Source organism: Sceloporus occidentalis, unplaced genomic scaffold (genome assembly GCF_023333645.1).
Source record: "Sceloporus occidentalis isolate IW3139 unplaced genomic scaffold, rSceOcc1.0.p SCAF_2, whole genome shotgun sequence".
Classification (NCBI taxonomy): domain Eukaryota; kingdom Metazoa; phylum Chordata; class Lepidosauria; order Squamata; family Phrynosomatidae; genus Sceloporus; species Sceloporus occidentalis.
In genome coordinates, this window is record NW_028316982.1 from 273,748,604 (window position 1) to 274,312,727 (window position 564,124).

At 47.6% G+C, this 564,124-nt stretch overlaps 14 protein-coding genes and 1 long non-coding RNA gene across 39 annotated transcripts; 6 read left to right on the forward strand and 9 right to left on the reverse strand.

Annotated features, from left to right (window-relative positions):
- The first annotated feature begins 17,503 nt into the window (after positions 1–17,503).
- Positions 17,504–29,273, forward strand: CHRNA10 (cholinergic receptor nicotinic alpha 10 subunit). Its single transcript, XM_089508495.1, has 5 exons — positions 17,504–17,573; positions 21,908–22,053; positions 23,101–23,255; positions 24,387–24,919; positions 26,671–29,273. The coding sequence occupies exons 1-5, from the start codon at positions 17,504–17,506 to the stop codon at positions 27,273–27,275; spliced, it is 1,509 nt and encodes a 502-aa protein (XP_089364621.1). The 3' UTR covers positions 27,276–29,273.
- Positions 29,274–42,442: 13,169 nt separating this feature from the next.
- Positions 42,443–48,166, reverse strand: LOC149320245 (GPI-linked NAD(P)(+)--arginine ADP-ribosyltransferase 1-like). The gene is made up of 4 exons (XM_089508306.1): positions 48,081–48,166; positions 45,458–46,202; positions 42,983–43,021; positions 42,443–42,633 (listed from the first exon to the last, which is right to left on the reverse strand). Exons 1-4 carry the CDS (start codon positions 48,147–48,149, stop codon positions 42,530–42,532), a joined length of 957 nt encoding a protein of 318 aa, XP_089364432.1. The 5' UTR covers positions 48,150–48,166; the 3' UTR covers positions 42,443–42,529.
- Positions 48,167–53,863: 5,697 nt separating this feature from the next.
- LOC149320246 (short transient receptor potential channel 2-like) lies at positions 53,864–76,788 on the reverse strand. The gene is made up of 13 exons (XM_089508497.1): positions 76,762–76,788; positions 65,987–66,676; positions 64,346–64,564; positions 63,943–64,107; positions 62,967–63,141; positions 60,897–61,100; positions 59,519–59,681; positions 57,897–57,989; positions 56,644–56,836; positions 56,098–56,225; positions 55,314–55,383; positions 54,656–54,788; positions 53,864–54,256 (listed from the first exon to the last, which is right to left on the reverse strand). The coding sequence occupies exons 1-13, from the start codon at positions 76,786–76,788 to the stop codon at positions 53,871–53,873; spliced, it is 2,646 nt and encodes an 881-aa protein (XP_089364623.1). The 3' UTR covers positions 53,864–53,870.
- Positions 76,789–78,746: 1,958 nt separating this feature from the next.
- XNDC1N (XRCC1 N-terminal domain containing 1, N-terminal like) lies at positions 78,747–92,643 on the reverse strand. 2 transcript variants are annotated; one of them, XM_089513183.1, is made up of 10 exons: positions 92,385–92,643; positions 89,989–90,114; positions 88,943–89,081; positions 86,956–87,111; positions 86,270–86,433; positions 84,330–84,406; positions 83,649–83,878; positions 81,023–81,101; positions 80,689–80,840; positions 78,747–79,688 (listed from the first exon to the last, which is right to left on the reverse strand). In XM_089513183.1, the coding sequence occupies exons 2-10, from the start codon at positions 90,031–90,033 to the stop codon at positions 79,453–79,455; spliced, it is 1,278 nt and encodes a 425-aa protein (XP_089369309.1). In that variant the 5' UTR covers positions 90,034–90,114; positions 92,385–92,643; the 3' UTR covers positions 78,747–79,452. The 2 variants fall into 2 exon arrangements, with proteins under 2 accessions (XP_089369309.1, XP_089369310.1); XM_089513184.1 differs by lacking the exon at positions 92,385–92,643 and adding an exon at positions 91,921–91,945.
- A 495-nt stretch (positions 92,644–93,138) lies between these two features.
- Positions 93,139–126,264, forward strand: RNF121 (ring finger protein 121). Its single transcript, XM_089513185.1, has 9 exons — positions 93,139–93,203; positions 102,717–102,754; positions 104,468–104,609; positions 109,894–110,048; positions 112,149–112,256; positions 114,241–114,361; positions 116,683–116,816; positions 120,955–121,056; positions 122,211–126,264. Exons 1-9 carry the CDS (start codon positions 93,147–93,149, stop codon positions 122,329–122,331), a joined length of 978 nt encoding a protein of 325 aa, XP_089369311.1. The 5' UTR covers positions 93,139–93,146; the 3' UTR covers positions 122,332–126,264.
- Positions 126,265–126,479: 215 nt separating this feature from the next.
- On the forward strand, positions 126,480–143,352 carry LOC149320249 (interleukin-18-binding protein-like). 2 transcript variants are annotated; one of them, XM_089513196.1, is made up of 6 exons: positions 134,041–134,439; positions 135,576–135,623; positions 137,279–137,338; positions 138,048–138,177; positions 141,244–141,429; positions 143,138–143,352. In XM_089513196.1, exons 1-6 carry the CDS (start codon positions 134,424–134,426, stop codon positions 143,211–143,213), a joined length of 516 nt encoding a protein of 171 aa, XP_089369322.1. In that variant the 5' UTR covers positions 134,041–134,423; the 3' UTR covers positions 143,214–143,352. The 2 variants fall into 2 exon arrangements, with proteins under 2 accessions (XP_089369321.1, XP_089369322.1); XM_089513195.1 differs by lacking the exons at positions 134,041–134,439; positions 135,576–135,623 and adding an exon at positions 126,480–127,723.
- On the reverse strand, positions 136,145–143,104 carry LOC149320250 (uncharacterized). The gene is made up of 3 exons (XR_016280292.1): positions 142,998–143,104; positions 140,240–140,479; positions 136,145–137,354 (listed from the first exon to the last, which is right to left on the reverse strand). It is a non-coding gene; the product is annotated as an uncharacterized LOC149320250 (long non-coding RNA).
- Positions 143,353–144,310: 958 nt separating the features above from the next.
- On the reverse strand, positions 144,311–239,933 carry NUMA1 (nuclear mitotic apparatus protein 1). 9 transcript variants are annotated; one of them, XM_089513190.1, is made up of 27 exons: positions 239,662–239,933; positions 237,920–237,998; positions 201,956–202,019; positions 192,140–192,225; positions 189,119–189,198; positions 184,145–184,227; positions 183,665–183,745; positions 181,290–181,374; positions 179,469–179,580; positions 170,978–171,135; positions 169,181–169,298; positions 166,931–167,048; positions 165,145–165,285; positions 164,388–164,513; positions 159,524–162,988; positions 158,248–158,289; positions 154,856–154,924; positions 153,765–153,875; positions 153,454–153,672; positions 151,536–151,696; positions 150,887–151,127; positions 150,169–150,457; positions 149,526–149,668; positions 148,371–148,592; positions 147,341–147,460; positions 146,958–147,119; positions 144,311–145,916 (listed from the first exon to the last, which is right to left on the reverse strand). In XM_089513190.1, the coding sequence occupies exons 3-27, from the start codon at positions 201,995–201,997 to the stop codon at positions 145,881–145,883; spliced, it is 6,510 nt and encodes a 2,169-aa protein (XP_089369316.1). In that variant the 5' UTR covers positions 201,998–202,019; positions 237,920–237,998; positions 239,662–239,933; the 3' UTR covers positions 144,311–145,880. The 9 variants fall into 9 exon arrangements, with proteins under 9 accessions (XP_089369316.1, XP_089369317.1, XP_089369318.1 ...); XM_089513191.1 differs by lacking the exon at positions 237,920–237,998; XM_089513192.1 differs by lacking the exons at positions 237,920–237,998; positions 239,662–239,933 and adding an exon at positions 212,956–213,048.
- A 163-nt stretch (positions 239,934–240,096) lies between these two features.
- LRRC51 (leucine rich repeat containing 51) lies at positions 240,097–250,335 on the forward strand. Of its 6 annotated transcripts, none has more exons than XM_089513202.1 (6): positions 240,097–240,191; positions 241,932–241,957; positions 243,654–243,746; positions 245,505–245,710; positions 246,527–246,675; positions 249,028–250,328. In XM_089513202.1, the coding sequence occupies exons 3-6, from the start codon at positions 243,662–243,664 to the stop codon at positions 249,167–249,169; spliced, it is 582 nt and encodes a 193-aa protein (XP_089369328.1). In that variant the 5' UTR covers positions 240,097–240,191; positions 241,932–241,957; positions 243,654–243,661; the 3' UTR covers positions 249,170–250,328. The 6 variants fall into 6 exon arrangements, with proteins under 6 accessions (XP_089369328.1, XP_089369324.1, XP_089369325.1 ...); XM_089513199.1 differs by having other exon boundaries at positions 240,137–240,191; positions 243,649–243,746; XM_089513198.1 differs by lacking the exon at positions 241,932–241,957.
- Positions 250,336–250,854: 519 nt separating this feature from the next.
- LAMTOR1 (late endosomal/lysosomal adaptor, MAPK and MTOR activator 1) lies at positions 250,855–261,927 on the reverse strand. The gene is made up of 5 exons (XM_089513203.1): positions 261,713–261,927; positions 256,024–256,169; positions 255,153–255,230; positions 252,779–252,905; positions 250,855–251,731 (listed from the first exon to the last, which is right to left on the reverse strand). Exons 1-5 carry the CDS (start codon positions 261,752–261,754, stop codon positions 251,639–251,641), a joined length of 486 nt encoding a protein of 161 aa, XP_089369329.1. The 5' UTR covers positions 261,755–261,927; the 3' UTR covers positions 250,855–251,638.
- Positions 261,928–265,193: 3,266 nt separating this feature from the next.
- Positions 265,194–275,977, reverse strand: LOC149320254 (anaphase-promoting complex subunit 15). Of its 8 annotated transcripts, none has more exons than XM_089513209.1 (8): positions 275,749–275,977; positions 273,377–273,502; positions 272,144–272,203; positions 271,899–272,039; positions 268,450–268,535; positions 266,381–266,417; positions 266,170–266,207; positions 265,194–265,581 (listed from the first exon to the last, which is right to left on the reverse strand). In XM_089513209.1, exons 2-8 carry the CDS (start codon positions 273,494–273,496, stop codon positions 265,569–265,571), a joined length of 495 nt encoding a protein of 164 aa, XP_089369335.1. In that variant the 5' UTR covers positions 273,497–273,502; positions 275,749–275,977; the 3' UTR covers positions 265,194–265,568. The 8 variants fall into 8 exon arrangements, 7 of the variants coding, with proteins under 7 accessions (XP_089369335.1, XP_089369334.1, XP_089369336.1 ...); XM_089513208.1 differs by lacking the exon at positions 275,749–275,977 and adding an exon at positions 275,510–275,742; XM_089513210.1 differs by lacking the exon at positions 275,749–275,977 and adding an exon at positions 275,065–275,457.
- Positions 275,978–275,979: 2 nt separating this feature from the next.
- On the forward strand, positions 275,980–297,534 carry LOC149320255 (folate receptor alpha-like). Of its 2 annotated transcripts, none has more exons than XM_089513205.1 (7): positions 275,980–276,118; positions 284,273–284,410; positions 285,197–285,286; positions 287,649–287,802; positions 290,460–290,648; positions 295,439–295,574; positions 296,892–297,534. In XM_089513205.1, exons 4-7 carry the CDS (start codon positions 287,653–287,655, stop codon positions 297,176–297,178), a joined length of 762 nt encoding a protein of 253 aa, XP_089369331.1. In that variant the 5' UTR covers positions 275,980–276,118; positions 284,273–284,410; positions 285,197–285,286; positions 287,649–287,652; the 3' UTR covers positions 297,179–297,534. The 2 variants fall into 2 exon arrangements, with proteins under 2 accessions (XP_089369331.1, XP_089369330.1); XM_089513204.1 differs by having other exon boundaries at positions 275,981–276,118; positions 285,197–285,289.
- A 1,808-nt stretch (positions 297,535–299,342) lies between these two features.
- On the forward strand, positions 299,343–375,320 carry INPPL1 (inositol polyphosphate phosphatase like 1). Of its 2 annotated transcripts, XM_089513214.1 has the most exons (28): positions 299,344–299,588; positions 323,788–323,851; positions 327,504–327,654; positions 328,230–328,350; positions 331,999–332,139; positions 332,501–332,591; positions 333,799–333,891; positions 336,827–336,925; positions 339,028–339,178; positions 339,555–339,661; positions 340,650–340,752; positions 343,938–344,134; positions 346,259–346,376; positions 349,689–349,785; positions 351,232–351,370; positions 351,883–351,982; positions 355,516–355,604; positions 356,478–356,559; positions 357,108–357,197; positions 358,563–358,676; positions 359,875–359,963; positions 360,169–360,256; positions 362,614–362,769; positions 363,941–364,028; positions 365,436–365,594; positions 367,605–368,358; positions 369,104–369,237; positions 371,855–375,320. In XM_089513214.1, exons 1-28 carry the CDS (start codon positions 299,401–299,403, stop codon positions 371,943–371,945), a joined length of 3,894 nt encoding a protein of 1,297 aa, XP_089369340.1. In that variant the 5' UTR covers positions 299,344–299,400; the 3' UTR covers positions 371,946–375,320. The 2 variants fall into 2 exon arrangements, with proteins under 2 accessions (XP_089369341.1, XP_089369340.1); XM_089513215.1 differs by lacking the exon at positions 362,614–362,769 and having other exon boundaries at positions 299,343–299,588.
- A 10,324-nt stretch (positions 375,321–385,644) lies between these two features.
- LOC149320257 (paired mesoderm homeobox protein 2A-like) lies at positions 385,645–402,946 on the reverse strand. Its single transcript, XM_089508498.1, has 4 exons — positions 402,800–402,946; positions 402,613–402,715; positions 393,106–393,293; positions 385,645–386,100 (listed from the first exon to the last, which is right to left on the reverse strand). Exons 1-4 carry the CDS (start codon positions 402,944–402,946, stop codon positions 385,645–385,647), a joined length of 894 nt encoding a protein of 297 aa, XP_089364624.1.
- Positions 402,947–436,368: 33,422 nt separating this feature from the next.
- LOC149320258 (mitochondrial disaggregase-like) lies at positions 436,369–547,865 on the reverse strand. Its single transcript, XM_089513216.1, has 16 exons — positions 547,080–547,865; positions 541,397–541,448; positions 526,285–526,371; positions 512,561–512,664; positions 507,322–507,450; positions 492,058–492,155; positions 478,512–478,626; positions 464,186–464,263; positions 459,743–459,798; positions 448,950–448,994; positions 448,226–448,387; positions 444,821–444,977; positions 444,298–444,371; positions 441,328–441,447; positions 438,320–438,424; positions 436,369–436,737 (listed from the first exon to the last, which is right to left on the reverse strand). Exons 1-16 carry the CDS (start codon positions 547,813–547,815, stop codon positions 436,486–436,488), a joined length of 2,370 nt encoding a protein of 789 aa, XP_089369342.1. The 5' UTR covers positions 547,816–547,865; the 3' UTR covers positions 436,369–436,485.
- Between the last annotated feature and the right edge of the window lie 16,259 nt (positions 547,866–564,124).

Consider the following 564,124-nt stretch of genomic DNA (forward strand, 5'->3'; position numbering starts at 1 on the left):
GGGAACCATGGTCTGCGATGTCTCTACACTAATGCACAGAGCATGGGAAATAAGCAAGATGAACTCGAACTCCTAGTACAACAAAGCAAATATGATATAATAGGCATCACTGAAACCTGGTGGGATGAGTCTCATGATTGGAATGTGGAAATAGAGGGGTATAACCTTATTAAGAGAAATAGGCCAAACAGGAAAGGAGGAGGAATAGCACTATATGTCAGAGATATTTACACCAGTGAAGAGATCCTGGACATCAATCATGGAAGCCAGGTGGAGAGCATCTGGATAAGAATCAAAGGGGAGGGAAACAACAAGGGTGTTATGGTGGGAGTCTACTACAGACCCCCAAGTCAGACGGAGGAATTGGATGATGCCTTTCTAGAACAGATGACCACACAGTCAGAAAAGAGAGATGTAGTAGTGATGGGCGACTTCAACTATCCTGATATTTGCTGGAAGTCAAACTCAGCAAAATCCTCAAGGTCTAGCAAATTCCTCACTTGCCTGGAAGACAATTTCATGGTCCAAAAGGTGGAAGAGGCAACAAGGGGGTCAGCTATTTTAGATCTGATCCTAACCAACAAGGATGACTTGGTTAATGGGGTGCAAGTGGTGGGAGCCTTAGGTGGAAGTGACCATGTTCTCCTGGAGTTTGTAATACAGTGGAAAGGAGAAGCCAGGCAGAGTCAGACACGCATCCTAGACTTTAGGAGAGCGGATTTCAGTAAACTTAGAGAAGAATTGAGGGCGATTCCATGGTCAGAAATACTAAAAGATAAAGGAGTTCAGGATGGATGGGACTTTCTCAAAAGGGAGATACTGAAGGCACAATTTCAAACAGTTCCAGTGAGAAAGAAAAATCGGAGGTGTCTCAAGAAACCAGGATGGATGACTAAGGAACTTTCAACGGAGCTAAGTTTGAAACGGAACATGTATAAGAAATGGAAAAAGGGGGAAATCATGAAAAAGGAATTCAAAGAAATAGCAGGCATTTGTAGGGGTAAAGTCAGAAAAGCTAAAGCGCAGAATGAACTCAGGCTTACTAGAGAGGTTAAGAACAATAAAAAGGGCTTTTTTGGATATGTCCGCAGCAAAAGGAAGAAGAAGGAAACGGTAGGGCCACTGCGTGGAGAAGATGGCAAAATGCTAACAGGAGATAGAGAAAAGGCAGAATTACTCAACACCTTCTTTGCCTCAGTCTTCTCAGAAAAGGCAAAGGGTGCTCAACCTGAGGATAATGGAGCAGAGGACAGAATAGGGGCATTTCAGCACAGAATAAGTAAAGAGATAGTAGAGGAACACCTTGTTAATCTAAATGAATTTAAGTCTCCGGGACTAGATGAACTCCATCCAAGGGTATTAAAAGAACTGGCAAATGTAATATCGGAGCCATTGGCAATCATATTTGAAAACTCCTGGAGAACAGGAGAGATCCCAGCAGACTGGAGGAGGGCAAACGTTGTCCCCATCTTCAAAAAGGGGAAGAAAGAGGATCCCAACAATTATCCTCCAGTTAGTCTGACATCAATACCAGGAAAGATTCTGGAGCAGATCATTAAACAGAGAGTCTGTGAACATCTAGAAGGCAATGCCATCATCACAAAAAGCCAACATGGGTTTCAGAGAAACAAGTCATGCCAGACAAATCTAATCTCTTTCTTTGACAAAATGACCATTTTGGTAGATGAAGGGAATGCTGTGGATATAGTATATCTTGATTTCAGTAAGGCCTTTGACAAGGTTTCCCATGACATTCTTGCAAAGAAGCTTGTAAAATGTGGGCTAGACAAAGGAACTGTTAAATGGATCTGTAATTGGTTGACCGGCCGAAGCCAAAGGGTGCTCAACAATGGCTCCTTTTCATCCTGGAGAGAAGTGACCAGTGGGGTCCCACAGGGCTCTGTCCTGGGCCCAGTGCTATTCAACATCTTTATCAATGACCTGGATGACAGAATTGGGAGCATACTTATCAAATTTGCAGATGACACCAAATTAGGAGGAATAGCTAATACCCCAGAGGACAGGATCAAGATTCAAAATGACCTGAATAGACTAGAAAGCTGGGCCAAAGCTAGCAAAATGAAATTCAACACAGAGAAATGTAAGGTATTGCACTTAGGGCAGAAAAATAAAATGCACAGATATAGGATGGGTGACACCTGGCTGAATGAAACTACGTGTGAAAGGGATCTAGGAGTCCAAGTAGACCACAAGTTGAACATGAGTCAACAGTGTGATGCGGCAGCTAAAAAGGCCAATGCTATTTTAGGCTGCATCAATAGAAGTATAGTGTCTAGATCAAGAGAAGTAATAGTGCCACTGTATTCTGCTCTGGTCAGGCCCCACCTAGAATATTGTGTCCAGTTCTGGGCGCCACAATTCAGAAAGGACATTGAGAAACTGGAGCGTGTCCAAAGGAGGGCGACAAAAATGGTGAAGGGTCTGGAAACCATGCCCTATGAGGAACGACTTAGGGAGCTGGGGATGTTTAGCCTGGAGAAAAGAAGGTTAAGAGGTGATATGATAGCCCTGTTTAAATATTTGAAAGGATGTCATATTGAAGAGGGAGCAAGCTTGTTTTCTGTTGCTCCAGAGAACAGGACCCGGAACAATGGATGCAAGCTCCACGAAAAGAGATTCCACCTCAACATTAGGAGGAACTTCCTGACAGTAAGGGCTGTTCGACAGTGGAACGCACTCCTTCCTCGGAGGGTGATAGAGTCTCCTTCCTTGGAGGTCTTTAAACAGAGGCTGGATGGCCATCTGTCAGGGATGCTTTGAATTGGATTTCCTGCATGGCAGAATGGGGTTGGACTGGATGGCCCTAGTGGTCTCTTCCAACTCTACGATTCTATGATTCTATGATTCTATGATTCTATGACTTCCAAAGAAGGAGACTCCACTACACTCCGAGGAAGGAGTGAGTTCCACTGTCGAACAGCCCTTACTCTCAGGAAATTCCTCCTAATGTTGAGGCGAAATCTCTTTTGCTGTAGCTTGCATCCATGAGAAACCCCCAAGAGTCCCCATAGCCCTGCTCAGATCTAACAAACTCAGGGCAGCAACCAGGGCTTTCTTGATGGAATCCATTGATCCGTAATATGTTGTCATTGTCTTTTCCTTTTGCCTTGCATTGTTATTTTTAATTTTCTTATCTCTCGTCTTTCTCCCAATATAGGGACTCAAGACGGCCTTTTGCCTTCCATTTTACCAAGCAGCATCGCCTTTACAATTGAGTCATGGCATCTCGCGATCAGTCCAAAATACAACAGCCTCAGGTTAGTCATGGCTTCCAAGGAGAGTCCAGGCTGGATTTGTTCTTCTAGGATGCTTTTATTGGTCTTTTTAGCAATCCAGGGTATCTGTGGAACAGCTCCACATTTCAGATGAGCGGATTCTCCTCTCAGCTTTCTTCAGCCGGCATGGATGATTTTAACTGGTATTCAAGGAGATCTCACTGAGATTTTCTTGCCTGCAGAGGTACCATGCCTTGTAAAGCCTCAGTGAAATGGGAGCAAACTAGCAACATCTGTACTGCTTATCGGTGAACTCAGCACTCTCTAAGGGGTTTACAATCTGTAAGCCAATTGACGCCAACAAGCTAGGGACTCATTTTACCGACAAGTCTATTTATGTTTCAAATGTCAATGAGGATGCTTCCTCCTGTAACAGAAATTTCAGGAAACTTAAATTTCTAGGACTGACAGAGCAAGGATTGGCAAGAGGACCTAGTAATTGAAAATCCATAAGTTTATTTCCAATTGTCGACAAAGGAAAACAATGAACTCAGTGGAATTCAAGTTCCAAAAGCTGAGACCCCGAACAAGACAAAATGGCTCTTTTTATATTATTCAAGACAAAGAAGCTTCTTCAATACACCTGATTGGCTAATTACAATTTAAACATACAGAATTCTTACAATCAGAACAGAAATACATGCATACATTAAAACTGCATCATCACTCCTTACCCCCTCCTGTAGGAATTCAGTGGCTTTCCTCCTAACCTTGCTTCTGAATGTCCTTATCTCAGTAGTTTATGTTATGTCTTTTTACTGGTGCCAGCTTCCATCCAGGTCAAGATGCACTCCTTATTCCTTTGCTCTAGTTTCCTCTAAACTCCAAGCCTTTATTTCAAAAACCATCTCTCTGGCTGACAAAGGTGACTCCATCTTTCTATAGCTTTTTTTATTTCAACAAGGAATATTTCCACCACACTCCCAAGTAGACCACTTCATCCTGGAGAGACGTAACTAGTGAGATCCTTCAGGGTCTGCCCTGGGCCATCTTTATGTATGACTTGGATTATGGGATAGGAGATAAGCTTATCCAATTTTTATATAACACCAATCTAAGGAAGCAGCCGTGGCAGGGATGTTAGTGAATGGCCCAGGGGACGGGTTCAGAGTTCAAAATGACCTTAACAGGTTGGAAAGCTGGACCAAAGCTAACAAACCTACTACACTGGCAGAGTTGTCTGTCTTTGTCCTCAACTATGTGTGAAAGGGATCTAGGAGTCCTAGTAGACCACAAGTTGAACATGAGTCAACAGTGTGATGCTGCAGCTAAAAAGGCCAATATGATTTTAGGCTATATTGATAGAAGTATAGCATCTAGATCGAGGGAAGTAATAGTGGCACTCTATTCTGCTTTGGTCAGTTCTGGGCACCACAATTCAAAAAGGATGATGAGAAATGAGTGTGTCCAGAGGAAGGTGACCAAAATGGTGAAGGGTCTGGAAACCATGAAGCCCTATGAGGAACGACTGAGGGAGCTGGGGATGTTTAGCCTGGAGAAGAGAAGATTAAGGGGTGACATGATAGCCTTGTTTAAGTATTTGAAGGGGTGTCCTAATGAGGATGGAGCAAGCTTGTTTTCTGATTCTCCAGAGAATAAGACCCAGAACAATGGATGCAAGCTATAGGAACAGAGCTTCCACCTCAACATTAGGAGGAACTTCTGTTCAACAGTGGAAGACACTCCCTCAGAGATTTTAGTGGAGCCTCCTTCTTTGGAGGTCTTTAAGCAGAGGCTGGATGGCCATTTCTCAGGGATGCTTGGATTGAGAGTTCCTGCATGGCAGAATAGGGTTGAACTGGATGGCTGTTGGGTCTCTTCCAACTCTTGATGCTATGAACATGGCTCCAAGGCTCTGGAACTTAGACAACTTGAAACTTGGTATGCTTACGAAGAGGGACCCCAGGCAAGGTTGTGCCTCTGTGCTATTTTGTGCATGTGGGTTGTTTTTTACACAGATTAATTCATTCCCATGTAATTTCAATCTACTTGTACCCTGAAGTACCAAGGTCAGTCACTAAGTGGCAGACTTCCCTAAGCAGATAGGAAGCCAAGTCTCTGCACGCATGCGCCTTCAAGTTGCCTGCCAACTTATGACCATCCTATGGATGCCACAGGGTTTTTGTAGGCAAGGAATACTCAGAAATGGTGGCTTTGGCATTTCCTTCCTCTGAAATAGAGCCCACACCACCTGGTTTTGGTTGGTGGCCTCCCATCCAAGTACTAACCACAGCTGACCCTGCTTAGCTTCCAAGATCAGACAGGGCCTGGTGTAGTGTGTATATGTGCCTTCAGGTCCCATGTCAGTTTATGGTGACCCATGAATTGCACAGGGTTTTCTTAGGCAAGGAGCCAGTTCTGCCAGTCCCTTCCTCTCAAATGTAGCCCAACAGCACCTGGGATTCTCTGGCGGTCTCTCACCCAAGGACTAACCAGGACTGACCCTGCTTAGCATGCAACATCAGATGAGATCTGGGTATGTAGGCAGGGTGTGTGTGTCCATGTGCCTTCAAGTCGCCAGTCAACGTATGGCGACCCCATGACTTTTGTTGTGCTTTCCTTGGCAAGGAATCATCAGAGGTGGTTTTGCCAGTTCCTTTCTCTGAAATATAGCTTGCTGTTGTTGTTGCTAGCTGCCCTGGAGTGGGTTCTGACTCATGGCGACCCATGGATGAGCCATCTCCAGGCGTCCCTCTCCTCCGCTGCGTTCTTGCCCAGATCCCGCAATAAGCCCTTGCCCATAATAAGCCCCTCTGGTTGAGTCCATTCATCTGGTCTGTGGCCTTCCTCGCTTTCTTCCTTCCTTCCTCCCTCCTCCTTTCCTAGCATTATTGTTTATCTAGTGACCTGTGCCTTCTCCTGATGTGGCCAAAGTACGATAGTCTCCGCTTGACCATCTTTGCTTCCAAGGAGAGCCCTGGTCTGATCTGTCCAAGGACCCATTTGTTGGTCTTCTTGCTCTCCATGGGATCATCCTAAGGACCACATTTTGTTCTTGTTTTGTATAAATATTTTATTGATTATTAACATAATAATACACATACAATATCATACATATTGTATTACAATACATTTCTTTCATCTTCTTCATTTTTAATTTCTTCTTTCTTGTCTTGCACTTCCTGCTTCAAATGTCCTTTTTGCGTTACTTGTTTTCTTTTATCTTCTTGCTTCTCCCTCATAGAAAATACATTCTCACACACACACACATCCTTCTTTTTTCCCCAAGGCGCGTTACAGACCGCCCGTTTGGGGCGGCCTGTAACCGGCCCTTTCCCCGCTGGATCGGGGCCTCAGCTGCCACAACGGCAGCCCCCGAGGCCCCGATCCGCCACTTTCCAGGCCGTGGGAAAGCTGCAAAAGGCCGCTTCCCCACGGCCTGGAAAGGGGTGTCCTTGGGGCTTCATGCAGTGCTGGAAGGAGCTCCGAAACGGAGCTCCTTCCGGGGCCGCAGAAAGGGCGCCCTCGCGCGGCCCCGTTTAGAGGCGGCACGGTCGTGACGTAGTCATGGCGGCGCCCGTGTGCATAGGGCGCCGCCATTTTGTATGGACTCGGTCCGTACTAGGCTTAGGGGTGTCAAGAAGTGCCACCCCTTCCTAACCCAAGTACAGACCCAGTCTGTACTTTTATGCCTGTTTGTAACGGGCCCAAATGTCATCCATAGGTCCTTTTATAACCCGTCTAAAAAAAGTCCACGTATTTTTCCCTTTTCCTCCTTATGATAGAATGTAATCCACCTGAATTCTCCTTATTCTATTTTCTCTTCCCATAACTTTGAAATTCTTGTAAGTTATTTGTTCCTCCTGGTCAGTAATACTTCTTTTAATCTTAATCTTTAACCCTTCTTTTCTTAAGATCTTTCCAGGACTTTATTGCAATAAGCTCCTTTCAATACCCCTTTTTTTCTCCCAATATAATACAATCGGTAACCATTCCTTTTCGACTTTGTCTAATCCATTGGCATCTATCATGTGTGACAGTCTGTCCATTTCTCTAATCTCGCTAAATTTTAAAAACCAATCATCTATACTTAATTCTTCCTCCGATTTCCAGTTCTTGGCGATCATTAACCTTGCAGATGTATTAAGGTAAAGGGTAATTCGCCTTTGTTTTGTCTCATCTTGTGGCCTCAAGATTGATGTCGTATTTAATAAGTATAATTCAGGTCTTTTTGTATTTTACATTAAGCATTTCCTGTATTGTCTTATGTATCTTGTCCCAAAATAACTCAACCTTCTCACATTTCGACCAGATGTGTATCCTTGGACCCTTCTCTTTATGACACCTCCAACAGCATCCTTTTTAGTTTAAGCATTTTTAGCCTTGCTGGGGTGAGATACCATCTAGTTCTTACTTTTAAGACTTCTCTTTCAGGTCTTGGCATTTAGCAAATGCCTTTGGCCTATTCCATGCCTTTTCCAATGCATCTGGTGGAGTTGCATGTCCTGAATCTTTCGCCCAATCTGCCATGTATTGCTTTATGGGTTCTCTCTCTAGTTCTCTCCTCATAAATCATTTGTAGTATTTTGACATTTTTTTGACATCTGATTTCCTAATTATTTCATCCAATTCTGTTTGCTGAGTTTCTATACCTTCCATTTTTATATCTGTGTTAAATCTGTACTTTATTTGCAAAGAACTATACCAATTTAGTTCCTTCCTTTCTTCCATAAGTTCTTCTCTCGATTTTGATCTGATTCCTTGTCGTTCGTTACTTGTAACTATGTCTTTCTGTCTCAGCCATTTTCCCCCTGAGTCCCATCTACCAAAAAAGCTTCTTGAGATGAGACCCATAATAATGGTATTTCAAAACAGAATGTTGTTTTTATCATTGTCCCCGTTTCCATGAAGGCTCTCCTTGTTGGGTTAATAAAGAGGTCTTTATTGACGGTCATTTTGTTATACCACACATGCATGTGCCAAACAAACCGCACTTCTGCACCTTCCAGATTGAACCTTTTTCTGTTGCCTATTTTAACCCAGTCTTGTCTCCATAACATGTTAAATGCCCATCTGTACACGTTTAAGTCTGGAAATGCGCATCCTCCCTTTTCTTTACTTCCCTTCAAGTTCAACCATTGAATTCTCGCCTTACCTGCCTTCCAAATAAATCTTCACAGCTCCTTATTCCACTCATTAATGATTTTTAAACTAATATTAATCGGCAAATTAATCATTAAAAACAGAATCTTTGGAAGGATGCCCATTTTTATTGCTGCGATTCTACCAAGGATGGATAACTTTAATTTATTGCATCTATGTAGTTCCTCTTGAACATTTCCCATGTTACTTTATAATGGTTGTCATACAGATTGATATCACTTTTAGTCGGCCAAATGCCTAGATACCTTCCTCTGTTCCCAGTTTGGCAGAATGGTTTGTCTTTCAGTTGTTTTCAGTCAGTATCCAAGATTTTGCTTTATTGATCTTCCAAAGCGATTCAACCCATATATGAGATGCTCTATACACTTTATAGGATCTTCTGATATTGCCATTACTCCGTCTGCATTTGCTCTGACCTTTATTTCTTCGCCTTTTATCTTCAGGCCTTTTATTTTTGAATTTCCCCTGGTTTGATTTAAAAAGTATTCTAGAACAAGAATAAATAGCAAAGGCGACAACGGACATCCCTGACTTGTTCCTTAGAAGTTTGGAATTCTTTACTGATTTCTGCATTGATTTTTAAAAAGGCAGATTGATTGCAATATATTTGTTTTAAACCATTTATAAAGCTGTCTCCATCTGTTCCAGCAAATCCAGCACAAATTTCCAGTTAATACTGGCAAAGGCTTTTTCCGCGTCGATAAAGAGGAATGCTGCTTTTTTTCCGTTGTGGACATTATAATAATCAATTGAGTTTATTATTGTCCTGATATTATCTCTTATTTGTCTTCCCGGAAGGAACCCATTCTGATCATCCTTTATCATTTCTGATAAGATTTTTTTCGGTCTATTCACTGTAATTATAGTGTATATTTTATAATCATTGTTTAATAATGAGATGGGTCTATAGTTACTCATTTGTTGCTCATCCTATCCTTCTTTTGGCATTAAAGAAGTTGCTGCCTTTCCCCAGGTTTCGGCTTTTCCCTCCTTTCCTATTTTTTAATGGCTCCATCAGTTCATTTACAAAACTTTTGTACTATTTACTAGTGAAGCCGTCCGATTCTGGAGAATTCCCCTTCTCCGATTCAGAGATTGCGTTTCATATCCCTTCCATCGTGATTTCAGCGTCCAGCGTTTCCTTCTGTGACGGTGATATTTTTGTAATGTTGGTGTTTTCAAGCCTTTCCTTTAACTGTCTCTTCTTGTTGTTTAAACACTTCTTCATAATCGTTCGTGAAAGCTTTATTAATGTTTTCCTGACGTTAAGATTTCTCTCTGTCATCAATCCCTGTAATTGCTTTCATTTCCCTTTCCGTTGACGTATTTTGTTAGCGTTTTCACATTGGTTTTGCTTGATTCTTTTTAATTTTACAGCTATTTACTCTGTTATTATTTTTTGCAGTTGACTCCGTAATAACTTTATTTCCTTCGTTATTTTCTTTTCATCCCTCGCTCGCTTGCTTTAGTCCTTCCTCCTCCTTTTTGAGTTCGTTCTTGAGTCTTATCTCTTTCTGATTTCCCATCTTTTTAACTCTGATGTTCTCTGCGTCAGAAATCCTCGTCTCCCAAATTGCTCTCGCCTTTGTGTCGCGACTTCTCTTTTCCTGGAAGGACCGTTTCATTTCCTTTTTCATTCTGCCACAAAGTCCTCATCATCTCATATCTCATCTTGTAATTTCCAGCTAAAATGTTTATTCCGCATTGTTTGTATTTCTAATTCTATCATGTTTTGGTCTGACATATTTCTAGGCCGTATCTCCATATTTTTCGTTTTTGTCACAAGCTCTTTTGATAATAAAAAGAGTCTTTCTCTATTCTAGAGAAAGACTGAATCTGAGTAAGAAGTAAAACCATCTTTATTATGATAACAACGTGTCCAAACATCAACCAATTTAAACTCTTCTCTGAGGCCAAAAACGTTGGGGTTTTTTAATATTTTTATTTGATTTTCTGTCTCTTTGTGGTTTCAAAACCCCATTGAAATCTCCTGCCGAAATCAGATTGTCTCTGTTTATTTCCCTTAATATATCATTCAGTTTTTTGACAAACGTTTCCTTCTTTTCCAGCAGACCTTATATATTTAGCACTGTATATTTGTCATTGTTCATTGCTATCTCTGTACAAACAAATCTGCCATCTTCATCCTTCTTTATAATTTCGTTTCATGTCTCTCCACTCCTCTTTTTTCCTTTTTGGTTGCAGCGTAGAATAATGGCCCTAAGTTTTGATTCTCCAAATATTCGGTATTTCCTTCTCTTATTTTCTTCTCCTGAAAACAAAGAACGTCAAAATTCTTTTTCTCCAAAAAATGTAGTATTAGTTTTCTTTTCCTTTCTTGGTTTATACCTTTTACGTTCCGTTTTGAGCCCCATGGTTATATCGCCTTACTTTAAGTTTTGCAGTTCTGCTTGGTAAAATTAGAATTAGAATACGATGCGTTTTTAAATACTCTTTAAAGTTACTGTATTGTTTATCTCTCTTCTTCCATCATTTCTCTTTTTCCTATCTATCTGACTTTGTCTCTGGTTGCTCTCTTTCCTGTTCCCTCCTCTGTACACTTTCCTCTTCTTGTGAGGATATCTTAACTTCCCTTTCTTTTCCTTCTTTGTCTTTGGTCTCTCGCTCTCTGTTTTCTTATTCAGCTTTTCATAAAATGCCCTTGCTTGTTCTAAGCAGTTAATGCTATATCTTCTCTGATGATAACCAAATATTACTGCGATGTGAAGTCGAAGGCTTTCATGGCCGGCATCCATAGCTTTTTCTGGGTTTTTCGGGCTAGCAGAGTTTCTTTCCCTTTATCTTGTTGTCCCATCTATATATTATTTCGTTTCTCTGAAGCAATGTTGGAAGGAACTTATATTCTTGTCTCTTTCTAATTATTTGTATCGGCAAATCTTTATATATCTCAACCTCTCTCTCATCTACAATTAATTTTCCTGTAATGCTCTTTCTCTCATTCTAGAGCTTGTAAAGCAAACTGTTATGTCCCTATCAAGTTTCTTTCCCTTTGCCACTTCAGAGTTCACCCTAAAGATCTTGTCAATCTGTGTCTCCATTAACTCTTCATCTGTATTCAGATAATTAGCCAATATCGGGATCATTCTGTCATAAATTTGTTCATTATCTTCTTCTCTGATTTTCCTGATCTTAATTGCTCTCTCACTTCTTGCAAAAGAGTGCTCTGTTCTTCCCTTTTCTGGACGCTTTCTATTTCCTCTGTTTCTCTTCTAGTTCCCAGTCTTCCCTGCTGCCTCCGCTGCCTCTACTTTAACACCTGAAATATCCTTTGTTGTATTATCCATTTTCCTAGATAGTCCATCCATCTCTTTCTGCATATGCTCTCTTATCTCATTTCTATTCTCTCTCAGTTCATCCCTTATCTCTTTCTTAATTTTCTTTTTAATCCCTTTAATTCTTGTAAGATAATGGGGCAGATGTCTGTTTGCTTCGTCTCCACCGAACCCCGGGTCATGCTTCATGTTTGCATCAAATCTTAGGGCTGTAATCCAGTTGTTGTAAAGTAGTCCTTTTCTTCCTGTGTTGATTCTCTCCTTGTTATTTTTAATGTTTATTGTGGAGATTGATGCTATTCTTCTGTTTTTCTTTTTTCCCCCTTTTGTATTGTACTTTGCTTCTTTATTTCTTTCTGCTCAATTGACTTTAAAGTGCCTTCAATGGCTTTCAACTGGAGTCTCACTGTCAGCTGCAGCTCTTCTCCCCTTCCTTCTTTCTCCTGCCACAAACAATAGAGATGTAAATGTATATCCTTGTCTTTAAGGGCTTTCACCTTTAAATCTCAAAAGGCAAAATCTTCCTTACATCCAAATCTCAAAGTGAGGGGATTATTATTATTATTTTCCAGTTAGTTATTCCAGTTTTAAGTTCAATATTGCAAAGTCCAGATTATGCTTTATTAATTTCACGGTTTAACACAAAGCCACCGTTTATATTGCGCGCTCTCTCTCTCTCTCTTTAGGGACGTTTTGGGGTTCTTTCAATAATGCTATACAGTTCTTTTACCCCTCTATTATATGTCCATTTCCATTATCTTTTCAGACTCAAAGTTATATTTTATGTCTTTTCCAATTGGTAAGGAGATAATGTCCAGAATATAAACTTCAATGCAAAAAGACCTTCCTGTGCTTCCAAAACCTCTCTGCTGGTCAAAATAGTGTAAACGTTTGCTGCGTCGGCAGGCACCTTTCGGCAATGGCTCTCTGCAATGGCTGCTCTTCGGCTCTCTCTCCTCACCTCTTTTGGCTCCCCCCGAAGCTTCGGCCTGTAAGAGGTGGGCAGAGAACCCCACCAAGCCTCCCTTCCCCGACTTGGGATATCCTTTGAATTATTGGCTTGCAGAAGCCGAAAAAGATGCGGATCTCTCGTCTCGCATCTCTGAGCGCCTCCGCGGACAAACCGGAAGTCTAAGTACCACATTTTGAATGCATTGGTTTTCTGTCTGTCTGCTTCCTCCACTGTCCAGCTCTCCCATCCATTCATGGGGATGATGGGGAATACAGTGGCCTGGACCATTCTGACTTTGCTGCTCAGTTGCATGTCTTTGCTCTTCAGTAGCTTTTCCGGTTCCTTCATAGCTGCCCTTCCCATTCCTAATCTCCTTATTTCTTGCCTGCAGTCTCCATTCTGGTCAAGGCTTCATCCTAGAGATGGGCATTCTTTACTATTTCAATTTCCTCATTGTCTAGATTGAATTTGAGTATTTCTTCTGCGGTCATTCTTTTTGTTTTATGTTCAGCATCAGACGTTTTGCACTTTCATCTTGGACCTTCCTTATTAACTGTTCCAATTCCTGAATGCCTTCTTCTACTATTTTGGTGTCATTGTCCGCATTACCTTCGGTTGCTAATGTTGCTTCCTCCTATCTTCGTTCTTCCTTTTTCTGATTCTAAATCTGCCTTTTCTATAATGTTTTCAGCATACAAGTTAAGCAGATAGAGTGATAGGAGGCAGCTTTGCCTTGTTGGGAAATAAAGCCTAAAGGAAAATGTCCAGATGTGACAGTGTGGCAAATGGTCACATACTGCTTGTTAACCAGAGGATTTGTTGCAATTGGAAGCACAAGGTCATTGTGTGCCAGAGAGCACATCGTGCTAATGTAAATATCCAGTGTCATTCTGGAAGGAGGACAATAATTCAGGTGGCACAGGAAGTGATGACAGCAGGCGGCTGGGCAAAGTGGCCGCATGGCAAAAGTGTATATGAAGCCCAGAACTCTTCTGTACAGTGTGGGTTTGTGTCGTGGTGAATGTGATATAGCTATTGTTTGTGTGTTCCTTTCTGTTCAGCAATTCTAAGATAAATAAAGAGCCTCTTTGGAGATAAACCAGACCCCAGTTTACTTTCATCTACAGCTGGATTCCTGGCAAGCTCCAAGGCTGCCGGTGGTTTCATCCTGACGCAGGCTTCCGGAGAGACTGGCCCTTCTCCTGGTTGGGGGCCACTCTCTTTCCCCGAATTCTGTTCTGACGGTGGCCTTTTCTTTTTGGTACAGGTTCCTCATCAAGACTATCAGATGGACCGGCACCCCCATCTCTTTGAGTGCTTTCCATAGTTTTGCATGATCTATACAATCAAATGCTTTGCTGTAGTCTATGAAACACCTGCTGATTCCTTTTTGGAATTCCTTGGTGCGCCCCATCAGCCATCCATGTGCAATGTGGCCCCTAGTGCCTCTGCCTTCCCTGAACCCCACTTGGACCTCTGGAATTCCTCTCTCCATGGATGGTTGGAGTCTATGCTGCAGGATTTTGAACATTATTTTGCTGCATGTCAGTATAGCTTACGGCACCCGATACTTGTTGGTGGTTCACCATCCAAGTACTAACCAGGGCTGAACATGCTTAGCTTCCAAGACCAGACAGGATCTGTTGCCTTTAGGGTATTTAGGCAATGTATTATATTTTGTGTGTCTTCAAGTCATCTGCTGACTTAGGGCGACCCCATAGATTTTGTAGGGTTTTCTTAGCCTAGAGACCCTCAAGAGTGTGTTTGCCAGATCCTTCCCTTGAAATAGAGCCCCTGGGATTTCTTGGCAGTCTCCCATCCAGATACTAAGTTGTTGTTGTTGTTGTTGTTGTTGTTGTTGTTATGGTGGTCCAGCCTCCTTCCACCATCCTGGACCTCCGTGTGACTTACAAAATATAACATATACCAAAATAAAAAACACATAAAGTACAGTACAAGAGAATTAAAGCCAGTGTGACGTAGTGGTTTCAGCATCAGACAATAATGAAGTTAAAATATAATTAAACTATCAATAGAACTAGTGGTTTGAGTGTCAGACGATGACTCTGGAGACCTGGATTTGAATCCTGTTGGGTGAACTTAGGCAAGTCACATTCTCTCGGCCTCAGATGATGGCAATGGAAAACCCATTCTGAAGAAACCTGCCAAGAAAATCCTGTGACCGGTTTGCTGAAGGGTCGCCATAAGTCAGAAATGACTTAAAGGCAGACAACTGGACAAGAGAATTGGGTGGTTTGAGCATCAGACTATCATTCTGGAGACCAGGGTTCAATTCCCAGCTTGGCCACGGAAAGCCACTGGGAGACCTTGCACAAGTCCCGCTCTCTCAGCCTTAAGGGAAAAAAGGCCATGGCAAAAATCCCTCTGAACAAATCTTGCCAAGAATACCCCAGGATAGGTTCTCCGTAGGGTCACCATAAGTCGGAAATGACTTGAAGGCACACAACAACAATAACATCCATAGAATCAAATGTGATTTTAATAATGCCCATTATAAGGTGCAATCTCTTTTCCTGTAGCTTGCATCCATTGCTCCATGTCACATTCTCTGGAGCAGCAGAAAATAAGCTTCCTCCATCCCCACTATGACATCCCTTCAAATACCTAAACAGGGCCGTAATGTTAACCTTGAACCTTCTTTTCTCCAAGCTAAACATACCCAGCTCCCTAATAGGGCTTCATGGTTTCCAGACCCTTCATCATTTTGGTCACCCTCCTCTGGTCACAGTTCCAGTTTCTCAACATCCTTTTTGAATTGTGGTGCCCAGAACTGGACACAGTATTCCAGGTGGGGCCTGACCAAAGCAGAATACAGTGGCACTATTACTTCCTTTACTTCTATTGATGGAGCCTAGAATAATATTGGCCTTGTTAGCTGCAGCATCACACTGTTGACTCATGTTCGGCTTGTGGTCTACTTGGACTCCTAGATCCCTTTCACATGTATAAGTTTCATTCAGCCAGGTGTCCCACATAATCCGAAGTGCCCTAAGTGCAGTACTTTACATTTCTCCATGTTGAATTTCATTTTGTTAGCTTTGGCCCAACTTTCTAGTCTATTAAGGTCATTTTGAATCTTGATCCTGTCCTCTGGAGTATTAGCTATTCCCCCTAATTTGGTGTCATCTGCAAATTTGATATGTATGCCCCCAATTCTGTCATCCAAGTCACTGATAAAGATGCTGAATAGCACTGGCCCCAGGACAGAGCCCCACTGGACACCCCACTGGTCACTTCTCTCCAGGATGAAAGGGAGCCATTGCTGACCATCCTTTGGGTTCAGTTGGTCAACCAATGACAAATTCATGTAACAGTTGCTTTGTCTAGCCCACATTTTACAAGCTTGTTTGCAAGAATGTCATGGGGAACCTATATCTATATCATGGGGAACCTATATCTACAGCATTCCCTTTGTCTACCAAGCTGGTAATATTATCAAAATCATCTGTTGGTGGTCTCCCATCCAAGTAGTAACCAGGGCTGACCCTGCTGAGCTTCCTAGATCAGATGGGATCTGGTACCTGTTTAGGATGTTTAGGCTCCTCCGATGGGCCGTAGTGGACTGTAGTGGGCAAATGCCCAGAGACTCCAGGGGATGGCATTAAATTGCCTTTGTGCTCCCATCCCACTCTGTGATGGTTCTGCAATCCATACAATGCCTTTGGTGCAGAGGAACTAAAGCTGTGAAACGCTGGTTTAGAGGTCTTCCTGGAAACCCTACGTACCCAGAGGGACCTCATTTCGAGGGCGCCTCTCCTTGCGTAAGTGAAATGGCGCCATGCGCTCTGGTTTCTGGAGGAACCTTCCTCCCCAAAAGCATGGCTGGTGGCAAGACACAATGGCTTCGGCCGGTCAACCAAAACCTTAGATGTCCCTTGGGGGACCCTTCCAACTCTACAGTTCTATGAAAGTGACAAAGACCCTCGAGGACTATTGCAACATCCAAGTGGTCAAACCTATCTATGGTGCCACAAGTCTAATTTCCAGGGACCCACAATGCCAGCTCCACAACCCCTTTGGGAATTTGTTGCTGTTGTGTCTCATTTTTCATTCATGATGACCCTAAGGCAAACCTATTGCAGGGTTTTCTTGGCAATATTTTTCAGTGGGTCCCCTTATAAAATACACGTAAAATCCAAGTCTAAAGTGGTTGGTTAAAAGATATGCAATGTTATGCAGTAAGCCAAAGATTATGAAACTGACTATCTGGGAAGGAAACAACACTTACCACGCTGTTCTCTTCCTGCCAAAATGGCACTAGGTTGCCAATTTTATCCTCTTTTGCAGGTTGCAAAGATTGCTGGCTAGGATTTTACAAGTTTACTGCAATCTAGATTAGGCAAACACGTAACTTCAAATGCAGTCATTTGTATGCACTGTATTCCACCTCATGTCCCAGCAAATACATTAGGGTCCAGTGGTGCAGTATGTGCGCATCTTTGCAAAACAGTAATTCCTAGCGGTTCCTTGTAAAGAAGGACCCACTGAAGCCGCTTCCCTCGGGTGTCTCTTTCCCTTTCCCTTTTCCACTCTAAAGGCCAGGTAAGGAAAATCCCTCAGTTGCTGTCACAGAAAAGGCAGGCTGGACTTTCCACGCCGCACGCCCTGCAGCGCACTGCAGCGCACGCAAGAAATCCCTTTTGCATGCGACAAAGAGAGAGAGAGAGCTTTATTTTCCCTCTCTGCCATCATCATCACCTGAGTGGCTGGTTCCCTCCTTGGCGTCTCCATCACTCACCTTGCCTTCACCATTAAGGGGACTGGGATATCTTGTCCTCTGGAGAAGCTTAAAACTCACCTTCCCAGTTGCATTACAGACCCTGAGGATAAGTCTGAGGATGCCTCCGAAGCCATTCCTTTGCTCTCTCCTGCTTTCTGGGCTTTTACTTGGGTGTCTCCAGGTGCCAGGTAAGTCTTTGCACCTTTCCCTTCCTTTTGCAAAGCCTGGGTTTGGAATTGAGGAGCTTGTTTATTGCTAATGTGGCTTTTCTCTAAATAAAATTAGTGTCTCTCTTAAGCTTCTTTGGAGGAGCTTGGCTCTTAAGCCAACGCTGTTCCATCTTCTTGGTTCCTTTTTGTCATCCTTGGATGGAAAGGACTCTGCAGCACCTGCGGACTCTAAGGTTTCTTGTTTGGCCTCCCACCTGGGAGCAGGTAGCGTTCTCCGGGCCGATGCTGTTTGTCTTTATTCTTAGTCTAATATATTTTAAAGTAAAAAATGAAGAAGTAAATAAGAGCCCGGGTAGGGGTTAGAAGGGTACCTTACCAGCTCCATAGAAACCTGGCCTTGGCGCTGGCGTTTGGGGTCTGCCAGGCATTGCCATCAGCTAAATTGCAATTCAATCATCCGCGTGCGGAAGAGGAGCAGCCGCCCCGCTCTGGAAATGCACCTGCTGAGTAATTGGAAATGGCGTGTCTTGATCTGTAAGCGAACCTTGCAAGATGTCAATGGAAGCGCCTGCCGCTGAAACGGGACACCCTTCATTAAACTTTCAGGATGGGAAAAAGGATGCATCTCGCAGCACCCTCTGCAAGTTGGGGCTTTCGGCCAAGGAAGGAGGCAGGACCAGAAAACAAAAAGCCCTGCGGGGTCAAAGGTGACAGAGAAGGGGCTGGCCTGGGTTCAAATCCCACCTTTCCCATTCACTTCCCCAGAAACCTTTGGCGTCTCACGTCCGCTCTGCCAGTTTTGCGTCCTACATGCTGGGATGGATTGACCAATTGATTTACACTTTTCTATCCCATTCATAAGATCTCAGGGATGCTTACAATAAAAATCAGATCAAGCGTTTAAAACAGCCTAGAACCTGCATAGACCATCGGTCTTCTGTATCATGGATTCTTTACGCATGGATTCAAGCATCTATGGCTTGAAAGTACTTTTAAAATACACTTGTCTCTCCCTGTCCACTGGGTCAGGGGCAGAAGCCCCCCGTGAATATGCAAAAAGCGCAAATAACAAGAACGCCATGTTTTGACCTGAGAGGACACCTCTCTAGGAATCTCTAGGTCCTCCAGGGCAACTCTGTGGTCAACATCCGACAGACCTTAGAACTGCAATGGAGGAGCTACAAAGGCCTAGTAGAGTCTTCTCTCTAGGAATCCCTAGGTCCTCCAGTGCAACTTTTAGTGTAAGTTGACCGTAGAGTTGCACTGGAGAACCTAGATATCCCTAGAGAGAACGTATTAATGAAATCCGTGAATAATCAAAGCTGCAAATATCAAAGCTGCAAATGTGGAGGGAGGAGTGTATATATACATTCCAAAAAGCAACCCTTGATTATGCCATTTTGTATAAGGGGCAATATTTCACTACTGCATTGTATTTAATGGGGCTTGAGCATCCATGGGTTTTGGTATCCATGATGGGTCCTGGGATCAAACCCCAATGGATACCAAGGGCCCACTGTAGTAGTAGTAGTTGTTGTAGTAGTAGTAACAATAATAATGATGATAAGAAGAATGAGAATGAGAATACTCAATTGTATGTAATGGGACTAGAGCATCCATGGATTTTGTATCCATGGCAGGTCTTGGAACCAAACCCCAGAAGATACAACAGGTCCATTGTAGTAGTAGTAGTAGTAGTAGTAGTAATACCCCGTTGTATATGATGGGATTTGAGCATCCACAGATTTTGGAATCTGAGGGAGGTCCTGGAACCAAACCCAGCCAAGGATGCCAAGGGCCCCTGCATGCAATTTACGAACAGAAATATAAGATCTTTTGTAGAGCTGGTGCAAAGGCAAACATGGAAGATTAAATGTGACAACGACCCTGCTGTGGCCTTGTGCCCAGTTTAACCTTCCAGTTTTCCCAGTGTGAAAAAGTCCTGGGGGAGTCTGGAAAGATCCTTGTTGTTCTGCTGCTGTTTTTGGAAAAGAAGAGGCTTGCTTTCTACTTCTGCTAAATAAAAAAGGGGCTTCTAAGTAGCCCCTGGAAGGTGGCTTTTGCAAGACAGATCGCATTGCATTTAGTTTTATTTAATGAACAAATTGATCAATTTATATCCTGCCTTTCTCCCATCGTGGGATTTAAGGGCCACTGAGACAGAAGCTTTCTGTGTGGATTTTAATGTGTGACAGTGGATTTTGCACATCCAGGCAAGGCATGAGTCAAAGCTGCAGCAATCTGCTGGTGAAACAACATGCATTCCTCCGGCCAGAGTCCCTCAAACTTGCATCCATTTCTGCTAAAAAGGACTCAGTCATCTGGCAGAGTCCACCTAAACCTCCAAAACAAAATGTTGCAGATGAAAACCAGGATGTGTGTGGTCAGTCATAGGATCCTAGAGTTGGAAGAGACCCCAGGGGCCCTGATCCAGTCCAGCCCCCTTCTGCCATGCAGGAACTTCCAATCAAAGCACCCCTAAGAAATGGCTGTCCAGCCTCTGCTTAAGGAGAAAGAAGGAGACTCCACCATCCTCAGAGGCAGCATCTTCCACTGTGGAACATCCCTTACTCACAGGAGGTTCCTGCTAATGTTGAGGTGGAATCTCTTCTCCTGGAGCTTGCATCCGTTGCTCTGCGTCCGAGGCTCTGGAGCAGCAGAAAACAAGCTTGTTCCCCCCTCAATATGACATCCCTTAAAATATTTAAACAGGGCTATCATATCACCTCTTAGCCTACTCATCTCCAGGCTAAACATCCCCAGCTCCCTGAGTCGTTCCTCATAGGGCATGGTTTCCAGACCCTTCACCATTGTAGTTGCCCTCCTTTGGACACATGGCTCCAGTTTCTCAATGTCCTTTTTGAATTGTGGCGCCCAGAACTGGACACAATATTCTAGGTGGGGCCTGACCAAAGCAGAATACAGTGGCACTATTACTTCTCTTGATCTAGACACTATACTTCTATTGATGCAGCCTAAAATAGCATTGGCCTTTTTAGCTGCCGCATCACACTGTTGACTCATGTTCAACTTGTGGTCTACTTGGACTCCCAGATCCCTTTCACACGTAGTTTCATTCAGCCAGGTCTCACCCATAATCCTATATCTGTGCATTTCATTTTTCTGCCCTAAGTGCAGTGCCTTACATTTCTCCGTGTTGAAGTTCATTCTGTTAGCTTTGGCCCAGTTTTCTAGTCTATTCAGATCATTTTGAATTTTAATCATGTCCTCTGAAGTATTAGCTACTCTTCCTAATTTGGTGTCATCTGCAAATAAGTATGCTCCCAATTTTGTCCCCCAAGTCATTGATAAAAATGTTGAATAGCCTTGGGCCCAGGACAGAGCCCCACTGGACACCCCACTGGTCACTTCTCTCCAGGATGAAAAGGAGCCATTGTTGAGCACCCTTTGGGTTCAGCCGGTCAACCATTTACAAATCCATGTAACAGTTCCTTTGTCTAGCCCACATTTTACAAGCTTGTTTGCAAGAATGTCATGGGAAACCTTGTCAAAGGCCTTACTGAAATCAAGATATACTATATCCACAGCAATTCCCTTCATCTAACAAGCTGGTAATTTTATCAAAGAAAGAGATCAGGTTTGTCTGGCATGACTTCTTTCTCTGAAACCCATGTTGACTTTTGTGATTATGGCATTGCCTTCTAGATGTTCACAGACTCTCTGTTTAATGATCTGCTCCAGAATCTTTCCTAGTACTGATGTCAGACTAACTAACCAGATGACAATTGTCAAGTCAAATAATTGATGAGTCTGAAGGGGGAGGGTGCAAGCCCTCCCAACCTATGCCGGAAGGGTCCTTGGAGCATCCAGCAACAAAGAAAGTCCAGAGTCCGAACTGTAGCTCAAAATAAGCACACCTTTATTTACCGTACGGGGTGACAGCTGCCTACATGGCAATTCCAAGACTGTCACACCCAATTGTCTTTCTTCAAACCTTTTATACATTCAAAAATGCATAGTTTTAGCAACATCCTTTCTTCAAGTTACATTTTAACATTTCTTAATTTCCAGAACCAGTTTATTGACTCACTCCTGTCTTCCTGTCTTCCTGGCAAGTTTCCACAGTTCTGGTTAATCCTTCACAATCCCATTGTTCCTCTCCATCTCTAGTTCGGATTGCTTGGCCATGCTATGCTGTAATCATTAAACTGCCCAACTGTCCTTTAGACTCTTTTAGGTAGTTGTTCCTCTCAAGTCGATAATCAATAAGTCAAAGGCTTTACTGAAATCAAGATATGCTATATAATAAAGTGCCCAAGAACACTCAGGGCATGCATATAATAATACTTATTATTCTGTCCCCAAAACTACCCCTTTCTCCCCATTTCCAGGGTGTTCAGGGGCGCAGGGCAGATTCGCCTACAAGCTGCTCAACGACTTGTTTGCCAACTACTCCAACGCTTTGCGGCCGGCGGAAGACACGGATCGGGCCCTCAACGTCACCCTTCAGGTCACGCTCTCTCAGATCATCGACATGGTAAGGCCGCCAAGGATAGGAAAGGTTAGGCTGAAGCCACTCCGAGGGCCGGACTGTGCTTTGTCCGAAAAGGACTGCTGAGTTCTGGCTTCCGTAGCTTTGCCTGGAATGAAAGGCCTGGGAAGGGAACAAGGCAGGAGCTTCCCTTGCTGAAGCGCGCCTGAGAGCTGGGCATCCAGCACCAGCTAGGATTGGGTTTGGTTTATTTAAGATAGATAGATAAATAAATAAATAGGAAAATAGCAAAGTCAAATTTAAATAAATGAAACCCAGTCATATCTGGCGTTGGATGGCCAGCTCTCAGGCGTGATTCAGCGCTGGAGCTCCTGCATTGTTCCCTGGTAATTTTTGGTTATTATTTTTATTTAACCTTTAATTTAATTCTAATTAAAAACATTTATAAGAGCATTGGGCCAGGGTTCGATTCCCAGTTCGGCCATGGACACCCACTGGGCAAGTCACAGTCTCTCAGCCGCAGGGAAAGGCAATGGCAAGCTTCCTCTGAGCAAATCTTGCCAAGCATGCTTTCCAGACCTTTCCCCATTTCGGTCACCCTCCTCTGGACATAGCTTCAGCTTCTCAACATCCTTTTTGAATTGTTGTGCCTCGTACTGGACTCAGTATTATTCCAGGTGAGGCCTGACCAAAGCAGAATAGAGTGACACTATTACTGCCCTCAATTTAGCCACTATACCTCTATTCCTGCAACCTAGAATTGCATTGGCCTTTTTGGCTGCTGCATCACACTGTTGGCTCATGTTCAAAGGTTTCCAGACCTTCTGTTTTTTTGGGCTATGTGGCCATGTTCTAGAAGAGTTTATTCCTGATATCAGGAATAAATTCTTCTTGAACATGACCACATAGCCCAAAAAACCCACAAAAAACTATGGATGCCATCCATGAAAGCTTTCGACTTCACAGACTGTTTTAGCTAATTAACGATTAACTAAATGCATTTAACTCCTTCCCACCAACTTTGCTGCCAGTTCCCCCAGCCTCCTCCTTCCTTCTTCACCCAGCTGCTCTCTTCTTCCTCCTGTGTTTTAGGACGAGAGGAACCAGATCTTGACCGCCTACCTCTGGATCCGGCAGGTCTGGGTGGACGCCTACCTGGGCTGGTCAAGGGAGGACTATGATGGGATCGATACTATCCGGATCCCAAGCAGCTACGTCTGGAGGCCGGACATCGTCCTTTATAACAAGTGGGTTTCCAATGGGGTTGGGGGAGAGTTGGGGGGAAGGTTGGGTGGGTTTTGCTAGAGGACAGGAGCCTGGTTTTGGAAAGAGCTCCAATGATCTTTTGAACTGAGTGGAGAGTGTGATTATAGGATGCATCCGCACTGCAGAATCAATGCAGTTTGATATCGCCTGAACTGCCATGGCTCCATCCTATGGATTGGTACTTTGTTGTGGCACCAGAGCTCTCTGCCAAAGAAGGCTAAATTTCTCACCAAACTACAAATCCCGGAATTCTGTATGATGGTGGCATGGCAGTTAAAGCGCTGTCAAACTGCATTAACAAAAATGAATTTCAACATGGAAAAATGTAAGGTACTGCAATTGGGGTGGGAAAAAGAAATGCACAAATACAGGATTATGGGGGACACCTGGTTTAAGGAGACTCCTACATGTGAAAGGGATCTAGAAGTCCAATTAGACCACAAGTTGAACATGAGTCAACAGTGTGATGCAGCAGCTAAAAAGACCAATGCAATTTTAGGCTGCATCAATAGAAGTCTAGTGTCTAGATCAAGAGAAGTCATAGTGCCACTCTATTCTGCTCTGGTCAGGCCCCACCTGGAATATTGTGTCCAGTTCTGGGCACCACAATTCAAAAAGGACATTGAGAAACTGGAGCCATGTGTCCAAAGGAGGGCGACTCCTGTCCAGTGGGATATAAATAAATCCTATTATTATTATTATTATTATTAACTAAAATGGTGAAGGGACTGGAAGTTCATTTTGTTAGCTTTGTCCCAGCTTTTTAATCTATTAAGGTTATTTTAAATTTTGATCCTGATTTGGTGTCATCTCCAAATTTGATAAGCATGCCTTCTATTCCTTCACCCAAGTCATTGATAAAGTTGTTGAATAGCAAACTGGACCCAGGACAGAACCCTGTGTGTTTGAATGACTAGCCATGACTAGCCAAGTACCAACTGTGGTTGGTGCTTAAGGCCTAATACTTAGGGGCATCAGCAGGGGCCACTGACCCTCGGTCTTGGGGTAATCCCAAACTGGCAGCCCTCTGCTCAATGTTTTGATATTGACCCATCCACACCAGCACTCCACTTCCAACCTTGACACTTCTCCCTCTCCTTGTGGCCCCTAAGTGCTGATGACCAGTTCACCGGCTCCATGGAGACCAACGTGGTGATCCGCTACGACGGGCAGATCATGTGGGACTCTCCGGCCATCACCAAGAGCTCCTGCAAGGTGGATGTCTCCTACTTCCCCTTCGACGGCCAGCAGTGCCGCCTGACCTTTGGCTCCTGGACCTACAACGGCAACCAGATCGACATCCTCAACAAGCAGGACACGGGGGACCTGACAGACTTCGTGGAGAACGTGGAGTGGGAGGTCCTGGGGATGCCGGCCAAGCGGAACGTGATCACCTACGGCTGCTGCTCGGAGCCCTACCCGGACGTCACCTACACGCTGCACCTCAAGAGGAGGGCCTCCTTCTACATCTTCAACCTCCTCCTGCCCTGCGTCATGATCTCCTTCCTGGCCCCGCTGGGCTTCTACCTGCCGGCTGACTCTGGGGAGAAGGTCTCCTTGGGGGTGACCGTCCTCCTGGCCCTAACCGTCTTCCAGCTCCTGGTGGCCGAGAGCATGCCCCCCTCCGAGAACGTCCCCCTCATCGGTAAGGAGCCTCCCCGAGGGATGGCTGTGGGTGTGTATACACAACAGGAGACATGTAAGGTACTACACTTAGGGCGGTATTGTGTCCAGTTCTGGGCACCACAAATATAGGATGGGGAACACCTGGCTTAAGGAGACTTCTATGTGTGAAAGAGATCTAGGAGTCCTAGTTGACCACAAGTTGAACATGAGTCAAGAGTGCAACGCAGCAACTAAAAAGGCCAATGCGATTTTAGGCTGCATCAATAGAAGTATAGTGGCTAGATCAAGGGAAGTCATAGTGCCACTCTATTCTGCTCTGGTCAGGCCTCCCCTGGAATAATCCTGTGTCCAGTTCTGGGCACCACAATTCAAAAAGGAGACTGAAAATTTGGAGCGTGTCCAGAGGAGGGCCACCAAAATGGTGAAGGGTCTGGAAACCATGAAGCCCTATGAGGAACAACTTACGGAGCTGGGGATGTTTAGGCTGGAGAAGAGAGGGTTAAGAGGTGATATGATGGCCCTGTTTAAGCACTTGAAAAGACGTCACATTGAGGATGGAGCAAGCTTGTTTTCTGCTGCTCCAGAGAGTAGGATACAGAGGAATGCATGCAAACTACTGGATAAGAGATTCCACCTTAACATTAGGAGGAACTTCCTGATGGTAAGAGCTGTTCGATGGTGGAAGACGTTGCCTTGGAGGGTGAGGGAGCCTCCTTCTTTAGGGGCTATTTTAAAGCAGAGGCTGGATTTAATAATAAATCATCCAAGTTTAGGTGATTATGTATTAACCAACTAGGTTTTTGCATAGAACCATAAAAACAAGCTAATTTTATATTGAAATATCACTCAGGGGTTTATTGCACTGGGAGTAATTTCGGCATTAAAGAGAGATTAAAGTGCATTTAAAGCATCCCGCAAATAAAGTGGAAATGGCGAGTAATTGTGTGAACGATTATCACATACAGTTGCGCAAATAAAGTGATATTGAAAATGCATTGTCACTGAAATCCCAAAAGTAAAAAGATGTGTGTTAATGCTTCTTTGTGACCACTTTAATGGCGGGTTTTGTGCGATGTTGTGTGAAATCGTTGTGTGTAATTACACGATTTTTATGGGATATTCATGGGATAAACACTCGATCTCCTTTGTGTGATAAAATCCTTGGTTACAAGGGCCTTAAGGTGAGGTTCCTGGGAAGGTCAAGACTGTCTCTGCTCTCCACTTCCTCATTTTAAAGCAGCTGAAAACGTGGGACAGCAGAGGAGTAATTAGGATTATCCCTGCTGAATCCGGGTAGTTGGAGTGTATGCAAGGGAGGTAAGCTGAGGACAAAGAAGGAAAGCGAGAAGGAAAAGAATCTGGAACATTTTAAAAGCAGCTGAGAAAGTGGGTGCCAAAGGACTAGCCAGGTGTTTCCCTGCCAAATCAGAACAGTTTGAGAGTATGTAGTAACTGTAGTAACCAGAAGTAAAATGGCATCACTGCCAATTGCACCACGAGGGAAAATGTGGCTTGCAAGGGGTCCGTGAAAGTGGGCAATGGCTCTGTCCCCTTTATAGGGTGAACATCTAGTGCAACGGTTCCCAAACTTTGGTCCTCCAGGCATTTTGGCCTTCAAGTCCCAGAAGCCCTAGTCAGCTTGGCCAACAGTCAGGAGTTCTGGGAGCTAAAGTCCAAAACATCTGGAGGACCAAAATTTGGGAAACGCTGATCTAATGGATGACAAGGTTCTGTTCCTTACATTTCTCCCATCCCTGTGCCTCTGTCCAGGGAAGTATTACATCGCCACCATGACCATGATCACGGCCTCCACCGCCTTGACCATCTTCATCATGAACATCCATCACTGCGGCCCCGGGGCCAAGCCTGTTCCTCAGTGGGCCAAGAAGCTCATCCTCCAGTACATGGCCCGCATCTTCTTCGTCTATGAAGTTGGTGAGAGTTGCAAAAGCCCCCGGCCGGAGACTGACCCCAAGGTCCAGGTGGCCAATGGGAAGGCCACCGAGGAGGCGCCCAAGAGCAAGGGGAAGGTTGGCAGCAAAGGTGCTTCTCCTTGGAAGGAGGAAGCCCCACCACTTCAGTCTCCTTCTACAGAGCCAGTCTGGGGCGAAGCCGGGAAATTTGTGGACCTGGAGAGCGGAGCCGGTGAGGGTCCGAAGGAGCCCCCGTGTGCCAAGAGCCGGTGCCTGTGCCACCATGGCAGCATCCTCAGGAACGTGGAGTACATTGCCAACTGCTTCCGGGACCAGAAGGCAGCTTCGAAGCGGACTGGGGAGTGGAAGAAAGTGGCCAAAGTGATGGACCGCTTCTTCATGTGGGTGTTTTTTGGCATGGTCTTCATCATGAGCGTGCTGATCATGGGCCAGGCCATCTGAGACTGCTGGAAAGCCAGGCAAAGCAGGGCAATGCACCCCTTTGTCTGTCCTTGCTCCACACCTGGGGATGCTCTCCAAGGTTTAGTCCTCCAAGGGAGTTGCAGATCCCCTGGCACCGCGTCGCATGGGCAACAACCGCCACCTCCAGATCACTAGCTTTTGCAGCACTGGGGAAAGCAAAATAGGCCACGTATGATGAAGAGGTTGAGCCCCAAGGTGTCTTCTGGGGCTGGATAATAAGTCTGGGGTGCAGGGGAAAGTCCTGGGCCAAGAATTGTGAAGACCCCATGATTACAAAAAGCATCGGACACGACATGCAGGTGTAGGAGCCACACAGAGAGGGTTCACCCCAATAGGAATTGTGCCTCTCCTCCCAGGAAATTTTCCTTCGACACCCCAAATTTCCAGCATTACAGAGAGAGAGCCATTGTGATGCCTTCTAATAGTTCATGTTGTGTGTCTTCAAGTCATTTCCAAGTTATGGTGACCCTAAGGTGAAGCTATCACTGGGTTTACTTGGAAAGATTTGTACAGAGAGGGTTTGCCATTGCCATCCTCTGAGGCTGAGAGAGCGTGACTTGCCCAAAGTTTCCATAGCCGAGCCAGGATTTGAACCCTAGTCTTCCAGTGTCCTAGTCCAACACTCACACCATTACACCACACTTATAATCAATCAATTAACAACAACAACAATAACAGCAATATTAATATTTATTTCTTACTCGCCTCTCCCTATGGATCAAGGCAGAGAACGACAACAAATCAACAATACACAACACCTATATATAAAACATGCAACAGTTTAAAAGGACAAATAAGACATGCACATTTTAAAACAATCAGCACTGCAAATTCATCATCTAAATTCACAATTTACAAATCACCTGGATAAGCCTCTTCGGTTTGCCCTGTCGGCCATCCCTCTTGCCTCTTTTTGACTGTTGCCTCTTTTCTTGGGATGCCTAAACTGGATTTCTAATGGAGGTTTTAATTACTGCAATGCTACAAATTTGGGAAAGGAAGGGACATTTCATGGGGAAGGTAAGATTCTTGCTCCAGGTGCAGTGCCCTCATTTGCCCCCCTCTTCCTCATAGCTATAGCCCCTGGTTGGCAGTGACATCCGTTTCTGAGTTTTAGTGAGAACTTTAAAAAGGCAATCCAAGAGGCTGTGCCCTACCACTGTCCCAAAATAGGTTTCATAATCTGGATGGCTTCTTTGGATTTCAGGTCTAAACCTAGAGCAGACTGACCACTGCCCTGTTGGCATGGCAGGGACGTTTCGGCCAACAAGAGCAGTCATTGTTCACCTGGGACAAACACCTGTCCCCTGTCTGTGCATTCCCCCTATGCCCACCACCTATTTTCCCACCTGGTTCTTGCAAAGCAGGAGATGGGTGGTTTTGGGGGGACTTTCCCACTGGGGATAGACTGCAGCTCCCAGCATCCCCTGGAGCCATTATAGCCAACAGGGAGGAGTGCTAGGAATTGCAGGTCCAGAAACAACAACGACTGGAGACCCCCCCACCCCCTTTCCCTGCCTCAGAGACTCATTCATAGACACCTGCAAAGGTGGCACTGAAGACCTGGCACTGCTGGGGTCAGTGTCCAGCAGCCCTAGAGGAGACCCAGGAGGTTTCTTGGATTTATGGAGACCAGCATGAAAAAGGTCAGCTATTGATGCCCACCAGGCCTGTCTGGATTGGTCAGAGGTCAGCAGTCAAGGGATGGCAGGGTCTAGCCTTCCTCCTGGGCTCTGAGGTTGGCAGGCCCTGACTGGACTCTGCAAAGGGAGAGCAGCCATGGCCGAGGCATGGGGTTTGGGGCATAAGTTATGCCAGTGGCAGAAATGGGCTCTTTTGGGGCACAGAATCTGAGCCTTGCTTTAGTTGCTCGCTTTAGTCAGAGTGGGCAAGAAACCAGCTCCTCACCAGTTCTATGGGTGATGAAGAAGGGACAAGATGTCTGCAGGCCAAGGAAGGGAGGGATGGGGGGAAGAGAAAGAGAGAAAGGAGGGGGAAGGAGGAAGAAAGAGAGAAGAGAAGGGGAGGAGAGAGGGAGGTAGGGTTGCCATAAGTGAGGACCTCCAAACCGGGACAAATGTAGGACAAATGTGGGGCAACATTTTCAAATGTAGGACACATTTTTATAAAAATGGAGGACACGCAAAAATTGAGGGTTTTTTAAACAAATGTTAATATAAATGCATGTTTTTTAGGCATGATCAAAATGGAGGACATTTTGGCATTATTCCTAGACAGATGCCAGAAATGGACTTGCCCTCGGGTTCAACTGTACTTCTCAGAAGTGTGTACTTGGTCAAGGGACTGTGGTTTTTCTTCACTGCGCATGAGTTTGTAAAAATCACAGCAACTTACATTGGCCGTGCCTCAGAGGCTTGTTGATATCAATATCACCATCATAATCACCACTATAATTGGCCAAGAAAGGCAGACTTGTTAGCATTCAAATCGCCATAAATACACAGAAAATGCACTTGCATATATTTAATAATAAAAAATAATGAAAAAATAAATAAAAAACAAGGCAGGGGTGTATATAGTTGATAATAAAAATTAATGAAATGAAACAAAAACAAGCAATAATAAAATTAATAAAATAAAATAAAAACAAGCAATAATAAAAATTAATAAAATAAAAAATGAAAAGCAATAATAAAAATTAAAAAATAAATATAATTTAAAAACCCCAAAATACCAAGGAGACCTAATGGCCACTGACTCAGCTTTCCTCCTCCTCCTCTGGCCCAATTCTGCCCTGGCCTTCAGGCACCCTTCCTCCGGCTCCTTCTCTCCCCCCTCCTCCTCCTCATGATGGCAGGCGCGCGTGCGCGGAGGGAAGCCCTCACAGTGGGGGCATGGGGGCGGCGGCGCTTCTGCCGCCGAGGAAGAGGAGGAAGGCGGAGCCGGAGGAGGAGGTGGGTTGGCGCCGCAGCAGCCGCAGCGGCAGCGGCAATGGCCGGAGCGGGCCCCCAAATCGGGAACAAGGCACGGGTGGGGGCCCAAACCAGACCAGGACCGGGAGGGGCCCCCCGTGACTGGCACGAGGGCCGCCGGGTTATGGCAACCCTAGAGGGAGGGAAGGAGGAGAGAGAAAGAGAGTTGAGCGGGAGGAGTGGGGAGAAAGAAAGAGAAAAGAGAGGGAGGCAGAGAAGGAAGGAAGGAAGGCAGGGAAGGGAGGAAGGAAGGAAGAGAAGAAAGGGAGGGAGGGAGGGAGGAGGGGAGAAAGAAAGGGAAAGGAGGGAAGCAGGGAAGGATGGGCAGCCAGGCAGGAAGGAAGGAAGGAAATCCTCAAGTTCACAGTTGTACAGAGAGAGAGAGAGATCTTTTAAGGTGGGCTGGGCACTACTTCAGGCTTAGAATTCGGAGAGTCCTAAGTCCAAAACAATGACTTTCCCATGCTTTGCCTTTCTGCCCCTTTCTGAGAGAGTCGCCTGTATCTGACCAAACTGTAGGTCTATGGGCTTCATTGGGAAGGGATCTCAGTATGACTGAATGTTGCTCCATAGAGAAGCGAAAGGTTCCTCCAGCTAGAAAGCCAACTCACCAAGGAATCGACTCTCCCAATGGAACACATTATCTCTGATGGAGAAAGGTTTGTCTTTCTTCAGGAGGAGCAACCTGGTCCTAGGTTGGAGCATTTCCCTCTTGGAAGAGATTCAGCTCTGGCCCAGACTGACCACTTCCCACAGACCCCTGAGAGCATGACAGAGCCAGATGCTGAGAGGTCAGGGGGAAATGGCCACATAGTAGGCCACAGGCTCTTGGCCCTCTTTGGAGTGCAGATGGAATGGAGATGGGTGCTGAGGCCATGCATTTGGGGGTGGCGCATGCATTTGCCCTTCTGCCTGGAAGACTGAGGCCAGGAAAGCTGAGCACCTTGGTCTGCAAGGGAGAGACCATGCTGTCCTCGTTGGCTGCTGGGGGACTGCAGGCTCTTTGCGGCAGATCTTTGCAGACCTTGGAAGGAATACACATCTGCAAAAGGAAACACATGCTGTTTTATCCCTGGGGAAACAGAAGAGGAAGGGTTGCTGCCACCATGTGCTGGGTGCAAAGCTTCCACTGGACTCATTCTGGAGGACCTACAAATACCTAGAGAAGTAAGGGGCTGTGCACACTGGCGGGACAGGCTGGCCTGGGGGCAGAGTCAAGGTGTGGCGTCCATATGATGCACATCCCAGGTCCGCCCCAGGGCAGCATGACACCAAGCACCACAAGCCACAGCACACGGTGTCATGGTGCTCCTCTGGCACAGCACTGAATGAGGGCCATAAAGCCACAGCTACCACACCCTTTTGCAGGGTGCAAAAAGGACCTGCTTTTTGCTGCTCCTTTTTGCGCCCTGCAAAGGCCAGATTGGGGCCGCTGCGTTGTCAGCAACTCATCTGAGCCCTGTAGCCAGTGCTGGCATACGGCAGAGTAAACTGGCAAATTCAGAAACGTGGTTCTCAGTCCTCAGTTGAGATAACAGCAGCTGGATGTCTTCCAGGAACTGAAGAAATGCAGGAACCTCTGGGGACTCTCAGCAACCGATGCCAGGCTTCAGCTGATAAACGACCAGACAAGCCAAGTCTCCCGAAGGGCTTTATTTACAGTGCTATGGTACAGATCACAAACAAATACCAACTCCTACTTCAACCCACAAATAATTACTGGAAGCTCCTGAGTTTATATAGCCTTCAGACCATGCGGTCTCCCAAACCCAGTGACTTCCTGTGTTATATTCTAAAGTGTCCCCTGTGCAATCCAGCTAGATGTTTCATCATCCAGGTTTAGTGCATGCAGGCACCAGAGTGTCCTTGAGGCTATGAGCATCAGCTGTGCTTGATCAGCCTTGTCCTTCCAGTGCTGGATGCTCACGGTCAGACACACACACATCTAAACATTTCCCAGTGTGCTGACTTTAACCCCTGACAGCCCCAATCTGGCTGTAAAAGGAATGGTTTGCACAGCCCCTAAGTTCCCCAGCACAACTCTATGGGCAACTTCCAGCAGAGTTGTGCTGGAGGATCTAGAGAATCCTAAAGAGGACGTATTAATCAAAACCACGAATAATCAAATGCACAAAAGTCAAAGCAGCAAATGTGTGTGTGGGGGGGGGGGGCAGCTGCGCACTCTCCTGATTGCTGTCAGTTCATGCTGTCAAGTCAATATCGACTTATGGCAATAGTATGAATGAATAACCTCCAAAAGCCCGCAATGTCAACAGCCCTGCTCTGGTCTTGCAAACCCAGAGTCCATCCACCTGGAATACAGTCTTCCCCTTTTGCTGCTGGCTTCCACTTTCCCCAGCATTTCCTCTCCTGCTTGCTTGCTACCACCGAATTGCTCCTGCAGTCGTGCAACAAGAAAAGCCGTGTCTCCCAGGTCAGTGGGCCACTGAATCCATCCCAGGTTTTGGCTAGGCTCAAAGGACCACTGAACAAAGCAGCTGTCCTTTAAGGCTTCCTTTAAAATGTGGGGTGGATTCCCTATCCCACTGACATGGGAGCCAACAGCCACCGCTAGAGGAAAGGAGAGTAGCTATCCGAGTTGCCAAGGGACAGTGAGAGGACATAAGAGGAGAGGCTAAGTAAGGCTCCTCATCCCCCATTTTGCTTGCTTACAGCCATTAAAGTTTCTGACTCGGGAGGGAAGGGAGGCATACCTGGCCGCTAGTGTCATTCATTGTTTGCTGCGCATCTTTGCACTTTCTTTTGTCACCTTCACATCCCATCTTGCAAATCCTTACCATGAATAAGAAGGAACTGGGACCAGAGACAGAAACGATAGTCATAATAAAGTTCTTCAAAACCAACCCTGGCTCCTCTGTGTGTCGTCACTTTAAACCCTGCACCAAGGTGTCCTGGTTTGCTCTTATGAAGCCAGCCAAACTCCCAGCATCTTAAGCAGGGAAAGGGAGCCAAGCTCAGCAAGGGGTCTGTAGAAAAGCCCTGGTCCCAGGACAGAGCCCCACTGGACACCCCACTGGTCACTTCTCTCCCGGAGGAAGAAGAGGAGCCATTGTTGAGCACCCTTTGGCTTTGGCCGGTCAACCAATTACAGATCCATGTAACAGTTCCTTTGTCTAGCCCACATTTTACAAGCTTGTTTGCAAGAATGTCATGGGAAACCTTGTCAAAGGCCTTACTGAAATCAAGATATACTATATCCACAGCATTCCCTTCATCTACCAAGCTGGTCATTTTGTCAAAGAAAGAGATTAGATTTGTCTGGCATGACTTCTTTCTCTGAAACCCATGTTGACTTTTTGTGATTATGGCATTGCCTTCTAGATGTTCACAGACTCTCTGTTTAATGATCTGCTCCAGAATCTTTCCTGGGATTGATCTCAGACTAACTGGACGATAATTGTTGGGATCCTCTTTTTTCCCCTTTTTGAAGATGGGGACAACGTTTGCCCTCCTCCAGTCGGCTGGGATTTCTCCTCTTCTCCAGGAGTTCTCAAAGATTCTTGCCAATGGCTCCGATATTCCATTTGCCAGTTCTTTTAATACCCTTGGATGGAGTTCATCTGGTCCCGGAGACTTAAATTCATTTAGATAAATAAGGTATTCTTCTACTATCTCTTTACTTATTCTGTACTGAAAAGCCCCTTTGCCTTTTCTGAGAAGACAGAGGCAAATAATAATAATAATAATAATAATAATAATAATTTTTATTTATATACCGCTCTGTGGCGAACCAATCCGGGCGGTTTACAACATTAAAATGACATACAGCATAAAAACAATATATTTCCTTCCCCCTTAAAAAGTTATTAAACTGCATATCTAATTTAAAACCACAATAACTAGTTAGAACAACAATAAATTAAACAGAATAATACCAACCGATAAACCACTGCAACTTCAGTTCTAAAGAAAAGAAAAGGGGGCTTTGGAGACATTACTGAGGAGGGGGCAGATCCTGAGGCCAGGATATTTCAGTCTGGGAAGGCCTTCCTGAAGAGATCCGTCTTGACAGCCTTTTTGAAGCTGTCCAAAGATGTTAATTGACGGATCTCATCCGGCAGGCCGTTCCAGAGCCTGGGGGCGACAGCAGGAAAAGCCCTCCGGGAGGTCGCTGCAAGCCTCGATTTTTGAGGCTGCAACAAGTTCCTCCCAGAGGACCGGAGGACGCAGGGAGGATTGTATGGGAAGAGGCGGTCTCTGAGATAGCTTGGACCAAAGAAGGTGTTGAGGAATTCTGCCTTTTCTCTGTTAGCATTTTGCCATCTTCTCTGCACAGTGGTCAAAGGCTCAAACCTTTGATGCTTTCATTAGACCTAAATAGCTGGGAGTATTCTTAACCGAGTAACTTCTCCTGGCCCAGCCGGACATCAGGTTACCTAAACTATTCTGAATTCACGGTGGCCATGTAGTCACGATTTTGACACTGCGCCCACAGTCATAACTCTTCCCCAATCCTCCTTTGCCAGACTCTGTGCTAAGGCTCAAGCTGGTTCCTGCATCAGAAAAGGACGGTTGCATGGCAGCCATCCAAGGTGGCTGACAAGGGCACCGTGCCTCCTGGGCCACCAGGATCTTTGAAGCCCAGACTGGAAGCACAATGCCTGGTTGCAAATAGAGCTCCTCTGAGCCCAAGATGGGAAGAAGAAGCAAGGCTCACATGCTGCAGAAGCAGCAGCCCCACAGCGAGGGTGACCCGGCTGGCCTGCCATCCTCTTTCCCCTCCAACCCTATCAAGGGGAGTTGCTCTCTTCATTGCACCTTCATTTCCAATGTCCTTGAAAGCTCTCTTTCACTTGAGATTGTGGAGCAGCCGCAGGCAGTAGAGCAGAAGAGGATGATGGATGAGAGCAAAGGAAAAGAGAAAGGGAAAAGGAAAAGGGAGGAAGGGGGAAAGAGAAGGACAGCGGAAAGGAGAAAGGAAAGGAGGGGAAAGGAAAGGAAAGGAAGGAAAATGAAAGGAAAGGTGGGGAAAGGGAAAAGGAAAAGAGGGGAAGGGGAAAAGAAAGAAATAAAGAATGGAAAAGGAAAGGAAAGGTGGGGAAACAGGAAAGGAAAAATGACCTGAATAGATTAGAAAGATGGGCCAAAGCTAACAAAGGGCCCAAACAGACAGGCCAAAATAGAGCTGCTTTGGCTCACTTTGGAGGTCTGCTGTTTATGATGCCTGTGTATTAACAGTCTGGAAGCCGCGCCAAAGCCATGGTCCAGTCCTAAGGACTAGAGCGCAACTTTGGTGCAGCTTCTGGACTCTTAAAATGCATGTGTCGTTTAAACAGCATACCTCTAGTGTGACCCAAAGCAGCTTCATTTTGGCCTGTCTGTTTGGGCCCATAATGAAATGCAATAAGGAGAAATGTAAGGTACTGTACGTAGGGTGGAAAAATGACATGCATAGATATAGGATTATGGGGGACACCTGGCTGAATGAAACTTATACGTCTGAAAGGGATCTAGGAGTCCAGGTGTAACAGAAATTTCAGGAAACTTAAAGATCTAGGCCTGGCATAGCAATGATTGACAAGAGGACCTAGTAAATTGAAAATCCATAAGTTTATTTCCAATTGTCGACAAAGGAAAACATTGAACTCAGTGGAATTCAAGTTCCAAAAAGCTGAGACCCCGACCAAGACAAAATGGCTCTTTTTATATTATTCAAGACAAAGAAGCTTCTTCAATACACCTGATTGGCTAATTACAATTTAAACATACAGAATTCTTACAATCAGAACAGAAATACATGCATACATTAAAACTGCATCATCACTCCTTACCATTTGAATCAGCTAACAAGATCAATGTGAGTCTAGGCTGCGTCAATAGAAGTCTAGTCTTTAGATCAAGGAAAGTAACAGTGCCAATCTATTCTGCATTGGTCAGACCTCACCTAGACCCTGTGTCCAGTTTTGGGCCCCAAAATTAAAAAGCACATTGAGAAACTGGATCGTGTCCAAAGAAGGGCGACTAAAATGGTGAAGGGCCTGGAAACCATGAAGCCCTAAGAAGAAAGACTGAGGGAGTTGGGGATGTTTAGCCTGGAGAAGAGAAGGTTAAGAGCTGATATGATAGCCCTGTTTAAATACTTGAAGGGATGTCATATTGAGGAGGGAGCAAGCTTGTTTTCTGCTGCTCCAGAGAATATGGAGCAATGGATGCAAGTTCCAGGAAAAGAGATTCCAGCTCAACATTAGGAGGACCTTCCTGACAGTAAGGGCTGTTTGACAGTGGAACACACTCCTTCCTCGGAGGTTTTGGTGGAGCCTCCTTCCTTGGAGGTCTTTAAGCAGAGGCTGGATGGCCATCTGTCAATGGGGGTGCTTTGATTGAGATTTCTTGCATGGCTAGGGTTGCCATAAGTGAGGACCTCCAAACCAGGACAAATGTAGGACAAATGTAGGGCAACATTTTCAAATGTAGGACACATTTTTATAAAAATGGAGGATGCGCAAAAAATTGAGTTTTTTTTTAAAATGTTAATATAAATGCATGTTTTTTAGGCATGATCAAAATGGAGGACATTTTGGCATTATTCCTAGACAGATGGCAGAAATGGACTTGCCCTCGGGTTCAACTGTACTTCTCAGAAGTGTGTACTTGGGCAAGGGACTGTGGTTTTTCTTCACTGCGCATGAGTTTGTAAAAATCACAGCAAGTTACATTGGCCGTGCCTCAGAGGCTTGTTGATATCAATATCACCATCATCATCATCATCATCATCATCATCATCATCACCACCACTATAATTGTCCAGGAAAGGCATTTGTTAGCATTCAAAGCACCATAAATACGCAAAAAATGCACTTGCATATATTTAATAATAAAAAATAATGAAAAAATAAATAAAAAACAAGGCAGGGGTGTATATATTTGATAATAAAAATTAATGTAATAAAATAAAAAACAAGCAATAATAAAAATTAATAAAATAAAACAAAAACAAGCAATAATAAAATAAATAAAATAAAATAAAAACAAGCAATAATAACATTAATGAAATAAAATAAAAACAAGCAATAATAAAAATTAATAAAATAAAACAAAAACAAGCAATAATAAAATTAATGTAATAAAATAAAAAACAAGCAATAATAAAAATTAATAAAATAAAACAAAAACAAGCAATAATAAAAATTAATAAAATAAAACAAAAACAAGCAATAATAAAAAATAATAAAATAAAATAAAACAAGCAATAATAAAAATTAATAAAATAAAAAATAAAAAGCAATAATAAAAATTTAAAAAATTAAATAAAATAAGGATTTTATATTTTTAAAAATAATTTAAAAACCCCAAAATACCAAGGCAGACCTAATGGCCACTGACTCAGCTTTCCTCTTCCTCCTCCTCCTCCTCCTCTGGCCCAATTGTGTCCTGGCCTTCAGGCACCCTTCCTCCGGCTCCTTCCTCCTCCTCCTCCTCCTCCTCCTCCTCTCCCCCCTCCTCCTCCTGGAAGTGGGGCAGGTGCGCGCGCGCGCGCGGAGGGAAGTGTGGTGGGCAGGCGCGTGCGGAGGGAATGGGCAGGCGCGCGCGCTGCCACTGGCCCCTGCTGAGGCCTGGGCGGCGCGCGCCAAGGCGCGCAAGCCCTCCCAGTGGGGCGCGCGGTAGCGACGGCGCTTCTGCTGCCGGCCCACTGAGGAGGAGGAGGAAGGCAGAGCCGGAGGAGGAGGTGGGTTGGCGCCGCAGCAGCCGCATTAGTGGCAGCGGCAATGGCCGAAGCGGGCCCCCAAACCGGGAACAAGGCACGGGTGGGGGCCCAAACCGGACCGGGACCGGGAGGGCCCCCCCGAAACCGTGAATGGCACGGGGGCCGCCGGGTTATGGCAACCCTATGCATGGCAGAATGGGATTGGAGTGGATCAGGGCCCTTGGGGTCTCTTGCAACTCTATGCTGCTATGATTCTATGATTCTATGAAAAGTACCCTGGGAAATGTGGGATGGGAGAGTCAGAGGATGTAGTTTTGATGCTGCAGGACTTTTTCATTAGCGGAGTCTGCAGTGCCATCCATCACATCTGAAGGCCATGTGTGCACCCTTTACTTGAGGCTTTTACACAATGCTTGGGGGCCACCAGGCTTTGGGTCCTTTAGCAATGGGTTTCCTGCATCTTTGGCGGGGGCTGGACTAGATGACCCTCAGGTGGGCCTTCCAACTCTACACTTTATGATTCCAAGCTAGCGGCCACAGCGGCATCTTTCCAGCCCTTACTGGTTCTCCTTGTGTTTCTGCCTCCTCTTCCGCCCCAATGCTTTCTGATCGTTTTGGACAGGGGCATCAATTATTCAGAGCCTCCAGCAGGAAAAGAGGGAAGGAGAAAAGGAGGGTGGATGGGTCCAAAGGCAGGGAAGTACCTTGGAGATGCAAAAGGGGGAAGGAGGAACCGATGCATCAGTGTGGGGGGTGCATTGCACATTGCTTGGAAGTGTGTGGACATTATGAGTTGAACTCAGGTTCATTGCAACTGTCTGGTTGGTCCACTTTTCTGCATCACCAGCAGCATCGTGTGGTGTTTAGGCAGAGTTGCATTCCTTAAAAGTAAGTACATTGGTCTCTCCACATTCACTGGAGTTAGGAACCCTGTAAACATGGAAAAACTGCAAATAAAGTACCAGTATTTGTTAAATCTGAGAAAACACTTCTCTAGGAATCTCTAGGTCTTCTGGTGCAACTCTGTTGAGGGAAGGGTACAATGTGGATGATAACAGGAACATGGGGTGATGGTGGTGTGGGGTAGAAGAGCTAGCTGAATGTTCTTTCTTTCTTTCTTTCTTTCTTTCTTTCTTTCTTTCTTTTAGCATTTTGGAAGCCATGAGGCATCTGAGCCCAGTGCTCTAGGTTTGATAATCCATTGATAACCCAGCCGTGGGCAATACCTGGGATCTAGTCCCAAATGGACAGTGAGGAGGAGCACAGTTGGGAGGAGAGGCTGGCGGGTGCCACATGCAAAGCAGGTTCCTGCCATTGAACAAGAGTCCAGCCCACAGATGAGCCACCCCCCCACCCCCCCCACCCCCATTGTCAGCACTAGTGTTTGATGGAGACACGGAGGTTTCCAACCATCTCTTAGTTGGATCCCTTGGAACTGGAATCAACCAGTGATCATAGAATAATAGCATCCTAGAGTTGGAAGAGATCCCCAGAGGCTATCCAGTCCATTCCCCTGCCATGCAGGAATTTTCTCTGGAGCAGCAGAAAACAAGCTTGCTCCATCCTCAATAGGACTTCCCTTGAAATATTTAAACAGGGCTATCATGTCCCCTCTTAACTTTTTGCCCTAGCCCAAAAGGCCCCACGCCAACATCCTCCAAAAGTGCATTGCTGGTGAAGGTTCAGTTCCTCCCCACCATGAGCATTGTTTTATGCTTGCTGACACTGAACCTCATGTTGCATTTTAATTCCCAGTCCTGTAGTTTGAGAGATGCCAGCTCTGTCCCCACACCAATTTTGGCAATGTATCCTAACAATGGGCCCAAACAGACAAGACAAAATAAAGCTGCTTCGGGTCCCTTTGGAAGTATGCTGTTTAAATGATGCATGCGTCCTAAGAGGCCAGAAGCTGCACCAAAGCCATGCTCCAGACCTAAGGACTGGAGCACAGCTTTGGTGCAGCTTCTGTCCTCTTAAGATGCGTGTGTCATTTAAATAGCATGCCTCCAAAGTGACCTGGAGCAGCTTTATTTTGGCCTGTGTGTACAGGCCCTAAGTCACCTATTGTTTAAGTATCCTAACAATGTCACCCACGAAATCTGGGTTGAATTAGTGTTGAATCATAGACTTGGAAGAGACCCCAAGGGCCCCGATCCAGTCCAATCCCATTCTGCCATGCAGGAACTGTCAATCAAAGCCCTCCCTGAGAAAGATGGCCATCCAACCTCTGTTTAAAGACCTCCAAAGAAGGAGAGTCCACCACAATCTCCAAGGAAGGTGTGTGTTCCACCTTTGAACAGCTCTTAACTGTTAGGAAGTTCCTCTTAATGCTGAGGAGGCCATAAACTGCAATAACAAGAAATCAAAATCCAAAGCCCATCGGTGGTGATAGCTTTATTGGGCTATATGACGGTAACGAGAGACTTAATGCAAACGTCAGAAGCTCACAGGGTTCTTCATCAGCTGAAGATGGCAGAATAGCAAACAGTGGGAGGCAAGTGGGCCAACGATGTGGTTGCAGCAGAGAGAAGGTCAGTTCTAAGGTGGAAATGGAATGCTTTGATTGAGAGTTCCTGCATGGCAGAATGGGGTTGGACTGGATGGTCCTTGGGGTCTCTTCCAATTCTACAATGCTATGATTCTATTATTTCCACTTACATTTAAACCAGTTTCCGATTTGCCTTTGCTGCATGTTGGTAAATCGATTCCAAAAGGTCTGTTCTGGGCGCCACAATTCAAAAAGGACATTGAGAAACTGGAGCGTGTCCAAAGGAGGGCGACAAAAATGGTGAAGGGTCTGGAAACCATGCCCTATGAGGAACGACTTAGGGAGCTGGGGATGTTTAGCCTGGAGAAAAGAAGGTTAAGAGGTGATATGATAGCCCTGTTTAAATATTTGAAAGGATGTCATATTGAGGAGGGAGCAAGCTTGTTTTCTGCTGCTCCAGAGAACAGGACCCGGAACAACGGATGCAAGCTACAGGAAAAGAGATTCCACCTGAACATTAGGAGGAACTTCCTGACAGTAAGGGCTGTTCGACAGTGGAATGCACTCCCTCGGAAGGTGATAGAGTCTCCTTCCTTGGAGGTCTTTAAACAGAGGCTGGATGGCCATCTGTCAGGGATGCTTTGATCTGGATTTCCTGCATGGCAGGGGGTTGGACTGGATGGCCCTTGCGGTCTCTTCCAACTCTACGATTCTATGATTCTATGATTCTATGATTCTATGATTCCTACTATGAAAGCAGATCTTTTCAATATCCCCTTGTCATCGCTTATTTTTTGGCATGATTGTCATCCCTACTAGTTTGCACCGCTTCAAAATGCATGTCAATCATCTGCACATCATTGGTGTTGTAAACAGCAGCCTGGGCAGCCTGGCTTGGGATCTATCTATCTATCTATCTATCTATCTATCTATCTATCTATCTATCTATAATAAATTGATAGAAGATTCAATTCATTGGTTTTGCAACTACTTTCCTCACTCTGGCTGCCGTCGGATCACCTGGGTAATTGCAAGAAGTTGCAATACCAATCGAGTCTTCTATCAGTGTTTTTTTAATTGATAGAAGATTCGAATCATAGACTTGGAATAATAATAATAATAATAATAATAATAATAATAATAATAATAATAATAATGTGCCCATAGGTCACATCATAAGCCCAAAGGCAGCACTGGGAAGGGGAGAAAATGGTGGATCTCCCAAAAACTGAGGAAACCAATGTCTGGAAAAACCAGGTTTTTGTATTTGCCTCGCTTTACTGTGACAGAAATCGATCAAAGTAGGATCGGAACCATGTTCAAATAGGAAAGACGATCATATAAATCAATCAGTGAGTTGCTTTAAATCATAGTGGGAATGTGCCCCAGGTCTGTGAGGTTTTCTGCTAGCATTATGGTGTCATCTGCGTATCTCAGATTGTTGATATCCCTTCCTCCCATTTTCACTCCTCCGTTTTCTGTGTGCAGTTATGCTTGTCTTATAATATGTTCTGCATATAAGTTGAACAGATGGGGTGAAAGGATGCAGCCTTGCCTGGCCCCTTTCCCAATTGGGAACCATTCTGTTTCTTCTTGTTCTGTCCTGACAGTAGCCTCTTGTCCTGAGTTCAGATTCCTCCTTAGGACTATCAGGTGTGTTGGCACTCCCATCATATCTTTAAGGGCATTTCATAGCCTTTCATGGTCTATGCCATCAAAGGCTTTGCTGTAGGCATTAAAACACATATATCCTCTGGGGCAGCAGGAAAGAATTTGGCTCCATCTTCCATATTCCAAGTTAGCTCAGCCATTATCTCCTCTCCATCTTCTCCTCTCCAGGCTAAACATCCCTCAACTTTCATAGCAGTGGGTTTCCAGGCGTTGCTTCTGCCGTCTTGGTTTCCTTCTAACATTTGTGGCCCAGCTAACATTTACACCATTTAAAGCTCTACTTCAACAGCAAATGGCAACGATGCTCTATCTGGATGCACAGTCAGACTAGAAAATGCCTCATTTGCAGCTGGTGCCAGGCTCTGAATCTAATGCAAAGAGAGTCCTCTTAACCTCATGCTATTCTCCTATTTCCTCTTCTTTTCCCGGAGTCAGTTCTCAAAGGTATTCAGAGAAGGAGATGGAGCCGTGGAGGTCAGAGGAATCCCGGTGATCCAAAGAGGACGGCCGTAATGAGTAGGACTCCCCAGAGAAGGAAGGGCATCTGGGCATGGGCAGAGAAATGGCTGAGGCCGGCACCTGTCAAGGCAAAAGCAACGGGGATGGGGAAGAGAAAGGCACATTTTAAAAGTTAGCCATGGGAATAGTCTCTCTGTGTGCGTATTTGTTGTTGTTGGGACCCTTCAAGTAATTTCTGAGTGATAGCAGCCCTATCACAGGGTTGTCTTCTTGGAAAGTTTCTTCAGGTGGGGTTTGCCACTGCCATCCTCTCAGGCTGAGAAAGTGTGACTTATCACCCAAGGTCAGCCAGTGGCTTTCCATGGCTGAGCGGGGATTCGAACCCTGGTCTCCAAAGGCATAGTCCAATGCTCAAACCGCTACGTCACACTGGCTACACACACACACACACTCAGCATCTCTCACTCACCTGAATGGAAGGGGCATCTTTGCACTTTGCACTTTTTCTCTGCAAAGGACAAAAAAGAAAGGAAAAGTCATTATAAGCACATGTGTTTTTTATATTCTTTACCTCCTCAAAAATATCAAAAATAAAAAAGATCAAAGCCAAGTCTGCTAGAGATTAGCTTCCATTTGCAGAGTAACCTTCAGAAAAGCCTGTCCCATTCAGCCGCTGCTTCTCTGAGAACTGAAGCCGAGTCAAAAAACAAACAAGAGGGCATCTTGCGTTTAATGAAAAGCTTGCTAATGGCTGGGACCGACATCCGCCTGGGAGCCTCCATCCTAGATGGCTAATGAATAATAGATCAGGTGAATGAAGACACCTTTAATCTCACCATCTTTCGGAGGAAGATGTGTGGAAGGAAGAAGAAGAAGATGGTGACCCGAAAAGGAGAGAAGAATTAAATCTCTGTGTAACTTCTGAACGAAAGTGACCTGGGTCACACGGTGTGTTGCAAAATTTATTTATTGCTATGATGCAGTTCAGCGCTAGCAGAGTCTTGGGAGCCATTCAGACTAGATTTTACCCTGGTTCCCAAACCGGTTTAAAAGTTGGAAGTTCTCACTCGCATCAGTTTTAACACAACTTGCACAAGGGGCTTGCACAAGAGATCCAGGGCAAATCCCCCTTAGCGCGGTTTTTCTGAAAGCGGACTATTTGCCCGTTCTCTTTGAAAAAACTGGCTCTTCCCTGCTGCCCGCAAATGAGAGCTCAGCCCCGGCGATGATCGGTCAAGATCAGGGAGGCATTCAGGGCAGAGGGCGGCAGCGGGAGGGTCATGCCTCCCCTCTCCGGAAGGCTTTTTGCAAGCGGCTTTTCCCCTCTTTGTGTAATTTTATTGACAGATTATGCGCATGCTTGTGCTACAGATGGGTGCATAGGGATAGAATGTGTATGCTTGTGCTACATTTCCCTTCCCTTTGCTCACTGCCGCTCCCTCCCCAATGTCAGCCTCGCTACTCTCATTGAGGAAGGCAGCAGGGGGCACCTCTTCTGTCTTCTTCCCCCTCTTCTCTTCCTCCTCCTCCTCCTCCTCTTCTTCTTCCATGTCGCCGCTGCTGCTGCGGCTCTACCTTCTCCTCTTCCCTCACCTTCTCTGCCTTCCTCTTCTGCCTCTTATCCTCCTCTTGCCCTCCTGCTGCTGCTTGCCCTCCTTTTTTCCCTCCTCTTCCTCTTCTCCACTCTTCCTCATTCTCCTCCCTCCTCCTCCTCCTCTGCCAACGCCCCCTCCCCCCCCCCCCAGCAGGCTCTTTCTGCTTCTCCTCTCTTCCTGACCTGCTCTTCTTCCTTTTCCTGTTCCTCTTCTTCTTCCTCTCCCTGCTTGCTCTGCACCTGCAGCCGAGGAAGAGCAGAGTAGAGGAGGAGGAATGCACAGGAGGCGAGTGGGCTGGGAGTGACACCCCGGAGCCAAAGACCCTCGGTCTCCAAGGCAGGCAGGCAGGCAGGCAAGGCAGGCCAGGAGGGGGCCCTCGGCTGCTCAGTCAGCCGGCTTTCCTCCCTCCGGAGAGCAGAGCAGAGTGGAGCCGAGCAGAAGGTGGTGGGTGCTCAGGCCCGATCCAGGTGGAGGGCGCGGCCTCCTTCCCTGCCTCCCTCTGTCCCTCTGCCGCCTCCTGGTCTCTGCCGGGTGGCCATGTTCCGCGGGGCCGAGGAGGAGGAGGACGGTGGACACAGCGATGGCAGGAGCGGCCATGGAGCGCCACTGACTGACAGGCTCCCTCCGGAGCAGGAGCAGGAGCCAGGCGGCGGCAGATGCAGGCAGGCACTTGGATCCTGCAGGAGCTGCCTGCCCTCCTGGCTCCTCTGCTTCTGCTGGCCTCCCAAAGTCCCCCACGAACAAGTTGACCAAATACGCGAATGCTGCCACCAGTTTTTTTTAAAGCAGGGGGGAAAGCCCCCATTCTGTCAGCCAATGGCTGCAGGAAACGTCACCTCTGACAAAAGCGGAAGTGAATTTGATTGATGGCAAAGGAGCCTTCATTTCAAACCGGTACCGCTCCGCAAAGAGCTGCGATGGCATTCAGGGGTAAATTACCCCAAATAAGATCAATGATAGTGGGCACTTGCTTCCAGAGGGATTGGGGAGGGGGATCCGAATCTGCCCAGCTCCATCCAGGGCAAATAGGTGAGTGGGAATGGGACCTGACATGCAGGAAATACTGTGCTATCTAAAATCCCACTTGCTCTAAATAGCAAAGAGGAAGGGAAGAGAAAATGCTGAAATTTCCCAACACTTTTTATGTTTGGGGGCTGAAAATCTGGTCCACTTTTTCCCCTGTGAGCTTTGGGGTCTCTGCAGGGAAAGACCCCCAAAGAGGCATTTTGTGGGCCACGAAACGTGATCCCGTAAATGGCCCAATGGCCGCACCTTCCTTGCTGCAGATGCTCTTTCAAAGCCAGTTCCCTTCTCTATGGAAAGATCCGTTTTTCCCTCTCGCCGGTTACCTTTCACGAAGACGCAGTTGTGGAGGCTGGAGTCTTCGAGGGAGAGGAGGTGGATGAAGGTGGTCTGGGGGGCCTTGGTGAAATTGGCCACCTTGAAGGTCTCAAAGGGCGGGATGAGGACCTCCTCTTCACCTGGGAAGAAGGAGAAGTTCTTGATGTTGACTCCATAGCAGGTCTGGATGGTGAAGAAGGTGTCCGTGCCGAACTGCAAGGCGCTCTCGTTCTTCAGCGACGAGGAGGTGAAGCGGCCAAAGCGGACCGGACGGAGGCGTTCGGAGATGAAGCGGACGCTCCTGACCCCCCGGTAGACCTTCTGGCACCTGGGCGAAGAGGTGGCACTCAGGGCCTGGAGAGCTCTGGTCAGGAGAAAGTGGAAGGTCTTGAAGTGGAAGTTGGTGAGATAGGCGTCCCTGGTGCGGCCGGCCTCCCTCACGGCGGCGTTGAAGTCCCTGTGGAAGTGCCCTTGGGCCGTGTAGGCCAAGAGGGCGATGGCGTACTCCGGCTTCATGCCCAGGGGCAGCTCCGGGAGGGAGGCCTTCCTCTCCTTCCACTTGGACTCTGCCTCTGCCCAGGCTTCGGCGTAGAGCCGGTTGGTGGCAAACTCTGTCAGGTTCAGGTCCTTCAGCTCGGACTCCATCTGCGCTGCACAGCCCTTGTACTGGTCATCGAATGAAGTGGCCGCCATGTCGAGGGGGGACTCTCGGACGGGGAAGAGGTCCCGCTTGTGGACAGGGAAGGAGAAGACCTGGGCGGGAAAAGGAAGGAGCGAGAAAGAGACCGCGGAGGGAAAGGGGTGCTCTCGTTACACATGTTCAGACTACTACTTGCTTTATAGTTTTTTGTGGGTCGTTCAGGCTCTGTGGCCATGCTTTGGAAGAGTTTGTTCCTGATGTTTTGCCTGCATCTGTGGCTTTGGCATTTTCAGAGAATGATGGCATGGAAGAGAGTGGGGTATATATATGGTTGGTTGAGAGGAAGCAGTTTACATGTTATTCTGTGTATTGTTGATGGCAAGGTCTCAGGATGGGAGGAAATGCTAAGAGTGTCTGCATAATGAGAGATCCATTCATTGTCTGTGGAATCCCCCTGACCCTGACTGGTTTTCATTTGCATTTTGCTGGGTCTTGATTTTGGTGTTTTTCAGGACCTGGAGCCAAACTTTGCTAACTTTAAGGGTTTCATCTTTCTTATTAAAGTTGTCTAGATGTTTCTGGATTTCAATGGCTTCCCTATGCATTCTGACCTGATAGCTCTAACATGTTCTGCTACTGCTGACTTTTCTGGCTGGCCCAGTCTGCAGTGTCTCTCGTGTTCCTTGATTATATGGGCATAAAATGCTGTTTGAAAACACTGAAACTTTAGACCATGCCAACAACTATCAGGTCAGAATGCACAGGGATGCCATTGAAATCCACAAACACCTGGACAAGTTGGAGCAGGTTCAGAGAAGAGCAACAAGGATGTAAGAGGAGCTTACCCACTGAGGGCATTCTTTAACAGATTGGCTATGGAGAGAGATCACTGTTGGTAGTGGATCAGGGGAAACAGATAAGGCTGATCTTAAACAGCCCCATCTGCCCCGATGGTCCTACTCCATTTGTCTGATCTTAATCTGCTTTATAACTAGTATAACGCTTTTAGGCATCTAATTTGCATCTGATTGATGTTTTGCTGGGGGGGGGGTTTGAGGATTGTCCTTTAGATTATTATGCCATGTTATGTCTTGATTATTATGCTAATATTCTGTTTTTTTGCATTTTGCTTTATGTATTTTTAACCTTTTGTATACCTATTTTACTGTTGTTATGTTTTGCTGTTGCGTAGCGACGGCGGGGTGTAAGGGGGGGATAGCTTAATGCATTATTGTTTGTATTTTGTTTTGTATTCTATTGATCTTCTTTGGTAATCTGCCTTGATTCCTTCGGGAAAAGGTGGAATGCAAATGAATTATGTTATTAGTGAGAAAAAGCATTGGAGGAAAGGCTGAGGAGTTGGGTCTGCTCAGCCTCAGGAAGGGGAGGCTCAGGGATGACATGCTTGCCCCATTCAAATACCTAAAAGGGTGCCCCAGAAAAAAGGGGCAGGTTTGTTCCCTGAAGCCCCAGAGAGCAGCTCTGGACCATGTTACATGGACAACAAAAACACGGACCATGTTACATTTGGAAAACTAACCCATAAGGGATATATAGCCTTGTTATTGTTGTGCGCCTTCATGTTGTTTCCAGCTTATGGAGAGCCTAAAGCAAACTTGTTGTGGGGTTTTATTGGCATGTTTCTTCAGAGGGAGGTTCGCCATTGCCTTGCCTTGAGGCTGAGAGAGTGTGCCTTGCCCAAGGTCACCATGGGGTTTGCATCGCTGAGCGGGGATTCGAACCCTGCTCTCCAGGGTCATGGAGTCAATCCACTATAGCCTGGATGTGTCCTAACTCTTTTTAATTCTTGATGTGCTGAGATTTAGGGGCCAGGACATTGTAATGCACACAGAGCTTGGGAAAGTTGCTTTTTATGGATGACCGCTCCCTAAAACTGAGGAAGTTGCAATCTGGGGCCCCAAAGAGCAATGTTTCCAAGCTTGGCAGAAAGCAAATGGCTTTGCTCTGCTTCTTAATGGTAGCCTTCATACCTGGAGGCCTCCTGGAAACATCCACAGCAGACACAGCGCCAGAGGCATCTGGAAAAGGGGCCTCTCCATAATCCACACCTTGGCAGCTCCCTAAACAGAAAGCAAAAGGACATCCTCTTTATTTCTTGGCCATATTGTCCAACAGAGACATTGAAAACAAGGTCCCAAAGTGGGTAATAATGAATCTTCTAACACTAGAGTTGGAAGAGACCTCACAAAGGGCTATCCACTCCAACCCTTCTGCCATGCAGGAACTCTCAATCACAGCATTCCCAAGAGATGGCCATCCAGCCTCTGTTTAAACGCCTCCAAAGAAGGAGACTCCAGCAAAATCTCTGAAAGAGTGTCTTCCTCTGTCAAACAGCCCTTACTCTCAGGAAGTCCCTCCTAATGTTGAGCTGGAATCTCTTTTCCTGCAGCTTCTGGAGCAGCAGAAAACAAGCTTGCTTCCTCCTCAATATGACATCCCTTCAAATAATCAAACATGACCAAAATGGTGAAGGGCCTGGAAACCATGAAGCCCTATGAGGAGAGACTTAGGGAGCTGGGGATGTTTAGCCTGGAGAAGAACGTTAAGGGGTGACATAATAGCCCTGTTTAAGTATTTGAAGGGATGTCATATTAATGAAGGAGCAAGCTTGTTTTCTGCTGCTCCAGAGAATAGGGCAGAGAACAATGGATGCAAGCTCCAGGAAAAGAGATTCCAGCTCAACATTAGGAGGAACTTCCTGAGGGACCACATTCTCTCTCAGGGTGATGGAGTCTCCTTCTTTGGAAGTCTTTAAACAGATGGCCATCTGTCAGGGATGCTTTGATTGTGATGTCCTGCATGGCAGAAGGGGGTTGGACTGGATGGCCCTTTTTGGGGTCTCTTCCAACTTTAGGATTCTATAACTATCATACGTCCAGGCTAAACATCCCTAGTTCCCTAAACAGGGCTCTCCTCTTAGGTTTCCAGGCCCTTCATCATTTTAGTCGCCCTCCTTTTGACACATGGCTCCAGTTTCTCAACATACCTTTTTAATTGTGGTGCCCAGAACTGGACACAATATTCCAGGTGGGGCCTGACCAAAGCAGAATAGAGTGGCACTATTAATTCCCATGATCTAGACACTATACTTTTATTGATTCAGCCTAGAATCGCATTGTCCTTGTTAGCTGCCACATCACATTGTTGACTCATGTTCAACTTGTGGTCTACTTGGACTCCAAGATCCCTTTCACATGTAGTCTCCTTCACCCAGGTGTCCCCCATTATCCTATATCTGTGCATTTCTCCCCTTACCTATTATGGCATAAAAATGATATGTCCCTTATATAAAATAGCAAAATGAAGGCTTGCTTTTTAGAAGACAGACAGACAGACAGACAGACAGACAGACAGATAGAACTATAGAGTTGGAAGAGACCCAAAAAATGCCATGCAGTCCAACCCCATTCTGCCATGCAGGAATTCTTAATCAGAGCATCCCCATTGACAGATGGCCATCCAGCCTCTTTTTAAAGACCTCCAAAGAAGTAAGATAGATAGATAAGATAGACAGATAAACAAACACAGAGTGGCCCCTTGTTATCTGCTGGGGTTTGGTGCCAGGAAGCTCCGTGAATAATAAAAATCCCTGGATGCTTAAGTCTCATTAAATGCAATGGCAGAGTAAACTGGGGCTCCTAATATGAAATGGCAAAATCAAAGTTTGCTTTTTGGAATATACTGTGTGTGTGTGTGTGTGTGTCTGAATATTTTCAAGCTGTGGATGCTTGAATCGGTGGATAAAGAATCTGTGACTGCAGAGGGCCGGCTGTAGCCGGACTTTGGCCTTCCGCTGGCCAGATGCCAGCTCCAGAGACTCAGAAAGGCTGACCAGGGGCTAGCATCTTGGCACCCCACTGGCCTTACAACTGGGCAAAGGACTAAGGATGCTGGGGGTCTGTTACCTGCTGCTTCTTTGTTGTTGGGGATGATGGGACTGACACCTCGGTGGCTCTTTGGAGTCCGTTCCGCTTCCTCCGACCGACTCTTTTGGCGGTGTTTGACACGACAGGTGGAGAAGGCCACAAGGGCTATTTCTGGAAGCCATAGGAATTCCCCTTTGCCCTTCCTTGCTCTGCGGCTATTTTTAGCCAATCGCTTTGGAAAAGAAGAGCTCTGGACTGCTAGCTTTGGAAAAGTGACCCTTCTTTTTAGACTGCAACCTCCAGAATCCCCAGCCAAAAAAAGGGGCAACTTTTCCAAGCACCGGTCAGTTGGATGTAAAGCATCATCCCAAATAAAAAAGAAATGAAAGAAATGAACTATGAAATATGACAGAAATGGATAAGTTGTCCTATATTGTAAATCATAAATCTATGTCTAAGTGGGAAGCAGAACGGAAACATGGGAGAACTTATGGAGAAACTGTCATAAGGCTGATTGATAAATTAGTTTAATCAAAGCAACTAACTGAATATATATGTATGTATGTTAGGAGGACGCTGCTATTACATGTAACATGTAAGTTGACGAACCATAATAGAACCATATTTATATAATCTACGACTGCAATGTAATAATCGACGTTCTAAGCCTAAAATGAAATTAACAGAAGACACAGAGAGTCTATAAGGTGAATTCACCAACACTGTGAAGATTAAAAGGCAAAGGAGTGGTTCAAAGACCTTCCGTGTGTTTCAAAATACAGAGAAATTAAAACCCTCGCCTTTTTTAAAATGGGTTTAACAAACTTACAAACAAGAGAAAGAATAGACCTTGGGAATGAGCAAAAGGAATTTCCGCCCAATAACAACCTCCTCCCTTTCCGCCCGTCTTCATGTCGTCCATTGACTTTCTCTTAGTAAATGCTGGCTATTGCTGAATTATATTATGTCACAACACTTATCTTGTAGTTCGTGGTGCTTCTGTCATCAACCGCATGAAACTGATAACCTCAAAATACGTAAACCATCCGCCATTGCAATATTACTTATAGCCGTATTACTTATAGCTATAATTGCTATGTCCCAGTCTTCTTTAAATCTACCTGCATCAGCATTTCCTTGGCCATTTCTAACAATCTCATAATCCACTCTTCTGTCGTTGGGAAGAAATCCATTTTCCATAGCTGAACTATTAGCATTTGATATGACAGCATTTCTCTCATTCGATGGACCAATATGCCAAGTTTCCTCCATCTTTTCACATGTCTGGCATGTGAGTCAAGGGGGAAAAGTCAGAAGACCTGGTTGGGAAACACAGGGCAGGAGAAAGGAAAGAGATGGCAGGAAGAGGGAAGACCTCTGGATCATCTGGAGCCTCCCTCAAATGTGTAGAAAGGGTCAGGATGATTTCACAGAGCGGAAACGGAAGCAGGTCCCCGTTTTGCTCAGCCCTGCCCCAAATAGCATTGCCTTCAAGGATCCCCCATCGTTTCCAATATAATTGTCAAAACTAAAAAAAAGCCACAGCAAGGCATATCTTGAGCCAAATATTTATTAAGTTAATGATAGTATGCATTTATTTGATGACTGAGTTATGTATGTAAGGAAGCAATAGACCATTGGAAAGCATTTCAATCATAAAGACACTCAGGAGACCCTGGCCAAGAGGATCCTGCGGAGACGAAGGGGGGGACTTCCATATTGCCTGAAAAACAAAAAGGACTTTGCTCTGTCTGCAGAGAGCACCGTTTTCCGTGCAGCCAGATGGTTTCCTGCATAAAAGGTACAGTCTTCTATACAGAAAGCGCTGCCCCTTCACTGAAAACCACATTTTCTGCACAAAACCCCACAGAAACAATCCCGAACTGTGAAAAATGTCCAAACATTTTGCAGTTTAAGGACTTTTTGCAGCACGAAGGAAGATGGTAAAATTATTGCTCTTTTCCTGAGACTGATATATATACACACACACTTTTCTTACATCCCACCTTTCTCCCAATATCGGGACTCAAGGCAGTGGAAATATATGACATCCCTAGAAAGGGAGGCCAGTGCGCCTGAGGAAGTAGACTTAACTCTGCGAAAGCATAGGCTACCGATTTCTTTCTTTCCTTTCTCTTACTCTCAAAAGTGCCACAAGATCCGTTTTCAGACCGGTTCCTGAACACAGCTGTGTCTCTGGATTCTGGGAAGTGAGAGAACAAAAGGTGCGATCTCCGTTCAAAAGTCCTTTTCAGACGGGAACCATCTCTTTGAATCAGGGATGGTCAGTTTTCTGTCTCAGACTAGAAACCTCCAGAGGCTCCTACATGAACTGCCCAAAAGACCAGGGAGGGACTGGAAGGAGAAAAGGGCACTTTTGAGGCTCACTGGTTCATTTTATCTCCCCCAATATTCTTTATTACTGTTTTTAAATTACAAAACAGAAAATATCAGGTGCCCATTCCATAAGCTTCACAATCTTCCAAGTTTACATCTTATAAATCAAAATTTCCACCAAAGTATAAAAGAAAGCCATTTCTTTATCTTTACAGAGCCATATATCAGTATCTGTTGGTTGTTTCTATATATCTAGTTACATTATTTTCATATTTTATTGCTGCTATTATTTTTATAGATTATATGAGAATATGTGCACCTAATCAAACTAATTTCATACATCTATTTCCTTTTCTACTTGCATTCGCATGTCCTTCTCAAGTAATATGTTTTCCTTCTCTTTTCCCATTTACTCTGCGTTTATCATTGTTTTTCCTTGACCTGATAGTTTCTCATTTCCATTCACCTTATCACTGTCTATAACACAGTCTCCTTAATGCCCTAAATCCTATTCAAGTGTTTTACCAGGATCTCTTGTGGATGTTCAGTCCACTTCCACAGATGCACCAACAGAGCGACATTAAAGCCATCAGCGGTGCCTGAAGAAGGAAACCCGTTTCTGCAAAACTCATGCTAAAATAAACCAGTTTCAAAAGCGGTGCCATGCCCTGCTTCCAGAACCTGGACCTGGACCTAGAGACAGAAGCAAGGGACCTTCTGCTGAACCAGAGAAAGAGGAGGATCCAGAACCACAAGTTTCAGATACAGAGCAGAATGCAAGACCAGTTCTGGCAGAGAGTCCTGCCTGTTTGGATCTAGAAGACACCTTGCCCCTATCTAGGCCAGCAGAGTGGAGACAGCAAAGGGAGCCTTGAGCAGATCTCAGAGGATCTGTAGGAAGCAGCCATTCATTAAGCAGCAGCTGCATCGATGTTGCTGAACTCTGTTTAGGACTCTGGAGACCAGGGTTCAATTCCTGGCTTGTACATGGAAACCCACTAGGTCACCTTGGGCATGTTAACCATGGAGTTTATCACACGAAGGAGATTGGGAGTTTACCCCTTGAAGATCCTGGGAAAAAATTGTGTAATTACATGTAACAATTTCACACGACATCCCTCAAAACCCGCCATTAAAGTGGTCACAAAGAAGCATTAATGCACATCTTTTTACTTTCAGGATTTCAGCGACAATGCATTTCCGATAGGACTTTGTTTCTGCAATTGCGTGTGATAGTCATTCGTGCAATTACTCGCCATTTTTGCTTTATTTGCAGGATGCTTTAAATGCGCTTTAATCTCTCTTTAATACCAAAATTAGCCCCAGTGTGATAAACTCCTAAGTTACTCAGCTTCAGAGGAAGGCAATGGCAAACCTCCTCTGAAGAAACCTTGCCAAGGAAACCCCATGACAGGCTCACTTTAGCGTTTCCACGTAAGTCGGAAACGACTCGGAGGCACACAACAAGAACAACGACGACAGCCAAGCAACTAGTCCCCTTTGGGGGATATATGGCAGCATCTCAGCTGAGGAAGGGTGCATCACTTGCCTCTGGAGTCAGGTCTCTGGCTCCTCCGTTGGCTTCTCATTGCTGACAGTCAGTGTCTCTGCGTGCAGCGGTTCCTCCTCTACCACCGCCTCCACCTCGATCTCTTCTTTGGTGCTTTCCTGACTGACCGGTGGCACTGCTTCCTCTTCAGGGATGGTCCCATCCTCCTGGTGCACAACCACTTCCACAGGGGACGCCTGGCCGGAGCTGCCCGAATCGTGGTCGTAGCTCTGGAAGCTGTTGCGCACCTTCATGATGTACTTGCGCAGGACGCTGGCCCCATCCAGAGGGTTGGCGGCCGTGTGGTTGGCGGCCACAGAGTGGCGAAGGTGCTTCATCTCAGAGTAAAGGCGAAGGACCGACTTGTTCAGCTCTGTCAAGCGGTTCCCCAGATCTGCAGGCAAAAAAAAAGACACACAACAGAGGAAGGAAGCCTTGTTGTGGATATGCTCTAAGATGGTGGTTGAGAAGACCAGAACTTGGGAAAGCTACTGTAGAAGACAGGGGTTCCTTCCGGTGTTACTTTTCATGGAAGCAACCATTGGCAGGAATGGCTCTTCCTTCCCCTGGCAACCTTAGGGAGCAGAGGTTGCACACCAGTAAGTATACAACATCCAGCATGCTGTTGGTGCTTTGCACTCATGTACATTTCTTAGAATCATAGAGTTGAAAGAGACCACAAGGGGATTAGGGGAAGCTCAGGGATTAATGAGGACCGTTCTGGCCAAATGGAGACATTTGGAGGATAGCTGTAACCCAGCAGAGGGAGAGGGATGGTTCTGCTGGGGCTGACCTTTCCTCCGGCTCTCCTCGAACTCCCTCCTGGCCGTGTCGATGTAGCGCTGGACCAAGGCCTTCAGCACCTGGCGCCGGTAGGAGAGGCGGCTCTCTGCCCGCAGGCCACCCTCTTCCACGCACGGATTCGACTGAGGAGAAAGACAGGAGATTGGAGTCACTGTTGGGCTGGGCACCTTCGATGCCCAAAACCAGAGCAGCCAAATCTGTGACAGACCCATAACCTTGTAGAACCCCAAGTTCTAATGCTATGCTCCCACTATCTTACCCCAAATTACCCAGAATACCTAAAATCACAAAAAGCCACTCAGTGCTATTGGCCCCCTTGCACTTCCCTAGTGATGACCCTGCCCCGGATATGCCATTTAGCCCAGTTAACTCTGGCTGGCAGACCAGACTGCTAAAGCCAAGATGCCCATTGCAGGGAGAGCCAAGGTGTGAAGATATGCGTTTCCTCCCCATTCTTCCTACTCTTAGCTCCACACTCAGCCTCTCCCTGCTTTGAGCAAAAGACCGACCATACTTTGGGGCAAATGGCGCACTTAGAATCATAGAATCATAGAGGTGGAAGAGACTCCAAGGGCCATCCAGTCCAACCCTGCTCTGCCATGCAGGAAGACACATTCAATGCTGCACACCCTTTGAGTGGAACTTACGATGGTAGGAATCGGGGGGTATTTCTGCGGCCGCTTGGGCTTGTAACAGCACAGGAAGCGAAGGACACCCCTGCAGAGGCAAAAAGGTAAAGAATGAGCAGAGGCACAGAGATCTGTGGACAAGCGTGGCAGGCTGATCAGAGATTTGGCACAGAATTGTTGGAGAAACAGGGGAATGGAGACACTGCTGTTATTATTATTATTCCTCCTCTTCGTCCTCTTTCCTTTTTGGAAAAATGTTTATTCTATTTATCTTTTAATTTAGATTTTTAAAATGTCTAATGACTTGGCAGGTCTAATAATCACTTGATTTACATGCCACCTTTTTCCCAATGCAGGTTGAAACAAGGTGCAACTAGAAGACCATTCATTATAATATGATTTTTAAAAAGTTATCGTGTTAAAAGCTGAAAACTGCCTGAAAACAGTTTACAAGCATTTCTAAAACAGAACAATAAAAGTACACTATAGACCAGATGCTCTCTGGAATGTTGTAAGTTCTTTGGCATTGCTTTCCTTTTACTTCATCCCTCAGTGATTCCCAAACTTTGGTCTTCCAGGTGTTTTGGACTTCAGCTCCCAGAAGCCCCAGCCAAAAATCAGGAATTCTGGGAGCTGAAATCCAAAACATCTGGAGGACCCAAGTTTGGGAACCACTGTATTATGGCATCACCTGGCATGGGAGAAAACAGTCTTCCAGGTAGTTTTTCTGCAGCCAGACACCTGCTTTGTGTGAGAATCCAGGTGCTCTCAGGTGCGCCTCTCGCTCTCATGGCCAAATTACCTGATGACGTAGAAGACAGACTTTGGAGTCGGGATGATGTTGAATGGGACGGGCAGCGTCAGGCCTTCCCTGAAGAAAGACAGGTAGAGCTTTGAGCGAGCAAACTTCCATTCCACGTCGGCATCGTTCTGCAAAACACACAAAGGAGGAACTTTTGGGCATTGGGTGACATCTGGCCCACCTGTTGCATGGAGTGGGTTTCACAGGCATGAGCACCTATAACACCCAGGTCTGGCAAGGGGGCCGAAGGCAACAGGGCATGGGGTGGACTAGGCTCTTGTGGTCCCTTCCAACTCTATGAGTCCATGATTTGCAATGTTTAGGATGTAGTGCAAGGATTGCGTTTTGATTATGGCTGCACAAGAAGAAACTCTTGAATATAACTGACTCATGAAATCACTCCCAGCTAGCTTACAGTTGTAAACCGCTTAGGGAGTGCTTAAATGCACTGATAAGCAGAATAGAAATGTACTTGCTACTTGCTATTGCTATAGAGTGGCACGCAATGGGTAAAGTCAGAGGCCTTGGCTGCAGAGAAACGCTCACCTCGATTTTCTGGAAGGAGTTGGTGATCATGGCGATGAGCATGTTGAGGAGGACCACCACCATGACGATGGTGAAGACGCCGTAGAGGACCCTCCCCACCAACTCGGCCACGTAGAACTGGGGCATGTCCACCACATCATGCTCCTCCATCCCCAGCATCGTCCAGAAGAGGAACTGGAACGTCTCGTTGAAGCTGCGGGGAAAATGGGGGAGGAAGGAGAAACACAGCTCTGTGTTGGGAATCAGGGGCCACTGTAGGACCATAGACTCTTAGGGGATTATCACATGGGGGTTATCCTGCCCTTGTCCCGTTCCTATCCCGTCTTTCCCGCGCAATTGCAGGAAGTACTTTCAGATGATGTCACGCAGAACCCGTCATTAACCCATCTGAAAAGTGTGATTGATCACGACCGTGCAAAAGACTTTCAGAAGACACTGCGTCGAGCCCATCATTAACCTGTCATTAAAGCAACATTGGCCAGCATTTTGCATTAACAGAAGTTTGTGTTATTGCAATGCTGCTTTAATGACAGGTTAATGGTGGGACTGGTGCTACGATTTGAAAGTTTTTTGTACTTTCACAGTCACGGATGGGTTAATGATGGTGTAAGGACGGGGGAGCGCTCCCATCCCTATCCCATCTTGTGTGTGATAATCTCCTTAGAGTTGGAAGGGACCCGAAGGGCCACTTAGTCCAACCGCATTCTGCCATGCAGGAAGACACAATCTAAGCACTCCCAAGAGATGTCCATCCAAGGAACAATGGAGGCAAGCTACAGGAAAAGAGTTTGTGCCTAAACATTAGGAAGAACCTCCTGAGGACAAGAGCTGTTTGGCAGTGGAACACACTCCCTCGAAATGTATTGGAGTATCCTTCTTTGGAGGCTCTTTTTAAATGGAGACTGTACGGACACCTGTCTCGGGGAGGGCTTGGGTGGCGTCATCTTTGCATGGCAGCAATGGGATTGGATTGGATGGCCCTTGGGGTCCCTTCCAACTCTATGAGACTTGACTTGAGACTTGAACGTAGAGACTTGGACTAAAAGACTTGAATCCATCACCATCTTTTGTAGGTGTGACTCCCGAGCAAGCTCCTATTCCAGAATGTCCCAGACTGATGACCCTTGGCTCCAGCCTCCTGAGGCCTGGTCCTTCCCAGGGGCTTCTTAGCTCAGCCCCTCCTGTCCCTTTTAGCTTAGATCCCTTTCCACCTTCTCCATCCCCTCCAGACCCCTGAAAGCCAGAGGACACACCTCCCAAGCCGCTCGGACTCCTGGTAGTGGACATAGATGTTGTTCATCCCGCACAAGAATGCTGTCAAGATGATCATCATGATGAACATGAACCTGGAGCAGGAGATAAAACAAGGAATTCAGGGGAGAATGGAGGAGAATGACCCTTCTTACCAGGAGAACTCATTGTGGGAAGGTATATGGCACATGGAGGACTATCACACAACTCCAGTGTGAAAAGTGTTACTGCCGATCTTGCACTCAGCATAGGCAAGAAGGCTCTAAGCTGGCCACTTGGCATTTCAGTAAGTGAGACAACATGAGATCATGGCGCTTTGGTGAGAAACTGGGAGAGGAAGCCAGTCTCTATTCTAGCACTTTGGAGGAGAAACAACTGGCTTCTTGGAGCTGGCAAGGAGGAATTACTGTATATATTCGACTATAATTTGACCTCATGTATAAACTGAGGGCAGGTTTTGGGGCCAAAATTATGAATTTTGATATGATCCATGGATAAATTTAGGTGCATGCAGCAAAGGATCTAAAGGACGAAGCAAAGGAAACAATGCCAAATAACTTCCAAAATTCCAGCAGATGTAACTGTTGATTCTCGCCCTAAAAATTGGATGGAGGAGGTTGTAGAGAGTAGGTCACTGCGTCCAGGACAGATTACGCTCTTACCTTTCAACAGAGGAGGGTTGGTTTTAAAAAAAATAAGAATTAAAGTGTGGCACTTACATTGCCCAGTCGACTCATGTTTTTAGTCGATTTTTTGACTAACATTTCTAGACTTTATACCTGAGTATACAGTAAACCTGATGAATTAATGATCTGATAGTCCTAATGAGGAATCTTTACTCAGGGCAAGAGGCTATTGTCAGGACAGAAAAAGGAGAAACAGAAGGGTTCCCAATTGGGAAAGGGGTCAGGCAAGGCTGCATCTTATCACTATTTCTGTTCAATATGTATGCAGAACATATTATAAGAAAAGCATGACTGCACACAGAAAAGATCCTAAAACGCAAAGACGTACAACTGAGCACAAAGTCAGAATCGTACAAGCCATTGCATTTCCTATTGCCATGGATAGATGTGAGAGCTGGACAGTCAAGGAAGAAGAGCAAGAAACTTTATTCCTTTGAGATGATGTGGAGCTGGAGAAGAGTGCTGAAGATCCCATGGACAGCAGCCAAAAGGACAAACAAAGGGGTCCTGGAGCAGATCAATCCAGAAACTTCCCTGGAAGAAGCCAAGAGGACCAAAGTAAGGCCGTCTTACTTCAGACACATCATGAGAAGGAAGGACTCCTTGGAAAAGGCAATAGTAATAGTGAAAAGGTGAACGGACGCAGGAAGAGAGGAAGGCCAAAGGCCAGATGGAGGATGGACTCTATGAAGGAGGTCACTATGGGTTTTATGGGGTTGCAGAAATTAGGAGAGCAGCGGAGGACAGACTGTCTTGGAGATGTCTCATCCATAGGTTCACCATGGGTCCAGATCGACTTGAGGGGGAATAACAACAAACAACAACAAAACATAGGTAGTTTACAGCGGCTACAGGAAGGAATTACTTAATCATGAGTAATCAGTTAATTTCCAGCTTCTGCCACAGAGCCACGGAAGGGTTGGGGAAAGACTCCATACCGGATCATGTCGTCTATCATCTTCCCGATGGAGATCTGCAGTGTCCCGAGGGTCTCGTGGGCCGGCAAGATGTAGGCCAGGCGGGTGAAGCTCAGCATGCTGGTGACTGCAAAGAGCACCTCGGCCATGAACTGAGGGTCCTCTGTGTGCCACTCCTGGCGCCCTGCATTGGGCAAGAAGGTCCAAGGGAGGGGAAGAGAGACAGATGCATGGTTGCCTCTGTTACGTCTAACTTAGGGGGGCAATCTCTCAGTCTGCCAGGGAACACTTAGCCTGCAGCAAAAGCACAGGAAGGATGCAACCAGCAGAAGCCCAATGAGGACTGGAAACTTGGTCCTTAAAAGCCATAATGGTATGGCCACTTGGATGTCCTATTATGGCCTCCAAAGACCAGGGTTCAACTGCTCCTTGTACTTCTGTGTCAAGAATGGTCTAATCCTGTCACGATTTTAGTGATAATGTTGACTCTGGTCAGTTAGGATGCGTATATTAAGTGAAGCTCCCATGGAAAGTTCAGACTGCGCTGACTGATTATACGTGGATATGTTGTTACACTGGGCTTTTTCAATATATTATAACCTGGTTGAGATGCTGGATGTATATATGGCCATGATAGATGTTGGATTATGTATGGTCATTGATAGTTGTTGGTTATCTGCTGGGCATCTGTATGTCTTGGTTAAATGGTTTATTGCTCATGCTTGGGGATATGTCATACAGAGACTTGGTGTGATGTTAACCTTGTAAGGTGGGATGTGGTGGATATATATGTGAGGTTAATCAATATAAACATATATTGTTGTATGGATCACATGACACAGTTTGAGTATAAGCACAATAGCTGATTAGCAATTGGTATTTTATCAGAAAAGGTAAAGATTGGACCTGGCTTTCCCAAGGAGCCTCAGACTGTCTGCAATGCCAGCTGCATCTGTGGCAGTAATCTTACTACTCAGAGCATTTCCCACTAGAATCATAGACTCCTAGAGTTGGAAGGGACCCCAAGGGCCATCCAGTCCAACCCTATTCTGCCATGCAGGAACTCTCAGTCCAAGCATCTCCATTGATAGATGGCCATCCAGCCTCTGCTTAAGAACTGCCAAAGAAGGAGACTCCATCACACTCTGAGGGTTGTGTAAACATAGGCGTAGTTGTGTCCTGGCTAGAGCTACCCTGTCCCTCTCACTGCTAAATTATCTCCCCCATGAAATTCAATTTCTGAGTGCCTTCTCAGGACCCTAGGTTTTAGGGTAACCCCATGACAGGTTCCTTTTAGGGCTGTCATAAGTCGGAAACAACTTGAAGGCACACAAAAAAAAACCTTGTGGGCTTTCATTAAAGGTTTGTGCTTTTTAAAGAAAAGGGGGAAAACACTCACCAGCTTCGGTGTAATAGTAGCATTCATGGGAGGAAATGCCGTCGTCCAGGCAGGAAACCTGGCCTTTGAGGAAGACTAGAACCCGGAGCACAAAGGATGCCAAGTACATGCTGAGGATGACGATGTCCAGGAAGTTCCACCAGTCCAGCAGGTAGCTGCGCAAGCCCTCGATCCAGACCTCCTTGCACTCGAACCAGAAGAAACCTAGAGGACGGCGGAAGCGAAAGAAGGTCAGTGCTGACCACAGCCATCTGTCCAACTAAGGTCCCTCGTCCCTTTGCTCCACTTGAGCTTCTCCAGTATCATCTCTCCTCCTCCTTGTCTGATTCTGGACCTTTCAGCTGTGCTGTTTACCCCACGATTCAAGATGCTCAGAACTGTCACACTGGAAGGGATCCCAAGGGTCATCTAACCCCCAATGTTGAAGGAGACCAAGCTATAATGTGGCCCTTAGACCAAAGCCATTTGTGTAGAAGGACCTTTGACCCTTTCAAACTTCTCATAGAATCAGAGAATTCCATGAATGGTCAAGCTGGAAGAGACACTAAGGGTCATCTAATCTAACCCCAAATGTTGCTGGAGACCAAGCTCAAATGTGGACTTTAGAGCAAAGTCATTGGCTTACAAAGACCTTAGCTTGAGCCTGTATAAGGCTTCAATGGAATCAGATAATTGACAAGCTGTAAGGGACCCCAAGGGTCATCTAGTCTAACTCTGAATGTTGCAGGAGACCAAGCTCAAATGTGGACCTTATGGCAAAGCTGTTGGGGATATAAGGGGCTTAGCTTCAGTCTGTATAAGGTTTTCATGGCATCAAAGAACTGTCAAGTTGGAAGGGATCCTATGGGTCATCTAGACTAACCACCAATGTTGCAAAGGACCAAGCTAAACTATGGACCTTGGAGCAAAGCCATTGGGAGAGGGCATAAGGACTTTAGCTTGAGCCTCTATAAGGTTTTAATGGCATAAGAAAATTCTCAAGTTGAATGAGGAACCATGGGTCATCTAGTCTAACCCCCAATGTTGCTGGTTTATAGCGTATAATCAAAGAACACAAGAGACAATGCAGACTGAGCCAGACGGAAAAATCAGCTGGAGCAGAACATGTTATAAGCCATCCTGGGCATAAAATGCTTGTCTGAAAACACTGAAATTCCATTGAATCCCACAAACACCTGGACAACTTCAACAGGAAAGAAGAAACCCTTAAAGTTAGCAAAGTTTGGTTACCAGTCCTGAAAATACCAAAACCAAGACCCAGCCAATGCAAATGAAAACCAGACAGAGTGAAGGGGTTTCCCAGCAGACAATGGATCATTATTTAAATGGACACCGACCTGAGGCCTTGCCATTCGACAACAGAACAATAAACCTCCCAACCAATGGTATACACACACACACACACACCTCTTCCATGCCAACATTCTCTGAAGATGCCAGCCACAGATGCTGTCAAAACATCAGCATTATTATTGTTGTTATTATTATTATTATTTTGTTATATCCCACCTTTCTCCCAATATAGACTCAAGGGACTCAAGGCAGCGAACAACAGTTATAAAACAATACAATTTCAAAACAGTGCAACAATATTAAAATATATAAATATAAAATTAAAAAAATAATTAATTTTTAAGATTAAGACAGTTACTGTATAAATTAAAACATAAAATGTTAAAATACAAACCACTAAAATTTATGTTGCACAACATTAAAAACCCATTCTTTATCAGTTTTGCAAAGACCTGCCTTGTTCTAGGCCTGCCTTGTAGAACATGGACACAGACCCCAACCCCTCCCCACAAAAAAAAAAAACCCTATAAACTAAAGGTATTCGAAAGATGAAGTCTTTACAGGAACGGCAATGGAAAGAAGGAAGCACTAGAAAGAAAACTTACTATAAGGGTATAAACTTTTGTTGAACCACGTTTTTACAGTAAGGATTAGGACTGGTGATATTTGTAGTGAGCTTATAAAAATAAAGGTAAAAACCCTCCACCAAAATGCCCCCAAAGCCATGCTGCCTTTCTTTGGCGTGCCCTTGTCCCCTGAATCCTCCTGGCCACCCACCTGCCACCCAAATCATGTGGAGGGAGGTCTCCCACATGCTCTGGTTGCGCCCCGAGAAGGATTCGTGGTGATGCTCCAGGACCAGGGACTCCACCAGAAGGAAGACCAGGAACCAGACGTAGGACGCCGAGTGCAGAAGGAACTTGATCACTGGGATTTTCAGCATTTTGCCCACCTGGAAGGGGCAGAAGAGGAGGAGAATAATAGAATCATAGAGTTGGAAGAGACCACAAAGGCCATCCAGTTCAAGGGCCATCCAGTACAACCATGGCCAGCAGCACTTCGAGGGGCACCAAAGTCACACATGGGAGTGGGGCCAAACGGGGACCCAAATAAAACTTTTTATTTGTATACCGCCCTTCGAAAGGAGGCATTTGGGGGCCATGACCCCTCCGGATCCTCCCTTTTAAAAAAATATTTTATCTATAAAACACATTATGTTTAGTTATACAATAATGGAGCGCACCAGGGACTTCCAAAAGAAAACCAGCATGTGCTTTATAGACGATGGCAAAGCCTTTGACTGCATAGACCATGAAAGGCTATGGAAGACCCTTAAAGATATGAATGGAGTGCCAACACATCTGAGAGTCCTGATTAATTAAATAGAGGCTGAATGGCCATCTGTCAATGGGGATGTTTTGGTTGTGAGTTCCTGCATGGCAGAATGAGGTTGGACTGGATGGCCCTTGGGATCTCTTCTATGATTCTATGATTCTTTCTGACAGGCTGAACACCTTACCAAACTAAAATGGTGCCAAACTGCTCTACTTCTGCAATGTGGACATTGACTGAACTGAGGAATGGTCCCTGGTGCCGCTTGAGAGGGTTTCCACAGAATTGTGCTCCTCAATGTGCACCCAAATTGGGGGAAAGCACGGGCTGCACTGCCCTGGCCTTTCCGGCCCCCCAAGAGGGCTGTGGCCGTTTAATCCCAATGCGCTGACCGCCATGGACCTGGACCAGAGCCACTCACCTTGGACTTGGGGGCAAACCAGTAGACAAGGCAGAGGAAGGGCATGGCCACGAAGATGGAGCAGGAGATGAAGATCTTCCAGAGGCTGTTGCTGCCCCTCCAGCTGTTCAGAGACCCACACCAGATGGAGGAGAGGACCTGCTGGCAGATGGGGTGGGCGACAAACTGGGCCAAGGAGAAGGGAAGAGAGCGGGAGGAGAGACGGACCGATCAGTCATGCCAAAGACCCCTCTGTTTTGCACAATTCAGTGCTGCAAACATTTGGCTGCCATGGCTCAGTCGGGTGGGATCCTGCACTTCCTGGCTCTTTCAGCACCTGGCCTGAGTTCGCAGTTCCAAAGCATGCTATCACTACTATATATCCCATTACTACCATACAAAGGCATACGCAACTCCTGCTCACCCGTTTCTGGTTGTAGTTGACGGCCAGCCGGAGCCTTGCCAAGTTGGGGATCCCCTCCTCGAAGGCCTGGTCGTCCACCACGTTCTCGTTCTCATCCTCGTCTGCAGCATCGTCTCCCAAGTCGTTCAGGACAGCAGTCACTTCGCTCTGATTGCGGCACATGCCCAAGAGCTCAAAGGCAAACTCCTGGCAGAGTTGCTCCAGTGCCAGGTACTCCGGCTGGAAGGGAAGAAGAAGAAGAAGGGAATCAGTTCAGGAGGAAGAATCTCAGGCTTTGAGAGGTACCGGAAACAAGGCTATCATAGCACCCCTTAACCTTAGATCCCTAAGTCTCTCCTCATAGGGCTTAATGGTTTCCAAACGCTTCACCATTTGGGTCATCCTCTTCTGGACATGCTCCAGTTTCTCAACATCCTTCTTGAATTGTGATGCCCAGAACTGGACACAGGATTATTCCAGGTGAGGCCTGACCAAAGCAGAATAGAGTGGCACTATGACTTCCCTTGATTTAGATATCCAGCACATTTTGTGTAAGAAGGGCCTTATTTTATCACACATCAAATGACTGTTGGAATAGAAAAGTCTTTGCTTGTCTGAGCAAATAAAGCAGGGAGAGTGCCAGTCTCTTCTTTGGGAAGGGAGTTCCAGAGATCCTGGAGGCAGCCACTGAAGTGTTCTGCAACCAGCTTTTGTATAAATGGCCATTACTAATGTCTGATTTCTGTCCATTTGTCCTCTGGTCCCTAACCTTAACCCTTTCCCCCAATGTGGAGTGCTGATGGGCATTGCTGATCTAGTATGGCATAAATCACATTGGAGGATGAGTGAGTGAAAGTCCTTCTAATATTGTGGGTGATGCCATTGGGTGCTATGATGACAGTTCCTGAACAGATGCATGGGCCCAGTTGGCATCTGGGTTTGTGGCAAGGCTTTGTACCAGTGTCCACATCTGGATACTCCACATTTGCTGGGGTTTAGGAGTCCAGGACCCCTGTGAAAGTGCAAAAACCCAAATTAAAAACTGCTGTATTTTTTTAACTGAGAGAACACCTCTCTAGGAATCTCGAGGTCCTCCGGTGCAATTGTGTGGTCAACATCCTCCAGAAGATGACCATAGAATTGCTCTGGAAGACCTACAAATGCTGAGATAAGTGTCCTCTCTAGGAATCTCTAGGTCCTCCAGTGCGGGTTTTTGGGGGAAGGTGACTACAGAGTTGCACTGGAGGACCTCAAGATTCCTAGAGAGGAAATATTAATCAAATCTGTGAATAACCAAATTTGCAAAAGTCAAAGATGCAAATGTGGAGGGCCAACACTAATGTGTCTTCTACAGCCAAAAGTTATTGAGTGGGTCTACTTGAGTTGGAAATGACTAGCAGGATTTGAACTTCTGTCAGTGATCAATGGCATCCTCCTGGGATCCGTACTCTCCTACTGTTAGCTACTTCTGAGGGTGTATACCTCAGATATTGCTGTATGTTGGCATCTTTGGTGGGCCAAAGAGTTTGGTTTTTGTTTCTGCACATCCAGCTGTACAGAAGAGAGCCAACAGAGCTGACCCCTAAGACCCATGACCAGGCAACCCTGAGACCTGGCAACCCTATATGCCACAGGTGTGGCTGGCAAGAAAGATGGACAGACCTTGAACTCGGGCTCCTTCTTGGAGAGGCGCTTGAGTTCCCGGCTGAGCTTGAAGGCGGTCAGCATGGCGTCCTCACTGGCGATGGAGAGGTGTGCCCGGCTGGCGATGCCCTTGTAGGTGTTGATGCGCGAGAGGGAGAACTTGAGCAGGTCGAACTTGCGGCCGTTGGAGCACTCCAGGCATGCGCAGGAGACCTTGTGGGGCGGGAGGATGGCGTGGCCCTTCTTCAGGAGCATGTCCACAATCTCGTAGAGGTCCTTCTCGCATGCCAGGGTCAGGGGTGTCACGCCAGGAGCGAAGCGGGAGTTGTCGATGGCGTTGTCGAAGAAGGCCAGTGAGAAGGACTTGATGTCCATCTTGAGGCTCTTCTCCTGGTCCAGCCGGTCCAGCAGCAGCTTGACCACGTGAGGCTGGTTGGTGTCCACGGCCACCAGCAGGGCCTCATGGACCTGGCGGAAGTCAAACTTGACCACCCGCAGCAAGGTCTTGGTGATCTCCTCGCCGCCCGTCCGGATGGCCAGGTTGAGCGCCTCCCGCCACGACCGGTCCTCAGCTTCGTCCAGCTGCCGCAGGATCCCGTCGCTCACCTGCAGAAGCTGCTGGACGCGCACCAGGTGGCCATCTTGGATGGCGGTCAGCAGGCCCTCGGGGAACCTGAGCTTCTTGTTGACAATCTCCTTCCAGTTGGGCTGCAGGGAGAAAAGAGAAGAGCAGAGGGGCATCAAGGCTTGCAAAGTGAGGAGCAAAATCCCATAAGGGGCGCGGGGGGTGCGGACCACACCGGGTGACCCCCTTTTCTAAAAATTAAGTTATATTACATTTGAACTGAGTTACCACATTATATATTAATTGACATTTTTATTTGACATTCTGCATGACAAATATATATACATATAAAGGTAATCATGTGTATAATACGATGATAATAATATGAAACGGAATTTGATAAATGGAAGGTTATTTATTATGTAGATAAATGAATGGGTTTTATATACAGGAACAAGTAGAGAGACATGTTTACTGAACCTATAGAGATGTGTATAGAAAAATAGATAAGGAACCAGAAATAAACTGATTTAATATATATTTATAAGGTATGTACGTAAGGTTAGAACGGGGAATATAAAAGTCAGAACATCCATATATAAGAACTAGCAGAGAGGCGAGGAAGTGACTAATGTATACTTTTGTTGTATCTTTGCCTGTTTTGTCTAATGATGCTTTATGTTTTAATTTTTAAAAAAGAGATTATCAATTCAAATTAAGTGATAAGTTACATTTTGGAATTAGTTGAATATTTATTGATATTAAGTTATCAAATTGAATGTTTTTGTCAAAGTCCATAAATATATTAATAAACAAATTAATGAATGCAACTAAAAACATATCTTGAGGCTAAATCATCATTACACTTACAATGCAAGACTGGTACTTTTACTGTTGCAGCTATAAATATGCAGCCATTTTGTTTGGTTCTGACCTCTCCTTTGTTTTGCAAGAACATTAACTTACAGAATCCTAAACATCTCTACAAAAAGAGGGGAAATGTTCTCTTGTGAATTCTTATACCGGTTACTTCCTTTCTTCTCTTTATAACACTCAGGAAAACTTAACTATGTCCTATGTAAAATATGTGTACCAGTTTATAAGCCTACAAACCTACATACTCTTGTCGTATCTCTAAATGTACACATATGTCTCTATGCAACCCATTGTAGCTACATATATATATTATACACACTTTGAAAATCTTAAATATATCTTTATCCAACATAGGCTATCTTAAATTCTTTTAGTTTGCTTAGCTGCTTTCAGATGCAAAGATCCTTTGCTAATTTCCCATTTTGTCACAATGTGTCATGGCCAGCCAAGAGCAGGACTCGGAGGATGAGGATGGGTCTACTGCAGAGTAAGGGGTAGTGGAGGCTGCACCAGGTGCTAATCCTGCTGTGCCAGAATCCAGCCCTGATCTCCCAGCCCCAGAGGAGGAGGCTCAGCCAGGTCCTAGTGCTGGGGGGATTCCTCTGGTGGCACAGCAGCCTAATGGTGGCTCTGGGGAGGAACCAAGCCTGGAGGTTCCCTCCTTTATGCAATGCAGGGCTGAGAGTGCTGGCAGACGCAGGCCCAGGAGGATTGCTGAGAGACCATTGGCAAACAAGCCTCAGCTGGCACCGAGGAGGGAATCTCCTACTTAACCACCTGTGAGATGCTAACTCAGTGCCAGAGTTTATTGCATGATTCTTTGGTGTGAATGCTGCCTGCACTGGCTCCGTGTATCTTGACTCCTTGTTACCTTGACTCTTGACTTTGGAACCAACTGGACTCTTGCTACCTTCTGGCTGACCTGACCCTATCATGATCTCTGTACTCCTGACTTTGGCTTTGGCTTTGCTCTCTCGCTCACTCCTTGCAAGGTTTGTGGACTGTTTCCAGCTGCATGGTTAATTGCCTTGCGGAGCCTTCCTTATCGGCGTGTGTTTGTGTGTGCTGGCTGCAGTCCAGGACACAATGTATAATGTCCTCAAATGGTTGCCATTCCTTTTCCATAAAAGAACTGGTTTTTTGTTATTAATCAGGTGTGTTACTTTATCCATGGTTTTCATTTCCTCAGTTTCAAATATCCAGTCTTTGACTTTGGGTGGGATCTTTTGTCTTCCCTTCTCTGGCAATAATTAATCTCACTGCGGTCACACCAGGAGACACCTTGAAGGGGGTGATGCCACTGCTCCCCAAATGTCTGCTTACACTACCAATTTGGTCTCTTTTGGGGTCAGATGGACTCTCTGTCCATATCTCATAGAATCCTAGAGTTGGAAGAGACCCCAAGGGTCCTGATCCAGTCCAACTCCCTGGGAGCTGGGTACGTTTAGCCTGGAGAAGAGAAGGCTAAGAGGGGACATGATAGCCCTGTTTAAATACTTGAAGAAATGCCATATTGAGGAGGGAGCAAGCTTGGTTTCTGCTGCTCCAGAGAATAGGATCCAGAACAATGGATGGAAGCTCCAGGAAAAGAGATCCAGGAGGAACGTCCTGAAAGTCAGAGCTTTTTGTGGGTTTTTCAGGCTCTGTGGCCATGTTTGGGGGGGAGAGGCTGGGAGAGGACAGTGCAGGCGCTTGGGCGCAGGCCCTCCCAGCCGGGTGTTCTGTCAGTGAGCAGCTGAGGGGAAGCGGGTGGGGAGCCGGAGTAGCTCTAGTTTCCAAAAACAACCTGACCTTGACCAGGATACCTGTCCGGAACACAGTCCACTTTGAGTGTATGTACCTTAGCCTGAGGACCAGGGATAGTTTGGGGATTCTGCTGGTCTACTGACCACCCCGTTGTCTAGCAGACTCCCTAACTGAGCTGACGCAGCTGGTCTCTCAGCTGTTGTTGGAGTCCCCCAGGTTTTTAGTTTTGGGAGACTTCAACATTCCTCTCGAGACCAGTCTAACAGGCGCGGCTCAGGAGTTCATGGAGACCATGACAAACATGGGCCTATCCCAATTGGTCACTGGGCCCACACATTGTGCAGGTCATACACTTGATGCGGTCTTTAGTATGGAGCAGAAAGTTCCGTGGGCGGAGGTGACTAGTACCTCCGCATTGTCATGGACTGATCATTTCCTGGTCAAGATGGAACTTAGAGCCTGTATCCGCCCCTCCGGGGGTGGTGGACCCATTAGAATGGTCCGTCCTCAAAGGCTAATGGAACCAACTCGATTCCAGAAAGCCTTAGAGGGTTTACTGGTTGGGAATGCCGGTGATCCTGTCGATGCTTTGGTTAATACTTGGAACACCGATCTCCCCAGGGCTATCGACACGATTGCTCCCAAGCATCCTTGCCATTCTGCTTCAAACCGTAAGCCATGGTATACACCAGAGCTTAGGAATATGAAGCGGCTTGGACAACGACTAGAGAGCAAGTGGCGGAAGACTCGACTCTTATCCAACAGAACTCGCCATAGGAACTTTCTTTGGTCCTATGGGGAGGCAATACGTGCAGCGAAGAGATCCTTCTTCTCTGCACGTATTGCATCTGCAGAGACTCGTCCAGCAGAGCTGTTTAGGGTGGTGAGGGAGCTGATGCAGGTGTCCCCTGCGCCAAATCCTTTACTTAACCCAACGATGGCCTGCTGCGACGCATTTAATAACTTCTTTGTAGATAAAATCTCTCAGATAAGAGCCGACTTAGACGCCAATATTTCAACAGAAACTATAGGCGAGGTGTCCAGCGACTCCGTCGATGAAGTTATTCTGGATCAGCTTCAATCTGTGAGTACTGATGACGTGGACAAGCTCCTTGGTAGGGTGAGGAAAACAACTTGCCCTCTCAACCCTTGCCCATCATGGCTGGCCATCCGGGGGGGGGGGATGCATTGAGGAAGTTCCTTATGGATATCATCAATGCATCCTTCAAGGAAGGACATATTCCATCTTGTTTGAAGGAAGCGGCTGTTAGGCCGCTTCTGAAAAAACCTTCCCTTGACCCCCTGGCTATGAATAATTACAGGCCAGTCTCTTTACTACCATTTTTGAGCAAGGTGATCGAGAGGGCAGTTGCTCTTCAACTGCAAGCTGTCTTGGGTGAAACCGGTTATCTAGACCCATTTCAAAGTGGCTTCAGGACAGGCTTTGGGGTTGAGACTGCCATGGTTGCCTTGACCGACGATCTGCGTCTGAGCATCGACAGGGGTAGTGTGACCTTGTTGGTGCTCCTAGACCTCTCAGTGGCTTTTGATACGATAGATCATGGCATCCTCTTGGATCGCCTGAGGGGGCTGGGAATTGGAGGCACTGCACTGCAGTGGTTCCGGTCCTTCCTCTCGGGCAGATCCCAGAGGGTGCTGCTCGGGGACAGCTGCTCCAGTAAGAGGAACCTCATTTGTGGGGTTCCACAAGGTGCTATACTGTCCCCGATGTTATTTAACATCTATATGAAGCCGCTGGGTGAGATTATTCTGAGTTATGGAGCTGGGTGTTATCAGTACGCTGATGACACCCAAATCTATTTCTCCGTGTCTCGTTCGTCGGCCTCAAATTCTAATGGCATCTCCTCTCTCAATGAATGTCTCCAAGCGGTAATGGGCTGGATGAGGAAAAACAGATTGAAACTGAATCCGGACAAGACGGAGGTGCTCACGGTAGCAGCCCCGAAACCAAGAATTGGGTTGCAACCTCCAGTCCTGGACGGGGTCACACTCTCCTCCAGTGACTGCGTTCACAGTCTGGGGGGGCTCCTTGACTCGTCGCTCCTGATAACAAATCAGGTGAATGCGACGGTCAGGAGAGCCTGCTATCAGCTTCAGCTGATACGCCAACTGCGCCCTTTTCTGGAAGCAAGGGATCTCGAGACTATTGTACACACGCTGGTAACCTCACGTCTAGGTTTCTGTAATGCGCTCTACATGGGGCTACCCTTGTGCTTGATTCGGAAACTGCAATTAGTGCAGAACGTGGCGGCCAGATTAGTGTCAGGAACATCGAGGAGGAACCATATTACTCCGGTATTAAAGTCCCTCCACTGGCTGCCTATTAGTTTCCGGGGCCAGTACAAGGTGTTGGTTATCACCTTTAAAGCCCTAAATGGCTTGGGTCCAAACTATCTCAGGGACCGCCTCCTCCCATATAATCCTCCCCGCAGACTCCGCTCCTCTGGGAGGAATTTGCTGCAGCCTCAAAGATCTAGGCTTTCGGCTACCTCCCAGAGGGCTTTTTTGTTGTCGCCCCCAGATTATGGAACGACCTGCCGGACGAGATCCGTCAATTGACATCTTTAGACAGCTTTAAAAAGGCTGTCAAGACGGATCTCTTCCGGCAGGCCTTTCCGGGATAGATAATCCCAGCCTCAGGAACTCTCTTCTTATCCTCCCTGGAAATGCCACCGTAGTTTATTGTTTTGTTTTGTTTTACTTGTTTTGTTTTGGCTTGTTTTTGTCTTGTAATGTGTATGTGTTAATGTTGTTTAATTTGTTGGTTTTAATTATAAGTGATTTAATAATTTTTTTAAGGGGGGGGAGGGAATTTTGATGTATAATGTATTGTATTTTATTGCTGTTAGCTGCCCCAATTGACCTCAAAGGGGCGGGATATAAATAATAATAATAATAATTATTATTATTATTATTATTATTATTATTATTATGTTCTAGAAAGAGTTTTTTCCTGATGTTTCACCAGAATCTGTGGCTGGCATCTTCAGAGAATGCTGGCATGGAAAAAGTGGGCTTTCCCAGCAGATAATTGATCCCCAATTAGCAGACATTAATCCTCCTTTGCATTAGCCTCCCAGCCTGAGGCCAGCCATCAGCACAGAACAAGACACATACAAATCCCTCCTGCATTCCCAGGCTCACCCAGTAGATATAGACCCACTTTTTCCAGGCAAGCATTCTCTGACGATGCCAGCCACAGATGCTGCTTGAGAAACGTCAGGAAGAAACTCTGCTAGAACATGGCCACATTTTGCCCAAAAAACCTACAAGAAACTATGGATGCTGGTCATCAAAGCCTTCAACTTCACAAAGTAAGAGCTGTTTGACGGAAGATGGTGCTCCTTCCTTGGAGGTCTTTAAGCAGCGGCTGGATGGCCATTTGTCAGGGATGCTTTGACTGAGAGTTCCTGCATGGCAGAGGGGCGTTCGAGTGGATCAGGGCCCTTCTTGGGTCTCTTCCAACTCTATGCGCCTATGATGCTATGTAATGTTACACTGTTTTATTGAAATGATTTTAATTATTTTTTTAAAGAATATTGTAATTTAAAAAAATCTGTGTTTTTATCAGTGTGCCACTTTGGGAGAAAGAGGGCATACAAACTAAGCAAACACGCCCGCTGCCCGAAATGGGTCTTGCAAGCTTTAAGGGTCTTGCAAACCCCAAGGGTCTGGAGGGAGCACTTTTTAATTTTTTTAGGAAAAGGCATTTCCTTTGTCGGCTGGGACCTTTGCTGCAGGAGGATGGAAGGGGCTGGCAAGAAGAAGGAAAGATGGGAAACTGACCAGGAAGAAAGAATTACAGGTGGCCACAAGCTGCACTTGAGGAGGAAAGCTGAAGCCCAGAGCTGGATCTTAAAACCAGGGCTTCAGTCAGGGACTGCAGTTTTCCTACTTCCACACTAGATGGTGCTCAAGAGTTGTATTTTGCAGAACCAGAAAGTGTCTCTGTTGCCCCAGATTTGGCAAATGCCAAAAGGAAGAGGCACCAGGGACCACAGTGCAAACACAAAATGGCTTATGGAGCACACCAGGGAATTCCAAAGGACAGTCAGCCTGTGCTTTGTAGACTATAGCAAAGCCTTTGACTGGATAGATCATGAAAAGATATGGAAAACCCTTAAAGACATGGTGGGAGTGCCAACGCATCTGAGTCCTGATAAAGAATTGGTTCCCAGGAGAAGAGGCTGCTCCTGTCAGAACAGAACAAGGAGCAACAGAATGGTTCCCAGTTGGAAAAGGAGTCAGACAAGGCTGCAGGTCAGATGGAGGATGGACTCTACAAAGGAGGTCATTCTGGGTTTTATGGGGTTTCAGGAAGTAAGCAGGGGAAGACAGAGGGGGGGTCTTGGAGGTGTCTCATCCAAGGATCACCATGGGTCCAGATGGGCAGTTAACAACAACAACAACAAAGCCTCTGGCATTCCAGGTGGTACCTCTTTCTTTCTTGGATCGACATTGACAGATGTTGACTCTGAGCATGCACCAGGCAATCTCCAACTAGCAGCAATAGAGACTTGAGTCAGTTGCCTTGGACTTAAGTTGCTTAAATGTCTTGACTTGGACTTGACTTTGCAAAAATAGCACACGACTCGACTTGGGACTTGTATATTTTTAGTGACTTGACTTGCCAGTGCCATTTGCTTCTAGCAGCAGGCAAGACCCGCATCCAGAGCGTGGGCTGCATTTCTTGGAAGGGGATGGCAAATGCATTAAGCAATGGGCCTGAGGCAGAAGGATCCCCTTTAATGCTTTAGGAAAGCTTTGGAAGGATCCTCTGGTGCGCAATGGGGAAAGGCAAAGAAGACCAATGCGTTTGCTGTTCCTCTCCAAGAGCTTTGCTTGAAGGGCTCCATAATTCCATAATAATGTTTTAAATTTTATATTTGTAATTTTTAATAATTTTTAATTATTTTAATTGTATGATTCTAATTGTTGTTTTAATGTATTTTATCTATATTGTTAGCTGCCTTGGGTCCCACTTTGGGAGAAAGGCGGGATAAAAATCCCTAAGTAAACAGAGTCAGACATGATCAAGACGGATAAAGTAATGCTATTGATAATGGGAAATCTACAGAGGAAGTGGGGAAAGAGTGGGAACGGTTAAAAGGATGTTCCCAAGACGGATGAAATCTATTTCGTCTTGAAATCAGGAAACAGTCAAAACATGAACATTTACAGAACAGCAAACAGAAAGACCTCAACTCAAAATAAGAAAGCATAAGAAAGCACTGAAGCAATATGTCAGTTGCTTTCAAAGAATAAAGAAGTAGTTAAAGAGGAAATAACAGATTTAAAGGAGGAGGGAAGAGAAAATGAAGTCTAGGAGAAAGAAGAAGAAGGAAAAAGGAAAAGGAAAAAAGAGGAGGAGGGAGAAGAAGAGGAAGAGAGGAATAGACTGGGAAAGAAGAGAAGATTTTATTTATGTATGGAAATGTATGATACAAATATTGGATGATTTGTGTTATATGTGAAAGAAGTTATGCTTTGTATGGGAATGATTAAATATTAAAAAAACAAATCACACCAATAAATACATAAATAAATAAAGAGGTATTTAAAGCAAAAAGAAATATGCCCCAGAATTCAGAGGGAAGTCCTAAGAGAAGGCAAAACAGACTATATTTATCATGCCTTCCAGTGTCGGTTAATTGTACCTTAATCGTTTTATGCGTATAGTGGAAACATCCGTTTTAATCATACAGCATAAACAGAAATTGGGGGAGGCATAAGTCAGAAGCGACTTGAAGACCCAGAGCGACATCTGCTGCCCTTCATCTGGGACGGACTGGATTGGCACACCTTGGGCAGCCCTTTCTGGCTCAGGCGCATGGATCTCCCACCCCACAAACACAGGGTGGTGTTTCTATGGGGTTTCTGCTGTTTGGGGCTCCATGTTTCCCCAATGCAGCCCTTGTCAGCTCTGAAATCTACAAACAGTGGAAAGAAGGGAGCCATCCCAGGATGAGCCCAGCTGCAAGGAAGCCCCTGCCTCTGCCTTTCTCCCTCTGCCTTGAGAAAGGAGACACAAACTAGGGGCAAAGGGGTCAAGAAGTGGTCAAGCGGTCAGCCAAAGGAGGTGGAGAGGGACCCAGAAGAAGCCCTGTGGATCTCTCTCTCTCTCTGTGTCTCTGGCTTGAGAAATAACCTGCCTTGGCACTGCTCTAAGTGTCCTGGCCCAAGGCTATGGGATTTGCAAATCTCCAGTTCCCAGAATTCCATAGCCTTGAGCCAGAAAGAGTTAAAGCGGTGCCAAACTGGGGTTATTTCTCCAGTGTGGATGCAGCCTCTGTGTGTGTTGGCATGTTTGCCCCCAAACCAGAACAACTGTTGTTGTGTGTGAACGGCATCGGCTGAAGAAAAGCAGACCTCTTGGCCCTGCACTGCCAGAAGGGCTTTTTCATAAAGCACGCAATTGGACTCAAAATGGGCCATTTGAGACTTAATCCTTGCACCTTTATATATCGCCATCATCTTTTTGTGCCTTTGTGTCATTTCCAACTTATGACAACCATAAGACAAACTTTTCTTAGCAATTCCAATAACATCCAAACAATGATACCTTTAGTGGGCCAACCAAAATGCACAATTACATGTTGGTTGGCCCGATAAAGGTGTCATTGGCGGGTTACAGACCGCCATTAAAGTACGTGCAGAGCGCATACTAGGGTTAGGAAGGGGTGGTGCTTCCGCACCCCCTAACCCTAGTACGCGCTCTGCATGCACAAAATGGCGGCGACCGTTCCACACGGCCGTCGCCATGATGGCGTCATGAACGCGCTGCCATCGCTCCGCGCGAGGGCGCTTAACGCGCCCTTTCCGCGGAGCAGGAAGGAGCTCCAAAACGGAGCTCCTTCCTGGTTTGCGTCGCTGGGCGCAGCTTTCAGACGGCTGCGCCCAGCTACGCAAGGAAGAAAGGGGCCAATGCTTGAAGCCCCAAGGACACCCCTTTCCAGGCTGTAGGGAAGCGGCCCACAAAGCAGCAGATCGGGGCCTCAGCAGCTGCCGTTCTGGCCGCTGAGGCCCTGATACACCGGGGAAAGGCGCGCCATTGTTTGGATGTTATTGGATTTGCTATATGGCCAAGACAGCCATAGCTGCTGGCAAAACGTCAGGAACAGACTCTTGTAGAACATGGCCATATAGCCCCAAAACACACCAAAACTATGATGCCGGCCATGAAAGCCTTCGACATCACAAAATAGGAAGCGCCTGGAAATTCACTTTGGAGCTTGGAAAAACTGGTATACTTTTATGTTAAACACCACAGTGTTTAAGGGGCCTGTTTCCAACACTTTTATCTTTGTTTTAACCGTATTTTATTCATTTAACAAAAGATTTGTTTCAATATTAGAATCATAAACTCCTAGAGTGGTAAGAGACGCCCAAAAGGGCCCTCCAGTCCAACCCCTTTATTCTGCCATGCAAGGACTGACAATCAAAGCATCCCCAGTGACAGATGGCCAGCCAGCCTCTGCTTAAAGACCTAAGAAGCCAACATCGAGGCACCACAACCCACACAAAGCACATGATCCAACAGCAAGGCACACAATCCATAGAAGGGGAGGCAGGGGAAGAAGCTCACCATGATGCCCTCGAAGTCTGATGCCATCCTGCGGCCGACAGCGTGGCCAGGCTTTGTCTCTCTTCTCTCACCAACTGGACACCCCAAATCTGAGATGGTCCACCGGACCAGTTTCCAGCATCCATCCAAGGCAGTGGCTTTTATCTCAGGTCCTTTGCCTGGGAAGAAACTGGAGGAGAAGGAGGAGTCGTGTTTCCCCCGATGGGGATTTCAGCAGGCAAGAGAGCAACCGGACCCAGGTGGCAACCCCTTGGGAGCTGGGTTGCCACATGAACGCCACGGCCAGAAAGGCAGCGCCCGACTCCCCTGGGAGCCACCCATGTTTGTTGGAGGCCCATATGCTCTCACCTGCCTCTCTTCCCATTGCCAAGGCTTTTAACCAACTGGGCTGTTTTGCTCACTGGAGTGGATCTTAAATGTTTGTAACAGATGCATTTTAATTGTTATTAGTTCTATGTTAACTTAATTGCAGTTGAACAATAACTCTTTGCATGTTCCAGACTGCCAGAGCATGATCCTAGGCTGCATCAACAGAAGCAGAGTTGTCCCTCCAGATTTGCCACGTTATCTGTGGATTTGGTTAATACATTCTCTCTAGGTCCTCCAATCTACAATGGCCACAGAGTTGTGCTGGATAATGTTCCTAGAGAAAACACTTCTCTAGGCATTTGTAGGTCCTCCTGCATGGGTCTATGCTCCACTTCTGGCAGATGTTGACCACAGAGTTGCACTGGAGCACCTGGAGATTCCTAGAGAGGTGTTCTCTCAGGTAAAAAGAATGGTATTTTTTATTTAGGATTTCCCCACATTCCCAGGGTCCTTCACCCCAATCCCCAGTGAACCTGGAGGACCCCTGTATGGTACAGAGATCAAGGGAAGAAATAGTGCCATTCTTTCTTTGGTCAGGCCTCACCTGGAATAAACCTGTCTCATTTTGGTCACCACAATTCAAAATGCATGTGGACAAGTTGGAGCAAGTCCAGAGGAGGGTGACCAAAAGCAGGAGAGAAATGGGTTACTCAGAGACAGAAAAAACATCGAATTTTAGAGTTGGAAGAGACCCCAAGGGCCACCCAGTCCAACCCCCTTCTGCCATGCAGGAACTCTCCATCAAGGCATTCCCACTGAAAGATGACCATCCAGCCTCTGTTTAAAGACCTCCAAAGAAGACTCCACTGCTCTCTGAAGGAACATGTTCCACACTAAAAGGGTTCTTACTCTTGTGAAGTTCCTCCTAATGTTGAGGTGGAATCTGGGTCCTGTTCTTGGGAGCAGAAGAAAACAAGTTTTCTCCCTCCTCAATATCACATCCCTTCAAATACTTAAACAGGGCTCTCATATCACCTCTTAACCTTCTCTTCTCTAAACATCTCCAGCTCCCTAAATCTCTCCTCATAAGGCATGGTTTCTAATCTGTTCAGGTCATTTTGAATTTTGCTCCTGTCCTCTGGAGTATTAGCTATTCCTCCTAATTTGGTGTTGTCTGCAAATTTGATAAGTATGCCCCCTATTCTTTCACCAAAATCATTGATAAAGATGTTGAACAGGCGACTGGGCCCAGGACAGAACCCCACTGGATGCCCCACTGGTCACTTCTCTCCAGGATGAAGAAGATGAGCCACTATTGACCACCCTTTGGGTTTGGCCAGTCAATCAATTACAAATCCACCTAACAATTGCCTTGTCTATCCCACATTTTACTATCTCATTTGCAAGAATGCCATGGGTAACCCTGTCTAAGGCCTTACTGAAATCAAGATATACTATATCCACAGCATGCCCTCCCTCTACCAAGCTGGCAAGAAGATTCTGCCAGTCTCCCCTCGCCATCACTGACACAGGACCTTTCTGTGTGTGAAAGCCCTGGGCTGGACAGCAGCTCAGCCATCTTTTTTACCAGCAATACTCGATCCCAGCACCAGAGCATCAGCAAAAAAGGAACACAAATATTAGACACATGGAGAAATCCATCACCTTTTCAACCTTGGCCATGTTTATTGGACCAAATCAAAGAAAATGTCATTCAGCCTAGACTTTGGATAATTAAAATCCTGTTATTGTGGGAAGACAGAGCCAAGGAAGGGAAGGCCTTTGAATCTGAAGCAGCCTCATCACAATGTGACACAAGGGTCCTGTGAATAATAATTAAAAAAGGGTGGGGGGGATCATGCAGGAATGTTGGATGAAAAGAGTCTGGGGTGTGAGTGAGGGTCTTCCCATGCCACTAGTCCACAAGGAGAACAGGGACCAGCATGTGCAGCCCAGGCTCCAATTCTTTGCATAGTGGGAAGAGAAGGTAAGAAAGAAGAGAACTACACGCGTCTTCTCAAAAGCAGTTCCTGCATTTTTACCTCACTGAGCCAGGATTAGGGAAGTCTTCATCTGTATGAGGCTCAAAATCTGGCCCATGAGTGGAGAAGTGGGAGCTGTATGAGGATACAGAGAAGGACCAGACGAAAATGAAAGGGTGCCAGTACTGCAGGTAAACTCCACATTCCACTCCAGGGGCTGCAGTCCTAACTCTCCCCATTCATGGCTGCAAGGCCTCAGACACAGGGAGAGCACCTGTGAGAGGTCGCTCTTTGCCCCCCAGGTCCATACTCAGGGTCCTTGTCCAGTTAAGTCTTTGTCCCAGGGCTGAAGCCCTCAGCATGAACAAATGGTTAGAGCTTCAGCCTCCACTTCCTCCTCTTATTCCACCCAGAGCCAGGAAGGGCTGCTGGCCAAAGGCTGGCCCTGATCCCCACAGGTGCTTGCGTGACTCTCTACTTCCAAAGCATGGAAATGGATCTGGCAGATGGGGCACTGAACCCAAGCCTCCCTGGGCTCTTCCCACGGCGATGAGGATGAGGAGGAAGGGCTGGATTCTAAATCCTCTTCCCCGCATCTGGAGGCATGCGCTGGCAAGATGCCGGTGGGGAAACGGCCTGCGGAAGGAAAGAGTGGAGGTTGGCAAAAGCCTGGTGCTCTTCCTTCTCCCAGAGCAGTGAAAATGCTACTAGACAACCAAGGCCTATAGAAGGAAAAGTGCCACCTAGGGTCCTTTCCAAAGCTGCTAAAACCAAGGCAGCAACAATGAGATCAGAAGGGGCAAGAGCAGATAATAAAAACTGGAGTCAAGAAGCTCTCCGGTGGGGAAAGGTTTTTCCATGGGTCACTTTCAGCCTCCAAGTCAAAGTTCCTGTGGCCCTCCAAGTCCTCAGCTGGTACCCCAAGGCCTTCCAAAAACCCCTAAGATTAAAAAATGGGAGGTGGGCTGATTTCCACATGACATTTTGCTCAGATTTGACTCAAAATGCTCCCTCCAAAAACCGCGGCCACAAACCGGGTGGTTTGGTTTCCCCACCCATCCCTCCAATGGTGCCAGAAACAGAGCCGCTGGTCACTTCTGGTCTTCCTGGATGACCCAGTGTCCCTGCCTCTTTTCACACAGTGAAAAGCTTAGAGTTTAGGTCCAAAACACACTGCAGAAATAATCCAGTATCACATGGCTTTACCTGCCCCGGCTCAGTGCTAGGGAATCCTGGGAACTGTAGTTTCTTGTGGCACCAGAGCTCTCTAACAGAGAAGGCAAAATGTTTCACAAAACTACAGTTCCCCAAATTCCCTAATACTGAGCCAGGGCATTTAAAGCCATCTGAAACTGAGTTATTTCTGCAGTGTGCTTTATGCCTTAGTATTTCTTAAAGGGGCAGAAGCAGAAACTGTGGTGAACACTATGGAGAGTAGAGAGAGCAGGAGGAAATAAATTGCTGAAGAACACTTAACAGAAGCAAAACGCAGTGGATTCCTCTTCTCCCACCAACTCAGAGATCAATTTTTGAGAAACCTGGCCAGCAGAAATTTAAAAAGCAACTCTGAATTAACTGCATGAAGGTCCTCATCATGTTTCGCTCTCTCAGTCACACTTTTTATGCTATAACTTACCAGCACATATGGGGCATGTGCCCAAACCCACACCTCCATCTTCTAGCCAGTTTTCTCCTTCCTTTCTCTCCTCCACCTCTTCTTTTTCTTCTCTTTCCACATTTCTCTTATGGTCCTGGGCTCTTCCCTTCCTTTGAGAAACATCCCTGGGCCTGTCAGAAAAAAAAATCCAGAAACCTACAGATGGTCCTTCTATTTGGAAGGTCCAGGTTGTGTCATGGTCAGGAGTAAAAATCGCACAGGGCTACAAGTGTGGCAAGACTGCAGCTCCCAGCAGCCCTTGCCAACAAGGCTGGAACTGGGAAGAAACCAATTCCAGAGACAATCAAATTACCTGCTTGCATTGTTGCACGGCCCTCTTCTTCTGCTTGTTTTCCTACGATCTCTTCTTCCAGACGGTTCTTGCTTGGACCCTGCAGGATAAACCAGGCCAAAAGCATCAGTCTCTTGGAGGGGGCCCTCCTCTGTGTCCCACCAGTGGGGCAAGACTTTGGAGGAACACATGGGAGCAGGGCCTTTTCAACTATGGCACCCTAGTTGCAGAATTCCCTTCCTTTAGAGCACTGATTCCCAAACTCTTGTCTTCAGCTCCCAGAATCCTAGACTACTGGCCAAAATGGCTGTGTCTTCTGGGAATGGAAGTGCTAAACACCTGGACGACCAGAGTTTGGGAACCACTGCCTTACACTGGTTTCATTCCAGCATGGAGTAAAAACGTGGCTTTTATAAAATCAATACCTTTCAGGCCCAACTGATTTCATCCTGCACACAAGCATGGCTATAAAGCTATGTGTAACTGGTTTTAAACCAGTCTGTTCTAACTTGTCGGCTTGTTGAATAGGCTTTTAGTGTGTTTATTTTCCACTGTTTTAAACTGGCTAAATGGTCTGGAGTGCTTTGTGTGTTCTTGCACAGCAGACTGGGGATGCACTGGAGGGCCCTTGGGGTCCCTTCCAACTCTGATTTTATTGTACGTTGCCTTGAGGGCCCACTGTACGGGGAGAAAGATAAACATTTTAAAGTCTTCTTTTTCAAATTCTCACATTGTTTAAATTATTCACACCATTTGATTTGTTTCTTTATTGAGCTTCTATACCCCGCCTGTCTCCCAATATGTCTCCCTTCCCACAAGGCATCTGACTCCATCTTGGCCTGTGAGGGGGAGAGAGGGTGGGCCAATGCTATCAGGCCTATCCTTAAGATACAGAGCCCTCCATCTGTCCATCTGCCTTGGTCCAGGCCTCAGAAGGAGAGAAGAATGCTGGACCTGATCCCCTTCCCCTCAACCATTCCCTTCTCCTTTTGTATCGTGTCTTCTTAGATTGTAAGCATGAAGGCAGGGAACCGTCTAATTAAATGATTTTATGTACAGTGCTGCGTAAATTTACAGCGCTATATAAATAAAGCTTAATAATAATAATAATAATCTAAGATCATTTTCATTTGTTAAAAAATGATTTTATTCGTTTATCCTCCTGAGATCCTGGGATCCAGGGCAGGACAGAAGTATTCTAAATAAGTTTACCTGCCTCATAACAACAGATCATGCAGACAGAAAGATGGGGAGAAACAAAAGGGTTTGCCATCAGGATCAAAAGTGTATCTTTATCCAATGGTCACAATTAAGTCATGATTATTCTGTATCCTCGGGGGTTTTCAATGGTTCAAAACACACTGCAGAAATAATCTGCTTTAACTGCCCTGGCTCAGTGCTAGGGAATCCTGGGAATTGTAGTTTATTGTGGCTCCAGAGCTTTCTGACAGAGAAGGCTAAATGTCTTTCCCTAGCATTTTGCCAGGGCAGCTAAAACAGTCTCAAATTGGATTATTTCTGCAGTGTGTTTTGGACCAGTGTCTTGCTCTCTGCAATGCTAGAAATGTAGGAACCAAAGGATAATTTCATTAGGGGTCAGAATTCTTATCTAGGGTGGGCCAATGCCCCTCATTTTGCCTCCTGCCATAGCTGCACCCAAGCCACAGCCTGATCTACCTCACAGGTTTGTTGTGAGGGTCAAAACCAAATGATGCTGTACACACAATGCTATTTCACCCTCTAGTGGTGGTTGTTGAGTGCACAGCGGTTCTCTTCTTCTCTCCCAGGCTGCTCCTACTCAATTTGGAGGAACTGTTTGGTTCACCATGAAGCTGAATTTTTAGAAACACACATGGGCCTACCCTAAAGGCACCATCAGAGCTTGTATGTTCTTGGAAGCTAAGTAGGGTCAGCTCTAGTTAGTACCTGGGTGGTACTCCACCAAGGAAATCCAGGTGCTGTAGGGCCTAGGCTATGGCTAAAAGTCACCTTCAGGTTTCCTGTTGACGTACAGCAACCTCACTAATTTCATAGGGTTTTCTTAGGCAAGAAGTCATCAGAGGTGGTTTGGCCAATTCCTTCCTCTGAAATATAGCCTTCAGCTCCTGTTATTAGCAGACCTGATTTTTCCAACTGATGTGAGAGGATGCTGGACCCCATCAACTAAAGAGTCATAGAACTGTAGAGTTGGAAGAGACCCCAAGGGCCATCCAGTCCAACCCTATTCTGCCATGCAGGAACTCTCAATCAAAGCATCCCTGACAGATGGCCATCCAGCCTCTGCTTTAAGACCTCCAAGAGGGAGACTCCACCAATATCTCCAAGGAAGAAGTGTGTTCCACTGTGGAACAGCTTTTATTGTCCTCCTGAGATTTAGGTGGAGCAGCAGAAAACAAGCTTGCTCCCTCCTCAACATGACATCTCTTCCAATATTTAAACAGGGCTCTCATATCTCCTCTTAACCTTCTCTTCTCCAGGCTAAACATCCCCAACTCCCTCAGTCGCTCCCTAAGATGCTTTCCTCTGTTGCAGGCCATCTGCTCCATCTAATTATGATCATCACATCTTATTTCATAGCAGGGATGCTGTACCCAGGTCTGACTCAACACAATGCTCCCTCTCAGTGAGACCCCTGCCCAATACTCACCTAACTGCTGAGGGTCCTGAGCCACCTGTTGGCTCTGTGCATCCTCTCGACCCTTTGCCTGAAGAGGGGAGGAATCTGGCGCCAAGGGGAAGGTTCTCTTGCGAGCAGAAGCTGCCGTCAGCACCATCCTGGCCGGGCGGCTCAGGCAGACTGAGGTGGACGCTCCAGAGAGGGAGGTGGGGTCCAGCTGCACCAGCCGGCTTTTCAGCGCCACTTCTTCTTCAGTGCTCCTGCAGAGAGAGAGAGAGAGAGAGAGAGAGAGAGAGAATGAATGAATTCCAGGAAGAATGTGCAAAGACACCATTACAGCTCAATAGTAAGACCATAGAAAATGTACATAACTCTAATATTGATTACGAAAGACATTGAAATAGTTAAAGATTTTGCATACCTAGGCTTAGTCATCCATCAAAATGGAGACTCTAGACAAGAAATCACAAGAAGACTAGGACTTGGAAGAGCAGCTATGAAGGAACTAGACAAGATCCTCAAATGTAAAGACTGAGTTAAAAAACATTCAGAAGAACACCATAAGTCAAAGCAGACTTGATGACACATAACATACATATACACACTCAATGCAGCCACCGAGACTGTGATTTCACCTCCTGTTTCAACATAGCAGACACTTCACCATTCCTCAGCCCTAGCAGCTCCTCTGTGTTGAGTACCAGTACTTACGTTGGCTCTTCTGGGAAGAAAGTCCTGCAGATGGCTGCGTTCGAAAGCCACGGATTACTTGGAAGCTCAGAAGGGGTCTGTGGAGGGGAGAAGGAAAAGGAGAGGAGTCAAAGAATAATAGGATCTTGGTGTTGAAAGGGATCCCAAGGGCAATCCAGTCCAACCTCTTCTGCCATGCAGGAAGACACAATCACAGCACTCCCAAAAGATGCCCATCAAACCTACGATCAAAGACCTTCAAAGATGGAGAATCCATTACTCTCCAAGGCAGTCAATTCCACAGGGAAAGAGCTCTTTCAGGAAAAAAAGATAGGAGAGTTCATCAAAAAGTGAAATGCAGTCAGATGCCAGGGATTTTCCTTCTAAGAGTTCAAGATAAATATGCAAACTGCTGACTTCTGCTTGTGATGTGGCTGCATGACTTTAGGAAGGACACTTTAGGAAAGACTTTTAAGGAGGAAACATTAGGATGAACTTCCTGAAGGTAAGAGCTGTTCAATGGTGGAAGATGCTGCTGCTTTGGAGTGTGGCAGCCTCCTTCTTTGGGGGTTTTTAAACAGAGGCTGGATGGCCATCTGGCAGAGGGAGGGCTTGGATGGTGTCTTCCTGCATGGCAGAAGGGGATGGGGCTGGTGGTCCTAGGGGTCTCTTCCAACTCTAGGATCCTATGACTGTGTTGGGTTACTGCAATCACCCATCAACGCTCAGCCAGCAGTAGGGCCATGGCAGCTGCCAATTCCCACGTAAGCAATGCAGTGAACCCACTCCAGGTTTTGATAACTATATAGGAGCTCTGTGAGGTACGCAACCTACTGTATATACTCAACTATAAGTCGACCTCATCTGTAAGTCGAGGGCAGGTTTTGGGGGCAAAATTATTGATTTTGATATGCCCCTTGGATAAGTTGAGGGTAAAATTTAGGGACATGCAATAAAGAATCTAAATGATGAAGCAAAGAAAAACAATGCCAAAGAACCTACAAAATTATGGCAGGCATAACTGTTTTGTTCACACTAAAGGCTGGATGAAAGAGAGAATAGAGGGAGGTCATTGCTTCCAGGACAGATTGCACACTTGCCTTTCGCCAGGAGATGGTTCCCTTTTTAATAAGAGTTAAAGTATAGTATTTACATTGACCCATGGATAGGTCAGACTAGGTTTTTGGGGTGAATTTTTTGACTAAAATTTCTAGACTTATGCATGAGTATATACAGTAGATTCAACACTTTGGACAACTGCTTTAAAGCCTTGGTTAGAACCTGGGTTCCCCATGTCCCTGACATGGGAGGTACTAGCCACCATGACCCAAGGCTATCTGTGAACATGGTATGAGGAACATTCATCATGACTGCTATCCACAGATAAGGACAGATGGAGTGCTTTTGAATCTGAGCAGCCAGTACCAACCAATTCATTCTCCGTCCATTTTTATTTCTTAAAATGCCTTGAAAGAAATGCAGAATGGGTAGTTGTTCTGAGCAGAAAGGCAGGGGAAAGGGTTAAGCAGCCTTGCCCTGCCTTTCTGCTGCTGAACTAACTTTGCCAAGAAACTCGTGTGATAGATTTGCCTCAGGGTTGCCATAATTACTCCCAATTAGAGTAGACCCATTGAATAAACTGATGAACAGCAAGTCAGTACTACCCTAAATCTCACTGATTCAATGAGAGTATCTTAGTTGGGACAACTAAATGGGTGAGGCCTATTTATGAAAAAGCCCTGTTCAAATGGCATGACAATGAAAGACTGCCCCACTGGCATCAGGTGATCATCTTCTTGCAAGTATGCTCCAGGGACCACCATAGAGAAGATCCTCTCTGCTGAACCCCTCTCAAATGACTAGTTTGGTTCTAAGACCCTTTAGGTGCCAAATTTGTGCAGATGTGCATGAAAAGGGCAGGACAGCTGCCCAACCAAAATGATTCCCTCCCAGGTCTTTACCTCACTAGGAGAAGAGGCTGGAGCCTCTTTGCCCTCCTCTGTGTCCTGCAGAGTGCGGATCTGGATGAAGGCAAGACCAAACTGGGTACGTCTGTTAAAAGGCTGGCTGCACGTGAGCCGGATGCGATCCCACTTCTCGGCCAGCGCAGAAGCCAGGAAGTCCCCTGTAGAGGCAGCCAAAGAGACACGGAGTAAATGCAGATCCCGGGCATGTATGCTGTTTCTTACATTCTGCCCTGTATCATGGCCAGTGTGCAAGTAGCTGCAGAATAATAGAATAAAAACAAAGAATTTAACAAGTTAAAAAAAAGTTTAAAGTTTAGACTAGAAGAGACGTGTGTTAAGAATTTCGGAAGTAAAAATCAGGATGCCAAGACTTTGGTTAATGGCTTTGTCTTCATTTGATCCTGGAATGATGCCAGCATGGGGGCAAATCAGACCTCTGAGGCGAGGATATTCCACAAGTGGGGTCCCACAGCAGGGCAGGCCTTTCCCCCACGTCCTCCCACTGAAGGGAAATGGAGGATGGCACCTCCAACAGACCTCAATCCTCGGGCTCCCAAACCATTTAAGTCTTTAAATGACACCACCAGCACTATGAATTCAGACCGGGAGCCTAAAGGCAGCCAGACTCCTGAGTCTTCCAAGTGGTGAGGAAAAGAGTGGCCACCTCCTTCCTTCCTTACCTTCTTTGAACATCCGAACCCCAGAACGATTCTTGTCCAGCTTGGCATCTCCTGGCACCATCAAAGCGGCGGTGGGCAAGAGGGTGAGGTAACTCTGGTCCAGAGGCCAGGAGGAACGCCCCACATCGATCTGAAGGAAGGCTGAACCACAGTTTCCTGGAGACCATGAAACATCAAGCCAGGCTCAGCATCAGAAGTCCTCTCATAGGACACTCAAGCAACAATTTTTGCCTGCTGTACCTTATAATCCTAGACCTGGAAGGGATGCCAAAGGCCAGCCCACAACAGCCTGGCAGGTGGCCACCCAATCCCTGCTTTAAAAATCCTTTCACAGAAGTTTTCTCTTGCTCCCTCAATTTGGCTGAGCTGTGTTGCAAACAAAGAACATTACAAGCATTGCTACTACTCAGACCCTCATAGGCCAGCCTTTCCTATTCTGTTTATCTACCCCCTGACTTTTCTCCAAAGCTGGGACTTAAGGAGGCTGACAAGAGTTTTTAAAAATACAGCCCGGCTATGGGATTCTGGGATTTGTAGTTTTGTGAGATATTTAGCTTTCTGTTAGAGAGCTCTGGTGCCACAACAAAGTACAAACCCCAGGATTTCATAGGATGGAGCCATGGCAGTTAAAGCAGTGTCAAACTGCATTAATTCAGCAATGTGGCAGCAGGTGAAGAGTCACGTAGCACCTTAAAGACTAAGAATTACTCCAGGACTCCAATCTCCTTAAGCCAAACAAAGCCTGTTAGTTCTTAAGAAAGGGATAGGTACGTTTGGAGAGGAAGTGGTCCTTTTCCATCCTTAGCCCACCTCTCTCAGGAGCCACAGTGGCAGGCCCAGAGTGGGGAAAAATGCAGGTTGCTTTTTCAGCTCATGTTTCTGAGATTTTTTTGCTGTTAGAAGTATCAGAGAGAAGCCATGCCATTTTAAAGCGATTAGAGGGGTATGGGAGCAACCCACAAAATAGTCTGGGGACCTTCCAGGGCCCAGAATGGGGCCATCACTTTCCCTACCCCTGGTTTAAGATGATACAAGAATGTTGGTATCACAAGTTTGAGCAGGATCCCTTGTTATAAGAAAAGCAGGTTTGGACACAGAAGTAGTAGGAATGAAAATAGGAGGAAGGAATATCAACAATCTGAGATATGCAGATGACACCTTAATACTAGCAGAAAACCTCAGACCTGGAACAACTACTAAGGAAGATCAAGGAAGAAAGTGCAAAGGCAGGCTTACTGTTGAACAGAGAAAGCCAAAATAATGACTACGAAGATCTTCACAAGTTCAAACTAGACAATGAAGAAATAGAAATAGTAAAAGAATTCCCATACCTGGGATCAAACATTGATAGAAATGGAGACTGTAGTAAGGAAATCAGAAGATTAAGAATGGGAAGGATGCCAATGAAAGAACTAGAAAAGATCCTAGAATGGAAAGATATACAACTGGGCACAAAAGTCAGAATCATACAAGCCACTGTATTCTCTATTACCAGGTATGGGTGAGAGAGATAGAGAGTTAAGAAAGAAGATAGGAAGAAACTCCATTCATTTGAGATTATATAGGGCTGGAGAAGAGGGCTGAGGATCCCATGGACAGCAGCCAAAAGGACAAACCAATGGCTCCTAGAGCAGATCAAGCCAGAAACCTCCCTGGAAGAAGCCAAGATGACCAAAGTGAGGCTGTCGTCCTTCGGACACGTCATGAGAAGGAAGGACTCCTTGAAAAAGACCATAATGCTGGAGAAGGTGGACGGACGTAGGAAGAGAGGAAGGCCACAGGCTAGATGGAGGATGATGATAGAGTCTATGAAGGAGGTCACTATGGGTTTTATGGGGCTGCAGGAATTAAGCAGAACAGAGGAGGATAGAGAGGAGTCTTGGAGATGTTTTATCCAGAGGGTTGCCATGGGTCCAGTTCGACTCGAGGGCGGCTAACAACAGCAAACCAAATACCCCTGCACCCTTTCCCCCATGCAAACGCTCACCCACATCCACGTAGCCAATGTGGCTGGCTTGCTCCAGCTGCAACTCTGCTCTCAGCTGCCGGCTCCGATCCCGTGGGGCGCAGAGCCAGGGACGAGGGCCTTCTTGCAGCAGCAGGTTCTCCACGGGATACTTAGGATCCTGGCCCAGAAAAGAATGGAGGAACTCAGTGTAGCTCAAACTCAGTGTAGATGACTTTATGGACTCTCCCCCCCCCCCCCCCCGACTTCTGAATAGTGATGTGCTGTACTTCAAGGGGCTGCCATTCAAGAGTGGTTGGAAACTATTTTAAAGGTGTAATGAAAGTTTGTGCTGCTATTTTTGTTGTATACTGTACTAAAACACTTATTACATAAAGCAATACTTCTTATTGTTATTATTCTTATTCTTGGTTCTCACCTGCCTCTCCCTATGGATCAAGGTGGGGAAAAACAACAATTAACAAACGAATGATATGAGTTAAAAACACATCATTGAAATGGCTCCCAAACATTGGTCCTCCAGATGTTTTGGACTTCAGCTCCCAGAACTCCACTCTGGCTGGTGCTTCTGGGAGCTGAAGTCCAAAAATCCTGGAGGAACAAAGTCTGGGATATAATAATAAGATATAAGATATAATTGGGATGAAATACTAAGATATACACATATTAAGATATGCACATATTTAAACAATCCTTATTTAAAACTAATCTCTTAAAGTTGACTATAATGTGGCTTGATGCTTTAAATTCAGTTTAGTTTATAGAGGAAAACATTGTAATTTCTTGAAAGAAAAACGTCCTCGTCCCTCGCCATCCGCTGGGGCTCTTAGGGGCACAGGACCCCCACCATGAACGCGGAAGAACCGCAAATAACAAAAACACTATGTTTTTACCTGAGAGGACACCTCTCTAGGAAGCTCTAGGTCCTCCAGGGCAACTTTTGGTTAAAGCTGGCCATAGAGTTGCGCTGGAGGACCCAGATATTCCTAGAGGGAACATATTAATAAAATCTGTGAATCCGCAAATGTGGAGGGACAAGTCTACACCTGAAAAAGCGTTCTTGTTACCTGAGACGTGAAAGACACGACGTGCTTAATTTTAACTGGAGCCATTTTCAAGCCTTTGCAGAATCTCCTTCGTCTGCTGAAATATCCATTGGCTTTTATGGGATTTCCCCATCAAAAATGTTCTACCTGCACAAGAAGAAGAAGAAAGGAATGAGGTGGAGTTTCTTTCTTGCTAGGTTTCTTTCTGCCACTTTCAAGAAAGTCCCTTGGTTTCCGGCTGAACAAAACCCAGCATCGTGAACCTATACATATTTAATACAGGATATCAGGACAGTTAGAAGAGCTTTGCTCTGCTGCCACAACAAACTACAGTTCCCAGAATTCCACAGCATGGAGCCATGGCAGTGAAAGCGGTGTCAAACCGGATTATGTCTGCAGTGTCCATCCCCTTCCCCTGGGCATCGACAGGGGAAGTGTGACCCTGCTGGTGCTCTTGGACATCTCAGCGGCCTTCGATACCATTGACCACGGTATCCTTCTGGAACGCCTGAGAGAGTTGGGTACTGGAGGCACTGCATTGCGGTGGTTCCGATCCTACCTCTCGGGGAGGTCCCAGATGGTGTCGCTTGGGGACAGCTGTTCGGCCAAGAGGGAGCTCAAATCGGGGACCCCTCAAGGTGTGATTCTGTCCCCAATGCTCTTCAACATTTACATGAAGCCGCTGGGAGAGATCATCTGGAGACATGGGGCGGGGGGTTATCAGTACGCTGATGACACCCAAATATACTTCTCTACGTCTCGGACTGAAGCAGTGACTAAGGATGGCACCTCTCCTCTGAATGCCTGTCTTGGGGCAGTAATGGACTGGATGAGGGAAAACCGACTCAAGCTGAATCCAGGTAAGACGGAGGTACTTGTTATAGGAACCCCGAATCCAGGAATGGAGTTGTGTCAGCCAGTTCTGGATGGGGTCACACTTCCCCTGAAGGATTCTGTTCACAGCTTGGGGGGCTCCTTGTCTCGTCGCTCCAACTGACAGCTCAGGTGGATGCGACAGTCAAGAAGTCCCCTCAATGCTATGGAATGCTGGGATGTGTAGTTTTCTGAGATGCTTAGGCTCCTCTGCTCCATGCCTTGGAGAGGCAGGAAAGAAGTAAAATGTGTTATTACAGTTGGCCCTCCAGCGTTTGGGACTTTGATTAGTCTGTTCCCTCTAGGCATCTCTAGGTCCTCCAGCGCAACTCTATGGTCAACCAATTGTTCATAGAGTTGCACTGAAGGACCTAGAAGTTCCCAGAGAGAACACTTCTCTAGTCATTTGTAGGCCCTCCAGCGCAGTTCTATGGTCAGCCTCTATTTAGTAGGCGCTGCCCATAAAACAAGGCTTTTGAACAGAGTGGTCTGTTGTTTTAATGCGCATGGCTTTTAAATGCTTTTAAACAGCAGCCCACTGCAGCTGCCCTTTCCCAGCCTCTGGGCTAAAGACGCTCTGCCTGCTCAGATGGCCCCGGGGAATGATGGGAGGTGTAGTCCAAAGAGTTGGGAGGAGGTTACTGACAGATGGGAACTGACATCAAGCAAGTACATGTCCACACCCATCATCCTCCCATAGTCAGGGCGATGGGTGTTGTAGTCCAACCCCCTCAAGCCCTCCCAGTCTCTGCCTGGATTGCAGATCACATTGTCCCCACACGATGGGCATTGTAATTCAACCCATCTGTATGGTGCCAATTTGGGAGGAAGGAGGGAAACAAAAGATGGAATGGATAACCCATCACCCCCCCAGTCTGCTTGGATTGCAACTCCTATCATCCCCACATGATGGACACTGTAGTCCAACGCAGCTGGAAGGAGTCAAGTTGGAAGGAAAGAGGGAAACGGAAGATGGAGTGGATAACCCACCAACCTCCCCTCAGGCCCTCCTAGTCCCTGTCTGGATTACAGCCCCCATCATCCCCACCTGCAGATGATGGGTCCGGTAGTCTAACCCACCTGGAAGACACCGATTTGGAGAAAGACCAGAAAGAAAAGGTGGAGCGGATTACCCACCAGCCTTCCCATATGCTCCCCAGCCTCAGTGTGGATAGCAACTCCCATCACCCCCACATTGTGGGCATTGTAGTCCAAGCCATTTGCGAAGAATGGGGTGGCTAACTCAACAACATTCTCTCAGGCTCTCCCAGCCTCTGCCTGGATTGCAACTGCCATCATCCCCACATGTCGATGATGGGAGCTGTAGTCCAACCCATGTGGAAGATCCCAATTCAGGAGGGAAATCAAAACAAAAGATGGAGTGGACAACCCAGCAGCCTTCCCTCGGCCTCTCCCAGCCTCTGCCTGGACTGCAACTCCCATCATCCCCCACACGATGGGCGCTGTAGTCCAACGCAGCAGGAAGGAGCCAGTTGGGGAGAAAGGAGGGAAAGAAGGCCCCCCCAAAGCGGACCCCGCCTCACCTCGGTTTCCCAGCCTCCCGCCAAAATCTCCAGGTTGACCTTTGACCCTCCGCGCTGATTGGCCCTTAATGGTCCTCTTGCTGCGACGTCACAAGGCCACGCCCCCTGCATCATGATTCCACTTCCTTCTCTTCTGATTAAAAAGAACTAATTTTAAAACCTTTTTGAATACATTTTAACTCTCTTCTGGGAAAAAGAGAAGGTTATTGCCGTTATTCTTATTCCTTTTGTGATGAATTTATTCTTCATCTTCGATAACGTCTCCCTCTGACAGGACCTGCCGCGGGGCGTGCCGGGAGTTGTAGTCTTTCCGCTCGCCCCGCCTCCTTTCTCCCTCAGCCTCATATCACAGGCGAGGCGGGCGGACTGGCTGAGGGACGGTCCACAAATTCATAACCACCACAGAAAGAGTAAATTAGGGCAGCGCTTCTCTACAACCCGTTTCTCCAGATCTACTCCTCTGTGACCATCAGATGCAGTGTATGCAGGTGATTCGGCGAAACCACCCATTCTGAAGCGGGTTCGCTTGCCATTTTCGTCTTTTAACCAGCACCGCACGTGTACGACGCTCCCTCAATCCCTTTGACCGGCCTCTTAGCCCTCCCTCTAAGCTCGCTTGGTCCCGCCCTAAGAGCCGCCTCGACCAATAGGAATCTCGGAGTCGGACGCCTCCGCGCGGCGATTGGTGGAGCGGTAGCCGGCGGCGGGAGGTGATTGGTGGGCGTCGACGGAAGCGAATTGCCCAGCTGGCGAATGGGCAAGATGGCGGCGGTGGTGGAGCTGGAGGTTGGGGCCCCGATGGAGCACGACGCCGAAGAGGTGAGCGGAGGCGCCTTCAGTCACCGCCGGGACGGATAAGGCCCTCCTAGGTGCCTCCCAGGCGGCGTCCGCACTGCGGAGTTTAACGCGGTTTGAACCCGCTTTAAATGCCATGGCTGTCGTTTGACTAGAGAATCCTGGGATTTGTAGTTTTATCTATCTATCTATCTATCTATCTATCTAAAGAGAGAGATGTGTGTGTGTAATATTATTGTTTTTATCATATTATTATACTATTATGACATGTTTTATTTTTATAAATATATAATGTATAATTTTTATATTTATTATTATTATTATATTATTATTATTATTATTATTGTATTATATATATATATTACATATTTAAAAGCCAATGCTATTCTAAGCTGCATCCATAGAAGTCTGGTGTCTAGATCAAGGGAACTCTATTCTGCTCTGCTCAGGCCCCACCTGGAATAATCCTGTCTCCAGTTCTGGGCAAAGCAATTCCTAAAGGACATTGAGAACCTGGAGCCATGTGTCCAAAGGAGGAAGACTAAAATGGTGAAAGGTCTGGAAACCATGAAGCCCTCTGAGGAAGGACTCAGGGATCTGGGGATGTTCAGCCTGGAGAAGAGAAGGTCCAGAGGGGATATGAAGGGATGTCATATTGAGGAGGGAGCAAGCTTGTTTTCTGCTGCTCCAGAGAATAGGACACAATGGAGCAATGGATGCAAGCTCCTGGAAAAGAGATTCTAGCTCAACATTAGGAGGAACCTCCTGAGAGTCAGGGCTGTTTGACAGTGGGACACACTCCTTCCTCGGAGTGCAGTGGAGTCTCCCTCCTTGGAGGTCTTTAAACGGAGGCTGGATGGCCATCTGTCAATGGGGATGCTTTGATTGGGAGTTCCTGCATGGCAGAATAGGGTTGGACTGGATCAGGGCCCTTCTTGGGGTCTCTTCCAGCTCTGTGATTCCATGAAACGTCCTGACTGTCAGAGCTGTTTGACAGTGGAAGACGCTGATTCCTTGGAGTCTCCTTTGGAGCTTTTTCAACGGAGGCTGGATAGGGGTGCTTTGGTTCGGGTTCCTGACGGCAGGGGATTGGGCCCCATGGTCCCTGTGGTGTCCTCCAACTCTATGGTTCTAGATTGCAGGCCCTTGGGTGGCAGTCAGAGCTGTGCCTTGCTCACAGGTGATTGGGAGTTCCACACTTGAAGCAGCACATTAAATGTACAAAAAGGTTGCCATAGAAGAGGCTGCTAGGACATTATATGAATGTTTGCCTGCCTTGTAGTTGCTTGTCAATGTATGGTGACGCTGTGGATTTCATAAGGGTTTTTTAGGCAAGGAATACTCAGAGGTGACTTGCCATTGCCTTCCTCTTACAGCTCCAGGTATTTCCTGGTGGTCATTCTTAGACACAGTTTGCATGCAGAAGGCCACAGGTCCATGCACAAGTATCTCCAGTCAAAGGCCTTTCTTTTTTAGGGCAGGGACAGATGAGTGACTTTGCAAGACCTGAACGCAGCTGTTTCTCCCAAGTGACTTGGAGGCCTGTCATACGTAAGGTTGCCATGAGTGGAAGTCATCTTGACAGTAATTAACAACAGCAGAGATGAGAGAGACATCAGTCTCGTCCGGAGAGCTTCCCTTGGCCAGAAGGGACTCCCAGAGCTGCTGTTTATTATTCATGGGAGAGAGGTACATTCCAGGTTTCAGAGTAAAGTATGGCCTTTCAAGTCACCTGTTGACTTTGCCAGCTCCACAAATGGCAAGGAAACTGGCAGTCCCTAGTTGGTATTATGTACCAGATTTGAATTCAGTATCTTCCATTTTCTGAAGCAGAAGCAACTGACATTTAGAGCATTCACCATGCCTGGATCTCATGTGCATCTCCTCTGCAAAGTTGCATACATAGCCTGCTAGACATGGAAGTTGATTATTTCTGAATAGGTCAGTACCTAATCCTTTGCAGTCATTTGGGAGGAAGGAGTAGGGTCACAGTAGTTTGGGTTAGATGCAAAAAGAATAACAGCCACCATGGACCTGGGATTGGGACTCTTCCTCATCTCAACTCCCAAACAGATTTACTGATAAATCATTCCTGAGCTTTTCTCATAGCCCAAAAGGTCCGGAAGTCTCTGGGAAACATGTTTGCAGGGCCACAACATGCACTAAATAGAAACACGTACATGGTTAACAATGACAACATGGAAAGAACAGCCATGGGGCGCCTGCGTTTGAAAGTGAATGTTGGGTGCTATTGGGCCACCTAGCCAAGATGGGCAACTTTTGTGTGTGTGTGAAACACAAGGTAGAGTGTGTAAGTCACTGGGAGTCCCACTTACTGCTGGCCATGTTTAGTACCTCTAAGGTAACTGCAGTGGCCTAGCCCTTTTAAACTACATTTTAGCACTGGGTGAGGGAAACAGTCATGAGTCAAAGTGGAGAAAGTTGGCTGGCTCTCATTCTCTCACATAACTGTAAACAGGAGGCCTGGCGCAAGCCTTGCTCTGCCTGCGCTATCAAATTGCAGCCGCTTGGCTGGTCTTGATTTCTCATTGCTGCCGTATGTTCTCTCCTCTTTGCTTGTCCTTTCTTCCTCTGAAAGGTAAGCTCCTCTCGGACTACACCTATGTCACATACGCTGCAGGTGGAGCTCCTTTAGCCTTGTGCTTTCCGGTGCAGTGGTCTTTGTGTTGGACTACAGCGCTGGAGACCAGGGTTCAATTCCCTGCTCAGCCCTGGAGAGCCACTGGATAACCCTGGCCTCATCACATTCTCTCAGCCTCAGAGGATGGCAAGGGCAACCCCCCCCCCTTGAATAAATGCTTCCAAGAAAACCCTGTGATGGGGTCACCATATCAGAAATGACTTGAAGGCCCACAACATCAACAAGGTCTCCTTTTGGATACAGAATCTCTGGAACCCACTGGTTGCATCTGAAATTTGCAAAGCCTGAGGGCGCGTTATGGGTCTCTTGACGCTTCCAGCTTGACTCATCCCTCCTGTGGGATCGTGCGGGTGCGCTCGCGCATGGAGGATTACATTAAAGTCCCCTACTCCCACTTTTCTTGCTGGAATCCCAAAATAGGCTCAGTCGTCCATCTGCCAGTGGATTGCCCTGCTTCCTCTGTTCTTGAAAGACTTTACTGTTGGGCTCCTTCAACCTGCCTCTGGAGTGATTCCTCATTGCAAAATTAGTTTTTGATGAGGGGTTCCAAGGAGCCTGGGCTCTTCTCTGAACAGGTGCAGAGACAAACCCTGGGCACATCTTGCAAGTGAGAATTTGAAACAAGGGCAGGAAGAGTGGTTTGCTTCTTCGGGTGAAGATTTCAAACAAAGAAAAGGCAACGGCTTTCTTTCTTAAAGAAAAAATTGGTTGGACTATAAGGTTAGGCTGGAAAATAGCGTAGCGCATAATAAAAGGGCTCTTGTTCAAAGCTTCTGGCTCAGCCTTTGCTTCAGTCTCCTATTTCCTCAGAGGAATGCTTAGGAGGCCCTCTCAGGCTGCAGACCTGAACACGGTCTTCTTGGGAAAATTTGTTCAAGTGCTTTTTGAATTCAGAGATTCCAACTTTTGAGCAGACATGAGTACATTGCCCTTTTAGAGGTGGCTGCACTCCCTGATCCCAGGAAAAGAAACCTAAGACTTCTGGTCCAATTCTTACATTGTCATTTGCCATGGCAGCCCTGTGAATGAGAGCCTTCCCAAAGTCACCTGGTTATCAGCCGCCCTACTCAGGTCTTGCCAACTCAGGGCAGCCATGGCTTCTCTCATTGAGTCTCTCCACTTGTAGTGCGGCATTCCTCTTTTCCTACTGTCTTCTACCTTGTGCAGACATTTCACAAAATGAAATTCAACACGGAGAAATGTAAGGTACTGCACTTAGGGCGGAAATATGAAATGCACAGATATAGGATTATGGGGGACACCTGGCTGAACAAGAGACTTATTCATGTGAAAGGGATCTAGGAGTCCAAGTAGACCACAAGTTGAACATGAGTCAACAGTGCGATGCGGCAGCTAAAAAGGCCAATGCGATTTTAGGCTGCATCAATAGAAGTATAGTGTCTAGATCAAGAGAAGTAATAGTGCCACACTATTCTGCTCTGGTCAGGCCCCACCTGGAATATTGTGTCCAGTTCTGGGTACCAGAATTCAAAAAGGACATTGAGAAACTGGAGCATGTCCAAAGGAAGGTGACCAAAATAGTGAAGGGTCTGGAAACCATGCGTTATGAGGAAAGACTTAGGGAGCTATGGATGTTTAGCCTGGAGAAAAGAAGGTTAAAGGGTGATATGATAGCCCTGTTTAAATACTTGAAGGGATGCCATATTGAGGAGGGAGCAAGCTTGTTTTCTGCTGCTCCAGAGACTAGAACACGAAACAGTGGATGCAAGCTACAGGGAAAGAGATTCCACCTCAACGTTAGGAGGAACTTCCTGAGAGTCAGGGCTGTTTGACAGTGGAACAAACTCCTTCCTCGGAGTGTAGTGGATTCTCCCTCCTTGGAGGTCTTTAAACAGAGGCTGGATGGCCATCTGCTGGGGATGCTTTGATTTGGATTTCCTGCATGGCAGAAGAAGGGGGTTGGACTGGATCAGGGCCCTTGGGGTCTCTTCCAACTCTATGATTCTATGATTATAAGTAATAGCCACTCTATTCTGCTTTGGTCAGGCCTTACCTGGAATAATCCTGCATCCACATCTGGAGACCACCATTCAAAAAGGACGTGGACAAGCTGGACTGTGTCCAGAGGAGGGCCACTAAAATGGTGAAGGGTCTGGAAAAGAAATTCCAGAGGTTCAAGCAGGATTCAGGAGAGGAAAAAGCACCAGGGACCACATTGCATACATACGATGGCTAATGGAGCGCCCCAAGGAATTCCAAAAGAAAACCAGCCTGTACTTTATAGACTATAGCAAGGTCTTTGATTGCATAGACCATGAAAGGCTATGGAAGGCCCCTTAAAGACATGATGGGAGTGCCAACACATCTAATAGTCCTAAGCATGAATCTGAACTCAGGACAAGAGGCCACTGTCAAAACAGAAGACTGAGAAACAGAATGATTCCCAATTGACAAAGGGGTCAGGCAAGGCTGCATCCTCTCACCCAATCTGTTCAACTTGTATGCAGAACATACTATAAGAAAAGCATGACTGCACACAGAAGAAGAAGGAATGAAAACAGGAGGAAGAAATATCAGCAATCTAAGATACGCAGATGACACAATAGCAGAAAACCTCACAGACCTGGAACAATGACTAAGGAAGATCAAGGAAGAAAGTGCAAAGCCAACCTTAACGTTTAACATAAAGAAAACAACAATAATGACCACCAAGGATCTTCATAAGTTCAACTGAGACAAAGAAGAAATAGAAGTAGTAAAAGAATTCCCATACCTGGGATTAAACGTCGATAGAAATGGGGACTGCAGTTAGGAAATCAGAAGAAGACTAAGAAAGGGGAGCGTGGCTATGAAAGAATAAGGAAAGATCCCAAAATGCACAGATACACAACTGAGCACAAAAGTGAGAATCACACAAGCCATTGTATTCCCTATTTCCATGGATGGATGTGAGAGATGGACAGTGAAGAAAGGAGATAGGAATAAAATCCATTCATTTGAGATGTGTTGCTTGAGAAGAGTGCTGATGACCCATGGACAGCAGCCAAAAGGACATACAAATGGGTCCTGGAGCAGATCAAGCCAGAAACCTCCCTGGAAGAAGCCAAGATGACCAAAGTGAGGCCATCTTACTTCGGACACATCATGAAAAGGAAGGACTCCTTGGAAAAGACCATAATGCTGAGAAAGTTGGAGGGAAGAGAGGAAGGCCACAGGCCAGATGGAGGATGATGGACTCTATCAAGGTCACTATGGGTTTTATGGGGTTGCAGGAATTCAGCAGAGCAGCGGAGGACAGAGAGGGTCTTGGAGGGGTCTCATCCAGAAGGTTCCCATGAGTCGAGATCAACTCGAGTGCAGTTAACAAAAAATGTATGCCAAGCAAACGTTCATGGGGCACTTGAAAAGGGGATTTGCGGGGACCATTTCTCAAAGCCCTAGAGAATCTTTCCTGCCCCTTCCTCAGGTGGTGACATAATAAATGAAGGTGGAATGCATGGAGCTGTGAAGATTCTGTAGATTTCTCAGGAATGTGCTGGATCCAGATGCACCTGGCTTTCATGGAAGCCCAATGGGAGGGATTTTCCCCTGTGGAAGAAAAGCTGGGCCTTTCTCCTCTGCCTTGAAGAACTGAGATGGCTGATGTAAGAGTGGGTTTGGTTATTCGTAACGTAATACATTTATCCCAACAACGGTTCCCCAATTTACACTAGACTAGTTCCTGAACTTTGGTCCTCCAGATGTTTTGGACATCAGCTCCTAATTTTGCTGATCTTTGACCAAGCCAGCTGGGGCTACTAGGAGTTGAAGTCCAAAATACTTGGAGGACCAAAGTTTGGGAATCGCTGCACTAGACCGTGTCCAGTATCCTCTTGTGACTTACGGTGGCAAAACTGGGTTGGATTGGTGGGAGTTATACCAGCGTAAGTACCACTGCTGGGTGTTGGGGCAGGAGATTTACTTATTTATTGAGTTGGTACCCAGCCTTTCCCATCATAGGTTGGGACCCAAGTAATGGGATGAACCATCCCTCGCTCCTCACACAACACTTTCTGCCAAGCTTTGCAATGCTGCCTGGGCAGAACTCCTCTTTCCTGACCCAAATGCCCACCAGTTGCCCATAGGGCACAGCAGGAGCATTCCTCTGTCCCCTTTCTCTGACATCCAGCTGTCATTCTCCTACCAAAACCTCCAGCAAAAGTACATTGGTGGAACTTTCTGCAACGCCAGCCTCAGATAGGATCTCTGCCTAAGAGGTTAACAGACCAACAGAGCGATTCTTTTCTAACTGGTATCACATTGCCAGGTGGAAGCATTTCTGTGCTTTGATGGCTGTGGAATGTCGCTGGTGAATGTTACCTGTTTCTTTCTCCCCCTCCTTTTCTCCTTTTTGTGTGTACCTATCAATCTGTGGAGCCAGAGCGGTGTAGTGACTTCAGCACTGGACTGCGACTCTTGTTTTCCAGGGTTCGAATCCCCGTTCAGCCATGGGAACTCACTAGGTGACTTTGAGCAAGTCACACACTCTGTCAGCCTCAGAGGAAGGTAAAAAGCGAGCTGCCTCTAAACCAGTCTTACCAAGAAAACCCTGTGATAGGTTCGCCTTGTTGCAAAACAGGCTGGTTTCTGCTTGTTTGGGCTCCAAGATGGAGTGGTGCCAGGGATGGTCCTGTTTTCAGCTTGCAAGAGTCTCCAGAGTCAGTTTTGCCAAGTGAGTGAGTTTCATGGGACAGATATTGCTTAATTGCTTCGCTTTCCCGATCAAAAGAGAGAGTTGCAAAATGCATCTTAGGAAATCTGTTGCGATGTTAGATGCCTTTTTCTCTGACTTCTGGCAACTGCAGTTTAGGCTCTCCGTGGCTAGATTTCTTAAGAGAAGATTTGCTGTCATTGCCATCCTCTGTGGTTGAGAGAGTGTGTCTGGCCCAGGGTTCCCCAGTGGGTTTCCTTAGCTGAGTGAGGATCTGAACCCTGGTCTCTTGGTTTCCTAGTTCAACACTCCAGCCAAAGCACAACACTGTCCCCTAGTGCCTTCGTATTCAATCTAACTTAGGGTAACTCTATCATAAGGTTTTCTTGGTCGGATTTTTTTCAGAAGGGGGTTGCCATTGCCTTCCTCTAAGGCTGAGAGATTGTGACTTGCCCAAGGTCACCCAATGTGTTTCCATTGCTGAGCAGGGATTCAAACCCTGATCTCCCAGAGTCCTAGTCCAACACTCAGACTATTCCTCCACAGTACTGATGGGGAAACGATGCCAAGCTGGAATGTGTTAGAACAAAGTTCGCTTCTTTCAAGGTAAAAGAGTGCAAGCTGCCCTCCTCCGTATTGCAAGAGAAGGAGCCAGAGCTGTAAGCACAGGAAGGCTGGCTTCTTGGCCAGCAGGTTCACCAAGCGGAGCTGGCAGCAGAGGGCCCTGGTGGGTTGAGAGGCGATAGGCAAACGCCTTCAGCAAATTAAGCTCGGCTGCAAGGTTCAAAGATGCCCCATGCTTTTGCATGCTTAGAACTTACCTTGTAAGGAAGAAAGGGATATTGGTGATATGGCAGGATAGTTATTGATAACAACTTCAAGGAATGTCAAAAGGCAAAGGGTACTCAGTGTTTGGAGTCTTTGAAGGCATGCATTGTGATGGTGACGGAATCCAACATAAGGGTCCAGCTGGGGAGCAGAGATGCAGCACTCTCTGCCAGAAATATGTGCTTGAGCCTGCCATTACATCTGGTTATTTTTGCATACAGATGTCTTTCTGTTATACTTGCATTCTTTATATATTTAGATAAGAAATACACTTGCATAGAAACATATTTCTGAGATTCTTGCACTGAAATTTGTACTTACTGGTGACGCTTAAATCTTTACATTTCTACCTCTTGTATTCTGTTTTACATTATAAAGTTATGACAAGTAAAGGAACTGTACAACTGGTTGGGAAGTTGTCGCTGATGTTTACAAACTGTGTATAACTACCATTTAGCTACAAGTGGATAGACTCCACCAAGGAACCCACAAGGCTGCTTGCATCTGCAAGACCTGAGAAGGGAGGCTAAGGACAGGGTCACTTGGAGGTCTTCTTGGTCATGGAGTCACCTTAAGTCGAAGTTGACTTGATGACTGATAGATCATAACATTTGTCCAGGATCCCATTCACACAACACAGTTGCACACAGCTATGATTCCACTTTAACTGACATGGTTACACCCTGTGGAGTCCTGGGATTTTTACCTATCGATCGATTCATCTATCTGTTCATCCCACCTTTGTCCTTGCCCAGGTCCCAAGATGACATCTTCAGTTTACTGCTCAACCTCAAGTTGAAAAGCACGGAGAGCATGTTTTTAGGAGAACTAAGGCAGAATCTGGGTCCCATGTCAGGAGAAAGGTGGGATGTAAATTAAGTAAATAAATACATTTGTCCCCCTGGTCCTTCTTCAGGATTGCACCGCTCTCTTCCAAGCCATGAAAGATCCCAACTGTGCGATACGTGAGGACCTTGCGAGGGGCCTTTGCCATCTCAGCCCCAAGAATATGGAACAATCTCCCTGATGAGCTCCGCTCCACCACGTCTTTAGACCTTTTTAAGAAGAATCTCAAAACCTTCTTCTTTTCCCAAGCTTTCCCCCCATGAGATGTGACTTTGGTTATTTTCCCCTCTATCTTGGTATCGACTGTGACATGTTTCTGGATTCCCCCACTCAGCTAGCTGAGTATTAGTTTTTTATATGCTGTTTTTATATATTGTTTTATTGATTGTACTGATTATTATTTATTTTATATGAATTTTGTACACCGCTTTGATCAAATTGGAAAAGCGGGATAGAAATAAACTTTATTATTATTATGACCGTCGGGGTAGGTGACCGCATGATTCTCTGTACACAATGGTGACACTTTCATGGTTCTTGTCTCTCCTAGGTTGAACTATCACACTTGGCCCCAGAGGAGAGATGGAGGTGAGTAGACCATGGAGGTAAGGGTCCTGGCTGAACCCTCCCTGGAGTTTGGGGGATGGGGCTTTTCTTGTCTTGCCATGGGTCTGTGAAAACAGGTTGCCCAATGGACTGTTACTTGTACTGTAGACTTGCTACTAGGTTCTGCTTACGGGATCCCAGCCTTCCCTTTGCAGTCATAGAATCGTAGAGTTGGAGTCCAGAGTCACTCAGGGCAGGACCTCCAGCTAAAGCGGTAGGTAGCTGCCAAACCTCTTTCTGAAGACATCCAGAGAAGGAGACCCCACCACCTCTCCAAGCAGTTGGCTCCATTGTTTAGCTGCTCTCACTGTCAGGATGTCCTTCTAATGTTCAGTCGAAACCTACCCTCCTGTAATTTCAGATGATGGTTCCTTTTCATCCTGGAGAGAAGTGACCAGTGGGCTGTCCAGTAGGGCTCTGTCCTGCACCCAATTCTTTTGAACATCTTTATCAATGACTCGGATGACAGAATTAAGAGCATACATATCAAATTTGCAGATGACACCAAATTAGGGGGGAGTAGCTAACACCCCAGAGGACAAGATCAAAATTCAAAATCACCTGAATAAACTGGAAAGTTGGGCCAAAGCTAACAAAATGATATTCAACACAGAAAAATGTAAGGTACTGCACTTATGGCAGAAAGATGAAATGCATTGATATAGGATGGGGAACACCTGGCTTAAGGAGACTTATACATGTGAAAGGGATCTAGGAGTGCAAGTAGACCACAAATTGAACATGAGTCAACAATGTGATGAGGCAGCTAAAAAGGCCAAGGCATTTTAGGCTGCATCAATAGAAGTATAGTATCTAGATCAAGGGAAGTATTAGTGCCACTGTATTCTGCTTTGGTCAGGCCTCCCCTGGAATACTATGTCCAGTTCTGGGCCCCACAATTCAAAAAGGATGTTGAGAAACTGGAGTGTGTCCAAAGGAGGGGGACCAAAATGGTGAATGGCTTGGAAACCATAAATCTACAGCACTATATAAATAAAGTTTCATAATAATAATAATAATAATAATAATAATAATAATAATAATAATGCCCTATGAGGGAGACTTAGGGAGCTGGGTATGTTTAGCTTGGAGAAGAGAAAGTTAAGAGGTGATATGATAGCCCTGTTTAAATATTTGAAGGGATATCATATTGAGGGAGCAAGCTTGTTTTCTGCTGCTCCAGAGAATAGAACCTGGAGTAATGAATGCAAGCTACAGGAAAAGAGGTTTCACCTAAACATTAGGAGGAACTTCTTGACAGTAAGAGCTATTCAACAGTGGAACACACTTCCTCAATGGAGACTGGTGGAATCTCCTTCCTTGGAGGTCTTTAAACAGAGGCTGGATGGCCATCTGTTGGGGATGCTTTGATTGAGAGTTCCTGCACAGCAAGTCGTTGGACTGGATGGCGCTTGTCGTTTCTTCCAACTCTATGATTCTGTGACTGGTCACTCACGTCACCCGTCAGACGTCTCTTCACCAGCTCTTAACAGTTGTGAAACCTAGATGCCTCTAGACATTCCCATGATTCTGAATGCCACGGTAGCTGCTGCACAGGGTTTGTGCAGACTCTGTTCTGCCAGCTGAGCCTGAGTGAAAGGGCTGCTGCAGGGGGTCATGGGCTGTGTGGGGAAAGGAATCCAAGGGAGGGCACAAGGAGAATCTTACCCGAGTGTCACCTGTTCATTCTTTCAGGATGGAGCACGCCCGGATGCATGCCAAGCACCGCGGCCACGAGGCCATGCACGCCGAGATGGTCCTGATCCTCATCGCCACCCTGGTGGTGGCCCAGCTCCTCCTGGTGCAGTGGAAGCAGAGGCACCCCCGCTCCTACAACGTAAGCTGGCCCCTAGGTATATGCTGGCCCTGCCCCCCAGAGTCCCACAGGGCGGCTCTTGCCCTGGAACACCCAGAGGGCTCCATACTGTTATGGTGTGGAGCCTTCAGTGGGTTTCAGTCTAATGCTTACAAGAGCTGCCTGGGGTGCTGAATCCATTTCCCTCACAATGTATCCTTAGTTCCCTTAAAGTTCAGGCTCAAACCCAGAGCAGATCCTCCAACCCACCGACACGGAAGCTGTGAAGCACCACAGATTGCAAACGTGGCTCACTGGAGAAAGGGCATGGGGAGAGTCCCAGAGTGGGAAATGAGGGGCTGGATTGTAGCTCCCATCTGCTTGTAGTCAACATGGCCAATGACGTAACATGCTGGGTGCTGCAGTCTGACAGTGCCAGGCAAATGGCACAATTCCTCTCCCCCCCCCCCCCCCCCCGGTGTTAAAGAGGATGTGCCCATAGCTCCAGGCTGGCGTTGGCAGATGGGTCTGATGGACATGGTGCTACAACCCCCTCCCTTCCCATTTGGGGCAGAAGCCCTGCTGCCTTTCTGTCCCACTGCCCAGAGTTTGCAGCTCTTTCTGCACATTCTTGTGTTCACTGAGAGGTGTCACTGGACTTTGCAGAAGGTCTTTTAGTTGGGATGTATTTTCCCCCCAATTGAGCTGTATCTTTATCATGAATATTATGTTCTGCTGTCTTTTTAATGCTTTTAACAGAGTTGTTTCTTTATTTGCTTTTAACTTGTGCATCATTCTAACTGTGCTTGGTGTTAACCCACATCATGAGTCGCCTTGGGCACCAGACTGGCAGAAAGGCCAGATATTTTAAAAAATAAACAGATAAATATACAAGAAATAAACATATATGGTAGCATAATGCATAACCCTACAAGTCACCCTAGAAAACATCCATAACCCAAATGTTCAGCCCACATTGGGCTGCAAAATAACTTCTGGAAGAAGTTTGCAGTCACCAGTGGTAAACTGGCCACTCTCAGAACCATCTTTAGCTTTTACTGGCCTGTTACAGACTGCCAAAATAAAGCTGCTTCAGGCCTCTTTGGAGGTTTGCTATTTAAATGATGCATGGGTCCAAAGAGTCCGGAGGTCGCACCAAAGCCACACTCCATTCCTAAGCACCGGAGTGCAGCTTTTGGTGCAGCTTCCGGATTCTTAGGATGCATGCATCATTTAAATAGCATACCTCCAAAGAGAACCGAAGCAGCTTTATTTTGGCAGTCTGTAACAGGCCACTGTTTGCAAATAAAGATGGCGTTCTCAGCAGAGTCCTGTGGCTTTTCCCTGCCTGTGGGTGACACAGAGGACTTTCATGGCTGCTTCAACAAAGGAACAGAGACCTTCTTGCTTAAAAAAAAAACCCAAACTCTGTTAATATAGGGTGAGATGTTGTTGGACGCACCTTCTGTCATCCCACTTGGCAGCATAGCTGTTGGTAAGAATGCTGGGAATTGTCGTCTGACAACATCTGAAGAGCACCGCATCCTTCCCAGCCTTGCATTACTGGCTCTTCACTTCTCTGGATTTCCAAGCAGTGTATAGGTTCCTTTGCACAAGGTGAAGATCTGTTTTCCACAGATATGTGAGGATAGGTTGGCAGATCTTGTAGCACCTTTGAGACTAACGGAAATAAAGAAGTTGGCAGCATTATTTTGGTTAGTCTGAAAGATGGTGCTGATTCTACAGAGTAACATGTCTATATCTTTGAATGCTACCAGGTTGGCAGATGTTGAACTTTGCCTTGGGTATTCTCTGAATGTAAACTTGGCAACCTGGCTGCAGGAGCAGCTCTGCAGCCTGGCCCTCTCAGCTGCTGGGATGGGAAGGGCCTGGAGATGGAAGGGAGTGCTCTGAGTCGGTGAAAGGCAGGGGTGAAGGGGGAAAGGACAGCCAGCGAGGAGGAGGAGGAGGAGGAGGACTCTTCAGTTATTTATTTTACAATACTTATAGCTATGGTTTGGGGGGGCCATGTACAACAACAACACCACAGTTTAAAAATTAGGCCCCAAAGGCTTTAGCAAAAAATCCATGCCACTCCGGTCTCCAAGAGACGCTTGTTGCACAATTGGTGTGTCACAGCAGAGAAGGCCCTGTTCCCAATCCCCAACATGGCATTCCTCCTCACAGGAGGGCCACCTTTAAACTGAGGTGGCAAAGAGGAAATATTTTTGATTCAGTTTTTATCCCACCTTTTGTTCCATTATGGTGCCCAGGACAGCAAATAGGAAAAATGGCTTCTATTTCTATTCCATCCTTGCATGGAGAAATCTGATCTTGCCTTATGAGGACTCTGTGAGATCAGTTAGACCAAGAGAGTGCAAAAGGCCCAAAGCAGAGCTCTGTGTGTGTTACCAAGCAAACCACAGCCACAAGGACAGGGTTTCTGGAATGCTGAGGGCTGAGTATCTAGGGTCCAAAACACACTGCAGAAATAATCTGTTTTAGCGCCACTTTAACTGCCATGGCTCAATGCTATAGAATTCTGGGGATGGTAGTTTGTTGGTGTACCAGAGCTCCCTGATAGAGAAGGCTCAATGTCTCACAATTTTACAGTTCCCAGAATTCCCTAGCCTTGAGCCAGGGCAGTGAAAGTGGTCTCAAACTGGGTTGTTTCTGCAATGTGTTTTGGCCCTAGAAGTTTAAGGGAGACATGGAGGTTAAAGAAACAGTTTCTTATCTAATGCTTGGCTGAGAAGAAAGCAAAGTACACACTTTCCTTCCAAAAGGTGACAGACTAGTCATAGTCCTTTGTAAGATTAAAAGTTGTTCACATGGAGTTATCATTAAGGCCAGCACATTTAGAGCAGTTAATTCCATCAGCATGTGCCCATATGAATGATTTAAATGGTCTTGAACTATTTTAGCAGGTTTTAAACTGTTGGAGGAGACTAATAACATACTGTGAAGAAACACTGCTTGTTATAACTAAGGGGAAAAACAGTAATGGAGAATTTTAAGACCATAGAAACGACACACGGGGACAGATTTAGGTGGAATCAAGCACATTTTAGTGTCAGATTGTGCCTCCAAAGGGAGACTGTTCCACAGTCAGAGCGTCGCAGCAGAGAAGGGCCTGCATCCCTTGCCTCCCAAAGTGCGCTTTCCCATTGGTGGAACATGGAAGAGGACCTTCTAGTGGACCCCAATTGAGGTGAAAAGGGGGAAATGGATATTTATTTAATTTGTGGCCCAGTATAGTATTCAAGGCAGTAACTATCAGAAATTGATTTCATTTTTATCCCATCCTTCCTCAGAGAACTTCAGTTAGATTTCAAAAGCCAGTAAGGAGCTGTGTTCACATCTCTTTTTACATAAATGGGGGGCGGCAGATTGTGCCGTTTGCCCAACATTGTCGGAGTGCAGCTCCCAGCATGCTGCATCGTTGGCCATGTTGGCTACAGGCAGATGGGAGCTGCAGTCTAGCAACAGCAAGAAGGCAGCTAGTTAGAGGGCTCTCCTGAAATGCTGAGGGCTGAGAATCTATGCATTCAAGGGGATATAAAGGTAAAGGAAAAGTTGCTTGACTAAGAGGTAATTTGCTGAGAAGAAAGCAAAGTGCACACTTAAATAGTCAGATTATGGCTTATCTTCAAAACTAATCCCATGTTTTTTGTGGGGTTAAATAGCACAGAGGTGAGCAAAGGTGGGATGTGCTTGACTTGCATTTGGGGGAAGGACATGTGGGTCAGAAGTCCAGTTCCAGCGGAGGAAAGAAGAGAGATGGAAGATTGAGGAAGGCCTGGAAAGGGAAGAGTGAAAGAGAAGGGACAAAGAGAGGCCTGCCAGGCTGGAGAAAGGCAGGAAAGGTGGTGAGGAAAGACTGGCTGGATTTCCTTGGGGGGAAATGGGGGGGGGGGGGCGCAAAGAGGAGTGCTTGAGCAAATAGACTTGCTGGGGAAATGGTAATACAGTGGGCCCTTGGTATCTGCTGGCGTTGGTGCCAGGACCCCCAGTGGAGACCAAAATCCATGGATACTCAAGTCCCATTGAATACAGTAGGGGTAGTAAAATAATGTCCCTAACATAAAATGGCAAAATCAGGGTTTGATTTTGGAATTTATATACATTTTTAAATATTTTTAAGCCGTGGATGGTTAAATCTATGGATAAAAATTGTGGATTTGGAGGGCTGACTGTAAAGGGGGGGTTGCCTCTCCTACTCTTTGGGAGAGCTCTGATGGGATGCAGATGGAGGCACTGGGGCACCCCCTGTTCAGCAAAAGAAAGGAGGAGGTCCAGGTGTCTTCCAGTGAAAGGGGAAGTGGAGCATCAGCAGGTCTATGTTTCCCAGCCACGGGTCTGACTTGCTGCTGCTTAGGTGGCCAACATTCAGTTTAAATCATTGAACCTGAATTGAAGGCAGGCCCCTTCCCTCTCCAGCAATACCAGGAGTCTCTCATATTTGTTAGGCCAGCTCTTCCTTGTAGCTCCAGAGGCCATTGGGTGCAGAGCTGCAAAGGCATTTACTAGGCAGTCCTTCTAGGACTGATCCTGAAGCACACTGTAAGAAGAGGTACATTGTTTTGCAGGTGTGTCACCTCATTGAGAGTCTGGCCTGACTTTCAAGACAGCAAAAGGCTTTTCTTCTGTGCTTTCCCCCAAGATGGAATTAAACCTCCCCCCCCCCCCGAATATTATGCCTTTTGTCACAAACAGCAGAATGTTTTACAAACCCTGGCCAAGTCAGGATTTGAACCCCAGGTATCAGTTTGTTTGATTTATTCCCCAACAGACATTAGATTCCCTTTGACCTTTGTGAGGTTATGATTCTTATATTCTGCCTTTCTCCTACAAACTTGATCAAGACAGGAAGAAGTGAAATAGTACTAAAATGTAGTTGGCCTTCCGTTTTTGCGGGGATCCATTCTGGAGGCTCGTGAAAATAGAGGCTCACGCATATTCAAGCCCCATAGACTTGAATGGGGCACATGCCCATGTGTGCGCCTGTGTGCGCCCATTAAAAAAAAGCAGAGGATTTCCAAGGTCATGGATCTGAGTTAGGAGGGGCGACTGTAGTACTAAAACATACTGATTCTACAGATTAAAACAGCTATATCTTTGAGTACTAAAATGAGTAGAACGTGGGGACTGAAAACAGCAGCACCACCCTTTAGTGTGTGCTAAAGGGGGAGGGAAGAAACTTAAGGGATTGGGATATGGGTTCAAATCTGGTGTGTGACAGCAACAAAGTGGAACCCTGCCCTTGGGGCTCCCCTGCCACGCCACTCTTGTCCTTTGCTGAAACGTCTCCTTTCCATCCTTGCAGATGGTGACCCTTTTCCAGATGTGGGTTGTCCCCCTTTACTTCACAGTGAAGCTGCACTGGTGGCGGTTCCTGGTCATCTGGGTCTTCTTCTCGGCCGTGACGGCCTTTGTCACCTTCAGAGCCACTCGGAAGCCTCTCGTCCAGACAACGCCCAGGTGAGCGACAACCTCAGGGCTCCATAGTGAAGATGGGGGACCTTGCAGTGGTCCCTTTGGTTTTGTGGGCTGCTTTGTGCCATGGGGTGGGCAACCTTGGTGGGCACAGGGACCAGTTTCAGTCTTCCCCCTTTGAACCCACCGGGTGTCCTAATGCAACCTGCTGAAATTCAGTGGCACAGGGACAGAGATAAGGAGAGAAATCACTCCTGTTTTAAGCCAATGGTCACAGGCTGCATGCACCACGTTTTCATAGCGACCAGCACTTCTGGGAGTGTGATTCTCCTTTGAAAGGGAGCATACGTTCCTTGCTGTAACTAGAATTAAGGCAGAATCCTTGAGGGCTTTTTCCCTGCTGCTTCACCAGTCTACTTGAGAGCTGGAAGCAGCTGCCAACAACAGATAGGACACTGCATATGACCCCATAGATCACTTCTCACCTGCCCCATAGCTAGGCAAATGCATTTCCATTCTAGTGATGCTCTGGCTAAGAAGCACATTTTTGTTTCCTGTTAAGGCCTTTACGAGGTGACATGGTCACTGATTGGCTCTTCAGGATAGACTAAAATCAGACTTTCAGCACTGGGAATTAGCAGAGCTCATGCTGGGACAAATCTTCTAAATCCAAATCCAATTGTCCCATTCCACCCCACCCCTCCCCAGATAGACTCATTGAAGCATTGGGAATTCCCTAAGTGTTGATTTACTATACAGTGGTTGGCTCAGTGATCCACTGTGGTTGGCAGTTGCAGTTGGATTTAGGCCAGGTGCAGGAATTGTGTGGAGCTCCAGAGGTTCATAGTATCTTAGAGTTGGAAGGGGCTACATGGGCATCAGATTCAACCCCACACTTAGTGCAGGATCTCCAGCTAAAGCTTCCCCACCCAGCAGGGAGCTGTCCAGCCTTTTTATGGAGACATCCAAAGAAGGAAACCCCATCGCCTCTCAAGGCAGTTCCATCACACAACTGCTTTCACTGTCAAGAAGGTCCTTCTAGTGTTCTGTCAAAATCTGTCCTCCTGTCACATCAAGCCATAAGCCCCGGTCCTCCCCTCTGGGGCAGCAGAAAACAGGCCTGTCCACACCTTTAGGACAGCTCTTGAGGTACAGTGTGCCCTCGCCTTACATGAGGGATCCATTCCGCCTCCCCCCCCCCCCCCCATAAGGCAAATTCCATGAATGATTAAGCCCCATTTATTTGAATGGGGTGCGCTGCCATGATGCGCGGCACGGCATGTGGCACAGGCACGCTCCCCATTCACCATAATAGTGCTCGCCATCTGCTAACCTCAAGTCCACGTATGGTGAGCCCACATATGGTGCGGCCGTGCTATACTTATAGAGTGCCATTATGTCAACCCTCCGTCTTCTCTTCACCAGTCTGAACATGTCCAGCTCCATATCTCTTATCTTTCTTGTTGGCCTTCTCTGAACCTTCTCCAGCTTAAAATGAAGTTCCCAGATCTGAATTCAAGACTCCAAATGAGGGTGACCAGTGTAGAATACAGTGAGGCTATAGCTTCCCTTGACTAATAGAGTTGTGGTTTAAACCAGGGCTACTCAAAGTGGTGCTGGCAGCCAAAATACCTAAAACAATCCCATCTGATCTTTGAAGTTAAGTAGAATTGGCCCTGGTTAGTACTTGGATGGGAGACCACCAATGAATACCAGGCGCTGTAGGCCCTATTTCAGAGGAAGGAACAGGCAAAACTGAGGATCCCTTGCCCAAGAAAATGCTGTGAAAAATTTGTGGGGTTGCCATAAGTTAACATGCGACTTGAAGGATCACACACTCAGTGGTGGCTCACAAGCCATTGCCTTCCAATCCCCAGTAAATTTGCACAAAACCCCCAAAACAGTTCTAGCCAAGATGCACAAACATGGTGCCACTCCCTGGTACATTAGGGAGGAATTTGCCAGTTGCCTATATCAGATTCGTGAGATGCATAAGTTTAAAGCTGTAACCTACTGGAAGTTCATAGTCCTTGATATCTAAGCAGCAGGCAGCATTTTATAATTCTGAATGCCTTTGTGGGTTCTGTGTTTAATGGTTGGGGCCTTGTGTGTAGTTTTCATTCTGTTCTCTTTCCCCACACCTAGGTTGGTTTACAAGTGGTTCCTGTTGATATATAAGATCAGCTACGCCACGGGAATTGTGGGCTACATGGCCGTCATGTTCACACTCTTTGGACTTAATTTATTATTCAGGTGAGGAAAATCCATCTCTCATAGACGTCGCTAGAGCTCATCGTACTTTGTGAGTTGACAAGTTAGTGTGATTTTGGAGCGGGGAAGACAGAAAAAAGGCAGAGAGAAGCAAGCGACGGGGCCGTGTAAAATGTTTGCTTCCTCCTGTCCAAGCTGGCTGCCGCACACAATCTGAGAGGCTGCCCAGGATCCTGTAAATTTAACAACAAATTATGTCAAGTGTGCATTTCGGCCTCCTTTGAGCTTGCAAGCAGTCTGTGGTACTTATTCTGTGTGATGCTCCCTGGGTGTCTCCAAACACATTATCATCCCAAGCAGCCTTCCTCAGCCCTTTTATCCTGGAGGAACCCTTGAAATAATTTTCAGATCTCACCAAAACTCTGCATAAATATTATTTTATTTATAGTTCAAAAATGGTTGTTTTCTTAAAATCATAATCTCTCACAGAACTCCTAGCAGCCTCTCATAGAATCCTAGGGTTCTAGTGATGCTGGTGGAGAAATCCTTCTTGGTGAGCTGGAAGGCAAGAGAAGGCTAAATTGGTGATTTAGGTATATCTGTCGTGATGAATGTCTATTTGTATTTATTCATTTTATTTAAAGTATCTATACCTTGCTCTTCATCCACAGAGGCTCTCAGAGCTGCTTGCAGATTGTCAGTTTGACAGTTCCTTGCCCTTAGCCATACAATCTAAAAAGACATGACACAAAAGCAGAAGGGAATGGCCATGGGGAAGGGGATCAGGTCCAGCAGATACAGTCACCCCTCCATTTTCACAGGGGATCCGTTCCAGCAATCTTCAAGCCCCATTGGCTTGAATAGTGCCGCACCCGCAGGCACGCACCCCGTTGTATGTCCCTCCGTTTGCCCCTCGCACATAATTGAGGGACACAGATTTGAAGTCCGCACAAATGGAGAGACGACTGTACTTCCAGTTCTTCTCTCCTTTGCAAGGCCAAGGTGGTAGCAGTTAAGATGGAGGGAGGGTCTATATAGTTCTCCCATCCTCTGTGTATCTCCTCTTAGGCACATTCTTCAAGATGATGATCTGGCGAGAAAACAGAGCTTGGATAAGTTTACCATTTTGGAATTACAGTCCAAAATGGTAAACTTTTTCAAGCTCTGGCTCAGTCTATGACAAAATTTCAACATCCAGAAAGCTTTAAAACCTGGGTGGAAGTGAGGAGGGAAGCAGAAACGTTTAGAAATGTGTGCAAGACTAGCCATGAGGCAGGAGGTGATGTGGAGCTGGGCTGAAGACTTGATGATGTTCCCCTTGTCTGCTGCAGGGTGCTTTACCCAGCATTTATCTGAAGTCCCTCTGGGTCATGAGAGGTCAGCTGTGGCTCTCTGGGTATTTGATTTTGGCGCCTGCCATCATAGCCAGTAGTGAGGGATTATGGGAATTGCAATCCAATGACAGGTGGAAGGCTACAGTTTTCTATCTCTCCCCTGGGCACATATGTATACTTATGAAGTAGAGAAACTTGCTTTGCTGAATGCAAGAGTTAGCTGGGATTCTCCGGAGGCCAGTTCTGTGCTGGTTTTGCTTCCCCATTTGTAATTCAAAATATACAGAAGCCATGGGGCAGAAAACGAAAGTATTTCAGGGAGCCAAGGGCAGCAAAACCCACAGGCACATAAGCTCTTTGATAATTAAGACATGCAGAGTTGGCACTTCTTCAAGATCTGGGTTCAGAAGCATCTGTCCCCTGAGTGAGAATCATGGGGTCTTCCAGATCTTTCTGGACAGCAAATCCCAGAAGCCACATAGGCAGCATAGCCAATGGTGAGTAATGCTGGGTGCTGCAGTCCAAAACCTCTGGGAGGCCTTGTGATTCCCGCCTCCAATCTTTCCTGTGGGAAAGCATTTCCCTGGGGAAAAAAGTCAGCAAAGCAAACTTTGAGCTATATGTAAATTTAGAGATGATGAAACTTTGCTTCTCCCCTCCTTGACATCCCCTACAACCTCTACTCTTGGCAGAATCAAGCCAGAAGATGGGATGGATTTTGGGATTTCTCTCCTGTTCTACGGACTCTATTATGGAGTACTGGAGCGCGACTTTGCGGAAATGTGTGCAGATTACATGGCGTCCACTATAGGGGTAAGATTCCTATGGGGTGGGAGGGTTTGGGTAATCTGGTGTCCTGAATCACAGAATAAAGGATTAGCCATCCTGTGTCTCCCCACTCTGGAGAGCAAAAAAGGAGCTGCAAGAGTGTGTATGTGTGTCACAAAACAGTCTGTTTTTCAGTATATGCTTAAGTGTCTCCTGGATGTTTCCAGTGTCTGCGGATCATCGCATAACACAATCATGGATCCAGGATCTGCCTTCAGTAAATTTGAAAAGCTATTTTATCCTGAGTCTTGTGGGATCCATCTAGCCCAGAATAAGCTCCCAGCTACAGCATTTTCTGTGAAGAAAATAGCACTTTCTGTACAGAACATATTATCTTCTGCATGGAAAACAGAGTGTCTCAAGCAGAAAATGTCGTTGTCTGTACATAGTGTTCCAGGTGAGGTCTGACCAAAGCAGAACAGAGTGGGACTATTACAATAATACAAGAGACCTCACTACAAAAGGAATCTTCTCAGAGAGAGTTTTGAAACCAGGAAAACTGACTTTTGGTAAGCAGATGTCTTGCCTTTGGACATCAACTCTCTCTACAAAGATCTGAAAGGCCTGTATCACCTGGAGCAGCTCTTTGAAAATTTAGTACAAGGGACATGATTTGCATCTTTTTAGATCCTGTTACATCCCAACCCCCTCTTACAACTGTGTAAATATGCTTTGTGCCTGAGACTTCAATACTGCTCATCTGCAGAAGTGGGTTGATATCCATGAAAGCTCCCCCAAATATAAAAATCAGTTAGGTTCAAAACAGACTGCAGAAATAATTCAGTTTCAGACTGCTTTAACTGTCCTAGGTCAATGCTAGGAAGTCCTGGGAACTGTAGTTTAATGTGGCCCCAGAGTTCTCTGACAGAGAAGGCTAAGTGTCTCCCAAAACTGCAGTTCCCAGGATTCCCGAGCACTGAGCCAGAGAAGTTAAAGCAGTCTCAAACTGGATTATTTCTGCAGTCTGTTTTGGACCTTAGTCTTAAAGGTGTGGCCGCATTCCCTTTTTTTCCTCCCCTTGCCAGTCTCCATTTTTTGTTTGATTACTGTTATCGTTTTAGAAGGGAAATGCACAAAGTTGAAATACATCTGCCTGGATCTTAAGGAGGCAATGTCTTGTGGCTGGAACAGTTTACATAACCATTCCCCAAGCCTGTCCTCCCTCCCTGGCTGTGCCTGGATCTCGCTTTCTTTTTACCATCCCTTGAGCTCTGATTTCTTCTTCTGTTCCTGCCCTGGCCATGGACATTGTCCCCCCTCACAGTCACACAGGGCCAGGAGTTGTCTGTCCTTGTCCAGCTTTGCCCTTTGTGGGGAGAACAGCCTTCTCCTTGGAGCTGCTGACCAGTATGAGGCCGTCTGGCAGCTAAGCCAGCCCCAGGCTTTGGACTTACTCTGTCCCCTGGACAAGGAAGCTCTGAAGCCAGTAAGCATGAACAAGAACCTCTTGGGCATAAGAGCTGTTTGACAGTGGGAAAGAGTCTCCTTGGAAGGCGGTGGGCTCTGCTAAATTGCAGATTTTGAAACAAAGGTTGGATTGCGGCCGTTGCTACTGAAACAATGGAGGGTTGAACCAAAGGCCTTTGGGATCCCTTCCAGTCCTGTGAGTCTAGGAGGATCAAGCAGTTAGTGGGCATCCTTCTGTGAGTGTATGAGATGCCTGTGGCTTCTGTGGCACAGCTAGGTGGCAAGAGTGTGGGCCGCAGGCTGGTCCTGGCTGTGCCAGCCTCTCCTGGGTGCAGAGAGAGAATCTGGCCACTAGTCGGGGCTGGAACTCTTCCTTGGAGAAGCCGCTGCCTCATGGTCAGTAGCATGGGGGGTGAGCGTGGACTGTGCCACAGACAAGGAAGGTGGCAGCCACCTGTCACATATGTGATGGGTGTTGCACAATGTGTATTGGAGGCATCCACGCTTGACACACCTGCTGCAGAAAACAGCAGAGTTAGCAGCTCACCCTTTGCATAGCGAATGCTGGGTCACAAGTTATTTATTTCTTCAAGAAAAAGTTATTTATGACAGTATTTCTCTATACACTGGGCCTTCCAGTGTACCACCGCATGCACTACCATCTTGAGGTCCTCCAGCTCTGGATAGAGGTGGCTGAAAAGATCTGACCCAAGGTCTTTTCATGACTTGAGAAACATTGGGAATATCTGTGGCTGGGATGGGCAGATGGGGTGGTCCCTCACAGCCTTTGCATGGTAGGTTTGTATGGTGGGTCCAGCCATTGAGGTGCTGCCAGAATCCTCTTGGGATTCCTTGTGTTTCTCAGTCTGCCTCTTCTTCTCTTCCCTGCTCCTCTGCAGTTTTACAGTTCATCAGGAATGCCAACAAAGCACCTCTCGGATAGCGTCTGTGCCGTATGTGGCCAGCAGATCTTTGTCGACGTAAACGAAGAAGGGATCATAGAGAACACCTACAGACTGTCCTGCAATCATGTGTATCCTTTGTGGTGATACTATCCAGCTGTTTCCTTGGTTTGGGATTGTTTCCTTGCTGCTAACAGAATTGGATGGGATGCAATGCAGGCAGAATGGGGGCAACCAACTACCAGCAACAGAACAAGTGCTTAGCATGCAGAGAGTCCCAGGTTGCGAAGGGGAATTTTAAAATCTCTTTAAGGTTCATGAGTGGAGCCTGAAAGAAGATTGAACTTGGCAGTTCATTTAACAACACAGTGCCGGGTGCACTCTGGCTTGGGAGCTGAAGGTTCAGCCCAGAACACGCCATTAAACCAACTTTATATAGACTTCTTATGAAACCATACAGGGGCAGCAATGAAGCAACCAAAGGTTATGGCAGGCATACCAATTCGCCAATAAGGAGCAAGCCCTGTTTCCAATCTATGTATCTTATTCTGGTCTCCTAGCGGTTATCATATCAGCAGAACATATGGAAGATGTTTAGGATTGTGGCTGCAAATATTTTGTATATGAGGAGCTTTTGTATGTGATGAACTTGAAATCACTAGGAACTTAGAACATTTTCTGTGTCAAAGCAAACTGTTTTCTTCAACAGGACTGTAGCTCATTTAAGCCTTCGGTTACTTTCTGATCTCCTTTAGGCATGATTAGGGGGAAAGAAGATCATAAAATAAAACTGCCAGTGTTGAACGGCCCTTATACAAACCTCTGAGGCAGCCATATTTGGCATACTGGTTATAGTGCTGGCAGTATTCAGAGGGATAGCCTTGTTAGTCTTGTTTTGATATAAGAAGGAAAGGTCAAAGCAGTCTTGTTCACCATAAGCTTCCATGGGTTGCAGCCCCCTTCTTGAGATGGCTTGCTGAAGAAGTCTGCTCCAGCCTCCCAAAGCTTGTGTTGAACAATACTGTTAGTCTTGAAGGCACCACAAGACTACTTTGACCTTCCTTTTGTATACAGTTGAGGTCACAGCCCTTGAAAAGAAGGTTTTTGTATAGTTGGGAAAGGTGCAGAAAAGGGCTGCCGAAATGATCAACGGACAGAGCAACTTTTCTGAGGATGAAAAGTTACTACATTGGGAGCCGTTTAGCTTAGGAAGGAAAAGGCAAGTAAGGGTGGCTAGGTGGCTACCTATCTACCCACCTGCTGTTGGAAACAAGTGTGGACTAGGTGGTTCTGCCTTGGCTTGGTCCAGCTGGGCGGCTCTTGTTCCTGGCCTTCCTTCCGTTAGAAAAGCACATCTGGTCTGCTTTGGAAAGGGCTGCCTTGTCTGCTGAGGCCAACCTGGGCTTGAAAGAGCTCTTCTTTGGGATTGTATCTTCCAGAATCTACAGCTGGGGGATTCTGGGAGTTGTGGTTTTCAAAAAGTAGTTTTTAGCTCTGCTCTAGCAGGCGCTCATTGTGAAGAGGGCCAAAATAATTGTGATTGTGTCCTGGTTGTTCTGAGGCTTGACTTAACATTGGATATTTGCTGTTTTAACTTGTTTCTTATGATGTTTTTAATTTGTTGTTTTAACTTTTAGATTGTGTGCCATAGGCAGGGTTTTTATATATTCTGGATTTTACTTGGTTTTGTACAGCACCGTGTAGATTTACGGCGCTTTATAAATAAAGCTAATAATAATAATAATTTGTTGTTAACTGCCCTTGAGTCGATCTCGATTCATGGCGATCCCATGGATGAGACCCCCCCCAAGACCCCCCCTCTGTCCTCCATTGCTCTGCTTAGTTCCTGCAACCCCATAAAACCCAGTGACCTCCTTAATGGAGTCCATCCTCCATCTGGCCTGTGGCCTTCCTCTCTTCCTCCTTTCCTAAACTTTCCCCAGCATTATGGTCTTTTCCAATGTGTCCTTCCTTCTCATGCTCTGTCCAAAGTATGACAGCCTCAGTCTGGTCACCTTTTCTTCTTCCAGGGAGGTTTCCAGCTTGATCTGCTCCAGGACCCATTTCTTTGTCTTTTTGGATGCTTTCCATGGGATCCTCAGCCCTCTTCTCCAGCCCCACATAAACTCGAATGAATGGATATTTTTCCTATCTTCTTTCTTAACTGTCCAGCTCTCACATCCATCCATGGCAATAATAGGGAATACAATGGTTGTATGATTCTAACCTTTGTGCTCAGTTGTATATCCTTGCATTTTAGGATCTTTTCTAATTCCTTCATAGCCGCCTTCCCCAGTCTTAATCTTCTGAATTCCTGACTTGCTGCATCATGGTTTTGGTGCAAACCCACAGAGAACCCGCCCGCCCACCTAAACTGTGACTTTGCATAAGAGGACGGCTTCGGAAAGGTTTAGGTGCCTAGCTAAAAATACCCGGTTGGCCTTTGAGAAGCACTTGGGTTTCCTGGCCTGGCTTCTGTGACGCAGCTGAGCCTGTGGCTTTCGGCACATGTGCGGAACAAGACGAGATGACTTCTTTTTCCCCTGCAGTCAGTGACATTGGGCCAAAATGCCACAACTTGTGATTCATTCTAGTAGTTTCAGCTGGGCTGAATGGATCTAAGTCAGAGGCTCTCAACCTTTGATCCTCCAGACTTTGCAAAAGTATTTGGCATCCTACTCCAGTCGTTTGTCCTAAGAGTGTGATGGGGCTTCATCCATCAGGATGAGTCCCTGAGGAAGAGAAGACATCTCTCCTTCCTTCCCATGACACTCACTCCCCATGAGGCTAAGTAAGAATCGTAAGGAACTGAGTAAGGAGGGCGCTTTTGAACTTTTTGTGGGGTAGATGAAAAATTGTTCCCCACCTTGAGAAACTGCTAATCACTTTGATGGACCCATATTCTCCTTAGGGTCTAAGAGAGCTCCTCTTGTCTTGCGTCCTGGCTCTTAAGAAGCAGGAAAAAAGACAACTGGAATATGACCGAAATCAATTAAAAGAGGATACGGAGCATGGGAATAGACAGGAGTAGATAAATAGCTTTTTTATCCTTTGTTCTGGAATTGAAATGCTACCATTTGAAACCAGGCAGTAAAAAATTTTTAGAAAGCATAGTGGGATGCCAAAATTGCTGGCAGTAGTGTTGTTGCTGTTATACTCCTTCCTCTGTATTGGATGAGGAAGGTGCGGCCCTTCAGATGTTGTGGGGCTTCACTTCCCATAAGCCGTGGCTGCCCAGCCAATGGAGAGGCATGCTGGGAGCTGCAATCCAGTGATGTCTGGTGTGCTGAACTTTGCCCAGGTCTGGTCTAGGAGTCCCATGGGTGATTGGCAGGAGACAGCAAGGCAATGGAGCACTTGGGTTTCATAGCGGAGTCATCATTGTGCATTCATTAATGGAGTTGTATGATTGTGAAAGCACACAAAGCGGCTTGCCTCAAAGAGCAGAATAGAGTGGGACTATTATTTCCCTCAATCTAGACGCTGCTCTTGATGCAGCTTAACATTACTCTGGCTTTTTAAGCTGCTGCATTGCACTGTTGACTCATGTTCAGCTTGTGGTCTACTAAAGACTCCTAGATCTCTTTTGCATATATTCTTGCTCTTTCTGTTGTATAATTATGGCCTTGAGAAAGAGAAACCAGCAGTGGCAGTGGTCAGAGGCAGCGGTCAGTAGATTTCAAAGAAGCAGGGGCCAGGCTGGTGGAGGTGGAGGATGAGTAGCCATCACAAGCATTTAGGGGGCGAGTGATGACTGTGGGGTGTGGACACAGCAGGGGTTTCTGCCTTGTGACTTCTGTGCATCACCATCTTGTCATTGCTGGAATACGCACACACACACTTTCCCAGAGTCACTTTCCCAGCCTTACAATGCAGAAATAGTAAAATGGTCCCTCTCCAAGAGTTATTTCCTGCTGCCGCTAGTGATGTGAGTTTTCTGAGAAAGGTAGAACCAGAAACATGTCTGGAAATACTTTTCCAGTGCTGTAAGTAAAGTTGCCAGACTTAGCATTTCTTGTTTAACTATTACAGATTCAAAGCTTTACACAGAAATTATTTCATTGGAATATTTGTAATAATGTAAAGAAGGCAGCATGTATCTCTCATTTAACCAAAAGGAAGGTGCCTGAATGAACACTCTTGTTTTTAAAGTCACATTCCTAAAGAGAGTGTACCTAATGTGTCATTCATTGTCTGAATTTGTTCCTAGTACCTTCCGTCGCCTCACTACTTACCAGCTGCAAATCCTTAACTCCCTGCGTCCTTCAGCTTCCATGAGTTCTGCATCCGGGGCTGGTGCATCGTTGGGAAGAAGCAGACCTGCCCCTACTGCAAAGAGAAAGTGGACCTCAAGCGGATGTTCAGCAACCCGTATCCTTGACTCACCAGCATCTCCATGGGAGGGAGGGGTGGGTTGGTGGTTTAGAGGGGAAACCTGGAGGCTTTCAGAACCAGGAAAGACAGGGGCCTCTGGCCTGGAAAGGTAGCAGCCAGCCTGCAGGTAGATGTGCTGCTCCTGCGCTGTGGATGGTTTCTGCCATCTCTGGTAGGTATACTCCAGCTGTCTGGCTGGCTGTCCTTGGAGGGGGAAGGATAATAGGATCATAGAGTTAGAAGAGACCACGAGGGCCATCCATTCTAACCCCTTCAGCCATGCAGGAACTCACAATCAAAGCATCCCTTACAGATGGCCATCCAGCCTCTGTTTAAAGACCTCCAAAAAAGGAGACTCCACCAAGGGAACTGGTTCCACTTTCAAACAGCCCTTATTGTCAGGAGGTTCCTCCTAATGTTGAGCTGGAATCTCTCTCCCATAGTTTGCATACATTGTTTCCTTTTCTCTGGAGCAGCAGAAAACAAGCTTGCTCCCTCCTCAATGTGACATCCCTTCAATTATTTAAACAGGGCTATCATATCACCTCTTATCCTTCTCTTCTCCAGGCTAAACATCCCCAGCTCCCTCAGTTGTTCCTCATAGGGCTTCATGGTTTCCAGACCCTTCACCATTTTGGTGGCCCTCCTTTGGACATGCTTCAATTTATCAACATCCTTTTTGAATTGTGGTGCACAGAACTAAACCTCTGCCTGGCAGGTTTAGACCCTAAAACCTCTTTAGCACAGAGTTTTCTTTTTAAAGCAGACATGGATTTTACACTTGGTAAAAGAGGCCTCTGTAGATTGGCTGCCTCTTGTGTCAGATAGCGATGTGCACAATAGCCCCATTAGCTGCGCATGGAAAGAGCCATATTTTCCCAAACCCAGCCTGGTGGAGGGGAAAGGGGACCATGGTACTGGTTCTGTAGAACCATCACAGACACTCTTCCCGTCCAATTCCCTGTGTAGGTCCTCCACCAAGGCAACCAAAGCTGTCTCCATCCCAGCACCAGTCCTGCATTCCTACCTGTGCAGGTGGGGGGCCTGAGAGAAGGGCCTCTCCTGAGGATCCCAGGAACCAGGCAGGCTCATTTGGGGAGGTAGCAGGTGTCAGACCTTTGTTTGGCTTCCTTTGACTCTTTCTCTCCCAGCTGGGAACGGCCCCATGTCATGTACGGTCAGCTGCTGGACTGGCTCCGCTACCTGGTGGCCTGGCAGCCGGTCATCATAGGACTGGTACAAGGCATTAACTACATCCTGGGACTGGAGTAGCCCTTGCCGCTGCCACCCCACTACTCCCAATTCCTCCCACCTCCACCAGCGCATGACTGGGGAGCTGCGCCCACCGAGCTGCGCGGCAGAGGAACAGCGTGGAGACCCAACCAAGACGCAGTTTTTAAAAATCACTTACCTCTCAGGATCGTGGCCTCTTGCCCAACGCGGCTCCGCTGGCTAAAACGGAAAGGACTTGGCACAAGGGGAACGCCGCCGAGGCCGGCTTGTGCCGTCTGGGGGTTGGGAGGAGAGGGAAGAGTCTTTTTTAAAAAAAGAAAAAGAAAAAATAATTATTTTAATGAGCATATTTAAGGTCTTTTTATTGCTGATGTAAAATGGAGAGTAGGTTTCTCCTTCCCTCAACCCTCTGCTGCCTGTTCCTTAGTTGCCCTTTTGCTCTAGAACTAGAAACATCAACAAGAAAACATTTCTGCAAAACTTTTCTTCGGCCTGGTTTTGGAGAGACCCTTTTTTCCCAGCATGGTCTTGTGGCGAAGCCGGTCTCCTCTAGCCTTCCTGCGACGGCCGGATCAGCACTTGAGAGAAGCAAGAGCCTGCGGGTGCGCTTGTGTGTCGAATGCAATGTTTGCCATTGCACCCTGTTCATGGATTTGGGTCCCATTTGCATCTCTCCAGCCGGGTACAGAAAAGAAAGACCAGAAGCCAAAGCACTGCCAGAGGAGAGCTGTGTATGGCCCCTTTGGAGGGACAGACACCTGAGTCGCCACAAAGAATAAAAGTCCTGGTCTGGGGCCTCCTTGGCCTCCCCTTTTCCCTGCGTGTCGGCCAGAAGACATGATGTGCTGCCTGTTCTGGCTTAGATGTAGGATCCTGACATCCTTCGCCTTGCGTTTTTGCACTGTCTCTTTGCATCCTTTCTGCTCACTGTTTTGGATTCTGCTTCCTCTTGGTTCTCTTCTAGAAGCACGCCAAACCCTGTCACGCAGCAGACATGTGCTACCATCCCTCAAAGCATACAGCAGATGTGCGTATTGCGTGGTTTGCCAGTTTTTCTTCCAAGAGTGGCCTGTGTGAGATGCTTTTGATTCTCAGGGCAGAGCTGATTGTCCATCTCCCATTTGAAAGGAAGATCGTGTTGCACACTCCATACTTGGGTATCTGACAGTCCTTCCCCAAGCCAGCAACCATCAGAGCAACCTGCCTTCCCTACCTGGTTTTGCGCATTGCCTTGGTTAACTTCTTATGTTCAGAGAGTAGCCCCAGAAACCTGCTCGTTTTAACAGGTATTAAGGAAAGAATGTGACTGCTGAAGAGCTGAACTTCCTTAGATGCTTGCAAGTGTCACACCATGAGAGGCACGGCCGAGGCTGTCTTGTGCCACAGACTGTTGCACACCAGTGAGGAACCATCCCTGTGTGCCAGCGTACATCTGGGTGTGCGCAAAGTCCCACCCGGGTGGACCCTGCCTGCCTTCCCAGGTAAGTTTTTGGTGAGCAAACGGTCTCTCCTCCTTGTGAGGAAACCAGAGGCAGGCTTTGTGGTTCAGTATTGGTTGGTGAGCCATGAATCCCACAGACTCCAGTTGCTCAACCTGCAGAAAAACAGCCAGTTGCCATGATGCCTTGCCAGGTGTTGTCCCACAACCATCCATTCCAACCTTTTTGGGGGGAGACCTCCAGCTCATAGAAGAAGAGATGGCCTGGTTGCGAGAATCACCTCTCAGAAGGCAAAGCCGGTCCGTTGCATGGATGAGGAGCCATTGAGGGCCTGTAGGACTGATTCTCCATGGTCTCTTTTATTCTTGGACCACGGAAGTGGCTCTCTTTGGCCACAACTGAGAACTAGGAACCCACTGGCCGGGGAAGAGCAACTTCTCAAGAAGGTTTTTGCAAATCCTGTCTGGCGATTCTGGAGTCCCCAGGTCAAGGCAAACATTTCACTTTGAACAAGGACTATCTCCTTGTGGTTCTGTGATGGCAACCCTGTTCATCTTCATTGTGTGTCAGTGTTGTTTGCCTTCAGGGCACAGTGTTTCTTTCCAAAGGACTTTTGGTGCTGGGGTTGCAATCTTGGCTGGTGCTGAGCCGTTTGTGAATTGTGCCCCATTGAGCATCCGGTGCAACAGAGGAGCCAAACATATACATTGCAGAGAGATGCCCATCAAGCAAGATGGCTCCAGGACTGAAGGAGCATGAGAATAAAGCCTCTGAGCAATGGGCCAGGTGGCATCTGGTTACCCATTTGGCAATCGTCCTTTTATTTTCCCTGGAGTTTGTGAGTGTGTGTGTGTGTGTGTGTGTGTGTGTATCTGCACACTCTCAAACGGTTGGGACTGTTAACAGCTGGGCTCTTTAATCCCCAAAACAAAGGACTGACATCGGAGAGGTTTCCTGTTCGAAAGTCATAGTGTGGCTTAATGTCTTCTCTTTTCTAAAGAAAACCAAGCGTGATAAGTTTTGCTGAACTGCTTGTTCTTCTCTTTCCGAATGCTCTCTGGTTGACTGGAAGCACTGCGCATGTTTGGTCACTTTTGTAAAAAGCAAGGGGAGCAGCTGGCCTCAAAGGGCTGTGAAATACATATATCTTTTCCACCTCTGCTGGCATCATGGGAAACACATGCCTGTTTTCATGGCGTTACTGTTCTTCCAAGGCATCATTTCAGCTCAACGTGGCTTGTGTTTTGGTTTTGGTTTTAATTCTCCTTCTTCTTAATTACCTGTTTTCTAAACCAACATATTAGTTTACCTCCTGTTTCTGACCTCTTACGGCAAATGCTGTTCCTTCTTCCAAAGATATTTGGGGATGGGATGGACCCCTTGCTGTCTCCACTGGGGATTTTGGCAGGTTTAATCAACCCAAAGTCTGCAACGGTTTTAAAAGAGCACTGTAGGAAAAGAGAACCACAAACCTGAACTGACACGAAACCTAAGCCGTCCGTCCGTGTGGGCCGCGCATGTTGAGCAAATGAAGAGCGTTGCAGAAGAATGGGAGAAATTGGGCAAGGGAAATGCAAGAGTATTTGGGAGAAGAGGGCTGTCACTCCACATTGTGGCAGGTTCCCCTTCCTGCCCTTTCCAAATCAGCATTTTCCATGGCAAACAGGAAGATGGAGTTGTCTCTCTGGACCCGGAGAGGCCACCGATTGCCTTCAGAGGCTGTCGGACTGCAACTCCCAGCAACCTGCAATCCAGCGTGGCCCATGGTGAGGAATGCTGGGAGCCAGTTTAGATTCCCGCCCGTGTTACTTGTGGGTGTTCTTACTAAAGGTATGCCTGAACAGTCAGAATTGCAAGGCTTGGGGGAGTTGGGTGTAAAGAAAGGGTTGAAGTTGTTAACCTTTCTTTTCTCAAATGATCGGAAAATATTTCAGAGTTCCCTGGAAGAAAAATAAAGGAATAAAGCAAAACTTTCCCAGGTTGCAAATGACGTCCTCTTCTGCGCTTTCTGGGTCAATGCAGATTTCCCCCCAAAAAAAGTTTGTTTTGTTTTACCCAATTGAATGGAATTGCACTGCGGGCTGCAAAGGCGTTTTTGTGTGGATATCTCGTTTTTGCTGCTGTTTAGGTTTGTCGTCAGCATGAGTGAAATTGCTGTTTTACAGGGTTCAAGAAGACCATGAAGGTTTGGGCCCCTGCCTTCATGAGCATCCAGCCTCAATGTTGACAGGGCTGCAGCCAAGGAAGGGAAAGAGCGGGAGAAACGGTGAGGGTCCTGTCTTTTCCAGCCCACTTGCTACGAATCATGATTGGTATTGCCATTAGACTTGGCTTCTCCAGATCTTCCCAATGGCTCCTTTCTCTTCCTGTGTTTCGCCAGATCCCTGTTTGAGGAATGGAAATCTCTTTCCAGGAATGGGATTGCTCTTGTCCATGGAGCTAGGGACATTCTCCAGAAACACTATTGGAATAACACTGTGTCCAGTTGTGAAAAGATGTTGGCAAATTGGAGCATGTGCAGAGGAGGGCCACCAAAATGGTGAAGGGCCTTACCCTCAGGACATTCCTCCTAATGTTGAGCTGGAATCTCTTTTCCTGGAGCTTGCATCCATTGCTCCATTGGGTTCTCTTCTCTGGAGCAGCAGAAAACAGGCTTGCTCCCTCCTCAATATGACCTCCCTTCAAATACTTAAACAGGGCTCTCCTATCACCTCTTAACTTTCTCTTCTCCAGGCTAAACATCCCCAGCTCCCTAAGTCTCTCCTCATAGGGCTTTATGGTTTCCAGACCCTTCACCATTTTGGTGGCCCTCTTTTGGACGTGCTCCAGCTGTCCAGTCCAGCCCCATTCTACCCTGAAGGAAGACACCATCCAAGCCCTCCCTGGGACAGATGGCCATCCAGCCTCTGTTTAAAAACAGCCTCCAAAAACACCCTTTGAGGGAGTCTTCCACCATTAAAAATGTTCTTACTGTCAAAAAGTTCCTCCTAATGTTGAGCTGGAATCTCTTTTCCTGGAGCTTGCATCTATTGTTACATGTCCTATTCCAGTGATGGTGAACCTTTTCGAGGCTGAGTGCCCAAAACTGCAACCCAAAACCCACTTATTTATTGCAAAGTGCCATGTCCCTCTGGCTTTCTAGTAACAAATTCTGGCAAACTCTGTGCTGGGGTGACGGCACATGTGCCCACAGGCAGGGCTCTGAGTGCCACCTCTGGCACCCGTGCCATAGGTTTGCCATCACTGTCCTATTCTTTGGAGCAGCAGAAAACAAGCTTGCTCCCTCCTCAGTATGACATCCCTTCAAGTATTTAAACAGGGCAATCATATCACCTCTTAGCCTTCTCTTCTCCAGGCTAAACATCCCCAGCTCCCTGAGTTCTTCCTCATAGGGCTTCATGGTTTCCAGACCCTTCTCCATTTTAGTCGCCCTCCTTTGGACACATGGCTCCAGTTTCTCAATGTCCTTTTTGAATTGTGGTGCCCAGAACTGGACACAATATTTCTGAAGGTACATATGGGTCTATGAAGAAGGAGAAGTAGGAGTAGGAGTAGTAGTGGGGGAGGAAGATGAAGGAGAGGAGGAGGAGAGGTAGTATTAAGTAGGGAAGATAAAGAACAGGAGAAGAAGGAGGAGGAGGGAGAAGGAAAAGGAGGAAGAGAAGGAGAAGAACTTATAAAAAGGAAATGTTTTAGGTTTGCTCCTCAAAATCCGGCCATGACCTTCCTGGTCCAAGGCCCACAAGGACCTCTTTTCCTCTCCCTCCTTTGAAGGCGATTTAGTGGTTTGACAGATGTGTTATTATAGTTTCCATGAGGAGAAAGCAAGTCACAAGGAAGTAAGACAAATGTTTTGATGACCTTTCTGCCATCTGATGGGAAAATGTCTCTCCTCCAGGATTCGCACCCAGGACTGACCCCTGCATTTCCTGCCCGAGGCCCAAAGGTCACTCATTCCCTCTTCACCCGGTTTGTGCAACTGACCCAACTGGGTGCGTCCGCACTATTGGGCTTTTGCTGTCTCAGGCTGGGTGGGCGGCCGGTCGGCCAGCGGCCCTGTTTCTGTTTCTCCTTTGGCCAGGCTCCGTTCTCTGGCCTTTGGGGCGTTTTTGGAGCAGGACTCATTCACTTCATCATCTTCTGGAGAAATAGGAAGAAGGCATTGCATGACTGCTCTGGCCAGGGATTGCTTTGGGGTTTCCCTTCGGGTTGCCATCAGTCATAAACAACTTGGAAGGCACACAACCACAACTTTTGATGCCGGGGACTGAGCCAAAAGAGAAAGCTGAGAGGTTTGGGCCTTGGATGAGGACACAGCGGGGCCAGGGTTCGAATCCACACTTGGTCTATGGAAACCCATTGGGAAAGTACAGTCATTGTGGTCGCTGCTGCTGCTGCTGCTGCTGTGTGCCTTCAAGGCATTGCCAGCTTATGGCAGCCTTAAAGCCAAAGCAAGACTGGTTCGGAGGAGGTTTGCCATGGCCTTCCCTGAGGAGGCTGAGAGAGTGTGGCTTCTTGCCTGAGGTCCTCCAACAGGTTTCCATGGCTGAGCTGGGACTCGAACCCTGGTCTCCAGAGCTGCAGCCCAGTGCTCTAACCACAACGCTAGGCTAGCTCTCATTATTATTGGTTATTGATTATTAGTATTGATTATTGATTTAGCGCCATCCATGCACATGGTGCTTTTACAAACAGTTACAGCATAAAACATTTGTAACTGTTCAATAATATAAAATACTAAAAGGCAATATTAAAATACTATTAAAAAACTCACAAAGGCTTCATGCAAAGTAAAAATATTTTTATCCTGCTGCGTCTTAATTTAAAACTTTTAATTAACTCTTTTGCAACTAAGCGGCTTTGCTTTGAGTCCTATGTTGGGAAAAGGCGGGATATTATTATTATTATCATATCACAAAAATAAAAATATAATATAAATAATATATTACAAAATTATTGTTAATAATAATAAGAGGAATGGCAGTGTAGATAATCAAATGTGCTAAAGATTATTATTATAATTATTATATAATTATAATATAATAATAATATCGCTAAAATAAAAATATAATTAAATAACATGATTAAAATGTTAATAATAATAATAATAATAATAATAATAATAAATGGCAGTGCAGATCATCAAATGTGCTAAAGATATAAAATCTATGATTCTATAAAAATTCCAAACGTTTTAATAAAGAAAAAAAGTTTTTAATGGGATTTGAAAACAAGGAGCGAAGGAGCGTCTGCAAATGGTCAGGGAGGCACTTCCAGGAATAAGGGGCAGCAGGAGTCACACTCTCTCAGCCTCAGAGGAGGGCAAGGAAGGCAAGTCCCCTCCGAACACATCTTGCCAAGAAACCCTCATGACAGGTTCACCAAAGGGTTGCATTTCATTGGAAAGGCGCACAACAACAGCAACAACAACAACTGACCGTTTTGTGGGATCCCTGACTGAGCAAAGCTCTCCAGTGAATTTGCCCTGAAGGTGTAGCCAAGGGTCCGTTTAGGGGGATTTCATTATTATTGTTATTAGCTCAAATACTGCAAGAGGGGCTGGCTATGAGACCCCACCGAAATCGCCCTCCCGATACGTATACGGAGTAGACCAGGGGATCCCAATAAATAAAGCTGAGACGGATATTAATAACTAGATGTCTAATTTATTGAAATAGGGGAAAAACACATGTGTTGCGCATACACTCACACACACACTCAGGACTCAGGAAAATTAGGGTTGGAAGATGGGAACAGATTTCAGGCGTCACTAACGTAATGCTTACCAGAATGTAGATTCCCTCCGGGGAGCGAATGGGGTGCTGGACAGTGAGACAAGTCCGCTCCGCAGCCGGAGGGTGAGCAGAAATGCCGGCTACCGGAACAGAGGTCCGACTGACGTGGAGCAAGCAGACCTTGAAAATGGCGCCCTGAGCAGCCAAAGTGGGGACCTTTTATAGGCCAAATCTGGCCTGAGGCAAAGAGGCTGGCTTGGCCGAAAGAAAGGTGTTCTAAAGGTTTTCTTTTCACCTGGATGTCTGCTTTAGATAGTATAAAGGGCTTATGCCTCTCGGACAATAGGTTCGAGGAGGAGGTTGATAGCTTCAGGGAAGGCAATCCTTTCACTCTTCCCAGCCTTGAGATAATCCCTTCATGCGACTTCCCCGGACCCTCTGAGATGTTAATATGGGTGCTCCCTCAGGGGAGGTGGACATGTCCTCTCGCTTTGCCAGTAATGGAGGACAGGCTGCTAGAGTTCATCCAGGGGTCATTAAGGGTTATCATGGATTCCAAAATTTATATAAAACAGCCTGGGTAAGAAAGGGACAAGGACAGGATCTCAACCTCAACTCCTTCTGGGAACTTGGCACTTTTTATTCAATTGAGCTTAAGTTTCTGCAGTTGGTTTGGCTTCAAAACAAAATTTCACATTGCAGTTGGAAGGGATTCAAGGGTTAGTGAGATGTTATATTTGCAGCTATGTGTAGGATGCATATAGAATCATAGACTCATAGAGTGGGAAGAGACCCCAAAAGGGCCCTGATCCCATCCAGCCCCTTCTTCTTCTTCTTCTTCTTCTTCTTCTTCTTCTTCTGCCATGCAGGAACTCTCCTCCGTCAAAGCATCCCATGGACAGATGGACATCCAGCTGCCGCTTAAAGAGGGAGCATCATGAGAGATGATGCGCTTTACTTTTTAAAAAGGGGATTTCATTATGAAAAGAGGTGTTTGGTTAGATCTGTGTTAAACCCGCTTCAGTCAGAGTGAAAGTGCCCCAGGAGCACAAAATTGACCTTTGGGGCTCATGTCTGCCTCTGACTTTGCACATGTCTCTCTCACAGTCCCCAAGAACATGAGATCCTGGAGGCGATAACACTCAGATACCTGAGTCAGGGCTTTGCGTGGATTCTTGCGTCCGGCCATGTTTCCTCCATGAAACTTTGTGGCTGTGACTCAGCAGGAAGGAAGACCCCCGGAAAGCCAAAGCCAAAGCCAAAGGGAGCCATTGCGGTCCTCCTTTCCTGGACAAAAGGGGGAAGTCCTCAGAACACAATGTTCCTCGAAAGGAGGCTGGTATTTTCCACAGGTTTTGGGAACGATTTCTGTGGCTATGGGTCGATTGGGGATGATGGGAAGCGCAGGAGCAAAAGGACTGCTGAACTAGTTCCATTGAGTCCTATTCTCTGGAGCAGCAGAAAACAAGCTTGCTCCCTCCTCAGTGTGGCACCCCTTCAAATACTTACAGGGCTCTCATATCTCCTCTTAAATGTCCCTTCTCCAGGCTAAACATAGAATCATAGACTGAAGAGACCCCAAGGAGGGCCATCCGGTCCAACTCTTTTTGCCATGCAGGAACTCACATTCAATTGTCTTGTCTTGCTCAGAGTTCTCTAAGTATATTGCAAGCCAAGAAGGCATCACCAGTACAGCTGAGTACATAATAAAATACGGCATTATATACAGCGTGGTATAATGGTTTGAGCCTCGGACTATGGCTCTGGAGACCAGGGTTAGAGTCACGCCTCGGCCATCAAAACCCATTGGGAGACCCTGGGCAAAACCCACTCTGAACCAAACTTGCCAAGAAAATCCCATTATAGGGTCGCCTTAGGCTTGCTGTAAGTCAGAAACGGCTTGAAGGCACACAGCAACAGCATCTGTAATAGAGCTGCAAATAAACTATAGGAAATGAATTTGCAGCCGGACAGGTTTTTTATCTCTGGATTCAAGCATCCATGGCTAGAAAAAGACAGAAATCCCCAAATAGCAAACCTTACTGGAAGATGCCACAGACGCCGCGAAACCCCAGGGATAGACTCTTCCGGAACACGGTCCCATACCCTGAAAACCCCACAAGAAAACTATAGCAAACCTTGATTTTGCCATTTTATATAAGGGGCGCCATTTTACTTTACCATTGTATTTAATGGGACTTCAGCATCAACAGATTTTGGTATCTATGGGGGCTCCTGGAGCCCAACCCCAGCAGATACCAAGGGCCCATTGTACTACTACTAGTAGTAGTAGTAGTAGTAATATCCTATTGCATATAATGGGACGAGCATCCCTGGACTTTGGTATCTATGGGGGCTCCTGGAGCCCAACCGCAGCAGATACCAAGGGCCCACTATATACCGTATTTCCCAGCGTATAAGACGACCCCCGACTTTTGGGAAGATTTTCCTGGGTTAAAAAGTAGTCTTATACGCCAGAAAATACAATATTTATAGGAGTGTTTTGAGCATTGGTTGTGTAACGTCCTACATTTTTCTTGAGTGTTCTACATTTTGTGGTGCCTGGACCACCTTTATGGTTATGACACCTGCTCACCCTTTCTCTCCTGTTCCTCTGTGGCTGGGATCCAGACCCATATTGCCTTTGACATCACCAATAAATAGCCCCCATGGCAACCACTCATTGATAGCTCAGTTTCCCCTTAACTGGCCAAACCCTGCATCTCCTGCTGCCCAACCAACAAGAGCCAAGCTTTGCAAGCGGTCCAGGCATTGAGCGTCATCAATCATTTACATTCTGTTTCTTTTTGCAGTGACCTCATATCAAATGGGCTGCAATGCTATTCCACTCCCCTGGAATAAGCGCCACAGAAAAACCACACAAGAGCACCAGATTGCAAAGGTAAAGGTCAGTGAAGTGCACCAAGGTCTAAAGCCGAACAATTGGGCACAAGGAAACTGGACACTCGCCCAGGGACCCCATGTGTGCCGCTCGGCAGGAAGAAAGACAAAATCTTTCCTGGTTAAGGGTAACGAATACTGCAACGCTATGCAAACCAGAAACTCCAATGAGTATCAATGTTAATCAGTTACAGAATATAATGGGACAGCCCTGTTCCAAATGCATTCATCATGTGTCTGTGCAAATGCACCTGGAATACTGTGTCCATTTTTGGGCACCACAATGCGAGAAGGATGTTGAGAAATTGGAGCATGTCCAAAGGAAGGACACCAAAATGGTGAAAGGTTTGGAAGCCATGAAGCCCAATAAGGAGAGGCTTAGGGAGGTGAGTATATTTAACTTGGAGAAGACGGAGAGGTGGCATGATAGCTTCAAATACCTGAAGGGATGCTATGGAGAAGATGGCCAGCTTGACAACATTTGTTATCAAGGAGGATGTGGACAGGCTGGAACGTGTCCTGAAGAGAGTGACCAAGATGGCCAAAGGTCTGGAGACCACCAAGCCTTATGAAGAATGACCCTGGGAGCTGGGCATGTTTATCTTGGGGAAGACTGAGAGGTGGCATGAGAACCGTCTTCCAATATTTGAAGGAGTGTTGTGAAGAAGGTGGAGGGAGCTTGCTTCCTTTTGCTGCGAAAGGTAAGGCACAACTCAATGGACGCAAACTGCAAGAAATGAGATTAGGAGGAATTTATTAGGAGGAACGTCCTGAGAGTAAGAGCTTTTTGACAGTGGAAGATGCTCCCTCAGAGGTCTTGGTGGAGTCTCCTTCTTTGGAGCTCTTTCAATGGAGGCTGGAAGGCCATCTGTCGGGTATGTTTTAATTGAGAATTCCTGCATGGCAGAAGGGGGCTCAACTGGGTAGCCCTTGGGGCCTCCTCCAACGCTAGGATTCTAGGGTTCTGTCTTACCTGGCTGCTGGTGGACAACTGTTCCCTCAGCCATCCTTGGCCAGCTGGGCATCTGTTCCTATTCCTCCTTTCCTTGGGTTTGCAGGCTCAGCTCCCTCGAAGGGGACCCACTTTCTGGGCACCCCAATGCCCTGCACACCCCACAGAGTGAGGCAGGGCCACCCAAGAACCAGGGATGTATTCAAGTCCTTTAGTCCATAGTCTCAAACCAAGTCTCTACCTTCAAGTCTCAAGTCGAGCCTCAAGCCCTTGCAAGATACTCTCAAGACAAGTCTCAAGTCTGGGAGCCAACTTTTAAAGTGAGTTGTGTTTTTTGGAGAGGAACAGCAAATGCATTTGTCAATGAGCTTGAGGTGCGCTCAGCAGCCCGTTCCCACTGCGCATCCGAGGGTCCTTCTAAGGCTTTTTGTGGGTTTTGGGGGCTCTGTGGCCATGCTCTAGAAGAGTTAGTTCCTGACGCTTTGCCAGCATCTGCGCCTGGCATCTTCGGAGAATGCTTTGTGAATTAAAATCCATTATTCAGAGAATGCCTTCTCTGAAGATGCCAAAGCCACAGACGCTGGTGAAACGTCAGGAATAAACTCTTCTAGGACATGGCCACAGAGCCTGAAAAACCCACAAAAACTATGGATGCCAGCCATGAAAGCCTTCAGTCCTTCAAAGGGGTTTCCTTCCATCTCAAAACCATCACCTATCTTGCCCGCCACTCAAAGTGAATGGCACCAGCAAGTCAGTCACTAAAAGTATAGAAGTCTCAAGTCAAGTCAAGGCAGTATGCCATTTTGGCCAAGTCAAGTCCAAGCCAAGTCCCTGAGGCGATTCATGTCCGACTTACGTCCGAGTCGCTTGGCTCTCCATCGCTGCCAAGAACACGCAAGTGAACTGTGCCTTCATGAAAATCTCCACAGGTGACTGTTTCCAGTAAATTGCTCTTTAAAAAAAACATTGAGAGAAGCTTGTGGCCAAATTTCTGAGGGATTTCCCACTGAGTCAGAGAAATGACTGCCGAAAACAAGGCCTATAAAGAGCCTCCCCCTCCTTCCTCAGCCTCCCCACCAGCCCTGAGGCCAAGAGGACAAAGCCATGCCTTCTGCTCCAGGTAGGGACTCTGCAGCACCCCTCCATCTCAGCTGAAAGGCTGGGTCATGGCCTGGGTGCCTTGGCTCCAGACCATTGGAATCGCCCTCCGTAAGCCCACCTGAGTCCTAAGAGCCTCTGGGGACGGACGGACGGATGGACGGGGGGTGTCCAGTGGGGCTCTGTCCTGGGCCCAGGGCTCTTCAACCGCCTTATCAATGGCTTGGATGAAGGAATCGAGGGCATACTTATGAAATTGGCAGATGGCACCAAATTAGGAGGAATAGCTAATACTCCAGAGGACAGGATCAAGATTCAAAAGGACCTGAATAGACTAGAAAGCTGGGCCAAAGCTAACAAAATGAAATTCAACACGGAGAAATGTAAGGCACTGCACTTAGAGCAGAAAAATGAAATGCAGAGATATAGGATGATGGGGGACACCTGGCTGAATGAGAGACTTATCCGTGTGAAAGGGATCTGGGAGTCCGCATCAGCCATATAGGAAATCCCATAACATCCAAACCTTCAGTTTCTTGTGGATTTGGGGGGCTATATGGTCATGTTCTAGAAGAGTTTATTCCTGATGTTTTGCCAGCATCTGAATGCTGGAATGGTAGAGAGGGGTCTGTCTATCATTTATTCTCAAAGATGCCAGATGCCACAGATGCTGGCGAAGCATCAGGAAGAAACTCTTCTAGGACATGGCCACAGAGCCCCCAAAACCCACAAGAAACTATGGATGTCGGCCACGAAAGCTTTCAGCTTCACAATGATACCTTTATTGGGCCCACCAAAATGTACAAATCCGTGTCGCAAGCTTTCAAAGTCATACTGGCTTCTTCTTCAGCAGCAAACAGGAGGAAGAAGACTGAAGATGTTGATCATAGGGTTGCATTGTTCTGATGGTTTAGACTGCTCTGCTCTTCCATTCTCCTGTGTAACCGAATGCCTCCAGTCCTAACAACGCTGCCCTGCTGTGAGCTGCTTTGGCTTCTGGATAAAGCTTGCCGTTTTCCACGGAGGCGTTGGGTTCCTGGGTCCTAGGCCACCGGTGCAAGGCCCCTGGGAAAGGGCCCTGGGAGCCACAGGGGCCCAGCCTCAACTGGGAGCCCAGAGGGGTCCCCTAAGCCCTTCCTTGCTCTGCTTCCCTTCCAGGACTCTTCCTGGCCCTCCTCTGCGGCTCCATCTGCTTCCAAGGAACAGGTAAGGAAATTGGGGGGCTGGGGAGGCAACAAGGGAGCACCCCCCTAAAAATACCCGACTGTCCCCATAAAGGCCCCTTTGCTTAGGCCCTTCTTCTCCGCTTTTATTGCTGCGCTTTGCAGCCCTGCTTCTCCACGGGTTTTTAATCCACGGATTCAAGCATCCATGGCTTGAAAGTATTTTAGAAAATTAATAATAATAATAATAATAATAATAATAATAATAATAGGATTTATTTATATGCCGCCCAATCACTGGGAATCCAGGCAGCTTACAACAGAGAGGATAATAGACGGTTCCCTGCCCTCAGGCTTACAATCTAAAAAGACACGACACAAAAGGAGAAGGGAATTTGGGAATTGGGGGGATAAATAAATAAATAAACATAAATTCCCAAATAGCAAACTTTTATATATATATATATATATATATATATATATATATATAGAGAGAGAGAGAGAGAGAGAGAGAGAGAGTTTTAATTTGACATAAAATAAACAAACAATCTTTCAATTCTGCATTATCTCCTCTATTCACATTTGGTTAAATTATAATTAAATTTCTTGCCTCCTTATATGTTTCTATACATCTTCTGTGTCTGAATTAATAATTGATATCAGATACTTACCAGACTTTTATACCAATCCCATCATATTTCGCCATCTGGTCTTTTCCCCTTTTCCCATAGTCTTCTTGACACTTCTTTCCATTTCTCTTCTCTCATATTTTTGGGTGGTTTTTCTATTTATACACAATGATAAACTATCCATTAAAACGAGGCCATTCAATTTTATTTTCCATTCGTCCTTTGATGGTATTTTGACTTCCAGTATTTCGCATATAGACTATCCAGGCAGCAGTTGTCCTATAAAGTAATGCACTTATTTCCTCTTGTTTAATTGGATCTTTGATGACGTCCGTTTATGTTTTAACAGGAAAAGTCCTGGCCTTAATGGAAGGCCTTTTTTGGCAAGGTTCCTTCAATAATTGGGTGTATCTCCCCCAGAATATGGCAAAGCGTGCCCATCTTGCCATTGCCTTCCCAGCCATTACGTTTGCCCTTGCCTTTTCCTCTTTCCCGATCCGGTTCGGATCATATTCCGCCTCTAAAAGGCTCGGAAATGATTTTCTTTTAATTACTACATTTTGCAAACTTTGGGTTTTTCTTCCATACATTCTCCCAAATTATAAGAGGTATTTCCTCTTCGCTCCGATCGTCTGGACCAGTGAGATACAAATACATGTTGTTATTATTATGATTATTATACGATAGCCCTGTTTCAATATTTGAAGGGGTGTTACATTGAGGAGGGAGGGAGCAACCTTGTTTTCTGCTGCTCCAGAGACTGGAACAACGGACACAAGCTAAACAGAAGCTGGGTGCTTTGATGGAGAGTTCCTGCATGGCAGAATGACGGAGTCTCCTTCTTTGGAGGCTGTCTTTAAGCAGAGGCTGATGGCCTTCTGTCAGTAGGGATGCTTTGATGGAGAGTTCCTGCATGGCAGAAGAAGGAAGGGCTGGGGCTGGATCAGGGCCCTTCTGGGGGTCTCTTCCTGCTCTAGCATCCTGTGACCCAGTTTCTCTGGGAGGGAAGAGACCCAACAGCTCCACATTAGTCCTCTTTTTCTCAAACAATATGCCTTTTTCTCCCCAGATTCAGTTGCAAAGCTGTGGCCGAGCATCTCCTCTCCCCTCATCTACACTCCTTTCTTTGGTAAGTCCGATCCGCTCTGCAGGTAAAATAAAGGGATTGCTGTTATTATTATAGTTATTTATATAGGGCCATAAATGCGCCTGGCCCTTTACAGAAGCAATAAAGTTCAAAGGTCAAATTGTTCTCTGGGGGACCCCTGAGCAAAGGTCCATCTGCACCAGAGGAACAACGCAATCTGGCACCACTTGCGCTGCTTTGGGTCCATTCTGCAGAATCCTGGGGTTTGCATTTTTGGGTGAGAGGCAACAGCCCTTTGGCAGAGAAGGCTAAAGGCTTTGGTAAAACTACAGATCCCTGGATCCTGTCGGATGGAGCTACAGCAGTTAAAGTGGAACCAAACTGCATTATTTCTACAGTGTAGAATAGATGCACCCCAAGTCATGTTTGGTATTGAAGAAAGGGCCCAGAAAGGTTTCTTCTGCCAAGCGCATCAGGGTTATTTTGAATCTCTCACAGGGATGGATGTGGGGGGCTTCATCAAGACCCCATCATCACCAAAACAGACTCAAGGGATGACCAAGACGAGGTTTCAAAACAACAACATGGGGGTAAACATGGGGAGTCTTTAAGCAGAGGCTGGTTGGCTGTCTGTCTCTGGGGATGCTTTGATGGAGAGTTCCTGCATGACAGAAGGAGGGGCTTGGACTGGATCGGGGCCCTTTTGGGGGTCTCTTCCAACTCTATGGTTCTCTTTCCCATTCCTATTTAGGGCAAAACTTGGCCGTCTCTTGCGAGGGTCACTCGGCTTATCCGAAGAGCGGCATCATCTACTGGCTGGCGAACGGGACTTTCGTGGACGATTTGTACTCGGAGGACGCGGTCAGCGAGAAGCCCACCCTGTGAGTAAATGCTTTTCCAACTGTGCCCCTAATCCTTTATCTGGACTATTTGCCCCAATACAGATGGAAAAGAAGCACGGACGGCGGATCACGCGCCACGTAATAACCGCTGCCAGAATAGTGTTGGCGCAATTCTGGAGATCCAAGGCATGCCGAAAGTCAATGGCCGCTTCATCAAGTTATTTGAGATGCGTGAAATATTAAAGGCAATGGCTTTAATAACCAAGTTATTCAAGAAGCGTGAAATGGAGAAACTAACTTGGTGCATAAACCATAAAGATATGAAGGTAGTAGAGAAGGGACGGTCCCTGAGTCTGTTCTATTGCAATGCTAGGCATTGAAAGGGGCAGGAAGATTAGAAGGATACTTGGTTCTAGAGTATTTAAGGAAGACTAAAGTTAAAAATCTGGGCATGGAATAAACTTTATGCAAACTTTATTGAAAAAGAACACAACTGTAATATAGTTTAAAAAATAAGGCTAGGGAAATAAGGAGACGAATGTGAAGCCAAGTATTAGAGGGTTAATGGGTTTTATTCGGTACTTTCTCTCATTCTTTACTATGTATTTATTCATATCGTAAGCCGCCTCAATCCATCCGGAGAGGAAGGAAATATACATAAATGATGATGATGATGATTTATTTTCAATGTGTGTTCATGTTGGGATTATATGTCCCGTAATCACCGCATTGTAAACAACAGATGGAACATGTTTTATTATTTTATTTATATGTATTTAAAAAAGAAAAAGAAGAAAAACAAAAGAAATATTTGTTAAGCCACCATTTTATAATAAATAGCAATACAATTTTATTCCTGTCCCGCTTCTCCAACAGAATAGAATAAAACAGAGGCAGCTTACAGCTATAATAAGATCCATACAGTATAAATAAATCCCTCTGTCATTCCTAAGAAGGCCAACATAACCATAGTCCAGTATGGATCAAATCATTGAAACCCTTACTTTTAGGAGGCAAGACTCTTCCAGGCAAAGGATGTGGAGTGTTTAAAGAGGGCCCTGGCCTGGAGCAGGAGTGGTCAGTGTGTGGTTCAGCCGACTGGACTGCAGCTCCCATCATCCCTCACTGCTAGCCAGGATGGCTAAGGATGATGGGAGCTGCAGTCCAGCCACATGGAGGCTGGGGTCACTTAAGCCCCAACCCACCGCTGGAATAAAATGATTTCAGCAGAGCTGGGCGTTAGTTTGTAATGATGTCTGAAGATCACAGGGTCCTCTCAAAAGCACTCATAGGATCGTCTTAGAAAGGTCTGTCCAGAGGAGGCTTGCCATTGCCTTCCTCTAAGGCTGAGAAAGTGTGACTTCTCACCCAAAGCCACCCAGTGGGTTTCCATGGGCAAGCCGGGATTCGAATCCGGGTCTCCCAGTGTCTTGGCCCAGCGCTCAGACCACTAGGCCACACTGGACCTCCTTTCAAACGTACAATAAAGATAGACAATAATGACTTTTCCTTTTACATAATGTCTGTCTCATTATGTACATATTTCTCACTTGTATATTATCATCATCATCATCATCATCATCATCATCATCATCATCATCATCGTCATTCTTCGAAATTACACTGGTTTCTTCTTAAGTAAAGCTTTCCCTTTTCTCTCGCACTTCCTCCAGGTATAATTGGTAATTTATTTTAAACGCCAAAACTTGGAGACGAATAGATTTCATATGCATTTAAATAAGGAAGCAGACCGAAGTCTCTCAGTACATTCCAGACATCATCTCAGCCTGAAATGATTGCTCCTTTCTAATAAGCACATTCTCTTTATTCCTCCAGTAGAAAGAAACAGCACTGAAATCCTAGGACCCAGGACTCCTCTTATTACACAGGACTGACCCTTGGTCCTGTTAATGGGGTGTTTGAAGGGTTGATGGAGGGAGGGATAATGGGGTTTACTGGGTATTTTATTCTATTCTGTACTGTGTTTTATTCTTATTGGATGCTGACTCGATCTGACCGGAGAGGTGGGAGATTAATAATAATAATAATAATAATAATAATAATGAGTGTGAGCTCATTAAATCTCAAAACCACGATTTACCTCCTAATTTTTCTTTAGTTAGCAGAGGGCCATATATGCGTCTTCTCCAATCTATGTGCCATGCGTTCTTACATGTCTCTTTCCGACTCTTTCTCTTACAACGACTGGAGTCCCAAATGTCTTAAAAAAGGCTATTTTTTTTTGGGGGGGGGAAGGCTGGGCGATTTGAATATGAAAATCGATCGTGGGCCCTCCCTGCCATCCACCGATTCTCCACCCCCGGATCCAACCATCCATGGCCTGAAAACATTAAACAGTATGAATTCCACATAGCAAGCCTTGATTTGGAAAATTTATGTAAGGAACGCCATTATTCCAGTCATGAAAATATACATGGTCATAATATGTATTTATACCCAAATCTAAGTTAAAAACTTTCTATCCTCTTTGTTCTCTTCATATTTATGTAGATATTATTTCCAAATCTCTAAATGGAAATTTCCATTTTCGCATTTTCTGCTTCCTTTGATAACCTTCGTCTTGTAGGATGGCTTCTTGGGATCAAGTGTCCCTCTGCTTAAAGGTTCTGTTTTGTATAAACCTCCGTATCCTAAATGTTTCCTTACTTTTACTGGTCCTATTACTCAGTATCTGTAATTGTTTTTTTAAATACGTTATTTCCATTTCCTTCTGCAATATTTATTAACCATTTCCCAGTCTTTCTTGCTTCCTTCTTCAGCGTTTCCATGAACTAAGTTTGCCAAAGGATCCATTACTTCAGCCATCTCTTGTCAGGAGCTGAGCAGCCATTCGCAGTTGTAGGAGCCAGCCTTGTTTTCCATTCCTGAGCCAAGAGGAACCTTCCTGCCAGGATCGTCTCTAGTAGTTTCTTCCAGTCTTGGAAGGAACCCCATTTCGCCAGGGCCACTGTATTTAGTGGGACTTGAGCATCCATGGATTTTGGCATCATCCATGAGGAGTCCTGAAACCGAATCCCAGCGGGCATTTAATGTGCTTTTAGTGTGTTTTTAAAGGAAGGTTTTTAATGGGTTCCTATCTTGCAGAGAGAAGTCCAGCAGCAATGGCCTTTCCCTGAAGCGGGAGCTAGTCTTCCGCTCCTTCGCCCCAAAGGACCTGTGCACCAAGTTCGAATGCATCGTCCTGGATCCGTCGGGATCGGCCCGGAAGGCCCTCACCTGGGAGACCCCAGGCCCCAGCGGGAGGAAGGACACCGACCCAGCCATCGCCAGGCAAGGAGGGACCAGGGTTAGGGGCCACAACTGGGAGATGACACCTCAGGGGTCCCATCAAGGCTAGGGCCCTGGACCAAGGAACATCTCCCGGAGTGGGCATGAGAACGGGGGCCTCATTTCCAGCTTACGGAGACCCTATCACTGGGTTTCCTTAGCAAGGTTTGTTCAGAAGGGGTTTGCCATTGCCATCCCCTGAGGCCGAGAGAGTGTGACTTACCACCCAAGGACACCCAGAGGGTTTCCATATGGCAGAGATGGGATTCGAATCGTGGTCCAACACTCAGAGCACTACGCCACACCGGCTCTGTAGTGGTTATACTTAAATAGATTTATCAGCTAGCACTAAATTAATAACGGGGGGCGGGGGGACCCCCACATATATTCATTCACTCGTGTTATTAAATAAGAATCATTTAAAGGGATGTATTAAAGGAATGACGCACAGCAATGGGCCCTGGGAAATTCCGCTGGGATTCCCTCTACTTGGGGAGTTTTGAAAAGCAAATGCTGGGGCAGTGAACCACCCACCCGCCAAGCATGGCTCCCCAAACAAGAATTCTGCTGCCCCCATGATGTTTGCCCTCGGTCCCTAGCTGTCTGGCATTGCAGAGAAGGGTTTGGGAAGAAAGCTTCCAATCCATCTCTTGGTCCAAGATGTTATTACCTGCTTCCGCAAGGCTTACCTGACCTGGCAGGCGAGGTAGGTTTCCAATCAAAGGTTTGATGGAACATGTGGATCGCTCTTCTTTGTTTGAATCCTCATCTTCTTCTTTCCACTTTGTTTCTCCTCCGGTCCCAAACGTTTCAGGAACGCCATCTCCTTCCTTACCTGAGACACACACCTGTCCTCTCCCCACTGAACGGCTCTTGGCCTCAGAGGCCTCTTCAGCGGAGGAGGGTTCCTGTCCACCTCTCTCCGTTTGGTTTTGGTGGGGTTTGGGGGCTCTGTGAATGCCATGTTCTAGAAGAGTTTCTTCCTGACGTTTCGCCAGCAGCATCTGTGGCTGCCATCTTCAGAGAAGGCTTGCCGTTTTCCAGGCAACTTTTTCCATGCCAGCATTCTCTGAAGATGCCAAAGCCACAGTTGCTGCTTGTGAAACGTCAGGAAGAAACTCTCCTAGAACATGGCATTCACAGAGCCCCCCCAAAAACCCCTGGAAGCCGCCCAAGAAAGCCTTCGACTTCTCACTGTTTGGTTTTGTTTGGCCTTTTGGCCTCTTGAAAAACAAAGGAACGGCCCATGTCTTGCTTTTCATACCCACAACACACACAGACCCACATCCCTCACCAAACACTGACCGGGTGTTTAGCTATATTGTATTTTTAAGCAGCTTTTGGCTGTTTTGGGTGGGACAGTAATAATGATGTTGCTATTAATAATACTAACACAAAATTGACTATTATCCTCCTCCTCCTCCTTACTTGGCCCCCACGGCCTTTAATGCCCGCCCCCACGGGAGGCATCCAACGCTTTTAGTGCATCAGTTGAACCAGGTCCTGACTCATTATTATCATTTTAATAGCTGTTTTAATATTGTAGTCATTTAATTCCTTTTTAATTGTACCTTTTTCTGTGTTTTTAATCAGACTGCTTGTTAACGTTGTGAAGCTGCTCTGAGTCCCAGTTCTGGGGAAAGAGCAGGATACACATAAATACATAAATAATAGTAATAATAACAACCATCCCTGTTTTTACATTTCCTAGTTCTGCAAGGAGCAGCAGAGGCCCAAGGAAGAAGGGCTGCCGGGAAGCCTCAGGGGAAAGGACCAAGGCAGCGTAGCTGAGCATGGAAGCCACGGTTTGCCCTCAAGGAAGGATGGAGATGGAGCATCTGGACGGCTTTGGGAAGCACCCTTCCTGGGAATGTAAGCTCCTTCCATGCCCCGCTTGGAAATAAAATCTGCAGACAACTGCCTTTTGAAAGCGTGGGCTGTCCGGCCTCCGTTTTTCTTTCCGTTCTCCTCCTCCTCTGTATGGCTTTTGAGGATTTTACTGGGGAAGCTGTAACCCTGTTGAAATCCTGGAGGCTGGGAGCATGGCCATTTGCCCCTCTTCCTCCCAGTCTTGATTTGAGGCTGAGAAGGCGCCCAAGGAAGGAGGAGCCTCCATCCTCTGGTCAGGGCATCTCAGAGCTCAGGGGCTGGGAAAGGAAGAAGAGTCTATAAAGCCAGGCCAAGGAAGAGGCAGGGACTGACCAAAGGGCTCCCTGGACCAGAGCCAGAGCCAAGCAGGCCCAGTTCTGGCCACACCGATTGCAGGACGCCAGTAATGCGCAAAGAAGCACAAAGCCCTTCTGCAGCCGGAGAGGGCAGTCTGCAAGGTCCTGGGGTGTGTTTCTGACACAAATATCCCACCTTCTTGAGAGCAGGGAGAGGCAGCGTAGCCGAGCATGGCCGCCTTTCTTCTGTTCAAGAGTCTGTCCCTTGGAGACTGTGCCCTTGGAGAGCGGAGAATGCCTTTTGCCAAGGCCAGAGGGGCCTTTTTTAAATTGTTAGAAGATTCAATTCATTGATTTTGCAACTACTGCTTGCAAGGAGCCCTGGTGGCACAGTGGTTCAATGCCTGCACTGCAGCCATTCACTCAAAACCACAAGGTTGCGAGTTCAAGACTAGCAAAAGGGCCCAAGCTCGACTCAGGCTTGCATCCTTCCGAGGAGGGAGCTAAAATGAGTACCCAGACTGTTGGGGGCAAATTAGCTTACTTGCTCATTAGCTTACTTGCTGTTCACCGCTATGATCTTTGGAATAGCGGTATATAAATAAAATAAAAAACAATTACCTGGAAACCAAGCTGCAACCCCATTCTCATCTGCCCAGGAGTTAAGTCCCCACGATCCCAAGGAAGCCCGCAAAGGACCCCACTGGCCACTGCTAGCATGGGAGAAAAATACCATTTATTTACAAGTAGAAACCTTATTTAAAATGACACATCTGATTGCTAAACTCTCTACAAAGGCAAGTGTATTAGAGGGCTGCGTGTGGGGGGCACCCTCGGGCAGCATCCCCTCCCCTGGCCAGGAAACAGCTCAAGGGGGATGCCCACTCCCCTCCCTCCGGACCGGACCCCACTCAGGACCAGCCTTCTGGCTCTCTTCCATTGCTGGGGGGCTCTTGAGAGAGAGAGAGAGAGACCCCTCCAAAAAGAGGGGAAGCAAATGCTCTCCCAGGGAACAGAGCCCCCCCCCCCCCCCCAGCGCCTCCACACAGCCCTGCTTTTTTGGGCAAAGGCTTCTAGTTAGAGGGAGCAGGGCATGGTCTTGGCACCAGCTTCACCAAAATGAAGGAGGGCTGCGCTCAGACACAGCGTCTCTCGCATTCCTGGCCCTCGTAACTAGGGCCCCTGGTGAGCTGCCCCTGGCACAGTCCCAAAAGCAGAGGGACACTGCACCAAAGACCCCACTCCCACAGCATTGCCTACAGATTACAATACAAAGCAACACAGCTAAGTAAAGCCTGTGGGATAAGGGAAGGGGATGCCCAGCCTGTACAAAGCGCTCCCTCAGCCCCCGCCCTCCAGCAAGAGGCCCTGAAGATGCCCGCCTCCCGAGAACAGCGCTTGCGAAGACCCTCCTGTCGCCACTCGCGCAAGGAGAATGACCACGCTGCCGCTTGTCCAAAGCCATCCCAGTTCTCAAATGATGTTGGCCTTTTGTGCAGGAGACAAAGGAATTCTCTCCCCTTCTGGTCAAGGACAAGCCCCTGGCTCTCGGTGTCTCTGCTGGAAGATCTTTAGCTCAGCCTTCAGTCCAGACTTCTTGATTTTCAGGGAAGGACTCTGGGAAGGAAGAGCTTTGCCATCTGCGGTGGTCTTGCAAAGGGCGGGGGATTACCTAAGAATGGAGGGCTGCCCAATGCCATGGGAAGTCAACTGCTGCTGCAACTATGCATGCTAATATGTCCCTTCTGGACCCAAGCCCCCACCCAAAAAAAGGGGCCCCACTGCTTTGAAGCGGAGAAGCTTTGCTCCGCACAGGAGTTCTTAAGATGCTAGGTACTCTGGCAATGAAGAGTAAATCCCAGTTCCTGTTCTGACTCCCTCTTGGAGTGCCCAATTCTGCCAAATGCTTTTGATTCTGGAATAGGCTTGTTTGGAGAATTTCTCATTTCGCTGGCAAAATCTTCCTGCCCCAGTGTGCGCGCAGAGGCACACACACACACAACAACCTTTACAGTGCCCCTCCGCCCAGTAAGTCAGAACTACCACCCCCCATAAATTGTATGAACTGGGGCCGGAGGGATGCCAAGGTGTTGGCGTCGTCGTGTTGGGGGGGAAAGGGGGCCCTGCACATGGTGGAAGCTGGAATGGAGGAGAGCAGGGGGAAAGGCTGCGGGAGACTCAGGCAATAGCGGTGGCGGGGTGGCAGCAGCACCTGGCCCCCTCTACTTGGGGAGACACGGTGCTCAGAGTGGCAGGAGGGCTCTTGACCACACAGGAAAGATGGCGTTGCTAGAACTTGGTGTTCCTCAGAGACCTGGAGTTGGCCTGTGATAGAAGAAAGGTACACACAGGGAGGGGTGGTCAGTATGGTTCCTATGGGACGCCTGGCAAGAGAGGTGGCATTTTTGAGGCCAAAAGGGAGAGGGAAAAGAGCCAAATGGCACCTCCTCCTCATAGTACAAATGGCAGCAATGAACGTGACTCTGCTCTTGCTCAGGCCCCCCACCATTCATTTCAATGCTGCATGCTTCGGAAAACTTTCAGCAAGATTTCACCCTGCAAGAATGGCCAGAGGTTCTCTTCTACCTCAGCAATACCTGGCCTTCAGAGCATCTCAACATTGGAAGGGCTGCGCTTGCCCCACCCAGAAACAGGTGTGCTGATGTGTCTTGTCTGCTGCTTGGCACCTCAATCTAAGAGCTGCCTTATATTGAGGTACCGGACAAGACCTGGTGGTATGCCTATGTCTGTGTTCTGGGTGGGGCAAGCACAGCCCTTCCAAATTTGCTGGACTGTAACTTCCATCCGGTCTAGTCAGCACAGCTAACATTTAGGAATGGTGGGAGTCCCAAGTTAACATCACCTGGAAGGCCACAATTTTGCCCACAACTGTGCTAAGAGAGCCACGACTGTCTCTCTTTGTTCTGCCCTGGAACAGACCAGACAAAACAGCAGACCTGCTGCCAATCCAGCCCAGAGCAGACCAAGTGCCATCCAAACAGGCCACACACAACCAGCAGGATCTCAGGGGGCCCCTGTGGCTGCGCTGCCTCAAGTGTTCCTACCAAACCCACTGAGAGCAATGAAGCTCAGCATCCTTCATCTGCACCAGCAGGAAGGGTGAGAGGAGCTACCCCCTGCTAAGAAACCATTTTCCCCTTGCCTTATTCCAAGAACCCCCCTGAGAAAGGATGGGCACCACCATGGCACTCCCATTTCATGCCCCCTCCACCTAGTTGTTAATCCTCCCCCTTTCCCCACCATGAAATTAAAATACTTGCCCAACCAATCTATCTGTTCCTTGACTCACTGCTTTGGAAGGACTGATGAGGAACAGTAGGCTCAACGCACACCCAACATTCCTACCTTGCCCTTTGGAGATGTGGATGTCCTCGGGGATCTCCGACTGCCACTCCGGGGGGAGTTTTTAGGAGTCACTTTACGGTTTGCCCCACGGCGGAGAAGGCTATTCCCCAGCTTCTTCGGCGTATTTAGAATGCTGAACGCAAGGGACTGGCGCCTCTCGGACTGCAGGGGAGAAAAAGGCACCAAGCTTGCTTGGGGACTTCAGCAATCCCTCTGCCCTTCTAGACTCCTTGCACACATGTGAAACAATGTGTTCCCTTACAGTCTTGCCCATTCACAGAGGATGTTCTCAAGACTCTGCACCGCCTGCCTGTATCCGCACAGGAGGGGACCCACCTCTGCCTCTTTTGCTGAGAGCGGTGGCCTCTGTGGGGCTTCCTTACCTGCTTGTCGGATGCTTGGCTTTTGCCCTTCTTGCCTCCTGGATGACTGCTGTGCTTGTGATCCTCGGTACGCGCTTTGGGTGTCTGAGGCCGTGGGAAGCAGCTGGCAGACTTCTTGGACTAGAAAGAGAAGTGGGAGAGGAAGAGTTGGGATTTAATTTATATTTAAAATATTTCTATATCATCTCCCAGCCCACAAGGGCTCCTGAGGCGATCAACAAATAAAAGCCAATTCAAACAATACAAAGATAGAAACTTGTAACAAAAACTTACTAAAATACTATTTAAAACCTCCTAAAAGCAGTCTAAAAACAACCCTAGAATCCAGTTTTGAAACAGTTAAAACAGCATTTTCAAACACTGAATGCCATACGGAGAAGCACTGTTTTGGGTGCCCACCTGAAGCTTAAAAGATATGGGGCCAGCCTCCCTTTTGGGCAAAAGCTCTGTGGACCAAGGAAAGGGACAACTGCTGAAACGTTCCCCCTGCCCTGAGAAATACTAAAAGAAAAAAAAGCCAAGGAGAAGTAGAAGAGAAACTGTGAGCCAGGATTCTGTTCTTTCTCCATCTCCACCTCAGAGAAGTTCTCTAACCTGGCAACATCAAAAAGTGGGAGAAAGTGAGGCCCTCCCAACCCCCACCGGGCCTTCTGAGACCCCCAAAAGAATGCATAGAGCAAGACTTTTCTCCGAGAACATCAGCCTTGGGGTGTTCCTCACAGACTGAGAAATGGGGTATGGCAGTTAATGAACAGAAGAGCAACAAACAGGGGGAAAGGAACTTCCCTTCCTGGCCTAGTCCAAATGAGTCTTGGAAAAATTTTCATGGGACTAAGAGGCCACCACGGGCTACAGTTCTTCACAAGCAAAAGCCAGAGAGGCTTAAGAATGCTTGAGGAGAAGACAAACAAACTGGCAGCTGCCATCCCAGGCCGATTTGAGGTGCTTGCGGCCACAGCCTCCCTAGTGCTGCCCAGCTGTCCAAAGGCCTCAGGCCAATTCACCACATCACAGAGCTGCTGATGCTCACCTCTGGGGTGCCTGGACCGTGCTGGGATTCATCCGAAACGCGCTTCCTTTGCTGCCGGGTAGCAACGCCGTCTCCTGCGGCCAAGGTTGAGCTCATTGTGCTGCGGCGGGTGATGGGTCTTTCAGCAACTTGAGAGGGCAGCATGGTGGCCCGTCGGAGCGTCTCCTTTGGATCGCCGGTCATCATCTCTTCATCTGTGATGGTTGTCAGTGACTGAGATGGCTGGAGAGAAGGGAGGAGAGAAAACCGAAGAGACCATCAGGCAGTGGCCTTTCGGGCAAAAGGAAGCCAGGCCAGGCACACTCCACACATCTGTTGAAGGGCCAGGTTGGAGGCCTGCTCCACACTCAACGTTTGCACCCGTGTTAATTCAGCACAATTTTGTACAAATGGCAACAGTTGTTTGGAATGCTGCATTGCTTAGAATTTAGGGGGCGAGACAAAACTGGGACAGGAGAGGAGTGTTACAGAGAAGCAACACAGAGGGAGGAATAGTAGTGACTTGTAACTTTTAAATTCCATAAACTGTTATGAACAGCAGAGCATTAACAATCTTAAATGATTATAGCCCAGTGTCTCTGGCTGATGTAATTCTGTAGTTTCTAATGCCTTTGGACAGTGCTTCAACCATTATTGTTAATTGGGGTTAAACAAAAAGCACATTCTCCTCCAAACCACAGACCATTTTCATACATGGAACACTTTATGGCAGAAGGCAGCCAAAAGGTACGGAAATGTGTATGCAACCTTGGCCAAGCCGTGAAGACAGTTAATTATGTCAAGCATGTTTTTGGCTAGGATGGAGAAAGGTTGTTTTTAACACACCCAATTTTTAACTTAAGTGTGTCTTATTATTTAATATGTTTCATAAGCTATGCATTCTATGCATTCTAGACTTCAAAGATGCATGGTTCCACAAGGGGGAAAGTCCTATCAAGTGACCCCAAATCAACTATGATTATCTGTCCTCTTCAGTTCATGAATCCTCATGACCTTGACTAACTCAAAGCAAGTGGAGGAATCCCATCAACTAATTCTGCCCCCTATTACTGCCCCACCTCCCCACTTTTCCCTGATGCAGATTTCCAAGCTATCCACCTATGGGACACACATCTTGACCCCAAAGGGCTCTGTTTACGCAGCACATGCCCTCACCCTGGACTCCAAAGGGTAGCAAGTCTTGAGGTGAGGTGGACACACTCTGTTGCGCTGCTGGAGCTCGGCAATGCGGTTCCATTCGTCCAACTGCTCAGGTTCGTCATGGCAGGAACCAACATAGAAGCTGCTACTGCGGCGGCCTGAGAAAGGGAAAGGCAGCGTGGAAACCATCAGTCTACTTAGTTTTATTTATTCCCTGGGTGCAAAACCAGAGAAAAAATGACTAGGGAGCAAAAGGAGGTGACAAATAATGAGAACACAATAACAAAGAATTCAGCAAAGTAAGAAAGATGAAGGAGACAAAATCTCAGTGGGGTTAAGGAATATGAAAAGAGAAAGCTTCTCTCTGGGCCCAGGTATGGAAAATGGCTGTTACTGAGACCAATCAGGTTCCACTCTGAAATCATATGCCTTCCATGTCTGTCTCTGGAAGGTGATGGGCCAATGTGTACAGACTTCTCCTCCTGTCAACCCAAGAAAGGGCTCTTGCTATGAACCATGAGAGCAGTGGCAAGATGGAGACACCTGATACGGCCAGAGGACCTTGTGAGGACTCTCAGCAGGTTGGCTTCTTTTCTTAAAAGGATTAAAGTGAGCCCTCGTTCCTTGGACCCGCTGATTTCCAACCTCCAGCACTCACCAGTATTGGCCCCTCCGGCCTGGGAGTGCCTCAGAGAGCTGCGGGTGGCGGGCCGGTAGCCAGGCAGGCTCATGAGAGCAGCGTTGCTGGCCCTGTCGTTGGGGGAGGAGGCGGTCAGCTGGTGAAGGGAGTCCTGGGAAGGGAGGCTGGCGAGGGAACGGGTGGAGGAGCTGGCGGCAGACCGCAGGCGGGTCTTGACTGTCTCATGGCTGGAGGCCTGGGACCCGGCTGACTGCAAACTGAAGAAGGACTCATTGGCACTGCTGGGGGCGTCGGACTCATCATGTTTCTGTGAAGAAGTAGGAGAGGGTGAGCACATGGCAGAGGAGAGCTCTTGCTCCGGCCTGCCTTCATTTTCTAAGTCTTCCCAAATGACTCCTTGGCAGGCACCTTGCTATTTCAGCCATGGCTGCATACAATCTGCACCAGAAAAGAATGGCACCCTGTGGTTAGCCAAACTGGCGCATTTGCTAACATATAGTTACTCCCTCCAATTTATGACCTATGGATTGGCTAGAGGCACCAGAACTATGTAGTGATGCTGTCCATCGGGGGATGCCTGCTGTTCCCCCCCACCTGACGAGGCAACAGGGATTTTTTCTCTGGAAGCCAAAGACACAGGGCCAATTTGGCTCCTGAACAGAAAATCTGCACGCGAGCAGCCCGCAAAGTGCTGCCACCACGCCTCTGCTCCCACCCGAGGCAGACCCCACATTACTTTGGTCATGGTGATGCTGATGACCTGTGTGGTGCGCCGTCGACTGGAGAGTGTCTTGCGTCCCGACTCAAAGGAAACATCGCCCATGGATCCCCCGCTGTTCTCCAGTTTGGACCGGGAGCGGGTGGGGATGGGCGTGAAGTAGAGGCTCTCCAGAGATTCCATCTTACGAGGCAATGGCTGGGAAGCCTTGGATGACTCTGCTGGCCCAGATTCGGAAAGGGAACGGCGGGTCCTCCTGCTGTGAAAAGAGAGGCAAGGAGGGTCAGTGCAACTGCTCCCAAGTGCTTTGCACTGAGCGCTCAGGGCTGTGGATGCCTCAAAGACCACAGCAGAAAAGACCTGTCACTCTCCATCCCCACTGTACACACTCAGAGCCCAGGTCTATAAGGCTGTTTCTCTGCCAGGGCTTCCAAATGAAGAAGCCTGACACACTTGGGTAGGGACTGCAGAGCGGATGGCCTCTGGTCCATGGCAAATCAGGCTGCATTGCCTGGATGAAAAATCACTACAAGAGGAACAGAGAGCAAGTAAAAATACAAAAGATGCTCTGTTCCACTCGAGCCAAGCACACCCTCCATGGCTGCTGACAAGGCCGTGCCAAGTGTGCCACTTCTCAGCTGTGCTGGCCTCCTTTCTGGGCCGGTACCTGGTGGAGTTGAGCGGCTGGGTTTCTTCATTGGCGCTCAGGTCCAAACTGTCTGTGCTGATGTCAGCTGGGCTCTGCCTGAAGGTTTCGCGGCTCTTTAATGCATCTGTGGCTACCTGGAACTTGCCCTGCTCTCGCAACTGCCGATCTGCAAACTCCATCTACATTGGGGTGTGAAACAGAAAAGAACAGAGTTGGCCTCTGTGCTACAGATAACACTGGGAGAGCTCTATGCCAATAAAAAAACAAATTTGAATTTAATAGCTGCATACATAAATGTAATTCAGCATTGCAGATCCTTCTTAAATGCAGCACGAGGTTAAAAAGCCTGCAGATTTTTTTTCCGGTGACATACAGGATAGACTATAATATTCTATTAACTGCAAACATTTTTCAATTTCAGTTCTGAGACGAGCCTAACATTGTGAAATGCCAAGTCAGATGAGAATAACAACCATGTCAATAATGGAATCAATTATGATTGGAGTGACGTAATCTCAGCCAAAAGAAAATACATTGGAAAAGCAAAAGCATCTGTTAATGTGGACAGAAAAATGGTATAGTTGGTTGTCTTCAGTTTCATTTTAAGAGCCCAAAGGGACCAAACCTCATAACTGGTCTCCCAAGCGAGGAGGCAATGGTTGGCACGCTCTTAGTGATGACAGAAGGGCTGCCAACACTTCCCCAAAACACAATTGCTATTTTTAAACATGGTTATACTGATTCTGTGCTTGTCTTGGTACAGAAATAGGATGGAAACAGAACATCTATCTGATGGGTCTCCCCCAGCATAACCAGCTAGGTTTTTCTTACAACGTTAGGAAAAAAATCCCACTAAAAAGCAATATGGACAGTTCAGTCTATTACTTTTTAAAAAAATCCCTATAAGAAACCAGTTTATTTATTTATTTAATTTCTATCCACCTTTCTCCCCGAAGGGACCCAAGGTGGCTCACAATAACAATTTAAAAAACATATTGCAATAAAAAGTTAAAACATCAGCTAAACACAACATGAAATTATAAATACTAAAACCACAATTAAATCACAATACTCATCCCATATAAAACCCATCCCATAACTACACATTAAAAGCCTCTAAAGAGTGCAAGAGCACAGAGCAACCACTGAGAAGGCCTCATCCATGTGCCTTCTATGTAGATGGTAGAATGAAGGGTCCTCCTCAAAGACCTCAAAACCCAGACAACCTCATATCTCAAGACCCCTTTTCCTGGTCAGATACTGAAATACAGATTTATGTGACACACATTCTAGGTCAGTCTACATTTTGTGTTTACAAACAACCCACCACCTCCTGACCTTTCCTCTTACCAATTTAGACAAGACAATTTTTTAGACAGTTTAGACACGTTAGAGATTTTTTCCTCCTTTTGAAGTGAAATGAAACTCTGCTGAAATTCTCTGGAGCGTTTACACATCAACTTCATTTTATAGCATGAAAAACATTTCCTCATTGACTCAGGAATTCTCTCATCTTGGGTTAGATCCTGGGAACCACTGAGGTGTAATGCCCATGCTCCCCACTTGCTCTTTCTATGGAAGATAGGAATCTGCTTCATGTGGAAGCACCTCTCCAGGGTCTGGTGGGCTATTCCCACCACCTGCTACTTGACCAAATGGGTCTGGGGGTGGCTAGAACTCACCTGGGGACTCCCTGCAAAGCAAGTGCCCTGATGCTAGGGTACAGCCCCGCTGCCTTGTCCAACTAATTCTCTCCAAATTGCCTGTCACACTTCATTCGTCTAAACACAAAATTACTTCTTGTTCTCAGTGTTAAGAATGGGGAGCTACAGGCCTTTTTAGGGGTCTGGAATAAAAGAAGGAATTAGTACTGCAATGTACCCAGAGGCCACCTTTTAAGTGTCACACAGACACAAACACACTGCTCCTGCCATACCTGTGCCTCCAAGACGCGGACCCGACTGGTGAGGTTCTTGCAGCTGAGCTCAGACTCCTTGACTTGCATGGCTGTGTGTTGCAACTCTCTGGCAAGGCGCTCTGACTCAGTCTTCAGCTCAGCATTCTCCTTCTCGAGTTGTTCCAGGCCTTTCAACTTCTTCAGCAGCTCCTGGTTTTCCTGCTTCTTTGCGTTGTAATGGGTTTTGGCCTTCTCTATCTGAGGGGCAAAGAGACAGGCAAGTGTCAAGCACAGCAAGAGGTGAGGGTCAACCCACCCCGTCCTGCAGGATGCAGCCTAGTTGTTTGTACCTGGGCCTTGTAATGCTCCATGGCTTTTTCCTTCTGCACAAGCTGCCCTTGGAGCTCGCCTGCCTTTTCGTTAGCCTGTTTCACCACTGCCTGTAATTCTTCTTCACGCATCTATTGAAAGACAGAGAATGAACCAGGATTCCCTTCTAATGCCAGAAGGTCTACTGTTTTCTTAATTTGTCTCCCAAGACAGATGCACTGCCTGAGGAAGGCAATGAAAGGGAATCCCCTTCCACTGTCACTCCAGGAGAAATCAGAAGACCAGGCCTAGCAAATCAAGGATCCCAGCTGAAAGAAATGCACTTGTCCCACACTCTGAGCAACCAAATCTTGCATTCTAATGTAAGTAACATTGATTTGAATCCAAGTCACAGCACCCCACTTGAAAGTAAATGAAAGCATTTTTCAAAGGGAGCCCAGAGGAAGCCCTTAATGTCTCTATCCGCTCCATTAGTCCACCATAGTTACCCTCTTCCAAACTCAATCTTAGGTGAGAATATATGACAGGAGCCCAAGGCAAGAACACAACATGATCAGCAGTGAGGATTTCAAGGATTTGTAGCATGAATAGAAGCCAAGGTGATTTGTGGTGAGCTGCAGGCACAGCGTTCCCAATGTGCTCCACCAAAGAACCCTAATATGAGTTTCTTCAACACAGAGTGATTTTCCCACCGCTTTGCTTCTGCACCTCTTTGGAGTGTCTGGCTGGCCATAACTCTGATCATATTGAGTTCGTGCCTTGGCTCTTGTCAGCATATTCTCAGTTAGCTTGGCTTCTCAGGCAAGGTTCTCCACCTCCTTTTCCATTCCCAGCCCCATCCCATCCCACATCCATGGTGACACAGGTGGGGCTGAAAGGACAAGTGGCCCAAGGTTGCTTAAAGAGCCTCACAGCTGAGTGGGAATTTCAATTGCATCCTCTATGTGTCACACCAAGAGGGTTGGGGTCAAAGCCCCATCTCCGAGCTTCAGCACCCTTCAGGTTTCATTGCTCTCTCACTCTGGTGTCCCAAGCTTCCTTGCTCAAATGTGCCTGCTGGGTAATACCCATGGGGAATTTTGCATTTTCTAGACTAGAATGAGATGCTTACCTGAGCCTTCTGCTGCTGGGCTTGGCCAGCCTTCTCTTGCTGGGCCAGTTTTTGCTTCAGCTCATCCATCTGGAAAGGAGAAGGAGGGAGGGCAAAACAAAGCGGTCATTCCAACCCCTTCCCTTCTAGCTTGAAGCCCTGCTCTGCCATTTTCTTCTGCTTTCCCAAGCTTCCTTGCTCAAATCTGCCTGCCGTAAGACTCAGGGCCAGTCGGGTGCCAGGCGCTGTCCAGAAACATTCTGTGGCTTCCCTCTTCTGTGTATATTCTCCAGGGGAACGAAGGTTGGACTCAAGGTGGTCCTTCATCTAATAATATCCTGGGGGAATGATGCATGGCCACTGAGCTGAAGAAAGTCCCCTTTGTGTCTCTGCAATGAACTTTCAGATGGGGAGGGCAATGAGGAAATCTAATGCTATCCTCCCTTATTACTTGGCTTGGTCTTGGGCCATGATTACAAAATACACTTTTGAACCCAAGCTCCCTGTAATTTCTTTTTAGGCTGCCCAATGTCTCCACCCAGAGAAAGCTGTACTAGTAACTGTGTTTATATTTTTGGAAAAGGTCCCACCTCACTGCAACATCTGCTCAGCCTCTCTGACTTAAGATTTTTACCTGGCGTGGAATACAGTTTCAAGCTTCTTTAATGCAGCCGTAAGGGCTAGAAACTTGAGATTCTCCATTCTGGATGAGGCAGCAATGGTTCAGATGGTCAGAGTTGCCACAGAAATACAAAACAGACCCAAGGGCAGGTTGTGTCCCACTTGGGAAAGACCCCCTGTGCCATCTGCACTACACTGATCCCACAGGTTTCCTTCATGCCAGCGGAAGCATCACCACAACCCTTCTCCCCCAGCGTTCACTCACACAATCCTCCTGAAAGGACCAGCATCAAAGCAGACTCCCCCAGCCCTGCCACATGCGACGCACGGCTGCCTGGCAGTAAACGGGGTTGTGTCAGTGGCCTTCCAAAGCAGAAATGGTGCAAGTGAGTTAGCATCTCTCTAGTGGGCAGAAGCCACCTACAAGCAAGAGAGCTGTGAAATGCTGCAAGCAGAGATCCCTTAAGCCATGACAATGTCCGAAGCTGATGCAGGCAGTGAGTTTTCCAGAGCCCGCTTCTCCCTGCCAATCCCAACACAGACTCTCCATTGTCAACTGTTTGCCTCTTGTACAGCTAGGTGACAACCACTGGGAATTTTGCATTTTCTAGATTAGAATCAACTATGTTTCCCCCCATTTCTAAAGGAAGACCCCTCATTCCACTCTTAGCTGGTTTGCTCTGAAAGACTAAAAACACCTCAAAAAGCTATGATCAAGGTTCTAGAATCGAACTCCAGGGAAAACTACACTTCCCAATGGCTTAAAGAGCAAGTGGGGGGCATTTACTTCATGATCACCCTGAAGGGTGGGGAGGACTTAGCTCCCCGTGTGATGGACCCTGCAAAGACTGGCTACTTTCTCCCCTAAGAGGTTATGTTTGTACCAGAGATCAGTGCCCAGGTTCTCTATCAAACTTGTTAGCAAAGAGAAGCTGAGTGTGCAAATGCAGAGGAAATAGAGTTAGGTTGACATGAGTTGAGGAGCAGCACTGCTGCTCCTTTTATGCTTCAAGCCTCCCCTAAATACATAAGCCTATATTCCAAGGGCACTCTTCAAAGGTACTGGCCAACATCTCTCATCATCCTCAGCCAGCATGGACAAGGGCTAGGCCAGGGCATCACAACCCCCTTTTCAAACCACATAAGCATCTTCTTGGAATACAGGCTTCTACAGAGCTGCCACTGAAGGCAGCAATGAAGTAACAGACTGTGAGTTCAAATGGTCTGGGACAGGTTGTTCAGTTGACTCTCCTAAACTCCTTGCCTCTCATCCTGTAGCAGCATAACCCAGGGATCGGGGTCAAAAGGGAGAGCGGCAAGTAAAGATGATGCAAGGCTCCTCACTTTGAGCTGGCAAAAAAGCCACCTGGGCTTTTTGTCCTCATGGCTCCCTTGGAAGTGGGTACAAACTGAAGGTTCTCTCCGAGCCTCAAAGCACAAACCCCAAATCTCCTCCTTTGTTTTACCTTTAGACCCCACTTAACTTTTATCCTAACAAAACAAGAAACTAATTGGCACTGTATGAGGTAAGTGAGCAAAACTGAGCTTTGGTGTAAAGAACTGGCCAGCAATATCTCTTTCTACTCTAGGGTTTGTTTCCAAAATGTTGTTAATCTGTACCCCAGCGATCAATTTCACACAGCGTCAGAGCAGTTTGCTACTTCTCACCAACCCAGAGAATGGCAATGACCAGCTTTCCCTCCTTCTGCATCTCCCAGAACCTTCCAGAGGTATGGCTGCCTCCCCACCTAATGGGAAAATGCTCTGAATGGAAAGAGACCAGAGCACTGCTCAACTCCTCAGCAAAACCAGAGCAGCCATGCTCTCCTGGTGGCAAGGACTAAGGTGGCACAGGACAATTGTATAGGGAATGTTAGCAGCACCCCAGCCAAGCTTCCTTTCAAAAAAGTATCCTAGAAAGCAGCAGAGATGGACCCACACTAGAGATGTTCCCAATGGCAGCATACACTCAGAGCAGCACATCTGCTGCGGCAGTGTGAGAAAAAGTGGTACTAAGCAGACATTTTAGAAGGATGTGGCCTGAGAAAGATGTGCAGCCCTTTAGAGCACTGGGGAATGTGTGGCCCTCCAGTGATTACGGGACTGTAACTTCTATCAGCCTTGCTTACAGGGAGAGTTGCGGTCCATATCCCTGTTTGGAGGGATGCTCCCACCTCACTTTACTTTAGAACTTATGCCCTGCCCTTTCATCCAGGCAAGGAGTTTGCTCCTTACAATGCCCCTGCCCAAATTCTCTTTGCCAGACCAAGCCTCATTCTGCATCTGAAGAAGCCCAATGGGAGGATCATGTGGCCGGGCTCATGATTTTGCTGCTTGCGGGAGCTATTTCGTCTGCAAGTGCATTCATTCAGTGTGCCACTTGTATCAGGGCTACAGGCTCATTTATGTGTGAGCTGCACCTAGGACTCTGGACTAGATTAGCTAGCCTGTTGTTTGTTTCTTTCCTCTTACCAATTCTTACCCCTTTTCTTAATAACAGAACAAAAGTTTTGCTGACCTGTGTGAGGAGACAGCTGGGCAAAAGGTGCAGCATTTAGTTTTACAGACTATAAAGCCCTGTTTTGCCACACACCTCAAAAAGGAGGCTGGTGGAGGCCTCACGACCGGGAGCAAACCAGCGTTTTTCCAGGCTCATTCTCTGCGAGCCCCCCTTTGCAAACAGTTCACAACAGGAGAGGGCAGCCCCGATGGATGGAGGGGCAAGCAGCAGCAACAGCAGCAACGGCCATGCACTGTCATCGCTTAAGCAGCGGACACCTGGCATGCATTACCTGCTTAGCTTGCTCTTTCTGATATACCTCTAGCTGCTCCACCTGTAGGGTTGGGGGGCAAGTGGGGGGGGGGGAGGGAGGAGAGGAAGCAACGGAGGGAGACATGAAAACACCACAACTGAAAACCAGCCAGGACAACCGCTGGCCACAGCAGGAGGGAAAGTCGACTGTACATCCAGAATGAGTTTCGGGGTCCTTATCACTCCCCAACCCCAAGGTGACAAAGCCAGAGAGCCATTGTGTAGAAATAGGGAGCCTTTCCTATGGGATCATGAGGTGTGCAGCAATGGAAGAGCATCCAGCTCTCTCATTCTTGGATGTTCCACCCTTCATAAAGTGCAACTGCCCATTGTCCTCCAGCACAGTGCTATTCCATATAGTGGGTCCAGGGACTGGTGCTGGTCTATGAGCCAAAAGCTGCCGGTCCCTGGAGAGTTTCCAGGAAAGAGAACCAGCCAACAGGCAGCCATGACACCAGCCCCCCATCCTACCCAACAGCATAAGAAGCACTGTTTTAGCCCCAAGGACTTCAGGGGCTAGAAGTGGAAGGGAAAACCCTACTCAGCCTGCTGCCACTCAGCAGGAATTCTATGATTCTATGAATACTCCCCTCATGAGCCTAACTCAAGGCAGCCAAGATGCTCAGACCAGCATCTCTAAAGAAAACTGGGCCTAGGGAAGGAGCAGCCACAGGAACACACAGCCTGCAATTCACCTTGGCTGGCTGAGAGTGACTCATTCAGAGCTCAGGTGATGGGTATGGAAACAGTGCTGTCCTGCAGAGAGAAAGAGTGTGTGCTTCCTCCCCTTTCTGCATGTTCCTTCAAGATGGATGGCATGGCACAGAAAGTGGCTGGGTGACTCTCACCCAGCACTTGACCCCAAAGTGGGATGCAGAATGGCCTCAGAGGCTTCCTCTTCCTAAAGTGAACTGGACCAATGGAAAATTGTGGATGACCAGCTCCTCATCAAGCTGGCCAAATCTGGAACAAATGTGGGTTCTTATTACCCAACCTCCCACCAAAGGGCTGCTCCAGAAGCAGCAAAAGGGAAAGTAGGAGAGCTGGATGAGAAGGGATGCTCCCTCCCTCGTTCTGCCAACCATCCAGAACAGCAATCAGAGAACATCTCCCAGAAGCACTTTGTGGTGAGGTGGACACAGCTGGTGTCCTGCTTTCTTCTCAGCAATGCACTCCATCACCCAAGTGGAGTTTTCCCTGGCTTTCCCTCCAAGACCATCTACCTGAACCATGGCACAGCGGGGAAGGGAGCTTACCTGTGTCAGCAGCTTCTGTTTTGCCTCCTCATACTTGACAGTCATGGTCTCCAACTTCTTCTGGGCCTCTTCAGCCTCTCGCTTGCTGATAGCCACCACTTTCTCAGAGTCCAGCTTGGCAGCCTCCAGCTCCTGGCTATATTTTTGCTTGGTTTGCGTCAGCTCTGCATCCAGGCGCTGCAGCCCATGGCTGGACCGTTCACTCAGCGCCCTGTTCTCCTCTGCCAGCTGGGCATGGGCCCGTTGGAGGGTGGCCAGTTGTTCCATGTAGCTGCTGTTCTCCACCTGCAGCTGCTGGACAGAGTGCTCTTGCTGGAGGAACCTCTCTCGTGAAGCGAGCAACTCTGTGAGCTCCAGCTTGGTCCTGGCCAGCTCTGCCTGGAGGATGCTGGTGGTCTTCTGCATCTGCTCTGCCTCCTCCCGGTGCTTGCTCTCCTGAGAGGCCTGCTCCACCTGCAGCTGCTGGTACAGGCGCTTGATGGGTATCAGCTCTCCAATCAAGGTCTGGGCGCTGGTGAGCTCCTGCTGTCGGCTGGAGAGGAGCTGATCCTTCTGGAAGACCTTCTCCTGCCAGGCCTTGAGCTCCTTGCAGAGGTCTTCCTCTCTCTTGGAGAGCACCCCCAGCTCCTTCCTCAGGGCCTCCACAGACATTCTCATCTTCTCTGCCTGCTCCTGGGAGTTCTGCGCTTCCGCCTTCATGGTTGAACACCTCTCAGCCGCTCGGGAAGCAGCAGTGGCCATCTCAGACTGGAGGAGTCGAAGCCGCTCCTCCAGTTTCTTGCTCTTCTCTGACTCGGCCATGACCAGCCGCCTCAGGTCCTTGCTTTCAGCTTCCTTCTCAAGCAGCTGCCTGTGCATGATGGACATCTCCTTCTCCAGGCTGCTGATGAGGCTGGCCTTCCTTTCGCAGTCTTGGAGGCACCGTGACATTTGCTCCTTCCAGTTCTCCTCAGACTTGCCCTTCTCCTGAGCCGAGGTGCGCAGTGAAGCCAGCTCCTTCTCAGCTCTTGAAACAGCCTCTTTGCTCCGGGCCAGTTCCTCCCCCTGGTCAAGAAGGTCCTTCTTCAGCTTCTCTTGGCTGGCTTTGGATGCCTCCAGGACCTTCTCCAGCTCAGAGGCTCTCTGCTTGTGCTGCACCACCTCCTGCTTCAAAGCCTCCATCTCCTTCTGCTGCTTCTGCCTTGAGGCCGCTATCGCCTCCTCCAGTGTGGCAATGGTGCTTTGTTGCTCTTTGCAATGCCTCTCGAGGCTCCCCACCTGGCCACGGAGCACCTCACACTCCTTCAGTTGCTTCTCATAGAGCTCCCGGCTGGACGCACACTCCTGCTCTCGGAGGCGCTTCTCTTCCTCTAGGCTTTTCAGCGTGAGGTCCTTGGAGTGAATCGTGGCTTTGATGCTTTCTATCTCTGCCTCCCGGGTCTGAGCTACTTCCAGAAAGCCCTGCAGTTCATTCTCCATTTTGGCTCCCCGCTCCTTCAGTGCCTCCACGGAGGCCAGCTCCCCCTTCAGCTTGCTGACAGTCTTCTGCAGGTCCCTCAGCTCCTCGCTGCGAGAGACGTTCTTCAAGCGCAGCTCCTCCAGCTCCTGCTCTTTCTCGCTGGCCACTTCCTGGGCTCTGGCTACCTCTTCCTGGAGGCCAGTGACCTCCACACGATGCTCATTGGTCAGGTTCTGCAGCTGGGCCTCCAGTGCTGCCTTGCTGGCCTTTTCCGTGGCTAGTTCTGCTTTGGCTTTCTCCTCCTCACCCGCCAGTCGCTTTGCTTCCTCGTCACGCAAAGCCAGCTCCCTTTTCTGCTGCTGTGTGGCCTCCTCCAACTTCGCCTCAAGGGACTTCACCTGGGAAGAGAGCTGCTCCACCTCGTGCTCCTTTTCCTTCAGGGAAGACCTGACGCTGGAGAGACAGGACTCGGCTGTGGTCAGGTCTTTCCGGCTCTGCTCTCCCAGCTGCTTTGCTTTGGCCTCCAGCTCTGCTCTCTTGCGTTTCTCCTCAGCAAGGTCTCCGGTGGCAGCTTCAAGGGCCTGCAGTGCTTCACACCGGTCCTTTTTCGCTTTTGCCACACTCTGGGCTGCTTCTTGGCGAGTGGTTGCCATCTCCTCCTGCAAAGAGGCCATCTCAGCCCTGAGTTTCTCCTCAGCACCCTCTCTTGTCTCGGCCTGGGAAAGCGCACGGGACAAATTGACCTGAAGCTTAGCCAGAGCTTCTTGGTGTTTGGTGTTCAGGTGCTTCATCTGGTTTTCCAGTTTGCTCACCTTCTCTTGTTCAGCTTGAAACCTTTTCTGGAGCTGCTCCCGATCCTTGCTGAGGGCCTGGACCTTCTCCTCCAGCCTGCCACACTCCCCGGTCTCCCCTTTGGCAGCAGAAGACACTTCTGTCAGCTGCCGCTGAAGCTCCTGGACTTTGGTCCTGGATTCCTCCCCCAGCTGCTGCACCTGGCTCTCCAGGGCTTGCCTCTTGGCCTTCTCCTCCTCCTTCTCCTGCACTGCTTGGTCCCAGTACTTGTTTAGCTCCTGGATCTGGTCCTCTAGCTCAGAGATCCGCCGAAGATTGCCTTCCAGGGATTCGCCGGCCCTCCTCTTCTCATCCTCCAAGATGCCCTCCGTGTTGCGGACAGACTCCTCCAGAATCAGAAGCCGCTCCTGGAGGCGCGTGTTCTCCTTAGCCAGCTTCTCCTTGTCAGCCAGTTTTTGTTGGGCCTCACGCAACTGGCTTTTTAGGGCTGGCACGACTCCTGCTTGGGCCTCACTCTGCTGGCATTGGGCAGTGAGGGCCGAAATCTTGGCCTCCAACTCCTGGATCTTCTGGCTCCGCTCAGTCTTCTCCCTCTGAGCCTCTGCCACGGAAGTGTTCCGAGCCTGTTCCAGAGACTGCATCCGCTTCACTAGAGAAGACAGTTCTGCCTCCTTCTGTTGGAGCTGCCGCAGAGCCAACTCCTTTTCCTGAGCAGCCTTGTTGTACTCTTCCTGACTCGCTGCTTCCACTTGAGCCACCTTCTCGCAGCTTTCCTTCAGTGAGTTGTTCAGGTGATCCACTCTAAGGGTCAGCTCCTGGAGGGCCGCCTGAGACGCCTGTTCGTTCTTCTGCATGTCTTCTGCCAGCTGCCCTCTCTGTATCCTCTCTTCTTCCACCTGCTGGTGCAGAGCAAGCAGTTCCTCATCCTTCTGACGAAGGTGACCCGTCAGATTTGCTATCTCTTCCGTCAGGGTTTTGACCTGACCCACCAAGCGCGCCTCTTGGGCCTGAGAGTCCTGCTCTAGCTTCTCTTTGGCTCGAGAGATCTCAGAGGCAGAATTCTGAAGGTTAGTGAGGAGGCCAGTGAGCTGGAGCTTCTCTGCTTCAAAGTTTCTCCTTTCTGACTGAAGGTTGGCCTCAAGCAAGTGCTTCTCCTCTTCAAGGCGGAGAACAGTCGCCTGAAGCTCTGCCTGCTTGCCGCTGAGACTGGTCACTTGTTGGTTTAGGTCTTCAAGCTGTTAGGAAAAGAATGAAAAGGGTTATGCACCTGGGGAACATGACGATGACTGCTGCCCTGCCTTCTAGAGTGGTGTTCACTTTTCAGTGAAACTGAGTTCTGTTGTGAAAGCTCTCCCTTACTGTGGTTCACACTCATGCATGTTCTTCCCATTTGTAGCAGACACTGGCCACACAGAGTGTGGACTGGCTGACCATGAAATACCACAGATCACTTCTCCCATTGCCCCTTCCTTCCTGTTTGTATATTTTTAAAAAAAACATATTGGGAGTCTGCTTGGGACTCAGTTCTTGGAAAGAGACAAAATATAAATCAAATCAATTAAGTTCATGGGAGAGGAGAGTCAACTTTGTTACAGAGTTACTTCAAAGAGATGAGAACATGGACACTGCAGGCAGAATGGACTCAGTTGCAAAACAAAGTGCGTGGAGCACAACTCTTCTCCCTGGGAAGCACATACAACTGTGTGCTGGTTGCGTTCTAATGAGTTTTGTTTTAAGGAGAAACCTTTTAACCAGTGTGCTTTTATTAGCTGTAATTCTGTATATAATTGCTAGCCACCTTTAGGGAGGGCAGCACAGAGGGAACTGAACTCATGCTCCACATGGGCATGCCCATTAAAAAGCAACCCAGATACACCAAGTGGCCAAAAATACAGCTGCCAGAGTTTGGAGCGGAATCAGTTTGAGCAAACTGCGTTGATTTCCAGATAATAGTTTTCCACTGATGTAATCCACAACATCACTGACATTTTTTGCTGCTGCATCATATTGTTGACTCATGTTAGGATGGTAGTTTACTAATATCCTTAGATCATTTTCACATATACTGCTGTCATGTCAGGAGTTGCCTCTCTTACATCTGTGCAATTTTTCCTGCCCAAACTCTACATTTATTCCTGCAGAATTTCATTTTGGCACTGGTGGCCCAGCTTTCCAATCTATTAAGGTTGTCCTGGATCCTACCTCTGCCCTCTAAGGTAATTAGCTATTCTCCCAGTTTAACATTATACGCAAATTTGGTCAGCATGCCCACTATTCTTTCATCCAAGTAATTCAAGGCCAAGAACAGAAGCCTTGCCTCTCTCTCTCTCTGTGTGTGTGTTGGCATGAGTTTTGAATTTGTCCTAAAGCTTACAGCAATATTACAGAGATATTCAGGAGAAAAAGTCAAGGAACGCTCTTGGGTAAGACAGAGTCAGGGAAATCTCTTTATCTGAAACAAAGCTAATGACAACAATCGCTTAGTTTTCCAAGAATGAACTTGGCATGGCAGCAAGACCTACTCTAGAATCTCAAAGAACAGTCCCACCACTGTCCCTCCATAACCTCCAGGGGCAATTTCTTACCCAGGAGCCCTCTCCCCCGGAGCAAGCACCATGGTAGCCATACTCCTACCTTTAAGACATCACTCATGACCTCGCCTTTCTCTGGCAGCGAGCTGCTCTCTTTCAGCTTTGCCAGCTGATCCTCCAGTAGGGAGATCTTCCCCTGCAGAATCTCCACCTTCTCCTCTAAGCATCTCTAGGAAAGAACACAGAGATAAGCAATTGAGTTACAGAATCAGCAAGTCAACTCCTGTCCCTAATACACACCCTCAACTGCAGAGGGCCATACAGTTGGAGGGGAGTCCACATGCTCAGAACCCCTTCTGATCCAAGGAAAACAGAGGAGATGGCAAAAGTAGGAACACTTTCTCATCCAGGCAACTGGTGTCTCCTCCTCTCTCAGGGGAAGGAGGGAATGTTAAGGGGCTCTGGGCTTGCTAGTGTGCCTTGCTAGGTGGTCATCCATCCATCCATCAGTCCAGCCATCCATGTGCTAACTATCTGCAGCACAACTGAAAGAGTCATCAAAGTGGCCACAACCTTCTTAAATAGCTCTTCTCAGAAGACAATGTGCTGTGCAAGGCCATTTGTGACATTTAAAACATAACTTTACTTCTACTGTAATGGATACTATGCCGCAGACAAATAAAATTGATCACTTAAGTTGCCCCTAACGATGTTCTAAAGTGTTCCTCAAGATGTGCTGAAGCTCCTCTCTCTATAAGCAACATTCTTGATCAGAAGTAGAGACCTTAAGAACTCAAGCTGATTGACACATACACACACACCATAACAAACTAACCCCCCCCACCCATTCAATTACTGACCTTCTCACTGAGAGCATTGTGCAGTTCAGTTTCCAAATGGCTTCTCCTTTCCTCCCATTCCCTCAGAGCTGTGTCGTGTTCTTCAGAGACCTCATCCATAGCTTCCTGAAGTTCCGTAAGGGTGCGAGCAAATTCTCGAAGCTGCATTTAAGAAACCAAACAAACAGAACAAAAAAATCAGCAGTAGCAGAACATGCCACAAACCATCCTGGGCATAAAATACTGTTTCAAAACACTGAAGTTCTGGATCATGCCAACCACTCCCATGTCAGGATGCACAGGGAAGCCACTGAAATCAAAAAACACATGGACAATTTCAACCGGAAAGAAGAAACCCTTAAAGTGAACAAAATTGGGCTACCAATCCTGAGGAACAGCAAAATCAGGACTCAGCAAATGCAAATGGGAAACCACTCAGAGTCAGGGGTTTTCCCAGCAGATAATTGATCCCCAATTAGCAGACATTAATCCTCCTTTGCATTAGCCTCCCAGCCTGAGGCCTGCCATCAGCACAGAACAAGACACATACAAATCCCTCCTGCATTCCCAGGCTCAGCCAGTAGATATAGACCCACTTTTTCCAGGCAAGCATTCTCTGACGATGCCAGCCACAGATGCTGCTTGAGAAACGTCAGGAAGAAACTCTTCTAGAACATGGCCACAGAGCCCCCCGAAAAGCCCACAAAAAACCAAGGATGCTGGCCATAAAAGCCTTCGACTTCACAAACAGAACAGGCCTTGTTTGATCCTTTCTACCTTTATCTTTAGCATGAATAACAACTCCTCTGTTCCAAAGAAAAGGAAGACTAAGAAGAGAAATAAAGTTTGACTACATGACTTGCTGGTCTAGAGCAGGGATGGGAAACCTGTGGGCCTCCAAGTCTTATTGGGTTCCAAATTCCCAACTATGCTGGCTGGGGGTGATGGATGCAGGGGTCTAACAGCATAAGCCTCTCTACCTTTAGTCTAGGTGCTCCGTGGAGCCCTTAGGGCTCTGCATGTACTTCCCAGGTGCTCTGTGGCTGCACCAGGAAAATGAAAGAAATACTCCCCCTCCCCCCCGGGTAACACTACTTCTAAACATATCATTAACTTGTAAGACATAGGGTAGGCCTCTCAGGGGCTCTGCCATAGAAATTGATTCTAAAAAGGGCTCCAAAAGTCAAAAAAGGTTGGGAACCCCTGGTCTAGGGGAATTATACTTCACCAATATGAAGACTTACATTCAGGTGCAGGATATGGGAAGAGAAGGGCCATGCTTTTAGGGATAAGTCATGCTTGAGTGATATAGCACATCCTTTGCATGCAGAAGTTTATTGCTCCAGTCCTAAGTGTCTGCCTTTTTAAAATAGGATCTCAGACAGAAACTAATGGGAAAACCTTCTCTCTGCCTGATCTCCTAGGAAACCGCTGCCAGAATAGACCAAACTGGGCCAATTGGACCAATGGTCTTGACTATGCAAAGATGCTTCACACGTTCACTTATGCTCTTGATACAGTGACATAACCAATTATGGATGTTTGTTGTGGGTTTATATACTGGAGCTGAGAGGAAGATATTTTTCATAGTGTCAACTTAATCATCGGCCCCTCCATTTTCTGAAGACCTGTCTCAGGCAGGACAAGGGAACAGGGTTACCTGGGTTTGTAACCTGGCTGAGAGCAAAGTGAAAGGTTAAGGAAGCAGCCTTCTCATCTCCAACAGGAATCTAATATAGAATTCATTCCCCAGCCCTCCCTAGGTTCGAGACTATAGCACCACAGCAGAAAACAGGAGCGTCTGTACCCTGAAAGTGAGATCTCCATTCTCCTCTGAGAGCTGGTTGATCTTCCGGTCCATCTGGCCCTTTTCTGTCTTCAGATCTTGACACTGCTTGAGTGTTTCATGCAGGCGCATGAGGAGGCTGAAAATAATAATAATAATAATAATAATAATAATAATAATAAAGGAGACAGCCATGGTACTAAGTATGAGTAGATCTGCAGCTCAGGTCAGCACTTGGTTCTGCTAGACTGGGGGAACAAAGGTTGGACTGCAAGAAAGTGAGGGCTCCAGTCTGCCTGAGAATTACTTTTAACACTGAAACAACCTGTAAGCGAGAAGTACTTTCTAACAGACACTCTAGGAGCCAGATGGCTCCAGCATGTTATATTTATTCTTCTGAAAAGGAATTTCCCAAGCTTTCCCCAGAAGGCCATGTGTTTGCCAGTTTCAAATGAGAAAGAAGTGTACCACTGGCCTGACTTGTTCTACAGCTTCCACAGTTTACAAAGGCAACGAGGATGCTGTGGCTATTACATGAAGAGCCATGTTTGCACTAGCTTGACAGCTGGGCGAGCAGCAAATCTCATTCCCTATGAAAGGACCAAGAGTCCAATGCAATGCTGTTTCTGCACAAGGCTCATTAGTGCTGATGCACCAACAAGCCAAAGATTCAGGGCTCAGGCCAACATTTGGAACAAAACCTTTAGCCAAGGGATAAACTGATGATTGGAACACGTAAGTCCAGAAAACAGACTCAGTATGAGGGCTCCTGCTTCTCACTTCCATGGATCATTAGGACAAACATGGACCAACTTTCCACGTAATAATAATAATAATAATAATAATAATAATAATAATAATAATATTTATTTGTATCCCGCCCCTCTGAGAACAATCGGGGCGGCTCACAAAGTTAAAAATACAGCACATATAAAATCCCTGGTGCCCTCCCCTCCTTAAAAAAGTATTAAACCCAATGCAGAATTAAAAACAAACAAACAAACAAACAAAAACATACAAGTTAAAAGCTGACCAGAAGGTCAACAACATCACATCAGCCAACCATCAATGGGAGCGGCAGTATCTTATTCCCAGACATTTTCCTGAGGCCGGGTTCTCTATTCTGGGAAGGCCTGCCGGAAGAGATCCATCTTAACAGCCTTTTTGATGCTGTCTAAGGATGTAAGCAGATGGATCTCATCCAGAGACCGTTCCACAGTCTGGGGGCGATGATGGAAATGCCCTCTGGGAGGTAGCCGAGAGCCTAGATGTTTGTGGCTGAAGTAGGCCTCTCCCAGAAGAGCGGAGTCCGCGGGGAGGATTGTAGGGGAGAAGGCGCTCCCGGAGAGAGCTTGGACCCAAGCCATTTAGGGCTTTAAAGGTGATAACCAACACCTTGTACTGGGTCCGGAAGCTAATGGGCAGCCAGTGAAGGGACTTTAGAACCGGGGTAATAAGATCTCACTTCTGTCTCCTCTGAAGGAAGGCAGATCACCTGGAGCCTGAAGGACTAACTGTAACACCTTCTCTCTTAGCTATGCAGGTGACAAGCAGTCCACCCAACTTGAAAGCTTCTGCTGGGCAACTGCCCCTAGACCGAGTGTGGGCAACTGCCAGTGGCTGGAGGATGATGGGCTACACTGTTCCCCTTGACAACCCCTGTGAAATTTGGAGGGACTAACAGTGGTCTCTCAAGCCATTAAGTGCAGTGCTATAGGATATTTTGCTGCATTTCCGGGTGTTTTCAGCCCTTCCTCACCTTCTAAAGGCTCTTTACAGGTCTTTTATCCTCCAAGAAAGAAGTGATTAGACTTCCTGCTCTAGTTACTTCCTATTTTGAAGACCAAAAGCCTGAATGAATGCCTCTGGAGGCCTAAGAAAACATCACCACTCCAAACAATATGGAGGAATGGCCAACGGCATCTCTCAGAGGCTGGTGGGGGGTGTCTCAATTCTCAGCCCATTTAAGAGGGGGCATGGGAAATCTGGGGGGGGGGGCAAGATTACCTAGAGGGGACACCACTTCACCACTGCTGATCTAAACAATCTCTGCTCATGTGCCTAGCCTCCAAGTTGGGCGGAGTCCCTGCCCTTTACCATGGTGCAAGACACTCACTATGGCCAACAGATTTACTCAGCCTGGAGGAGAGGAAGATGAAAGCAATGAGAAAGACAGTGGTGCTGGAAGGAAATGGGAAAGTCACCAGCGCCTGCCATCTGAGCCAAGGGGGAGTCCAACAGTACAAGGGGAGACAGTCGCAAGGGACAGACCTTTCGTTCTTTTCTCGGAGCTCCTCCATCTCCTTGGGCTCCAGTTGATCAGCAGCCTGTCTCTCGTGGAGGAGGGTGAGGCGGTCGATCCGCTGTTTCATCACCAGGATCCGCGTATCTGGAATAAGACGACAGAGAGGGAAAATGCATTGGTTAAGATCTGTACATGATCTCGATATTGCAATAGTTTAGTTCCATTGTAGTTGTCACTTTTGTAAGTTTTTAATTATACTGTGTTTTAGACTGTAAGCTGCTTTGGGTCTCAATTCTGGGAGAAAAGCAGGATACAAATTAATATAATAATGATACATTTTATTAATAATATAACATACATAAAATAAAAGGAAGGAAAAGGGAAAAATTCTTATACATAGTATTACTTATAATATGTGTTATAAATCATACTAGTTACATATTTTAATTATATTATCTAAACTTATTCTCATTAAACCATTTATTGTTTATAAAACCAATAATAAAAAAGAATATAAATATCTTCATTCTTACTTCTATTCTTTTTCAGAGTATACTATTCATGATTCCACTGAAACTTAACACTATTAATTTGCTACTAATTAACTTATCACTACAACCAAGTGCCATCCTCATGTTATTGTGCCTTCCAAAACTGTAACTGTTCTTGTGAAGGTAACCCACCTTCCTCTTTTACTAACACCTTTTCTAGAAATACCTTCCATAGAGTCAAAATCACTCCTATGCATTATTAATATAATAATAAATAACTAAGAGGCTGCTAGGTATTTTTTCATAGGCGGCTCCAGCAAACATGAACACATCTCCATCCAGATAAAGCTGCTCCAGGAGGCAGAGCATACTCAGACTATGCTGCTTCACAACAATCCACCAACCAGGGCAGGGGACCAAGGATTTTATATGTTTTGTATTTTTAACTTTGATAGCCGCCCCAATTGTTCTCAGAGGGGCGGGATACAAATAAATCCTATTATTATTATTATTATTATTATTATTATTATTATTACCATCATCATAGTGGGAAGAAAGAAGAGTAACTGTGGAAGCTCAATGATTCCTACAAGACTGATACTGAACATAAGGGAAGAATGTCTATGTCTGTTTCATCTTGGCAAAAGGCACTGCAGATGGGTGGGATGGGAAAAAGGAAAGAAGTTGCTGAATGGATCCAGCAGCAAGCCCACTTCAAAGAAGTATTCAGAGTTCTGCTAATAAAGCTTCACTGAGATAAACTGGTGAATGGGCTTTGCCCAGAAGAATCACTGTATGGATGTTAGGAAACACCCTTGAAGTGTGGTCTCCTTCTTTGGAGGTTTTTCAAAGAGAGTCTGGATGTCAGGGGTGCTTTGATTGTGTCTTCCTACTTGGCAGAATGGGGCCGATGGCCCTGGGGGTCTCTCTCTTCCAGCTATGAAAGAATGTTCTCCGAAAACAGATGATCTAGTGATCTCTGACTGATTGTGGCAAACAGCTAGGCTCAGATTTCAAGTGTACATCATCCTGAACCTTTTGCTTTGCAAGTAACTTTTCCTCTAAGAGACTGCTGTTGCAGGGAACTGCTTGAACCTTTGTGGCACCAGGACACGCATGTGGGTCCTCTACAAACGAACAGCTCTGGTGGTATGCCAGAGACACCAGGGTACTTTCCCCTTAGTTCCTCTGGTGTCTGCAAGCTGACATGATCATCTTTGCAAAACGAGCAATCAGTGCCTCCGCCGACAGAGAGAGACAGTGCGTCCCAAGGCTCTGCTGGCAACTGAAGTGCAGACTCCAGCTGAGGCTTACAGTGAGTGGCTTCCTCACCTTTCTCATCAATGAGCTTGCGATTCTCTGCCAACTCATGCTCCAGTTCATCTCGGTTTTCCCGCTCAGCTTCCAGAAGCTTCTTCAGCCTCCTCATTTGGAACTGAGGCGTCTGCATGACGTCGCCGATGGGAGAAGTAGATGATCCAGGGAGCATTCTGAGGGGAGAAACAACCAAACAAATGCCCATGAATTTTATCTTAGTTTTCTTTTATAAAGTTTAAGATAGCTGTTTAAAATGTTTCTTAAAAGCAGAGTGGTTTACCTTGAGTAGCTAAAATGAAACAATTTTTTAAAACTCTTTACCACTTCAGATTCATTAAGTTTTCTCAAAACTCCAGAGTCTACCCAATAAACAAAACAAAACAACAAAAAAACAAGCTTCATCCCAAAGACCCCATATTTACCAAGCTGCCCAAGACCAGGAAAAGAGGTGATTTTTGCAGCACTTCATGCATATCTTGAGGGGCCCACAAATTCTACACTTTCCTTAGAGGTCTTTGCAAAGCGTCAGGATGACAAATATTCAGTTAAAAGTATTCTTCATCTTTATGCCACCCTGAGGTCTTAAGATATGAGAGGGATATGAACAAACAAGCAAGCCATTCATTTGGGTTCTAGTCTCTGGAGCAGCTCCATCTCCATGATATCCAGATATTTATTGGTCTTTTTTGGCCAGTGCATCACACTATAGATTCACATTTAGCATCTGGTATACTAAGATGGCTAGACCCTTTGCTCATGGACTGTTTTCAAGCCAGAGCAATGAAAGCCATGCCAACAAGGTCCTTCTGAGAGGGCCCAATGCCAAGCACTGGGCACAGCAATGGCCATCTGCACACCATATTCCATCGTAATGGGCCAAGTGCTCCCTTCCAGATCATGTTGTCTGCTCAGCAGATGTTCACATAAAACAGAGACAAGAAACAGTATTCTAAAATTTCACACCCATGTTTGGAGCCAGAGATACTTAAGAGGAATGTGATTAATAAGAAGTTATTTTGCCCCCAGTTCCCCTGGGAGGAAGAACACTGGGATGTGGGACATCTAATAAAAACTGAATAACATTTCTGAGGTCCAGGGACTTACAGAGTCACCTTGCCACACAAGTAACTCACTTATATAGATCTGGTCTAACCAATCTATGCTGATTTAAATATAATTTTTCTGTTTTAAATGTGTCTATAAAGCTGGTGGTCATCTTCCTCCATCATTGTGATTACACCAGAGGAAACCACAGTGCTGCCCACTTTGGTGAGACTCGGGGTATCCGGTCACTCTCCTGATCCAGGACTAGGCAGTCCATGGATGCAGGGTCCAGAAAAAAGACGCTCATTGGAAGGGCACAATTTGCTTCTGCAGAGACCGAAGCCATAGAGTGGCTTGCTGTGACAGAGTGGGAAGCCACAATTCGTTTAACAAGGCAAACACACTCAGAGTGGCAACATTGGCATCAGTGATGTCTATGGTTGTTAATTTATCCATTTATATCCTCTCTTGCTCTCAATAATGGGACTTAGGGCAGCTTATAAATTATAGACATCAGTAAAAAAAAATACAGAAGCTATTTAAAAAACAAACAAACATTAAGCACAGTTAAACCCATTTTGAATTGCTTGAAAGACAATAAAAAGTCAACACAATGGTAGTGTTGCATTAAAAGTGCACTAAAGTAAATATCTAAAAGCCAGCTGGACAGACATGTATTTACTTGCAAGGAAGGAGCCATCCTGGGTTCCCTAGGAACAGAGCCCCAAAGCCAGGGAGCAAGCCCCTCTCGCTTGTAACCCCACACAAGCCTCGGATGGCAGTGGAAAGAAAAGAAAGACCCTAAGGTTGTGTTCCAATTTCCTTAAAGGAGGCTGCGTGGAGAAGATGGCAAAATGCTAACAGGAGACAGAGAAAAGGCAGAATTACTCAAGACCTTCTTTGCCTCAGTCTTCTCAGAAAAGGCAAAGGGGCTCAACCTGAGGATAATGGAGCTGAGGACAGATTAGGGGAATTTCAGTACAGAATAAGTAAAGAGATAGTAGAGGAATACCTTGTTGATCTAAATGAATTTAAGTTTCCAGGACCAGATGAACTACATCCAAGAATATTAAAAGAACTGGCAAATGGAATATCGGAGCCATTGGCAATAATAGTCTTTGAGGACTCCTGGAAAACAGGAGAAATCCCAGCCGACTGGAGGAGGGCAAACATTGTCCCCATCTTCAAAAAGGGGAAGAAAGAGGATCCAAACAATTATCCTCCAGTTAGTCTGAGATCAGTTCTAGGAAAGATTCTGGAGCAAATCATTAAACAGAGAGTCTGTGAACATCTAGAAGGCAATGCCATAATCACAAAAAGTCAACATGGGTTTCAGAGAAAGAAGTCATGCCAGACAAATCTAATCTCTTTCTTTGACAAAATTACCAGCTTGGTAGATGAAGGGAATGCTGTGGATATAGTATATCTTGATTTCAGTAAGGCCTTTGACAAGGTTTCCCATGACATTCTTGCAAGCAAGATTGTAAAATGTGGGCTAGACAAGGCAACTGTTACATGGATTTGGAATTGGTTGACCGGCCGAACCAAAGGATGGTCAGCAATGGCTCCTTTTCATCCTGGAGAGAAGTGACCAGTGAGGTCCCACAAGGCTCTGTCCTCGGGCTAGTGCTATTAAACATCTTTATCAATGACTTGGATGACAAAATTGGGGGAATACTTATCAAATTTGCAGATGACACCAAATTAGGAGGAGTAGCTAATACTCCAGAGGACAGGATCAAGATTCAAAATGACCTGAATAGATTAGAAAGCTGGGCCAAAGCTAACAAAATGAAATTCAACACGAAGAAATGTAAGGCACTGCACTTAGGGCGGAAAAATGAAAAGCACAGATATAGGATTATGGGGGACACCTGGCTGAATGAAACTACATGTGAAAGGGATCTAGGAATCCAAGTAGACCACAAGTTGAACATGAGTCAACAGTGCGATGCAGCAGTTAAAAAGGCCAATGCAATTTTAGGCTGCATCAATAAAAGTATAGTGTCTAGATCAAGAGAAGTATTAGTGCCACTGTATTCTGCTCTGGTCAGGCCCCACCTAGAATATTGTGTCCAGTTCTGGGCACCACAATTCAAAAAGGTTGTTGATAAACTGGAGCATGTTCAAAGGAGGGGCACCAAAATGGTGAAGGGTCTGGAAACCATGAAGCCCTATGAGGAATGACTCAGGGAGCTGGGGATGTTTAGCCTGGAGAAAAGAAGGTTAAGAGGTGATATGATAGCTCTGTTTAAATACCTGAAGGGATGTCATATTGAGGAGGGAGCAAGCTTGTTTTCTGCTGCTCTAGAGACTAGGACCCAGAGCAATGGATGCAAGCTGCAGAAAAGGAGATTCCTCCTCAACATTAGGAAGAACTTCCTGACGGTAAGGGCTGTTCGACAGTGGAACAAACTCCCTTGAAGTGGGAGTTGCTTCGGAAGTCTTTTTAATTTGTCGAATGATTGAAGGTATGGAAGGAAGAAGGAAGGTATGATTATGAGAGTGATGGGGGCTGGTTATGGGGGGTGGGGGATTGAATTGTTATTTGTTATATGTAATGTGAGTTGTTGTTAGATGTTGTATTTGTTTATATTGTTTGCTTAATAAAAATTAAAAAAAAGAAGTGTAGTGGAGTCTCCTTCCTTAGAGGTCTTCAAACAGAGGCTGGATGGCCATCTGTCAGGGATGCTTTGATTGTGATTTCCTGCATGGCAGAATGAGGTTGGACTGGATGGCCCTTGTGGTCTCTTCCAACTCTACGATTCTATGATTCTATGGTTGTTAGACCGCTCCTGAAAATACTTCCTTGGACCCCCTGGATATGAAGAACTACAGGCCTGTATCCCATCTGCCCTTTTTGAGCAACGTGATCGAGAGGGCTGTCGCCCTTCAACTCCAAGTCATCTTGGATGAAACCAATTATCTAGACCCATTTCAAACCGGCTTCAGGACGGGATCTGGGGTGGAGACTGCCATGGTTGCTCTGGCTGACAATCTTCGTCTAGGCAACCTGTTGGTGCTTCTAGACCTCTCAGCGGCCTTTGACACAATAGATCACTACATCCTCTTGGAACGCCTGGGAGAGTTAGGAATTGGTGGCACTGCACTCCAGTGGTTCCGGTCCTTCCTCTTGGGTAGATTCTGGAGAGTGATGCTCGGGACAGTCGCTCCTCGAGAAAGGAGCTTAAATGTGGCGTCCCTCAAGATGCCATCCTGTCCCCAATGATATTCAACATTTATATGAAGCCGCTGGGAGAAATCATTCGCAGACATGGGGCAGGTGTTATCAGTACACTGATGACACCCAAATATATTTCTCCATTTCCCAATCAGCATTTCTCCCCTCCATCAGTGTCTGGAGGGGAGGTAATGGGCTGGATGAGGAAAAACAAACTCAGGCTGAATCCAGACAAAACGGAGGTTCTTACAGTAGGGCCCCCAAACCAGGTATAGGGTTGCAACCTCCAGTCCTAGATGGGCTCACGCTCTCCACAAAGGACTGTGTTCACAGTCTGGGGGTGCTCCTAGACCCGTCGCTTCACATGACGAACCAAATGAATGTGACGATCAGGAGCGCCTGCTATCAGCTCCGGCTGATACGCCAGCTGCGCCCTTTCCTGGAAGTAAAGGACCTAGAAACTGTTGTACATTCACTGGTAACCTCATGACTTGATTTCTGTAATGCGCTCTACATGGGGCTACCCTTGTGCCTAGTCCAGAAACCTCAACTAGTGCAAAATATGGCAGCCAGGCTGGTCGCCAGAAAAACTAGGAGTGACCGAATAACATCCATCCTAAAATCTCTTCACTGGCTGCCTATTAGTTTCTGGGCGCAGTACAAGGTAAAGCCCTACATGGCTTGGGTCCAACCTATTTGAGGGATCGCCTGCTCCCATACAATCCGCCCCGCTGCACCCTCAGGTCCTCTGGGAGGAATCTACTGCAGCCTTTAAAGACCAGACTAACTGCTCCCTCCCAGAGGGCCTTCTCTGCAATGGCTCCCAAACTATGGAATGGCCGGCTGGACAAGATCCATCAAATTGCCAGCTTAGACAGCTTTAAAGACGCTGTCAAGACGGATCTCTTCTGGCAGGCCTTCCTGAATAAAGTGCCCGGCCACAGAATGAATGCTCCCCGCATCATGGATTATTAGCCCACCGGTCTGTCCTCGCTGTATTTTATTGTGTTTTTAATAGATGATTTAATTGTAACTTGTTTAATCCTGTTTTAAGGGGGGGGGGGGGGGAATTTGGGACATAAATTTGTAAATGTGGATTTTAACGTGTTGTAAGCCGCTTTGATTGTCTTGTCACATAAAATCGGGATATAAATAAGAGTTTTATTTATTTATTTATTTATTTATTTATTTGGGAAGGTCTTTTTACCATACATCAAAGGAGTCACAGACAGAATAGGCAAAGTGGTGAGGAAGTACAACCTTCTAATGGTTTACAAACCGACGAAGAAAATCCAGCATATGCTTGGCTCAGCCAAGGACCAGAGAGACCCTCTCACAGCCGCAGGAAGTGTTTAGCGCATACCATGCAGCTGCGGACAAGTCTCCATAGGGACCCCCAAATGCAGTGTGCAAACACGAATCAAGGAACATGAGAGACACTGCAGACTGGGCCAGCCAGAAAAATCAGCAGGAGCAGAACATGCCACAAACCATCCTGGGCATAAAATGCTGTTTGAAAACACTGACGTTCTGGACCATGCCAACCACTACCATGTCAGGATGCACAGGGAAGCCATTGAGATCCACAAACACCTGGACAATTTTAACATGAAAGAGGAAACCCTGAAAGTGAACAAGGTTTGGCTCCCAGTCCTGAGGAATAGCAAAATCAGGACTCAGCAAATGCAAACGGGAAACCACTCAGAAGAGTCAGGGGCTTTCCCAGCAGATCATGCTCACCAATTAGCAGACATTAATCCTCCTTTGCATTAGCCTCCCAGGCTGAGGCCGGCCATCAACACAGAACAAGACACATGCAAATCCCTCCTGCATTCCCAGGCTCACCCAGTAGATATAGACCCACTTTTTCCAGACAAACATTCTCTGAAGATGCCAGCCACAGATGCTGCTGGCGAAACGTCAGAAAGAAACTGCTAGAACATGGCCACAGAGCCCCCCCGAAAAACCCACAAAAAACTAAAGATCCTAACAGCTCAATCAAACTCAAATAGGGAGATACAGTCCTTTGAACAGCCTGGACTCCACAGTCATAAAGGTCATCACCAGCACTTTGAATTGAGTCAAGAGATGGACCAGCAGCCAGGGCAGCTGTTAAAACAAAGGATGACCCCTGCTTCCAAACACAGTTGACAATCTGGCTATAACTCTTTGGGCCAACTGAAACTTGTGAGCCCCTTTCAAAGGCAACCCCATGTAAACCACATTGCAGTAATCCAGAGCAGCTGTCATGAAGGCATGTATCACTGGGACCACATCAGACTTCCTCAGGAACAGGCACAGCTGGCACACACAAGCTTTACATACGTGCAAATGCACTGCTGGTCACTGCTGAAATCTGGTCTTCCAGGTTCAGGACTGAATCCAAGACCACTCCCAAACTGCAAACCATTCCCAGATCTGTCTTTCAACTAACTAGGGACACCTCTGTGTTGTCTGAATTAAGCTTCCATTTGTTCACTCTCATCCAGTCCAAGCACACCAGTTTAGTACAGAAACAGCATCCTTAGAATTAGGTGGAAAGTAGTAGTAATGTAATGATGGAATAATAATGTAACAATGTTACCTGTCTTAAGTCCCATCTCCAGAAAAAGGCAGCATATACATTCAATCAGTCAATCAATATGTAACAGAGCTAGGTATTATCAGCATACTACTGTAGTGACACCTGACCCCAAAATAGCATACTAGTGACTCCTGACCACCTCTCCAGCAGTTTCAGGTATCTGTTAAAATGGCACAGGGGACAAGAGAGCACCCTGAGGGTCAAGGAAACAATCTATCAGCACCACTCTCTGAGATCACTCCTCCAAGAAAGACTGGTGCCACTGTAAGACAGTGGCTTTAAGCGCCCCATTCCATCAAACCAACCCTGAAGGATACCAAGGTTGATGGTATCAAAAGGCATCGAGAGTTCTAGCAGGACTAACAGGGACACATCACTCCTGTTCAGTTCCTGATGCAGATCACTCACCAAGGTGACCAAATCTAACTTTGGCCCATAACCAGACCCAAAATACATCGAGTTTGTCCATCTCATCCAGGAACCCCTGGAACTGAGAGATCACCACATGCTCTATCTAGTACCTTGCCCAAAAGTGGAGTGCTGGAGAATGGCTGATAACTGTCCATTATAGTTGCGTCCAGGGAAGGGTTTTTCAATACAGATCTCACAACAGCCTCCTTCAGGCATTCTGGGCCCCTGCCTTATGGTAAGGAGGCATTAATGGCTCCCACTACCTACCCATGGAGGCAGTCCCCCTCTGATCCAACTCATAACTGTGGTGGCTCTCACAGTTCCTGTCCAGATTCTGCATAAAGTGAAAAGTATCCATTATCACAGGCAAGCAGAGACCAGACTGACATCCAGCAGACCTCTATCAATTCCAGCATCCAAGTCAGAGCAAATCCAAGTGATTTTATCTACAAAGTACTTGGCAAATCTTCGGGTTTTATGTACAAAGTACTTGGCAATCTCTTTGGGTATTTCGGGTCTGGCTTAAATTCTCATTATTATTCTTAACCTTTATTTATAAAGCGCTGTAAATTTACACAGCGCTGTACATACAATCTTTTTAATTGGACGGTTCCCTGCCCTCAGGCTTACAATCTAAAAAGACACGACACAAAGGGAGCTAGATTCTAACAGAGCCCTGGCCCCTCAAAACAGTGCTGCTTTTTGTCTGCTTTTGGAGTTTTCTAAGACTTTGGAGGAATTTTCCTCACAGGAGCCAAAGAAGGGAAAGAAGTAAAGGAAGAATTTGTTTGATTTTTAAACACTACAGACACAGAGACAGAAAGGAGGGATAAGACAGTAAAAGAAAAGAATAGAGAGAGAGAATCAAAGAGCTAAAACCAAATTCCAAAAGAGCAGGAGTTGAGAGAGCAAGTGTGCTTATTGTGGGCTAAAGCAGGGTGAAGCACTGAGAAAGAAGTCAAGGGATCCCTAGTTATACTGAGGAAAACCTTTCAGATCACAAAAGCTCAACCATGCCTGGACAGCCCTGGGAATTAACCATCTCTAGGTCGCTTCTTCTCTCAGACAGAGAATCTCCTTTTCCCCTTAAACTGCAGGGATACAAATTCATTACAAGGTGGTGATGTGCTGGATAAAGAAATGAACTTCCAATGGAGCTTCATCAACTTCCTTGCCCTCCCTGACTTTGTTCCTTCATTAGGTTTGGCACGAGTTGCAATCTTGCTGCATGGCATTAGAACACAAAGATAACTCCCAGCAGGTTTGAGAAGGCAAGAGTCACTTACTTATTGACACTGGATGAAGACGCAACTTTCTGCAGCTTCAAGAAGTGCACTTCTCGCTTTGGTGGGGTGGTCTCTTCCAAGCTGGGCCTGGAGATGCTGGATGTCTGAGGCACTGAGGAAGAAGAGACCAGGCAGGAGGTCAGTGCACACAAAGGCAAAGCGGAGCAAACCTTAAGTCTAGGGATCACTTTTGAGCAACACCAGTGGAAGAAATGCCAGAATTCAGTTTAACAGGTGGAACAATAAAGAGTCCTGTGCAGCATCTTAAAGATTAATAAATGTATTTTGTGAGGCTCCTTTGACAATAGCCCACTTCAGAAGGTGCTCGAAGCATTATCCAGAATTTCAAAACACACACACACACGCATAGACACAGAACTTGTGGTTGGGGTAAAACAATACAGGGAATTCAAAGGGAAACAGAAACTAGAGTGACAACTGCGTTATTAGTACTAGCAAGCTAGATAAACTGCACACTCATCATAAACATTCTAACATAGGTAAGCCAGATAATATACCTAGAGTAATAAGAATCTGTTACTTTGGTAAGATTAGAATTATGAGTCTATATATTGGAAACTGTGAACAGCTCTTCATGCAGCTGATAAAGTGGGCTACCATCCATGAAAGATCATGCTATAATAAATATATTAGTCTTCATGGTGCCACAGGCCTCTGTTGTTGTTTTTTGAAGGGAGTGGTGCTGCAAGGGACTACTACAGCCACCCATTTGGAATATGTATCAAGTGGACAGACCAACTTGCTGAGGAAGAAAAGGCTTCAACAGTTTCCACCAATGCAGAAGTCTCCAATCCCCAACAGCTAGACTTAGACAAAGACATATGAAGTGGAGATATGAGAAGTTTACAGAATCAGGAATCAAGAATGTGATCATAACTAGGGAAAAACAGATCATTTCCCAAATAGAAAGGAATGTCCAATGACATCAAGAGGCAGTAAGTCCAAGGGCAAAACAAGAAGCAATACTGCAAACACAACAAAAAATCTATGAAGGGACCCTCCTGACAATGACTACCATTCCTTTTCCACAGTCTCTGAGATGTCACCCCCTTCTCCCTATCAAGCACACGCTGGGGCTGCCAATGTCTGCTCTGCTACATTTTCTATATGGTGGGTCAATAGTCAGACGTGCCATGTGTCAATGCCAGCAAAAGTGTGCAGATGCTGCATGCCTATGAGCACAGACCATGGACAGGCCAGAGGTTCCCCTATCAGACAGAGCACCTCCACATGCAAATGTTTGTGGGCAGTATTCAAGTGTGGGATACATCATTACACTCAGCCTAAAACTCTTATAGTTTGCGTCAGCACACATTTCTGGTCTTTAAAACTCCTGCTCATGCGGTGCATGCTCTACAAGCATGCCCAGTTAGCAGCTTCTTTCACTCTCATACTTCTATGCCTTCTCTTATACTAATACTATACCACGTTTCCACTCTGTTGAAAGAGTAACTCTTGAGGTCTAAAGGGCAGCAGCTTGACAAAGCCCTTTCTGAACCCCCATGACTTAACCTCACCAAGAAAACCTGCACCTCAACAGACAGTAGATTCTCGACTGATCAGTCAGCCTTTAAGCTTTTCAGCCACATTCAGAAAGGACTTCACAAGCCAGAGATCCACTGGTGTTGTGTGAGAGACACATTTTGGGATCTGTCAGACACATTGCCCCCCTGGTGTGCTGACAAATCCTCAGTGGGGCAGCTGTAAGCGCAAGCCACACATGCGCATAGGTGTCAGGCCGTGGAAGCAGGCTCACCTGGGCCCCTGCAACTGAATCATGCATGCTCACCCGGCACTTACTTTTCTTTTGAAGAAAGATCTCCAGATTCTCACCAAGGCAATCTTCATTGTACAGCATGAAGTTGAGGAATTTAGCCATCTCCGCCTGAATGGGGAAAGGGGAGGAGGAGGAGGAAGATGAGAAGTCAGGCATCATGAGCAACTGTACCTCTGAGCAACACACAGGGGAATAATAATAATAATAATAATAATAATAATAATAATAAGTTTATTTATATTTCCCGTCTCTCCCAAGGATCGAGGCAGGATTACATCAATAAATTAATACAATAATACAAATACAATTGATAAAACACTAATACTGAATTTACCACATTCCTATTAGTATCTAAAAACAGTTCATCAGTAGCCAGTAATCTTAGTCGAGAGTGGAACATCATCATAAGCTTTTATATGGAGTCTGATGGATAAGCCTGCCGGAAGAGATCTGTTTTGAGTGCCTTCTGCTAATTGGCAGCCAGTGAAGAGATTTTAACACGGGTGTTAGATGGTCAAACCTAGATGTACTGCTGCATTTTGGACCAATTGAAGCTTCTGAACTTGGTACAAGGGTAGCCCCAAGCAGAGCGCATTACAGAAGTCTAAACGAGAGATTACCTGTGCATGTACCACTGCTTCAAGGTCCTTTCGGTCCAGGAAGGGGCGCAGTTGGCGTATCAACCAAAGCTGATACCAAGCACTCCTGGCCATCGCATCTATTTGAGATGACAACTGCAGAGATGGAACCAGGATTACTCCCAAACTGCAAATTTTGTCCTTTAGGGGAAGTGTGACCTCATCAAAGACAGGTTGATAAACCTCCATCCTTGGACTTAAGGTACCTATCGCGAGTACCTCCATTTTCTCTGGATTCAGTCTGAGTTTGTTTTCTCTCATCCAGCCCATTATTGACCCAAGGCAGGCATCCAGAGGAGAGATGCCATCTTTAGTCACTGCAAGAGTCGGAGACATAGAGAAATAGATTTGGATGTCATCCGCGTAGTGATGACACTGCGCCCCATGTCTCTGGATGATCTCACCCAGCGGCTTCATGTAAATGTTAAATAGCATGTGGGACAGGATGGCACCCTGAGTGACGCCAGATGCCAGCTCTCTTTTAGAGGAGCAGCTGTCCCCCAGCCTCACCATCTGGAATCTGCACAAGAGGGAGGAACATAGCCACTGGAGTGCAGAGCCCCTGATGCCTAGCTCCCTTAGGCATTCCAGAAGGACACCATGGTCAATGGTATCGAAAGCCGCTGAGATGTCCAAGAACACCAACAAGGTCCCACTTCCCCTGTCGATACCCAGACAGAGATCATCGACTAAGGCGACCATGGCCGTCTCAACTCCGTATCCCGTCCTGAAGCCAGTTTGAAATGGGTCCAGATGATCGGCTTCATCCAAGACAACCTGGAGCTGGAAGGCAACTGCTTTCTTGATCACTTTGCCCAAGAATGGTAAAAAGGAGACCGGTCTGTACAGTCGGCCCTTCTTATACACGGATTTTTTATACACGGATTCAAGCATCCACGGTTTGAAAATGTTCAAAAAAAGTATACATTTCAAATATCAAACTTTGATTTTCCTTTTTTTATAAGGGACACCATTTTGCTATGTCATTATATTTAATGTGACTTGAGCATCCATGGATTTTGTTATCTACGGGGGATCTTGGAACCAAACCCCAGCGGATAACAAGTGTCCACTGTAGTTATTTCTCACCAGGGGATCCAGGGAGGGTTTTTTTAGAAGCGGTCTGACGACTGCCTGCTTAATTTCGATGGAAATCTTCGATGGAAGCCGAGGGAGGTTGCAAAAGTGGCAAAACAAGCCAAACCTCCCACCCTCCGTGGCAGAACTGTGAATGTGTAACCACTAGGAAAATGTTCCTGTGTCTTCAACCAAAACCAGAGCTACCGTTGGGCAGAATGAAGTGGCAGTCTCAGGCAGCAGATTTTGGGATCCACAAAGAGGCAGCAAATGGTTGCTTATTAACTACATTGTTCTCATCATTATTTTTATGGATTTGTATTGCCAGGGAAAGAAAAGAGCACTTGCAGGTTTTTCTGCCTCTCATGCCAAAATAACTTGGCCATCTTCATGACGTGGGAAAGGGGGATGAAGAAATGCTGCAGTACCTTCAAACCTATTTTAAGAAGAGCTTTCATGGATGTCAAACCGCTTCTTCACATGCAGTGCAGACAGAGGCTGCCAATTTGGGATCTGCAAAAGGCCTTGGGCTAGTGCTCACTCCAGCCATTGCTGCACTTATTCTGTTGCTAGTGGGTTCCAAAGGAGAAAAATTCCTATTTTAAAGGGTATGTCTAAGAGAAGCCAAACAAGCCACCTAAACATAGAAAAACCTGTGGCAGTAGGCAGAAGGCTTGTGTTACCTGGAGGTCATATTCAACGGTGGTCCACTCCCTTGGAATCTTATCACTCATGGAAGCATAATAAAGCAGCAACATAACCACCTGGAGAGAGGCAGAGGCAAAGGGAAATCACACACAAAGAAAGGCACGAAAGGAGGGGAGAAACAACTTCCATCTGTGCATCCTGCCTGCCAGAAGATTAAAACAATGTGTAAGCCCCATGCTGCCAACGCAGTGGCCTGCAGATGTCCTAAGAACCTTTTCAGTATAAGGAAAAGATGGGTACACAGAAATGGCTGCTTTCTTTTGAGCAGACTGTGGCCTCTAAAGCCCAGGAATAGCTCACACCGCTGATCAGCCCATCACTACAGATCTTCAAGTAAGTACCACTGCAAAACCTATCTGTCCCACCTCCCCTTCCCTGGTCCAGTAACTGTTAACATGCATGCAAGGGTGAGCCCCAAATGCAGAGAATAGCAGACTTCAAATTTACACCAATACCTTGCCTAGTTCCAGTTCATCAGCTGCCAGAAGCTTCTCCTCAGATACCAGGCTCTGTGTGGTCGATTTGTGCTTACAGCTTTCTGAAAGAAGATGTGCAGCAAAAGAGAACAGATTTTTGGTTTCTATCACAATATCTCTCCCCAGAGCAGGGTTTGGGTGACAATTCTGGAACCCCCGCCCCAAACCAAACCTCAATTCCCAGCCTTCCCAAGTCAACAAAAGTATGGATGTGTTATAGCCTGCAACAGGTGAAGTACTTCTTGCTCAATGAGGGGTGGTTGCAGCTCCCACCAAATCTCAAGCAGGTGCAAAATCCGTATGTGTAATGCACAGAGATAACAATGAGATAACAATGAGCCCATGGAGCGTCAAAAGCTTGCAACAAGTATATTGTGCGTTTCAGTTGGCCAATAAAGGTATCACTGATGGATTTTTGTTTGTATTTATCAAATGACCAACACAGCTACCCCTGAATGTTAACAATGAGATGTCAAAGCAGCCAGTCAAGGAAGGAAAGCAGAGATTCATGACTGCCTTTGGATTACATTGTCTGCCTGTCTTGCAAAGAGGCTTTCACCTAGTTACCTGGGACAAACAATTAGATAGTGTCCGACTGTGTCCTCCTCCTCTGTGGGGTGAGGAAAGACAGAGGCTATGGAATGTGGACTCATCATCTCTTGCTTTCTACCTCAATTCAGCTTTAAATCCTTTACTCCTGTGGAGGTGCTACTGTTCCCCTAACTGCATTCCCCCAAGATCCAAATCACCCTGCCAGGCCACCCTGTGCTCTGTTGGTTCTGCTGCTGCTAAATGGCAGCTCAGTCTCTAATGAAACAACCACCACCCAGGACCCGGTTCTTCATGAATGGCTGACCTGGAATGAGTTACAGAGACCCGGGTAGGTGAGCCGGATGGTGTCAGCTTGCCCCACCTTTGTCCACCCGGGGTCTTGTGCAGCGTCAGCCCAGACAAATGGGGCTGGGGGAGAGGGGATGCTCATCAGCCATGCTGAGAAACCTCAACTGGTCCCAAGAGATGCAGCCAGGTTGCCAACTGGGGCTGGCTACAAGGAGCACAATTCACAGTGCTGGTTCTGACCTATAAAGCCCTATGTGGCTTGGGTCCAGGCTATTTGAATGCATTTTAGTATTTTAAATGTTTCCTGTTTCAACCTGGTAAATTGTTTAACTACTTTTTAGGTAACTGTATACTTTTAACAAAGCATTTTTGTATTTTTAAACTGTATTGTTTTTGATAGGTTGTTAGTCGCCTTGAGTACCATTGTTGAAAGAAAGCAAGATGTACATGAATAACATCAACAACAACTATTACTATTAGGATTATTATTGGGAAATGGCAAGCAAACATCAGAGGAGTAATTTTGTCAACTTAATTGTCCATCTCCATCTGTGGATTGGAGCAGAAGGAGAATCTGGGAAGTGTGTGAGGACAACAGACCATGGATTAACAAATATTTTGTGAGCGATTATTCCACAAATATCTAACCAACTGAGCTAACCGGAGAAACTGGAGCGTGTCCAAAGGAGAGTAACTAAAATGGTGAAAGGTCTGGAAACCATGCCCTACGAGGAACGACTTAGGGAGCTGGGGATGTTAAGCCTGGAGAAGAGAAGGTTAAGAGGTGATATGATAGCCCTGTTTAAATAATAATAATAATAATAATAATAATAAAATTTTATTTCTATACTGCTATTCCAGCGATCACAGCGGTGTACATCAAAGAGTAAGACAATTGAAACATTAGCATGTAATAATACAAAGTTAATAATTAAGAACAGTTAAAAAACAACAACCAACAACACCCTATACAAGTGGCTGTGTAGAATGGAATACACAAAAACATTGCCACGGGGAAAAGAATGACCACAAGGCTCACGGGGGGAAAGCCTGGCGGAACAAAAAAGTCTTCAAGTTCTTCTTGAAAGCATCGAGGGAGGTGGAAGTATGGAGCTCATTGGGGAGGGAGTTCCAGAGCTGAGGGGCTGAAATAGAGAAAGCCCTCTGAGCTGATACATATCGAGCGTCTGGAACTCTTAAAAGATGTCTTTCACCCGACCTGAGAGTGCGGGGCGGATTGTATGGGGAGAGGCAGTCCTCCAAGTACCCTGGGCCCAAGCCATTTAGGGCTTTATAGGTGATAACCAACACCTTGTATTCGGCCCGGAAGCGAATAGGCAGCCAATGGAGATCTTTTAGGACTGATGTTATATGGTTGGCCCTGGAACATCCAGTAACCAGCCGAGCAGCCATATTCTGCACTAATTGATGCTTCCGGGTTTGGTACAAGGGTTGCCCCATGTAAAGCGCATTACAGAAATCTAATCGAGAGGTTACCAGAGCATGTATAACGGTTTCAAGGTCCCCCCGGCCAAGGAAGGGTCGCAGTTGGCGTATCAGCCGAAGCTGGTAACAGGTGCTCCTGACCGCCGCATCCACCTGAGCAGTAAGGTGAAGCGATGAGTCCAGAAGCACCCCCAAACTGCAAACAGAGTCCTTCACAGGAAGCGTGACCCCATTTAGGACAGGTGGAAAAATTTCCTTACCCAGACCAGGAGAGCCAATCACCAGTACTTCCGTTTTCTCTGGATTCAGGCTGAGACTGTTTTCCCTCATCCAGCCCATTACCAACTCCAAGCAAGCATTAAGAGGAGAGATGCCATCCTTAGTTACTGCATCAGACGGAGACAAAGAGAAAACTATTTGGGTGTCATCAGCGTACTGATAACACCGCGCCCCGTGTCTCCGGATGATCTCTCCCAGCGGCTTCATGTAAATGTTAAAAAGCATAGGGGACAAAATCGCTCCCTGAGGGACCCCAGATGTCAGGGCCTTCCTATCGGAGCGACAGTCCCCCAGCTCCACCATCTGGAATCTGCCCGAGAGGTAGGAACGGAACCACTGCAAAGCAGAGCCCCCGATACCCAACTCCCTCAGGTGACCCAGAAGGATACCATGGTCGATGGTATCGAAGGCCGCTGAAATGTCCAAGAGCACCAACAGGGACACGCTCCCCCTGTCCATACCCAGACGGAGATCATCAACTAAGGCGACCATAGCAGTCTCAACTCCATAGCCCTCCCGGAAGCCGGTTTGAAATGGGTCCAGATAATCCGTCTCATCCAAGATCCCTTGAAGCTGAAAGGCAACTGCCCTCTCGATCACCTTCCCTAAAAATGGCAGCAGCGAGACAGGCCGATAATTGTTCCGAATTAGGGGGTCAAGGAAGGGCTTTTTCAACAAAGGTTTAACAATGGCCTTTCTTCAAAGTTGATGGAAACTGCCCATCCCTGAAGGATGTATTGATAATACGGTGCAACATATTAGTCACAACCGTTCCCCCTTGAGCTGTCAGCCATGAAGGACAGGGATCGAGAGAGCAAGTCGTCTTCCTAACACTTCGAAGAATCTTGTCCACATCCTCAGTACAGACAGACTCAAAGTGATCCAGTTTAACCAAGTCCATGGAGGCTCTGGACACCTCTACTCTAGATTCTGAACTAATAATGGAGTCAAGATCAACCCTTATCCGAGAGATTTTATCCGTAAAGAAGTTGTTAAACTCGTCGCAGCAGGCTTTCGATGGTTCCAAAATAGGGTTCAGGGGAGGAGGGAGTTGAGTAAGCTCCCTCACTACCCTGAACAGCTCTGCCGGACGCGACTCCGCGGACGCGATACGCGCAGAAAAGAAAGAGTTCTTCGCTGCGATTATCGCCACTCCATAGTCCTTCAAAAGAGAGTCCAGGAGTGTCTTGTCGGCTAAGGTCTGATGTTTCCGCCATTAGCGCTCTAGTCGTCGCAAAACCCGCTTCCTGGCCCGAAGATCTTCCGTATACCAAGGCTGTTCTTTGGAAGCAGGTCTGAGAGGACGCTTGGGGGCGATACTGTATATAGCCCTGGAGAGAGCAATATCCCAGATGTTAGTTAGGGCATCAACAGAATCACCGTCAGTTCCAACCATAAGCCCCTCTAGGGCTTCTTGGAACCTTTTGGGTTCCATCAGCCTTCGAGGGTGGACCATCCGAATAGGTCCGCCACCCCCAGGAGGGATCCGGGTAGAAGCCTTGATATTAGCCTCGACCAGGAAATGGTCCGTCCATGACAAGGGAGAGACATTAGAAACCTCTGCCCACGGCGTCTCCATATCCGTACAGAAGAGAACATCAAGTGTATTACCAGCCGAATGCGTAGGTCCTGAGACTAATTGGGACAGGCCCATGGCTGTCATGGTAGCCATGAACTCCCGAGCCGCACCAGTTGGATCACGACTGGTCTCGAAAGGGATGTTGAGGTCCCCCAAGACTAAAAGTCTAGGGGACTCCAACAACAGTTCCGAGACCAGCTGTGTCAGCTCGGTCAGGGAGTCTGTTAGCGCACGGGGTGGCCGGTAGACCAACAAAATCCCCAAACTGTCCCTGTTCTTCAGGGTCAGGTAAATACACTCGATGTAATCTGTCTGACGTAAATGGTTCCTGGTCAAGGAAAGGGTGTTCTTATGGATCAAAGCAACACCTCCCCCCCGCCCACCTAACCTGCATTGGTCCTTAACTGAGTACCCAGCTGGGAGGGCCTGAGCAAATATTTGAAGGGATGTCATATTGAGGAGGGAGCAAGCTTGTTTTCTGCTGCTCCAGAGAATAGGACCCAATGGAGCAATGGATGCAAACTTCAGGAAAAGAGATTCCACCTCAACATTAGGAGGAGCTTCCTGAGAGTAAGGGCTGTTCCACAGTGGAACAAACTCCCCCAGAGTGTTGTGGAGTCTCCTTCCTTTGAGGTCTTCAAGCAGAGGCTGGATGGCCATCTCTCAGGGATGCTTTGATTGTCTTTTCCTGCATGGCAGAATGGGGTTGGACTGGATGGCCCTTCCTGGGGTCTCTTCCAACACTATGATTCTATGTTTCTATGATTCTATGAAATATCTAAGCGACAACAAATGGTGGGGACACTTACTTTCAAGAAAGCTGACAACATAGGCAACTCGATCCGGCATATTTTGCTGCAAAATGGTTTGTTCCTCTTCAGTGCCATGGCTGAAAAAAATAACTGGACCATTCAATTCAATGGGGAAGAGAAGAAAGACACTCATTCCTAGTAAGAACTAACTGAGTGAGAGAGGCTAAGACTCAAACATAGGCAAGGAGGAGGTGGAAAGCATTAATTTGTATCTCCAATCTGCTCCATTTCCTGTGTCACCAAGAACTTTGAAGCCTGCATCTGTTTAGCAGGACAAAATGATATGCAATTACACTGATTAAAGACACAAGATATCTAGAAACTTCGAAAACCTTTTTACCCATAAAATGCAACGTGAGAACCCTCTACAGTCTGAAAATTGCTTACTTACGTTAGGAACACACAATGGGCTATGGATAACTTAATTTGGAATAAGATTATCATGCTTGTTACATTAAAAGTACAGTTCATTCCAAAAATAATTACAAATAGAATCTATTTTTTGAAATTTTATTTATTTATTTATTTATTTATTTATTTGGTCATTGTAAGGAGCAAGACAAGAAGTTATGTGCTGTTGGAAAACAGCAAATGGTTTATGTATGAACAAATGGTTACGCCAAGTTTGACATGTAATAATTAATAATTTGTTTTATTTATATACCGCTATTCCAAAGATCATAGCGGTGAACAGCAAGTAAGCTAATTAGCAAGTAAGCTAATTTGCCCCCAACAGTCTGGGTACTCATTTTAGCTCCCTCCTCGGAAGGATGCAAGCCTGAGTCGAGCTTGGGCCCTTTTGCTGGTCTTGAACTCGCAACCTTGTGGTTTTGAGTGAATGGCTGCAGTACAGGCATTGAACCACAATGAAAAAGTGATTTAACACTCACTGTTAAATCAATAAGAGAAAACAGGATGAGTGACAAATACGGCATCCATTTATTCAGTATGTAAATGCAAATATAGAAATAACAGGACTGCCAGGCCAAATTACTCACATTTGGCAAGATGTCTTTTGAAACAGATTGATTTGTAACAAGAATAAGCGTGACAGACGTAACAGGATTTGAAAAAAGAAAAGGAATGGTAAATCATAAAGAACTCCACACTAGGTATGCGGAAGTAATGTCACAATATTTCTGTTTTGTGTGTTTGAGCTATTTGTTTTTGTCATGGTGCAGTTTGTTTGTTGCTGTTACTGTTTTTTGGGTGAGCATAAAGTGGCATTCATTTTCTTTAAAACCCTGCCCTGACACAATGACCATGGCTCTGTTTACTTCCTTGCCTGCATTATCCGCGAAGCCTGCCAAGTCCAAGATTGCACAAGAATGAATCCTGAGCAGGAGAGGCACCCAACAGTATATGGCTCCTCAAGCCGTTACGCTCATTTTCCATTTCTAAAGGCTGGACGGGAGAAGCCCCTGAGCTCCTTTCCTAGAAGCTTCTGTTGGAGGGGGGGACCCTCATGTGGCATCTCAAAGACTAATCACTTGATTAGGACCTGAGCAAACTGACAGGCCAGGGAGATGAATGCCACGGGTCCAGTACCTCCAGGGCCATCTTATGCCAAGGGCCAGCAAGAACCCTAGAGAATGCTGCTCTCTTGGGAAGCTGAAGTTTGCAGGGCTCTCTGCTACTGCAGAGACACCACTGATTCCTGAAATACGGCAGGGAGCTTACAGGAAAAGTCCAAAGAGTTACCGCATAAACTTATCATTTTTATCATTGTATTGTTTATTGGGAATTTTAAGTTACTGTGTTAGAGGGAGGGATAATGGCTTTGTTCTGTATTTTATCTTTTTTTTACTAGGTATTTTTATTCATACTGTAAGCCACCTTGATCCATCCGGAAAGGCAGGATATAAATAAAACTTTATTATTCTTGTATTATTATTTATGATGTTAGTCTTAAGAGTATACCAGTATTCTTTGCTGTTTCTCTTGCCACCAATTAGTATGGCTGTTTCCTGCTCCCCACTATTTCCGTGGCCCTGTTGCTTTTATATCAAGGGCAGAAAACAGGCTGCATGTGTCTTCAAATTTCCTCAACCAGAACCTGGATGATTAAGGAACCATTCCACTTCACTGTGTCTAGTCTGGCTCCTTGTTTGGCTAATTTGTTAATCTGAGCTCAAAACCAGATGGAAGGGAATTAAGCCACGGTCGGCTAAATATAGCTCCCAGAAGCGTGCCTCTTCTCTGCCACCTCCAACCCAATCACAAGCCATTTCGGATTTGATTTTAGATTTGAAAGCAAAGCATTCCAGCTTTCCAGCGTAAGAAATAACTATAGCCAAAGGATATACAGAAATGGTTCCTTGCCTAAAACACAATGTAAAGTAACTGCCATCAAATAAAGGCTCAATATATTGGAATCCATTCTACAAGAAATTCAGGATCAAGAGCCCTTTTTATTATCTCTAATGCTAGTATGGAAAGCCCAAAGGAGTCTTGGCTTTTTAGCTCAGAGAAGAGAAACAACCGTTAAAATGTGTAAAACTATGAACAGGGCTCAGGGGATGAATGGACAGGACATCTGAACAAAAACAAAAGAACTAAGTGATAATGAACGAAACCAACTACAATAATTTAGGATGGAAGGTATACCTTCTTATAATGCAGCTAAGGCTCAGTGCCACAAGAAGCTGAAACATCTGTGAACATAACTGATGTTTTGAAACTAATCTGTGCACTACAAATTTAAATATTGCCCAAGACAGCCAAAAAGGCATCTCCTAAGCCTCCCAGCTTCTATAAGAATTGGTGGGATTTCCTATCACCAGGAACGAGCTTTTAGTGCTCTGCAAAAACATCATTTCATTAATAGCAGAATTGCCCAGATCAAATTTGTACACATATATGTGTTTGGGTTTTGTTTGTTTGCTTTGCAAGTTGTAATATTCATCCTCCTGGCTTCAACATTTTAAAAACAAAAACAAATCAAATTGCAACTGTTTGCATAGTGGCCACAAGTTGTAGGACAAAAGGCAGGAAAAGGCTATATGAGACGCTTCTTACATTTTGTGGATGATCTTGATGAAGATGCTGCAGTCCTGGAGCTGAGATAATGAACTCAGGGCATCACCCAACTTCAGGCTGTTCACCTGGAAGAGAAATGGACCGTGTCAGAGGCTAGCATTCCACTAGCATTCATCTCAAGTGTAAATATGCCAGATTTGACATTTGTAGCGAGATGTTATCCTTGTTTGCAATCTTTGCCCTTACGGACACCACTGGGAAATCACATAGGAAATTAGTAGAAGAATTAAGTATTAAGTGTCTTATTTGGTCTCAAAATGAGTGTTATGCTTAAAAGGAAAAGGATCCCCATCCAACTCCCTGCTCAGCTATGAAGCTGAGTGACAAAGGACTAGGACTAGGTCACCAACTCTGACTCCTTTGGAGCATAGGCAGCTGTGGGTTTGTGGTGCCACAACACACCCAGAAAGCACCAGGTGCAGAAGACTGTCATATGAAGCTGTTGTGAAGATAACTGATTGCAAAGCTTTGGAATATTTAATGTTGCACCTCCTGACAAAATGCTACCTGCCATGGATGGTACCACTATCCTGGAGGCGACAGACCACCTCCAGGGTCAAAGTCTCTGAACTAGGAGAGGAAGGGATATTCAAAGACCCAGAGTAAAAGCCAAAAAAAGTCACTTCCTCAGAACCAGAAAACCCTGATGGGGCAAATCCTGAAGCACCTTCTTCATCCTGCCCCAAGTCATTGAGTATAAATCTTAAACCAGGGCTACTCCTGCCCTCTCCCATTTCCGATTCACACACAGCGAGGCAGTGGCCTGGAGAAGGGAAGGCAGGTAAGGAGCGACACCTGGATCTGTTCTGACAGCTGGTGAATGACAGCAGCACCCATTCAGGACAATCCTTGCCTGCCCCCAGCTCTCAGCCAGATGCCTGGTGGCAACGGGGGGCAGCAGAGGGTCATCATCTGCCATCCGCCAGAGGATGTGTCATCACTGTGTTCCACCACCACTTAGTTTGCACCTTTCTCTTCCTCACACTCATTGGCCCATCACATTTGCGGCTTTGACTTTTGCAGATTTGATTATGTACTCTCTAGGAATCTCTTAAGTCCTCCAGCGCAATTCTGCCAGAGGTTGACCATAGAGTTGCGCTGGAGAACCTAGAAGTTCCTAGAGAAAACACTTCTCTAGGTATTTGTAGGCCGTCCAGCATGAGTCTATGATCAACCTCTGGCAGAAGTTGACCAAAGAGTTTCACTGGAGGACCTGGAGATTCCTAGAGAGGTGTTTTTTCAGGTAAAAGAATAGTGTGGGTTTTTTTAATGTACAGTTTTTCCACATTTGCGAGGTCCTTCACCCTTAACCCCTGTGAGTGTGGCGGGACCACTATACATCCTGAGCAGACAGGAAAATGGTGAATGGGGTGGTGGTGAAAACCTTCTTCTCACCGCAAGGGTATCTTTGAAAACCGCTTCTCTTTCAAAGACATTCTCACAGTATGAAGAACGTTGGTTAAATTCTCTGAAGGTGCCAGCCACAGATACTGGCGAAACGTCAGGCATCAACTCTTCTAGAACATGGTCATATAGCTGGAAAAACCCACAAAAAACTATGCTGGTTACATTACTTGTTCTCCCCTGTGGCAAAGAATAATAATCCAAAACGTATCCTTTCTCTGGATCAGCTGCTGAGCAACAACAGTGAAAGAAGGCAGCCATGTGTGAGCCTCCCAGAAGCGTCCTGCTGGCCACTCTGGTCTATGGGCCAGTTGGGCTTTGATGCCCACTCCTTGGGTCAGCTTATCTCCCTAGCCCCACGCAGGAACTTAAACCAAGCCGGGTATCTATGTGCCATGCTCAAAGGCACAACGTAGCTCACATTAATTCTCACTCCCCATGGCTGCCTGGAGGCACTTTATCTTCCTTTTCCATTACAAATTAAGTTGTAATGGAAAGTTGACCGTGGCACAGAAATTCTTCCAAAATGCAGAAGCAGCTTGCTATTTGACCCTGCGGAAACCAGGGCAAAACAAATACTCAGCTCTCACTTAGGAGCATGCACCCCTTGCATTAGTGCACTCTCTCTCTCTCTCTGTTTTACTCTTCCTTTTATTATTATTATTAACCTTTATTTATAAAGCACTCTAAATGTACACAGCGCTGTACATACAATCTTTTAATTGGACGGTTCCCTGCCCTCAGGCTTACAATCTAAAAAGACACGACACAGAAGGAGAAGGGAAAGGTGGTGGGGAAGGGGCCTCTCTAGTAGGATAATACATATAAAATACATAGCAATTCCTTTCCCAATTAAGCCACATAGCCATCTTCTCTACTGACCAACAGCTGGCACTACCGACATTAATGAACAGAAATCGACACAGGGCTATGACGATGAAGGCATAAGTCAGACCTGCCACAGAGTCCACTGGCCAGGATTCGCACATGGGAGACGGTGGTGAAGGAGGCAGTAGGATTAAATTTGTTTCGGGGTGGAGACAACCAAGTGACTTGTGGCACTTTAAGCAACAACAGATTTTGTTTGGCACAATCCTGAGGGCTGTGGCTCACTCTTTTTTTAACATGCCCACACTCTCTGCCAGCAAAGATATGATTTAGTGCCCATATTTTATGAACAGTATCTGGTTTCTTCCCTCAGTTTCCAAGGTACATAAATCCACCAACTTTCTGGCAGTTGTGGCTGGCATATTACCTTACCAACAATATTTTCCTAAGCTATCAAGGGAGCACAAACTATCCAGATGTTGGTAATGTTCAGATTCATAGTACAGATGTTCATAACAACAGACTTAAAGGACAACACTCTGGAAATAAATATTCTGCTTGTTACATCCGCTAGTCATGGATGCTCCTTGGAGACCTCAGGACCAAAAGTGCTAAGTAAACTGTGGGAGTAGGGTTTCTGCAGCTAGGCTTCTGCTTTGCAATACTACTGACATGGAAGACATCTGCCTCTTTGGCCAGGAACACATACACACATACACACACCCAAATACATGCAAATGCCAAGAGCAAAAAAACTACTTTTAGTCAACAGGGCAGAAATCCTAGCCTCAGCTCTGTGATGGAGCCCAAAAGAAATCCACACACACCATGGAGCAAGGCAGACTTACCGTATATACTTGACTATAAGTCGACCTTGTGTATAAGTCGAGGGCAAGTTTTGGGGCTAAAATGGTACATTTTGATATGACTCATGTACACATTGAGGGTAAAATTTAGGGGCATGTGACAAAGGATCTCTAGGATGAAGCCAAGGAAAATGATGACAAAGACCTTAACAAAATCCCAGCAGGCAGAACTGTTTGTGCTCCCACTATTATTATTATTATTATTATTATTATTATTAACCTAGATTATTAAGCTAGATGGATGAGAGAGCAGAGTGGGGTCAGTGCTTTCAGGAGAGATTACCTCTATGCCTTTCACCAAGGGATGGTTCCCTTTTCGTAGGGATTAAAGTACAATACTTCCACTGACCCCTGGCTACGTTGATTCAGGTTTTTTGGATCCATTTTTTGATGAACATTTCTAGACTTATTCATGAGTGTATACAATATTTATTGGAGGATATGGCAGAATCCAACTTCTTCCCCTTTGCTAATGTTTCAGTTCTAAAAGCTGCCCAGCAATGGAACAAGGCATCTGTGAACTTTACAGAGCTTGGCTTCCATGGTCCTTGGGGAGATAATTTGGCAAAGAGTACACTGAAAGCTAGGAAGACATCTAGAGAGGCCAAACCCTGGGACCGGGATCCATTAAACACAGGTTCACAGACTTCTGGCTGCTCCTGCTGCTCATTTCCCACCTTTTTGCCAGTTCAGGACTCAAGGCGGCTTACGAAAGTTAAAAGAAGTACAGTCAAGCCCTCCACATCCACAGATTTTATTTCACCCACAGCTTAAAATATTTTAAAAATATATACATTTCAAAAAACAAAGCTCGCTTTTGCCATTTTATATAAGGGACACCATTTTACTATACATTGCATTTAACACGACTTGAGAATCCATGGATTTTAGTATCCATGGGGGGTGGGTCCTGGAACCAAACCCTGGCGGATACTAAGGGCCCACTTTACAGCTAGAAAGTGACATTATACAAAAGTTAAAAACGTAATTACACTCACAATAAAATTAAAGGCTTTCCCCTGAGAAAGGAAAGCAATGCTAAGCCCCCTGTGAAAGAACTTGCAAAGAAAACCCCATGATAGGGTTGCCTTAGGATTTCCATAAGCCAAACACGACTTGAAGGCACACGACAACAAAATTAAAGGCAGTTAAAAACATAACCATTAAAAGGAAACCACCAATGAACTATGCTGCACATTGCGAAAGGCCCTTTCCTCTTGACAAATCTTCTAAGGCCCGCCAAAACCAAAGGTCTCCATCTGCTGACCGAAGGATCATAAGGAAGGCCCCAGTCTGTCCCGGCTAGGCAGGGAGTTCCAGAGCCGTGGGTGAGAAAGACAGCAGGGACTCCCCAAGACGGCCAGGCCCATATCGGGAGATACTTTGCTCCAGATAATATGGACCTGAGCCACCTAAGGCTTTACCCAAGAAGGGCCACCCAGTCCAACCCCATTCTGCCATGCAAGAACTCTCAATCAAAGCATCCCTGACAGATGGCCATCCAGACTCTGCTTAAGGACCTTCCAAGGAAGGAGACCCCACCAAACTCCGAGGGAGTGAGTTCCACTGTTGAACAGCCCTTAATGTCAGGAAGGCAAAAGCCCCCTTTCCCTTTCATTTGGGCAATTTAGTCTCCTGTGGTCACTCACAGTGAAAGGCAATGAGCCATTTAGGCTACTAAAGCCCAGCCCATGAAACCAGTACCAGACTGCCTTACTCCTGCTGGCTTGTGTAACCTCATTATAGACGGCTAGCACATGCTTTAAAGCTTATCTGCACAAATACATAAGAGCTGTGGAAAAGCCTAGAACAGTGGGCCCCAAACTGTGCTCTTTAAGGGATTTTGGACTTCAGCTCCCAGAATCCCAGACTATTGGCCAACATGGCTGAGGCTTCTGGGAGATGAAACCCAAAAGCTCTTAAAGAGCATGGTTTGGGGGTCACTGGGCTGGAAGTTGAAACTATCAGAAAGGTGAATGCTGAGCTCTTCTCCAGTTTTATAAAATCCACACAAAATGGTATATAGCCAGGTCCAGGTCAGTAAGGGATTTCCCAGGCCCTCTTCCAGAGCCAACCTTCTAGAAGATACGATTCACAGCCACAGAGGTTGGCGAAACGTCAGAAATAAACTCTTCCAGAACACGGCCACATAGCCCAAAAAACCCACCAAACCCTGTGATTCACATCTCTTTGCCAGTCCAGCTACATTTACCAAGATGAAATGCTTCAAATCATTTCCCCAGCTTGCTCTGATCTGGACACTGTCAGAAACACAGCCGAAGCTAAACAGCAGGCCCTGGGATTCCCTTTCATTTAGTTTGACTAGGCTTAGTACTTAAGCAGAAGCGTAGGCCAAAAAAGCCATGTTATGTTAGCATAAGGGATGGGGATGCTACCTATAACCTACATGTTGCTACAAGGGAGTGCATAGGGCTGCAGGCAGGTGAGGGACCAGGCTGCTGGAGGAAGGATGCAGCACATCAACCCACCTCACCTAAGCTCCCAACAGAGACATGCAGCTTCTCTTGTCACCCACATTTGGGGTTGGGGAGGCAAACAACCTCTGTGGGCTTACATTCAGGTATGCGTCCTGGTAATGGGGCCAGCAAATTTTGGTGCTGCTGCTGGCCAACCAGAATGTATCGTTGCCAACACATGCCTCTGGTCTACAGGCATTCCTGACACAGAAGAAAGCCATTCTGCCCATTCCTTTCCAGGGCAGAGCTAGTGAGGGACAGGGAGGGGGGGCATGCCAGCTTTCTCTCTGTCTGCAAGCCAAAGGCTCTTCTGCTACCCGCTCTTTATCTCCTGCCCAAGGAGGCCGATGCTTGGTTTGGCTCTGTGAATGCCTAGAGCCCGAAAACACAGATGAGGCTCAGGCCTGCGCTTGCGGGAGGAAAGGGCTCCAATTCTACAGGGATAAACGGAAGGTTCCATCTGCAAAGGCTTTTAGAGCGCTTTTAAAAGACACCATTTCTCTCTAGCTTTAACGGAAAAGGTTTAATGATTAATATTCCACTTTAAACTCCTTTTTTTAAAAAAAACTACTGATATTTCAGGTGTTTTTATTACTTGTTTAAACAGAAGCTTACAGTGTTCTCTCCTTATCAGCCGCAGGAAGACAGCTAGGAAACAGATCGAAGTCCTATGAAAATTTCAGTCAGATCAGATTCTTAGAAATTTAACCTTAAACGACTGTACAGTCGGCCCTCCTTATCCACTGATTTTGAGCCATGGATTCAAGGATCCACGGCTTGAAAAGATTCAAAAAATTATAAATTCCAAAGAGCAAAGCTTGATTTTCCATTTTATATATGGGACACCATTTTGCTATGCCACTGTATTTAATGGGACTTGAGCATCCATGGATTTTGTTATCCACGGGGGATCCTGGAACCAAACCCCAGCGGATAACAAGGACCCACTGTAATAGATGTTACAGGCAGGGCTGCCTTTCAGGATAATTCAGAAATGTCCGTGTGGGTCTGGTACTCACTAGGCCCAGCCATTATGATCGCATCACACTGCCTTTCTAGAACAGATGACCACACAGTCAGAAAGGAGAGATATAGTAGTGATGGGGGACTTCAACTACCCTGATATTTGTTGGAGGTCAAACTCAGCCAGATACTCAAGGTCTAGCAAATTCCTCACTTGCCTGGAAGACTATTTCATGGTCCAAAAGGTGGAAGAGGCAACAAGGGGGTCAGCTATTTTGGATCTGATCCTAACCAACAAGGATGACTTGGTTAATGGGGTGCAAGTGGTGGGATCATTAGGTGGAAGTGACCATGTTCTCCTGGAGTTTGTTATACAATGGAAAGGAGAAGCCAGGCAGAGTCAGACACGCATCCTAGACTTTAGGAGAGCGGATTTCAGTAAACTTAGAGAAGTATTGAGGGCGATTCCATGGTCAGAAATACTAAAAGATAAAGGAGTTCAGGACGGATGGGACTTTCTCAAAAGAGAGATACTGAAGGCACAATTTCAAACAGTTCCAGTGAGAAAGAAAAATCGGAGGTGTCTCAAGAAACCAGGATGGATGACTAAGGAACTTTCAACGGAGCTAAGTTTGAAACGGAACATGTATAAGAAATGGAAAAAGGGGGAAATCACGAAAAAGGAATTCAAAGAAATAGCAGGCATTTGTAGGGGTAAAGTCAGAAAAGCTAAAGCGCAGAATGAACTCAGGCTTGCTAGAGAGGTTAAGAACAACAAAAAGGGCTTTTTTGGATCTGTCCGCAGCAAGAGGAAGAAGAAGGAAACGGTAGGGTCACTGCGTGGAGAAGATGGCAAAATGCTAACAGGAGATAGAGAAAAGGCAGAATTACTCAACACCTTCTTTGCCTCCGTCTTCTCAGAAAAGGAAAAGGGGCTCAACCTGAGGATAATGGAGCAGAGGACAGAACAGGAGAATTTCAGCACAGAATAAGTAAAGAGATAGTAGAGGAATACCTGGTTAATCTAAATGAATATAAGTCTCCAGGACTAGATGAACTCCATCCAAGGGTATTAAAAGAACTGGTAAATGTAATATCGGAGCCATTGGCAATCATATTTGAAAACTCCTGGAGAACAGGAGAGATCCCAGAAGACTGGAGGAGGGCAAACCTTGTCCCCATCTTCAAAAAGGGGAAGAAAGAGGATCCCAACAATTATCGTCCAGTCAGTCTGACCTCAATCCCAGGAAAGATTCTAGAGCAGATCATTAAACAGAGAGTCTGTGAACATCTAGAAGGCAATGCCATAATCACAAAAAGTCAACATGGGTTTCAGAGAAAGAAGTCATGCCAGACAAATCTAATCTCTTTCTTTGATAAAATTACCAGCTTGATAGATGAAGGGAATGCTGTGGATATAGTATATCTTGATTTCAGTAAGGCCTTTGACAAGGTTTCCCATGACATTCTTGCAAACAAGCTTGTAAAATGTGGGCTAGACAAAGGAACTGTTAAATGGATCTGTAATTGGTTGACTGGCCGAACCCAAAGGGTGCTCAACAATGGCTCCTTTTCATCCTGGAGAGAAGTGACCAGTGGAGTGTCCAGTGGGGCTCTGTCCTGGGCCCAGGGCTATTCAACATCTTTATCAATGACCTGGATGACAGAATTGGAAGCATTCTTATCAAATTTGCAGATGACACCAAATTAGGGGGAATAGCTAATACCCCAGAGGACAGGATCAACATTCAAAATGATCTGAATAGATTACAAAGCTGGGCCAAAGCTAACAAAATGAAATTCAACACAGAGAAATGTAAGGTACTGCACTTAGGGCAGAAAAATGAAATGCACAGATATAGGATAATAATAATAATAATAATAATAATAATAATAATAATAATAATAGAATCATTGGGAATCCGGACGGCTTACAACAGAGGGGATAATAGACGGTTCCCTGCCCTCAGGCTTACAATCTAAAAGACATGACACAAAAGGAGAAGGGAATGTTGGGAGGGGAGGGGATCAGGTCCAGCATTCTTCTCTCCTTTGGAGGCCTGGCTGAATGAAACTACATGTGAAAGGGATCTAGGAGTCCAAGTAGACCACAAGTTGAACATGAGTCAACAGTGCAATGCGGCAGCTAACAAGGACAATGCGATTCTAGCTTGAATCAATAAAAGTATAGTGTCTAGATCAAGGGAAGTCATAGTGCCACTGTATTCTGCTCTGGTCAGGCCCCACCTGGAATATTGTGTCCAGTTCTGGGCAAAGCAATTCAAAAAGGACATTGCGAAACTGGAGCCATGTGTACAAAGGAGGGCAACTAAAATGGTGAAGGGTCTGGAAACCATGTCCTACGAGGAACAACTGAGGGAGCTGGGGATGTTTAGCCTGGAGAAGAGAAAGTGAAGTGGTGATATGATAGTCCTGTTTAAATACTTGAAGGGATGTCATATTGAGGAGGGAGCAAGCTTGTTTTCTGCTGCTCCAGAGAACAGGATCCGGAACAATGGATGCAAGCTCCAGGAAAAGAGATTTCACCTGAACATTAGGAGGAACTTCCTGACATTAAGAGCTGTTCAACAGTGGAACTTATTCCCTCAGAGAGCAGTGGAGTCTCCTTCTTTGGAGGTCTTTAAATAGAGTCTGGATGGCCATCTGTCAGGGATGCTTTGATGGTGCATGGTGGGGAGTTGGACTGGATGGCCCTTGGGGTCTCTTCCAACTCTACGATTCTATGATTCTATTTTTCTATGACCGATTGCACAGCTAGCTCATATTCTTCCAGGCTGTGCTGAGACAGCATGTAAAGGTCTTTAGAATTTGGGACAGGGCTACCTGAAGGACTGTCTGCCTCCAGTAATGCCTGTCCAGTATTTATGGCACACTGCTCACTCCATCCCTTGTCCAAAATCATCCAGATGCCACAAAGCAGACCAGCTTTTGCTCCTGGAGTTTGCCAAAGCAAATCTGCAAGACTTTCTAAGTTTACCACCAACATAAACTTGATTATTTTCACAGCATAAAACCCAGTGGGCCCTTGCATTGCTTAGTTCCCTTTATCTTTCATTTCACCTCTATATCTTCCACACTATCCATGAAAACAACAAGCTTTCTTACAACTGCCTACAATCACACAGAAGATTAGCTGGACTGTCAGGACAGCAACCTAAGGGGAGAATCAAAAGAAATGTCTACTACTCAAGTAGCTATCGCCTTTGGCTAGCAAGAATAAGGAAGGGATACTTTACCCAAGCCAGGAGAGCTGAAGCTCTTGTGTTGTGAAGTGACATCTCTGTGGCTTGCCAGGTTAACCTAGAGGCCAAGAGAAAAAGAATACACAGTTAAGCATCAAGAAATCAAAAAGCTTTCATTCCCATTCAATAAATTATATTCCAGCAGAAAGAACCTGGTAGAGCAGCTGTTCCATCCTTAGGAAAATCACAAAACCTTTCCCAAAAGGGGAAAGATGGCTTAAAACTTCACAACCAGCCCCAAGAAAATCTTGAACTTGGTTTGATAGCTAATGTGCAACCAGACCCAGCATGGTGTAGTAGACTGAGCGTTGGACTATGACTCTGGAGACCAGGGTTCGAATCCCAGCTCAGCCATGTAAACACACTGGGTGACCTTGGGCAAGTCACACTCTCTCAGCTTCAGATGCCAATGGTAAACCCCCTCTGATGAAATCTTGCCAAGAAAACCCCACAATAGGTCTGCCTTAGGTTTGCCATAAGTCGGAAACGACTTGAAGGCGCACACCCACAACAGCAACATGCAACCAAAGCTGTTCTTTTAACACCATTGTTCTATATGCATGGCTTGGCATCCCACTCAGCTGCCACAGTCTGTGCCAGATTCAGCTTCTGAACTCCATGAGAGCTCCTATAACTTCTAGCTCTACATAACGTTTACCGTATAAGCATGCTGCCAGTGCATGGGCTCCAGTGTCCAGGCTAACCCTATTTCAGGAAAGGGTGTAGTTGGAATGCCAGTCAAAGCTAGTGATAGCTACTACTTGCTTCTGATGACAGTGATGAACCCAGGAGTACCTCTGAACTACATACCTGTTTCTTCCGAGGGAGAGTAGGCCCATTTGGAGTAGGCATATTCCCCAGTTTGTGTTCTTGGAAGCCACCCACCCTTCCCAGGATTTGATCTCAGTGTTTTGCTCCTACCCAGTCCACCATTACCTCCAGGCACTGAGTCACAACATGCAGTTCAGTTGTTAACAGAGGAATGGGACCAAGTGTCATCAGCATACTGATGACGGCTCCTGATGACTTCTCATAACAGGGACAAGATGGCGCTCCGTTCCACTCCACAGTAGAGTTGCCCAGGCGCTGGCATACAATCACTTAAGGCTGATTTGGGAAAATCTCCCTAGTAGCAGCAGTGGAGGTTTTTATAGGACTTTTATAGGACACTGGTTCGCAGTTTGGGGGTACTCTTGGACTCAGCTTTGAACCTGGAAGCCCGGGTCTCTGCAGTGACCAGGAGGGCTTTCACACATTTAAAACTTGTGCTCTAGCAGGTTCATATGGAGAGATGTGGTCTCCAAATAGTCTGGACGTAAGCCATGTAGGAATTTATAGGTCATGACCAGCACTTTGAATTGTGCCCAGAAACAAGCCAGTAGCCAGTGAAGCTGTTTCAACAAGGGACTTCCCTGTAACTGGATCCGGTCAGCATTCTAGACCTGAGGCCAAAATTTCCAACGGCAGCCCCAAGTAGAGTGCAAGACAGTAGTCCAAACGGGTGTAATCAAGACAAGGCCAGATCGGACGTCTCAAGGAACAGGAGCAGCTGGGGCACTATTTTTAGCTGTGCAAATGCACTCCTGGCCACTGGGCATCCAGGCTCAGAGCGGAGTCCGGGAAGAAAAGACCCAAGCTGCAAAGCTGAGACATGGTGCAGTCTCAGGCTCACAGCTTGAGTCTTTGATTGGGGATGCTTTGGTTGTGAGTTCCTGCATGGCAGGGGATGGACTGGAAGGCAACAACAACAATTCTCATGCTCACACATCTTTTATAACTGCTGCTGGGTTTTATAAAATAAAACAAAGCAGCTTCATTTCTATACTGCTTCATACTGAACTAACAGCGTCTAAGCGGTCTACAACTGTAAGCTAATTGCCCCCAACAATCTGGGTCCTCATTTTAGCAACCTCCTCAGAAAGATGCAAGCCTGAGTCAAGCTTGAGCCCTTTCGCTGGTATTGAACCTGCAACCTTATGGTTTTGAGTGAGTGGTTGCAGTACAGGCATTTAACCACTGCGTCACCAGGGCTCCTCCCCAAAGCGTTAGAGACCACTGGACAACCCACAGGAAACCAGTGTTCGAATCCCCTCAGCCACTGAAACTCCTGGATGACTCTCATCCTAAGAGGAATTCAATGGAAAACTTCCTCAGAATAATTCTTGCAGCAAAACCCTATGAGAAGGCTGCTGTCCATCTAGGGCAGTGGTCTCCAAACTGTGCCCTTCAAGAGATTTTGGACTTCAGCTCCCAGAAGCCTCAGTCATGTTGGCCAGTAGTCTGGGATTCTGGGAGCTGAAGTCCAAAATCCCTTAAAGAGCACAGTTTGGGGACCACTGGTCTAGAGTCATGTGAAGGCACACAACAACAACAACAACAACAATGTCCAGAAGGAATTTCCTACATGGTTCATGTTCTGAGATACAAAACCAGCCAAATTCACTAGGAAATGCCAATGCACATCCTACCAAGAGACAACTTGTGTCTGAGGCATAAATGCTACTGACTACCACTTTGGTCTGTTGTTTGCCGATTCTGTACAGCTTACCTACCCCATTTGTATTCAGAGGGGAACAAACAGATGCTGTTGACAAAATGGCACTGCACTAGCACCGCATTCCCGCCCCATGTGCTGTTTATACAACAAACCTCCTGGAAAGAGCAGTGCTGAAGGTGGGCTGAATAAACTTTCAAATGTAAATTTTAAAAGCTGGAAAGAAAACCTTGATTTTGCCTTGCTCTTCTCAGGTCCTGATCAAGCCACCAATACTGTTAGAGCCATGAGAGGAACTCTGGCTTGAGCTGCACTGGCCCCAGTCCAAAGGCTTCCAAAAAGGGGCTAGCCCTTCATTAGAGAGCAAGCTGTAGCCAAATAAACCAGCAAGAAGAAGGGAAGAGAAGGGCTGCTTCTTCACTTAGATGGATCTACATTGGTACACTGCAGGTTGATTTGCCCAAAGGAGCGAGAGCCTCTGCCTCCAAATAGGTAGAACTCAAAGACATAGCCTGTTACTCTGTAGAATCAGTATGTAGAAAGATCTTGTAGCACCTTTGAGACTCACTGAAAGAAATACGTTGGCTTTCCTAGACTTTAATAATAATACTGATGATGATGATGATGATGATGATTTTTTAACTAAAAAAACCCAAAATTGGCAGCGTGAGCTTTTGAAGACTTCAGTCTATTTCCTCGGATGCATCTGAGATGCTTAAATGCATCTGAAGAATGCCTTTTCATCCTGGAAAGAAGTGACCAGTGGGGTGTCCAGTGGGGCTCTGACCTGGGGCCAGTGTTATACAACATCTTTATCAATGACCTGGATGACAGAATTGGGAGCATACTCATCACATTTGCAGATGACACCAAATTAGGAGGAATAGCTAATACTCCAGAGGACAGGATCAACATTCAAAATAACCTGAATAGACTAAAGCTGGGCCAAAGCTAACAAAATGAAATTCAACACGGAGAAATGTAAGGCACTGCACTTAGGGCGGAAAAATGAAAAGCACAGATATAGGATTATGGGGGACACCTGGCTGAACAAGAGACTTATTCATGTGAAAGGGATCTAGGAGTCCAAGTAGACCACAAGTTGAACATGAGTCAACAGTGCGACCCAGCAGCTAAAAAGGCCAATGTAATTTTATTTATTATTGTTTATTTATGGTATTTATACCCCGCCCTTCAGCCCCAATGGCTATCAGAGTGGCTTTCAATTATTATTTTTAATTAGACAGTCCCTGCCCTCAGGCTTACTATCTAAAAGATTTTAGGTTGCATCAATAAAAGTATAGTGTCTAGATCAAGAGAAGTATTAGTGCCACTCTATTCTGCTCTGGTCCGGCCTCATCTGGAATATTGTGTCCAGTTCTGGGCATCACAATTTAAAAAGGACTTTGAGAAACTGGAGCGTGTCCAAAGGAGGGTGACTAAAATGGTGAAGGGTCTGGAAACCATGGCCTATGAGGAACGCCTTAGGGATCTGGGGATGTTTAGCCTGGAGAAGAGAAGGTTAAGAGGTGATATGATAGCCCCGTTTAAATATTTGAAGGGATGTCATATTAAGGAAGGAGTAAGCTTGTTTTCTGCTGCTCCAGAGAATAGGACCCGGACAATGGATGCAAGCTACAGGAGAAGAGATTTCACCTGAACATTAGGAAGAACTTCCTGAGAGTAAGGGCTGTTCCACAGTGGCACAGACTCCTTCCTCGGAGTGTAGTGGAGTCTCCTTCCTTGGAGGCCTTTAAGCAGAGGCTGGATGGCCATCTGTTGGATATGCTTGGACTGAGATTTCCTGCATGGAAGAAGAAGGGGGTTGGACTGGGTGGCCCTTGGGGTCTCTTCCAACTCTACAATTCTATGATTCTAAGAAGTAGATTGAAGTCTAGGAAAGCTCATGCTGCCAATTTCTTTCTTTCAGTTAGTCTCAAAGGTGCGACAAGATCTCTCTAAAGACTGTCTCCAAATAATTTAACATCCTCCTCCATCTTAATCTTTAGTAGCTTAGATTTAGAACTGTATTTGGTATATACCTCCCCACAAGGGATAGCTTGTGGCATACACTAATTAATGACTACTACACATTAATATTAACTAGACAGTGGATGTCAGAGCTCTAGTAAAAACAAAGCAGAATCCACAAGAATGACTTTTATCCAGCATACACTAAATTGAGAAGCAGAGCAGAAATTAAGAAACTCATCTTAAGTGCAATATCACACACACAGCCCCCAAATTCGTAAATCTAAATGTGACATATGCATAAAACAAATGCCCCCCCGGGCAATAAAACATTCTCCCCCATCAATAACTATGCCTATGGACATAGGCCAGACCCAGTGGTTCAGTGGTTAAGACCCTGACTCTGACTATTGCAAAGTCAGCAGTTTGAAACCCAAGTGCTGTCTGGTTACTGGTCCCAGCTTCTGCCAACCTAGCAGATAGAAAGCATGCAAATGCAAGTAGATAAACAGGTACCACTTTGGTGGGATGGTAACAATGTTTGGTGCAGCCATGCCGGCCACAAGACCACCAGAGCGGTCCTCGGACATCGCTGGCCCTTCAGCTTAGTAACAGAGATGAGCACTGGCCCCCATAGTTGCTTATGACTAGACATTCATGTCAAGGGACTACCTTTACCTTTTACGATGGACATCTGTGTAACACCCAGTTATTACTACCAATGTCTTTCTTTCAGTTAGTCTCAAAGGTGCTACAAGATCTCTCTAAAGACCAAGACTGTCATTCTTGCAAGCAGCCAAACCAGTTTAATGAAAGCCTCCATCCTTCCAGAGCCATCTCCCCTCTCCACACCCTGAAGACTTGAGTACCAAAAGATTCAAACCTATTAGTTTTTTGTAGGGTTTGGGGGCTATCTGGCCATCTTCTAGAAGAGTTTCTTCCTGACATTTCGCCAGCATCTGTGGCTGGCATTTTTCAGAAAATGCTGGCATGGAAGAGAGATGTCAGCCTTCTCTGAAGATGCCAGACACAGCTGCAGGCGAAACATCAGGAAGAAACTCTTCTAGAACATGGCCAGATAGCCCAAAAGAATCCACCAAAAATATGGATTCCAGCCATGAAAGCCTTTGACCTCACCTTCAAAGTTCTGATTTGCAGCAGAAACCGGCTGCTGTTCCCCTTTCACTCTGCAAAGTGGCTCTGTGCTGAAACTCTCCACTCCCCACAGTTCAGTAAATCTTTATTTCAACAACTGGAGAAGTTAACAGTAAAACATCTGCAGTCAGAACTACCATCATCCACATACACAAGCATAACACCAGCAATGTACACTTTCGCAGGCTTTACACTGTGATTTGAATCTAAACTAAAATGCCACCTATGTCCACTGCTATGTGTCTGGCCCCCTCCTACACTTTCACTTCTGTCTCTCTTTTCCCATGAAACTTGCCCTGGGGAAATCCTCCCCGGCATCTCTGTATCCTTCAGCCAGGCAATGGCTTTCCCTGGATCCATCAGTTTCCAGCAGATTTAATCCACCACTATAACTCCTATCACTCCCAACAAACCCCAGATGCAAGCATATCATGATCAAATATAAACTCTAATATAACACTTAAAATGTATGAACATGACTAACACGGCAACCACCAAATTAATACATCAGCAAAACACATATCTCAGGGCAGATTCTTATCCCTTAGGAAGAGTAAAGCAAGATGAGGACAAGGACAGAAGTCCACTGAGCAACTCTAACCCATAAAAACACACCCATGCTATTGCTTGTTCTCCCCGTATCGCCACAGATAGAGTCACCTTTGCTCCCTGTGGCTGTCAAAGCGCTGCCATCAAAGAGATGCTCATGCACCTTGCAGAGACATGCTGCTCAGGAGAAAGATAGCCATAGAAAGCCACAGGCCTTGCTTAAAACCATGGAATCCAGTTAGGCCAGGTCCTCTTGCACTTTCCTGTTCTGCTTTCAAAGAGCAGCATGCCAACTCTGTTCTCATCCTTCTCGATTTGTCTGCAGCCTTTGACACCGTTGATCACTGTCTCCTAATTGACATACTCTCTGACCTTGGGTTCTCAGACTCTGTTCTCGACTGGTTTAGATCTTACTTGTCTTGCAGGTGGTCAGACTTCTTCTCCGGTTCCCTTCTCTGTTGGAGTTCCCCAGGGCTCTGTTCTGGGTCCCCTTCTGTTTTCTCTCTACACACTGTCCTTAGGAAAACTCATCAGCTCTTTTGGCTTTTCCTACCACCTGTATGCCGATGACACCCAGCTGTATCTTTCCGCCCCTGACCTTTCTCCAAGGCTTGAAGAGCAAGTTTCGTCTTGCCTCACAGCTGTCTCGTAGTGGATGCGCCATCGGCGTTTGAAGCTCAACATGTCCAAGACGGAGCTTCTTGTCTTTCCTCCTAAGCCCACCCTTCAACACTCCTTTTCTGTCTCTGTGGACAACATTTCTATTCAACCAGTCCAGCAAGCCCACAGTCTTGGTTTTATCTTTGACTCTTCTCTGTCGTGTATCCCTCAGATCCAGATCACAGGCAAGGCTTGTAGATTGCCAAAATCCGACCTTATCTCTCCACCACTTCTGCCAAGCCCTAGTGATCTCACGACTGGATTACTGTAATGTCCTCCTGGCTGGGCTTCCTCTTTCTCACCTCCGTCCTTTAATTAAAGGAGCCCTGGTGGCGCAGTGGTTCAATGCCTGTACTGCAGCCATTCACTCGAAACCACAAGGTTGCGAGTTCAAGACCAGCAAAAGGGCCCAAGCTCGACTCAGGCTTGCATCCTTCCGAGGAGGGAGCTAAAATGAGTACCCAGACTGTCGGGGGCAAATTAGCTTACTTGCTAATCACTGCTATGATCTTTGGAATAGCGGTATATATATATATAAAAAAATCTCTGTCCAGCATTCAGCTGCACGCATGATCACTTCCACCCACCGCTCTGACCACATCTCTCCTGTCTTGGCATCCCTTCACTGGCTCCCCCTCCCTTTCCGCATTCAGTACAAGCTCCTGCTGTCAACGTTTAAAGCCCTCCATGGACTGGCCCCTCCTGACTTATCAGACCTTCTTTCTCCTCACCTTCCCACTCTGTTGTTCCCTCCGTTCTGGTAGTCAAGGTCTGCTGTCTCAGCCCAGGATTTCCTCTGCTACATCCCGGATTCGCCCCTTTTCACTCGCTGCCCCTCACTCCTGGAACCTTCTTCCCCCACGAACAAGAGCCATCACTTCTTTAACCAGCTTCAAAACGGAGTTGAAGACCATCCTGTTCAGAGAAACCTTCCCAGGCATTGCATAATTGTCGCTTACTATTTGATGTTCTTTTGGTACCTGTTTATCAAACCACTTCCTGTATTGCTATGTATTTCATATGCATTATCCTACTTGAGAGTATGTATTTTCCCTGGAAGAAGACTAACCATCCATTTTGAAGCCAAGCCCTCCCTCCAGTCCATCTGCCTTGGTCCAGGCCTCGGAGGCAGAGAGGAACTGCTGGACCTCTGACCCTTTCCCTCCACCACTCCCTTCTTCTCCTTCTGTGTCGTGTCTTTTTAGATTGGAAGCCCGAGGGCAGGGAACCGTCTAACTAAAAATACTGTATGTACAGTGCTGTGTAAATTTACAGCGCTTCATAAATAAAGGTTAATAATAATAATAATAATAATAACAACAACAGACTAACCAAACTTTAAATCACTATTTTTCAGCAGCACAAGATGCAACCCCACAATCCAGAGAGGATGTCAAACCTAAGTCATGGCCACCATCAGACAGGCAGGCTTGTAGGGAGACGCTTCATAATGATTTGTGACACAGTCATAAACCTTACTTAACTAACAGGTAATTTTAATACGCACAGGCACAAAGAAAACATTCTCATTCTCCTCAGTGTAGAGCTGCTAGGAGTACTAGTTCTGGGCCCCACAATTCAAAAAGGATGTTGACAAATTGGAGTGTGTCCAAAGGAGGGCGACTAAAATGGTGAAGGATCTGGAATCCACGAAGCACCTTAGGGAGCTGGGTATCTTTAGCCTGGAGAAGAGAAGGTTAAGGGGCGATATGATAGCCCTGTTTAAGTATTTGATGGGATGTCATATTCAGGAGGGAGCAAGCTTGTTTTCTGCTGCTCCAGAGAGTAAGAAATGGAGCGATGGAAGCAAAGTGCAGGAAAAGAGATTCCACCTCAACATTCGGAGGAACTTCCTGACAGTAAGGGCTGTTCGACAGTGGAATATACTCCTTCCTCAGATGATGGTACAGTCTCCCTTCTTGGAGGCTGTCTTTAAACAGAGGCTGGATGGACATCTCTTGAGAATGCTTTGATCGTGAGTTCCTGCATGGCAGAAGGGGGGGTTGGACTGGATGGCCCTTCTTGGGGTCTCTTCCAACTCTTTCACCCACAGCTAACAGGGATGAGTGGCATGTCTGTTGCTAGCAACAGCTACCAAGAGAGCGCTGCACAAAAGAGGGGAGAGCAGGGCTTTTCGACAGGTGATCTTCACTATCAGTCCTTCCAAAGGCACACCTTTCTGAGGTGATCTTCACCGTCTGTCTGACAATAGGCATTCCTTTCTTGGACAGCACTGGACTGGACCATTTCAAGCCTTAGAGCCTGGCAGCCTGCTAATGATCCAACTCAAGTCCCCATAATCCTCTTTTCTGTTGTTGTGGGGGCCAGATTCTGTTCCAGCCGCACAACAACCATTATTCCCCTCGCCTCATTTACTTTCTCAAGTTTGGGAGACCCTCCATGGGCAATATAGAAATAAGACAGTAGGCATCTTGTTCCAAACCTGGCTTTTGTGGCTTTAAAAGATAATAACCAGTGCCATAAATTGCTGGATCACTGAAAATGGATCATTGACTGCTGCTGTTGAGAACCAAAGGTATCACATGTGGGTCACAGAGCCAGCCCAGGGTTTTCACTCTAGCATTTTGCATCATCTGACATGAAACAAAGATGCTTGTTTCTTGAAAAATCCCGATTTTCTACACATGACCACTATGTCACGGTTGACGCTTCAGACAGTGGGAAAGAAAAGAAAAGGCGTCTCCTGCAAATACCAAGCCATGCCACAAGATTCTCATTCCACTCTGGATGGAGCTCTAAACAGGGCCGCTCTTCTAGATGTTTTTATTTCATACTCGCCATGTTTGGTGCATCCTGAACCGGGTCTGACTCAAGAACGTACTTTTGCCTTCTCAGCATATAAAACAAGTTTGTTGTTGAGGCTGTCGTGGCCCTTCAAGATTTCCCCAACTTATAGTGGCTCTCGGGTGACTCTATCATTCTTCAAAGTTCTTCAAAGGAGGCTTAGCACCACTGTTTGCTTTTGAGGCTGAGAGAGTGGGGCTTGCCCAAGGTCACCCAGTGGGTTTCCATGGCCAAGCAGGGGTTCAAACCCTGGTTTCCCAGACTCCTAGTCCAATCCCCAGCCTCCATCCTTGCTATGCAGCCATGTTTAGGCATGACAAACCCATAGGGCACATACTTGAGTATCAAGTAATGGGGAGGACAACAGCAAAGGGCTTTTCTCCTTGTCGTTTCGATGTTTTGCACTGAATCCACCAACCTTCAAGGCCACTCCAGGCTGACTGTCCCACAAATTATAAGAGACCCATCCTAATCCAGTAACACAGATGTCTAAAGGACTTGTCCACAAACCAATATATATTAAGCCAAGTGCTTGTCAAGGGAAGTCCTCCGTTTTGCTAATAAACTCCCATGAAGACGAAAGACATTTCTTCAGCCCTTTGTGTGCTTTCTGGAAACTGACTCCAGGGCAGCTAACAACAACAAGGAGTTACCAGTAAGCAGAACAGTGGAGGACAGGGGTCTTGGAGCTATCTCCTCCATAGGGTTGCCACGGGTCCAGATCGACTTCAGGGCAATTAACAACAACAAAGGGGTTTACAATGTGTGTAAGCCAGTTTTCCCAACAAGCTGCTGGGTCCTCATTCAGCCACCTGCGTAAGAAGGAGGCAAGCTCCGCATCCCAGGATTCCACATCACTGAGCCGTAACAGTTAAACCGCTGTCAAAGTGTGTTAGCTTAGCATTATAAATAAACCTTCGAGGGGAAAGGAGAGAGACCCTTCCTCCCTCTCCCCGAACATGCTGCTGCTGCTTTCTGCTACTGATCCCCTTTGGCTTCTGGGAGCTGAGGGTAATGTTCCCTGGGGGGAATCATGGGTTCAGCACCACAGACACACTTTGCAGCAACAACAATGTCAGCAGCAGCAGCAGCAGCAGCAGGTAGAGCTGCCTGGGAGAACAAAGTGGGGCCTATCAAGGGAGGCCCTCTCCTCCTCCTCCTGCTAGGCCCCAAGCCAGGCCCAGCACAGCCTCCCTCCCTGCCCAGGCCCCTTGCCAGCCCCAGAGAGGCCTGGTCCCAGGGAAGAGAGGCTAAAGGCCCGGGCGGCCTTCTGCTCTTTCTCCTTCCTGCTGCTTCCCAGGGACCCCCCCCCTCCGCCGCCCGTTGCCCAGATGAAGCCAAGGCCTGCCTCTGGCCTTACCGCCCTTGCCAAGAAGCCTTTGCTGCCTTCGCCAGTCAACCCGCCATTGGCCTTCGCACAGAGGCCTGCCTGCCTCCCGCCCCAAAGGAAGGAGAGGTGTTTCTCCAAAGGACGGCGACGTCACGCCTGGGACAAGGAGGCCCTCAGCCAGCCAGCCACGCAAGGAGGGAGGCACCCGGCCCACTCCAGGCCGCAGGACCCAGATGCGGCCTACAAGGAAGAACCAGGGCCTCCTCCCCCTCCGGATCAGGGAAAGGGACTCCAACCCTGGGCCCTACAGGGAAAAGAGGGCAGAGGATCAGAGGATTGTAGAGTTGGAAGAGACCCCAAGGGCCATCCAGCCATGCAGGAACTCTCAATCAAAGCACCCCAACAGATGGCTATCCAGCCTCCGTTTAAAAACCTCCAAAGAAGGAGACTCTATATCACACTTTGATGGAGTCCCTTCCACCATTGAACAGCCCTTACATTCAGGAAGTTCCTCCTAATGTTGAGGTGGAATCTCTTTTCCTGGAGCTTGCATCCATTGCTTTGGATCCTAATCTCTGGAGCAGTAGAAAACAAACTTGCACCCTCCTCAATATGACATCCCTTCAAACATTTAAACAGGGCTCTCATATCACCTCTTAACCTTCTCTTTTCCAGGCTAAACATCCCCAGCTCTCTAAGTCTCTCCTCAAAAGGCATGGTTTCCAGACCCTTCACCATTTTGGTGGCCCTCCTTTGGACACAGTTCCAGTTTTTCAACATCCTTTTTGAATTTTAGGTGGCTAGATTTGGACTAGACTCAGTCCCAAGGCCCCTGGCCCTCCCTCCCTGAAGCTCTTCTCTCTCAGCATCCAAGGCCTAAGGCCAGCAGGGGCCACAACCACGCCAGTCACTTCCAATTGCCAGCAGCAACCCTAAGGTTTCCTCAGCAGGGATCTGCCACAGAGAGTGTGACTTGCCCCAGGTCACCCAATGGGTTGACATGACCGACACTGGTCTCCAGAGCCCCGCTCAAACCACCACACCAGTGGTCCCTAAACTATGCTCTTTAAGGGATTCTGGACTTCGGCTCCCAGAACCTCGGGCTATTGGCAACATGGCTGAGGCTCCTGGGAGCTAAATCCAAAACCTCTTAAAGGGCACAGTTTGGGGGCCACTGCACTATGCCATAATACTGGATCTCTATATGCTGACAAATAGCTCACAATGCAATGCAAAAATTATTATTCTCAAGGAGGCAGTGGTGAACCCACTCTCAAAGAAGCCTCCCCTTGACCCCCTGGACTGAAACTACTATAGGCCTGTTTCATTGTTACCATTCTTAGGCAAAGTAATTGTGAGGGCAGTCGCTATTCAACTCCCAGCAGTCTTGGAAGAAACAGAATTTCTAGATCCATTTCAAACCAGATTCAGGACAGGATACGGAGTGGAGACCGCCATGGTGGCCTTAGTCGATGATCTCCGTCTGGGCACTGACAGGGGAAGTGTGACCCTGCTGGTGCTCTTGGAGCTCTCAGCGGCCTTCGATACCATCAACCATGCTATCCTTCTGGAACGCCTGCTTTGCAGTGGTTCCGATGCTACCTCGCAGGCAGAGTCCAGATGGTGTCACTTGGGGACAGCTACTCAGCCAAGAGGGAGCTCAGGTCGGGCGTCCCTCAAGGCGCAATTCTGTCCCTAATGCTGTTCAACATTTACATGAAGCCGCTGGGCGAAATCATCCGGAGACATGGGGAGGGGGGTTATCAGTACACTGATGACACTCAAATCTACTTCTCTATGTCTCGGACTGATGCAGTGACTAAGGATGGCGTCTCTCCTCTGAATGTCTGTCTTAATGAGGCAATGGACTGGATGAGGGAAAACAAACTCAAGTTGAATCCAGGTAAGGTGGAGGTACTAGCAATAGGGACTCCCAATCCGGGAATGGAGTTATGCCAGCCAGTTCTGGACGGGGTCATACTTCCCCTGAAGGACTCTGTCCACAGTTTGGGGATGCTCCTGGACTCATCTCTCCATCTGATGGCTCAGGTGGACGCGACTGTCAGGAGCACTTGCTTTCAGCCTCGGCTGATATGCCAACTGCGCCCCTTCCTGGAGCAGGGAGACCTTGACATAGTAGTACATGCGCTGGTAACCTCTTGGCTCGACTTTTGTAATACGCTCTACATGGGGCTACCTCTGTGTCAAGTTCAGAAACTTCAGTTGGTACAGAATATGGCAGGCAGGCTGGTTACTGGCACACCTAGATCTGCCCATATCTCACCAGTTTTAAAATCGCTTCACTGACTGTCCATTAACTTCCAGGCAAGAGACAAAGTGTTGGTTTTAACCTTTGAAGCCCAATGTGGTTCGGGTCCTGACTTCTTGCGGGAGCGCCTTCTCCCATATCATCCTCCCGCACTCTTCACTCTGCCAGGAAGAATCTGCTTCAACTGAGAAGGACTAGACTCTCTGCAGTGACCCAGCGTTCATTCTCAGCTGCTGCTCTCAGACTCTGGAACGACCTCCGGACGAAATCTGTCAGATCACCCCCTTGGAAGCCTTTAAGGCGGCTATGAAGAGGGATCTCTTCCAGCAGCAGGCCTTTCCAGACTAGGCCACCTTTGCTTACCTGCCTCCCCCTTTCTCCTCTTTTTTCCCCATCCTCATCTCTAGCCTATTCAGACCCTGCTACAAAATCTCTTTATTTATTTTAATTGTTATTTTATATTATTGCTTTTAATGTCCCTTTGGTTTAATCCTTTTTTAGCGTTACTTATGTTTTTATAATGGGGGGGGGGTAGGGATTTGGGTATTTTTAATGTATACCTTTTTAACTGTATTTGTTTTAATGCTTGGATTCCCTGTGATTAAGTGGAATATAAATAAATAAATAAATATAATTATTATTTTATTTTCTTATATCCTGACTTTCTCCCAACACAGGGACTCAAATGAAGAACTTGGTAACTGCAGCTTTCTAGCACACTTTGTGCGCAGTATGCTGTCAACACAAACAAAAGGCGGCAGCAGGTTACTACATGTCTTTCTAAGAATTCAAAGAGCCAATAAAGAGATGAACTATAGAGAAGTCCTCTTGGAAGTAACAGCGATGGGCTTCTCTCCTTTTGCTGCCTCATTAGGAACAACTGCCAGAAAGAGGCAAAAATTCCTTTAGGAGCCCAATCTGGCAAGCCATGAAAGGAGGCTGCTTTGCCTCTCTTTGCTACGATGCCCTCCCAGAAGAGAGCGTCTTCTGAGGCTGCCATAGGGATCAACCACAGTATCTGCTCTCCTGACCTGCCAGGCCCACAATCACATCTGGAAGAGAGACAACTGTTTTCCCAGCAGGGAAACACACAGCTTCCTGTTTCTTCAACTCGTATGCAGAACATATGATCAGAAAAGCAGGCTTAGACACAGAAGGAGGAGGAGTGAAAAGAGGAGGAAGGAATATCAACAATCTGAGATATGCAGATGACACCATACTACTAAGAGAAAACCTCACAGACATGGAACACCTACTAAGGAAGATCAAGGAGGAAAGGGCAAAGGCAGGCTTAAGGTTGAACATAGAGAAAGAATGACCACAGAAAATTTATACAGATTCAACCTAGACAAAGAAGAAATAGAAATAGCAAAAGTGTTTTCATACCTGGGATCAAATATGGATAGAAATGGAGACTGTAGTCAGGAAATCAAAAGAAGATTAAGGATGGGGAGGGCGGCTATAAATAAAAGAACTAGAAAAGATTCTAAAATGCAAAGACATACGACTGAGCGCAAAAGTCAGACTCAAGGAAGCCATCGTAGTCCCTGTTATCATGTATAGATGTGAGAGCTGGACAGTTAAGACAGAAGACAGGGAGAAAATCCATTCCTTTGAGATGATGTGGGGCTGGAGAAGAGGGATGAGGATCCCATGGACAGCAGCCAAAAGGACAAACCAATGGCTCCTGGAGCAGATCAAGCCGGAAACCTCCCTGGAAGAAGCCAAGAGGACCAAAGTCAGGCTGTCCTCCTTCGGACACGTCATGAGAAGGAAGGACTCCTTGGAAAAGACCATAATGCTGGGAAAGGTGGAGGAAGACCACAGGCCAGATGGAGGATGATGGACTCTATCAAGGAGGTCACTATGGGTTTTATGGAGTTGCAGGAATTAAGGAGAGGAGTGGAGGACAGGGGGGGGGGTCTTGGAGATGTCTCATCTATAGGGTCCAGATCGATTTGAGGACAGTTAACCACCACAACAAGAAATTTTGGCTTGAAACTAAGGGTTAAACTACATTCTGTGTTAAACTTAGTGTGTGTATAAGGCTGAGGGAGCAAAATCCTCTCAGCTACGTTTCTTATTGCAAGCTCTCTCCCACAGCACAAGATTTTAAAACCTCAACTGCCGGCGACACAAGGTCCCACACAAGGCAGAGGAGGTTACACCAAAAACAGATGTGAGGATACTTTCTACCTCCCCAAAAGTAGAGAGCCCAATCCAGACAGGGCAGTGGGCCGTGTTGGCTGTGAAGTAAGGGAGAAATAGGCGGCACAAAAGTGAGTTGGCCAAGGGATCAGCGCATAAAGAGGGCAACGAGCAAAGTAGCTGCGCTGACCTCTACTACGTCAGATGGCACACAGACAGGGATGCCATCTGGCAGCAGCGCCAACGGTCCCTGGAAAAGCAATCAAGGAGGCTGCTTCTGTGCCAAGTAATCCGCGCAAAGGGCTCTGCTGCGTGACTGGTTCAGCGTTACTCAGATTTTACACAAAGTCCGTCCACCATTTGCAGGGGCCTGACTTCAACTACAGCTTCATGAGCACCTCCTCACAGGTTTACTATATATTCCAGCTCTGCCGCAGCGTATCTTTTGTACAATTCCAAACCTCAGATACTTTTATTACCAAAGTGAACTTCACATTTTACTGTTTGTCAATATCATCATTTGAGGAAGGAAGCTCGAGTCTATGAATTCTCATGCTACCAACGTCTTTCTTTCTGTCTCGAAGGTGCTACAAGATCCCTTTGCATATTTATTCATAATTCATTTAAAAAATGACCTCAGCAGCATGATTTCCATTTGTTTGTTGGTTTCTCTCTGCATACTCTCATAAACACTTTGCCTTAGAATATGGCAAATTATGTTTAAAATACTTTGGACTGTCCTATTTGACAGCCATGAGAAAGACAAGGCATGATTTGCCAAATGTCTCCCAATGATTGTTAACTGGAAATCTGAACTTGGGTCTCCCTAGTTTTAAAATCCAAACTCTTTTTAAGAATGTATGAGGAGGCATGTTTGGCCAGACCAAAGACCTATCTAGTCCAAGGGATTCTTCACACAGCAACTGGTCAGTTGCCTACAAGAGGCCCTCCATCTTGTCCTCTCCTGCAACTGATAGACAGAGAGAGTCAGTAGCCATTGATTGCCCTCACCTCCATGAATTTATCCAATCATGTTTTAAAGCCACCCCAGTTGGCAACCATCACTACCATCCTGCGGCAGTGAGTTCCCTAGTCTGATGACACTGTGTGTAAAAGAATACACTCCACTTTTATTTGTCCTAAAGCGCTCACCATTCAGAAACAACAACATTTATTTATAACACCCTTTTCACTAGAGATCACAGAATCCTAGGGTTGGAAGAGACCCCAAGGGCCATCCAGTCCAGACTCATTCTGACCTGCAGGAACTCACAATCAATGCACCCCCGACAGATGGCCATCCAGCCTTGTTGACTATCATGTCCCCTCTAGACCTTCTTTCCATCAGGCTACACATTCCCAACTTAGGACACCCGAGGGATATACAAAGAGCCATCCATTTGTGACCTTCAGAGGAAATATGTTTGTAATATCCCCAAACAGGGCCTCTCTGACAACCAGCAGAGATGACACACTGGGGATAACTATGGGAAAACAGGGAACCCTGCAGTGGCTCTTTTTTCCTTGCCTACCTGCCCCATGTTGTCCCTTTTCCTTTACTCTGGCCCAATCCATCCCTGCCCTCACAAATACAGGTATACCTCAGTTAACAGACCCTCTTGAGAGTCAGGCTCCTTTTTACAAAGCCTTTTTGCACCTGCTCAGCTCCCTTCTCCTCGGTCTAGCTGAAAGTTTCTTTTAGCAGCACCAGTATTGAGAGGAGGGTGAAAGAAGGCTTGAGAAACCCAGTTCTGGTGTATCGCTGCAGCAGCATATCCACAGTGAACAATGCAATGAAGCCTGAGCTGGGAAAAGAAGGGGATCCTGCAACAGCCTCCAGCAGCAACTGCCTCCCGAACCCTTTGCTGAGCAAAAATAAACAGCTGCCTTCACAGCTACCTCCAGCAGGTTCAAGAAGTATAGAGAGATAGCTTTGGACACCAACATGGGAATGTGAACTAAAAAGGAGCCTGGTACAAATAAAACTCACCCTTGGATGCATTTTGGAAGAAGTTTTCCAATGTCTCCATTGGGCAGGGAGGGGGCAAGTACTGATATTTGTTAAGGGACCAGGGTGGCTCTCCATTCACATAGCAAAGCCTCCTTCCTTTAATATAAAAAGGGCATTGCTTCCATTAAGAGAGTAACTGTAGGACTTCATGCTGTTATTCAGATATTAACCTACATTCCTTAAAAAGCATGTATTTTTAAAAGGGTTGAAAATAATGCTTTGTTGCCCCTTCTTTCTTTAGGGTGTGAAATAAATAATGATGACCCTGGGAAACCTAACCATATCTTTAGTCAGTGGAAATTCTAGCTTGAGTAGACACTGCGCCTCTCTTGAGGGCTGCAAAGACTTGGCCCCGTATTGTGAGAAAGGCGGGAGATGAAGAAAACAACACAGAGAAGAAGACCCTCTCCAAGGCTGCAACTAGAAAGTGGGATGGAAGCATTTCAGTGTTCTTTGCAATTACTCTGCCCTTTAAAACCTGATGCGCAAGGCTGACTGGTAGTTTTCCGCACTTTGTAGTGCAAGAAAGAAATAAAGAGTTTGTGGGGTGGGACTACTGTATATACTCAACTATAAGTCAACCTCATGTCTAAGTGGTGGGCAAGTTTTGGGGCTAAAATGGTGGATTTTGCTATGACTCGTGGATAAGACAAGGGTAAAACTTAGGAGCATATAGCAAAGGATCTAAAAGATGAAGCAAAGCAAAACAGTGTCAAAGAACTTACAAAATTCCAGCAGACATAGCTCTTTTTATTGTGTTTTTAATAGATATTTTAATTGTAACATATTTAATCCTGTTTTAAGGGGGGAATTTGGGACAGAACGTTGTGAATGTGGATATTTTAATATGTTGTGAGCCACTTTGATTGTTTTGTCACTGAAAAGCGGGATACAAATACAAGTTTCCATGATGATTTCTTATTGCTTTGTGCTCACTCCGTGCTTCCAGACAGATCAAACTCTTGCTTGTCACCAGGGGATGGCTCCCGCTTTTCAATAAGAGGTAAGATACAGCACTTACATTGACCAGAGGATACAGCGAGTCAGGTTTTTTGGGTCAATTTTTGGACCTAAATCTCTAGACTTATACATGAGGATTTACAACAGTGAGTGGATGCCTGCAACCAAATAAGCTGGAAGCATGTCAGTACCCCATGAAACCCTTAAGAAAGAAACAGAGAGAAGAGCTTTAAAAGTTAAACTGGGAAGGTTATAAGCCTAGTTCCACAGCAAAAGCATGAGGAAAGCAAATCGCCTGAAATGGATTTCAGAAATAAGTGGTAAAGGTTGTGACGCTGGTGTTTTGCAAACCTCTTTAGTTACTGTCACTAAGCCAACAGCTGATGTTGAGCTTTTTAGGCAGAGGCCCATAAGGAGGAGGCCCAGGGAATGGGTTTTCTGGCTCAGAAGCCTCTTTGGAAAACAGACTGCGTCCATGACCACAAATACACAGACCAGACCCCTCTTCTGTGGAAGCTGTCCCAGCCTGCATGAAAAGCTCAGTGAGTTTCAAAGACACAAGATTTCATGGGACCGGAAGTACTTTGGAATACCTGTATTTGCATACACACACATATTGAGGTGTCTTGGAGATGGGACCCAAACACAAAACTCGTTTATGTTCTATACACACACACTGAAAGTAATCTTAAACAATATTTTAAATCATTTTGTGCATGAAGCAAAGTTAGTGTACCCTGTGAGTGCGCAGTGAGCCCTCAGGAAGGAAAGGTGTCACTGTCTCAGCCAGCCATGAAAAAAGGAGGATTTGGGGTTTCAGGATTCCAGAGAAGGAAAACTCAGCCTGTGCCGCTATTTCTCTCTTATACTATTATTTAATTCTTTTTTAACTTTCATAATCAATGTTTTCAAATCTTGTTTCCTGGGCAGATAATGCTGTTTTGGGCGCTAAACAACGAGGTGTGAATTTTGTGCAGAAGAGGTCCTGAACTGCAGCCAGCCTTCAAACACTGTGGTTTCCAAAGACCTTCTCACAGCAGAGAAGCTGAAATCACTTGGTACTACCCTTTGAGGAGTAACCTAAATGAGAATTACATGGATAGTAAAAGGGAAGTCTTCCTGACACTCAAAATCACAACTCTAGCTGCTCTTAGACGCTTAAGGGCACATGCACTAAACAGGCGCCTGGTCAGATTGGCAAGAGTCAGCAATACCAATATCAAACACTGTCTGGCTCCCAGTCCTTAAAAACACCAAAATCAAGGCCCTTCAAACGCAAACCACCAAAGGTCAGGGGCTTTCCCAGCAGACAATGGATCATAAATTAAATAGACACCCTGAGACCCTGCCATTCAACAATAGAACAATACACAGATTATCAAGTCAGTCAACATGCCAGCCTTCTCTGAAGATGCCAGCCACAGATGCTGGAGAAACATCAGGAATAGACGCTTAGAAGAAGGCGGCCGCATAACCCAAAAAACCCACAAAAAACTAATATCAGGTTTGTGACAGGTGCGCATGGTATTTATTCATAGGAACCACAGAATCATAGAATCCTAGAGTTGGGAGAGACCCCAAGAAGGGCCCTGATCCAGTCCAACCCCCTTCTTCTGCCATGCAGGAAATCCAAATCAAAGCATCCCCATTGACAGATGGCCATCCAGCCTCTGCTTAAAGACCTCCAAGGAGGGAGACTCCACTGCACTCCGAGGAAGGAGTTTGTTCCACTGTCAAACAGCCCTGACTCTCAAGAAGTTCCTCCTAACTTTGAGCTGGAATCTCTTTTCCTGTAGCTTGCATCCATTGTTCTGGATCCTGTTCTCTGGAGCATCAGAAAACAAGCTTGCTCCCTCCTCAATATGACATCCCTTCAAGTATTTAAACAGGGCTATAATATCCCCTCTTAGCCTTCTCTTCTCCAGGCTAAACATCCCCAACTCCCCAAGTCTCTCCTCATAGGGCTTCATGGTTTCCAGGCCCTTCACCATCTTAGTCTCCCTCCTTTGGACATATGGCTCCAGTTTTTCAATGTCCTTTTTGAATTTTGCTGCTCAGAACTGGACACAATATTATTCCACGTGAGGTCTGAGCAATGCAGAAAAGAGTGGCACTACTACTTCCTTTGATCTAGACACTATACTTATAATGATGCAGCCTAAAATTGCATTGGCCTTTTTAGCTGCCGCATCACACTGTTGACTCATGTTCAACCCATCGAATGTGGAGGACCCACTGCATTAAGTGTTTTCAATGGGTTAGCAATTAAGCCAATGCTGAAATTATACAACAGTCTCCCCAGCTTAACTGTATTTGAGCATTCAGTAACCTCACTTCTGATTTCTGAGTTTCTCCAAGCTGTATTCTTATTGTTGTTGTTGTTAATAAATAAATAAAATAAACATTTTATTTTTATACTGCCCTTCTTACAATCAGGGCGGTGCACAGCATATCAACAATCACAAATACAAATACAATAAAAATACAATTAAAACCCACATTAAGAACCCCATTCTAGCCAGCTTGCCACTGCTGTCCGGGGGGGGGGGGGGGGGGAGACTAACTGGAACTTGTGTCCGGGAATGCTAACTGGAACAGGAAGGTCTTTAATTCCTTCCTGAACTGGGCCAGGGAGGTGGCCGAGCGGAGCTCTATGGGCAGCGTGTTCCAGAGGGTCGGGGCGATGATGGTAAACGACCTCCTCGATGTGGAGGCTAATCTTGCCCCTGGGACCCTCAGTAACTGCTGCCCAGATGTTCTGAGGGTGCGGGGCGGATTGTATGGGGAGAGGCGGTCCTTCAGGTATCCTGGGCCCAAGCCATGTAGGGCTTTATAGGTTATAACCAACACCTTGTATTGCGCCCGGAAGCGAATAGGCAGCCAGTGCAGATCTTTAAGTACAGGTGTAATATGACTGGCCCTGGATGTACCAGTGACCAGTCTGGCTGCCATGTTCTGTACCATTTGTAGCTTCCGGGTATGGTACAAGGGCTGCCCCATGTAGAGCGCATTGCAGAAATCCAATCGAGAGGTTACCAGAGCATGTACTACCGTTTCAAGGTCCCTCTGGGCCAGGTATGGGCGCAGCTGGCAGATGAGCCGAAGCTGATAACAGGTGCTCCTGACCGTCGCATCCACCTGAGATGTAAGGTGGAGCGACGAATCCAGGAGCACCCCCAGACTGCGCACGGAGTCCTTCACAGGAAGCGTGATCCCGTTCAAGACAGGTGGAACCACCGCCATTCCTGGACCAGGGGAACCTATCACAAGTACCTCCATTTTCTCTGGATTCAGACTGAGTCGGTTTTCCCTCATCCAGCCCATTACTGACTCCAGACAGGCCACGAGAGGAGAGACGCCATCCTCAGTCACTGCATCAGTCGGAGACATAGAGAAGACTATTTGGGTGTCATCAGCGTACTGATAACCCCGCGCCCCATGTCTCCGGATGATCTCTCCCAGCGGTTTCATGTAAATGTTAAAAAGCATGGGAGACAAAATGGCTCCTTGAGGGAGCCCAGATACAAGGGCCCTCTTATCGGAGCACACATCTCCCAGCTGCACCATCTGGAACCTCCCGGAGAGGTAGGAGCGGAACCACTGGAGCGCAGTGCCCCCGATTCCCACCTCTGCCAGGCGCTCCAGAAGGATACCATGGTCTATGGTATCGAAAGCCGCTGAGATGTCCAAGAGCACCAACAGGGACACGCTTCCCCTGTCGATGCCCAGACGGAGATCATCGACCAAGGCGACCATGGCCGTTTCAACCCCGTAACCCGCTCGAAAGCCAGTTTGAAATGGGTCCAGATAATCCGTTTCATCCAAGATTGATTGAAGCTGGATTGCAACTGCCTTCTCGATCACCTTCCCCAAGAACGGCAGCAGCGAGACTGGCCGATAATTACTATGCATCAGGGGGTCGAGGGAGGGCTTTTTTAACAGCGGTTTTATAGTGGCCAATTTCAAGCTGGATGGAAATTGCCCATCCCTCAGAGATGTATTAATAATCCGGTGTAACATCGAAGTTACCACCGGTCCCCCCTGAGCCGCTAGCCATGAGGGACAGGGATCGAGGGAGCAGGTTGTCTTCTGAACGCTTCGAAGGATCTTGTCCACATCCTCGGTACTAACCAACTCAAACTGATCCAGTTTAATGGAGTCTACGGAGGCTCTGGATGCCTCTACTCTAGGTTCTGCCCTAATGCCGGCGTTAAGACCTTCGCTTTTCCGAGAGGTTTTATCCGTGAAGAAGTTGTTAAATTGGTCACAGCAGGCCTTAGTAGGTTCAAGGATCTGGTTAAGGGTGGGAGGGAGCTGAGTTAGCTCCCTGACTACCCTGAACAACTCTGCTGGACGCGACTCCGCGGACGCGACACGAGCACCATAGAACGAATTCTTAGCTGCTCGTATTGCCTCTCCGTAGTCCTCCAAAAGGTGGTCCAGGAGAGCCTTGTCGGCTAAGCGTAGGTGTTTCCGCCAGCGGTGCTCTAGCCGTCGCAGAACCCGCTTCCTCGCCGGAGATCTTCTGTATACCAGGGCTTACGTTTGGAAGCAGGCCTGAGAGGGCGCTTGGGAGCGATACTGTGTATAGCCCTAGAGCAGGGGTGGGCAACCTGCAGCCCGCGGGCCGGATGCGGCCCGGCGAGGCCTTGGGACCGGCCCCCACCTGGTCCTGCCGCCGATTGCCGCCGGGGCCTTTGGGGGGTAATTGTCTATAGAAACCTCAGAAACATGCATTTATATTAACATAATAGAGAGACCGGTATTCCAGATACCAGTCAGGGCATCAACAGAGTCGCCGTCATTTCCAACCATGTTCCCCTCTAAGGCTTCCTGGAACCTTTTGGGTTCCATCAGCCTTCGAGGGTGGACTATCCTAATAGGTCCACCACCCCCGGGGGGATCTGGGTAGAGGCCTTGATTTTTGCCTCCACGAGGAAATGATCCGTCCATGACGGGGGGAAATATTAGTTATTTCCGCTCACGGATTTTCCGCATCCGTGCAAAAAACCAAATCCAGTGTATTACCCGCAAAATGCCTTGGACCCGAGATCAGCGGGGACAGGCCCATGGCCGTCATGGTATCCATGAATTCCCAAGCCACACCGGGTGGAACATAGTTGGCCGCGAAGGGGATGTTGAAGTCACCCAGGACAAGCAGCCTGGGTGTTTCCAGCATCAGCTCCGCAACCAACTGTGTCAGCTCATTAAGGGAGTCCGTTAGTGCACGGGGTGGCCGGTACACCAACAGAATCCCTAGACCAGGGGTAGGCAATCTTTTTGAGCCGGGGGCCGGGTTGCTGTCCCTCAGACAACTGGGGGGCCGAAACCAAAAAATAAATAATTAAATATTTTTTTTAAAAAAAATTAAATATATAAATAAACCAGGACAAATGTAGGACAAAATTTTCAAATGGAAGACACTTTTTTTAAAAAAATGGAGGACACGCGAAAAATTTTTTTAAAAAATGTTAATATACATGCATGTTTCTGAGGCTTCTATAGACAATTACCCCCCAAAGGCCGCGGCGGCAATCGGCGGCAGGACTGGGCTGGGGCCGGTCCCAAGGCCTCGCTGGGCCGCATCTGGCCCGCGGGCCGCAGGTTACCTACCCCTGCCCTAGACTGTCCCTAGCCTTAAGGGTCAAGTAAATACACTCGATAAAGGAAGTTTGACGGATGTGGTTCCTGGTGAGAGACAAGGTGTTCTTATGTACCAAGGCCACACACACCCCCGCCCACCTAATCTGGGCTGGTCCTTCACCGAAAACCCGGCAGGGAGGGCCTGTGCCCACACAGCATCTCCCTCAGGCCCAAGCCAGGTCTCGGTAATGCAAGCCAGGTCGCAATTACTATCTTCCAACAGATCGTGGATAATGTGGGTCTTGTTGTTAATCGACCTGGCATTGCACAGGAGCAGCGACAGGGTTTGTGGCACGGTTGGAATGACCCTCAGGGCCCTTTGGTTAGGAGGGGGACAGGAAGGGGAGATAGATATGACGCATCGATTTCGCCTTCCTCTGTGACGCAAGTCCCTTCTCCTACCGCCATACCTCCCCCTGCCCCACACCACCTCAATGGGAGCTCCGCTCATGCAGATATTACCCTCTTCCTCCCCAGCCAAAGCATTCCCCACATCCATATCCTCCCCCTCCCCTTCCCAAGCAACTAAAAGAACAGAGGTCTGACACTACAGGCATCCTCTGCTCTAGAATCATAGAATCATAGAGTTGGAAGAGACCACTAGGGCCATCCAGTCCAACCCCATTCTGCCATGCAGGAAATCCAAATCAAAGCATCCCTGACAGATGGCCATCCAGCCTCTGTTTAAAGACCTCCAAGGAAGGAGACTCTATCACCTTCCGAGGAAGTGCATTCCACTGTCGAACAGCCCTTACTGTCAGGAAGTTCCTCCTAGTGTTCAGGTGGAATCTCTTTTCCTGTAGCTTGCATCCATTGTTCCGGGTCCTGTTCTCTGGAGCAGCAGAAAACAAGCTTGCTCCCTCCTCAATATGACATCCCTTCAAATATTTAAACAGGGCTATCATATCACCTCTTAACCTTCTTTTCTCCAGGCTAAACATCCCCAGCTCCCTAAGTCGTTCCTCATAGGGCATGGTTTCCAGACCCTTCACCATTTTTGTCGCCCTCCTTTGGACACATGGCTCCAGTTTCTCAATGTCCTTTTTGAATTGTGGCGCCCAGAACTGGACACAGTATTCTAGGTGGGGCCTGACCAAAGCAGAATAGAGTGGCACTATTACTTCTCTTGATCTAGACACTATACTTCTATTGATGCAGCCTAAAATTGCATTGGCCTTTTTAGCTGCCGCATCACACTGTTGACTCATGTTCAACTTGTGGTCTACTTGGACTCCTAGATCCCTTTCACACGTAGTTTCATTCAGCCAGGTGTCACCCATCCTATATCTGTGCATTTTATCTTTCCGCCCTAAGTGCAATACCTTACATTTCTCTGTGTTGAATTTCATTTTGTTAGCTTTGGCCCAGCTTTCTAGTCTATTCAGGTCATTTTGAATCTTGATCCTGTCCTCTGGAGGATTAGCTATTCCCCCTAATTTGGTGTCATCTGCAAATTTGATAAGTATGCTTCCAATTCTGTCATCCAGGTCATTGATAAAGATGTTGAATAGCCCTGGGCCCAGGACAGAGCCCTGTGGGACCCCACTGGTCACTTCTCTCCAGGATGAAAGGGAGCCATTGTTGAGCACCCTTTGGGTTCGGCCGGTCAACCAATTACAGACCCATTTAACAGTTCCTTTGTCTAGCCCACATTTTACAAGCTTGTTTGCAAGAATGTCATGGGAAACCTTGTCAAAGGCCTTACTGAAATCAAGATATACTATATCCACAGCATTCCCTTCATCTACCAAGATGGTCATTTTATCAAAGAAGGAGATTAGGTTTGTCTGGCATGACTTGTTTCTCTGAAACCCATGTTGACTTTTTGTGATGATGGCATTGCCTTCTAGATGTTCACAGACTCTCTGTTTAATGATCTGCTCCAGAATCTTTCCTAGAACTGATGTCAGACTAACTGGACGATCATTGTTGGGATCCTCTTTTTTCCCCTTTTTGAAGATGGGGACAACGTTTGCCCTCCTCCAGTCTGCTGGGATCTCTCCTGTTCTCCAGGAGTTTTCAAATATGATTGCCAATGGCTCCGATATTACTTTTGCCAGTTCTTTTAGTACCCTTGGATGTAGTTCATCTGGTCCCGGAGACTTAAATTCATTTAGATTAACAAGGTGTTCCTCTACTATCTCTTTACTTATTCTGTGCTGAAATTCCCCTATTCTGTCCTCTGCTCCATTATCCTCAGGTTGAGCCCCTTTTCCTTTTCTGAGAAGACGGAGGCAAAGAAGGTGTTGAGTAATTCTGCCTTTTCTCTCTCTTCTGTTAGCATTTTCCCACCTTCTCCATACAGTGGCCCTACCATTTCCTTCTTCTTCCTTTTGCTGCGGACATATCCAAAAAAGCCCTTTTTGTTGTTCTTAACCTCTCTAGCAAGCCTGAGTTCATTCTGCGCTTTAGCTTTTCTGACTTTACCCCAAAACATGCCTGCTATTTCTTTGAATTCCTTTTTCGTGATTTCCCCCTTTTTCCATTTCTTTTACATCTTCCGTTTCAAACTTAGCTCAGTTGAAAGTTCCTTAGTCATCCATCCTGGTTTCTTGAGACACCTCCCGTTTTTCTTTCTCACTGGAACTGTTTGAGATTGTGCCTTCAGTATCTCCCTTTTGAGAAAGTCCCATCCGTCCTGAACTCCTTTATCTTTTAGTATTTCTGACCATGGAATCGCCCTCAATACTTCTCTAAGTTTACTGAAATCCGCTCTCCTAAAGTCTAGGATGCGTGTCTGACTCTGCCTGGCTTCTCCTTTCCACTGTATTACAAACTCCAGGAGAACATGGTCACTTCCACCTAATGATCCCACCACTTGCACCCCATTAACCAAGTCATCCTTGTTGGTTAGGATCAGATCTAAAATAGCTGACCCCTCTAATGCTGGCATGGACACAATCCCCTCCTGCCCCTTGCGCAGCAGCAGGAATACGCAGCTGCGCAGTTGCGGAGCTGCGGAGTCCCCAAAAATGCAGTCCGTGGGCAGCCTCCCCGGGCCGGTGCGCAGCTGCGCACCTCTAACAACCCAGGGAGAGCCGCCCGGCAGCAGACGCAGCTCCTGGCAAAGGTCGGGTGGCAAAGGGAGGCGTGACAGAGGAGGAGACCAAGCAAGCTGGGTTTTGAGCGTGCCGCTGCCCCGACACGCCCCTCACTCCGCCTTCCCCCCAGGTGTCCCCAATTCAGCTCACCAGAGCCGCCGTGGAGTTGCAAAAGAAGCAGGGAGTCCCCAAAAATGCAGTCTGTGGGCGGCCTCCCCGGGCCGGTGCGCAGCTGCGCACCTCTAACAACCCAGGGAGAGCCGCCCGGCAGCAGACGCAGCTCCTGGCAAAGGTCCGGTGGCAAAGGGAGGCGTGACAGAGGAGGAGACCAAGCAAGCTGGGTTTTGAGCGTGCCGCTGCCCCGACACGCCCCTCGCTCCGCCTTCCCCCCAGGTGTCCCGAATTCAGCTCACCAGAGCCGCCGTGGAGTTGCAAAAGAAGCAGGGAGTCCCCAAAAATGCAGTCCGTGGGCGGCCTCCCCGGGCCGGTGCGCAGCTGCGCACCTCTAACAACCCAGGGAGAGCCGCCCGGCAGCAGACGCAGCTCCTGGCAAAGGTCGGGTGGCAAAGGGAGGCGTGACAGAGGAGGAGACCAAGCAAGCTGGGTTTTGAGCGTGCCGCTGCCCCGACACGCCCCTCGCTCCGCCTTCCCCCCAGGTGTCCCGAATTCAGCTCACCAGAGCCGCCGTGGAGTTGCAAAAGAAGCAGGGAGTCCCCAAAAATGCAGTCCGTGGGCGGCCTCCCCGGGCCGGTGCGCAGCTGCGCACCTCTAACAACCCAGGGAGAGCCGCCCGGCAGCAGACGCAGCTCCTGGCAAAGGTCCGGTGGCAAAGGAAGGTTGTTGTATGCCTTCAAGTCACTTTTGACTTACAACAAGTAAAGGTGAACCAACTGTGTGGTTTTCTGTGGCTGAGATAGTGTGACTTGCCAAAGGTCACCCGGTGGGTTTCCATGGCCAAGTGGGAATTGAACCCTGGTCTCCAGAATCATAGTCCAACACTCAAACCACTACACCACGCCGACTGCTAAGAAATCCAAGACTATTAAACAGCAGCATCTTAAAGGAGTAGTTAATACTCCAGAGGACAGGATCAAGATTCAAAATGATCTGAACAGACTAGAAAACTGGGCCAAAGCTAACAAAATGAAATTCAACACGGAGAAATGTAAGGTACTGCACTTAGGGCGGAAAAATGAAAAGCACAGATATAGGATTATGGGGGACACCTGGCTGAATGAGAGACTTACACTTGTGAACGGGATCTAGGAGTCCAAGTAGACCACAAGTTGAACATGAGTCAACAGTGCAACGCAGCAGCAAACAAAGCCAATGCAATTTTAGGCTGCATCAATAAAAGTATAGTGTCTAGATCAAGAGAAGCATAGTGACACTCTATTCTGCTTTGGTCAGGCCTCCCCTGGAATAATATTGTGTCCAGTTCTGGGCACCACAATTCAAAAAGGACATTGAGAAACTGGAGCCATGTGTCCAAAGGAGGGTGAGTAAAATGGTGAAAGGTCTGGAAACCATGAAGCCCTATGAGGAAGGACTCAGGGATTTGGGGATGTTTAGCCTGGAGAAGAGAAGGTTAAGAGGTGCTATGATAGCCCTGTTTAAATATTTGAAAGGATGTCATATTGAGGAGGGAGGAAACTTGTTTTTTGCTGCTCCAGAGAACAGGACCCAATGGAGCAATGGATCCAAGCTGCAGGAAAAGAGATTCCAGCTCAACATTAGGAGGAACTGCCTGACAGTGAGGGCTGTCCGACAGTGGGACACACTCCTTCCTCGGAGTGTAGTGGAGTCTCCTTCCTTAGAGGTCTTTAAATAGAGTCTGGATGGCCATCTGTCAATGGGGATGCCTTGATTGAGTTACTGCATGGCAGAAGAAGGGGGTTGGATGGTCTCTTCCAACTCTAGGATTCTAGATGGGAATGCTCTATTATTTAAACTGCATTAGATTTCCAAGTCAAAAAGTTGAGACAGTGAATCAAAAACTGTTTACAAAAGCTCACCCTGGGTATCTTTTGGCTTTTCAATTGAATATGATGAATTAGAGGGTATGGAATTAAATTGGACAGCTGTAAGCAATGGATTTAAATTTGGACAACTGTAAGCAGATTTAACTGAGTGAACTACAGCTTTTGGTGCTGGGCAGGCTATATAAAACTTTTAAGTATTTGAAGGGATGCCATTATTGAGGATAGATCAAGCTTGTTTTCTGCTGCTCCAGAGAATATAAGACGTGACGCAACAGGTTCAAACTACAGGAGAAGAGATTCCACCTCAACATTAGGAAGAACTTCCTGACAGTAAGAGTGGAAAATACTCCCTTGGAGTGTGGTGGAGTCTCCTTTGGAGGCTGTTTCCAAGAGAGACTGGATAGTCCTCTGTCACTGAGAGTTCCTGCATGGCAGAAGGGGCTTGTAATGGAGGGCCCTTGGGGTCTCTTCCAACTCTAGGATTCTATGGTACCCACCTACAAAATAAGAGCTCAGAACCATCATGTTCCTACTAAGAGCATTAACAGCACTGGATGCAATCCCCTTTCCTCCTATCTCAGCTTCCGCCTTGCAGCACATAGAAAATACCTCCTTCATGTAAACATAGACTGCGATAGAGCTGGAAGAGGGAAGGGATCCAATTCCTAAATGCAAGCCAGGATGAAACGTTTAAGAGCTGACTGTATGCTAGGATGGGGGAAAATGCCAAAAAGTTCTTCAGCATGTTATGTTTTTAGGGCTTGGACGTCTTCCAGCCATGGATTCAGCAACCAGCGCTCCTGCATATACAAGGCAAAGGCTCTCCATCACTCCCTTTAGAGGAATGCTGCTGGTGAGACTTTAATACTTCTGCTTCAGAAAAGTCTTTCAGCAACTGGACGTCTCTTTGAAGCCACCATCCACTGACCGACCAGTCAAACCTCCTGTCTGTTGCCCTTTAGATCCCTTCAATTCTCAAATCCTCCCTCAAGCCCTACTTTGGAGGTTCACAGAATGTCATCAAATCCTAGCGTTGGAAGAGACCCCAAGGGCCCTCCAGTCTGACCCCCTTCTTCTGCCAGGCAGGAACTCTCCATCAAAGCATCCCCTCCAGCCTCTGGGTGATTTCCAGGCCCTGCAATGCCCTCTCTGCAGCTGCCAGGTTCCTCCAGGCTCTTTGTTGCTTCTTTACCCAGTCCTATCTGCCCCTTCCACCTTTGCCAGTAGTATTCCTTCTGGGCAGTACATTGAAACAATTGAGAAGATATCATTTGCATTCATGTTCCATGTAGCATCTGCTGCCACCTGATATTACAGGATGCCCTAGGAATGAAATGCCTCACAAGAAAGTTTACAAGAAAACAACAGAAAACCAAAAAAGGCTTAGGACAGCTATTAAAGAAAATCAAAGAGGAAAGTGCTAAAGTTGGCTTAAATGTTGAACATTAAGAAAACAAAAACAACAAACACAGAACACTGACATGAATTCATTCTAGATGAGGAGGAAATCAAAACAGTCAAAGATTTCCCAGACCTCAGAGCAAACGTTGTTCAGAAAACAGAAGACTGGGAATGGGAAGGGCAGCAATGAAAGAACTGGAGAAGCTCCTAAAGAGTAAAGACATTCAACTCAGCACAAAAATTAGACCCGTCCAAGCCATGCTATTCCCTATTACTATGGATGGATGCAAGAGCTGGACAGTGAAGAAAGCAGACAGGAAGGAAGAAGCTCAAGTGATCTGAGATGTGGGGCTGGAGAAGAGTGCTGAAAATACTGCAGGCGGCCAAAAAGGCCAACAAATGGGTCCTGGAGCAGATCAAGCTGGAAATCTCCCTGCAAGGCTGTTATCCTTTGGCCACGTCAAGAGAAGCAAGGCAGACAAGACAATAATGCTGAGGAAGGTAAAGGGCAATAGAAAGAGAGGAAGAGCGCACGCCAGATGGTCAGGTTCAAGCATGGAGGCCACAGGCCTGAGCAAAGCGGTTGAGGACAGGGGTCTTGGAGATGTCGCTTTGAGCAGAGATTGACGTCAAGGCAGTTAACAACAGCAGCAAGGCTTACTTTAAAATCACTTGATCACTAAAGGGATCTTGACTGATTTTCCATGTCATGTCACATAGAAAATAAATAAATCACCCCACAGTAAAGTCAAAGGCTTTCATGGCCGGCATCCATAGTCTTTTGTGGGTTTTTGGGGCAGACAAGTCTCCATAGGGACCCCAAACGCAGCGTGCAAACAAGGATCAAGGAACACGAGAGACACTGCAGACTGGGCCAGCCAGAAAAAACCGCAGGAGCAGAACATGCCACAGACCATCCTGGGCATAAAACACTGCTTGAGAACACCAAAGTCCTGGACCATGCCAACCACTCCCATGTCAGGATGCACAGGGAAGCCAGTGAGATCCACAAACACCTGGGCAATTTCAACCGGAAAGAAGACTTTGGCTCCCAGTCCTGAGGAATAGCAAAATCAGGACTCGGCAAATGCCAATGGGAAACCACTCATCAGAAGAGCCAGGGGCTTTCCCAGCAGATCATGCTCCCCAATTAGCAGACGCTCATCCTCCTCTTTTGCATGAGCCTCCCAGAACAAGACACAGGCAAATCCCTCCTGCGTTCCCAGGCTCACACAGGAGATACACAGACCCACTTTTTCCAGCCAAAGCATTCTCTGAAGATGCCAGATGCCACAGATGCTGCGGGCAAAACGTCAGGAAGAAACTTTTCTGCAACATGGCATTCACAGAGTGCCCTGAAAAACCCACAAAAACCTACAAATCAGCCCCCGCTTTTAACCACCCGCTCACCTATTTATTCTATGCCCACAGCAGCACAGACCAAGGCTGAAAGCGGGGTGACTAGCTGCCAGGGGCTGGGATGAGGCACAAGGAGAGATCTTTTTTCTCCTAACAGTACCAGAACTAGAATGCTTTTGAAAAAGGCTCAGCCTGTTTAAAAGAACCCGAAGGAGGGGAATGTTGTGGAATGGGGAGGCGGGAGGCCGTTTGGCAATGGAAAGCTCTTGTGGGCTATTCCTCTCTCTGTTCTACTCCATTTCTCTAGGAGTCAGTAAAAATCAGGGGGAAGAGAGGAACCGCGGCGCTTTCATTTTAAAGGGAACATGGCAGCAGGCGCAAAGGGAGCTACTGGGAGGAAGGGACCGCTTCATTTATTCATTAGGTTTAGATCCTGCATTCCTCCCAATAATAATAATAATAATAATAATAATAATAATAATAATAATAGACCCTACAACTCTCAGACTGAACTGTATTTCACTGTTTACGGACGGTGGGCTTCTCCTCTGGAGGCCTTTCAGCAGGGCTTGGATGGGCATCTTCCAGGAGTGCTTCTGTTGCGTACTCCTCCTTCAAGGCGGAATGGGGTTGGACTGAGCCTCGCAGCCCCTTCCAAATCTTCCCAATTTTAGCATACATCAGATGCACCTGATCTCTAAATGGGTTTATGCCAAAACATGCCTCCCTCCAATCCATCTGCCTTGGTCCAGGCCTCAGAGGGAGAGAAGAACCACTGGACCTCATCCCCTTTCCCTCCACCATTCCCTTCTCCTTTTGTGTCGTGTCTTTTAGATTGTCAGCCTGAGGGCAGGGAACTGTCGGGTTAAATATAAATACCGAAATAAATAAATAAATAAATATCAGTTAGTCTCAAAGGTGGTGTGCTACATCTCTCACGTCCCTCTAACCCACTTTTACTTCTTATATAGTTATGGTAGTTATCAGTTTTGCATGTTTGCACTTTCTGATTCCCACATCCCACGTCCCCAAAGCATGTCCATAAACCTCTGCCAACTGCAGCATCACTGCTGGGCAAGTGGGCAGCAGCCCACAAAACCTTGTGCCAAACAAAACCTTGACTCTTTAAAATGCTACGAAACGTTTATCTTAACTATGCTTTTTAGCAGAGGTGAATTTGCATGACTCTCCAGAGGTAGGACTACAACTCCCAGCATCCCTCACCAGAACAGCTGATGAAGAATGCTGGGTGCTGCAGTTCAGCAACATCTGATGCCCATCTCTGCTTTGTAAGGTGACATACAGTATATACTTGTGTATAAGGGCAAGTTTTAGGGCCAAAATCATGATTTGACCCGTGGATAAGTCAAGGGTCAAACTCAGGGGCATGTAACAAGGAATCTAAATGGGGGAAGAAAACGGCCACTTTGCTCCCTCCTTCTCCCTCTCTGGACCTCTCCCAAGGGTCACAGTCTGGCCAGGCCAAATGTGGACCCAAACCTCCCATTTCTCTCTTTTCCCTCCCTTCCCCACAACTTTCCCAAAGCTCACGGAGCAGTATAGAAGTCGACCTAGGATTTTGGAGCCCATCTTGGGGCTTCAGTTTTCCGACTTATAGACAAGTATATCCAGCCTGTCCCACAGAGAGCATGCAATGTAGATGGAGGGATGGGGGCATTCCCAGGTATGGTTCAGAAAGGGCCAAAGGCTTAGTGGAAGAGGAGGCTTTTGAGAGGCAGCTGGAAGGAGGAGGAGTTCTTCTGGAAGAGATTTCTGGGCCTCAGGAACAGCAAGGGCTCAGCAGCCCCAAAGGCCAAGGATCCCGAGCGGCCGCCCAGTCGGTCGGTCAGTCCAGGCCTGGCTGCGAGGCCAAGCGGTCACTGAGGCCCCAAAGGAATGAGGAGCAAGGGCTTCAGGCTGGCTATGGGCTCCCAGAGGGGAAAGGAATCCACAAAACAAATGGACTCATCAACACACATTCCTCCACATTTCTCAATAAGCCTAAATTAAGCTGCTTGGGAAATTGCTGGAACCCTTCCAACTCCAAAATAAGATGATGCTCGGTGTATCCACACACCAGAAGTAAAACAGTTTGACACCACCTGAACTGCCCTGGAGAATCCTGGGTTCTGTAGTTTGATGAGGCGATCCCGACACAATCCGCCCCACGCTCTCAGGACGTCTGGAAAGAGCCGACTGGAGGACTCCAAACCAGGCTCACAACAACTTCTTACAGAGCCTTCACCGCCGCAGCCCCCAGATTGTGGCACCCCCTTAGATGCCTCCAAGAAGGCACTCAAGACGGATCTCTTCCGGAGGGCCTACCCACCTGATCTATTATAAGAGACCTTAAATACTCCGCTTCTGATCTGATTGTATGAATGTTAGTTGACGATCTGTTATTTTAGTGAATTAATAGTAATGCCATTGTTTTAACAATTGTATTTTATATGGAATTGTTTTATTGCTATAATCCCGCCTCCATCCGCAGGGAGAGGCGGGAAATATTAATTATTAATATTATTATTATTACACCTCTTAACATATCAAACAGGGCTATCATATCACCTCTTAACCTTCTCTTAGCCTGGAGAAGAGAAGGTTCAGAGGCGATATGATAGCCCTGTTTAAGTATTTGAAGGGATGTCACATTGAGGAAGGAGCAAGCTTGTTTTCTGCTGCTCCAGAGAGTAAGAAACAATGGAGCAATGGATGCAAAGTACAGTAAAAGAGATTCCACCTCAACGTTAGGAGGAACACTCCTTCCTTGGAGATTTTGGTGGAAGAGAGGCTGGATGGCCATCTGTCTCTGGGGATGCTTTGATGGAGAGTTCCTGCATGGCAGAAGAAGGGGGTTGGACTGGATCAGGGCCCTTCTTGGGGTCTCTTCCAACTCTAGGATTCTATGAGGCACCAGAGCTTGACAGAACAGGCTGAACACCTCACCAAACTACAAATCCCAGGATTCTGTCAGATGCTGTCACAGCAGTGAAAGCGGTTGCCTTAATTCTGTGCTGTAGAAACATCCCTGGAAAGGCACCAATTGCAAAAGACGTGGCTGTTCTATGAACACTTGCTTCACTTTGATCAGAACTTGATTTTTAAACAAGGCCAAGCAAGCCGCCTTCTCCACAGACGCAGACGGCCCCATTTCAAAGCGGACGACGGCAGAAGAAGAAAAGCCCTCTTCGGCCAGCAGTCTGGCAGCAGCAGCAGCAGCACAGTCTCCGTATCCTCCCTTCGCACCCCATCTCATAAGAAACAGGAGAAGAGCTTTCCTTCCCAACCGGCTTTTAGGGACTGAGGGCAAGGCTCCTGACAGCATGGCCTTCTTCTCCATTTTATCTCGTTACATGGAATCTCTTTTAAATTGCTTAACACTCCAAATAGTTTGATGACATTTTAAGAATATCTATTTGTTAAATAAATGTCTAATTTTTAAAAAATGTAAGCCCTTCTGATAGTCTTTTGGCCAAAGAGCCAGGTAGAAATAAAGTAATAATAATAATAATAATAAATGTATTTATTGTATTCATATCCCAGTTTTCTCCCAATCCAGGAACAACCATTAAAAAAGGCTTTTTACTGCCGGGGGGGGGGGGGGGCAGACCCCAAGTTAAAACACAACTAAACAAACATTGTATTTTTAGAAAAAGCACAAGTTAAAAATGCAGTAAAAAAGGGTTTCAAAGGCAGCCTGAAAAGACAAGTGACACACAACAGCTGCCTATGGAAAACCAGGACTCGTCAGGATGGAGCCATGGCAGTTCAAGTGGTGTCAAACTGGATTATTGCTGCAGTGAGGACGCAACCTTAGGGGAGTCTTTGGATTAAGAGGCCATTTCCATCCGAATCAATCTCATCGTTTCCATTATTTCATACAAAATATACTGCAGAAACAATCCAATTTGGGACCGCTTTGTCTGCCGTGGCTCAGGGCAAAGGAATCCTGGGAACTGTCCTTTCATGAAACAGTTCACCTTCTCTGTCAGAGAGCTCTGGTGCCACGATAAACTACAATTCCCAGGGCTCCCTAGCACTGGCCCAGGGCAGTTAAAGCCCTCTCAAACTGGTGTGCTTTGCACTGACTGAAGTCTTTTAGCTGAGTTTTGTGCAGCAATGCAGCAGTTCAGAGCTTGAGTCTGTGGAGACCTGAATTCAAATCTTGGCTCGGTCTTACCTCACCACAGACTCCGAGGAGTAAAACAGGAGCAAGACAGCGGTGTCCGGGGCGTTTTAGGGCAGGCGCAGAATAACACCTAGGAGGGAAATGTCAGAAAGAGAACGGATTACACTCCCAAAGACCTTTTTCTGGGGGAAATGGGTTGCAGTATATTCGTTTTTTCCTTTTAGAATGGTGAATAAAACACACTCGTCCCTCAACATTCGCTGGGGCTATTAGGGGCACAGGACCCTCGCGAACGCGGAAAGACCACCCATAACAAAAACACTATGGTTTTACTGGAGGGAACACCTCTCTAGGAAGCTCTAGGTCCTCCAGGGCAACTCTGTGGTCAACATCCGACAGACATGGACCATAGAATTGCTCCGGAGGAGCTACAAAGGCCCAGCGGAGGCTTCTCTCTAGGAATAATCTCTGGGTCCTTCAGGGTGACCTTTGGTTAAAGTTGGCCATAGAGTTGAGCTGGAGGACCTAGATATCCCTAGAGAGAACGTATTAACAAAGTCCGCCAACAGTCAAAGCCGCAAAAGGGGAGGGAGGAGTGTAGTTCAAATGATATGTTGTTGTGTGTACACAGCCACACTTTGTGGCTAAAGGCTGCGTAGCAAGTAAGCTTTCGGCCGTCTCACATCCATCCCTGCAGTTCCTTTCTGCTCAAATGGCGCCTCAACAAGTGAGGAAAACAATAAAATAACCTCTAAGGTAAAAAAAGAGGAAAATAGGATGAGGATGATGATGATAGTTATTTACTTCTTCAGAGCGGCTTCCAAAGCAGAACCAGCTCTCTGTGGAGAAAAACATCTCTAGGAACTCCTGAGGGAAAAAGGGGAAAGAAGGGCGATTCGGTGGCCTTTCAGCCACATTTTTCAGCCTGAGAGAAACTTTCAACCTACCGGAGGCCATTGTTTTCAGGCTGGACCACATTTTCCAGAGACAATTCGGGTCAATGATCCTCCCTGACCCTGAGGCAAGCTCTTCAGCTAAAAGCCTACTTCCAGCCTCCCTCCTGAGGCAGGGTTTTCTGAGGATAAAAACTCTGCCACTCTCCTGAGGTAAATGTTTCAGATCAAAGTACATTTTTGTTCTGGGGATAAATTTTCAACCAGAGCCTGAGGGATCATTTCGGCCGCTTTCCTGAGGTGAATTTGGAGGCCTGAGGTAAAATTTCCGCCTCCCTTTACGGCCTGAAGTAAACATTTGGCCACTTTCCAAAGGTAAATTTTTATGGCCTGAAATAAAATTTCAGCTGCTTTCCTGAAGTAAATGTTGAGACCTGAGGTAAAATTTTCAACCACTTCCTTGAGGTAAATTTTGAAACTGAGGTAACATTTCTGCCTCCCTCCTGAGCTAAATTTTTACGGCCTGAGGTAAAATTTTGGCTGCTTTCCAGAGGTAAATGTTTATGGCCTGAGATAAAGTTTTGGGCGCTTTCCTGAGGTAAAATGTCTGCCTCTCTTCTGAGGTAAATTAGGCCGCTTTCCTGAGGTGTTTTTTTTAACGGCCTGAAATAAGGTTTGGGCTGCTTTCTGGGTAAAATTCCCGCCTCCCTTCTGAGGTAAATTTTTTCAACTTGAGGTAAAACTTTGGCCGTTTCCTGAGGTAATATTTTACGGCCCGAGGTAAAGTTTGGGCCGCGATCCTGAGGTAATTTTTTTACGGCCTGAGGTAAAATTTCGAGGGCTTTCCCGAGGCAAACCGAGGTGACTTTTGCCCGCTCTTCCCCTCCGTGAGACGCGCACCTGGGAGCCGCTGAGGCAGGCCGAGGCCTGGCGGATTCCGGGCCCGCTTCCTCCTCTTCCTCCTCCTCCCGATACTGCGCTTTGGGGCCTAGTCGAGGCCTCCTCCTCCTCCTCCTCCTCCTCGGCCGCGGCTTTGCGGCGGATTCAAACGCCTGCCCCCCCGGGGCGCCCCCTCCCGATTGGCTCCCGTCCGGCGACGCGTCAGCCTCGTCTCGCGGAGGTTCGGGCGGCGATGGCGCCCGGAGTCGGATTCGGTGGCGCAGCGGAGGCGGAGGACTACGCTTCCCGGCGCCCCTTGCGCGACGCCTTTTCCGCGCGGAGCCTCTCCTGGACTACGCTTCCCAAGGTCCCTTGCGCGAGGAAGGGGGCGTGGCTCGCCTAGGCGGCGCTCGCTGATTTGCTGGCCCCGCCTCTCGGAGTGTTTCCGTTGCTAGGCAACACCAAGCCACGCCCCCCGATGGGCGCCAGTGTGTCTGTCTTTGTGAGTCAGTCTGTGAGGAAGAAGGAAGGCAGGCTCTGGGGCAGCCATGGTGAGAACCGGGGGAAGAAGAGGGCCAAGGGAGGCACTGCAGCTCCCAGCATCCCCATCCATCCATCCAGGCGGCCCAGGCTAGGCACTTCCCAGGGCTCTGGGGGATGCTGGGTGAGAGGGAGGACGGAGGGGAGTCCGAAGAGCCTGCCTGCCTTCCCTTTTCGGACCCTGCTGGGGGAAGCTCATCGTGGGATGTAGGGCCTTCGGGGAACCGGGAGCTCCTCCGAAGCTGGCCATAGGCTTCTTTCTAGGTTCTCCAGCAGGGACTCTCTGGCCAACGCCTGCGGAGCTAGAGATGCCTAGAGCCTGCTCAGGGAGACCACTGTTGAGGGGATGGCCCCGTTGGTGGAGAGCCCTTCCTTGAAGGCCTTTCGAGCAGAGGCTGGATGGCCATCGGCTGGGACGGAGAGTTCCTGCATGGCAGAATGGGCTTGGCTTCTTAGCAGAGGCTGATGATGGCCATCTGTCAATGGGGATGCTTGGATGGAGAGTTCCTGCATGGCAGCAGCAGCAGAAGAAGAAGGGGCTTGGACTGGATGATCAGGGCCCCTTCCGTCAGCCATTCGGACCAGGGCTCGGTTCCCAGCTCAAGCATGGCCAGCCGCAGTCTCTCGGCCTCCCTTCTTGGCTCTCTTGCCAGCCAGGGCCCTAGTAGTGGGCCCCCATTCCCCTCTTTGAGCATCGGACTACTAGGCTCCGGAGGCCAGGGCTCAGATCCCTCCCACTTTCACCGCTATGGAATCCTGGGAACTGTAGTTCTGTGGGACATTTAGCCTTCTCAGTTAGAGGGCTCTGGTGCCACAACAAACTGGCTGCATCTGCATAGTGGAAATAATTCAGTTTGACATCACTTTAACTGCTGCATCTCCATCCTGTGGAATCCTGGGATTTGTAGTTTGCTGTGGCACCAGAGCACTCTAATGAAAAAGCTAAATAGCTCACAAAGCAACAAATCCCAGGGTTCCATGGCACTGAGCTTTAAAGCGGTCTCAAACTGGATTATTTCTGCAGTGCGGATGCAGCCTTAGAGGGGGCTTTGGGTTAATGGGCTGTTTCCCTCTTGGTCCATTTCAGCAGCAGCAGCAGCAGCAAACTTGCCATGAAAAGCCTCATCATAGGTTCACCTTAGGGTTGCCATAAGCCAGAAGTGACCTGGAAGGGCACAACAGCAGCAGCAACAACAACAACAACAACAACATATACACTCCTCCCTCCGTATTTGCAGCTTTGACTTTTGACCAACAGTTGCATTGGAAGAGAGAAGACTCCGCTAGGCCTTTGTCGCTCCTCCAGCGCAACTCTATGGTCAATGTCTGGCTGGTGTTGGCCCCAGAGTTGCCCTGGAGGAGCGAGAGATGATTCCCAGAGAGGGGTTTTTGGTATGGGCTGTTTCCCCACATCCAGGGGGGTCCTGTGTGTGTTTCATGTATACAGCAGCCCCTCCCCATTCGCTGGGGTTCGCGGTGAAGGACCCCTCTGAATGTGGAAAAACACAAATACAAAAACACTCCTCTTTTCACCTGAGAGACAGTTGCCAATTTCCAGGGGATTTAATGAGTTCCTTTCCAGGGAGTTTGACTGAATAATAATAATAATAATAATAATAATAACAACAACAACAACAAATGTTGGGGAATTCTGGGGATTTTGGTAAAACATTCCAGGGAATTATGATGATGATGATGATGATGACTTACTTACTTACTTACTTTCTGCTCCTGCTCCTGCTTTTTTCCAGGCCAGCTCCGCTCTGTCTTTTCCCAGGTGGGTAGCCATCCTTGCCCAGCAGTTGCGCTCTGGATCTGCAGGAGGACTGCGCTGGCTCAGCCAACTCTGTTTAAGGTCAACTCCTCGCCCAATAATCCCTGGTGCCATATGCCTCTTTCATGGACCTCCTTTTTGGGTCCAGGCCATGGGTGCGAAGGAGGCTGCCAGAGGCTACATGTCACCTTCCAGGTGTTACCTAAATTGCAGGGGGTCCCAAGAGGGCACCCACAAATTGCATTCAATGGGGTCATTGATTTAGCTGAATAGGAAATAGCCAGAGGGCTTTGGTAACATAAAAATGAAGGATCCTAAAGGTTTGTATATGGGTTCTGAGTCCCAAAGAGCTCCAGAGCCAGGTTCTAAATGACTTTACACTGGGTCCTCCACATTCGCTGGGGTTAAAGTTACAGGGCTCCCAAGAAAATGGAAAACCCCAAATAAAAGACCACTATTTTTTTACCAGAGAGAACACCTCTCTAGGAATCTCTAGGTCCTCCAGCACAACTCTATGGTCAACATCTGCCAGGAATTGACCATAGGATCATGCTGGAGACCCACAGATGCCCAGAGAAGTGCTTTCTTTAGTGATCTCTAGATCCTGCAGCTCAACTCTAGGGTCAGTTTCCAGCAGAGAAATGGACTTAAGCCATCGGCAGAATTAAAAACAAACACACAGTTAAAGAAAAACAACAACTGATCAGCTACAAAGGTTAAAGCAGTCCTTCCAAATCTCCACCTGTTTAGTTTTAAATGGCTTTTAAGCTGTTTTTTAAACCCATCTTATTTGAACATGTCCGATCGCTTGATGTTTTCAGTTTCTTTAAACCTTTTGAGCTGATCTTATTGAATGCCAGCCTGCAATCCTTGGATATAAATCCTTGGAATCGGCTGCGGTTTGGCTCTAGGACCCCCCCCCCCCGCCATGAAGACCAAAATCCATGGATGCTCAAGTCCCATCAAGTCCCATGGGGTATCATCACATCATCATCATCATCATCATCATCATCTTGGTATCCTCTGGGGTTTGGGTCCAGATATACCAACCTCTGGACGCTCAAGTCCCCTTAAATGCAATTTTAAAAAATACAATTAAAAACATTAAAAAATGAACATCAAAGTCGAACGAAACTGATACAGTATGAAAACACATTACTCATTAGAAGAATAAAATGCTGTTTTAAAATGTAAATGTATTTTAAGTGTTTTAATCTTTTAAAGTACTTGATTTTAGTATGGAATTTGGTTTAATTATTGTAGTAATTTAATTCTGTTTTACTGTACTATTTTTGTATGTTTTTAACTGTACGGTGTCTTTTAATGTTGTCAGGCGCCCGGAGTCCCAGCCCTGGAAGAAGGGCAGGATAACAATAACAATAATAATAGCAATTAAAACAATACAAGTAAATAGTTTTTTGTGGGTTTTCCAGGCAATGTGGCCATGTTCTAGAAGCCCACAAAACCCACAAAAAACGATGGATGCCGGCCATGAAAGCCTTCGGCTTCACAATACGAATAAAGCAATACAGAATTCCCTGCCTGCTCTTTAAAGACTTTCTCTTTTAAAAGCCTGTCGGAATAAAAATATCTTAGATTCCCGACGGAAGCACAAGCAGCAGAGATGTATTACAACAAGTACCTGAAGTAGTTAAGTCAGTTCCTTTACGTGTCCCTGGTTGTGTTTGTGGCAGCACAGCCGGAAAGATGTGCACGCGCTGGAACTACAGTAAGGCCTCTCTCCAGGCTCCTCCGCTGGACTACTCCTTCCGGGGCATCAACTTCATGCAAGGTAGGGATGAAGTCCACTTTTGCCACCATCGCGTCCAGTTCTCTTGGTCACTTTTCATAAAACAGCAAGCCAGTAATCCAGGGGCTGCAGGAACTGCCTTCAGCTGCAAAGAAAAGCTGCTGCGTTTGGGGCCCTTTAGCTTAGGAAAAGAACGGAGCAGAGGAGGCAGGACAGGGATGCAAGACATGTTCTGGGAGAAGTGGAGATGAGCAAGTTTCTTTGCCGCCCCCCAAACTCTGGCAGGACCTGCCATATGACAAGTCTGGCTGCTTTTAAAATGGCATTAAGGACACATCTTTTCCAGCTGGCCCACCCAGTCCATTCTAAAACATGACTTTTTCATGGGTATATTTCAAAGAATGTATTATAAGAGTGTCCAGTGGGCCCTTCCCTTATGCGGGGGATCTGTTCCGGACCACCACAACCCCCATGTAAGGGAAATACCGCATATGCTCAAGCCCCATTGAAAACAATGGGGCTCACGCATACAGTGTGGTGCACTTGCCATGGACGCGTGCACCATTGCCTCTTCCAGCACTCTGCTTCAGCATCAACTGAAAGCCACATATGGTGCGCTCATGTATGACACAGGTGCACTGTATTGTAATAGTTTTATAGTACAGTCGGATGAATCCAAGTAAAACAATGTCAGAGAATTTACCAAATTCCCGCAGACATCGCTCTTTGTGTTTCCTCTTGAGGCTGGATGGATGGATGGACGGATGGACGGATGGGAGAGTGGAGGGAGGGGGTCAGTGCTTCCAGGGCAGATCATACTCTTGCCTTTCCCAGGGGATGGGTCCTTCTTTGAAATAAGTATAGTACAGTACTTACATTGAACCATGGATCAGTCGGCACAAGTTTTTGGGGTCAATTTTTTGACCTAAATTTCTAGATTATACATGATTATATACAGTAGTAGTAGTAGTAGTAGTTCTTTCCTGTTTCTCCTCAAGGCTTGAAGCAGGGTACAACATATTAAAATACAATACAACACAGTGGACCCTTGTTATCCGCTGGGGTTTGGTTCCAAGATCCCCCGTGGATAACAAAATCCGTGGATGCTCAAGCCCCATTAAATATAATGGCAGAGCAAAATGGTGTCCCTTATTAAAAAATGGAAAATCAAGGTTTGATATTTGAAATTTATACTTGTTTTGAACATTTTCAAACCGTGGAGCTTGAATCCGTGTATAAGAAGTCCGTGTATAAGAAGTGCCGACTGTATTACATTCTTGACTTTGGAACTCTCTGCCCAAGGATCGTGCCTTTCAATTTGGATGGGTTTAAATGGGGGACCGGAGGAATCCGTATTGGCCGCTACAGTAAGGGTGGGCAAAGGGCATCCTGAGCAACATAAGTGACTCTTGGGACCCTGAAGCCCTCAGGACCCCAAACAAAATTGGAAAAAAGAAAAAATCATGCTCAGCTTCAGATGATGGTTTTTGTCTGTAAACTAGCAAAACCAATGCAAAACCAGATGCAGATGGGAGGAGAAATGGCCTCCATTTGCTCTTCAGTTGCCCACCCTTGGACTTGACCATCAGTGGCTACTATTCCGGATGTCTTCATGCCACATATTGGTTATCAGGGGCCATACGTTTTTCTGTCCCAGCCGTGGGGTCTGTGGTTGTCCTGAGGGTGGGCTTCATCCTCCTGCGGGCAACTGGCCAGGCACTTTGGGAAAGAGGCCTGTTTTGGTCCAATCCATCCTGGCTGCTCTCCAGTCCCTGTGTCTCTCCCCTTTGCCCCTCTCAGATCTGCTGTCGGAAGAGCCTCGCCCGGGCCTCAAACCCATCAAGGTGTCAGAAGAAGGCCGGCTCCTGACCCAGGCCATCTGGCTCAACAACAACACCCTCAATGACCTGACAGACTTCCAAGACATCATGAGCAAGCTGCTGGAATATCCTGAAGACATCTATTGGATTGACCTCTCCTTCAACGACCTGCCCATCATTGATCCGGTATGATCCAGGAGTCCTTGTAGCCCACAAGATGAACATGAGTCAAGAGTCTGATGCAGCAGCTAAAAAGGCCAATGAAGTTTTAGGGTGCATCAATAGAAGTATAGTGTCGAGATCAAGGGAAGTGATTGTGCCACTCTATTCTGCGTTGGTCAAGCCTCCCCTGGAATAATCTTGTGTCCAGTTCTGGACCCCACCATTCAAAAAGGATGTTGACAAATTGGAGCATGTCCAGAGGAGGGCGACTAAAATGGTGAAGGGTCTGGAAATCATGAAACCCTATGAGGAAAGACTGAGGGAGCTGGGGATGTTTAGCCTGGAGAAGAGAAGGTTGAGGGTTGATACGATAGCCCTGTTTAAATATTTCAAGGGATGTCATATTGAGGAGGGAGCAAGCTTGTTTTCTGCTGCTCCAGAGACGAACATAGAGTTAGGGGCTCAAGACTCCCGTGAAGGTAGAAAAAATGCAAATAAAAAGCACTATTTTTTTTACCTGAGAGAACACCTCTCTAGGCATCTCTAGGTCCTCCAAAGTGCAACTCTGTGATCAACATCCACTGGATGTTGACCATAGAATTGTGCTGGATGACCTACAAATACTTAAAGAAGTGTTTTCCCTTGAAATCTCTACATCCTCCATTGCAACTCTATGCCCAACTTCTGGCAGAGTTGCGCTGGGGGACCTAGAGATTCCTAGGGAGAACACATTCGCCAAATCCACAAATAATCAAAGCTGCTGATGTGGAGGGCCAACAGTATTTATTCTTCCAGCAATGAGTGGAATTAATGGAGGCTTATGTCCCTGCTAACCTCCAGGTGCTGACCACCTACTACAACCTCCGAAACCTCACGCTCCACGGGAACAGCATCCAGCATCTGTCGGAGGTGGACAAACTGGCCGTCCTGCCCCACTTGCGGAGCCTGACTCTGCACGGCAACCCCATAGAAGAAGAGAAGGGGTACAGGTAAGGGTCCCTGAGCTCTCGGGGAAAGAAAGGGACGGGGGACAAACAGCTGGTACACACAAAGGGGTGTTGGGCGATCTGCCTCAAGTGCAAGAACCATGCTTGACTTGGGCCAAGATAAAGTCAAAGGGAATAACGGTCCCACTCTATTCTGCGCTGGTCAGGCATCATTGGGAGTCCTGAGTTCAGTTCTGGGTGCCTCATTTTAGGAAGGATTCAGACAGAATTCCAACAGAATTCCAAAAGAAAATCAGCATGTGCTTTAAAGCCTTTGACTGCATAGATCATGAAAGTCTATCGAACGCCCTTAAAGACATGATGGTAGTGCCAACACGTCTGAGAGTCTTGATGAGGAATTTGTACTCAGGGCAAGAGGCGGCTACTATTAGGACAGTACATGGAGAAAGAGAAGGGTTCATCAGGCAAGGCTGCATCCTGTCACCCCATCGGTTCAACTTGTATGCAGAACATATTGTAAGGAAAGCAGGCTTGGACACAGAAGGAGGAGGAGTGGAAAGAGGAGGAAGGAATATTAACAAGATGAGATACACGCAGGTGACACCATAATACTAGCAGAAAACCTTAAAGACCTGGAACAACTACTAAGGAAGATCAAGGAGGAAACTGCAAAGGCAGGCTTAATGTTGAACATAAAGAAAACAAAAATGACCAGAGAATCTACACAAATCTGAATTAGACAACGAAGAAAAAGTAGTCAAAGAATCCCCATATCTGGAATCAAACATTGAGAGGAACAGGGACTGCAGCCAGGAAATGTATTTAAAGAAGATTAAGAATAGGGAGGGTGGCTATGAAGGAACTAGAAAAGATCCTCAAATACCAAGATATACAACTGACCACAAAGGTTAGAATCATACAAGCCATTGTCTTCCCTGTGACCATGGATGGATGTGAGAGCTGGACATTTAAGAAAGAAGATAGGAAGAAACTCCATTCATAGAGGGCTGAGAATCCCATGGACAGCAGCCAAAAGGACAAACAAAGGGGTCCTGGAGCAGATCAAGCCAGAAACTTCCCTGGAAGAAGCCAGGATGACCAAAGTCAGGCTGTCCTCCTTCGGACACGTCATGAGAAGGAAGGACTCCTTGGAAAAGACCATAATGCTGGGAACGTTGGAGGAAGGCCACAGGCCAAATGGATGGAGTCTGTTAAGGAGGGCACTATGGGTTTCATGGGGTTACAGGAATTAAGCAAAGCAGGGGAGGATGGGGGGGGGGGGTCTTGGAGATGGCTCATCCAGAGGGTCGCTATGGGTCCAGATCGACTCAAGGGCAGTTAACAACAAAGAGATGGCTTGGCAACAAAGTCCAGAGAAGGGCAGCAAGGATGATAAAACATGTGGAGAACAAAATGCACCAGGTGAGGATGAGGAAGTTGAGTTTATTCGGCTTGATGGAGAGAAGACTGAGGTGGCGTGACGGCCCTCTTTAAATACCCCCAGGGCTTCCTCAAAGAGAAGGGGGTAGGTTTGCTGCCATGTTTTCTGCTGCTCCAGAGAACAGGACACAATGGAGCAATGGAGATTCCACCAAAATATTAGGAGGACCTTCCCGACAATCAGAGCTGTTTGATAGTGGAACACACTCCCTCAGAGAATAATGGAGTCTTCTTTTTTGGAGGTCTTTAAGCAGAGGCTGGATGGCCATCTTTCAGGGATGCTTTGATTGTGAGTTCCTGCATGGCAGAATGGGGTTGGACTGGATGGTGTTTGAGGTCCCTTCCGACTCTATGAATCTATGGCGCGTTACAGATGGGCCCAAGAGGTGCTGTCGTCGCGCCGTGATTATGCGTGAGGGGCGGCGCTTCCTGGCGTGCCTTGCCCCTCACGCGTAATGAGTGCGTCAAAATGGCAGCGCCCTATACAGATGGGCACCGCCATTTTGACTCCACGGACGCACAGCGTCCTGACGTCGTGCCCCAGAAGAGACATCACGAGTGCGCGCGTTGGCACTTCGGCGTCTCTTCCGGGTTGCCGGAAGGAACGCGATTTTCACACTCCTTTTTTGCAGCGCGGAGGAGTTGCGCGGTTTGGCTGCTGCAACTCCTCCGTGCTGCAACCGGCAGCGGCCCGAGACCACCCCTTTTGGGCGGTCTGTAACAGCCTATGATTCAGTTAAGGAATACATAGCTCACATGTTGACATTTGCTTGACCAGATGCCACCTGAGGTTTGTACTTGTCTGGTCAGTTTCTACCTGTTGCATATCACCTCAGGACACTTGGCAAGTTAAGAGGTGGTAAACATCTACTGAGAAGAATAAAATAACATTCCCATGCTGGCACGGTCTAAAAGTTGGGGCCCAAATGACCTCCGCCTTGTGTTCCATTTTAGGAGCTATGTCATCTCCACCTTGCCCAACTTGAAGTCCTTCGACTTCAGCGGCGTCACAAAGCTTGACCGCTCGACAGCCAATGTCTGGAGGCGCATGAACATCAAGCCCAAGGTGGTCCGGAAGAAACGGGACAACTACTGACCGCCACGTTGCTTTGTTCCACTCTGCCTGGGGTTGGCGGGAACAGCAGCAGGGCTGCTGGCTTGGGAGGAAGAGTAGAAGTCTGCACCCCATTTAGCAATAAAGCCATAGAGCAGCTTTGCCTGGCAGGTGATGGATGATGACCGGAGGAAGGGTGCCGCGAGGGAGAGGGAGCCATGCTCTCGGATGTGTCCCTGCACAGAGCACTACTGGGCCTAAATCAGGTTGGGAATCATTTAGCCTTCCAGGAGGTATAGGACTGCCAACTTACATACTGGCCATGCTGGCTGGAGGTAATGGGAGTTGTAGTAAGGCCACCTCTGAGGTGATGCATGAGTCTCTCTCCTGCTTTAACTGGAGTCTCAGATCCACTTCCAATGCCACCTTATTACCATACTCACAGGTTTTGCATTTCTATGGCTGTTCATACTGTCATAAAGGTCCTTCCAGTTTGCTCCATGCACCTGAGGAAGGAGACTTGAGTCTATGAAAGCTCATGGCTAAAAGTGCTGCAAGATCCCTTTGCGTACTGATATTCCTGAGTAACATGGCAACGTCTCTGAAGGACGTTGTCCGCTTGAGGAGTTGAGCTGGTGGCGCAACATGGCCAATCGGTGAATTATGATCTTTCTCAACCAAATGCACAATGTTTATAATGTGTTCTGCTACAGCTGATTTTTCTGGGTGACCCAATCTGCGGCGTCTCTCATGGTCCTTGATTTATGCTTGAACGCTGCGCTTGGTGGTCCCTATGGAGACTTGTCCACAGCTGCACTGTATGCGGTCAACTCCTGCGGCCGCAAGAGGGTCTCGCCTGTCCTTTGCCAAGTGAAGCATTTGCTGGATTTTCTTGGTCAGTTTGTAGATCATCTGGAGGTCGTGTTTCCTCATCAATTTCGTATTCTGTCTGTAACCTCTTTGATGTATGGTAAAAAAAAAATACCTTTCCTTTGAACAGATTAAAAAGCTGGGCCAAAACTAACAACATGAATTTTAACAGGGAGAAACTTAGGTAGAAAAAAATGAAACGCATAGATATATGATGGGGGACACTTGGCTTAAGAAGGCTACAAGTGGAAGGGATCTAGGAGCCCAAGTAGACCACAAGCTGAACATGAGTAAACAGTGCGATGCAGCAGCTAAAAAGGCCAACGCGATTCTAGGCTGCATCAATAGAAGTATAGTGTCTAGATCGGGGAACAGTGCCGCTCTATTCTGCTTTGGTCAGGCCCCACCAGGAATAATGCTGTGTCCAGGCTGCATCAACAGGAGTATACAGTAGTGTCTAGCCTAAGGGTAGCCTAGCATCACATTGTTGTCTCAATGTTCAGTACAGGTGGGTGGGCTCCATTGAGGAGTTTGCAAGACCTGAGTAGGGCTGTGGATGAGGTGGAGGTCTCTCATTCACGGGGGCTGTCAGAAATCAAAGTTGACTTGAAGACAAACAAAAGCCTCGCAGCTTCTCCTCCCCCATTGAAACCAGGGATGGCTGTGTCCATGCAGCACTTCAGGGGCATTCTGAGGGGCTGATCCTTGCTCCTCTGCGGGCCGCTTCCAGAAACTGCTGTGTCCTCATTCTTACAGGGCAAGCAGCAGCCCAGGAGAGCCTCGCCGCTCTCTCTTCCCATGTCAACAGACCCTCGTTTTGCAAACGGGGGAGAAAGAAGGAGAGGCTTCTGCCAGGATGAATCTATGTATATTTTAATCTAGTTTAGCCAAAACAAAATTAAAACAAAATGACATTTTAAGCTCTGTAAAAGGAGGGAGGAGGGCTACACACCAAGTAGAAAGAGGGCCACAAATCTCTTCTTCAGCAGTTGTGCAGTGATTTGGGGGGGGGTTTGCTCTCATTTAAAAAATATCTAACTCCTTGTCACCTGCGCCCCTGGCTCCCAAGCGTAAATGAGAAGGCAGCAAATGCAAAACGATTTCAGGCCAACCGAATGGGAAGTGCTGACCCATTTCTCTCCTTCTCCTTACTCGAGAAATCAGAAATTCAGAACCTGCGCAAGTGAAAGGGAAATCGTGTCAGCCGCCCTGCCTGCGGCCACCTTCCCTTCACGTGTCTCGGGTGCATTGGTCGCAGTGGTGCACAACTTGAAAGCAAGCGCCATATCCTGGGGCCCTCATCCAATCCAGCATGTATTTTGGCTTGCCCGGCGTTGCCAACACAAACACCGCACACACACACGGGGGAGAGCAAAAGGGGGAAGATGACAAACATGGGAGCAGGGAGAAAAAGAGAGCAAACAGTGGGGTACGCTCAACCTCTGGAGCAGCTGGCCATCCACAAGTTAACTGTCTCTGTGGCGGGAAGTAGAAAAATTTAGTGTGTCTTTCTCTGTACGAGTTCCGCTGCAGCGACAAGCCATTCGTGGAGAGGAAGAAAATCAAGAAGTGCAGGGAGCGCAGGGCGGTGGAAAGAGCAGAACGGAGGCCGAGGAGGAGGGAGAGGAGGGCCGGCGGGCTTCAAGGGATCCCGAACTGTACAACCAGTTCTTCTTTCGCATCCACTCGGATCTGGGAGAGGGCACTGTAGGCGTACGCAGCTATCCGGGAGACCTGTGGGGCGAGCGTAAAAGTGAGATGAGTGGCCTCCTTGACAGGGAGCTCCACGCGGCAGTGTTCCCCTTGGACACCCACACTGTCCGGCAGGGTAAGGTGGCCCACAGCCGCCTCATGAGTGGGAAAGGAGAGCGCCAAGGCAGGCCACTGACTGCACCAGCATAGATTTAGGAAGCCCCCACCTCCCAAAGCATTCTGGCCATTTAAGTCCCCCTTTCCTTCAAAAAAGCAGAGAGACTAAAAAATGCCTCCCGGAAGGGCACTCAAGCCTCTCTGGAGCCAATAGCAACCCTTCCCTGGCTTCTAAACAGGACAACTAGGGAGCCCCAGCCAATATTACTACTACTATTATTGATTATGTTTACCTATATCCCGCCTTCCTCCCAGTAGAGGTACTCAAGGCGGCTTACAAATCTAAAAACAGTCCAAGTTATAACACTATAAATATGCAAAATACAAGATTGAAAAACAAACAATTCAAACAATGAAAAACATTGTATTAATGAAACTGAAAGTTTAAAACTTATTATGTTTAATACAGCAGGGTCAATGCACACAGCTGACATTCTCTCCCTATTTTCTTGTGTGTAACGAAGGAAAAAACCCTCCCTTGTGCAGCCTTCAGGGGCTGCATCTGCTATCATCATCATCATCATCATCATCACCATCTGTAGACCACCTGTGTCCCAGGAGGGTCCCTTCCCTCAGCATCTTGAGCTCTTTCAGGCTGAGAGATCAGCTCAGCTAACAATGTATTTTTCAGTTTTTTTCTTTTATAGAAAACTGGGGGAGTCTGTCTTTTCCCCCTGGCTTCAAACTTTCTGGGAGTTTTCCATCTCTAGCCTGGCTTCTAATGGGGTCTAAACGAGTGAATACACCTCCAGTTCACTCATTTCATCCCCCTCTTCAATTGCACCAAGGGATGCACTGTTCCACTCAAATGCTGAGAGCAAAAGGTGCCCAACATCCCCAAGACCCCCCCCCCGGGAGCCTAAGGCGCCAGCAGAGAGAAAAAAGGGAGGCCTGCTCTGCTCAGCTGCCCACCTGTTGTAGGTCCGCGAAGGGCACAGGGTCGCTGGCAAGGACTTGATGCGGCTGGTTGGTCAGCGAGGGCAGTGGCGGCAGCTTCTTCCAGTGCATCAGGTTGTTGCTGAGCATGGCCAGCCTGGTGCTGGAGGGGAAAGAGAGCAGAGGCTGAGCAGGAGTCCACCAAGAGAGAGACAGAGTCCAAACAGGGAACAAGGGCATCCTGAGAAAAGGGCAGGAGTGCACCAAGCCAAGGGAGAGGGCTGATGGGGAAGATGGAGAGCAACACACTGAGGGAGAGGAGGAAGATGCTATAAGATGCCCTCCTTCTGTAGTAGGAACCTCAGAAAAAGACTAACTAGGAAAGTCAGGAAAGTCTTCCAGAACATGGCCGTATAACCTGAAAAACCCACAACGAACTATGGCTGCCGGCCGTGAAAGCCCTCGACTTCACACTGTACTTGTGAATGCTTATTTAAGAATAATACAAAAACTGATTAAAGCATAAATTATAAGTATTCATAAGTACCTGACTTTCCTGGTTAGTCTCTTTTTGTTACTCAATTTAGAGACCTTATGTGTGTATGGGTACACACCCTACATTTCCCTTTTGGTTTGGTAGTAGGAACCTCCACATGTGGCGTTACACACTAAATGGCAATAAGCAATAGGGCTCTGACTGTGCAGCCAAATGTTCATGCACATCTACACCCGTGTGCACAGCAGCACTCACTGTGCAGCTCTGCTCCTGCAGCCTTGAACAGAGTGTGGCCATTTGCACTGGGGGAAAAGTGTCCGAATGCCTCCATAAAGGAACGTGTTCATGTATAAGACGCGGCCAGATTCCTGCCTGCCATCTGTTGCTTGGCCAGTGAACTCTCCACCCCAAATCTCTTTGGAAATTCCAGGGTCACAAGCCAGAAGCCTAGCTAGCATTTGACAAGCTGGAGAGTGTCCAGAAGGGTGACCAAGATGGTTAAAGGTTTGGAAACCAGCAAGCCCTATGAGAAGTGGCTCAGGATCATAGAGTTGGAAGAGACCCCAAGGGCCATCAAGTCCAACCCCCTCCCACCATCCAGCCTCTGTTTAAAGACCTCCAAAGAAGGATTCTCCATCAAAATATCTGAGGGAGCATAATCTTTCACTGTCAAAGACTTTCTTCCTAATGTTGAGCTGGAATCTCTTTTCCTGGAGCTTCCATCCATTGCTCCATTGTATCCTATTCTCTGAAGCAGCAGAAAACAAGTTCGCTCTATTCTCAATGTGACACCCCTTCAAATACTTAAACAGGGGTATCGTATCACCTCTTAACTGTCTCTTCTCCAGGCTAAATATCCCCAGCTCCCTAAGTCTTTAGAATCCTAGAGTTGGAAGAGACCACAAGGGCCATCCAGTCCAACCCCATTCTGCCATGCAGGAAATCTCAATCAAAGCATCCCTGACAGATGGCCATCCAGACTCTTTTAAAGATTTGGACATGCTCCAGTTTCTCAACATCCTTTTTGAATTTTGGTGTCCAGAACTGGACACAGGATTATTCCAGGTGGGGCCTGACCAAAGGAGAATAGAGTGGCGCTATTACATTCCTTGATCTAGACACTGTACTTCTATTGATGCAGTCTAGAATTGTACTGGCCTTTTTAGCTGCCACATCCCACCGAGAACGTTCTGCTTGGAGAAGAGTGAGAGCAAAGATAGCCATCTTTAAACAATGAATCCCATTGTGGGAGAAGGGCAGGACAGAAGCCCTTGAAATAAATAAATAAATAAAACACTCTTTATCTTTAAATATCTGAATGGATGTCATGTAGGAGATTTAGTCAGCTTCTTTTCTGCTGCTCCAGAGACCAGAATACAAACCAGTGGATTCATATTACAAGAAAGGAGATTTCACCTAAACATGAGGAGAACCTCTTCACTGTGAGAGCTGTTTGACAGTGGAATAGGCTGTCTTTCAACTAAAGTTGGATGAGCAACTTCCAAGTGTTTTAGATGGCAGGAAGTTTGAGTAGATGACCTTTGGCCCATCATGCAACTCTATAATTCTTTGCTATAAAGTTGGACAGTGACCCAAAGATCATCTACTCTAACCCACTGCCAGCCCACATTTTTCAGAGCCCATAGCAAGTTTTTCAGCAATTGCCTCAAGATGGTTTCAAAAATAAGACTTTGTAAAGTGTATTTAGCTGGATTTAATTATAATTTCTGTAAGCTGGCCATTCCTAGATGAATGTATAAACAAATCAACAATAATAGTTGTCCTTAAAGCAAGTGTAGGTAATAGGTCTCTTCCCAGGTTAAGTCCTCCTCCCCAGGGCCCACTATCCAGTGTGGCACCAATTATCAGATGCGAGGGAACAGGAGCATTAATGTTCTCGGTGCCTCCTCCTACCTGTATTGCCTGGCTCGGTCCATGTACTCATGTTGTTCCATCTGCTGCTGATCTGCAGCTGAAACGTCAATGATGTTGCTGCAAGAAGGCAGAGGCTCAAGGTTAGGAAAGGAAATGGCACTCCTCCTCCACCATCAGCCCAGGAGGGTCTCCTACATTTCCTTCAATTGTGAGGACCAAACACCAAAGTGTTCGAAAAAGCTCTGAGCTTTTCTGAGAGTCTGGAAGTTGTTACATAAAAGAGGAGCTTTTTCCATTTCTGATTCAGACAGAGGGACCAGCGACAAGACAGCTGTTCTAGCAAAGACAATGTCCAATAAAACCCTGAAAGAGGAGACCCATTTCAAATTGGTAGAGAAGGATACTTAATTGTTAAAAAACTTCAAAGTGTTTTGGTCTGTAGATATCCTGAGGCTTTCTTCAGGGGATGTATAAAAGGATCATCATCATCAGTACTGCTGGAGTCAGTCCTCCTCCCTAAAAGCTTCCAGAAGAACCAAACAACAGTGTGTCTGGAGAAAAGGCTTATTGCAGCATCCTACTACTAAGACTTACTCCAGCATCCTATTACCCACAAGGACCCTCAAATGCAAGATCAGAAGCTTGTGCGCAGGACATAAAAGCAAGAACTCTCGCCCACAAGATGTGGCATTCAGAGGTAGACTGCTCTTGAGCATGGATGTTCCATGTCACTTTCCTGGGTCCACAAAAGAGAACGGAACAGGATCCCAGACAGAGATGACCAAGGAACAGCCTTCGCTGTTTTGTGCAGGAAGCTACAGCAACATACAGACCCTGAAGGTTTTCTATTTTGAGATTTTCACCTACCAATCTACTGACCCTCCCTTTGAATCAGACAAAGGGCACTTACATGGCTGTCTTGGCAAGGATGGAGGAGAGCAAGGCCTGTTCATCTGTCCGGGCCGAAGGCAGGCTGTTCCAGCTGGGCTCCGTTCCGTTTAAGGACTTGTTGGGGGGACTGGAGGCGGGGGGCAGAAGGGGCTTCGACTCCTCGCCCTGGAAAGCAAGGGGAGAGGAAAAACACAAAATCAGGCTGGGGACTTTGGAAGAGATGCACTGGTGCAATGGGGCACTAATGTCCAGGCTCCTGAATGTACCTCAAACCACCAAGAAGCACTTGCAGGATTTGACAAATTCACACAATCAGAGCTGGAAGAGACTTCAAGGGTCATCTGGAATGTCCCCTTGTCAAGCAAGACAGGACACAACTGAATCACTCCCAAGATATGGCCCTCCAGCCTCTGCTTAAAAAGCTCCAAAGAAAGAGACTCCTCCACTCTTCAAGGCAGCGTCTTCCACCAGAGAACAGCTCTTATCCTCAGTTCTTCCTAATGTTTAGCTGGAAATCTCTGTTCCACTGTATAAATGGGAACTTTGCAAGTCAACCCTTAGACAATGACATTGGTTTACTCTAGCTGGGACTAACAGTGAGGTTTAGGGCCCTGTCCTGGGGCTTCTCCCCATGCCTCCAAGCCACCCCTACCTCTACTCAGCCTTGCCCCACCTTACGAACCAGGCTGAGGGCTGCTTTGGGTGGTAGAAAACACCTGGAAAGAGCTGGGCCAAAACTCAGGTGACCAAGCCATGGCTCTGGAAGCAGCTGCCAGGGAAAATGGGACGGCCAAAAGACATTCCCGTGATTGCTCTGCCTTGGCAGGCATGGCCAGCATCCCTGAAAAGAAAGCAGGCTGCTTGGGACTCAGCAACACTTCTCTGGCCCTGGGTCCAGGCTGAAGACCCAGGCGTGGGGGAAATACCCGTTTCGGTACAGGATTTCCCCAGGGGTTCAAACTTAGTGGAAACTTTCCATCTCTACTCCAGGCAGGACATCCAGGAGGTGACATGCTTTGTTGTTGTTGTTGTGTGCCTTCAAGACAGTGCTGACTTATAGCATCCTAAGGCGAATCTATCATGAGGTTTTCCTGGCAAGATTTGTTCAGGGGAGGTTTGCCACTGCCTTTGCCTGAGGAGAGAGTGTGACTTGCCCAAGGGCTGAGCAGTGGGAATTCAGTCCCTAGTTGGCCAGTGCTCAAACCACTACAAACCACCAAGAAATAACATTTATTACTACTACTACTACTACATCTTCCACATGTTACAAAGGGCTTTTGGGGGGGGAGGGGGAGAATCGTCTCAGATGTTCTACATACACGGAACCGAAGAATGCAGAGCCCTTTAAAATGCAAGGACTCCAAGTGGCTCAAGCAATCCTTCCAGGAGCAGCAAAGAGCTAACTCCCGTCTCCCAGCAAGGAAGCACTTGGACTGATTTGGAAGCAAGCAGCTTCTACGTTTATAGGAAAACACTTCTAGAAACGGATAAACCTACAACAAACTCCAACATGACCCACCGCCATAGATCTGCAGCCCTTCACAGCAGCCTTTCCCAACCCAGTGCCCTCCAGACATTCTAGATTGCAACCCTCATTTGCCCTGTGGGCTGGGGATAATGGGAGTTGTACTCTGGCAAGCTCTCGATGTGTTAAGATTTGGAATGGCTGCTTCCGAAGCGGGGACTGTTTCTGTCAGGAAGAGCAGCAGGAGAGAAGGGAAAGTCAAAAGACTGACAGCTCAACACAGCTGACCGGGTTGGGATTACCGAGTTAAGAGAGAGCGCTGCCCTCTTGGAGTTTAGCCAGAGACAAAGGCCAGAGGGATTTTGGCATCCTTCCTCTCCAAACACACACATGCACCCCAAAGAGAAACAGGTGCTGGAAGCAGAACAAGACTTCTGACTGAACAAACCAACAAAGAAACCCTTCCTAGAGCAAAGAGGGCTCTTTACCACTACAACTACTACTATTATTCTGCTTCTTTATATCCTGCCTTTCTCCCAGTACAGGTTTTAGGTCTCTCAAGTAGGTAGCAACTCTCTGTGCCTATGCTTCAATGTTGTTGTTATATGTCTTCAAGTCATTTCTGACTTACGGCAACTATCACAGAGGTTTTCTTGCTAAGATTTGTTCAGAGGAGGTTTGCCATTGCACAGAATAAGTAAAGAGATAGTAGAGGAACACCTTGTTAATCTAAATGAATTTAAGTCTCCGGGACCAGATGAACTCCATCCAAGGGTATTAAAAGAACTGGCAAAAGTAATATCGGAGCCATTGGCAATCATATTTGAAAACTCCTGGAGAACAGGAGAAATCCCAGCAGACTGGAGGAGGGCAAACGTTGTCCCCATTTTCAAAAAGGGGAAGAAAGAGGATCCCAACAATTATCGTCCAGTTAGTCTGACATCAGTTCTAGGAAAGATTCTGGAGCAGATCATTAAACAGAGAGTCTGTGAACATCTAGAAGGCAATGCCATAATCACAAAAGTCAACATGGGTTTCAGAGAAACAAGTCATGCCAGACAAATCTAATCTCTTTCTTTGACAAAATTACCAGCTTGTTAGATGAAGGGAATGCTGTGGATATAGTATATCTTGATTTCAGTAAGGTCTTTGACAAGGTTTCCCATGACATTCTTGCAAACAAGCTTGTAAGATGTGGGCTAGACAAAGGAACTGTTAAATGGGTCTGTAATTGGTTGACCGGCCGAACCCAAAGGGTGCTCAACAATGGCTCCCTTTCATCCTGGAGAGAAGTGACCAGTGGGGTCCCACAGGGCTCTGTCCTGGGCCCAGTGCTATTCAACATCTTTATCAATGACCTGGATGACAGAATTGGGAGCATACTTATCAAATTTGCAGATGACACCAAATTAGGACGAATAGCTAATACCCCAGAGGACAGGATCAAGATTCAAAATGACCTGAATAGACTAGAAAGCTGGGCCACAGCTAACAAAATGAAATTCAACACAGAGAAATGTAAGGTATTGCACTTAGGGCGGAAAAATAAAATGCACAGATATAGGATGGGTGACACCTGGCTGAATGAAACTACGTGTGAAAGGGATCTAGGAGTCCAAGTAGACCACAAGTTGAACATGAGTCAACAGTGTGATGCGGCAGCTAAAAAGGCCAATGCAATTTTAGGCTGCATCAATAGAAGTATAGTGTCTAGATCAAGAGAAGTAATAGTGCCACTGTATTCTGCTCTGGTCAGGCCCCACCTAGAATATTGTGTCCAGTTCTGGGCGCCACAATTCAGAAAGGACATTGAGAAACTGGAGCCATGTGTCCAAAGGAGGGCAACTACAATGGTGAAGGGTCTGGAAACCATGAAGCCCTACAAGGAACGACTGAGGGAGCTGGGGATGTTTAACCTGAAGAAAAGAAGGTTAAGAGGTGATATGAGAGCCCTGTTTAAATATTTGAAAGGATGTCATATTGAGGAGGGAGCAAGCTTGTTTTCTGCTGCTCCAGAGAACAGGACCCGGAACAATGGATGCAAGCTCCAGGAAAAGAGATTCCAGCTCAACATTAGGAGGAACTTCCTGACAGTAAGGGCTGTTTGACAGTGGAACAAACTCCTTCCTCGGAGGGTGATAGAGTCTCCTTCCTTGGAGGTCTTTAAACAGAGGCTGGATGGCCATCTGTCAGGGATGCTTTGATTTGGATTTCCTGCATGGCAGAATGGGGTTGGACTGGATGGCCCTTGTGGTCTCTTCCAACTCTACGATTCTATGATTCTATGATTCCCCTGAGGCTGAGAGCATGTGACTTGTTGTAGGTAACCCAGTGGGTTTCATGGCCGAGTGGGGAATCGAACCCTGGTCTCCGGAGTCATAGACAACACTCAAGCCACCACACCAGGCTGGCTCGCTATGCTTCAACTGTTGTTTTCGACTGTCTTCAGGGCGACCCTGCAGATGAGTTCTTTCCCAGGCTCCCTGTCCTCCTCTGCTTAGGTCCTGCAAAGGCATAGCCACGACCTCCTTGATAGAGTCCATCCCTTTATGTGTCTTTTTAGGCACCAGATCTATAACTAGCCCTTCAAGGCAGCTACTCACCTGCTCACCTGCAACAACAAGCATTGCCTCCAGCGACTACAGTGGAAAACGTTTGCAGAGATCTTTTTTTCCCATTTCCCAAAACAGAACCAAGAGAGGAACTCAGTGCCACTAAGACGCTTCAAACACCATTTTGGGGAGAAAATGCAGCTTAAAAATGCATTCCAGGCTGCTGTATCTGCATGACTGCAAGGAATCGCCCTCAGAGTTCCCCAGACATACTTTGCTGCCGATCCTGACCTAATGGATGGATTTGGGCCAGTGGCAATGGAAGAGGCCACTCGTTTCTTTGCAAGAAAGGCCTAGTGCTTGGACTAGGGATGTTCTCCTTTAAGACAAGGAGGGGAGGGAGCCAAAGACAAGAGCCTTTGGTCTGCAAAACAGGAAGAGAGGCCATGCCAAGGGCCGCAGGAATCGGAAGAGGGAACGGAAGAAGACCGCCTGACTCTTGTTTACCCAGAATGCTGTGGGTTGGGGAGCCAAAAAAGCAGCCCAACTGGCTCTGCTGGGCCGCACCCAGCTGGCGTGTGCTGGGCTCCCAGGAAGGACTGTCAGCTGTGGCTGGAACCAGAGCATGGCCTAGGCTTCCCATAGTTCCAAAGCAATAGAGGCATTCCAAGCTCTGGGTGGAGAGTCAATTGAAAAACGTTCCCAGGGCAAGAAGGAAGCTTGGCTCTGCAGGTCCAGCAATGGCTCTTGCAGTAGCTGGTGACAGCTCTTTAAGCCCCAGGCTCTGCAAGGACTGAGCAAGACTTGCCTGTTTCCCCAGAAGATCAGAGAGCCTTCTCCCTCCCTGGCAGAGAAGCCGGGCAGGAAAGGCAGCAAGCCAAGGGCAGAGAGTGGCTTCAATGGGGAAGTCCGACTCTGGAGGCCAGGGCTGGATTCCCCGCTTGGCCAAGAGCCCCACTGGCTGGCCCTGGGCAAGGCACACTCTCTCAGCCTCAGGGGAAGGCAATGGAGGAACTGGCCAAGGGAATCCTGCCATTGGGTGGCCAAAGTCAGCAAGGCCTTGAAAGCGGACGGCAAGGCTGCAAGGGCCAAAGCCAAGGCCCTGCTAGGCTGCCTCCCCGCTCTCTTCTGCTCTGGAAGAACGCTGTGTCCGGTTCAGGAAGGAGGCGGGGAAACTGGAGCCATGATGCGCCCAAAGGAGGGCCACTCAAAGGGCCCAAGGTCTGGAGAGCCCCAAGCCCTCTGAGGAAGGACTCTCTTTCGCCCGGAGGCGAGAGGGTCAAGGGGCGCCTATTCGGAGGCCTTGCTTCTCATCTCTAGGCATCAAGGCTGGCCATAGCAGTCCTTTGGGGTCTGGAGGAGCTTCCTGCTGAGCAGCTTCCGCCTGTGTCCGGGGCTTGGCGTCCCCAGAGAACGCTGCCATGGAAGACAGGCGGACAGAGAGACAGACCGAGCTAGAGGCCGTGTGGCCGCCTATTCACCCGCGGCCTCTTGCTCTGCTGCTGCTGCTGCTGCTGCTGAAGGCGAGGAGGCCTCCGGGGGAAGGGAAGGGCAGGGCGGGGCAGGCGGGGAGAGCCAAAGGCTCCCACACTAGAGATTACATATCCGCCCCGCTCCCTTCCCAGCCTTCGCCCCACACTCTTTGCGGGAGGGAGACACCGGGGGACCCCCTTCTTCCCAACAGCGGAGACCTGGTCCGAGGCTTCGTTCTCGCTGCTGTAGCAGCAGCCCATGGCGATGGCGGCGGCGGTGTCTCGGCTCCAGATTCAGCGGCGAAGGCGAAGCGGACGCGGCTCCGTCACATGAGGCGCTGCGGCCCCCGCCCACCCACCGACGGACTCAGGGCTCCCTCTTTCTCGCTCCCCAAGGCACTTCCGGGCACCTGACCGCGCCCCACAAGGCACTTCCGGCCTCACTTCCTGGCACATGACCGCCCTCAGCCGAAGCACTTCCGGGCACGTGACGACGCGCCTCCTCCCTCTGGCCTCTTCAGCATCCGGGGAATCGTCCCGCGTTCCCTTGTCACGTGGCGGGGGCGGAGCAGAGGAATATCGAACTGCCTCCGCCGCCGACCAATCCGCGTCTTGGTTGGGGTGCGCATGCGCATTTCGGCATAGCGAATTTTTCTTTTTTCTTCTTCCCCTCCTCTCTCTCCAGCAAAGTCACGTGATGTGCGGCTGAGGCCTAAGATTGGCTGCGCATGCGCAATAGGTCTCTCTCCACTCTTCCGCCCCCCTCAGGCCTCACCTTTACTTCAGAATTAATCCAGTTTGGGACACTTCAGCAACAATAAATATTATATGATACCCCTCCTTTCCAATAAGATCGAGGCAGCTTACAACAATAAAGTTTGCACAATACCATAAAATAATCCCCACCATCCCTCCCGCCTTAAAACAGATCAAACATAACCATTATCACATGATCATAATGATCATAAAAGACAGTTCGAAATGGCCATGGCTCTGTCCTGGAACATGGCCTCTGGCAGAGAAGGCGAAATACCTCACAAAACTACAGTTCCCAGAATTCCATGGCATGGAGCCAGGGCAGTTGAAGCGGTCTTCTGCAGTGCGGATGTTGCCTAAGCCTCGCTAGCAAGTGGGCTAGGGCTGGGAATAGCTGAACGTTTATGTGTGGTTTGGCTTGTTTGTTTATCGCGTTTGTTTACATTTATGTATTTTAGTGGGGGGCAGGGGGGCTCACAAGGGCTTGAAACTGGGGCTGCATCCACACTGCAGGAATAACCCGGTTTGGCACTGCTTTAACTCTTCCTGGCTCAAAGCTATGGGATTCTGGGAACTGGTGCATCATGTGAAGTTCTCCACTTGTGTCGGCAAGAAGACAGCCATCCATCCCACAAGTGTTGCAGTGACTGCAGCCGTTCCCTCAGCGGCCATATTGCGAAGCCTTTAGTAATGACTTCCTCCTCAAAAAACCCTCTGGCAAACCCTAAGGTTAAGGGCCCTGATGTCCTGCCTTTTCCCCAGTCTCTGGAGCAAGCTCAGTCTACTGGGAATGTACTCTATAGAGATCTTGATAGCGATCTCCTGGCTGCTGTTTGCTCTGAGGGCAACTTTCTTCTTCTTCTTATTATTATTATTATTAACCTTTATTTATGAAGCGCTGTAAATTTACACAGCGCTGTACATACAGTATTTTTAGTTAGAGGGTTCCCTGCCCTCGGGCTTCCAATCTAAAAAGACACGACACAGAAGGAGAAGAAGGGAGTGGTAGAAGGAAAAGGTAAGAGGTCCAGCAGTTCCTCTCTGCCTCCGAGGCCTGGACCAAGGCAGATGGACTGGAGGGAGGGCTTGGCTTCAAAATGGATGGTTAGTCTTCTTCCAGGGAAAATACATACTCTCAAGTAGGATAATGCATATGAAATACATAGCAAACTCATTTCCTCTGAGCAAAACAAAAAGCCATCCAAAAATCCCACTCAAAATGGCTGCTCTCTTTCTTCTCCCTGGCAGGGACTGATTAAAGGCAATGGCAAAGTAAAATGGTGTCCCTTATAGAAAATGGCCAACTCAAAGTTTGTTTTTGGGGAATTTGTACAGTTTTAAAATATTGCCAAGCCATGGGGTTTTTTTAGACGTCCTTCATTTTGGAGTGCCTCCTTTGCGCTGAGGACATCTGGTCACCCTGTTTGCTGGACATTAGGCCAGCCCTACTGACCACTTGGAGCAGCCTGTTGGCTGGAGATGTCCTTCTGCCCCTTGGAGGCCCAGTGGGGCAGCTGGAAAGACGCCCTTCCTGGGGGCAAAGGGTCGGGGAAATGACACCCCCCTCCTCCGGCCACCCTTCCCCAGCAACGTCCCTCTTGAAGACCCCCTCCCCAAACTGAAGGCGTCTGGTTCCCGGCCAGACCCCCTTTAAGGGCTCTTTGTCCTCTCTCTTTGAACCGTAACCATTAGGTCTTTGCTGGTCCCTTGGGCTGGTTTAACTGGGGTGTTTATCACACTGAGGTTTTTGCAGCTCAGATCTGACATGACTGCGGGTCCAGCGATGCGAATTCATGCGGAAACATGATGTATTATCACACGCGATTCCTTTCTATGGGGGCTCCTTCCATGGGGCTTCCGCAGTGATTCCAAAGTGACCCCTCATTTTGGTGAATTCGGTCACAAGAGAATTCACAGAAATCGCTTCCAAGCTCCCTTCGATTCCACTCCGAATTGGTCTGGTGCGGAATGCAACTTTGCTTCTGCTCTGGGACACCACCGCAACCCCCCCCCCCGAGTTGCAAATTTCCCATGATGCAGTGCTGCAATTTCCCCCCATTTCCTTCCGGTGGTCCTTTCACTTTCAGGGCAACCGAGGCGTTGTTCGCTCCGTTGTTTCTGGGATAAGGCTGAAACCTTTCCTGGGGGTTATGGCTTTTTAAACATTTTCACATGAACTGGGCAGGACCCTGTTTTTCACCATGAGCTTCCCATTCCTCCCATCTGCAATTGGGGGGCGGGGGGGGGGGGGCTATGGTTTCCTTCCATTTCCTATTCCCCCGCCTCAGGCGCACTTCCCGGCCGCTATGTGGGGGGAGGAGGAGGAGGAGGAGGAGGAGGAGGAGGAGGTGTGTTTCTAGGGCAACTCATTTCTTTGGAATATATATATATGTGTGTGTATGTGTGTCAATGTGAATATACAGATGTCTATCTATCTCTGTGTGTGTGTGTATACCTTTATATGTGTGTGTTGAAGTTGCTGAAATGGAAGGGAAAATAAAAAAGGGAATGAAGACGACACAAAAATATTCATGAGGCAAATATTCACGCAATCGTGCAATTACGCGAAACAGGAAACAAGAAGTTGCACCCCTTTTCACCCCAAAATGTAAAAGGTCACGATGCGTCCAGGGCCTCACTGAGCATGCACAAGGGTGCCGATTCGAATAGTTGAATCCGCATGGTATGCACCGGTCTGGTAATCAAATTTGCACTCACTCCGCTTTGCGTGAATCTGCATCACGTGACTTGTCTTGGATTTGATTCCCCCTCGATTCGGAAGAGCAATGGAAGGGCAACCAGGTGTGAGAAAACACTCATGTTATAAAGTGAATTCGCGTAGCTGAACCAGGAGTCACTCCGGATCTGAGCTCCAAAAAGTCCTTGAAACAGCCCCCCTCCTGCCGCCCAACACAAAGAGACACCTGAGGCCAGCTTGGGTCTTGCAAAGCTTTTATTCTTCTTTCTGGGGAACTGGGCGGGGGTCAGTGGGGGGGCAGAAAAGCCCCTCTCTGGATGAAGGCCCTTATCTTACACACACACCCAAAGGAAGGAAAGAAGGAAGGGAGGAAGGAAGGAGGGGTTAAAAAGGATTCCTAGGGCCCCTCTCTTCTCTGGGTTCCTCCTGGATCTTCTGGACTTTCCATCCATCTGCACGGAGAGAAAAGAGGGGGGCAGGTCTGGGGGGAGGCAAAGAGGAAGCCAAATGGGGGAGTCCAAGAGGGACTCAGGAAGGGAGGCAGCGGCAGATCCTTCGGGGGTCTTTGGGGGCTTCCACCACGTTCCTGATCGGGGGGGGGCCACACCATTGAGGCCTCCATCACGACATGATCCTGCAGAGAAAGAGGGTTGGTGTCACCTGGAGCGGTCACTCATGGAGTCTCCCCCCTCCAGTGACCTCCTCCTCCTCCTCCCATTTCACACCTTACACAGTCCTTAGTAATGCTCTTTTGCACTAATGTTACTCGTAAATCATAATTCCTATATGCCACTGAATGTCATGCTAATAGTTACAACGTAAAGAACTAGCAAAATTAAAATTATCCCTTCAAATTACACTATCCTATGCATAATCTTAATGTATTCACATGTGCATAGTGAAGAGTTGTTAAAATGTACTGTTTGTAAAGAAAATGGTAAAAGAACACTCTTTAAAAGCCAACATGTCTTCCTCCTCCTCCTCCTCCTTCTTCGCCTGCTGAGGTTGACCTCTCTGCCACCAACCCTCAAAGCATTTTAAAGAGATCCAGGCAAACGGCCCAATGTTTCTGCCAAACTGCTGGTGTTTGAGCAGAAGTGGGGCCACCCCTCCCCTGGTGCGCTCTGCACCCCCTGCACCCTCCAAGTGACACCCCTGGAAAGAGGGGGGCATTGGCCTAGGCATCTCAGGGGAGCCCCAGAGAGGGAGGGAGGGGCCTTACCTTCCGGAGGCGATGGGGCAGTTGGCGAGGAAGGGACCCTGCAGAGAGAAGAGAGAGGTGGATGAAGGGAAGGGAGGGGTCCAGGAGGCCCCAATCCACCGCTGCCACACGCACCTGGCACCCTGGGAGGAGGGCAAGCACCCCCCCCCCCTTTGGGTCCCAGGCAGAAGAGGGGCCAAATGGAGGATGTGTGTGTCTTTGGACCACTTACCATCCTTTCCTGGGAGAGATCAAAGCCGATGGCATAGCTGTTGGGATGAAAGCCAAGGGAGGGGAGCATCAGTCAGAGAAGCCTCAGAGAGAGAGGGAAGGGGGGGCACAGAACGAGAGCAAAAGAAGACTTCTGCCCCCGGCTCACCTTCCCGAAACCTCCCCCCATGTTTGCAGAGAAAGAAAAGATGGGGCACTAGAAATCCCAAGACCCCACAAGGCCCGCTCTTCCTGCACATTCCTCCCTTTTGCTGCGCCTTCTTCCCCAAAGGGTTCCCTTTCGAATGGAGTTTATCACATGTGAAGAATTTCTCTTTAATTTTGAATGAAAAAAGTAGAGCCAGAACACATTCATGGGAATTCGCTAGTTCAGCGAATTTATGTGAATGTGAATTGTGTTCAAACTGGCTTACCACTGCCCGAAAATAGCATGCCATGTTAAACCCCATGGTTGCACTCAAACTGACTTCCCATTGCCCAAAATTGCGTGTGGTGGTCTATCACGCAATAACTTTAAACCCCATGATTACGTTCCGATTGCCATTGGATTATACTTCCAATTTCCCTTGTCCAATAAACTCCAATGTGAAGTCAAAGGCTTTCATGGCTGGCATCCATAGATTTTTGTGGGTTTTTCGGGCAATGTGGCCATGTTCTAGAAGAGTGTAGTCCTGATGTTTCGCCAGCATCTTGGTTGGTATCTTTAGACTCTTCTCTGAAGATGCCAGTCACAGATGCCAGCAAAACATCAGGAATAAACTCTTCTAGAACATGGCCACATTGCCCGAAAAACCCACAAAAATCTATGGCCCTCCTCCTTGGCGTCCCTGAAAGGCTAGCAAGGAAGGGGCTGAAGGCCAAGGTCCTTGGCAGGGAAGCCACCCTCTTGGGCCCTTTGGCTTTAGGGGCCTCCACTGGCACTCGAACATAGTTTGCTCTCCCTTTCTAAGTCCCTGCAAGGCTAGCAATGGGGGGACCAAAGGCCAAGTTCCCTGGAAGGGGAGCAAACATTTTTTGGGTGGTAGGCCCCCTTTTGCCCCCCCCCCCCCCATAAATTACTCTCTCCAAAAAAGAGGAGAAAGAGAAAGATAAAGAGGATGTCTAGCCTGGAGAAGGTTAAGAGGTGATATGAGAGCCCCGTTTAAATACTTGAAGGGATGTCACATTGAGGAGGGAGCAAGCTTGTTTTCTGCTGCTCCAGAGAACAGGACCCACAACAATGGATGCAAGCTCCAGGAAAAGAGATTCCAGCTCAACATTAGGAGGAACTTCCTGATATTAAGGGCTGTTCGACAGTAGAACAAACTCCTCAGTGGAGTGCAATGGAGTCTTCTTCTTTGGAGATCTTTAAGCAGAGGCTGGATGGGGATGCTTTGATTGAGAGTTCCTGCGTGGCAAAATGGGGTTGGACTCAATGGACCTTAGGGTCTCTTCCAACTCTAGCATTCTCTGATTCTAATGGAGTGTATTATTGTAATGCCACACAATTTATGTGTGTGTGTGCGTGTGCGTGTGTGCATGCACCTGGGTAATAAAACATGTAGTTCTGCATGCGTGTTGGAATGTATGCACCTAACGTGCAGCAAACATTTCACATCCTACATGATGGACATGTTTATTTGCCTATCTATCTATCTATCTATCTATCTATCTATCTATCTTTATTGTAGTGACTGCACCCATTGTGTGTGTGTTGCCATGTGTGTGTGTGGGGGGGTATGGTCCACTGCACTTGTTTACACTTAGCTGTGTGGAGATGTACATATAGCATGCCTGTGGTTGGGATTACATGAGAATATAGATATATCACATGGTGATACAGTTGGCCCTTCTTATACACTGATTTCTTATACATGCATTCAAGCATCTACGGTTTGACAATGTTCAAAAAAAGTATAAGTTTCCATTTTAAATAAGGGACACCATTTTGCTCTGCCATTATATTTAATGGGACTTGAGCATCCACAGATTTTGTTATCCACGGGGGATCTTGGAACCAAACCCCAGCGGATAACAAGGGTCCCCTGTATAATAAAATAGACAAAATACATATATATATATACACCCAACTTTTTCCAGGCAAAGCATTCTCTGGAGATGCCAGATGTCACAGATGCTGCTGCTGCCGAAACGTCAGGAAGAACTTTTATTTTAAACTGTAACAGAGAAAACATTGTAGATATAGAAATGTGCAAACAACCTTTAGTAAATTTTTGTTCTACAAAAACAAAACTGTCTCCCGGTTTCTGGGGGGAGGGTTTCTCCATTGCGGGGACAGAGAGACAGGTTTATTTTTCTGGTGGGCCTGACCAAGGGTGCCCCATTGGAGGCCTTGGGGCCGTGGCAGTGTTGCGTTTCCCAGCCCTAGAGAGGCAAGAATCATCATCACCATCTTGAGGGGGAGAGACGAGGCCTGGCCTGGAAAGACTGAGAGCCCTCCCCCCGACCACCATCTTGAGGGGGAGAGAGGCCTTGCCATTTTTTGTATTGTATTGCAACTTTTACTGTACACCGCTATGATCATTGCGGAATAGTGGTCTATAAATAAAACTTATTATTATTATTTATTATTAAGAATTGGGGGCAGAGGTGGAGGTTGAAGGCAGGGGATGCTCCTGGCAAGGCATTTAATGTGCAACCCATCACCCAATCCTGTGGTTTTTAGATATCATCATCATCATCTACAGGTGATCTTCCTGTGTCTTTTACACTGTCTCATTCCCATTCTTCAGTTTGAAAGCTAACCAAACAGCCGGGTAAGTTTTCTATGAATGACAAGAAATTCCCGTTTCTTGCTTCTGGGCCTCAGAAAGGACAGCTCTCCTGAACATCCAACCAATCCAGCTTTAACATCTGGACCCTTAGGCCTGGACACAAAAGGTGGCAATGAAGGTGCAAAACAGGACAGGGACTGGAAGAGGTCAGGTAACAAACAGGTTTATTGATAAAACAGTTTCCACTGAGAGCAGATGAACACAAAGAGAAAGAACAAAGAGAGGCTGCCTTTGCTGCAAAAGGCACATCATCCCATCCTACTCTGGACCAAAAACCCTTTCCTTTCTCACCCCAAAGTTTTCATCTGGTCCCAAAGTGCTGAGCGCCAAAGGAAGTCCCCGCAGCAAGGTTTTCCAGGGAGCAAACGGGGGAAGCATGGAGCCTTCTTTCCAGGGAGAAAGCTTGGGCAATCCCCTTCAGCCAGCCTGCTTTGCAAAAGGCCTGGCCTGCCTCCGTTTCCCAGGAAGATCTAAGAGCTGGATATGCATCTCCTGAGAGGCTAGATCATCCACTGGTCTTGGTCCTGCTCAGCTCCTTCCATGTCCACCTTGGAAGAGAGAGAAGGATTGAGAAAGAGGCAAACCCTAAGGGACCTCTTACTCTGAATGGATTTGCAGAGGCTTTTATGGAGGAACATACCAGGAAATCCTTCTCAATCAGCCTCATTTCCCTTTGAAATCCATAAAGCGGAGATTCCTTTCTTGGGCCAACCAAATACAAAAAATACTACGTTGCAAGCTTTCGAAGGTTCATAGGCTGTTTCACCAGGCAAAGATGCTAAATAGAATCACAGAGCTGGAAGAGACCCCAAGAAGGGCCCTGATCCAGTCCAACCCCATTCTGTCATGCAGAAAATCACAATCAAGGCATCCCCATTGACAGATGGCCATCCAGCCTCTGCTTAAAGACCTCTAAGGAAGAAGACTCCACTACACTCTGAGGAAGGAGTTTGTTCCACTGGCGAACAGCCCTTACTCTCAGGAAGTTCTTCCTAATGTTGAGGTGGAATCTCTTCTCCTGCAGCTTGCATCCATTGCTCCATTGCGTCCTGTTCTCTGGAGCAGCAGAAAACAAGCTTGCTCCCTCCTCAACATGACATCCCTTCAAGTATTTAAACAGGGCTATCATATCACCCCTTAACCTTCTCTTCTCCAGGCTAAACATTCCCAGCAGTTCCCTGAGTCTTTCCTCATAGGGCTTCATGGTTTCCAGATCCTTCACCATTTTAGTCGCCCTCCTTTGAATACATGGCTCCAGTTTCTCAATGTCCTTTTTGAATTGTGGCGCCCAGAACTGGACCCAATATTCCAGGTGGGGCCTGGCCAAAGCAGAATATAGTGGCACTATGACTTCCCTTGATCTAGACACTAAACTTCTATTGATGCAGCCTAAAATCGCATCGGCCTTGTTAGCTGCCGCATCGCACTGTTGACTCATGTTCAATTTGTGATCTACAGTACTTGGACTCCCAGATCCCTTTCACACGTATAAGTTTCTTGTTCAGCCAGGTGTCCCCCATAATCCTATATCCATGCATTTCATTCCCCCCCCCCAAGTGCAGTACCTTACATTTCTCCATGTTGAATTTCATTTTGTTAGCTTTGGCCCAGCTTTCTAATCTAACAATTTTAACATAGTTTATTGTCGGTTTTTCGGGGTTGTGGCCATGTTCTAGAAGAGTTTATTCCTGACGTTTCGACAGCATCTGTGGCTGGTATGATTTTTAACATCTTTGCCTGATGAAGCTTCAAATACTTGCAATGTAGATTTTTTTGCATGAATATATATGGATATGTCCCATACACACACACACACACACACACACACACATCCCCACACAGGGAGAGAGTCCTATGGTTCAGTGCTATATATATATATATATATATATATATATATATATATATATATATATTTTCCTTCTGTAGTTATCATTATGAAGACTCATTCACAGCACCTTAAGAACTAGAAGCCTTTTGTAAGAGTTGGTGCCAGAATTTTGCACTGAACCATTTAGGCTCTCTCCCTTTGGGATAAAGGCAGCCCTGCCCAAAACACTTTGAGGGGAAAACTCCGTTCCTGGACTGGAGAATCATAGACTCCTGGAGTTGGAAGAGACCACAAGTGCCATCCAGTCCAAACCCATTGTACAGGAATACACAAGGGAGTTACCACGAGAAACAGAATATCCTGAGCAATCCTAAATTCTGGGCCCCACAATTCAAAAAGGATGTTGGGAAACTGGAGCCATGTGTCCAAAGGAGGGTGACTAAAATGGTGAAGGGCCTGGAAACCATGAAGCCCTATGAGGAGAGAGTTAGGGAGCTGGGGATGTTTAGCCTGGAGAAGAGAAGGTTCAGAGGTGATCTGAGAGCCCTGTTTAAATATTTGAAGGGTTGTCATACTGAGGATGGAGCAGCTTGTTTTCTGCTGCTCCAGAAAATAGGACCCGGAGCAATGGATGCAAGCTGCAGGAAAAGAGATTCCAGCTCAACCTTAGGGGGAACTTCCTGACAGTAAGGGCTGTTCGACAATGAAACACACTCCTTCCTCGGAGATTGTGGTGGAGTCTCCTTCCTTGAAGGTTTTTATACAGAGGCTGGATGGCCATCTGTCTCAGGGGATGCTTTGATTGAGAGTTCCTGCATGGGAGAATTGGGCTGGACTGGGTGGCTCTTGGGGTCTCTATGCTTCTAAGGAGAGGAGCCTACGACAGACTCCCTCCTAGACCTCCACTCCCCACAAACCTCGTTGATCTCCCCGTCATCCGGAGACTCGTTGTAGTCGTTCATCTCGTCCATGTCCTGCATGTCCTCGTCGTCCTCCGAGTCTTCCTCACTGTCCTCGTCATCTTCGTCGTCCTCCTCTTCCTCCTCGTCATACGTCTGCTAAGGCAAAACCAAATCTCAACAGCTGTTCCTCTCACCTGAACCCCCAATGCCTTCCCAGAATGCCAAAGCATTATGAGAGATTATGTGGTTGTTATTATTACCTCAGAGGCAGGTTTGCCAATTGGGACCAAGTTGTTGTCCTTCTCTGCTATGCTCTGCAGCTGCAACAAAAGGAGGAAGCGAAGAAGGTTAAAAATGATGCCTTGATTGGGCCAACCAAAATGCACAATTACATGTTGCAAGCATTCGGAGTCACGCTGGCTGCTTCTTCTTCTTCTTCTTCTTCTTCTTCTTCTTCTTCTTCTTCTTCTTCTTCTTCAGGCAAACAGGAGAAAGAAATTGAAGATGTTAGTCCTAGGCCTGCCTTCTCTGTTTCTGGTCTTAGTTCAGATTACTGAGGGCTTTCCCAGGGAAGGCTTGCTAAAATGACTTCTGAGTGTGTTGTTTATATTTTATTACACCTTTCTGCCAGTGTAGGACCAAGGCAGCTTACAACATAAAACAAAACGCAGCTAAACATAAAACTACACACAGAATTTAAGGAAATAATTAAAATGAGTGCTGATAGTTAAGTCCAAGTGCTAAACGCAAACAGTATGAAAGCATTTAAAAATGTAACTAGAAGCAGGGAGGAACACAGAAACAAACTTTATTAAAAGAACTTTCTCCAAAGAAATTAGAGCAAGGTCTATATTAACCAACCAAATGTATTACCTTGAAAGAAGGGTTGTAATGGGCATGAATAAAGTGAACAAATAAAGAATACCGATAAGCTGAAATATAGATATATAAAGTATGGTCTGAAAGGAAGGAGAGTGGGATAGAAAAAAATGAAGATACTTGGGAAATGATTATGGATTGTGTATTATTTGTGCATTGATTATGTTGTAATGTTACTGCAATATTTGAAACCACAATGAAATTACAGCTGAAGTAAATATTTGTAATATATGGAAGAAAAATAAATATTAAATAATAATAATAATAATAATAGAACTTTCTGTAGTATTAACGAAAAGGTTGTCGGGATAAAAAGGTCTTTGGTTGGCGGCTGAAGGAGAGCAGAAAGGGGGGCATTCTGGCCACTTGTGGGAGGTCCTTTTGAGGGGCAGCCACTGACCAGGCTGGCCATCTCTTCCCTCTGAGGATGGTGGGGCTCAGAGAAATCCTTTCCCAAAGGCCTCAAAACTCACAAGGGAAAAGAGGGGCCTTTGGAGAGAGAGCCTGGCCCCAAACCTTTGGGAGACCTTCTTTCCTCCTATAGTTTTATTGAAAACACCGATGATGCCCAGCCTTGCCCTCCTGCCTTGCAAATACATTCCTTCGTGGCTGACCCAGGCTTGATGCTGCTGTTCCTGTTGCTGCAGTTCGTTCTCATCCACGCAAGGACGGTCCAGGTTGAACCACAGCGCCTCGGTCACTCGGGGGAAGAGGGACGGGAAAAGCGTGGACATGTCTTCCTGCGAACAAGAGAGAGAGCAAGAGAGGATGGGGAAAAGGAGATGCATGCTGGGAGGAAAAGGAAGGACATTCATCCTGGGTCCTCCAGGAAAGGCCCTGCGCACAACAGCCTCTCATGCCCCTCAATGGCTCTACATTGTCTCCCCCAGGCTGGTACCACACTTCAGAATTAATGTAGTTTGACGCTACTTGAACTGCCATAGCTCCATGCTATGGAATCCTGGGATTTGTAGTCTGTTGTGGCATCTGATCTCTCTGACAGAGAAGGCTCACAAAGGTTTTTTGTGGGGGGGGGGTTGGGCTCTGTGGCCATGTTCTAGAAGAGTTTATTCCTGATGTTTCGCTGGCATCTGTGGCTGGCACATCAGGAATGAACTCTTCTAGAAAAACCTTTGTGAGCTATTCGGCCTTCTCTGCCAGAGAGCTCTGCCAAAAGCACAGCCGAAGAACAGGGTCTTTGGGTTTTTGTGGGTTTGGGGGGCTCTGTGAATGCCATGTTCTAGAAGAGTTTCTTCCTGACGTTTCGCCAGCAGCATCTGTGGCATCTGGCATCTTCAGAGAATCTGGCAAAGTGTCAGGAAGAAACGCTTCCAGAACATGGCCACATAGCCAGAAAAACCCACAAAAAACTATGGATGCCGGCCATGAAAGCCTTCGACTTCACATATCTGACAAAACTCCTCGAATTCCATAGCATTGAGCCACAGCGGTTAAAGCGGTGTCAAACTGCTTTAACTCTGCAGTGCAGATGCAGCCCCAGAGAACCCCCATCAGCAAAGCCAGAAGGTTGCACTGATCCCGGTGGGAGCCACATTCAAGCATCCATTAAACCCCTCCATTCTAGGAATCAACCAACATCTTTTCAGACATTCACAGAAATCAACATTCCTTCATCTTGCCTCCTTCTGAAAAGAGCGTTTCATGCCCATTCCAAAACTATTGCTGGCTGAAGAGGACGTGAAGGAAGCAATCATCCAAAAGGGCAGCAGTTAAGTGCACCCACATCTTCCAAATGCAACTGGGAAACACACTGGAGAAGGGGCGGTTAAGGGGTGATATGATAGCCCTGTTTATGTCTTTGAAGGGCTGTCACATTGAGGAGGGAGCAAGCTTCTTTTCTGCTGCTCCAGAGAATAGGACACAATGGAGCAATGGATGCAAGCTCCTGGAAAAGAGATTCTAGCTCAACATTAGGAGGAACCTCCTGAGAGTAAGGGCTGTCCGACAGTGGGACACACTCCTTCCTCGGAGTGGAGTGGAGTCTCCCTCCTTGGAGGTCTTTAAGCAGAGGCTGGATGGCCATCTGTCAATGGGGATGCTTTGATTTGGATTTCCTGCACGGCAGAAGAAGGGGGTTGGACTGGATCAGGGCCCTTCTTGGGGTCTCTCCCAACTCTATGATCCTAAGAAAAGATGTGGTGGGGAGCCAGGAGCCGGCTGGGCGTTAGCTCAAGGCCGGAGCATGTGCTAGATCCTGCCTTCCGAACTTGGTATCCCTAGCTTAATGCATTTGTTTGCTTTCTATATGATGAGACAGCAGACGCCTCTGTCTGGCAGAGACCTGGGAGTCCGGATCCCTTCCTTCGAAGGCAGCCAACAGCACCCAGTATTCCTAGGCAGTATCCCCCGCAAGTCCTGGCCAGGCCTGATCCTGTTTCGCTTTCAAGATCAGATGGGATTTGGTGCTTTTCCCGTCTTTAGGCCCTATGCTAAATCCATGGGGTGACAGGTGAGTGTTCAAAGACGAAGCCGCCTCAGACTGCAGACTTAATACCCAGAGAGCTTTTGCAGCACCTTTGAGGCTCACTGAAAGGAAGAAGTTGGCTGCATGAGCTTTGCTAGACTTCAGGCTACATCCTGCAAATGCATCTGAGGAAGGAGACGGAGGTTTAGGAAAGCTCCTGCCGCCAACCTCTTTCTTTCAGTGACTCTCAAAGGTCTCTCTCTCTCTGCCAGGGCAGGGGATTCTGGGAGCTTCCAGACAAGTGCGCTGCAGAAAGAGTCACCATCTGATGCTCAGCCGAGGTCCTGCGCAAAATGGAGGCCGCGGTGAGCCCGTTTGGCACCAATAACCCACTATGGCAGCGCTTCCACGTGTTGTCTGGCTCAAAGGCTATGGAATTCTGGGAAGTGGAGCTCCCACAACATACTCCCAGAATTCCATGGCCTAGAGGCTGACAAAGAATTAAAGCAGTCTGGAGGCAGCCTTAGTCCAGCTTTTTCCCAGCCTGAAAAAGCAACTTGCCCTGGCTGGGGATGCTGGGGCTTGCAGTCTAGCCTCCTGCAGGGCCAAAGGGCGCGGAAGCGAGAGCGTCAGGTGGCCAAGAGCTTCCGGGTCCCGGGACGCCGGCGGCGGAAGTGGGGCTCAGTCCTCTCTTCAATCTCCGCTCAAACCCGGCCCGAGCCTCCCGGCGTCCCGGAAGTGCCGCGCGGTGACCCGGAAGTGGCTCCTCCTCGCCCGCCATAGAGTTGGGGGCCATAGACAGATGACGGCTAGAGCGGCTCCCGCTTTGCCACAGCCGAATTAACGCCATTTGGCGCCGCTTTCACGGCCGGCCGATGGGATTCTGGGGTTTGTAAGTTTGCTGTGGCGGCAGAGCTTCCTGACAGAGAAGGTGAGTATTTCACCAAACTACAAATCCCAGGATTCCATAGCGTTGTTGAAAAAAGCACTGGCCGACTGGCTCCGCTGGTGAACGGGGCTCCCTCAGAAGATCTCAATTCCCGCCTTTTTCCAACCCGGTTCGCTTCCGCTGTTTTTATAAGGAGTGACTCTACAGTTTTCCTATCTCTCGGATTTTTCTGAGGGGGGAGAATGCCCATTGCGCATGCGCAGGACGGAGCGCCTTTTCCGGACAGCGTTATGGTAAACATCCCTTGGCGTTCCCTTTGACTCCTCCCACTTGGGGCGAAGGGGGCGTTTCTGCGCCTGCGCAGAAGCAAACGATGCTTTACAGAGGGGAAGGAAGTAGCAATAGTGAGTGCATAGCGCCTCGGTGGCGCAGCGGTCAAAGGGCGGTACTGCAGCCACCACAAACACTCAAGGGAGGCTGCGAGTTCGATCCCAGCCAAGGGCCCAAGGTCCACTCAGTCAGGCAGCCCTCCTTCCTTCCTTCCTTCCTCCCTCCCTCCCTCCCTCCCTCCATAGGCCCGTGAAAGGAGTCCAGGCATCTTCTTGGGGCAGTTGGCTTCAACGCCTTATGAGCCCCTGAGGGAGTGCTGCAGTGCACTGAGAAGCAGTGTATACAAATGGACTTGTTCCCTGGCACTGAGCCCTGAGGGCAACTAAAGCGGCCTCAGACTGGGTTCTTGTTCCTGCAGTGTGTTGCTCTGGGCCTCGGCTGGCAGGAGGAAGGGAGATGGCCCAGGATTCCTTATGATGCCACCCTCGACCCAAGGCTCCTGCCTTCCTCCTGCCAGCCAGCCGAGGCCCTGGGCTTCTCTGGAAGCATGGAGAGGAATTGCTCTGGGAGGCAAGCAGGAGGGGGAATGGTGCCCCTGACTAAGCCAAGGGAGATCGTGCAGCACCTTTCAGGCTCTGCAAAGGCGGAAGCATGAGCTTCCTTGGACTGGGCCTGCTTCCTCAGGGGCAAAAGGGAAAGACTTGGAAGGCCGGCCGGCCGGCCGGCCGGCACCAAGTCACTCAGTCCAGACCCCTCCAAGCAGCCATGTAGTGGTCTGAATGCTGGACTATGGGCCAATCCGTACTGCAGAAATCAACCCGTTTGAGACCGCTTTGACTTTGCCTGCTCTGGCTCAGTGCTAGGGAAACCTCCTGGGGTTTGTATTTTAATGTGTCACCAGAGCTCTCTCTGACAGAGAAGGCAAAGCGTCTCACAAAACTACAGTTCCCAGGATTCCCTAGTAGCACTGAGCCAGGGCAGTCAAAGCGGTCTCACACTGGGTTATTTCCGCAGTGTGTTTTGGACCTATGCTGACAGTTCCGCAAAGGACTTTGGGGGAGCGCCAGCCAGCCGACCTCCGAACCAGGAGAAGGGCCTCCTCGGCTTAAGGCACATTTCCCCCTAAAGCTCAGAAGACTGGCGTTTACACGGTTAAATGTGTTCTTGTTGGTTATCATTCCATTGTTGTCTTGTATGTTTCTCAATGGGGCCATGGCCATTTACTATAAAAGGCTACCTGATCACTCATTACATTAGAGTTACCAAGTTCAGGGTATTCCTATAACTGCGTGTGTTACCATTCCTATGGCAACCCCTTGGAACCCCTTTGAGACTAACCAAAAGAAAGAAGTTGGCGGCATGAGCTTTCATAGAGTAAAGTCTACTTCCTCAGAGCCACATGCATCTCAGGAAGTAGACTTTACTCTATGAGAGTTCATGCCGCCAACTTCTTTCTTTAGTTAGTCTCAAAGGGGCTACAAGATCTCTCTACGTATTATTATGATTGTTATTATTAACATGTATTTATCGAGCGCTGTAAAATTTGTATACTGATACTACAGACTAACACGACTATATCTTGAATTCCATGGCAACTTCTCTTATTCACTGCAGAACGAAGTGCCATGGCTCCAGCCTATGCAATTGTGGGATTTGCAGTTTGTTGTGGCCCCAGTGTTCTCTGACAAAGAAGGCTAATTATTCTCACCAAACTACACATCCTAGGATCTCATACCATGGAGCCACGGCAGTTAAAGCAGTGTCAAATTGCATTATTTCTGCAGTGCAAATAAGACCTCAGTCTCAAAGTCAATTTCGCTGCATCCACACTGCAGAAATAATCCATTTTGACTAGGGTTGCCATAAGGCAGGACCTCCAAACCGGGACAAATGTAGGGCCACATTTTCAAATGTAGGACACATTTTTTAAAAAATGGAGGACACATGAAAAATTGATAATTTTTTAAAAATGTTAATATAAATGCATGTTTCTTAGGCATGCTCAAAATGGAGGACATTTTGGCATTATTCCTAGACAGAAGGCTGAAATGTAGTTCTCTTTCTGGCCAAACACCCCCCCCCCCCAAATTCTACAAGAACATTTCCCACCCCCAGGCAGCCATAGCATTTGCAAGATCACAGGCAGTCCCTTGTGCCATTGCAAACTACATTTCCCACTCCCAAGCAGCCATAGCATTTGCAAGATCACAGGCAGTCCCTTGTGCCATTGCAAACTACATTTCCCACTCCCAAGCAGGCATAGCATTTGCAAGATCACAGGCAGTCCCTTGTGCCATTGCAAACTACATTTCCCACTCCCAAGCAGACATAGCGTTTGCAAGATCACAGGCAGTCCCTTGTGCCATTGCAAACTACATTTCCCACCCCCAGGCAGCCATAGCATTTGCAAGATCACAGGCAGTCCCTTGTGCCATTGCAAACTACATTTCCCACCCCCAGGCAGCCATAGCATTTGCAAGATCACAGGCAGTCCCTTGTGCCATTGCAAACTACATTTCCCACTCCCAAGCAGACATAGCATTTGCAAGATCACAGGCAGTCCCTTGTGCCATTGCAAACTACATTTCCCACTCCCAAGCAGGCATAGCATTTGCAAGATCACAGGCAGTCCCTTGTGCCATTGCAAACTACATTTCCCACTCCCAAGCAGGCATAGCATTTGCAAGATCACAGGCAGTCCCTTGTGCCATTGCAAACTACATTTCCCACTCCCAAGCAGGCATAGCATTTGCAAGATCACAGGCAGTCCCTTGTGCCATTGCAAACTACATTTCCCACCCCCAGGCAGCCATAGCATTTGCAAGATCACAGGCAGTCCCTTGTGCCATTACAAACTACATTTCCCACTCCCAAGCAGGCATAGCATTTGCAAGATCACAGGCAGTCCCTTGTGCCATTGCAAACTACATTTCCCACCCCCAGGCAGCCATAGCATTTGCAAGATCACAGGCAGTCCCTTGTGCCATTGCAAACTACATTTCCCACTCCCAAGCAGCCATAGCATTTGCAAGATCACAGGCAGTCCCTTGTGCCATTGCAAACTACATTTCCCACTCCCAAGCAGGCATAGCATTTGCAAGATCACAGGCAGTCCCTTGTGCCATTGCAAACTACATTTCCCACCATCAGGCAGCCATAGCATTTGCAAGATCACAGGCAGTCCCTTGTGCCATTGCAAACTACATTTCCCACTCCCAAGCAGGCATAGCATTTGCAAGATCACAGGCAGTCCCTTGTGCCATTGCAAACTACATTTCCCACCCCCAGGCAGCCATAGCATTTGCAAGATCACAGGCAGTCCCTTGTGCCATTGCAAACTACATTTCCCACTCCCAAGCAGGCATAGCATTTGCAAGATCACAGGCAGTCCCTTGTGCCATTGCAAACTACATTTCCCACTCCCAAGCAGGCATAGCATTTGCAAGATCACAGGCAGTCCCTTGTGCCATTGCAAACTACATTTCCCACCCCCAGGCAGCCATAGCGTTTGCAAGATCACAGGCAGTCCCTTGTGCCATTGCAAACTACATTTCCCACTCCCAAGCAGACATAGCGTTTGCAAGATCACAGGCAGTCCCTTGTGCCATTGCAAACTACATTTCCCACTCCCAAGCAGACATAGCGTTTGCAAGATCACAGGCAGTCCCTTGTGCCATTGCAAACTACATTTCCCACTCCCAAGCAGACATAGCGTTTGCAAGATCACAGGCAGTCCCTTGTGCCATTGCAAACTACATTTCCCACTCCCAAGCAGGCATAGCATTTGCAAGATCACAGGCAGTCCCTTGTGCCATTGCAAACTACATTTCCCACCCCCAGGCAGCCATAGCATTTGCAAGATCACAGGCAGTCCCTTGTGCCATTGCAAACTACATTTCCCACTCCCAAGCAGGCATAGCATTTGCAAGATCACAGGCAGTCCCTTGTGCCATTGCAAACTACATTTCCCACCCCCAGGCAGCCATAGCATTTGCAAGATCACAGGCAGTCCCTTGTGCCATTGCAAACTACATTTCCCACTCCCAAGCAGCCATAGCATTTGCAAGATCACAGGCAGTCCCTTGTGCCATTGCAAACTACATTTCCCACTCCCAAGCAGGCATAGCATTTGCAAGATCACAGGCAGTCCCTTGTGCCATTGCAAACTACATTTCCCACTCCCAAGCAGCCATAGCATTTGCAAGATCACAGGCAGTCCCTTGTGCCATTGCAAACTACATTTCCCACCCCCAAGCAGACATAGCGTTTGCAAGATCACAGGCAGTCCCTTGTGCCATTGCAAACTACATTTCCCACTCCCAAGCAGACATAGCGTTTGCAAGATCACAGGCAGTCCCTTGTGCCATTGCAAACTACATTTCCCACTCCCAAGCAGACATAGCGTTTGCAAGATCACAGGCAGTCCCTTGTGCCATTGCAAACTACATTTCCCACTCCCAAGCAGGCATAGCGTTTGCAAGATCACAGGCAGTCCCTTGTGCCATTGCAAACTACATTTCCCACTCCCAAGCAGGCATAGCGTTTGCAAGATCACAGGCAGTCCCTTGTGCCATTGCAAACTACATTTCCCACTCCCAAGCAGGCATAGCATTTGCAAGATCACAGGCAGTCCCTTGTGCCATTGCAAACTACATTTCCCACCCCCAGGCAGCCATAGCATTTGCAAGATCACAGGCAGTCCCTTGTGCCATTGCAAACTACATTTCCCACCCCCAGGCAGCCATAGCATTTGCAAGATCACAGGCAGTCCCTTGTGCCATTGCAAACTACATTTCCCACCCCCAAGCAGGCATAGCATTTGCAAGATCACAGGCAGTCCCTTGTGCCATTGCAAACTACATTTCCCACTCCCAAGCAGGCATAGCGTTTGCAAGATCACAGGCAGTCCCTTGTGCCATTGCAAACTACATTTCCCACTCCCAAGCAGACATAGCGTTTGCAAGATCACAGGCAGTCCCTTGTGCCATTGCAAACTACATTTCCCACTCCCAAGCAGACATAGCGTTTGCAAGATCACAGGCAGTCCCTTGTGCCATTGCAAACTACATTTCCCACTCCCAAGCAGACATAGCGTTTGCAAGATCACAGGCAGTCCCTTGTGCCATTGCAAACTACATTTCCCACTCCCAAGCAGCCATAGCGTTTGCAAGATCACAGGCAGTCCCTTGTGCCATTGCAAACTACATTTCCCACCCCCAGGCAGCCATAGCGTTTGCAAGATCACAGGCAGTCCCTTGTGCCATTGCAAACTACATTTCCCACTCCCAAGCAGACATAGCGTTTGCAAGATCACAGGCAGTCCCTTGTGCCATTGCAAACTACATTTCCCACTCCCAAGCAGACATAGCGTTTGCAAGATCACAGGCAGTCCCTTGTGCCATTGCAAACTACATTTCCCACTCCCAAGCAGGCATAGCGTTTGCAAGATCACAGGCAGTCCCTTGTGCCATTGCAAACTACATTTCCCACTCCCAAGCAGGCATAGCATTTGCAAGATCACAGGCAGTCCCTTGTGCCATTGCAAACTACATTTCCCACTCCCAAGCAGGCATAGCGTTTGCAAGATCACAGGCAGTCCCTTGTGCCATTGCAAACTACATTTCCCACTCCCAAGCAGGCATAGCGTTTGCAAGATCACAGGCAGTCCCTTGTGCCATTGCAAACTACATTTCCCACTCCCAAGCAGGCATAGCGTTTGCAAGATCACAGGCAGTCCCTTGTGCCATTGCAAACTACATTTCCCACTCCCAAGCAGGCATAGCGTTTGCAAGATCACAGGCAGTCCCTTGTGCCATTGCAAACTACATTTCCCACTCCCAAGCAGGCATAGCGTTTGCAAGATCACAGGCAGTCCCTTGTGCCATTGCAAACTACATTTCCCACTCCCAAGCAGGCATAGCGTTTGCAAGATCACAGGCAGTCCCTTGTGCCATTGCAAACTACATTTCCCACTCCCAAGCAGACATAGCATTTGCAAGATCACAGGCAGTCCCTTGTGCCATTGCAAACTACATTTCCCACTCCCAAGCAGGCATAGCATTTGCAAGATCACAGGCAGTCCCTTGTGCCATTGCAAACTACATTTCCCACTCCCAAGCAGGCATAGCGTTTGCAAGATCACAGGCAGTCCCTTGTGCCATTGCAAACTACATTTCCCACTCCCAAGCAGGCATAGCGTTTGCAAGATCACAGGCAGTCCCTTGTGCCATTGCAAACTACATTTCCCACTCCCAAGCAGGCATAGCGTTTGCAAGATCACAGGCAGTCCCTTGTGCCATTGCAAACTACATTTCCCACTCCCAAGCAGGCATAGCGTTTGCAAGATCACAGGCAGTCCCTTGTGCCATTGCAAACTACATTTCCCACTCCCAAGCAGACATAGCGTTTGCAAGATCACAGGCAGTCCCTTGTGCCATTGCAAACTACATTTCCCACTCCCAAGCAGGCATAGCGTTTGCAAGATCACAGGCAGTCCCTTGTGCCATTGCAAACTACATTTCCCACTCCCAAGCAGGCATAGCGTTTGCAAGATCACAGGCAGTCCCTTGTGCCATTGCAAACTACATTTCCCACTCCCAAGCAGGCATAGCATTTGCAAGATCACAGGCAGTCCTTTGTGCCACTGCAAACTACATTTCCCACTCCCAAGCCTTCTTAGGAATTCCCCCCTTCCTCCTTTTCCTTGCCCCCTCCAAGCCCCCCAAACCCCTCGCCCCCTCTTTTTCCCAGGTATGTCTCAACTTAGGAGGGATTTATGGGACAGATCCAAAGCCTTTTTTCTTTTCTAATGGGGGCAAAGCCTTGAGAAGCCCTGGACCCCTGAGAAGAAGAGGAGGGGGGCTTAGAGAGAGGAAGAAAGAGAAAAAGAAGATGAGGAGGGGGTAGAAAGGAAGAAAAAGGAGAGGAGGAAGAGGAGGGGAAGAGGAGGAGAAGAAAAAAACGGAATAACAAGAAGAAGAGAAGGAGGGGAAAGAGAAAGAGAAAGAGAGAAAGAGAAAGAGGGGAAGAACAAAAAGCAACTTGCCTGCAAAGCCCTCTCCGCTTGGAATTTGGAGCATCATGCCCAAATAAGGAAGCAGAGGGCTGGCCAATAGAGGCAGGGCAGTGCAGCAGACCCCGCCCCTGCTGGTTTCAGTCCTCCTCCTGCTGCTCCAGACAAGCTGCATAGGCAGCACTCTATAGAAGGCAGGCAGCAGCCCTGGGAGCTCAGAGTTGGGCAGCCACCCGGGAATGGGGGCGGGGGCGGGACGGGACCGGGCACGCCCCCCAGGGGGCGGGAAAGTCCCGCCCACCACCGTGAAATGGCAACCCTAATTTTGACATCACTTTGGCTGTGTCCGCACTACAGGAATAATAACTTCCTTGGCTCAATGCTAGGGAATTCTGGGAACTGTTGTTTTGTGAGACATTGGTCTGTTACAGACAGCCAAAATAAAGCTGCTTCGAGTCACAGTGGAGGTATGGTGTTTGAATGATGCATGCGTCGTAAGAGTCCAGAAGCCACACCAAAGCCACGCTCCAGTCCTTAGGGCTGGAGCGTGGCTTTGGTGCAACTTCTGGACTCTTAGGATGCATGCATCATTGAAACACCATACCTCCACTGTGACTCGAAGCAGCTTTATTTTGGCTGTCTGTAACAGGCCATTGAGCCTTTCCTGTTAGAGAGCTCTGGGGCCACAATAAACTACAGTTCCCAGGATTCCCTATCACTGAGCCAGGGCATTTATAGCGGTCTCGAACTGAATTATTATTTCTGCAGTGTGTACTGGGTCCATGCCATGCTGACCAATGCCCACCCTTGGCACATGTGGTCACTAATGGTGTCCTTTTTGTCCCCCATCACAGCGATGCGGCAGCACCAGAGAAGTCAAAGTGGAGACCGGGAGCCATCCAGCGCCTCCTTGTCCAAGGAAGAGGCAGTCAAAGCAGAAGGCAGCCCATGCCATCGAGTGGCAGGCACAGGAAACAGCATGCCCCCAGAAGGTAGGTCCCCAATGGGAGGGCTCATAGCTGCATGATGAATACTCTGAAGCGGCCCTGGAGGTCCCCTGCCCCCCAGCGCTTCAGTGATCACAAGTTGAACAAGAGTCAGCAGTGTGATGTAGCCGCTAAAAAGGCCAATGCAATTCTAGGCTGCATCAATAGAAGTATAGTGTCTAGATCAAGGGAAGTCATAGTGCCGCTCTATTCTGCTCTAGTCAGGCCTCATCTGGAATCATGCTGTGTCCAGTTCTGGGCAAAACAATTGAAAAAGGATGTTGAGAAACTGGAGCCATGTGTCCAAAGGAGAGTGACTAAAATGGTGAAGGGTTTGGAAACCATGCCTTAAGAGGAACGGCTTAGGGAGCTGGGGATGTTTAGCTTGCAAAAGAGACGGTTGCGAGATGATATGATAGCCCTGTTTAAGTATTTGGAGGGGGGTCATATTGAGGAGGGAGCAAGCTTGTTTTCTGCTGCTCCAGAGAATAGGACACAATGGAGTAATGGATGCAAGCTCCTGGAAAAGAGATTCCAGGTCAACATTAGGAGGAACGTCCTGACAGTAAGGGCTGTTTGACAGTGGAATATGCTGCTTTGGAGAGTGATGGAGTCTCCTTCTTTGGAGGCTGCTTTTAAACAGAGGCTGGATGGCTCTCTCTCAGGGATGCTTTGATTGTGAGTTCCTGCATGGCAGAATGGGGTTGGACTGGGTGGCCCTTTTTGGGGTCTCTTCCAACTCTATGGTTCTATGACCAGATGAGTGACCTGATTTCCCCTCTCTCACAACAGATGGTGACGGCCATGGCTTCGGACCCAACCATCGTCCAGGGACTTTTGGCTGGAGTGCACTTCCCGAAGCCAGGGAGCAATACTGCGAAGGTGGTAAGGCTGGCACAGAAAGGAACCAGGGCAGACAATGTGCTCTCAAACTGCATTATTCCTGCAGTGTTTTGGGCCAGTGGCGTCACTAGGGTTGGGGCCACCCGGTGCGGTCACTCATGGTGTCACCCCCCCATTGACCTCCTCCTCCTCCCATTTCACACCATATAGACCACACTTTAGTAATGCTTTTTTGTACTAACGTTACTCGTAAATCGTAATTCCCATATACCACTGAATGCAATGCTAATAGTTCTGACGTAAACAACTAGCAAAATTTAAATTATAACTTAAAATTACAACCTAATTTTATTTACATATACACAGTTAAGAGTTTATTAAAACGTCATATTGTTAAAGAAAATTTCAATATATATATATATATATATATATATATAATTTTTTTGAAATTTTAATTGTAAATAATCCTGGGGTCAGTCCTTTCTGCTCCCAGTGAGCCCCCCACAACTCCCACCGCCTCTTAAAACAGTGGCTCTCAACCTGTGGGTCGTGACCCCTGGGGGGTTGAACAGCCCTTTCACAGGGGTTGCCTAAGACCATCAGAAAACACATGTTTCCGATGGTCTTAGGAGCCGAGACGGAAATAATGTTATGGTTGGGGGTCACCACAACATGAGGAACTGTATTAAAGGGTTGTGGCATTAGGAAGGTTGAGAACCACTGTCTTAAAGCATTTTAAAGGGAAGCAGATGAATGCCACTGTCAAAATGTAGGTGTTGAAGAGCAGTGGGGTCACTCCTTTTTAGGGGGTCACCTGGTGTGGCCCACACCCCCCAAGTAACGCCACTGTTTTGGATCTTAGCTGGCAAGAAAGGGGAAAAGTCCCTCTCTGCAAAAGAATTGCCCAGGTGTCCCTATGCAATCATTGACCAAAGATCTCTCTTCTGGCCTGATCTTTGGATCTTCCTCCTTGGCTGAGGCCAGCAGCCCTGTTCCCAAGCAGCCTGGGCTAACGAGAGCTTTCTTGGTCCCAGCTGGGCTTCCCTAAGGAGGGACCGGCTCATAAAACACCCCTGCAGGGCGGCCTGGGCCCCAGAGGAAGAGGTTGGCCCCATAGCCAGGAAGGAAGGTGGGTAGGTGATGGGTTTGCTGGAGGCTGGGCCTGGATACATTGTGTGGGGTTTCCTAGGAATATGGTGGGCTTCTTGGGAAGGTACTCAATGTTGGATGTTGGATCATTGCAAAAAATTGTTATGGTTTTAATATATACAGATTTATCTTTTTAAAATGTGTTTTATTCTTTTAATAACTCTCTGTCTTAACTCTGTAATAATTTAGTTCCTTTTTAATGTACTTATTTTAATAATAATAATAGATTTTGTTTATATCCCACCTTTCCAAAAGGATCAAGGCGGACTACAATAGAATACATAAATAAAGACATAATACAAACATAACTAAAAAGCACATATCCCTTTACTCCTTACCTTTAAACTAAAACACTAATACTAAAAATTAAAATCAAAATCAATTTAAAATAGGCAAGATTGGGGAGAGACGTTTGGGCAAAGGGAGGGCAGTCTGCCTCAGTGTAACCGGAAGGTCAGTCCGGAATCAATAAGTAAATAAAACATGTATTTAATTTATGGTATTTATACCCCGCTCTTCAGCCTTAAAGGCTCTCGGAGACTTACCTTCTTTCTATGGTTTTAACCATACTGGTTTTTTAAAAACAATATTATGAAGCCGTTCCGAGTCCCAGTTTTTGGGGAAATAATAATAATAATAATAATAATAATAATAATAATGGAATAATGGTGAGATGGGGCAGCTAGAAGCAATTGCGCTGGGAAGCAAACAGGGATCTTGAAGTACCTTTGAATGTGCAAAAGTTGTAGCATGCGTTTTCCTGGACTGGGTCTACTTCCTCAGATGCAAAAGTTTGCAAATTTTGTATATTTTAGTTTGTTTTTGTTTAAAGGAGGGTTTTAGGCACGTTGAAGAAAAACCAGTTTGTTTTAGCACACACATTTCATGGATTACAACCCACTTCCTCAGATGCACTGGAGCACTGATTCAACATACCTGAGGAAATCGATTGAAACCCTCAAAACCTGTGTTAAACTGAACTGGTGGGTCTTAAAGGTGCCCCAAGACTCTGCATTGAGGTTTTCTGCTGGTAAAGTTGCAATGACTCAGGCAGGATGGAAAGTGAAAACATCTGATGCAACCTCCTCTGGAATGGCCAGCATGCTCAGAACGATGCTCAGTTCTTCACTGAGGAGGAGCAGTTGTGGTTCTTGTCCAGCCCCAGGCCTGGCTATTTAACCCTAGTGTCCAGCATCTTTGCTCTCCTTCTCATCTTCTCTTGTTTCTAACCTTCCTCTCTCTCGGTCTGCAGGAAGATGATGGCAGCCCAGCGCCTGGTCCTTCCATTGCTTCTGTTTCCCATCTTGGCAGAAGTCCTGGCCACCAAGGAATCGGTGCTGAACATGTGCATGAATGCCAAGCACCAGAAGACGAAGCCTGGCCCAGAGGACCAGCTGCACAAACAGGTACGGAGGGCCCCCCTCAAATGAGGCTGGGGGGGGGTCTGGCTGGGGAATCTCCCACTTTCAGTTTATCAGACTTAAAAATGATTAATGCATTTGGTGGAGCTGAAGAGGACTTCCATGGGTGCCAAAGGGAGGCTTCTGTGGATGCATAGCATCACTGGTTCTGCAGTGGGGTATTTGGGATGAGAAGTGGGAAGGGAAAGAAGTCAAGTCTGTCCATTGTGTGATTTCTGAAATAGGGGCCAGCAGTGTGATGCAGCAGCTAAGAAAGCCAATGTGAGTCCAGGCTGCATCAGTATGAATATAGCAGCTAGATCAAGGGAAGTAATAGTGCCACTCTATTCTGCTCTGGTCAGGCCCCACCTGGAATACTGTGTCTAGTTCTGGACATTGAGAAACTGGAGCCATGTGTCCAAAGGAGGGCGACTAAAATGGTGAAGGACCTGGAAACCATGAAACCCTATGAGGAAAGACTCAGGGAGCTGGGGATGTTTAGCCTGGAGAAAAGAAGGTTAAGAGGGGATATGATAGCCCTGTTTAAGTACTTGAAGGGATGCCATATTGAGGAGGGAGCAAGCTTGTTTTCTGCTGCTCCAGAGAATAGGACACAATGGAGGGAAGCTACTGGAAAAGAGATTCTGCCTCAATATTAGGAGGACTTCTTGAGAGTGAAAGATGCTCCCTCTGAGTGTGACAGAATCTTCTTTTTAGGAGATCTTTAAGCAGAGCTGGATTTCCATCTGTCCAAGGGAGGGCTTGGATTGTGCCTTCCTGCAAGGCAGAATGGGTTGGAACGTATGGCCTTTATATGTTGTAAGCTGCCTTGGGTCCCAACTTGGGAGAAAGGCGGGATAAAAATGATACAAAACAAACAGATAAATAAATAAAATGTATTTCTGCAGAATTCAGGTTGGACTAGATGGCCCTTTGGGGTCCCTTCCAGCTCTAGAATTCTATGTATTCCTGAATGGCAGAATAGGTTGGGCTGGGTGGTCTTTGGGGGTCATTTCTACCGCTAGGGTTTTGTGTATTCCTGTATGGCAGAATGGGGTCAGACTAGATGGCCCTTCTTGGGGTCTATTCCAACCCTAAGATCCTGTGATCCTAAGAGGCTGTCCTGGTTTTGTTCTCTGCCACTGGTTTATCTCATTCTTTATCTTCTGCTGTCATTTTGTCCTGGTTTTATCGTATCATAAGGTGAATATTGCTTTATCTCTCTCTGCATGAACTGTGCAATGCCAAGGGAACTTTGCTCATTGGGTGGTTTGAAAGTGCCATAAAAATAAACAGCAAAACCAGAGAGTCTTGTAAGAGAGAGAGAAAGAGAGGACCTTTCGAAGTGGTCCGCCCAGCAGGGACGGTGGTCCAAAGCTCTCCCAGGTAGTACACAAAAATCCAAAAGTCCCCCAGCCTTCATTGCCACTCCAACAATTTTGGCAAGGGCAAACCTCCACTGAACAAATCTTGTCCCCGAAAACCATGACTTGAAAGCACACAACATCAACATGCATTCAACTGTTTCTAACGTATGGTAACCTTACTTAATGCAACTTTATGATAAGTGTGTTCTTAACAAGGTATTTTTTGCAGAGGGGTTTTGCCATGGCTGAGGCTGAGAGAGTGTGACTTGTCCAGGGTCACTCATTGGGCTTCCATGGCTAAGCAGGGATTCGAATCCTGGTCTCCTGCAGCCTTTCATGCTGAGACAGGCTCAGGGTGACCCTATCTAAGCATTACGTTCTTAGCAAGATTTGGGTTCAGGGGGTGTTGCCTTTGCCTTCTTCTGAGGCTGAGAGAGTGTGACTTGCCCAAAGTCAACCAGTGGCTGAGTGAGGATTTGAATCCAGACCTCACAGAGGGATACTAGTTCAACACTCAGACCATTGCAACCAGTCTGGCTCTCTTAATTATATCATACTACTTTTAATTTGGAGAACCAAAGTGGTTTGAATGCTGGACTATTTATTCAGTTACGTCTTTCATTGTATGCTGCCTTTCTCCCAGAGAGCGACCCAAGGCGGCTCGCAAAGAAAAAACGTTTTAAAAGACGTTACTATAAAAGTTTTTAAAACAATTAAAAACATCAAGTTAAGAACGATATAAAATCACATACCCTAAAAACTACAATATACGCTCCATATAAGAAACTCCCCATATAAAAGCCATTGCATGATTATGGATTTAAAGCTTGCCTGGATAAAACAGTTTCTGCTTGGCGACGAAAGGAAAGCAGGACTATGACTCCAGAGGCCAGGGTTCGAATCCCAGCTCAGCCATAAAACCCAGTGGGTGACCTGGGGCAAAGTCACACTCTCTCAGCCTCAGAGGAAGGCAGTGTTGGCAAAATGCCTCTGAACAACGCTTGCCAAGAGAACCCATTGAGAGAGCTATTGTGCAAGTTTACATATAGTCCTCCAAGGCTATTTGTTACTTAGGTATTAATTATTTGTTTTGTATTGACAGAAGCATATCATTATATAACAAAAACCCATGATAGGTTTGCATTAGGGTCACCATAAGTTGGAAACAACTTGGAAGGCATGCAACAAGTTCTACTTTGGGGGGGAGGAAAGATGGGGCGTAAATAAAGATGATGGTGATGGTAATAGTGTGAAAGAGACCCCTCCCCACCGGTCTTTCCGTTCCCTGCGCCGCAGTGTTCGCCGTGGAAGGACAACGCGTGTTGCACGCTCAACACCAGCCAGGAGGCCCATGAGGACACCTCCTATCTATACAACTTCAACTGGAACCACTGCGGCATCATGTCTGAAAAATGCAAGGCCCATTTTATCCAGGACACCTGCCTGTATGAATGTTCACCCAACCTGGGTCCCTGGGTTGTCCAGGTGAGTAGGGGCATTGATGTGGCCGGGGGGGGGGTCAGTGGGGTCCAGACCCCCCTTCCATTAATTTATGTTAAAAATAATATCAACCTAACCTAATCTAATCTCAAAATGTGATGGCACTTAGTCTGGACCTCCCCTTCCCAAAATCCTGGCTACGTTACTGGTAGGGGATCTCTGAAGACCCTCCCTTTCTGTATCCCCCCCTCCCCAATATCATCCCAAAAGAATTCCCAAAAGAAGGAGCTCTGCGATGCTTCAAAGATAAAATTATTCTTCTATGGTAGAACTAGAACCCTAGAACCGGTGCTAATGCACAGACAGGGTAGACTCTTTAGTTTTGGAGGGGAGCATAATCTGTCTCCTCGTTTTTACAGTACTTGATATATTTAGTTTCTCCCAAACTGATCATCAATCTGTGTGGCTCACTTCTTAGTTTAATAATAATAATAATAATAATAATAATAATACATTTCTTACCCACCTCTTCCCATAGATTGAGACAGGGAACAACAACAATGAAGAGATATAACCAACATCAGTTAAAAAACACCAGCTAAAATATACGTCAGTTTGAAATGACAAATAAATGTACACTTTGGGTCCCAATCTTGGGAGAAAAGCAGGATTAAAATATAATAACAACATCAGGGGATGATTTGACTGAGAGTTCCTGCATGGCAGAAGGGGCTGGACTGGATGGCCCTTCTTGGGGTCTCTTCCAGCTCTGTGATTCTAGACACATGTCAAAATTATCCATATTTAAAATTCACCATTTTCATCTGGAAAGCCCAAATGATGATGAAACAAACGATAGTACTCCAGTTTGATAGTTTAAGCCAGGGGTAGGCAACCTTCTTGAGCCGGGGGCCGGGTTGCTGTCCCTCAGACAACTGGGGGGCCAAAGCCGGGGGGGGGGGGGAGCTTCCACCCTCCGGGTGCGGGGCCGCATGCCGGGGTGGAGCTTCCTCCCTCCAGGGGCAGGGCTTTCTCTGCTCCCTTTCCCAACCTTCAGCTGTCTGACAAACAGCTAGAAGGGGGGGGGGGGATTGGGAGAGGGGGTGACAGGCGCGCACCTGCTCCTCCTGCCCTTCCTTGGCCCCCAGCTGCCACTCAGAGACAGCTGGGGACCAGTAAGGGCCCGTGAGGGGCAGGAGCAACAGGCGCGCGGCCCCTGCTCCTTTCCTCGGGGCTTTGCCAGGCCTGAGGAGTCCTCCGAAGGACACCTCAGGTCTGCCGAAGCCCCGTGGGGAGGAGGAGGCGTGTGCCCGCCCTCTCCTCCTCAGCCCCTTCCTTCGGCTGAACAGGCTCCAAGGGGCCCATTCGGTCAAAGGGGAGGGAGGCCAAAGGGAAGGGCTTGGGCACCCGTCCCAGGCCATTCCCTTCGGCTGTTCCCTTCGGCCGAAACCACTATCATTGTTAAAGCAGACCTTTTAGCATTAAAAGCACCGAAAATACACAGAAATGCACTTTGGAAAGTCACACTGTCTCACCTTCAGAAAGAGTCTTCTTCTTCCTCCTCCTCCTCTTCCTCCTGCTCCTTCCTTCCTTCCTTCCTCCTCCTCTTCCTCCTCCTTCCTTCCTCCCTCCTCTTTCTTCCTCCCTCCTCCTCCTCCTTCTTCCTCCTCCTCCTCTTCCCCCGCGGAAAGGGCAGCCATGGGTAGGGCGGGAAGGAGGAGGAAGACCCCGGCCCCTTCCTTCCCTCCCCGTGGCTGTCACAGCCGTGGGAAGGGAGGGAAAGGGCAGGAGGCCCAATGCGGCCACCGGAGCCCTGCAACAGGGCTCTGGCGAGCGCACCAGGCCTCCTAGAGGCCTGATGCGGCCACTGGAGCCCTCCTGGAGGCCCGATGTGGCAGCCGGAGCCCTGTTGGAGGGTTCCAGGGGCTGCACCGGGCCTCCTAGAGGCCCACCGCCATTTTGTTTTTCAAAATGGCGGCGAAGTCTCGCGTGACCTTTCTCGTCGTGCTCCACGACGGGAAAGGTCACACGAGACTTTGGCCGCCATTTTGAAAAACAAAATGGTGCCCGGAGCGGTGAGGAAGTGGGGCGGCAATCGGCGGAAGGATTGCGCAGGGGCCGGCCAAAAGGCCTCCGCGGGCCGTATCCAGCCCATGGGCCGGAGGTTGCCGACCCCTGGTTTAAACATTCAATCCTGTTAAAAATATGTATCTAATCTGAAAAAGTTTATTTATAGAAGGCTGTAAACTTACACAGCGCTGTGCATACAGTCAATTAAAGCAGATAGAATAAACCTGGCTTTGGCATACGTTCTACACAAATAATTAAACATAATACATATTAATACATGTTAACATTCTAACAATAAAGTGTAGCAGACAACAAAGTAAAATAACCTCCCATTGTCTGTACTGCAGAAATAATGCAGCTTGACACCACTTTAACTTGCATGGCTTAATGTGATGGAATTCTGCTGCCCCAGAGATCTCTGAGAGAGACGAATACATAGCTCACAAAATTATAAATCCTCAGTTTCCACAGAACTGAACCATGGAAGTTAAAGTGGTGTCAAACTGCATTATTAGGGAAAAGGAAATAACTAATTAAGGGCCAAGTGGGAGGCCAGGGGACCTCTCTTTTTAGGTGCAGGATCCCCTCTGCCTGCCTCTACCCCAGTTTAACCATTATAGCCAAACTGGTGTGCACTGGAAGCCCTGTTCTGTGTCCCCCCGAAAGGGACCTTTAAGGGCCATATAGTCCAACCGCCAGTTCTGTGGGAATTTGCCCCTAAAGCCTTTCCAAGGAATGACCATCTAATCTCTGTATGCATCCCTTGGGAGTTTCCTGCGGTGGTCAAGGCTGCCTTGTTTGACGGGGCCTTTTAATGCTCAAGGCTGCCTTGTTTGACGGGGCCTTTTAATGCTCAAGGCTGCCTTGTTTGACGGGGCCTTTTAATGCTCAAGGCTGCCTTGTTTGACGGGGCCTTTTAATGCTCAAGGCTGCCTTGTTTGACGGGGCCTTTTAATGCTCAAGGCTGCCTTGTTTGACGGGGCCTTTTAATGCTCAAGGCTGCCTTGTTTGACGGGGCCTTTTAATGCTCAAGGCTGCCTTGTTTGACGGGGCCTTTTAATGCTCAAGGCTGCCTTGTTTGACGGGGCCTTTTAATGCTCAAGGCTGCCTTGTTTGACGGGGCCTTTTAATGCTCAAGGCCAGGGCTGGCTTATTTTGTTTTATATCTTTACATTACACAAATTCAAATATAGTAGAGCAGAAACCTAAATCTATCCACAAAAAACTGCAGATTTATAAACTATGCTTTAGCATTTCAGAAATAAGAGAACAGATATAAATCTATGTACAAAAAAACCCTACAGATTTATAAGGCATAGGTACTTCCCATAGTTTCTCATTAATTGGGAGCAATAAGTGTTATCTTTATAGGAACCTCTGAAACCTTTCTACTCTTATTCATCTGATGATATATAATGACTCTATGCTTATTGCTTAAATTAATTGCTTTCCATGAAAAAAATAAGTACAATTAAACTTGGCTAACATGAATACTCTCATCTTTCATGATTCCTTTCTATAACACAATCTATATAATTATACAATCTTAGTTGACCATAACTTTCTTTTCTATAAAAAGCTTGCTTGGAAATATATAGCTGATTCTAGATTATTATTTTTCCCCAGTCATTACAGTTTGACATTATGACTTAATTTGATTGCATACAAACTAAATTTACATTAGATCTAATTGAAGTTCTGAAAAGGGAGCCATTCTTTTTCTACTTTGTTTGTAAATCTATTATTAGATCAAAAGTGTCAGTATATCTAAATCTCTCATGTCCATGACTTTCGGTTTCCATTCTTCCATTTTGGGTACTTTCTGGCAAATAAATGACTACAATATATTGCAATCTGATAAAGAATCCTTACTACAGATTGTCAAGACTGGGACCCTCTTATAAAATATCTGAATGAAGAGTAGGGGTCCAAGTTCCACAATAGGTTTGTTTTTATTTGTTGCCTGCTATATTTTATTTTTTAATGTCAATATGCATTAGTTATTATTCTAAATTACTTTTCTGGAACGTATGCCACGGGCAGGTTTATTTTATTTTATTCTACTCTATTTTTAACTGGTTGTATGTACACCGCTGTGTAAATGTACAGCGCTCTATAAATACAGCTTAATAATAATAGGAGTGAAGAAAATTAGAACGGATTTGTATAAACTGAGGGTTATATAAACAAAGATGATATTCAACATGAGTCTGTTTAAGAAAAGGGGGAAATAATATACTCTGATGAATGATTGATAGAAAACAGAGGAAAGAAAGAGATTAGGAGGTGCGCCTGTTGATTTTGTTGGTGGGTTCCCTTGCTTTGATTGTGGGGCAGATGCAATTTGTCATGTATTGTGTGTGATGGTTGTTGTTACCTGTATTGTCATTATAGTTTCAATTTAAGCTTTTTGTATCTTTTACTCATGAAAGCTCATAGGTAAAAGATACCAAAACCTAAGACTGAAACTACAGTTGCAGTATTAATTAATGCAATTAATTAATGCAAAAGCCAGCCATGGGGAAAGGAGGGACAAATGCAGGATATAAAGAAATATAATAAGAAAAATAAGAATGATAACAATTGTGCATGTTAAAATGTGTTTTCCCCCCAATTAAACGTGGCATTTAAAAGAAAGGATTAATCAGGGTGTTGTTGTTTTTTAATTCTGTTGTGCGTTCCCTTGGGATCTCAGAGGTGGATTTTGTCTTTAAAATTTAAATGGTCTCTAATAATAATATGTTCCTTTGGATCTTGGCCGGCAGGCGGACCAGAGCTGGCGCAAGGAGCGGATCCTGGACGTGCCGCTGTGCAAAGAGGACTGTGAGCAATGGTGGCTGGACTGCCAGCAGGACATGACCTGCAAGGAGAACTGGCACGTGGGCTGGGACTGGTCAAGAGGTCAGTTGGGCGCTTGGGACGGATGTCTTCCGGACTGCGGCCTGGACTTCAAAAGTGCTGAAACTCTTTGGAAGGCAGGGACCGGTGGCTCCCATGCCAACTGGGAACAATCATGGGGTGGTTGTTTTTTGGCGTGATTTCTTCAAGGGAGGTTTGCCACCATGGCTTTCCTCTAAGGCTGAGAGAGTGCAACCTGACCAGGGCCAGCCAGTGCGTTTCTATGACCAAGGAGGGATTTGCATCCTGACCATTGTGAGTCAATAGTTCCAAAACACACTGCAGAAATAATAATCCAGTTTGAGACCGCTTTAACTGCCCTGGCTCAGTGCTAGGGAATCCTGGGAACTGTACTTTCGTGAGATGTTTCGCCTTCTCTGTCAGAGAGCTCTGGTGCCATGATAAACTACAATTCCCAGGATTCCCTAGCACAGTTAAAGCTGTCTCAAATTGGATTATTGCTGCAGTGTGGACTGGACCATAGTCCAACATTCAGACCGCTACACCATGCTGCCCTCTACTGCCTTCAAGTCAGTTTTGGCTTAAGTAGACTCTCCTCTCAGGTTTTCTTTGTAAGCAAGGAGGGTGTTGCCACTGCCTTCCTCTGGGGCTGAGAGAGTGTGACCATGGTAATCTAGTGGGTTTTTGTAGCTGAGCAAGATTTGAACCTTGGCCTCTCAGATAATCCATAGTCCAACACTCCAACCATTATGTACTCCAACTCTCTATAGTTGTTATGTACCTTCAGGTCAACCTGCAGCATTCTAACTCCGGCCCCCCAGAGTCCAACACTCAAACCCCATTTGAGACCCTCCACTTTAGCCATCTTCTAGGGCAGTGTTTCCCAACTTTGATCCTCCGGATGTTTTGGATTTCAGGTCCCAGAATTCCTGACTGTTGGCCCAACTAGCTAGGGCTTCTGGGAGTTGAAGTCCAAAACACTTGCTGGACCGAAACTAGGGTTTGGCCAGATTTGTTCCCAAAGGGCCTGCCACTACCATCCTCTGAGGTTGAGAAAGTGTGACTTAACCATGGTCATCTAGTGGGTTTCCACAGCTGAACCAGGATTGGAAGCCCTATCTCCCAAATTCCTAACCCATCACTTCATCCACTATGCCATGCTGCCTGTCAGGAAAGATTTCTTCAGAGGAGATTCATCTGGTCTGTGTCTGAGCCTGAGAGAGTGTGACTTGCCCATGGCTTCCCTGAATGGCTGGGGATTCGAACCCTGCTCTCCTTGAGTCCAAGACAAGTGTTCAGATCCCGACACGCTCCTGTCTCCCTGTCCTTCCTAACTTTGTCTTTCCTTCCCGATGCCAGGGATCAATCACTGCCCTGTGCGGACCATGTGCCAGTCCTGGAAGCGGGTCTTCCCCACCCCGAAAGACATGTGTGAGAAGATCTGGACCAATTCCTACAAGTACACCACCTGGACGAGGGGCAGCGGGCGCTGCATCCGGATGTGGTTCAATGCCAGCGAAGGCGGCAACCCCAACGTGGCCGTGGCCCAATACTATGCCAACGCAGGGGAGGTCTCGGCTGACCGCCTGCCTTGGACGCTGCTGGGTTTGCTCCCTCCGGCCCTCTTCCTCTTCCTCCTGCAATGAGCCTGGGCAGGACTTTGTCCCAAAATCAGGGGGGAAAGCCTCAGCCGCCTGTATCCTTTCCTAGAGTCATGCAGATGATGGACAGAAAGTTGAACACTTTTAATGGAAAGCAAAACTCTCTCTCTGGGTTCTCCTGGCTCTTTCCTCCAGATGTTGTTGGACTACAACTCCCATCAGCCCTAGCTAGCTCAAACAATAGTGAGAACGCTGGGAGTTGCAGTCCAAGAACATCTAGGAGCCCCCACGATTCTCACCCTTTTGCTGTGGAGACCTGTTAGGAAGGGGTTGTTGTTGGTCCTCGGAGGTGCGGGTTTCACACGATTGGATGACAGAATAAAATAATATCTGGGTCTTAATATCCTTTGCTGTTTTGTCTTCATTTTCTCTGCTGCTGAACTGAAAGGTTGAGGAGCAGTAACCCTAAATATTTGCTATTTTGGCTTGCAGGGAGGAGGAAACCGTGCCTTATGAGGAGACTTAGGGAGCTGCAGGTTCTGCTTAGCCTGGAAAAGAGAAGGTTAAGAGGGGATATGAGAGCCCTGTTTAAGTATTTGAAGGGGTGGCAGATTGGGGATGGAGCAAGCTTGTTTTCTGCTGCTCCAGAGAACAGGACCCAATGGAGCAATGGAGGCAAGCTCCAGCAAGAGATTCCAGCTCAGCGTTAGGAAGAGCTTTTAGACAGTGAGAGCTGTTTACAGTGGAAGACGCTCCCTTGGAGGAGGAGGATGGAGTCTTCTTCTTCTAAGGAGGCTGTTTTTAAGCAGAGGCTGGATGGTCATCCATCATTGGGGATGCTTTGCTGGTGAGTTCCTGCATGGCAGAACTGGGTTGGTGACCCTTGGGGTCCCTTCCAGTCCTGTGCTTCTAAATACACATTCCAGGTTCCTCACTCAGAGCCAAGAGCCACCTCTGGGGCATTTTAATGTTTAAGGGGCCCCAATAGGCCTGTTTGATCCACACCTGTACTATTCTATCAAATGGCCGCTGGGCATTGAAAGGCCCCTGGATGTTGGCTGAGCGTGGTCAGTTCTCTTTAGCCTCTTTCAGGTGTGTCTGTGTCTTTCTCCCCCATCTCTAGGATTCTATGACCTTTGCCTGCAATTCCAAGGACGGTGGCCTGTAAATCCCTTGCTGTGTGTCCAGGAAGGTTGAAATGTCCTCCTGGCCCTGGTTTTACATTGTCTGTGAGTAGTTCCCAAAGGGTTTCTTGGCCAGGTTGCTTCAGAGGAGGCTGAGAGAGTGTGACTTGCCCATAGTGGCCCAGTGAGCTTCCACGGCTGATCAAGATTCGAACCCTGCTCTCTTGGAGTCCCACCAACACTGAGACCCCCTGCTCTCCAAAGCACATTCACAAAGGCAAAAGTGTGTGCCATTGCCAATGGCATTGTGAAAATGAAAGCGATCCGTAGGTCAAAGCAGAAGGCTTAGTTAGCGCTGGAGAAGGGGCGGCCTCTTTCTCTGGAGGCAGCCTTTCTTGGCCCCTTTCCTGGCCCTGAAGCCCTGCTCTTGGAGGCCGGGAGGGGGCGCTGGAGGCCAGGCTTGGGTCTGCCGCCCGCCACTCGGAGGCTAATAGTCCCAGGCACCCAGGCGATAGGGCTCCGGGAGGGGCGTCTCCCAGCATCCCCCGGGTTGCATTCGACCTCCCAGAAGGCCCCGTGCAGCGGTCAAGGGTTTGCTTTGCACCGAGGAGGAGGAGGAGGAAGGGGCCCGGGGGTCTCCTCTCCAGGTCGGAGGCGCTTCCTTCCTTCCTTCCTCCTGGGGGCGTTGGGCGTGGTCTCTCTGGGCGAGGGAGGCACGGGGAAGGCCCCCTGGAGCTCCATCCGGACTCCTGGCCCGGAGGAAGAGCCCAGAACGGGAAGGGCCCCCCACGGCCAGCCCACTCCTCTGCCGGGAGCCCCCTTTCCCCCTTGGCCTTGGCCTGCCCTGCTCCTCCGGGCCCTCCTGCCTTCCAGGCCCCGGCCTCGGTGGCTGCCTTGTCTCCTCTTGGCCTGCGGAGCCCCGCCTTGGAGCCCCGCCGCAGGAAGGCCGCCCGCCCGCCTCTCCCTGCTGGGACCCCTCCTCCTCCTGCTCCTCCTGCAGCCAGGCATGCGCACTCCGGTTCCGGAGGGGAGAGGAAGAGGGAGCCAGCAGAGAGCCCCTTCTCCCTGCCTGGCTCCGCCATGGAGGGCCTGGCTCCCCGTCCTCCTCCTCCTCCTCCTCCTCGGTCCTCCTGAGCCCGGGCCATGGCCTCCTCCTGCTCCCCTTCTCCTCCTCCCTCCTCCTGGCAGCCTCCTTGCCCTCCGCCGGCCTGGTACCACCGGGACCTGAGCCGGGCGGCGGCGGAGGAGCTGCTGGCCCGCTCGGGGCGCGACGGCAGCTTCCTGGTGCGCGACAGCGAGAGCGTCCCCGGCGCCTTCGCCCTCTGCCTCCTGTGAGTCGCTCAGGGGCCCCGGGCAGAGGAGGGAGGGAGGGAGGGAGGCCTCGGTGGGGCTGCCCTTGTGGGGGGCCCCGGGGAATCCTAAGAGCTGGGAGGGAGCCCTTCTTCTGCTGCTGCTGCTGCTGCCCTGCAGGAAGTCCCCCGTCGAGGCAGCCCCGTCCAGGGCCCCAGCCTCTGCTTCAAGGCAGCCTCCGAGGAGCCAGGGCTTTCCTGGGGTCTGCCGAGGGAGGGAGGGAGGGAAGGAGGGAGGGGGACAGGGCTGGAAGCCAGGCCTCAAAGGCCTGGAAGGAGGAGGAGGAGGAGGAGGAGGGAGGGCCAGGGACACAAGGAGCCAAGAAGGCTTCCCAGGGCAGCCTCCCTCCGCCTTCCTTGGGCCCTGGACGAGGAAGAGCCAGGCAGCTCCGGAAGACACCTCTCTGGGACTCGGCTCTTGGTCAGCTCCTGCCAGAGGCTGGAGGAGCTGCCCAGGCCTCGCCAGCTCCTCCAGGGCAGCTCACTCTCCGGCCAACTCCTGCCAGACGCTGACCATGGAGCTGCGCCGGAGGAGCTGCGCCCTTTCTTTCCTGGAAGCCCGGGGCCTGGAGAGGGTCCTTCATGCGCTGGCAGCCTCCTCAGGCCTTGGCTTCCGCAAGGCGCTCTACCTGGGGCTCCCCTCCTCCTTGGTCCGGAAACTGCCCTGAGCCAGAAGAGACCCTCTCAGACTGAGCCTGAGATGGCTGCACTCTGGGCCCAGAGCAAGGTCTGGGTGATCCCCTTGAAAGCCCCCTTCCATAGACCCCTCCCCAGACTCGGATCCTTGGGGCAAATCTGCTACAGCCCTGGAAAGCAAGGCAGAGCAGCTTCTCAGCTGTGGCTCCCAGACTGTGGCATGGCCTTCCAGACAAGACCCCTCCCATTCCCAGCCTTAAAAGAGCCTTCTTTCCCAAACGGTCCCCTGGCCCAAGGAAACCTCACTGCTGACCTCCCACTTCACCACAATTCTTCTATTCCTTTGAAGTACATACGCTTTATGCTTTCAATTCCACATTGTTTAATTGTCTTTTGAGGGGTGCACTCAGGGTTTGGACTGTGCATTTTAATCTGGTAAGCCTCCCCAATGGCTTTCTGTAGAGAGGCGGGATATAAATACATTTTATCATCATCCTCATCCTCATCATCATCATCTTTCTGCTGGAGGATTTGCAAATGCCTAGAGCAGTGTTTTCTCTAGGAACCTCCAGGTCCTCCACTGCAACTCTATGGTCAACATCTGCCAGACGTTGGTCATCATAGTCTCATGCAATGCCTAGAGCGGCCTTTTCTCTAGGACACTGGCTCTCAACCTTCCTAATGCCACAACCATTTCATGTACCTCCTTATGCTGGGGTGACCCCCAACCATAAAATTAAGCCATGCTTCTTTCTGAATATGTGTTTTCCAATGGTCTTAGGCGACCCCTGTCACCCCCCAAAGGAGTTGCGACCCACAGGTTGAGAACCACTGCTCTAGCAACTTCCAAGTCCTCCAGTGCAACTCTATGGTCAGCTTCTGGCAGAGTTGCGCTGGAGGACCTAGAGATTCCTAGAGAGGTCTTATCAAACGTGCAAACAACAAAATCCACAAAACTCAAAGCCCCAGAAGTGGAGGGCCAACTGTAGTCAGGTATGAAGCACCCTTGCATGTCTGCCACGAAGTGTTGTTTGGTGTTGTTGTTGTTATGTGATTTCCAGCCATGCTCAGCTGCAGAAACCCACTGGGTGACCTTAGGAAAGTCACACTCTCTCAGCCACAAGGGAAAGCAATGGCAAGCCCCCTCTGAACAAAACTTGCTAAGAAAATCCGATTATAGGTTCCATTTTCGGGTCACCTTAAGTCGGAAACGACGTGAAGGCACGCAACAACAACAACAACAAACAAACTTGACCCCAAAACATGCAATGGATTTTAAAAGAAACAGCAAATGTGATTTTTAACGCGACACTGAATAAAAGGTTGTTGATTTCAAGTTGATACTTTGTAGGACTTTATAATTATTTTTGTTGTGAATACACTCATCCCCCCCATATTTGTGGATTTGATTCATATCTTCTCTCTAGAAATCTTTAGGTCCTTCAGGGCAACTCTATGGTCAACTTCATCCAAAATTTGACCTGAAGGACCCAGGGATTCCTAGAGAGAATACTCTGCTAGGCATTTGTGGCTCCTCCGGCACAACTCTGCGGTCAGTGGTTGGCAGATCTTGACCATAGCGTTGCACTGGTGAACCTAAAGATTCCTAGAGAGGTGTCCTCTCAAGTAAAAACATGGTGCTTTTGCTATTTGCGGTTTTTCCACATTCACGGTGAGGGTCTTGTGCCCCTAAACCCTTGCGAATATGGATGGACAAGTGTAATATTTTGTGGAGTTTCTTTCCCCTTAAAACAATGGAGGGAGCCATGCAGAACTCACAAAGGTTGTTGGACTGCAGTTCTCATCATCCTCCACCATTGGCTGTGCTGGAAAGGGGATGCTGGGAGATGCAATCCACCACCTCTGTCACCTGGAGAGCTTTCCAGAGGTTTCCCTAGGAGGGGTTTGTGTACATTCCCAGGATTCCTTGGAAGAAAGTCGCCACCAGATTGGTTTCACCTGGCTTTTGCAACCCTGGCTCCTCCAGATGTTTTGGACTTTGGGCCTTGAAATCCTTGGCCATTGGCCAAAGCAGCAGCAGCAGCAGCAGCAGCAGGGGCTTCTGGGAGCTGAAGTCCAAAGCAGTTCAAGGTCCCAAAGGCTGACGCTTGCCGCAGTGTCATTATTTATTGTTTGATTTATGTCCTGCCTTTCTCCCAGAATGGGATTCAAGGCAGCTTACAATTACTTAAAGCTTTTTTAAAAACGAAAACGTTAACGACCAAACTGAAACATGAATGCTAGTCTTCACGGTGTTTCACGACTGCAGAGCTTGCCTGAGGATATATGGATTCTGCTTGCTGACTCTGGCCAGAGATTAATTGTAGGGACAAACTAGGCAACAAGTCCAGAGTGGATTTCAAGGCATTTCCCCCCTGAGGATATTGCAAAGCGGCGGTGATTGTGGAGCCTGTTCCTGCGGTGATTGTGGAGCCTGTTCCTGCTGCTCCAGATACTTTGCTGCGTCTGCACTGCAGATTTAATGCACTTCAACACTGCTTTGACTGCCATTGCGCAATGCTATGGGGTTCTAGGATTTGCAGTTTTGTGAGATATTTAGCCTTCTCTGTCAGAAAGCTGTGGGGCTACAAATCTCAAGATCCCATCGGATGGAGCTGCGACAGTTAAAGCGGGATCAAACTGCATTAATTCTGCAGTGCAGATGCAACCTTAGATTGCAGAGCAAATTGGACCTCTTTGGGATCCTCACTCACAGGTAGGAAAATATTTATTTCCAGCCCCGTATCATGGGATCTCATGGCAAATAAAATCAGTTTAAGACCACATTTGATACCATTTGAGCTCAGGGCCCTTCTAGTTGGCAGGCATCTTCAGTCCAAACCACACTGCAAAAATAATCCAGTTTGAGACTGCTTCAACTGCCCTGGCTCAGTGCTAGGGAATCCTGGGAATTGTAGTTCATTGTGGCACCAGAGCTCTGTCTGACAGAGAAGGCTAAACGTTTCACACAACTACAGTTCCCAGAATTCTTTTGTAGACTGAAGCCTTGTTGTTGTTGTTGTTGTTGTTGTGTGCCTGGCGACCCTGTTAGAGTAGTTTGGGCTTTCTTTCATGATTTGTTTGGAACTGAGGCTGAGAGTGACTTGCCCAAAGTGGGTTTCCATGACTGAGCAGGGATTCGAACCCCAGTCCCCAGGGTCAAAGTCCAACCCTCAAACCACTAGACAATACTATCTTGTGAGCATCTTCTTTTGTTTGTGTGTACGTGTCTCTATCCATAAAATGCACCATGCATGAAACAAGGCTGCTTCTCTTTTGCGTATCCAAACGCTGCTAGTATTTGCAGGAAGATGGCATTTAAATATTTGGCTAACGAGGCTCATTTGCATGGCACCACTTTCCCTTTTCTGTGGCTCTCCAAGGAGCAGGATCCGCCTTCTCTGGGGCCGCCCTATATATCCTTGCTGCTATGGTCCAGTGGACATATTGGTGGGGGATAATGGGAACTCTAGTCCAGGCACCCGGCTTGTTGAGGCTGCTCTGTGAGATGTGGAGACAGATCAGACGATTGACACTGCGTCTTCCAAATTTGTTATTGTTTGTCTTCAAGTTGTGGGTTTCTTGGCTAGATTTGTTCAGAGGGGGTTTGCTGTTGCCTTCTTCTGAGGCTGAGAGAGTGTGACTTGCCTAAAGTCACCCAGTGGGTTTCCATTGCCAAGCCGGGATTCGAACTCTGGTCTCCAGAGTCCAACGCCACATTGGCTCACTTACTTACTAATTAATTTCATTAACTGACCTGCTGGTTTTTCTCCCACCGTGGGACCCAGGGCAGTTCGCAAGCAGGCTTTTGTGCGTTCTGTTTGGTCCAGTCAAAGGTATCCCTTGTTTGTGGGTTCTGGGTGTTATTGTACTTGAGTAATCTATAAAATATATCTGTGTCGTCCTTATAGCCAAGTACAGGAACATCCCAAATCCATGAAACAGGGCCAACCTTCATAATACACAATATACATGTCGCAAGCTTTTAAAGCTTGTGACATGGATGTTGTGCATTTTGGTTGGACCAAGAAAGATCCCTGTTTTGTGGATTTGGGGTGTTAACTGTGCTTTACTAATCCATAAAATATATCCAGAGATGGTTGTGCCGGCCTTGTAGCAAAGTCCAATAGCATCCCTAATCCACAAAACAGAGATACCTTTATGCACAACATGCATGTTCACAAGCTTGCAAGATGTATATTGTGCGTGTTAGTTGGCCCAGGAAAAGTGTCCCTGTCTTTTTGATTTTGGATGTTGTTGTATTATAATAATATATGTTTATTCCAGCAGCAAGTACCCGGGGTGATAGTTATTCCGGGTTAACTACTGTGTGGAAGTGTGTGATGCAGCGTATGCAATGACACACACACACAGTTTAAAGTCTGGAAAGAAAGATTTTTCTGCCAAACTGGGGGAGGAAGAAGAAGGAGTCTGTGAAATAATTTGGAAGCTGGAAGCGGAGGCCGATGTTTATGAATGGAGGCTTCTCAGGGAGGTTTCTTCTGCCGGACTTTTCATCCGCTTGGAATGTCTCTGCTGCCGGTTCTTGGAAGCCGCTCTTAATCACTCCAATTAGAATCACTGGGAAGGCTGAGTCAAGACACCTCCAGGACCCCCTTCCCCAAATGTCCCTCTTAGGCCCACATTTGTCTTAAAGGCCAGTGGCATTGGCCCCATTGTCCCAAATGAACTTAAGGCTACTTGGGCTGGCATGGCAGGCAAGCGGATTCGGGCCACTGGACAGTTTGCTTCTGGACACCATCCAAATGGTTGGTTATGGGGGTCCTATGAACCCCCCCCCCGAGTATGGCTTAGGTCCAGTCTGTCTCAGAGGCTAGGTCCAGAGTGACCAGATGACCACAAAGGAGGACAACGCACCACCAAATGCTGGCCATTCAAGAAAAATGTTGGGCACTACCAAATAAAAACTAAAGACGCTCCTTTTTTAAAAGCTTATTTTTATTGTGCTTTCATGTATTACAGATATTTACCACAAATGTCGTTATATTGTGGTTTTGAATATTACAGTATTATTACAACATTGATCTATCAATACACATTCCACAGTTATATAGTTTTCGAGTGTCTCTCTTCTTTCCATTCCTCCCTTTCTATTGGACTTTACTCTTAATATTGCATCCTGTATCTCCATTTCGGCTTATCAGTATTCTTCCTCTATTTACTTGTTTGTGCCCATTACAACCCGTCCCTTAAAGATATTGTGTTCTGTGGATTATTATAGCCCTTGCTTGAATGTCTTTATTTATATGACATGTTACTCTTGGCCTTCCTTTTCTCAGTCATGAACGATTTCCTACTAATCACCTTTTCTTCTATTTGCTCCAGATTGATCATCTGTTGGATCCATCTCCCTTTACAGTTTCTCATAACGGCTTCCCAGTCTTCTTTCCATTTTCTAACTGGTTTCCTATTTATTAAGGCTGTAAGCCAGTACATCTCAACCAGATCTAGTATTTTATTCAGGCAGTCATCTGTGGCCCACAGATATCTATGGGGACTCTTTGACTACTTCTCTTTCTTCATAGGCTGAACTTGTGAAGGTCTTCGTGGTCATTATTTTGGCTTTCTCTATGTTCAACAGGAAGCCTGCCTTTGCACTTCCTTCCTTGGTCTTCCTTAGTAGGTGTTCTTTGTGGTTTTCTGCTAATATTGTGGTGTCTCCTGTGCAGATCTCAGATCGTTGATATCCCTTCCTCCTCTTTCCACTCCTCCTTTGCTATAGTTTATGAATCACAGGCTGCTCTTCTTTTGGGACCCCCTCCTTGCATTTTCCAAGGCAAGAGGTCTGGAGTTACAGCTGGGAGAAGCTGGGGATTTGGGGCTTTTGGGGGCAGTTCCCACCCATTGCTCTAAAGGAGGCTTCTTGGTCCGCAGGGAGGGCCATTGGCCAGGGGTTAATTTTAGCTCCAGACTCTGCTTCCAAGACTGGGCTTCGTTGGCGTTGGTGCAGCAAAGAAGGCGTGCTTCTTAGGCATGTGCAGAGTCATTCTTTGGAAAGAACATGAGAACTCCAAAAGGTTAAAAACCAGTTGGCTTAGTAGGCTTTGGATGGCATTGGACTATAACTCCCTCCTTCCACTGGCCAGCGATGGGGGATGCTGGGAGTTGTCACCCAGCAATTTCAAGAAGGCCACATCCTTGGCGCCTGGGATCAGCAACGCTGGAGTCGGAGGGTGCGATCCGATAAACTTCTAAACCTCTTCTTTGCAATTACTTTTTATTACAAATGGATTACATTTATCCGTTGCTTATTTCATATCAGACAAACATAAATAAAATACTTATAACAAAAATAATGCCCTTATATATATTTTAGATAATATTTCTAATCTATAAAACATTTAAAATATATAAACTATATATATATATAAATATTTCTGTGTGTGTGTATATGTATATATGTATATGTGTGTGTGTGTGTGTGTGTGTATATATATATATATAGAATCATAGAATCGTAGAGTTGGAAGAGACCACTAGGGCCATCCAGTCCAACCCCATTCTGCTATGCAGGAAATCCACATCAAAGCATCCCTGACAGATGGCCATCCAGCCTCTGCTTAAAGACCTCCAAGGAAGGAGACTCTATCACCCTCCGAGGAAGGAGTGCATTCCACTGTCGAACAGCCCTTACTGTCAGGAAGTTCCTCCTAATGTTGAGGTGGAATCTCTTTTCCAGCAGCTTGTATCCATTGTTCTGGGTCCTGTTCTCTGGAGCAGCAGAAAACAAGCTTGCTCCCTGCTCAATATGACATCTCTTCAAATATTTAAACAGGGCTATCATATCACCTCTTAACCTTCTTTTCTCCATATGACTTTACACTCATCCGTTTCCTCCCTCCCTCCTTCCATTGGCTGAACTTTATTTCTTTACACTTTCCATTGATATTTCTAAATATCTTTTCCTTTCTCTCTCCTTTTATATAATATAACAGACCATTTTAGCAGCCTTTTCTCCCTTCGTTTTGCTCTCAGATTTACTATTTTCAGAGTTTCCCAGCCTTTCTCTCTCTTTTTCTTTTCTTCTTCAGATACATTCTTGAACCTCTTTTTAAAAAGAGAAGCTACCTTTGCTTCTCTGCATGTGATGCCTTTTACAAGATCAGATCCAGTCTGATCTTGAGTGATAAGCGGGGTCAGTCCTGGTTTGGATTTGGATGGGAGACCACCAACAAACCGCTGGCTATTTCCGGCTGTGCCAACTGTGGAAATCCTGCCAAAATCCTGGCCTGGGCTCCTCCTTCGCAAGACAGTTGCATTTCCAGCCCCATTTAGTGGTAGCAGATAAATGTGGGTTTATTCTAGCGGTGCATTATTTTTAGATGCAGCTTTGAGAGCTATGGATTCTCAGCCCTTGAGAACTCTGCTTTCTGAAGATGTTTCCTTGCTCCGATCCTGGGCCCAATCCACCGGCAAAGGCCTCCTCCCTGCTTGATCCTTTGCCCTTTGCTCCAAAAGCGGAAGGGGCTTTGGGGGATTCCCTTTTGGTAATCCATAGTAGAAAGAAGAGCAAATCCCATTCGTGGAACTGGTGTGCATTGGCCACTTTCTGGCTGCTGACGTTTGCTCTTCTTTAACCGCCTCCATTATGCATCATGGCAGTCCTAGCTTTGCCTCTTATTGCTGCAGTGCATCTTCATGTTGTTTCCCGCTTATGGTGCCTTTTAATGAGCCTTTCTTGGCCAGGTTTGTTCAGAGGAGGTTTGCCATTGCCTTCCCCTGAGGAGGCTGAGAGAGTGTGTCCTTAATCCTATTTTAATGTATTGCTTTTGCATGTTTTTAACTATACGGTGTATTTTAATGTTGTCAGCTGCCCTGAGTCCCAGTCTTGGGAGAAGATTGGGATATAAATAGATATTATTGTTATCATCATTATTATTCACTCCTCAACTGAGTCCATCTCTATCTATAATGGGGTCTTTTGGGGCATCTACATCGGTGGTCCCCAAACTGTGTGAAGTCCAAAATTTAGGACTCTAGCTCCCAGAATCCCAGACTACTGGCCAACATGGCTGAGGCTTCTGGGAGCTGAAGTCCAAAATCTCTTCAAGGGCACAGTTTGGGGACCACTGGTCTACATTGCAGAAATAATGCACTTTAGCCGCCATGGCTCCATACTGTGGAATCCTGGGATTTGTAGTTTGGTGAGGCAGAAGCCCTTTTTTTGGCAGAGAATTGGCAAAACGTAACAAAGGAAATGAATTAAGGTGTGCAAACATATAAATAACAACAACAGCAACAATAATAATTATCTTATCTGAAATGCTTAGGTCAGAGGTGTTTTGCATTCTGGGTTTTCTTCAGATTTTGGAACATTTGCATCCTGATGATGATGATGATGATGATAGATTTATTTATATCCCGTCTTTCCAAAAGGATCAAGGTGGGTTACAAAAAAGAAATACATAAACAACATGTAACACGCACCCAACTGAAATGGCTTCTCCCCTGATCCCTCACCTTACAAATTAAAGTTAGTTTAAAATAAGTAAAATGAGATGTATTGGAGATGGCACCCGCATCTAACCACAGAATTCATTTACCTTTCATATACATTGCATGCCCATAACCTGAGGGTAACTTTGTACTACGTCTTTAAACAACTTTGTGCGTGAAGCTAAGGTTGGCGCATGTCGAACCCCAGGAAAGAATCTTTGGAATCGTCTGGATTTTGGGGCTCCGGATGAGAATCCTTCCTTCCGGCATTCTTGTTTGTATGTTTTCTTAATGGCAGTAAGCCCTGGGCTCCTGTTTGGTTCTCATTGCATCCCTGGCTGCAAATATTATACATTCTTCAATATTCGTTGCCTGTGTTTTTGCAATGGACTTTGCGGTCGAAGCATCCAGGGTTTGCAGCGTGTGACGTACTTTTTTGCAAGGGCTTCTAGTGTTTCCAAACAGAATTTAAAGAAGAGGAGGAAAAAAAGAAACCGCCCGAAGTCCCAGGGAGAGGTTTCTCTTTTGCTGAAGCGACCTCAGAAAATAACATTACAAAGGAATGTTATTACAAAAAGGGCGTCCTAAGAGTGTGCAAACATAACCAAGTCAAAGCACGTCTTCTGGGGACGGATCAAGCTCCAGTTCACACACAATGCAGCTTGCAATTGCACTACAAACCCCATCATCCTCTGACCAGGAAAGGCCTGCTTGCTGGGGCCGATGGGAGCTGCAATCCAGTAGATCTCAAACTGTCAGACGGGGGTTTGGTTTACAGAAATTATTATTTCCCCCCGGTCCCTTTTCCAGACTGGAAGTCCAGTGTTGGTGGGCATCTGTTCTTGCAAAAAGGATGCCAGATTCTTGGTGGCTGGAAAAGCAGTTTCCCTTCTTGTTTTGACTCATGCGGAGACCCATTTTGGAGACTTGAGCTTCATTGGCCAATAGCCTAGGATTCTGGGAGCTGAAGTCCAGAATCCCTTAAAGGGCAGTTTGGGGAGCACTTAGGAACCCCCATTTGCTGCTAGTGAAGAGTTGGGGATACTGGCCTCCGATGGACTCCTGGGGTTGAATAGTCTAAGAAGAAGAGCCTCTTGTTTTCCTCCAAGGAACTTTCTAAAGGAAGAGTGGGAACTGTTTAAAGAGGCGGACTGTGTTTTTCCTCTCTTCCCAACGGAGGAACTGCTTTGGGTTTGTTTGTGTTTTGGCAAGTGAGGGCAGCCTTGGTAGCCATTCACATCCTGCAATGAAAGGAGCATTGAGCGAGAGAACTCTATGTTGCGCAGCCCTGACTTGGGCCCAAAATGCTGGGAAGGCACATTTTTGTCTTATGCAGAACTCTCCTTCCAGTGGATGCAACCTGGGTTTGGGTTTGGGGAAGCCTTGTTTGGGGGGGGGGGGGGAGATCAGATGACTGTTTGACTGTTGTTGTTGGCCTTCAAGGCGTTTCTGCCCTATGGGAACCCTATCAGTGGTTTTTCTGGGGCTGAGAGTGTGACTTGCCCAAGATCACCCAATGGGTTTCCGTAGCAGAACAGAGAATCGAACTCTGCTCTCCAGAAAACACATCCAGCAGTTGCTGTGTTGGCCATAGAGAAAAGTACAACATCATCCAAAATCCACCAAACGGTGACGCCTGTATTGTACCAACCAAAGTGCACAAAATACATGTTGCAAGCTTTTGAAGCTCCACTATTGATTCTTATTGATTAAGAAGCCAGTGGAGCTTTGAAAGCTTGCGACATGGGTAATGTGCATTTTGGTTGGTCCAATAAAAACATCACCATTTGGTGGATTTGGGATGATGCTGTCCTCTGGTCTCCGGAGTTGGACTCCTGCCCTGAAACCATTCCACCAGGCTGGCTCTCCGTTGGGTTATTACTGTCCTCTTTTGCTTTAAGAGGTTGCTTGCAGGCAAAGGTCTCTCCTTACAGAGCCAGGGAGAGGCACACATTACGTTGAATTAATGCTTTACTGTTTGCTTAGGGGTAGATTTTTGTAACCCACACACACACACAGATGGCTGGGGATATGTCATTAGTCCCTCTGCAATTTGGGTGCGCCTTTATTTATGTGGTTGAAATCCAGGCTGGCACTTGCCGTGTGCGAATGCGATAGAACCTGCCGCGATGCCATGCCCTTCCAAAATGAAGGCCTTGCCATCTCGCTTCCAGGAAGGACTGGATCAGCACTTGGGCCTCCGGTGCCATTCCAGACTTTACAGAATTCCTTGTAAGAGCATGAATCAAACAAGTGAAATGCTACCAGAGATGCACCCATGCCCTTGGGGCTCTGGTTGGGTTGCCTGCTTGGACAATGCTCAGGTGGGCTAAAAAGTTTTGCGAATGCTACCTTCAACGGGAGAGGCCTGCGTAGCACACCTGTCCACCTTCATTGTGCACTTGGCTGAACACAATGTGCACACACCACTCGTGTGTGTATGTGTGTGACTGCGCCATGCAACTGTATGAATGCATTTGAATGAATGCAGTGTGCACCTATGTAAGTATGTTGTGTGTTTATGTGAACACAATGTGCACCCACTTACAAAGGTGCACATGCACTGCACACCTATGCATATGTATTACAGACCTATGCATGTGTGTTTGTGTGACAACGGTGTCCCCTGTGCACATGCATGACACACCTATGTGCATGTATTAAAGACCTGAGCACATGTGTTTGTGTAACTATGGTGTCCCCTATGCACATGGACTGCAAACCTATGTGCATGCACCTGTGATTCCAGTTACATTTGTGCACATGCACTGTACACCTATGTGTATGTATCACAGACCTATGCACATATATTTGTGTGGCTACAGTATTCCCTGTGCACATGCACTGCACATCTATGTGAAGGTAATTGAAGGACTATGCATATGTGTTTATGTGACTACAGTGTCCCTTGAGCACACCTATGTTCATGCACCTGTGTGAACACAGTGGACATCTGTGTGCATTCATGGCATTCATATGTGTCTGCATCTGCATGACTGCAGTGGATAGAATATGTGCACATTATGCATTTACGTAGATACAGTATGCACCCATGTACACCTGTTGTGAAGCTGTGTGAACACGTGTGTGTGTGTGTGTGTGTGTGCGCGCCTCATTGCTCCATGCTCCAGTCCTTTGGCCCCGCTCTGCCTCCTTTTTGGCTTTTCCGGATGAATGCTCCCCAGCTGCTAATCTGTGGGAAGCAGTTGTGCTTTTGCCAGGGCTGTCCTGGCCTGGCCACAAAGCTGGGTTTCCCGGCTCTAAAGATAGCCTCCCCTCCCTCCGTCCATCTGTCCGGTCCTGGGCCCTGCCACCCATGGTCCCTTGGCGCCCCGGCTGCCCACGGCTTTCCAGGGTGACTCATGGCAGGCCACTGGCGTGGGCCACCTCTCCTCCTCCTCCTCCGTCTCTGGGATCTCTCTTATTTCTGCACAGATGGGAAAACAAACCACCAGTGTGAGCTATAAATAGCCCCTGCCAGCAGAAAAAGGAGGAGGAAGAGGAAGAAAAAGGGACTTTATGGCCCTTAGCAAAGACGCTCAGAAGACTTAACCCTCGGTGCGCAGCGAGGCTCGGCTCCAGAGCCTTTTGGCCCAAAGTGGCATGATCCAGCAGTGGTGCAAAGTTTGAGTTCTGGTCTCCCTCTCCATTGTTGCATAAGGGACACCATTTTGCTATGCCGTTGTATTTAATGGGACTTGAACGTCCATGGATTTTGGTAATCATGGGGAGGTCCTGGAACCAAACGCCAGTGGATAACAAGGGCCCACAGTATGTATTATTATCAATATAGATTCATTAGAGCCAGCATGGCATAGTGGTTTGAGTGTTGGGTTTTGAGGTTCCCGGCTCAGCCAAGGAAGCCCACCTTGAGCAAAAGGTCACATTCTCTCAGCCTCAGAGAAAGGCAACAGCAAACCTCATCTGAACAACAACAGATGCAAGCTCCAGGAAAAGAGATTCCACCTCAACATTAGGAGGGATGTTTGACAGTAGAACGTTTTCCCTTGGAGATTTTGGTGGAGTCTCCTTCTTTGGAGGTCTTTAAACAGAGGCTGGATGGCCACCTGTCATTGGAGCTGCTTGGATGGAGAGTTCCTGCATGGCCGAAGAGGGATTGGACTGGATCAGGGCCCTTCTTGGGGTCTCTTCCAACTCTGCGATTCTATGGTTCTAACTCTCGCCAAGAAAAAAACATGATAGGTTCGCCATACATCAGAAACCAAGGCACACAACAACAACAAAACTGCATTATTTTAGGCCAAAGTCCTGTTCAAGACTTTCATAAGTGGATTTGCATCTACTGGAATTAGAACTGGACCATTCCATAATGTCCGTATCCATTGAGAGGTTGCTGTTACTATTTTGGGCAGCCGGCAAAGGGACATTGGTGCACAACAGGGACCAATGCACAATGGGACGGACACGCAATTGTTTCCGCTTAATATTTCTGTGGATGAGTGTTGCGCAGATCCATTTGATCTTCACCTGCAATAACACTGTGTCCAGTTCTGGGCAAAACAATTCAAGAAGGACATTGAGAAACTGGAGGGCCACTAAAATGGTGAAGGGCCTGGAAAACACGAAGCCCTATGAGGAACGACTTGGGGAACTGGGGATGTTTAGCCTGGAGAAGAGAAGGTTAAGAGATGATATGATAGCCCTGTTTAAGTATTTGAACGAATGTCATGTTGAGGATGGAGCAAGCTTGTTTTCTGCTGCTCCAGAGAACAGGACCCAGAGCAATGGATGCTAGCTATAAGGAAAGAGATTCTACCTAAACATTAGGAGGAACTTCTTCACAGTAAGAGCTCTTCAGTGGTGGGAGAGACTCCATCAAAGTGTGATAGAGTCTCCTTCTTTGGAGGTCTTCAAACAGACTGGATGTCCATCTGTAAGGGGTGCTTTGATTGTGAGTTCCTGCATGGCTGAACTGGATCAGGGCCCTTGAGGTCTCTTCCAACTCTATGATCCTATGATTCTATGATCCTTTCCCTCCGGAGTTATTGTTATCCAGAAACTGGGTCCAGTGGGGATCTCCTAGACAGCAATTTCTCTCTAACGTTTTGTTCTTCCGTATGCATTGCATCTGGGCTGCATTTGCCTTCCCAGCAGACCTTCAGAGGGCAGGCAAACGTTATTCCCATTTTACAGAGATTAAACTGAAGCTTGCTCAAGACAACCTGGTTTTATCTAGTGGCATATCAACCGACCCTCCCAATCTGCCAAAGATAATCCCAATTAATCCTTTGTCACCCCTCTTTTCAAGTTGCTTCCTGAATGTCCCAGTTTCTGTCTCTTCCTCCACCCCACTTTCCCCTTTTGTACTCAGCTTCCTTCAGTTGCTTTTAAGGCTTTCATATACAAGAGCTACAAGTTGTTCCTAGAGCAGCTCACAGATACACAGTTTGCTCTCCACATTTGCAGCTTTGACTTTTGCGGATTTGATTATTTGAAGTTTTCATTAATATGTTCCCTCTAGGAATCTCTAGGTTGTCCAGCACAACTCTATGGTCAACTTCTGGCAGAGTTGCACTGGAGGACCTGGAGATTCCTGGAAAGGTGTTCTCTTAGGGGCTGCACACATGCCACAGCCATGGTCTGCCTTTTTGCAGGGCAAAGAGCTGCAAAGAGTAGCTCCTTTTTGCGCCACAGAAAGGGCACCATAGCCACTGGTGCCTCAGGTTTTTGGCGCACCTCTGGCACTGTGTCATCTGGATGCAGTGCCAGAGGAGCACCATGACTCTGCCCACTGTACAGTGGGGCGCATGGCGTCACACTGGCACGCGGGTGGAGTCAGGGCATGTGTCGTGCAGATGCCATTGCCCCATTCTGCCCTGTTGCACGCTTTATTGCTGGTCTGTCGAGGCTGTTAGATACTGTAAAAAGTATTGTGCTTTTTCATTTGTGGCTTTCCCGCATTCGTGGGGGTCTATCAGCCCCAACTCCATCGAATTAGGAGGGTCCACTGTCCACCCAAAAAAGCAGGAAAGAGTGGAAATCATGGTAAGCTCACAGTCATAAAGAAGTCAGTGAGGAAGAGTGGGATGATGCACAGGACTTGGAACATCATCCTAACATTGCTCACTGATGGATAGCTCCAACATGTTGGTATTTTAATTATTATTAAAAGTGATTTCCTTGCAGACTGGACCGTCGTGAAAGCTTCCGGCAGAACCGGCCTTTGAATCTCAGTGGCGACGATGTTGACAGTTGCTGTTTGTTCAATGGCAGGCCTGCATTACTCATGCTCTGAACAGCTGCTGAGTTTTTCCTTTTGCGCACGTTGTTGTTGTCGCCGGCGTGATTTGCGTTTGCACCGCTCTGTGTTGTGCGGTGGATTTTCACGTCTTGCCCATTTTGGCGTGTTTAGTCCTTCCTTGAAATCCTGCTTTTCTCCCAGAATGGGACCCAAGATGGCTCTCAACAGATTTAAAACAAAATACACTTAAAACCCTGAAATCACCGGATCCTGTCTGATCTTGGAACAAGCAGGATCAGCTCTGGTTAGTCCTTGGATGGGAGACCACCAACCAATACCAGACATTGGAGGCTCTGTTTCAGAGAAGGAACGGGCAGAACTGCCTCTGAGGATTCTTTTCCCAAGAAAATGTTATTAAATACCTTAAAAGCTGCAGATCCTGCCTGACCTTGGAAGCTAAGCAGGGATAGTCCTGGTTAGTCCTTGGATGGGAGACTGCCACCAAATCCCAGGTACTGGAGGCTCTGTTTTAGGAGAAGGAACTGGCAAAACTGCCTCTGAGGATTCTTTTTCCAAGAAAATGCTCTGAAATTCTAGGTAACCTGAAGGCACATATGCACACAGATAAACCTGAATATCCTAAAGGCATCACATCCAGATGACTATCTGTCAATGGGGATGCTTTGATTGAGAGTTCCTGCATGGCAGAAGAAGGAGTGGGACTGGATCAGGGCCATTGGGCCCTTCCAACTTTAGGATTCTAAGGCGTTAGTTGACAGAGAGAGAGGGTCCAAAATAGCCCCAGGCTCCCCGGCGCAGGCTGGTAATCCGGTCCTTCCCCCCGCAGTCCCTGTGTGGCTCTCTCTGGGGAGAGGAGGCTGTCATAAATAGACCCACACAGGCTTTTGGACGTTGGCCAGCTGGCCGGCTGGGGTCACTCCTGGGAATGCCGTCCACTGGGCACAATGGGCCTTTGTGCTGCCGATGCCATCACCACTCAGCTGCTTGTCTGGCCAGCCGTTCAGTGTCCGGGGATGAAGTGGCCCTGTCTGTGCCGGATTAGTCGCTGCTGTAACCCAACCCTCAAAGGACATGTGGAGCCTGGGGGCAGCTTCCAGAAGGGGAACCCCAAATGCCCTGCGTTCGGAAAAGGGGAAACCGGAGCCTATGGAGCGTGTGCATTCTCTAGTGCTGAATTGCTGTGGACGCTGGGCTTTGGCCAGCCACAGTGGCCCCTGGCTGAGGGTGACCAGATATCCTCCTTTTCCAGGAGATGTCCTCCTCATCAGTCTTCTGTCCAGAAGGAATTCCAAAACATCCTCCATTTTGAGCATGGCTAAGAAGCATGCATTTATGAGTTTTAAAAAAAGCTTTTATATGGAAAAATCCTGCATTTTTGGGCATGTCCTACATGTTGCAGTGCCTTGTCCTCCTGTGCGGTGAGGACGGCATCGGATCACCTTGGCCCTGGTTGGACTGTGAAGAAAGCTGGCAGGAAGAAAAAACCATTTGAGACGTGGGTCTGGAGGAGAGATCTTTCTGTATTCCTTCATGGCAGAATGGTGTTTGACTCGGTGGCTCTTGAGGTCCCTTCCAACTATTCTATTTAGAGACAGAAAAAAGTACTCCAGATGCCCCAATGGCTAAAAAAGGCAAATGAATGGGTTTGAGAGTAGAGCAAGCCTGCACTCTCCCTGGAAGAAGCCAAGATGCCCAAACCGAGGCTGTTGTGCTTTGGGCGCATCATGCAACTCATTAGAAGAGATGATATTGTTTGGCAAAGGGGAAGACTACTATTGCATAGTAATTTGAACATTAGACTATTGTGTTTCTCAAACGGGGTTTTTGCAGCTCAGATCCGGGGCGAGTGCCAATCGAGCGATGCGAATTCACATCATAAGGTTCATGTATTTTCACACCTGGTTCCTTTCAATGGGAGCTCTTTGCGCGGGGCTTCCGAACTGAACCCTTACTGGCTCCTCATTTTGGGGAGTCCGCTAAAAAGTGAGTTGACGGGATTCGCATTGAGGCTCGGTTCGAATTCACTGCTGATTGGGCTGGTGTGGAATGACACTTTGCTTGTGCTCTGGAACACCACCGCAAAACCCCCAGGTTGCAAATTTCCCATGATGCCGTGCTGCAATGTTGCCCCATTTGCTTCCGGTGGCCTCCCCTGAATGAATGCCTTCACATTTTAATGTGGAGAGGAGCCATGCTGGCGAGGAGAAAGGGAAAAGGGGGGGGCAAAGAGAGAGAGTGGGGTTAGTAAAGCTTCTAAAGGACTCTTTGGGGTGGAGGGCAGGACGTCCTCCAAAGTGGGGCCAAGGGGGAGGCAGGGTTTACTTCCAAGGAGAACTGCAGTTTCTACACGGATTATTTTGCAGGGAAAGAAATTTATTATTATTGTTATTGTTATTAATAAAAAATTCTTTCACTGCAAAATAATAATAACAACAACAGTAATTTTGCTGGTGGGTGATACATTTGGATGAAGCAGAGGGCATTTAGAGATAGGTGCCATTCCCTATCCTTCACGTGAGGCTAGGGATGGAGATCCAGATGACAGATCTGAAGGGAAAGAAACAGAGGCTGGAGGGAGAGATGGAACTCCCAGAATTCCATAGCCTCAAGCCAAGGACCCACAACAAACTCCAACTCCCATAATAATAATAATAATAATAATTTTTATTTTAAAATAATAATAATAATATTAATAATAATTGATTTTTAAAATAATAACAACAACAACAATAATAATAATTTAAGTTATTAGTTTGCTGAGGCACCAGAGCACTCTGGCAGAGAAGGTTCAATGTCTCAGGACAGTTCCCAGAATTCCATAGCACTGAGCCAGGACAGTTAAAGTGGAGTCAAACCAGATTATCTCCCCAGTGTGGATGCAACCTAAGAGAAGGCAACTGTTACAAAGGGAAGGAGAGATGTAGATGGAATAGAAGAGGAGAATGACAAGAGGATAGATGTCGATGTGGATGAAATGTAAGGGGGCTCTGGCACGGAGGACCCTTTGAATTTGGCTGCCAGGGATGGGAGAATAGAAGGGAGGACGAAAGGGGAAGCAGCTGTCATTCCCGTGAAAGTGGAGCCAGGCTCCCTTCTTCACCTGGAAGTGCAAAGGTTCAGGATGCCTTCAGGCCCCTGCTGAGCATGCGCAAGGGTCCCAATTTGAATAGTTGAATCTGCACGATATGCACCAGTGTGGAAATACAATGTGCACTCACTCCGCTTTGCCTGAATCCGCATCACGTGACTTACCTTGGATTCGATTCCCCCTCGATTCGGAAGGGCAACGGAAGGGCAACCAGATGTGATAAAACAGCCACGTTATAACGTCAATTCAAATCATTCGACCCCCACTCACCCCGGATCTTAGTTCCAGTAACCTCTGTGTGATAAAGGCCTATGACTCAGGAGACCTGAGTTTGAATCCCTGTTCAGCCATGGAAACCCACTGGGCGGCCTTGGGCAGGTGGCACTCTCTCAGCCTCAGAGGATGGCAAAGGCAAACCCCCTCAAAGAAGAAAACCCCATTATAGGCTTGTCTTAGGGTGCAGAAGCACACAACAAGAAAGTGGAGGGCAGAAGGAAGAAACAGCTGCTGCCTTGAGTTTGCAAGACCTGAGAAGGGCGGCAGATGACCGATGGGGCTCTTGGGGGGGGTCTCTCATTTGCTTGTAATAATGGCGGCATTGGAGGAGGAAAGTTCTGGATGACTAAGATAGACATATAAATGGATTTGAGAGCAAAGCAAGCCTGACATTTCCCTTGAAGCCAGGATGACTCAGCCATGGTCATTGTACTTCGGACATTTCACGCAACAAGGCTATTTGTTGGGAAATATTAACATGATGGGAGAAGTGGGAGGTTGTAAGAAACCTTGCTGCAGGTGGATTGAGTTAGTCCCCGGAGCCCTGGATGCCTTGAGTTTGCAAGGCCTGAGCTGGCTCTGGATGCCAAAGAGCCTTCTTCGGTGGCTCTTACTCAGAGAGTGGCTTCCCTCATAAGCTGAAGCCAACCTGAGAGAGATTGAGAAAGAAAGCAGCAGAACAAGGCTATAAGGAAATGCCTCTGAGAGCAAATGGAGCCTGAGCTCTCCCTAGAAACCAAAGTGACTCAACGGGGCTTTGGACTTAGCATGCACTTTGGACTTAACCATGAGACAAAACAGACCATTGGGAAGTATGAGGATGTCTGGGAAAGGGAAGACAGTAAGAAAAGAGGAAGAGCCCGTGACACTGCATTGAGTCCATTGAGTCTGGCATTCAAGGCGCTGTCATCAGTCAAAGTTGACATAGCAGCAAAAACAACCGCAAAGAACAATATATATATATATATATATATATATATATATATATATATATACACACACACACACACACAGAAAGATCCTTTCTCCAGGTTTGGGATGCAAGGCAAGTTACATTGTTTTAAAACATTTCATATATTAAATATGACCGATATGATAACCCTGTTTAAACATTGAGGATGAAGCAAGCTTGTTTTCTGCTGCTCCAGAGACTAGAACAATGGATGCAAGCTCCAGGAAAAGAGGTTTTCTGGGGCTGAGAGAGTGTGAGTCACCCAAAGTCACTCAGTGAGTTTCCGTGTCCGAGGGCAGAGTCCTAGTCCTGCGCTCCAACCACTGCGCCACACTGCCTCATTGCAACAGCCTCTTAAAAAGCCTTTTCCTTCAAAGCCTTCAGAGAAAAAGCTGTCAGAATACAAAAGTCTCAAAACCAGGTTTATTATAATAGTATCATCTGGTGTAGTGGTTTTAGCATTGGACTAAGGCTCTGGAGACCAGAGTTCGATTCCCAGTTCGGCCATGAAACACACTGGGCAATGTTGGGCAAGTCACACTCTCTCAGCCTCACGAAGGCAATGATGGCAAACCTCCTCTGATCAAATCTTGCCAAGAAAAACCCATGATAGGTTACCTTAGAGTGGCCATAAGTTGGAAACAACTTGAAGACACACAACAACAATAACAACAAATCAGTTATGGTGGTCCTTTGTTATCTGCTGGGTTTGGTTCCAGGATGCCATCAAAGATACCAAACTCCTTGGATGTTCATCCTATTAAATACAATGGCAAAATAATGATGTCCCTTACGATATAAAATGGCAAAATCAAGGTTTGCTCTTTGGAATTTATATATATGTATATATACATATATAACATTTTCCAGCCATGGATGGTTGCCTCCGTGGAGAAGGAGGGCCAACTCTACAACAAGCCCAAGCCGCCTGAATGTTAGTGAAAAGCAGAGGAAGCTTGCTTTTTAGATTGGCTGATTCAGACTCATGGCCTTCTCTTCTCTTCCTGCGGTCAGTGGGTCTCTCTCTCTTGCAGAGTCCCCCTTCTTTCCAAGGTCAGGGAGTCTCTGGCCGTAGGAGGTCAGCTTGGTTGAAAAGGCAGGGCTGGGTTTGTCCAGGGAGCATGGACAGTCACAATGGGAGACTTTGCAGTTGTGTGTCCCAGTTGCACTGCCTTTTTTGCCACTGTGCCAGAGAGATGCCCAGACTGGGATTGTCTGGTGGCGCAAGGGTTGGTTTGGGGGCGGCCAAATGTCCAGCCCTTTCCAACCTTAGGAGGTCTCAAGCAATCTTGGGGTGGGGGTATTCAGACCCCTTTGGCGGGTGCTGGATCAGAATTGGAAAGGGGTACATGGGTGCCTGTGTTGGGGAGGAAGACCTGTGATGATGGTTGAGGAGGATGATGATGATGATATTGATTTACCCTCGTCCCTCCACATTTGTGGCTTTGACTTTTGTGGATTTGATTATTCATGGATTTTATTAATATGTCCTCTCTAGCAATATCTAGGTCCTCCAGCGCAACTCAATGGTCAACAACATTAACCAAAAGTCACACTGAAGGGCCAGAGATTCCTAGAGAGGACACTCCTCTAGGCATTTGCAGCTCCTCCAGCGCAATTCGATGGTCCATGTCTGGCAGATGTTGACCATAGAATTGCCCTGGAGGACCTAGAAGAGATTCCTAGAGGGCTGTTTTCTCAGGTAAAACAATGTTTTGGTTATTTTCCATTTCTGGGGTCACAACAAACTCCGGTTCCCAGAATTCCATAGCATTGAGCCATGGCAGTCAAAGTGACGTCAAACCAGATTATTTCTGCAATGCAGATGGAACTGAAGGATTGTGAAGGACACAAAAGCTTTGCTCTTTGCTGACATTTCCATGGCCCAATAAAAGCATTACCCAACCCTCTTTCCAAGTCATTTTAGTTTCTGTCAACAAGTGATGTTGTTAAATAAAATATGGATACTGGGTCGGGCCGAGCTGCTAAATCCAGTAAAAGCAATAAACTAATCCGACCCGGAACACGCGAAACCGCCTCGGAAAGGCTTCTCTAGATGGCTTTCTCCAATGCAGCAACTGGAGGGCAGCTCCTTTGAGGAAGGAAATGGACAGAATGGAGGCGAGGGTCAGAAAAGGGCAGCCGGGACGGAGAGCAAAACCTATGAGGAAAGGCTGGGGCGGTTGGAGGGCTGCCATGGATGCCCTCTTTCAATACGCACCAAGGGCTACTGCAGAGAGGAAGGGGCAGGGATGTCCAGCCCAAGGGGATGACCAGTCCAGGGGTTATAAGTGACCGAAGGGTCAATTTTGATTGGACATTAGAAGGACCTTCTTGACATAAGAGCAGTTTGGAAATGCACCCAGTTGCCCAGAGGGATTGTGGGGTCTCCTTCTCTGGACATCTCCAAAAAGAGGCTGGGCTTCTGTCTCAGGGCTGCTTTGATGGAGAGTTCCTGCATGGCAGAAGAAGGGGGTTGGACTGGATCAGGGCCCTTCTTGGGGTCTCTTCCAAATTGGGTTCTTATTTCTTATTCTGTGACCAACCCACTAAAGTCAAACTTGACTCAAAGAGAGACCTAGCAAATCATTCAAACTCTCCTGAATCTTTTAGCTTCATCAGATAAAACCGATTCCATCTGTCCTTCTACTATATCTCCTCGTCATTCGTGGATTGTGGAATAATCTTGTAGTGTTGTACTGTTATATATTTTAACCATGGTTTATGTTAATTTTATAGTTTGGGAGGGAGGGCTGGGTCAGGGTTTTGTGGGTTTTATTCTTTTTATATTGTGTATCATAAACTCTGTTGTTGTTACTCACCTCGATCCCCAAACGGAAGAGGCGGGATAGTAATAAATATTTTATTAGTATTAGTATTATTCTTTATATAATGCCACTGGGTTCCAGTAGTTAGAGAGACAAAGAAAAAGCTCCTCTGTTTTCTCTACGGAGTTTAGTATGTTTTAACTTCACGTTCCAAGCTTTGTTGCTCTATTTTCCCCAAACCAAGAGCCCCAAATGCACTACCCCTGAAGCCTGGACAACACTCTCCCTTTTCCGAACACTATCAAATGGCTGCAGGACTCCTTGATGCAAAGCCTGGCGGTTTTCCTTGCCCTGAAAGGTCTGTGTACTGTACACAAAGGCCGCTCTCGCACCAGATGAAACCTGCAAAATGCTGATGAGACCAACAGCCAAGTTCTGCATTTTGCTCTTGGATTTGCAAAGGGATGCCAGTTTTCTGTCTCACTGGCCTACTTTCCAATGCCCTTTGCCCCATGCGCTGTTGCATGAGGCGGACTGACATCCGTTGGTCGAGGGAAGAGCCAGACATCATGAACTTGTGCATCTTGTTTCTGAAGGTGCCCTCACTTGCCATATAACATCATGGGTTTGCATGAACTAGGCTATTGGCCCCTTGGACTGTCCATTGCATGATCTAGTCCAAACTTGAAAGGAACTGGCCACTGCGCTTTTGTAGTCCTAATGGTGAAGGAGCTGTTCAAGATGTCCAAGCCTTGTAAGCTGCATCTGCACTGCAGAATAAATTCATTTTGACACTGCTTTGACTACCGTGGCTCAATGCTATGGAATTCTGGGATTTGCAGTTTTGTGAAATATATAGCTTTCCCTGTCAGAGAGCTCTGGTGCCACAACAAAGTACAAGGCCCAGGATTCCATAGGATGGATCCATGGCAGTTAAAGTGGAGTCAGAGTGCATCAATTCTGCAGTGCAGATGCAGCCTCGCCAAACTACAAATCCCAGGATTCCATAGGGTGGGTATTATCATGTGTTTGGAAAAGGGCCTTTGTGCTTTTGGGGAGCGGCAGATATTGCATGAAAATCGCACTTTTAATAAAGAAACTTGGGGGAAGTTGGGAGCTTTGATGGATTGGTGAAGGGTTTCAGGGTCCCTCAAAATTGGGGTCCTGTGCCCTCATATGACCGTACCCTATAATGTGATAATAGTCCCAATTAATCCCCTGCCGCCCCACTTTTTCCAGCTGCTTTTAAAACGTCCTGGCTTCTCTTTCCTCCCCCCATTGTCCTCAGCTTTCTTCAAATGCTGCAAATGGAGTTCAAAATGCAAAAGTAGTTTGCGCTCAGTTGACTCAGCAGAAAGGAGAGGAGAAAGCAGAATCTTGTCCTTACCAGGTTGCATCTGTACTGCAGAAGTAATCCAGTTTGACACCACTTTAACTGCCAGGGCAGTTGAATTAGAGTCAAACTGCATTAATTCTGCAGTGTGGCAGCAACCCCAGGAGGATTGGGCAAAAGCAAGCTGCTGCAGCTGCTCCTATCTTACCTCATTGTTCCTCATTCATAATTTTTGCCATCTTGACCACAGTCTGGGGTCACTTGGCCATGGCTCAGGGTCAGAGGCAGGGACGGGGTCAGGATTTGCATCCGTCCACACTGTGCCCATCCTTTGTTTTTAAATCTCCTTTGAGATCTATGGAGAATTTGGACCAATATTTTGGACCTTCTGCTGATTTGGGGAACCTCTCTTTCCTCCCTCCCTTTCTCTTTTTCTATATGGCTGCAGATTCCAGAAGCATGTCCACACTTACCGGATCTTGCCGGACGAAGAGGAATTTCTGGCCGTCCAGGTGAGTCCCCCTTACCTTTTCCCAGAAAAATGTAATCCTGATCCCAAAGAGATTGTTTGCCATTCGTTTTGGTGGCTTCAAGGATAGTTCTTTTTGCTCCAAATATTCGCCACTGCAAGAACAGGGCCATTAGCCAAGGAAGCTTTGGGCATAAATTCTGCAAGAGGGAATAGCTCCCTCCCCAAAATGAACATTGCCATCCATTTGGGGTCACATTTTGGGGAGGGTGAGAGATGCAGTGGGTGCAATGGATATACATTCTCCCCAGCATCAGAGGCAGTCTGCCTTTGGGTGCCATTCGCAGGAGAATGGGGAGGAAATGACATAATGTAAATATTGATGCTGCTGCTGCTGCTGCTGATGGAGAGCACAATTATTATCCTGTCCTGTGTGGGGGGCCACTTGAGGGCTGGGGATGCTGGGAACTGTAGTCCAAAGAGTAGCTTTAATGATTTTTGTTCCCCAAGTTGTTTCTCAAGAGGCATTCCCCTTGCAAAGTGGGCCATGCTCCACACATAGACACACTGAGGCTGTGCTTTGCGTGCCGGACGGGTGATCCTTCCGTCCGGCTCCTTTGGCAGCTGCTGGCAAGCGGTCAAGCAAGAGCCCCATGAGTGCCCACGCCCAGCTGATCTTGGCAGGGAGTCTGGCCTGGCTCATGCGTCGGCACATTTATAGGACAACAGTGGCCCCATTGTGGCCATCCCAGCAGGCAGCCAAAGCGGAGACACCGAGGGAGGAAGGAAGGAAGGAGGCAGAAAGGGCTGCATGGGTGGATGGAAGCACAAAAAAGAGATGGGAGAGGTTTCCCAGGTTTTTCACTTTTGTCCCTTTACAAAACCCTAAACCAGTCTGGAGTAAATTTGCAGCAAACTGGTCAGCAAGGCTGGGAAGTTCCCACCCAGAAATGAAAGAAGAAACCATTGGAAAAGCCATGGGAAACCCCTTGGACAAGATGTCACACTCTCTCAGCCTCAAGGGAAGGCCATGGCAAACCTCCTCCGAACAAATCTTGCCAGGAAAACCCCAGGACAGGGTTGCTTTTAGGGTTGCCATAAACCAGAAAGGACTTGAAGGCACACAACAACAACAACAACAACAACAGGAAATAAGGACCCAATTTGCCCCTTCTGCTCCAGCAATATCTGTCTGTCTATCTATCATCTTTCTGTCATTTATGTATAATCTATCTGTCTATTATCTATCTAGCTATCATCTATCTGTCATCTATTATTGATCTATGATCTATCCATCTATCTATCTATCTATCTATCTATCTATCTATCTATCTATCTATCTATCCAAACCCCAGTAGATACCAAGAGCCCTCTGTAATATTGAGGAGGAGGAGGAGGATACTCCATTGCATTTAATGGGACTTGAGCATCCATGAAAAGGTTCCTAAACCCGGTGGATACGAAGGGCCCATTGTACTTTTATTGGCTGACCAAAATGCAGAAAATGCATCATGCCATCTTTGAAAGCTTTGGTGGCTTTTTTTTGGGGGGGGGGGTGGTCAAGGGATAAATAAAGAAAGGGGTGATGCATTTGAGAAAGCATCTGATAGCCCCCCTGCTGCTGGACCTCCTGAATAATCCGCTCAGACCTCAAAAGCCCTCTTGGCAGCTGCTGTTGCAAAGGGAGCCCTTTCTCTTTGCATCTGGCCTGGGAAGATGGACAGAGGGATGAGCAAAGGAGCCTCTTCCTAATTATAGTGACCCTGTCCTGGGGTTTTCTTGGCAAGGTTGCTTTAGAGGAGGTTTGCTCCTCTGAGGCCAAGAGAGTGTGACTTGCAAAAGGTGACCCAGTGGAGTTCCACAACTGAACCGAGATTTGAACCCTAGTCCCCAGAGTTGTTATCCATCACTCAGATCACTGTGCCCACCTTTGCTATTTTCCAAAAGGCAGCTGGGGGAAGCTATGGAAGGTTGCTATAAGTCAGAGACGACTTGAAGGTATGCAACAACAACAGCGAAAAGAATGAGAAGTTTTGGAGATGGGACTCAAGTCTAAACACAAAATGCGTATCTTTCCTATGCACCTTACGCACATAGCCTGAAGGATTTTTTAATCATTCTGTGCACGAAGCAAGTTTGTGTACAGTAGTAAAGCATCAGAAAGCAAAAGTGTCACTGTCTCAGCCACTCATAGACAAAGTTTCAGCTTTGGGGAATATTTCAGGTTTTGGAATTCCAGGTAAGAGAGACCCAGTCTGCATCCAGAGCGACCAGATGTCGAATTTCAGAATGGCCTCCATTCTGAGCATGACTAAGAAAGGCCTGTGTGTGTGTGTGTGTGTGTGTTGTGTTTTTAGCTTTTCTTTTGTAATGCCCCACACTTTTCTTGACTCTCCTGGTGCCTGGTCCTCCTTTGTGGCTAGGACACAAAGGTCAACCTGCTGCATCTAACATTTGTTGTTGTTGTGGTGGTAGTTGTGTGCCTTCGAGTCGATTTTCCCAACAAGATTTGTCCAGAGAAGGTTTGCCATTGCCTTCCCCTGAGGCCGAGAGAGTGTGATTCACCCAAGGCCACCAGTGGGTTTCATGGCTGAGCCGGGATTCAAACCCTGGTCTCCAGAGTCACAGTCTAACGCTCAAACCACTACACCATGCTGTCTGTGTGTACCTCTCCCTTAATGAGTGTTTTTTTCTCTCTTCTTTTTCCTCTGTAACTTTGAAGTATAGATTGGGTTTATATATATATATATATATATATATATATATATATATATATATAATTTTAATTTAGTTTTCAACATGACTTCCTGTAGACCTGCATCCTGTGGGAAGGGTTTGTGCGTGGCGCATGCCTGTGGCACCCTCTGGTGGCTGTGCAGTGATGTTCACTGGGCTTTCCAGAGATGAAAATTGTGTCACGGGAGACCTAGACTTTCAGGTTAGGGTCCTGGCATAGCAGGGTTTGAATTCACACATAGTTGCGAACACTTGCTGCATGCCTTTGGCCGAGTCACACTCTCTCAGCCTCAGAGGGAGACAGTGGCAAACCTCCCCAGAAGAACTCATGAGAGGAAGTGTAGTGTAGTGGTCTGAGCGTTGGACTAGGACTAGGACTCCAGAAGAGCAACAGTGTGATGCAGCAGCTAAAAAGGCCAATGCAGTTTTAGGCTGCATCGATAGACGTATCGTCTCTGGATCAATGGAAGTCATAGTGACACTCTATTCTGCTTTGGTCAGACCCCACCTGGAAATGATCCTGTGTCCAGTTCTGGGAGACATTGGCTCTGATGGTGATGGAATTTCCTTCTTTGGAGGTCTTTAAACAGAGGCTGGATAGCCATCTGTCAATGAGGATGTTTTGATTGAGAGTTCCTGCATGGCAGAAATGGATTTGGACTGGGTGGCCCTTTTGGGGGTCTCTTCCAACTCTAGGATGCTAAGTAAATACAAAGGCTTCCTTGAGAGTCTTTGCAGTGGTGCAGCAACAAATCAGAGATGGTTTGTGAACCGTGGCTTTAGTAGCTGAGCAGGACATTTGCAGCTATCCTTGTCCTCTTGCCTGGAGCTGACCCAGCCAAACTGGACAACGTCCCACCTGGAGATGGCTTAGGGCCTGAGACCTGGTGACCCTTCTTATCAGCATTGGCTCCCAGTGTCGTTGGCGGTGCTTATGCTTTGCCCTTTTTGTCCTGCAGACCTCCCAGGGGGTCCCGGTCCGGCGGTTCAAGACCCTGAGTGACCTCATTGCCTTGTACCTGCAACCCAACCAAGGCCTGGTCTGTACGCTGCTTTTCTCTGTGGAACGCGAGAAGGAGAAGGAGAACGTCGAGGACAGGGACTACTCAGGTACGAGATGCGACGGCCAGGCACCCTGCGCCGTGCGAAAATTAAGTGCTTTTACGTGGAATATTTTGCCATGGCTTGCGCTGGCAGTGAAGCTCCATTGACATTTTTCTCCAGGAGGAATTCCAAAATGTCCTCCATTTGAACAGGGCTAAGAAGCATGGATTTACATTTATGTTAGTGCTATGTTGTTGTTTTTTGGCTTTTGTTTGGTCATGTCCTCCATTTACCTTGAAGGTCTTACATTTTTGCAGTGCCAGGTCTACCTTTGTTGCGAGGACATCTGGTCATCCTGGGTTGGGGGAATATTTGGCAGAGGGACTTGGGAAGGACCTGTCCAAGGTCCCAAACTTATTTGGGGCTGAAGAGGATGCACTGTTTTGCATCTATAGCAGGAGGGGACTCCAGCGGTCATCTAATCCACCCCCAGCCATGGGTCACTCCTTTCAGATTCAGACTCCATCCTTTATAGCAGCAGCATCCTTGCTGGACTTTGCCATCCTCCTGCCGTCCTTCCCCCAAAGCATATGGGGAAATGCCTGGCCTTTCTTGACCGTGTGCCTTCTATGTTTTTCCAGATGGGGAGGATGAGAAGCCCCCGCTGCCCCCTCGCTCGGGGTCCACCAGTGTTTCTTTCAGCAGCTCCATCCCCGGAGCCGCCAGCAACACCCCTGCAGTGCAGGATGGAGCCCTGGAAAGGTAGGCACAAATGCAGCGAGTCGGGTGCTGGGGCAGGTTGTCCTCCTTTGTGAATGTTGAGTCTCCTTTATTATCCAAAATCATTCCCATCTTTGCACATTTGCACATTCCCATCAGATTTTGCAAGACACTTGTCCCTCCACATTCACCTGGGCTAAGCGCACAGGACCCCAGTGAATGTAGAAAAACTGCAAATAACAAAATCACTGTGTTTTTACCTGAGAGAACACCTCTCTAGGAATCTCTAGGTCCTCCAGTGCAACTCTGTGGTCAGAATCTGCCAGACATTGACCATAGAGTTGCGCCGGAGGAGCTGCAAAGGCCTAAGCAGAGTGTTCTCTCTAGGAATCTCTAGTCCTTCAGTTTGACTTTTGATTCAGGTAAATGCGACAGTCAGGAGCGCCTGACTGATACGCCAGCTGCGCCCTTTTCTGGAAGCAAGGGATCTCGAGACTATTGTACACGCGCTGGTAACCTCACGTCTAGATTTCTGTAATGAGCTCTACATGGGGCTACCCTTGTACTTGATTCGGAAACTGCAATTAGTGCAGAATATGGCGGCCAGAGTAGTGTCAGGAACATTGAGGAGGGACCATATTACTTCGGTATTAAAGTCCCTCCACTGGCTGCCTATTAGTTTCCGGGGCCAGTACAAGGTGTTGGTTATCACCTTTAAAGCCCTAAATGGCTTGGGTCCAAACTATCTCAGGGACCGCCTCCTCCCATATAATCCTCCCCGCAGACTCCGCTCCTCTGGGAGGAATTTGCTGCAGCCTCAAAGATCTAGGCTTTCGGCTACCTCCCAGAGGGCTTTTTTGTTGTCGCCCCCAGATTATGGAACGACCTGCCGGACGAGATCCGTCAATTGACATCTTTAGACATCTTTAGATCTCTTCCGGCAGGCCTTTCCGGGATAGATAATCCCAGCCTCAGGAACCCTCTTCCCATGAGAGTCCCTAAGGTCCTCTCTGGAAATTTGAGTGGAATGCTGCCACAGTTTGCTGTTGTGTTTTTGTCTGTTTTGTAATGGTGTGTATGTGTTATGCTGTTTTAATTATAATTGATTTAATAACTTTTTAAGGGGGGGAGGGAAGTAGATTTTGATATATATTGTATTGTATTTTATTATTGTTAGCCGCCCCGATTGACCTCAAAGGGGTGGGATATAAATAAAATATTATTATTATTATTATTATTATTATTATTATTATTATTACTATTCTTCAAGTTGACCATAGAGTTGTTCTAGACGCCTAGAGATTGGTAGAGAGAACGTATTAATAAAATCCGTGAGTAATCAAATCCACAAAAGCCAAAGCTGCAGATGTGGAGGGAGGCGTGTGTTTGCGTATCCCGTCTTGGCGATCGGACCCAAATCTGAATATGGAATTCATTTATCTTTTGTACATAATGTAGTTTTATACACAAGATTTTTAAAAATAATTTTGTGCATGAAACAAAAGTTTGTGTCCATGAATCATCCGAAAGCGAAGGGGCCACTCTCACAGCCACCCAGGAGGGAAATGTCCAGGTTTGGAATACTGTCGGCCATCCTGGTCCACGTTTTCTTTATCCATGGATTCATCGCTTTCCATCACTTGAAAAGATGCTTTCAGCCCTCCTTCTCCACAGATTTTTTTTTATACAAAGAATTCAAGCATCCGCAGCTGGAAAATATTTAAAATATATATACATTCTAAAAAGCAAACGTTGATTTTGCCATTTTTATATCAGGGACACCATTTTATTAGGCCATTGTATATTATGGGAGTTGTGCATCCACAGGTTTTGGTATCAATTGGGCGTACCCTGGAACCAAAGCCCAGAGGATACCAAGGGCTATCTGTCATAACAACAACAACAACAACTACTACTACTACTACTACTACTACCACCATTGTATATAATAAGACTTGAGAATCCATGGATTTTGGTGGTGGTGGTCCTTTAACCAAACCCCAGCAGATACCAAGGGCTCACTATCATGCCATTTTATGCCCAATATTTTTAATAATCCTTTGCACGAAGCAAGGTTTGTGTACACTTATTCCTCCGAAAGCAAAGGTGCCGCTCTCTCAGCCCCACATCTGGACGGTTTGGGGTTTTGGGATACAGTCAGCCCTCCCTATCCACAGACTCAACCATCCACGGCTTGGAAATATTTTTAAAAAGCAAACCTTGCTTTTGCCATTTTGTATAAGGGTCACCATTTCACTGCCCCGTTGCATTTAATGGGACTTGAGCATCCAGAAATGGTGTTATCCATGGGGGGCCCTGGAACCAAATCCCAGCGGATACCAAGGGCCCCCTGTATGTTCGGTTTTGGAATTCCCAAGCATTTTCGATAAGAGAGACTCAACCTGTATAATATTTTTATCCATTTTGTACATGAAGCCACTTTTGCACATATTGGACCATCTCAGCCAAGATGCTTTGGATTTAGGAGCATTTCAGATTAAGGATGCTCAGTTTGTACTTTGCAGCACTCAGAGTCCTTGGAATTTATCAAACAGGAGGAATTTCTCTTAAATTCAAACGAAAAGAAAGTGGGGCCAAAACACATTCACTTAAAGTCGCTAGTTTCATGCAATTACGTGAATGCACATTGCATTTGAACTGGCTCCCCATTACCCGAAAATAGCATGCCATTGCCTGAATTTGTGTGTGGCAGCCTATCGCGCAATAACATGAAACCCCATGATTGCGTTCGGACTGACTTCCCATTGCCCAAATTTGTGTGTAGTGGGTTATCACGCAATAACGTTAAACCCCATGATTGTGTTCAGATTGCCATCAGATTATACTTCCAGTTCCTCTTGTCTGATAAACTCCCTTGTAACAGAGGACTTTTCTGCTGTGGCACATGGGATATGGCATCCCCTCCCCTTGGAAGCCAGATGAGCATCAATATCGGTGCAATGCTGGCATCAGACCCAAACATGGATGGTCATTTTTTTAAATTAAAGCCCTTTTTTAAATTAAAACCTAATTGATTTTATCCAATTTGCACATTTGTTACGGGGGGTTGCCATTGTTTTAAACAGTCCTAACTAGTTTTAAGTGGTCAGGCTTTAAGTGACGGCTGAATATATTTCTAGTTGTTTAATAATTATTGATATTTCTAAATAAATAAGTTTCATTGTGTGTATGAGCAATCCATATCAAGCAGCGTCCCATGCAGTTTGAGATCTTCAGAGATACAGTGGAATATAAGTAGTTTTAACCCCAAATACGGTCAGCCCTCCGTATCCACGGATTTTTTATCCACGGATTCAAGCATCCATGGCTTGAAAGTATTCAGAAAGTAGATATAATGTCCAAAAAGCAAAGCTTGATTTTTGCTTACATAAGGGGCAGCATTTTACTCTGCCATTGTACTCCAGAGGATACCAAGGGCCCACTGTGATGATGATGATGATGATGATGCCCCGTTGTATTTAATGGGACTTGAGCATCTGTGGATTGTGGTACCTCTGGAAATAAGCCCCAGTGGATACCAAGGGCCCACTATACAATAAAATTAAGTAAATTTGAATTAATCAATAAATAGCAAGAGACAGAGCCATGCGCTTGTGCCTGCGAAGGCTTCTGCCCAGGTTAGCCTCTTCTGCATCCCCTTTTCTGACCCTTCCTCCCTCCCTTTTGCAGCATCACCAATGGGCTGAGCACCGTTTCCCATGAATACCTGAAAGGCAGCTACTCCCTGGACCTGGAGGCCGTCCGGGGGGGTGCCAGCAGCCTCCCCCACCTCAACAAGACCCTTGTTGCCTCCTGCAAGCGCCTCCACAGGTAAGGAGACGGACGGACAGATGGAGCATTGGGAGCAATTTTTGACCTGAATTTCTAGACTTATACATGAGTATATACAGTAATAAATAATAATAATAGATTTACCTTAAGGCTGCCATACGTCAGAAGGAAGTTGAAGACACACAGTGGCAACAAAAGGGTTGTTGTTGTTATTATTATTATTATTATTATTATTATTATTATTATTATCATCTGCCTGTTGTAAAAATGCAGAGTGGAATGGAATATCATGGAAAGGGAAACAGAAACAGAAAAAAATCATATAGGAAGTATATAGAAAGAAATAATAACTGATAGCTGAATAATGGATGGATGTTATTGTCTTTCGTTGCTGACCCAGTGAGGTGGACAAAGTTTTGTCCGGCCTGGAGATCCTGTCCAAAGTGTTTGACCAGCACAGCTCGCCTATGGTCACCCGGATCCTGCAGCAGGTGAGTGTGGCTACTGGGAGAAACAAATGGGCAACCAAGGGGTTCGAGGGGTTGTTGTCATCTGGAAGCATTTTGGGGGCTTTCTGAGTTAGGGAGGGGACTCAACAAAGCTCTTTTCGGCCATGAAAAGGACAATATCAATCAATCAATCAATCACTTTATTTTTGTTTAGTAATAAAGCAGAAGCCACACTCGTCATTAAAAGCTCTGTCCGCTGCATCATATTAAAAGCCTCTTTGAAGTGGACTTGTTGCATGACATTCTGCAGCACTTGCTAAACTGAACACTATTCGTGTTTTAATCTTTGCACACTAAAATGTGCAATGCAAGACCAGAAAGTTATTTTCGTTCTTTACAATATGTTCTGTCTACTTGACCTTTATGAAACCAATTGTTTGCAATGTCTCCTTAAATAAAAAAAATATCTACCTGCCGGCTAGGAACGTTAGAGCCCAAATACAAAGGATAGTATCTCTTCCAGGTATATATGGCCCAGAACAGACGGGCCGAATGTGCTGTGCTGGCACCAGTATGATGGTTAGGGACCGCGCACCAACCGCACAGTCTCTAACCCTAGCACAGCATGCCAGTGGAGTAATGATGGCGTCCCACCATTCAGGCACCGCCATTTTGAAGTAAATGACACGCAGTGCCCGCACGTCGCCGCGCATCACATACATCACGAGTGCGCCAGTGACACACTCGCGATGTCACTCCAGCGCTGCAAAAAGAACCCGGAAATACTGGGTTCTTTTTACTCCAGAGGGATGGCACGCGGTTTGGGGCTGTGCTGTCCCTCCGGGGTTAATGAGCGAATGCAGATGCCGTTTTGTGGTGGTCTGTACTGCCCCTGTATGTGCCTAAATACCCTATAAGCATTGGATCCCATCTGATGTTGGACGCTAAAGCAGGGTCAACTCTGGTGAGTCCTTGGATGGGAGACACCAAAGAATGTCAGGTGTTTGTAGGCTCTATTTCAGGGAAAGGAACAGGCAAAACCACCTCTGGAGAGGATTCCTTGCCTAAGAAAACCCTGTGAACATTCAAGGGGTTGCCATAAGTCAACAGTTAACATGAAGGTGCATATGCACAACACGCGTTATATTCTGGTTTTGCTGGAGTTTTCATGGCACCCTGACTGTCTGTCCACTCCCCAACATTTCTCCTGGCCCTTTGCTTTTCACAAGCCGGACCTTGTCTTTTGCAGACGGCTGCCGGCCAGACGGGAGAGCAGGAGCTGGACAGCCTGGTCCTGAAGCTCTCCGTCCTGAAGGACCTCCTCTCCAGCATCGAGAAGAAGGTGAGTGTGGCAGACTCATGGGCCTTGGAGTCGCTCGACCGGACAGCTGTTCCCCAGAAAGTGTTGCAAGGACTGGGTCCTTCCTCCTCCAAGGAGCAGCTATGTTTGTGTATTGTGTGTTTGCATGTGGGATCTCAGCTATTTGTTCTCTTTTGGACTCCAGAGGCATCTCCTTTCCTCTTGTGGTTTAAAACAACCTGCAATTTGGTGGGATGCTGATGGCTGTCTTGCAACCCAGGAAAAGCAAGAAAAATTGCAAGAGCCCCAGGCAGCTCTAGCTTTTCGGGCGTCCCTGATTTGGCTGGGAAATGGGGCTGCAAGGGGCAGTAAGGAGGGTGGCCTTTTTAAAGAATTTAAAATGCAGGAGTGGAGATATATATTAAGAGTAAAGTCCAATAGAAGGGAGGGGGGAATAGAAAGAAGAATGGATGATTATGGATTGTGTGCCAATAGTGTTGTAATATTACTGCAATATTTGGAACCACAGTGAAACCATATTTGCAGTAAATATTTGTAATATATGAAAGCGTAATGAAAGTACAGAAAGGGAAGGGAAACGGCATTGGAGGACGCGTTTTTGAGCCAAATGTTCAGTTTCAGCTGAACGACTTAGTTTTCTCTGCTGAATCCAAGCGCCATCGAGGGACTCAAGTTTCACCCTGGTTTTATATTCCCAGATGTTGATTCAGCTATATTCTAATTTTGGAAATGCAAACATTGCCCGGTTTTTACAGAACCACATCAGGATGGGATGGACCTTTTTGATGGGGCTGGTTGTGGTTGGGAAGTTAATTTACTCTGATGCTGTTTATGGAGCAAAGGTTTTGTGTGTGTTTGTGTATTTACATGTAAGGAGAAGCTTTCAGCTGCCTTCAGGATGAACGTATTTTGAGAGTCCCACTCCACTGGAAACGCCTGAAAGGAAAAAGACACCCAAATAGGGCCATGTTCATGAGGGCCGTTTTCTGTCCCCAGGACTCTCGGACCAAAAATGCCAAAAGGCAAAGCCCAGGGAAATGGACAGAAGTCTCCTTTTGGTATCCAAAAATATGTGGATATTTTTTTAAAGATAATAAATTGTGCAGAGGGCCCTGAAACCTATTTAAAAAGTTTTATCGCCCCTCTTGGAAGCGACCAGGAGGAAGCGAATCACCTTCTCCCCTTTTATTTTGGCCAGAAAGGGCTATTTGGGGCAACAAAACACCTGTAGGAGGAGGGGTTTGAAAAAGGGGGTGCCTTGGGTTGTCTGGAGGGGTCAAAACCAGCCCTGGAGGCCCATGTTTTGTTTTGTTTTTCCGCTGGGTGATGGAGGGCAACTAAAACAACCTCTGTATTTTTGGCTTTCAGAAGAGTGGTCCAAGGACCAAAATGGTGAAGGATCTGGAAGCCATGCCTTATGAGGAGAGACTTAGGGAGATGCTGGGTATGCTTAGTCTGGAGAAGAGAAGGTTAAGAGGTGATAGGATAGCCCTGTTTAAATACTTAAAGGGATGACATATTGAGGATGGAGTAAGCTTGTTTTCTGCTGCTCCAGAGAATAGGACACAAGGGAGCAATGGACGGAAGCTCCAGGAAAGAGATTCCGCCTCAACATTAGGAGGAACCTCCTGAGAGTAAGGGCTCTTTGACAGAGGAACACACTCCTTCCTCGAAGTGTAGTGGATTCTCCTTCCTTGGAGGTCTTTAAACAGAGGCTGGAGGACCATCTGTCACAAGGGATGCTTTGATTGTGATCTCCTGCATGGCAAAATGGGGTTGGACTGGATCAGGGCCCTTTGGGGTCTCTTCCAACTCTACGATTCTATGATTCTATGACTTTGGATGTGCCAAGGGCCACAGAAATTTCCTTGGGGCTACATGTGGCCCAGGGACCCAGGCGTCTTCGTAACACTTGGAACAAACAGCCTTTGCATTTCTGGCGCATGGGTGCCCATTTCCCCCCTGCCCTCCTCCTTGGTTTCCTTGCTTCTGAAGGGGCATGAGTCGGGCGTACGGTGGGTGTGGACAGCACTAGGTGACCTGTGGTGGGATTGTGGGAAGGGGCTGCCTTCTGGGTCTGGTGGGTCTGCTGGCCGGGCATGAAATTAGCAATAGCAATAGCATGTACATTTTCTACTACTTATCCGTGAACTCAGCACTCTCTAAGCGGTTTGCAGTCTGCAAGCCAATTGCCCCCAACAAGCTAGAGACTCGTTTAATGACTTACCAAAAGGATGCAATGCTGAGTGGACCCTGGAACCCGGCCTGGGATCGAACTCACAACCTTGTGGCTGCAGAGCCAGCATTTGACCACTGCGACCACTGGGAATTAATTACAGCAGCAACAACAACAACAATAGTATTTCTTACCCACCACTTACAATTAACAGACAAACAACTTCAGTTAAAACTCACATCAGTTTAAAAAAGGGCAAATAAGATGTACACATATTAAAACAATCCACATTTAAAATTCAAAATTTAAAAATCATCTGGATAAACCTGCGGGAAGAGACTGGTCTTTTAAATATAGGCAGCGTGTTCAGCTGCCGAATCTCTTCCAGCCGGTCGTTCCAGTTTAGGGGCAGCTGAAGTAAAAGTGGGTATCCCCCATTTTCTCCCCCGGCCAACAGACCCACAGGTTGAAGAAGGTTGGGGATGGGTATTAAAAAAATACTCTGCGCCAGGTGTCAAATGTATTAGGTACACCACTGTGCTTTTGTATTGAAATGCCATTCCTTGCAAACAATGATGCAGAGGATGCAGGGATAGGGAAAGGTGTTGTGCAGTTGGGGTTGGAGATGGATGGGAGTGAAAGATGTTGTGGGGGGATTTACAAGAGAAGGGGCTGTGGGGCTGGCAAGGGAAGGAGGTATTTTTCTGGTGGGGGAGAGATGATTCCTTCTTTGGAATCGGTTGCATTAATGCCACACTTCCCTCCGGTTTCTGGCCGTAGGCGCTGAAGGTCCTCCAGGAGATGAGCTCCACAGCGCAACCGGGACTTGCCCAGCCGTCCTCCCGCAAAGCCAAGAGCATCCCGGTCCAGGCCTTTGAGGTAACGCTCCTTTCCTCGTCCTCATCCTCTTCCCCTTTAAAGCAGAGCCCACCTTCTCCAGAGCCTTAGTCGGCTGCATTGGTCCTTGGAGGGATCACCCACCCAAAATGGTGCACTATATTATTATTATTATTATTATTATTATTATTATTATTATTATTTATATATTTCTAGCCCGCCCAATCATGAAGAATCTGGGCGGGTTACAACAGTAAAATATATCAAATTACAATAGAGTTTAAAAAAAGCAAACCCTAGACCTACCCCCCTCCATTCCCAGTCCTAAAACAGAATTAAACAGTAATAGTATAAAAGCATGAAAGACATTAAAAAAAAGGCAGAAACATAGGCAGGGAAGAATAGACAGGTGAGGGGACAAATATCTCTATATCTTGGGAGGGTAACTAGGTTGGAAAGGCCTTCCAGAAGAGATCTGCCTTAAGTGCTTTCTTAAGGCCTGTCAGAGTGGGAATGTGACGCATCTCCTCTGTCGGTCGTTCCATAGTTTTGTGCATTGACCCCAGAGAGCATGAAGGGGCACCTCTGCCATGTTTCTGGCCCCCCTGCTCCATTTTAGAGGGATACCCTATGGCCCCCCTTCTTACTATATGATTTTGGGGGGAGGAAGGGGGGGAAATGCCTGTTACCATTTTGTCTGCATACTATGCTATACAGTTGGCCCTTCTTATACACGGATTTTTTATACACGGATTCAAGCATACACGGTTTGAAAATGTTCCAAAAAAGTATAAATTTACCTTGATGTTCCATTTTTTATTAGGGACACCATTTTGCTATGTCATTATACTTAATGGGACTTGAGCATACACGGATTTTGTTATACACGGGGGATCTTGGAACCAAACCCCAGCGTATAACAAGGATCCACCGTATAACTACTTAAATAGACAATACATGGAAGAGGGCCTCCCATCTGGGATAGTCCAGATCATCATCTCCTTGGGCATTTTCTGGATCTCAGATTTCCTCCTTCTTGGCTGGATAGAGGGATCCAATGATCCAGTGGATCTCTTCCCAATTTACTGATTCTGTGATCAAGGCTGGTCCAAGAACAATTCTGGCTGCAAACAGCTACCTGGAGCAACTTGAGGGTTGTGTCTTGAAGATGCCAGCCGCAGAAGCCGGCGAAACGTCAGGAATAAACTCTTCTGGAACCCGAAAAACCCACAAAAATCTATCCGGTCTAACCTTGTACTTTATGTCCAATATCTTTTTTATCATACCTTGTTCCTACCTCCAAGAGTTTGGGGCATCGCCATCACATATGAAACTATGTACCTCCCTTTTCTCGGCACTTCCAACATTAATTAGAGTTTGCCTTGTAGATCTTTGCAACCTTACTAAGAGTTAAATGCCACCTATGCTCCATTTTAAAATAGTTCTCCTTCAACCCCTGTGCCTTTGTACATTTCGTTGTTTTGGTCCTAGCGTACTTCCAACTCTCCTGTCACAATCGGAGGCCCATTTTATCATTTCATCTCTTACCAAATCTTCTTCCTGTTCTCTATTCCTTAAATATTTGCACAAATTTTGATGTCCTTTTCCTTATATCAAAAAAAAAACCAACAACAACAACCCCAAAACCTTGTCAATTTCCATGCTATCTTCAAATCCATCAGCCAACTTTCTCTTAACTGTTGATACAAAAACCAGTGCGTTTTACAGTCAAGTTGGTTTAATTCATCTATTGGTTTTATTTTTGTATTTATTCAGATTCATGGCAGGTTTTTTTTTCCACCTCTCTCTCCCTCCCTCTCCCTCTCCCCCTCTCTCTCTCCCTCTCCCTCTCTCTCTCTCTCTCTCCCTCTCTCCCTCTCCCTCTCTCTCTCTCTCCCTCCCTCTCCCTCTCCCTCTCTCCCTCTCCCTCTCCCCCTCTCTCTCTCCCTCTCCCTCTCTCTCTCTCTCTCTCCCTCTCTCCCTCTCCCTCTCTCTCTCTCTCCCTCCCTCTCCCTCTCCCTCTCTCCCTCTCCCTCTCCCTCTCTCTCTCTCCCTCTCCCTCTCCCTCTCTCCCTCTCCCTCTCCCTCTCTCTCTCTCTCTCTCTCTCTCTCTCCCTCTCCCTCTCTCTCTCTCTCTCTCTCAGGTGAAGCTGGACCTGACCTTGGGCGACCTGACCAAAATTGGGAAATCCCAGAAGTACACCTTGAGCGTGGATGTGGAAGGCGGGAAGCTGGTGGTCTTGAAGAAGCAGAAGGACTCCCAGGAGGACTGGAACACCTTCACCCACGACAAGAGTAAGGACAGGCCTGGGTTTATCACGCTTCAATTGAGAGTTCCTGCATGGCCCTTCTTGGGGTCTTTTCCAACTCTAGGACTCTATGTTATATGCCTTTGAGTTTTTTCCGACTTATGGAGACCTTAAGGTGAAAGATTTCATGGGGATTTCTTGGCAGGATTTTTTCAGAGGTGGTTTGCCATTGCCTCCCGCAGAGGCTGAGAGAGTGTGACTTCTTGCGCATGGTTGCCCAAGCATGGATCCAAACCCTGGTCTCCCAATGTCCTAGTCCAACACTCAGACCGCAATGCCACAATGATTCTAGAAACACAATGGGAAAGAGGGATCCATCCCATCTGTCTCCGTCTTGTCTCTCTTTTCTCTTCCATTCCCAGTCCGCCAACTGATCAAATCCCAGCGGGTGCAAAATAAATTGGGGATTGTCTTCGAGAAGGAGAAGGACAAGACCCAGCGGAAGGACTTCGTCTTTGTCAGTGCCAGGGTGAGTCCGAAGCGCCTTCGCCCGAGACCTAAATGGTGGCATGAATGGCATCACCTGCCATGTTCAATGGCCAGGTGCCAACATTTTCATCCACTGCCAGAAGTAGGGTTTGGACTGCAGCTTCCAGAATCCACCATCCAGCCTGGCCAAGAGCCGTGGTGCCTGGGGATTCTGGAAGCTGCAGTGTGTCCTAATTTGCATCTACACTGTAGAAATAAGGTAAATAATGGTAGTTTGGTCCTGACAGTAAGAGCTATTCGACAGTGGAACACGCTTCCTCCATGGAGAGTGGTGGGTCTCCTTCTTTGGGGGTCTTTAAGCAGAGGCTGGATGGCCATCTGTCAATGGGGATGCTTTAATGGAGAGTTCCTTCATGGCAGAAAGGGGTTGGACTGGATCAGTGCCCTTTTTGGGGTCTCTTTCAACTCTATGATTCTATGGTACCACTTTAAGTGTTGTAGCTCCATCCTATGGAATCTGGGAATTTGTAGTTTTACACAGTTCTTAGCTTTCTCTACTAAAGAGTACTGGTACCTTACAAAACTACAAGTTCCAGGATTCTGTAGGAGTGAGCCATGGCAGTTAAAGAGCTGTCAAACTGCATTATTACAACAATGTAGATTCACCCTTAGTCTCTGAAGCAGCAGAAAACAGGCTGTCCCCATCATCCACATGACATCCCTTTAATTATTTGAATATGACTGAAGTCATAGGTCATTGCAAACAATTGCAAAATGATGGAACCATTCTGGGGATTTGCAGGTGGGGCTGTCCTGTTTCCAAGCTTTCTCTGTGACTGTGACTTTCTCCACAGCCGCTAATGACTTGCAGTTTTTGAATTTTGAAAGAAAGCAAAAAGCAAATATGGGGCAGCTGGGACCCCTGGGTGTGTGTGTGCGCGTGCATGTGTGCGCACGCCTTGTGTCCATGCCTTTGCTGACCAGGGCTTGCTTCCCATGCCTGGCCCCTGTGCCTTCCTCCTCTCCAGAAGCGGGAAGCCTTCTGCCAGCTCTTGCAGCTGATGAAGAACCGACATTCCAACCAGGACGAGCCGGACATGATTTCCGTCTTCATCGGCACGTGGAACATGGGTGAGTGGCCTGGTTTATTAGGATATTCTTAGGATAGGGGGACAGGAAGAGTGAGGTTCTTTGGGGGTGCCTTGCATCTGTGGGTTGCTGTCCTGCAGGGAGGCAGGGGTCAAGTGCTAAGTTTCTTGTGCCGAGAGGCAGGCCTTGCCTTCCATAGAGCAAAGGACCTTTGCTGATCCACTTGGCCCATCTGCCGCCAGGGATCAGGATAATAAAATCGGAGAGTTGTAAGAGAGCTGCCCTCAGCATATTTTTAAGAATTATTATTATTATTATTATTATTATTATTGTTAGATTATTTCCTACCAGCCGCTCCTCACGGCTCAAGGCAGGTTACAACATACTTAAAACACAATCATTACATAAAATACACATATTAACAGATCTACGCAAAGGTAGAAGTTCAGCCACCAAAATGGAAATCATAACAAAAATTACCCCAGGATACATTTTTCGAAAGGAGTTCCAATGGTTTCCAGATGGTTCAAACATTTTTACTTACTTATGCAAACTTACTTACTACCTATTTACCTTGAGCCCTTGGTATCCACTGTGGTTTGGTACCAGGACTCCCTGTAGATAGTAAGTAAGTTTGGAGAATCCAGGCATAGTCAGACACGCGTCCTAGACTTTAGGAGAGCGGGTTTCAGTAAACTTAGAGAAGTATTGAGGGTGATCCTGTGGTCAAAAAGACTAAAAGAGAAGGGAGTTCAGGATGGATGGGAGTTTCTTAAAAGAGAGATACTGAAGGCACAATTTCAAACAGTTCCAGTGAGAAAGAAAAATCAGAGGTGTCTCAAGAAACCAGGATGGATGACTAAGGAACTTTCAACTGAGATGAGTTTGAAACGGAAGATGTAAAAGAAATGGAAAAAGGGGGAAATCACGAAAAAGGAATTCAAAGAAATAGCAAACACATGTAAAGGTAAAGTCAGAAAAGCCAAAGCGCAGAATGAACTCAGGCTTACTAGAGAGGTTAAGAACAATAAAAAGGGCTTTTTTGGATATGTCCGCAGCAAAAGGAAGAAGGAAACAGTAGGTTCACTGCGTAGAGAAGATGGCAAAATGCTAACACAGGACAGAGAAAAGGCGGAATTCCTCAAGACCTTCTTTGCCTCAGTCTTCTCAGAAAAGGCAAAGGGGCTCAACCTGAGGATAATGGAGCAGAGGACAGAATAGGGGAATTTCAGCACAGAATAAGTAAAGAGATAGTAGAGGAATACCTTGTTGATCTAAATGAATTTAAGTCTCCAGGCCCAGATGAACTCCATCCAAGGGTATTAAAAGAACTGGCAAATGTAATATCGGAGCCATTGGCAACAATAGTCTTTGAGGACTCCTGGAGAAGAGGAGAAATCCCAGCCGACTGGAGGAGGGCAAACGTTGTCCCCATTTTCAAAAAGGGGAAGAAAGAGGATCCCAACAATTATCGTCCAGTTAGTCTGACATCAATCCCAGGAAAGATTCTGGAGCAGATCATTAAACAGAGAGTCTGTGAACATCTAGAAGGCAATGCCATCATCACAAAAAGTCAACATGGGTTTCAGAGAAAGAAGTCATACCAGACAAACCTAATCTTTCTTTGATAAAATTACCATCTTGATAGATGAAGGGAATGCTGTGGATATAGTATATCTTGATTTCAGTAAGGCCTTTGACAAGGTTTCCCATGACATTCTTGCAAAGAAGCTTGTAAAATGTGGGCTAGACAAAGGAACTGTTACATGGATCTGTAATTGGTTGACTGGCCGAACCCAAAGGGTGCTCAACAATGGCTCTTTTTCAGCCTGGAGAGAAGTGACCAGTGGGGTCCCACAGGGCTCTGTCCTGGGCCCAGGGCTATTCAACATCTTTATCAATGACCTGGATGACAGAATTGGGAGCATACTTATCAAATTTGCAGATGACACCAAATTAGGAGGAATAGCTAATGCCCCAGAGGACAGGATCAAGATTCAAAATGACCTGAATAGACTAGAAAGCTGGGCCAAAGCTAACAAAATGAAATTCAACACAGAGAAATGTAAGGTATTGCACTTAGGGCGGAAAAATGAAATGCACAGATATAGGATGATGGGGGACACCTGGCTGAATGAGACTAAATGTGAAAGAGATCTAGGAGTCCAAGTAGACCATAAGTTGAACATGAGTCAACAGTGTGATGCAGCAGCTAAAAAGGCCAATGCAATTCTAGGCTGCATCAATAAAAGTATAGTGTCTAGATCAAGGGAAGTAATAGTGCCACTGTATTCTGCTCTGGTCAGGCCCCACCTGGAATATTGTGTCCAGTTCTGGGCTCCACAATTCAGAAAGGACATTGAGAAACTGGAGCGTGTCCAAAGGAGGGCGACTAAAATGGTGAAAAGTCTGGAAACCATGTCCTATGAGGAACGACTCAAGGAGCTGGGGATGTTTAGCCTGGAGAAAAGAAGGTTCAGAGGTGATAGAATAGCCCTGTTTAAATATTTGAAGGGATGTCATATTGAGGAAGGAGCAAGCTTGTTTTCTGCTGCTCCAGAGAACAGGACCCACAACAATGGATGCAAGCTCCAGGAAAAGAGATTCCAGCTCAACATTAGGAGGAACTTCCTGACAGTAAGGGCTGTTCGACAGTGGAACAAACTCCCCCAGAGTGTTGTGGAGTCTCCTTCTTTGGAAGTCTTCAAGCAGAGGCTAGATGGCCATCTGCTGGGGATGCTTTGATTGGATTTCCTGTATGGTAGAATGTGGTTGGACTGGATGGCCCTAGTGGTCTCTTCCAACTCTATGATTCTATGATCAAAATCCATAGGCACTCAAGTCTTATTAAATACAGTGGATGGTAAAATTGTGTTCCTTATATAAAATGACAAAATTAAGGTTTGCATTTTGGAGTGTGTGTGTGTGTGTGTGTGTATAGTTGTCCCGCCCGATTCGCGGGGGATCCGTTCCAGACACCCCCGAGAATCTGGAAGACCTTCTGGTATTAATGTGATATCAAGGGTCACAGAGGGCTGGCTCTTGGGGTAACATCCTGTTTGGGTACCACTGAATCCACACTCATGTGCAATCCTAGTGCAAGAGTCCATTCTCCCGCAGAACTCCACAACACTTGTATTTCTGTATGAAATGACGCTGGGGCAGAAATCGGGGGGATATCTCTTTTCCCCTGGCTCCTTCTGACCCACCCTCCGTTTTCCCTGCAGGCAGTGTCCCTCCTCCCAAGAACATCACCTCCTGGTTTGCCTCCAAGGGCCTGGGCAAGACGCTGGACGAAATGACCGTCACCATTCCCCACGACATCTATGTCTTTGGCACCCAGGAGAACTCCATGGGGGACAAGGAGTGGGTGGACTTCATGCGCGGGGTGCTCAAGGAGTTCACCGAGATCGAGTACCGGCCGGTGGGTGCCCTTGGGGCGGGCAGGGCTGGACGCTGGGGTCAGATACTCTTTCTGCAGTCCCTGCAGGGCTGGTTTTAAAGTTACAATCCCCTGGAGCCATAAAAACACCTCCAGACCAAAATGCATTGGGATATTTTTCTTTTTGCAGCATCCTGAGACTTTTCCAACATCTTTTGCACATCATGAAATGTTCCGCTGTGCATGTGCAGATCATTTTAAAAAAAAAACCTGGGAATTGTGCTCCCCAGAAAGTAACTTTTCCAAGCTCTGCATCACTCTTTGGGGACATTTCTTCCCCTTCAAGTCTGCCGCACTCCTGAAACAAAGCCTCCATACATAGGAAGGCACTGGCTTGCCTTTATTCTGTCTGCATTGTGTTTTCCGCACTCATTTAAGAAATAGGAATAAATGTTGCAGATTTGCATTATGTGCTTTTTCCTGCTTCCATGAGTGGAACAGGAGGAGAGGAAGGGAGAGAAAGTGCTTGCAGGTAATAGAGGCTGCCATAGAAGTCAAGATGTGAGGGGTGCTGATGCAGTCCAGGATATTTTAATGCTGTCCACAATAAATACATCATTCCTATATTAACACATACACAGTAATGCAAAGGGATCTTGTGGCACCTTTCAGATTAACTGAGCGAAAGACTTTGTAGCATAAGCTTCTGTAGACTTGATGCATCAGAGGAAGAAGAGCAAGTCTTCAAAAGCTGGTGCTACAACTTCTTTTGTGCAGTTAGTCTCAAAGGTGCTGCAAAATCCCTTTGCATCCTGATAGTCCAGACTAATCTGGCTGTGAATTCTACACACATAGTAAGGTATCAGTTTTACCTGTTTAACATCGCATTCCCCGATTAGTCCTCATAGGCCCCCCCGCCATAAAGGCCGCACAGGCAATGGTTGGCTAACCCGGGGGCATTTGTTGTTGTTTTTTCTTTTGTATTGTTTTGTAATTTTAATATTGTATATTGGAATTTTTTATGTAATTTTAACTGTTGTGAACCGCCCTGATCTCACGGAAGGGCGGTATACAAATAAAACATTTATTATTATTATTTATTATTACCATTGCATAGGATGGGATTACTCATGCTCAGAGCTCCAGCACCTGAAATATACATTCACGGGATTTCCTCTGTTCTTGTGCAGTGTTTCTTACAACCCTGAGCTACTGCAGCCATATCCAAAATGGCATAGGCTACATCAGAGATGGGGAGTTGGTGACCTCCCAGATATTTTTGGACTACAACTCCTATCAGACCTAGCCAGTGCAGCTGGTGGGGATGATATGATTTGTGATCCAGCAAGATTTGGAAGGCTGCCAGTTGCTTTATCCTGGAGCTACAGGACGCAGTTTGCAGGTGGAAGAAACAACTAGATTGTTTTTTCAAAATGTTTATTTGAACCTTGGTGGCACAGTGGTTAAATGCCAGTCCTGCAGCCACAAGGCTGTGAGTTCGATTCCAGGCAGGGCTCCAGGGTCCACTCAGCCTTGCATCCTTCTATAGGTCAGCAAAATGAGTAACCAGCTTGTTGCGGGCAATTGGCTTACACATTGTTAACCTCTTAGGGAGGGTGGGTTCAGTTTGAAGTGATGTAGAAATGTACTTGCTGTTGCTATTTATATCCTGCCTTCCTTCTGGGATGGAGTTTTTAGAAATCTTGCAAGCGGTCCAGAAGTCCAAGTTTGCAGGGAAAGAGGCATTGCAGAGTTGCCATACATGGAGCCAGGACTTCAGTCCACTTGCCTTGGAATGGTTCTAGTTGCAGAGTTACAGATTCATGAATTTGGAAGGAACTGCCAAGGGTCATCTAATCCAACCCCTTTTCAGGGTGCTTTATAAAACAGACAGATCTGCTTAACAGAATGCACCCCGCATTGTTCTCCATGTATTTTCAGTTTCTCCTTACAAGACCCAGGGAAACAAGATGCATAAACACATGAAAAGGCTCCTTAACATTTCCCTGCCCTTCAAATCTTCTTCCTTCCATTATCCATCCTGTTTTATTGTACTCTGGTTTCTCTTCAGATCATATAAATCTTTTGCCTTTTACTATTGCTGTCTTGTTAAGAGAGCCACTGATTTCAGGATGCCAAGGTTGTCTTCCCTGGCTGTCTTTCCAGATCGCCATGCAGTCCCTGTGGAACATTAAAATCGCCGTCCTGGTGAAACCGGAGCATGAGAACCGCATCAGCCATGTCAGCACCTCCAGCGTCAAGACGGGGATCGCCAACACCTTGGGTAAGACAGAGACAGACCCCCAAGTCTGCTTTTGCAGCCCCTGCCTACCCCAGACCACCCTTTTTTCCTAAATGCCTTCTTCTGTAACCCTCCACAGAGTTCAACATTAAAAAATGGTCATTTTCAAGCTAGAATTGGAGTTTCCTCTGTGTTGGGTTGGCTTTTTGGCATTGGAGGCAACCCTTTCAGCTTCCAGGGGGTTCCAAGGGTGGAAGACTGACCCCAGAACCAGACAGAATTGCTGGGAGAAGAGAAGAATTGGGGTGGAATGGGAGGGTGGGCACGCATTCCTCCAGCAGGAGTCTAAAATAGGCTCAGCGCTCTCCACATTGAGTCAGTTTTAGGGTGAAATATGAATTGTAGGAAGCAGCCTTAAAGCAACTATTGACCCACCATCACTTGTCATCACTTGCTATCGGTTGCCATCGTAGAATCATAGATGCTTGGAGTTGGAAGGGGCCACAAAGGCCATCCAATCTTATCCCCTTCTGCCATGCAGGAGTCCACAATGAAGCACTAGGGAAAGATGGCCACCCAGACCCCTTTTTAAAACAGTCTCCAAAGCAGGAGACTCCATCCCCCTCCATTGAAGCAGCAGCGTCTTCCATGGTAAAACAGCTCCTGACCATCAAGAAGTTCCTCCTAAGCGTAATCGCTTTTCTTCTTATTTGAATCCATTGATTCCTGCAGGTCTGCTTAACAGTTTCCCCTTGAAAGGCCAAGGAAAACAAGATGCACAAACACATGAAAAGGCTCTTTAACATTTTCCTCCCCTCCAAATCTTCTTCCTTCCTGTATCCATTTCATTTATTCATTTAAAGGATGTATATCCTGCCTTTCTCCCAAAATGGGATTCAAGGAGGCTCCATCTTCAGCATGGCATCCCTTTAGATACTCAAAAATGGCTCTTGGGGCAGCTCTCAGTCTCTTCCTTGCCAGATTGAGTTTCCCTTATCTGGAATTCCAAAACGCAAAATATTCCGATATCCAAAATTGTCTGTGTGGATGGCTGAGATAGCAACACCTTTCCTTTCTGATGGTTCAATGCACACACACTTTGCTTCATGCACATAATCATTTAAAACATTGTATAAGATTACCTTCAAGTTAGGTTTTTAAGCAGAACCTGGATGGCCATTTCTCCCAGAGAGTGTTTTGATGAAGAGTTCCTGCATGGCAGAAGGGGGTTGGATCGGATGGCCCTTCTTGGGGTCTCTTCCATCTCTAAGATTCTTGGATTCTATGGCTATGAAGAGTATATGCAATATAAATGAATTTAGTACGTAGGCTTGGGTCCCATCTCCAAGATATTTCATTTCATATTTGCAAAAATGCCAGAATCTGGAAAAAAAATAAATATCCAAAACACTTCAGGTCCCAAACATTTTGGAGAAGGGAGAGTCAAGGTGTATTTATTGGTGAAGGTACATTTGGATTGTGTAACCCTCTTAAGGGCTTTGGGGGGATGATGTGGACCCTTGGCCATCCACAGTTGACCGCTCCTGCAATAGGGTTAGTGGGGAAGGAAGCATGCAATGGGGACCCCCCTTGTTATCAGAGCAGAAGATGCAGCATGAGCTTTTGTAGGCTAAGGAGATTATCCCATGAAGCTTTGCAGGTTTTTAAACATCGGAAACAGCAGTGATGCTTTTCACATTACCATGCAATTGCAAATTGATAATGCATTTTATCACACTACTGTTCCACTTACTCATTGGCTATCCAAGATTTAAGGCTGCATCCACACTGGATAAATAACTCGGTTGGGTACCGCTTTAACTGCCCTGGCTCAAGGCTATGGCATTCTGGGAGTTGGAGATTGTTGTGGGGCCTTCCTTCCTTAAGCACCGCTCCGCTCTGGGCCCACAACAAACTCCAACTCCCAGAATGCCATAGCCTTGAGCCAAGGCAGTTAAAGCAGTGCCAAACTGGGTCATTTCTCCAGTGTGGATACAGCCCTTGTAAGTAAAGTTGTCTTGCCTTTGTTGGGAGTCGGGAAGGTGCAGCAAAACCTGTTTGAACCCTCTTCTCTCTGAATTACCCTCGAATGGCTTAGAATTACCCCCGAATGGCTTATGGCATTGCAAATGTTCCAGAAAGACAAAGCCAGGGAGCCTATGAAAGTCCAGCGGTTTATTAGGCGGCTGGCTTCAGAGGAAGGTTTCTCCAAAGGTCTGAAGCCCCTGAGCATAGGTGACATGCCTTTTTATAGGCCTGAAACAAAGAACTTGCAAAACATACATTGATTGGATAAACAGAATTAAACATAGACACCCCTTTCTCAGTCATTGGTTACGAAAAATATACAGCTTTGAAGCCCCAGGTGGGCACCACCATCAATTCTCTTCTCAGGACTGTTTTCTGGACTCACTGTCCCAGCATGGCATCCCAGCAAAATGCCTAATTTTGGGTCAATGCAGGTATCTAGCCAGCATTTGGGGCAATAAAACAGGCCCCGAAAGACATGAAGAGCCACAAAGAGTTCTCTTTGACCTGTTATCTATCAGAGAAATAGTCCTTTCCCCTATTTCATCCTCAAACAACTCCAGGCATTCCAGCTATAAAACATATGGGCTTAGTTTTCTGTTTGTGTTGGTTTTGTCCTCCCTGTCCTCCTCAATGGCACATACTTCAATAAGGGGTTCACCGCACGATTGACAGCTGTCCGTGGGATTTTCTTGTTCATGAAAAGCATCGCCAGAAGCACCGGTTGACTACAGGCTTCCTACTGCCTAACCATAATGGGGTGCAATAAGATGATGATGATGATGATGATGATGACAATGACGACGACAACAGCAAAAACAACACATTTTTAGTTATATCCCACTTCTCCAAATGACTGAAGCGGCTTACGCTAAAAGTATCCATAAAATACAGTAACAGCATGTTTCATTATATCCCATTATATCCGTGGATTACAGAGCCAATCCTGTTTCTATCCCCATTATTGAAGAACAGTGTGATAATCTTCTTGGTCTCCATCCTCAGATGCATAATATGAACAGGTGCCTAGGAAAGACCAAAGGTGCCCAGGAGCTAGGTCTACTTCCTCCAATGGCCCAGAAGGTCCTTCCTGGGCACCAGTTCACTCCATACGTCTGAGGAAGGAGACCCAGTCTGTGAAAGCTCATGCTAGAACTTCTTTTGCTCCGTTAGTCTCGAAGGTGCTGCAAGGTCCCTTTGCATGCAGTTATTGCAGACGAACATGGTGACGTCTCTGAATTCTTATCTCTGAATGTTATCACTGGTGCTCATGTTTACCTCCCTGATCCATGATGCCACGTGCATCGTCTCCCTTTTGCTCCCAAGGAAACAAAGGGGCGGTGGGTGTCTCCTTCATGTTCAACGGCACGTCCTTTGGGTTTGTCAACTGCCACCTCACCTCCGGCAACGAGAAGACAGCCAGGTGAGTCCCTTTCGTGGGGCGGACCGGAGAGTTCAATGGCACAACTAGGGCTGCCATTTCAGGACCTGGGTTTTCAGAGCCAAATCCAGAGACCGAGGGACTGTCCACAGTAGGGTCATTAAGCCTCAGGCATTAAGTGCCAACCAGAGTTGTCCACCTGCTTGGGAAGGTTAAGGATAATCTAGCCTACTTGCTTCTAGGTGGTTGCAAAAGAGGAGCAGACGGTGAGTTCTGGCACCATAATTGGCGGGGAAGGAGGAAACTAAGTAAACACACAGACCATCTGGAATCATAGAATCCTAGAGTTGGAAGAGACCCCAAGGGCCCTGATCCAGTCCAACCCCCCTTCTGCTATGCAGGAACTCTCATTCAAAGCATCCCCATTGACAGATGGCCATTCAGCCTCTGCTTAAAGACTCCAGCAAAGGAGACTCCACTACTTTCTAAGGGAGCATCTTCCACTGTTGAACAGTTTTTACTATCCAGATGTTCCTCCTAATTTTTAGGTGGAATTTCTTTTCCTGTAGTTTGCATCCATTGTTATTGTCCTCTTCTCTGGAGCTGCAGAAAGCAATCTTACTCCATCATGTGTCCTTTTAACCTTCTGTTCTCCAGGCTAAACATACCCATAGAATAATAGAATTCTAGAGTTGCAAGATACCCCAAAAAGGGCCACCCAGTCCAACCCCATTCTGCCATGCAGGAACTCACAATCAAAGCATCCCTGACAAATGGCCATCCAGCCTCTCTTTAAAGACCTCTAAAGAAGGAGTCTCTACCATGATGTGAGTCAGTCCAGTTCTCTGTCAAACAGCCCCTACTGTCAGGAAGTTCTTCCTAATGTCGAGCTGGAATCTCTTTTCCTGTACCTTGCATCCATTGTTCCTATTCCTAGTCTCTGGAGCAGCAGAAAACAAGCTTGCTCCCTCCTCAGTGTGACATCCCTTCAAGTATTTAAACAGGGCTTGACCTTCTGTTCTCCAGGCTAAACATCCCCAGCTACCTAAGCCATTCCCCATAGGGTTCATGGTTTCCAGACCCTCCACCATTTTAGTCACCCTCCTCTGGACATGTTTCACCTTGTCCACATCCTTTTTGGTGCCCAGAACTGGACACAATATTCCAGGGGGGTCCTGAACAAAGCAGAATAGAGTGGCACTATTACTTCCCTTGATCTAGACACTATACTTCTATTGATATAGCCTAGAATCGCATTGGCCTTTTTAGCTGACGCATTGCACTGTTGACTCATGTTCAACTTGTGGTCTAATAGGACTCCTAGATCCCTTTCACACTTAGTCCCATTGCAAGGGAGAATCTGATCAATGGATGTTGATGGTCCAGATGGATGGCCTCAGGGGACCCCATCCCCATTCAGGCAGGAGCGGTGAGGGGACCCTGTGGGTCTCATGCTATAACTCTCCTTCCTCTCCGTCTCCCATCCAGGAGGAACCAGAACTACCTGGACATCCTGCGCCTTCTCTCGCTGGGCGACAAGCAGCTGAGCTCCTTCGACATCTCCCTCCGCTTCACGCATCTCTTCTGGTTCGGGGACCTCAATTATCGCCTCGACATGGATGTCCAGGTGAGGGGGTCTTTAGGGTGAGTTCGAGGGGAGTCGGTTTTTTAGGAGTAGGTGGGACAGAGTAGCAAAGTGGCATGTCAGGAGGGAAACCGATAAGGCCATGGCCTCTGAGCATCTGCAAAGAGCCACTTTATTAATATTTATGTCCAATCCCATATTATAGGATCCCAGGGTGGTGCTCTAGTACAATCAAATTAAACAATATGGCCTGTGTGGGGAATAACTGATGAGGTGGTGGTCTGTGAGCATGTGCAAAGAGCAGCTTTGTTTACTAAAATATTTATATCCTGTTCCATATTGCGGGATCCCAGAGTGGCGTCTTAAGCAAAATCAGATTAAACAATTTAAGATGTCATTGAGTTTATTTGGTCGTTCCCTGTTTTTCTGGGCCCTGCAAAGGTCTTTGTGGGAATGGTGTTGTGGGAAGAAAGGGTTTTTTTTCCTCCCCACTTTTTGCATGCTGCCATCCAGGCCACCGTTGCGTTTTGTTGGACCTCTTCCTTTCCTTGCAGGAGATTCTCAACTACATCAACCGGAAGGAGTTTGAGCCCCTCTTGAAGGTGGACCAGCTCAACCTGGAGAAGGAGAAGCACAAGATCTTCCTGAGATTCAGTAAGCCCAGCTGCAGTGCAGCAAAACCCCCATGATATGGGACACCATGCTTGGACTGGGAGTTCCTGCATGGCAGGATGGGGCTGGATTGGATGGGGGTCTTCTTGGGGTCTCTTCCAACTCTAGGATCCTGTAATTCTAAAAACCCTCAATGGGGAAGGAATTCATCTGCCCACGTCCCACTTTTTTGCCTTTATTGAGTAGTTCTCTCTCATCATGCCTCCCCTTTTTTAATGAAAGCCAGTGTGACACAGGACCCCCAAAGGCTATGCAATCCAGCCCCCTTCTGCCATGCAGCAATACACAGGATCCTAAAGTTGGAAGGGACTACTAAGGGTCATATAGTCCAACCCCCTTCTGCCATGCAGGAATATATAGGGTCCTAGAGTTGGAAGAGACCCCCAAAAGCCATCCAGTTGTGCCAGGCAGGAATTCACAATCCAAGCCCTCTATGTGACAGATAGCCATCCAGCCTCTGTTTAAAACTCTCCAAAAAGGAGGCTCCATGACGCTCCATTGAGGCAGCAGCGTATTTCGTTGTTGAACAGCTCTGACTAAATATAAAAAACCTAGCACTCATCTTAGTTGCAATATCCGAAGTAACAGAGCAACAGAATAGCACTGATAGAACACAAAGAGCAATGAAAATTACTTGCAAAACAGCCAACTATACTATGCAGAGACCGGTTTCCTATGCCTTTGTGTACTAACTGCCTTCATTAAAACTGGACCTGCAACTTCATTTCCATGCACAAAGGATTTATAGTTTGAATTGACATTCCCACATACCAGTGGCATATATATGTCTGTGCTTGGCTTCCACTCCACCAAATGCATCTGAAGAAGGAGACTGAAGTCTAGGAAAGCTCATGCTGCCACCTTCTTTCTTTCAGTTAGTTTCAAAGGTGCTATAAGATCTCTCCACATACTGATTCTGCAGACTAACACGGCTATATCTTGTATATTACAAGCATGTATATATATTAGCAGAGCTAGTGTGGCATAGTGGTTTTGGCATTGGACTAAGGCGTTTATCAGGCGGATTATCTTTGCAGCTCAGATCCGGGCTTCTGCAGATTGGGCCATTCGCATTCTCATGATAACGAGAATGTATTTTCATACCTGGTAGCTTTAAATGTGAGCCCCTTCCACGGGACTTGCGAATTGAATCCTTACTGGCTCCTCATTTTGGCGCGTTTTGGCGAGTGTGCTAAATAAGTGGATTGACGCAATTTGCATTAGGGCTCTGTTTGATCTCACTGCGAATTGGTCTGGTGTGGAATCCCAATTTGCTTGTGCTCCTGAACACCATCGCAAGACCCCAAGGTTACAAATCTCCCATGATGCCCTGCTGCAATTTGCCCCATTTTCTTCCGGTGGCTCTTTTCGCTTTCAGGGCAACCGGGGCTCCATTGGAGCTCTCTCTCTGCTTCCCTCCTCTTCCCCGCTGCAACTTCGGCAGGGCATCCTGGTCAGCAGCGCTTTCTCCCTCCCTGCCTCTCTCTCTCCCTCACACACACACACACATCCCTGGCAGCAAATGCAAAGGGATCCTCCCTGTCAGAGCCCCCATCCATTTCATCCACATGTACATCCATCCTCCTGTCAATCTCCTCATCTATCTTATATATGCACACACACACAAACACACATATATACATACACACACACACACACACACACACACACCAGAGCTCTCTGGCAGAGAAGGCTCAATGTCTCTGGACACTGCAGTTCCCAGAATTCCATAGCACTGAGCCTGGACAGTTAAACTGGAGTTAAACTGGATTATCTCCCCAGTGTGGATGCAACCTAAGAGAAGGCAACTGAATGACAGGAGGATGGATGTAGATATATCTAGATATAGCTATAGCTCTTTAAGGGCTTTTGGACTTCAGCTCCCAGAATCCCAGGCTATTGGCCAACATGGCTGAGGCTTCTGGGAGCTGAAGTCCAGGATCTTAAAGGACACAGTTTGGGGACCACTGGGATAGATGTAGATGTGGATGAAATGGATGGGGGCTCTGACACGGAGGACCCTTTGAATTTGGCTACCAGGGAAGGGAAACTAGAAGGGAGGAAGAAAAAAGGGGGAGCTGTCATTCAGGTGAGGCTAGCATTCGCATGAAAGTGGAGCCTGGCTCCCTTCTTAGCCCCAGAAGTGCAAAGGTTCAGGATGCCTTCAGGGCCCCACTGAGCATGTGCAAAGGTCCCAATTCGAATTGTTGAATCCCCCATGGTCTGCACCGGTGTGGAAGTACAATTTGCACTCACTCCTCTTTGCCTGAATCCGCATTACGTGACTTCCTTCGATTCAATTCCCCCTCAGTTCAGAAGGGCAACGGAACAGCAACCAGGTATGAAAATACATTCTCGTTGTCACATGAATGCGAATGGCCCAATCCGCAGAAGCCCCGGATCTGAGCTGCAGAGACCCCATCTGATAAACGCCTATGACTCCGGGAGACCAGGGATCGAATCCCCGCTCGGCCATGAAACTCACTGGGTGCCCTTGGGCAATAAGTCACACTCGCTCATCCTCAAAGGGGAAAGCAAAGGCAAAGCCCCTCTGAACAAGTCTGGCCAAGAAAACCCCATGATAAGTTTGCCATAGGGTTGCCACATGTCAGAGACAATTGAAAGCACACAACAACAATAACAACAATGACAAATACACATTGCAGAATTTATTTATTTTTATTTTTGTTGTTATATGATAATACAGTGTAAAAAATTGCTGTTCAAGATTCTTCAAAAGGTCCTCCGCATACAAAGTGGAAGGATTCCTATGCCACCCAGAAAACACACAGAGGCAGCAAATCCAGAATTATTCAACCGTTTTGTAGTTCTTCTTCAGTCCCAATTTGCAAAGGCATTCTCTTCATTAACTAAGCATAATACCGTATCACCTTTGATTATCTGCCCATGAACAAAAAATACTGTTTATAGAAATAAACAACTTACCAACAGCTTTCAATCCAGGAAGGGATTTTCCTTCCTTCCTTCCTTCCTTCCTTTTTTCCTTCCTTCCTTCCTTCCTTCAAGCCTTTGGCTGCCTTCTCCCCACTAGAGACAATGGAGGCTTCCCTCCCTTGGACAGTGGGGAGTCTCCTTCTTCGGAGGCTGTTTTTAAACACAGGCTGGGTGGCCATCTGACCCAGGGAGAAGGGCTTGGGTGGTGTATTTCTGCATGGCAGGACTGGATGGCCCTTGGGGGTCTCTTCCAACTCTGATTCCATGTATTCCTGCCTGGCAGAACAGGAATTGGATTGGTTGTCCCTTGGTCCCTTCCAGCCCTCTGGTTCTGTGTATTCCTGTATGGCAGAAGGGGGGTTGGACTAGGTGGCCCCTTTGGGTCCCTTCCAACTCTAGCATCCTATTATTCTAACCACTGAACACCCTCTTTTTAAGGCCAAACTCTTGCAGGGGGGCAAGGTTACCTTCTCCCCACCAGAGAGGATGGAGACATCCCCCCAGCTAAGGTCTCATCCCATACTGTGTCTTTCTGTCCCACCCACCCCTGTTTTTCCCAGGTGAGGAGGAGATCACCTTCCCCCCGACGTACCGCTATGAGAGGGGCTCTCGGGACACTTATGTCTGGCACAAGCAGAAGCCCACCGGGGTAAGGGGCCCCGGAGTCAAGCGAGGGGCTTGGGAAGGGGCACTGGGGAAGGGGGCAGGTTGCACACGGATGACCGGGGGGGGGGGGGGGACGGATGTCCTGGGGGATGCCCTCTGCGGCCATGGACACAAGCAGCAAGTGGTTTATGCGCTGCCTTCTTGGTGGTGGCTCTGCAACTCCTTCCCTGGAGAGGTCAGACTGCCTCTCTTTGATGGTAGGCAATGACTTTGGCTGCATCTGCACTGCAGAAATAATGCAGTTTGACACAGTTTGAACTGCCAGGGCTCAATGCTTGAAATCCTGGGATTGCCAACAAATATTAAGTAGAATCATAGAATCATTTCAGGGGAAGGAATTGACAAAATCACTTCTGACTATTCCTTGCTTTAAAAAACCCTGTGTAATTCATAGTGGGGTTGACATGATTCAACAGACAGCTTGAAGGTACCCCCCCCCCCAAAAAAAAGCACCAGATCCCATATAATCTTGGTAGCTTAGCAGGGTCAGCCCTGGTTTGTCCTTGGATAGGAGACTGCCAAGGAATCCCAGTGCTGGAGGCTGTATTTCAGAGGAACCAACTGGTCAAACCATTTCTACTTCCTTGGGGTCAACTGGTGCCAGAGGGTGGGCAGCAGAGATAGACCAGGTGGCAGAGGAGCACCAGCCCACGGGGGGAGGCCTGCGAGACCCCCTTCACCTCACTGAGGACCGGTCACTTTCTCAGGCCGCCCCCCCGAGTTCCAGTTTCTGCCACCTCTGAGGCTGGAAATCAGCTGGAAATAACGGGAAGGCCATGGGGATGTATGGATACAATGGCAGATGGCTCCCGACCCATAACCTGACCACTTACCCTTTGTCGCCCATGTCCCCCAGGTGAGAACAAATGTCCCCTCGTGGTGCGATCGGATCCTCTGGAAGTCGTATCCAGAGACACACATCAATAGTAACTCCTACGGTGAGTTTTGTGCAATGAGGCATGGTGATGATGATGATGATGCCCCTTTTCCTCAGCTCAGGACTTTCCCCAGAGAATCAGACAGGGGTGGGAAATAGGAATTTATGGCATATAGGATGGGCCAGTGGAAGGGGATGATGTACATCACACTGCTTTCATCTGATTTGTGGGGTCTCCTATAGGTACCCCAAAAGCCATGTAGTCCACCCCCTGCTAAAGCTGTAAATCTGGAATCACAGGGTTGGAAGGGAACCCTAAGGGTCATCCAGTCCCTCTCCTGACCAGGCAGGAATCCCCCACTGCATTGGAAGGGCCTCCCAAGGACCACCGACCCTTGACTGTCCAGAAGGGATCTCCAAAGGCTATCTAATCTGGCCCCTTGACATTGCTGGAAATCCGCATGGCACTCCTTCCTACCTCCCCCAGTCCAAGAGGTGGTCCTTTTGTCCCTCTCCCCAACAATTCCAAGTGGCTGGAAAGGAAGCTAGGTGTCCAGACGGGATCCTGAGTCCCATCGTCCGCTGAGAGCTCTTCCTTTTCTTCACCAGGTTGCACAGATGATATTGTGAGCAGCGACCACTCGCCTGTCTTTGCAGCCTTTGAAGTCGGGGTGACGTCCCAGTTTGTTTCCAAGAAAGGTACTGGAGGGCCGGTGAGGCTGTGGTGTTGGATAGCAGATTGACTGGACGCTAGGATATGCGGACTTGGCCTGGGCTGGTCCAAGAGGGGCCAAATCCATTGTGCCTTTGGCTTTGGCTGGTTGGCCTTCCTCTATTTCTTCTCACTCCCCGGAAGCTGGAGCTTGGGAGTGGTCATTTTTGGACTACAACACCCACAATCCTGACTGGGGGGTTCTGGGAGTTAAAGTCTCCCCCCAAAAGGCAACTTCCCCAAGCTTTGCCAGCGATCCCCAGCAAAATACTTACTCTTTGGGGTGAATAATAATTAAGTCAACATCCTCTTAGATTTGAAAATTCTATTTCTTTATTTTTTTTAATATAAGAAAGGAAGACCGCAATAAAGTATTACTTGACCAATGCATCTAAATAAGCAGATTGAAATAAATAAGGCTAAAATCTTGCCAAGAAAACCCTTCTCCTTAGGGTTGCCATGAATCGGAAACGATTTGAAGGCACATAACGACACCAAAAGCTCTAATATGGAAAAACAGATGCCCCAGATGCGCTGCTTCCCATACTGCGACACCCAGGCTGACTGGCACTGTTGATATTGATATTGATGTTGATATTGTATTTATTATGTAAGGTTGTTATATAACGCTGTTTTAAATTTGCTGTTTTAAACTGTCGTGTATCTTGTATTTATGACATTGATGTGATCCCACCTCAATCCCCAGGGAGAAGCGGGAAATAGAAAAATAAAAATTATTATTACTATTATTATTATTATTATTATTATTATTATTATACAAGTGACTTTCCTAAGCTCTCCCCCAGCAAAATGCTTACCTCTTGGCTCTTTGAGAAGCATAGAAAGTCAGCATCATCTTAGATTTTAACATTTTAAAAAAATGAGTTTGAGAAAGCAAGATTCTAGCAACAATAAAATACAGCGGACCCTTGGTGTCAGCTGAGGTCTGGTTCCAGGACCCCCAGTAGATACCAAAATCCATGGATACTCATCCCATTATATACAGCATGGTAGCAAAATAGCATCCCTTATAAGGAATTGCAAGATCAATTTTTGGAATTTATATCTTTTGAAATGTTTCAATTGAATCTGCGGATGTAGAGGCCGACTGGAGCAGCAGATCAGTGCATCCGAAGAAATGGCTTAAAATCCCAAAAGTTCAGGCTGAAATAAACCCGTTGTTCTTAAAAGGGGGCTGCTAGATGCCTTTCCTGCATATACTGGAAAAGTCAGAAGCACCCTTTTGCTATGGAAGCTAGGGCTACTCCGATGGGAGGCATGGGGGGCAAGGATGGGGGCTCCTGCTGACCCCTCCCAGCCCCTCGCTGACCCCCGTCCTTGCCTCCTTCCAGGTCTCTCCAAGTCTTCTGACCAGGCCTACATCGAGTTCGAGAGCGTGGAGGCCATTGTGAAGACGGCCAGCAGGACCAAGTTCTTCATTGAGTTCTACTCCACTTGCCTGGAAGGTATGTGTGCGAAAGATGCTTCCTCCCATCACTTGCGCATCCTTACAATGGGGCGGGCCACTGCCGGCAGGTGGGAGGCAATTGCACCCCGTCTCTTCTGTAGGCTGTAAACCCCTTTCAAGAAGCCCAAAAGGCTCCCCTTTCCTCTGCAGCCCCTCTCAAAATGGCAACAAAAATGAGATAATGTCACTCCAGGTCTTTAAACAGAGGCTGGATGGCCATCTGTCCCAGAGGACAGAGGGAAAAGGAGGCATTTGAGGGTAGTATTAGTATCCTTATTATTAAGCTTTATTTATAGAGCGCTGTATATTTACACAGCGCTGTACACATACAATCTGCTAAAAAAAGAATAAAATAAAATAAACCTGGCCAAGGCATACATTCTACTAAAATAATTTAACACAATACATATTAATACATATTAACATTAGGAGCCCTGGTGGCGCAGTGGTTCAATGCCTGTACTGCAGCCACTCACTCAAAACCACAAGGTTGCGAGTTCAAGACCAGCAAAAGGGCCCAAGCTCGACTCAGGCTTGCATCCTTCCGAGGAGGGAGCTAAAATGAGTACCCAGACTGATGGGGACAAATTTGCTTACTTGCTCATTAGCTTACTTGCTGTTCACCGCTATGATCTTTGGAATAGCAGCATATAAATAAAACATATTATTATTATTATTAAATAATAAAATATAGCAAGTCAATAAAAATAAACCTATGATAACTATAGGATTATTGGGGTGCTTCTTGGGATGGGGTTATATTTTCTGTGTGTTCCAACTGTCTGGAGAGCTTTTCTCTAAAGATGCCAAAGCCACAGATGCTGGCAAAACGTCAGGAATAAACTCTTCTAGATCATGGCCATGGAGCCCCAAAAACCCAGAAAAAACTATAGCTTTTTGCATGGTTTGTGGGCAGAGATGGCCTGAAAATCACACCATTTTAAAAAACTGGGGAGGAATAGTGAGGTTCTTCAAGATCTGCAAAAGCGGGGTGCAGGGTCTTTGCTGTGCCCTCCCTTGCTTGAAGGACTGGCCTCTTGAGCCACAGTGTCCAGCAACGGTCGCTTTGTGGTGCAGAATGACCGGCCAGCTGACCATGGAAGCAAGGGCAAATGCAGCCAGAAGGGAGTGCAGCTGGAGCCTAGGTCCACTTTTTCCCCATCCATTTATTTCCCTTTTTTAAAAATATTCCCCAGAATTCAAAAAGAGTTATGAGAACGACTCCCAGAGCAGTGACAACATCAACTTCTTGAAGGTCCAGTGGTCATCCAGGCAGCTGCCCACGGTAAGAGCCTCTCCCCCGCACAACCCCCAGCGTCCGTCTGGAGGAACTGGACGGTCAGCTGAACTGCAAGAACCTGTGGGAGGAAGAGGAGGTGAAAGAGGAGGAAGAGAAGGACATCACTCTGCTGCTGCCTTGAGTCCCTATATTGGGAGCAAGGTGGGATATAAGCAAATAATAATAATAGTGATTCTTCCTCCGCTTCTAGCTCAAGCCCATCCTCTCTGACATTGAGTACCTGCAAGACCAGCACATCCTCTTGACCGTCAAGTCTATGGATGGCTATGAGTCCTACGGTAAGAAGCCAAAAAGCTCTAGGGGGCTGTGTCCATAACAGGCAAGTGGTCGCCGCACTGGTCATCCCCAGGCGCCCGCAGAGATGCCAGTCTTGTTAGATGGCAATGGGCTTTCTCTTAAGTGTCACCTTTGCATCCCATAAATCAAAAGGATTTGAAGTGGGATTATTGCCCCAGATACTGGATTATTTGATGCAGGATTATCATCCACCATAAATTGAACGCTAGCCAGTGGTGTGTCAAAGAAGGCAAATGCTATTTCAGCTTGCATTATTAGAAGCATAGCTTCTAAGTCATGGGAAGTCATTGTCCTCTTATGTTCTGCCCTGATTAGGCCTTGGCTGCATTCAGCTCTGGGCATCTCATTTTAAGAAGGATAGAGACAAGTTCAGAGAAGGGCAACAAGGATGATAAGAGGTTTGGAGAGCAAAAGATATGAGAAGCTGTGCATGTTCAGCTCGGTGAAGAAAAGATGGAGGGATGACATGACTGCACTCTTTAAATTTCTCAATGGCCGCCTCAAAGATGAGGAGGCCCATGTTTTCTCTGCTGCCCCAGAGGGGAGAGCCAGGGCTAATGGTTTCAGGTTACAGGAGGGTAATGTTGACTGAACATTAGGAGGAGGTTTTTTATGGTCAGAGCAGATCAGCAATGGCACCAACTGCCCAGCGAGGTGCTGGAGTCTCCATCTCTGGACATCTCCCCAAAGAGTCTGGTCAGCTGGGGATGCTTTAGGTGGAGGTCCTGCACTGAGCAAGGAGTTGGACTCCATGGCCCATGAGGCCTTGCCAACTCTAGGACTCTAGGATTCTAGGTTTCTTTTCTTTTTTTCACATTAATTTTTTATTATTAATATACAATTTACTGTCTATACTTGACTATAAGTTGACCTCATGTATAAATCGAGGGCAAGTTTTGGGACCAAAATCATGGATTTTGATAGAAGTTGAGGGTAAAATGTAGAGGCATGTAACAAAGGATGTGAAGGATGATGCAAAGGAAGACAATGTCAAAGAACATATAGTGCACCCACGTCTTACACGGCTTTCAGCATATGCTGAAAGCCACGCAGGGAGAAGGGGCAGCAAGTCCCATAGGCAACAATGGGGCATGTGCCCATGACGCGTATGCGCTGCCGCACCACTCTATGCACGAGCCCCATTCAAAACCAGTCTGGAACGGATCCCCTGCAAAAGTAAGGGCGCATTGTATAAAATTCCAGCAGACATTAACTGTTTGTGCCCACACTAAAAACTGTATGAATCAAATAATAGAGGGGGGTCAATGCTTCCAGGCCAGATTACGGTCTTTCCTTTCACCAGGGTATGGCTCCTTTTTAAAATAAGTATTATAGTACCTATGTTGACCTGTGGATAAGTCGACATAGGTTTTTGGGGTCAGTGTTTCGACTAAAATTTCTAGATTTATACATGGGTATACAGTATCTTTAACATATTTAAATATATCCATATTTATCCTATTCCATTTTATCTTTTACACATCCAGTTACATCAAACATATATTTATGACTTAATAACATATCACATCTTCATATGCATTACATCTTACCACCTTTTCCTCCTTATTCCCTCCTTTTTGCTCTTCTGCTTCTCAACCTTGGAAGTTCTTCTCTCTCGATTATCAATTTTCTCATTTCTTTCACCTCTGATAAACAACCATCAAACTATTTCTGTCATGTAGTTATTACACTGTGCATATTTCTATTTGCAGTATTTTAATCATATCACTGTTTTCAGCTTATATAAAATATTATTTTTCAAATAATTGATATTTCCAAACTTTCTTCGTCTATGAACATCTATCTTGACAATATCCCATTAGTGGCTCCCAGCTATCATTCTTCTCAATCATTGTTTTATCTCTTAAATGCATCTTCAGTTTTGGATTCTAGGTTTCAAACTCATGTAGCTTAGTGCTCCTCGAAGTGTTGTCCAGTGCCAGTCTGTGGAGCATTGGGTGCCAGTCCTCTCTGGGTTTCCTGGAAAAAAAGAAACCATTGCAGTCAGTGGGCCACCCTCCCGGCTATTGGGAATTGGACTGGGTGGCCCTTGTGGTTTCTTCCAGCTCTGTGATGATACCTTCCAACATACTCAGCCTGGCATCCTTCCTCCGTAGGTGGCTAAAATGAGTCCCCAGCTTGTTAGGGGCAATTGGCTTACACTTTGTAAACCGCTTAGGGAGTGCTTAAGTGCACTGAGAAGTGATATAGAAATGTACTTGCTATTGCTATTGCTAGCAATGGGTTGCTCAGCTTTGCCAGAGGGGCAGTCCTGACATCCTATTGCCACCTGCCCATCCTCACAATGCCCTTCTTTGCCCCCCCAACCCGTTTCCAGGGGAGTGCGTCATTGCCCTCAAATCCATGATTGGGAGCACGGCCCAGCAGTTCCTGACTTACCTCTCCCACCGTGGCGAGGAGACGGGCAACATCCGCGGGTCCATGAAGGTCCGGGTGCCGGCGGAGCGGATGGGGACCCGCGAGAGGCTCTACGGTGAGGAAGGAAGGAAGGAAGGAAGGAAGGAAGGAAGGAAGGAAGGGCAGTGGTCATTTTTTGGCATGAAAGGAGAGATGCTCTGCCACCCCCTGAGTCTGCAGCCAAGGGATGCTTTACTGAATAGAGGGAAAGATCTTGAGAAGAAATGGGATCCAGGAGACCAAACGGAGCGGATGGGGAAAACTCAATACTACCTAAGTAAATTCTAAGCCCCTGGCTTAGAGGAGGATGAGGAAGAGGAAGAATAGAGAATTGTACTAGGAAGAAGTAATACCCATGAGGACAAGAAGAGATAGTAAGCATTAGCAGAACAGCAGGACAAGGCAATACGCTTGTCCCTCTACATTTGTGGCTTTGGCTTTTGTGGAGTTGATTATTCATGGATGTTCTCCGCTGGGGTTTGCTTCCAAGATCCTCCATCTGTGGATAACAAAATCCATGGATGCTCAAGTCCCATTAAATATAATGGCAGAGCAAAATGGTGTCCCTTATAAAAATAGATTTTTGGAATTTATACCTTTTTTTGAATATTTTCAAGCCATGAATGGTTGAATCCATGCATAAAAAATCAGTGGATAAGGAGGGATGACTATAGTATAATAGGAAATAGATAAGTAGTAGTGGTTAAATGCCAACTACTGCAGCCACAAGGTTGTGAGTTCAATTCCAGCTAGTGGCTCAGGGTTGACTCTGCCTTCCATCCTTTTGTAGGTGGGTAAAATTGCCATTTTGGGGGGCAATTGACTTACAGAGTGTGAATTGTAAACTCAGAGAATGCTGAGTTCTATATGACACAGTATAAAATTGAAAATGCTATTGCTATAGTAAGCAGTAGTAGTAGCAGCAGTAAGAATTAACAGTAGTCTAAGATAGTAGATAAAAGGTGGTAAGTAGTAGTAAGAGGAAGAATTAGTAGCAGTATAAAAGGACGTAGATAAGTAGTAGTAGTAGTAAGAAGAAGAATTAATAGTTGTAGGATAGGAATTAGTGGTAAGAATAAGTAGTGGTAGGTATTAGTGGCAGGAAGGTGGCATCTGTAGGCTGACCCTGTCCAGACCGGGAGACACAATGCCACTGGTTCTGTCCCATCCGCCCATGGTGGCCATGGTGACCCCCCCAGCTGTGACCACTGACCATCTTTGTCTCCCATTTTGCCCCTCCATTGCAGAATGGATCAGCATTGACAAGGACGAGACGGGCGCTGCAAAGGGGAAGCTGCCGCCCCCAACCTCACGGACCAACCTGGAGCACCCCAAGTACGTCTCCAACGGTGGGAAATGTGAAAGTCAACACAATGTGGAAGGGTGGAAGAGCCCTGCTTGCACAGTGGTCAAATGCCGTTATGCAGCCACTCACTCACAAACCACAAGGTTGTGAGTTCCATACCAGCCAGGGGCTTAGGGTCGACACTGCCTGGCATCCTTCTGAGGCTGCTAATATGAGTACCCAGGTTGTTGGAGGCCATTAGCTTACTCATTATAAACTGCTTAGGGAGTGCTTCAGTGAACTGATAAGAGTTATAGAAATGCACTTACTATTGACATAGATATTGATATTGCATAAGCACACTGATTAGAGTTATAGAAATGCACTTGCTATTGCTATTGCATAAGTTCACTGATAAGTGGTATAGAAATGTATTTGCTATTGCTTATTGCTAATGTGATGGGTATCTGGGCAAAGTAAATGGCCGCCAGACAGTCTGAACCCCCAGCTCTGGTTTGGATGGGATGGGAGAGCGGGAGGTGGGGAGCGCGGCCGCAGTTGTTGCTGGCACTGGAAAGGACCAAGGCGATTCGGGAACCAGGTCACTGCAGTCCTCCAGAAAAACTTGGAAGGCTAAATCCCATTGATAAATATGCCTCCGAGCCCCATTTTCATCATGTCTGGGCTATTTTAGTCCCAAAGGAGACCTAAAACCTTTTCCACTTCTTTTTTTTAAGAGACCCCGGGGGGCCACCAAAACAACTAGGATTTACACATTGATGTTGTTACACAGTCCCTTGCGTTGAGTGGCCATGTTGTATGGCTGAATGTACTACAAAACATACAACCAGATGAGCATGTGCAAACACATCCTTTGACATACGCAACCAGGGTAACCAGATGTCCTAACTGCAAAGGAGAACAAAGCACCGTAAAATGTAAGACGTTCAATAATTACAAGGGAGAGGCTAAGCACACACACACACACACACACACACTCATGCTCATATAATATATATAAATTCATGCTTCTTAGTTATGCTCAAAATGGACAATATTTTGGAATTCCTCCTGGACAGAAGGTTGACATGTAGGACATGTCCCAGAAAAGGAGGATGTCTGGTCACCCTGCACATACCACATCCACATCACATGTGCACACGCAACAACATCCCATGGACAAACCCCCCCCCCCCTTGTGCAACAGCCTTGCAATTAATGAAGTGGCTCTGCATTGGACAGAAACCTCCAACTCTAGTTCCGTTGTTGGGCAACTAGATACTTGGGGCATCCTCCTCCAGGAGGACAATGGGAGTTGTAGTCCAACACACCCGCCAGTTGCTCGGTTTTGTGACTGTTGTTGCAAAAGCAGCCCCTACAGATAACTTTCTGAGATGCCATAAGACTCTCCAGGTCTCTGATGGTTTGCTGATGCTTCCCATGTTCTTCTTTCCCAGATCTGTCGGACGAAAACATTCCCCCGTCGAAGTTGTAGCTGCAGGGTCCAATCCGGCCGGAAAGCCCTTGGAGGAGCTGGAGAAGCCGGGGGCCGTGACTGCCAGCCGACCACCTGCTCCGCACCGCGGGACCTCCAAAGACGAAGCCTCCCAGGGCAGGTGAGAGAGCGGCGGGGCAAAGTTAGGGGCAAACCCCTTCTCTGGCTTTCTCCTGGAAAGAACCGACAAGTAGCTTTATAGCAGCTTTCTTTCCACTGTGAGAGAGACTTTGCAAACCACACTGTTTTTGAAAGCTATTTGCAGTTTGGAACTTAATTCTGCCTAGAATTTGCACATGGTTTTCTGCCAAGGAAGCAGCCTTTTCTGCCAGAAAATAATATTTCCGTGTTGAAAGACAGTCCATCTCCACATTCTCCATGAAAGTGGGGAAATTGCAAATAAAAAAAGGTTATTTTTTTCTTTTTACTCTAGGTCCTCCAGTGCAACTCTGTGGTCAACCTCCACTGGAAATTGACCATAGAATCACACTGGAGGACCCACAAATGCCTAGAGAAGTGTTTTCTCTAGGTCCTCCGTAACGACTCTGTGGTCACCTTCTGGTGCTGGAGGACACAAAGATTCCTAGAGAGAACGTATTATTCAAATCCACGAATAATCAAATCTACAAAAGTCAAAGCTGTAAATGTGGAGTATTTGACTGTATTATTTTCTGTACAGAGAAGATTGTTTCTGTGCAGAAGATGCTGTAGTTTGGGACTTATTCGGTGCCAAATTTGCCTGTGGTTGATTTGTGTAAAAGCAGCACCTTCTCCCCCGAAAATAGTATTTTCTGTGTGTAGAAATACCATTTTCTGTGCAGAAGGAGCATTGTTCTGTGCAAAACAACCACGTGTGAATTTTGTGCAGGCTAAGTCCTGAACTACGAAGATGATAATCAAGATTCTTCTTTGCAGGGTTTCTTGGCCCTCAAAAAACATAGGTTTTTAAAGACCATTTTTGAATACTTTGGAGTGCTCTTTCCATCCCTAGACAAGATGCACAGAGCTTCCAAGAGGAAGTGGACACAGGGCCAGATGGTTACTGAATGTTTACCTGGCGCAGATGCTTCGGGCGTCTCTCCCTGGCTGGCTGTAGCTTGCTCCCTCTTTCTTGCTGGACGTTTCCTAACTTTCCCAGTGTCTGAGTAACTGAACAAAAATTCAACAGAAACAGGTTAACATTCATGCCAAAATTGCAGGGCTGAGTCTGGGGAGACAAACAAGGATTTGCATGCTGTCATCTGTTTACTTTGGACTTTTGTCTTCACTTTCACTGAGTTCATGTCTGTGCTGCCTCCCTTCCTAAAATAGTTCACCCCTGTGTAAAAAAAGGATGCTGTTGTTTTAGAACTGCTTCAGTAACTAAAACTAACAAAATGAATTTCAGTGGGGAGGAGTGTAAGATGCCACACTTAAGTAGAAAAAAAATGAAAGGCACAAATATAGTGTGGGGGACACCTGGCTTGACAATAGTATATGGGAAAGGGATCTAGAAGTCCTAGAAGACCACAAATTGAACATGAGCCAACAGTGCGATGCGGCAGCTAAAAGGTCCAATGCAATTCTAGGCTGCATCAATAGAAGTATTGTGTCCAGATCAAGGGAAGTAATAGAGCCATTCTATTCTGCTTTGGTCAGGCCTCACCTGCAATAATCCTGTGTCCAGTTCTGGGCCCCACAATTCAAAAAGGATCTTGACCAGCTGGAGTGTGTCCAAAAGTGGGCCACCAAAATGATGAAGGGCCTGGAAACAACGACGCCCTGTGAGCAGAGACTTAGGGAACTGGGGAAGTTTAACTTGGAGAAGAGATGGTTAAGAGGTGAAATGATGGCCCTCTTTAAGTATTTGAAGGGATGTCATACTAAGGATGGAGCAAGCTTGCTTTCTGCTGCTCCAGAGAATAGGACAATGGAGCAATGGATGCAAGCTACAGGGAAAGATTCAGACTACTCCTCTGGACACTCTCCAGCTTGTCCACATCCTTCTTGAATTGTGATGAATTATGTATTATTCCAGGTGAGGCCCGACCAAACCAGACCAGAGTGACACTGTGACTTCCCTCGATCTAGACACAACACTCTGACCCTGACCCTAACCCTAACCCCTTTTTCCTCTCTCAATTTTGCACAGGTCTAAGCCTGACTCTCTTGCTGCGGAGCCTGAGGGTCCTGCTATGAAGAACAGCTTCAACAACCCAGCCTACTATGTCCTGGAGGGGGTCCCCCACCAGTTGCTTGTGGCCACGGAGCCCCCCTTGGCAGGGACCACCATGACCAAGCTTATGGCCCCCAGGAACAAGGTCCAGATCACGGTCCCCATCCAGCCGGAGCACCGTCGGCCCCAGCAGCCCCCGGCACCCCCTTCCCGGGCAGAGGAGAGTTCTGAGGAAGAGGAGTCGGGTGTCCTCAACCTGCCGCCCCCTGACTTCCCCCCTCCGCCCTTGCCCAAATCAGTGGACCTGGAGGCCACGGACAGTGCCTTCTACACCGCTGTGGGGGTCCGGGGAGAGGAGCCGGGGGCCAACAGGGCTCGCAGCACCGTGGCCTTCAGCGAGCCCCTGGAGTCCAAGGCCCCCAAGCTGCACCCCAGGCCAACTCCGTCCCTGGGGTCCGGGTTCAGCCAGCAAGGCCCCGGGGGGCTCCTGGATGACCGCTCATGCTCCGTGCTTCAGATGGCCCGGACCCTCAGCGAGGTGGACTACTCTGGGGGTGGTGGAGGTGAGACTGCCATGGGGAGGGAGCCGACTGGCCGGCCTCCGTCCCACCCAATGGCCAAAGCAAGGCTGGACCTGCCCCACCGGTGCCTTCACCCCGACTACAGCCGCCCCATGGCCTTCCCGCCCCACTCCATCCAGGAGAGCATCAAGGAGGACTCTGCAGAGGAGGTGGGTGATGCATGTGGGGAAGGGGCGCTTGGATGATGTATTGGGGTCTCAAGAGGGAAGAAGGGGACGGAGGGACCCCAGTTGCATCTGCACTGCTCAGTTACAACGCTTTTATAGCACTGCTGGCACAAGGGGAACTGAGAGGGGGCTCCTTTGCTTTCTGATGGCTCAGTGTACAGCAATTTTGATTCATGCACAAAATTATTTAAAATATTGTGTATAAAATTACCTTCAGGTTATGTCTATTAAGTGCGCATGAAGCATAAATGAGTTTTGTCCCATCTTGGGTCCAAATCTCCAAGCTATCTCATTAGGTACATGTGTGCAAACACACATATTCCAAAATCTAAATAATAATAATAATGATATTTCCAAAATCCAAAACGCCTCTGGATTCAGATGTTTTGGATAAGGGAGAACCAACCTGTAAAAGCAATTTGAAAATGTATGCCTTAGAGAAGAAGAAAAACAGGACAGTTTTGTTGCCCCTGGCAGAGCCTGAAAAGGTTCCTCTTTTTTGGACTGGGAAACTCTGCCTCCTTCCCTTTATTCACAACCCACCTTTCCCCCAAACTGGGAATTTCCCCAAATTCTCAGTATCCCTTCTTCTGTCCTGGGAGATTCTGAGAACTGTAGTCCGAAAAAGGGTCCCTTTTTCCAAATTCCCTTGGGTATTGCAAAGTCCCGGATTCAGGTGGTGCCAGCATGACCCCCCCATCCCTCTTTCTCCCCCCCCCCCCCACAGACCCTGGGGCAGGACGGCCGCAGCGGCTCCAGACAGAGCGAGTCCAGCGTCGGGGAATGGCTGCGGGCGCTTGGCATGGAGAGGTACGAGGAGGGCCTGATCCACAACGGCTGGGATGACCTGGAGTTCCTCAGGTGAGGCGTTGAGGTGGGGCTGGACAGGGCAACGGTGGGTGGGCAATAGGGTCTCCCAGGCCAAAGCCAAAGCGCCCGTCTGAACTAGGATGCGAAGGAGAGGATGGAAGAGCTATGGCCCTCGGCCATGCAAGAGGGAATGGGCTGGCATGCCAGAATGGGAGGACAGGCTCAAGACAGACAGGTGACCAGAGGACAAATACAGAGCTTATTCTTTGGCCCCAAGACTCTGTTGGCTGGTTGTGAAGAGATGTTGGAGTCATGCAGAATTTTGCAAAAACAGGGCTGGCTTCCCTTTATCCTTTGCTTGCAGTGAACATGGATCTTGGCTCCAAGAGTAGCATTTCCAAGCTCTGCAAAGGGAGACTTGCAGTGTGTTTGAGACTACCTGAGGGAAAGAGTTTGTAGCATGAGCTTTTGTAGTCTTGGGTCTACTTCCTCAGATGCATGGAGTGACCTGGGCATAAGCTCTTGTGGACTTGGTCTACTTCCTCAGGTGCTGGAAGTGGCCTGGGCATAGGCTCTCATAGTGTGAGTCCACTTCCTCAGATGCAGGCAGAGCTTATTTTGGGCTCCAAGACACTGTTCACTGGTTGTAAAGGTAAGTCAGTTATGCAGAATTTTGCAAGAATAGGGCAGGGATACTTGTATCCTATGTTTCCAGTGAAGAAAGGTCTTTGCATCAAAGAACAGCATTTCCAGGATCTGAAAGAGGGTTTTGCAGTACCTTTGAGACTGATGGAATGAAAGACTTTGTAGCATGAGCTTTTGTAGACTTGATCTCCTTCCTTACATGGATTGAGTGAACTAGTGCCCAGGAAGGACCAAAGGACCATGAGTCCTTCCACGGCATCAGTTCACCTCATGAATCTGAAGAAGGAGACCAAGACTCTGAAAGCTTATGCTGCAACTTCTTTCACGCAGTGTTTCCAAAATGCTACAAGATCCCTTTGGATGCTGATATATTCCAAATGCACACAGTCACGTTTCTAAATTTCCAAGCTCTTCTTTTAACCTTTGCTGACCTGCCAGTCCCTGGCCTGCCCCTGCTGTCCTCATCATAGGACTTTCTTCCCCCAAAGGTCCACCTTGACCCTCCCAGTCCTTGCAGGGCTGTAGGCAGTTATGGGTTGCTTCAGGATCCTAAACAGTGGCACCCTTGGTGCCACGGTTAAGCCAGTGTAACTCCACTTGTGTAACCCTGATTGGGATGCTGCCCTTGCACAGCATCCTATAAAGCACACTCATTCCCACAGTTCAAATCCAGTCAGTGCAAGGCATCGGATTTCTGATTTTAGACCATAACTCCCAGAATCCCCCAAGCCAGTGTTGGAGAGTTACTAGAGAACAGGATAGGCTTAGTTTAGCAATGGGAAAGAGGCAAAGCAGTCTGGCAAGGAAGCATGAATGTGGATGCCAGCCATGACTCTGGAGCGTATTAGGATAGCAACAGAGAGGTGGGAGCTTTCTCAGTGAGACTGAGGATGGTGTGCAATGAAGATCTCTACAGCAACCTGCACTTATTCCAGGGATATTATGGAGTGGGACTGAAAGTCTCCTCCTGGCTTTGCCAGGCCTGGCTCCCAATTCTTTCATCCCAGCTGGAAGAGCAAGAGCAGTTAGTGGTGCCACTTTGGCCACTGGGGGGCATTCGCTTCCCACGGTCCAGGGCATCTGCCCAGTTTAGGTGGGCCAGATGCATTTCTGGGGTAGAACTGGGACTTACTGGAGCAAGCAAATGCTGGATGTTACCTTCATACCATCCAGCTCAACATTGCCCATTGGGGGATTATGGGAGCTGAAGCCCCCCCCCCCCCCCCAAAGTAGCATTTTCAACTTCTGCTCTGCTCTGCTTTGTTTTAGCAAGAATTTGCTCTCCCACAAATGTCATATGAACCAGATTCCTGTGGTGGGTGTCTCACACATTTGTCAGTTCCCCAGTGGAAGCGATTGGGCGTTTCAAAGGTCAGAGAGGCAGAGATATGTTTGTGGTGCCATTGTGCACGGATGTGCATTGCACATTTACTTGTGTGTCCAGTTGGACATTTTGGATTGGCTGTGCAATGGCACCTCCCTCTGTTTGTAGGGAGTGCAAACTCAGCATAGGGTCTTCTCCTTTCTAGTGGCCTGGATTATTAGCCCCAGGGAATCCATGGGATTTATCCGCACCTTGATTTGCCATTCAGTGGGTCTGATCTCTTTGGGACTAGGATTCAGGCCCTTAAATAAATAGTGAATGAGGGATTTTGCTCTTGTCTCACCTGCTCCATCCATCCATCTAGATCAGTGTTGACTTGTCTGGGGCTTTGTGGTTTTTGCATTAAAAAAGTGATAGGGGAGAGGAAACAGTTTTTCACAAAAACATGTTTCCAGAGAAAGGGGGGGTCCCCCATGTGAAAATGACATTTTTGGCATCAAACCCAGACTTTCATGCAAAAAGCACAGGCATGTTTCTGTGCAGAATCATTTCCTGAAAATGTTCAGATCGTGCAAATGCCAGAAACCTGTGCAGCATTCTTGCCTGTTGGCTGTTCTTGGTGGGCATCAAATAGCAGCACACCTTCTTTCTATCTTTGCCTGGCCCAACAATGCCTTTTCCTTTTTCTGGCCCTCGCAGCGACATCACAGAGGAGGACCTGGAGGAGGCTGGCGTGATGGACCTGACCCACAAGCGCCTTCTTCTGGAGAACCTGAGGCTCAGGAAATAGATGGGGAGGTGGGCTTCCTGGCCTTATCTTGGGCCTCTGTGCCCCACCCAGGCTGTGCCTTTCCACCCCAGATTTAGGACCCCTTCCCTTCCCCACCCACCCACCCAAATCCTACCATGTTTGATGGAGGGACCTTGTGGCTGTCATGGCCGAACTAGGCACATGCCAAAAGATGGCACCAGGGCAGAGCTGCATGTTCAGTATGTCGCTGGAAGAGAGAAGTCATAGAACCATAGAGTTGGAAGGGACCATTGGGTCCAATCTCCTGCATGTGAAATGGAGGAAGACTTTGGGGTCGGTGGGTGGGTGGGTGGATGTGCTTTTATGCCCTCCTTGCTCCTGGGGGGATTGGGACCCAAGCAGATGGAGGGGAGACAGGAACAACCAGGGAGCAAACGTGTTCCAGGTGACTCTGGTGGCTTAAGCTGAGCCTTGAAGAAGAGCATCCTTAGTGCCCAGGTGACGTGGGTCTTTCTCAGGTGGCCCAGGTGCCCCGGTTACTTGGGAGTCTCCCAAGTCAAGCATTTCAGAGGAGCAACCTTAACCCGCCCACCCCAAGCTGTTCCCCTTCTTCCTCTTCCTTCCCATGCTTCTGGCTAAGTTATTCTTATTTATTGCAACAAAAGAAGGACTCCTTGCTTTTCCTCTCCCCTTTTTTCCTTTTCTTTCTAGGAACCACATATTGTAACTCCCCTGCCCTTGATGGCCTCTGAACCGAATCTGGTTTCTTGGGTCAGATTCCCCAAAGTGTCCATCCCTCCCCGCCCCCTCCCTTCCTGGCTCTGCGGACTCCCAAATGGAAAGAGCCCCCCCCCCCCCCGGACTGTGTTTTCCTCCTCCAGGTGCATGTTTCTCTCCAGCGAGACGTGAGCAAGCCCTCTCCCTGGTTTCAGTGGAAATGTTTTGGTAGCCATAGCTCTTCTCCCTGTTCATAGGGGCCTGAACCAGCCTGAGAGGCCCTTGCCCAGGGACCAAAGCCCACTGCTGCAAAGGGGGCTGATAGGAATCAAGAGCTCTCTTTAGTTGGGAAGGGTCAACATGAAGACCATCATCATCACACTTTGGGTCATGGTTGCAATAACTGGGCCCTTCTGCTCCCACTGAAAAGACAGTCATTGGAAAGGACCATTTCTGTTCCTTAGATGCTTTTGGAGGCAGCAATGTTGCATCGCATGCAGATGCAGGGGTTTCCAACACCTTGCATGGCCTCCAAGATTTGATTTTCCTGTTAACATTTTTTGGAAGGAAAGGAGAAGAGTGGGTCCCAGGAACGTCAGGAACTTTGGTCTAGATTCCCTTCCAAGAGGTGCCTTTGGTGCCGCCAGACTTTGACTAAAGCCAGAGATGTCCAGGGCCAGGAATGTCCCTCTGGGAGGGGAATGGGGGGGGGGTGTTTGGCATCCACATCAAAGTGGCCACCAGGTCTTTCTTTTGGTGTCCATCCCACGGCGTGAGAGTCCCACTCGTCCTCCTTGCCTCCTGGAAGGCTTTTCAACCATCCTCAGAAACTCTCCAGGCCGGCCCCACAGTTTGGCATCTGCTGCTTTTCCCCCTGAAGCATCCAGCCTTAAACCCACTGACCCCACAGGCACTTCCTTCCCCGAAACATGGCCACCAGCCCCACAGACAGCTCTCTGAGGCTCAGCCTCTGGTTAGCTCCAGCGTCCAAATGGAGCAAAGGGTGCAGGAAGCCCTCTCAGGGTGGGGGGGGGGGGGAGGTGGAAGGGAATTGGGGGGCCTTAGCTCTGGAGCAGGTCAGCAACCCTCCCCCCAGCCATCCAGCGGCATTTCTAGCTTGGCCCTCCCAGTGGCCTGGCAGACCCTCTAGCTGGTGGGCGCAAGGGATGGGCAAATGTGGCCCTCCAGGTATGGTTGGACTGCACCTCCCAGCAGCCTCCTTAACACAGGTGGGGAGTGCTGGGAGTTGCAATCCAGTAGCATCTGGAGGACCTTATGATTCCCATTCTTTGACCCATGCTTGCAGGAGGGCTTTGGCAGCATCACGGAATGGACAATACCCATGAGCTGAGAAAAGAGCACTTCCATCTTCACGTTGGACTGCAAGCCCCATCATGCTCAGCCAGTGTGCTCAGAGGGATGGTTTTGACACATCTGGAGGGGGCCAGGGTTTGGGAAGGCCTGCTTTCTTTTGCTCGGACGTCCTCTCTGTGTCTGGAATGGAGTAGATCCCATCAAGTCCATGAGGATGGGGGCCTTGGTGGTGACTGCACAGCGGCACATGGGGGCAAGTGGAAATTGCAGGAGAGGTGCAGAGAACGCCAGGTTGAACAAGGGCCACCTTACACGCTCACTCAAGGAGTTGCGCATGGGAAGGACAAGCGTCCACCTGGCGCCCACTGCACCTCTCCTGCAATGTCCATTTGCCCCCATTGGGTCCCCAGGGAGGGCTTGGGAGTCATAGCACACCCCGCCACCCACTTGACCATTAAGCAGTGCTTGACCCTTGCCGAAAGAGCCTCCTGTCTCCTTCCCTTTGAGGGATCCCCCATGTTTGCAGGGCTTGAAAGTAGAGTTGAAAATCCTCCTTGACCCACAGTGTCACCTTGACCCTCCTGAAGAAACCATGCTGGATAAAGAGGTGGCTTAAAGCTTTATGGTTCCAGGGTGGGTCTTTGCCCCTTGACCTTCCAGATGACCCCCTTCCTGTGATCTGTGCAAACCGAGGTGCCTTCAGAGAAGATGGATGCATGCAATCCCAGGCAGGACCCTGGATTGTGGCCCTGGAAGGCCAGAAGCGAAGGAGAGCTATGTGGCAAGTCCCCTGGCCTCCTCACTCTTCCTTCCTTTCTCCCTCTCTGAGAAATGGATCCATCGCCCAGTGCCTTACTTTATAAAACTATGAGGAGCTGGAGGAAGGCAAGAGGAGCGGACAGAGGCCAGACCTGCAAGAGGTTGCAAGGGATGCTCTTGCTGGAAGACCTCTTCTTGGGCCTCTCCAAACCTCAGCAAGGAGCCGTTCTTGTCAATAGAAATGAAGGATGTTTCTCTGTTGTTCTGTTTTGTTTTCTTGCGATTATGCTTCAGGGTTGGGCCATTCCTTCCCACCCATGAAGCCTGTTTTTTATGATTCCTCTCATCATTTCGTGGTTGTTATTATTAGCATTTGGCATGAGTTTAACCCTACTAAATTCTTCTATGCGCTACTTTATACGTGTGTACGTGTGTGTGTGTGTGTGTGTGTGTATTTTTAAAAATATATGTTTAATTTAATTATTTGAAACTCTTTTTATGCTTAATTTCACACGGGCGGCTGCTGCTGCTGCGGGAGTTGCAATGGTTTGTGTTCCTTCACATTTCATGTCTTACTTAGTTTTCCCGCACCAGAAGAAGCAATAAAAGGGCTTGTTTGCTTAATGAAGGTCTCTTGCATTGATTTGTTTTTAAAAATGGCAGTCCTCTTCTGTGATGAGGTGTTGCACCCACAGTATAAAAAGTGCATATATGCCGTCTCAAATGGATTTAGTCCACCGGATGAAAGATGCAATCGTTTGGAAGCCTACCGAGTGCTGCATGGGGCCAGTATTTGGGTGGCATGCAAAGGATTTTAGGTTCATTGTGGAATCCTAGTTCAGCCCCATTCTGCCATGCAGGAACTCACCATCCAAGCCCTCCTTGTGACAGATGGCCATCCAGACTCTGTTTAAAAACAACCTCCAAAGAAGGATTCTCCACCAAAATCTCCAAGGAAGGAGTGTGTTCCACTGGCCAACAGCCCTTACTGTCAGGAAGTTCTTCCTATTGTTGAGGTGGAATCTCTTTTCCTGCAGCTTGCATCCATTGTTCCGGGTCCTGTTCTCTGGAGCAGCAGAAAACAAGCTTGCTCCCTCCTCAATATGACATCCCTTCAAATATTTAAACAGGGCTATCATATCACCCCTTAACCTTCTCTTCTCCAGGCTAAACATCCCCAGCTCCCTGAGTCTTTCCTCATAGGGCTTCATGATTTCCAGACCCTTCACCATTTTAGTTGCCCTCCTTTGAACACATGGCTCCAGTTTCTCAACATCCTTTTTGATTTGTGGTGCCCAGAACTGAACACAATATTCCAAGTGGGGTCTGACCAAAGCAAAATAGAGTGGCACTATTACTTCCCTTGATCTAATAGACACTATACTTCTGTTGATGCAGCCTAGAATCGCATTGGCCTTTTTAGATGCCACATCACACTGTTGCCTCATGTTCAACTTGTGGTCTACTTGGACTCCTAGATCCCTTTCACATGTATAAGTCTCCTTCAGCCAGGTGTCCCCCATCCTATATCTTTGCAACTACGATGGCTTCAGTTGAGCTATGGATTGCTCAGGCTTGCCTTGCCCGCCATGGCATTTGCGTGTCTTTTTAGAGGCCCATGCTATCCTTCCCTTTCATCCCCAGAGACCAGCCACCTTCTCTTGGACCACCAGATCCACCGTCTCCTTATGGGTTGCCGAAGGAGGAGCACGCCAGGATGTTCTTCAATAAATTAAGTTTATTTGGATTAGCATATTTTGCAAATGAGATCAATAAATTACAGAACAGGAATTTTATTTTTAAAGTTTAAAAAAAGCCTAAACCAAAACAAGCTAAACATCAGCTGAAGACCAGCAACAGTCGCACGGCATCCAAAAGGGAGAGGTCAACTTTGGCGGCCATCCGCTTTTCGACGCAGACAAAGGAGGCCAAATACTTCGAAGGGATTCTGTAATATCAGCACACACACAGGCCTAGCTTTCTGAATATCACCACAATGTTGTAACTCCCATCATCCCCAAACATTCTTTTTTGTCATGTGATTTCTGCTCTCTGGTACCCCAGCAAACTCCATAAACCCAGCTTTTCATGAGCCTTTTCACCTTGTGGGTTCCCAAACTTCCAGATTTGAGGACTTTTCATTTTCCAGAATCCCTGACCTTTGACCAAGCTGACTGGGGCTTCTGGGAGATGAAGTCCAAACCACTTAGAGGACCAACCTTTGGGAATCACTCCATTACACTATTATTGTATTGCTATGATTCCACTTTAAATGCATCCTATGGGTTTAAATGCATCCTATGGGAATGCACCTCTTCTTAAAACTTCAACTCCCAGGATGTCATAGGATGATGCTGTGACAGTTAAAGTGGAATCGCAGTGCTATGCTTGCGCAGTGTGGAAGACCCCTGTTTCCCTCTCCCTTTGGGACATTTGGGGTCTGTTGTTCATGGCATGGGAAGTCCTTTGTCGCCTCCACTCCTAGGCCTTTGCAGCCAGGCCCCATTTCCTCGGGTGGGAACCAGTAAAGATGCTGAACTGGGCAGCAGCAGGGGCAAGGGGCAAGGGGCATGGTGCTGCTTCCTTCCAACCCTGCAAAGAAAGGGCTGCGTTGGTTTTGGGGCCATGAAGCCTCTGAACTGAAAAATTGGTAGCTTGGAAAGCAAGCAGAGATTAAAAATGGCCATTTTGGCTGGGATTATGACTAGGGACGGCAGTGGGAGGATGCAGCAAAGGCTAGGACATTGGTACCCTAAGAGACCCGGATTAAATACCCCAAAGCAGTGGTCCCCAAACTGTGCCCTTTGAGAGATTTTGGACTTCAGCTCCCAGAAGCCTCAGCCATGTTAGCCAATGGTCTGAGGTTCTGGGAGCTGAAATCCAAAGTCCCTTAAAGAGCACAGTTTGGAGACACTGCCCCAAAGGCACCAGATCTCTTCAGATCTTGGACGTTAAGCAGGGTCAGCCCTGGTTAGCCCTTGGATGGGAGACCACCAAGGAGTCCCAGGTGCTTTTGGGCTTTTATTTCAGAGGAAGGAACTGGCACAACCACCTCTGAAGATCCTTTGCCTATGAAAACCCTATGAGAAATTGATGGGTTTGCCATAAGTATTGACTTACTACTAAGTCAAGATTTATTTAACTTATTAGACTTACTAATTAAGTCTAATATGTTTAATAAGTCTTGGCTTATTAAAATTAATGGGTTCCTCGTAGGTCTTGACAGATGACTTGGAGGCAGACGGACAAACACAAAGGCACCAGATTCCCCTCTGATCTTGGAAGCTAAACAGGGTCAGCCCTGGTTAGTACTTGAATGGGAGACCACCAAATGATGTCTGGTGTTTGAAGGTTCTATTTCAAGAGGAAGAAACTGGACAAACCACTTCTAAGGAGTCCTTTGCCCAGGAAAGCCCTTTGAAATCCATGGGGCTGGCAACAGAGAGACACACAAGAGGATGGGGATGAGGCTTTGCGGCAGAGACAAAGGCCTGGGGCAGGGGGCAACTTAGTTAAGAGACCCCATAAACTAAGGCTGACCGGTCAAGAGTGACCAGGGGAATGAGCATTTGCAAAGCAACAGGGCTGCCCACCCCAAGGCATGGAAGAGATGTCACAAGGCTGCATGCTTAGAGTAATGCAGCAAACAAGGGGGCAGGCATCTGGTGGGTAGGACCACTACTACCATAGACATTCGTGTACATGTTGACCTCGTCTATAAGTCGAGGGATGGTTTCAGAGTCAAAACCATGGATTTTGGTATGACCTGTGGATCCGTCGAGGCGAGGGTCAAACTTAGGAGACCATAAGGAAGGATGGCAAGGGGAAAGACCACTTCTGTCCCTCCTTCGCCTTCTTCTCTGGACCGCTCCCAACCGATTCCCAGGCGCTGGAGGAGAAGTTTTAAGTTTTGGATCTCTCCTGTAAAGTTAAACCAAAATCCGGAACAGACCCAATACCCCACTGAAGGTGCATCTACATTGTTGAAATAATGCAGTTTAACACTGCTTTCATTGGCATGGCTCCATCCTAAGGAATATTGGGATCTGTAGTCTCTTGTGGTTCTAGAGGTGATGACTGAAGGCTAAGTATCTCAAAAAACTACACAACCCATGAATCCATAGCACTTAAAGCGAGTCAAACTGCACCATTTCTGCAGTGTAGAAATGGCATTTCAAGTTTTCTAGTTGGGATTTGACTGCTGCTGAGGGATCACAGGTTGCAGAATATGGCAAAGCAAGAGAAACAACAGGATTTAGGAAAGGAATGGTCATGCTTTTGACATGAGCTGCAAAGGGGTTTGGAGCATTTATCTTCAACTAATTCAACCCCTGGCCCCACTTGCACAGCACAAAATGGATCTAAAGTGGATAAAATTCTGGGGAAAGTGTGGAATATATTGGAATATATTGTTTGTTCCCAATGTTTTTCTGTTGGGACTGAAATGCACTTATTGCCTGGTCAAGATGCAACCTTACACTTCAGGGAGGCTTTGCATGCACTGTTTTCCTCAGTCCTGGCACCTTCTGGATGTGCTGGACTACAGGTCCCATCATCTCCAGGAAGCATGGCCACTAAGCTGATGGGAGTTGTGGTCCCAGCCTGTAAGAAAATGATGTTCTACAGCAGCAGCATCAAAATGAAGAAGGAGTTGGGCAGGAGTTGTGCCATGCCCTTGCCCAATGCCAAGGGATGATGGGAGCTGTAGTAGTCCAGCCCATGGGGATGCCACCAGGGAGTGGAAGGGTCTCCAAGAGGTGCCTTTCAGGTGGAATGGAGGGACGGTGGGCTGCCAACATAGCCCAGGGGAAGGAGCACATGCATCCCCTGTCATCATGAGCCACAAAGATGGACACCTGGGCCTTGCTGCCCCACTCTAAGGTGCAAGACCCACAACCAAGACCCCTTGCGTGGCCAGTCACATCCCTCGACAGTGAGATCTCTGCACATATTGGGGAAATAAATGACCCTTGCAGGGCAAAATTTGCAGGGAAGGGAGTGGGCTTTTATTTTGAGGCTGAATGAGGCCAATATATGAGGAAAAAGCCATTGGAAGAGGTCATAAGAGGGCTTCAATTTGGGTGGAGGGGTCTAGACACTCTGCACATTTCCAGGTTCTCTGAAGATGCCAAAGCCACAGATGCAGGCCAAACGTCAGGAACAAACTAGGGTTGCCATATCCCGCCGGGGGCGGGACAATCCCGGTTTGGGTGGTGCCGTCCCGGTCCCGGTCCGGTTTGGCGCCCAAACCGGGACGGCCCCGCCCACCGCGGCCACCTCAGCCCCCGCGGCGGCTCCAAGGCCTTGCTGAGGCCTGGGAGGGCTCTCCACGGTCGGAACTCCAGCTGCGGAGACGCTCCCTCCCGGACCCCAGCGAGGCCTTGGAGGCGGCTCCGCGGTCGGAGCTCCGGCCGCGGGGTCCTCCAAGGCCTCCGCGTGGCCAGGGAGGAGGAGGAGGCCGCTTCCCACCACGGCGATCGCCGCGTTCAGGAGCAGCCTCCGCCTCCTTCCCGGTCTAGGAGCCAGGCCCAGGCTTGCTCCTAAGCCGGGGAGGAAGCGGAGACTGCTCCCATCGCGGCAATCGCTGCGATGGGAACCGGCCTCCGCCTCCTTCCTGCCCTGGGAGGAAGCCTGGGCCGGCGATCGCGGAGCCCTGGAAGGCCTCGCTGGGGGCTTGGGAGACACTGTCTCCCAAGGCCCCAGCGAAGCCTTCAAGCGGCTCCGCGATTGCGGAGTCCTCCAAGGCCTCGCTGGGGCCTGCAAGACGCTGTCTCCCAGGCCCCAGCGAAGCATTGGAGAATGTTTAAAAATGTAGGACCTTTTTTTTTAATTTCCTGGCCAGGAATTTTTTTAAAAAAAAGGTCCTACATTTTAAAACATTGTCCTACATTTGTCCCGGTTTGGAGGTCCTCGGGGATGGCAACCCTAGATCAAACTCATCTAGAACATGGCCACAGAGCCTGAAAAACCCACAAAAACTATGGATGCTGGCTGTGAAAGTCTTCGACTTCCTACAATGGACCCATCCTGTGGGATCCAGAGATTTGTAGTCTGAAGAGGTATTGTGTGCATATGGTTCTTTGCAATAATGCAAGGGGCAAACTACAGATCCAGGACACATCACTAAAATTGTATTAAAGTTTGTGCAGTGTGGCTGCTGCCTTGGAAATGCAACTTCTAGTAAGAATCCTGGGATCTGCGGACCACAAAAACTAGCTTTCCCAAGCTTGCAGGCAGAAGACATGCTTTGCACTGAGAAAGTGCTCAGAATGGATTCCCACGCCAGTCTCTTTCATTACAAGGGTCTTCTGAAAGCCAGGCTGGAAAAGACCCCTCTCCATAAGCAACCTTGGCCTCCAGTCTGATGCTTAGTCCCAAGTAGAGGAGACCCACTGACTCAATGGGATTTACCAATATGTCAACCGACCATTGAACAGCTGAGCATCCCATTGAGCAGTGGCAACGGGCAGCATCCATGTTGGTGAGATGACGCATCCACCCCATATTTTAGCTTCCATTTCCAAGGGCACTGTCTGATGTCTTTCTGCAACAGGATTCAGTCCCACTTGGGATGAACATGTCCAAGCTAAAAGCTGGCATGGATTCAATGCCCCGCTGGCATGGAAACTGCCACTCGCCTCTTCAAAACAGGCAGATCCCAAGTGGTTTTACACTTACAAGTGTAAGGCAACCTCACTTGTATTTGGGTTTACACAACACCTGTTTACAATCCTTTTACAAAGGGGATGGAGGAATACCCCGAACTTGGAAAGGTCCCATCTCCCCTTCCTCGACCCCCATCCCTGCCATTTCTTTCTTTGGGGAGAAAACCGAAGGCAATCCAGATTAGTCTCAGGCGGACATTCAAAGCAGACCAAGGCTAGTGCTCTCAGCCTCCCACATTTGCGGTTTTGACTTTTGCGGATTTGGTTATTAATGGATTGGAGTAATACGTCCCTTCTACGAATCTCTAGGTCCCTCAGCACAACTTGGTCATAGATTCTTGATGGAGGGCCACTTGCAGTGATTCCCAAACTTTGATCCTCCAGGTGTTTTGGACTTCAGCTCCCAGAAGCCCCAGCCAGCTTGGCCAACAGTCAGGAATTCTGGGAGCTGAAGTCCAAAACATCTGGAGGACCAAAGGTTGGGAACCACAGACCTAGAGATTCCTAGAGATCCCACCTCTCTAGGCATTTGTAGGTCCTCCCACACAATTCTGTGGTCAACGTATTTATAGAATCATAGAGATGGAAGAGACCCCCAGGAGGGCCCTGATCCAGTCCAACCCCCTTCTGCCATGCAGGAACTCTCCATCAAGTCATCCCCACTGAGAGATGGCCATCCAGTGGATGGTGACCACAGAGTTTTCCTGGAGGACCTAGAGATTCCTACACAGGTGTTCTCTCAAGTAAAAAAAAGGTGGTTTATCATTGGTGTTTTTTTCACTTTTGGGGGACACCAGCAAATGTGAAGGGATCATTGTATTCTCATCATAATAAATAGGGGTAGAATCCAGAGACATTGCTATGTCAATTGGGAAAAATCAGCATGCAAAGGGATCTTGTGGCACCTTTCAGAAAAAGAAACAGCAGCATCAGCTTGCATTCAATGCATTAGACGCATCTGAGGAATTACACCAAGAAAGCAAATGCTACGAAGTCACTGAGTCCCAAAGGGGCTACAGAGGCTGGATGTCCGTCTATTGGGGATGCTTTGATGGAGAGTTCCTGCATGGCAGAATGGGGTTGGACTGAACCAGGGCCCTTTTTGGGGTCTCTTCCAACTCTAGGATTCTACGATTCTAAGATCCCTTTGTATAATAATAAATGGGGTTTGGTTGCTCCCCTTATTCCTCAGACATTTGATTATGGACAAGAGAAGGCAGGGGTTTCTCGACCTCCAAATCTGCCTTGACCCTTCCTGACTCTGGTCTGAAGCCACTGGCTGGAATCCTGGTGGAGTCCCGTCTGTGGGGGGCCTCCCTTCTGCAGTTGCACTTTTGGGGGCCGTTGTGCAAAGGACATACTGTACTGAGTTCACAGTTGTGTAGGCAGAGTTGCGCAAGTGTGACCATCACACAGGAGCCTCAGTCCTATTGTTGGTCTTAGCTAGAGCAGTTGGCCCTCCACATTTGTGGCTTTGACTTTTGTGGATGTGATTATTTGCGGGTTTGATTAATATGTCCTCTCTGGGAATCTCTTTAAGTCCTCCTGCGCAGCTCTGACAGAAGTTGGCCATAGAGTTGTGCTGGAGAATCGAACCTAGAAGTTCCTAGAGGAAACACTTATCTAGGCATTTGTAAGTCTTCCAGTGCAATTCTATGGTCAACGTCTGGCAGATGTTCACCATAGAGTTGCACTGGAGGACCTAGAGATTCCTGGAGAAAACACTTCTCTAGGCATTTGTAGATCCTCTAGAATGTGTCTATGATCAACTCCTGGCAGATATTGAGTTGCACTGGAGGACTTGCAGAATCCTAGAGAGATGTTCTCAGGTTAAAAAGAATAGCATTTTAAAATTTGCAGTTTCCCCACATTCATGGGAACCCTTTACGCTTAGCCCCAGCAAAAGTGTAGGGAACCAGTGCGGTGGGATTTCTCTATGTGTCGATTCCCCTCTCAGCCTTTGATCAAATGGATCTCTTCCAATTGGGAATAACCCAGAGGTTTCCAGCCATGAAGCTCTGCCTTTTTGGATGATGCATAAGTATTCCATGTCCACTTTGGATGTCGGACGGAGACCCTGTGTGTTATTCCCCATTGCACAAATGCACAACCAGCAGATACACATGAGCACACAGAGCCCTGGTTGCACAACATTGGTCATCAACCCAAGAGTGGTGCAAGGTGAAAATACTTGAGCATAGATTCGCACTGTTCCAAGCACCACGCAAGATCTCAGCCTGCATGTTTTCTCCTCGGCACCCGAGATAACTTTTTGTGGCTGCACAAGGCCAGATGTGTTGGTTCCAGATGTTCCTGGCCGATGCACCCATTTATCGAAAGCTTGGCCAGCTTCCTGTCCCTCTGCTCCCCATCCCCTTGACCGTGGCTCATACCTCACGGTCCCTTCAGGTTGAGTGGCTCTGGGTCAGTCGTCCAGTCCTCACCCTCCAAACCCAGTAGAATGAGCCAGAGGCATCCAAACACACTCACACCCACCCACCACCCAAACAAACAAACAAACCAAAAAACCCCATCTTTTCACATTTTGCAATAAGAGAAATCATACACATATTACCATCTAAAGAGGAGGAGGCCCAGCTGGATGGGGAGACGAAGCCTTGATCTCACGCGACCGGCCGGATTCGCCAGAGACAACTGGCCAGTTTAAAGGGCTCTTTTGCTATCCTTAGGCAGGTAATACTCCCTGTAATATTTACCACTGGCACATATGAGGATGATGGCAAGGAGGGCTTTGCTCAGAGGTCCTTCCCAACAGGGGCTTCCTCCAGTTTCCTCAGACAGCCTCCAATCGGCTCTGGACCAGAGGCACATGGCGAAGTGCATCTTGGAAAGAGAAATTGCCAAACTGGTTTGCCCTGGTGCTTTCCCCCAGATGGTTTCCAGTCACCTTTTTCATTTTTTGGCAGCTCCTGGAGATTTCACCACCAGGTTGATGGACAGTTGGCCAAAAATGGCAGCCATTTCAGGGGACAGGTCAGGCCCAATAGTTCCAGGTGGAATCAATGAAAGGGTTGAAACATGGTCTCCCATGCAATGATGTCTCCAACTTTCCTGCCTTGCAGTGCATGGCTGATCCTGGAAAGACAGACCATGGCCAAGGTGTGTGTCATCAGTAAAAGTCCAAAGGAAGCCCTGAAGTCTGGGAGGGAAGAAGATGGACCTTGGCTTGGAGGTGGTGGAGTGGAAGGAAGACTGGGATCTTGGCCGGGTGGTGTGCCCTCTGGTCTGTGTCCCACGTTCTCCTGTGCTTGCGTCCAGCCTGCTCCACCTCTCGCTCCAACACAATATCGCTAACAGTCCAAAGACTGATAGCCAGGGTACATCCTTGGCCAGTCCCCTGAACTTCAGATCCTCAGCACCTTCCCCAAAATGGAAATGTGGCACTTTCAAGGCAACATAGCTAGGAAGCAAATGGAGGCTTCGGGTCCCTGGCTTGCCCTCTAGCCCTTTGGGAAGCCACTGTTTCTCCCTTCTTATGGCCACAGATGACCTGACAGCAGACAACCGTAGTCCTTGGTGGCGGAATGGATGCTGGGGAAATAGCGGAAACCAGGACCCCTCCGGTCACCTCCTCTAATACAGCCATCTCAAAATGGCTACTTAAAATGGCAGTCTCGATCCAGTGCCAGGCCACGAGCCAGGGGCTGCTGATCCACAGTGAGCGTCCGAGAAAGAAAGAAAGATCTGGTACTAATATGGCACAATTAGGGCACTGGACCCTGGCACAAAGGGGGGAAGGAACTGACCATTTGTCACATTGGGCATCTTGGAAAGCCTTGATCTAAGCAAGGCAAGAGGTCAGCAGAGAGCAAAACCATTTCCTCACTGAGAATGGCATCCTTGCGTTGGCCTTTGTAGGGCATCTGCAGAAGAGGCCGCGAAGGGTGTTTTTGGAGACACCGACAGCTGCATTATTGAGAGCCCCTCTTTCACTCAGGTTTGGAAAGCGGAGACACATTGGGCCTAGTCTTTGATGGGTCTGGTGACCAAGGGAGGTCATGAGGAGGGACTTGGAGGGGTCAGTCTGGCGAGACACGGCTGAAAGTGGCCTGGCTAGAGCTAGAGATGTGGAGGAGGCGATGGCTAAGGTTCCCTTGAGTTTCAGCCACAAGAATAGCCGTTCCCAAAGGCTTGGTCCCATTGGGACAGCGGCAGGAGGGCAGAAGGTGGGTGAGAAAGGAGAAAGGAAGGGGGAAATATATTTTGGGGGGAAGCCCAATGGGGTCGGCCACCTTTGGGGACCCTGGCCCTTCCAGGGAGGGTTAGAAGAGGTTCGCCTTGAGTGGGTTTGGCTTCCTATGGAAAGAGGAGAGGACGCCGGAGAAGGGCCCTGGCATGGCTTCAGCTGGCTGCCAGGCCTTCAGGAGGTCAGCGGTGTTGGTGGCCCCGTTGCTGGTGCTGACCCCGGCCCACAGAGCCTGGTTCTTGAGGGCCTGGGCGGCGTGGCCGGGCCCCATGCCAGGCTGACCGGTGCCGGGGCTGGGGCTGAGGCTGCCCCCAGGACTGTTCAGGTTGCTGGCGGAGGGCAAGGAGGCCGTGCTGTCCGGCGTGGGGCTGCAGTTGGACTCCTTGGACTCGTCGTCCTCGGAGGAGGAACGCGGGTCGGCCTTCTTGTTGCCCGAGGAGGAACCGCTGCTGTTGGTGTTGCCATTTTGCCCCTTGGCATTGGCCGCCCGCTCTTGCTTGCGGAACTTGGCGCGACGGTTCTGGAACCAGACCTGGAGGAGAAGATGGAGAGATCAACAGTGAAAACACACATCCCACAAACACACACAGAGGCCCAGTCTCCTTTAGCCTGAATTCCAAAATCCAAAATATTCTCAAACCCAAAATATTCCCAAACCCCATCAGAGAGTGTCCCATTTTTGCTTTCTGATGGTTCAATGTACACAAATTTAGTTTCTTGCACAATTTATTTAAAATTTTGTGTATAAAATTAACTTTAGGCTCAGTGCACAAGGCCTAGATGAGACATAAATGAATTTCATGTTGAGACTTGGGTCTCATCTATAAGGTCTCTCCCTATGTACACTTGTCCCTCCATATTTGCTGGGGTGAGGAGCACAAGACCCCCACCGTGAATGTGGAAAACCCGCAAATAACAAAAACACTGTTTTTACTGGAGAGGACACCTCTCTAGGAATCTCTTTTAGGTCCTTCAGGGCAGCTCTGTGGTCAACTTCTGCCAGACACAGACCACAGAGTTGCGCCGGAGGAGCTACAAAGGCCTAGCGGAGTCTTCTCTCTAGGAATAATCTCTAGGTCCTCCAGGGCAACTCTGTGGCCAACGTCCGACAGACACTGACCACAGAAGAGCTGCACTACAAATGCCTAGCAGAGTCTTCTCTCTCTCTAGGAATCTCTAGGTCCTTCAGGACAATGTTTAGTTAAAGTTAACCATAGAGTTGCACTGGAGGACCTAGATATTCCTAGAGAGAATCTGTGAATCTGTGAACAGTCAAATCTGTGAATAATCAAATCCGCAGATATGGGGGGAATAATTGTCTAATTACTATATAGTATTTTATTTTCCATGACTTTTAGAATATATGCCATTGGCAGCTTATATGTTGCTTTGATGATTTCCATGAAGTGCCACGCAAATTTATGATGCTGTGTAAATAAGCACTCATCATCATCATCATCAATCATTATCATTATGATAATCAAAGACTTGGAAGGGTCTTCAAAAGGCATCCAACCCACTACCAGAGTAAAAATCCACCTCAAAAGTTTCCCCAAAAGATAAAGACCCCAAACCTTTAATAGTATCTGTGTTGGCCATATAGTAAATCCAATAACACCCAAACAATGACACCTTTATTGGATTGAATCTCCAAGTCCTCCAGTAAAACTCTATGGTCAACATCTGCCAGAAATTGATCATAAATGCACACTTGCAATTGAAGGTGACTAGCCTCTTCCCTTTCTTTCTCCTGTTTGCCTGATGAAGACGCAGCCAGTGTAATTGTGCATTTTGGTTGGCCCATTAAAGGTATCATCATTTGGATGTTATTGGACCCTAAACTTTGGTCCTCCAGATGTTTTCGACTTCATCTCCCAGAATCCTTAACTATTGTCCAGGCCAGCTGGGGTTTCTGGGAGCTGAAGTCCAAAAGATTTGCAGGACCAAATGAAGGAGAGAAGGCCACCTTCCGAGAGCGAGTCCTCTCCATTTCCAAATAGGTCTCTCTTTCCGGAGGTTAAATTCTCACAGTCGACAAGAAGGAGAAAAACATCAGCCCCCCAAATTTCTGAGGTTAATGTTCAAAGCGCCTCCTCAGAAGGAGGCCTTGGCGAATGTATGTCGGCCGAAGCTGTTGGGCTTTCTAGCTTTCTTTCTTTATAACAAAATATTAAAAATCCTGAACTCCGAGTTGCTTTTGATTTAACCAGATTTGAGTTCTGCAGATTCGTATTTCCCAGGCTGAAATCCACTGCTGTGTCAGTTAATTTACTTTTAGATTCCTCGTTAGACTTTGGAGAATATTTATCTCAGATGCTGTATCCTCCTTACATATGAAACCCAACCAGATTTCTCAACAGGTTCCTTTCATACTGGAGCAAGTAATCCTGGTCCCAGTTTGGTGCTGGACACAATGGGCAGGAGCTGTGATCGTTCCATTAATGCTTTCACTACTTTCTCATCTTAGATAATGCATGAGAGATTGTTAACCACTCTGCTGGGGTGTGTCTGTGTGTGTCTGTGTGTGTGTCTTTGCATATACATTCCTCCCTCCACATTTGCAGCTTTGACTTCTGCAGATTTGATTATTCACAGATTTTATTAATATATTCCCTCTAGGAATATCTAGGTCCTCCAGCGCAACTCTATGGTCAACGTTCACCAAAAGTTGCCCTGAAGGAACTAGAGATTATTCCTAGAGAGAAGACTCCGCTAGGCCTTTGTAACTCCTCCAGCGCAACTCTATGGTCTGTGTCTGGCAGAAGTTGACCACAGAGTTGCCCTGAAGGACCTAGAGATTATTCCTAGAGAGAAGACTCCGCTAGGCCTTTGTAGCTCCTCTGGCACAACTCTATGGTCTGTGTCTGGCAGAAGTTGACCACAGAGTTGCCCTGGAGGACCTAGAGATTATTCCTAGAGAGAAGACTCCGCTAGGCCTTTGTAACTCCTCCAGCGCAACTCTATGGTCTGTGTCTGGCAGAAGTTGACCACAGAGTTGCCCTGAAGGACCTAGAGATTATTCCTAGAGAGAAGACTCCGCTAGGCCTTTGTAGCTCCTCTGGCGCAACTCTATGGTCTGTGTCTGGCAGAAATTGACCACAGAGTTGCCCTGGAGGACCTAGAAATTATTCCTAGAGAGAAGACTCCGCTAGGCCTTGGTAGCTCCTCTGGCACAACTCTATGGTCTGTGTCTGGCAGAAGTTGACCACAGAGTTGCCCTGGAGGACCTAGAAATTATTCCTAGAGAGAAGACTCCACTAGGCCTTTGTAGCTCCTCCGGCGCAACTCTATGGTCTGTGTCTGGCAGAAATTGACCACAGAGTTGCCCTGGAGGACCTAGAAATTATTCCTAGAGAGAAGTCTCCGCTAGGCCTTGGTAGCTCCTCTGGTGCAACTCTACGGTCTGTGTCTGGCAGAAGTTGACCACAGAGTTGCCCTGGAGGACTTAGAAATTATTCCTCGAGAGAAGACTCCGCTAGGCCTTTGTAGCTCCTCCGGCGCAACTCTATGGTCTGTGTCTGGCAGAAGTTGACCACAGAGTTGGCCTGAAGGACCTAGAGATTATTCCTAGAGAGAAGACTCCGCTAGGCCTTTGTAGCTCCTCTGGCGCAACTCTATGGTCTGTGTCTGGCAGAAGTTGACTACAGAGTTGGCCTGAAGGACCTAGAGATTATTCCTAGAGAGAAGACTCCGCTAGGCCTTGGTAGCTCCTCTGGCACAACTCTATGGTCTGTGTCTGGCAGAAGTTGACCACAGAGTTGCCCTGGAGGACCTAGAAATTATTCCTAGAGAGAAGACTCCACTAGGCCTTTGTAGCTCCTCCGGCGCAACTCTATGGTCTGTGTCTGGCAGAAATTGACCACAGAGTTGCCCTGGAGGACCTAGAAATTATTCCTAGAGAGAAGACTCCGCTAGGCCTTGGTAGCTCCTCTGGTGCAACTCTACGGTCTGTGTCTGGCAGAAGTTGACTACAGAGTTGCCCTGGAGGACCTAGAGATTATTCCGAGAGAGAAGACTCCGCTAGGCCTTTGTAGCTCCTCCGGCGCAACTCTATGGTCTGTGTCTGGCAGAAGTTGACCACAGAGTTGGCCTGAAGGACCTAGAGATTATTCCTAGAGAGAAGACTCCGCTAGGCCTTTGTAGCTCCTCTGGCGCAACTCTATGGTCTGTGTCTGGCAGAAGTTGACTACAGAGTTGGCCTGAAGGACCTAGAGATTATTCCTAGAGAGAAGACTCCGCTAGGCCTTGGTAGCTCCTCTGGCACAACTCTATGGTCTGTGTCTGGCAGAAGTTGACCACAGAGTTGCCCTGGAGGACCTAGAAATTATTCCTAGAGAGAAGACTCCACTAGGCCTTTGTAGCTCCTCCGGCGCAACTCTATGGTCTGTGTCTGGCAGAAATTGACCACAGAGTTGCCCTGGAGGACCTAGAAATTATTCCTAGAGAGAAGACTCCGCTAGGCCTTGGTAGCTCCTCTGGTGCAACTCTACGGTCTGTGTCTGGCAGAAGTTGACCACAGAGTTGCCCTGGAGGACTTAGAAATTATTCCTCGAGAGAAGACTCCGCTAGGCTTTTGTAGCTCCTCCGGCGCAACTCTATGGTCTGTATCTGGTATTCCTAGAGAGGTGTCCTTTCCGGTAAAAACATGCTGTTTCTGTTATTTGAGGTTTCTTCATATTCACGGGGGTCTTTTGCCCCTAACCCTCGCGAATATGGAGGGACAAGTGTAGAGCTATACAACTATAAAAATGATAATACATCATTAGTCCAATTTATTAAAGAATATTAAACCACAGTCCAGAATGCTTTGGGAAATAAGAAATGTCTTTAGTTTGGATTTAAAACTATCTGAGGAAGTAATAATCCACAGGTGTTTGGGGAGGAGGTTCCAAGAATGATGGTCCTAGGAGAAGTGAGGGGGTTGGGGGGCATGGGGTCCTCTCTCACAGTCAGACACACAACTAGATGCACACCCAAGAGGCACACTCAGATGCACACCCAAGAGGCACACTCAAATGCTACCCAAGAGGCACACTCAGATGCGCACCCAAGAGGCACACTTAGACACACACTCAGATGCATACCCAAGAGGCATACTCAGATGCACACCCAAGAGGCACACTCAGATGCACACCCAAGAGGCACACTCAGATGCATACCCAAGAGGCACACTCAGATGCATACCCAAGAGGCACACTCAGATGCACACCCAAGAGGCACACTCAGATGCATACCCAAGAGGCACACTCAGATGCACACCCAAGACGCACACTCAGATGCACACCCAAGAGGCACACTCAAATGCATACCCAAGAGGCACACTCAAATGCATACCCAAGAGGCACACTCAGATGCATACCCAAGAGGCACACTCAGATGCACACCCAAGAGAAACACTCAGATGCACACCCAAGAGGCACACTCAGATGCACACCCAAGAGGCACACTCAGATGCATACCCAAGAGGCACACTCAAATGCATACCCAAGAGGCACACTCAGATGCACACCCAAGAGGCACACTCAGATGCATACCCAAGAGGCACACTCAGATGCACACCCAAGAGGCACACTCAAATGCATACCCAAGAGGCACACTCAGATGCACACCCAAGAGGCACACTCAGATGCATACCCAAGAGGCACACTCAGATGCACACCCAAGAGGCACACTCAAATGCATACCCAAGAGGCACACTCAAATGCATACCCAAGAGGCACACTCAAATGCATACCCAAGAGGCACACTCAGATGCATACCCAAGAGGCATACTCAGATGCACACCCAAGAGGCACACTCAGATGCACACCCAAGAGGCACACTCAGATGCACACCCAAGAGGCACACTCAGATGCATACCCAAGAGGCACACTCAAATGCATACCCAAGAGGCACACTCAGATGCACACCCAAGAGGCACACTCAGATGCATACCCAAGAGGCACACTCAGATGCACACCCAAGAGGCACACTCAGATGCATACCCAAGAGGCACACTCAGATGCACACCCAAGAGGCACACTCAAATGCATACCCAAGAGGCGCACTCAGATGCACACCCAAGAGGCACACTCAAATGCTACCCAAGAGGCACACTCAGATGCGCACCCAAGAGGCACACTTAGACACACACTCAGATGCATACCCAAGAGGCATACTCAGATGCACACCCAAGAGGCACACTCAGATGCACACCCAAGAGGCACACTCAGATGCACACCCAAGAGGCACACTCAGATGCATACCCAAGAGGCACACTCAGATGCACACCCAAGAGGCACACTCAAATGCTACCCAAGAGGCACACTCAGATGCGCACCCAAGAGGCACACTTAGACACACACTCAGATGCATACCCAAGAGGCATACTCAGATGCACACCCAAGAGGCACACTCAGATGCACACCCAAGAGGCACACTCAGATGCATACCCAAGAGGCACACTCAGATGCATACCCAAGAGGCACACTCAGATGCACACCCAAGAGGCACACTCAGATGCATACCCAAGAGGCACACTCAGATGCACACCCAAGAGGCACACTCAGATGCACACCCAAGAGGCACACTCAGATGCACACCCAAGAGGCACACTCAAATGCATACCCAAGAGGCACACTCAAATGCATACCCAAGAGGCACACTCAGATGCATACCCAAGAGGCACACTCAGATGCACACCCAAGAGGCGCACTCAGATGCACACCCAAGAGGCACACTCAGATGCACACCCAAGAGGCACACTCAGATGCATACCCAAGAGGCACACTCAAATGCATACCCAAGAGGCACACTCAGATGCACACCCAAGAGGCACACTCAGATGCATACCCAAGAGGCACACTCAGATGCACACCCAAGAGGCACACTCAAATGCATACCCAAGAGGCACACTCAGATGCACACCCAAGAGGCACACTCAGATGCATACCCAAGAGGCACACTCAGATGCACACCCAAGAGGCACACTCAAATGCATACCCAAGAGGCACACTCAAATGCATACCCAAGAGGCACACTCAAATGCATACCCAAGAGGCACACTCAGATGCATACCCAAGAGGCATACTCAGATGCACACCCAAGAGGCACACTCAGATGCACACCCAAGAGGCACACTCAGATGCACACCCAAGAGGCACACTCAGATGCATACCCAAGAGGCACACTCAGATGCACACCCAAGAGGCACACTCAGATGCACACCCAAGAGGCACACTCAGATGCATACCCAAGAGGCACACTCAGATGCACACCCAAGAGGCACACTCAGATGCATACCCAAGAGGCACACTCAGATGCACGCCCAAGAGGCACACTCAAATGCATACCCAAGAGGCGCACTCAGATGCACACCCAAGAGGCACACTCAAATGCTACCCAAGAGGCACACTCAGATGCACACCCAAGAGGCACACTCAAATGCTACCCAAGAGGCACACTCAGATGCGCACCCAAGAGGCACACTCAGATGCGCACCCAAGAGGCCCATCACCAGCAGAGAGCCACAGCCCTGCTCCCTGCCGCTGCTGCTCACCTGGACCCTGGCTTCGGTGAGGTCTATCTTGAGGGCCAGCTCCTCTCTGGTGTAGATGTCTGGGTAGTGAGTCTCTGCGAAGACCCTCTCCAGCTCCTTCAGCTGAGAACTGGTGAAGGTGGTCCGGATCCTGCGCTGCTTCCTTTTCTCGTTGATGGTGGAGGGATCCGAGAAGAACTTGTAGGGGACTGGGGGGGAGGGGGGTTGTTAAAAACAGAGAGAGAGAGAGAGAGAGGAGAAACAACGTTGGAGAGGGGAGCCTCTGGCATTGCACTGAGAAGGAAGAGGGGCCCCAGATATTTTGGCCAAGTGGCACATTCATCCCAACCAAGAACCTTTTGAGTGTATTTCTTTGCAACTGATTTGGAAGACCATCCTCTTCCCATCTTCACTACCCTGGATGGAGATGATCATGCAACAGCCTACCTTACAGGGTTGTTGGGAAGAATAAGTGAAATAATGTACATCAAGCACTTTCAGCGCTGCAATGAGGAGTATATTGGAAAAAGTCAAAGGGTTCTGTGCACCAGTCCTGAAAAGAGGAAGCTGAGAGGTCATCTTTGGCGTCCCATTCGGGATCAATAGACATCATGATAGCAATAGCAGGGACATTTCTATCCTGCTTATCAGTGCACCTAAGCACTCCCTAAGCGGCTTACAAAGTGTACGCTTCTTCTTCTTATTATTATTTATATAGCTCCGTACATTTTCTACGGCACTTTACATAACCAAGAAAACAAAACTGATAGATCTTTGACCATCCATCCTTTCCACCCCCATTACGAATCAATAGACATTATTATTATTATTATTATTATTATTATTATTATTATTGCACCGTACATTTCCCACGATGCTTTACATAACCATCTAAACAAGAATACAGTACACTTTGTACAATATTTTCAAAACTGGCATGCTCTCAGAGACCTGGGATTGCCAAGACATCTGAGAGTCCTGAGGAGGGATCTGAACTCAGGACAGAATAAGGAGAAACAGAATGGTTCCCAGTTGGGAAAGGACCCGTGTTTATCACCCTTCTTGTTCAACTTGTATGCAGAAAATATTGTAAGGAAAGCATGTTTGGACACAGAAGGAGGAGGAGTGAAACCAGGAGGAAGGAATAGCAACAGTCTGAGACACAGCCCCATCATACAATGCTAGTGGGAAAGACCATGGACTTGGCACAGTTCTCAGGGAAGGCCAAGGAGGAGCGCCCAAAGGCAGGCCTGCTCTTGGCCATGAAGAACAATGATGGAGGACCTGCATGGATTCAAATTAGACAGCGAGGAAAGGGAAAAAGATCAAGGCTTCCTGCAGCTGGGATCAAACATTGCCCAGGATGGAGACTTCAGCCAAGAGATAAGGAGAAGAAGACTAGGAATGGGGAGGACAGCCATGAAGAGCGAGAGAAGATCCTAAAGAGTAAAGACATGCTGGACAGATAAGAAAGAAGAGAGGAAGAGCATGAATTCCACCTTTGAGATGATCTGGGGCTGGAGGAGAGGGCTGAGGATCCCATGGATGGCCAAAGGGAGAAAGCAAGGGGTCCTGGAGCAGATCAAGCCAGGAATCTCCTTGGAAGAAGCCAAGAGGACCAAGCTGAACCCATCAGGAGAAGGCAGGGCTCCTTGGAGAAGACCATAGTAATGCTGGGAAAGGTAGAAGGCAGTGGAAAGAGAGGGAGACTGACTGCCAGATGGAGGGACTCAGCCAGGATCTACAAGACTTAAGCAGGGAAGTGGAGGACAGTGGAGGACAGCAAGGCTTGGAGGGGCCTCATCCATAGGGTTGCCATGACTCGAAGTCAACTCAAGGGCAGCTAGCATCAACAAACTATAAATCCCATACCTGAGCTGAGGATGGCCCAGTTCTAATGGGGAAGCAAAGGCGGACCGGTCACTTTCTTCTTCATCCAGCAATCCCTGCATTCACTCCTGTTCCCCAGTTAAGAGACTTTGGTTTAATGGGGGAAATCTCTGCTGCTCCCAGTTAAGGGCTGGGTCATGCACATCCACACAGATGCGGTTGGACTGCAGCTCCCAGCATCCTCTCTCTCCAGGGAATCATGATGGCAGGCCAAAGATGGGGCGAGGAAAGGTCTCCTTGAGATGCTAGGTTTCTGCCAGCAGAGATTTGGGGGAAATGTCTGGATTAAATGCCAGTGATGCCTTAGAGCCAACTGACCACTTCAGTGGAGATGGTTCATGTATTTAAATGGCTTTTAAGGACGACTTTCCATCAAAAGCAAAGGGTTGTAAACAAAAAAGAGGATTAAAACACTACTAGAAGAAAGCAGACAAGGAGCCCTGAGCCCCTTTTGGGGGAGATTTGGGGGTTCCTCTTCCCTCTGGGGAGCCAATGGTCAAGCAGAGAAACCTAGGCCTCGGGGAGGATGGAGCGGTCAAGGGAGGCCCCTGGCCCACTGGCCCTGGCCCTTCCATCAAGAGGGGAGCTGTCTGTCAAGATGACTGACAGGAGGGACAAGACTCCATCACAAGGTCCTGGTCTGGCCCCATTCTGCCATGCAAGAAGCCCACCCAGCCTCTACCCAAAGACCCTTGAAGGTGGAGAGCCCATCATCCTCTGGGGCAGTGGCTTTTCATGCCAACAACTCTCACAGTCAAGCTGTTCTTCCTAAGGTTTAGGAGGAGGAACCTTTTTTCTTGCAAGTGGAGCCCATCTTCACGCCAGTTCTAGTCTCTGGCGCAGCAGAAAAGCAGCTGGCTCCATCTTCTGTCTGATATCTCTCCAGAATATCTTTAAAGATGGCTATCATCCCCCTCTGGACAAATCTTGCCAAGAAAACCCCTTTATAGGGTCGCCATCAGTCAGAAAGGAATTAAAAGCACACAAAAACAACAACCAGCATGTTATCTTTCCGTCTTCCGAAGCCTCAACAGCCCCCTCTCCCGAAATCCTTCCTCCCAAGGCTTGTGCCAGACCTTTGGTCACCTGAGTTGTCCTTCTCTGGACATCTCCGTATCCCCCTTGAACTGTGGCGCCCAAACTGGACACAGGAGTCCAGATGGAGTCAGGCCAAAGCGCAAGAGATCTGCAGACCAGGATTGCCTTGGCCTTTTCGGCCGCTGCATCACAAGGTTGGCTCATCTCTAACTGTGTTCTCTTGCAAAGGCATCTTGCAGCACCTTTGACACCATAAATAAATGATGATGATGATGATGATGATGATCTGTTTCTGAGAGGAAGGCAGGCTAACCAGCTTCAAAACGGAGCTGAAGACCATCCTGTTCAGAGAAGCCTTCCCAGGCATTGCATAACTGTCACTTGCTATTTGATGTTCTTTTGGTGCCTGTTTATCGATCCATTTCCTGTATTGCTATGTATTTTATATCTATTATCCTACTAGAGAGGCCCCTTTCCCTTCTCCTTTTTGTGTTGCGTCTTTCTAGATTGTAAGCCTGAGGGCAGGGAACCGTCCACTTAAAAAGATTGTATGTACAGCGCTGTGTAAATTTACAGCGCTTTATAAATAAAGGTTAATAATAATAATAATAATAATAATAATAATAATAATAAAAATATACTGGGAGGAAAGTGGAATAATAATAATAATAATAATAATGATAATAATGTACTGGGAGGAAGTCATGATATACATCATCATCATCATTATTAATACCTTGCTTTCATCCCAAATTATTATTATTATTATTATTATTATTATTTAGACCGGATTAAATTGGCTCCGAATTATCCGGCGCATGAGCACTGCAGAAATAATCCACCGCTTTAACTGCCCTGAGCGAATGCTATGGAATCCTGGGATCTGTCCTTTGTTTTGGCACCAGATCTCTCTGACGGAGAAGGCTAAAAGTCTCGCGAAACTACAGTTCCCAGAGTTCCCTAGCATGGAGCCAGGGCAGTTAAAGCGGTGTCGAACTGGATTGTTTCTGGAGTGCGGATGCAGCCCAAAACTATTCCGGAGCCACAATGTGCATTTTATTCGTTGCCCGGACCCTTCAAATCCTGTTCCTCCAGAAGCTGTTTAGACGGAACCGGAATCAATCCGGTGCTGGGTTCGGATCCTCTCGCGCTCCAAACCCGCTTTCGTTCCTCGGGAAAGGAAGGGAAACTGGGCTTTTGGGAAAACGGAGTTGAGGAACGGGAGCGTTGCCCGTTAATAATAATTGTTAACTATATATATAATATGAGTATGTAATAACTAATTATTAATCAAATTATTAATTGTTATTGTTACTATTTAACAATATTATGTAATTGTTTAATTATTATTATTATTATTATTATTATTATTTATATAATCTGTGCGATGTAGTTTAATCCGTAAGAATTTAATTCTCTTTTAACGCTCACTATTTTAATCCCGTTGTTTCCCTTAAACTTTTAAGCTAAATCTATTGTATTTTAAACTAATTGTATTGTTCTTTTAAGCTTTTGGGTCCTTTTCTAAAACCGGGAAATAATAACAACAATAATGATAATAATAATAATAATAATAATAATAATGAGAGAATTAGAAGCCACAAAACGGGGGATACCTTTATTAGCCAACCAAAATGCACAAAATTCTGGGTTTTGTTTCGTGTTGTTTTGTTTTACCTTTTTTTAGTTGGTCTCGGAGGTAAAGTAACGTAAAGTAACGACGTTACCTTCACCCGGAACAACCAAAACGCACTGGGAAAACCCTGCAGTTCGTGCCTTTGGCCTGATCAATGAAGGCGAGTTACTGTTTCGTGGCTTCCTGCTCCTATTATTCCAGGATAACGGCATCCCTTTTTCGGGTGGATTTTGGGTGCTATTGGGTTTGCTTCGGATTAGAAACGGGGTTTAGGCTTCAATTCGGAGGACTGCGAGGCCGAGAGAGTGTGACTTTGCAGAGCGGAGCGGGGCCTTACTCCGGAGCAGACGCCGCCGGATGCAGTGATAAAGTCCCAGGGATCCAAAGCATGGAGCCCTCGAGGTTAAAGCGGTGTCAAACCGGATTAATTCTGCAGTGCGGACGCAGCCATCGCTTTGGGCGAATAGGCAAATGGGGGCAAATGGGGGGAAATGGGGGCAAATGGGGGGAAATGGGGGCAAATGGGGGGCGGAACTGAAGATTTCAAACATTTGGCTTTCGTTTTTTCACTACTTTCGGCGTTTCCCCTGAAGAAATCCGAGGAAGGAAGGAAGGAGAGAGAGAGAGAGAAAGAAAGAAATAAGGAAGGAAGGAAGGAGAGAAAGAAAGAAAGAAGGAAGGAAAGAGAAGAGAAAGAAAGAAATAAGGAAGGAAGGAAGGAAGGAAGGAAGGAGAGAGAAAGAAAGAAAGAAATAAGGAAGGAAGGAAGGAAGGAAGGAGAGAGAGAGAGAAAGAAAGAAAGAAGGAAGGAAGGAAGGAAGGAAGGAGAGAGAGAGAGAGAAAGAAATAAGGAAGGAAGGAGAGAGAGAGAGAGAAATAAGGAAGGAAGGAAGGAAGGAAGGAAGGAAGGAAGGAAGGAGAGAGAGAAAGAAAGAAAGAAAGAAAGAAAGAAAGAAATAAGGAAGGAAGGAAGGAAGGAGAGAGAGAGAGAGAAAGAAAGAAATAAGGAAGGAAGGAAGGAGAGAGAGAGAGAAATAAAGGAAGGAAGGAAGGAAGGAAGGAGAGAGAGAAAGAAAGAAAGAAAGAAATAAGGAAGGAAGGAAGGAAGGAAGGAAGGAAGGAAGGAGAGAGAGAGAGAGAGAAAGAAAGAAATAAGGAAGGAAGGAGAAAGAAAGAAAGAAAGAAAGAGAGAGAGAGAGAGAGAGAGAGAAAAGGGAAGGAAGAAAAGAAGGAAGAAGGAAGGAAGGAAGGAGAAAGAGAGAGAGATTGAGAGAGAGAGAGAAGGCAAGGCGAGCCATGGCTGCTGAAAGGGGAAAGGAGGACTGGTGGCCTGCTGGGCCTTGGCTCCGACGGAGGACTGCTCTCTCTCTCTCTTGCCAGTGTGATGATGTTTGTGTTTGTGTTTGTGTTTATGTTTACCTCTATTAGGCCGCCTTCCTCGCAGCAGAGAGAGAGACCTGGGAATGAATACTCCTCTCATTCAAGGGATCCTGCTTTCATGGAACACTTTCCTGTCTTTGTCATTGTTCTGATTCTAAACTTCTCGACACAGTTTTGCGGAAATGGCGGGGTAATTAATAAGAATAATAACAATAATAACGATAATAATAGTGGTTCGCGGAGCTGGCGGCCGGTTACTCGGGAGTAAGAAAGGCCTTTTAATAGGTTTTACTTCGGAGTAAAGGCGCGTTCTCTCTCTCTCTCTCTCTCTGGCTGTGTCCGCACTGCAGAGATAACCCACTTTGACGCCGCTTTAACTGCCATGGATCAATGCTATGGAATCCTGGGAGAGTTTTTAGAGCTCCGCTCTGGTGCCGCCACGAACTACAACTCCCAGGATCCCCTAGCATTGAGCCACGGGTGCAGCTCAAGCGGTGTCAAAGTGGGTTATCTCTGCAGTGCGGATTGCAGCCTGGGCTTCATTTATTCCGTTGTCAATCCGATTTTATAGTGGTTCTCGGGAGGGAGGAGGGTCGGGGGCTGTCGCTTTGTGGCTTTATACTTGTATGCATTTTATTGTTATTGTTTATGTTGTGACCCACCTTGATCCACCGGAAAAGGCGGGCTAAAATATTTATTGTTGTTGTTGTTGTTGTTATTATTATTTTCGACCAATAAATAATCGATGGGTTGGAAGACAAAATGGTGATTTTTTTAGAAGAAGCTTGAAATCAAGGCGATTTCCTTTCCTTTCTCTGCCGCCTTTCCGCCAGGAAGCGGCCCAGGCGGAGCCTCTTCCTGGAGGCGGGTTGGAATCTCTGATTGAATTGTATCTACAGCGCTTTGTCAACAAAGCACAACAACAACAACAACAACAACAACATCGACATTTAAAATCGCATAAGATATATACAGAATAACTATAATATAGAAACGTCGCATGAAATCTATCGTGAAATCAGGCTGAGGCCCCGCTCTCTTATTGCGGGATAGCAATCGGAAAAGAGTTTAAAACCACCTCCTTGAATCACCGAAGTCATTCTTTGATTGATTAATCCGACTAATTAATTTACTAATGAGCTTACAGTTGTGAACCGCCCGGAGGCGGCGTGAAGCGCCATAGAAATGAAGCCGCGATTGCGATGGCGAATTAAATCTAACCCCGCGTTAATTAATCCGGGTCTTTTCAGGGGTTCCGGAGAGAGGGTCCGGACCGGACTGACTCCTTCGGCTTCGGGGGCTGCGACCCAGATCCGGTTCCGCTCCGAATCCGTTTTGGGGATCTGCATGGAGCTTTTCTGGCCCAAATTCCCCCGAATTCCGTGGCTCCGGTTCGGAAGCCTCTTTGGGGATGCTGGGATTTGTGGTTTTGTGGGAGATCTAGACCCGAGAGCTAAACCATCTAATCAAGATCAACATAGACCCGGCTTGGAGAGCTCTCTCTTCCAGTTTTAAACTCGCCTTTGAGAGTTAATCTCTGTCCTAAGTATTGTAACATAAACGCTGCCTCGGAATGTAGCTTCGTGGCCTGTAGTTTCTGTCAGGGTTGTGTTTGAATTGCGTTGTAACTACGTTGTCACTTCCACTGTGTTGAAGGAACACAATTATTACTATCATTATCGTCATATATTCTGGGTGCGGAAATCATGCGGTTTGACGCCGCTTTTATCTGCCGCCCGGCCCCAGAGCCCCGGGGTTCGTACTCCGGTGGGAGGTCTAGTTTTCCCACCGAACATGCATTACTCCTGCCTTGCCTTATTCTCCGGCTGCTGCGTCGTTTCTAAGGGGCCGTCCTCTCCTTGACGCCGCTTTAACTGCCATTGACTCTGGGATTTGTAGTTCTTTTGCAACTCAAGAAGATCCTGCAAAACGACCAGAAATCCCAGGATTCCCCGGGAGGGAGGAGGCCGCGCCGCCTTCAAAGCGGCGTCAAAGCGCATCATTCCCGCGCCTTGCTTCCCTTTCTGTATTTGGAAGCCCCGCGAGAGAGAGAGAGGTTCCACTTCCAAAGCTCCGAAGGAGGGAAAGGACTTCTTCGGCTTCCTTGGTCGGAAGCCCGAGTTTGGAGGCTTCCTCCAGGGAGGGAAGGAAATGCAGCTGAAGCGATTCGGGAGAGGATTCACACAAGACACACCAGACACAACCCAGGCTGGGTAGGCTTCGCATAGAGACATCGGCAGCCATAGATAAGAAGGCCACACTGTCTGTCTCCATCCATCCATCCATCCATCCATCTGTGTAAATGCTTTTATATATATATATATATATATATATATATATATATATATATATTAAATAATTATTAGCTAAGAATGCCTATATATATCTATATCTCTATCTCGGCATTCTTAGCTAATCATTCTTTCCTGAAGAGTCCCCCGGCCACAGATGGAGTCCAGCGCCTCTTTGCCTCCTTTGTAACCCCGAGGCTTATTCTGTGATTATATGGGCTAAAGTAAGCAAAGGCGGTTTTCTTCAGCCAGGCTTTTCAGGGGTAGTCATCCTGGGGTGGCTCCTATTTGGGGTGTTTCTCCCATAGAGAATAACGGGGGGGGGGGGCGTTGGGGCTTTAATGTCTTTAAAGTGAGGCTTTAATTGTTCGTCTCAAGGAAGGGTTTCCTCGAGAGGCTCCGCTTCGGGACCCGAACAACTTCCCTTCGCTCTTCCGAGGGAGGGGTTGCCCCGCGGTTTTCAAGGAGAGAGAAAGCAAGGGAAGAAAGACCAATCAATAGCACTTCTTATACCTACAGAGATCTATCTATCTATCTATCTATCTATCTATCTATCTATCTATAGAGATAGATATATGCGCCGCCTCTCTCCTTCTTTTTCTGCATGTAAATCCATGGCAGGTATATATAGGATATATATATATATATGCGCTAAATTAAGGTTAGCACATATATATTTAGCTTCCGCTACATATGCATATACATACATACATATATATATATGTACGCTAAGCCAATAACAGTAACACACACACCTATATACATTATAGCCTGCGCAGGTTTTCCCAAACGGGTTTAGCATATATATATATATATATATATATATTGGCTTAGCGTACATATACATATATATATGTATGTATGTATATGCATATGTAGCGGAAGCTAAATATATATGTGCTAACCTTAATTTAGCGCATATATATACATATAGACACACACACATAAATATACTATGTATACATACAGTGTTTGATATGTGTGTATCTATATATATATAGCCTGCCTCTCTCTCTCTCTCTCTCTCTCTCTAGATGTATGTCTGGTAATGGTAATGTCTCATCTCTAGCTCTAATAGATAGCTCCTGGATCTTTCAACTGGGTTCCTGACACGTGTCTCTCTCTCTCTCTCTCTCTCTCTCTCTCTCTTTGGGGGGATCCGTGTGTCTTCGGCGGAGTCTTCAGAGACAACTCTCCCGATGTCAGCAGCCCCTTCCTTCCCCCTCAGGGCTCCGAATGGGCTCCAGGGCCTCTCCCTCCCTCCCTCCCTCCCTGGCTGGCTGTCTGACTTACCGGGGGCGGCGTAGGGCCCGGCCTGGGGCTGCTGGTGCTGGTGGTGGGGCTGGGGGTGCTGGGGGTGCTGGGGCTGGTGGTGCTGGTGGTGGAGCGGGTGGTGCTGCTCCCGGAGGACCGAGGGGGCCATGCCGGGGGCCCCTGATGCTGCTGCTGCTGCTCCGGAGGCGGCGGCGGCGGCGGCCACGGCGGCGGCGGCGGCGAAGGAGCCTCGAAGGGGCGAGTATTGGAAGCCGCCTTGGCTGCAGGAGGAGCCGAAGTCCGAGGCGTAGGCCGCCGAGGCCTCCATGGCCGCCATGCAGGAGTCGTACGAGTTCAGGTAGGAGTAGTCCATGGCCGAAGGCACCCAGCGGGAAGCCAGCAGAGGAGCCCTGGACGGCTCTCCCTTCTCCTGCCTTCCTTGCCTTCTGGAGGGAGGGGCTCTTCCATCCCTGACTCCCCTCCCCTCCCCCTCCCTGGCCCCGCCCCCTTTCGCCTCCCTCCCTCCCCCCCCCTCTCTCTCTCTCTCTCCCGGAGGGGATTCGAACTCAGCCCCGGAGTCTCCCAGGAGGAGGAGGAGGAGGAGGAGGGTCCGGGCCAAAGGGGGAGGCGGACCCGGGGCCACCTCCTCCTTCCCGGGAGGGCCTCTGTATCAATGACCTGGAAGACAGAATTGGGAGCATACTTATCAAATTTGCAGATGACACCAAATTAGGAGGAGTAGCTAATACTCCAGAGGACAGGATCAAGATTCAAAATGACCTGAATAGACTAGAAAGCTGGGCCAAAGCTAACAAAATGAAATTCAACACAGAGAAATGTAAGGTATTGCACTTAGGGCGGAAAAATAAAATGCACAGATATAGGATGGGTGACACCTGGCTGAATGAAACTACGTGTGAAAGGGATCTAGGAGTCCAAGTAGACCACAAGTTGAACATGAGTCAACAGTGTGATGCGGCAGCTAAAAAGGCCAATGCTATTTTAGGCTGCATCAATAGAAGTATAGTGTCTAGATCAAGGGAAGTAATAGTGCCATTGTATTCTGCTTTGGTCAGGCCCCACCTAGAATATTGTGTCCAGTTCTGGGTAACACAATTCAAAAAGGACACTGAGAAACTGGAGCCATGTGTCCAAAGGAGGGCAACTACAATGGTGAAGGGTCTGGAAACCATGAAGCCCTACAAGGAACGACTGAGGGAGCTGGGGATGTTTAGCCTGGAAAAGAGAAGGTTAAGAGGTGATATGAGAGCTCTGTTTAAATATTTGAAGGGATGGCATATTGAGGAGGGAGCAAGCTTGTTTTCTGCTGCTCCAGAGAACAGAACCCGAAGCAATGGATGCAAGCTGCAGGAAAAGAGATTCCAGCTCAACATTAGGAAGAACTTCCTGAGAGTCAGGGCTGTCCGACAGTAGAACAAAGTCCTTCCTCGGAGTGTAGTGGAGTCTCCCTCCTTGGAGGTCTTCAAACGGAGGCTGGATGGTCATCTGTCGGGAATGCTTTGATTGAGATTTCCTGCATGGCAGAAGAAGGGGGTTGGACTGGATCAGGGCCCTTCTTGGGGTCTCTTCCAACTCTATGATTCTATGATTCTCCTTTGCCTTCCTGCGGGGCTGCAGGGTCCCAGACTCAGAGACACTCCGCCGGCGCAGATAGAGCTAGATACAGATCTTGTTTCCCTCGGAGGCTGAGAGAGTGTGACTCCCTCCTGATGGCTCCCCTCCGGATCCCCTGGATCTGGAAAGACACGAAGAAGCGGCAGCGAGGGGAACGGGGCCAGGCAGTGGCCTCTTGGGAAGGACTCGCAGCCCAAACAGAGCTCAGGAACCCCGCTTTTCTTCGGCCAAGAGCCCCCAGAGATGGTTTGGCCACTCCCTTCCTCCCAAACAGAGCCTCCAGCGCCCGGTATTGGTTGGTGGCCTCCCCTCCAAGTCATGTCCAGGGCTGGCCCTGCTTAGCTTCCAAGAGCAGGTGGGAATCTGGTGCCTTTAGGGTAGATCGGGGTATTTGCCCCTTAGTGCTGAGCCCATGGATTCCGTAGGGTTTTCTTGGGCAAGGGATCTCTCCTGAAACAGAGCCTCCAGCACCTGGGACTCCTCCGTGGCCTCCCCTCCAAGTCATGTCCAGAGCTGGCCCCGCTTAGCTTCCAAACTCTGAGCAGACCTGAAGCCTTTGGAGGCGGAGATGCTGAGCCCAGGATGAGTTCCAGAGGCCGGGGATCTCCTCTCCAAGAAAAGAGAGCAACACAAACCCCGCAAACCCCCAAAGGAAAGGCCCCAAAGGCAGGGTGCTCCCTTGGACCCTTCCTCGCCCTTCCGGAGGGAAGCAGAGGCCTGTTAGGCCGGGGCTGGGGCTGGGGCTGGGGCTGGGGTTGGGGTTGTTGTCTGCCTCCGAGTGCCATCCTCAGGAGACCCTCATTTGTGTCTTTCTTTGAAAAACGATGGCCAGCTGCCCTGAGCCCCACTTTTGGGGGAAGGCAAATAAACACAGCAACAACCACAACAACCACAACAACCAGGTGCCTCGGCCAGATCTGTTCAGAGGGGCCTCAGAGTTGCCCATCTGCAGTCGCCGTAAATGCCCACTAGCGCCAGGGCGCCCAAGCTTGGTCCTTCAGACGCTTTTGGACTCCCGCTCCCAGAATCCCCGGCTGTTGGTCAATCTGGCTGGGGCTTCTGGGAGCTGAAGTCCAAAACACGCGGAGGACCGAGGTTTGGGAACCTTTGCGCCGTCGAATGACATCTTCCTCTCTGCTCCGCATCCGCGCTGCAGAATTAACCCAGTTTGACGCCGCTTTCCTGCCCGTGGCTCAGTGCTATGGAATCCTGGGAACTGCAGCAAAGCTCTGGTGTCTGCAACAGACTACATTTCCTAGAATCCCCTCAGCGATGAGCCAGGGCAGTTAAAGCGGTGCCAAACCGGACTGTTTCTGTCTGCAAGTGAGCCAATTTGGCAGAGAAGGCAGAGGAGCCCTGGGCCAGAAAGACTTCCTCCTCCTCGGAGGGGTTTGTGGGGCTTGGGACCCAAGGAGGAATCAGAGGAAGGAAGACGGAGAAGAAGAAGGAAAAAGAGGAGGAGGAGGAGGAGGAAGAGAGCAATGGGGGCTTTGGAAAGAGAGGAGCAGACCGCTCCCCTTCCATTCCCACATTCACTCCCAGGAGGACCTCATCCGCATCCTCTTTCTTGTCTAAACCATCCTTTCCCCCCAAATTGGGAACCAAGGTGTTGTTGTTGTTGTTGTTGTTGTTGTGTGCCTTGCAGCCGTGAGGCGGGTCTCTGTTGGGCTTTTCTTGGCAGGATTTGCTCCTTCCTCAGAGGAGGAGGCTGAGAGAGTGTGCCTGGGCCAAGGGTCTCCCGGAGGGTCTCCAGAGCCAGAGTCCCTCCGTGGCTGCCTGGCCCAAAGGCGGCTTATGCTTCGAAGGGAGGACCAAGAGCTCCAAACCCAGCAGAGGCCAGCCTCAAAGCCAAGTCAGAAGGCAGTTGGTGGGCTGTTGCCCCGGCCTCGATCCGTGGAGAGAGGCAGGCAATCAAGACATGGAGGCTTACCCCTGGTTCCAGGGGGGCTTTCTGGGCCTCAAGGGGGCCAGGAAGAGCTGCCAGCCCCGACTTCTCCCCATCCTCCTGAGATGGCAGCCATCAGGCATTCATTCGGTCTTTTCCTCCGAGAAGAGCCTGGCTTTGGCCAAGCTTCGGCCAAGGCGCCCCCACCATTCGCTGGCCCTCTGGGGTTTCTCCCTTTGAAGACCAGGGTCCAAGGGGCTGAGGACCATCCGAGAACCAGAGCGAAAGGTGGACCCCAGGCACCTTCCTTTTTAAAGGGAGGATGGAAGAGAAGGAAGGAAGGAAGGAAGGAAGGAAGGAAGGAAGGAAGGAAGGAAGGAAGGAAGGAAGAGGAGGGCTCCCTCCGGGGAAAGGCCTTGGAGGTTCCTTTGGCATATTTGGCACACAGCTCTCTCTGTGTGTAAAGTGGTTGTTGCAAATGCACAGCACCCCAGGAGCAAAAGACCTCTCTCTCAGAGCCCTTCGGGATGAGTGTTTTTGGAGAGAAAGGGGTGCAGAAAGCAGGAGGAGAAGAAGAAGAAGAAGAAGAAGAAGAAGAAGAAGAAGAAGAAGAAGAAGAAGAAGAAGAAGAAGAGGAGGAGGAGGAGGAGGAGGAGGGACGGACGGATGGATGGGGAGAAGAGCAGTCCTCTCTCTGGCCAGGAAGTGGTTAAGGTTCTCCTTACCTTAATTCCTTGAAAAGGCAAATATCTGCCTTTTAATCTGGGCCTAGGCAGCCCCCCCCCCCCAATTCAGTCACCCCCTCCTTCTCCCCAGGACTCCAGGACTCTTTTGTAGCACACAAACACACACAAACACAAACACACAGATGCACAAGAGCTCTCTTCCATCTTGGCACCTGCCAGCCTTTGGGCAGGGAAGCCACGGAGGGCCCTGAGAGCCATTCTCCTATCATTGGGGTCCTATCAGCATCAGGCCCACAGGCCTCCAGGAGGGACCTCTCCAGGTTTTGGCCATCCAGGCCTTGGATTCTTCACAAGGATGTGTTTGACATATTGTAAAAGTTTATACATTGTAAGGACAGGATCAAGATTCAAAATGACCTGAATAGACTAGAAAGCTGGGCCAAAGCTAACAAAATGAACTTCAACACAGAGAAATGTCAGGTACTGCACTTAGGGCGGAAAAATGAAATGCACAGATATAGGATTATGGGGGACACCTGGCTGAATGAAACTACGTGTGAAAGGGATCTGGGAGTCCAAGTAGACCACAAGTTGAACATGAGTCAGCAGTGTGATGCAGCAGCTAAAAAGACCAATGTGATTCTAGGCTGCATCAATAGAAGTGTAGTGTCCAGATCAAGAGAACTAATAGTGCCACTCTATTCTGCTCTGGTCAGGCCCCGTCTGGAATATTGTGTCCAGTTCTGGGCAAAGCAATTCAAAAAGGACATTGAGAAACTGGAGCCATGTGTCCAAAGGAGGGCAACTACAATGGTGAAAACCATGAAGCCCTATGAGGAAGGACTTAGGGATCTGGGGATGTTAAGCCTGGAGAAGAGAAGGTTAAGAGGTGATATGATTGCCCTGTTTAAATACTTGAAGGGATGTCATACTGAGGAGGGAGCAAGCTTGTTTTCTGCTGCTCCAGAGAACAGGACCCAATGGAGCAATGGATGCAAGCTACAGCAAAAGAGATTCCAGCTCAACATTAGGAGGAACTATTTGACAGTTGAAGACACTCTTTCCTCGGAGATTTTGGTGGAGTCTCCTTCTTGGGAGGCCTTTAGGCTTCCTTGGTTGAGTCCATCTCCTGGACTGCAGTCTCCCTCTTTTCCTGCTGCATTCCTCCTTTCCAAACAGTACCATCTTTTCTGATCTGTCCAAAGTCCAACAGCCTCAGCCTAGTCCTCTGCCCAGAAGCCCAGAGTTCAGCCTTGAATTCCTCCTGGTCCCATCTGTTTGCATTTTCAGTGGCCCATGATGTCCATAGAAGCCCTTCTGGTTGAAGAGCGGGGTAGAAATACCCCAAATCAATGGTCCCCAGACTGTGGTCCTCCGGATGTTTTGGACTTCAGCACCTATAATTCTCGACTGCTGTCCAAGCTGGTGGGGGCTTCTGGGAGATGAAGTCCAAAAGACCCGGAGGACCAAAGTTTGGGAATCCCTGCCCAAATAAATAAAAACCAATCGGTCAGTAGGGCTCTTCTCCAGCCCCATGTTTCCAATGAGTTGATTTTCTTCCTATCTAATGTCTTCACTGTTCAGTTTTCACCACCGTACAGAGAAATGGGAAATGCATATGGCATGGGCCACCCTCATTTTGGTATTCAGTGGTATTATCTGGGCCCTTCAAGATCTTCTCCAGTTCCTCCATAGCTGTGCTTCCAAGTCCTCTCCGTCTCCTGATTTCTTGACCATTGCCTCCATTCTGATTTATGACTGAGCTCCAGCATAGAAGATCCTGAGCTATTCCAGTGTCTTCATCATCTGCTCCAGAGTTATGCAAATCATCTGTGGTCATTGCTTTTGCTTTCTTGATATTCAACTATGAGCACATGTTGGTGGACTGCAACACCCAGCATTCCTCACCATTGGCTCAGCCTGATGGGAACCGCAGTCGGATAAGATCTGGAAGGCCATGAGGGTCCTCTGGCCTCCCGACTCCTGCCTTCCTGGTGGGATGATGGCGGCTGCCGTGAAATTAAAGGAGAATAAAACGTGATATGATGTTTTCTTCTGATGTTTTGCCGGTGGCAGGCGATGAAAAGTCCGGCAGCAGTGCCAAGGCTTCAGTGGCATGCCTAGATCTTCCAAATCCTTAATGAGAATGAATTGGAGAACTGGGTGGATAAGAAGAGCATAAAACGTAGCCCAGGCACATGGAGCCCAGTGGGGAAGAGTTCTGTTTCTGTGGCCTCCTGCTTGGAATGTCTTCCATTTCAGGGCCTGGCCTGGTCCATGCCGGCCGGAGCATTCTGGGAGTTGTAGTCCAAAGAAGAAAGCGTTCCAGCTTTGCATCTGATGAAGTGGACCTTAAGTCCAGCAAAGCTGAAATGTCTTGCTCCCAACTGGGCCTCCTCTGCTCCCTGCAAAGACCAATGTATGTAGGCCAACCAATGCCAGCTACAGCAGAGGTTCAGTTGGGGGCTTGTGTCTTTTTGTAAGTGAATAAAACTGACCCATTTTGCAACCTCTGGCCATATTCAGCAAAGGGGCCGCTGTGGCATTTCTACCCACAAAGTAGAAGCGGCACATTGAGATACTGAGGCGTAATGGGACTGATGCACGATGATGGGCGCCAGTGTACATCATGCGCTCCCAAGGAGCATTGGGGCACATTACGGGGGGGGGGGGGACAGAGCACACTGGCACAGCCCAATAACCATCAGGAGGACACTCATTATGCATCTTTGCAATTCATTAATGGAACACCTTAGCGCCTCTGCTTTGCAGCTAAGTGTGTGTAAAGTTGAGAGCCAGTGTGGCGTTGGGCTGTGTCTCTGGAGACCAGGGTTCAAATCCTGAGTCAGTCTTGTAAATCCAGTGGGTGGCCTTGGGCAAGTCAATCCCAAGGAGTCAACTGATCTGTTTTAGATGGGGCTGCCATCTAAAATAGTGCAGTGGTTTGAGTGCTGGACAATGAATCTGGAGACCAGGGTTCAGATCCTGACTCACCTGTGGAAACCCACCAGGTGACCCTGGGGCTGGGCAAGTCACACTCTCTCAGCCTCAGAGGATGGCAATGGCAACCCTTTTCTGAAGAAATCTTGCCAAGAAACCCCATGTTAGGCTTACCTTAGGGTTGCCATAAGTTGGAAACAACTTGAAGGTACACAACAACAACAACAACAACAACAACAGTGTGTAAAGTTAGGCCGCCCTATGGAATCGCAACTGGCATCTCTGAGTCTTTTGAAAAGTACTAGCTAAATGGAAACTACCTGAATGGACAGAGTGCCTCTATCAGCCTTTGGACAAGAAGAGGGTGTTTGGTGGTGACCAGAAAGGAGATAAGTTTTGACGCTTTGCTTGTGAGGGGTCAGAGGCCTTGGGCCAGCTCTTGTCCAAACCAAACTGGTGACCATTGTCCTTTGGTGAGCAGGGCAAGGCATTTCCTCATCAGGGGGAGGCTCTGGCACAAGAAGAAAAGGTCTTTTAGGTCCTCCGGTTGTGAAGAATCGAGGAGAGGAGCACAAAGCCATCCAAAAAGGACCCAATTCCCAGGGCCAGGTGGCTGTAGTTCCATTGGTCACCTGGACAGTCAGTCTTTTAGGAACCAAGGACTTGGATTCATCCTCCTGCTGTGAATCTTCGCCTCTTTCTTTCTTTCTTTCTTTCTTTCTTTCTTTCTTTCTTTCTTTCTTTCCTGACCATCAAGTTGCTGCCTGTCCCTTTTCCTCTGTGTCTTAATGCCCCTTTTTCAGGCCTGGTGTCCAGTTTAGGGGGCCAAAGCTGAGATTTTTCTGGGGCCAGTTGGCTCTGAATCCGATTCCGATCACTCATCTTCATCGTCATCATCATAATCATTGCCTGCACTCTGTCCCTCGGCCGTCAGTCCATCCGTCTTCCTCAAGCGCTCTCTCTCGTTCTCTCTCTCTCTCCCTTCACTCCATCTCTGGGGGAAATCCATCTTGGTTTGTGTCAAGGAAGACATCTGCAGCCTTTCCCGGCTCCTGCTTTCGGACATCTCTCTTCCTCTCCATTGTCTGGGTCTCCTCTGTTTATTTTGCAGCCTGCAATCCATCTGAAAAGGGCCTAAATCAAGCAGAGGCCAAAGGGGACTAAACTGAGGCTGTCTTGCTTTGGGGATATCATGAGGTGGTATAACTCACTGCAAAAGATGATGATGATGATGATGATGATGATGATGATGATGATGATGATGATGATTGGAAAAGTGGGAGGCAATGGGAAAAGAGGGAGACTGCATTACAGGTGGAGAAGCTCCTCCATCAAGGAAGTCGGCTGCTGCCTTGAGTTTTCAAGACCTGGGCTGGACAGTCAATGACCAGAGCTTTTGGAGGCCTCTCTTCCAGAGGAAAGGCATAAGGAGGACTAAGGATAGTAGGAAGGAACATCAACGGTCTTAGATACGTGGAGGACAGCATACTACTAGCAAAGACATTATAGAACTGGCAAATGTAATATCGGAGCCATTGGCAATAATAGTCTTTGAGAACTCCTAGAGAACAGGAGAGATCCCAGCAGAACGGAGGAGGGCAAACGTTGTCCCAATCTTCAAAAAGGGGAAGAAAGAGGATCCCAACAATTATCGTCCAGTTAGTCTGAGATCAATCCCAGGAAAGATTCTGGAGCAGATCATTAAACAAAGAGTCTGTGAACATCTAGAAGGCAATGCCATAATCACAAAAGTCAACATGGGTTTCAGAGAAAGAAGTCATGCCAGACAAAGCTTATCTCCTTCTTTGATAAAATGACCATCTATTCTTGGTAGATGAAGGGAATGCTGTGGATGTAGTATATCTTGACTTCAGTAAGGCCTTTGACAAGGTTTCCCATGACATTCTTGCAAGCAAGATTGTAAAATGTGGGCTAGACAATGTAACTGTTAAATGGATCTGTAATTGGTTGACTGAACCCCATGGGTGCTTGGATGAAGGAATAGAGGGCATGCTTATCAGATTTGTAAATGACACCAAATTAGGAGGAATAGCTAATACTCCAGAGGACAGGATCAAAATTCAAAATGACCTCAATAGCCTAGAAAGCTGAATTTCAACACAGAGAAATGTAAAGTACTGCACTTAGGGCGGAAAAATGAAATGCACAGATATAGGATTATGGGGGAGACCTAGCTGAATGAAACTACATGTGAAATGGATCTGGGAGTCCAAGTAGACCACAAGTTGAACATGAGTCAACAGTGCGATGCGGCAGCTAAAAAGGCCAATGCGATTTTAGGCTGCATCAATAAAAGTATAGTGTCTAGATCAAGAGAACTAATAGTGCCACTCTATTCTGCTCTGGTCAGGCCTCACCTGGAATATTGTGTCCAGTTCTTGGCACCACAATTCAAAAAGGACATTGAGAAACTGGAACCATGTGTCCAAAGGAGGGCGACTAAAATGGTGAAAGGTCTGGAAACCTTGCCCTATGAGGAAGGACTCAGGGATCTGGGGATGTTTAGCCTGGAGAAGAGAAGGTTAAGAGGTGATATGATAGCCCTGTTTAAATATTTGAAAGGATGTCATATTGAGGAGGGAGGAAACTTGTTTTCTGCTGCTCCAGAGACTAGGACCCAATGGAGCAATGGATGCAAGCTCCAGGAAAAGAGATCCCACCTCAACATTTGGAGGACCTTCCCGTAAGTAAGAGCTGTTCGACAGTGGGACACACTCCTTCCTCGGAGTGTAGTGGAGTCTCCTTCCTTAGAGATCTTTAAGCAGAGGCTGGATGGCCATCTCTCAATGGGGATGCCTTGATTGTGATTTCCTGCATGGCAGAAGAAGGGGGTTGGACTGGATCAGGGCCCTTGCGGTCTCTTCCAACTCTATTCTATGATTCTATGATTCTTGACTTTTCAGCAATTACGAAGGAGGGTCAAGGGAGGAACTGCAAAGGCAGGCCTAATATTGAACATAAGGGGGGGGGGGGAACCATGGAGTATATACACAGATTCAGCCTAGATATAGAAATAGTATTTGTATTTTATTTGTACTTTTATTTGTATTATCCTATCATTTCTTAGATTGTACGCCATAGTCAGGTTTACTCTTTTATATTTGTTGTTTTTATGTACAGAGCTGTGCAAATCTACAGCGCTATAATAATAATAATAATAATAATAATAATAATAATAATAATAATAGTAAAAGAGTTTTCATGCCTGGGATCAAATATTGATCAGAACGGGACTGCAGTCGAGAAATCAGACGAAGACAAAAGGGCTGTGGAGACCTTTCCAAAAGGGGCAGCCTGCGGCAGACACCGCCATCTTCACCAAATCAGGGCTGTGGCAACCGCACACCATGGCCCCAATCTGCCTTTCTGTGGCGCAAAAAGGACCCACAAAAGTGGTGGCTTTTTTGCACCCTGGAAAGGGCGCTGTAGCCGCTGTGGCTTTACGGCACCCCTTTGGCCCTGCGTCATCTAAACACAGCGCCAGAGGAGCACCGTGACGCCAAGCACCGTGTGGTGTGCCATGCAGTATCACACTGCCATGTGGATGCCACGCCCAGACTCCGCCCCCAGGCTGGCCTTAATGGCCGGTCTGCACAGGCTGTAAGATGGGGAGGGCAGCTATGGAAGAACTAGGCAAGATCCTAAAGTATAATGACATACAACCAAGGACTAAAGTTAGAACCCCCCAATTCATCATATTCCCCATCATCCCCATGTACAGATGCAAGAGCTGGACAAAGACACTCCTTTGAGCTGGAGAAGAGGGCTGAGGGTCATGGAGTTTTCTTGGTAAGATTTGCCCAGAAAGGGGTTGCCTTTCCTTTCCTCTGAGGCTGAGAGTATGACTTATTGCCCAAGTGGGTTTCCATGGCTGAGCAGGGATTCGAACCCTGGTCTCCCAGAGCACTTACACTGCAAAACCACATGGGCTCCTTACACACTACACACTGCTGTTGCTGTTGGTATGCAGAGATTTTTTGCAACATCTTTGAGACTCACTGAAAGCAAGACATGGGCAATATGAGCTTTCCTAGGCTGCATTCACACTGGAGAGATAACCCAGTTTGGCACTGCTTGAACTCTTTCTGACTCAAGGTTATGGAATTCTGGGAGTTGGAGTTTGTTGTGGGCCCAGAGCTTAAGGAAGGAAGGCCCCACAACAAACTCCCAAAATTCCATAGCCTTGAGCCAGACAAGTTTAAGCGGTGGCAAACCGGGTTATCTCTCCAGTGTGGATGCAGCTCTAGACTTAAGTCTACTTCCTCAGATGCAGTTAGCGTTGCTGTTGTTGGGTGCCTTTGCATTGTTTCCGACTCACAGGGTTTTTCTCAACAAGGTTTGTTCAGAGGGCTTTGCCTTTGCCTTCTTCTAAGGCCAGAGAGTGGGACTTGTCCAAGGTTTTCATGGTGGAGCCCAAATTCAAACCCTGGTCTCCAGTCCAGCGTTCAAACCATTCTACCATATTGGCTCTCCAACATGAAAGTAAACCCCCTTGACTCCATGTCTTGCCTCCGAACAGGACCAATAATAGAATTTAAGTCCATGTGGAAGAGTGACACTCATGGGATGCCATAAGAGGAGAGGCCAAAACAAAGAAGCCATTGCCTCCCAAATAAGAGTTCCTCTTCCCCCACGAAATTTTGATTTATTCCCCAAATTTCTAGCCTTGGAGTAGTCTCTTCAGCTTCCTGTTTAGGAATGGAGTCCAGTGTGCCAAGGCAAAGAAGGACCATCCGATGGAAGGGTCTCAGCGCCAACTGTTTTCTACCTTCCACGCTCTGCAACTTGTATGCAGAACAAACAAAAAGCAGGATTGAATGCAGAAGGAGGAGGAGTGAAAACAGGAGGAAGGAATATCAACCATCTAAGATATACACAGGTGACTCCATAATATTAGCAAAGACTTCGAAGAACTGCTAAGGAAGATCAAGGAAGAAACTGCAAAGGCAGGCTTACTGTTGAACATCTCTCTCTCTCACTCTGGCTTTACTTCACGAACGAAGATTCAGGAAGGACTCATGATCCTGCGCTTTCTAGAAGCAGCGCGTTGATGACTGAAAAGGCCAATCCAGGATAAACAGGTCCGGTTGCAGAAAGCACAGTGGAAAGTCTTCTTGGGTGATGTTTCCGGGTTGTGGTTCTTTCTGCGTTGTCGTTTCTCTTCGAGAGGAACGTGAGCTTTCGAAGAAGGCTGCAGCATCAGGGATGCTTTGAATTGGATTTCCTGCATGGCAGGGGGTTGGACTGGATGGCCCTAGTGGTCTCTTCCAACTCTATGATTCTATGATCATGGATAATGCGTCTCCATGCCTCCCGATGCGAGGCCAGGGAGGACCATTGTTGGTGATCGATTTGGGTGAGCCTGAGATGTTGTTTCAGGGAGTCCTTGTATCTCTTCTTTAGGGCGCCCCTCTTACGCTCTTGACCCGTGGCGAGTTCACCGTAGAATACTATTTTGGGGAGGCGATGGTCCTTCATCCTAGAAACGTGTCCTGCCCAGTGCAGCTGCGTCCTCAATAGCATGGCCTCAATGCTGGTGATCCCTGCTTGCTCAAGGACAGCAACATTTGTCACATAGTCAGTCCAGTGTATGTTTAGAATTGTGTGTAAACAGCGCTGATGAAAGCGTTCAAGGAGTCATAGGTGTTGGTGATAGGTGACCCATGTTTCAGACCCATAGAGGAGAATAGACAATACAATGGCTCTATACACACTGATTTTTGTGCTTCGGCTCAAGTGTTTGTTACTCCAGACTCTTTTGTGAAGCCTTCTGAATGCGCTATATGCCTTTGCCAGTCTGTGATCGATCTCTTTATCAATCTTGGCATTTGAGGAGATGATGCTTCCCAGGTAGGTGAACTGCTGGACGGACTTAAGCACAGATGTGCCTACGGTGATGTGGGGATGGTAGTCTTCTTCCTGAGGTGCCGGCTGGTAGAGAACTTCCGTTTTCTTCAGACTGACTTCCAGCCCAAAGAGCTCTGCAGCTGTAGCAAAGCAAGATGTGAGGCGCTGCAGAGCTGCTTCCGTATGGGCAACGAGGGCATCATCGTCAGCAAAAAGCAGCTCACTGACTAGATAGTTTAGAGTCTTAGTGCGGGCCCTCAGGCGGCTTAAGTTAAACAGGCTACCATCAGAACGGTAGCGTATGTAAATGCCATCGTCTTCTTCTTTGAGATCTGCCGTAGCCCTTTGGAGCATCATGCTGAAGAAGATTGTAAATAAAGTTGGAGCAAGAACACAACCTTGTTTCACACCATTAGTTATTAGAAAGGGCTCCCAGAGAGCATCGCCATATCTGACTTGACCTTGCTGGCCTTCATGTAGCAGGATGATCATTTGGAGGAATTGGGGGGGGCATCCTAGTCGTTCCAGGATCTGCTGCCACAGACCTTTTCTACTCACAGTGTCGAAGGCTTTGGTGAGGTTGACAAATGTTACATAGAGTCCTTTATTCTGCTCTCTACATTTCTCTTGCAGTTGTCTAAGGGCAAATACCATGTCTGTGGTGCTCCTATTAGCTCTGAAGCCACATTGGCTTTCGGGAAGAAGTTCTTCTGCAATGGCAGGAACTAATCTGTTCAGCAGTATCCTTGCGAGGATTTTTCCAGCAATGGACAGCAGTGTTATACCTCGGTAGTTCGAGCAATCCGATTTTGTTCCTTTTTTCTTGTACAGGGTGATGATGACTGCGTCTGGGAGATCTGATGGCAGTTCACCTTTTTCCCAGCAACTCACAAGGAGTTTGTGGAGTTTAGCATGGAGTGCATGACCTCCATGTTTCCAAGCATCAGGTGGAATTCCATCAATCCCGGCAGCCTTGCCGTTTTTCATCTGCTGTATGGCCTTAAGGGCCTCTTCCAAAGTGGGAGCTATGTCCAATTCCTTCTTCATTGGTTGTTGTGTCATCTGTTGAATAGCTGAGTCTTGGACTACTCGGTTGGCACTAAAGAGGCTTTGGACATGTTCAGCCCATCAGTTCAGAATGGAAGCTTTATCTGTGATTACCGTTTGACCATCTGAACTGTATAGGGAGCTTTGGATCTAATATGTAGGTTCAAACACTGCTTTAAGAGCTTCGTAAAATCCTCTGGAATCACCCAGATCTGCACAACGTTGTGTCTTTTCTGCTAAATTGATCCACCACTTGTTCTGAATGTCTCTGAATTTTTGTTGGAGTTGACAACATACAAGGCGAAAGGCTGCTTATCTCACATGGCAGGATGGCTGGGCAAGGTGTGCCTGGTGAGCAGTTCTCTTCTTTGCCAACAGCTCCTGGATCTCTTGGTGGTTTTCATCAAACCAGTCTTGGTTTTTCTTGAGGGAGAACCCCAAGGATTCTTCCGCAGACTGCAGGATGCTGTTTTTGATAAGTTGCCAAAGCGCTGTAGGAGGAGAGTCTACAGGATGGTCTTCAAATTTTGTCTGCAGATTTGCCTGGAAGTTGTCTCTCATGGCAGCTTGTTGAAGATTGTTGACTTGGAGTCTAGGATGCCACCTCTCTTAGGTTTAAACTTAAAATGAAGATTTAGTTTACATCTTACGAGGCGATGATCTGTTTGACATTCTGCACTGGGCATCACTCGGGTATGACGGACATCGCGAATATTTCTCTGGCGCACTAGGATGTAGTCAATGAGGTGCCAGTGTTTGGATCTGGGGTGCATCCAGGTTGTCTTCAGGCTGTCTTTCTGCTGAAAGATGGTGTCTGTAATAGTCAGCTGCTGTTCTGCACAAAACTCTAGCAGGAGGCGTCCGTTATCATTACAGTTTCCAACACCATGCTTGCCTAAAACACCTTTCCAGGCTTCGAAGTTCTTTCCTACCAGGGACGTAGCTAGGATTTTAGGCAGGGGGGGGGTCCAGACTAAGTGCCACCATTATAATGGGGCTTCGGTGTGGCGGTGCAGCAGCACACACCATTCATTTTTCTAATGGAGGGGGGGTCCGGACCCCAAGAACCCCCCCCCCCTTGGCTACGTCCCTGTTCCTACTCTGGCATTGAAGTCACCAAGGATAATGCTTTTGTCTTCTGCAGGGACATTCTGTATAAGGTGGCGTAGGTCTGAGTAGAATTTGTCTTTCTCCGCAGGGTCGGCTTGCATAGTTGTGGCATATATACTGAAGAGAACAACATGTGGGAGGCGTAAGGAGATAATGCAATCAGAGTGTCCTGTTGGCAAGGTTTCGAGTTTGGAGGCGATGCAGTTTTTGATCACGAAGCCTACACCTGAAAGATGTTTTTCAGTTTTGGGTTTGCCAGACCAGTAGAGTGTGTAGCCGGCAACGTGTTCTTTAAGGCTGCCACTTCACGAAGAGCAGCGATGTCAATGTTAAGTCGTGACAGTTCATGGGCTATTAGGGCAGAACGATGCTCAGGACGTCCACTTTCTGCAGAATCTTGCATGGTTCTGATGTTCCAGCATGCAACCTTACAGGGTTAGACGAGCACCATCTGCCCAGGTTTGGGATGAGAGTTTTCCTTCTCCTAGGATGCTTGCCATAAGGCTAGAAAGCCCATCCTGCCCTTTGGCGCTCTTGGTCAGACCCTTCGGTTGTGACCTGTCTGGCATGGGAGGCCCTGCCGGTGGCTATTATACCACCGCCAGCATACCTCACAACATCATTAGGGTACGCAAGCCTCTCCCCCACGACAAGCGGGCGTCAATGTTGAACATAGAGAAAGCCAAAATAATGACCACCGAAGACCTTCACAAGTTCAACCTATGAAGAAATAGAAATAGTCAAAGAATCCCCATAGCTGGAATCAAACATTGATAGGAACAGGGACTGCAGCCAGGAAATCAGAAGAAGGTTAAGAATGGGAAGAGCAGCTATGAAAGAACTAGAAAAGATCCTAAAATGCAAAGACATACAACTGAGCACAAAAGTTAGAATCGTACAAGCCATCGTATTCCCTTTTATTACCATGGATGGATGTGAGAGCTGGACAGTGAGGAAAGTGGCTAGGAAGAGAATCAATGCATTTGAGATGATGTGGGGCTGGAGAAGAGGGCTGAGGATCCTATGGACAACATCCAAAAGGACAAACCAAGGGGCCCTAGAGCAGATCAAGCCAGAAACCTCCCTGGAAGAAGCCAAGATGGCAAGACTTAGACTATCGTACTTTGAACACAACATGAGAAGGAAGGACTCCTTGGGAAAGACCATAATGCTGGGAAAGGTGGAAGGAAGGAGGGAGAAAGGAAGGCCACAGGCCAGATGGAGGATGATGGACTCTATGGAGGAGGTCACTATGGGTTTTGTGGGGTTGCAGGAATTAGCAGAGGACAGAGGGGGGTCTTGGGGATATCTCTTCCAGAGGGTTGCCATGAGTCGAGATCGACTTGGAGGCAGTTAGCAACAAATTCTCTGCAATGCTAGAAATGTTTGGATCTGAAGGGAACATTTCTGTTTTGTGGGGTGGCCTTCTTGTTTGGGGGGGGGGGGGGGCAATGTCTTTGGAGCCATGGGGCTGATCTATGCCTCTGTTGCCCAAAGAAATGGAGAGGGACCCCTCCTGTGCATGACCCCAGAAGGGTTCTTTGGCTTTGCCCCTGTCCTTTATTTATATAGGGATGGAGAGAAGCCCCTTCCCTGAAATCCCAAAGGGCCGCTAATGAATTTTAAGCCATCTTTTCAGGAGGATTTGGTTTGTGGGGGGGGATTGGTCATGGAGAAGCCCAAGGATTAGGGGCATTTTCAAGACAAACACTTTCACTAAAGAGGATTTAAAAGTCTCATTAGCATTGGGCCCTTTTGTCCCTGGGCTTCAATCAGACAATTCCTCTGTAGGAAGAAGCATTTAAGGGAATTTGGGAGGAGAAGAGAGGAGGGGGGGAGGTTGCCATGTTTTTATCAGCAAAGCTCCTGCGCTCTCAATGGGCAAAAAAGAAAGGGGAAGAGGGGGAAAATTATTTTATAATCTTCTTTACTGATTCTCCATGCTGAGATTCAGTTGTGGGATCCCTGCTTCCTCTGCAAGGCCTTGTCAGGGACAGTGCAGGAGCCTCACCTGGAGAAAAGCTGGCAACCCCAGAGGAGGGAAGCCGTGATAAGGCCTGTTTCCTGCCTTCATGGAGCTGTGAATCCTCTCTGAGACTGGAGCCACTGCGGTGGAGTGGTCTGAGCCATGGAGAGCAGGGAGAGCAGGGTTCAAATCCCATCTCAGCCATGGAAACCCACTCTCTCAGCCTCAGGGGATGGCAATGGCAAGCCACTTCTGAAGGAACATGCCAAGAAGACCCCATGATGGGATTGCCTTAAGTCGGAAACGAAGGCACACAACAACAACTACAGGCCTTGCACTAGGATCGTGGAGAACGCCTTTGGAGCTTGGATAAAACCTGGCACAGAATCACCGCCCCAAAGACCTGGAGTCAGCAGCTGGCCCCAGAGAGAAAGCAAAATGGCAGGCACCTCTGTGAGTGTCTAAGCCGGAAGGTATTGCAGCAAACATAGAAACAAATAAATACAGTGAATTAAGACCGGTGATAGGAAGAGGATCTTCTTATTTGAGATGCGGTGCTGGAGGAGAGAAGGGGACCTCCAAAAAGACAATTGGAGGGAACAAGGCCTGGAGTGGACTCTCCCTAGAGACCAAGATGGCCAAAGGCAGGCTGTGCCTCTCTCCCGCTTTGGCCGCTTCATGGGATGCTGTGGCTGGTTGGCCTGTTTGCAGAGAAAACCCCTTTTTCCTCTTGGTCTGCTTTGCTAGGTTGGCATGCCCAGAAGCCACGAGAAGAAGCCTTGTGGGGTTTGCTTGTTTTCAGATGATGCCAAGTGGGTTTTCATTTGTGGGGTCCCTCTGAACAAGAGACCTCCAAGAGGCCCCAATGACACTGACTGACCTGCTCAGGTCCTGCAAACTCAGGACGGCAGCCATGGCTTCCTCAGGCTCAATCCGCCTGAAGTGTGGACTCCCTTTTCCCCATGACCTTCTACCTTTTCCAACAAGGAACCATGTTGCCTCCTGATGCATCCGCAGTACATTCATTGTGGCTCCCAGTGAGATTTCAGGCTTGAAAGAAGATAGGAAGAAAATCCATTCATTGGAGATAATGTGGGGCTGGAGAAGAGGGCTGAGGATCCCATGGACAATAGCAGCCAAAGAGACAAACCAATGGGTCCTGGAGCAGATCAGGCCAGAAACCTCCCTGGAAGAAGCCAAGATGACCAAAGTGAGGCTGTCATACTTCAGACACATCATGAGAAGGAAAGAGTCATTGGAAGAGACAAAAATGCCAGGAAAGGTAGAAGGAAGCAGAAAGAGAGGAAGGCTGCAGGTCAGTTGGAGGATGGACTCTACGAAGGAGGTCACTATGGGTTTTAGGGGTTGCAGGAATTAAGCAGAGGACAAACGGTCTTGGCAATGCCTCACTCATAGGGTTGCCATGGGCCCAGATCGACTCCATGGCAGTTAACAACAACAACAAAGTCAGCTTAAGTCTAGGAAAGCTCATGCTGCCAACCTCTTTCTTTCAGTCAGTCTCAAAGAGACTCCAAGATCTCTCTTCATACTGATCCTACAGACTAGCACAGCTATAGCTTTGAACTCTGTGGACCTGAGCTGTGAGGATGATGATGAAGATGGAGATAGACGATGGAGCCCTTCCCTGTGCCCAGGGCAGAGACTGAGGCGGCCAGACCCCTGCCTTCCTCCTGCTCCTGCTTCTGGGCCCCCGCTGCTGCAGCTGGTTTTGCTGGTGGGACTGGTGTTGCTGGTGGTGATGCTGGAGGCGGCTGGCCTGGGAGGTGGACAGGTTGCTAAACAAGCTAATTCGATCAAGGAGCCGGAGAAAGAGAGCCCCAACTGTCAGGCTGCAGGAGTTGTGAAAAAGTTAATTCAATTACTTCCCCTCTAAACTAATTAGGCAGCCGGCTGCCACGCGAAAGAAGAAGAAGAAGAGCGCAGGAGGAGGAGGAGGAGGAGGAAGGCTCTTGGGGACGGAGGGGCCCCAGCCTTGGCCAAAGCCAGAGGCACCCCTGGGAGTGGGAGTCTGTGTGCAATCTGACAAAGAAAGAAGGGTTAGGGAGAAAGGCTGGAAGGGAAGGGAAGGACGGAGGGGATTTTGGGATGGACACCAAGTTAAGGCCAAGCACCTGCCTTGCAAGGCCAAGGCCTCAAGTTGCAGGAAGTTTCACATCAGAAAAGGACTTTGTGGCTTGGATCCCGGCCTCCAATGCTGGAAGGCCACTGGGCAGACCGTCCTGCGCTACTGGACCGAGGAGGACGATGGCCTCCTCCATGAAAGAGAGAGAGAGAGAGAGAGAGATTGACTTAAAAAAGAAACAGTTCTTATCCTGGTCTTAAATGGTCTACAGGAGAAAACCAAACATGCAGCAGCTCTGTAGCCATGAGCTCTTTATCCGAGGATTCAACCATTCACACACCTTCTGTAGTTGTTGTTGTTGGTGCTGTGTGCCTTCAAGTCATTTCTGGCTTATGGCAACCCTAAGGCAATCCTATCAGGTGCTTTTCTTGGCAAAAATGGTTCAGATGTGGTTTAGCACTGCCATTTTCTGAGGCTGGGACTCCTATCCACGCCTGCCTTTGCACTGACTGGCTGACCACCAGTCTATGGCCACCGCCAAAGAGCAGCAGCAGCAGGAGGAGGAGGAGGAGCTGCTGGGTGGGCAAGAGAGGAAGGAGACCCCCTTTCCACCCCTCCAGCAAAACCACCAGACCCAAAACCTCGGCACCCCTTCCCACCAGCGCACCCTGCCCCGAGGTGTCACCCAGTTTGGTCCAAACCCCCAGCGGCCCTTATGACACCCACGGCTCTCTTTGTTGCTTGGTGCTAGTATTGTGGTGCCATCTGCATAGCTAAGACTGCGGATGCTCCTTCCCCCTATCTTCACTCCTCTTTCTTCCGTGTCCAAGCCTGCTCTTTGGATTATATTTTTTGCATGGGAGACAATATGCCTTGCCTTGCCTTGCCTGCCCCTTTGCCAGTTGGGAACCGTTTCATTTCACATTCTGTTCTGATAGAGGATAACTGGGCCTGACTGGGCTTAGTGTCCAAAATCAAAGGGAGATTACCTGTGTTCAGGGAGACATAGTGCTACCTAAGAACATAGAAAGCTGCTTTCAGGGCCAGCACAAAGAGCTGGCCTCAGGGCAGAGGGGGGCACGGCATCCACACACCGGCCACCTGGACGCCGTCCTCATGCGGCCCGACTGACCAGATGGCGGGCAGCATCACGCTGTATCTTTGGCACAGTGCTTAGCCATGCTGCACCGAAAAAGTGGCAAAAAGCAGCAGAAATGCCAGATCAGGGCCACGGCGTGTGCTTTCGTGGCTGAGTGGGGATTCGAACCCTGGTCTCCTGGAGGTTTAATCTGTGGTTGTTATTAACTGCCCTTGAATCAATCTTGACCCATGGCAACCCTACGGATGAGACATCTCCAAGAACCTCTGTCCTCCATTGCTCTGATCATGTCCGGCAAATCCATTCCCACGACCTTCTTAATGGAGTCCATCCATTTGGCCTGAGCCTTCCTCTCTTCCTGCTTCCCTCCCCCTTTCCTAACATTATTGTTTTTTTCCAGGGAGTCCTTCCTTCTCATGATGTGTCCGAAGTAGGACAGCCTCAGTTTGTTCACCTTGGCTTCTTCCAGGGAGGTTTCTGGCTTGATCTATTTCAGGACCCTTTTGTTGGTCCTTTTGGCTGCTGCCCTCTTCTCTCACATAACCTCAAATGCATTGATTCTCTTCCTAGCCACTTTCCTCACTGTCCAGCTCTCACATCCATCCATGGTAATAAAAGGGAATACGATGGCTTGTACGATTCTGACTTTTGTGCTCAGTTGTATGTCTTTGCATTTAGGATCTTTTCTAGTTCTTTCATAGCTGCCTTTCCCATTCTTAGTCTTCTTATGATTTCTTGACTGCAATCCCCGCTCTGATCAATGTTTGATCCCAGGTACGGGGATTCTTTGACAATTTCTGTTTCCTCATTGTCTGGGTTGAAACTGTGTAAGTTCTCTGTAGTCATTATTTTGGCTTTCTTTCCATCCAACCTTAAGCCTGCCTTTGCACTTTCTTCCTTGATCTTTTTTAGTAGTTGTTTCAAGTCTGTCAGGTTTTCTGCTAGGATTATGGTGTCATCTGCGTATCTTGGACTGTTGATATTCCTTCCTCCTCTTTGCACTCCTCCTTCTTCTCTGGCCAAGCCACTTTTCCTTAAAATACATTTTGCGTATAAGTTGAACATGTAGCATGATAAGATGCAGCCTTGTGTGACCCTTGTCTTAATCCACACTGCAGAAATAACGCAGTCCGACGCCGTTTTAATGGCCGCTGTGGCACCAATGCTATGGACTTCTGAGATCTGTAGTCTGATGAGATATGTAGCCTTCTCTATCACAGACCTCTGGTGCCACACTAAACTACAAACCCCAGGATTCCGTAGCATTGGAGTCACTGTGGCAGATTAAGTACGATTGCCGCAGTGCGGCTTACACCCCAGTCCAACACTGAGGCCAGTGCAGCAAACAGACTCCCAGAGGCAACTGGGATTTCAATGGCAGCCTGTGATGGAGCTGCTGGATGGGATGCACAGGAGACGTCCGGCCAAGGCCCCCTCCATCCATCTCAGGCCTGGAAACTGAGGCCTGGGGCTCCCATTTGGTTTATGTGAGGCAGCAAAGGAGTAACTCGATTAAGCTGCATAAATGTCGGTCTGGAGAGGAAGCAGCAGCTGTTGTCTCTGAAGGGCTTTTGAAAGCCAGCAGAAAGAAAGAGAGAAAGAGAGAAAGAAAGAAAGGCCAGCAGCAGCAGCAGCAGCAGCAGCAGCAGCAGCAGCTGGAAGTCAGAGCAGGACAAGGTTTAATTAGGAACCGAGGAGTAGCGCATGTGTGTGTGCATCGCTCTTCTGACTAAGACCATGTGCTGCTCTAATGCAATTTGCAGAAATGAAGGGTTGCATTTGGAATGATGAGTCACGCTCCTGGATGGAAAGAAAACAAAGGAAAACAGAAGAAGGAGAAGAGGAAGAGAGGAAGACCGTCAGAGGAAAGGATGAAAGAAGGATAGCGAGGAAAACAGAACCCATCAGCCACAGCCGAGGAGGAGAATGGATGGAAGGGAAAAGAGGTCGGGAGCAAAGCAAAGGGGAGAAAGATATAGAGGTGGAAAGGGGAAGGGAAGGAAAGGACAAGAGGTAGAATAGCCTGGAAACCGGCCCCGAGAGGAACATTTGCAGGAAATGGGTCCCTTTGGCCTGGAAAGGAGAAGACGGAGGAGCATCATGAGGTTTGGGGATGGTTTTGCTGTCAAGGTGGTTTCTCTTGCAGCAACTCTCTGAATGAGAGACCTCCAAGATCCCTGCTCAGGTCTTGCAAACTCAAGGCGGCAGCAGCAGCCGTTGTGGCTTCCTTGGCGGAGTCCATCCGTTTGCAATGCCCTCTCCCTCTTTTCCTGCTGCCTTCCACGTTTCCAAACATTACTATCTTCTGCAATGAGTTGCCATGTTGTCTCAGGAGATGGGCCAAGTATGAAGCCTGAGTTCAGCCATCTTGGCTTCTAATTAGGACTCAGGCTTGGTTTGCTTTTAGAGCTGCGTGTTTCTCTTTCTGGCAGTCCATGGGATCCATAGCCCTCTCCCCTCAAGTGAGCTTCTGCTCTTCTTTCTTCATGGTGCAGCGGTCACAGCCATGCCAAGAAACGGGAGATGCTTTGGCCTGAATGATTCTTAAGCATCTAAAAGGCTGCCGTCGTGTGGAAGATGGAGCGAGCCTCTTTTGTGCTGCTCCAAACCAATACATTCCTATTCCAAGAAAGAAGTTTTGGTGAAACATTAAGGAACAATTTTCTGAGGGTATCTACTGTTTCACAGAGGAACAGGCTGCATCTGAAGGTGGCCTACTCTCTTTCGTTGCAGAGGCTGGAGGGATGGTTCTTTCTCAGGAGTGCTTTAGCTGTGGATCCCTGCAAGATGGGATCAGAGAATCGTAGAGTTGGAAGAGACCCCAAGAAGGGCCATAAAGCCCAGCCCCATTCAGCCATGCAGGAAGACACCGTCCAAGCCCTCCCTGGGACAGATGGCTGTCCAGACTCTTTAAAATCCTACAAAGAAGGAGACTCCAGCACGCTCCCAGGGAGCCTCTTCCACCGTTGAACAGCTCTTACTGTCAAGAAGTTCCTCCTAATGTTAAGGAGTTTCTTTTCCTGGAGCTTGCATCCGTTGAGACTCTGGGTCCTGTTCTCTGGAGCAGCAGAAAACAAGCTTGCTCCCTCCTCAATATGACATCCCTGTATTTAAACAGGGCTATCCTATCACCTCTTAACCGTCTCCTCTCAGGGCTAAACATCCTCAGGAGTTCCTTTAGTCCTGCCTCATAGGGCTTCATGGTTTCCAGGCCCTCCACCATTTTAGTTGCCTTCCTTTGGACACATGGCTCCAGCTTCACAAGATTCTTCCAGGTGAGGCTTGACTAAAGGAGAAGAAAGTGGTACTATTACTTCCCTTGAGCTACACATTGTCCTCCAAAATGTAGGGAATCTGGAATGTCCTCCTCAGGTAGAGCTGTCCAGTATCTTCTTGGCTGGTTTTCCTTGCTCCTGGCATTCCTTGGATTGATCCCTTCTGTGCTGGTGCTGGATCCCTCCCTTTAAACTGCACTCTATCACTTGCTTTGCCATGAGTTTTGATTTATATCATTAGCTGCCATGAGGGTCGTTTATAGACAGGGTCATCATGGGAGAGACACGTACTTGAAGAAACAGAACGTTTGCACACAGATTTGCAAAAAGCAGCTCAGCCATATAAACCCACAACAGCCCTGCAAGGCCAGCTGAGCAGACTGGAAGCCACTTGCTGGAAGGCAACTGGTTCATAGTTGAGCCAGGCGTCCATCCACACCAGGCAGTTATAGCGCTATGGTTCCCCTTGGACTGCCATGGTGGCCTCCTGGGAAGCCTGGGCCTGCAAGCCCTCTGGCTGAGGAGCCTAAATGCCCGTCCCTGAACCGCAGATCCCAGGATGCCACAGGACACAACCATGGCAAGGAAAGGGGCACCGTAGTGCCATAATGGCATAGTGTGGATGAGCCCCAGGTTTCCAAAGCCCAGAGATCAGCAAAAATGACTTGAAAAAGAGGAATATATAAGTACATGTGAAACAGAAGAAATATAACATAATGAGATGTTTACTGGTGTGTATACAGTGCAGTCAAACGTTGACTATCTATTGGAATTTAATAGACTGGTGATGGGATCAAGTTTAAAGATAATTAAAAGAAAGTCATACAAGGAAGAAAAAACTTCCACAGTTATTCAGTTCAAAGGAAGGGAAGACTTTCTTTTTTATGTCTTTTTATACGTGTTCTATGTGTTTTTATATGCGAGAAGAGAATGAAATAGTCAAGAAGGGACTTGCAGTTTAGCAAGTATGTTTTACTTAGGAAAGGGATGACTAGATCTTAGAAGTGTATGCAATGCAGTGTCTGTTATTGATTGTAATATTATTGATTATTATTATCTAATGTTGAATGTATTGTAGTCTATGTTATTTTTTACAAATTTTCTTTGTAAATTTGTTTTTTCCCTTTTTTCTAATTTGAAAAACGACTTTTTCTGGACTGAGCCCCCCCCCCCCCCCCCCCCCGGCCAAGCAGGAATGGAAGACCCTGGAAGCCTCCCCAAAACAGGCACCAGGCCCTGTCTGCACCTGGGTCAGCCCTGGAAAGGACTTGGATGGGAGACCACCAACAAATCCCAGGTACCTTTCAGCCCTATTTCAGAGGAGGGAACTGGCAAGATCCCCTCTGGGGACCCTTACCAAAGAAGCCCCTATGGAAAAAAACATGGGCTTGACAGGTGCAGAAGAATAACTTTTACAAGTTCAAGCTGCACATCTGTCTGAAATGCGGTTGCCCCATCCTTTGTGTGCCAAACGGGTCCCTTGCTCTTCCTCAATCCCAGGAATCACAAGGACATTTTTACTGGGGCAAAGCGTGAGGGATTGCTGTGTCTGCAATCCCAGGGACTCAAGGCCCTCCACCATTTGGAAGGCTTACGTGGCACCCAAGAACGCGCAATTGCGCAGCCAGGATCCTGCTGGTCAGACCCAACCAGAGTCGACCCAGTGAGACAAAGGCTGAACGGAGCGGTGAGTCAATGCACGCAAATGCGCAGCAGGCTCTAGTCAGGATTAACAGCAGGGTCGAGGTAAATGGTGATTCTTGTGAAAGTGGACTTAGGCAACCATGAGCAAAGTTTGTTGCATTACATCCCCCCCAAAAGGGCAAATGCATAGGGAAAGGAACTTACACAAGAGTAGGACACTGCCAGGAATCTGGCCTATTTGCATCCCACTATTTCTTTTCCAAAAGACAGTGCCAAGAGATGAACTGTCCTCAGAAAGACTTTGGGGCAGGCAGTACCTCCCTCACAGGGTTGTTGTAAGGACAATGTAGACAAAGGAGGAAGCCATGTCTTACTGCTGCTCTGAGTTCTTTGCTCTTTCTTTATTATTATTGTTATTAACCTTTATTTATAAAGCACTGTAAATTTACACAGCGCTCTACATACAATCTTTTATTGCCTTTTCAGCAGCTGGCAACGCAAAAGAGGAGCTGCCCATCCTTGTTCTCCTGGCTGCGCAAAGGAAGGGCCACCACATTTCTCTGGCCTCCAAGAAAGGCATTGGGCTGCTGGCTTTTCCAGATGAGCCCCAACTGGGCTCTTTGTGAATGCAGCAAACACCAGACCACTTGCTGAGCGGACCAAGAAACCAGATTGCGATGGAGTCTGCCGGGCGCCACTTTATCCGTATTCACATCCCCATCTCTTCGTCGGCAAAGGAACAAGGTTGTTGCAAAGGGGAAAATGAGGAATCCCAAAAGAGGGAAGAGATTCCAGGCTTCACTTGATGCAAGGAAGAAATGAACGACTCTGTGGCTTTTTCAAAAATTAAATTCAGATTTATTATAAACAAACAGTCTAGCATTTTTTTAAATAAAGAGATATATATTTAATAAATTAAATATATTTGGTAATTTAATAGTATGCTCTTAGGGGCAGTGGAGAACCCAGGAGAGAAAACAGTTCTTCCAAACCTTATTGCATGAAGAGGATAGAAAAGGGAAGGGAAAGGAAGGGAAGGAGGAAGGGGACACTCAAGGAAAGAGCAAACAAGAAGGCGATGGATTTCCAAAAGGAGTGGTCCAAGAATGACTTTGAACCCCAAAGAAGGAAACCTGTGCTCCCTTTAAAAAGCAGGATGCTCCGAAATCCACTGCATGCAGGAAATGGTCAGTTCAGCAAGAAGGCTTGGAGCATGTCCAGCCGCTTTCCCTCTTGGTCTCTTCAATAAGCTCCGAAGGAGCAAAAGAAGTTGTAGCATCATTTTTCATAGACTTGATGTCCTTCCTCAGATGCGTGGAGTGAAAGGAAGGACCACAGGGGACCTGGGCATGGGATTTCACAGACCAACGGTCCTTCCTGGGCATCGGTTCACTCCAGTTCACTGTGAGGAAGGGGACCAAGTCTATGAAAGCTAGTGCTGCAGCTTCTTTTGCTCCATAGAGTGCAACAAAATCCCTTTGCATCCTGATATTCCAGACCAACACAGTGATGCCTCTGGATTTCATGATGGAGGGAGCATTGGGGGGGTCTGATGGCCACCAAAACTGGCCTCATTGTGGCACCAAGTGAAAACCTGGCTCTTCACTCAAGTTTTGGGGGTCCCGGTGGGCCCCAACTTCCTCCTGTTGGATTGCATGTCTCTGTCCTCTAGAGTAGAATCATAGAATCGTAGCGTTGGAAGAGACCCCAAGAAGGGTCCTGATCCAGTCCAACCCCATTCTGCCATGCAGGAAATCCAAATCAAAGCATCCCCGACAGATGGCCATCCAGCCTCTGTTTAAAGACCGCTAAAGAAGGAAACTCCACCACAATCTCCAAGGAAGGAGTGTGTTCCACTGTCAAACAGCCCTTACTCTCAGGAGGTTAATCCTAATGTTGAGCTGGAATCTCTTTTCCTGCAGCTTGCATCCATTGCTCCGGCACGGACGTAGCTAGGATTTTAGGAAGGGGGGGGGTTCAGACTAAGTGCCACCATTATAATGGGGCTTGAGTGCGGTGGCGCAGCAGCACACCCCATTCATTTTGCTAATGGAAGGGGGGGTCTGGACCCCAAGAACCCCCCCCTTGGCTATATCCCTGGTTCCGGGTTCTGTTCTCTGGAGCAGCAGAAAACAAGCTTGCTCCCTCCTCAATATGCCATCCCTTCAAATATTTAAACAGGGCTCTCATATCACCTCTTAACCTTCTCTTTTCCAGGCTAAACATTCCCAGCTCCCTCAGTCGTTCCTTGTAGGGCTTCATGGTTTCCAGACCCTTCACCATTTTTGTCGCCCTCCTTTGGACACATGGCTCCAGTTTCTCAATGTCCTTTCTGAATTGTGGCACCCAGAACTGGACACAATATTCTAGGTGGGGCCTGACCAAAGCAGAATACAGTGGCACTATTACTTCTCTTGATCTAGACACTATACTTCTATTGATGCAGCCTAAAATAGCATTGGCCTTTTTAGCTGCCGCATCACACTGTTGACTCATGTTCAACTTGTGGTCTACTTGGACTCCTAGATCCCTTTCACACGTAGTTTCATTCAGCCAGGTGTCACCCATCCTATATCTGTGCATTTTATTTTTCCTCCCTAAGTGCAATACCTTACATTTCTCTGTGTTGAATTTCATTTTGTTAGCTTTGGCCCAGTTTTCTAGTCTATTCAGGTCATTTTGAATCTTGATCCTGTCCTCTGGGGTATTAGCTATTCCTCCTAATTTGGTGTCATCTGCAAATTTGATAAGTATGCTCCCAATTCTGTCATCCAGGTCATTGATAAAGATGTTGAATAGCCCTGGGCCCAGGACAGAGCCCTGTGGGACCCCACTGGTCACTTCTCTCCAGGATGAAAAGGAGCCATTGTTGAGCACCCTTTGGGTTCGGCCGGTCAACCAATTACAGATCCATTTAACAGTTCCTTTGTCTAGCCCACATTTTACAAGCTTGTTTGCAAGAATGTCATGGGAAACCTTGTCAAAGGCCTTACTGAAATCAAGATATACTATATCCACAGCATTCCCTTCATCTACCAAAATGGTAATTTTATCAAAGAAAGAGATTAGGTTTGTCTGGCATGACTTGTTTCTCTGAAACCCATGTTGACTTTTTGTGATTATGGCATTGCCTTCTAGATGTTCACAGACTCTCTGTTTAATGATCTGCTCCAGAATCTTTCCTAGAACTGATGTCAGAGTAACTGGACGATAATTGTTGGGATCCTCTTTTTTCCCCTTTTTGAAGATGGGGACAACGTTTGCCCTCCTCCAGTCTGCTGGGATCTCTCCTGTTCTCCAGGAGTTTTCAAATATGATTGCCAATGGCTCCGATATTACTTTTGCCAGTTCTTTTAATACCCTTGGATGGAGTTCATCTGGTCCCGGAGACTTAAATTCATTTAGATTAACAAGGTGTTCCTCTACTATCTCTTTACTTATTCTGTGCTGAAATTCCCCTATTCTGTCCTCTGCTCTATTATCCTCAGGTTGAGCACCCTTTGCCTTTTCTGAGAAGACTGAGGCAAAGAAGGTGTTGAGTAATTCTGCCTTTTCTCTGTCTCCTGTTAGCATTTTGCCACCTTCTCCGCTCAGTGAACCTACCGTTTCCTTCTTCTTTTACTCGGTATTTTGTATTTTTAAAAAAAATGTCCCAAGTAGAGCAGACCCATTGAATCAATGGTTGAATCCATATCAATCCATGGCTTCAACTGGTCTATTTTAGTTGGGGCTCCCAGCAGAATGCAAAGCAATGTTTGTTCACCTTCCCTAAGGCCTGCAACACAAAGTGTGGGCCTGCAAAGCACTTTCGGCTCTTATCAGACCCGAGGACGGCACATACAGAAATAGGGTTGCCAAGTGAAAAACAGGACAGGGCACCTGTACCTTTCACAGCTGCACACAAAAATAGGGCATTTCAGCAGGCGGACCTTGCATGAGAGGCCACTATTGCTGCAATTGCCCCTTCTGCACAACTGGTATAGGAGTCTTGCCCTGTTTCCTAGAATCCTAGTTGGAAGAGACCCCTCCAAAGGGCCCTGATCCAGTCCAAACCCCCTTCTGCCATGCAGGAACTCACAATCAAAGCATCCCCATTGACAGAAATAATTCCAGCTTCGTTGGGAGGTCCAATGGGCGCCTATGCAGAGTTCATTTGGGCACCAGGCAGAAACTCGGATATACACCGAGGCCTTTGCACTTCACTGATTTCTCTCAAATACTAATGTGCATAGTTTTAAACTTCAAAGACACAGCTGCGTTAGTCTGGAAAATATCAGTCTGCAAAGGGATCTTGAAGCACCTTCGAAAGAGGGAAGTTGGGAGCAGCAGGAGCTTTTGGAGACCTGAGTCTACTGGGGTGAAGTCTAGGAAAGCTCATGCTACCAGTTGCTTTCTTCCAGTTAGTCCCAAAGGTCCTTTGCACAATTTTAAACAATGTTAATTTTTAAACCTGTTTTAAATTCATTTGTTACATTTGTTTTTAGCTAATTTAAATGATTGCCCCCCAATATGGCCAGCACCCCAGGGATCACCCCATCCAGTCATGATGGTTCCTTGGAGTTCCCAGCAGCCCAAAGGGAAGCCTGTAAAGGCCCTTTGGGAGCCAGAGGAACTCCTTCCGGCCCCAAGAGACCATCAAGTCGACTTGGACTTTCAGCCCTAATTTAATTGTAGGATTAAATTACTAGTTAGAGTTGGAAGTGAATCCAAAACACACACACAAGCCCTCAATGCAACTTGTTTTTGGAGAGAGCCAGAGATGGAGACCGCAAAATTATGCTCCAGGTATTTGGCCATTGCTCAATCGCTCTGAACCTCAAGAAGCTCCTTCTCATGTCCAGGAGAGGATAAACCTGCCTCCCGCTCTCTGGTATTTATCCACAGGTGCTTTACCCACCAATTCATCCATCTATATACACACATACACACATACATACATACAGTGGGCGCTTGGCATCCGCTGGGGTTTGGTGCCAGGGTCCTCTGTGGATATCAAAATCTGTGGATGCACAAGTCCCATTAAATACAACGGATAATAAAATGGTGTCCCTTATATAAAATGGTAAAATCAAAGGTCACACACACACACACACCCAACTCTCTTCCATGCCAGCCTTCTCTGAAGATGCCAGCCACAGATGCTGGCGAAACATCAGGAATAAACTCTTCTAGAACATGGCCACAGAGCCCGAAAAATGCACAAAAACCTATGTTCAAATCAAGGTTTACTTTTGGGAATTTGTATTTTGTTTTGAATATTTTCGAGCCACGGAGGCTTAAATAATAATAATAATAATAATGATAATGATAATAATAATATGTATAATAATAAAAATCTGTGGATACTAAGGGCCGACTGTACATAAGCTTCCCAAAAGCAAACCTTGATTCCGCCATTTTATGAAAGGGACACCATTTTATTATGCTGCTGTATAAAAGGGGACTTGTGCATCCATGGAATTTGGTTTCCAGAAAGAGGAGTTTGGTCCTGGAATCAGACCCAAGCAGGTGCCAAGGGCCCACTGCAATAGTTTCATGGTGGTTAAATATAAATGTGACGGACTCATAAAAGCTGGAAGGGGCCATGAAGGCTGCCTAGTCCACACCTTGTCATACACATGATTGTTAAATGTCCTAATGCACATTTGGCGTTTTAGCCTACCAGCCATCCACTCAGTCTCCCTAAACCTTCCTCTCTCTTCCAGCCCTGCGTCCCTCGCCATCGCCTTCCATTTCCCGGCTTCTTCTCGGTGCAAAACGTGGCACAGTTGGCACTCCCAGCAGATCTGCCATGGGTTTTCTGGGCTTTAGTGGGGTCAGCCATTGCCTCCCTGCTGCAAAATAAATAAGACACACGTAGCGCCTCTGGATGCCCCCAAAGTGCTAAGCCTGATAAATAATCATCCTAATAAAGGCATTCCTATTCCGCGTCTTCCTTGTTCTCAATCCTCTGGCTCTGATTCGATTAGCGGCCAAACCTCCAGGCAAACGCAAATCAATGGTTGCAGCCGCCATGCCTTATCAGAGTTATCTATGCCGGTTGGCGATCAATCAATCAGTCCGTACCCAAAGCATCCTTGCGTCACACCAGCCATCCCTCCTTTTTCTGCGGACCTTTGCATGTTGAGACTCAAGAGGAGCCAGCCCTTTCTTAAAGAAGGACCACTCTCTCGCTGTCCATCTGGCCAAACCGTCTGTGACATCACTTCCTGTCCAGGGCCTCCCACCTCTTGTCCATCTTGGCTGGTCTTCCCTTAAATTAGGAGCTGGTCTGGGAGCCACTGCTCCAGAAGGACAGTTCGACCCTGGACCCTAAAAACAAACCAAGAAGTGACCATCAGGTTCGCTTCTGGCTTGGAAAGCATTCCTTCTGCTTTGGGGGCAAAACAGAACAAATAAGTTTTGGAGGGGTGGTCAGCGGGAAAATACAGAGGAGAAAGGCAGCTCCGAAAATTAGACTTTCAATATAATTGCATATTTAACCCCTTTTCTAAAACCTCTATACTAGAAATCACTTCAGCAGTTATTTCATTTAAATCTCTCCATACTGGGAAAAGAAAGGCAGGCTATTGATCAAACAAATCCACCAACTTTGGGACGGGTGTTAGGGGGAAGGGCGCTCTCCCTTGCTATTACACCACTGAAGTTTTAAAATTCAAAATCACCGGAAGAGGAGAGACTCAAACCTCACCTGGAAGAAGCACCTGTTTGGGGAAAGGGAGCTTCAGGCACATCTGGGGCGAATGAAGGACCCATACAAATGTTCGTCGTGGTCATCAAAGAAAGGAACAAAAACAAGGATGTACACAAGGTCCTATGGGAAGTTCTCCTCCACAAGAGCCAAGGAAAGCAGCCATAGTTTGTCATTTCAGTAACAACAGTGGAGGACTTCACACCCCACAAAAGGCACCAGATTCTGACCAATCTGAAATTCATGGGGTCACACAATGGACGAGATCTTTCCCCGGATTAAGGTGCAAGGCCTTGATCCAGGCGCTTGTCTTGGCTACAGCAGAGCCACTGAATTAGCTACTGAGTGCCGGGTCAAAAGGCATGTTCTGCCGATTCAATGGGTCTACTTTATTTATTTATTTGAGTACTTATACCCCGACCTTCAGCCCTAAAGGCTATCAGATAAAGGCTATCTAGTGTAGGACTTGCAACTGAATTCAGGCCCAAATGCCTGAAAGGCAGAGAAGAATGAGATAGAGGGAGAGAAATCATGCCATGCACAACTTTGCATTTATTGTGAATAAATTAAAAGGTCCGGAGGGCCCCTTCGGGGCTGGAGAGAACGCCCTCCACCTCCTATCCATCAATTCATAATTCAGGAAGGCATCAGAACCACTTGCTCCATGAAGAATGGACCTACATCAAAAGCGTTCTTCAGCATCAACTGAGGCTCAGATGAAATGGACAAAGGAGAGGGAACCAAAATAGAACAACACTAAACCTCCCGTCTGGTCTTTCCAGGCAGCAAAGTGGGACCTTCCACAGACTTTTCCTTCTGCAAGACGGCTTGGGCCACTGTGCTTGTGATGTGAGCCCCACAAGAGATGCGCATCCTCTCCCCATAGCTCCCCCCCGGTCTTCTGTCCACTTTCCTCACTCATTGACCCATCTCTCATTATTACTTGGTCTTGGTCTCTTCAATAAGCTCCTCCCTCCATGACTGTCATCCTTCGGCCTGGGAGGGAGTGAATAGGCTGGCCCAGCTCCACCAGGGCTAGCCTGAAGATAGAGGCTCCTCCCTCCATGACTGTCATCCTTTGGCCTGGGAGGGAGTGAATAGGCTGGCCCAGCTCCACCAGGGCTAGCCTGAAGATAGAGGCTCCTCCCTCCATGACTGGCATCCTTCGGCCTGGGAGGGAGTGAATAGGCTGGTCCAGCTCCATCAGGGCTAGCCTGAAGATAGAGGCTCCTCCCTCCATGACTCATCCTTCAGGCTATGGAGAGAATAGTCTGGCCCAGATCCATCAGGGCTAGCCTGAAGATAGAGGCTCCCCCCTCCATGACTGTTATCCTTCAGCCTGGGAGGGAGAGAATAGTCTGGCCCAGCTCCATCGGGGCTAGCCTGAAGAAAGAGGCTCCTCCTTCCATTTCATCTTTCAGCCTGGGAGGGAGTAAATAGGCTGGCCCAGCTCCATCAGAGCTAGCCTGAAGATAGAGGCTCCTCCCTCCATAACTGCCATCCTCCGGCCTATGAGGGAGTTGACCAGGCATGCCCAGCTCCATCAGGGCTAACCTGGAAAAAGAGACTCCTTCCTCCATAACTGTCATCTTCCAGCCTATGAGGAAGTTGACCAGGCAGGCCCAGCTCCATCAGGGCTAGCCCTCCCTCTAGTCCATCTGCCTTGGTCCAGGCATCAGAGGGAGAGAAGAACCACTGGACTTCATCCCCTTCCCCATCACCATTCCCTTCTCCTTTTGTGTCATGTCTTTTAGATTGTAAGCCTGAGGGCAGGGAACCGTCTTATTCAAAATAATAATTGTAAGCCGCTCTGAGAGCCATTAGGGCTGAAGGGCGGGGTATAAATAACATAAATAAATAAATAAATAAATAAATAATTACTTTATTACACATTCTGAAATTCTGCCTTGGGCTGGCCCTCAGTCCTCTTCCGGACCACTGGGAGGGGCAGGTGACCCACGGCTGCTGTCGCTGCAACAATGTCTATAAGGGGAAGGACATCTCTTCGGGTGCCAGTGGGGCTTGGATGTCCAGCTTCCGGCTTTTGCTGTCCTCAATGATCTCCAACCGCAGAGTCAGACGCTTACGCTGGCCCTCCTTGAGTGGCGTTGAGCTGTCCTTTGTCCTCAAGAGCCGCTTGTCCGAGTCGTCCACCGTGATCCGCAAGGTGCAGCCAGGCGGAAGGAGTTCTTGTTCGTAGGCAGCGGCCAGTTGGTTCACCACCCGGCGCTCCACCTGTGCCACGGGAGAAAGAGAAGCGGAGTCACCGGGACGGAGCCCAAATGGAGGCGGACCTGGCCAGAGCCCTTTCGCAGACTTTGATTCACAAAATCCTGAGTTGGAAGGGACTTTGAGGGCAATCCAGTCCAATGCCGGAAGACACCGTCAAAGCACTCCCTGTGATGGATGCCCACCCAATCGCTGAAGAAGGGGAGCCCACCACCCTCTGAGGCAACCTATTTCAATGACAAACAGTTCTTCCAGTCCAGGAGGTCCTCCTAATGTTTAGTGTGGATCTCTTTTCTTGTAACCTGCATACACTGCTTCACATTTTAGTCTCTGGAGCAGCAGGAAACAAGCTGTCTCCATCTTTTCCATGGCATCCCTTCAGATATTCAAAGATAATTTGTGCAAAATCAGGGGCTATGGCAGCAAATGCCCTTTGGATGCCATTAGGCAAGGAGGAATCCAATGCCTCCTTGTATAACTTTCTTCTGTCCCGTTTGCATCATGGCTCCACTCCCCACTGGTCCAAAACATCACCAACGAGGGGTTTCTGGGACATCTCCACCTGACTCCATCGCCCTCCTGACAGCTGACCCCATCCTGGACCTCTGTCTTGCCAGGTGGACCTCCTGCCCACCAGCGCCAGGGAAGATGGCTGCCTGTAGCTAAAGCGAGCAATTTTGGAGGAGGCTCAAAGCAGTTCGCCTTTTCACCTGCCATTTCTACCCCAGATCCTTCCTTGCAGGGGGCAAAGGCGAGGAGGGAGAGGCTAGCTATGGGTTGCCATGTTGCCTCTGCTCCTGGAGAATTATGTTTTGGACTTCAGCCCCTAGAAGCCTTGGCCATCTTAGCCAATGGTCTGGAATTCTGGGAGATGAAGCCCCAAACACCCGGAAGGCCAATGTTTGGGAATCACTGCTTCAGGCTGAAAACATTCCAATGCTTCTTACCGTATATACTCAACTATAAGTCAACCTCATGTATAAATTGAGGGCAAGTTTAGGGGTAAAACTTATGGATTTTGATATGACCCATGGATAAGTTGATTGTAAAACTTAGGGCATATAGCAAAGGATCAAAAGGATGAAGCCAAACAAAACAATGTCAAAGAACCTACAAAATTCCAGCCACAATGTTTGTGTTCAGTCTCATCGCTGGATAGATAAGAGGATAAGGAGGGTTGGTGCTTCCAGGACAGATTATACTCCTGCCTTTTGCCAGGGGATGATTCCTCCTTTTAAATAAGAGTTAAGATACAGTACTTACATTGACCCATGGATAAGTCGACTTGGTCATTTTTAACCTAGATTTCTAGACTTATACATGAGTATATACATTAATTTGTTGCCACCTTCCCTAAATTGTTAGTGTCTGTAGGTACTGCAGGCTGAGAAAAGTACAACACACACAAGTCACATGTGTCCTTGCCTTTGCATATCACCTGCAGGCCGCCTGGCGCCAACATGGCTGTGGCCTCTCTGAGGCTGGAGAGGCCCCCAGAAGGCTGCTGTGGGTTACTCCTCATTTGACCCACCCCTGAAGGGAAAGGAGAGCCCCCTGCAACCCCGACCCTGCTCCCCACGTGGCCCACCTCGTGCTTGATGGATCGGGCTCCGTAGTGCAGGTTGTAACCGTCGGCCAGAACGTCCATGACCTCCTGGTCCCAGACCAGAGTGATGTTGTGCCTGGCCTTGGCCTGCGGAGGGAGAAAGACGTTACCATAGTATTTTGCCTTGTCCACTTGGAGGTCTCTTGGCTTTTATGGGGGGCTTTATGGGGCTTTCAGGGCTGGATTATCCTTCCCTGGAATGCCCTCCTCCATTTTACTTTACTAAAGTCTCTTCCTGTTGCCTCTCAGCCCAGCAGGGCCTCTGAGACAATGTGCAACACAAGCACGTTATTTAAAATAATACATATAATCAGATTACACCATTATTTAAAAACCCATTTTAAGTCGTTTAAAAAAAGCATCCCCAAAATAAAATAAAAAAGACGCATGCAGCCACTCATTTAGATCAGTTGGAAAAGCTGCCCTGGGTTTATGTTCACTTCCATCACGATCCTGGAGGAATGAGGGGACCCTCTCAAGAACACTTATTCATTGATTTTTAATTTGCTTACTTAAAGCGTTTGTCTCACTTTATCACCTCTCAACCCACCGGGGCCTCCAAGGCAATGGATAATAGAGAAAGAAAACAATTTAAAACACAAATAAAAAACTTCTAACATAGATTAGTCTCCTCTTTAAAAATAGTTTTAAAGCCACAGGCAGTTAAAGCAGCAAAAGCAATGACATTCCTGGCTTTAAGAAGAGGAAGCCCAGGGAAACAACGCAGTCTGAGCTGCCTGCTGGACTTTCGAAAGGGACGGGGCCAGACTGGCTTCTCTTGGCAGGGAGCTCCAGCGTCCGGCATTGCGACCGAGAAGGCCCTGCCACCGGCAATCACCCTCCGAGAGAGACACAACAGGGCCTCCATGAGGAGCTTCGATTCGGGATAGGAAAAAGATGGTTTGGGTATCCCGAGTCCAAGCAGCTGAGGGAAAATCCGCATCTGGAACTGCGCTCAGAAGCAGATGGGAAGCCAGTGCAGTTCTTGCAAACTTCAGTGACACATAGGCTTCACAAAGGAAGGAGACATGCTGGATTCCAAAGAAGCATCTTCTTTGAATTGCAAATGGACATTACATTTCCTTGACTTTGAGAATCTCTCAATGATGGCATGGCCTGCAAATAGCCCTCCCTGCCATCTGAACTAAGACTAGAAACAGCAAAATGCAGGCCTAGGACTAACATCTTCAATTTCTTTCTCCTGCTTGTCTGATGAAGAAGAAGCCAGTGTGACTTCGAAAGCTTGCAACGTACAATTGTGCATTTTGGTTGTCTCCATAAAGGTATCATCGTTTGGATGTTAATGGATTTGCTATATGGCCAACATAGCTGCCCCGAGATATACTCTTTAGAGACTCAACAACAGCCTGGCTGCCTCATTTTGTGCCAGCTGTAGCTTCTGAAGACTTTCCAAGGGCAGCCCCATGGTCAGCACATTGCTGCAGGTCTAGTGCTCCCATGCGCCACCTAAAAAGTGATGCAAACTGTGGCTTTTGTGGGAAGAATAGGAGGCTTGGTGGCACGGTATTGCAAGAGCTTTCCCCTGACAGCTCAATCCAATCCCAAGCAAGTCTGACTTTAAAAGAGGGAAGAAATTCTCTTAGCAAGAACCTCCTCCTTGTCCTACAATCTCCCAATCCTGCTGGAGTATCATTACGCAAATTAAAACCATGTCACATAAAATGTGCTTCTCCCGAGATCCGCATTTCAGGCGTCTGGTGTTTGGGAAAAGCCAGACATGTGTAGCTGGAGGAGGATGGAGGCCTCTGAAGCTACAGTTAGGATTCTTATATTAAAATGAAACAGCCTGGTCATGGCAGACGTCTGTATCTCAGCACACTGTGGCTGCTGTGGCTGTTTTTGAGACTGACGCACATAACAGCCAGGGCCAGGAAAGGGCTTTCACATCGATCCTGGGTTTAGAATTCACCATCCAAAACTGCTTTGTTTTGTACATGATTTTTTACTTGGAATATTTTAGTCTTATCTCATGGCTGGATGGGAAAGGCAAGAGATAAAAGGCCTGCATAGATTAGAAAAGACAACGATGCCTGGTTAAAGTGGGAGGAAAAGAAGAAGACTGCATTACAGATCCATAGACTCCACCAAGGGATCCACAATGGCCACTGCCCTGAGTTTGCAAGGCCTGAGCAGGGCAAGAGATAGTCATGGGGGCCTTGGAGGGTCACCACAGCTGAGGTCAACTTGATGCCACTTCACAACAACCCAACTGTTGTTAGTCCTGATAAAAATCAATGTAATGGCGTCTTCAATGGTTCAACAACTGAGTTTAATCTATTTGGAACTCGCCAACAAGATGCCTGACAACCTAATAATAATTTCACGGAGAACCATTCCATACAAAGGCTGGGCAGCTCCCTGCTGGGTCTCCCCACCATTTTAAAAGGCAGAGCTGGATCATGCCTGTCTATAGACCTTCTCAAATACTTTAATTTTCTTGATGTAACTGCTTTGGGTTTTTCACTTTTCCATGGAAGGTCTTCATTTTTGCGTCTTTGTTTGCATCAACAGCTTCTTGTTTGTCTGTTAATGTGAGGAGTGCTTTTTTGGGGCATTATTTGCCTTCTTTTAACCATATAGAGCAGGGCTGAACAGCTGCAGAGGGCTGTTTCCTCTCAAGTGCCTGGTGGGCTCCACTGCTGCCCTGGAAGTGACATCACATGACTCCGGGCTGCCATTTTGGATGCTGCCATTTCAGCGGATTTAAAAAAAAATTGGGGGGGGGGCTTTGGAGACTCTGGGAGGGGAACAACTAGGGTTTCTTGGAGGGTTGGAGGCTCCAGAGGATCAGGGAAGCAAATGGTCACATTTATGGATGGTTTTGGATGGTTTGCGTCGTCAGCCCCAATCTTTTAAAGAATAAATAGGGTTCTGGGGGTTTTGGGGCCACACTCAGAGATCCCAGGGCCACATGTGGGCCGCAAACAAGGATGCTGGCAGGGGGCATATGTGTCTCCCGTGGCTCTTACCTTCTTTGCCCAGAAGCTCAGCTCTTTGTTGACCAGCTGGATGAGCTCCGAGTGGCAGAAAGGGAGGAAGTAGACAATTTCATTGATTCTCCCGAGGAATTCGTCTCTCCGGAAGTGAGCCTGCAGAAGGAAGCACAAGGACAGAGCGGTGGAACTGGATGCTGGGAACCCAGGCAAAGGAAAAGCCTTGTGCATATCCATTTCTGACCTATGGAGGATCCTACCACAGAGTTTTCTTGCCAAGATTTGCTCAGAGGGGGTTTGCTTTTGCCTTTCTCTGAGGCTCAGAGAGCATGACTTGTCCAAGTGGGTTTCCATCACCAAGCGAGCATTCAAACCCTGGTCTCCAGAGTCATAGTCCAACGTCGAAACCACAAAACCCCACTGGAATCCCTGTTAATTGTTTGAGGAATGCCATTTCAACAATAAAGAGCAGGGCTGAACAATTGCACAGGGCCATTTCCATCCACCTGCCCAAGGAGATCTACTGGTGGCCTAAAGGGATGGACACGGTCAGACGGACGCAAGTGGGAAGAGGACAGAAATTGGGCAGAGAGACTGGGAATAGCAAGGACCTGTCTCTTCTCCTGACAGGTATTGCATTTTCCATGGGCTCTTCAGCTCTCTTTCCCAGGGGCTTCTTTCCAAACCCACAGGCAGACCTCAGCATTGATAAGAGACACACCAATAATATGGCAGCAGAGAGGTTCCCTAGCTGGCCCAGAGTGGGGATCCACAGATACAGTGCTGCTTCTACCGATGGCGCCGGCACCACTGCAAGCACGAGCCCCATTACTTTCAACGGGGCTCAAGCATACGTGTTTTTTGTTTTATGTGGGGGGGGGGGGTGCGGAACGGATCACCTGCATAAAAAAAGGGCGCACTGTATTTATGTATGGACATATGCCATGCTGAAGAGCTAGTGTGGGACAGTGGTTTGTGCTGGACTAGGATTCTGTGATACCCGGGTTCGAATTGCTGCTTGACCATAGAAAGCCAATGAGTGATGTAATTAGGATACGCCAGCCTCACAGGAAAGTCTTCTGAATAATATATCTTGCCAAGAAAACCCTACGAGGGCCAGTGGGGTGCAATGGTTTGAACACTGGAGTATGACTCTGGGGATCAGGGTTCAAATCCCCACTCAGCCACGGAAATCCGCTGGGTGACTTTGAGCGATGCACAGCCAAAGAGCAAGAGAATGGCAAACCCCCTCTCTTTTTTATTCCTTTTTATTATTAATTAATATTCTTAATATGTACAATACGTATAATATTTGTATATGGAAATACATTCTATTACATTTTTACACATTACTTTATATACCCCTCAGTGCCCCCCTAGTTCCCCGGACCCCTTTCCCTCATATTCCATCCAGAATTTCAGTTCGTCTTCTAGAGGTAATCTTCCATCTTCTTTTCTCAGCATTTTCTGAATGAATTCTTTCCAAATCCCCTCAAACTCATTTCTTTTCCATAGTCCTTTTTTACTTTCAGTTTACATGCCAATTTATCATTGATGGCTAATCTCCATACCTCTTTTGTACCAATCGTCCACTTCTACATCCATTTTCGTTTTCCAACACCTTGCTGTTATTATTAATCTTGCTGCTGTGAGCAAACTTGTTACCAAATCTTTTTCTTCTTTTCTCCATTTCTCTGAGTTATATAATGATAACAAAACTATACTCGGCCTTCTATCTATTTTTATGTTCGTAACATTTTCTATTTCTAATAGCACTTTACATTGCCACCACATTATAGGCATATAGGGCCCTACTTCTTGGCAGCCTCTCCAACCATTTTTTGAATTACTCTTATTAATATTGTGTAATCTCACTGGAGTCAGGAACCATTTCCAAATCAACTTATAATAATTTTCTTTTATCCGAACCGATCGGTTTTTCAAACGTCTTTGTTCCCAAATTCTATCCCATTCCTTATCATTTATGTTACATCCTAATTCTTCTTCCCATAATCCCTTTAAAGTATTTCCTTTTATTTTTCCTCCTTTATTCTCCATCAACATTTTATAAATTTTACTAGTAATTCCTTTTATGTTCTCCTTTTCTTCCATTTCTCTTCCTTTCTGAATTATTTGTTCGAATTGTACAAACCTCTTCTCAAAAAATCTTGAGAGACAGCATGGTGTACTATTGGTCTGTGTATTAGACCCAAACTCTGGGGATTTCGACTCCCTGCTTGGCCACTGAAACCCATTAGGTGGCCCTGGGCAATTCACATCCTCAGAAAAAGACTAGGAGTAAAGGCTTGCCAAGGAAACTCCATGGCAGGGTGGCCAGAAGTTGGGAGTCGAAATAAATGCGCATAACAACAAACTCAAAAGTATGTGTGTATTGTGCCTGAGTATGTAGATTAAAGCAGCACATAGGTAAAACCAACCTTAAAAGGTAGAACAAGATAGAAGGGATTAGAGATCAGAACACCAGATTTTAAAAAGTTGAAAAGCGTTCTGAACATAACAGATGAAAAAGACGTACAGCGCACCCCACAAAAGTCTTTCTGCAATGAGTCAAAAGTACAAATAAAATGCTGTTTAAAGAGAAAGGTCCTTCCCCCCCCCCCCCCCCCCGGCAGAAGGACAGGGCTGAGGGGTCTCTACTGGGGAGCCCCAAGGCTGGGAGCAGCCACTGAGAAAGCCCTGGACCCTCATCCTCACCAAAGGCACCTGCAAGAGAAAGTCTGTCTGGCTGACCACCTTCCTGTACAGCCGTTTTTGGCCACTGGGCCAGGGCCATGGGTTCTGCCCTGGAAGCTTGCTTGTCACCAAGTCCCACAGCAGTTAATGTGTCGAGAGTGAAGATGTGTTCATGCCAACACCCTTCTTCACTGACTCTGTGTATGTGAGAAACTGAAAACCAATGGCGGGGCTGGGGGAATGGCTCCCCTTTCAGAAACCCAAGACAGCCCTCAAAGGCCGGGGGCTCAGCATAAACAGCACCATCTGTACCTTCAGGATCGGGCGGATGACTTTCTCCTTGAACTGCTTGGAGATGGTTATCTTGTCTGTCATCTGGACGTCATCTGAAAGGCAAAGCAGAAGAGGGCTCTAACTTCAGCCCACCCCAAACATAATACCTTATAAACCTGGTGCCTGGAGGGAGAAAAGGAGAGTCCTTCCCCTTCTTTTTGTCTTGGAAAGGCACAGCTCACTGGTCAGGCCCTGCTCTCATAGCAGCACCACTTAAAACATTTCAGAAAACAGGGCGGCAGGGGGCTCTTTGCCCAAGACCCCTGCCAGCTGCTGCCTGCCAAGAGAAGGTGCAGCCTAACTCAGCAACTGCTGGTGGCAACAACAACAAACAACATTAACAACAGCAAGAGAAGGGAAGGCCATGGACGCCTGACCTTGCTTTGGAGCATGAAAGAGACAACTGAGCTACATTAGGCATTATCTACTCTCCAACAAGGAGAGCAAGGATCTTGCACAGGCCTTCAAGAAAACAGGGAATGAGCAAAAAAACCCGGCTTACCCAGTTTTTCGGCAATCCTCTTGCGGCTCATTTCCATGGCCTCCTGCCGCAGCTGCAAGGCATGCTGGGCGATCTCGTCGCTGGCCACGTTGGAAGTCATGATGAAGATGGCGTCCTTGCAGTCAATGGTCTTCCCCTTCCCATCGGTCAGCCTCCCCTTCAAAACACAAGAGAGAAGCGACAGTGCAATGTGTGAAAGGAGGCTGGGCAAAATCCGAGGTGACACAAGGCTTTCTCTCCCAAAACTGTCGTGGCACGAAGCCCAAGGAAGGAAGGAAGGAAGGGAGGAAGGAAGGAAGGAAGTGGAAGCCAGGAAGCCCAGCATGGGTTGGCATAAGAGGGCCTGACTCTGTTTGGCACCCTACATTTGTGCAAGTTTTCCCATGGAGCGATTGGACACTTCTATTTGATGCAGAAGATCCACATATTCAGCTCATGATTGCTGAAAGGAAGCTGCGCATATGCTGGTGTTGCACATGGCATATTGCTTTAGCTCCTTTGTTACATGTCCTTAAGTTTTATCCTCAACTTATCCATGGGTCTTATCAAAATCCATCATTTTACCCCTCAAAACCTGCCCTCGACATCAGGTTGACTTGCAGATGAGTATGTAGGGTAAAACCATTGACATTCATTAAAAGACAGTATACCCATCATAAACCAGCACCGCCCAGCATTAAAAGCCCATCTTTGTCAGTTTCTAAAAGCCAGATGGCTCAAGGAGAGCAAAGGAGGGAGCCATGCCAGTCTCTATAAGGAGGGAATCCCATTAAGGAGGCCCTGTTGCCCCCCGTTTTCTCACCAAAGGAGGCTGAGAAGGTGCTGGGACAGCGAGAAGGGACCCTCTGGATGATTATGAAAGCTCTAATGGGATCTTATGGGGGAAGAGTTATTCACAGGGAGGATAAGGAGAGCCAGGGAGGAGAGGGGTCACAGACTTGGAATGAAGCCTCAGTGAGTAATAAAGGACCATCTTTGCTGGCACAACGGGGCCATTGCAGCCGCTGTGCCAGACCTGAGATGGTGACAGCTTCTAATTCCAAACTCACAAAAGCTTTAAGCAGAAGGGAGGGCAAGTGGCACTTGGGGGCCGTAAGGAAGAGCCATCACAACCCCTTCTTTCAGTAAAAATGAGAATTACTGCTGTTTGGCAGCCAGACGGGCCAGGAGTCAGGAGGAGGAAAGGGAGAGATAAAACGAAAGCGCGCCGCCTCCCCTCCAGCCATGACAGTGTCGCCAGGAGCCGCTGGGGCCCAACAGAACGACACGCATTTTGTGTCGGGTGCTTGGGATTAACATTTCGGTTATTGCTCAGCTTGACGCGTGCAGGCGGTGCAGGCATTGATTTCGCATTTAGTGGCTGCCACCATGATCTATGCAATACAAACGCCGGTGTTATTAATCTCTGGAAGGAAAACAACCACCACCCTGAAAAAAACACCCCTTCTCCACCAAACACACCAAGTACAACTTAGCGAAGGAAAGTGGACAGATGCAGAATGGCCGATGGGAATCTGCACATGCTCTTGGCTTCCCTGGGAGAAGGACAACCGTGTGCATTTGGTGCCGACTGGAGGAGTTTTCCACCCTCCATCTTCCCCAAATTCACCTGGATCCAGACACTGGCTGCCAACAGGCATCCGGCCTGAATTCAAGGTGCATGTGGTGACACTGAAAGCCCTAAAAGGCCTAGGACCCCCATACTTGGGAGACTGTCTCACCCCACATCTGCCTCCCTGAAGGTTGCTAGAGAGGGGGCTCCCTAGGTTCCCACACTGAAGTTTTAAAGGAACTGCACCTGTTTCCAGTACACTTTTGGTCTGTGGTGACTGCATTTAAAACTCTAAATAGCTTGGGTCCTTGATATTGGAGGAGTACCTCTTCCTATATATATATGCCTGCATGGCAGGGGGTTGGACTGGATGGCCCGTGCGGTCTCTTCCAACTCTATGATTCTATGATTCTATGACTGAGAACTGAGAATCCCTTCTCTCGGTGCAAAGACATGGGAGCCGGGCTTTCTCGGCCATCAGCCACAACTTGGATGGCAACAGTCAGAGGTTTTTTTCTTCAGCCACCCCCAGACTGTGGAATGACCTGCTGGAAGAGATTTGCCAGCTGAATAGGCTACAAGAACTGGACGTCTCTTGCCCAAACCCTGGAGGGCCACAGTTGCTGCCAGTCAGAGCGGACAACACTGGCCTGGATGATGGATCCCCGAGGAAACTCTGTGTGAGGGCCACTGATACTACACAGAGGCTCCCTGGCATCAGTCTGCACTGACGGTCCTGGCCAAGGAGAAGGGCCTCTTTCTAAGCCTCAGGGGCTGCTTCAAGAGGCCGGGACAACCTCCAAAGGGTCACAATCCTGTGGCTCCTTCCCTGCCTCTGAGAGAGAAGAGCCGTTCTCTCCTACTTGGGTCGTGATGCCACTCCCAAACTCTTTCTTGCTCTGAAATCAGGGGGATAGCAAGAGGTGGGGGGTTCAGGGACACCCATCTCAGGGAGCCACGTCGGACAGTGGCCAGAATCTGGTGGATTCGCTCCCCTTGCATATGTTTGAAGCCACACAATGCAAACAGCAGGAACATGGCACCTGAGAAGCGTCAACTGGGGAAGCTAGAAGTTGCAAGACAAGAAATGGAACATGTAAACATTAGAACTACAGAATTTTAGGGCTGGAAGGGACCTCAGGGTCCAATCCAAACCCCTGCCAATCAGAAACATGCAACTAAAGCACTTCTGGAAGATCCCCATTCAACCTCTGCTTGAAGAGCTCCAAGGAGGAAGACTCCATCAGCCTCGGAGGCAGCCCCTTCCACTACTGACCAGCCCTTGACATAAGAAAGTTCTTTCTAACATATAGGTAAAATCTCTTGTCATTTGAACCTCTGGTTTGTGTTCTGCTCTCTGGGGCAGCAGAAAACAAGCTGTGCTCCATCTTGTAAATGGCACCATCCCTCTGGATGTTTAAAAATGCCTGCCATGTCCCCACTCAGTCTTCTCTTCTCCAAGCTAAACATCCCAACTTCCCTCAGATGCTCTTAATAAGTTTTCCAGACCTTTTAACATTGCAATACTTGGGGTCAGTGAGCTAAAATGGATGGTATGAAAGGGACACTTTAAATCAGATAATTACACAATGTTTTATTCAGATTTCTATATGGGGTGAGGCCAGGACCGATAACACTGCAGCCTCTTCCAGCTGTCAAATGTGGGGTTAAGTGACCAGTTCAGTCTTCAATCCTGCATCCAGTCCTGAGACAGCAAGGAAGGATGAATCTGCATGGAAACCCATGTCAACAACCTCTGCGGTTTTAGGACCAACGACCCAGGCATGCAATCTCCAAAACCTTCCTAGGGATCCTAATGATCAGTCGAAAGATATTTTAAAAGAAGATCTTACTTCATCAAAGAGCTGCAACATGATGGTGAGGACATCTGGGTGGGCCTTGTCCACTTCATCGAAGAGGACCACTGCGTTTGGGCACTGCTTGAGCTTCTTGGTCAGCTGGCCACCCTCCTCGTGACCAACGTACCCCGGAGGGGAGCCAATAAACTTGGCAACCTGTGAGAACGGAAAAACTTGTCAGATCTTGTTTAGAGCCCATGGTGGTTGAAAGCACAAGGAAATTCCAAATGTGGTTTCAATTCACAGACTGTATTAATGATTTAGTAAGAAGAATAAACTCATATGACAAGAGTGGGCAATTGTGGGCAGGTCAACGGGTCCCCCAAAGGCCTTGGAGGGCCATGGCCCCAGCTGAGCTGCCAAAGGAAGAGCATTCCCCAAGGGGAGGGGGGTCCCTCAGCAGAGGAAAACTTTTTTTAGTCCAGGCCATCTTCCTCCTAAGAAGGAGGGGAAAGCTATCTCTGCCCCACAATTTGAGGAGCCAGGAAGGCACAGGGGAGGCAGGGCTCCGTGTGGCAGGTCTCAAGAATGCTAAGGATTACAGTCACAGGTGAGGTTTGGTGTGAGGAATGCAGCCAAGGATCTGGAGAGGAGGCAGGGGTGAGAATCTCTGATGAGGAGCAAAATGCAGTTCTGGGACCTGATGCAAGTGGTAACAACCATGGCAGGAGGGAAGAGGGAAGAGATGGGGAGACAGGCAGAGCCCCCCTTTACTCACCTCGTGCCTCTCCTGAAACTCCGACATGTCCAGCCTGATGAACCCCTGCAAACACAAAAGGGCAGGGAGGAAATCCCGTAAGTGATTTTAGGAAGCTTCACAGGGGGATTTACCTTGAGTTGTGGTAGTAGGGCCCGCCTGTGGTCTGTACCCCATTTTTCTGGCCCAAGCCTCCCCAGCTCCCCCAAACAATTTTGCTTTAAAAACATCAGCACAATTTTCAGGCAACATTTGCCCCCCCCCAACCACATCAACCTCATGAAAACATGCACAAACACATTCCTTCCACCGCCACAAATATCACTGCATCCCAGAGTACCCCAAATACCTTCTCACATCCTGTCACCATTTTGAGAGAGACTGCATAGCAAAATGGAGCCATTTGGGGATTCAGGGGAGTTGGGCCACCATGTAGTTGCCCATCCGTAACCTAAGGGGAAGCATCCTCATCCTTACATCATCACAGCTTCGTGAAGAGAATACGGAGGGGAGACATCCAAGGCTGCCCCAGAGGTTTGTTCTCTGCTGTCTGATGGGAGGACCAGCTCTAATGGTTTGAAATTACAGGAGGGTGGATTTTGACAGGACTTTAGAAGGACCTAGAGAGGTGGGGGTTCCCCTTCTCTGGAGGTCTTCAAAGAGAGTCTGGAGAGCTCTCTGCTTCTGGGGATGCTCTCGCTGGAGATCCTGCACTGAGCAAGGCTTGGACTCAATGGCCTCTGGGGAGCCCTTCCAACTCTTATTAGATCCTATGACTGTAGGACTGTAGTCAGGCCTCAACTGGGGTTCTGCGTTCAGTTCTGGGTGCCTCATTTTAGGAAGGACAGAGACAAGTTGATGTGTGTTCACAGAGGGGGCAACAGGGATGATGGAAGGGATGAAGAACAAAAAAGATGAGGAGAAGTGGAAGGAGTTGGGCATATTCGGCTTGGAGAAGCGAAGATGGAGGGATGACATGATGGCTATCTTTTTTTTATTATTAAATTTTAAAAACACCACACATTCATCGAAAGAATAGCAAAACATACACTACACATTCAAAGAAAGGACAAAAGCAAAACAAATACTGCCAAAAAAATTACGACATCATAAATCATCCTATGCAATTCGCAGATGTATCTTCTAGACCTACAAGTTTATCTATATTATTAAATTGATGTACTGATTGGTCTCATTTTTCAGATTGATGATGGTAACTGTCTTTTACTTCCTCCTTTTCTTCTCTTATTCCTTCCTCTACTTCTGCAACCATACCACCCTTTCCTATCTCCTTCCTTTCTTCTTTCGCTCTTCTCTTTCTAACTTTACTTCTCACTCTCATTCTCCAAATCAACCAATTTGCCCTCAAATACATTTACTCTTCACCTCATTTACTCCTCTCAGTTCACTTACTCTGACCTTCAAACACTTTCTTATACTCTCTACATTCATACATTACTTCCTTTCCATCATCAACCAATTTGTCTTTTCCTCTGTCGGTAACTTTCTGCAAATCACATCTGTTTAGGTCAATACAGTTCTGATTCAGTTTTTTTGAAGACTTACCCACATATATTACTAGGTTACTTCAGCATGGAGAAGCGAAGATGGAGGGGTGACATGATGGCCATCTTTAAATACCTCAAAGACAGGAAAGGGGCAAGCCTGTTCTCTGCTGCCCCAGAAGGGAGGACCAGCAGAGTGACAGGAGGGTAGGTTCTGAAGAAAGCTGCCCAAGAAAACCCTAGCAGAAGGTCCCCATAAATTGGGGTCGACGTAAGGGTACATATCAACAAGAGCAGTATACACTGATGTAAGCTGACCTTATTTCCTTGAAGTTGATTTCTATAAACTACACACTGAAAAGTAATAAGTGATGCTGATAGCACTGTGAACATCTAATGTGGGACAGGACCTTGGTCTGGTTAAAAGGACCCAGCTCATAGATCATGGCAAAGCCAGAAGGAGGGCAAACCTTTCAGCTAGCACCGAAACCAGCCTTTTGTGGCGATGCCTTCCTTAATCTGCCAAGAGTCGTCCTTCCTTGATAATCTTCCTCGCATTCTGTGACCCCCCTCCTTGGCGCATTAATTAGCTCAATAACAACCAAACTGATTAAGGACTATTAATCTGCTTGTTTTGTGCATGCCATCCAATTAGCGCCACCGGGTTGTCCTTGGCTGTTCAGAAATGTGATGAGGAGCCAGTAACCACAATGGTTGGGACCAAAGTAAGCGCTCAATAGGAGGCAATTCCCTCCCCTCCGGTTAGGCATCCTGTATTGCACCAAAGCCTGCAACACGGAAATAACTAGCTAGTGCCACAGAAGGTACAAGGGCAGCCAAGCCACTGAAGGTGATTTCAAAAGACCTGTCCAAGGGCATGTTCCAAGGAACGGCTCACCTGGGTGCATTTCGCCAGGGGCTGCTCCAAGCAAAAGCAGGAAAGGATCAAAAACCCTGCTCACAGATCCTTCTGGAAGAACGCATGCGGGCAAGCAAGTGCGCTCCTCTTCCTGAGATGCTGGGTCTGGTGGTCACAATGGGAGCTCATCAGACCCCCACCGTGACCTGGGGCCCTGTTTCACTATACCATTATAGTGGTCCAGTCCTATCTGGATTGCCAACCTATGCAGTGGTTCTCACACTTTGGGCCTCTAGCTGTTTTGGACTTTAGCAGCTCCCAGAATGCCTAACTGTTGGCCAAGCTGGCTGGGGCTTCTGGGAGTTGGAAGTCCAAAACACCTGAAAGACCAAGGTTTAGGAACCACAATACTGTGGAATCCTGGGGTCTGTAGTTCAATGAGGTGCTAGAGCTTTTTGAGAGCCTGAGAAGTTTAAATATCCTAAGTGGCAAATCCTAGGATCCCACAGGATACTGCCATAGCTGTTAAAGTGGAATCAGAGCACTAAGTCTGTGTGGAGGAGAGCAAAAGGGTTCCTGATGCCACTCTGGGCCTCTCTTTCAGGTCCTTCTTCATCTGCAGCACAAATCCTAACAGATATGAGAACAGTACAAGCAGCTTGCTAATGGGAAGGTTGACTCTCTCATAGGGACAGGAAGGACAGGTTGCTTACCTGTAACAGTATTTCTTCGAGTGGTCATCTGCGAATACATACAAATGGGTTTCACTGCGCCTGCGCAGTGCTGCTCGGAACCTACTGGAATCACTGGGCAAAGTTTACTTTGCAACATATAGAAACTTTTTGGCGGTAACTCCGCCCACCCATTATAAGGCCCCTGCCTTCCCGCTCTTTTCCCCAGTTCCGCAATTTTTCCGCCAAGCAGGCGATGGAAAGAGCCAATAAGAGCAGGACACTGAGGGGACAGACGGGTGGGATTTGTATGTATTCGCAGATGACCACTCGAAGAAATACTGTTACAGGTAAGCAACCTGTCCTTCTTCTTCGTGGTCTCTGCGAATCATACATATGGGTTTAGACTGACAAGCTTAGGTATGCAGCGGAGGGAGTGTCCTGAAACCAAAGCTATGATAAACCAAGGGTATATTTATTGCAACAATAAACACCTTGAACCATAAAGAGAGTCAGTCTTTTGTTCATGCACAAAACTCAACATAGCAATAACATTGCAAAACCTGAGAAGGGAATAAAAGGTCATGCAAGACCAGTCCCAGTTAAATTGTGCAAATCAACATTCAACAGAATGTAAAACAATGGCATTATGTACATAAATGCTGACAACACAAACCATCAGTAGTGCAATCAATGCAACCCTGAAACCAACACAGCCCTCCCAAAAGCTGCGTCCCGAATGGCTCTGGTGTCCAGCCTATAGTGCTTTATAAAAGTCAATGGCTGGGACCAGACAGCAGCCTTACCGACATCCTCCAAGGCAGGGGTCGGCAACCTCCGGCCCGCGGGCCGGATGCGGCCCGCGGAGGCCTGGCGGCCGGCCCCTACCTCCCGTTGCCACCGCCGCCGCCGCCGCGACCGCCCGTCGCGGCGTTTCGCTGCTCTGGGCACCGCCATTTTGGGCGGCAAAATGGCGGTGAAGTCTCGCGCGACCTCCCTCAAGGTCGCGCGAGACTTCGCGGCCATTTTAGGAGGGCTCCGAGGGCGGCAGGGGGCCTGCTGCTGTCCTTGGGGCCCTCCAGGAGGGCTCCGAGGGTGGCAGGGGGCCTCTGGGGGGCCCGCTGCCGTCCCTGGGGCCCTCCAGGAGGGCTCTGAGGGCGGCAGGGGGACTGCTGCCGTCCCTGGGGCCCTCCAGGAGGGATCCGAGGGCGGCAGGGGGCCTCTGGTGGGCCCTTTGCCGTCCCTGGGGCCCTCCAGGAGGGCTCCAAGGGCGGCAGGGGGCCTCTGGGGGGCCCTTTGCCATCCCTGGGGCCCTCCAGGAGGGCTCCGAGGGCGGCAGGGGCCTGCTGCCGTCCCTGGGGCCCTCCAGGAGGGCTCCGAGGGCGGCAGGGGGCCTCTGGGGGACCCTTTTCCGTCCCTGGGGCCCTCCAGGAGGGCTCCGAGGGCGGCAGGGGGCCTCTGGGGGACCCTTTGCCGTCCTTGGGGCCCTCCAGGAGGGCTCCGAGGGCGGCAGGGGGCCTGCTGCCGTCCCTGGGGCCCTCCAGGAGGGCTCCAAGGGCGGCAGGGGGCCTCTGGGGGGCCCGCTGCCATCCCTGGGGCCCTCCAGGAGGGCTCCGAGGGCGGCAGGGGGCCTCTGGGGGGCCCTTTGCCGTCCCTGGGGCCCTCCAGGAGGGCTCCGAGGGACGGCAGGGGGCCTCTGGGAGGCCCGGTGCTGTCGCTGGGGCCCTCCAGGGGGCCCTCCAGCGCTGGTGGCCCCCACCAGCTTTTTTGCCGGTCTCTGACGGGTCCTGGGGCCCCGTCAGGGGTCAGCAAAGGTGGGGAGGCCTGGCCCCCGGAGGGTGGAAGCTCCGCCCCCGGCACGCAGCCCCGCCCCGGAGGGTGGAAGCTCCACCCCCGGCACACGGCCCCGCCCCGGAGGGTGGAAGCTCCACCCCCCGCATGTGGCCCCGCCCCGGAGGGTTGAAGCTCCACCCCCGGCTTCGGCCCCCCAGTCGCCTGAGGGACACCAACCCGGCCCCCGGCTCAAAAAGGTTGCCTACCCCTGCTCCAAGGGAATCCCTGACAGGAATGCAGAGGATGCTGACACTGCTCTCGTGGAGTGGGACCGAACCCTGCCAGGGAGAGGTTTGCCCAACAGTTCATAGCAGAGGTGGATGGTACCAGCCACCCATTTGGAAAACCTCTGCGCAGACACGGGCAACCCCTTCTCCGGTTCCGAGTAGCATTGGAAAAGTCTCTCGGACCGACTGGAGGCAGCAGTTCTGTCCAGGTAAAACGCCAGCGCTCTCCTGACATCAAGAGAGTGCAGGCTTCGCTCCGCATCCGAAGTCGGATTGGAAGCGAGAGTAGGCAACACAATGTCCTGGCACATGTGGAAAGCAGACACAACCTTAGGCAAGAAAGTAATGTCTGTCCAAAGGACCACCTTGTCTTTGTGAAACCTCAGGAAGGGCTGGTCCCTCCGCAAGGCACAGAGTTCGCCCGCACGGCGGGCAGAGGTGATGGCCACAAGAAAAGCGGTTTTCCAAGTCAGTAGTCTCAAGTCCGCTGTGGCCATCGGTTCAAAGGGCTTGGATTGGAGAGCGGACAGCACCGCCTCCAAGCTCCAAGCCGGGGCCGGTACCGACACAGGAGGGTGCAGGTTGGCACATCCCTTAAGGAACCTCTTCACCAAGGGATCCCTAAAAAAGGAAGCCCTCCCCCCAAATTGGTACTTGGCACAAATAGCAGACAAGTAGCACTTGATGGATGTGAGGCACAACTCCTCATCCAAAAGCGCCATCAAAAACTGGAGCACCACTGGAGTGGACACCTGAGCAGGAGACAGGCCCTTCTGGTCAAGAAAGAGGGTAAACCTCCTCCATTTCAAGGCGTAGGACCGCTGGGTGGAAGGTTTCCTTGCAGCCAGGATCACCGTCCTCACCGCCTCCGGCAGGGCGGTTAAGGCTGTATCCTCCAGGCCACCAGCGGTAGGCTCTCGATGTCCGGATGGAGAATCCGCGCCCTGGATCGACAACAGGTCCGGGCAGGGATCGAGGCGGAGGAAGCATCTCCTGGAGAGGTGGAGAAGGGATGCGAACCAAGGCTGTCTCGGCCACCACGGGGTGATCAGGATTGCATGTGAACGGTCCGTTGTCATCTTGGACACCACCCTGATGATGAGAGGGAACGGAGGGAAGGCGTAGAGGAGCTCTCCCATCCAAAGGAAGGCGAATGCGTCTCCGAGGGATCCGTCCATCCGCTTCCTGGAGCAGAACTGGGGACAGTGGCTGTTCCATCTGGTCGCGAAGAGGTTGATCCGGGGAGTTCCCCACCAGTCGAAGAGGTCAGCGACCGTCTTGGGATGGAGCCTCCACTCGTGGCACACCGAAGGAGATCTGCTGAGGCGATCTGCCAACTCGTTGTCCTCTCCGGGAAGATGAATAGCCTGGAGGAGCACCTGTCTCTGGATGCACCAGTCCCAGATGCGGAGAGTAAGGTCGAGCAGGGTCCTGGACCTGGTGCCACCTTGTTTGTTGATGTAATACATCACGGTGGTGTTGTCCGTCCTCAGGAGGACCACCTTGCCTGCAGCAGCGGATTCGAATGCCCTCAGTGCCTTTTCGACTGCCAGCATCTCCAGAGCGCTGATGTGGAGAAGCTTGTCCTGGGCAGACCACTTGTCCTTGACGACCAGGTCGAGGAGGTGGGCGCCCCATCCCTCCAGGGAAGCATCGGTTGTCAGAGTCAGTTGGGGCTGAGGCTGATGGAAGGGCATCCCAGTGCAAACGTTGCGACAGTCCAGCCACCATCTCAGGGAAGCAGCTACCGGTCTCGGTACCGTGAGCCACTTGGATGGGGGGTCCTCCATCGGGGAGAAAACCGAGAGGAACCAGGACTGCAGAGGTCGAAGGCGAAGTCTTGACCACGGCGTGACAAACATTGTCGATGCCATGTGGTCCAGGGCGACTTGAACATCCCTGGCCCTCACCCTTCTGTGGGAGATGCAAGGCCTGAGCGATGTCGTCAGCGCCTGGAAACAGTCTGGAGGGAGAAAGGCGGAGCATCTTTCGGAGTCGAGGATGGCCCTGATGAACTTGACCTGTCTGGTCGGTGTGAAGTGGGACTTTTCCTGGTTGATGACCAGTCCGAGGGAGTCCAAAAGGTGCAAGGCGAATGAGACTGATTCCTGCAGCTCTTGCTGGGATTCGGCGGCAAACAGCCAGTCATCCAGGTATGGGAAGACCATGAAGCCTCTCTGATGAAGGTATGCCACCACTGGTGCCAAGCACTTTGTGAAGACTCTCGGTGCCGTGGCAAGGCCGAAAGGAAGCACGTTGTAGTGGTACGCGGTGGAGCCTACGGCGAAGGCGAGGAATCTCCGGTGGGACTCCTGAATCCCGATGTGGAAGTAGGCATCCTTCAGGTCGACGGTTGCGAACCACAGGCCCTGGTGGAGCAGAGGCAAAATGGAAGCCAAGGTTACCATTCGAAACCAACGGTATTCCAGGAACAAGTTCAATTGTCTCAAGTCCAGGATGGGCCTGATGCCGCCATCAGCCTTTGGTACCGTGAAGTACCTGGAGAAAAATGCCCTAGAGCATTGGTCGGGCGGCAAAGGGGAGATTGCCCCCTTTGCCAGCAAGGTGCGCACTTCGTCGAGAAGGGTGTCCGAGGGGAGAGTGGACATGAAGGCTCCGGTTGGAGGGAGCTCTTGGAACTCGAGGGCATATCCCCTACGGACGATGTTGAGAACCCACGAGTCTGATGTTATTGAGGCCCAGGTGTTAACAAAAGGCCTTAAAATGTCCAAAAAGAAGAGGGGCGAAGGGGAGACGAAGCGTGCTGCGTCCCTTCAGGCTCTCTTCTTCCCCTGGTCGGTGTCCTGCCGGCGAGACTTGCGATACTGAGGCGGGAAGTTACGACGGCCAGAGGAGGAGGAAGACTGCGAGGGGTAGCGGCGTCTCTGGGCGCCCTGCTGTTGAGACTGCCGATCCTGGGAGAAGGTCCCCTGCGACTGACCTTGTGGCTGCCATGGGCGCTGTCGCTTCCAGAAGGGGGAGACGGATGCGGAGGACATCCCATGCTTCTTCGCTGCCGCCTTCATCCTGAACTTCCTGTTCAGGCGGTCGTCGGTTTCGGCATGGAAAAGCCCGGTCCCATCGAGCGGCATGTCTTCGATGGCTGCCTTGACGCTGGGGTTGAGGTCCGATGCCCTCAACCAGGCGTGTCGCCGAAGTGCCATCGACGCCGACATGGCCCTTCCCGCACAGTCTGCCACATTCCTGGAGGCAGTAATGAGCCAACTCCCGATGGAATGGGCTTCGTCCCGGATTTCCACCAACTGCCTCTGGATCTCATCTGGGACATCCGGTACCAGGGGGGAGACCTGCTCCATCAAGGTCTGGATGTAGGCCCCCATGCAGGCGTTATAATTGATGGCCTTAACTGCGAGGGCTGCCGCCGAATAGGCCTTTTTGGCGAGGCCATCAATTTTCTTTGCCTCCCGGTCGACGGGGGATGTCGCCTGCTTCGGGACAAAGCTGTGCTGGGCCCCTTCCACAATGGCCGAGTTCAGCTTGGGGTGGTCGGCCAACCAAGCGCAGCTTGCTGGAGCGACCCTGTAGAGCGACTCGACCTTGCGGGATGAGCCGGTTAGGGAAGCCGGGGCGTCCCAGGACCTCTGGACTATGGTCTCCAGGGACGGCAGCAGAGGGATGGAAGGCGGTGTGGGCACCCTTCCATGCACCTGACACTCCACTGGGTCACGGGCCTCCTCCTCGGGAAAGGAGAGCTCAATGTCCAGGGCCCTGGCCATTTTCACGACGTGCTCGCTGAAGGTACGCACGTCGTCCGATGGAGATGATGGCTCAGGGTGATGCATCCTCTGAGGGGAAGCTGACATCGAAAGATCGTTGTCCTCAGAGGGGATGTCCGTTGGAGGCAGGAGCTCCTCCTCGGAGTCCGTGTCAGAGGTGAGAGGTATGTCTGGAACTCTGACCTGGGACCTCGGACGAACCGGGATGCGAGCTGTCGAGGTCTCCGACTGGCGGCGAGGCGCTGAAGAAGCCGTCGCAGGCAAAGGGGGAGGCCTGTCAAAAATAGAGGCACTCTGAACCGACCGGGCGGATGTGCCTTCCCGAGAGTCCGTAGAACGAGGATTGAGTCTGGTGAACTCTCTGATGGCCACATCCCTCGGAACGGACATGAAATATCGGCCCGTCTCCGAGTCGAAGAACAAGTCCAGGGCTTCTTCCCCACGGCCATCCTTGTCATCGCCCTCATCATCGGAGTGGGGGAAGGGCGGAGGCAGCTCCGCACAAGGGGAGCCGGTGGCGGTGTCCCCCGCATCACGAACGAAGTCCACGGTGGGCTGAACCGGCGTGTCCAGAACCGGGACCGGCTGTACCTCAGGAGCGGGTTCCGGGATGGAGGGAGCTGCAGGAGCACGGGCCTTCTTAGAAGGGGAGCGCTTCTTGTTTTTTGCCTTGGAAGGCAAGTCTGTCCCGGCGTGGTCCTTTGGCCGCTTGGACTTCTTAGGCGCCGAGTCCCGTTCGGCCTCCTTCCGGTGCTGCTTCTTTCCCGATCTCAGGGTCTCGGCTGGGTCCTCGGGAGGGAAGAAGGGATTCTCCGGCAGGTCCAGGAGGACAGCGGCTCCCGATGAGGAAGGCCTTGGAGACTTAGCCCTCTCAAGGGGCTGGGCTCTTGTCGCTCCCGAAGGCGAAGCCGGCTCCCTCGGCTTGGAGGCGTGTCGAGATGCCTTGGAGGACGAAGGCGAAGCGAGTCGGACCTCCGTCTCCATCCGTTCCCTCGCGTGCGAGCCCTCCACGGACGGTTTCCTCCCGGATTTCGCCTTGGGCTCGGAACCCTCAGTCCCCAAGGTTTTCTGGGGGCGCTTGGAGGGTTCGTCGGTGGCGCTGGGCGGTTTCAAGCCACGGGACACATCGGAGGTGGTGGGAGTCACTGTCCCAGCCGGGACAGACACCACACTGGACACTCTGGCCCTGACGGATGTCACACTGGACACGCTGGCCCTGGAAGATGAAGTGGGTGGAACGGTCGGCGCTGATGCCGGACAGGAACCTCCCTCCTGTACCTTGCCCAGGGCAATCGCTGAGGTCAGCCGGGACTCACGATTTTTCCGGGCTTGAGATGAGAGAGACTTGCAGAGCAGGCAAGCCTTGGCATCGTGGTCCTTGCCCAAGCACAGGAGGCAGGAGGAGTGCGGATCTTGGACGGGCACCTTGCCCCCGCAAACGTCGCACTTCTTGAAAGGTGCGGGCATGATTCCAAAGTCGTCAAAGCCAGAGGAAAATCCAAAACGAGGTCAACAGTCCGAGAGTTCGAAGTTACCAGGGGCGGGAGACAAAGAATGGTCAAGAGACGGTCCGAGGTCAAAAGTGAAAGTGATTCCGATTGCAAGCTAAAGCGAGCGAAGTTCCCTGAAGCAGCTAGCGCGGCGGAAAAAAGGAACTGGGGAAAAGAGCGGGAAGGCAGGGGCCTTATAACGGGTGGGCGGAGTTACCGCCAAAAAGTTTCTATATGTTGCAAAGTAAACTTTGCCCAGTGATTCCAGTAGGTTCTGAGCAACATTGCGCAGGCGCAGTGAAACCCATTTGTATGATTCGCAGAGACCACGAAGAAGAAGAATATTTGCAATTATGTATTCCCATCTTAACAGAACAGCAAGAATTTTTCACATTTTTCACAACAAGAATTTTTCTCCTGGCATTCACTCCCCCCCTCCCCCCAGTTTTTGCAAAGGAATCATTATTAAAGAACAAAGAAAGGCAGTCTCACCTTCTTCATGTCTTTGTGCAGATACTTGGCTGTCTGCTTGGCCAGCTCCGTTTTACCTGTAAAAGAAGCAGGAGGTGTTAGAGGAGGACCTGCTTTGAGAAGCACAGCTGCCCAAAGGGACCACGGGATGCAACATGGAAGCAAGGCTTCCTACCGAATTGCCCACTTGGTGTTAGGAGAAGACCTGGGCCAAGCGGAAACTCCTGCTAATGCTAGCATTAACCCTATTCCCAGAAGGCAGATGCCATGTGAGAAGGGGCTAGTGGGACACTGCCAGTAGTGCCCATGTTGGCTGGGGCACTGTGAGAATGATTTCCCAAAAGGTGCCTTTCGGAGGGATCATGTTTTATGTGAGGAAGGGAGGCTTCTGGAAACTGGCTTTTATCTGCTGTTCTACTACAGGATAGTCCTACTACTCCAAGATCTCCCTAGACAAAATTGTCAGCTCTTGTTACCAGATGCACACCTTTAAAAAAGCAAAAGGAAGTCACCCCCACTATCACAATCCAGGTTTGTAAGAAATTTTTCAAGGGTTTCATTAGCAAAGGTCACGTGCCGGATGAGACCTGGGGTGCCGCTTCAAAAGCATTCAACCCAGGATTCCCCAACACAGTGTCCTTGACTTTGAGAAACATGATATTCTTTGTTTGTTGAATTTATATGCAACATCTATCACAGAAGTCCAGAGATGAAGGCATTCAATAATTCAAAAGAGCTATTACGGAATAAATCTACATCGACAGGGTATCAACCATTGTGTCAGCCCCGCAGCTGCCAGAGAACCCCTCCTGCGCAAGAGTGTGCCAGCGTGAAACAGGTTCTGCGGGGTCTGGATGCTGTCTCCTCATGGCAGAAGGGCACTCAGGGGGGTCAAGAAGGCAAATGGAGGTAAGACCCCTTGGTGGGGTCCCATCCCCTGATCTGTCCTTTTCTCTCCTGCCTCATCCTCAGTGAAAAGGGGAAATAACTGTTGGTTCTTCTTATTTTGCCAAGGTTATATCCCCGGTGTGTGGCTGCTGTAAATGGCAGGTGTGTGTCCAGTTCACATGCACCCTTTGTCATAATCTATTTATTTGGCCCGTTGGTTGCTCCCTCTCCAGAATGACCAGACATGAGACAAGAACAGAGGAGAATAAGCATCCTCTGCTCCTGTTTCATATACATCACTGCCACAGTGACTGCACAAAATGCCTTTGAAAGGAGGGATGCTTTGGTTGGAAGATGGTCCTGCAGCCTCTCCTCTACCTTTCAGGAAGCTGGGCTTTCTCCCCCTTTTCTCTCTTTCTCATTCTCACACACAGACACAACATACGCGCACACACACACACACACACACACACACACACACACACACACACACCATCGCTGCCAGCAGCAGCCAAGGAGCAGAAAAGGGTGGGGACAGGGAAGCAATATCAAAAACGGCGCCACATACATGCACACAATCACCTGGGTCCAGCTATCAATATAAGTGACACGGTTCACTCAGCACCTTCCTTGCTATTCTTTTGTAGGCAGGTTAAGATGATGATTTTGGAAGGCCTTTGAAGACTAACTGCCCAAGGGCACTGGGATTTGCAGAACTGAGCCATCTATCTGTGGCAGCGTGACGCAGTGGCTTTAGCGCTGGACCAAGACTCTGGGAGACCAGGGTTCGAATCCCCAATCAGCCATGGAAACCCACTGGCTGCCCTTGGACAAGTCACACTCTCTCTGCCTCAGAGCAAGGCAAAGGCAAACCCCCTCTAAACAATTTCTGCCTAGAAAACCCTTGACAGGTTTGCCTTAGGATCACCACAAGTCAGACAGGCACACAACAATAACAACGTCTACCAGGGTGTTGCTCATCTGTTGGTTTTAATACCTATGTTTTTAAATTGGGTTTAATTTTATAGTTAGTTTAACAATATTTTTAACTTTCATAGAATCATAGAATTGTAGAGTTGGAAGAGACCAATAGGGCCATCCAGTCCAAGGAAATCCAAATCAAAGCATCCCTGACAGATGGCCATCCAGCCTCTGCTTAAAGACCTCCAAGGAAGGAGACTCTATCACCCTCCGAGGAAGGAGTGCATTCCATTGTCGAACAGCCCTTACTGTCAGGAAGTTCCTCCTAATGTTGAGGTGGAATCTCTTTTCCAGCAGCTTGTATCCATTGTTCTGGGTCCTGTTCTCTGGAGCAGCAGAAAACAAGCTTGCTCCCTGCTCAATATGACATCTCTTCAAATATTTAAATAGGGCTATCATATCACCTCTTAACCTTCTCTTCTCCAGGCTAAACATCCCCAGATCCCTGAGCCTTTCCTCACAGGGCTTTGTGGTTTCCAGACCCTTGACCATTTTAGTCGCTCTCCTTTGGACACATGGCTCCAGTTTCTCAGTGTCCTTTTTGAATTGTGGTGCCCAGAACTGGACACAGTATTCCAGGTGGGGCCTGACCAGAGCAGAATAGAGTTCCCTTGATCTAGACACTAGACTTCTATTGATGCAGCCTAGAATCGCATTGGCCTTTTTAGCTGCCGCATGGCCCGCATCGCACTGTTGACTCATGTTCAACTTGTGGTCTACTTGGACTTCCAGATCCCTTTCACATTTAGTCTCATTCAGCCAGGTCTCCCCCATAATCCTATATCTGTGCATTTCATTTTTCTGCCCTAAGTGCAATACCTTACATTTCTCCGTGTTGAATTTCATTTTGTTAAATTTGGCCCAGCTTTCTAGTCTATTCAGGTCATTTTGAATCTTGATCCTGTCCTCTGGAGTATTAACTATTCCTCCTAATTTGGTGTCATCTGCAAATTTGATAAGTATGCTCCCAATTCTGTCTTCCAGGTCATTGATAAAGATGTTGAATAACACTGGGCCCAGGATAGAGCCTCACTGGACACCCCACTGGTCACTTCTCTCCAGGATGAAAAGGTGCTATTGTTGAGCACCCTTTGGGTTCTGCCGGTCAACCAGTTACAAATCCATGTAAGTTACTTTGTCAAGCCCACACTTTACAAGCTTCTTTGCAAGAATGTCATGAGGAACCTTGTCAAAGGCCTTACTGAAATCAAGATCTACTATATCCACAGCATTCCCTTCATCTAACAAGCTGGTCATTTTATCAAAGAAAGAGATAAGGTTTGTCTGGCATGACTTGTTTCTCTGAAACCCATGTTGACTTTTTGTGATGATGGCATTGCCTTCTAGATGTTCACAGACTCTTTGTTTAATGATCTGCTCCAGAATCTTTCCTGGTATTGATCTCAGACTAACTGGACGATGATTGTTGGGATCCCCTTTTTTCCCCTTTTTGAAGATGGGGACAATGTTTGCCCTCCTCCAGTCTGCTGGGATCTCTCTTGTTCTCCAGGAGTTTTCAAATATGATTGCCAATGGCTCCGATATTACATTTACCAGTTCTTTTAATACCCTTGGATGCAGTTCATCTCGTCCTGGAGACTTAAATTCATTTAGACATGCGGCAACCCTAAGGCAAACCTATCGTGGCATTTCCTTGTCAAGATTTCTTCTGATGGAGTTTGCCTTTGCCGTCCTCTGAGGCTGAGAGAGTGGCTAGCCCAAGTTCACCCAGTGGGCTTCCATGGCAGAGAAGGCACTTGAACCCTGGTCTCCAGAGTTGTAGTCCAATGCTCAAACCAGGACACCATGCTGGCTCTCACAATAAATGAATACTTTGGCTGAGCCTTTGAATGTAAGCAGATGTTGTGCTGAACAGAGATCATTCAGGGGCCAGAATTTAGGCAGGTTCATGGTTTCTGTGTTCTACCTATCCACTTTTTGTCTGACCCAAAACCCTCACCCTAAATCCATTTTGGCTCTCCTTTGCTAGGCCCTTGCAACCTTTCCTCGTGACAAAAACTATAAACTTGCTTCTGTTTTGTTTGCTTTTTAAAACAGGTCCCAGATTTTGAATACAGTGCCTGAGACCAGATTCTATATCTAGCTATGCTGTGCCCAGGATGCCTTGACAAAACCCGCATCAATGGTGGAATCCTTTAGGGAGCTCTCAGCAAAACCAGAAAAAAGGGGCACTAAATAGGAATGCAAATTTGCTATGTTTATCACAAATAGTGTGCCTACAATGCTTCAACTTTTGTGCTCTTCCAGACCCATGTGAGGAATTTGGAATGGCCCTCGTCCACTGCAAGTCATCAGTGTTTGCCTCTTACTCACAGTGGAAAGGAGTGTGCCATGAGAGAAATGCCAGAGCAGTGACTGCTTGGTTGGCATGTGGGTTGGGTTGGGGGACCAGGGCAAAGGGTCCAATAAGCCAGCTTCATACTGAACCCAGAGAGCACTTGGGAGCAGCCCTGAGACCCCTGGTGCATGTGGTGTGTCAGACCCCCACTTTTCTCTCCCTGTCGACCCTGCGAGTGGGATGAGAAGCAAGTGTTCGGTTAATGGCCCTCGCTGAGAGAAGGATGCCAGTGTTACCTATTCCTGACGATCCCAAGAAGAGGAAGACCAGAGGATGCTCCTCGTCGTACCAGCCATTTTGCTTCCTCCGGATGGCTGCAATTGAAACCCAACAACAAATCAGACAGACACACACACACACAGACAAAGGAAGGGGGTTATATATCTGGGCACATAAAAAAGGAGGAAAGGCATATAAATCAATGACACAACAGCAAGTATAATTATCACTAAGTATACACTATGTTTTACTGCTCTCTGCCCACTCCAAGTCCTGGCGACCATTAGAGCTCCCTAATTTGATTAGCTGCCAAGGCCTCCAGAGGGACCTAATTGGGTTAGCATGGATTTGGAAGGCTGCCCAGAGCAGATTTCGGGTAAAGTTTTCCAGGATGTGCACTCATGGTTGCCAGGGAAACCAAAAGCGAGCCAGAAAGGAGGAAAAGGGACCCTTCCTTCATCTGTGCGTTCGGCTGGGAGGCAAAGTTGGGAGCAAGAGAGAGAGAGAGATTCGGGGGCTGAAGAGCCCTTCCTCTGGTGGGCATCAATTGGGCACAAAGAACCGGCAGCCAAGAGGCTGGTTCCTCCTTCCTCTGTTGTTAACAGGAAGGAAGGAAGGAAAGAAGGAAGGAAGGTTGTTTGGTTGGTTGGTTTCAACCGAAGGTCATGGCTGCTTTGCCCAGATGTGTGCCAGCTGTCGTAAACATCAGTGGTGACGGAAGGATGAGGCAGAGGGAAAAGGTGGAAGGTTTGAGCACAGAAACCCCGACACAGAAAAAAGAAGAAAGATCATCTCTACAAAACTACAGTTTGACATGGAGCAGAGGGAAAGACGTCCATGTCCCTTCCCCAAATAGCCTACTACTATCTGTTACCTACTTGGTCCAGCTTTATTTAAAAATAATAATATCAAGACCTCAAAGTTGTCCAACCCGCTGCCGCTGCTTGAAACCCATGGCACAAACCTCACGAGAGGCGGCCATCGAATTTCAGTTTCAGGACACCTCCAAGGAAGTAGAGTCTACTGTCTTCTGAGAAAGTCTCTTCCGCTGTCAAACAGGGCCTTTAAGCCAAAGCTTTGCACCCTCAAACTCCTGTGTAGTTGCTCTATCTTTCTCCTTACCACCCAGGGCTTTAGTTTCCAGGGAGCCTGAATTTCTACCCAGGTCATTTCATGCAACCTCCCTCTGCCACTCTCCATTCTCCTTGGTCATAAATAAGTCCAGGAGTCATTGTCTGCTTCCATCTCATTCTGGTGAAGTGGAGAAATCTCCCAATCACAACAACCCCTGGCCTATTTTGGGGAGGGGGAGCAGAGGCCAAATGGGAACCTTGCCCTCCGTGAGGAATTCAGTTCCTCCAACATTCGGATGGCAGACAGCAATGAATCCCAGGCGTTTGTAGGCTCTAGATCAGAGGAAGGGATTGGCAAAACCAAATGAAATTTCCCTTCATTCCCTAAACATCTTACATTGCAGGGACTTACAATTTCAGTTGGATGTTTAGAAACAGAGGTTAAGCCTCCAAAGAAAAAGAGCAGGCAATGTGGCCAAAGGGATGCAAACACAGGGAATATAAAAATTCTAGATTTTCAAGGGCTCACCTTCTGCAAATGCTAGATATTTAGGGGATAAGGGAATGAAGGAAAATTCACAAAGGAGGACAGATTTCTTACTTGGAAGGGCAATGCCTTCCTTTTGCCTGCCTGAACCTGGCTGTGAAAGGTGTTCAAAAGGCATTTTTCAGGGAGCATGGGTCCAGATACCTTCCGGTAGATCCTGAAGCATGAAGGGGACTGCTTTGACATTTCAGAACCACCCAGAAATCCTTCCTTCCTGCACAGGGAGGTTCAATGGCAATCTGTGCATTTACAAAACCATCATCCTGCTGAGGGCATGTGGGATGGTGGCAAAGACTACAGCAGGCCGAGGGCATCTCTTCTTATGCGGTGAAAAGTCAAGGAACAATTTAACAACCATACACAAGACATGATGCTTTGAAGCCACTTGTCACAAGAAGGGCTTGGGTTGTGTTTCCCTGAATGGCAGCAATAGGGTGGAGGGCCCTATGGGGTCACCATCCAGAAATGATTTCTAAGGGCCTCTGAGTTGCATTTCTAGCACACAGGCCAATCTCCACCTGGCAAAAGTTGTGAAAATCTGCTCTTGAGAACTGAGGCTGGCACTGACGTCTGTCAGAAGAGAAAAACAACAACGTAATCCATCAGCTATTTTGGTGGATCAAAGGACAAACATATAGGCACCTGCATTTCCCACTCAGACCAAAGGGATGTGACTCCTACCATCCAGATTTAAGATTTCAAAGCAAAATGTTTTAAATGATAGCTTTTAAAAATTCAGAATGGTTTCCAATTATTAAGGCCTTCATTAAAACCCAAGCTATGAATTTCACAAGCACAGCAAAACTGCATGGCAAAATAACTAGGCTGCAGAGTCCACATTAATAGTCAGCGAATTGCTGTGCCACAGAGGTGTGTTTTAATAAACAGGTGTTGCAGCTCAGTATGTTCCCACAGCTTGGGAAGTTACTTTAAGAAGAGTAATTCATTTCGATTCTTCATTACGCTTTAGTTTAAAAATAATTTGTTCTTGTTATCATCATGTTTAAAAAGTAACTTATTGCAATGCCCACTGCACCGCTGGGTTTTCTTCTGTTATGATTGTTTTAGAAGAACCTGGGAACCGAGAAGAGGATAGCAGGGTTGAACTTTTCAGGGGGTTTGGCTCCATGGTCTAAAAATAATTCACCACTTTACTGTTTGCCACCTGTCCCTTACTTTTCTTCAGTTTTCTTTTCTTTTTGGGGAGTGAAAGAATCTCAGAATGATGAGAAATGGACACAAAACTCAGGAAATCCCTATAAAAATGTAACTGTACACATATGGAGAGAACAGGAATATCTGCTTTGCTCCATCCATTAAGTACACCTGGTCAATTCTTCACCCCTACTCCCTGCATGATTTCTGAAAAGGTAACTTGTTCTGCCCTCCTCATTACTGAAAAAAGGATATGTTTCGCAGGTAACTATGTCACTTGTAACTTGCGATTTCCAGGCTCCAAGTGCCCCTTGGACTGGATTGTTAAAATCCTGGAGGGGGATTCTGAAATGTCCAAGGAAGACACACCTTGCAAATACATCACAGTTGTCCAGCCTTCTTTTGAACAAAATCTCTTCCTCCCATTGCATATCTCAATTGTTGTGAACCAACTGTAGGAGGATGTTGTGACACTTTGTGCATGTGATTGAGAGAGAAACGGAGAGAAAGCCATAGAAAACGGATCACTGGTTGGTACTGGTAATTGACTCTGGATAAGCCCAGGTCAAGGGCCCGCTTTTCCAAATTCCTCCCAGACCCCTCTGGACACTTGCTTATGAGAGGTCAGTGCCAACGGAGAGCCACGGCATCACCTTTGACAGAAGCTCCGCTCAGGCCTGGGAGGAATGAAGAGCCACGACATTTATTGCGACGGAGTAAGCAATGGGGATAGTGGAGGCAGAGGGAGGGCTTGGCGGCCGGAGGGAGAACCCAGAGCAACTGGCAGGGGATAGATCCTACAGCAGTGATTCCCAAACTATGGTCCTCCGGGTGTTTTGGATTTCAGCTCTCAGAAGCCTCAGCCATCTTGGCCAATGGTCTTGGATTCTGAGTGCCGAAGTCCAAAACACCTGGAAGGCCAGAGTTTGTGAACTGCATCCTAGAGGTTATGTACAGGAAAATCAAAGCAAACTGAACTGGACATGGCCCATCTCCCCTCCTAACGGACCGGAGAAGGGAACAAGCAACCATCCAACAGGTCCTCCTCCCTTCAAGGCCCAAGGAGAGACCAGTGAATACTCTGGTCACTGCAGGAGGACAAGGAGACCACCTCTGAAAGGGACAAGCCAATGTCTGGTTGGGGTCTGGCTCTTATGACCGACGACAGAAAGCCAAGCCAGGCCACCTGCATTAACACCTGGGCTCCCTTCCTCTAAGTGCCATTTCTCCTTGGCTGCAGAAAGCAATGTCTTTGTTGCCACGGTGGCATTCCAGCTCCTCCCTCAGAAGGCATTGAAAGGCCACCGGGACCCAAATCCTCCGCCGATCTTCTCCTGGGATGAAACAGAAGGCTTGGGCCATGGTCCTCTACGCTGGGTGGTTTCAGCATTGGTTCGCCAGCTGCAAAACGGGCACAACAGAGACCCACTTTGGAGGGACTGTGGGGTGCTTCTTTTGCAAATGAAAAGCACTTGGAGGCTACCAGTTGGGAGATGACACCCACAAAAGAAAGAGCTATGGGTTAAAGTAGGCATAGGGGAAGTGGGATGGTGGTCTGCAACTCCCAGAATTCCTCACCCCAGCTTTGCTAGCTCAAGGCTGAAGGGCACCACCTTCTGTCCCAGGTACAGGAAGCAGAAGTGGTCTCAGAGTCATCCGTACCCAAAGGCAGAGAGAGGCAGTTAGACAGCCGAGCAAAGCCCAGCCGACGTGGCGCTTGAGAAGCCGGTGGCTTCACATCCATTTGTATCACCACATCATTAATTTTTCATCCCTGGTCAAGCAGGGACATCCCTGTCATAGGCAAACGTGCTCTCTTGCCCGTCTGCATGGTCCTCACTCTAGCTGAAGTGTTTGGGGGGGGGGGATTTGGGCAGAGCAGCCCATGCTGAGTCCCACAGGGAGACCCAGAGGGAAAGGGTTCCATCTTGGGCCCCCACTTTAGAGACGCTTCCAGCCTCCACTTTATTTTGTCATCTAACAGCCGAGCCACTGCAGAGGCCTCTGAGAGGTCCTTTCTCCTTGCTATTGAACTGATAAATTCACTGTATTACTTTTCACAAATCAATAGCCCAGCAGTTACCAGGGGTTGACGTGACCAAAATTGGTTTCAGCCAATTTGTGAGCGTAATAAATGTCCATTTATCAAATCAATTCATTCTGTGGGGCTTCTCCTCGGCCCCTGGCTGGGCTCGTGATGACCGAAGGGGTGACATCCTTCAGGGTGCAGACCAAAGACCAATGCTGCCCCTGCGAGGGAGCCAACATGTTGGCATGCCCATGGGCCAGGTGGGCTTCTCCCCTTCCCTGGACACGTGTGGCTCAGTGGTCAATGGGAGAAGGCAAGGAGATGGATTTCTCCAGAGAAAGGGGGGGCATGTTGGGCCATGGATACAACGCCATTCTCAGCCTTCAGGGCTCAGGAAGAGACCTCGATGTGGATGCCAGGCTGGTTTCTTAATGGGAAAGAGTCCTAAGGGGACACTAATCTCAACTACGAAGCCACTGTATAATGCAGAAGCAACAGCACTTGAATTTGGGCAGGGAGAGCAAGATTTGGATGCTGGCAGCCTATCAGATCTTGGTCAAACCACCTATTTCACCCTCCCCACCTCTGGCCTTCAATTGCACATCTGCATAATGGGTTCAAACTGTCCTTGGGCAGAAGATAACTGGTTCCCCATAAAGACCCAATGTTAGTGGACTGCTGGCCAAGCAACTGCTAACTGTGGCAGTGGTGGGGATCCTTACCTCCCCATCACTTTCTTCCTCATATTTTGGACCTGGGGGGGGGGGGATTTAGTCCAGATAGTGCATCTGGCACTGGGGAAAAAACAGCAGAGCAAAAAAACTTTCTTTTTTTGGCCAACAAATCCTAGAACCCTCCCCTGATCCTCCAGTACTTTTCATCCCCTAAAACTAACTTTTCCAAGCCCTTGGTGGCCATCCAAATGTAGCCAACTGTAAAGCAAGTTGTGTAGAGTCCTTCAGCCCCCAGGTTTCATAAAATGGGAACAGTGCATTGGCGAGAGACTGATGCCCAGTTGGCGGCCAGCCTTTTCCATCCTGGGTGAGATCCAGAGATGGCCAGAGGTTGAAGGGCAGAAGAGTGCCCACTGACCCCTTAATTCAATGGCAGCTGCTCTCAGTTGTCCCTGAAGCACCTGGGACATAGAGGGACACTCCATGGTTGCCACAGCCCCCCAATTCCCCCCTGCACAGCCTCCTCCCAGCTGGAATGGCTGCAGCTGCAGTGGAAGGGTGCTTCCAGGGCCCACGCTTGGACACTCGGACGCTCAGTAGCCTTCCCTGGCCAAGGCTCTGCACCTTCCCTCTTTTCCATCTGAGACCCTCAGATCTTTCTTGCCAATGTTGGCTTTAATAATAATAATAATAATAAATAATAATAATAATAATAATAATAATAATAATAATAAAAAAAATGTTTATTTGTATACCGCTTTTCCTTAGATCAAAGCAGTTTACAGACCAATAAAACCGTTACAACATCTCATAAAATAGATAAAATGCAAAATACAAATTATATAAAATCTAAAAAACAATCATTCAAGAGAGTAAGGCAGAGAGTCAATGGGATTGGGAGTGCACAACTTCATTTTTCAGCGGGGAAGGCTAGACAGAAGAGGAAGGTTTTAAGCCTCTTTTTAAATGTTTCCAGGGGGGCCACAAGTCGGAGTTCCTCAGGAAGACCATTCTAGATTTGTGGGGCCGCCACTGAAAAGGCCATCTGGGATGTAACAAGGTTTTTGGAAGATGGAATCTCCAACAGGTTCTTCCCAGATGTTCTGAGAGTGCGGGGCGGATTATATGGGGAGATGCAGTCCCTCAAGTAACTCGGGCCCAAGCCATGTAGGGCTTTATAGGTGATAACCAACACCTTGTATTGCACTCAGAAGTGAATAGGCAGCCAGTGAAGATCTTTCAGAACAGGTGTTATGTGGTCAAACCTGGATGCTCTGGTGACCAATCTGGCTGCAATATTTTGTACTAGCTGAAACTTCCGGGCTTGGTACAAGGGTAGCCCCATGTAGAGCGCATTACAGAAATCTAGACGAGAGGTTACCAGAGCATGTACCACGGTTTCAAGGTCCTTTTGGCCCAGGAAGGGTCGCAGTTGGCGTATCAACCAAAGTTGATAGAAAGCACTTCTGACCGTGGCATCTACTTAAGATGTCAACTGCAGAGACGAGTCCAGAAGTACTCCTAAACTGCGAACTTCGTCCTTCAGGGTAAGTGTGACCCCGTTCAGGACAGGTGGATAAACTTCCTTTCTAAGGCCTGGGGAACCTATCACCAGTACTTCCGTTTTCTCTGGATTCAGACTGAGTTTGTTTTCCCTCATTCAGCCCATTACTGACTCCAAGCAGGCATTTAGAGGAGAGACTCCATCCTTAGTCACTGCATCAGTTGGAGACACAGAGAAGCATATTTGGATGTCATCAGCGTACTGATAACACCGCGCCCCGTGTCTCCGGATGATCTCTCCCAGCGGTTTCATGTAAATGTTAAACAAAGTGGGGGACAATATAGCTCCCTGAGGGATACCAGATGTCAATTCCCTCTTAAAGGAGCATGTGTCCCCCAACTGCACCATCTGGAATCTGCCAGAGAGTGTCATGCCCAGCCTGGAGGACAGCTTGGAGGACTCAGAGGATGAGCTAGAGCCCCTGGGACCTGAACCTGTAATGGAGGAGCCAGAGCCCCTGGGACTTGAACCTGTGATGGAGGAGCCAGAGGCTGGCCCTAGTTCTGCTGGAGCAGAGTCTGTGACCCCTCCAGAGGTTCAGCAGTCAAGTTTGCCTGGTGCCGAGGCTGTGGACATGGAGGAGGATCTGGGCAGTGTGCCTACCTTCAATGAGCGTCGAGCAGAAAGAGAGGGCCTTCGAAGATCTCGGAGGCTTTATCAGAAGCGTGTTTGTAATCAGACACAGCTGAAGGCCGGCTCCTTGCCTTCTTAAGCACCTGGAGCATGTGTGGTTCTTTGCCAGTGGATATCTGACTCTTTTAGAGGAAAGACTCTGTCTCTGGCTCCTTTGGCTTCTTGTCTTGACTACCCGGAAACCTTGACCTTGGACTGCTTTATCGACCTGCCTACCTGTTACCCTGAACCTCGGACCGTCTGACAATTTTCTTGGTAATCCCTTTTGGTAGAACTACTGTGAATCTCCAGGACTGTGTAGCTTACACTGACTTTGCTGTGCTGGGAGGGGGTTTGTTTGTTTGAGAACTAGCTGCCTTATCAGCCCTTTGGCTGCTTTCCCGGACAGAGAGGTAGGAACGGAACCACTGGAGCGCAGTGCCCCCGATGCCCAACTCCCTCAGGCGTTCCAGGAGGATACTGTGGTCGATGGTATCGAAAGCCGCTGAGATGTCCAATAGCACCAACAAGGTCACACTTCCCCTGTCGATGCCCAGACGGAGATCATCGACTAAGGCAACCATGGCAGTCTCAACTCCGTATTCTGCACTGAAGTCAGTTTGAAATGGTTCTAGATAATCGGTTTCATCCAAGACAGCTTGGAGTTGGAAGGCAACTGCTCTCTCGATCACCTTACCTAAAAATGGCAGTAATGAGACTGGCCTATAGTTGTTCCTTGTCAGAGGGTCCAGGGAGGGTTTTTTAAGCAACGGTTTGACTATTGCTAGTTTTAAACTAGATGGAAATTTTCCCTCCCTGAATGATGCATTAATTATGCATTGCAATAATGATGTTACCGCATCACCACCCTGGGTGGCCAGCCAAGAGGGACAGGGATCGAGAGAGCACGTCGTCTTCCTAACACTTCCAAGGGGCTTGTCCACTTCATCGGTATGTACAAACTCAAAGTGATCCAGTTTAATAGAGTCCACGAAAGCTCTGGACACCTCTCCTATTGTTTCTGATGAAATGCCTGCATCGAGATCAGCCCTTATCCTAGAGATTTTATCTGCAAAGAAGTTGTTAAAATCGTCAAAGCAGGCCTTAGTTGGTTCTAAAATAGGGTTCAGAGTGGGAGGAAGTTGAGTCAGCTCCCTCACCACCCTGAACAGCTCTGCCGGACGTGACTCCGCAGACGCAATACGTGCAGCATAGAAGGAATTTTTTGCTGCACCTATTGCCACTCCATAAGACTTCAAAAGAGCCTGATGGAGTGTCTTATTGGATAAGCGCTGGTGTCTCCACCAGCTGCGCTCTAGTCGTTGCGTGGACCGCTTCATTTCCCGGAGATCTTCCGTATACCAGGATTTCTTATTAGAAGTGGGCCGGAAAGGACGCTTAGGAGCGATACTGTGTATAGCCCTGGAGAGATTATTATCCCAGATGTTAGTCAGGGCATCAACAGAATCGCCGTCAGATCCAACCATAAACCCCTCTAAGGCTTCTTGGAACCTTTTGGGTTCCATCAGCCTTCGAGGGTGGACCATCCTAATAGGTCCTCCACCACCGGGGGGGGGGGGGGGATTTGGATAGTTGCCTTAAGTCGAACCTCAACCAGGAAATGGTTCGTACGTGACAAGGCAGAGGTACTACATACCTCTGCCCACGGATTCTCCCAATCGGTACTAAAGACGACATCGAGCGTATTACCTGCGCAATGTGTTGGGCCCGGGACTAACTGGGACAGGCCCATGGCCATCATGGAAGCCATGAACTCCCGAGCTGCACCCGTCAGATTTTGTGAGCCAGCCTCGAAAGGGATGTTGAGGTCCGCCAGAACAAGAAGTCTGGGAGACTCCAACACCAGTTCCGAGACCAGCTGTATCAGCTCGGCTAGGGAGTCTGTTAGCCCACGGGGTGGACGGCAGACCAACAGGATCCCCAGACAGTCCCTAGCCTTCAGGGTCAGGTAAATACACTCGATATAGTCTGTTTTCCGGATGGGGTTCCTGGTCAAGGTCAAGGTGTTTTTATGTACTATGGTAACACCTCCCCCCCGCCCACGTGCCCTGATCTGCTCCTTAACGGTATACCCGGCTGGGAGAGCCTGTGCCCACACTGCATTGCTCTCGGTCCCCAGCCAAGTCTCTGTAATGCAAGCCAGGTCACAGTTCTTCTCTTCCAAAGGATGGAGATGGAACAGTGTGGCCCACAGGCCGGGTGTGGGGTCATGTGCAGCTGCCCAGAGCCTGTATTGTGGCCCCAGAAGCCCCCCAGGTGACTGCCACAGACCTCAGGCCCTCATTTAACAAGGAACAGGTTCCAAATACTGAAAGCCATGCTTTTAATTCTACCTACAGCTTAATTATATTTTAATGTTTGTACGTTTTTACTATCTCTTTGCCAGAGTATTTCCGATTTCTACGTATGGATGAAAAGCTGGATAGTAAAGAAAGATGATAGGAAAAGAGTAAACTTAGTTGAAACGTGGTGCTGAAGGAGAGTTCTGGAGATACTGTGGATGGCCAAATGAACAAAGAGGTCCTGGAACAGATCAATCCTGAAATCTCCCTGGAAGCCAAGATAACAAAACTGAGCCTGTCCTCCTTTGTCCACATCATGAAAAGACATCATTGCAAAAGACAGAAATGCCTGGCAATGAGGAGGGAGTAAGAAAAGAGGAGGACTGCGCAGCAAATGCAGAGACTTCGTCAAGGAAGCCACAAAGGCTGCCCTGAGTCTGCAAAGCCTGAGGAGGGCAGGTAAGATCATGGAGTCCTGGAGGTCTCTCATTCATAGGGTCACCATAAATCAAAGTCAACTTGACACCAAACAACAACATGGTTTTAGTGATGAGAACTTTAACAATCTGTTTTGATTTGTGTACTCCTCCTTGATTCCCAGGAGCTGGGAAAAAGGCAGGAGAAAAACAAATGCAAAGCTCACCCCCGCCTCCCAAAACCACCTCAAAAACCTGGCTATCTGGGTCCGCTTGCAGCCATATAGTGCCCCAATCACTAAATCCCAGAGAAACACAGACTGCTTCTAAGGCTGAATCCCAGAACTGGATGGAAGGATTAGAAATATATTTCTGTCGCTCATGCTTGAGGCAGAAAGGGATGCTTGCAAAGGGGGAGATCTAGGCTTCTCCCCATTTTTGGCATTCCTTCTCAGCCACACAAGCGCCCTGGCAGTGACCAGAGGTGTGGGCACTCTTCTGCCATCTTCTGTGCCCACCCTGCAAACTGTCAGCTTTGTATTATTTCCGCCTGAAGGCAGACGGCCTTTGATTGGATCTTTGCGTGGCACCTGGGACGGCTCAGGCACTTAACACATGATAAATATTATTACCATGAATTATGCAAATTGATCAAATTTGCACACCAATGCTCATTCTTTCTGGTTTTATTCTTTGTGAGGAAGTATCAGTAGCTACCGAGGATACAGAGAGATCGAACTCCAACCAAGGAAAGTCTGGCCTGGTCCTCTCTGTCCTTCTGAGGGTTCAGATGGGCTATTTGTTTGTTTTCACCCTTACCTGTGGACAGCAGGACACTGAACTTCCCCAGGTCTATACTAAAGCCAAGAATTGGGTTTTCTTTTGTTTTTTGGATATGTGTATAAGGACCATGGTTTCTTGCAAAGGCAAGGCAAGGCAAATAAATTAATTAACTGTCCTTCCTTCCTTTGGCTTTCTGCCTCCTGCCAATAAGTGTCCAAGGTCCAGCTGACCAAGCATCTCAGCAGTCTTGCCTGCTCATTTAAATGACCATGGCAAACTCACAGACCAGGTTCTGCAAGAGGGGATTTCCTTTTTGGGAGAAACACGGATCACACTCATGCTTCCTCCTCAGTGTGGTGTCATGGTTTCCATTGTGGACCAAGACTCCAGGAAGACTATGTCTCCTCTCTGCCATGGGCAAGTCACACTCTCTCAGACTCAGAGGAAGGCAATGTGACAAGAAGAAGAAATCTGGCCAAGAAAACCCTGTGAGAAGGCTGCCATACACTGGTGTCAACCTAAAGGCCTATAACAACGGAGCCAGCATGGCGTAGTGGTTTCAGTGCTGGACTAGGGCACTGGGAGTACAGGGTCCAATTCCCTGCTGAGCCAAGGAAGCTCACTGGGTGACCCTGGGCAAGTCACACTTTCTCAGCCTTAGAAGAAAGCAATCACAAACCTCCTCCAAAGAAATCTTGCCAGGAAAACCTTAGGAAGGGGTTGCCATAAACAGGACTCCACTTGATGGTAACTAACAGCAAAAGTCCTACAGAGTATTTGTGAGAAAAGTTAACTGTGGAAGGAGCCACGTGAAGCAGCTCTGACACAATCAGGAGAACACAATCTATTAAGACAGGTTCAGACCTGTTTTTCCCCTCCGTCTTCTGGGAACTTTTCAACCTGGCCTTTGGCCGCTCTTAGGAAGAAGGATTGAGAAGCCCAAATCCCTTTCTATCCATCTGTTTTTGTTCCTAATGGTCTCACCGCAAACGCATCAAGGCGTCTTCAGTAACTGGAGGATGACGGAGAGTTTTAATATTCTTCCGCTCCTGCAAAGCGCTCTCTGAGAATGAGTGAGGAGATGCACTCTGAGAAGTTGACTTCTTCGGCTGTTCTTCCCTCCAAGCGCAGCCAAAGGTTTCAACATTGTCTCTGCTTCCGACGGTCATCGGTCTCCCTTGCCAAGCTTTGTGGCGGCCAGACCGTTCACTCAGAGAAGGCTTTCGTTCCCAGCTCCAACACTCTCGGCTTGCCCAAGTACAAACAGCTTCAATTCTGAGTGATCTGTCAGGGCTGTAAAAACCCATTTCCTTTGTGTGAGTGTATGTGCTTTCAGGTCACCTGTTGACTTATGGGGATCCAGTTAATTTCAGAGAGATTTGGTCAGGGCCCATTTCTATGTACCACAATTCAAAAAGGATGTTGAGAAACTGGAGCCATGTGTCCAAAGGAGGGTGACCAAAATGGCAAAGGGTCTGGAAACCATGAAGCCCTATGAGCAATGCCTTAGGGAGCTGGGGATGTTTAACCTGGACAAGCGATGGTTATGACAGCCCTGTTTAAATACTTAAAGAGATGCCATATTGAGAAGGGAGCAAGCTTGTTTTTTTCTGCTCCAGAGACTAGAACCCGGAGCAACGGATGCAAGCTACAGGAAAAGAGATTCCACCTCAACATTAGGAGGAACCTCCTGACTGTAAGAGCTGTTCGACGGTGGAACACATTGCTCCCTCTTAGATTTTGGTGGAGTCTCCTTCCTTGGAGGTCTTTTAAGCAGAGGCTGGATGGGTCACTGGGAGGGTTTCAATGGTGTCATCCTACATGGCAGAAGATGACCGGATTGGATGGACCTTGGAGACCTTTCCAACTCTAGGATTCTACAATCTAAACTACACTGCAGGAATAATCCAGTCTGAGACTGCTTCAACTGCCCTGGCTCAGTGCTAGAGAATCCTGGGAATTGTAGTTTATTGTGGCACCAGAGCTCTCTGACAGAAAAGGCTAAATGCCTCACAAAACTACAATTCCCAGGATTCCCTAGCACTGAGCCAGGGAAGTTAAAGCGGTCTCAAACTGGATTATTTCTGGAGTGTGTTTTGGACCAATGATAACTAACCAGATCTCTACCTTGTTTAGTTTCCTAGATCAGGCAGGATCTGATAGTGCCTTAAGGGTATTTAGGCTCTTTATCTTCTTTATTTTACTGTTTTATGGCCTTCTTTGAGCTTTATAACTGCTACCAGTTAATGTTTTGTTTAGTTTGAATAACATGCTGACAGAGTGTTCCATTTTATAGCCCTCTTTGTTGCTGTTGTTATTGGCTGTTGCTAACTGTTTATAACCGACTTGGATTTTTAAACTTTGGAACAGAGCAGAGCTTTTTATTTCAATGGGCCTTTGGCTCTCAACTGGTTGGGGGCAGAAGGGTCTTTTAAGGGGGTATTTTCTTATCTTTTATCTTTGCAGTTGTTGCTGTTGCATGCCTTTAAGTCATTTCCTAAGGTGAACCTATCACAGTGTTTTCTTGGCAAGATCTGTTCAGAGGAGGCTTGCCTTTGCCTTCGTTTTAGGCTGAGAGAGTGAGACTTGGCCAAGGGGACCCAGTAGGTTTGCATGGCTGAGGAAAGGGGGTCCGGTCCGTACCATGGTCTCCAGAGTCATAGTCCAACACTCACATTACTAGACCATGCTGGCTCTCTTTATCTTCATTATTATGTATGAAATGTTGTACTTTATTATGCCTCAATGTTCACTAGAAGCCAAAATGACTAATCTGAGACTATCATATTTGAGACATATCTTGGGAAAATATGATTCCCTGAAAAAGATAGTAGCATTTTAAGACAGAAGAAAAAGCACAAGGCGGCCTGACTCTTTCAAGAAAGGCACAATGGCTGCCCTGAGTTTGCAAGACCTGAGATGGGCAGCTGATGACCTTCTTGAATCTCTCCTTCAATGGGTGGCCACTGAAGTTGGCTTGATAGCAAAGAACAAATTTTATTAAGTATATATTATGCCTTAACTTGTTAAGTTTGTGAGGAATTGGGTCTACAAGACAATATTCAAATGATGATATAAACACTAAATACTTGTGGGCTCACAAACGTTCATGGGCATGTGCCCCATTAGCTGCTGAGCCGGGATTTTAAAGCATCTGGCTAACAAAACCCTGGGACCCCAAACTCACCAGCCCCAACAGTTGCGATGGCGCTCTCTTGACCAATGATATGTTCACGGAGCCTCTGCTCCAGAGGAAACCTCCGGCGCTCCTCTATTTCTCTCTTGCGCTGATCTTCCCGGAACTGTGGGAAGGGAAAGAAGTGCATTCAGCAATTAGCCGTGCAACACAAGCGTACCTCTGACATCAGCAGGTTCTTTATGGGAAATGGGTATTATTATTTAGTATGTTTCTTTGCATGATGCTTTTCAGTATACACATCCTCTCAATATATACAGTGGGACCTTGTTATTTGCTGGGCTTTGGTTCCAGGACCCCAGTGGATAACAAAATCTGTGGATGTTCAAGTCCCATTAAATATAATGGCAGAGCAAAATGGTGACACTTATATAAAATGGAAAATCAAAGTTTGCTATTTGGAATTTATACTTTTTTGAGTATAAAGTTGAGAATTCAAGCCGTGGATGCTTGAATCTGTGCGTACAAAATCCATGGATAAGGAGAGCCGACTGTACTATCTGTTTTTCAAAACATCTACATCCAACTATTCCTGCTCATATCAAATAGCCAGAACAGCTGGAAGGGGGAAGTAAGCAAGACACACAGGCTCGATACAAACGGGCATGATGTGCTGTACTAACACCTATTTTAGGGTTAGGGACCACATGGCAACCGCACAGTCCCTAACCCTAACATGACACTGTAATAATGGTGCTGCCCTATGTACACAGGCACCGCCATTGTTATGTAAGCGCTGCACAGTGTCCACACAGTGTCCGCATGGCACCGCAAGGCACTTACGTAACGAATGCACCACTGGCACACTCGTTACGTTGGCCCTACAGTGCAAAAAGAACCCGGTCTTTCTGGGTTCTTTTTCCTCCATAGGGAAGCCACATGGTTTGATGGCTGCGGCTTCCGTCCGGAGGAAATTAGGCCACTGGCAGGCCGCTCTTTTTGGGCAGTCTGTACCTCACCACAAACACAGTAAGATAGGAAGGCAGTAAAAATTCTAATCTTATTAAATGTACTACTGAGAGCCAGTGTGATGTAGTGGTCTGCGTGTTGGACTAGGATACGGACACCAGGGTTTGAATCCCCACTTGGCCATGGAAACACACTGGGTGACCTTGGGCAAGTCACACTCTCTCAACCACAGAGCAAGGCCAGGGTGGCCAAACCCCACTGGACAAATTCTGCCAATAAAACCATGTGATAGGTTCATCTTAAGGCTGCCATAAGTTTGCAGCAAATTGAAAGCACATAACAAAAACAAAAATACTAGGAAGAAAATTCAAAAAAGCAGAGAAAGCAGAAGAGAATAAACTCAAAAATAAAGAAAAAGGTAAAGAATCCCTCAGACCTTCCAGATAAAAGGTAAAACAGACCCTTCAGACTCTGGTGACCTAAATGCCTCGTCCTGCACAGCTGACCCACCTGGTATTTTGCAATCAACTGCGCATGCAGGAGACCAGGAGGTCCACCGGCCCAAAGACACCAATGACCCAGCTCAGGAAACAGGAAAAAACACAGCAAAATGAAAAGGGGATCATTTGCTGTCTGCTTCCAAATTGGAAATTGACCCAAGACAGAGATGACCAAGTGCTCAGACCGCTCCTCAGCCACAGTCCTGAAAAGTTCAGGAGCCACCAGACACAGCTGATCATTGCGCATCCATCAATTCCCCGTCCCCTGCCCCAAATGGGAAGCCTTGGGAAGAGGACTGTTGGGGATGCATGGCAGGGGGGCTGGACTGGATGGCCCTTGCAGTCTCTTCCAACTCTATGATTCTATGAGGAGAGCAATCCCCACTTCTTCCTTGGCGAATGCAGAGCATGGCTGCAGAAGACCAAGGGAAGGCCTCATATCTTGGCCTAAGTCTTTGTCCAGCGGCCACAGGAATCCTCAACTGGACAATGGAGCCAGGTCTCTGGAACATGTCCAGGCTTTAACTAGCTCCTCATCGCTTCTCTCTTGCCTGGATTTGGGTATCTTCCTTTGACTCAGTGTGTGTTTTCTCCCCTTGCAAAGGATGGGACAGGAGGGATTACTGAGCAATTCACAGAATGTTATCCCACACAATGAAATGGGCATAAGGGAGTCAAGCTAAATAGCGAAGAGCCAGCGAGGTCTCACTGTTCATCCGTCTGGCCCAGAATCCCAGGAGGCAAAAGGATGAGGCAACAAGCCTTTCCTCTGGAAACAAGTGGGTTTCTGCTCTTCTCTCTCTCTCTCTGTCTACTTGTGATGGATGGGAAGCTGGAGCAGATCTGGGTACAGATGCTTTTATATATTTACCTAGTTATCTGGGCATCCCATTTAATCCCCTGCTGGGCTTCTTCCCAAGGTGGGGAAATGGATGCACTCACTTAGAAGATACATGACAAACATGACTCACTGTGGAAAAACAAACAAACAATGACACTGGACAAAACAAAACAAAACAAATAAAGCAGCTTCATTTCTATACTGCTTCATACTGAACTAACAGTGTCTAAGCAGTCTACAACTGTAAGCTCATTGCCCCTAACAATTTGGCTCCTCATTTTGGCAACCTCCTTGGAAGGATGTAAGCCTGAGTCAAGCTTGAGCCCCTTTTTGCTGGTCTTGAACTCGCAACCTTCTGGTTTTGAGTGAGTGGTTGCAGGACAGGCATTTAACCCCTGTGCCACTAGGGCTCCTAGATAAGATCCAGTTTTTCTTGGCAGCTGTGAAAGCTGGACAGTGAAGAAAGCTGAGAGGAAGGGAATCGGCTCATCTGAGATGTGCTGCTGGAGAAGAGTTCAGCAGATGCTGTGGATGGCTAAAAAGAAAAATACATGGGTTCGAGACCAACTGAACAATCCCTGCAAGCCAAAAATATCCAAACTATTGTACTTTGGGCATATCATGAGATGACCTGGCTCACTAGAAAAGACAATAATGCTGGGAAATGTGGCAAGGCAGAGGAAAAGGAGGACAGAGTGCTACAGGTGGATTGATTCCATCATGGAAGTAATGACAACTCTGAGTTTGCAGGACCTGAGTAGGGCTCTTGATGACTGGGATTCTTGTGGGTCTCTCACTCAATAGAGTTGCTGTAAACTGCAATCATCTTGACTGCAAACAAGAACAACATCATCATCCGGTATGTCTGGATTAAGTGAGGGACTCTTTGTTGCTTACCCCCAAACAGGGCTGCAATGGGAGTCCTCAACCCTGGAACAAGTGAAGACAGCGCCTTCACATGTGCACAAAGCATGAGTGCCAAGGAAGGCTTAATGCTGAACATTATCTCCTAGATAAAGAGAAAACTGAAACAGCTAATGAGTTCCCATACTTTGGATCAAATATTGATCAGAATGGGCACTGTAGTCAAGAACTCAGAAGAAGACTAGGAACGTGAAGGGCTGCCATGAAAGGACTAGGCAAGATCCTAAAGAGCAAAGAGATTCAACTGACCCTGAAAGTTAGAATCATCCAAGCCACTGTATTCCCCATCATCCCCATGTATGGATGTGAGAGCTGAATGGTGAAGAAAGTAGACAGGAAGAAAAGCAATTCATTTGAGAAGTGGTGCTGGAGGGGAGTGCTGAGGATCCCATGGATGGCCAAAGGGACAAACAAACGGGTTCAGATTAAGCCAGAACTCTCCCTGGAAGCCAAGAACATGACACTTAGGCTGTTGTACTTTGACCACATCAAGAGAAGGCAGGACTCACTAGAAAAGGTGATAATACTTGGAAAGGTAGAAGAAAGCGCAAAGAGAGGAAGGCCGCATCTCAGATGGATGGACTGAAGCAGGCAGGCCATGGGCATGGATTTGTAGGACCTAAGCAGAGCAGCGGAGGATCAGCGGGTCTTGGATGGGTCTCATCCACAGGGTCACCATGGGGCAGAGTGCACTTCAGGGCAGTTAACCCTAACAACAACAAGTGGGTGAATGAAAAGGGTGCCTTTGTGCATGAAGCCCTCCCTTCAGCCACCATCTTGAAGGGAGAGAGAGGGGCAGGCGAGCTCCAACTGCCTTGCCTGAAAGAAGACAAGCCCTCCCTTCATCCACCATCTTGAAGGGGAGAGAGGCAGGCTAGCTCCACCAGGCCTGCCTGGAAGAAGCAGAGTCCTCCCTCCGGTCCATCTGCCTTGGTCCAGGCCTCAGAGGGAGAGGAGAATGCTGGACTTGATCCCCTGCCCCCCTCACCATTCCCTTCTCCTTTTGTGTCGTGTCTTTTAGATTGTAAGCCAGAGGGTAGGGAACTGTCTGATTAAAAATATTATTATAAGCGGCCCTGAGAGCCATTAGGGCTGAAGGGCGGGATATAAATACCTAAATAAATAAAACAAATAAATGTGCAAAATGTGCTTCCTACTCAGTAATTACCCCTGGCATGCCAACATTGGTAACATGAGGAAGTAGGGGTGTCCATGGAAGGGGGGGTCTGGGGCCATCAGGGGAGCTGGAACCACAGACTCTCCAATTTCAAAACAAATTCCTGGTCAGAGAGGCAGGTTCCCCCTTGGGATGGAAGAAAAAGTAGGAAGCAGCTGCTGTTTTTATACCCCTCTCCAGAAGTACACGGCTGACTGCAAACAGGCTAGCTCCTCAGTCAATTCAGCCACAAGCTAAACATGAGTCAACAATGTGATGCAGCAGCTAAAACGGCCAATGCAATCCAAGCCTGCATCAACAGGAGTGTAGTGTCTAGATCAAAGGAGAGCATAGTGCCACTCTACTCTGCTTTGGTCAGGCCTCACCTGGAATAGTACTGCGTCCAGTTCTGGGCACCAGAGTTCAAGAAGGAGACTGACCAGATGGAGTGTGTCCAGAAGAGGCTGACCAAAGTGATCAAAGATTTGGAGACGAAGCCTTGTGAAGAACGACTGAGGGAGATTAATATGTTTAGCTTGGGGAAGGGAAGACTGAGAAATGGCAAGACAGCAGTCTTTAAATATCCGCAGGGCTGCCAAGTGGAAGATTCTATTGCTCCAGAAACTGGAACACAAACCAATGGATACAAACAACAAGCAATTCCACCTAAACATAAGGAAGAACTGTTTTACTGTAAGAACTGATCAATAGTGGGAGGTGCTGTTGGCTGGCTCTTCATTTTTGAAAGTCTTCAAGCAGAGGCTGGATGGGAATCTTTCAGGAGTGTTTCTTGCTCTGGCAGGTGTCTGGACCAGGCAGCCCCCCTTGAGGTCCATCCAGTTCAACCCTTTCTGCCATGCAGAAAGACACCATTCAAGTCCTCCTCCCTGAGACAGATGGCCATTCAGCCTCTGTTTAAAACCAGCCTCCAGTGAGGCAATAGCATCTTCCACAACTCTTTCTGCCAGGCAGTTCTTCCTAATGTTTAGGTGGAGTCTCTTTTGCTGTAGCTTGCATCCACTGCTCCGAGTCTTAGTCTCTGGAGCACCAGAAAACAAGCATCCTTCACCTCCAGTCCAAAATCTTTTCCTTCGCAGAAACAGCACCAAAGCCCACACTCATTTTGGGAACAGCAGAAAGGTAACCTGCTTTCTGCAGCTTCAAATCCAGCAGCAAAGAGTCATCAGGACAGTTTGCCAGTGCTTTCCACTAACCTAAGATTTTTCAAAATAAATAAATAAATACATATATACATAAAAATGAGATAAAGAGCCAAAGCAACGTCGGCTGTTGCTGCTGCTCTCTGCCTCGCGTGTGACGGAGTCGAACCCCCATCCGCCCCAATGCTTCAGCAATATGGAGCAATAACTTCCCGGAAGATCCCCACGGAGCAACGGAAGGGCACTTGCTGGATTGAATCCAGAGCCCCAGCCGACAAAGTCGCTCCCTCCAGGCGCTGCATCAATCACCAGCCTCAAACGACTCCGGTCCCATCAATACATCTATGTCTTTCTGAATATATTGGCCAATTCTTTTTTTGCTTGCCTTTTTATAAAAAAAAAAAAACGTTTTCAGAACAAAATAATACATAAAATAGGCTTGGTGGTAATATATATTATCAGAGATCGGACTGACAGGAAGGCTGGGGGGGGGGGGGGGAGATGTAAAAAAAGCCCAAGACCTGGTTAGTCTCAGTGAGAATAAAAGAGTCTTTTCTATTCCAGGAACATCTTGAGCATCAGAAGGTTTGGAAGGAAGACCACAGTGCGAAAAATCAGGTCCCTTTCCTTTTTTCTCAGAAACAGAGAAGTTTCTTGGCCAAGCAAGCCATCAACTTGTAGATCTCATTGCAATGGCAACTGGTACAACAACCCATTCAGGATGGAATCCTAGGTATGCCTGCCTTGGATTAAGACCCCATTGGGTTTTGCTTCTGAGTAAACCCCAAACTATAGAATTACAGAGTCAGAAGGAACCCTAAAGGGCCACTGACTCCAACCCCCCAGCCACTGCAGGCAATCCATCTCTGAAGGAACCCCAAGAGATAAAATCATAGAACCATAGAGTTGGATGAGACCACAGGGGCCCTGATCCAGCCCAACCCCATTCTGCCATGCAGGAAATCCAAATCAAAGCATCCCCGACAGATGGCCATCCAGCCTCTGCTTAAAGACCTCCAAAGAAGGAGACTCTACTACACTCCGAGGGAGTTTATTCCACTGTCAGACAGCCTTTACTGTCAGGAAGTTCCTCCTAATGTTGAGGTGGAATCTCTTTTCCTGGAGCTTGCATCCATTGTTCCTGGTCCTGTTTTCTGGAGCAGCAGAAAACACGCTTGCTCCCTCCTCAATATGACATCCCTTCAAATATTTAAACAGGGCTATGATGTCACCTCTTAACCGTCTCTTCTCCAGGCTAAACATCCCCAGCTCCTTAAGTCATTCCTCATAGGACATGGTTTCCAGACCTTTCACCATTTTAGCCGCCTTCCTTTGGACACTCCTTTGGATGCTGAATAGCACTGGTCCCAGGACAGAGCCCTGTGGGACCCCACTGGTCACTTCTCTCCAGGATGAAAAGGAGGCATTGTTGAGCACTCTTTGGCTTCGGCCGGTCAACTAGTTACAAATCCATGTAACAGTTACTTTGTCTAGCCCACATTTTACAAGCTTGTTTGCAAGAATGTCATGGGAAACCTTGTCAAACCTTTCCTTACTGAAATCAAGATATACTATATCCACAGCATTCCCTTCATCTACCAAGATGGTAATTTTATCAAAGAAAGAGATTAGATTTGTCTGGCATGACTTCTTTCTCTGAAACCCATGTTGACTTTTTGTGATTATGGCATTGCCTTCTAGATGTTCACAGACTAACTGTCTAATGATCTGCTCCAGAATCTTTCCTGGTATTGTAGATGACCTGTCAACCTCTCAAAGGAGGCTCCATCCACTGTTCAGTTCTTGTCCAGACCACCTGAAAGAGACTATCTCCCTTTAGGAGCCTCTGCTGAGAAAGCAAGCCAGTGGAAGGACCAGATTACACTCCTTTCCATTCAGACCCCCTTCTGTTGTACTTCCTCCTTATCTTCATCTTTTGAAGCTGTAATACAGAAAATCAGACCAGAATAAGAAGCTGAAATAGCGTCACAGGGCTCCCAAGGGGTCAAACAGAGGTGGGCAACCGCATGAGGGCCAAGGGTCCAAGCCAAGCCTCTCACCAGTTTCATCTAGCTGATGGTGCCCTACCTAGAAGCCTCCCTTTTCAGTCATACCTCCAATGTCTGCCAAGGAGAGAGGCTCTGTTCCTTTAGCCTGAAGGCAGCCTCACCTTGAAGCAGAAACAGTGGGCTCCTTCCAAAGCAGGTAATTGGGCTCCTGGCCTTTTCTTGCCTATTCACCACCCTGGCACTCCTCCCAGTCACATCCCTCCATTTATGGGAACAACTGTAGTCCAACGAAGAAGCTCGGGAAATTAGGAACAAAAACAAAGTTCCCTTTATACAAACAGTTTGCAAAAAGAGGCCACAGTCTTCTTGGACAATGAAGAAGGATTTTCTTTTCTTTTTTAAGCAGAAGGGTGATGTAATCCTGGGAACTAGCATAAAAGTTGAGAGTGTGGAATAAAAGCCAGGCCTATCAGATTTGCAAATGATGCCAAATTAGGAGTAGCTAATAACCCCGAAGGCAGGATTAGAATTCAGTGTCTAGATCAAGGGAGGTAAGAGTGCCACTCTATTCTACTTTGGTTAGGCCTCACCTGGAATAATCCTGTGTCCAGTTCTGGGCACCACAATTCAAAAAGGATGTGGAGAAACTGGAGCATGTCCAAAGGAAGGCCACCAAAATGGTGAATGGTCTGCAAACCATGAAGCCCTATGAGGAATGCCTTAGGGAGCTGGGGATGTTTAACCTGGAGAAGAGAAGGTTAAGAGGTGATATGATAATCCTGTTTAAGTATTTGAATGAATGTCACATTGAGGAGGTAGCAAGCTTGTTTTCTGCTGCTCCAGAAAATAGGACACAACAGAGCAGTGGATGCAAGCTACAGGTAGAGATTCCAATTCAACATTAGGAAGAACTTTTGATTTTATGGCAGGTCTCTTCATCCCAGATCTTCAAGAATACAAATTCCTTTTACCTTCCTTATAGAGTTTTGTTCCAAGAGATGGCTCTTGAAGTTGCAGGCATACCTTGGCAGATGAGATGGGACTTTTGCAATGAGGTTCAAGTAGAGATTGTCTTTAAACTCTCTCTTAAGGCCTGAGCTGAAGCAGGTTCTAGTAGGTGAAGGCTTCTGTCACAATACAGTTTGTTAGTCTTTCACATGCCTGCAAAGGTTTGCTTGCTGTTTTGCTGCAACAGACTTACTCAACCAATCCTCCAGATATTAAGAAGAATGAGGACATGGAGAATTCTCGTGCAAGCTAACAATGGATCCTGAAAGCACAGCCAGTTGTTTGGTGGGTGGAAATGGCCATGTGTGGATTCACAACTGAGCAGCTGTCTTTTCCATATGACTTAGGAGAAGCTGCTCGGAGCTATGCACAAACCAAGGATATCTTGGAACAAAGGACGCTTGCTACTTCCAATGACCAGGTGACAAAAATGTCCTGCAGCCTCCTGATTACAGCCTGAAGGCCTACATTGTAGATTCCTGATTCATCAACCCCGTTTTCATAGCAAGGAGACAAGATCTTTGGTCTCTGGGAAACTCATTTGCTGGGCACCCTGAGATGCCCAAATGGACCTGACCACATGCTCTGTTCTCCATCAGGGGACCTGCATCCTCGGCCAGGAAGACAGGCAGAAGAGATCTGGCTGACCCCAGGATGGGATGAGCAAGTCCCTGGGAAAAAACAAAATGGGCAGTGGCTTCATCTGGTGTGTACCACGGCTGGATAAAGAACCATTATGAGGCAGTGACAACCTGGGTTGTTGTTGTTGTTACTTGCCATCAAGTTGGCTCTGACTATGGCGACCTTGTGAATGAGCAGTCTCCAAGAGCCCTGATCATCAACTGCCTGCTCAGGTCTTGCAGACTCCAGGCAACAACCATGGCCTCCTTCACTGAATCAATCCACCTCTTTTCCTACTGCCTTCCTCTTCTCCCAGTATTATGGTCTTTTCCCATGAGTTGCATCTCATAATAGGTCCAAAGCAGGGAAGCCCCAGTGCCAACCTGGCCTGGCTGTAAGAAGTCCAAGGAGGCTGCTGTAGTTGCAGTGAAGACACAAGGCAGCCTTTGTCTGATATGGAAGCTGTACGAAACCCCAGCATCAGAAGACTGGCAGAGCCCTGCTTTTGCCTCCGACGGTCCGAAAGGTTCTCAACTAGGATCTGCAGGACAGCCAACAAGGCCTCCAAGGGCTCTTCTGCTCAGGCGACACAGTCTCTCCTAATTCTGCATCTGTCCATTCATCTCCCACTCCTGGACCAGACCAGCGGGAGGTCAGTAGCTGGCCTTGGGCTCAACACACACTGGAAGTCCCCTTAAGGCAGGCAGTCGGTCAGCAGATGTGTCAGATGTCTCACCTTCCCAGAATCATACAGCAAACGGGAGAAGCAGATGAAGAAGTAAAGGCCCTTGTGGCTCCTCACAACCCTCAGCCCACCAGCCGGCTTAAATGCCACCCACTGACCGCCTCCTCCTCTGGCCGCGTCCCAAAGGCTTCCAACAAGAATGTGGCCGTCCTTGAGGGCCAGATCTGTCCAAACCAAGCAAGCAGGAGACCCTTCTGAAAGTCCAACTAAATTCACATGCAAACACTCCTTGTTGCTCTTGTCACCAGCACATGTAAAAAAACAGATGGGAAGCATCCATGCTGTTAATAGCCTCACCAAGCCATCCTCCAGCAGTGAGTAAAAGGGGCAATAAATTCTCAAAGACTCTCAGCAGGATGGAGAGCAGTTTGGGCAACCCTTCTGTTGCCATTGCCGGCACCATTGTGTCCCCCTCAGTGGCACATTCATCACGGAGCAGCCCTGAGGAGCGCATCAGTTTTATACACACACGGGGCCATTTCGTTCGCCAACACCTTTCCATGAGCCAATCTCCCTGCAGCTCTTCTCCCCACATCATCAGACGGGTTTATATCAGAAAATAGAAGACACTTTTCTAATAATTGGCAATTCCCCCCCCCCCTCAAAAGGGCCTGCTTTTCTTGATGAAGGAAGGCTCCAGAGGCCTATTAAACTTCACAAGGCCTTCTCGCTCTCTGTTTCCTCGCTCCTTGCAGAGATTTAAGAATCCAACTTCTGACATGTCTTTTATATACATTGGAAACGGTAACCCGGTGGCACTCGATCCAAGCACTCTCTATCCCTTGCTGACTACTACAGAGAAGCACTCCTTCCCTGAGTGCTTGGATTGAGTGCCACCGGGATACCGATAGCCACACTGGTCACTGTCCTATGGCATGTGGGTCTTGGCAAGGCAACTCCAATGCCCCCCACATCCCACCCCCACTTCTGGGGCAGGACTCGGCTCCAGGAACAGCTGGGACACCTTCCAGCCTTGCATGCATGGCAGGGCTTCAAATGGTGCCAGAATTTGGAAGAACAGGTAACCCTCAGCAGGAAAGCCACTGCTCCCAAGCTGTAGATCTGGAAGGGAGCTCAAGAACCACTCTGCCCAGGCCTCTGCTAATGCAGGAAACCCATTGCTCTTTTCCAAAGGTTCTGGAACTGGCAACATGGCTGCTCTTCCCAGTCTCTTCCCAGTAACCTCAGCGCTTATACTGTATCTGCTGGCCAAGAAGGATGGATGCTGGCATGGTCCTGCACCTAAGCAGACTGAGATGCCACCAAGCTGGCCTCTCTGGGGCCATGAAGTCATGGTGCGCTTCACGATTCCATCCTACATATGCATCCAAGTGGTACAAACGAGCTCTAGTGTTTCTTTCAAGTTCCTTTCCAACACCTTCCACAGTAACCAGTTCCAGAAAACACAGCTGCATTTCAAGACCACTCCCCATTTTTCTACCTCCTTGCTTCCCAATCAGCCAAAAACAAAACTGGAAGTGCCATAGTGTCCCATCTGCTCACATCTGAAGACCCAGAGCAACTGGGGAAGAGGGCCCCTGATAAATGGCCACTGCCTCCCCGCCCCCCGCCCCCACAGTTGTCTTGGTCTAGCAGAAGCAGAGAACAATGATGGGCCACCTTATAGGCTGCTGCCTCCTCTCCTCTCCTCTTCCGTGACATTCAAAAGGGCAGTGTGGTCAATGAGAGGCACAATCAGGGTTGGCCATCAGCCACGTTGGATGGGATCTATCTGTGTCCAGCATATAAGTCAAAAGTCTTTCTTTGGAGAAGGCGCAACCAACTACAGAGAGTGTAGAAGGAGGAAAATGGAAGAAAGTTGTTATGATGAGAATCAAGATGATGTGTGCACTGCAACCTGTCCCATCGAACTGCCCTTCTTGACCTGATATGCTAACTTTGACCTGAGACAGACGGGCCGAAAGGGGCGTGGTGACGGCGATACTGGGGTTAGGGAGCACGCACCAACTGCATGGTCCCTAACTCTAGTACAGAGTGGCGGCGTACTAATGGTTGCGTCCCATGTATAAGGGCGCAGCCATTGTGACATAAGCACTGCACGGTGTCCAAACGGCGCCTGCCCGATGACACACATTGGTGACGTCACGAGTGCGGGTTCTTTTTAAGGCACTGAAGAACCCGGAAGCACCGGGTTCTTTTTACTCCAGAGGGAAGCCACATGGTGTGGCAGCTGCAGCTTCTCTCTGGAGAGAACTAGGCCGCTGGCATGCTGCCCTTTTGGGGTGGTCTTTCTTAGCTCCTTCCTCCTGGAAGCTTCTGCAGCTTCGGTTCAAGCTCTGTATCAGCCCAGCATCTGATTCTGCTTATAAAAGGGCACGTATTCAGCACAACCATGAAATGTAAGGAGGAAATGGTACCAACCACCTGTTAAGACTGCAACCCTAACCCATCAGACATAAAGACAGATAACCACTTATCGCAATAAGCATTATTATTTTGCTTAGACGTTTATGTCAGGGTGCATCCAGACTGCAGAAATAAAGCAGTTTAATAATAATAATAATTTATTTATAGCCCACCTTTTTGATGGGGAATCAAGGTGAGTTACAACATGTAAAAACAATGTGTTACATATCAAATCCAATTAAAATTTATCCCCCTCCCAAGCTCCCAGCCCAAATTGTAAAACAAAATTAAATAAATTACAATATAAAATGTTATAACGATCAAATCAACAGAGTTGGGGAAAAGAGGAAAGGAAGATGCTATTGTGCTCAGGGAGGGGAGGCTAATTTGGAAAGGCCTGCCATTAGAGCTCCATCTTAACAGCCTTTTTGAAGGCCACATGGGTGGCAATGTGGCGGATCTCCTCCGGCAGGCCATTCCATAGCCTAGGAGCCGCACTATTGAAGGCCCTCTGGTTGACAATGGACAGTCTGGATTCTCTAGACTGAAGTAAGATCATCTGAAAGGACCATAAGGGGTGGGGCGGACAAAATGGGAGAAGGTGCTCCTGTAAGTAGTTTGACACCACTTTCACTGCCATGGTACAATGCTATGGAATTATGGGACTTGTAGTTTTGTGAGATATTTAGCCTTCTCTGTCATGAGAACTCTACAAATCCCATGGTCCCACAACACTAAGCCACAGCAGTTAAAGTGGGGGCACACATTGTCCAGAGTGTCTATAAAAGCCCCTGCAGAATTGCCCAGAGAGAGCCTGGCATCGACCAGAAGGGCTGGTGAGGAGAGGAACATGACTGGCTTGGGGTATCTCCAATGTTATTTCTCTGGGCTCTTGTTGGCTGATAGAGGACAAGATACTCAGTGGGATTTGCTTTAGGTAGCTTGCTTTGGGCAGAGACTTCAGTTAAAAGTTACATTTAATAGTTGCACTTCATTTAATAGTTGCACTCACAATCGGGGATGCTCCGATTGTGAGTTCCTGCATGGCAGATTGGGGTTAGATTGGATGGTCCTTGTGGTCTCTTCCAACTCTATGATTCTATGATTTGCCTGCTATTTAGCAAACCTGTCACTCCATTGCCCCTGTATCTCAAAAGAGCCAGCCTCATTTAGCCACCGGAGAGAGCAGAGGGGCTGCCAGCAGGTTGCCCTTGGAAGCCAAGAGCCAGGGCTGCCCTCCTCCCATCTTCCATTTCCTGTATAAACAGTGAAACCGGCGGCCTTTCTGAATGCTCACCTTTGTTGCAGATGCTTTCAGGCGTTTCATGACCTCTCCCTCCCGGGCGTAATCCATGGGCGTGTGCCCCATTTCGTTTCTCTGCAGGGGGTTGGCACCTGGAAAGAAAGAAAGGAAGGAAGGAAGGAAGAAACGGGGCTCAACATGTGGAACAAGAACCCTATGATGGGGGCAGCTTACAGCCCCTAAGCAATCCGGGGTCCTCTTTAACCTTTGCTCCGACTGGCCCTGTTTCAGAAAGGGACAATGTGCCGCCAGTGGTGACACGTACGGACCCTAAAGGAGGCAACAAAAGGGAGATGTCACCACCAACAATAGCCTTTGGCAGGAGAAATCTGCTCCAGGGACAGGGGCCATGTAGAATTGAGCGAGGCGCAGCGCATGGCATCGGAAAACCAATATGCCCCTCACTCCACCCCAGCTCTGTATGCCCCCCATGGCCTCTGGAGCAGGGAACAAGGCCTTTGAGTCCATAAGAAGGACAAGAGGAACTGCCTGGCTCTGCATGCCTAACCCTAACCTCCCTCTTGCTCTTCCTCTGACTACATGAGTTGCTTTTCCTTCAAATATTCCACAGGTCACACTTCCAGAGATTTATTAAAAACTCATCTTTCCACTCCTCTACTTTGTCCCATACATACTATTTTGCAGTATCATTTCTTTCCTATTCTATATGATTAGATGTGATATAGAGGAGTTGTTTTCCCTTCAAACATTCAATGGGTGTCACTTTTAGGAGATCATTAAAAAATACAAAAACTCACCTCATTAGAGATTATTAAAACTTCCCAAACTGGGAGCTGCCTTGTATCCCATACTGAGGGAAACACAGGATATAAATGATATAATATTAAAAAATAAAGAAAGAAATATATCCTATATGTACTATTTTATACACATTATATCTATCTTTTTCTTTTGTACTCTAGGATTACTTAGTGCTTTTTTCTTCCCTCTCCCACCTGGTCAACTTTCTGCCCAATTCTCCTCTCTTCTAAATGTTTAAATTGTTCTCTCTATTTTAAATTTGCAAGTCTGTAGGCTTGCAAACTCTTCTTTATTTCTGTTCAACGCTTACAGCATATCCAGGGCTTTACAAATAATGACAACATTAGCAAAGGAGAAAGTATGCTTTGGGTAAGAGCAACAGGTGGGCCAGGCTGACTTGGCACAAATCAGAACAAATGGCAGCAGTACAGCACCATCCAGGCTGCTGGAGAATTAACTACTGGGGGCAACCCTGGGAATGCCCAAGACAGAAGAGCAGTTGCCCTTCATTGCAGGAGAAGGGAAAGGAAAGAGACCTTCTTCACCCTGTTGTTCTTCTTCTTACTCAGAGGGCAGAATTTGCCATAAGCCAATGAAGAACCAACCAGAAACGCCATAAGGTCTATGAGCAACACACAAACTGCCCATCAAAGAGTTCAACTTGCAAGGGTCAAGAGACACTCCCAAAACCAGAGCTTGGGGAACTTAGTCTTGTTGGACTTCAGCTCCCAGAATCTCCTAGCCAGTATTTGAGAGGATTCTGGGCATTACATTCCTTAAAAAATGTTAACATTTCCACACTCTAGGACAGGGGTGGGATTGTGTGGCCCCACAGGCACACGAGACCCTTGGGGGGAGCATCCAGATCAGCCCTTGGGGTCCCCAGTGACCTCCCAAAGGACATGGCAGCCCCCCCTTTTTTCAGATAGAAGAGGTTGCTTTGCAGCCAAAGAGCTGTATTTTAAAGACGAAAAATCCCTCTGCAGGGCCACTCTATGCTGTTTTGGGGGGTTCTTGTCAAGAAGCAGCCCACCCCACAAGAGATGAAGAAGAGACCAAGAGTGATATGGAGCAACAGAGGAGCCCAAAATCTGGTGGTATAGCCCTTCAGGCTCTGGAACATGGTCACATCTTCAGGACATGCTGTCAGAGGGGTCTCCATTCAAGGGCAGCCCATGGGCGCACCATGCAGAAGGTCCCAGGTGTCATCCCTAGTTGTCAAAGGTCTCTGTCCAATGGTGAGCAGGGACTTGCCAGCAACTTTCCAGGAAAATTTCCAATGTTTATCTAGACACGTTTATCCAGTTGTACTGCAATCCATAATGTTTGATGGGCTATATATAGGATATTACCTTTATTTTCCTAAAATAAGCTTCAACAAACCCTAGAGCTCAGAGGGAAAGACTAACAAATGAACTCCCCGTCAAGCATGCTCCTGTTTTGCAAAACCTCTTCCTTCCGAATCAATCACAAGCGGTCAAGAAAAAGGTGGTGGGCTGCCCACAGACTCCCACCCGCCCTTTAGTGACAATGAATGCTCGGCTCCTTGTAATGAACCAGCCTTTTCTTCGCTGGCAACGGATCTAGTGAGCCAAGGTGAAGGTACTCAACAAAAGGAACTTACACCGCTGATATGAGATATATCAGATATAGCTCTCTATTGGGTGGAGGGGGAGCTTCAAGTCAGCTGTTGACTTATGGTGGCCTCACAAATTTCATGGGATTTTCTTAAGGAAGGAATCCTCAGAAGTAGTTTTGCCCACTGTTTCCTCTGCAAAACAGCCTACAACACCTGGTAATTCATGGGTGGTTTCCCATCCAAGGGCTAAACAGGGCTGACCCTGCTTAGCTTCCGAAATCAGACGGGATTCTAGTGCCTTGTGTGATCTTAAAATATAGTGGTTTTGTTAGCACAGTCATTTTTTGTTAAATAAGAGAAGCATATGCTATTCTCTTAGCATTGTTACTAATATCCCAATAAAAGCACATAAAGCTCTGAATGCATTTGAGCAGAATATATTAAACCAAACATGCTAAATTGGGTAACGGTATCTGGAGCACTGCACAGCTTTCTGGAAACATCTCCAGGAACTGTTCAATTCCACTTTTTTGGAAAACCTGCGTCCTGGCTAGCAACTACAGATGCAGCCAAGAGAGACCGAGTAGAGCTTGGCAGAGAAAGCCTGACTTTGGTGCAGGAAACCATCACCAAGTTCACCATCCAGGAGGATTTGAGGAAAAGTAACAGGTGTGTGTGATATTTATTCTCGCTGTACAACTGAGGTTTCTTCTATGCAAACCTCTGCAACCCACCATTTTCCCCAAAGTGCAAGTGGGACTGTCACCGCAAGCGCCTCTGCCGCTGGGGAGGAATCGGAAAGAGCAAGGCAGAAATTAGCTATTTCCAAGATCTGGCATAAAAAGATCTATATTTGCTTACAGAATGAAAAATGTGCTCCATAAACCTCCGGCGCAGAGTAATTTCTGTTGTGAGCCCTTGTCACATCCAATAAAGGATATGACCGGGATGGGTGGGATTATATACTGCCAGCCCCGGCCACTCGGTGTCTTTTAAAGAGACAGTGACCCACATCTCTGCCGCGTACGCATCTGTTTGTGTTGTTCCCAAAGAGGAGGAGGAAGATGGGAAACTTTCTCCCCTCCAAGGAGCTATCCTCCTCCTCCTCCTCTTAGGTGGCCTACATGTCCTCCTACTGATCTATTCATAGCGGCAGCAGAGGCTAACCAATATCGGTCTAATCCCCCTGTTAATGGCTGTGACGACTTGACTAATTGCCGCAATAATTGATAGAACCAGACTGTACAAAAACCGGTCGATCTTCACCTCCAATACAGACGGCAATAAAATATTATGCTCCCATAAATAACTCGATGTCAGGCTGCTCTGGAGTCCTGCTGTTTCCCCGCTTCTTTGCAGAGGTGGCCACTGTCCCCCTTGAGCCCCTGGCTGACCTCAGGCCCTCCATGGGGCCCAGGGCCAGCTGGCCCCAAAAGCCGCAGCCACTCACTGACTGACCAGTCAGCCCAGCTGAGAGGGATCCTGCCTTTGCGCCTGGATGGGAGGCCATTTGTCACCTCCCACGGGCTGTCCATCCATCTCCAGGAGGAAAGGCACACCTGGACGACGCCAGAGGCGGCGCAAAGCCTGTGCCCACCCGTCCCTCCGCCCCACGCACCTGCTGCCAACAACTTTGCTCCCCCTGCCTTCTCCCCCCCCCCCCCAGCTTATAATACTTGATAAATAGCTGGCCGGCTCATTCCCAGCTCTGCGAAAACGGAGCAGCTGCAGAAGGTCACTCATTGGGGAAATATGTTTCTATCGGTGGTATTGAAAAAAGTTTAGAGGAGTGACGGGTCTCAATTTTTCAAATTTTATTAACTCCATCCTCTTAATCATTTGTCATGAATTCCTTCGGATTCCAGATAACTGTCAATATCAGGGGGGCTCAGGGAGAGGATTATGGATGGGAGACCACTCTGTCCGTCGGTGGCTCTCTGGCAAAGTGTGCATCTGTGTGTGCGTCTGCGTGTGAGATACAAAACCAGCCACTGACTGACCCTGGGGGCTGCTCTGCTGAGATGACCTCTGCCAATGCAAAGGGCTGGTGGAAGGCGGTGCCAATCTGTGCCAAGGAACAGGGAGGGTCAGTGGGTCTAGCGCTGCGGCCAGTGGTAAGTCCACTGTTGGCTTCATGGTTGCTGCAAGGGAGCTCTCTGGGGCTGAACCTGTGCTGGAAACCGGGCCGGGCATCTGGACAGTTCCTGTCACCACCTGGCACAGCTGGGCTTATGGCCCTCGTGGCAATGGAGCCACTGCTCCCCTATTACACAAATTTAAGCTAAATTCTACAGCAGACAAGGCCATGTTTAGGGGAAAGGAGAACCCTTCTGCTGGCCCAAAGTGGCATGGTTTGGAGGCATGCAGCCCCCTTTGGGTCTGCCCTGGAAGGAGGCAGACTGGCTCACTGGCTTGATTCACTTACAGCAGGGTGGAAAGCACAAGGTCCATGGGCCACATGGATGGGGAGGTCCCTTGTGAGCCCCAGGCAGCCCTAGACCCCCTCCAACCCTCTTCTCTGGCCAAATCCTCTGCCAAAATAGGGCCTCCTGCACTATGTCAGGGTTGGGGGCTCAGGGCCTCATTTTTTGTTTAAATGGCAGCCCAAAGTGGTCTGGCATCACATCTACTCTGGTGCCGGGGGGGGGGGGGATGACCATGGCTCCCCAGAGGGACCAAAAAAGGGGGCCGTGAGGCCCTCTGGGCTCCAGACCATTGCAGCTTCTGAGTTGTGTGTTTGCTCAGCAAGGGCTCCATTTGATTCAGGAAAGCCACCCTCAGCTACATCCAGATTGCCCCAAGTGGGAGATAATGGGCCCATTCTGTGGGGCTGGTGGCCCAGGGAGTTGGAACGGTTGTGGACAGGCCTATGTGGGTCTGGAAAGTCAACCACTTCCCATTACTGGTGGCGGTGGTGGACAATGACCTCGTGTTCCTCCTTTCCCAGTTACAACCCTGCCCTTGGGTCCCTTCGGGGAGGAAGGCGGGGTATAAATGAAAATGATGATGATGATGATGATGATAATGTGACTCTAGGAGTGTCCAATCAGCTCTCTATTGGCAGGACCCTCAACATCAGCGGTGGAGAAAATGTGCCCCCCTCCGGCCATTTTTGTGGCCTTCACAGCCCTCCATAACATGCTCCTAAATGCCCCCTTGGGGTGTGATGGGTGATTCTGCCATATTTTTTATGCCCCCCCCCCCGCCGTTTTAGGATTGGGAGACGCTGTCCTGCCCCATAATGTGATCCATAAATTGACCTCTAGGTTGAAAAATAAGGGCCTAAAAACATAGGAAACTGGGTGGGGAAGACAGTGGGAGGGGGCCCTCCCAGTTCACCCCTAAGCTTCTGAGAGTTGCCCACCCCAGCACCATATAAATGAAATTGAGGAAGGCAGGGGGGGGGGGGAGAGCCAGGGCATTTAACAGACTGGGAGGCTCCCCCCAACAACCTCAGCAGAGCTATGCTCTTTGCAAGAGTGCAGAAACTGACCCCAAATCTGGGAGTGAAAGGTTAGGTTTGCTGTTCCAAGTGCCAATCCCCCCACCCCAGAAAAAAGACCCCCAGGTCCAGGGCCTGCCAGGAGGAGGAAGAGCGCAGCCCCCCCCCCTCCGTCGCACGGCACAAAGGGAGGTGTCCGTGTCATCAGCCATCATCCCTGACAAGCCCCGACATCCTTATTGCTCTGCATGGCTAGTTAAAGTAATAGGAAGAGACTCCTGTCCTCCGGAGCCTCCGCCTGATCGAATTAACATGATCACCCTCTTTTCCAGGAAAATAAATGGGCCTCCAAGATGGGGCAGAGCACAGGCTTCACAGGTAGATAGGGATCTGGTTTTTTCCAAAGACACACAAACAAACTGAGGCCTCTGTGCCCAAAGGGCCATGGCTTTACTTGCTGCCCCCCTGTGCCAACATGGCACCCATCTCTGCAAGGGAAGGGGGTCTAACGCTCTGACCCACACTGGCGTATTCACATGCCTCAAACCTTAGGAAGGGGGGCACCCCAGGTCTGGAGCTGACCCTCCAAAAGGTCTGAAAAATGCCCAGGCCTGCCTTGAACTCACAACCTCAACAGAAGATCACAGAAGGTTTGAAGGGATCCCCCAAAGACCATCCAGTCCACCTCCTTCAGCCATGCAGGAATCCACATCCAAAGCACTTAAGAAAGGATGCCCATCCATGAAAGGATGCCCAAGTATTTGAAGGTATGTCATATTGAGGATGGGGCAAGCTTGTTTTCTGCTGTTGCAGAGAACAGGACCTGGAACAATGGATGCAAACTAGAGGAAAAGAGAGTCCACCTCAACATTAGGAGGAACTTCCTGACATTAAGAGCTGTTAATGGACAGTGGAACACACTCCCTCAATGGAATATGGTGGAGTCTCCTTCCTTAGAGCTTTAAATAGAGGCTGGATGGCCATCTGTTGGAGATGCTTTGATTGAGAGTTCCTGCATGACAGAATGGAGTTGGACTGGAGGGCATCTTGGAGTACCTTCCAATTCTAGGATTCTATGAAGAGAAAGTTAAGAAGGGACATGATAGCCATGTTAAATATCGGAAGGTAGGTCATATTGAGAAGGAAGCAGGCTTGTTTTCTGCTGCTCCAGAGACTAGAACACAGAACAAGCTAAACATTAGGAGGAATTTCATGACAGTAAGGGCTGTTCGAATGTGGAACACAATCCCTTGGAAGTGGAGTCTCCTTCTTTGGAGGACTTTAAGCAGAGGCTGGTTTCTGGAGGATTTTAAAAAGTCTGGACGGCCATCTGTTCTAGGAAGGGCTTGGATGGTGTCTTCCTGTATGGTAGAAGCGGGTTGGACTGGATGGGTCCAGTCTGTGGGTCTCTTCCAATTCTAGGATTCTAAATCGCCAGTTAACATAAGGCAACAACCCATGGATTTTTCGCTGGGCTTTCTTAGGCAAGGGATTGTCAGAGGTGGTTTTGCCAGTTCCTTCCTCTGAATTAGAGCCTCTAGCATCTGGCATATTCACTGGCATTTTCCCATCCAGGGTTGACCCTTCTTAGATTCCAAAATCAGATGGGATCTGTCGCCTGTTTAGGGTATTTAAGCCAAATGCAACCATATTAAAATTAGGACTCTTCATTCACTTGCCCTGGGTGTGTGGAGAGCCAGTATGCCCCCTCTCCAGATGGTTTTCCATCCACGGAGATGGGATTTTTATATAAAGGAAAATACAGTTTCCTCTTCCTCTTCAGCAAGGGGTTTCTTCCTTCTGCTGAGCATCCGACTGGACTCCTTTACGCCACATGCGCAGGAAGTAAGGAAAGGCCAGCTGGGGTGAGCTGTAGCTTTGTGGCCATCCCACGGACGTGCTTTTAAATGCCTTACAAATTGCCAGAAAGACCTCCAAGGCCCCGCTTGCCCTCTGCTCGACCGGTGGGGGAAAGCTAGCCTTAAAAGCTTCAACACAGACATAAAACCATGGCCGATGCTGCTGCTGCGGGCCAGGCTCTTATTTGGATCGTTGGAGCCGTGACAAGACTGGTTTTTATGTCCCGGTCTCGGCGGAGTTTAATTACTGGTCTGGAGCTGGCCGGGGTTGGCGCAAGAGGCCTTCGGAGGTACGGGGGGTTGGGGGTTGATACCGCCGGCTTGCCACATATTGAGCTCCAGCTCTGGCAGACTCTATTGCGCCATTTAATCATCTTTTGCAAAATTTACAGTGCAACAGAAGGGATCGATATGGAATTTATCACGTTATCTTTGTAAATGTGAGCAGAGTGAAAGGGAGGGATCCGGGCACAGAGTGGGAAAAGGGCGACAGTCCCCAGATGTGGAGGTACTTTTTAAAAAGCAGACACTCCCTGATTTCAAGGACAGAGTGAAGAAATAGGTGACCGTCCCTCGACAGGGCAACTTTTTAACAAACACCCCCAATATTAATGGCAAAGAAATGTTGAGGGCAGAGTCAAGTTGCTAAATGGAGGAACTTTTAGCAGACACTCCCTGATTCTGGGGGCAGAGCAACATGCATGGCCTGAAACTGTGCCAGGGGACTTCAGATGCCCTCTACTCTGAAGCAAAATCCTGGGGGGCAATGTAAGCTTGAAGAACAGCGTACCGGCCACAACCACCCATGGTGGTTCTGAGCACCTGCGGATGGCAAGCCCCACTGAGTTTAAAGGGCATGCATGCACGCAGTCCCAGCAAAGCGGCTGCATGCATTAAAAACCACAGGACCTGAGGTACCATGGTTTTTGCCATCCTGCAAGGGGTCCGAACGGAACCCCCACTGATATAAGATGGCCCTACTGTGCAATCTCTGTATATATGTGTGGTTCTCTTGACAGAGACACTTTGGTGCTCATTTGTATTCTTTACACTTTAGGATCTTGTTCAGTTTTTTCACAGCTGCCCTTCCCGCTCCTAGTCATCTTTCCATTCTAAAAAAGGCAGCCATTTTCTTGTCCCATTGCTGATGGAACACATTTGTTTCCTGTTGCTTCACAGGGCAGAGCCCAAGCCAACAGGTTCAAATTACAAGGGTATTTTAATGAAATATTAGGAGAGCTTCCTGATAATACAAGTTCCTTGACAGTGGAATAGGCATCTTCAGCAAGTATTACCCTTCTCTAGGTTTAGACTCCCCTCCCCAACAGTAGGGGCTAGGGATCAGCTAACCAGGATGTTGAAATCTAAGTGCTGGCCTTGGGCAGTGTGGAAAGAAGCCCAGGAACATGAGGAATGAAAAACAAAAGCACCCCCCCCAACAAAATGGACAGTCCAGCAGGAAGGGCTGAGAGCATCCGGAGTGATTCAGAAAAGCAAGGTCCACAGAGGACCACTGGGGACTTTGGCTGGTGAAGGAATAGCGGGACCCAGAGCCAGGAAACCAGGCTGCCTTCTCCTCCATCTCATAGTGGAACTTATGGCTGCAAATTGCCCCAGAGCCAAAAACTGGACAAAAACTTTGGCGTCCCAATAACCGTGGAAATGCCCTGATAAGTGACTGGCTTGCTTGAAAAAGTGTGCTGTGCCCCCTTTCTCTGATGAAAGGAATACAAAAAGATCCATCGATCGAGTAGGAAACACAAACACAATAAGGCTTGGAGAATATGCTTTGTGAAGGAAGGAAGCAAGCAAGCAAGCAAGCAAGCAAAGCAAGTGGGTGCTTTGAACCCCTTCCCCAATGTCATCTCAGGTCAGGAGCCCCCAGACGGACAAGAGAGAAAGGGGGGCGCACGTCTCACCTCACGGTCTGCTGGCCACGGACAGACTGACCACAAGGAAGGGTCAAGTGATTCAGCAGAGGGGACGCCAGAGGCCAAAGGAACGGATAGGGGGGGCTTCTTATAGCCAGGCAGTGGAGGCCTGAAAGGGACAGACACACTAGCACCCCGCCATCACCGTTTGGGGTGGCCACATCGAAGCAGAGGGGGCGGTTAATGGCTTTGGCCCTGAGGGCAGAGGGGAGCTGCCCATTGCTGCTGCGGAGGAGGAAGTGGAGGAAGGCAGGTGTGGCGGAGGAGCTCCAGGATAGGGCAAAGGGCACCGCTTGTGTGTTGGCACCAAGGGAGTGTCCAGCTTTCCAGCCTCCAAGTCTTCACAAAGGGGACGCTGGGAACAAGAGAAAGCAAACACGCTGTTAAAAGTCCATCAAGTCAATGATGAGTCTGAGGCCCTGGGATGAAAAGAAAAGGATGCTCCTCAGAAAGCCAGCTTCATTGTATTAAGGGATGGGGAGGAGAAGGGGGGGCACCCAAATTCAGGACAAAAGGAAGTCACAAGGTGGGTGTCTGGCTGGGAACGGGGACAAAGCAAAGGTGGGACTTCTGGGCTTGCAGCAAGAAGAAGAAGAAGAAGCCATAGTTCTGGTAACACCAGCCCTGCCCCGTTTCTGCTTGACTGAAGCAGGGGTTGCATGTTTTGCAGCCCCCAAAGCCCTCCAGGGACCCCCACCCCACACTCAAAATTCAGCTACAAAACACAGCTACAAAACACAGAAAATACCAAGACTCCTCCACTCTAAAAAACAGGTTGGTTTGGATCTCTTTGGTCTCCACGACTCCCAAAGCTGTCAAAAATTGGCTCCCAGACCCAGAATTGTGACGTCCAGACAGTTATGGCAGAAAGAAATGTGCAGTCCCCATCCTTGCTGCCACTGCCCACCCCTATACAGAAGGCTTTTCCCAGCAAACAGCATGGTGTTGGGGTTGGAGCGCTGGACCACAACTCTGGGAGACCAGGGTTCAATTCCCCACTGGGTGACCTTGGGCAAGTCACATTCTCTCAGCCTCAGAGGAAGGCATGGGCAAATGCTCTCTGAACAAATTACGTGGCGAAAATGCCATAGTAAGGTTGCCTTAGGGTTGCCATCAGTTGCAAACAAACTGAAGGCACATATCATCATCATCATCATTAACAACAACAACAACAACAACAACAGGCTTCTGTCTTCCAGTAAAGCATATAAGACTCCACTTGCAAACTTCACCCAGCCTTTCTGTGGAAAGCCCCAAAGCCTCCTGACCCCCATGGCCACCAAGAAGGGTTCCAAGCTTTCTCAAGCACCTGCCCATACGCTGCTGGGGGACCCTGCTGGGGAAGGGGCTTCCCGCTCTGAGCCTCCCCAGGCCCCCTGGCTGGCCTTCCGAGAGCTCAGTGTGTCAGCACAGAGGTCCAGTCTGAATCTCAAGGACAGGCTGACCAGTGACTGGCCACCCACTCTGTAGAGAATGACCACAGCACAGGTCTTGGGTGCTGGGGGGGGGGGCTAGGGTCAGATAGCTGAGAATACTTCTCCGTCTCCTTGTTTGTTTCCCTACTTAAACTACTTGCCTCTCACCTCTCAACCCACCAGGGTCCCTGAGACAGTTTGCAATTGCCAAAATATTTCAAAGATTAAACATAAAACTTAAAAGCATTTAAAAACAAAGCTAAAGAAGTTCTCTTTACAAACATTTCTCAAACTACAGACAGTTAAAAAACAAAACCCAGCAAGATACAAACACCTGGAGTCTTAACCCCTAACTGGAAGGACCCAAAGTCAAGAAGAAAGCCCATTCCTAACTGACCCCCATTAACTCTCCAGGGAGAGATGCCACTGGAGACCCAGGCCCATGGGCTCATCCGCCTGGCTTCGGTTGGGAGCAAAGGTTTGGGCAAAGGAACAGAGGGAAGGAGGGCCTAAATGCCCTAAACTGGTGCCAGATCCCATTGGAAGATGAGCAGGGTCATCCCAGGGTAGTAGCTGGAGGGGAGACCGCCAAGGAATCCCAGCTGCTGTAAGACTGTAATTCAGAGGAAGGAACTGGCAGAACCAATGCTGAGGAATCCTGGCCTAAGAAATTGCAATAAGTCAACAAGTAATGTGAAGGCACCTATGCGCGCGCGCACACACACACATACACACAGAGAAGGCACCAGATCCTGTCTGGTCTATTAAGCTAAGCAGGGCCAGCCTTGGTTAGTCCTTGAATGGGAGACTTCCAACAAATACCAGGTGCCAGAGGCTCTATTCCAAAGGAAGAAATTGCCTAAGAAAACCCTATGGATGCCATGGGGTCACCAGAGGTCAACAAGCAACTTGAAATTGCGCACACACATAGAATAAGATGCCAAGCCATTTAATGACAGGATGGGAAAAATGCAAACCTGGGATCCATGTGGCCCCCAAAGCTATTTTTTAATGTATATATAATTGCAGTCCTTAACTGCTCTAGACACCCTGGACAGCCTTTCTTCTGGCAAATGACTTTCCCAAAAGAATGTCATATGAAATGAAACTCTGAAATTTCCCAAGAAAACCCCATGATAGGTTTACTCTAGGGTTGCCCTAAGTCAGAAACAACTTGAAGGCACACAACAACAGTGCATGAGAGACCCCTTGGTTTCCAGAGCCAAGGGGAGGAAGAGTCGGCTTCAGCGGTGCAAGCAACAGATTCACCTCCTCCTCCCTTTGAGGCTACATTGCTATGAACCAAATGCTCCCGCGTCCGGCTATTGTGGGCATAGCTGGTACCAGCTCTTCCATCTCACAATGGATTTTTTTAAAAAGCGGGATTTGGCTGCCCCATATCACCCTTCTGACTAGAAGCAAAGATAACTAAACTGAGGCTCCTCAAAAGAACAATACCTTTACTGCAGAAAATGCGTCATGCAAGCTTCCAAAGCTCTGCTGGCTTCTTCATCAGGCAAAGATGTTAAAAATCATGCAGCAGAAGAAAAGTGACAATGGTAGGATCACAGGACTACATTCTGTCTCAGATGTTGGTCGGTTAAGATGGTCTGGAGGGGTCTCAAAGCAGGGACAGGTGGTACCCCTTCTTGGCCATGTGGGGACTAGGAACATAGGCCCATAAAAGACAGTTGAAATGAAGGATTCAACTCCATCAGTAACTTCCCTTGAGATCCAGGCTGCCCATGTCTTGTGCAAAGCTGACTGTCCTTTTCTTGGGCAGAGAACATTGACTTTCTCAAAAAAGTCTCTGTACTGTTAACATCTGGGAAAACGTTTAGCTGCTGGAAGGTCAAACTTGCCAGCGGTAGTCCAAATGAAAGAGTTTTGCCATTATTTGGAGGTAGAAAAGCTCCAAGAGTTAGTCTCAGTCCATTAGCTCTCTCTGGTTAAAGTTTCCCCTGTTGGGGCAAAATCTGATATCTTCAAATCCAGGAAGCATATTCAGGAGTAGCCATGTTGGCCAAGAAGCAAAATGCAACACAATACAGCAGAAAGTGCCAACAAAAACCAGGAACAAGGGGCAATTTACCTTTCTGTTGCTAATGGAACTTTTATTTCAACAGTATTTTATTGCCCTTCTATGGCCAAAGAGAAGAGCTGGACTGAGATCCCTCCAGACCATCTTAGATGACAAGAGAAGTAACATCTGAGACAAAACATAGGCCTCTGACTTTAACATTGTCCCTTTTTTTCTCCTGCATGATTTTTAAGATCTTTGCACAATAAAGATGTAAGTGGAGCTTCAAAAGCATGATGTATTTTCTGCATTTTGATTGGCCCATTAAAGGAACTGCTGTTCTGTGGATTTTGTTGTTTTTTGTTCACTGGCCAACATGGCTTCCCCAGAATTTACAAACTGAGAGTGTCAGACTTTGCACATATCATAAAATGATGCAACTGACTGGAAAAGGCAATAATGTTCAGTAAAGTGGAAGGCAATAGGAAAAGGAGGAGACACCGACAGGGCTGTGGATGACCATGGAGGTCTCTCATTCACAGCGTCTCCGTATGTTGAAGCCAACTTGATTTTACATAAGAACAACAACAACAAATATTGCAGGATGCCTGGGGACCCGAACAGGTGCAAGAGGGAGTCGCTTTCTGTAATCACAATGGTAGAATTTAGATATAATAATAATAATAATAATAATAATAATAATAATAACAACAACAATAAGTTTTATTTATAGACCGCTATTCCAAATAGATCATAGCGATGTACAAGAAAGTCAGTATAAAATACAGTGGATCCTTGTTATACGCTGGGGTTTGGTTCCAAGATCCCCCATGGATAACAAAATCCGTGTATGCTCAAGTCCCATTAAGTATAATGACATAGCAAAATGGTGTCCCTAATAAAAAATGGAACATCAAGGTAAATTTATACTTTTTTGGAACATTTTCAAACCGTGTATGCTTGAATCTGTGCATAAAAAATCCGTGTATAAGAAGGGCCGACTGTACATTATAAAAATACAATAAACAATATACAATACATACTTAAAACTAATAAAACATTACAAAATACAGATTAAAACCACTAAAAACAATACCAGCCAGCTGAAATACTTGAAGTTATTACACATTATAGGGGAAAGATCGCATTAACATGGGACTCGGGGAAGGCTTGACGTAATAAAAAGGTCTTCAATCTCTTTTTTAAGAGATCTAGGGAGGTGGCGGCATGGAGTTCCTCGGGAAGGGTGTTCCAGATCCCAGTTGCCGAGATGGAAAAAGCTCTCTGTGAGGTTGCTATATATCTGGAAGAAGGGATCCTCAACAAATTCTTCCCTGATGACCTGAGTGTGCGAGGCGGATTATATGAGGAGAGGCGGTCCTCCAAGTACCCTGGGCCCAAGCCATTTAGGGCTTTATAGGTTATAACCAACAACTTGTATCGTGCCTGGAAGCGAACAGGCAGCCAATGAAGATCATACAGAACCGGTGTTATATGGTCAGCCCTGGAACATCCAGAGACCAACCTGGCTGCCATATTCTGTACTAACTCAAGCTTCTGGGTTTGGTACAAGGGTTGCCCCATGTAGAGCGCATTACAGAAATCCAACCGAGAGGTTACCAGGGCATGTACCACCGTTTCAAGGTCTCCCCGGCCTAGGTAGGGTCGCAGCTGGCGTATCAGCCGAAGCTGATAACAGGTGCTTCTGACCGTTGCATCCACCTGAGAAGTCAGTTGGAGCGACGAGTCCAAAAACACTCCCAAACTGCGAACTGTAGAATCAGTACGCAGAGAGATCTTGAAGCACTGTTTGACAGTGGAACATACTCCTTCCTTAGAGGTCTTTAAACAGAGGCTGGATGGCCATCTGTCAGGGATACTTTGATTGAGAGTTCCTGCATGGCAGAAAGGGGTTGGTTTGGATGGCCCTTCTTGGGGTCTCTCCCAACTCTATGATTCTATGACCTTTGAGACTAACTGAAAGAAAGAAATTGGCAGCATGAGCTTTCCTAGACCTTCAGATGCATTTGGTGGAGTGGAAGCCAGGCACAGACATATATATGCCACTGGTATGTGAGGATGTCAATTCAAACTACAAATCCTTTGTGTATGGAAACGAAGTCCAATTTTAAGGATGGTCAGTGCACAAAGGCAAAGGAAACTGGTCATCACAAGTGTTAAGGTATGCACTAAAAAACAGGTTTAAAGCCCCACCTTTTGGCTCCCCAACGTCTGCGGCACTTCCCTTACCTCCATCCAGAAGCAACTTGACAGTAGGGAAGTCATCGGCAAGGACAGCATAATGCAAAGCTGTGCAGCCCTTGAAACTGGCTCGGTTGTTCAGGCGGTTGTTGAAGTCATCCTCTCGAGTGACAAGAACTGTGGAAGGAGAAGAGGGCAATGGGGAAAAAGAAAGTCAGCTATCTTGACCATCCAGAAATGGAGCAGAAGGCTCAGCACAGTTCGTACACTGAAGGGCCAGCAAGGGCTACAGTAATAGGAGGGCAGCAAAAGCATCAAAGATCATGGCTTGAAATGCCACTAGGATTGGGAAATGGGGGATCCTTTTTTTACTGTAGTTAAATTTTATTTTTGCAGTACACAAAGTGATATCATTCCAAATAATCATAAAACATAATGTTCAATTTTAGTGTTTTGTTCATTGCCTCTCCGCCTGCCAGGCCACCTGCAGAACAGGTTAAGAACAAGTAAAGACCAAGTTCCTACACAAGGCTTGGCGTGTGTAAAGCACCCTCCTGCAGTCGCACAGTCCTTGTCCCAAACCACCCTCCTGCTGGGAACTGGCACAGAATGACCAATGGTGAGGGACCGCTTTCAGCTCCCTTGCAAAATGGGGAATAACAGCCCCCAGGGGCTCTTCCTGCTGTTCAAGGGAATCAAAGAGGACACCAAAGACACTGAGGAAGAGTGCAGCTGCAGGGCTGGGATCCTGTGGGGTGCTCTCCACTAGAGGAGACCCACCAAACCCACTCCTGAAAGGTGAGTCCGCAGGAAGGTAAATCTGGTTGATTTACAGCTCCACTGCTGTCAGGACTATCAAGTACCATAGCTTCACTCATGGAACTCTTCTTATGCAACTTCACACATTCATTGCAAAATGGCTCAAAAAGTACACTCACCGGTGGAAGGGGATTTACACAGGTATGTGACAAATTCTCACCTAAACCCTTCTTTTCAAAGACACCAAAATAGTTAAAAATAGCAACAATGCATATACAATCTAGCCTTTCCTCAAAAGCAACCTGGGGTTCCATAAGTAAGGATTGTTTGACAGTGGGGCACACTCCCTCAATGGAGTTTGGTGGAGTCTCCCTCCTTGAAAGTCTTTAAACAAGAGGCTGGATGGCCATCTGTCGAGTATACTTTGACTGAAAGTTTCTGCATGGCAGAAGGGGGTAAGACTGGATGGCCCTTGGGGTCTCTTCTATCTCTATGATTCTATGATCAAAGGCCATGAGAAACAACACTGTCCAGGCTGTCTGTTGGAAGCACCAAAAAGGTTCGGAGCCACCCTGACTTCCACAGCCAGTACACCCACCTGCTGCCTCCAAGGATGCCCACAAGAAGGGCAGAAAGGCAAGAGGCTACCCTGGCTTTCAGAGGCAAGCTGGTCACTCAACATGGCAGCTGTGATGCCAACCCCCACAAACCAAACACTCTTCCTCCGTGGACCTGCATAATAACCCATTTCAAGCTATCTAATCCAGCGGCTCTCAAGTGCTGGTCTTCAACATGTTACGTACTTCATCTCCCAGAAGCCCCAGCCAGTATAGCCAATGGCAATTCTGAGAAATGAAGTCCCATGTACCTGGAGGGCCCAAGGCTAAAGAGCACCAATCTAGTTTACTATCTAAAATTTGGTTTTGTAGTACACCGCCTTAAATCCGTTAACAAATGCCCTCCAGGTTCTAATCCAGGCTTTGTCCAAGGTGAATGAGCAAAAAGTTTAGGGGAAATGGACACTCGGCAATTTTATTTAAACAGTGTGTTGCACTAAAATGCAATGAATGTATTTTAAAAAATGTTAAAATACAAAGCTAGCGATCTATAAAAAGTAATTCAAGCCTTCAGCAATGAGCACACGGTCTCAAGCACACGGTCTCAAAATGGCTGCCAAGCAGCTCCTCTCCTTCTCCTCTCTCTGGCCGGACTGTTCTGAAGGCTCTGGAAGTTGGTATATAAAGCTAGTCTGCTAGCTCCGCCCCCTTGTGACTCACAGATGTGACTCACAGAAGCTCCTCCCCTTCAGCAACGAGCACACGGTCTCAAGCACACGGTCTCAAAATGGCTGCCAAGCAGCTCCTCTCCTTCTCCTCTCTCTGGCCGGACTTTGGGTTCGGCCGGTCAACCAATTACAGATCCATTTAACAGTTCCTTTGTCTAGCCCACATTTTACAAGCTTGTTTGCAAGAATGTCATGGGAAACCTTGTCAAAGGCCTTAATGAAATCAAGATATACTATATCCACAGCATTCCCTTCATCTACCAAGCTGGTAATTTTATCAAAGAAAGAGATGGTGAACCTGCTCCAGGTTTCAGATAGCCGTAAAAAGGAGCTCTCCAAAATTCAGCGCCTTGGGCAAGGCCTGGATTAAACTGTAGATTTTGGCACCATGGACAAGGACTGGTTTAAACCCTCAAATTCAGCACGTTGAACAGAGTCTGTATTAATCCCCAGAGTTTAGTGCCTTGGACAAAGCCTGGATTAAACCCTGGATTTTGGCCCCTTGGACAAAGACTGGATTAAACCCTGGAGAGCATTCCCTGCCAAGGGGAGTGGGGAGCAACACACAGGGACCATCCACAAATGACACAGCTGGGCTCCTGCAGAAGATGCACAGACAGTTAACACGCTTTGTGCATTTCCCTTTCCTCCTCTGCTGCTGCTGGAAACGGAGCCTGCCTGGAAACAGCGAATGCATCTCCTTCCTGCGGCTGCCACCAGATTCCAAAAAGGAGAGCAAAGCGGCGAAGTTACAGAGAGGAGCCAAATCTCATATTGTAATTAATAGCTGGTTCCCTCTCTGCGCCAGCTGATTGACCGCCAACGAAGGCGGGCAGAAGCAGCCATCAGGATGACAGGCCCTCCCTCCCTTTCCGGTCTAGGAGGGCATTTTTGGCCGGAGGAGGAGGCTGCCGGTGTCCAGGCGGGCAATGTATATTGATTCCCTGCGTCCCTCCTTTGCCAATCCAGGGAGGGGCCGGATAATCAAGTGGCTGGTGTCAGGGAAGATGAATCTGAGATACTAGGGAGCAGCGCAGTAAAAAGATTAAAGTGTTATTATTGTTGGGGAGCTCTTCCCCCCATGGTCCGCCATGACAGCTCCCCCGTCATCTGTAAAAAATGTCTCCACAAGAGATAATCATCAGAAACTCAATAAAGCGTCAAGGGGAGCCTCCTTCGCCATCCATCACCCAGGAGCCTGGAAATTTTCAGCCTCCGTCTCCCTCCCTGCCATCCATATAAATGTCTCTAATATATTTTGCGCAGGCCTGGCTGCCTGGTGCCGTGCGCGGTCCCCCCCCCCGCCCGCCCGATTCGGATGTTTTTATGAAAAAATATTTATATACAAAATATGCAAATCGTTAAAAAATAACCCTGTAAAACAAAGACAGTTTTTCTCTTTCGTACATGCGATCCTTCTCTTTTCTTTTCTCCTTGCTTCTCAAATGGAGAAACTGGATTTATTATTTTTAATAAAACATGTCAACCCAAAAATGAAATAATAATAATAATAATGCAACTTCCTTCCGTTTCAGCGGTTATTTTTCTTCATTCTAGCTATCCCCTTCCTCATCCCAAAAGTGGTTGAGAGGCCAAAGAAGGCCTCTCCCCAAAAACCCCAAATCCTTTTTAGTTGTTTTGTTGTTGTTCTTGTTGTGTCCCTTCAAGTCGTCTCTGCCTTATGGCTTCCTGAAGGCAAACCTGCCACAGGGTTTTCTTGGCAAGATTTCCGCAGGGGGGCTTGCCACCATTTGCTTTCTTCTGAGGCTGAGAGAGTGTGGCTTGCCCAAAGTCACACAAGGGGTTTCCAGGGCTGAACCCCAGTCTCCCAGACTCCTAGCCCAGCACTCAAATGACTATGCCACACTGGCTCAGTTGGTTTATATCTGACTTACTGTAAATAGAAGTTGAGTAAGATGCATTAGGCAGAGGCGGTCTCTTGGTAAACAAGCCATGCTTTTGCCTGTTTGGATTTAGTCAACTGAGAAGCGTATCTCCCCAGGAGGGTGTGTGTGCACGCGCGCGTACGTGACACGACAACAGGGGCTGTCCCCTCCCCTTTTATATCTCATCACTGCACCGTGGCCTTTAACCTTCACTGGCCTTTCCTAAATAAACAGCAAGCTTTCCAAGAACTGGCATTTGAGGGAGGAGAGAAAAATGCACCTTGCAATAATTCCATCGATCTGCTGCAACACAGAGAACTTACATTCTTTGGAAAGTAATTAAAACACTGGTAAATCCAAAAATGTAGCAGCCAAAGCAGCATCTGCACTGCAGATATAAATCCAGGTTGGCACCACTTTAAGCTGCCATATCTCAATGCTATGGAATTCTGGGATTTATAGTCTATTGTGGCACCATAGCTTTCTGGCACAGAAGGCAAAATGTGTCACAAAACTACAGCTCCCAGAAATCCACAGCACTGAGCCACAGCAGTTAAAGTGGTGTCAAACTGGATTACTTCTGCAGTGCAGTTGCAGCCTGGGGTTCTCTTAGAGCAATCTCTTTCTTTTAAAAGAAGTATTTACCTATAAAGCCCTAAATGGCTTGGGCCCAGGGTACTTGGAGGACCACCTCTCTCCGTACAATCCACCCCGCACACTCAGATCAACCGGGAAGCAACTGTTAAGAGTTCCGGAGGTCAGATTAGCTACTACCACCAGGAGGGCCTTCTCTACCTCGGCCCCCAACCTCTGGAACTCGCTTCCCGACGAGCTCCGCTCGGCCACCGCACTGAACCAATTTAAGAAGGGGTTAAAAACACACCTTTTCGAGCAGGCATACCCCTGACTCCTGACTCCCGATGTGCTCCCCCCCCCTCGTCAGCATTGTTGAGCTGGCATGAGATGTGGTTTTATTGCTGTAATTTGTGTTTATGATGTTTTGTATTCTGATGGTCTTTTATATTGTATATGTATATGTTGTTAACCGCTTTGATTTATAGAAAAGCGGTATATAAATATATTATTATTATTATTATTATTATTATTATTATTATTATTTAAATAACTGTGCCAGTCTCCGTTTGCTAAGAGCTGATCAGGCTTGCTCTATGGCTGCCAAAGGAGGAGAACCATCAGGGAAGTCTTCCCGTGATAAAGGCCAGAGTTCAAGAGGGGTTTTAAAGACAAGGCAGGGGCCATTCCTGGTGTGAAGTGTGGCTTCCGGCAAAAGCAAACACAGGGCTCCAGGGACCAGGGCAAGGAAACTGGCACCAAGAGAGGGATGGCGCTTGGTTACCTTCAAGGGAATGGAGGCCCTTCTCTTTGGCGGTTTCATAGACGCTGGTGAACTCGTCTCCCAGGTTGGGATCAGCTCCGGCCGCAAGGAGGAGCGTCACTGCCCTGTTGAGAAAAGAATAATGAAGAATTAACAGCTGAGTCAGTCACAGGAGGTCCTGAAGGAGAATTTGGAAAGGGCAAGGGGAAGAGCATTACTGCTTTAGCATGACGATTTAATCGATTTTTATGGAAGCGGATGTATAATCGAGATTTGGTATGTGTCAGCCTGGTCAAGTCAGGCACTCAGAACGGATGCAGCTGATGCCTTTGTTTCAACTGTGTAAATGCTGTCCTGGCCACTGCAGGAATCTGGATTCAGGGATGAATCTAGGGCTTCAGGGTGGCATGCAATAAAATAAATGCAAACAGTTCAGCTGTCAACCACAGGAGCAAGGAAAATTAATACATATTAAACCACCAAACAAGTTAAGAAAGAAAACTTAAGTTTGAAATCAGTTGGTCTCAGTGTTACTGCTGCTTTTAACAAATGAGAACATTTGTAATTCTACAATAGTATTTAGTTAAGTATATTTAAAATTACCTTGCAGCAGCCCTGTATCCAGCCTTAATGCTGTCAAGGAATGGTTTCAGATACTGACTGTTTATACGTATTTCTGAACAAGTGTCTTACTCTACTTCACCAACACTTCCTAAAACCAGATCGGCCCAGTGAGAGACTCTGCTGTGGCGTATGCCCCGCCATTGCAACATATGGCTTGTCTCGCTGGCTTGAGGGATTTGCAGCTTTTGAGGATAGTAGGCACCCAAACAGGGGTGCAAAATGGCAGGCCCTCACCTCCAGGAACGCTTGCGTTACCGCCTGTCCCTTTCACAAAGCCAGCCTGACATTTGAGCCATCTCAGATATCGATTGCCCCTTTCCAATCTGCAGGTAACAAAACATGTTCCAACTTTCAAGCCAATTAGCCTTTCCAAAGGTGAACGAGAAGCAAAACAGCCATTAAAAGCTCATTTTTTAATTTATTTGATGCATTTGTATCCTGTGACTTACAAAAGGATCACAACAAAGCAATTAATACAATTTTGGTATACAGCCAGAAAGCTTTACAAACGGAGAGCGTGTCTGTGGATGCTTTAGACAAATGACAAGAAAGCAAGTGTGCTTCCGCCTCCAATTTACCTCCGTAGAAGAAAGGGAAAACAATGTAAAAGGTAAGGAGAGTAACCTGGGCCTTTTGCACCTCAGTTTCTTCACCTGTCAAGTGGGCCCATGCTCTTTCTTGCTGCCTAAGAGAACAAAGAACATCCACCAAAGAAATGCGTGACTACATCTGTTATACTAAACCAACCTGAACTAAAACGACTGTCCAGTGTCAACAAATCCATGATCGGTTTTCGATCATTCGGGTTTAAAAAATATTCATACTGAAACCATAAATCTGGACTTCAGTGCCATCACTATGGGAATGACAGGCAACTCTCCCTCTATAGTTTTTCAGGCTATCTGGCCATGTTCTAGAAGAGTTCTAGACGAGTTCTAGAAGAACATGGCCACATAGCCCGAAAAACCCACAAAAAAATATGGATGCTGGCCATGAAAGCCTTCGACTTCACAACTCTCCCTCTGTTTTTCATTGACCAAAGAGGATGCAGAACGCCTGGACTAGCCTTTAGATGCCATCTTGGCACAAACTGTAGTTAGCAAACTGATGCTTATGCTGCATCCACACTGCAGAATTAAAGTGGTTTACACACTTTAACTGCCATGGCTCAGTGCTTGGAATCCTGGGAACTGTAGTCTGTTGCAGCACCAGAATTATCTGACAGGGAAAGGTAAGTGTCTCCCAAAACTAATTCCCAGAATTCCACAGCACTGGGCCATGGCAGGTAAAGTGGTGTCTACTTGGATTATTTCTGCAATGCTGATGCAGCCATAATGAGACAAGATGGAAGTCAACAAGAATTAGGGGCAGTTGCAGTCCCCCCAAAGTGCAAAAACAGGAGCTTGAAGGTCCTTGTGGACTCACTAGTAAATACACAAACAAACTGATTGTGACCAAGAATTTTCCAAACACAATAGCTACTTGGTTGTTATGTACTTCAAGTGAAGTCTGGCCCTCTCCTAAAGTTTCTGTGGCAAGATTTCTTCAGAGTAAATATAGCAATAGCAGCTTCATTTATATACCGCTTCATACCACCTAAACAGTCTCTAAGCCATTTACAACTGTAAGCTAACTGCTCCCAACAAGCTGGGGACTCATTTTAGCCACCGACGGAGGAAGGAGGCAAGTCGAGCTTGAGCCCTGGCTCAATAAGCCCTTGCCCTACTCTGGGTCTGCAAGAATGGGACTTGCTCACAGCAAAGTGGGGCTGTGCCCCTTGCTCTCTCGGGCCCAGTACAGATGGGCCTTTTAGCACGTAATGAATATGCGCTTGGAGCGTCGCTTACAGACGCCCGGCAACCCCAGCACGTATTCCGTACGTCAAAATGGTGGTGCTCTGTACACATGGGCACCGCCATGTTGACGCGACAGACGCTTAGCCATTGGCGCACTGCAGCGTCACAATGGCGCCACATAAAGAACCCACTTTTTGTGGGTTCTTTTTGCTGCGTGAGGGAGCAGTGAGGTTTGTCCGCTGCGGCTCCCTCATGCAGCAAAACAAGGCGCCGGCATACCGCCCTTTTTGAGCGGCCTGTACCCTGCCTCAGTTTCCTAATCCAGGGCTCAAACCAGTCCTCCCCGCTGGCCCCCGACGCCAAATAGCTTCAGAGGGAAAGCGTTTCTTTGGGCATAAGCCTTTCACCTTTCAAACTGGGCCAGAGCCCTTCATGTCCTCAGGGTGCCAAACTCTTTTCTATAGACTAATTGGGAAAAGGATGTACATTTGAGACTATGGTTAGTGGCCTGGCTTGAGTTTGTTGGTCCAATTATTCAAACGAAGCCTGTGGTCCTACTTGCCTAGTCTGGCAAGTGACTAGGAAAGCCTAAGGCCCCATTTTACAGGTCACAAAATCACATACACGAACCAAACATGGCTACTTGAGAACATCACCAGCGCCCCAAAACCTGTGTGAGCCCCGTCTATGGCCATAGCACAACATGGGGTTAAAGAAAGGAAAGGTGTGCTTCTCTCTTATGTCTTTCTTTAATACTCTCTCAAGGTTCCCCTCTCTGGAATCTGGGCACAGTTGGGGAGTATGTGGGGGCGAGGGGTTTGGCACACGGATAGACACCCCCAACGAAGGCCACGTGGTCATTCCCATCATGGCCCTCGCTAAACGCATTATTAAGCAGGCGGCCAGCCGCCTGTGTGAGCTTCCATAAGCGAGTGTGACTGGGCCGGTGCTCAAGCGCCTCCTTGCGCAGGCAGGGCTTTAATTTGCTGATCAGCTCTTAATTGCATTAGCAGCCAGGCCTCCTCCTCATTGGTGACCATATCAATCTGCATTTACCCCAGAGGGCAGCCTTTAACTAAAGTTCACCAGGCAGCTAAATCAATGGCAGTAAGTGCTTTCTGCTCTCTGTGGCCGGGGGATGCTATTCGAAGGGGAAGGGGTTTGCACGGAGGCACTAGTGACTGGGAGCTAACTGGGCTGGACTGGGAATGCACAGGAAGCAGCTCCCAAGCCTGAAGGGAGAGGCCAGCGGCTGGAGCTGGGAAACCAAGGCAGAGGCCCAGACCGCAGGGAACTCATAGAAACGGAACAAGAACAAGGTCCTGTCCCAGGAGATGTGGAACGAGGCGGCCGCAGGGCCAGTCACTGCATCCAACTCCTTTAATCCGCAGCAGCATCTTTGCTTTCCAAACAGGGCTGGGGTTCAAGGCAGATTCTGCTGTTTTATTTGTCTCTGGTAAAGAGTAAAGTGAAAAGCACTAGGGAAGAAAAGAAAACCCCATTACAGACCGTTTGATCCCATCAAGCAAGTCCCAAGTATGCAAGACCTGAGCGGGGCAGTGGAGGACCCCCAGGGACTCTTGGCCATCTCTCATTCAGAGGGTCTGAATTTGATGGGGAAGAAAAGCAACACCAGCACAACAGCCATTACAGAAGAGTAAGTTTATGCAAGATACAGTGGGTCCTCCATATTTGCTGTGAATGTGGAGAAACGCAAATAAAAAACCCACTTTTTTCCCCACGAAAATACTTTTCTAGGAATCTCTAGGTCCTCCAAATGCAACTTTATGGTCAACATCAGCCGGAAATTGACCACAGAATTGCACTGGAGGACCTACAAATCCTTAGGACTCTGTGATTTTATGGTCAACTTCCAGCAGAGTGACGCTGGAGGACCTACAGATTCCTGGAGAGCCTATATAAATTAATAATAATAATAATAATAATAATAATAATAATAATAATAAATTTTATTTCTACCCCGCCCTTCCATAGATATGATCAGGGCGGCTTACAAAATTTAAAAACAGTACAATAGAGGAAGAAAAATTCAATATAAAAGTTAAAAACATTACTACAAAAACAGGAACAGGAGATCAATAAAAATGTGCGTGTCAAGGGCAGAGAAAAAGAAGAGTTAATTTACAGCAAACCGGGGTCAAAAGGGGAAAAAAGGGCAGGAAAAAACAGTCTAACTAAGGCGGGAAGGCCAACCGAAATAAATACGTCTTCAGATTTTTCTTGAAGATAGCTAGTGAGGCGGCGGAGCGAAGCTCTGCGGGGAGCTTATTCCAAGATGAAGGGGCAGCGATGGCAAAAGCCCTCTGAGAGGTCCGTACAAGGTTAGACCTAGGGACCTTCAACAGGTTTGTCCCGGATGTTCTGAGTGTGCGGGGCGGATTATATGGGGAGAGGCGGTCCTCCAAGTACCCTGGGCCCAAGCCATTTAGGGCTGTTATAGGTCAAAACCAACACCTTGTATTGAGCTCGGAAGCGAATAGGCAGCCAGTGAAGATCTTTTAGAATAGGTGTTATATGGTCTGACCTGGAACTACCAGCGACCAATCTGGCTGCCATGTTCTGCACTAATTGCAGCTTCCGGGTTTGGTACAAGGGTTGCCCCATGTAGAGCACGTTGCAGAAATCCAATCGAGAGGTTACCAAAGCATGTACAACAGATTCAAGGTCCTTACGGTCCAGGTAGGGACGCAGCTGGCGTATCAGCCGAAGCTGATAACAAGCACTCCTGACCGTCGCATCCACCTGAGAAGTCAGCTGGAGCGACGAGTCAAGGAGTACACCCAAGCTGCGCACCGAGTCCTTCAGGGGGAGCGTGACCCCGTTCAGGACCGGGTGACAGATCTCACTACCCGAAGCCGGGGAACCTATCACCAGTACTTCCGTTTTCCCTGGATTCACACTGAGTTTGTTCTCCCTCATCCAGCCCATAAAACCATATATAATCCAATCCGCAAAAGTCAAAGCTGCAAATGTAGAGGACCGACTGTACCTGATAAATCAATGGTGACCTGAACATTTACTTGTGTGGGGCAAAGAAACCACAGGAAAGGGATAAAATTTCAAAGAAAGATTGAAAATTAATACAGATCACATACAGTATCATTTTTGTTGTTAACTGCCCTCGCATCAATCTGGACCCATGGCGACCCTATGGATGAGACATCTCCAAGACACCCGGTCCTCTACTGCTCTGCTCAGGTCCTGCAAACTCATATTCATGGTCTCTTTATTAGAGTCCATCCATCTGGTCTGTGGCCTTCCTTTCTCCCTCCTTCCTTCCACCTTTCCCAGCATTATGGTCTTTCCCAAGGAGTCCTTCCTTCTCATGTTGTGTTCAAAGTACGATAGTCTAAGTCTTGCCATCTTGGCTTCTTCCAGGGAGGTTTCTGGCTTGATCTGCTCTAGGGCCCCTTGGTTTGTCCTTTTGGATGTTGTCCATAGGATCCTCAGCCCTCTTCTCCAGCCCCACATCATCTCAAATGCATTGATTCTCTTCCTAGCCACTTTCCTCACTGTCCAGCTCTCACATCCATCCATGGTAATAAAAGGGAATACGATGGCTTGTACGATTCTAACTTTTGTGCTCAGTTGTATGTCTTTGCATTTTAGGATCTTTTCTAGTTCTTTCATAGCTGCTCTTCCCATTCTTAACCTTCTTCTGATTTCCTGGCTGCAGTCCCTGTTCCTATCAATGTTTGATTCCAGCTATGGGGATTCTTTGACTATTTCTATTTCTTCATAGGTTGAACTTGTGAAGGTCTTCGGTGGTCATTATTTTGGCTTTCTCTATGTTCAACAGTAAGCCTGCCTTTGCAGTTTCTTCTTTGATCTTCCTTAGTAGTTGTTCCAGATCTTTGAGGTTTTCTGCTAGGATTATGGTGCTATCTGCGTATCTCAGATTGTTGATATTCCTTCCACCTCTTTTCACCCTTTCCTCTTCCATGTCCAAGCCTGCTTTCCTTATAATAGTGATCCTTACAGGGTCACTACAGGCCAACATTGACAGTGATCACAAAGACAATGGGTCCTCCTTGCACTCCATTGTTTTTAGAAATCTGCAGCCAGTCTTCTGGGAAAGTAGAAACCTCCACTGTAAGAGTTTTAGTACAACGGCTGGCCTGAATTTTGAGATCCTTGGGGGAATGCTGTTCTCCCAGTCCCAGCACCATCACAGCTGAGGATGTGGGAAGAGAACTTTTTGGCAGATGCTCCCTTGGCTGTGGAACTCCTTCCCACTGGACACTAGGCTGGTCCTCGCGCTGCTCCCTTTCCACTTGTAGTCAAAGGCATTTTCCCTCAGGCTGGCCCTTAGAATTCTAGAGTTGGAAGAGACCCTAAAAAGGGCCCTGATCCAGTCCAACCCCCGTCTGCCATGCAGGAACTCACAATCAAAGCAACCCAGCTGGATGGTCATCCAGTCTCTGTTTAAAGACCTCCAAGAAGGAAGACTCCACCAGACTACATTGAGGGAGTGTGTTCCACTGTCTAACAGCTCTTACTGTAAGTAACTGCCTCCTACTGTTGAGCTGGAATCTCTTTTCCCGTAGTTTGGATCCATTGCTCCACTGTCTCCTATTGTCTGGAGCTGCAGAAAACAAGCTTGCTCCCTACTCAAAGTAACATCCCTTCAAATATTTAAACCGTGATATCATGTCCCCTCTTAACCTTCTCTTCTCCAGGCTAAACTTCCCAGCTCCCTAAGTCCTTCCTCATAGGGCTTCATGGTTTCCAGGCCCTTCACCATTTTAGTCACTCTTCTTTGGACATGCTCTAGTCTCTCAACATCCTTTTGGAATTGTTTTGCCCAGAACTGAACAAAGTATTCCAGGTGAGGCCTGACCAAAGCAGCCTAGCGTGGCACTATAACTTCCCTTGATCTAGATACTATACCTCTACTGATGCTACCTAGTATTGTATTGGCCTTTTTGGCTGCCGCATCACACTGTTGACTCATGTTCAACTTGTGGTCTACTAGGACTCCTAGATCCCTTTCACTTGTTAAGCCAGGTATCCCCCATCCTAAGTCTATGCATTTCATTTTTTCTGCCTAAGTGCAGTACCTTACATTTCTCCGTGCTGAAATTCATGTTGTTAGCTTTGGCGCCACAGAAGCGCTGGGTGTTGCAGAAACTATTTCAATTGGGCTGCCATATTTTTGTTTTGATTATTATGTGTTAAATAATAAAGCTGTTCTGAATTAGATTTTGTATTGGGATGCTCATTTAATATTTTGTCTTCAGTTCTGTATTATCAACTGTTTTAGCTGTATTTAACCAACCCTCTAAGCTGCCTTGGGTCCCCTGTTTGGAAAGAGATGAGAGATAAGAGAAATAAATCATTGGCCAACAGGTTGCAAACAGTTATTAAGCAGGGCCCAAATGGCTTGTTTTTAAAAGATCCTCCCAAGAAATGAGTCCTGGGGAGGGGGAGAGGGTGGAGCAACTCAGCGCCTGGCCGTCTGCTGCAAACACAGGAGGAGGAACAGGGAGAATAGCGCAGCATCCTGGAGTATCCGAGGCTCAAAATGCAGTTGCCAAGGGGTCACTTGCCCAGCCTCTGGCCCTGCCTTCCTGGGGCAGTTGCTGACCCTATGTAACTGCTGGAAAACAGCAGTTACAAACAGAAGGAAGAACTGGGATTGTCCAACGAAACCAGAACCAGCCAATGAATCAGACGTGAAAGACAGACTGTCTCTCAAACTAATTTGTGGAATAAAACTTTTTAAAGAAGTTCAGTCTGTCTTTCACATTGGCTTCATCGGAATGGCCAGAAACCTGTCCCCTTCGATCCCATACGATACAATTGTGCCACATGGGTCAGCAGACAGAGCGGGTCTGGAGAGAAGCTGAGGAGGATGAAACAGGACAGTGGGACAGAGAGCTGAAGAGGAAGGGCTTTGGAAGGATTGTTGTGTCTGTGTGTCTGATGGAACACATCAGACCTGAAACAGTCCATATGCAAGGGAGCCACTCAGTTACAATCAGATATACCCTAGTAGCAGTTAGAAGAATTTGCGCTTTGACTTCTGCTCAGCCAAGAAGATGGATGAGCCTTAGGGAAGCCAAGCCCTCAGCCCCAGGAAGGAAGGAAGGAAGGAAGATGGAGCATTGCTGTGAACATACTGACAGGGATGAGATGTGAAAGATTATCCTGTCTGTGGCGAATGCAATTGCTTTAACAAGAACTTTTGGCAAGTGTTTACTTGGGTCTTTGTATGTGTTTTTAACTGTTTTAATGTCCATAGGCTGCCTTGATGGATGGGGAAAAATAAGGCATAAATGAATAAGAAACAACAGAGATAAATAAAGACCCACAGGAATGCCCAAAGGCTTCTCCTTTTCAAATGAGAGCCAGTTACAAAAAATAAGGTGTGTCTTGCACCCAAAACCACCAGGCAAGAGGCCTTGTAGATGACCAGCAAACTGGTGGGAGTCCCTTTTTCGAGAGAGGTTTCTCAGAGCAAGCTGAAGGGAAAGCAAACAGGCACAGCTCCAGGCCTCGGGGTACAGCTGGGCTGCTCCGAAAAGTAGAAAAGAGAAGGTGGGTTAAAGGAAACAATTGCAGTCCAAGGGACACAATGGCACTGAGTGACCAAAGAAGAGGATTAGCCCCTGGCTGCTGGAGTGAAAAGCCCTCTCACCGACTCTATCAGCGGCTCAGGACGGTCAGAGAGCCCGAACCCATCGACTCAATAACCTTTCTTAAAAGACAAAGAAATTAGAAGGTGATTAGATTAAGCAGCCACTCCTCCTGAACATTTTGTTTTGGCTCTTTGCCGAGAAGCCACATGGGGTTCCACCTGGCAGGGTTAGCGCAAGGCAGGGCCTTTTTAGCCACCAAGGGCAGATAAAGGGATGCTGGAGGGAATGTAACACATCTGGGGTAATTATTGTACCATGAACAGCCCCCTTTCTCCTCCTCCTCCGAGTCTTTACACTTCCTAAACCCTGTTCTGGTCCATCGGTCACTCGGAATGGTCAACAACCGTCACACTTTGTGGCTGGCCATTGTCCCCTGGCAAAGGTCGGGGCTGCTAAACCTGCAGCTCTGCAGTGGGGCAAACAAGGAGCCCGTTTTGCTGCTCGGACGGACATCAAAGTTAAACAAACAGGGCCCAGGCCTCCGGCTCTCGGTCCATCTTAAGGAGTTCCCCGAGGGGAGGCAGGGTCACGACTTTCGGCTTGTCATGTCACACATCAAAGTTTGCACCACACACGAACTCGGCACACGGATTCTGCATCATGTCGCCCGAGAGCGGATATTCAGCCTTTGTGTGCCAGTTTAATCCTGTGTTTTCTCAAATAATTAAGCCCTTTTTTTTGCTTATGAACTTGTGACTAAGTAAAGCGCTCCGAGAGGTTGTAACATCAAAGACCGTTCCAACCGGCAGTCCCACGTTTCCCAAAATTGGATTTCTCCCTCTCCTTCTTTCGCTTTGTCTTTAAATAAAAACTAATTCAATTTAGTTGTAGACTGAATGCATTGAAGAGCTGCCTTTAAAGGTTACACGACGACATAGCATTGTCCTGGGAACCTCAGGGATGTGAGGGCAAGGCCACTTGGAGTGTTTCTGATCCACAAAGCACCCCCCACAAAAAAAAAATCAGGACACAATGACACAAGGGCCAGTCTGCTCTCCAGGCCGACCTTGCGGTGATGCTGAGGAGACCTGGAGGGTGGACATCCGGCAAACTGTGTCCAAACTGTGGGTCTCAGTTTTAGCTGCCCCACTTCCTAGGTCCAAAGCAAGTAAAGATCATTTCAAATCCCAAAAGGATGGGTAACATGCCATGTGAATGGCATGGCAAGCATGCTTCCTAGTAGGGGTCTCGACTTGGGGAAAAGGGTAGGCCACAATTTGGGACAGGGCTATGGCTCGATGCTTGGAGCACCTACCTTGCTCCCAGTTTGATTCCTGCCACCTCCAAGATGCACTGGGAAAGAGGCTCCTCCCTGAAACCCTGGAGCTCCATGGTCAGCCCAGGCCCAGCATACTGGGCATGACTGGCCAGTGGCCTCACGCATTGGCACCCGGTTATACTGGCACAGGCAGAGCTAAGTCAACTATCCATCACCAAGCCATTTGCTGCTTACATATTAACTAACATGTCCTAATGGGTCTTCTGTTATTAACTGGTTTAAATTCAAGATTTTAAGCTGTTTTAATTGGTTTTAAATTGTCTTGTTTTATGGTTTGACAGGATTTTAGTGTTAAAATTATTATATAGTTTTGAACTTTTCTAAAATGAATTCATTGCTCATCACTCTGAAATCCTCAGATACAGACCAGGGTAAAATAAACAAACAAACAAATATTTTAGCCTCTCAGCTCGAGCAGCAAAACGGGACACATTCATTCTGCTGAGGTGGTTTGCTACACGGGAGCAACCACCCATCTCAAGAAAGCTAACTAGGAAGCAATTTCCCAGTAGATAATGTCTTGTGGCCGTCTACAGTAGACAAATCCTACCTACAGTGTAGGTGCTGTAGGTCCTGCCCTTCCTTGTAGTCCTTTGTGGGTCTTTTTTTCTGTACTTTGTGGGGCAAAGAAGATGGGGCAGAAGACACAGCCACAGGTAGTTTCCACTCCAATCATTGCAGGACAACCAGACGCCGTGGTCCTGAGAGCAGCTGCTGCGGTGGTCTTGAACAGGCTACGAAAAGGAGTGGTAAGAAACTGCTTCTTTTGCAGCTTGGTTTAGGGCACATTAGGCGGCCCCGGGGCAGCCTCCATGCAATCTGGGTCATGTGCATGCCTCACCCCTGGATCAGCCCAATGGCAGCTCTTCTGGGCCATCTGTTTGAGGCCTGTGTATATCGCATGTGGGTGATCCTTCAGTTCACCTGCACACAGACTGGCATCCTCCACAACCACTGCAACATCCTCCCTCCCACAGACATTCTGTGCCACGCAAATGCAGAAGGCAGATTGAAGAAGAGTCTGACTGTGTCATCACAGCCAGATATAAATGACTGCATCATTTGCTGAGATCTCTGGAGGACTGAAGCAGAGGCTGAAACCATTTTGCACCTGGCTATGGGGCCATAGCCAAATGCTTCTCTGATCCCCCATTGCTTTCTCCAAGCATGGAAAGGCTGTGGGAAGGACTGCAGTGGCTCTATAGTGGGTCTGGGGGTTGGTGAAAGGACAGCTATAACACAGTTTGACACTGGGAACTATTATGCTATGCTAGACTATGCAGGATTGTGGCCATGGTCTGATGGCAGCCTCTTCTGTACGCCCCGTTTCCAAGGATCTGCAAAGTTAAAGCTTCAGACGTGGCTGACCACTTGGATGCTTCAGGAACAGCTTCTTTCTCTGCCTTGGATTCCTGTATATGTTCAGCCTTTGGGCTGGCTGACAAGCAAAGTGCCATCTTGTCCCCATCCATCCTGGTCCCTCAAATCTGTTTCCTATGGTCAAGAATGGAACGTCCCTTTCCATCAGAGAAGGTCCAAGCATCCTAACTATGGGTGGCTCCGCCCAATTTGGTTCCTGATAGGCAGAGAAGAAAGACAAAAGAACAGGGGCCTGGCCCCCACCCCATGGGTGGAGCCGCCCAAGAACCCTCAGTCGATGACTAGCCAAAACAGCAACAACTGAAAGGGAAAAGAGAGCGAGCCCACCCACGCCAGTAGGCAACAAATACAGGATGGGGAGGATGCTCGGACCTTCTCTGATGGAAAGGGACGTATCTCAGGGAAGTCCAACGTTCCATTTCCCATCAGAGAAGGGGGCCGAGCATCCTAACTATGGGATTTATAAAAGCCACCAAATGTCAGGGAGGGCAGCTGGCGTGGAGGGCGAGATAGGGACAATTTTTTGTAACACCCTCCGGCCAAAGGCCGCCTGTGATGACTGGAAAAGTACCAATTTGTAATGTCTGACAAAAGTGGATGGTGACTGGATCAAGGTAAATAGAAGAGCCAGGCAAGTCCCAGGGAGCAAACCAAAAGGAGCATCTCTGTGAAGAAGAAAGGTATGTCCGAACAGGAACAAGGCAGGAAGAAGACTGAAGGACCATGGGGGCGGGGCCAGACCTGTTCTTTTGTCTTTCTTCTCTGCCTATCAGGAACCGAAGTGGGTGGAGCCACCCATAGTTAGGATGCTCGGCCCCCTTCTCTGATGGGAAAGGCACCCCAAAGAGGTTCTCTACAGGCCATCTCTATGGTGATGATGATGATATAGTTTATTTATACCTCCCGCCTCTCCCACGGATCGAGGCGGAATTACAACCTTAAAAGACACTTAGTACAATTTACAATCAATAAAACAATAAAATACTAACACTGAATTTACCAAGAATTCCTATTAGTTCTCTAAAAATTACAATTCGTCCATTAGCCAGCAATCCGAGTCAAGGAAGAACAGTCGTCATAACCTTTTTATATGGAATTTATATGATCATCCAGCTATTGTACATGTGGCTCAAAACAGGCCACAGAGCAACAACGACAGCATTTCTGTGCCAGCTGGGGATAATGGGCCCTGTACTTCAATCTGCCCTTGTGCCCCACTAGTGGGAATCTTATAGTGTATGAAGATACAGGAGAGGGCTAGCTCTGCTTTCCCTCCCTTGGAGGTCCTAATGGATGCAATGGGCCCCCCATGTCAGTGTCCAGCTAAAATGTGACTCTTGAATAAAGCTTCTGGGATCCCAGAATCTTGGCTTGCATCAGCGCAAATATCTGGTGTTTAGAATGGAACCATTTTCTGTTGCTTACCTAGTTTTATATGTTTCAGCCTGTTTTAAATTGCTTTTTTAGTGTATGATGCCCTGATACCCTGCAATATAAGGCCAGATATAAACATTTAAATCAAGTAAATAAGCCCACCTGGAGAGTACCAGCCAAGCCCTCAGCCCCTGGAAGGAATATGGAGTGTTGCTATGAACATACTGACAGGGATAGGATGTGAAAGACTATCCTGACTGTGGAGAGTGCAATTGCTTTAACAAGAACTTTTGGCACATGTTTACTTGGATTTTTGTATGTGTTTTTAACTGTAGAAAAAGCATGCTCTAGAAAACAACGGTATTTACCTCCCCTTGAGCTTCAACAGCCTTTCTTTTGGAAGCTTCCTTTTGTATAAACATGAGAGATGTTTCTTTAAACTGCAGAAGCCCTGCAAGGGCTCAGGCCGCTACAGTCTCTTCCAGTTACTGGTAAGCCACTCTCTGATCATTTCCCTTTTTGCATTAGTTTTTGCCCCATATGCTTGTTTTATTGTCATGTTTTAAACTGCAAGCTGTCTTGACAGCACTGGCAGAAAGGTGACACTGATAAAAAGAAAGCATCACTTACGCGGTGTTTCGGTTTATGGCTGCTACCATCAGCGCTGTCCAGCCGAGCTTGTGCCGGGCATCAACGCTGACCCCTTCCTTCAACAATCTGGAGCAAGAGAAAAAGGGCGAGGGAGAGACAACATGACCATTAGCAAGGTCCTCCCTTGGATTCTTTTATGTCCACCCTTTTGCCCATTACTGGAACACAAGGTGGCTAATAAAAATTGAAACCCAAATACAGATTAAAAGACATTTGGTTATGTATGCATCCATCTATATGCACATCTGCAACTACATCACATATACAACTCAGCTTCCATAACCTAAAACTGAACAGAGATGTTCCACATTATCCAAGAATGTCCACCTACTTCTGTGAGGGAACGCAGGAACACCTAAGACAGTGTTTTGGAGGAGAATTCTGTAGGGACTACAGACTGCCCTAAAGACATTATCAGTGAGTCCAGGAGCAGGTCAGGAAGGAAAGATGACCCAAGATGAAGCTGTCGTACTTTGGACATATCATGAGACAACACCATTCACCAGGAAGAGATGAGAATGATGGGTAAAGTGGAGTAAAAGAGGGGGACATTTTTATAGATCAGTGGTCCCCCAACTGTGCTCTTTAGGGGATTTTGGACTTCAGCTCCCAGATTCCCAGACCGTTGGCCAACATAGCTGAGGCTTCTAGGAGCTGAAGCGTAAAATTTCTTAACGGGCACAGCTTGGGCACCACTGTTATAGATGGATGGATTCAACCTCCATTTGCAAGACCTGAGCAGAGTTGTTAAGCATAGGGTCACTTGAGGAGCTGTCTATCATTCAGTGGGTGCCATATGTTGATGCTGATCTGACATCAGGTAAGAACAACCACCAAGACAGGAGTCTGGCCACTGACAGCAGTTTTAAAAATGAAGAAACTTAATTAGCACAGCCCTGCAGTTCTCAACCAGAGGAAGGGAGGCTTATGGATGAGGAAGAGGCTGACGGCCGACAGTCTCTTTCTGGCCTCAGAGTTGCTGCCAGATGCTGCTCACTCCTTCACGCCTGGCCTCCTAGTCTAATAAGTGCCTCCTATTCTCAGACGCAGACCCTTTCTAGAGCCTCACATTTATTTATTTTTAAATTGCCTGAAAAGAAGGTAAATGACAGGGAGCAACAGGCCTGCGGGAAGCCCAGGTTGGATGTCAGCGGGGCAGATGGGGCTGTTTACGGCAGAAACAAGAGAGCACCTGGGGGCCTAATGCGTCTTACTGGAAGGAAGTCCTATCGTCCACTGCAGTGTGAACAGGCATCCTCCTCTGCTCCGTCTGGTGGCTCTCAAATGGCCCCCCTGCTCTGGACCAAAAGGGTCTGCTATCTTGCTGGATCCATCCTATCAGACCTCACCTGAGCAACCCCAGGCAGGTTAGCTGGGAAATAATGCCCCACTATGTTCAATGAGGCTTACTCCCCAGTAAGAGTGCTGAAGATGCTGCTGTAGAGCTAATTATTATTATTATTATTAACCTTTATTTATAAAGCGCTGTAAATTTACACAGCGCTGTACCTGCAATCTTTTTAATTGGACAGTTCCCTGCCCTTAGGCTTACAATCTAGAAAGACACGACACAAAAGGAGAAGGGAGTGGTGGTGAGGAAGGCTGCACTCTTGTATCCTTCTGGCCTCTTGTCTTGGCAGCTAACAGAACACAACCATCTCTGTCGTTTGTGGGTAAGGTACATTTTTCACACACAAAGGTTGTGGTTGTGTGCCATCAAGCTGTTCCCAAATTAGGACAACCCTAAGACAAACCTATCACAGCTGTTTCTTGGCGAGATTTATTCAGAGGGGCTTTGCCTTCATTGCCTTCCTCTGTGGCTGAGAATTTATGACTTGCTCAAGCTTACCCCGGGGGTTGGCATGGCTGAATGGGGACTCAAACCCAGTCTCCCAGAGAGAGTCCCAGTCCAACACCTAAACTGCTGTGACATGCTGGCCCTCTCACACACACACAAAAGGCCCGGGTTCAATTCCCGGCATCTCCAAGTCAGGCTTGGGAAGATTCCTGCCTGAGAAAGTGTTGGCCTGCCGATTGACACAGGTGCTCCTGAGGAAAAAGGAGGGAGATCTTTAAACAGAGGAGGGATGGCCATCGGTTGGGGATGATTTGATTGAGAGTTCCTGCATGGCAGAATGGGGTTGAACTGGATGGCCCTTCTTGGGGATCTCTTCCAATTCTAGGATTCTGTACCAATGGCAGCTTCCTACTACAAAACAAAGCTGCTTGGATGCTCTTCCATAAAACAACAGGACCACTTCCGACTGGAATAAAACAGCCTAAAACTACACACATACACAATTTTGCTCCACTGGGATGAAAGCACCCCATTTAATAAAAAATCTAGTTCTGATCTGGTGCCGGCATGAAAGGGGCAGAGGTACCAATTGGGCCTACAAGAAGACACTTCACACGGAGGGTGCCACAGTCCAGAAGGCCCTGCTCCCACATTCTCCCACAGCGGGACGCAAAGGAGGGCTCCTCCAAGAGACATTCATTTGTGAGTATTTGGGGCTGTTTCTTGCATGTATGTAGGGGCCAAACAGCAATTAAGCACAAGACCAAATCCACAAGAGATCTCTGGCTTTGTGTTTTTTGTTCAAATCCTTTTCATTTTTCGAACTTGGTCTGTGTGCCTTGGGGGGAATGAGGGGCTGTACAAGAGCCACCCTATAATGGACCTCACCTTTCCCATTTTTGTTTCAGAAGTTGTTCTGGATTATTTATGGCTGCTCTCCAAAGTCAGATGCTGCCATAACCCTGCAGCTCTCTCACCGGTCATGAAGAAGAGCATCATGTAAGAGGCCTGGCACATACTCATGGAAACGACGACAGGTATGTGGCTTAAGGCTCTACTGATGAATGAGACACGCGCCACACCGAGCAACCGCAGTGCCATCCAGGAGCACCTAGTGGACCAATGTCTCAATTAGGGCCATTTTTAAAAAATCAGCACATTGGGCTTGGGCAACTTCGCAGCTTTGAAAAACAGCGGAATGTTATGTTCGGGGCACTTGTGATTATCATTAATATATTCCCAGCCTGATTTAATCACAACAAATCAATAAAGTGACGACCACTGCTCAGCTCCTAGACAACCAAATGTATTTTCCAGTAGGGCATTTTGCAGCTAATTAAATAAAAATTCTCTGATCAATCTTTTAGGAATGTTTGCTTGGATTTTAACCAAATAAGGCCAAAGGAGCTCAGTTCAATGGCTTCCAAAGAGTTGTGCTTCCACGAATGGGCACTTGTGTGATGTTTGTTGTTGTTAACTGCTAGCAACCGACTTTGACTTATGTCCAGTGGAAGGACAGATGCCCCCAGCCTCTGAGACACACACCCTCTGCTGATATCCTGGACTGCCAGAAAGACAAATCAATGGGTCTGAGAGCAAACCAAGGAACCCAAATGACCAACCTGTGGCGATTGTACTTTAGGCACATCATGAAATAACTGAATGGCAAAGTTGGAAATGTGGAAGGCAGAACGAAAAGAGAAAGTTGGACTGATTCCATCTAGGAAGCCACAGTTGCTCTGAATTTGTAAGACCTGAGCAGGGCTGCTGGAGAGCTTCATTCAAAGGGTGGTCATAAGCTGAAGCTGACTGAGAATCACAGAATCTTAAATCACGATTGTTTTGGAAGGTACCCCAAGGGCAATCTAGTCCAACCCCTGCCAGGCAAGAATCTCACCTCAGCTCCTGAGAGATGGTCATCCCACTTCTGCTTAAAGACCTCCAAAGAAGGAGAGTCCATCATCTCCTGATGGAGTCCATCACAATGTCAAGCAGCTCTTCCTGTCAGGGAGTTCTTCCTAATATTCAGCAAACGCACAACCCTCCATTGTTGCGCCAAAACCTCTTCCTAGTAATTTGAATTCACCGAGGTTCACTGCCTGGGCCATGACCCAGAATTACAGTATTTTGGGGTGGAAAGGACCCCAGAGATTACTCAGTCCAAGCCCCTTCTGCCATGCAGGAAGACACAATCAAAGTCCTCCTGAAAGCTGCCCATCCATCCATCTTCTGCGTAAAGACCTCCAAAGATGGAGACTCAACCACCCTCCCAGGCAGTCCATTTCACTGTTGAAGAGCTCTTGCATTACAAAAAGTTCTCAAAGTTTAGGTTTCCCAAATGTCTTGAGTAATCAACTGGTTCATGCACTAACTCTAAGACTTGATAGCAGAAAAGAACAAATGGCAGATGAGGATAGATGACCCCCCCACACACATGCACCCCAACTTGGGCAGGGACACGGTGGTGCCTTTCCAGCTCCCAAAACATGGAACAGATGCTCCCATCTCTCCCTATTCTGAGCTGAGGCAGATGACCCGGAGCCTCCCTTGTCTCTGGGCATCTCAGCAGCCAAGGCACGCTACTCCCCCTCACCTCCGGGACCCCCGCCCTCTGCCCCAGCCATATGGGGCTTCTATTCAGGCCTCCGATCCCATGAGTTCTGGGTGAGCGACTCAGGGTCGCTTCAGCTTAAAAGCCAGAACCTGGCTTCCTAAAGGGCATGTTTGAGTTTGTGCTCAGCACACGCAAGCCAAAAGTGCCGGCGCTGCCGCCGCCTTTGTGGCTTCCTTGACAGGTGGAGGAAAGAGAGGAAACTGGAAACTTGAACTTTGGGCACCGGCAAAAGCTTCTGTGCCCAGCCACTGGTTAAACACACTGGGCTGCCCTGTTTTCCCCCTCAAAGCATCTTGTCAGGCTACTGTTCAACAGCTGGAGCAGCTGGTGGCCAAAGAGAAACTGTCTCCCTTCACGGAGGAGCTTTGTCAGGAGGGATGAAACATTTGCAAACGAAACCCTTTCCCCTGCTTCCCAAAATCTTGAGAGAAAGGGTCACGGCGGTCTGTCAAAGCGCAGACACAGAGGCAGCTTCCTGAGAACAGCCTGTTCAAATAGGGATCCTTTTGCCTCTGCATTTTTCATCCCAGGAACCTAAGGCTACTGAAGTCTCAGAACCAGAGATTCATAATGCTGGAGGTAACCCTGGAATCCATCTATTCCAACCCGTCCTACAAAGAAATCTAAGCCATGGCTCTGGAAGAGGGCCCAGGTTTTGTAGAACAGCAAGGCAAGGGGAATCTAGGGGGGGTTCTTAGATCCATAGCTTCACATGTCAAACCAGGTGAATGCAATGATCAGAAGCACCTGTTATCAGCTTTGGCTGATAGGCCAGCTGCACCCTTTCCTTAAATAAAGGGATCTTGAAACTGTAGTACATGCATTGGTAACCTCATAACTCAATTTCTGTAATGTGCTCTACATGGAGCTACCCTTGTGCTTAGATCAGAGGCTTCAATTAGTTCAGAATATGGCAGCCAGGCTGGTCACCGGAAAATTGAAGAGTGACCACATAACACCCATCTTAAAGTCACACCACTGGCTGCCTATTAGCTTCCTGGCGCAGTACAAGGTGTTGGTTATTACCTTTAAAGCCCTACATGGCTCCAACCTATCTAAAGGATTGCCTACATCCGTATAATCCACCCCGCACTCTCAGGCTCTCTGGCAGGAACGTATTGCTGCCCAAAAAAGACCAGACAGGCTGCAACCTCCCAGAGGACATTCTCCTTGACCGCTCCCAGATTGTGGAAAGATTTGCCAGAAGAGATCCGTCAACTCCTTAGAGGTCTTTAAACAGAGGCTGGATGGCCATCTGTCAGGGATGCTTTGATTTGGTTTTCCTGCATGGCAGGGGGTTGGACTGGATGGCCCTAGTGGTCTCTTCCAACTCTACGATTCTATGATTCTATAACTCACCAATCTGGATAGCTTCAAAAAAGCTATTAAGACGGTTCTCTTTGAGCAGGCCTTCCCGGAATAGTTTTCACCCAGCATGAAAGAACCCCCTACATATGCTGCATATTTTATATTATGCCACTACTTGCCTGTTGTTATTGGTTTTAATAGTTTATTTATTCTTTTCTAAGGGGAGTTATGATATACTGTGTTGTGTACCGGATGTTTTTATACTGTAAGCCGCTCTGACTGCCTTTCGGTAGAAGAGCAGGATATAAATAAAAGTTTTATTTTATTTTTATTTTATTAAACTGTTTTGCGAAAATGCCAGGAAAAGATTCTGCCTACAGGAGAACTCTTAAAATGTGGGGTTTCTCATGTAAAAATGGGAGACCGTCTCAAAATATGTAGCACAATCCTGCTGAAAGTAATAAAGTTGTTGTTGTTGCTGTGTGCTTTCAAGTAATGTCCGATTTCTGGCAACTCTAAGGTGACCTCATCACAGGATTTTCTTGGCAAGGTGTGTTCAGAGGGTTTGCCATCATGGCCTTCCTCTGAGGCTGAGAGAGTGTGACTTACCCAAGGTCACCCAGGGGGTTTCTATGGATGAGGAGGATTTGTACCCTATTCTTCTAGAGTCATGTACCTGCACTCAAACCACTACTCCACACTGGCTCTCACCAGGAATAAAATAGCACCCAGCCTATTTATCAAAAGGAAGAGGAATCAGACAAGAGGGAACGGTCGCACCTTAATGAGCCAAACCCTAACCCTTTTCTCTTCGTGGGTAATCAATAGGACCTCGACTTCCCCAAATGTATATCTTCTAGATGGCTTGGATGGTAACTCCCTGAATGCGCTGGAGCTGCTCTCGCAGATGGCTGGAGCTTGAGGGCAACCAGTTGCAAAAAGCAACTGCAGGACAGAGGTGGCAAACTGCGGACAAGCATGAAGGTCCTCTAAGACCTGCCAGACTGGTGATGTCCTTCTGACTCCTAGGTGTCGACTCTGCATACAGTTCGTGGGGGGAATGTCAGCACTCTCACGCACCAGAGCACCCAATGTTTACGGAGCCAGCCTGTGCAGTTGGAGGGGGAAAGCGTAGCAAGCTAAACAAGCCATATATTTATTGTTTTATGTACAGCGCAGTGCAAATCTACAGCGCTATATAAATAATAATAATCATCATCATCATCATCATCATCATCATCTTTCTTTGGTAGATGTGTTCATCTACAGTAAGAGGCTGGACTCACCAGGCAACCCCCAGAGGTGAAATATGTTAGAAATTATGCCATATGAGGGGCAGAGGAGGGAGCTGGGTATGTTTAGAAAAGAGGTTTAAGAGGGGACATGATAGCCCTGTTTAAGTATTTGAAGGGTGTCATACTGAGGATGGAGCAAGCTTGTTTTCTGCTGCTCGAGAATAGGACACAGAGCAATAGATGCAAACTACAGGAAAAGAGATTCCACCTAAACTTTAGGAGGAACTTCTGTGTCTGGAAACCATAATGCCTTATGAGGAGAGACTTGGGGAACTGGCCATGTTTAGTCTGGGGAAGAGAAGGTTAACAGGGGACATGATAGAGCCCTGTTTAAGTATTCAAAGGGATGTCACATTGACGATGGAGCAAGCTTGTTTTCTGCTGCTCCAGAGGATAGGACATGGAGCAATGGATTCAAATGAGAAGAAAAGAGATTCCACCTAAACATTAGGAGGAACCTCCTGACAGTAAGAGCTGTTTGAGAGTGGAACTGTTATCAAGTTTGGTTTTAATAAACTTGTGGGTGCATGCGGTCTGTGCTATGACCCTGACTGACCCGATAGAGGACCTGCCATTAAGCCAAAGGCGAGGAGGAGACCCACGTAGGCAGCTCCCCTTGCAAAGGCAGAGCTCCAGGAAAAGATAGAATTGGACATTAACTGCAGGAAGTTGCCAAACCAGAACCGCCTCTGCTGCCCAAGGAAGACAATAGACTTGGCTTCACACCTGATGAGCCAGTGATCAGCTTAGCCTCTCAGGAATCAAGTCGGATGCCCCTCCGAATTGTGTCCAGACCTAAATGCACTGTGCGACACATTACCTGCTCTTGGCTTAACAAAGCCCAATCAACACCTTTGTCTAGCAAGTCCCCATAGCCTCTGGATACGTTTCGCCCTATAAAAACCCTGGGGTTTTGGACCCTCCTTGTGCTAGTGCTAGGGTTGCAAGCTGGTCCACGCCAGACTGAACTCTGCTCTTTGCTCCCGCGGCCCTCTTCCCCCGCGCTCCGCGGCTGTGATCCACTGTCCATCCAAGCTTCATCAGACTTCCCGGAGAAGACTTCTAAGGTAGTACTCCCTAGTGGTGCCTCTCTTTCTCAAACCTATCTCCCAAACTCACCCATCCCTCTGCTATAGCACTGAGTGTGTGTGTGTGTATGCTCCCCTTTTGCTGTGTGGTTTTCCCTGTGCTTTAATAAACGTCACCTTTTAATTGTACCTAGTTGGTATCAGCATCTCTTTCTCTTGGGGCTTGTTGGCAACCTCTGGAATACATTGTTGGGACCTGATTCCGGCATGTGGTATTCTTAGGGCCACCTCTCGGCTATATTTGAGCTAATTAAAATTCCCTAATTCGATCCCTCCTAACAGAACACACTCCCTCAGAGAGCGATGAGGTCTCCTTCCTTGGAGGTCTTTAAACAGAGGCTGGATGGCCATCTGTCACAGGGGATGTTTTGATTGTGAGTTCCTGCATGGCAGAAGGGGAGTTGGACTGGATGGCCCTTGGGGTCTCTTCCAACTCTAGCATTCAAGGATCTGGACGTGCCAGCCAGGCACCGTAAGCCAGAGCAATTGCGGGTAAACCAAGAGACCTGGGCTAAATCAGAAAGCACATGGTTCCCTGCAATTACTGCCTGGCAGGAGCCTGATGGAGACCAGATCTGCGATGCACCAGAACAAGGCAAATACCCAAGAAATGATTTGCAGCTGCCGCCTGAAGGCTGAGCCAGGAGGCACAGGAACCACATGAGTGACGTTCCAGGAAAAAGGAAGGGAAAAGAGCATTTGGTGGAGAAAACCTACCTGTTGAACAGCAGGAAATGCAAAGGCAGCTCTTAGAAATGTATGGAGAATCAATCTGCCACATCTTCCTAAAACAACAGCTCTCAACCATGTGTCCTCTAGATGTTTTGGACTTCAGCTCCCAGAATTCCCAGCCAGTACGGCCAATGCTCATGCGTTCTAGGAGCTGAAGTCCCAAACATAAGGAGGACCACAGAATCACTGTTCTAAAATACCCACAGGACTTGGGAAGTTAGCCCAACCTGTCCAGCCTGAAAGTCAATCAAAAGAGGAAAGGCCAGCTGAGGAGGAACCGGACAAAGGTCATATCCAAAGATGTACTGAGAACTGAGTGATCAGGGCTGCAAACCTTTCAAAGCACAAGCAATGATCCCTCAGGTACAGCAATAATCCTTCCTGAGGCCAGGCCTACAGTGACCTAAACGTAAAGAAGCTGCTGGCCGCCTGCTGGGTCCAGAGAATCAGAGAGCCAGAAGGCGCCTCAAGCACCATCTCATCCAATCCCAATGGCACTGTGGGAATCTGCCACTAAAGCATCGCTAGACATGGCCATCAGCTTCTGTTTAAAAGACCCTTAAGGAGTTATGTAGAATAAAAGCAACAGGTATTTGAGAAAGTGTGTGGTGTAGTGATCAGAGCACTGGAAGATAAGGACATAGGAAGAACCATGGAGCATTAGACTGAAGGCATAACCCAACACTCTGCTCACGCAGCCGCCAACGCAACGCTCGGCTGGGAAGCCCAAGGACCAGATGCAGGCGCCACTGCAAAACCACTCACCCCCCAATTGTATCATTTTGTATCATTCCGTATCACAATTGGAAGGGACTCAAAGGGCCACCTAGTCCTGATATCAGGGCAGAAACTGGCAGTTACAGCATCCCTGAGAGGAGGCCTTCAAATCTCAGTTTACAGACCTGCTTCTGGGCCAAAGCTAACAAAATTAATTTCAACAGGGAGAAAATTAATGTAGCAAGGGGGAAAGTAATGTGCAAATACAGGCTGGGTGACACCTGGTGTGATAATCTTAGTAGGCCACAAGCTGAACACGTTGGTTATTACCTATAAAGCCCTACATGGCTTGGGCCCGAGTTACTTACGGGACCACATCTCCCTATATAATCCGTCCCGCACTCTTAGAACATCGGGTAAGAACCTCTTGGAGATAGCAACCTTTAAATATGTTGCTAGTTCGCAAAGAGCATTCTCATCAACGGCTCCGAGATTTTGGAATAGTCTTTCTGAGGAGATCCGCTCGGCGGCCTCCTTAGAAACATTTAGAAAAGCAGTTAAAACCGAGCTTTTTAGCCGAGCATCCTCCCCCCCCGATATGAATACCCCCCTGATATGAATGATATGCCCCTGTCTGTGTATGATCCCTGCCTTGCTTGTTGATGCTATTGTTATTGTCTGGTGTTGGATATTTTATTGTTTTTAGCTGCTTTTAATTGAATTTTGATGTAAACACTTTGTGCTTTTATTTAGTCTGTAACCCACTTCGATCCACCGGGAGAGGCGGGGAAACATAAATAAATTTTATTATTATTATTATTATTTATTATTAACATGAGTCAACAGTGTGATGCGGCAGCTAAAAAGTGCGATTCTAGGCTGCATCAATAGAAGTATAGTGTCTAGATCATGGGAAGAAATAGAGCCACTCTATTCTGCTTCAGTCAAGCCTCATCTGGAATATTCCTGTGTCCAGTTCTGGGTACCACAATTCATAAAGGATATTGAGAAACTGGAGCATGGACAGAGGAGGGTCACCAAAATGGTAAAAGGTCTGTAATCCAACCTTTTCTCATCTTGGCCCTCCTCTTCTGGACACATTCTCGCTTGTCCACATCCCAGTGAGGAGTGAGTTAGGGAATTGGGTATTTTTTGACTTGGAGAAGACAAGAGTAAGAGGTGACGAGAAATGGAGGTTGGATGAGCATTTTCCAGGAGTGCTTTAGTTGTGTTTTCCTATATGGCAGAATGGGGTTGGAAGAGCTGGCCCTTGTGGTCCCTTCCAACATGGTGGTTCTGTTCTTGTGAATGAGGTTTGTCCAGTCGGTAGTAATCCGTGCAACCCATCAGTGGTCTGGGGCAGAGTGGGAGGCTGTAGTCACCTACAGCGGTTAGAACTGCTTTACGTTTCTACAATTCAATGTAGAAGATGGACGGAGTGAGCTTTCTGCTGCTCCAGAGACTAGGGACTTTATCACACGGGGGAAACCAGGGGTTTAAACAGTCCCTTTCCCAGGAAAGTCACGTGATCGTGGCGAAGATTTTCACACGACGTCGAGATTAAAGACGATTTATCCCGTCAATCATATGTTCCTGGGATAAGACGATGTGTGTGAAAATCTCCGCCGCGATCCCATGACTTTCCCAGGAAAATGACTGTTTAAACCCCCGATTTTCCCCCGTGTGAAAAACTCCTAGAACACAAACCAATGGATTCAAAAGGAAAGGAAAGATTCCATCTTATACATATTGCAAAGCATCAGAGAAAATTATTATAAAATGTACCTTAGGTAGTACTTAACCCCTGATACAAGGATCTATAAAACAAAGGATAACAAGTGTTGAAAAGGAAGGAAGAGCCGGGTACTTTCTATCATTGCTGGTCATTCTGAAAACTGTAAAGAGGTACAGGAGAAAGACATCTGTTGACGGTTCCAGATGTCCGCTACACTGTTACGAGGAGGGCTTATTCTGTCTCAGCCCCTAGACTCTGGAACGCACTCCCTAATGAGCTCCGCATGTCCACTTCCCTTGACGTTTTCAAGAAAAACTTGAAGACTTACCTTTTTTGTCAGGCATTCCCCCCATGAACGTTGGTGTTATTTTTCTCCCCCTGAATGTGACGTTCTTCCATTCTGTCAGCCTTGTAATTGTATTGTTGTTTTTATCTTATCTTATTGTATATTGTGTTTTTAAATTGTTTTTACTATGCTGTAAACCGCTATGATCCATGGAATAGCGGTATATAAATAAATTTTATTATTATTATTATTGTTATTACTGAATGAAAGTAAACAATACAATTAGCAGAGTGTTACATATAAAGTTGCAAATGAAACCTGAAATGTTATCTATTAGGAATATTTGAAAGCAGATTTGAAAATGAATAGGGGAAAAATCTTGTATCTAGTTGCTATAGCAAGGATAATGTTGGTGCAAAAATGGAGAACAGAGTTTATTCCTAGCCAAGAAGAATGGTTAACAAAAGTACATGACATTCTTGCAAACAAGCTTGTAAAATGTGGGCTAGACAAAGGAACTGTTAAATGGATCTGTAATTGGTTGACCAGCCGAAGCCAAAGGGTGCTCAACAATGGCTCCTTTTCATCCTGGAGAGAAGTGACCAGTGGGGTCCCACAGGGCTCTGTCCTGGGCCCAGTGCTATTCAACATCTTTATCAATGACCTGGATGACAGAATTGGGAGCATACTTATCAAATTTGCAGATGACACCAAATTAGGAGGAATAGCTAATACTCCAGAGGACAGGATCAAGATTCAAAATGACCTGAATAGACTAGAAAGCTGGGCCAAAGCTAACAAAATGAAATTCAACACAGAAAAATGTAAGGTATTGCACTTAGGGCGGAAAAATAAAATGCACAGATATAGGATGGGTGACACCTGGCTGAATGAAACTACGTGTGAAAGGGATCTAGGAGTCCAAGTAGACCACAAGTTGAACATGAGTGAACAGTGTGATGCGGCAGCTAAAAAGGCCAATGCGATTTTAGGCTGCATCAATAGAAGTATAGTGTCTAGATCAAGAGAAGTAATAGTGCCACTGTATTCTGCTCTGGTCAGGCCCCACCTAGAATATTGTGTCCAGTTCTGGGCGCCACAATTCAGAAAGGACATTGAGAAACTGGAGCGTGTCCAAAGGAGGGCAACAAAAATGGTGAAGGGTCTGGAAACCATGCCCTATGAGGAACGACTTAGGGAACTGGGGATGTTTAGCCTGGAGAAAAGAAGGTTAAGAGGTGATATGATAGCCCTGTTTAAATATTTGAAAGGATGTCATATTGAGGAGGGAGTAAGCTTGTTCTCTGCTGCTCCAGAGAACAGGACCCGGAACAATGGATGCAAGCTACAGGAAAAGAGATTCCACCTGAACATTAGGAGGAACTTCCTGACAGTAAGGGCTGTTTGACAGTGGAACAAACTCCTTCCTCGGAGGGTGATAGAGTCTCCTTCCTTGGAGGTCTTTAAACAGAGGCTGGATGGCCATCTGTCAGGGATGCTTTGAATTGGATTTCCTGCATGGCAGGGGGTTGGACTGGATGGCCCTAGTGGTCTCTTCCAACTCTATGATTCTATGATTCTATGAAATGATTGAAGTGGATAAAATAACACAAACAATAAGATATAGTTGATTAGAAAGATTCAGAACAGAATGGTCAGCAGTATATGATTTTCTAAGGAAGAAGTAGGATATAATAGCAACATTGAATATTTAAAAGAATTAACTAGTAAGAACAGAATAAAAGAAGAAGGCAGGGAAGGATATTTGTGTTAGAGAAGCATAAGAGACAAGATACTGTGTTCTAAATAGAAAGCGGAGCTCAAAGAGCAGATTGAGTCAAAAATAAGTTTGATCAAAGAAAGCCATAAAGGCAACTATCACAGAGAAAGCACTTAAAGGAAGGAAGTCAGAATGAATTGAAAGTATGTTGTTAGAGGGTGGGAGAATGTGAACAAGAAAGAATGAGGGGTAAGAAGATGTGATGGGAAAAGAGTTAAGGAAGGTAGATTATATAGAAGAGTAAGGAATGAAACTTTACGATAATAAGGATAAAGAAGGAAGAGAATGGATGGGTTTGGATGGTATGAAAGGAAAGGGAACTTGTTGATTAAGAATATAAGGGCATTGTGACTGTTAGTAGTAATAGGTAATGTGAAATGTGGGAAAGGAACGTTGTAGGTATTGTATGTATATGTTTGTTAGTGATTGGAATGCTTTTTATGTGCACAATAAAAATTTATTTAAAAAAGAAAAGAAAAGGATCCAGCCAAACTTTATCAGATACAGTGGTGCCTCGGGTTACAAAATTAATTCGTTCCGCTGTCAATTTCGTAACCCGAAAGGCTTTCGCAAGCCGAATCCCCATAGGCGCTAATGGGGAAAAGCCGTGATTCCGTGTGAAATCGCGCAGAAAAGCACCAAAAGTTTTTTCGTAACCCGAAAAAACTTTCTTAACCCGGAAAATTTTTTTTAAATTATTTTTTTTCGTATCCTGAAAATTTCGTAACCTGGGTATTTCGTATCCCGAGGTACCACTGTATTTTGTGATGGTAAGAGTTGTCTGACAGAGGAACAGAGTGAGCCTCTGAAGGTGGCCTTTCAACACAAGTGGACTGTCTGCCTTTGAGGAGAGCTGGAGTTGTGTACTCCTGCATGAATTAGGTGGCTGCCGAGGGCCCTTCCAACGCCATCAGTCTATGCTTTTAAAATAAAGGGCAGACCCAACTCCATCAGGGCTAGCCAGAACCAGAAGAAGAGCCCTCCCTCCAGTCCATCTGCCATGGTCCAGGCCTCCAAGGGAGAGAAGGACCCCTGGACTTGATCCCCTTCCCCACCGCCATTCCCTTCTCCTTTTGGGTCATGTCCTTGTAGATTGCAAGCCTGAGGGCAGGGAACCGTCTGAATAACTATCTGTAAGCCACTCTGAGAGCCTTTAGGGCTGAAGAACGGGGTAGAAATACCATAAATAAATACATTCCAGAGGACAGAGAAAGCACTGCCTATAGGGAAACGTTGGCTTCAATTTGGACGCGACTCAAATGGCATCTCATGGACTGGCCTCAGTGCCAGGGAAGAGGAAAGGCTACAGGCAGGGACTAGTGGCCTTCTTCCTCCAGTAGGCTCAGGGTCTGACCCGCCATGGGTCAACAGCCCTTTGCCCTCCTTGCCACAGCTCATGGCACTCAATCTTGCCTCCAAGTCTGATTTTCAGCTCTGGATCTCCTCTCCCCATAAAGCTAAACTCTTGGGGCCTGGCTGCAGTTGCCCACTTGAGAGGGAGAGGAGCTCTGCACATGCACAGGGGCATTCTCTCCTCTTTTGCCATTTTTATTTTACTCAGTCAGCGTCTTGGTCCAAGCTCCAACCCTGAGCAAAACCTTCCCTCTACCACACACATACCCTGTCTCTCACATTGGGTACATAAATGCAGCAGAGAGAGATCCTATAGGTATCCACCGTTTGACCAGCATGGCCAAATCAAAGCATGGCATTAAGCACCACCAAAAAGAAAGCTTACCTGTCCACTTCAGAGACATTGTTGATCCGGGCAGCTTCAAGCAGAGAATCTTCTGGAAAAGGCAAAGAGGAGGAATGGTCATGAATAAGAGGCATTGGCAAGAGGTGCCATCATACAAAACCAAGGAAGGCTCATCTGCCCTCAAGGACTAGGTTGGCGATACCAGTTCAAATCCCTGCCTCCCCATCCCTGGTCAGCCCAACGTCGGAGTCCAACGGTCTCTAAGCTCAGGCCCATGGCCAGGTCAATGGTAAGCAGAAAAGGAAGGGCTTCCCTCCCCAGCTATAGAAATCAAGCCAGATGGGCCAGTCTTGCCCACTGAGCTCACTGGCACAGAATCATAGGGGCATGGAAGGCCCCATGGAAGAGAGCTTCCACCCCGTTGGGAAAGAGCCATGGGTTCAAAGGGGGTTGTATTAAGCACACCGCATTTCTGCATTTTCCTGGTGAGACTCTGAGGGTTATCCTGGCAAAACTGGGCCTATCTCACTCAGGTCCAGGTTGCCTGAAGGACCATATTCTACCGTAGGACTCAGTCTGGGTGTTGAGGTTTCCTGGAGAGGCCCCTTCCTCTGTTCCCCCACCATCTCAGGTCAAGTGTGGTGGGAGCACAAGTGAGGCAGGACCCTCTCCGTGTCTGCCCCAGGCGCTGAGGCCCTCCTTGCTCTCTTTCTAGGGCAGGAAAATCCCTTTTGTCTCTCTTTCACCAAAGGGAACGGGCCTTGCACCATGTGCTGGGTTTCCTACTTGAAAACTACTTTGCTGTGTTTTGGGCAGATTTTGGATAGTTTCATTTTTGCATGGTGTGATTTTTAGCTAGGCTTGTTTTAACTGCTGAAAGCTGCCTTGAATTCTGAGCCAAATGCAACATCAATAAGAGCCACCTAACTATTTCAGTAAGGAAGCAGCACTTTATAAATTTAACAAACAAACAAACACAACAGCCCCCTCCTGCAGTTTGTCTCCTAGAGGGAAACTACCAGGGCAATGGTCTTGGGAAGAGGCAATTCACACAAAGGTTTGCTCAAAGACGTATTCGGGATTAGACGGCTAAAGGGCCAGGCAGCCCCCCACCCCCCAGCACTTGTAAGCTGCTTTTTAAACATCTATTTTGCAAATGCAGTAGCCTTCTCCAGAAGAGAGCATCAATGTTCTTGCTTTGAGCAGAGGGGCTTGCCCTTTTAGCCTGCATTTATTTATAACCCACTTTCCTCCCAGGATGAGTCCTTTCCGCATCCACTTCCTGCTACCAATGAAAACCAGACACAGATTGCCTATCATGAAAACCAGAACCAAAGGGGTCTTTTAAAGCCTGACCTTCCACAACAGCTCTTAAAATATATTTTTGCAACCATTTTGACTCTGTACATTCCACCATAAAAGTAGGAAAAGATAGCAAGGCCCCTTTAGGAGCCCTGGAGGCGCAGTGGTTCAATGCCTGTCCTGCAGCCACTCACTCAAAACCACAAGAAGGTTGCGAGTTCAAGACCAGCAAAAGGGCCCAAGCTCGACTCAGGCTTGCATCCTTCCGAGGAGGGAGCTAAAATGAGTACCCAGACCGTGGGGGGCAAATTAGCTTACTTGCTGTCCACCGCTATGATCTTTGGAATAGCGGTATATAAATAAAACAAATTATTATTAATTAATTATTACTGAAGAGAGTAAACTGCAACTGCCACGGTCTTAACCTCCGATACCTTCTTAGCATTGGGATTCTCTAAAAGCCAATGCCAAAGCGGATCTGCAAGGTGGCAAAAGGATTTAGGTTTCCCAGGGCATCTATGATCACAAAACACTGGCATATTCGCACTACGCAAATAGAGCACTTTGGTACCACTTCAACTGTCTTGGCTCCATCCTAAGGAATTCTGGGAGATGCTTAGAAATCTCAGCTAGAGAACTCTAAAAGAACTGGAAAATTCCAAGTGCAAATGCCAGGACCGTATTAAAGGTGGTATCAAACCGCTATAACTGGGCAGTGCAGACACTCCCTAAGTCCCCAGTTGTCTGGCCTTGCGAATACCTGAGCCAGCCAAAGGAGTGCAAAGCAGACAGAACCACAGACACCTCCTTCAGTGAGAGAACACCTTTGCAGGTCGCTGACTCAGGGAAGCTTGGATCTCCTTTGGAAGGTAAGATGGCTAACAAATAAAACAGGCAGCCTCCAGGTTATGAGCAGAGCTGAGAAGACCTACGTTTGGGGGCTGAGACCCCCGGCTCAGAAGGAGGGAGGCAGCTTCCGAAATGCACAGTTCAAACACTCCACCTCCTGGCTGTAAAGCGCAAATTACGCCACAGAAAACCACAAGCAGGCAGGTCTGGCTAGTCCTGCATCCGATGACAAGTGGAGGCAGAGGCAAAAGAGAAAGCAGGGCCAAAATGTTGTATGTAGCTGACCACTTCCCTCGCCGTTTTAAGGTTCCTCCCTTTCTCTTTGCAAGGCCATTGGCAAAACACTTCTCCTAACCTCTCCCTTGCTCCAAGCATAATTCCCAGGCTGCCACAAAAGTTGCACACGGAAACAAATGCTTCTGGAATACATACAGGAAAAATCCTTGAGAAAAAGGAAAATGGGCAGATTAAATTCTGCCATCCGGTCACTGTGTTTCTGTCTCAACTGCAAATATTATGATGCAAAGAACAAAAATAATATTCACTGATTTGGAGAGAAAAATAAAAATTCAGTCTTCCAGAGATCTGAGAGGCTGCACCCCAATTCCAACGTAACTTAAGGAAAGACAACTGTGGCCAGTGCATCCCTCTGCTGCCTCTGCGTTCAGACAACTGACCCGCAAGAAAGAGCTGGGGAGAGTGCAGGGCTAGGAACAGCTGCAGGTGCCTGGGAAAGTTACACCCATGAACTGCAACTCCCAGAATCCCCCAGAAAGCATGGCTGCTTGCCACTCCCAGAATCCTGGCAGGAGGGCATTCTGGGATTGGCAAGCAGCAATGCTGCCTGGGAGACTCTGGGAGCTCTGATCCAAAAAGTAGCTTTTTTCAAACTCTGCTATTTACAGGATGGGGGGGACCTAAGACAACAAGGCCATATTTTAGACAAAATTGTTCCTCACGCATCCGCAGAAAGACAACAACATGATTCGATGTGCCACCAGTGAGGTGCCAGGCCACCATCTTGGGCCACTGTCTTCCCAGCCCAGGATGGAGAGCACCAGACCTCTCTCAGTTCCAATTGTAACTGCAGCTGCATCACCTCAATGGGGAGGACGGAAAGGAAGCCCCACAGAAAACCCCTGACTGTCTGTCTGACAAGAAGACCTATGTGCCTCTAAGACTACCAGGGGCTTCCATCTGGGAGCGCTAATGGAATCGTTCCTCCCATGGTCCCTCCTCATGCCATTCATCATCAAAGGTTTGGAAGGAGCACTGCAGGCCACTGAGTTCAAACCCTTTGTCAGTGCAGGGCTTCCAGCTAAAAGCATCCATAGCAGCAGCAAGGAGCCATCTAGCCTCTTTTTGAAGATGTCCAGAGAAGAAGTTTCCCCCATCTCTCTAGGCAACTGGACCCTCTGCTAAACCCCTCTTACAGTCAAGAGGTGCCTCCTAATGGTCAATCGAAATCTATCCTCCTGCCACTTATAACCATTAGACCTACCATATATACTGAACTATAAATCAACCTCATGTACAAGTCAAAGGCAGGTTTTGGGACCAAGATGATGGGATGGAGGGGGTCAATGCTTTTGGGACAGATTATGCTCTTCCCTTTCATCAGGGGATGGTACCTTTTCTGATATGAGTTAAAGTACAGTCACAGTCACAGCTCCTTCAACCTGTTCTCTCAGGAAAAAAGAGTGTTTTTGTTATTTGCGGACGGTTTTTCCACATTCACAGGGGTCCTGTGTCCTTAACCCCAGTGAATGTGGAGGGATGAGTGTAGATCACTTGCTCCCCACTCTCTTCTATGCAATATTATCTGAAGATGCCAGCCACAGATGCTGCTGAAACATCAGGAATAAACTCTTCCGGAACACAGCCTCCTAGTGCAAAAAACCTACAAAAACCAAAGGCTCCCAGCAGTGGCTTAAGTGTTAAAGTCTGCCTGAACAAAAAGGTCTTTGCCTGCCAGTGAAAGGAGAGCAAGAGGGTTCCTGCGTAGCCTCATGTGGGAAGGAGTGCCACAGCCACCAAGAAGGCCCTCTCCTGCAGCTTCCCTGGGACCAGCCTTGATGGCCAGGAGACTGAGAGAATCCGAAAACTGGGGAAGGCTCAGAGGGATGTGATGCCTGACCCAGGACACTGACCCTGTGGGTGCGGAGAGAGCTACAGAGGAGGCCTTGCCTGTCTCAGGGGGGAGAGGGGCTTTCGACAGCGTAGGGAAAAAGGAACCTCTAAGTTCAGGGGATAGCTACCCAAAAATATTTTGAGGCGTGGGATTAGCAGCAAGGAATCTCTTCTGGACATCCTTCCTACCTTCCAGGGCCCTCTGCCAACCATCCACCCACTGTTTACAACCAACTGACCCAAAGGAAGCCCAACCCCAGATGTGATAGAATACGACCCTCACCATCCTGGCCTGTGGATGGTGGGAGCTGCAGTTGACCCGTCTTTAAAGGCTGCTCCAGGTTGGCAAAGGTCGTCACAGGCGCCAGGACTGACTGGACAAAACCAGTAACTTACTGCTGCCTAAAGCACTCTCTTATTGCTCCCTGGGCTCTGAAGTTGCCTACTCATTTTTCTCCTTTGCTCCAGTGCTTCTAACCAACAACCCGATGCCCTGAAACTGAGGCTACGTCTGCACAGCAGAATTAATGCAGTCTGATGCCATGTTAACTGCTATGGCCACATGCCATGGTATAATGGGATCTGTAGTCTGTTGTGGCACCAGAGCCCTCTGACAGACAAGGCTAAGGATCTGAGAAGACTCTCAGAATCCCATAGGATGGAGCCACGGCCGTTATAGCGGTGTCAAACTGCTTCACTTCTGCCACGTAGATGCGGCTTGAGTCTGGAACGGCACAGAACAAAAATCTGGAAACCACACATTCACAAGGTCCCATCTGCTGTTGATGGTGCACAAGACAGTTATAGAGTCTGTGGATCATCAATGGCACGTGGGACCTCATGTCCTTTAACTCAAGCCTGCACAACACACTGCCCAGGGGCCGCATGCAGACCGCCAAAGGATTTGGGGCGGCCTGTGAAGAGGAGAGAGACTTATGCAGGAGGAGGAAGGGCAAACGTTTGCCTTGCAAGGCTCCTCCATTGCTCTGCTTTCTCCCAAAGAAAAGAGGATGAGGATTAAATTAATATTAATAATATGTAATTAATGTTAATTAATATTAAATTAGAACCCATCTGCAGTCAGCCTATTTTAATACTGGCCCCTTCCTACTGCCAAGTTGTGCAGGTCTGCCTCTTCTATGGGAGGAGGAACGGCTGAGAGGGCAAGTGGCACCACTCTCTGTGGGGTCACCCGGCGTGGGAAGGCGCACATGGGCCTCTCTCGCTCCTTCCAATGGGAGCAAGCATCACAGGCACATGCGGCCTCCTCCTGTGCTGAGGGAGAGGAGGGTCCAGCTGGGAGTCAGCCCACTCCTGGCTGCAACCCGGCGTGGTCCCCCAGTGACTCCGCCATAGCAGAGAACCAAGGAGGGCTCTGACCGATCTTTGTGAGTGACCAATGGGAGGACACGAGGCCTTCCTCCTCGTTTGTGGCGGTCACCTTTGGAGATGTGTCCCTTGCTGTAGCAGAGGGCGAGTCCGGCTGCGGAGGCCGTGACGGCGAAGGCGGGGACCCCTGCGGCGTGCCTGCGGCTGCGGTTCTCCCTTCCTCCTCCTGCACGGTGCCTCCCTCCGGCAGTGTGTTCTGGGTTGGGCCAGAGGCGCAGATGGCTGGGCTCCTTGGCCAGGGGTGGATGGGGATGATGGGGGCGGCAGTGGCAATGGCAATGCTGCTGGTGGTGAGGATGATGGTGGTGGCTGGCCCTGGAGGCTGGCCCTGCTTTTGCGGCCCCTTCCTCTCCCTCTGGGCAGGGCAGTCGAGGGAGCCAGCCAAAGCCTCCGCTATTCCCAAGGCTGCCTCCTCCAGTTCTTGCTGCTGCTCCGCTGCTCCCTCTGGCGGCGGCGCCCGCGTCCTGCGAGTCCACCCAGGGAAGCTCCGGCCCCTCGTCGCGCCCTCTGCTGGCCGGGAGGCGGCCCTGCAGCTTGGCCGACCGCAGCTTTCTTTCTTCCCTCTCGCAGCGGCCCCTACCGGCCGCCCCTGGGAACTGCAGCGCCTTTTCCCGACCGGAGAACCAAGAGGAGGCCGCCGTCGCTGCCGCCCGCCGAGACTCCGGCTGGGTCTCCGCCTCCCGCGCCGAGGCTCCGCGAATGGCTGGCGGGCGCCGCACCGTCGCCATCGCCCCGAGGAGCCGTGCCAGGCCCGGCGGCAGCGGCCTGCTCATCAGGCAAGCCAGCATCGCGGTCGCCGCCTCAGGACAGCCCGCCTGCCTGGTCGCCACGGAAACCAATATGGTGGACCCCCAGGGTTGTGAGGAGAGCGTTGCGCACGCGCTGACGTATTCACGCACGCCGCGCAACAAGGGCGCCGAGGAAACGCACCTCCTCCTGGGAGTTGGAGTCTTTGGTTCCGCCGCTTGGTCGCCGGGAGGGACTACACGGCCTCCAAGGCGCTTGGGCGCATGCGTCAACAAACAAAGAGGGCCTTCGTGGGAGGCGCAAGGGCTGCCTGGGAAATGTAGTCAAGGCGGAACAAGGAAGGGGAGGGGAGGAGAGGGAATGGGGCAAGCAAGGGGCCCTGAAGGTCCCGGGTTCGAGGCCCGCCGAGGAGGGAAGATGAATGATTTAATGTGATTCCCTCAGAGAGGAGAGCTAAAGGGGCGTCATGGCAGGCGCTTCTCTCTCTCTCTCTCTGAGGGCTTATGTTTATTGTAGCTCCTTATCATTCTGCAGTTACCCCCCTAAAAATCAAGGTGGGATTTGTTTCTCCATTACCAAATCCCTCAGTATAATCCCTGAGCCTGGTCTTAGTTGTTCGAGAGTGTGTCTATGTTTCTTGGGACACACACAAACACAACACACACACACAATAAACAATAAACAACAACATGCGCACAAGATGCCCTTGCTTCTGACTCATGGCTTCCCTGAGGCGACCCTCTCCTGGGGTTTTCTTGGCCAGGTTTCTTCAGAGGGCTTGCCTTTGCTTCCCTTTGAGGCTGAGAGAGTGTGGCTCCCAGGGGGCTTCCATGGCTGGGAAGGCACTTGAACCCGGGTCTCTGGAGCCGCTCTCCAAGGCCCAAGGCCTCTCCGTCGGCATTCCTGACTTGAGGGTGTTTCTCCCTTGCGTCCCTTAAGTTCCCTGAACCTCCCTGGTTCTGAGGTTTGCATAAACCTTGCTTTGAGGCCTGCTTTTAACCAGGCCTTTGCTTTCCTCCGACTGAGAACACAGAGCAAGGCGTTTCGCTTTCACAGCCATGGATTTCTATCAGCGCTGGTCTCCGCTGCCAGGCCTCTTGCGCATCCGCCCAACGCTGCGCAGTCGCCCTCCTTTCCCACAGATTCAAGCAAACAGGCCTTCAAGAGATTCAAAGAAGTATTCATTCCAAACAGCAAACCTTGACTGTCCGTTTTATATAACAGTAAGGGACACCGTTTCCCTTTTCCTTTATATTTAGTGGGACTTGAGCATCCCCGGATTTTGTTCTCCGCGGGGGGAATGGAGCCAAGCCCCGGTGGAGACCAAGGGCCCAATGTATTATGATTTGGGACCCCCCCACCGCCACCCCCAGCTCTCTTACTTTGTAAACTGTGAGGAGTCTCTGCTTAAAATGATAGCCACAGGTGTCCTTATTAAGGTGTCCTACCAAGCCTTATGAGGGACAGCAGAGGGATATTGGAGTACGTTTACTTTAGGGGAGTGATATGAACCAACCATCTTTAACTATTGGAAGGGATTTCATTTAGACGATGGCGAAAGGTCTAGAAACCACCAAGCCCTTTGAGGAGCAGCTCAGGAGCCGTGTGGGTTTAGCCTGGAGAAGAGAAGGCGAAGACTGAGGCGGCATGAAAAGCCCTGTTTCAGTATTTGGAGGCTGTCATGCCCCAGCTAGGCCTCACGAGGGCGCCCTTGGCCAGCCCTTCCGCCTCCTTTCTGGCTCCAGGGTCTCCCCTGGAAAAGGCAGACATTGGGACTCTTTCATAACAACAACAACAACAATAATAATAACTTTATTTGTATAACGTTTTTCCATAGATCAAAACGGTTTACAAACTATAAAACTATTGCAAACACCTCATAAAAACAATACAATTATACAAACACAATCATTCACAGGGTAAGGCAGAGAATCCATGGCACCAAGAAGAGCGCTCATCTTCATTCCTGGGGGGGGGGGGGGGGGGAGGCTTGGCAAAAAAGAAAGGTTTTAAGTCTCTTTTTAAATGTTTCCAGGGGGGTCGTGAGACGGAGCTCTTCGGGGAGACTCTTCCAAATCCGTGGGGCCACCACTGAAAAGGCCATCTGGGATGTGGAGACATATTTGGAAGAGGGAATCTCCAACAGGTTCTTCCCAGATGTTCTGAGAGTGCGGGGCGGATTATATGGGGAGATGCAGTCCCTCAAGTAACTCGGGCCCAAGCCATGTAGGGCTTTATAGGTGATAACCAACACCTTGTATTGCACTCAGAAGTGAATAGGCAGCCAGTGAAGATCTTTCAGAACAGGTGTTATGTGGTCAAACCTGGATGCTCTGGTGACCAATCTGGCTGCAATATTTTGTACTAGCTGAAACTTCCGGGCTTGGTACAAGGGTAGCCCCATGTAGAGCGCATTACAGAAATCTAGACGAGAGGTTACCAGAGCATGTACCACGGTTTCAAGGTCCTTTTGGCCCAGGAAGGGTCGCAGTTGGCGTATCAACCAAAGTTGATAGAAAGCACTTCTGACCGTCACATTTAGTGCATACATACCCCTTGGAGCCCACAGATCTTACCCGTTGGCATGGAAGTTTTCCTGCCTAGGGAACAGTCCATTGGGTCATAGAATCACAGAGTTGGAAGAGACCCCAAGGTCCCTGATCCAGGCCAACCCCATTCTGTCATGCAGGAACTCACAATCAATGCATCCCAAAAGATGTCCACCCAGCCTCTGTTGAAAAACCTCCAATGAAGGAGGCTCCACCAAAATCTCCAAGGAAGGAGTGTGTTCCCCTGTCAAACATCCCTTATTCTCAGGAAGTTCCTCTTAATGATTAGGTGGAATCTCTTTACCTGTAATTTAAATCCATTGCTGAGTCCTGTCCTCTGGAGCAGCAGAAAACAAGCTTGCTCCATCCTCAATAAGACATTCCATCAAATACTTAAACAGGGCTATCAGATCACCTTTTAAACATCTCTTCTCCAGGCTAAACATACCCAGCTCTCTAAGTCATTCCTCATAAGGCATGGTTTCTAGGACCTTCACCCTTTTGGTTGCCCTCCTTTTGATGCACTCCAGTTTCTCAACATCCTTTTTGAACTGTAGTCTTTCCAGTGGGCTCAGCAGGCAAGGCTGGTTCATTTGGCTTGGTTTCTGTGGCCAGGTAGGGAAGTCTTTCCTTCCCACCACTGGTCAGCTCATTGCTAGCCTGGCCATGGGCCTGAGCCTAGAGACATTTGGACTCAGGTGTTGGCTAGAACCAGGGATTGTGAAGCAGGGATTTGAAGTGGTATCACCAACCCAGAGGGGAAATGCTTTTGCTTTCCTCTGAGGCTGAGAGAGTGAGACTTGTCCAAATTCAACCAATGGATTTCCATGGATGAGCAAAGACGATTCAGTCATAGTCCAATGCTCAAGCCACTTGGCCATATCAGCTGTCTATCAGGTCTCATTGAGCACAGTATTAGTCTTCTGATGCCACTGGGCAGCTTTTCACATTTGTAAGCCACCCCAATTGCAGTTTGTAGAGAGGTGGGATATAAATACATTTTATTGTTGTTGTTGTTGTTGTTGTTATTATCATCATCATCAAGGGCCCTGGAGCCCACCTGTTGGGCGATGGGGCCACTCTTAGTACGACAGGTGGCCACACATGGCCAGAAGTTCCTTGCACCTCAAATAATTTCTGATGGGCAATGGCTTTGGCAGCAACAGGAACAGTGTGGTGCCTATTGCCCTGATTATAGACACCACTGCTCTCCTGCCCAGAGCCTTGCTATGCCACTTGTTGCCATGAGTAAAGTTGAAGGCTTTCATGGCCGGCATACATAGTTTTTTGTGGGGTTTTCGGACTATGTGGCCATGTTCCAGAAAAGTTTCTTCCTTATGTTTCGCCAGCATCTGTGGCTGGCATCTTCAGAGAATGCTTTGCCTAGAAAAAACCAAAAATTCAACAAATGCCATAAAAAACAGCTGAAACCCGCATTGGATAGATACATCACGGACCATCATCAATCTCACCCAGCAGCAGCTCTCAAACGAGGAAACATCCATCCTGGCCAAAGGAGGCAATTCTGCAGTAACCACCTCCAAAATCCCTGTTGAGGACATCATTGCCCAGGTGGAATCTGCCCTCCACCAACATCTCCCCGAGGAGGAAGCAGAAGAGATAAGAGGGGAAACAGCAAGGATTCTGTGCAAGGCAAAACCACCTCCCAGCAACATAACCAAATAGGAAAGGAAAGCCATCAAGGACCTCAATTCGGATCCAGAAATCATCATTCTCCCAGCGGACAAAGGCAATGCCACAGTAATCATGGATACAGAATAATACAAACAAAAAATCAAGGAACTCCTGGATCCTACAACATACAAAAAGCTGAAACAAGACCTAACCAGCAAAATCACCAGAAAAACAAACACCCTGATAAAAAAACTCCTCAGTTCAGCCAACCACAAGACAAAGTCTGTGCAAATCTGAGGCTCACCCACCAAGACTCTATGACTTCCCAAGGTCCACAAGGATTCCATTCCACTCCGACCCATAGTGAGTGCCATTGGATCCCCCACATATGTCTTGGCCAAGTTTCTGGCCACACAATAATAAACCCATGTAGGGCAGACCCCCCCCCCTCTACATCAAGGACTCAGCTCACTTCATAGCAAAAATCAAGAACCTGGAACTAAAACCTGGAGACATTTTAATCAGCTTTGATGTGGTCTCCCTGTTCACCAAAGTCTCCATAATGGACACCATGACACTCATCCAACAGATTTTTCCAGAAGACATCACAGCCCTGTTCAAACATTGCGTCCCCACAAGCTATTTCCAGTGGGACAATGGATGCTACAAACAGAGAGATGGGGTAGCAATGGGGAGCCCTCTAAGCCCGGTGATAGCAAACTTTTACATGGAACACTTTGAAAAGCAAGCCCTGGAAACAGCACCAAAAAAGCCCACAACTTGGTTCCGATACGTGGATGACACTTTCACCATCTGGAGCCATGGAGAAGAAGACCTGGCTGTATTCCTGAACCATCTGAACAACATCCACCCCAACATCAGTTCACAATGGAAAAAGAAAAGGAAGGAACACTGCCATTTTTGGATGTCCTTGTCATCCGCAAACCGAACCTACATTTGGGTCACACAGTGTACAGAAAACTCACACATACAGACCGATACTTGCACAAGAACTCCAACCATCACCCAGGACAAAAAAGAAGCACAATCAAAACACGGGTAGACTGAGCAAAACGCAACTGCGAACCCCACTTCTTGGAAGATGAACTGAAGGACTTGGACTGGGCTCTACAGGCCAATGGTTATTCCAGCTCAGACCTCAGAAGGGCTGCCAGGCCCAGGAAAACCCAGAGGAGGGAAGACAAGCAGCCACCCAAAGGGAAGGTCTTTTTACCATACATCAAAGGAGGCACAGACAGAATAGGCAAAGTGGTGAGGAAGCACAACCTTCTAATGGTTTACAAACCGACGAAGAAAATCCAGCATATGCTTGGCTCAGCCAAGGACCAGAGAGACCCTCTCACAGCCGCAGGAAGAGTTTAGCGCATACCATGCAGCTGCGGACAAGTCTCCATAGGGACCCCCAAATGCAGTGTGCAAACACGAATCAAGGAACACGAGAGACGCTGCAGACTGGGCCAGCCAGAAAAATCAGCAGGAGCAGAACATGCCACAAACCATCCTGGGCATAAAATGCTGTTTGAAAACACTGACGTTCTGGACCATGCCAACCACTACCATGTCAGGATGCACAGGGAAGCCATTGAGATCCACAGACACCTGGACAATTTCAACATGAAAGAGGAAACCCTGAAAGTGAACAAGGTTTGGCTCCCAGTCCTGAGGAATAGCAAAATCAGGACTCAGCAAATGCAAACGGGAAACCACTCAGAAGAGTCAGGGGCTTTCCCAGCAGATCATGCTCACCAATTAGCAGACATTAATCCTCCTTTGCATTAGCCTCCCAGGCTGAGGCCGGCCATCAACACAGAACAAGACACATGCAAATCCCTCCTGCATTCCCAGGCTCACCCAGTAGATATACAGACCCACTTTTTCCAGGCAAGCCTTCTCTGAAGATGCCAGCCACAGATGCTGCTGGCGAAACATCAGAAAGAAACTCTGCTAGAACATGGCCACAGAGCCCCCCAAAAAACCCACAAAAAACTATGTTGCCATGAGATTTGTGGGTGCTTAATGGGGAGAAGTCTCCCTGCTTTGGGCTCCAGACTATAGCAGAAGCAGACAGTGGCACAAGCTAATGAGCAGCAGAGATGATTGCTGCCAGGGAGACTGCACTGCTGGCATGGCAGCACAGACTGGGCATTCGATGTTGAGTCAGAGCCACAGGCTCCCAGGGAGACAATGGAGAGGAGGAGGAGGAGGAGGAGGAGAGATCTCTGTTGCCCTTTCTCTCCAGGATTAAAATTCGGGGGGGGGGGGACCCTCCCTGAGGGGTGGCTGACTCATCCCTGGCAATGACAAGGCTTATTTTCCTGAAAGGAAATGCAGAGGAGGAGGAGGAAGAGGAAGAATCCTCTGGGATGGAGAGGCGGCAAGGTCTGTCACTGGGAGGATTTGCTCTCCCTGACTGTTGGATGGTGCTGCTAATTGCTCAGAACCAACACTTGCACACTGGGTTACAGCACTGCTGATTTCTGGATCAAATCCCTTTGTAGGAGCAGGGAATACATTCCTGAACAAACCTCAGGTTGTTGTAAGAAATTCCTTTTATGAAGGAAAGCAGCATCTTGAAGGGAGGTCTGGGCAAGACCTTTCTGATGGATGTGCTGCCACTTTCCTTCCTAAACGGAGGAAGCTTGTGGTTTTTTGATGCTGTTGTGTGCCTTCATGTCATTCCAACATGTAGTGACTCTAAAGTAGACCTATCTACAGGGTTTTCTTAGCAAGGTTCTTCAGAAGGGGTTTGCCATTGCCACCTTCTGAGGCCAAGAGAGTGGGACTTGCCCATTGTCACCTGGTGGGTTTCCAGGGCTGAGAGGGGACCCAAACCCTGATCTCCAAAGCCATAGTCCAATGCTCAAACCACTATTCCATGCTGGAGCTTGCAGTGTGGAGAAGCATTCCCAAAACCACCCTCTGATGTGGTACAGTCACACGTGGCCTCTTTGTGCATAGTATTGGGGGTTACCTGGAATGTTTCTTATACCCACATGATTTGTGAATGAAGAGCCTAAATATTACAAGGTGCTAGATCCCTTCTGATCTTGGGTGCTAAGCAGGGTCAGGCCTGGGTAGAGCTTGGATAGAATAATAATAATAATAATAATAATAATAATAATAATGTTTATTTATATACCGCTTTTCCAAATTAGATCAAAGCGGTGTACAACACGAAGTACAATACAAAGTCAAAATAAAACATAACAGGGCTCTCTCCCCCTCAAGATGGTGGTCAGAAGGAGGGCTCTTAGTCTTTCAGGCCAGGCCTCTCTCCCCCTCTAGATGGTGGTCGGAAGGGAGGGCTTTTGCTTCTTCCAGGCAGGCAGTTGGAGCTTGCCTGCCTCTCTCCCCCTCAAGATGGTGGTCAGAAGGAGGGCTCTTAGTCTTTCAGGCCAGGCCTCTCTCCCCCTCTAGATGGTGGTCGGAAGGGAGGGCTTTTGCTTCTTCCAGGCAGGCAGTTGGAGCTTGCCTGCCTCTCTCCCCCTCTAGATGGTGGTCGGAAGGGAGGGCTTTTGCTTCTTCCAGGCAGGCAGTTGGAGCTTGCCTGCCTCTCTCCCCCTCTAGATGGTGGTCGGAAGGGAGGGCTTTTGCTTCTTCCAGGCAGGCAGTTGGAGCTTGCCTGCCTCTCTCCCCCTCAAGATGGTGGTCAGAAGGAGGGCTCTTAGTCTTTCAGGCCAGGCCTCTCTCCCCCTCTAGATGGTGGTCGGAAAGGAGGGCTTTTGCTTCTTCCAGGCAGGCAGTTGGAGCTTGCCTGCCTCTCTCCCCCTCAAGATGGTGGTCAGAAGGAGGGCTCTTAGTCTTTCAGGCCAGGCCTCTCTCCCCCTCTAGATGGTGGTCGGAAGGGAGGGCTTTTGCTTCTTCCAGGCAGGCAGTTGGAGCTTGCCTGCCTCTCTCCCCCTCAAGATGGTGGTCGGAAGGGAGGGCTTTTGCTTCTTCCAGGCAGGCAGTTGGAGCTTGCCTGCCTCTCTCCCCCTCAAGATGGTGGTCGGAAGGGAGGGCTTTTGCTTCTTCCAGGCAGGCAGTTGGAGCTTGCCTGCCTCTCTCCCCCTCTAGATGGTGGTCGGAAGGGAGGGCTTTTGCTTCTTCCAGGCAGGCAGTTGGAGCTTGCCTGCCTCTCTCCCCCTCAAGATGGTGGTCAGAAGGAGGGCTCTTAGTCTTTCAGGCCAGGCCTCTCTCCCCCTCTAGATGGTGGTCGGAAGGGAGGGCTTTTGCTTCTTCCAGGCAGGCAGTTGGAGCTTGCCTGCCTCTCTCCCCCTCAAGATGGTGGTCAGAAGGAGGGCTCTTAGTCTTTCAGGCCAGGCCTCTCTCCCCCTCTAGATGGTGGTCGGAAGGGAGGGCTTTTGCTTCTTCCAGGCAGGCAGTTGGAGCTTGCCTGCCTCTCTCCCCCTCTAGATGGTGGTCGGAAGGGAGGGCTTTTGCTTCTTCCAGGCAGGCAGTTGGAGCTTGCCTGCCTCTCTCCCCCTCAAGATGGTGGTCGGAAGGGAGGGCTTTTGCTTCTTCCAGGCAGGCAGTTGGAGCTTGCCTGCCTCTCTCCCCCTCAAGATGGTGGTCGGAAGGGAGGGCTTTTGCTTCTTCCAGGCAGGCAGTTGGAGCTTGCCTGCCTCTCTCCCCCTCTAGATGGTGGTCGGAAGGGAGGGCTTTTGCTTCTTCCAGGCAGGCAGTTGGAGCTTGCCTGCCTCTCTCCCCCTCTAGATGGTGGTCGGAAGGAGGGCTTTTTCTTCTTTCAGAAGACCAGCAATGAGTATCAGGTTCAGCATGTGGTGCTGGAGGAGAGTTCTGGAGATACCATGGATGGCAAAAAGCGACCAGTCAATGGATCTGACAGCAAACTAGGCCCAAACTCTGCCTAGAAGCCAAGATGACTGAACTGAGACTGTTGTGCTTTGGACATAGGAGAAGAAAGGACTTCCTAGAAAAGACAACATTTTGGTAAAATGGGAGACAGTGGGAAAAGAGAGAGACTGCAGGTGGACAGATCCAGCCAAGGAAACCACAAAGGCTGCCCTGCATTTGCAAGACCTGAATGGGGCTTTGGCTGGCAGGGCTCTTGGAGGTCGCCAGATGTCTAAGGCAACTTGGCTGCAAATATTGTACCAACAAAGGTGAAGGGAGCAGGAAAAATGGAATCATAGAATCATAAGAGTTGGAAGAGACCTCAAGGGCCATCCAGTATAACCCACTTCAGCCATGCAGGGACACAGTTTGACAGATGTCCATCCAGCCTCTGTTTGAAAACCTCCAAAAGAGGGGACCCCCCCACCCTCCGAGGGAGATCTCATGGCAGGTTGGTTGTCAAGGGAGGCACAGGTGCTGCTCTGGGTTTGCAAGACCTGAGCAGGGCTGTGGAGGACTCTCCCCCCTGGTTTCAAAGCACTGAGGCACTGGTACAGATTTTAAAAAACCCTTTTGGTTGAAAGTGTGCTTAAAGGTGCATGGTAGGGGGTTGGCCTGTAAATGGCTGCAAGGATACCTTGTCATTGTATAATCTGATGATTCTGAGTTCTGCATAGAAACCCACTCACTCACAAGGTTGGCTCAGAGATCATTTAGGTGCCAGGCTTGACCCCTGGCAGCCACCCTAATCCACATGGGGGAATGGCACAGAAGGTGCTAGCAGCCCGTTAGGGTTTTTTTGGGCGGATTGCATCAACGGACAGCCCTGTCGACCCGTGCTCAGTAGTCAGTCACCCCTTCCATTGTTGTGCCACATGGCAAAGAGGCATGGCCTTGTTGTGGTCTTCCTCCCCCCCCCCCCCCCATGCTGGGCTTTCTGTAGGTTCATCCAGGCTCCTTCTTCACTGGGAATGGCTTGCTGGGATGCTAGCTGGAATTTCAGGCAAAAACAAACTGCTGCAGTTGCTCCTGGTTTCTCATTCGCAGCTTTTGCCACCTTGACCACACTCTGGTGTTGCTTGGCCATATGCAACCTGGCTTGGATAGATGACCAGCAAGGAGTCCCAGAGGAATACCTTGGAGGTCTTTAAACATAGGCTGGATGGCCATCTGTCAATGGGGATGCTTTGACTGAGAGTTCCTGCATGGCAGAATGGGGTTGGACTGGATGGCCCTTGGGGTCTCTTCCAAGTGCAGGATTCTATGATACTATGATTTTACCTGTGAAATGTGGGTCAGCATTTGTGTTATGAACAGATGTTTACAAACAACTTGTGGTTTTCTACCAAGGGAATCCAAACGATGCCCGTAATTCCTAGTTGCCGGGTGAATGCAAAGTGCAGGCGAGACATTTGTGCGCAGACACACAGACAAGGGAGGCGCATGGTTGGCGCTTTCTGTGTTTGTTCCCCCAAGGATCCCAGCAACAGACAACTCAGAGATCCATAGAAAGCTGCTCTGAGTCTTCTGGATGACTCACCGCTGCAGCTTTACAGAAGGAGAGGAGGAGAGGCAGGCGGCTGTTTGTATCCTTCTTTCCCCATCTGCCTGGCTGTGTTTACAAGGAAACCTGGAGAATCCAGACGCTGTTTCTTCTCCTCCTCCTCCCACACAGATGAAGATGGAGAAACAAATAATGACACAGAACCCCCGAGGCTCCTTCCTTGGGCACCTCAGGGGCCGCTTGGCTTGTCTGTCCCTTCCTGGCAGGGCTTGGACTGGATGGCCCTTCTGGCCCCTTCCAGCTCTAAGATGGTCCTCAGGCTGGCACCTGTGATGGCTGGGGGAGATCGTGACCCAAAGCCATGAGGTAGCCCTACGGCCGGGTCTTGCCTTCTCAAGCTGTGAGGAAGCTGCTTCCATTGCATAGGAGAGAAGCAGCTTTAAAACAACAACGAGAAGAAGAAGAAGCAAAGATTGAAGGCTGGGTTCAGTAGTGCAGGTGGTGCAACTGCCCCAGGCTCCTGGCTGCTGCGGTCACCAAGGAGGAAGAGGGTTGTGAAATTCTTCCTGTTCTCCATGGGACACTTTTGGGTCTCTCAATGTTTCAGAGATCATCAGCATTGTGTGTATTAGGGCACCCACCAACATTTTCAGATGGAAATCGGGACGTGCATGGCCAAGTTTGCCAATTTTGGGGACCACGGTTCAAGAGGGATGTGGCCACTCTGGAGCATGTCCAAAGGAGGGCAACCAAAACGGTGAAAGGTCTGAACAGCAGCTTAGAGAGCTGGGTTTGTTTAGACTGGAGAAGAGATGGATAAGAGGTGATATGATAGCCCTGTTCAAATATTTGGGAAGCTGGGACTAGTAACAGGAGCTCAGATGCAAGTTCTGAAGATGGCAGTTCAAGGCTCAAGTGCTGCAAGACAGCTTACTAATCATTAAAAACATTGCAAACTGAAAACTATATGAAAATATCAATTACAAAGTATATATACAAACCAAAATCCATCAGTGATACCTTTATTGGCCAACCAAAATGCACAATATTCTTGTTGCAAGCTTTTGAAGCTCCATGGGCTTCTTCATCAGGCAAGATGTTACAAACCAAACATCTGAGATGTTAGTCAGATGTCTGCATGTTGTTATTTCAGTCCTTAGTAAAGATGTTATGATGGGAAGGATATCTTTTGCAGGCATCTTTACTAATGACTGAAACAATATGCAGGCATCTGACTAACATCTCCAGTTGTTTTTTCCTCCTATTTATTTTGTAACATCTTGCCTGATGAATCATAGAATCACAGACTCCCAAGGGCCATCCAGTCCAACCCCATTCTGCCATGCAGGAACTCTCAATCAAAGCAACCCTGACAGATGGCTATAAGCCCATTAGATTTCTAAAAGCCTGTTGGAATAGGGATGAAAGGAAGGTGAGAGCCTCCCAAAGGAAAGGGGAGATGGAAAGTCTGGGAGCAGCCACCGCCAAGAAGGCCCTTCCTCCTCCTTCGAAAGCAGGGGGTCCAAGAGAAGGGCCTTTCCTGAGGCTCTCAGGGCTCCAGTGGGTCCTTGTGGGGAGATCTGGTCCTTCAGTTGGCCTGGATCCAAGCCATATGATGGCCTGAGGCTCCTTCAGGATTCACTCAAAAACATTGGATTCAAGAGTTGGAAGGAACCTCATGCGGTCGTCCAGTTCAGCCGTATTTTGCCACAGAGGAGGACACCCCCCATCCAAGCCCTCTCTGCGACAGATGTCCACTCAGACCCCTTTTAAAAAGCCTCCAAAGAAGGAGAGCCCACCACCCTCCATTGAGGCAGCAGCGTCTTCCATGGTCAAACAGCTCTTACTGCCAGGAAGGTATTCCTAAGGTTTAGGTGGAATCTCTTTTCCTGTGTTTTACACGCATATATGAACATATGTATATACAGAAAATGTACTTGTCTGCCTGCTTTCTCTCTCTCTATCCCCTCCAAGACACCCCCACGAAGCCACACAAAATCAGGGACAACAGTCCTTTTCAAAGACCAAGCTGGGCTTTAATACGCCAGATGTGTTGCTGAATTAAGCGCATTAATGCTCTTTTGGGAATCCCAACTGCCGTCTGGGCTGCACTGAAGTGCCTCTGCGGTTATGCAACACTGCAAGAACTGGACAATGTTTTTCCTTGCTTAGCACCGTTGGAGTTGTGCTTCTGTCTGTCTGTGTTTCCGTCTGTGTTTTCTTTTGGTTCTCTTGAGTGGCGATGGGCAGGACAGATTTTAGATTTAAGACTTACCTATTGCAGAGAGGTGTCTGAAGGTCAGGGTTCGGCCCTTGATGGGTGATTGCTTAAAAGCATCTGGGGCCAGGCAGGACCTCCTTCCAAGCAAGGAGCCCACTTGCTTCAGGTGGGGTTCCACCATCATGGAGACCAACTTTAGAGTCTGGACTCATACATTATTATGATTACATCTATTTTATTTTCTTATATCCTGCCTTTTCAGGAGAGCTGCATTGCTCCACTGATACAGAAGGCACCAGCTGCCACTGAAGTCCGCCCTGCACCCTTCACTGAGCTGAAAATGGCCAAAACCCCAGGCCTCTCAAGACTTTGTTTGGTAGCAAAATGGCCCACATTGCTGGTCTGTTAAATTGTTTAATTGAAACAGCAGGTGGTGGGTAAGGAAAGCACCTGGGCCTTGTTCGACAGTGGAACATACTCCCTAAAGAGACTGAATGGCCATCTGTGCCAGGGAGGCCTTGGGTGGTGCCTTCCTGCCTGGCACAATAGTACTGGACTGGATGGCCCTTGGGGGCTCTTCCAACTATAGGATTCTGGGATTCAGTCAGTAGATTCCAGCATGGATTCCAGTGGATTCTACCCTTGAAGCATGGGGAACTAACCCTACCTAGTCCATTCCAGGGCCAACATGACAACTCTCTGTGGGTGGATAATGGGACCCCTGGGAATGGGGCGTACCCTTGTGCCCAGGACATGGACACAAGGAAGATCCATTCTGGGGGTGAAAGGAAAGAAAGGAAACTGAACTGCACAGTTGCTAACAGAAAGAAAGAATTTGAAGACACAGCCATGTTAGTCTGGAGTATCAGTCTGCAAAGGGATCTTGCAGCACCTTTGAGACTCGCAGAAAGAAAGAAGCTGCGAGTATGAGCTTTGCTAGACTTGAGCCTACTTCATGCATGCCCCTAAGGAAGGAGGCTTGAGCCTTTGAAAGCTCAGGCTACCAGCTTCCTCCCTTCTTTCAGTTAGTCTTGAAGGTGTTGCAAGATCCCTTTGCAAACAGAAAGATCCCTTTGCAAACCGCCAGTCTGTTCCCAGTCTTGAAGTGCTGAGCTAGAATTTAACCATTCTAGCCATTCTTATGCCACTAAAGAGTTGTTAGCATTGAGCCACGAAGCTAGCAAGGACTCTAGGGCTCATCTGCTGGGTGTCCGGGGCCAGGTCCATCATGGCACAGCTCTGTGAGTGGCCATGGACCCTGGTTCAGCGTATGTGACGGGAAAGCATTGCAAAGGCAGGGTGAGGGTCACTTTCACGCCGGAGCATCTTCCCTGGACAGGAAAGAAAATGGAGTGGAACAGCCTGCTTTACAAATGGCTGAAGGAGGGGGCCGATGTGTGGCCTGGTGGTTTGACCACTGGGTCTGAATCCCCACTCAGCCACGGAAACCCACTGGGTGACCTTGGGCAAGTCACACTCTCTCAGCCTCAGAAGGAGGCAGCAGGACAAACCCCTCCGGACAAATTCTGCCGAGAAAGCCTTGTGATAGGGTCACCATAAGTCAAAAAATGACTTGACGTCGCATGACAACAACAAAGCAGGGATGGAAATGGCATGGTCCTTCAGATGTTGCTAGACTACAACTCCCAGCATGCCTCAGCACGGACTGCATCAGCTGGGGCTGCAGTCCAAGAGCGTCTGGAAGGCCACCTGTTTCCTGGCCCTAAAGTAGAGTTGCCCAGGTGGGGCCCCAGGACTTGGAAGCCTCTCCCGGATGTCCTGGGATAAATCAATAGAATAGGCCGGCAACAGTAAGCAAATTTGTGTAGAGAGGACTGTGTTGGACGCTTGGGCAGACAATATTGATGACTGTTTACCAATAATCCTTTTGCCTGTGACGGATGAATTGCCTGATCAATCTAGTCTCCCACTTTTCTTCTAACATGGGACCAAGGCTCTCCAGAAACGGAAGCATTGTCCTCCTTAGGCTGGCTTTGGCATCAAACAATTATGACCCCACGAAGCTCCTTGCTGCAACTGACATGTTGCTGGGATGTGACCTGTTTTCTGCACAACATTTCGGTGAGGAAAAGCCATTTTCTGGCATGATCCCCAGAGAAATTCAGGTGACAATCTGCTTTGCGAGAGGGAAAGTGCGTTTCACCAAAGAGCCTGCAAGAACTGGACACAAACACAGGCTCTCCTGTTTAGCAAGAACCCCTTTTGGCTATGAGGGATGAGCTGACTGATCGACCGCGTACCCCACTTTCCTTCTAGCGTGGGACCAAGGCGGCTGCTAATGACAGGTTTCTCTTCCGATGGTATAACCCTTTTGCCCTTTGCAGGTTGCGCCTCCCTTATCCAGAATCCTGAAATATCCCCAAATCCCACATGGTCCTCATGGAGGCCGAGAGAGAGGCCTTTGCTTTCCGATGGTTCAGCGTATGCAAACACAGACTTCTCTTTTAAAATATGTTGTATCAAATTGCCTTCAGGCTATGTATATTCAGAATATACAGAAGATATTGAATTTGGTGTTTATAGACTTGGCTCCACTTCCAAGATCTCTCACGATGTCGATGCAAATATTCCAAAATCCGGAAAACTCCCAAAGACATCTGGTCCCAAGCGTTTCAGAGAAGGATAAGGGAGACCCAGCCTCTGCTGGGACACTGAACAACAGGAAAGTCCCCTCCCTTCTAGAACTTAGGTAAGGGACTGTTTCTGGGTGAATCCCCCCAAATCCCCCAAACAGAGGGTCTGGCGGAGGGCTTCGGAGGCTGTAGTCCAAAAAGGAGACCCCCAAAGCCCTGCAAACACCCTCCTCTCCCCCTTTTAGTCTCTCGCTTGGCCTCTTCTGCCAAAAAGTGATGGTGCCTCACACAACTACAACCCCCCCGCCCCCCTTTGAGATGTCCCTTGCAAGAGGTCTTCAGGCTGAGGAGCCAGAGGGCAAAGCGCAGCAGAAAGCCTGTCCCATTTCGAGGGTATCTTTGAATTAGCAGCTTGTGGACTTCTTCCCCCTTCGCTTCTTTGAGTCTGGATTGAAGGCACCGGCTGCAAAGCGGGGATTAAGGCTCTCCTGGGAAACACTTTGGTGATAAGAAGGAAGGAAGGAAGGAAGGAAGGAAGGAAGGAAGGAAGGAAGCTTGCCTGGCTGGCTCTCCAGGTCCCTCTTCCCCGGATGAAGCAAATCATAGAACCACAGACTCATCCGTTCTATGGGCCTCTTGGTTGCCTCTTGGCACACACTCTGCCAGCCCAGCGTGGCATCATGCTTGAGACCAGCATGGTTCAAATCCTGCTCAGCTATACAAACCCGGCATCACACTCTCTCAGCCTCAGAGGAAGGCTATTGCCCCCCCTCTGAGCAAACCTTGCCAAGGGGAGCCATGAGTTAGAAACAACTGGAGGGCGCACAAGAAGAGGGCCGGGGGCCCCAGGGGCTCTCTCTCTCTCTCTCTCTCCTGGGCCCAGTTTGCTCTGCAGCCTCTTCCTCATCAGGGACTGGGAGGAAGGCATCCAGAGCAGGCTTATCTATCAAAGCAAACGAGGAGGAGCTCCAGAGGACAGGCCCAAAGCTC

Excerpts from the sequence above, each read along its gene's own strand:
- CHRNA10 (XM_089508495.1), top strand. The coding sequence starts at position 17,504 with ATGCCTCCGAAGCCATTCCTTTGCTCTCTCCTGCTTTCTGGGCTTTTA. Across the intron at positions 23,256-24,386 it reads GACATCGTCCTTTATAACAA|TGCTGATGACCAGTTCACCG; the intron begins GTGGGTTTCCAA and ends GTGGCCCCTAAG. Across the intron at positions 24,920-26,670 it reads CGAGAACGTCCCCCTCATCG|GGAAGTATTACATCGCCACC; the intron begins GTAAGGAGCCTC and ends GCCTCTGTCCAG.
- LOC149320245 (XM_089508306.1), bottom strand. The coding sequence starts at position 48,149 with ATGGAGAGGCCCCTTTTCCAGATGCCTCTGGCGCTGTGTCTGCTGTGG. Across the intron at positions 46,203-48,080 it reads TGTTTCCAGGAGGCCTCCAG|GTCTTCTCCTTCCCTGTCCA; the intron begins GTATGAAGGCTA and ends TTTCCCGCCCAG. Across the intron at positions 43,022-45,457 it reads CAACTGCGTCTTCGTGAAAG|AGAAAAAGTGCAAAGTGCAA; the intron begins GTAACCGGCGAG and ends TGTCCTTTGCAG.
- LOC149320246 (XM_089508497.1), bottom strand. The coding sequence starts at position 76,788 with ATGGCATCAGACTTCGAGGGCATCATG. Across the intron at positions 66,677-76,761 it reads CAGACTTCGAGGGCATCATG|CCCAACTGGAAGGAGATTGT; the intron begins GTGAGCTTCTTC and ends TTCTCCCTGCAG. Across the intron at positions 55,384-56,097 it reads TCTGTCTTCTACGTCATCAG|GGGTGTCCTTCGCTTCCTGT; the intron begins GTAATTTGGCCA and ends TTGCCTCTGCAG.
- XNDC1N (XM_089513183.1), bottom strand. The coding sequence starts at position 90,033 with ATGGCTCCAGTTAAAATTAAGCACGTCGTGTCTTTCACGTCTCAG. Across the intron at positions 89,082-89,988 it reads TCGTGTCTTTCACGTCTCAG|GATCCTAAGTATCCCGTGGA; the intron begins GTAACAAGAACG and ends TTTCTGGGCCAG. Across the intron at positions 87,112-88,942 it reads CATTGGCTACGTGGATGTGG|GAAACTGTGGTTCAGCCTTC; the intron begins GTGAGCGTTTGC and ends CATGGTCTCCAG.
- RNF121 (XM_089513185.1), top strand. The coding sequence starts at position 93,147 with ATGGCGGCGGTGGTGGAGCTGGAGGTTGGGGCCCCGATGGAGCACGAC. Across the intron at positions 93,204-102,716 it reads TGGAGCACGACGCCGAAGAG|GTTGAACTATCACACTTGGC; the intron begins GTGAGCGGAGGC and ends TGTCTCTCCTAG. Across the intron at positions 112,257-114,240 it reads GGACTTAATTTATTATTCAG|AATCAAGCCAGAAGATGGGA; the intron begins GTGAGGAAAATC and ends TACTCTTGGCAG.
- LOC149320249 (XM_089513195.1), top strand. The coding sequence starts at position 127,588 with ATGACCTTTCTGCCATCTGATGGGAAAATGTCTCTCCTCCAGGATTCG. Across the intron at positions 137,339-138,047 it reads CATCTACACTCCTTTCTTTG|GGCAAAACTTGGCCGTCTCT; the intron begins GTAAGTCCGATC and ends ATTCCTATTTAG. Across the intron at positions 138,178-141,243 it reads GTCAGCGAGAAGCCCACCCT|AGAGAAGTCCAGCAGCAATG; the intron begins GTGAGTAAATGC and ends CCTATCTTGCAG.
- NUMA1 (XM_089513186.1), bottom strand. Across the intron at positions 165,286-166,930 it reads ATGGAGATCTCACTTTCAGG|CTTCGAGAATTTGCTCGCAC; the intron begins GTACAGACGCTC and ends TCTTAAATGCAG. Across the intron at positions 149,669-150,168 it reads GGCCGGAGGGGCCAATACTG|GCCGCCGCAGTAGCAGCTTC; the intron begins GTGAGTGCTGGA and ends TCCCTTTCTCAG.
- LRRC51 (XM_089513197.1), top strand. The coding sequence starts at position 245,309 with ATGTCTTCATGCCACATATTGGTTATCAGGGGCCATACGTTTTTCTGT. Across the intron at positions 245,711-246,526 it reads ACCTGCCCATCATTGATCCG|GTGCTGACCACCTACTACAA; the intron begins GTATGATCCAGG and ends GCTAACCTCCAG. Across the intron at positions 246,676-249,027 it reads GAAGAAGAGAAGGGGTACAG|GAGCTATGTCATCTCCACCT; the intron begins GTAAGGGTCCCT and ends GTTCCATTTTAG.
- LAMTOR1 (XM_089513203.1), bottom strand. The coding sequence starts at position 261,754 with ATGGGCTGCTGCTACAGCAGCGAGAACGAAGCCTCGGACCAG. Across the intron at positions 255,231-256,023 it reads ATCCTTGCCAAGACAGCCAT|CAACATCATTGACGTTTCAG; the intron begins GTAAGTGCCCTT and ends GCCTTCTTGCAG. Across the intron at positions 251,732-252,778 it reads CCTTCGCGGACCTACAACAG|GTCTCCCGGATAGCTGCGTA; the intron begins GTGGGCAGCTGA and ends CTCGCCCCACAG.
- LOC149320254 (XM_089513206.1), bottom strand. The coding sequence starts at position 273,577 with ATGAATGTCCTTCCTTTTCCTCCCAGCATGCATCTCCTTTTCCCCATC. Across the intron at positions 272,204-273,376 it reads AACAGCAGCATCAAGCCTGG|CTGCAGAGCATAGCAGAGAA; the intron begins GTCAGCCACGAA and ends CTTTTGTTGCAG. Across the intron at positions 272,040-272,143 it reads TTGGCAAACCTGCCTCTGAG|CAGACGTATGACGAGGAGGA; the intron begins GTAATAATAACA and ends GTTTTGCCTTAG.
- LOC149320255 (XM_089513205.1), top strand. The coding sequence starts at position 287,653 with ATGATGGCAGCCCAGCGCCTGGTCCTTCCATTGCTTCTGTTTCCCATC. Across the intron at positions 290,649-295,438 it reads TGGGTCCCTGGGTTGTCCAG|GCGGACCAGAGCTGGCGCAA; the intron begins GTGAGTAGGGGC and ends CTTGGCCGGCAG. Across the intron at positions 295,575-296,891 it reads GGGCTGGGACTGGTCAAGAG|GGATCAATCACTGCCCTGTG; the intron begins GTCAGTTGGGCG and ends TCCCGATGCCAG.
- INPPL1 (XM_089513214.1), top strand. The coding sequence starts at position 299,401 with ATGGCCTCCTCCTGCTCCCCTTCTCCTCCTCCCTCCTCCTGGCAGCCT. Across the intron at positions 360,257-362,613 it reads GGATGGCTATGAGTCCTACG|GGGAGTGCGTCATTGCCCTC; the intron begins GTAAGAAGCCAA and ends ACCCGTTTCCAG. Across the intron at positions 368,359-369,103 it reads AGGAGGACTCTGCAGAGGAG|ACCCTGGGGCAGGACGGCCG; the intron begins GTGGGTGATGCA and ends CCCCCCCCACAG.
- LOC149320257 (XM_089508498.1), bottom strand. The coding sequence starts at position 402,946 with ATGGACTACTCCTACCTGAACTCGTACGACTCCTGCATGGCGGCCATG. Across the intron at positions 402,716-402,799 it reads CCTTCGCCGCCGCCGCCGCC|CACCACCCGCTCCACCACCA; the intron begins GTGGCCGCCGCC and ends CTCCGGGAGCAG. Across the intron at positions 393,294-402,612 it reads CGGGCCCTACGCCGCCCCCG|TCCCCTACAAGTTCTTCTCG; the intron begins GTAAGTCAGACA and ends CCTCCCCCCCAG.
- LOC149320258 (XM_089513216.1), bottom strand. The coding sequence starts at position 547,815 with ATGCTGGCTTGCCTGATGAGCAGGCCGCTGCCGCCGGGCCTGGCACGG. Across the intron at positions 541,449-547,079 it reads CAAGGGACACATCTCCAAAG|AAGATTCTCTGCTTGAAGCT; the intron begins GTGACCGCCACA and ends TGCCTTTTCCAG. Across the intron at positions 492,156-507,321 it reads CAAGTTGCTTCTGGATGGAG|GTGCCAACCCCCTGCAGAGA; the intron begins GTAAGGGAAGTG and ends CTTTCTTTCCAG.